Below are 559,419 nucleotides of genomic sequence, written 5' to 3'. Positions count from 1 at the left end.
ATTCTTAACTGTGTTTAAAACGATTCATGTTCAAAATATATAAACTTAAATATTAAAGCCATGCATGTGTCTTAAGTGTGATGGCGCAAATATTAGCGGATTTTATATATTTTTTCAAAAAATGAAAGAATACTTAACGTTATATGAATAAAAAATGATCTTATTTTCGTAAGTCTTATATATATTAAATATAATTGAGAAAACATACAGTACAACAGAGCTTACTTCGCGTTCTGATTGTATCAGAATTGCTCTATACCTCACCGATCTTTCGCATACATGTTTCTAAATCGAACGATAATAATGACGATAAAGTGTATAAAACCAGTGATACTTGACTTTGTGATACTAAGTAAAGTCTTAGACTTTCGGCGTAGGTTCGTATGCGCCGCTCGTGCATGTCTTTTTTATTAGTGAGTTTAATTTTAATATCCCCGATCCGGCTCTGAATCATTCAAAGTAACGTTTAATCCCTAAGATGTATTATTATGAATAAAGAAAATTAGAAGCGTTATTATGTATATCGCATTTAATAAAAACTGTTTTAAAATATACACTTTTTAGAGTTGTGCGACTCACATGATTTTCTTTTGTGATATTTTCTCGTAAAGACTATTTTCTTTTAATTGTTCAACGAACGCGCATTTCCCGCCGCCTCGAATGTGATCGGCGCGAGCGAATTTTTATTAGCATTTTTCCATTTTTGCCAAATTGTTTATAGTTTTAATATTGAATATACATATATTTAATGAAAATGATATTGATAATAATGAATGAAATGTTTTTAATGACAAGAACGTAGAAATTGTTAACACTTTATAGTTAGCTTCAAAGTATTTGTAAGTTACGTTATTTTTATTCAAATATAAGTTCACAAAAATATTAATGATTTTATTATTATTGAAAACCTTTAAACATGAACCAAACCAATTCATCAACTTGGACCAACCTGCAATCCATCAGCATACAACGGTGAAAATTGCAAAACAATGCAATTAAAGTAGGTTTAAAATTTTTGATAAATGATAAATAAACAGGTCTCAAAAAAAAAATATAGCTGCCGTACCTAACATAGGATGTGGGCATTAAAAACTTTCCAAAAAAAAAAATGGTAGAGAAGCTAGCGCAGGGATGTTGTCCGTGGAAGATTCTTAGAGTTCTGGTTGGTGTGGCAGCGATAGTATTGCGGAGGTTGGTCTATCTCTGTTGCCGTGCTCGTGTGGTGGAGTTGATCCCTCTCTGGTGCGAGCTTCTTCCATGATAGTATGTTGTACGGGGGTGGACTGGCGTCTGCTAAATGACTGCTGGTGTCTTCGAGTCTCTGCCGGAGTCAGTCTGGTGACTGCCCTCTCCTCATTGGAGTCCAGGACTAAGTATTCAGGGCTGCAAAGCTTGCTGACCAATCACAATCATGCAGCGATCATCCAGCCAATCGTTGTACTCGCTTCTTACAACAACGAAATAAGTATAGGCCTTTAGAAAGTGACATTTGCTTGATGAATATCTCCAAGGTTGAATTGTGTAACGAGAATATTGTGGTCTTACGGTGCTATTTGTCATCCGGTTATATATTGTTTCCTGTGACTGTTTCGGAACAAAGAAATATTTATTCAATGCACCAGAGAATCCTTGCGTGATATTTATGGAGGGAACCCTTTAGTTCTAGTCGTAACGAGAGCCTTTGTGTGATCGCACTATTGCCTAGTTTATCCTTATTGATAAATAATCACTTTCAACGCGAGTTTCAAGAATAGGATCACCCACAAACGAGTGTTCTGTGTAGTCCCCACAATAGAATAAAAAATACGCAATTACTGCATAACTTCATGTCCCAGACTTGGCTTTAAAGCATCCACTCTACTAGATCATCTCGTGTCACTAAGTGTTTTTAGGTTTAAATATGAAATATGCTTTTTAATAACATACAGGTGATGCTGAAAAAAATACAAATAATAAAAGTCGACTGTATCAAATGAAGCACTTGCCAAATTATTAACAACGATATTTAAACTGTGAGTTGTACAAGGCACATAAAATGCATGAAAATTTGTGTTTATTATTTTTGTAACCCATTATGTTTTTCTTTCTTGTTAACTTCGTTATCGTAACCATGTCCGCATAAATTAAAGATACTCAAATTCAACTTATTAAACTAGCTGTCGGTACCTCACTATCGTAAGGTACCGATAGCTAGCGAGTGTGCGAATACCGGACCCTCAACTTTTTGGGTTTTAAATATAATTTTTGCTTCGTTCTGATTTTTTTAAATATTTTTTAAAATTTAATGGTTCAAATTGGACATTACTATTTAGGATTTTTAATGATAGACAAAATAGTTCAATCTATAAAAAACTACTTAACATTTTCAATTCATTTGAAAATAGGTTTACAACTTGACTAAATATTTCCAGAAGAAAACATTTTATATTATTTATTAGATTTACAACGTTAGATTTTACCGTTATATTGAAACTTAGATATTTAATGATAAATCTAAATATTGTATATCATTCATGAATAGGATTAAAACTTGGCTAGATAATAATAAATTAAAAATTGTACTATTAAATTTCAATACAGCGAAGCTCACGAAACCAATGAATAAATTTTGGTGTACTGAAAATTCGTTATTCGTTATATTGAATGTAAGGAAGATGATATATTTTTATTTTATTTTTAATTACTATATTACTACAGCATCAAAATAACCTCTTATAAGGTTGACAGATCGTTTTTTGTCCTTGTTTAAGGAAAATGTATGAAACACAATAAAATTTGTGAAAAAAATGTTTTATAAAAAAAGTTTGAGGGTCAACGAAACACCTGTAATGTCGCTTTTGAACACATCTGGCACACGCCAAGTCAATGATGAACTGAATTCTTAGAAATATTTTGTAAAGTTATAACTTCATTCTTAAATTCGGAGCAAAATATTTTGTTATATTGACATTAGTCTTCATTACAATGAAAACATTTTGTATGAAAGTTTTTCGGGGACAAATTAAAGATTCGTTATACTGGGAATTTCGTTATTTCGGTATTCGTTACAAAAAAATATCATTGTATTATTTTTTTAAATAGGTTTATAACTTTACTAAATATTAATAAAACAAAAAATATCAAAATGTTTTCAACATAAAAAATAATATTAAAACGTAACATTTTGTATTATTTAAAAGTAGGTTTACAGTTTAATAAATTATAATAATAAATAGCATCGGTTACACATCCGCTCAAAAATATTACTGATATGAAAAAATACTACACCTTTACACCTTACACGTTACACCTTACTAACGCAACAACACAATCGATCATATATAGTTAGTGCAATGTGAGTGATTATAAGTCATTGATTGTGTTTTAGCGTATTTTAGGTGTTTGAGTGTCAGTTTTAACGCTGCATAACACAATTTTATCATAAATTTAAATTTTCGTAACAAAAAAGTTTTTTGGTGACACCATAAGTTACTTTATAATTAAAAAAAATATTTCTACGTTTTATGTGTAAATATAAGTCAGTTTTTAATTACATTTACTAATTAGAAAGAAACAATAAACTAAAAATATCAAGCATCTAATTTGTTACTTTAGACTAAAAGTGCGCGTTAAAAATATTAATAATTTTGAAACCTTTGTCTTTTTTGATGAAAAAAATATTTTGATTTACATATTTTTTAAAGTAAATGTTTTTCTGCGCAGCATTATATATTTTAATAATTAATGAGTGTAAAAAGTTTTCACTATATTTAAAATTAATAATAAACTAAAGATATTGAAAATCTATAATAAATTATTAATATTTAAAATCCATAATAAAATAAAAAATATTTTGAATAAATCTTTAAATTTTATTCTGAAACTTTTAATTTAAAAAATATTTAAATTAGTGTTATACATTTTTGTGTAGTTTACTTTCAAAGGCGTCAGTAAGAGGGATTTTTGTAATATTAGTTGGTTGGTAATGAATAGTACTTATTTTGAAACTTGTCCCTTTTTGTTGAAAATATTTTTTAAAGCAAAGTTTTAAAAATTCTCTAAAAACTATTACTTTAAATTGCCAACGTTTGTCAAAATTTAGGTACATATTATATATACCACATATTACATATTATATATACCACATTATTTATATTATATTTTAAATCTATAAACTAAAAAAATATTTTAAAAAACATTTTTTTTAGTATTTGATGATTTTTATACATATTTTAATAAATGTTTTACAATTTAAATCGTTAAAATCAATTTCGTTCGTTAAAATCATTTTAGTTCGTTCTCAAGCGCGGGACTTCCCAAATTTGGTTACGTCTGACGGTTCTTCTGTCAGTTCATTCTCTGCCCGCTGCGAAATATGTTTAACCCATCCGTCACGATGTCGAAGAAAAAAACGCGTCTGACGACGGGGGTCCTCTGTGGTCCCAAAGTATTTTATCCATTTATACACCAAATTCCTACTAAATTTTCTGTGCAATAGATAAATATAGCTATAAATACAACCATTTGTTATAATTTTCCTCATTTTGTTCATATTTATTAACAATTATTATAAAAAAAAATTACGAAAATCGGCGCATGCTATCGCTCGAAGAGCGCGACACGCACTGCCTCCCCTCTCCGACGCGTAGGCGGCCGACACGTGCCTATGTACAGTGTAGCCCAAAAATTATACACTTATAATAAATATACTTAAATTTTCAAGTGTAATACATAATTTATTATAATACAAAATACCATTTTATAAACTTTAATAATATAAAGCTCAATGGAATCGAAAGTATTTTAAAAAAAATTACGTTTCTATTTGAATTTAAGTTTTGTTTTGTCGTAATCACCGATTCTTGGGATTCGTAGATTTGCATGGTCTCGCGAGATACTTTTATAGTATTTTTCAGTTTGATAATAACAATGTTCTTTACTGGCAAGAATTAAATATCTACGTAATAACAATAACTATTTAAATCAAGCAAAATATATATAAAAACAAATCTTTACTAGAACTCTCATAATTTACATAAAACATAAACATAATTAAAAAATATTGTATTATATGTATGGCATAAAATATGACTATTCAGAATCAAAAAATATAAATAAATGAATCTTCACTAGAACTCTAATAATTTACATAAAAATTAAACATAATTAAAAAAATATTATATATGGCATAAGATATGACTATTCAGAATCAAAAATATATATGAATGAATTTTCACTAGAACTCACATAATTTACATACAATATAACTAAAAAACATTATAAAGCATAAGATATGACTAATCAGAATCAAAAGATATAGTAACACTTCGGATAAAAATAAAATACAAAAAAATAATAAGACAAAACTAAACATAATTGCAAAGTACAATAAACATAATTTAATAGTAAAGTAAGAGTGACGACACTTAAAAATAAATATAAAATAATTATTTATTGCACTCCTTACAATATATTGTCTTTTTTTCTGTTCTGTGATTCGAGCATATTGGTTTTTGACAAGAAAAACACTGAATGCGAGTTTTCTTGTCTTCATTTCGCGGACAAAAATAACACCTGGGACGTTTTCGTGAAATCGGCGTTCTTGGTGTTTCTTCAGTAGAAGTTGACATTTTGACATTGCTGTATTTCTCGAATATGTCGAATCCAGCTCGTTCCATTTTATTTAAATTATTTCGTTCCTTTCTGATATCAACGTTGTCTGATACTAATTGGAGCGCAAGTTCCTGAATAAAAATCTTTCTACGGCTTCGATCAGACTTTTTCCAATCTGGAAACTTTGTAATCCATAATATATAAGCGTTTAGAGCTGCTACATCTATCAGCTCCATAAACACTCTAAACGGCCATCTTCTGGTTGCTCTGACGCAAGAATATTGCCGAGTCATTTTATCACTAGTATCCACAGCACCCTTTGTGTGATTATAGTGCAATATGATCTCGGGCTTCATTTTTAAATCTTCAGGGGCCAATTTGCTATCAAAAAATTCCGTAGACAAGAGAGCAACGGCTCTTCTTATTTTCGGAACATATGACACTAAAGTCATATCTTCCGCAAAACCGAAGAGGCTTGAATATTCTTTTCTGTCTTTAGATGGAAGGAATTCTCGAGGAATTTCCCGCTTGTTTGCTCGAAGTGTCCCGGTTATTGTGATGTTTTTTTTTAATAATTTTTGAGCTAATGGAACAGAAGTAAAAAAGTTATCGGTTGTCACTCCCCGTCCTGAACCAAAGTAGGGTTGTATCAAATACATCACAACTCGTTCTCCCTGGTTGACTTCCCTTCTGTTATCAACCTGACCAGTGTATATTTGTAAATTCAAGGTATACGCAGTTTGAGAATCTGCTGCTGCCCATATCTTAATACCATAATGCCCCGGTTTACTTTTCATATACACTCGAAATGTACAATTTCCACGATAAACAGCCAGCCTTTCGTCAATTGTTACGTGTGTGCCGGGAACATAATTTTTTTTGCATGCGCTCACAAATTTATTAAAAAAAAACTTGAATGCTTCCATCTTATCTCCACTTGCATTAGTTCTCTCTCTCCTTGTTAAACGATCGTCGAACCTAACAACACTAAACATTTCCGAAAATCTATCCCTTGCCATCGCAGCTGAATAAAAGTATTGTTTATATAATTCGTTCGTCGTCCACAGTTCCTTAAACTGAATTTTTCGGCCATTAAGCCTACCGGAAGAAAGCAAAATTCCAATAAAAGCGTCAATTTCGACCATAGTAATTAAAGAAATTTTTTTTTTTCTAATATTTTCACTGTTGTCCCGGTCTATTTGCTTATTTGTCTCGTTACAAATGTGTAACATCATTTCTTCTGTGAAAAATAATTTGAATGTATCTTTTATAGAAATAAAATCTACACCAGAGGCTATTCCAGAAGCAGCGTTAACAATATTTACTATACGGGTTCTTGACTGTCTAGGAGGGTTTGATTTCCAAGACAATCCCGATTTTGATACATACGTCAATCCATCATTGATTTCTATTAATCCTTCATAGTTTTCTTCTTCTCCATCTGCCGTGTCTGCATTGTTTTCATGCTCGACAAAATCTTCTTCGTCAGTTATATTACAGCTATCTTCAATGTCAATATCACTATCAGAATCGTTATCACTTTCATCCGAGCCTTGTAAAATTCGAAGCAATTCTGCATCGGGAATGAATTCTTCTGCCATTTCAAATGATTTGAATAAAAACCTACACCGGGTGAAAAATAGCATGAAAAATTATTTGTATACTAAATTTAGTAGCACAAAAAAGAGTTCATTCACTAATGCGAATTTAATTCAGTGGAAATACTTACAAAGAAATAAATAATATTCAAAGAAGAAAAATCGCACGAAAGCCAAAAATGCACATACGCGCGCTGCAACAGTTCAAAGCGTACTGTGATTTTTCTGTGTAGCACTGTTGTCTGCGCCACGGAGTGGGGGAATTCACGGGATCGCAGCGTCCGCTTACGCATACATACAAAAGCACACATACGTAATACTAACGAGTAACGAAGTTTTTTATTATTTTTATATGTTTGTAATCGAAAAAAAGTAATAATTATTGTTAAACTTTATTATGTGACTTATTTCAAACAAATACAAAAAGTTTCAAATGTGTAATAATAATATCAAACGAGTTATTTAAGAAAAATTCATAAGTTGGGGCATCCATGTCACCCCGCCGGCACGGCTGGGTTAATCGCGGCATTTTTGTTACAAAGTTACAATTGAAGATGATTCAAGTGATGCAGCATTTAAAATTATAGACAAAACTATAAATTGTGGGTGTGACAGTAAGTGTTTAGTTATAAATGAATATTATACCACGGTTATTCTAACAAAATTACTATTGACTTTCCAGGATCTAATATTAAAAGACAAACAGCGGTGATTTGGCAATTAAAGGTATACATACCGAAGTTAATTAAACATATTACCATGCTAGTAATAATAAAAAATATATGACATATTGTGACAATTTTGTAGAAGATGAAAAGATGCCAATCTACGTGTTTAATCCTCTACAGTACATCCATCAATTTTGTTCTTCGGTTGTCGTTTAAATTTAATTTATGGATTATATTAGTAGTAATAATGTGTTCAATGTTTACTCTTGATAAGAGTCTTATTGTTTCTTAATTATTTTTCAGAAGCAAGGATGGAACAATTTGATGACCTATATGGCTACAACGTAGAATTGGTATATATATAAACAAAGAGTTAATCTTCTCATGTTGAAGTCACTGTCAGCAAGTATTATCTTTTTATAAAGAACATACTACATAAGTTTGATGTAACTGAATATCTTAAATTTGGCTATTCAGAAAGAGGAATGATGGCACAGAACAAAAATTGTACATATTTTGCCACATCGGAATTAAAAATAAGCCACTCTTAGATATTTTGTCTATCGATTATTCCAGGTATGCAATCACATATTTATAATCATTGTAAAATGTCGTTTATTAGATAACATCCAAGAAACTACACATTTATAAGCTGTCCGACAGCGCCGATTTGATCGACATTAACTTTCAATCCTCACATACTAAAGATATATTACACGTTCATGTTTAAAACATAACTGGTTAATTTAAAATTCTTAAAATCTAACGTATATGTGTATAAAATCGGAAAGCAATGATAATGTTTATGTAATATTATTATAAAAACTCACTTTTCGGCCTCGGAGTCCAGCGACGGGATTTCAAAATTTGAAGATTTCATTACAAAGATTGTTTTATGATTGTTTATCTGATTTAATCAATGTATTTTTCTTATCCTAAACACATTATGTATATATTTAATTTTCATAGTTATAACACACCTAGTAAATTTGCAATCCGATTATTTATAAAAGCAAAAACTCACTTTTAGGCCTCGCAGCCCGTCGCCGGGAATTCAAAATTTGAAAATTTCATTAAGAAGATTATTTTATGATTGTTTATCTAGTTTAATCAATGTATTCTTCTAATCCTCAACACATTATGTATATATTTAATTTTTATTCAGTCAAATGACGAATTAATGAAAATTATTGTCGCGTAGCAAAATTTTATTATTAAATAATAATTATTTAAAAGTGTTGTCACGGTACTGTCTATTTGAATTTGAATGCTTATTTTTCATTGGTCGAAGCTATTTGAATATTTGAATGCTTATTTTTGATTGGTCGAAACAACAGAACGCATTACATTCAATTTTTATTATTATTTATTATTATAATTAAATATATTTCCTTTGTTTACGTGTATTGTTACACACCGTTAATACAAAGCGATACGATTTACAGAGTAGATAATTGAACGGAGAATGTTTTGTTTAAAGTTATAAAGTTATGCGCGTCCGGAAGCGGAAGCGGCTTAGAACAATTATATATAAGATTTTTCTAATATCAATTTAGATAAAACTTCGCTAGTTGAATCAGTCAGAAACTGAGAAAATACTCTCGCGCTTGGTAATTTTGAATTTGGTAATTTTTATATGCCATGAAGTCAAGATAATCATGAAAATAGGTAAAATATTAATTTCTGTATTTTTACTCAAATGCTTATAACTTTTATATTTTCCAACCGATTTTTATAAAGTCTTATTAAAAATATTTTCTTTGTGTAATTCATAGTAGTATCAAAATTTGTTAAAAATCGTCGATAAATTCATAAATAGTGCCTAGACCGATAATCTGATTGGATAGTGTTGTATAGACCAGTGGTCTTCAACCTGGTGGTCCGCAAGAAATTATATTAAATTTGCTTGCAAAAAAGCAGCAACAGATGTCGCACTAACAAAAAATTGTAATTTTATAGCATTAGATTAAATAAATAATATTTTATCCAACATTGGTTTTTATTTTGGGTTGACGCCGGTCCGCGAAATATTTTTTTCATTTTCGCCGGGCCGCGGATGTAAAAATGTTGAAGAACACTGGTATAGACGGTTGATAGGTACTGTGCAATCGGAGATATTTGCAATTAATTGCTTGCATGAGTCAGTTTTTTTTTAAATTTGTAAACTAGTGTGTTATCATTAATTATCGAAATTTATAATGTATAATATTTATACTATAACCATGGAACAAATTTATAATAAAAGCACTTCATCACTACTATATATTTCATAGCTGTAATCTTCATTCTCACAATTGATCATGTTTGAGAAACTATTAAATTTACAGAATAAAATATACTTTCTCGAAATCACAATATATGAAACTCAACAAAAGAATGGTCACCCAGATTAAATGTTTAAATTTTTTTATTGCAATATATTGGTCAAGATTCCCATCAATAATGTACTAAATAAAATTTCAATATTTCTAATTTCAAATTAGCAACTAAGAATTAAAAAAACACATTTTTATATAAAATAATTATATTATTAAAGTACTAATAGAGTAATAATTTACATATTATACATACACATAAAAATAATTAACTCATATCTTCATAATGTTGCAACGTCAATAAAACAATTTAAAATTAACATCTAATCATATATATATGTACATAATATAAATCTTAACGAGTAAAATTCAAGATTTCAATGATACATAGTAAATCTACGTAATTATTTCTTTATTGGCATAGTACAGCAAAAAGCACTTCCGAATGCAACAAACTAAACCAGTAAGATCTCCCGTCTCTTTAAGTCGCGTTACTAACGAGTCAAACATGGGCAACGTAGGATTAGTAGATTTGACTGAAACAAAAGAATATTATTTATTTTGTTGATAATATAAACAGTAGTAATATAAAACACTCACGCGAGTATGTATCGTCTTGGCTTTTTATTAACACGATAGTATTACATGCGTTGGTCGATCGTTTCGACGTGAAGAGCTGCAGAGTGATTTGTTGGTCGCCGTCCGGTAACGAATCTATCGCAAAATGAGTATTTAACTTTTCTTTATACCAGTTCTTCGCCGTGACGAAAGCCTTGTACTTATTTCTGACCTCGTTCCTGAACAATTCGACGTCTTTCTCCAGTGAGACTTTTTCAGCTTGAAATTCTCTCAATTCGATTTGGGCGTCTGAATTGGAATCTGTCAGATATTGATTATCGGCGCTAAGGGTGTTCAAGCGTTGAGACATATCGGCAATCTGTCGGTGTAAGTGCTCTCGCTGCGTTCGTTGATCTTCGAGTGTCTTCTTGGCTTCTTCCAGTCGATCGCTCGGACGCTCGTTATAATCGATCGATGGTAAGTCTCTCGATTTTATCTCTACACTCTTACAGAACTCGGCCAAGCGGCGCTCGTGTCTCTCTCTGAATTTTTGCTCGCATTGTTGCTGATGCGGCAAATCGGTGACATTCTCGAAACGAACGATCGAAGACATCTTTGGACGTCAACGGACGCAACTCGCCGGATTTAAACGCGACAAGTGTTGCCATATAGGAAAATGCGTCATATCTGTGACAAACGTAAATGATTCATTATTATTATCATATTTTTAATCCCGTTAATACCGTCTGTGATACGCATAGTTTGTGTTCAACAGCCAAGTATTGATTACACATGTTTGCAAAGATATTAAAAAATTGAGGGCGCTTTTGATTTGTAAAAAATAAAAACATAGAAAAAAGTCGCATTATACTAGGTGACGGATTATAGGTGTATGGTTATGACATCGAAACAAAGGTCTGACCATCTTAATCTTCAATATTTATTGAAGATCAAACCACAACTAGTATATCTATTTTTATTAAAAACTACTCTCATTGCCCTATTTTGTTATTTTTGCAACTAAGCTTATTTTATTTATAAAGCATATATAATATTACTGCACAAAAATTGAAGTGGAACAATATAATACTATTGTAGATTTTTATTTAATATATTTATCATCCTAGATGATATATTTATTTTTTATTATGTAATTACAATGTTCCTCAATTTTTTTTATCTAAATAATTTATATTATCAACTATTTATACAATAGAACTATTTACAGGCGGCCCTCGACTTTCGCACAATTCGCTATTTCGCACATTTATAAAAATTCAATTTTTAAAAGATTTTTGCCGATAATGCAAAAATCAGCGATATTATTATATATGAAGAAAATAATGAATCATGTTATCAAGCCAACAAATGGTAAAGAAGGGCCTACATTAAGAGATTTTTGGAAGAATATATGGAACGTAATGAACAGTATTGGAGACTCGTGGGTTGAAATAAAAAAGTCAACAATGAAAGGTTCGTGGAAACAATTATGCCCACAAATAATGAGCGATTTTATAAATTTTGAAGAAACTCTGGAAACTATCACAGATGAAATATTTAGCATAATGAATGATCTAAACTTGAACGTCAACATCGAATATGTTTATGAGCTTATTGAATCTCACTTACTATCTCTGTCAAATAAATACTTAAATGAGCAGCAAGAGGTAAAAGAAATGCATAATGAAAGTCAGGAAAAAGAAACTAATGAAATCGAAAAGACTTTGACAATCAAAAATTTGAATGAAAAATAATGACTCTTTATCAAAAAAATAAGCTCTATTGTTTACGACAGAATTTAAAAAATGAATTGTTTATATAACCAACCAAATATACTTTAAAAATAACGTTGACAATTTTGACAACTCATTATTTACACTGGCAATTTCTGTCATATTTTCAATACAATATCGTGCGGCGATGTCGACCGATCCTTACGAATTAGCCCGCAGAGGCGATTTCGATAGCATAAAAGTTCGAGTCGAACAGAACAACTCATTAATAACTTCAACCGACTCGGTTAGTATCTTTTGAAAATGTTTTAAAACTAACCCAATCACAAAAAACAGTGATTCATCGCCATTAACATAACGCCATGTAATCCTTATTGTATAGATGAAAATTTTTTTAAATATTATTTTTTATTTTTTTAAGAATGGTAGATTACTACTACATTGGGCTGCGTCCGGTGGACATGATAGTGTCGTTTCTTATCTCCTAGAATCGGGCAGTCCCATAGATCCGGTAGACGATAGCGGTAATACTCCGTTACTTTTGGCCGCTACTACCGGAAAAAGTATAGTTGTGAGAATTTTGATATCTCGCGGTGCCAACGTTAACCAAAAGAATAATCAAGGACACAGTGCTTTACAATACGCATGTTCAAAAGGATGGAAAGAGGTATATTTTTATATATAAATGAGGTGACCAGATGTCAATCTTCGAGAAAGATTGTCCTCCTTTTGTCCTTCTTTTTTAACAAACAAAAAATTACAAAGTGACCTTTTTATTTTTAGTGTCCTCCTTTGATATTTTTAAAATCTGGTCACTTTAATATAAAGAACAGTCGCTTTTTATATTATGTATTTAATACGAACTTCTCTATTGTAGATTACTCAATTGTTAATCACTAATGAAGCTAATTTGAACGTTGCCGATCATCTCAATGAAACGCCTTTACATAGAGCGTGTGTTTTGGGTCGTATTCCGATTCTATTATTATTGTTAGAGCAAAAATCTAAATTGAATTTAGATTACCAAAACAATCAAGGAAACACTGCATTGTAAGTCTAATTGAATAAATATGACAAACAAGTATTAATACTGATGAAATTAAATATTTTCAGACACTTAGCGTGCGAAGAAGATCATGAAGAATTAGCTAAAATGTTGATAGAAGCCGGCGCATCGGCGACGATTCAGAACAAAAAGGAAAAAACACCTTTAGACTTTTGCGGGCCACGTCTTAAGAAAGTGCTTACCGATTTGATATAATCTCATTTATGTTTATTCATAATTTAATATACAAATAATTCTTAATACAAATATTTTGTAAACAGTTTATTATCACAATTCATAAATAATGCTTAAAATATAATTGTACGTTATTACTTAAAACTAACCGATCGAATAAGATCTTATGTTTGAGTCTATCACAAAATTTGGCAAATAATACTTTTAAATCACTTATCATTCCTATATGTTCCATTCAAGGAATACAGTATATGCTTCCATTTGGGATTTCCGAACGATTCGACGTTCTTCTTCGCTTCCTCCTTGAATAGCTTCCAATTCTCTTTCGTCTTCGGGTCTCTGGGTCCCCATTTTTCGGACACGGTGAACGCTTCTCTTATTTTCTATCGAATGATAAATTATTTAAATAATTATTCAGAGTTTTTAATTATTTTATTTATTCTTACCTCTCTCCACGTTATTTTTTCGCTTTTTAAACAATATATGAGTGCCCAAATCGGCAGTTGTAATAAACCGAATGCTAATAATGTCCATCCGCTAGCTAAAATAATAAATATATTCATTATACATAACTATGTTTAATCATAACTGATTAAATAAAAATAATAACTTACCATGTGCGGATAGAGGCATTTCTTTATCACCATACTTTAAACGATCGTTACTAACGAAAGCGTAAACAAATACGATAATCATTATCAACGGTGTGACTACTCCCCAACACCATCTCCAATACTTTGAAACTTTTCTTCCAGTCATGAATTCTATATCCTCACAGAAGTTCTCCAAACCTAATGTTATTATATGATATCAATCATATTCTAAAATATATGTATAAATAATGTATATTTCATACCGTAAAGCCAAAACACTCCTGCAATTTCGCAAATAGCCATGCCGAGAATCAAAAAAGTACCACCAAACTTATCAACGAGCGTCAATACATATTGCCCCCCCTAAAATTAATAAATATGTTTAATTATAATATTATTTTAAAGAATTGTGATGAAAACATTTTAATAATTTTTAGAAATTATTACATAGGGGATTCTGAATATGTAACACTCTACCCTACATGTTATATTAAACAGACATTTTTAACCCCTTTCCAGTCATGTCCGAGTTAACTCAGAAATTTGTATTCTGTCAATTCTCATCTCAAAAATCAGCAAGTTTTCTTCTCGAGAAAATTATCAGCCATTTTTATTGAAAATTAAATTTGTACAAATTTTACAATGTGTGCATATTTTTAAAACACTGCATAGGAAAGGGTGGGTCCGTGCAAAAATTTTTGAATCATTTTTAAAATAGTACTGCCCGAGAAGTGGTAAAAAATACAAAACTAAACAAATAAAATCAAAATATACATAGAAAATATAACATAAACAGAATATAAAAAAGTCTGATGTTTCTTATTGCATAAAGGTGTTCTATATTCAATTGAGGAAATCCGCTACATTTTTATGTTTGCGGATTGTCCTAGGCATATTATACAAAACACCTCCGTATAAGATTCCTCTGGCCGTACTCGTTTTCTTACACCTATCTATATAATGTAATTTAAGATGCTTTTAATTTTTTTAATAAGAATAGAACACGTTTTAGCTGTACATTAACTATTTTTTAATTTTGATTTTATGCAACCCATAGATTGAAAACAATCGATGGAATAATTTTATCAGATGTACCAAAACAAGTCTAAACTTTTGCCCATTTTTGATATTCGTCTGTCGATTAAATGTTAAAAAAGATACTGATTGTCCAAATTGGCCAAAAATAAATTAAAAAATGGTAAGTCGAGAGCCTTGCAGAGTACGGTTTATGTACGATTCCAAGACATTACGATACACACTTTTGGAAACATATCTACAGAAACTTTAAATAATGCCATCATGTCTTATGCTTAGCACTAATTTATTTTGTAGAAAAAAATGAATATGAACATATACTTACAGGTGTAACGTACACTAATCCGATCAAAAATCCAATGATACTCGCCACCATTGCGTTTTGCCAAAACTTAAATTGATTGAATCGATCGGCTAGCACAGTTACAATACCACTGTGTATCGACACAGCACTACCGAGTCCCAAAACGAGCAACATCAAAAAGAAGAGTACAGCAAACAGCTAAAATAATATAATAAAGTTAAGCGCTATTTAAAAATATTCATCTAATTCAAAATAGCTTACCTGAGGTACGACATCAAATTTCGCTATCGCATTAGGATACGAAATGAAAGCTAATCCAGTTCCTCCGGCGCCGACGACTGCGCTTATGTCTTTCTCTCCCATCTCGTGCGCCAAGTTACCCAATATACCGAATATTGTAAAACCAGCCAACAAGCTAGTGAACGTGTCCAGCGTTGTCACGATTAAAGTGTCTCTGAAAACGGTCGACATTGAATAATACGCTCAATACCAAACAAGCTTTTAATGTAACTCACCTGTAGATGTTATGAGAGAATTTGTTATAAGATGAAAACATAACGATAGCACCAATGCAAACAGAAAGTGAGAAAAAAGCTTGTGTCACAGCCGCATACCATACCTACAAAACAGTGAAATATTTGTAACTAACAAAGAGTGCGAAACCCGAAAATTGTACATTTTTAAAACATATTTACTATCTACTATTTATTTTTCACTCATTGATATGCCAATTTGCAATTCGTTGATATTTTCTTGTTCTACCGAATAACCTAGATTAAATATAATAAACTGACAACTCACAAATGATTCCATAACTCAATTTTAAACATATACTTAAAACTATGAAATAACATTCAGATGTGAACAATTGTAGATATAATAATAGTTACATCTTAATTAATAATGATTTTTACAAGTTAAAAATGTTGGATGAAAATTAACAATGTAAATTGATTCTGTTAGTTTGAAAAAGATCATCACAACTCAATATCAGTAAATTTAAAAATATTTATTTAGATTATATATTCCGTTATAACATGACTGGCATTAACCCAATGCATTACAACAGGGTAAATACAATCAACAACTACCAAGTAGTGAGACACAAAACTGAAATCAAAATCTGTAGCTCGTCATCTAGTTTATTAATTATCGACTATTATTTCAATCATTAATGTCACTTACACAACCTAACTCGATTATATTTTAATTATTCATCCATGAATTTAGAAAAATATAGAAAAATCTAATCCATAATGATCGATCAGAATTATAATTATATAATAATTGCTATTTCTGATCTTCCAGACATGACAGAAATTAAAAAAGCACTGAAGTCCATATGAAATTTAAACCCAAGACTTTCAGATATTATACCATGCAAATAATATATGAAAAAATTAGAAAAGGGCAAACTTTTTATGTTAAAGGGGATGTCATTTTATAACTCAGATAGAAATCACTAGATAATGTTGTAAGCCAATATTACAAATAAAAGCAGCTCATGCTAATTGCGCCTTGAAACATCGCTCATTTTATGTTATAGTTTTACTAAATATTGCATTTTTTAGCTACAAAAATAATCAAAGCAAATAAAAAGTTCAGCTGCAGCAAAAAAATATGAATCTTAAAGAAAAATAATTTTCCTTCATCAACAAAAATAAAAATTACATTTGTATGATTTTTTGACAACCTTTTACTATTATGTATCAAAATTTAATGTTTTCAATCCAACTACATACAAAAATTGATTCTTGCATGTGACATTATTTGATGAATTTAAACAATATTATCTTTTACAGTAACTGTATAGGAAAAGTCAGAACAAGTGTATTTTTGCTTTACATAAAGGTTAGAGTAGAACATAAAAGTCAGAGTAGAAAACTTATTAATTCTTCACCTAAGGAAATAAAAACATGACAAATGCTATTCTAAAAATAAAGTCAGGAGCATGGGAGTATTGATGGTTCAGAAGAACCAGATTAAAATATTTTTCTTTAAAATATAGAGAGAATACTCACTGCAACTAAATCGCACCTTTAAAAAGCAAAGTAACAGGGACGTCATTTCAAATTTTTACATGTGGGGCAAAAGTTAGCCAATCAGTGGTCGTTTTTTAATAATTCGATTTCATTAAATGGCATACATTTTTTGGCCAAATTCAAAGGGCGTCCCTGTTTAGAATCCACGTCAAAAGAAATAAAATCGTGCCGTCGCAATGGAAACGCTATGTTATCTAGCTGTTGATATTTAGACATTTTATAAAAAAATATTACGATTTACAATAATTCAGAATCGAATAAAGCACATCTAAACCGAATTTTGACCAATTTTAGAGCACACAAAACAATTATCTCTTCTCAGAAGTCAAAAATCCACGTCAAAAGCAATAAAATCTTGAGTTTGACGGCACGTTTTTATTGCTTTTTACGTTTTGATTAAATAATATTTAATACTAATAGAAATATGTATCTGCTGGTAAAAATGTATTTGTACTTCACTAGTGAAAAATCAACTTCAATGTAACATCTCTACATCGCACGTCAATAAACAATGATAAGTATGTAAATGTATATATTACTATCTATAGGAAAGTTGAAATCATATAATATTACTAGCACCTCCCAGATAAATTGATTTTTCCCTACTAATTTATTCCGATATGATTTCACTGAAATTACATATTTAAAAAATATTTTCTGGATAGATTTGTGACTGTTTTTTTCAGAATTTCTTAGAGTGATAGCCCGAGAATTTCTAGTTTAGATTCATGGACGTCATTTCAACTTTTTCCAAAGGAGGGGGGGGGGGGCAAAATTCGGCCATTCAGATGTCGTTTTTGAACATTTTGATTTCATTAATATACAGTATTTAATTAAATGACATGCCTTTTTCTAGCAAAATTAAAGGTGGGGGCTAATGACCCTACCTGCCACCCTCAAATGACGTACAATGTAGATATTACACTATGCAATAATTTAGGAATATTCTCAATACATAACAAAAAAATATAAGTTTTTTTTTAAATATTTTTTGTATATTATTTTTATTCTTATGTTCAGTGTAAATACTCTATCTTCCAAAAGTCTTACATAAAAAAATTGAGCAAGATTTATAAATGTATTTTATAGAATTCAAAACTACAACGTGGGCCAAAATTATATAATATTGAGTATCTAAAAGATCAAGAGCTTAAGTTTCGTCGCACCACTATGAGGCGCTTACTAAGTAATTGTTTTAATTTATTTATAACATGCCTAGCAAAAATTGTGTTATGGCCAAAGTGACTGGACCAAACCAAACGGGAGTTTTCTGTTCTTTCTTGTATCGCTGACGTCCGTGATGTACGGAAGTGAGGGTAAGTCTATTTGTTGTAAAATATTTAGAAAAACCGAATAAACGATTAAATTAGCAATTAACGTGTTTTGCTAGTTATTTAAAACAGTGTCAAGATCACTTTTCTTCTAGAAAACAAGAGGAGAAGTTAAAATAGTAACCTTAAAATGTTACTATATTAAAAATAAATTGTATGATAATTTCAATATGTAAATTTTGTTTTTAAAGAAATATTTCAGTTTTTTTCAGTATTTATCAATAAGCATCCAATATTGTGCTAAAATACACTATTTATGAAAAAATCTAAGCGATAGAGCCAGGCATTTTGCGTGCAATTATGAAAGGTCTTGCATTGGTAAAGGTGAAAATGATATTATTATTAATATATGAAAAAAAACTCCATGCTATAATATAATATAAAAAAATAATAATTAAAAGAGCTATCTATTATTTAAATAAAAATGTGACTTTTGCCCTACTTATTTATAACTTAAATTACCCCCATCGAATCCATTGTTTATATTATTTATCATGTTAAGATGTGAAAATTGTATTAATATACTAATTTTGAATAGTTTCTTGTAAGTTAAAAATCTAATAATTGTGTTGTGACAATCTTTTTATAAGCTGTCATAACGTCATTGTTTATTTTATGATATGATTTTTTCATACAAATATACAAAAATCAAAATGGACAAAACAAAATGTGTATCCAAACAACAAAAACGCATCACCTCTAAATTATTATTATTACAATATATAATTGCAACCTTAGATTCTTACGTTTTCTTATATTGTATGAAATTATTCAAATAAATTAGTTATTAACTCAGAATACAAGAAGAACAAGTGCTTTTTCTTTGAAAGCTTGTTTTATATGATATATAAAAAATATGCAATTGAAAACTTTATACCTTATAATAAATCATTAACTAAATCTAAATTCAATAGATACCCATTAAAATAATAATATATGTTTAAAAAAACATACAGCAAAACAACACAAAACTAACCCAAGCATATAATTCATATATGTTAGTGAAGTTCCCAAAACACAATAATGAAAAAAACAACATCTATTTAATATATTCATTAGTGAAAATCCACACATTTCTAAAATAAAATAAAACAACGTTTGTTCAAATCAAGAACGCTTCTTTAAAGACTTTTCACCAACTGACCTGTATATGTTTGAATCGAATTTGTTGTATGATGAAAGCATTAAAATTGCTCCCATACAAACACCGAGTGAGAAGAAACATTGAGTTGTAGCAGCATACCATACCTATTAGGATTATTATACATTGGCAGTGAGTATAATACACATAATTGTTAATTACATACTATAAAATAATTTTCCATATTCTTCAATAATTGCGATTGTACAACTTCCATTTCAATCTGTGAAACATAATATTATACAGATAATGACATATTAGTTTTCAAATCCTTCACGTTTAACTTCCTCAAAACTGACCATCTTATATGTTGTACGATGAATAAATTACATTTGCTCTACTTATACTCAACGAGTATATCTACCTATTGGTACGTATGTACATACAAATATGTAAAACTCAGTATAGTACGAGGAAATTGGTCATAATTTCAATGTTCACCTCACCTTTGGGTTATATAACTGATTCCAATCAGGCTTGATGAAATAAATGATACCATCAACGGCTCCTTCCAAGGTGACCGCTCTGTAACAAAGACAGACATATTAAAATATTGTATTTATTTCAATAAATAATATAGTTATTTATACTCAATTATAAAAAGTAACTCAATTAATGGGAAAAATTCCATTTTGATATAAGCTATGTATCCTTATAAGGTCATGTTTTTTATATAGAAATTATTTTTCCCTACTTGCAATAAAAAAACATTTCATTTACACGAATATATAGTATATATATAATTTTATTTGAAGATAAGTTTTGGCTACAAATTAAATTCTCCGTAAAAAACGCATGTGAAATTTGCCTAGTCAATTTATGGCCCTGATAAATTATCATTAACCCTTTGATTGCCGAATATTTGATGATTATTATTTAAATATCGAGGTATTATATACTAAAAATAATATATGTTACAGTTGAATCAATTACACTATATCCCCTTAAGAATGTATTCGATGTTTAACGATGACATCTAGACCAGTAGTTCTCGCCAAAGTAGCAAAAACAAGTATATTGGATCTCGGCAAGCAAAGGGTTAAGCGTCTATTTATTTTCATGTCACGTAAAGCATGAAATCCATTTGTCCCGTGTCTAATTATTTAGGATAAACAATCGCAAAACTAAAGTTAATGACAACACATTAGCGGTGTTTTCTGACGTGTGTAAACGCTAGATTAGATTGTTTCACTTATTTATATATATTTACCTTATGAGTAAAGCGAACATGACGACATATGGGAATAGGGCGAGGAAATATGAAGCCTTTCCGGAACTCTTCACTCCTTTAATCATGATCAGGAAAACCAAGACCCAAGAGATGAACAAACAAAGGGTGAGCCTCCAGTCGGGAAGACCTAAAAATAAGCAATATTAAAAAAATAACACAACGTGAATCGAGGATAAAATTTACTGAAAATATGATACATGATGAGTAAATTATTTATCAATTATCTTGAACATCGTAAAACATGCATTCTTCTATGTAAGTTTAATTATTATGATCGTTAAATAATTACTACAAAAGTCTTTTATCAGAATAAGATATGTTATAAAGATATTATTATCTATTCTTTATATCAATTTAATGGATAAGATAATTATTTTATTCTAAGTGAACGCCGAATAATTGATTGAAATGTAAATATTATTAAATCTAAAAAATGTATTGCATTCTACGAATAACGATTATGTATAGCAGTGCGTAGATTAGATTAATAATGGCAATAATGGTTACATTTTTAATTTAAAATATACTTAACTAAGTATATTAAATATAAATAAATATAACCATATATATTTAGAAGAATACAATATAATAATTTATTAAGGGATATAATTTATTAAGTACTATATTTCGTATCTAACAGTTGCTCTTACATTATAAACAATTTATATCGTAATCTTACTTAAATATAATTATATTATTTTGCCCTTTTACATCTGATATGATAATATACTGCATTTTTCCAGTATTCAATCAGTGTATCTCAATCGTGATTATATCGTTTGTGTAACGCCGGCTAATTACATTCTTATTTTATTAAAATCATTAATGAATTTCAAATATATATTGAGTTTTAGTTTTACTTAGTGATTATAGATAATTATTTTCTCATTGAAAACTGTAAACGATAATAAATTATCACAAATGATTTGCACAATAGATCGACCATGATGAGGCGTCAAATCGTTTCGCGAAAGTTATAAAAAAAAACAAGGTTATGGCTACTGCACAGATTGTAGTAGTAACTTTCGATATTCTTCACTAAATATCATAAAATTATTGTTATATTAAAATAAAGAAGAAATATGAAAAATGAGTTTTATATTTTATAATGATTATCACTTCTATTTCTAGACATAGCAATGCAAAACCTAACCTATATTGCATTATTTATTGCTGATCATTATCGCTGCATTTTAAGTAAATATAATGATCAACCATCATTTTCCAAACAACCAAATAAGAACTTAATTGAGTCATAATTGCATATATGTATATAATAATACATTTACATGAATCGGAAGGAAGCTATAAATAGAACGTGCATAAAATTATACGATACTTTAATTACTTAAATACGTCTATTATTTTTACCTGAAACGCTTGTGATTTTTAAACGATTTCCTTACATACTAAATATTAATCCACATACGAACCTATTCCATTGTCGATGTTGTCGAATTCCCGCAAAACATACTTTCTGAAAGTAAATAAGAAACATAAGTATTATTAACTAAATGTTGAATTCAATATTTTAACAATTATATGTTTTAGTTTAATAGCTTAAGACCCCAAGGCAAGAAAATATTATTTTATTTGATTTTAGTAAGTTGTTTTAAGTATGAAATATAAAGACATCTACCTTGATTCTTTAATTTGTCATTAAGGTAAATATAAAAAGCTTTATAGCTATCGATTTACTTCTAACGAGAAATACAATAACAATAATATTACATAAATAAATATATATTTTTTCCCTATAATTTTGAGAATTACTGATATTTATGATGATGTATTCACATCATAAATGTCAGTAAATTTTTGTTACATACATATGTGAAAGAAACAATATTCCCTACTTTTATATAATTTTCAGTTACAGTGGCACTCCTTGTATACGGTTTTATGCTTTACAAGATGATAGTTATCCAAATTTTTTTCAACCAACGTGTTTTATGTTGGAAGAGTTTAAATTTTTTTTATAGAGACGACTATTAAAATTACAAAAAATCGTAAAAAACACACTAATCAATTTTTGCCTTATTAGGAAGTTCATTCTCTGGAATTGATTTTTATTTATGTATTAAAATAAGATCACCATGGACTAAGGTTATTCAAAATTAAATCAAAAATAATATAAAATACTAAATATAAAATATAAGAATCGGACCAGCTCCTCATAGCTGACATTGAACAGATCTGTGTGGAGTGGTAGCTGATACGGCTGGCAACCCTGGAGCTACGGATCGGCCCCGTACTTTCACAACCATGTAAAATATTAAACCTGATAACCTCATTGCTAGTCCGCGACACGCATTCACCAAAGTCCAATGCCAGTGTATTAAGAAGCTGGATGTCTATGGCCATGGGAGACGTCCTCGCCATAAGTGCGTATGTCCATGCCAGAAATGACATAAAAAGTTCCCTTGAGCGCGTTTCTCGATAATGTTCCGGAATCTAAGTTCTAAATTCTTGACAATAGAAGATTGTCTACGCACTATCTAATAAGTTGAATAAAGGTTTGTATACTTTTATAAGGCAACACAGCGAAAAATTACACAAGCCTGCGAAAAACTTTTTGAAAATTGTTTTAGTTTTGAAACTGATTTTCCTGCAACTTTAGTGAACTGATTTTCATGCAACTTTACCACTCTACTCAACCTTTACTGAATCGAAATTTTCAAGTAGTCCAGATGTGAACGGAGGAAATGTACTTTTAAACTCAGATTATAGCCCATGATTCTTCAACAATCATCTTCAACTATATACTCGTAATTTGCTTCTTTTTTATTTTAAAGAAAGCTGGTTACAGTATGTTTAAATGCTTTACACGACTTTTTCATTTTTGTTTCAAAATTTTCGTCCTTCATAAGTTTTTTGATGTCGGGTCTAACAACTTTGTCTCTGACAAACTAGGGAATTGGTCACAGAGATACTTTTGACAAATTATTTCATCAGGCCCAGATTAATGTAAAGTGGTGGAAGTAGATTTTTTCAGGTCAATAAGGCATTCTATCTCAATGTTTTAGATTCCAGGCTATAATGTATTTTTGATTGCCCATACTTTCATGATATAATACTGCTCTATTCACACAAAAGAACATGATAATTTAGTGCAACCACTCTGCTGACTAAGCATCATCGATATTACCTTTAAGTCTCTACAGCTTGTTCATTTATGATTTTGATATGAACGTTTATTAAGAATCGTATCAAGATTTTCTTAGCATTCTTTCAAATGGACTGAAGAAACTTATTTTTGATGAATCAATAAAAAGCCTCTAATCATCAAGTTTACATTCAATGTTAAAAGCTACCACAAGTCCGGGAACATCCTTGCAAACAACAAGATCTTCTTGAGAAAGAAAGGTACAAACTCTTTTTCTCTACTTCAAAATCAATACAAGAACATAGCAGGTGCCAATATTTTTCATTTTCAACCTGAAAGTTTTGAGAATTCCTTAAGAAGTCTCTGACTAAATCATTTAACTCGAAATAAATGAAAAGTTTTGTATCATTGTTGCCAGAATTATATGTATATGTTTGAGGCAGTGTTTTGATATCATCTATAATATTTTTTTAATATAAGGGACAGGTTATATTTCTGACGGAATGTTAGAATAAGAAATCTCTTTTCTGTTCTTCAGATTGCATTGAAACAAAAATCATCATTATAATTTTTGGCCCCCTCAAAACCATTGTTATACTAAAGCGAAAAAATTGACTTTTACTAAGAAATCACTGCCTCAGTTCTTTCAAACAAATATGTAAGCATTGTACATAAAAACAGTTTCACTGGATCACACTTAAAAGTATGATTTGTGAAAAAAATGTACGCGATCGATTTTTCCATTAATGCACATCTGACTACATAAATCATTATTTACGTTCAAGATCACCTTTACATTGCAGGTCTGTGTTACAAAGGTTCACAATAAAAATTATAATAGCCAAACTTCCTTTTATTGAGGCATCTTAAAAATTTATTCAGGATCTTTTAATCATGAGAGAATATTTAGATTCGCAGGGGCTTCAATATTTTTTAATACATACAATATATTCTGTATGAGCTGGAGTAGCTCACAATTAAAGAATTTTCAATACATATGTAATATAAACGACCTAGCTCTATTTTAATTCATCCGTGAGATTAGGAAAATCTAGGTCAACCTTATCTGTGATCGGTCGGAATTATACTTATATAGTAATCACTAATTCCGATTTCCCAGATACGATAGAAATTAAGGACCCTGTTTCAAGATTTCTATGGACTAAAGTAATATAAGCGAATCACTGATGTATTAGTAAAGTAAAACGCGTTCCTTACAACAAAGCCGAGCATCTTTAAAGAGCATCATTAAATTTCTTTCCATTTCCTCTCAAACGTAATTCCGAATTTTTTAATGAAAATCTCTAGTACGTGAATTTTTATCTAGATAATAAAATAACTCCACTGGCAATCAAGATTTGGGGAACGAAACATGACATAGCACTTTACGATGCTGTAAGGTGAGCGCTTATCAGCAGCTTATCTTTGCAAGGAATCCAGATCGATTTGCAAAGACAATAAGCTCATCATTTCATATAGTATATACATATTATATTTATATATATATAAATACTTAATCCTGTACTCAAACATGCACTCATATATGTACGTACATATACTCATTCACGTTAGCACACCTATTCATAATACAAATGCGCACAAAATGTTCTAGTAGAGTAGTAGTTATCACCGAAAACACCAATAGTGCGGTATATAAAAATATATGCAACGGTTTGTAGACCTCCCCCCCTTCATACGTGGTTCTTTGTCGAATACATTGTTTTTACCTTGAGGTATTTATATAAAAAAAGTGATTAAAACCTAAGCAACTTTAAAATTGTGAGTGTGTTTCGAAAGTAATTTTTAGTCTTAGCCTATATTATACTTACAGAAAATAGTACTCCGAACTGCTGGTCAAATTGGTACTGTTTGGCGGCGGTGGTTGAGAAGCTGAAAAACAATTTTCCCACTCCTCCAGACATTTGGTCCAAGGAAGTACTGAGCTGAACGAGTTTATCAAGTAGAACATGGACAACGCCAACAGGGAGACGTAGTAAGTCACTACGCATAAAGCTGCCATTAGCTGGCCAACTCCGACTCCCTTGAAGCCCGGCATGACGACCCACATCCTGATGTTGTTTCTGCTGGTGAACTGTCCGATGGCCATCTCCATGTAGTACATGGGTTTACCGACTAATATGAGGACTATAATGTAGGGAATGAGGAAAGCTCCACCTCCGTTTTCGTAAGCGGTGAAAGGAAACCGCCAGATGTTGCCCAGGCCAACAGACATGGCAATGCATGACATGAGGAACTCCAGACTGTTGCCCCAAGTGGCTCTTCCATCGCCGGCTGGATTCTGTGAAAAAATATAAATTAGCTTTCAATCACTGAATAATATATATTTTCATAGTCTGTCAATTATAAATTAAGTATTTCGTCTTCAGTTTTTATATTATTAAATACATGCGCATTTATTAAGTTCTAAAGGTGGAAAGATTCAGCTATCGAATACAGAACGCGAGATAATTTGGAATGAACGCAGACAATTTCGAAATCAATAAAATATGGCAATCGAGAAAAAGTGGCGTAATCCCAAAGTTATAGTAAAATAAATACATATTATTAAATATATTTGCAATTCAGTGTGCGTCCGGTGAAGGCTTGTGAAGGTTCTTTTTATATTTCGAGGCTACAATCATAGGATGTTTGCCTACAAACATTGAAAGATTCAATACTCAAGCTTAGTATAGATATGTTTATTAAATTTATACAAGATCAGATGGAGTACAGATTCGTTTTTCAATAATATTTTAAAAGTGAGTACACGAGGAAAAGTATTAAAAATAACAAATATTTAAAAATATTGTAAATGTATTTTAAAAGTTACCAGAAGTTTATAATGAAACTGATACTACATTTTAGGTAGATTTTTAAAGCAATTCGTGGGATATTTATTTTAAATCTTTTGTTGCGGCCTAACGGGCGTTATCCTAATGCGTTGCAACGGTACACGATCAACAACTATTTAGTGAGTAGTGGGATGTCAGACTGAAATCCAAGTTTGTATATCAGTAACGTATATTTTATTAATTTAAAAATATTATAATAATTTAAAATATGTCACTATACATGACTAGGTGGCGCCAGGGACCCCCTTGAGGTTAAAACCCAAACCCTTGAGGGGAAGTGAACTCTCGGGCAGGACGTCCAAGGTAGCGCGCGAGCCACTACTAATGACGAACAAAGCATAGCAGAGTAACGCAAGCAGGGCCAAAGGGCTCTGCCCCTAGGGGAACCGAGGGCCATGGCTGCGACTGAGGGAACATATACATCCCGCGAAGATCAGGGTGGTGGTGTTGTAACAAGAATGATACGCAATGCATGTAGTGCAAAGCAATGCAGGCCAGCCAACAAGGGCACGTCTCTTTGTGCGCTCGAAAGAAATACTAATGAAACTTTGGTAAATATTTAGTACTATGGAAGCTGGGTGCCCGCCCGTAAGGGTTGGACCCGTAGGACCCTAGTATATATATATATATATATATATATATATATATATATATATATATATATATATATATATATATATATATATATATATATATATACATATATATATATACATATATATATATATATATATATATATATATATATATATACATATATATATATATATATATACATACATATATATATATATATACATATATACATATATATATATATATATATATATATATATATATATATATATATATATATATATATATATATATATATATATACATATATATATACATATATATATATATATATATATATATATATATATATATATATATATATATATATATATATATATTTATATTTATATTTATATTTTATATATTATATATATATATATATATATATATATATATATATATATATATATATATATATTTACACATTTAAAATGTCAATAGATTAAAGATCGCTTAACAAAAACTGTATTGTCTTCCTCTTATCTAAAACCATGTTCGATTTAAGGGCATTGCTAACGTTACATTATATTTAGAACATTAATTAATTATATCTTACGAATTATTGACAATACTATTTCAATCGATTAAAATAAAACAATATTCTTATGTAAATGTAAACCATTTACTATGGCAATGTAACTTTCTAAAATTGCAATTATTTTTCCTTGACAATTTGACGATTATTTTCCTTATTGTAGATACAAGTTTCAAGAATTTAATCTGCAAGCCTATATGAACGGTTTGAAGCTGGGATTTCCCGATATTTGCAATGCTGAACGTTACACAACATTGCATAAAACCGCATGGCTCTGAATTTATATATAAAGAATAATTAAAAGATTTACCTCTACGTCTTTCACAATCGCATCGCCGCCGTTTTTTGGGTTTTCCTTTCCGTCTTCATTTTCCACGTAGGCCTTGTTAACGTATCCCTTATTCTATAATGAAGGAAAAACAATTTATGATGTCACTGTCACTACAATAAAACATAGTAATTTAACTAAATGACAATAGTTTAATAATTTCACACACTAATTTACACATGAGTTTTCCTGATAAATCGTTAACGTCATTTACTTGTCACGTTGATTTTTTCTTCCGATTTCAGCTAAGAATTCACTACGCGTCGTATTCTTTTGTTTTATTAATGTTTGCCCATGGGTAAATAAAATCCCAAACCGCAAAGGTCGAAAGCATGAATATGTTAAATTATTATTATCGTGCCTTTATTTAAAAAAAATTTAGACGATTCCCAGAACACAATTACGATTCATCAAATCTGAAATTACACACTTGTGACAAAACAAATTATATTTTCATAATAACTATCTGACCTTAAGTAAAATTGTCTTTGTGCGTTTTGTCGTGACTTAATACGTATTTAATTCAACTTGAAAGAGAAAAAAAACAGCAACGAAAACATAACAATTCACAATAATTAGTTGTGATATAAAATATATATTATTTAATGTAAGAAAATGTATTTTTGAAGCCAATTTTATGGCAGATTATTATTTTTCGCTTATGCTTTAGTGTAAACAGCTTAATTTATTGACACATTGATAAGCTTATCAATATCCGCGAGAAATGCTAATTCCTGCATTAAAGAATGTCTATTGACATTTTTAACGACGAAAATGACCGTGTTTTTGAATTATATCTAATCTGAATAACCCTGGTCGAGCTGTAAGGATATGTTTCACTAAGGATTTTTGAGTCATAGTGTAACAATGAATAATAATTTCAATATGTGATCGTGAAACGAGTTCAACGATTTAGCAAGGTTGTGTAAAAAAAATCTAAGCGCTTTCTGTGTTCAACCGAAACGAAATTAACAAAAAAGTAATTGGTGATAGAAACGTAATATAAAATGTTGTATGTCATTAAAAGTGTTTCAAATTCATTGCCGACTGCTTAGAGATTACCCAAGTACTAAGAAACAACATTATATTATCTACCCTATAAAATTTATTACTATGAGTTACATCTTAATATTTTTTGCTGATATGCTTCTATTGTTTATTTACGGCCTGTAATAAATGATAAATCTAATTAGGCTAATATATAAATTTTTAATCTTGTAAATTTATCCAATATAATAAATGTTATTGTTGATAATATAGAAAATTACGTCTTGTATTAAAAACTAATGCATTTAAATCAATTAATTTCATTATTTTCACTGCGTGACTATGATACGTCCTTCGATTCTATTATGAAATATTCTTTCATATAAAAATAAACAATTATTATAGTACTGACCGTATTATGGTCAATAATTCGCGTGTTAAGGTTACTTTGCGTTTTATTAAATAATTTTGACACTTGCTATATTTTTTTTAAATCATAAGCTGTTAAATTTTGACCATTTGTTCCATTAAAAAATATTCATACATTTTAATTATATAATTGTCACTTTATGATTGCCCTTTGTTTTTCAATAAGCTTTTTTTATTATTTGGACAGCTGTTGAAAGACATTAATTAAAAAATATATTTGAGCTAAAGAGGTTTTAATATGTCTTTAGACCGTTTTATTTTTAATATTTTACTACATTTACATTTTTTTATTATAATATTTTGTCGCACTTTTGTTAATGGGTTAACAATGGGCTAGTAATTCACATTTACAATAATGATTATAAAGTTATTTGTTAGGGTTTAGTTTCCCAAAATATTTTTAAATTAAATGTTTAATATATAATATAAACTGCGTGAAATTTATCTTAATATATATTATTTAATATCATATTTAGTTAATAAATTAATAATACATATCAGAAAAATTATTAAATAAAATAAAATAGTATATTCACCTCTAACTCCATTTTAACTTTTTTTTATATAAATAGCACTAAAATATTTTAAATAAATATTTTTATTTCAGTCCGTTCACTCATTCACTCGTTCTTTTATTAAGACACGAGCACATTTGAGCATTTCCGTACTGAAGCAAAAATTATATACCTGTCGAGCGAAATCCGTATTTACGCGGAGGAAATGCAGGGTTTGCAAATCGCAAAACGCATCGTTTAACAAACAAGTACATACATACGATGAATATAACAGCATATTATCAATTCGAAGCATGTGTATCTTCATTGAATTATACTTAGAAATGATTGACCTTAATGGATTAAAAACAGCATATTCATTCTAATCTGAATAAATAGATGAAAAATGAAGAATAAATAGACGACACTCGCAAGGCGCATAAACTATTCATATTCAAAATTATGCGCATGATAAACACTTGACAAATATTTTAACAAGAGTACATTATCCAAAAAATATTTTTTTATAACTGTCAACGATTTTCTAATAATTTATAAGAGTGGATATGAATTCATTTCATTTAGTTTGTCGATTTTTGTATTATTCGCGAAAAATCTAAATTCATATGAAAAATTGGTAATTTGTAAGGACTAGGCTGACGGAGGTGGGCTTAGGGCCAACGGGGGCGGCATGACAACGTAGGGCCGAGGATCAACAACTCGCGGAACGCGGATTAACATTGAACTAACTCAACACCACATAATTTTTAAAGAAAACTGCTTTCAGGTCGTCTTGAATGTAGAGTTTAACTTTTGGAAGTCTCGTCGAGATGACTGTTTCACTGGATCAGAATTGACAATCTAAGTAGGGATGACTATTTGTTTTTTCACGATTCTTATAATAAACTCCGCTTATAATATAGTCCGGGCTGAAGTCTCATGTATGAGTAGTCCAAGTGGAAGTACCGAAAGTAAGTAAAGTTATATGGCAACATTCTGCCATAAATACGATCTGGGAAATGGGAGGAGATTAACGCCACATTTTCTTCCTTGGTTCATTGATAAATCACGATGATTTGGAACGGAATTGAATTTTTTATTTTAGAAATTGTATTATTAACTTTTTTTTCAATTTAAATTTTTCAATTAAATTTTTCAATTTTATGTACAATTAGTGAAATTATTCGTATTCGTAGTCTTTAAGTCGTCTAGAAAGTCTGTTTGAACTATTGGATTCCTGTGACTTATTAATTTGGCCAATTCTGACGTAAAGGGGAAAACGTCTGTTTTCTCGGTCTTCTAACGACCATTTCAGCTAAATACTATATCCGCTTGGTACAAGTTTGACTGAACTCTCGTTTATTCCAAGTCAGAAGCAAAGTAGTAGAAGTGTCATATTGAATTTTAAATTCCTGATGAATGTAAATTCAAGCTTATATATATACCCTTTTAAATATTTCAACCTAACCGCTTTCAACAATTTGACCAATGTGATGATTCAGGGCGGAAACAGACTATTTGTTACTGTCTAATAACTATCTAGTTAGATCACTTACGTAACGACGATTATTTAAAAATCAGAAGACTTGGCAATGGCATAATTTATATGAAATGCATAATCTCAGTTACATGTACCTGTCAGTGCATTCCATATTAAAATATGGAATGCACTGGAAGATATACGCCGATAATTTGTATTTACAATGTATTCTACCAGTGCTTATAATCGCTCAAATGTTCAATTCGCACGCGCATTTGTATCATGCTGAATTGCTGACGAAAAAAAAATTCGTCTTAAATATTCACAAATAAAAAAGCAATTAGTTTAATAGAGTTTTAGTAAGTCCATGCGACAAAATTCGGGGTAGTTTTGTAAAACTGAAAATTAGAGATAAATTTTAAGAATTCAAAGCAAAAATATGTCAACATATTCGTAGTTTCTAGATATTATACATTTCGAATTGACTTGTTTTTTACCGTTATTATATATTTTGTTTATTTTAAAAGAAAAATTCTACTTATTCTTAAAACACTAGTAATGTATTTTTTAATCTTCTGTTGTAAACTGCCAGGCGTAAGATCCAAACGGGGAAAATCAGTAGCAACTAGATAAGTCAATCAGACATAATGAATACTTATAATTATTAATTAGCAGACTTAAAGTCTGGGAATCGGTGACATCTACATAATTAATTATAAATGATGATGTATATTGTAATATACTATAATAGCTGTCACGTTACAGCTGGGTTTTAGCAATAGCGCATTTTTATACATAGAAATTGCTGCTGCAGGGACCCGAACCCGCAGCCTCCGGATTATCAGTCTATGCCCCACAGACTACACTAGTTCGACCTTTTTTCTTTTTTTAATTTGAAATACCAACTATGTTTTTTTATGTAGGGTATGCATGACATAACCTTATTTTTATGATATGTTTCAGTTAAATAAGATTCATTATAAATAAATCAATCTTATATCTAATTAGTGAACAAAAAATGAAAAAAACAGCAATTATAAAAAAATATTCAAGAGATTGTAATATGAATCATTGTTTTTTTATTTCATAAAATTATTTTTAAATGATGTATAATAAATATAATTGTGAGCTTATGCACCCAAAAAATTCCATAGCGGTATTTTCCTACTTAATTTTCGAGGTATTTGCTGATGTATTATTACCTCGTCCCCTTACGGAAATGTCGTAATCCTTTTCTGCCACTTCATAATTACATGTATATACGTGTAATTTATTAAAGGGAAGAGTTTTTAAAAATTCAATTCGTAAGCATATATTTTAGGCATAAACTTAATCTTGTGTTTACTACTCTTGTAAGGTAACAATATTAATATGACTATATAAAAAAAAATAAAAAAATGCTTTCTGATTTTTAACCCCTGTTATTACGTATTCATAGTCACTAGCTTTACTTGTAATCATTGTATTGATCATCAAAATAGATTTTCAATTGTTATTTTTATTGCTATTCATGGTTATGTTGCGGTTTTTATTTTACTAATGCCCTTATGATGCGATAATATTTAATGCATAATGACTTCATAAATTTGCCATATTACTAGCTGAGTAAAAATAACCCAGGAAGATCGATTGATCCGAAAACATAATAATAACAAATAATATTTAAAAACACCTGACTTTATCGATACTGGTTTTAATGTAGATACCATATACCTTTCTGTGTATTTCCAAACTGTAATCAGAGGTGTTCATCATGAGATGCTCTCAATACGTCTTGAGGTAAAAATTAGCATATTCACTCCAGGCGGGGAACTTCCATTTTTTAATATTATATATACTATAAATATACATACATAATCTGTTCGATTATCGTTTTTTATAATCCTTTCGCATTAGTCATTCACGCGGGGACTATCCGAGCGTATTCTTCCTCAAGCGAACAACTTTCCGAATGACGTCAACAACTGCCTTTTAGTATTTATTATAAAGGTTTCAAAAGGGATAAAACATTGTCTTCTTAAAAAAATATTATAAAATAACTTACATTAAGTAGGTCATTAGTGTTGTTAATCAGCTAGGAATACAATATATGTCATTGTCTTAATTCTCATGTACATCCAACTTTATTAAGCAGTTTTGCATATTGAAAAAATATAAACAACAAATATCGTCTTATCAGGCTGTAATCTTTATTCGGAGAATACTTTAATCTGGGCTCTAAAGGAAGAATTTATGAGACCTTCTATCTTAAATAATATACCTTTGTCCCAAGACAATCACATTGACACATTTAAAAGTGTTCTGAATTAATGCTCTTTATTGTTTGATTGTTGAGTTCACTAGAACTCATAATCAGTTAAACTAAAACTTTGTTCGCTATATGTCTAATTGTACATAAATAATATCTACATAACAAAATATCTGGAGATACTTCGATCATACTTAGATCATTATAGAATATTTTCATTAAATATAAAAAATAATATCAATTGAATGGTTACCTCTCCTTTCGATGACTTTTTCGTACATTCCGGGAGAAATCTCAGCTATAACGGATGTTGGTTCGTATGTGCTCCAACGTTATGGGTTTGTCGGCGTAGGCACGATTCTTAGCGTAACCCACACAACAAATTAAACAGCGTTAAATCGCACGATCTTGGTGGTCAGTTGACGTCACCAAAACGTGAAATAATACGACCAAAACATCCAACCTTGCACCCGACGTATGGGTAGTTGCGCCATCTTGTTAAAACCACATGTTTTTCACATCAATACCTTCAATTTCGTGCCAAAAATAATCGGTTATCGTGCGCCTTTAGCGCTCACCTTTAACTGTTACAGACCGACCTTCATCGTTTTCAAAAAATTAAGATCCAATGCCGCCGTCTGACCACAATGTGCACAAAAGTCATTCTTTGGGCATATAAGGTCTTTCGTGAATCACGTGAAGATTTTTTTCGCCCCCATATGCGGAAATTTTGCTTATCAACATACCCAGAGAGGTGAAAATGTGGCTGATCATAGAAAAATATTTTCTTTGAAAAATCAGCATCAACTTTCTGTTGCGTTAATACCCAATCTGTGTAAATTATTCGCTGTCCATGCTTTTGTGTTATCGGAGTTTTATACGGGTGTAGGTGCAAGTCCAGATGAAAAATGCGCCAAATGGGGTCGGTCACACTTTGAGACGCTTCGGGGGGGTCTTCGGCCACACTTTCACTTACAGAAGCAATATTCTCGGCTAAAGGGGCGCCACGATTATGCACATGCCTTACCCTATCTCTTAAATTGTTTTTCCTACATTGCGAAATATTCACTCAGTAGGACGATGAAATTTACCATAAACTTTCCTTAAATTTTAATATACAGATCGTACATTATTGTTATTTATCTAGAACAATTTTAACACTTTGAGCTGTAGTTAAGCGATCCAGTTCTTAATGTATTGTTGCAAACTAACATTTGACACTTTGAACACGCGTGATTATTGACATGTCTGATTTGCAGTGCTGCCAACATAAAAAACTTGTACAATTATAATTTCGATCAATCATCATAGATTATGTTTTCATGGTAAAATATTTCAAGGAATAATTATAATAAAATTGAGCTAAGTCGTGCGTATTGTAATCTATCGATTTTAAACTGTAATATAATAGTGTATAATTATATAAATATGTGTTAATAACTTGCAGACTGATTTCAGTATGGTGTCTCACAAGTTACTTGTAGGTGCTGATTGTGGTTACCCCGTTAATACTAGTACTGTCATATCACGAGAGTTCATCCAAACTCGTAGCTGGCGAGGCTACGCCAAGCTCCAACCGAGAAAGCAGCTGCTTGCCTCTTTATGTCTTATCTGGTTGACCTACGTCCGAAATTACGTATATTTTCAATTCATTTTTTAGTCAATAGTGCATTAAAATCTGTTTTTGTCTCTTTGGGTTAATTTATTAACAAAAGCATTAAAATCCTATGAATATTATATGATAAGATTAATAATAAAAATATTAAGGTTTACATTTTTAAACTCTGCAATTCAGCAAAATAAACATATATTTTGTGATTATTATTATAGATATTTTTCAACAATTTATCATGTTAACAAATGCAGATTAACCACTCCGTGATATGTCAGTTTAGTGAATTGAATGAGGAAATCGTGCATTTTTTAAGATGAAATTCTTTAAAAACTTATCAGATAATCTTAAGCTCGTGTTTTCGAATATTTTGAACATGTGATAAGCGTTATCTTTATTATAATCAATCTATTGAATCAGTCTGAAAACTCAATTCAAACGAATTCCAAATAAATACTATTTAAGTAAAATAGGCCAATAGATTAATATCTTTATGAATATTGGTTAAGAAAGTACTATAATCGAAAATACACACGATTACATATAATTAAATAGATTAAAGGACAGATAAATAAATTAAACATGAGAGATATATTATAATATTTATTAGCATGAAAGAAATAAAATTATATAAATACGATTTAAGTTTTTTTTTTTATATAAAAATATTTTTTTTATTAATTTTATTTACACTTTTAAACATAACAACTGTACAAAAAAGATAGATGGTCGGGTAATTTGTTGTTATTGCTTAAAGAAGATACATAAAAAAGGCCATCTTAAGATGAATGTTATGTGATGTGACACATTATTTTATTATTCATTATAGTAAACAAAATTTATCTCCGAAAGACAAATATAAGATTATTTATAATATGTAACCAAAAGACTATTCATAATGCAAAGAATGAGTGTGAAATTATTCACATCGCTTACATTTATTGGAATGTAAACAAAATACGGTATTTTTTTTATATATATAGTCTAAAAACTTATTCAATAACTATTATATAGTATTATGTACATATAAAGGAAACTCATTCAGGAACAATAAAAGTAATAACACGACAAAACCCAGTTAGTCCCAACTCATCCGTTATTAATTAATAAAAAATAGGCAATAACATTTTACGAATAAATATGATCAAGTTTATGTACATACATATATTTCATAAATATATAATTTATTTTAAGACAAAACATTTTTTGATATGTTACGCCGTTATACATCAACATGATATAGTACATAAAAGGTTTAGTGACAAGTTTTTACAGTACATATATAATAGTATATTTTTTATTGTAAATATTTATAACTAAGTTAGTAACAGTTATTTAATTTGAGACAGTAATTTAAATATTGCACTTTGTATAATTTTAAGCAAGTTTATAAAATAAAATAATTCCAATTTAAAGTTATTAGACTAATAAAATTAACATTTTAACCCTTTGGATACCAAGCAATGACATATTTTTCATCATCATTGCCAATTTTAGCCTACTTTTTATCCCACGGCAGCCAAAGATATCAGAATATTCTCATTATCTCTAATATTATTATTAAGTTTAGAATCAATCGATCTGAAATTAGAAGAGTTCAACTAAAACTAAGGTGACTGGTTAATATTTTTTTATAACTCCACTCAATAAAATATTTTTTTATAATATTGACGTAGATTGTGAGGAATGTGAACACAACTGGAATTAGGTTTCTAAAAAATCCATAGTTAAAGAGGCATATTGTTGATGATTTGCTCTAATTTGCAAATCAATAGTTTTTGACTTCATTGTATTAAAATAAGTAGTACCAGTTGAAAAGAATATATTATATTCTTATCTTTTGTAATGTAGTAAAAATATTATCGAGTTAAATGTTGAGTCTTTTGAAAATATTTACATGAGAAACCATTTCCATAATTCCAATCTATCCTACAACTTATCACCTTAGAACAGTTGTCACGATTTATAATTATTCTTTTCTTTATTAAAAGCTTAATTTTCAATAACCATTGATATGAACACTGTCATTTTATAGATTTTTAATCTATCGACAATTACATATTTTTTTATATATAATTATCATAAGAATAAATTATTATCATATTTTTATTCCATATATATGTATATATATATATATATATATATATATATATATTAAAATAATAGCAACATTCACTATTGAAAGACGTTACAATTACTACAAAACTTGACTTTTTAAACATAGTGACTATCATATTTTATTTGCTTGAGCAAAAAAGCCTAATCCTGTCAATCGTTACGACCGTAATGAGATTTGGCGGCGTACGTCGCGACCGTCGTTCAACTATCTACTACTTTGGCATAGTAAAAATATATTTATTTCATCACAGCCCACGTTGTTCGAACAAACAAAAAAAATATATTTCAACGTACCGTAAACGCCACAAGTGCGCGATTCGAAATATCATTTGGCATGTTTGAACTTATATCATAAGTTGTTGTAGTTGAACGATGGCGGAATCAGAGCCACCCGCCATATCTTCATCAGCGCCAGGATGCTATCATTGAACGACTTGTACACCGGGTCGGCCAAGGGCACTTTCGTCGTGTTTAAGGCACCTAAGTTTATTGCTACCGTCCTCAAGCATTGCAAACGCCTCAACAGCAAATTTTTCACAATAAAATTTTGACTCTGCCGCCAGTGCCGTAACATTTTACCGATTAAACCGACAACAGACCTTCGGATACTTGAAAGGCACTTCTTCATACTCAAATCATCCTGAAAATAAAAAAATATATATTTATTTAAATTAACGCGTCATAATGATCAAAAAATAATAAATTGTAATTTATGTACATAAAAAAAAATGGAAACAAATACATTGTATTATAAAATGCTAGTGGCAAGTGTTAGACATGTTAGATGTGTTTTAAGTATTTAGCCTTTTAAACGCCGTATATTTTTTACCTAGGTACATATGTTCTCCATTCCATAGATTTTAAATGTGTTTAAACAAAAATATATTTAAAATGTAAAACATGCTATAGACCAGTCATGGCGAACCTTTTTGGGTTCGCGTGCCAAAAATCCTCGAATATTATTCCTCGATTGTGTGGCGTGCCCAAGGAGTATAAAAATTACCAAGATAAATAAATAATTAATTCTTTTTTTAAAACGATTGTCGTTTATATTAGAAAACATTTGATAATTAATAAAATTAAATAAATGAATAATTCAAGGATTATTTAATCAAGATTTTAATTTTTTAAATTTAAAAATTTAAAAATATTTTTGAACTTGGAAATTGTTCGCGTGCAATCCAAATTCTCAAACGTGCCACCTCGGGCACGCGTGCCCTAGGTTCGCCATGCTTGCTATAGACCGCTATCCAGACATTTCTCACAGAAATACAGTGGGAATCAGGAGTCAAAAACAGAGCATATGGGTTGCCAGTACACGAAAAACTAATTCCCCACACAATTAATTTTTAAATAAAAAATTTATTTTTAAACTTATTTTATAAATATTTGATTTTTGCGAACTATTATGAACTGAGAATCTTAATGACGGAACACTAAGTAAAAGTAGGTAGGTATATATTAAATCAGTAAATTTACAAAAATATCTATAAGATATATCTACATCTGTCTCAGAAGTTTGGGATTTTTTTCTCATTTTTTTCGCATGCTGGCACAATGAAAACATCAATACAAAGAATACAAAGTTTCGAGCTCAAATAACTGGACCAAATTGTCCCGCACAAGTGCGATTTTTTTCATGCTGTTATCCCCATGGGGTGCAATTTTGTATGACACACAAGTAGCTTACCTTTATTTTCGAACTGGTGGTTTGTTTTTTAATTTTAAAAATTAATCGGAAGAACAAGAGATGTCTCAAACATCCTAAAATAAAAGCTTGAAATATTTCCATAGTTAAGTAATTATTTGAAAGGGAATTCGGCGCCATATGGCGCACTGCGGCGTGTGGGACACAGCTACTTTCGGCGCTATATGGTGCTTGCGGCGTAGACCAGGTTAAATAATGTGATCTCAAAGAGGCTACGTTGCTGCAGTAGCGAGGCTACATATAATAGTTTTTTGTTTATAAATGTGACTTGTGACAGACTGCAAGTGAAACGTTGTGAAAAAACTAAATTTAAATATTTATAATTAAACCTAATAAGTTATTCTGACACCAGTTTTGTACAAAAACTGACAAATTTAACGAATTTATACACATTAAATTTTAAAGTTGAGCTCTTAAATTCTCATATTCCGAAAAATTATTTATTAGATATTATATTTTATCATCAGGATCGCTACAGATGAAGAAAAGTTGTCTTTAAAGCTGTTATGAAGACACGCTTTCGGATATAACGAAAGGAACTAAAAAAATTAAATTACTAATTCTATACATGTATGTCCATACATATATACAAATGTAAATTAATTTGAGTTATTGTGCCAATTTTATTGTTATTTTAAAGTTTAAAATAAAAATATTTTTTTCTATTGGCGAATAATCAAAATATAATAATAATTTAAATGAAAATTTGCCAATAGTTTCGAGCTACTGGTGGGTTAAAAATACATATATTTATTTATTAATTTGAAACAAAATAATTTAATAAGCAACTATAATCTAAAATAGAAACATAAAAAGTTGAAGAAAACCCATCAAGTAATATTAAATATAATCAGACACAAAAAAATCCAAAAATATAAATAATCATCGTAAATTAAAGTATGTTACTATTGTATAATTTTTAAAACAATATCAGCAAGTTCTGCATATTCTATGAATTTAATATTGTATTTATCATCTACTGTCAAAGGTTGAAACTAAACTCAATGTTGTATATTTTTTGCGTAATAAAATTTTGTACAACAAATGATGCTGAATATGCGTTGACCAGGCGAATCTTGGAAGATGCTCTTCGTTATGTAGCATCTAGAGAGAACCTCACTTGCTCTCAAAAGTAATTCTGAGATGTTTAGTGGAAGATTCTTATCAAAACATTCTCACCGAGATTGTATAAATATTTTGATGGTGAATGATATATTTGATGCTATTAAAAAGCGGATAGTTAACAGAAGCCCATTTTCATAGAGAATCTAAATCACTCTGTAGAGAGAAAAACACGCAACAGATTTTAATTCATCGGCATATAAAATAAAACTAGAATTTTTAACTGCCGAATTTATAGTAATGAAATATTCTTTCGACAGACGGCCACTATAGGTTATGTATCGTCTATCGCTAAAAAATCAATCAAATTAAAACGACTTTTGGGTACAGAATACTGCCTGAGATTTTGAGTGTCTTGAACATTCACTGTATTCTCTGGAACTCTTAAAGAGACCGTAGTAGAAAAAAGACACAGTAGACGGTGTCCAATCAGCCAAAATATTTTTTTGTAGAGGTATCCATGTACTTTAAAATGGCTATAATACTTGTGTACATCATTCAGTAAATTACAAGATTATTTTTTTTATTTGTCATAATCTTACCAATGTATTATTGCACAATAAAACTTGTGCATGCAGTCTCGTCGGCGTGTCTAAACCAGTCAATATAAACGCCAAGATTCCTTCAACAGTAACAGCCTTGTCATCAGGATACGAACGGCTGTCCTCTTTCCTATAATCAGCAATTATTGCAATCAGCATATGTTAAACATTCTCATTTAAATCACTTGAACTCACTTTTCCGATGGGAAAAACATCAAAGTTGGATATTTTGATACTGTATATTCCCACGGTAAATCGTTCACAGAAGCGTCGATTTGAGCAATCTCAAAATAACCCTTGATCTCCCATAGTGATCGAACCACTCTCAGTAATGAAAGAGTGAGCAATCCTCCGCAACTTCCAGATCCTTTACTGCAAAACACTACGAGTAAAGCCTGAAAGATAAATTGCACACGTAAACATCACAATCACATTAAAATTTAATAATATAAATTTGTCGAACCTTATTTTTTTGCGTAACAAAATCATTAAAAGTACTAGTGTTCAACTCCTTTATGCATATATATTTCCTATTTTTTCCCAAGAATTTGCACCAGCGCGAAATATGACCAATCTCTCCGCTGGCGTTGTTTTTAGTCGATTGATTATTTTTAAACGTTTTATCTGAACCGTAAAAGTGCATATAATCAGAATTTTCTACGGGTGTCCGCAGATTACGAGGCAAGTAATCCATCGTAAAGTTATATATGAACTCTCTGATCGAATGCTCTCCCAGCGGTTTATCAAGCAGATACTGCGACTCGTGCTGTAATTTCAATATAAGTAATAATTTAATCTTTTACCGTTTAATTAATGTAGACTTACTTTGTTGTCTAATATAACGACGGCCGTTTTATCAGTCTTTTTCGTTATGTCGATACCCAAAGATTCAGCAAATTGGGGATTCAAGATACTATCGATCGCTATAAACGAAAGTGAATGATTTGTTTGGCATTTTAATCCTTCTATATTATAGTCACTATCGCTTATGATCGGTATAGCTTGGGGTTCAACGTTGCGAGCCAATTCCACATTGGCACAAATATCTTTGATGTAATTCTTCATGAGATTCACGGCCGATTTTGGATCGGCGAATACGTCTAGCATTGAAGTCTCGATTCTAAATAAACAATTAATATATAAAAAAAATCATTATAAGATAAAACATAAAAATATTAATATTTACATATAGTTAGGTTCAATCAGTTCTTCTTTATCTGAGACACTATCTAAGATATTAAAATTATTTAACAAGCTAGTCGATTTATGAAAGTCTTGAAGGCACGCCTCCTTGTTGTTCTTGACGCAGTAACCGTCGACTTTCAAAGAGTTTTCTCCGCTAGCGTATGTTCCGAATTGAAGGTAGCTATCGTCGCTAATCGAAAAGTAGTCCAGTCTTCTATTTAAGATGTCTTTTTTACATGACGTCTTGTTGAACCACATGTTTTTGGTGTTGTCAGGTTTTTGGAATTTACGCGGAGTCAGTTTCATTACTATATTATCCGACGTCTGACTGAAATCTTTACACACGGCACTCTTGTTGCGTTCGTAATCGGCGTACTTGCGCCTCTGAAGCTTTCTCATTTTCGTGATCATTCTTATTATTGGATCCTGTTTGCAATTGTTGTATTCTAAAGCTGTTTCTTTCAACTGTAAGATTTAATACAAAATGCATTAAAAGTATATAAATATATATTTATGCCTAACAATTAAATACCAAATCATAGCTTGGCGTGCGATCATGGAACAAATTCCTCGGTGTAAACATTACGAGCACAGGTCCATAATTGAATAATCCCTGCATTTTTGTAGACTTATGCCATGATGGCAAAACCCAACCCGGATGTATGTAAGTAGACATAAGCCAATTTGAAATGTTCTCCTCGTTGAATATCATCTTAATGGGATACTCCTGTAAGTGTATAAATAAATTTAAATACTATTATATTATTAAATAAATAAAACATTAAATTACCAATGTGTCATTCCAAAGCATCAATCTGATATGAGGCAATCTAGTGACTCCCATATCCAATGCCAATTTCTCCGAAGTCACAATACCGAAACATATATCTCTGAACGGATCGATCTCCAACTTCTTTAGTGCCACGTTATAGAATATGTTATATGCTACTGTGTCATTCTCCATTGGTATAAAACCAACAACGACAGCCTATAATATGTGTAAATATATAATAAATATAAAGAAGTGATTATAATAAATATTAATATAAACTAACGTCGCAAACGGATAGAAGTTCATATAAACTATCATTGCTGTTCAGACGAGTCATTGGTTTTATGACTTGATGTAAGAATTTCACCATGCTCGTGTAATCCTTCGGGCCTGTTTAATAATACAATTAAGTATAAATAATTTAATATAAAATTAAAATCTAAAATGAATATTACCATTGTAGATCAAAGTTTTCCATAAGTTTGTGTGAACTATGATTATAGGCCATACGGAAATGTGGATATGATGCATTCTACATTCGCTGCCAGGTTGCCAGCAATTTATTGCTGCAAAATGTACCTAAAATAACAGAAATATATTATTATTATTGATTTCAAAGCTCGTAAACAATATTGATGGCTCTAAGTGTAAATTGGATAGCTTCAGTATTGGGTTAAAATTATTTAATCCTTCTGATACACATTCTGTGATAATCTCAGATTTTCAAAATATCGAATAAAACTATGTATGAAGTTGGACTGATGTAAAAAATCCAGATAAATATAAAAGACACGAACCAGTTTTATGCCCTTTCTATAAAGTTACGTTCCATGAATTATAATTTTTGTACATCAACATTTTTTAATAAATTTTCTAACAAAAAATGAAGCGATTCTTATAATAAAATCATGAAATCGTTCATCAGATCAGTTTTACGATACAAACTTGAAAATAATACATATCAGTTATGTTTACAGTTTTTTTACATGATAAGCATAATGTTACATTACTTATCTTAATTTGGTGTAATAATAGGTCAAGTTGATAAAACATTAATTTTTATGTTATTAACACTTTCGATGCTACCGAAGTCAGCAGACTACAACATAAGATGTTCCACTTGTGCTATGGACGTCTGCTGACGTCAATTGTTTTATGGGGTTTAGGGAGTTGATATTGAACAAATAATTGAAGAAAATATAGTGACATATCTGAAGAAGTTATAACAATATTTAAATATAAGAATTGGATTTTATATACAGTGGTGCCCTAAATTACGAGTTTAATAACTCAAATTACTCGTATGTCAGATCAATTTTACCTATTGAAATAAATTGAAATGACATAAATCCATTTTAATGGGTTTTTTTAAGTTTCGCAATGTTTTTTTGTTCGTATGTCAAGACGTTGCACATATGTTGAGTCAATTTAAAAAACAAAACTTGCTCATATCTCGAATCATTCTCAAGTTACACCTAAATCATGACTCTTTCAATCAAACTTCGCGATCACGGGGAATTGCGGATTTTTTTGTCACTTTACTTCATAGAATCAATTTAGTTTTAATCACACGTGTTGCTTAGTGGCCATTTAAAACATATTGAAAGCTGATATCGAAAATTTGATTAAAAAATAAATATGCATTTACGTATATGGGATTAATTTGTTAAGTGTACCAGAGATAAAACAATCTATGAATCAGCAATATATGACGGGTAATAATCTAATTGTAGCCCGAGTGAAACCTTAAAAGTACGCTTACGTGTTTCAACATAATTTGCGCTGCTTTATCGAAGTCACGTTTTACATGCTGAGATTCGGCGTCCCACGGCGCGTAGTACATCACGAAAGACACGTCATACGAGAAGATGACGGGCAGCGCCTTCGACAAGTCTCCCTTGTACCAGTCCGATACCAAAGATCCCTTATCGAAGAACGGCACCGGCCTCGGCACGTCAGATATCTTCGGCGGGCTGAAATGCATCATAGCGCGATTATAACTGTGCGAATTCGAGTCGAGGGCGCTAGTAAAGTACTCACGAGTTCTGAAGGGCATCGTAGGTGGTCAGAGCCAGGGCGAAAAAGAAAAGGAACTCCCTGAAGACCATGGCGGCGGCGGGCGGTTCGGCGGGTTATGTGCTCGCGAGCGAAGGTGCGCCTCCGTCCACTTGACCGATCATGACGTGCGTCGCTGCAGAAGAGCGCCGATCGCGCTCCGACACACTTTGACACATGTCAAACTCGTACGGTTATGGCCGACCGCCAACTCGATATACCTACTCGGAAATTAGCATGACAAAATTATAATTTAAAAAGTATATTTTTACTTACATATTATGTTTTTAGATTTTAGCAAAACAACTTTCGTAAATTTCAAAACTACATTAATATGCTGATATTTTCTCAAAATAATATTTTAGGGAAATTAAAACAGATTTAATATAAGACTCCATATTTCCAGTTGCGAATTTACTTCTCTATGTATATACAAATATTCAGAAACCGGTTCCAAACCTATATTTATTTATAATTTATATTATCACCTAAATTATTAGCTCTTCTTTTATACTTGCAAAAACATTTCGAATGTCTGCAATAAATTTGCTTGAATCGCCTGTAATGCCTGCACTACACTCTCTGGAAGTTCGCCAAGGTTGGCCAAGGACAGAGAATATAGTGGGTTACTTCGGTCGAGCTCGGTTCTGCCCGCTCTAAAATCTCTCGGAAGTTGTCCGAGGCTAAGGGAGGTAAAGTAGGAGTAATTCAGTCGACTTGGCCAGCTTCGAGCGCTTCCAGACATTCTCGGCAAAAGGACCGAAGTCGGAGCTGCTCTTTCGAGCGCGAGCGGTGAGATACTTCCCCTTTCACTCTCTCGCGTGTTAAGTGACGAGAGTGAGAGAGATAATTATATGGTTTTCGCAAACTAAAATAGAACGAGTAACTCCGTTCAATTTCAATATGCGCGTAGGCGTCATGACCAGTGGCGTAGCTAGGGTATATGCCGCCCGGGGCAATCCTTAAAATTGCTGCCCCCCCCCCCCCCATACATTTGCAGGGTCATAAAATCAGCATTTCTTAGAATAATAAATTGATTATTGTTAAGCTCTTGCTATTCGTAGATTTACATAAATTTTAGTTTATTGAGGGTTAAGAACCAAACTAGACGATTCCATCGCGAACATGCCGCCCCCAAACAAGTGCCGCCCGGGGCGGTCCGCCCCCTCCGCCCCACCATAGCTACGCCACTGGTCATGACGAGCGCTGCATCGTGGTCACGTAGTCAAGTTATAACACCACATGCTTATCGGAGACTTCAACAGACTCTTACTGACATCTTAGAATATTTTAGGGCACCAAAAGAGATTAATTATATTTTTGATAGTATATTCTTCTAACAAATATCGTTATTATATTTTTTTCATATAAATTAAATATTTAAAAAAGAATTAGTGGTACTTGATTTTGTTTAAAAAAATCGTTTCGAATATCCTTATGTATTTTCCTAGATCGGTTTATATAAATGTCACACCATAACGAATTCTTATTTAGAATCGATGGCGACAAATTCTAGGATAGTCACAGATGTGGTGTTCGTATTCTGAAGTATCATTATGTCTTATGGCATTTTGCAAAAGCCGACAAAGATTTTGCGTAAATTGAATATTGCAGGCATAATGAATGACTCATTTTATTAATTCATTACAATATTTTATCCAACAAAATGGTACTTTCAGAGGTCAAATTTAATTTAAAAAATAAAAATTTATCACTTCATTCATACATTTTATTTATTTATATACAATTATAAATTACATTTTCTAGCTGAATTTGTTACAGAAAGTTATTCATTGGGTGCTTAATTTTCTGATCAACGCTCACTCGCTGCTGTTCGTTCGCGCAATATAATTATATTTCTCGGCCATATTAACATATTAATATTATTAATTAATAATTATTTTAAAATAAATATTCAGCACTAACTGCCAACATTTATAATCCCAAAAACTGTTTTTTTTTTATATCCCCTTGAATGCTAACATATCTTAAAATAAACGGTAATTGGTCTTTGTGGCTTACATTTGGCGAAAAATCAATAACTAATGAATAATATAAAGTTTCCTAAAGCTCTGAAATTATTTTTTCTTCATTGCCTAATAAATTCGTCATAAGTTGAGAGAGATAAATAATTCACAGATCCGATATAGGTCATTACATATTTTTTAATTATTTTACAGGAATTCATTAAATTGATCTAAGCATTCTATACATTCTATACAATTTTCAATAAATGAAATTGAATAAGTTATGTATTCTATTGTTTTTAAAAAATATATAAATCGAAACGCATTTTGCGTAAGCTTCTTGGCGGCTAACGTTAGCTCTCACTGTAGCGTCTTTAGTCGTCGCCATAGTGCTTTCGTCGCTGTTAACCCAGTGTCGTGGCGAGCGGCGGCTGGTCACGGGCGAAGTCTAGAAATCGCTCCGACGCCGTTTGCCGTCGATTTGGAGACGCGGAAGCGACTGACGCAACCTCGAGCTCAAAATGTCGGCACAGGAGCAGATGAGGGCCATGCTCGATCAGCTAATGGGCACCGCCAGAAACGGTAAGCGAGGGCTTATCGATCGAACGATGCATTGCGAGTTTCTCTTATTTGGAAACCGCCGCAACGCACGCGTTGTTTGTTTCGCGTCGCATCGCATCGTTGTAGAATGTGACACATTTTAAAGACCTGCGCGGTTTTCGATCGTTTTTAGACCACGTCGAAAGATGAAAAGACGTTATGCAGAATATATTCGATTGTTGTTGATGTTGTTGATGTTGTTTTTGTTAATTTCAGGCGAGACTGATCAGTATCACGTCAAGTTTTCCGATAGCTCCGTATGCAAGAGCTTCCTGCTCGGATGCTGCCCGCACGAGATACTGCTATCGACGGTATGTAGCTGTTCATTGTGAATGGATTTTGTTATATATCAAAGTATGCAAAATTTTAATACTTTGATACGTCTTGGTCGAGATTTTTCTTCTCCCTTTTTGTTTTTAATGTGCGGGCGGAGGTTTTTCAATGTTTCGTTTGTAAAATATCGATCATCTATATATTGTTATTTTTCGATCGATATTTTACAAACAACGGTGGAAATTAAAATGATTCAGTAATCTGAATCATGCGGAGAAAAGGTATTCATATTAGCACTAATGCTGGTACAATATACTTTTTCAGAAATTGATCATCACATTATCTAAAACTTAAACAAAGAGGATAGAAAATGTTTATATGAATGAGTTAGGCCGTTCTGTAAGTACTCTGACGTACGTATAAAAAACGCTATTATGTCTATAGGTTTATTCTGTTAATATAATTGTACGGTTTGCGACGGACCTTTTGTATGAAAGTCTCGTTGTTGAAATTCGATTGAACGGTTAGATAATCTCTGCCTCGGTAAGTAAATTTATTATATATTTAAAGAGAATGAGCGAGAGACGCTTTCTAAAACGGGCTATACGTCAAATGGGTACGTAATTAGTGAATTTTGGATTTTGTTTTCTCTAAAATACAATTAAAATCGATAAATCACAATCCATACCATCTACTAAAGTTAAAAATGACGTTGTAACAATATCTCGTCTTTTACCAGATTAGTGCTAAAATAATATTCATTTTTCAAATCGAGTCTGTATCGTATTCCAAATTTGGTATCTGGCTGGAATCGATATCGGACATTATTTATATTAATATTAATATTAATATTAAAATAATTCATTTTTAACATTGCTCGGAATCTAAGCAAACAAATAATGGCTACTAAGTGATAAAAGTATATTTTGTCAGCATATCGACTGTATTGTTGTGCATTTAATTTTCTTTAACACAAATATGTATTGTTATCATTTATATTTAAAATGTGTCATTTATTTTTATTTGTTGTCGATCGACTATCAACGTCTGGGTTCTTCCGATCTGTAAGCTCCAACAAATTTATTTTATTTATGTTTAAAACTATAATAAATATATACACATAATTATACTATAAATAAATCGATACATGTCAGGAAAGATGACAATCGATACTGTCTTTTTTAACATGTTACACATTTGAAAAAAGCATGAATGTATACTTGTATCGTTCGTATGAAACGCAATCACTAACGGACAATATGTTTTTATATCGTTTACAGCGTATGGATTTGGGTGAATGTCCAAAAATTCACGATTTAGCTCTGCGCGCCGATTATGAAAACGCGTCCAAATCCAAGGATTACTTTTACGACATCGACGTGAGTTGATACGCTGCGTGCGTTTCCAACGTTTCCTATTATTTCAGATACGCTAACGTGTTGCGAAATTCCTTTTCAGGCTACCGAACATCTTCAAGCGTTCATTAGCGATTGCGATAGAAGAACGCAAGCCGCTAAACTGCGTTTGGCCGAAACTCAGGAAGAACTGTCCGCCGAGGTGGCCGTAAAAGCCAACGCAGTTCACGAGCTAGCCGAAAATATTGGTAAAAAGTTGGCACGCGCTGAAGCACTCGGCGAGGAAGGTTTAGTCGAAGAAAGTATGCGTTTGATGGAGGAAGTCAGTATAATATACATGTCATTATTGGATAATTTATAGTAAAGCTCCTCGAGCAATTTCAATAATTAAAACTCGAGGAGTTTTACTTTATTACATTTAACGTCTTATCAAATGTGTCATGCTAAACGTCTATTTTAGATCGAGCAATTGAGAAAACAAAAATCTGAAGCCGAACAAGAATACCGTAACTCGATGCCGGCGAGTAGTTATCAACAGCAGAAATTGCGCGTGTGCGAAGTGTGCTCCGCGTACTTGGGTATACATGATAACGACAGACGTCTCGCTGATCACTTCGGCGGTAAACTTCATTTGGGATTCATTACCATCAGGGAGAAATTGTCCGAACTACTGGTAATGTTTTACATATTTTTTCATGCTTATCCATGTCGGTTGCTAATTGTTCATTTATTTGCGGTACGGTAGAAAACAATCGAGACTAGAAGGGAAGAACGTCGAAAGTACTACAAAGACGATAGACGCGTTTCGAGCAGCCGCAGTCATTATGTAGGCGGTCGGGAATTGGACAGAAGGGCGCGTAGACATCGCTCCAGATCCAGGGATAGACGAGAGCGCAGCGAGAGGTAACTTTCAGTTTAAATTAGTAAATCGGTAAAAATATTCATAATAACGCATTAACGTCCACAATATAGATCTGATAGGAGATCGAAGAGTAGAAGCCGCGAGAGGAGACGCAGTCGTCGCTCCAATTCTAGAGATCGACGAAGAGACTAAAATCAAAGACGTTATGTATAATTATTATTTATGGTGTTGTATCACTGATTGTTGTAATTTTTAGAACACTCGCGAACATTTTTGCCATGTTTATATAGATCCTTTCGAAACCATCTGTATGCACTTTAATAGACTTTGATTATTATAGAATAAACAAATTGTCATATATATTCGTTTCATTTTATCCAGATGTGCCAACTTTTACAATAGAATTGAATAACGATTAAACTATCATTATATAATTTTATTAACGACTACTCTGAACAATAATTTGCTTCGTGAGTCATGATAATAAGAGGTCAAGTTAGGATGGATCATAATAATCTCTTTCCCAAAAGTTTAAGACCAAACTATTTTTTGTTGATATACTGAATTGATAAATTTATAAAAAAAAAAACATTATATGAAAGATCAAATAAATATTTACCATTAAACTTAAAATTACAATTTTAAATCTAAGACATTTTCATCAAATATCTACCCTATTAGCAAGGCTGTGGAGTCGTTGGAAATATTTCCCGACTGACTGTTTCACAATCTTAAAATATTAAATTTATTTTTAATTATTTTATTCATTTATTTTCATGTAAATAACAACAAATAAGAAAGAACAAAAAAGAATTATAATAATATTTATTAAGATTAGTGCCATGCCGGTTTATGTGTATGTGTGACCACGCCAGCCGGCTGTTTTGATTAAGTGCATAACAATTTTTGTTTACTTCATATTATCAACTTAAACACTCACGACGAACAATTAAAAAATTATTGGTTGGGGTGGAAAGGGTTAAAAAGGAGTCCGAGTCAGTCGCTTTTTTACGATTCCGCTTTAAAGGCTCCGACTCCACAGCCCTGCTTATTAAATAGACAACACGGCTTTGCTATTATTCTAATAACTAAAGTTTTCAATTTAGTGCTTGATATTTTAGCCCACCCACTCTGGAAGCGTTGTCTTGTTGGAAAATAAAACCTGGCATGGTTAAATGTCTGCACATAAGTAGCACTAGCTATTCTAAAATTGCTATAATTTTTTTGAAATTCTGTCTATTTTCATGAGGTTTTCAACTACCGCTGCTGAGAAACAACTCCACACCATAACTCAACCTCCATTTTGCCTTATAGTTGGCACAATACAGTCAGGACTCATTTTTTTCGCTGAGTAATACTCTAAACAATTCAAATTTTGATTCATCAGACCATAAAAATTTGCACTAATCTTCAAATGTCCAATTTCAATGTTTTATAGCTTAGTCGTACCTCTTCCTTTCAATTTATGAAAGTAACAAAGGCTTTTTGGCAACAATGCGTCCTCTAAGTTTTGCTACCCTTAATCGACGCTGAATGGTTGACACTGATATGTTTTCAATACTACTCTTTTTCACTTGAAAGCAAATTTCTGTCGAGTAAGCCTTCTATTTATTTTACTTGGGATTCCTATATGCTGATCCCTTTGTTTCGATGTATTTATAGGACTTCCAGATCGAGGTTTATCACAATTAAGTCCTATATCTTTAAAAAAATTCACATCTTCCTGCACGGTGGTTAATTTTTAGGTAAAAAAATGTCAGAGTTCTGTTGTCCTGGTGAAGAGTGACGATTGCAGTTTATTTCTGCCATTAATTTATTTTTTCGCCCCATTGTAGCAAGAGATTTTTATTTTTAACGCCCCCAAAACCAACGCGAGTAAATAGTTCAATAAGACGAAACTAAATGAAAAAAGGAATTTTCCAGATTGTGATTTATATAGTTTAAAATACACATAAATTAATGTGCATAGATAAAAAATTAAAAGAGTATACTTGCCGTAGCATATTTAACAGCTGAACCAGATTAGTCACGCTTGTCCCTTTTACTAAAAAATTGCCATAATATAATTATGGATAATATAGAAAATAGTATATTCTTTAATTGGGTAACAATATTTTTAATAGTTATAATAAATAAAGGTGGATTCGTAACTATGAATGTCGTTGCAGGTTTTGGTCTTAAACTTTTGACAGATAGTGTATATACATAAACATACATACACATATAACTAAAAACATGATAAAAGAACAGACATAAATCACATCAATAGGTGTGCATTGTCCCATACGAACTGAACCAAATTTCTATATGTGCACGAGAAAATGTCAGTATCTCGATGCACAGTATTGAGCAGACAGATGGTCTTCGCCTGAGAAGAGTTGGCAAATGCTCCAGTCCTAGACTTCACAGGCAAGAACAGAGAACAGTGGACGCGACCGAGAATTATAACCGCCTTCCGGAGCCCACATTTGGAGCTGCTCGAACACCGAAGGGTTGTCTACTATGCCTTTGAGCAATTTCCAAAAGTGCTTAATTATATAAACACTTTTGCGAGTTGACAACGAAACGTATCCCAGCGCTCCCAAAATGAAAGCACTGAGAAACAGGAAAGGATAGTACCCGTATTCCTTCAAGTATAAATATGGAAGGAATTTTCACTACACTTTTTCTAGCCTCAATTCATTGCATTAACTCATTACGCCTGGAATCCATATAATAGAGCCAGCTTCTAGTATGGTGCGAACTAGAGCATCATAAAGAGTGTGCAATACAATTCCTGAAGTAGCGTGCATTTCTTATAATGAAACCGAGCATATTTAATGATCTGCTGTGGGTCTCTGCAATGTACAGACTGAATTTTCAGTGTTAGTAAAGGAAGAAAAGGAAGACCTGTTTAGAATATATCCGCCAAGATGGTAAGAATATTCCGCCGGCATCAACTACTTTGAGAATTAAATTGTGTGTCTTTTTTTTCACAAAAAATCAATCAGTTAAAGCAAGCTCACTTCCATAAAGAATTGAGATCCTCCTGCAGGTGGAGGGAATCCGAAATCGACTGCACTCTCTTGAAAATTTTCAAGTCATCCACATATAATATAAAATTTGAACGATTTGTTGCTGTTTCTATGTCATTAATGAACAATAGAAACAGCAATGGAACCAAATTGGATCCTTGAAGTACTCCAGTAGAGGTCTTATTTCGTTCTGAAAATGAGTTTTCATATGTGACGAATTGATATCTATTGGTCAAGTAATTTGAGAATAGGTTTATGAGTCCTTTAGAAAACCCGAAATTAAATAAAAGCTAATGAAGATCGCTGTTGACGCCATGATCCTCGAAAAAGTAAATTAATTTGTGAACTTATTACCCCGTTAGTATGACAAGGGCATGAAACAGTTTTTGAATGAATTTAATTATAATAGTGTATAGGAAGAACCGATGGATATGTGAAAAAGAATAATTTTTAAAAACACCGTGGCTTCCAAAGGATTAAATGGAAGTTTGACATAAGTATTTGATACGAAACAAACGTTTTACATAAAATTTTGTGGTTTAAAAAACGTATTATTTAAAATAAGTTTAGCTTAATCGTTATCAAATTATTACTTGCGGTTTGGTTTTAGATTGAAAAAATATTTTTAATTGAGGTCAAAACCTAATAAATTTATATATAAAATAGAAATACATAGGTGATATTTAGTTGTTAATTGGAGTATGTTTCTATTGTTACAAATATGGCAGACAATACCAAAAACAGAAAAATTTTTGCACTTCTAAATTTCTTATGTATGTACTGGTTTACTTAAATATTAAAGAAGCTCAATGGTTATAAAGTTTTAGAAATTCTTTCACAGTTAAGTACAAAGCATTGCTTTCCACCAGTTCTCTGTTCATGATCTAAATAATTACTTGTGCTGGCATAGAAAATTAATAGAATCTTTTTTAATTATTCGAAAAGCAAAATGTCACCATTGATGCAAAAATTACAATCTAAACATATGCTTTTAAACCATGATAACTTTTTAACAAGTTATATAACGTTAAATTTAAAATAGAGTTTCGTAATGATTGCTTTTTTATATTCACAATGCTAAAATCAGTAAACATCAAACTGCAGATCACGTACCAATAAATAAAAAATAAATTTGTTTAGAAACACTAAATATGTAGGTCTAAGTATTGGCGGCGTACCTCAAATTAAAGATTAACGAATACGTTCGAAGACTGTAAGTAATAAATAATTATTATTTATTTATTTTATTTTATTAATTTATTTAGCTTAATAGCTAATCTTTACATCTAACAAATTTAGTAAACATATATAAAAATATATAAAAAATACATAACAGAAAGAAAAAATATACAATAATAAAGACTTAATATTATAATATTTTATTTCTATATGTACGAAGGTGTTTTTTTATTCCATTTATAAAACCCGTTATATTTTTGCTGTTTCGGATTTCTCTTGGAAGACTATTATATAAATTAAAACCTCCGTACATAATTCCCCTAGCCGTACTCGTTTTCTTATACTTAATTATTTTTAAATTTTCTCTATTTCTAGTATTATATTTATGTACATCTTTATTTCTTATTAAATACTTATTAAAATAGTGTGGTAACATATTATTTTCTAACTTATATATAAATACTAAAACATTCATACTCAATATTTCTTGAACATTCAACCATTCTAATCTATCAATCATACTTTTACAATTAGTTAATCTATTTTTATTTAAGATTACTCTCATTGCCCTATTTTGTAATTTTTGCAACATTTGTTTATCTAATTTATTCAACATATTTAATAGTGTTGCACAATAATTAAAATGGGGCAATATTATACTATTGTAAATTAATTTTTTTGTATTTATACTTAATATATTTCTTAATCTAGATAATAAACCTATTTTTCTACTAATTTTTTTAATATGTAATTACAATGTTCTTTAAAGTTTAATTTTGTATCAACAATTACTCCTAAATATTTTATATTATCCACTATTTCTATATTAGAGTTATTTATTACTATTTTGGTACTATCATCTAACACATTTTTATAATTAATAAACATACATTTAGTTTTATTCTCATTTAATTTAAGTACATTATTCTTTAACCATATCTCTAACACACCTAATTCATCATTCAAATTACTCACAACTTCTTCAATGTTATCACCCATGCAATAGATCAATGTGTCATCCGCAAATAGATGAACTTTACATTTTCTTACGTTATTAACTATATCATTTATATATAAAACAAACAACAATGGTCCCAATTTAGACCCTTGTGGTACTCCATAATACACTAACCTCTCTTCAGAACATACATTATTTATCTTAACTTTTTGTTTTCTTTTATATAAGTAATTATTAAACCATCTCAAAACTATATCACTTATACCTATACTCTCCAATTTCTTCAACATTATTTCTCTGTCTATTGTTTCGAAGGCTCTCTTGAAATCCAAGAAAACTGCTCCAATGATTTTGTTTGTATCCTTAGCCAACAGCCAATCATTTATCACTACTTGTAATGCAGTTTCAGTGGAATGCTTTTCTCTGAATCCCGATTGTTGTTCACATATTATGTTTTGAGAAGTAATAAATTCCTTTAATTGTTTGATTACTACTTCTTCTATTATTTTTTCTATACACGGTAGCATGTTGATTGGTCTCATTTCTTCAACTTTTTTACTATTTTTTATTTTAGGTATAGGTACAATAGTAGCAATCTTTAAATTTTCAGGCATTTCTCCTAATGAGAGTGCTTTATTTATTAAATAATTTAATTTAGTTCCTATTATTTCCCATGTTTCTTTAATTATATTTATATCTAGTTCATCAGTACTAGTTCCTTTTTTAAATTTACATATTATGTTATGAATTTCATCTAATGATACTGATTTAAATTTACTAAATTTTACAATTAATGTTTTATTATTATATTGTACTAAATTACTAATCCTTGGTATTGAATTTACAATTTCTTCTATGCTCTCAATATAAATACAATTTTATGAAAGGAATAAAACAAATTATAAACAATGGCTACATTTTCTTCGGAATTTGCTTTTCTATTATGTCGTAGCTGACCAATAAGAGCAATGTACTTGCTTAAAACCAATAATCAAGTATTTGCTGTTTAACAAAAAAAAGAATAATGGAGTGTTTGCTTACTTACGGCATTCTTGGTAGATGATCGTTTGCAAAAAGCGGCATTTTGTCTATTGTTTTAATTTACCACCAAGGATTTATGATCGTTAATCTTGATCGCTTGTTATCCATCGGTTGATTGATAACTCTCTAGCAAGAGATGTGAACAGATATTTTTAAATACTCCAACGCAATTTTGATATCAATTACACAGAGTAAATTATTTCATTCGGTAATTAGTACATATTATAGATTTAGAAGTAACAAAAAATATTTATTCTTTACTTTTGGAAACATGAAAAGAGCAAATTCTGCTTTTACAATTATGTGATTCATAAATAGAAGATTATAAAACTTTCATTTAAAATGTTATGATGCTTTCAAGTTTTAATCCGCGAGAGTTGAAAATGATCGGCACTTCGTTAAGTTTCTGTTAATCCTGACATATTTTTGATGTCAACAATATAATGGGACGGGTGAGCCCTTTCACGTGTTTTTACGATAAGCAAATTCATATATTAAAATTATCCCACGCTCACAGACAAAAGTAAAATAAGAGTGGTTCTAAAATATTTCTTTGAAATTTCTTTCCATTTAACTTTGGTTTCATCACAACTTTGTGCAAATTTGGGTGTTCTGCTGATCTCGTTATTATTATTTGAATGAGTTCTATGGCTATTGTTAAAACGCCACAGAAGCATAGAAAGTAACTAAAGCTAAACAATAATTGCTCATCATTATCTTTAATACCAAACACATAATATAAAGGGTCGTCATACAGAAAGCTCAGTTAATAATTAATAAAATTTATCATAAATGAGATAACGTAATTTTGTACATTGAAAATGTGCAAATAAAAATCATTTTAAACGTCAAAGTAATAGGTATCTGATTTATTAATATGAAGGAACTACAGGTTTATATATTTTCCATCACAAATAATCAATAGTTGCATACGGCTACTTCTCAGTTTAATAAATACTTACTCATGCATTTTTACGCATGTCTCGCTATTTTGTACAGCTTGTATCAACCGGGGTGCTGCAATGTACAGTCTCGACTTTAATTAAGACACTTGCACAAAACACCTTGTTATCTGTCGCCTATTGTTGCTTCAGCATTCGTATACTAAAGCAGAAGCGGCTCTATTGCTTTCCGATTTCTTCTTTATAGTAATTTTCTAGTCCAGAGAATAAAACAATGTTCTGAAACGTATTTTTCTCACTGTATACCATATATAGTACATGTATTATATATTGAAAATACGTGTCTTTCGAATACAATTCGCCAAGGCAGATATTTACCATTTATTTCACAATTTTTCGGCATTTTTGAGCTCAAAATCCTGAATTAAGTCTGTTTTGAAGAAAAATCTAAAAAACAAAAATTACATGTCACAATTTTTCAGCCTATTTTAGCTCAAAATCCTAAATTTACTGCTTGTTTTGAAAAAAAATCGATAGTCCACAATTTTTCAGACTTTACGGTAGATTTTTGTGTTCTAAATCCTGAATTTAGAGCATTTAAATAAAAATCGAAAAAAACTCTCACAAATTTTCAGCCATTCAAATAGATTTTCGAACTCACTCTCAATTTCTTTTAGATTTTTGAGCTCAAAAACCGTGACGCAAAATATATAAAGGGTATATATACCCTATATTTATTATTATTGAACGATGTTTGCTTGCACCGAAAGCCAAGAGACATTACAATTTGTTTACAATATTATTTACAAAAATGCATTTTATTTTATGTCTGATTGTGGAATATTTTGATTTTAACAGGGGGTGTAAGCCATTTCAACAAATATAGCAGAGGATATACAGCGTATACCCTTTGCTATCCACTACAGCCCTGGAGTATTTTAGGAATAATTAGCTGCTAGTTTTGAGTCGTTCAACCCTTTCAGCTTTATAATACTAATAATGATACTTATCAAAAATTATCAGATCCGATTTTGACAGATCACTGAAGAAAGAATCGAATACATTTTTTCCCACAATATACTTTTTTATCATGTAATATGTCGATATTTAGGTGGTAGTCCCATAGGGCTTATTGCTAGTTTCACCTCTGATTTAATCCTTTGTGAAAGTTTCAAAGTGACTACAATAATTGAAATACTTATTGAATGTGTTTTTTTCTAATTAGTTTTAGTGGTAATCGACGACTCTCGAAAGTCTGTATGGCTCTTGTGCAACTCTAGCGATCCCTAATATTTATTGTTGTAAGCGAAACCATTGTCGTTGGCAGATTTTCAATAGTTATTGTTGAAAATGTTCACTAAGCATATTTTCAAAGTGGAATTATGAATGAAAATACTTTTATATATTATTATGGCAAATATAGAAATAAAAGAGAAAGTTAGAAAATAATAAATTTTATTACAAGTAATACGGGTAATTGGAAACGCATCAATCCCTAGAAAAATCGAAAACGTATTCAAAATACGATTGATCGAACGTGTGCACTCTGGTGAAGCCGTCCTCTCCGCCGGAAGCGTAACTCTTTCCGTCCGGATGGAAAGCGACGCTGTTAATAGGGCCGAAATGTCCTTTGACTCTACCAAACTCTTCCTCGAACACCATGTGGAAAAATCTGGAATCGAACTTGCCGTGCCTCGTCGAAGTGGTCGTCACTTCCATGGCATCTTGTCCTCCGCCTAATACGACATGATCCAAGATGGGACTGATGGCGGCCGAGTTGACGGGTCTCTCGGTCTGATACTCCTTGAGCAGCTCCAAATCCGAAGAGTCGAATAGCTTAGCCGTGTGATCTTTGGAGGCAGTAATGAACATTGTGTTGTCGCGAGACATCTGCATGTCGTTGATGGAAGACGTGTGCTCTTTGACGCTGCGCACCATCTTGCCCGTGCGTAAGTCCCACTGAGCGATCTCACCGTCCTCGTGTCCGGTGATGAGGACTTCGTCGAGCGAACCCCACAGCAACGATGTGACCTTAGAGTTTGCTATCTCCCACCGGATGACGGACGACTGCGGCTGGAACGTCTCGTCGACGTTCCTGGTGTCGATGACGAACACTTCGCACTGCTGCCTCATGGCTTTGTCCGTGGAATAGGCCGCCTGGTTGGCGCTGTAGCTGAAAGCCGCCGTCCTGACGGCCGAGCTGGTCTTGATGTGGCCCACTTCGCCCCCCGTGCTCAAGTCCCATAGTCGGCACGAGCTGTCTCCGCCGCCGGATATGGCCAGGGTCGAATGCCAGTTGACGTCGATGCACCATACCACGCCGTTGTGGCCGTTGAGCGTTCCCAGCCGCTCGCCGTTCAGCGACCACCATACGTTCGGTCGAGGATCTTTACCGGCAGTGATCAGCAAGTCGCCTTCTCGGTTGTATTTAATCTGGGTGATGGACCGTTCGTGTCCCTGCAGCAGCAGAGGCTTCATCTTGCAGGACACGAGGGCGACGGGCGGTGTTGACAGCCGAGAGGACGGCGGGCCCTGATCGCGCGCTTTGCGGCCATAAGCCCGAATTAAATTACCAGATTTTCAAATCATTATTTTTACTAACTCTCGTAACATAACCGAGTAAAACTTTTCTATTTGCTTAAAAAAAATTACGGCGATGGTGTACTATTGATCTCAACCTGGGTCGTCCCGGTGGACGACCTCAGTTGGTTTCCCGGCTCGGAGCTACTGATGGTCTCCCGGCAGCACTATCTTACTCGTCGGTATGATTCAAGGCAATCATATCCCGGTATTACATACACTGTGAAAATTTTATGGGAAGCAAAAAATATAATATTTATACTCCCTTATTTACAGTTATCTGAGAAATCTGATTTAAACCACTTTATATTAAAGGTGGTAACTAGATGATTATCAAGGATAATGTGCCCTAGAGGTCCCTAATTTATGTGCGTATTGTTGGGAAAATCATGGCACATAGGCTTTATTGCAAATGCTTTATATATGCTGATGGAATCTGTAGTCCTGAAATATAATATTTAAATTGGTTTCCACTTCTGTACGATGAAACGCGTTGTTACCATTTTATAATATAAATTGATTGGCGTTCTCGCTGATATGATATTCTCTAAGAGCTATGTGGCTGTATATTATTGAATATTTGTTTCTATATCAGTCTGTTCCATTAGTCTTACATACTTCAATAAAATACTACCCAAATAAGATAATGATATGCATTTGGATAGGATATTAATGATGGCATAATTCATTGTGAGTAATTTGATTATAGGCAGACAATAACGACAGACACATAATGTGGTCATCTAATTTATTGAAAAGCAAGTTATTAATTAAAGAAGGGTAATTTTACACCAAAACAGCACTTGCCCTCATGTATCCAAGAATATGATAAAAATATCAGTGGATTTTTTGTTCACCCACCGTATTCTTCAAACATTGCTCCAAAATACTCTCTATTTAGATTCCTGCAATAGTTTTCAGGTTAAAAAAATATTTTACAAAAACAGATAAAAAAACATTAAAGAATTAATTACCTAAAAAAATACGATATTTTTGGAATCAGATATAAAATATGTGTTGTGGGAGCCTAATTTGTTATGGACAAAACTTGGCAGCATTTGAGTAGTACTGGCGTGACGCTTATTCTCTCGACTGGCAATCTTCAGGCGAGTCGTGCGTGCGCCCCGTACTTTGTAAACCATCTAAACAACCTTAATACTTCAATAAAATACTACGTCAGTGGCTCAATCTGTGTTTAATTGCCACCCGTCATCATCCCGTCGCCAAAGTATAATTTTGTAAAAGTTCTAATTTTTATTCAATATTCATTTATATCATTTATTAAGCCCATGGCCGAATCTGCTAGGGTTCTACGGGATAATGAAAAGAACCTTCCCCCCTTCCCAAAAAAAGTTATGTTACGAATACAAATTTTTTTCAATAATTTATAAAATACACTTATATAGTATCGTAATTCCAAATAAAATTTAATATTATTTTAATATAAGCAGTTTGACATTTTAGTTTTTAAAAATCACAAGTCAATTAATTGCATATACATCATGCAAAGTTATTAGATTACACAAACTGCAAAATATTGTTTGTTTTTCCCAATATCTAAATAATACATTTTAAGACTCTATATTAAATAGTGACTAAGGAATCTTTATATTATTGAATCTTAATAAATTTATTCGTATATTATTCGAACGTATGTTGAAATTCGAAACGCCTATTATTTCCGAAATATGGACTGGAAAAAGAAAACGCAGGATCAAACATGTGTGTTTTAATATGTAATTTTTTTATTTATTGAAACAAATACAAATGTTAAGGAATTATTAATAGAAATTTAGGGACGGTGATGATGGCGGGTGGCAATTAGACACAGATTGAGCCGCTGCAGTAGTATATTTATTGACGGTTACAGTGTTTACATTACAAAATGGGACGGACGCGCGATGGCACGCGTCCGAACCCTTACAAGCTTGCCAGTAGAGAAAGCGAAAACCGTCACGGCCGATGCTACCCCAGCGCCGACCAGTTTTGACCATAACAAATCTAAATTCGGCTCCCATAGAAGCAATACATTAAAATTATTCTGGTCCTTGTTTTTTTACGCGAAGGGTTTCAAGGGCCTCGCAAAATTAACAATATATTCTTAGTGGAGTGCGAGGTCGGTTCTGTCTAGGTATATGAACAAATATACACAAAGTCTAAGACAGCAAAACCGACCCCAGATTTCGCGTGATTTTGATTTCATAGTATTTTTTTTAGGAAAATGAAATATCGCTGTATGAATTGTAATTTCCTATTTTATGATAAAAATAATATAAACTCTTGTTTTTATTAAATTTTCACTTTGATTGCAGGGTTCTACGCCAGTGTAAACTCTATAACTACCTATTTTATCCGCCAAATAACTACATGTTTTAATAACCTAGAAGACACTTATCATGGAATAAAAAGAGAACTTACTAAAGAAACAATAGAGTTTTATAAAAATAGTTATTGTATTTGGAAATTTGGATTTTTATAACTATATATTTATGTTTGACTGAGCATTATTGAGTGGAATAAAGTACTAAAAACAGATTAATTCACGAAGCAAAAATTTAAAATTTTCATCAACGACAATTTGTTATTTGACGAAATCAACAATATATTTAAAGAAAGAGAGTGAACTGAAGACGTAACTATTTTTGATTCGTTAAAAAGGAAAAATATTTCTTATGACAATATCATTTTTCTTATTGAAATGGCATTGTGTTTACCTGGTACAAATGCCAATGTAGATCAAACATTTTCCATTTGCAACGATATCTGAACAAATGAAAAATCCAAACTAGCAGTTGAAACATTGGCAGCAATGATTATGGTTATATGTAGTATAAATCTAGATTGTATATCGATACTGAATGTGTTAAAGGAAAACACAGATTTATTCTAAAAAATACGAAGAAACAATTAATCATATTTAATAGTTTTCTAAAAGTTTTTGCACTATGATTTAATGCGTTCTTGTAATAAATCGACGATATTCTCAATAGACTTTGTAACTAAATGATTTTTTTTCTCCATTTTGCCCTTTGATATTAAAATAATACGGTAATCTTATGTATTTGCCCGGCATAACTCGATTTCTAATTAATCATCTCGATATTCTTCCATGAGAATAAAAAAATCTAAGATTATAGAAGTTATAGAATTTTTTATTAAAAGTAATTTGGAACTGTGAATGTAGAACAAATTATATTGCGTACAGTTCTGCGAGATGTGGTTAACGAATTTTCGTTACAAATGTTGTTCTTACTTTTATTGTTGCATCGCGCTTAGTACAGTTCAAATAAATTCCATCTATTTGGAAAAGTTATGACCTAATCTGAGTCGAGGGAGTCGAGAAATGCTCGTAGAATGTCGATAATGTTGAAAATAAATGGCGTGCGGCTTCAAAGGTTACATTTTGTTAAATAATGTTTGAATACGATACGCTAAATATACGCATGCGATAGAGCGTCTCGAAGAAATTGCACGTATTACGCACAAAATGGCGGCTCTCCGCGTACGGCGTCGCGCCGGTGTTGCCAGATCGTGTTTGAGATCGGGCCAGTTGGCGAGCTAGCGTCGACGCGAGAGGCGTCTCGCTCGCCGTCCGCCGTCGCTCGCGCCTTCGCCCCCCCGCGTCCTAGAATCGAAGAGGCGTCGCGCGGCGCAGGTGAGCCTTTCGCTATTTACCGCAGCGTCGCGTTCGGGACGGCGCCCGCGACCTACAGTCGCGGCGCGCCTCTCGAGCGAGACGACGCGCGCGCCATATTGTATTCGACCTCTTCTTCTTCTTTTAGTCGCTTATTTGTTGTGTAATTGGAGGTAAATAAAAATATTGCGCTATCGATCCGAGTCGGCAACTGCGCACGTCGCATGTCTTCGTTTGCGACTTTCGTTTCGGCGTTTGCGCAAGCTATGTTTCGTTATCGCGGTTATTGCGTATCTTCGGCAGATAACGGGAAGACGGGAGCCGCGGCTTTCGATCGAACGCGGCGCGACGATTCCGAGGGGCGCACGCGCGCGGCTCGCGTGCGATAGAACGCGTCGCCCGTTCTAAATATAGCAGCGAGCGGAGCGTCGCGCGTCGGATCGAGTTTCGCGGCGTGCGCCTCTCCGTATTCGCCGATCCGTCGATTCGCCGACCCGCCGTCCCGCCGTCGTTTCGCCTCGTCGGGCGGGGCGAGCAGGTGAGATACGCCGCGAAAGGGCGGCGGAAGGTCGCGGGGGCCGGGGACGGGGGGCCGCCACGTCCCCGATCGATCGGCCTGCGGACCGCCGCGCAGCCCCGCCGCGCAGCTCTCCCACTCCCCGCGCTCGCCCGCCGCCCGTCGCCCGGTCTTCTCAAACTGTGCGTTGTGCGCCCGTCTATCCCGTCGATTAATTATCCTCGCTTTACGTTTACCTTGTTGTTTCTTGTATATTCATAAAAAACGTGCGAGTCGCTCTTCTTTACGGTGCGCTTTTTATTACTACTACCTATTACTATTTTTGTAATTTTCATTTGTGCGAATGTTTATAGTCATATTTTTGCGTCGTCAGTACTTTTTTTTAGGTACTTGTTAATTAACACGACGCAACGCTTAAAAAAAACACTGCGCTGGTGTATATGAAAATATTTATAAATATCAAATTTGCCCGTTGACAAAGTTAAAGCGGTAGTGATTAATTTCCATTCCAAATATTTTATCTTTCTGTATATATCAATGGGTGACTGCTTAATATATTTTATTTATTTATTTTTAAGTAAAAATTTGTGTAATTATAGGAAATATAAGTGCATTTTAAAATTAAAATCATATAAACATATTTTGTCATATATACAGTCGTTATTTTTTTATATGTATTTATGTATTTTTATATATACATATATGTGTATATTGGTTATCTATGACCAGAATTTTTGTTTGAAATTTTCACTGTGCGCAATTTTCGTTTTGCGCAATAATCATCGAACCATAAAAATGGGCGTATGTGGGCCAGGAAGTAAGTCATTATTTTGTGGTGTAACATTAAAAAATATTAAAATAAAATTATTACTCAAGATCACAAAATATAATTCCCATCTATTTTGTAAATTTTCAATGCCCCTTTTAATAAAGACTTTTATAAAGGTTTTAACTCAACATCGCTCATATTCCGATTTTTTTGTTTTCATGGAGTCTCCATAGATTAAAAAAAGTGATAAGTCAGACGAATCAAGGTAGAGTGAATATGGCGGGTGTGGTATAACTTTTGGATTTTTACGCGGGTCATTCTCGCTGTAGCTTTATTTGTCCTGTTGCAGTACTATTTCGTGCGGCATCCAAATATCCATCCTATTCACTTTCCCGATGCCTGTAGAACATGAAGATCCGACTTTATGGCTTAATTCGTCGATGATTTGAAGTGGATCGGAACCAACCAGAGATTTTAATTCGTCATCACTTCTAGAAAGGTCATTCAGGATTATTCGATCACCCGATTTTCACTTTCGTAACTGGAACTTCTCCATAAATTATGTTAATGGATTCCGTAGCCTTGGTTGCATTTAGTCCTTCGTTGAAAAAGCAGCATACAGTGACGCAAGTGTTCATCGTCGATTTCGAGCTTATACGTTTTACTCTTAAGAAAATAATGCGATTTTTTATGTACGAAAAATATTGTCAACAAACTCCAACTAGACAATCTGAAAATGATGGCGAAATTCCTGATGCCCCCAATATACACGTACCGCCATAAATATGGAACGCCTGGAGCAATTTCAATCAATCTTTGTTTGGGTTAGGAAGAGGGTGACATGTAAAAACCGATATTGGTGACGTCCTTAGTATTTAAATGAATCCATATGTAAAAAATCCTGAAACTGGATTATTGCACAAATGAAAATTGCGCACACGAAAATTCCACACGGTGTTGTGTACAAGTATGATTAAAAAATTGTGTACAATTATGAAATGTAAGTGCATCAGACTAATATAATTGTAAAATATTTTTAAATCGTGATATTTTTCAATTAAAATATTGCCATCTGTGATATACACGGACATTATTTTTTTATATATATACACCCATACCTCGCTATACGGCCGCTCTTTATACGGCCTTTCGCTATAACGGCACTCTTCAATTAAGGCACGTTTTCGATTTACGGCCTAAAATGTTTCGCTATAACGGCAAAAAAACTTTTTTTCGATGTCGATTTTTAAAAAAATTCAAAAATAGATTTAATTTGCATAATTTTAAAATGAAAGGTGAAGCAGCTAGCGCCGATGAGGCCGCATCTAAGGAATATCCCAACATTTTAAAGGGAATTATTGAAAGAGGTGGTCATAAACCTGAACAAGTGTTTAACGTAGACGAAACAGTGCTTTATTGGAAGCGGATGCCTGATTGCACGTACATTTCAAAAACCGAAAAATCTGCGCCTGGTTATAAGGTGTCTTAAGAACGATTAACTTTGCTACTTGGTGCAAATGCCGCGGGTGATTTTAAGCTAAAACCACTTTTAATATATTTGTCCGAAAATCCAAGGCCTCTTAAAGGACTAAATAAAAATCAATTACCCGTCATATGGAGATCCAACAAGAAAGCTTGGATGATTAAAGCTACTTTAGAGGATTGGTTCAAAAATCACTTTTGCACAGAAGTGAAAAAATATTTGCGAGACAATAACTTAAGCAACAAGGCTTTGCTAATTTTGGATAATGCACCAGGGCATCCTACTGATTTATCCGAACTATCTGAAGATGTCATGATTGAGTACCTTCCGAAAAATACAACAGCTCTGATCCAACCAATGGATCAGGGTGCAATAGCCACTTTTAAGGCATATTACCTACGCCGAACTTTCCGACAACTTATAAGGGTAACCGATGGTAAATCTTCAATTACAACATTTTGGCAAAACTATAACATCAAGGATTCTGTTGACAGCATCAGTGAATCATGGAAGGAATTAAAATTAACAACAATGAACCATGTTTGGAAAAAAATATGGCCAGAATGTGTAAAAAGTACTGATACAGAAGTTTACTTTGGGAATCACGGGTAGAAAGAAGTTTACTTTGGGAATCACGGGTAGAAAGAAAAAAATTAAAATTAGAGTTCACTTACTATGTAAACGTAAATATAATACTTTTGTATAGATATTTCGAAGAAATCTGTTGTGCCAAGAAAAGGCGCAGACTTTCATCGATACGTATTTTTCGACGAGAATAAAATAATTTCGTAATCTCTATTGATCCACAATGATTTCTTGTTTTGTTTGTTTACCAAGGTTTTATCTTCGGAATTTTTTATTAATCGAACATAGGTGTATTTCATTAATTATAGAAAATAATTTCAATTAAATAGCTACATCTGGAACTTTGCAGCAGCCGATCGATGTAATTTTCGATGATTTTTTCATACATATCGGGCGGTATCTCGGCTATGGTTCGGTGATTACTGCGCAAACGAAAATTTCAAACAGTCATAATTCTGATGATTGATTCTCAATATAAACACGTATGTCTATTTAAGAATACACCAATATTAATAAAAATATAATTTATAAATCAAAGATGTCAATATGATTTTTATTTAAAAGCATCATGCTTTAAACATATTTAACCATTATATTAGTAATTTAAATTGGTATGATACACTACATATAGATTTCCTATAATTACACAAATATTTTTTAAAATATAGATAAAAATATAAAGCAGTTGAAATCAAAAGTAAAATATATTTGACAATTAAAAATTATCTATTTTTAGAATTATCGCTGTGTGGAATTTTCGTGTGAGCAATTTTTGTTTGCGCAATAGTCCGGTCACCCTCGGCTATAACTTGGCGTATGTTGGTTTTTAGGTACTCAAACGTTTCGGATTTGTCGGCGTAAACATGACCCTTAGCATAACCCCACAAAAAATCCAATGGCGTTAAATCGCGTGTTTGTTAATTGTTCGTTCAGTAGGACAATGAAATTGACCATAATCTTCCCTTAAATTTCGATACATCATTCGTACAAAATTGTTATTTCTGTAAAACAATTAAACAAAATGCGCCAAAGGGAGCCATAAGGCCGGTTTCACACGTGCCGAATGGATTCACCCGGCACCGGGCCGGCGCCGTTTACAAAGCTTTCACACGTGGCCGGTTTCTTCCCAACCCGACCTATACCCCGTCAACTGGTGCCAGTAATTTAGGATTAACGGCTTCACATAAGTCCTTCCACACATTTCGCGTTATTTTTTTATTTTTGTATGTATTCTACTAAGATAATTAAAAGAGATTACATTAATATAATTAAAATTTTGCTGCCAACATAGAATTGGATCATTATGTATATTCATTTTCTTTTTAAACTTGTTAATGAATTTCATAAATATTAACAATTCGTTGGTAAATTTGCGAGATTGACATTTTATATTAAGAAAATAAGAATATTATGTTTTAGTAATTAATTAACACCCTAAAAATTAGCGTTGCGCTAAACTTGGATACGCAATTTTTCGAAAATCAAAAAAGGAATTTCATAACAAAACATGTTTTTGCTGAAAATACTCAGGGCTTCGAACCGGAAACCGGAAAAAACCGTTATTTTTGTCAGAACGAAAACCGGGGCTGAACGGAAAAATATCAGTTTATTTCGGTTCGGTACAGTTCAAACGCGCACTCATAAAAAGTGTAAGCTTTGCAACATTAGAAAAATGATTGGAACAAATTACAATCTTTCGAGAATCAGTTTTGATCACAAATGAACAAGCACTTTATATCATCTAGTGAAGTGAAGCATTTGATGAAAAGTTGGAATATTTAGTGGATTTTTAAGAAGCAAAGAGTTTACAATAAGACATATAAATTCCCTATTTCTACAGATGTGGACATTGAATTCTATTGAATAACTAACCATGATTAGACAGAAAAAACACTAGATATTTTAGGAGGAAAATAAAAATACGTATCCTCACTTAAAATAAATTACAATGGTGGTTTTAAGAGCTCCAGCAACATAAGTTAGTGTTAAAAAGGTTCTCTTAGAATAAAGTTGAAATAAAATGCATTGGGAGATATTTTAATAATTAAGAGGTAACTACGAATTTGTTTCGTTTATTAAATTATATTGTTATCGTATAGAATATAGTTCTAGTTATTATACCTTTAATTAATTAATATATCAATTCATGTAGTAAGCTTACAAAACAAAGAATAAAAAATAATTTTTTAGTACAAATGAAAACATTTAAAATATTTTCCGAAACGAAAACCGAACAGATATATTTATTGTAATTTAACCGGAACGAAAACCTAAATGAATAAAATAGCGGTCCGAAGCCGTTTCTAATAACTTGTAGATGTAATTAATTTTTGTTAATACGGTCGAAAGAGACCCTCCGCGTCGCTTGCGAGGCGTCGCCAAACGTCGGCCGCGCGTATTTTTTCGGTTTTCGTGCAAACGACGAAACTTGATAATATTATCGCGCAAAAGGGGGGGGAGCGTTGCACAGTTTGAGAGACCGCACGCGCTATCTCCGTCTCTCCGTCGCTCCCGCTCCTTCTCCCTTTCGCCTCGCGCTACGGCGAGTCCGCGACGACCGCCGTCGAGCGCCGAGCGCCGCGCGCAGGTTATGTTCGGCCGCGAGCGTTTGTAAATACGCGTTACGTAACGCCGCTCCGTCTGACGACCCGCGTTTCTCTTTGCAGATTCCTAGCGCTCCGACCTCCGCGAACCGAGATGGAACGCCGCGATCTCTGATCGCCCGGAGATGATACTCAATCGCGGACGCTCTTTCTCGCCTTCCATGCTCCGCTGAGATTTCGCAGGCGCCCACAGACGTCCCGCGTCGCCCCCTCGCCGAATCGGAAGATTCGCCGCTCAAGATGCGAACCGACGCGGGTGAGCGCCCTCCCCTGACCCCCCCCCCATCCGCTCCGCCCCGCCGACGATTCTAATCCTTTCTCTCTTGCAGGCGAGGAACTTAATTTAGGTAGGATCGGAGGAGGCGCGTCGGCGACGGGACGAGCTGGCCCGCTCGTTGCGCTCCTCTCGCACTCCGATCCGCGGACCCAGTCGTCCGACGCATCTGTGATAAACAGCTCAAATAGTCGCGAGCGAGGCCGCTCTCCGTCCTCGCGGGTGAGTATCGTTCCCGTCCGTTCGCCTCTTCCTCCTTCGTCTGCCGTCGTCTGACTCGATCTCTTCTTTTACAGGTACGGGACTCGCGGCCGCGCCCCGTCGCGAGCGCTTCCGGCGACGCTCGTCTTCCCGCGGTTCCCGCTCTCCGTCGCCTCGATTCGCGCGTCGGGAGTGCGCGTCGCAGCCCCGGCGCAGCCGACGACTACTCGATTAACTCTAAGATAACTAATAATAATAATAAAAACAATACGCAATCTGTGAAAGTTAGATTAGTCCTAGATAAAGTAAATAACGTCGAACTTGAGGGTATAGAGTATTCGATACGTAATATCTCCTCGCCGGGCGACTTTGGTGCTTTTCCGCGCGTTCCGGAAGACGTACGTCGCCAAGAACGCAACCCGATAAACCAAATTTTCGGCGAGAAGCCGGAAGACGACCGCTCGCGCTCGCATAGCTTTAATCCACTCTCGACGCGCGGCGGAGCGGTACCGCGCCCGCCCGAGACGGACAAGTCCTATGAGACGTTCCAAAACGGCGAATTAACGTTCAAGTCTCTGCTGAAGATCGTCGAGGAGGCTCCCTCGAGGATCGCCCAGATGATCGAGTGCCGTCGCTCCGACGGCGTTCTGCGTCTAATCGGAGGAGGCGAGAGTTCTCTGAACGCTTCCACCGGTTGGGGCAGTCCCCCCAACGCAGCCAACAGCAACAATGGTGATTTTTTGTATTGCTGTCGCATGTTTTACGCTTATTTTTTGGACGAATTTCCTAAACGATCTATTTTCGCAGGCGTCGGAGGCAACTGGGGTAGCAACTCCGGTGGCGGAAACCAAAATAATCCCAGCGGAAACATCCAGCAACAGTGGGGTAACGCTAGTCAACGTCCTCCCGGCGCCCAAGCGGAAGGTGACTATTCGTCGACGCAGTCTAGGTCCGAGCGCAAGATCGATGTTGATAATTTTACTCATATTTTAGCAAACGCTAACAAAGCGAGTGGCGTCGCCCCTGCCGGAGCTTCTGGAAGCGGGGCCGCCGCATCCGCTGGTCCGACTGGAAATTGGGGAAACCCGACTTCTAATCCGGCCGCGCCGGCCCCGGCTCAACCGAACAACAGTGCCGCCGCTCTTCCTGCGGCCGGCGCAGGTCCCAGTGCCGGAGGAAACAATTCTCCCGGTGCTCCGGCTGTCGGAGCGCCCCCGATTTCCGCCGGCACCCCGGGTAACCCGCCCGCGGGCGCAGCAGCTCCTCCGCCCACGGCTACTGCTAAGGCTCAACTCGAACAATTAAACACCATGAGAGAAGCGCTTTTCAGCCAAGAAGGTTGGGGAGGGGTGAGTCTCTTTTAAGAATTATTATCTTTTACTTCTTTTGGCGTCCGTTAATCCGAATGTTTTATTTTTTTAGCAACACGTAAACCAAGACACGCATTGGGACGTTCCCACTTCCCCGGAACCAGGAGCGAAGCTAGACCAGCAAGCTAACGCGCCGCCGGTTTGGAAACCTAACATCAACAACGGTATTTATTTATATCTTTTCTTGAGTTTTATCAACAATCATATATATATAGAGATATATAGCTATCTAATTTTGCTAATTTGAGATCGTTCGTTAGGTACCGATCTTTGGGAAGCTAATCTGCGCAACGGTGGTCAACCTCCGCCGCAGCCCGTTTCGAAGACTCCCTGGGGCCACACGCCGACGACGAACATCGGCGGAACATGGGGCGAAGATGACGATGCTCCGGAATCGAGCAACGTCTGGACTGGACCGCCTCCGCCTCAGCAATGGGGCGCTCCCCCTCAACAGCCTCCGCATTGGAACGCAGCCGGTAAGAAAGACGACTGGGGTGGATGGGGAGAACCTCATCGCCCGGACATGCACCGACCGGAGATGCACGCTAGAGATTTGCGGGCTCCGGCGCCCGATCATCGAGACATGAGAAGCATGATGGGAATGGACGGTCGCGGAGATATGCGAGGCGACATGCGCGGGGATCCTCGCGGAATATCCGGTCGCCTCAACGGAACTGCCGACATGTGGGGGCAGCATCACATGCCGCATGGCATGCAAGCTCCAAACAAGATGATACCCGGCAACGTTGGAAACGGAGTTAACCAGTGGGGAGCACAGGGTCCTAAAGACATGGGAATGACCAAGTCCGTATCCGGATGGGAAGAACCTTCCCCTCCCCCCGCCAGACGCACCATGCCCAATTTTGACGACGGCACTTCGCTGTGGGGTCAACAACGTGGAGGCGGTGGAGGAGGAGGTGGCGGCGGCGGAGGAGGAGGAGGTGGTGGTGGTGGTGGAGGAGGAGGAGGAGGTGGAGGTGGCGGCGTAGGAGGACCCTGGAAAGATATGTCCGGCGGAATGGGTAGAGGAGGAATGCAGTGTCCACCGGTGATGCCGCCCAATCGCATGCCCGGAGGAGTTGCCCCCAATCCCATGAAACCCGACGCCATGTGGGGTCACCCTCACAGAAATGGCTCTTGGGAAGATGGAGCGGGTCGATCCGGAAATTGGGAGAAAGACGGCGTAAACTCTTGGAGCGACGGACCGATGAATCAATCGGGCGGTTGGGTCGGACCGAAGACCAAGCCCATGGGCGGACCGGGAGGCTCTTGGGACTCTGACATGGGCGATTGGGGAGGCCCCAAGCCCCCGGTCGGCGGACCGCCTGTCAAACTTTTACCCAAAGATATCATTTGGAACAGTAAACAGTTCAGAACTCTAGTAGATATGGGCTATAAGAAAGATGATGTGGAATGCGCTCTGCGCAGTAGAGACATGAACGCCGACGAAGCCATGGACCTTTTGAGTCAAATGCGAGGAGGCGGAGGCATGGACACGTGGAGGCGTCACGAAGAACATCCGGGAGGACCGCCGTTCGATCATCAGCAGCAGTATTCTGCACCTCCGCATCATCAACCTCCTCTCATACCACCGCACCCCTCTGGCGGATCGGCTTTCCCTCAGCCGGGACTGTCGACCATCAGCAACATATCTCCTGCCGTGGTGCAAAAGATTTTGAGTCAACCGACTTCTCAACCTCCGCCGCCGTTCAATCAGCAGAACAAGTGAGACTTTTTAGAAAATTTGATACATTTTAATAATATATTGTCGAATTGTATTAATTTTCGTTTGCATTACAGTCAATCGGGCAACTCTCAACCCAGTACGGCTCAATTAAGAATGTTGGTGCAACAGATTCAGATGGCGGTCTCTGCTGGATATTTGAATCATCAAATTCTCAATCAACCGCTAGCCCCTCAGACGCTCGTTTTGTTGAATCAGCTTTTGCAGCAGGTATTTTTTTTATTATTTCCTTGTTTTATCTCTTGTAAAATTTGCTTTTATGCATTATCTAATTATCGTATTTATTGCAGATTAAATGCTTGCAACAACTCGCCTCTCAGCAAAATACCATTCAGAACTCTCTAGGCGGAAAAAATATTTCAATGAATCATCACCTCGGGGGTCAAATCACCAAGACCAAACACCAAATTGCTAATTTGCAGGTATGTCGTTTTCTCGCTTCGAACGTATCTCTCGATTCAAAATTGAAATGATTATAACTTGGATCCAACTCCTGAGATGTCTTGATGTTAATCGCATTTTTTATGATGGTTTACTATAAAATTATATTTTTTTGACTTATGTTGGTGAATTGCACTCACATGATATTCTCCGTTTTCAGAATCAAATAGCCAACCAACAGGCTATGTATGTGAAACAACAGTCGGGGGCCGGGGGCAATTCGACGTCTGGCTCCTCTGGTGGCGACTTCTTCAACAAACCCCAAGACCCGCTTGCTCAACTGCCGCAGCTCCAAAACAATTTCGCAGACTTATCTCTCAATAAAGACGGTCCACCCGTAAGTGCTCTAAAATTCTAGATATTATTAAATTAAACTGTACGTTGATTGACTTTGTCACTTAGACTTACGGAAGTGGCGGTGGACAACAATCGCGACTGACGCAATGGAAATTGCCTTCTCTCGACAAAGAAGAAGGGTCGGAGTTCAGCAGGGCTCCGGGAACTACCACTAAGCCCAATGCGAGTCCGCAACTCAATCCTCTCGCATTACAACCCGACAGGTATTTGCCATTATATTCAACGTCGTCTTCCAGTAATAATAATGTATTTTATTAATGCGATTTTTTTTGTTCACAGTACGTGGTCTTCTGGTCGTTCGGTAGGCGACGGTTGGCCTTCGACTGACACGTCGGATCTGCCCGATGGCAAGGAACCGTGGCCGTCATCTCAACCACCGCAAGCATCCACATATACTGATCTCGTTCCAGAATTTGAGCCTGGAAAACCATGGATGGTAATTTAAAGATGACTATAGAGATACTAATATAAGTTGGCAGTGTTGCTATATATTTTATTTATGTTTAATATATAAATTGTTTTTAATTAAAATAAATGAACTTTTTTTGAATTTATTTTTAATTTAGTTGTATTATTAATTTTATCGCTATTCATATAAATTAATACGCCAAAAATGGCAGTCTAATTCAAATTCAAATTTTGCTTTCGAGGTGTATCTGGCAACACTCGATCGACAAACATGTCAACTGCGTATTCGTATCCTTAAATTAATTCATACTGTTTTTATCTAACATATTCTTAATCAATTGTAGGGTCAAATGAAGAACATTGAAGACGATCCAGCCATAACTCCCGGATCGGTGGTTCGGTCTCCTCTTTCGTTGGTAGCTATCAAAGATACTGATATATTCGGCTCTGGCAATCAGGGTAAATCGTCGCCGACCACTCCATCCGAAAGATCTCTCTCTTCAAGTACGTGGAGTTATCCTCCCCCGGCTTCTACGCCCAGCGCGTTCAACATTAAAGGCTCTGCATCCAAATCTTCCTGGGGCGACACGCCGACTTCGGCTTCGTCCGAACTGTGGGGATCCGGCTCCTCCATGTCGAAGCCGAGACAGTTGCCCGCTTCTACGGCTTCGAAGCCGACGAGCTCGTGGACGTCGTCTCATCCTCAGCGTCAACAGTCGTACGCGCCTTATTCGACGTGGTTGCTGTTGAAGAACCTGACCGCACAGGTAATCGTTTCGTTTATTCCGTTGGTAATTAACCTTATGTAATATAATATCTTAAATAATTCCGTATTTTATAGATTGACGGTTCAACACTGAAGACGCTATGCATGCAACATGGACCTTTGTTAAGTTTCCATCTTTACCTGAATCAAGGTATTGCCCTCTCGAAGTACTCCACTCGCGAGGAAGCCAATAAGGTACGCAATCTTCGAGTCGCGATCGCCGTTAGTTTGCGTGTTCGACTTAATATAATGCATTTTTTTATATAGGCACAAACAGCTTTAAACAATTGCGTATTGGGAAATACGACAATATTTGCCGAATCACCGGCAGATTCCGACGTAAACATGATCTTGCAACATCTCGGTCAAGGCGCCGGCAGCGGCCAGTGGCGCACGAGCGGAAGCAAGAATTCCAGCGGTCCGCCCGCCACCGACACTTGGTCGTTCATTTGGGACACTCCTGAACAGCGCGCTACTCCTTCGTCTCTCACCAACTATTTACCTACTGATCTTCTCGGTGGCGAATCTATCTAAATTTACACCACCGCGCGCGCGTATATTAAAACTAAACAATTTTATTATGTGATAGTATTGTTGTGCTTTTTAGAATATAGGTTATTATCGATTATATTATATTGATCTTGTTTATAAGGAAAATTACATTCTATTTAAATGAAAAGATAGAAATGAGTTATAATTAATGATGATCGAATCGTGACCAAATTTTATAGTGGCCAATTTAATAGTACCTTTACTAAAATAAAAACGATTGTTTCCTGTTTATAAGATAAGTTAAGCCTTTTGAATATTGATAGTACATATATATAAACATATTTTATTTTTAAATTGGAAAGAGTGTATTATTTAGCTTTCTTCATTTTTATATATATATATTAAAAGAATTTCCAAATTGTTTTGCTATATAATATAAAAGACATTTATTTTTTTGTTTTCCAGTGATATTATAGTTATAAAATGTAACAGTGAAATGTTACGAAAAAAAATCATAATAGATATTTGTATTATTTAAGCATTTGTTGGAAGTAAAACAAAGTTATAAGTGTTATTTGTGATTACTCTATATTACTTTGTTTTACCTAGTCAAGTGTGGCATTAGTTCCATCAGAGCTTTAATCTGCCACATAACTATATCCTTTATTAATTATATTTATAGGACTACACACGAACACGCACACATACACACGTACACACCACACGTTTACACTTTACGCATAGTTAAATATGCCGGCACACACTCACACTCACACGTACACCTACACCTCTTACACGCGCCTATAATTTAGGGGTGTGCCTCTCAAGGTATCAAATGACTTCAAGAATATATTTTATTGATAATGTTTTTAATTAAGTTAGTCATTATTATTGCTCATGTAAAATGTGATGTAAATAATTTATTGTTAAAAGTCATATTATATTTTTGTTCTTTCCAGCTACTGTTTATGGTATTTTAAAATATTTCAAGTTATTTATACCGTTCTTGCAGTCGTTTGGTGTTTTCGGATGGCGTAAATAATCAAAGGACGGCTCACTTTGATTTTTTGAGCTTTGTCAAATTAAATTAAAAAAGAAATATTTTCCTGTATTTTCAAGTGGTATTTTCTAATTCCATTGCAATGATGCATAGACATATATGATATATATTTTTGTAGATGATGATAATGATGATATTAAGAGAAAAAGTGATACATTAACGGTTTGGAAAATGATAAAATAAAATAAGTGCCATCAATACTGACTGAATTTGTGTGTCTATTATTGATCTATAAAAAATTCAAAAACGAAAAGCAATGCTCTATGAAAAAAAAGTTGTTTTTATGTAATCGCCCTGATATACCTGTGATTCTTTTTATGTAATATCCGATTGTTTTAAATTTATCAACCAGGGAATCGAGCGTATACGTTGCTTATATCAGATCGACGCGATGTATATGAACGTACGGTTTCGATCGGAACATCTGAATTGTACAAAATTGCCTTTGAGTCAAATGAATCTTCCAGAGGTAGAATACGCTCGCGAGCGTACCGTCGAAACGGCCAGGGCCGCGAGCCGGTTCTTTAACACCACAATCATATTTAGACTGCACGCAGAGTATTTATTATGCAATGTTATACTTAAATTAAGGTAGCTAAAGTGTCATGCGAATGATTTATTGTTTAACTTTTCATCGATAATGAGAGATTTGCTCATGTTGAAGAGCAACGATACGAGTAGATCAATATTATACGCATACATATTGTATTGTAACAATCAATCTCGCATAAGCGTATGTGAGGATAATCTAGTTTTACATATATAGTCTATATAACTTTTAAGTAATTTTGTCGTAACGTAAGATCTGGGTGTACATCACAAATCTAAAATATTATCAGACTTAGGCTCTAAGCCAATTATTTATGTAATAATGTAATAATTTTATTCCCAACTTATCATAACCTTTGGGCCAATTCCTTAAGGCAAACGACGTCACCTTTTGTTTAGCGTAAGATGTCCAAATTGATACATTTACTGTGTTGTAAGGTGTGTTCATATGGAAATGCATAGATATATATTACATATTATATTATACTTAAAGATGAAAATGAATAGTTTTAAGATTATTAACGGTTAAGGTAGATGTTTATATATATATATAATATATATGTATAACTGTAAGACCGTAGTATGTAAGTTAAGTTACGCTACCTACAGGGTAGCATAGCGCGCGACTGAGGGAGAACTGGTCGGGCCGCGCTTGCCGGATGTCAGGGCCTTATTCATGATAATAATTAACATTTACAAAGTAATCGCTACTGCGCGTGCGCGGTGCCCCTTCACTTGCCTTCCACTAGGGTGCGTTCGCTCCGCTCTCGTATCGTGTAATTCCTTCTGTTAACTGTTGCATTTAACGTTGTTCCCGCTTCACGTTTCGTTTCATTTTTTTATTATATGATATAATATATATAAACATATACATATATATATATATACATACTCTGTCCCTCATTATTTACAAGACTGACTTATCATTAAATGTGTTTGACATTATTAATAAAAGTATATTATACATTATCATTATTATTATACTATTTTTAATATCGTATTATTATTATATATTATTATCGTCATTATTGTGTATTTACATTCTTATTGTTCTGTTGTTAATTAAAAAAAAAGTGCAATCGCGAATATTTTGTATTACTCTATTAAGATATATAAAGAAAAAAATGCGTTGTGATGATTTTCCTAGAGGCTGTACGGTGTGATGTAGCACTATGATTTGTTAACTTATCTATCTCGACAATGTGTATATTAGTCACCATACGATAATTTGTTTTTAACGCTTAACGTAGTGAGTGGTAAAACGGAAAAAATAACTATATATATTTACGAATAATAAAAAAATCCGGGCAAGTCAGTCGGCAGTGATCCCTCGACCGCTAAGTGTGTTTAAATATAAATCTATATATATATAAATATATATATATATACATATATATTTAACGGTATAACAAATTAATGTTTTTGTATTAATGTACAACTGTGCTGTGAAATATGAGTGGCTTTTTATTTGTATAATACCACAAAAATATAAAAAAAATGTGTAATTTTATTTAAGTCTCAAGATGATTCTCGTTTCTTATATATTATATATATATATATAACGATAGTATGTATATGTCTTATCATTAATGAAGGCCGTTAGCGGCTTTAATATGGTGCAAAACAGTCACTCTGCTTGTTGTTTGTTACGCTCGTGAACAAATTAGTGATTATTTTTTTAAAAATTAAACTTAAAGTAAAAAATCCACATTCGTCAATATCGGTGCAATATTATTTTTTCAGTATTTTATATTTATATTGTATAAAAAATATATCGATTAAATTATTATTATTATTACGCAGGCCTATTGACATATCACTCTTAATATATAAAGTCGTATTATAATTTCTCGGGTCAAATTATTTTTAACTTACACATAATAATGAACATGAACAGAGTGACCTCATACATGGTTCCATTTCTAAAATAACTAGTTTTGTATGTTCGAACAGAGATCGAAATGCCAATTTTAGCTTGTAGGGTGTATTTAATGATATATAAAATATTTTTGTTAGTTGTATAGTTATTTCATAGAGAATTTTTTGAACAATACACATTTTTGACGACGACTGCCTTTAAACGGGCGGCTCGCTTCGTCGATAAGGAACCTTGGAGGATCTCGTTGCACAATATGATTACTCGTGTTTTGTGCTTAATTCTTTTAATCGACTAGGTTTTTCTTTTTATGTTTTTAAATGCTTTTAAATTACCAAAATATTTTTTTCTTTGCTAAGATACACAAAGTACCTTTTAGCAAAGTAAGTAGGGAATTTTGATTCGGTGGGTGTCGGTTGTCAATATCGCCTGATGCCTTTCCAGTATTTGTTGTGTCTTGTTGGCCGATGCCATAAATAAACTAGGTCTCATTATTCTTCGTTGTGTTGGTAAAATGACACTCGGTTTAAAGGATAGTCTTATGTAATAATAACTATATATATATATATATATATTACGTGTATTTGTATATTTTGCATTTTTGAAGTTATTGTTTGTTTTGTTTTTATAAATGTATAAATTTTAAGGGTTCTAGTGTTTTTATTCTCGAGTAGAGTGATATTTTTATTCAGCAATAACATTTATAAGTCCATTTTGCCAACAGACAAATATTGTATTTAGTCAATAGCGTTTATGATTAGTCGATAGGAAAACGAATGAAAGTATGAGATTTCAAGTGCATTCTTGTAGGCGTAAATTCCTGTAATTTATTAACAGTCTGAGAAAAAAAAACTTATAAATATATATATATATATATTTATTGACTTTTTTATTAATTTGTTTATATTAGAATTGTTTATGTAATTACTCGTTTAAGGGAAAAAAATTATCTAACCTCTGAGTGCAAAAGAGTAACTTTAGCATTTGTACTATATACGAAAGACACAATACACACGGTTTTCACGCGAGTCGTCCAGACTTTACAATAGTCGATCCGTCGGGTCTGCAATAATTTAAATATGTCCACTGCGCTTGTGCTATAACGATGAAGGTGTGAAGCCCGATTCAACATATACCTCTGTGACCCAGTGGTCTTGTGATTATTTTTTCTCGCTAAATTTAACTAAGTGAATAAACTAAATCCCCTACGGTTTACCTGATTACGTACACCCCTCGGTATCGTGCATTTTTAAGTCAAAACTCTTTACAAACGCCGTCGTCGGTCCTGGGTGACAGGGCCGCGCGAGGCGAGCACAAATAAATTGTGATTTGTATTTTAATATTTCCATCGGTTAGATTCGGCGGCGTGCTCGACTGCCAAAAATGTCGAAAAATAATTATTAAAAAAAAAAAAATGTAAAAAAATACGAGAAGCTTCGCTGAGCAAAATCTACCAATAGTATTTCCTTAAGTTTTTCCAGTATTTGTGATTCAAGTGCCACTTTATGTTAACAATATTTAAATATAAAAGAGAAACAATTATCTAGTAATAATTAATAATGTAAGGGTATTTAGATGAAAATAATGTTTTATCATTTTAAGACATAATTCACAAAGATTGTATTAATATAAATTTATTATGAATATACCTTATTTAAATATTGAGTGTTAAAAAAAGTAATACTTAATTTTAGCCATATCACTCGTTTTAATATATATGTGTATATTGTGTGGATATACATGCGTACATAGTGTATATATATAAATATATCGATCTAATGTACAGTATGACCCTCTATCGAAACTCGCGAATGACACAAGTATTATTATATAAGTTTGTAAACTCGGCGAATTGCTATATTATCGCATTTTTTAAAATGACAATATTTTGTTACTGCGTATTAGTTGATAGATCGTCGAGAGTTATCAGTGTCCGGGGGTTTTACTGTATGTATATATATATATATATATATTTATGAAATAACGTGTATCTAAAAGATAAAATTTTTAGCGATTGGCTTAAACTCGGCCGCCCGTGATCGGCGGCGATTACTTAACGGTGACGATAATCCAGTCAAATAAACATTGTACAACTTTTAATTTTAAACATATATTTATATGTATACATATGTGTTTAATTAAATGATATCATATACATTTTTGGTCATTTAACCGATGACTTCGTTTTAAAAACATCTGTGACTTTTAAGTGATTTATTATTAATTTTAAGTGTTATTTTGTATGTTGAGTTTTTTACCTGAATAAATTCTGATTAATGAACTGAATGCGAGATGTGTTCAAAAACAAAGTACACGACGTAAATAATGTTATTGTTTTTTGCTATTAAATAATGATAAATTTAATATAAATGTCCTTTCAAAATTCAACCAAATTCAATAGTTAAAGTTTTATGTTTATTTTTATTGTATAATATAAATATTATGTAACGGTATTGTGTAATTTTATTGATTTTTTAAGTAAATTAGTGTGCCACAATTCTGCCAAATTTCATTACCAATATTCTAATACGTGTTTTTTGACTCAATATTTATTTTTTACTCTTTAAATTAGATTAGGCCGGTCTTTGGAACGTTACGGAGAACGAAGTCACATTTTCGCTTAGCACACAAATCATCTGTGATTTATTTTCGTTGTATTCCCACATTTTTTTATTATCGATATCAGTTTTAAGCAGCAATCGTCAACATCACACACAAAAGACTCTCTATAGGAATCTCTATGAATAAATGTAATAGGCATAAATAATACAATGATAAGTCATCGTTTGGTCCATTTAGCTATTAAATAAATAAATCTTTAATGACCACGTTTAACAATATATATATATATTAAATATATGTGTTATTTAAAACAAAATAAACAAAAATTAGAGCACCACTCGTGTCGACCTATAAGGTTCCGAGGCGGCGGTGCACAGTTTGTCCGATCTTCGACAAATAGGTGTAAGATAATCGGGGACGCTTAATTTGGATACCAAAAGTGAAATAAATGTATGTATTAATCGCCTATATAATTTATTTTGAAATCATTTAGTAAAGTAGCCTTGTCAAAAGTTATAAAAAAAAGGAACTGAAATTATTTTCCGGTGATCTTACAGAATGTTCGACTTATATGTATCAGATATTTTATCTGTACTTTTTGAGTATAACGGGTTTATCCGACAGCTAGCATTTTACATTGATATATGATATATATTATAATAAATATATTGATATAAATTATATTTAAAATAAATATAAAAATAAATTGTGTACCTATACATATATTGAATTTTAGTCAAAAAACCAGTGTTTTTAAGATCGTTTCCCCAATTATATAAACGTAGTGTATAATCGAAACAGATATTTTAGATAATTGAGTGTTTAGATAATAATGTTATGCCTTCCGATTACGAGATAAGTGTATTTATTTGCATGTGTTATGCGACGGTCGACGATCGGAGCGTTTTCCAATAAGGTGGGGTTTCGGTATATGTGATTTAAAAAAAATGTTTGTAGCTCCCTGAATTTATATTATGATAACCTGTATGTGTATTAAATGGTATTTTCCAACAAAAAAATATAAAAATCAAAAAAAAAACTTAAGGTTCTGTACTGTACAGTAGATACACTTAGGTACGTTTGTTATACACTAATTCACGTTTTGTGTTTAGTAATAAGCTGACGCTAAGATAAGTCGGTCCGGGTGAACGTTTACAAACTCACGCTGCGTTACCTCCGAGCTACTCGTTTCACATTTGAACGTTGTGTGCTGTACCTTGTATTTTTACGATATACTTACAAACGTTTACGCTTTACGCTTTTTTGATTAAATTTGATTACTGTGAAATCTTGTCATAATGTTTAATCTACGAAAATCAATAATTAAATAAATAAAAAAACCAATGATTGTGCCTCTCATAAACTGTGGTACGGTTACCTAAAAAAATAAATAATGGCAATTTTTTCATTTTTAAAGATATTTTTAAGATTAAGTTTTGTCTTGAATTAATTTTTCATAAGCGAAAGAACGAAGCCTATTGATTTTTACGAACAAAAACGTAGTTAGTCAAAATTTGAAAGATATAATTAAAAAAATAATAAAAAGGACGTTTCCGAGATATTTTTGTAGCTTAATTTACGACCAGGACTGTGAATTCAACGTTGAATCGAATAATTAGTTATCAGTCAAACCGAGGCCTTGTAGGCGGCAGTCCGCGACTGACGTTAGACTATGAGCTTAACGATTGTGCGCATCTCCCGTCACGCAGCGCCGGTTTCCGTGACGTCTAACAAATTTGTGTTCTAAATTTTTTAAATATTGAAAAAAATAATAAAATAAAAATGAAAACGCTATGCACAGAAAAGATACTCATCTATTGCCAAAAATAATTTTGTGAAAATCTTATTTAGTATGTCAGTTGTATTTGGGCATCTTTTTACTTTTAGTGTATTTAAGGACGATGTGGATGGAGAATAAAAACGATTTTTTAAATATATATATTTATATATGTATATACAAATTATTATGTATATATGTATATATTATATATGTTAATGTGCGCATGTAACATTTGCGCGCCACCCAATACATGTGTATAACTAGAATATGTGTAGATTGTAATTGATTTAGGTGAGTTTAATGTGTATCTACATTTGTAAGATACTTAACTTTACATAATATATGGGATTAATTGGAATCTGGATGGTTTGATATATAATATGCATCACATAAATGTAATAAAAAAAAACAATAAAAAATAATATAACCTGCATGGTTTTTTCAATGACCCTTTGTCATTTCTAGTCCTATCCTTTCGGTCCTATATAGTCTGAATAGAATTTGTTACTTTGAAAAACGTTTTAATTTGCAGCTAAATGCAAAAAAATCTTAATATTGGAGTAATAATAGAGTTAAAAACAACAAAAATCATTTCTGTAGTACTTAAAATTAATAATAATTCTTAAAAAATAGTTTTGCCTTGTATCGATTTCTATATAAAACACTAATAGCAAAATTGTAGTTAATTTTTCCACATGCTGGAACACAATTGAAGTGTTTAAATGACTCATTTTACTAATTGTGAAATTATTTGCAAAGCAACCTAAATGTTATTTTAATACTGAAAATTATTTGATATGATCAGAGCTGAATTTTTTCATCTATTGAAAGTAGTTAAATTATCAAGACAACAAATAAAATTATCAGCTTATTAATTTTTTCAGGAACTATTTTATAGTATATAATGCATTAATATACTATTATTGCTACAAAACAGTAAATTGAATTAGGTATATTAGATCAATAACAGTCCGGTTGACCTGAATTCGGAGCTAAAAAGGGTCTCGAAGAAAATATTGTTACCTAATTTGAGCTGAAATCGTGTTCCTCTGATTGTTTATTCAAAATTAATCAATCCCGTTGTTAAATGGATATTTATACTTGAATCTGTTAGTAGCAAAATCGTACAAAAAAGATAAGCTTTCATTGTTCTCAACAAATGTGTAAGAAATAACTGATCTGTGTGCTACAATATCGGGCATGATTTATAGATTGATAACAAGCCACGTTTGGTGACGAAACATTCAGCTGAAATTGTTAGAAAGCTAGTAGAGTATGGCTTAAAGCAAGGCATATGTAATTAAGTCAGTCTAAAAAGTAAATGCATTGACATGGTGGAAAGGTTATAACCGACGACAATCATTCTATATTCATGCTAATACGAACGTCAAGTGAAAGGAGAATAACATTTTTTCAGAGTATATAATGTGAGTATAATATTACTTGTCCGAATATTCACATCTAAATTTGTTCATTTTCCCATTAAAAGTTTAATTAAAAATAAATGTAATAAAATACATTTTGATATTCCAAAAACTAATATTTTACTGATTCTAATGTCACATAATGGATATATATTTAAAAAAAAGTGGGGTGCTATTTAGTAGGGAATTATTTTGAGATATGTGCATTAAAATAAATAAATTGTTTGTGCATTTATGTAAGGCAAATCTCGTTTTATGGAACAATTAATTTTATATTGCTCATTTAAATTGTCCTCAAATTTAATTATATTTAAAATGGGAAAGAGCATAACAAAAATATTAAATATCACTAAAAAAGTTCATGAAACATCATAAATAAAATATCATTTATATTACTTTTTGAAAATAATAAAATCCCATTTCATCTCAATTTTTATTCAAGTACTAATAATTAATATAAAGGAAACGATAAGAAACAATTATATTTACATTCTATTATAAAATTTATTCAATATTGACAGCAGAATAGAGCGAGAGCGTTCTAGTAATCATTATTCGACTTGATTCAGTTCTTTACATTTAGTATCAGTTATGTTTCTAGCTTTCAGCAAATAATCGTCCACCAAGGCGTTTATTTGTTTTCTAACGCTAAACGCCACATCTTCTGGCAGCTTTTCTATTTTTTTGATTTCTTTCATTAAATTTAACTCTAGCGCTTTCATATTGTTGCGACATTTGTAGAACAGCACTTTGGCGTTCTTCGTTAAATGCTCCCTGTGCTCCTTGGTTACTTTCGGTATGGGTACGTAGACGTTGTTGCCTTCTTGTTGAGGGTTCAAGTTTAGTCCTGATTCTTGCAAGGTTTTCACGACGCTGGGTATGGCCGCCGGGAACGCGCCCATTTGCAACTGTACAGTTTTTGCATTTTTACGCATAACTTGGGCCAGTTCCTGCAGTTCGTGCTCTTTGCCTCCGAATTTCACTTTGAGAGACTCTATGGAGCCGATGGAAGTTCTGAGGCTCAGATGCTTGGCGTTATCTTCGTGTAACGTCTGAAGGATGCCTTCTAGATTCACTTTCAAGCTGTCATAGTCGATCACCTCGTTCAATTGGGTACTGTTTATCTCCACTTTGCCACCTTTCTTGTTGTTCTTGCCTTTATCTTTGCTCTTTGCGTAATTTCTTACTTGGAACTGTTCGACGCTGGATACTAGAAAGATTCTGGGTGAATTCAAGCTCCATCTCGTCAGATTGAAATTGGAGGCGTTCGCGCTTCTCGAATAGAAACGAACGCCAGTTAAGCTTTTCGTAAATAAGTTGCAGAAAAGCCGAGCACTCATCGTGGATCGAGAGCCAAAATTTACATAACCTTAAACGTCGAATGACAGATATGAAATATTGCACAATCACATTGCTCAATATTTTATATATGGTAGTTTTTTAAATTATATACCTAGGTACCTATGTCTGCTTTTTATTTATAAAAAAATGATTAGTTATTCGATTTGTTAATATGAATTCCAAAAATGTATGTCTGGTGCTGGGGTATGTAAGCATAAATTTCATGGATAGCGTTATTAATTTTTACATATTGTATAAAAAAATAATTTTATTCCAGTCTCAATTAGCAAATAATTGTTTCGTTAAGTTTAACGCATGTACAGTTAATCAGCATAAGCAGTCTTCATTTCCAATTAATTTTGCATTTAAAGTGTTGGATGAACTTAAAAACAATTTTGAATCTAAATTTTCTGATCTTGATATTACATTTTTTTTAAATCCTTTTAGCGGCAAAACATTAGATGTAAATATTTCATTTACAGTGTCATGACATTTTAATAGATAACTTTATAAATTGTCACCGTTGAATTTTTTTACAAAGTTTCCACAGTTCGAATTTCAAAAATTGCATATTTTGCCCATTTCTGCATTTGGCGCTACTTGTGCGAAAACCGTATGTTAGAGAACCTTGATCTTGAGCCATGCTGCGTATATTAAATTTATTAATAATAAAAATATAAATTTTAGTCAAAAAGATATTTTAAAAAGTTAATGGTCATCTTTTTTATTGCTTTAACATATGTCAGTTTAAGATCGTGTGTATTCATACGAGCGCCGGTATGTTGCCATGGGGTCCCATTTTGAGGTTCCCGCGTCGTCTCGGCGTCAGATCCTTGACTGGTGAGTTGACCTAATTTACGTAATTTCACTGCATACTTGTTAAAAATTTATAGGTTATGTTAAAAATGTACAATTTTCATAATCTAATTAATCGTATGTATTTTATTAACAGTGTATTATTGATTATACACTTATTCATTTATTTATGTATTTCAAGTATGACATAACTGACATTTCAGACATAAGATCGGCGTTCGTTCCATTCGAAGATTTCGTGAGCTATAGACGTTATCAAGCCAAGAAAAGCGTCCTAATTCAGGTCAATTCGGAATTATCGTTTCCTGAATTGCACTCGTATTGCTCGAAATTTGGAGACATCGTTGGCGCTCATCATTATTCCCTACAAAATCAACAGGTAAATAGCTCGATTATAATATGTTTAAATTAATTGTAAATTAAATATATAGGACATTTTATTAAGAGGACCAGATTTTGAAAATATCAAAGTAGGGGACTAAAAATAAAAAGGTCACGTTGAAAATTTTTGTTTGAGGACAAATTACTGCTGAGAGCTAAAAAATACTTGTTAATTATATCGGCGCCACGCTCAGAAACTGGATTGTTCCATCTTTGGCTTTGGCTCTAACGTCTGAGAAAGTATCCAACGTTTTGCTACATAAATACATTTAAAAATTTAAAACATAGTTTTTTTCGTCGTAGAATCGCAATTAAAAAAAATTATTCAATGACCATCTCCGAAAATATTTTGAGATTTAAATCTTGTAATTATGCATTTAATTACACTTCAGTGTCATCTAGTATATCACATTCTATCGAGACATTTTGAATACCCTTAAATTTATTACCACTTTCATTAATAACAGGATAATTTTCTTTCTGTCCGCATTTCTTCTCGAATTTTATAATATGGTGCTTGACATTTTTCTAATTGTTTTTTTAATTCAGCAGATTGCTCTGTAGAACAATTGTATTGAATAAATTATATTATATTTACATGGGTTTTACATTTAAATTTTGAAATTAAAAATTTGCCAAGTTTAGAAACATTACGTATTATTTTAAATGCACTAAAATTTTAATGTTTACATAATTTAATTTTATTATAAAAAAATTGAATGGTTGAAACCCCCTGAAAAGTGTATACATAATGTATTAAAAAATGTGTACATTGATTTGCTTGATCATAATTTTTTCCATAGCTATACAAAAATAAATTTTCTTACTGTATTGTGATAAATATCCCTGGAATGTTATAGCGCGGTGGCGTTTCGCCTGCCACAGAATACGTCTAGCGAAGTCAAGGTAAAGACAAACGCTATTGGAGGGATTGCCGCATACGCTATAGTTGGATTTTCTGTATATATCTACCAGTGAAAACGTATTCCAATATGATTTCACTGAAATGATTTATTTTAAAAAATATTTTCGATTTTTTTAGATTTTCTTTGAGAGATAACCCGAGAATTTCCAGTTAAGAATTAAGCACTTCCTCTACGCTTTTTTTAATATTTATATAAAAAATAGTTCTGAATGATGAGGATTAAAATCACTTATTTTAAAAGTATATTTTCAATGACTTACTAAATATGTATTTTCATAGTATTCTAAAATTTGTCTTATTTTTACTTTTATGAGGAATACATTAACTTAGAATAGTAATTCTGATTTACGTTTTAGCATTTCATGCTGTTGGAGTATAAGACTGAACATGAAATTTCACAATTGCTTTCATCGGCGTGCTTCTCCGAAGAACCTGAAGTCATACCCGTCCAATCATCTTGTCTCTGGTTTAGACCACCGCTCAGTAAAAACTACAAAAACCAGATAATCGATAAAATAATTAGACCGAACAGTGAAAATGTCAAATTGGACGCCGTGAACGGCTGCCAAATAATCAATGACAATATATTATTGGACGAATTGATTATAGCTGACAGCGTTTCCATGCAAATGGAGCGATTATGGTATTTGACTCATTTGAACGATTTAGGTGTGAGATTGCGATTTTTAGCCGCTAAACAGGTTAGTATTACAACACAATATAAAAAAGCTTAAAAAATGTAATATATATATATATATTTTTAATGTTACAGGTTGAATCAGCTTTCGCTGATTTGTATCCTAACATAGCTGTTTATCCGTTCGGTTCGAGCGTAAACGGTTTCGGAAAAATGGGATGCGATTTAGATTTAGTTATGAAATTCACTCCTCAAAATCCTCAGGTATATACATATACTTAATTGATATTATAATTAATTAATAATAAGTTTAATGTTATAATATTATTTACAGGCAAATAAAGAAAGCCGGCTTGTTTTTCATACTAAGAAATCTATCGCTACCGGAAGATTGCAGCAGCAGAGATACGTAGAAATCATCGGTGATATGATACAACTTTTCTTGCCTGGTTGTGCTCATGTGAGACGAATCTCTCAAGCGAGGATTCCGATTATAAAATATAACCAGGATCACACTGGCGTCGAGTGCGATTTATCAATGTCTAGTTTGTAAGTTTATGTTTTTTAGACACCAGTCGTTGATTATGTTTAAAATCACAATGTACTTTTTAGATCCGGTCTGTACATGTCCGAAATGCTCTATTTATTCGGAAGTTTAGACAGTAGAGTAAAACCGTTAGTATTTACCATTCGACGTTGGGCTAAAGAAATCGGTTTGACCAATAATAATCCAGGAAAGTGGATCACCAACTTCCCGCTCACTTTGATGGTAATATTTTTCATGCAAAATGCTCCCGATGGTCCAATATTACCGAGTTTGAATTATTTAAAGAACTGTGCTAGTGAGTATTGATTATATTTATTTTATATTTATAATCGGATGTTTATAATAATTTTATTTTTAAAGGTAAAGAAGACGAGAGGATAACGGAAGATTTAATCAACTGCACGTTTATGAGAGACATTAAAAAATTGTCGTTCAAAACCAAGAACGAGTCTTCGTTGGAGTTGTTATTGCGTCAATTTTATGAGTTCTACGGTTCGTTTGATTTTTCTTCAAACGCCATATCGATAAACGAAGGACAGATAGTAAATAAGCGAGACTATTCGTCGCTGCATATTATAAATCCATTAGAGATCAATCTCAATGTTAGTAAGAACGTTTCTTTGGAAGAATGCGAACGGTTGATCATAGAGTGCCAAAATGCAGCGTGGAGTTTGGAGAATAAGAAAGACGAGTCAAATGACAAGGAGTGGGGAATCGTGACGCTTTTTAAGAGACAAAAATTAAAATATAATCTATCGAAACGATTATTAAGCGTGAAGGATTTGTTCAATGAAGAGACGGATGCGTACGAAGATCTAGAGAGCGACGGAGACAAGTTGGATACGTCAAAAAAGGTCGAGAAGTTTAGAACAGAAAATGAAATCATAATCAAACAGACCGATAAAGTTTTTAATGATATTAATTCAAATTATGAATATTCTTCCAGACGGAGGGTGTGGAAAAGGTGACGTAAATAATGAAACAGACATTTTTATTATTATTTGTATACTTGTATATATAGAGTACAAAAACATGTTTTTAAATCATATAAGTATTTTTATTGAGCTTATCAAGAAGCTCTATAATCAATTCCATTTTGTATTGAGTTATTTGGTCAAACTGCTCGAGATTGTTTGTTTTAAGCAACGATTTTAACAAATGATCTACGTTCCAATTATCTTTGAATTTACAGATCGATACAATTGTAGCACCAATTTTAGATTTGATAGTAGATCCATCACCCATCAAATTTGATACGTTATCTTTGGTTAAAATCGTTTCTAATTGTTTTACGCATAAGTTAGTCAAAGCACATTCTTCTTCAATGTCAAACATATCTTCCTTTTCAAACACTTGAATCTATAGAAATAAAAAAATATACATAAATGACATAAATGGTTTATTTAAAAACAAAATACCTCTTCTTTCGTGTTGTTGGAATTATCTCCCATGGCCAACATCATCAGCATCACTAGGGCGTGTTTAAAGCTTTTTTCACTTAACCAATCCGTCAATGTCTTTAAAATTATTGCTTTGGATTTATTTTCGTTCTGTTGGAACTTGCTCATAGAGCTTTGATAATCGTGCATTATCAAATATGATAGTTTGGACATTTCATATGAAACAGCTTTGCTTTCATCTATTAAAAGCTTGAATACGATTGACCATTGCATTACATTTACTGAAACTGTTAAGAAATATTAGTAACATATAAACGTGTGTCAAGAAAGAATAAAGTATATCTATAAAACCCTATGAATGTTATTTTTACAGCTAGTTTAAAAGCCAAATATCCCCTTAACCTTTAGAAGTCCAAAGGCACGTATGTCATGCCTAATATATTTTCTATTTTTTGAAGCCATTTAAATGACTTGATTCATTAGTTAGAGTACGCTCGGGATAAGGATTCCGGTTTGTTATTATGTGCGTGAACTGTGTGGCTCAAAACAATTTGGCTCAGAATATTTAATTTTTTTATTTTAAAAGAAAATATATGTTTATTTAACATACATGCATCTGAGCTAAGTTGGAAATTTCAACGGACAATTAAAAATCTTTTACTAGTCAAAAAAATAATGAAGTCTTTAGCTATTCTTTAAAAGCAAAATGGGGAAAGAAATTATTCGCAGATTGTTTAATGGCTCGACGACTCTATTAAATCATTAGAATCCATTGAATAAATTAAAAAATTATCATTGGCGCAACGATAAGAATAATAACTTTTTTAAGCCTTACAGAGAATAGTGTAAAAAAACCAACAACGTACGTAATAATGGAAAAATAATTAAAATATTTTAATCCACGGATAAGAGAACGAATAACTTACAGTGTATATTTGAAGCTTTGATATCAATTAACCCAGATGTGCCCAAGAAATTTTGTTCTCTTAAAATTTCATTTATAAATAAAAAACAGTGGCACGAGTTTAGTGACTACCCATGGGACAGTGGACATATCTGGGTTAAACCAATATCAACACAAAATTATTTAAAACAAATCACTAGAGAAGATCGAACTTCTGTGCCACACTGCACTTTAATGACGAATACCAGCGCTGACGAATCAGCGACTGTCCTTAAATAGAAAGCGAGACAACGAAGTACACGCTACATCGCTTCTCCCTCTCATATACATGTACACGCACACAATAACAAACCGGCATCCTTATCCCGAGGGTACTCTACTCAGATATTTCTATCAATATATTACCGTAAAAAGATTTAGTAATTTCTAACCATTTTATCTTGAATTATTAAATTACTAAAATTCGTCATAAAATCTGTTAATCCATTGGATGGATTTTGGAAACAATATTTTGACCAGTCTGTATCAGCCGCTCAAACCCATGTAAATTGTTATTCATGGTTCTCAATCTAAAAAAAATTGTTGTAATATATACGTACATATTTTCTTTAAATAAATTTAATTACTGTTTAAATTCAACACAATATTTAGACAATATATTTTGAGAGCATTAAATTCTGAATCGTGAAGTTGATGTTGAATCAATTGTCATATATTTATTATTTTGTGCCCTATTATAGGTCTATAACATCACGAGGATTAAATATGCTGAATATTTTATTTTAACAAGAGTAATCCTTCGGTTGTACGATAGATTTTTGCGATACATTGTTCATACTGATATCATATAGAGATGATCCAACTAAGTTTGTGAACTTTTTATAATACCTTTAAAGAAATTTTCGGAACTTTTTTTATTATTTAAACATTTGATGTATTTCATTAATATGAAAAATAATTTCTATAATTTTATAATAATTTTGCAACAGTCGATTCTTTCAATGACTTTTTCGTACATTTTGGGTATATCTTAAGAAGATGTTGGGTTTTAGGTGCTTCAACGGCGTTAAATCGCATGATATTATGGCCAGAAAAATGCATGCAGTTTAATGAAATACTATGAATCTCAATGAAATAAAAGTATTAAAAAAAAACGACCACTGACTAGCCAACTTTTGTCCCCCTCCCTCATTGAAAAAGCTGAATGAAATGACTTCCCTGATTCTAAACCAAAAATATTCAGATTATCCTTCAAAAAAAATCTCCTGAAAATATTTTTTAAAATATGTCATTTCAGTTAAATTATATCGGAATACATTTACACTGGTAGATATATATCTTTACCAGTGAAAATATAATTGGTCTGGTAGGTGCTAGTACATCTATACATTTACGTACTTATCATTATTTATTCACATGCAATGCAAATGTTACAGTGATTGTGTATTTTTCAGTGAAGTTCAAATACATTTTCACTAATAGATATATATCTTTATTAGCGAAAATATAATTTAACTAATAGGCGCTAGTGAAATTATATGCAACTCAATTTGACAGCTGCGAAACGTCCATTTGCTGTTCTAACCCAAACCTAACCTAATGAAAGTTTTAAAACTAATTACAGTCTTAGAACTTTCATTAGGTCAAGTCCAAAATATTTCTCTTACGGGAAAATAAGCGGTAGAAGAAGTAAAGACCGACGTCGCATCTCGCATATTGCTCCATGGTTTGTCTGCACTTCGATATAACACTGCTTTAAAAATGTGATAGCTATTCTTACCAATTTTACTACGTACTTCTGATGTAAGAGTGCTGGTCAAAGTATATTCAAACCGAATTTTGGTCAATAGGAGGGCGCAAAAACAATTATCACTTCTCAGAAGTCAAATATTCACGTCAAAAGCAATAAAATCGTGTCGGCGCCGTCGCAGTGGGAACGCTCGGTAACGAGTGTTCCCACTGCGACGGCGACGATACGATTTTATTGTTTTTGACGTGAATTTTTGACTTCTGAGAAGTGATAATTGTTTTTTGCGCTCTCCTATTGGTCAAAATTTGGTTTAGATGCGCTTCATTCGATTCTCACTTATTATAAGTCGTAATATTATTATCAAAAGTACTAATATGAACATCAGATAATTGAGCGTTTTCACTGCGACGGAACGATTTTATTGCTTTTGATGTGAATTTTTTACTTTTTGACCCCCCCTTCCCCCTAGAAAAAGTTGAAATGACATCCCTGAATTTGACACTGAGCATGCGTGATTATTGACAGCTGTCTGATTTACAGTGCTGCCAACATAGAAAACTTAACATAACACAAGCAAAAAAAAGCACAACACAAGCAAAAAAAATGCACAAGTGAGAAATTGTAACATAAAGGAATGAATAATAATATTATAGTATTTGTATATGACAAAAAAATTATTACTATGTGGATTAGGCGTAGCTTATCAAATAGGTACTATTCCCATATGGTAAATAATGTAAAAAAAATATGGTGAAAGAAAAACAAAGGAGATGTTTAAAAACGTAATTCAAAATCATATCTTCTATGGAAGATTGCTTCATAAAATATTATACGATGGACAAACGTAACCAAACGTCAAGCGTATAAATATGTAAGTAATTGTAATGTACATATATAAATATATTTAGTGTTTCATACATCAAAGTAATAAAAAAAACAATAAATATGTTGAGAGCCATTGCTGTTGTGTGAATTACAATTGTGAACAGTTAATTAAACACTATTTACAAGGATATAGCGAAGCATTCTTGGGTGTTTTTTTTCAGGTAGTGGTCCCAACATCTGTAACTGGTACAGAGTATACCCTAAATAAATCATATATGAATAAAATAGGTAAGAAGCTTAATTTTTGTGATTTAATAAATTAGACTGCAGTGAATTCAATAAAAAAAAGATTTTGTCCGGTAAAATTTGGCCAAGATTTTCGAGGTACGGATGAAACTACTTTTCATGGAAATTTTTTTGGAAACAGCTAAGATACTTGATTCATAATCCATTCAAGAGATGTCTGTAGCACATTAATTTTACTTCAATTAAAAAGCTACCAATTATTATATTTATATGGATACTTAAATATCATGAATCTATGTGAGTGGATTGGTAGTTCTACTATGCTGCTGGAGAATTTAGATCTACCAAAACAATCTTAAAAATTCTGACTTTAATTAACTCAATGTGAAATGTGTTTAATATTAATCACAAGAGACTGTTTAATATTACTTGAAAGACTTACTATGTAATTTCATAAGTTTGAGTGCTGAAGGATACATTAGAAATGGGAACAAAATATCATACATACTAAGTCGAATACGAAAGTTAATATATAATAAAAAATTATTGATATACATACATTTTTCATCATTTATGCATTCACTTCTCCATCCGAGCGATTTCCAGTGTTTAGTGAATATTTGCGCCACAACCAATCGATTACTCTCATCAGTGTCAATCATACAATTTTGCATTAGGATTTCACTCAACTTTCTATCACTCGTGATCGATAAGTCGTGCTTTTCTTCAAGATATCCATCAATACACCTCAGAAGTAAATAACACTCATATTGACCATTATAGTCGTATTTTTCTAAAGCATCGAAGAACTCGTCTCCGTTCATCGACTTTGATACGCCCACATAATCATACGCGGCATTTGGATTGATAAAAAACAACAAACGTTGAGCTTTATCCTTGTATTCGTAATCATTACACTGTTTGCTGAGGGTTAAGATTCTCTCTATGTACCATTCAGTTTCGTTCAGCCGATCCAGTAGCTCTATAACATCTTTGATTTCCAATCGCTCAACAAAGGTCATTTCGAATTGACCGATATCGAAACTCTTACTAACATCTTCCGAATTCGTTTGATTGTAGAAACAGATGAGATAGTTCAGCATCAATGAGATTACTTCATGTGACGGGTGTTCCAAATAAAATTGAATCAATGATATAAGCGAATTCTTGGACAGGATAGAAGTCAATTGAAAGTTCAAGTGTAGCGATGTGGCGTAATATTGATTGAGGCCGTACAATATTGAATTGTTATGGATTGGAATAGAATCGTGCAATTTATTTCTTATGCACAAATAGAATTCTTTATCGATATGTAGCGATTCTGGAAACTTGATGGCGAATAGCAAAAGAGTGTGTAAGTAGGCTTCGGCATTGATAAAACACGGCGCGGAGTCAACGAATATTCTGTTTAAGAAATGAACACAATGCTTGAGGAAAGGCGAAATGTTAGCTATAAAGTGTGTATCTTCCATCGTTCTTTTGGAGAGGTTTGGCAATAATTTTATTATCTACAAATAAATAAATGACTTGTACTATATAAATTAAATAGATCAATATATTGATAACATACCTGTAAAAATATTCCATGCATAAAATTTGTATTTTTATTGTTTCCATAGCAGAGAAGTTGAATATTGTTCAATAAATAAACTCCATAACTATAACAAATATATTTTAATTATTACATAATCAATACAATATCTTAATAATAAAGTAATACCTCTCGGAGTTGACTATTTGTAAAACTGCTTTGGCTGCGAGTTGTCTTATTTTCAATACTGAGTTTCCGGAACACATAATTAAATACGGTACGAAAGCTTCAAGCTATAATTTTTTTAAGATTATTATCATTTATAAAACACTTCAGCATAATAATATAATAATAAATAAAATAATACTTGAAGATTTGAATCAGTGCCATCAAGAGGAGATGGATATAATCTCGAGAGCAAAAGTAGTATTGGATATAAAGAAGGACACAAGTAGTTTTTATTCCTTTTCACTTCCGATTGGCCAACCACTTCATCCAAGTATGTCTGAAAAAAATATTATTTATATAATATTGAAGATATTGGGTATATATCTTTACTCTCTACACAATCTTACGCCCTTTGATTTTGCATAGTTATTTTTTAAGACGCAGAAAAATTATCAGTAACAACTATATCATTCCTGGATTGAATTTTACATACGTTGCTACCAGGGCTGTGGAGTCGTTTAAAAAAAACACGACTCCGACTCCGACTCCGATTCCGATATTTACCAATAACACGACTCCACTCCGACTCCGACTCCAACTCCGACTCCGACTCAGAAAAGTTTAATTTTATCAGGTATTTTTGATGTTTTTCTACGCGTTTTATATTTATACGCTATACACATTCATCATTACGCAATTAAAATTTCATCATTTAAAAAAATGCATTTTATATAAAAAATGTTCGGGGTCGCTCATTTTTCACGACTCCGACTCCGACTCCAACTCCGGCCAAAACACCACGACTCCGCGACTCCAACTCCGACTCCACAGCCCTGGTTGCTACTATTAAAATTAAATACAAACCAATAAAAAGTCGTATAGTTTCGGATACTGCAAGAAGAAATTTTTTCCGGTCATTTTGTTCTTCATGGACAATTGCTCGGTATCTTTGGTTCTTGTTACACCAAAGATGCGTGTCATGAGACTGCTGAATAGCAAAGTAGACGAATTTCTCTCCTGTAAAAAAAATAAATAATTAGTATCAGTAACAAAATAAAAAATATAATATATTAAACATTTAATACCGCCCAAGTCGTTCCTTCAAAACCCTTGATGGATATGACGAGACCCTCGGAAACATATGGATTGACATGCTCTCCCAAAGCGGTGTGTCTGTAGAGCGCTCTCAAAATATTCAACGAATGCGTTCTGGTTACGACTGTATAATCTTGGTTTCTAGCCATGTCTAATAGCGAAAGCATGCAATCTTCAAAGTTTTGTATGTTGTTGTTGACTTGTAGTTCAGTGATGACCAGAGCCTGAATGTTAAAATTTAATTTATAATAAATATTGATCAGATTTGCTTGTACGCTATTCCACTAAGATTCGGCAGTTCTTAGTGTTAATTGTCTTTTTGAGTTTTGTGATAAAATATAAAGCGCAAAAATATATTTTTAATGAATACGCAATTTGAACTGAAGGAATTTTAATGATTTTTCCTGGTTAGCTAAGATTAAGATAACTCCAAGGTGCAGCTACAAATATATTTAAAGTTGAAGATAAAATAAAAGCGATTATAAAAAAATTGACTTGTGGTCGAAACTCATTAACAACTGTATCTTTTCCAACACTTCCAATAATGAAACACGGCAGATTTTTGTTGAACATCTAATAGTTCTAAAAAGCAGCTTTAGGAATTGTTTTCCCAGTCCTAATTCTGGCAACAACTGGATTAAAGATTCATTTAACATGGTTATTAATGCTAACAGTTTTTTGTATTCAAACAAGATATTCTCGTTGAATTGTCATGCGATACATCTTTGAAACTACATTTTAACAAAACTGAACTCATTGGTTACTTCTCAGATCTGATTATTCTGCACTTCAACATTTGGTACCGTTCTGCACAACATATTTATGTGAACAAGCTTTTTCAAAGTAACACATGTGTATAATTGGTATTCAAAAAACTATATAATAAGCGAAAACATATAAATTAAAGCAGATCATATAAAATTACTGCTAGTTTAAATCGATTATTTTACTAAAAAGTTTTGGGGAGTTCCAATTTTTAAACACAAATCCAAATTGTACTGCCATTTTATGATCGTTTTTTAATCCATAATTCTGAGCACTTCTCTCCTAGCATCTTATAGTTCAATGAGGGTAATTTCTTCATTAAATATTTATGACTAAAATATATTTTATGTAAATTATCCATTTATTATAAGGATTATGATAGTACATTTCAAACTTGTATTTATAGATATTTTTAAATAGTAAAATATAATATCGAATGCGAATTCAAGTAAAAAGTATTGACAAAGAATATTATTATTAGCTATTAAGATTAAAATTGTAAAGATTATAAAAAAATAATGTTACTCTTCTAGTATCTTTAGAAAGTTCATGGTAACTTGAAAAACATTTACAATAATAAAAATTTAATTATTAATATTGAATATCTTCCCAAATCTTAAAAATGTAGGATTAAATTAATTCAGAAACTGTCGTTAAACATCAGAAGTCAAAAAAAGGTAGATTCTACCCATCCTGTGGATTACCATCGACTAATATGAAGGATGAGTACTATCTGACCCGTCTGTTAAGTGTTGACTAAAAAATAAATTTTATAGACAGAAATCTACCTGATTTTTGCAGATTTTTTTGGAAAGAAATTTTAAGTGAAAAACATATTTTTAAGAAAATAATTACGTGCAACAACAATACTTGATTACAAATATTGTCAATTAATTTTATTCAATTAGAGAAAATTCTATAATTCACTAAAATTACTAAAAAAGAACTCGAAATAAATCGTAACTACTTAACAATTTATTTATACCTTAGAGATGTGCATTGAAAAGTATGCACTGTCTCACTTAAAATTGTTATCCATATCATTTACCGATATCGGAAAGTGACCACAGTGGTTTTGCTTATAATGAGTCACCCGGGAGTTCATAAGCTAGTTTTTATCTTATAAACGGGGCTAAAAAGTACAGCCATTGGTCTGATTGAGATTGTTCTCCTATTCGTTCTACTAAGAAGAAATGTATAAAAAGTGATTGATTCAAACCAGCAGAGATCAGAAACCAGAGACTCGATACTTTTACATTGATTCCAATCATTTGTTACAACTAGGGTTTGCAATACCGGTAATACTGGTATTAGGACTAAAATCAATATATATCAATATAGCACTATATTATTTTTATATAGCACCATCATAGATGACAGCACAATAAGCTTTAGTTTACAGGTTTATACTACAGAAACTGTCGTTAAACATCAGAAGTCAAAAAAAGGTAGATTTTACCTGTCCTGTGGATTACCATCGATTAATATTACGGATAGGTACTACCTGACCCGTCTGTTAAGTGTTGACTAAAAAATAAATTTTATAGACAGAAATCTACCTGATTTTTGCAGATTTTTCTGGAAAGAAATTTTAAGTGAAGAATATTTTTATAAGAAAATAATTGCGAGCAATAGCAATACTTTATTGCAAATATTGTAAATTCATAATATTCAATTAGAGAAAAATTCTACAATTCCCTGCGATAACTAAAAAAAAAACACAAAGTGCGTTGAAAAGTATGCATATGTTATCAATATCGGGAAGTGACCACAATGGTTTTGCTTATAATGAGTCACCCGAGAGTTCATCAGATAGGTTTTATCTTATAATCAGGGCTAAAGAGTACGCCTATTGATCTAATTAAGACTTTTCTCTTATTCATTCTAAGAAGAAATGTATAAAACATGTATAAAAAAGCGATTGATTCAAATCAGCAGAGATTCGAGAGACCAGAGACTCACTACTTTTATATTGATTCCAACCGTTTGATACAACTAGGGTTTGTAATACCGGTAATACTGGTATTGGGGCAAAAATCGATTCTACGGGTATTAAATCTTAAAAATGTAGGATTAAATATAATAATAATCTCAAATGCACATTTAAGTAAAAAATATTGACAAATAATATTATAAAAAAAATAATTTACTTTTCTAGTTTCTCTAGAAGGTTCATAGTTCTTGGAAAACATGTTTTTTTACTTTTATAATAATTTAGCTATAAATATTGATATCTTACTATCATAAAGCGTTTTTTTCACAATTAAGTAAAATCCGAGCGACGAAAACACATATGTTTATTGATACTATTATAGTGATTTATACCTGAACAATGTAAGGAACACCGGCACTCCTCCTAGTCGAGCATAGTTTTGAAGTAGCAGTGCTGTTTGAAGAGATCACAGTCATCAAATCTTTCAGCCAGATTTTTGGTAAACTGTGCAGTTCATTCGACTGACATTTCCACAACCTTAATTATGTCAAAATTAAAATTAATTTATTTTACTCAACTAAAATACTGAAAATGTTTTATACAACCTTGAACATAATTTAGTGAAGCCGACGTATGCCTTCTCAAATGCACCCCGATGCTTCGTCTCCGATAAGAGTGTCATAAAATGATCTCCTATATCCAACATTTGTTGTTTAGTGATCATTCCGAGTTTAGAAGTGTCATCGGCGATCTTCACATCATCGATTATTTTAGATTTTGATACAATATCGCCGAGCAATAACGATACTTCTTTAACAGACCGCCAGCCACACAAAAGTACCATTTGAGCGCTCACTATCATTCCGTTCTCTAGCTCTAGATTGTTTCCGTGTACTTGTATCGTATCGGAACTGAAATCCATAGGCAAGTGACCTTCCGGGGACGAATTGTTGACTATGGGTAATACGACCGTATTGATGCTGAAGCATATCTTAATAACGTCCTGTATTAGATTTATCCATTTTAGATTTTGATCTTCTGGTATTTGACTGAAAAATATTTACTTTTTATATTTAGATGTTTTTAGAGTGGAAATATATTTTTAATGTTACCTCAAATTGATTAGATTGTAAATATGGGTGATGCAAAATATCAATCCGTACATCGGACCATTTGCTGACGCTTCTAATATGTTATTTGAAGCAATGCATAATTCTACACGGAGTTTTTCCAATAATTTGGACATCATGTTATAATGGGATTGATATGGAATTTCACTAGGTCTAATAAAAATATTTTAAATTAATTAAATAGCAATATTTGATATATTGTATTATTTACATATGAACAGAATCTTACTTGATTGTAAGTAATTCTAATTTATACGCTGACGATATACAATCAGTGGGTTTAATACTAGATGCTTTTAGTATTGCTTCTTCATAATCAGAAGTCCATTTTATGTCATCCTAAACAAATATTATTAAAACATTATTAAATAAACTAGATGCAGTATAAAATATGTTCCGATATGAACAATAGTTCAAATAAAAAAAATATCATATACAGCAACCGATTAAGATGTTTTAAAGACTGTATTAACCATCATAATAATTTATTGCGCATGTAAAAAGTTTTGTAAGTAAACTTTGAAGATTTGCATATTGCATGAAATTCGCTCGTCGATTTTTGGACAATGGAAAAATGTTTTTTTATTATATGTATAAAATAGTCATATTACCGTATTGATTTAGACGCATCCATATAATGTTTTTGAACTTTATTTCATAAAGATAAAATATCAAACATATTAATTAATACTCACAGGGTATAAATTTGCATATATTGAAGGATGAGATAAAATCTTCATAGCTAGTAGTTTGTTACACTCGTATGAGTCGTCCAAATAATTATACAGTTGCTTTATATGTCGGGATTTTTCCAAGATTTCACTGCATAAATAAATATGTTATGATTTATAGAACTATCTAATATATAAAAATGATTATACATACAAGTTCATCGAAAATTTAGAAGATAAATCGAGGCAACTTTGCAAAACTTGCATCGATACGTTCCTGCGGCAGAAATTCGCATTTGGAAATATGTTATCAAAGCATATCACATAAACGTTATCCATAAATGTCTCGTAAGATGTCATTATCTTTTTGTGAACGCTCCACATTTCATCCTTATTTAGCTTACGGTTGAACATATTTTGCAAATCAGTGGGATTCTTATTAAGTTTTTGATAGCTCATCTCCCATCGATCGAACAACTATATTAAACACAAATTTCAATTATATTGACGTAGTGTTTAACAGCAAATTATTAAACCTTACCTTTTTAGTGACTCTCAAAATTTCTTGTTTAATGCTAGCGATGTTTATACTGATGTTATATTTAAAGAAATTTGTAGCGAGATCGAAATCTTTGTAGTTGAATGGCTCTGTTGTTTTGTGCGAATCGATAATCAAATTTGAAGCCAGCATGCATATCTGAAAATTATAAAAATCTAATCGTATAAAAAAATATTGGGCTAATCCATAAATTTGTGTCATTGCATAATTTTTTTTAACATATGCATAAATTTATCTAATGAAACATAAGCATTACTTCAGTATTTTGATGAGTTATGCCATCATTCAACAAATCGTACGATAGAACGCCTTTCCATAATTCCAGAGGTTCGTCAAATGAATCTTTGTGTTTGTCAAAGTAACCGCTCTTTTTAGCGACGTTTAAACATATCAACATGCATTTAAACTGACCGTCACTTAATATCTTTCCTTCCTTAGGTTTCAATAAAGTAGACGTCCTAAAATATGAATTAAATGATATATTACACCATTGAATTTTTCAGAGTCTAATCTATATTTACATTAGCTTTGCGATACTGGGTTCGATTTTGACGGCGTTGTGGAGTATCTCTCTCATCATCGTCACCACTGGAGATTGCTCATTTTCTGTCATTGATTCATATGATATTATTTTGTTCAATATTGGTATAACCCACGCATCGAACACGACTTCGCAAGAATCTTCCTTTAGATGCTTTGTCATTAGCACTTCATATGTAGATGATACCTTAATACAAATTAAAATGAATAAGTTTCTTAAAATTAAGATTCAAATAAAAAAAACATACTATAGACATATCGCTTGAAGTGTTAATGTCTGAAAGCATATCTTCGATGAGTCTCGGATTCTGATTGAGCAAATACGAATAGTTGAATTCTAAACCGAGAGCTCGCAACAAAACGTAATACTTGTACTGATCGTTTTTGACAGTAGCGAAAGTTGTCATTGTAATTTTATGCGATAATAAGTGGCACAGTCCTGAAATAAAGTGAATAGTTAAGAACCATTTTTAAATCTTCCGTAGACCATAAATAAATAAAGTAAATAAACCTCGTTTATTTAGAATATTTGCAAGTTTCACAACGTTATTCAATATTTGAATACATAGATGTCTAACAGTGTCATTATAATGATTTAAGAAAGACCATAAAAATGTCAAAATTATATCAGCAATTTTTATGGATTCTCTTACATCTGTATTCTCTACATCCCAATTAATTTGCAGTAGTGGTAATTTGCTGATCACTAACACTGCTCTAGAGACGCCCAACACTATTTCAGTATTGACTGATAATCTACAAGAATAATATTATATTTATGGTTTATTAATATTAAAAAAAATCTGTTCAACTTACGATTCGCTAATATGTACCAAGTTATTTGTAATAAATTGTAAGGCACACATACTGCCAATCGTGTAATCGTACTGGAGTGATGGTTCAATAATGTTGATAATGGCATTGCAAATTCCCAATTGAATATAGACTGTTCGGAACAATATTAGATCGTCTCCTTCTATAAGAAAGCCTTCGTCATGAGAATCAACGCAAAATATGTTCTTCAGAAGCTGAAAGAGAAAAATTGGTAATGTTTTAAAAATGTGATTAATTAAAAATATCGTATATTTGGATGGAAACTGTCATAATTTACAAATTGTAATTTTTGAGATTTTTATATGAAACAGTAATATTATATGTTGAAACGCTTTTCTGAAAAATTGATATCTTAGCTAAGTGTAATCTCTATTCAAGGGGAGATTTTTTTTTTGTATAGCACCATCATAGATGGCAGCACAATAAGCTTTAGTTTATAGGTTGATACTACAGAAACTGTCATTAAACATCAGAAGTCAAAAAAAGGTAGATTTTACTTGTCCTGTGGATTACCGTCGACTAATATTACGGGTAGGTACTACCTGATCCGTCTGTTAAGTGTTGACTAAAAAATAAATTTTATAAACAGAAATCTACCTGATTTTTGCAGATTTGTCTGGAAAGAAATTTTAAGTGAAAAATATATTTATAAGAAAATAATTACGTGCAACAACAATACTTTATTACAAATATTGTAAGTTCATTTTATTTAATTAGAGAAAATTCTATAATTCACTAAAATCACTAAAAAATAACACGAAATAAATCGTAACTACTTAACAATTTATTTAAATCTTAGAGATGTGCATTGAAAAGTATGCACTGTCTCACTTAAAATTGTTATCCATATCATTTATCGATATTGGAAAGTGACCACGGTGGTTTTGCTTATAATGAGCCACTCGGGAGTTCATTAGATAGTTTTTATCTTATAAACAAGGCTAAAAAGTACGGCCATTGGTCTAATTGAGACTTTTTTACTATTCGTTCTACTAAATGTATAAAAAATGTTTATTTTATACGTTCTCGAAATGTATAAAACATGTATAAAAAAGTGATTGATTCAATCCAGCAGAGATCAGAGACTCGATACTTTTATATTGATTCCAATCATTTGTTACAACTAGGGTAATTGGGATAATACTGGTATTGGGGCTAAAATCGATACCACAGGTATTACAAAATTATATACCGGTAGTATCGATTTTAGCCCCTAGTATAAAAACTTAGTATGTATCCAGAAACAGTCGATGAAAGACGATATTTTATCAAAGATAATGTTGTTTTAAACTTATTGTTCCAAAAGAATACACAATAAAGGATCAGCGTATAAAGTATTTTTAAAAGTACCTGAATGTAAGGAAGATTGTTTAAACACTTCTTATTGTTTGAAATACAAAATATTCATAAATAGTAGACAGATAATTGGTCATAAACGTCGGCAACTTGAGCTGCTTGTTTATTAAATTAAAAAAAAAGAATGAAGACGACAATAGTTACTACGTCCTCATTCAACATCTTCAAAGAAAATATTCCAACTCTTGAATCCTTGGATTTTTTCGAAAAATTCGCAAGCATATATTAACATTCAACAATAAATTACAGCATAATCTTAGCAATAAAGCAGTTTGACGTTTAATGAATAGACATCTATCAAATAACCGTACTAAGCAACATTTAAAGATACTCAACACGACAATAAAGTATAGTTGTAATTTAATTATAATATAATAAAAAAATAATTCAAAATCAAACAAAAAAATCACAAATTTCTACAAAACATTTTTTAATTTCTCGTGTTGGATGTACAAAACATTTTAGGCATTAAAAGGGATAATGATATAATTAAAATATCGATATTCATCGAAACAGTAATTGCCGAAGTATTCGAATGTTTTTTTTTCTAATTAATAAACATAGGGAAATATGCTAGCGGTACTTAATCACCAATTAATTATATTTTACTCTAGCAGGTGACTAGAAATTCACTCTTCTGGTAATCAAAGCCAGTATAAAGAAAAATCGCATTATTGTCAGGAAAACAAAATTTGCACATAATCATATGCTGACGAACGAGTGTGATTTTTACATCTTTAGCCCAAAAATGCTTTTAAGCTTTTTATTCGACTTATTATCAAATATATAAATTTTGAATTCTTACCAAAACCCACGAATTGCGACCCTGCGTTTCTATTAATATATATACAAAAATTGTGCAACAGTTGATCTTTGTATCCATTGGTAGGTCTTCGTATCTCAGCAATAAAAGGCAGAGCGACTTTAAGCTATCCCAATAATCCGACTTAATAAAGTCAAGTTTCGAATCATACTGTTTCAAAATCGACATTTGCAATCTGAACGTGTTGTGGATGTAAGAGTGAATATCTGATTTTTTAGTTGGCGACAATTCTTTTCTGAAATAATATTTATATATAAATCTACTACAAATTATATAATAATAAATTACATACATACTTTAATGTATTGACGTTCAATTCCAAAACTGACTTCAAAAAGTTTAATATACTTGTTGTGTATATTTCGTTTGTATATTGTGGAAAAATGTCAATGCAACTTCTGAACGCATCATACACATTGTTGACGGATTTCGCGTCTTCGAATTGCACCGATTTAAAAAAATTCACAAGTTGTATGTAAGTCAACTCTTCAATTTCATTTTCATGTGATTTATTCAATGCAAGTAAAAGTCTAAAAACAGTATTTTCAATTAGTAAAAACGCTATAATAAAATATGCATTTTTAAAATATACTTAGAGCTTGCTTTTTTCAGAGGATGCTTCATAGGACTTTCTAGGAACGCATATATCACGAACTTTATAGTTGAAACTGGAAGAACCGACTTGGATCTTTGATAATTTTCAGTCAACTTGTATAAAAAGCGTATTTGAGAATCGGTGGTGGTCGCATCGATGAATTGATCAATGTTTGGTATGTCTAAAAATTAATTCAATTTATTATTATTTAGTCTTTTATTTTCATGAAACAAAATAATTGTAGGTTATTTAAGGGTTAAAATATATATCTAACCAAGAACGCTGATGGTTTCTTTTTTCAATTGCACCGGAGGGTTACCAGAGTAGCCAGGAAGACTCACGAATAGCGGATTCATTTTATTATCCTTTATCCTAACTTTAAATTTAAACAGCTGTCAAACGCGATGTCAACACGTTGACGCGCAATGTTGCCACAGTGAAAAATTATTGATAAAAACAAAATTATTAATTAAAATTAATAAAGTAAAGTTATTGCTAAAACTAGGCGGCACTCTGGTAGCACTGACGTGACGGCGGCGAGGACGAACATTCATTAGTTGACCTCGACGGGAGTTGGACGATCGGCGGCGCCTCGTCCGTCGATGACTTGCATCGTCATATTTATACATATAATTTTTAAAATGTAAATCAATTATCATTCATTCAATAAAATAATACTGCAGCGGCCCAATCTGTGTGTAATTACTAAACTTAAACCTCGAGATGGTTTTTACGCAAAAGTTTCGGTGACGATCTTTTTTTTAGCTCTTAGGAAAAAATACCGAATTACTTTTTTTTTAAGAACCAGAGACGCTGAACATTCTCGGGCCGGCTCAGTTCAGAAAGAGAATATATAATATATACATTGACCGGTGGCGTAATTAGAAATTTTGGGCCCTCATGCAAAAATTACGCAGCATGTTTTTTTGGTACTTGTTAAGAATGTCGGTGCCACAATCAAAAACCAATGGCTATAAACTCTCCGCTGCGTTTAGCCACGATCTCTACGAAAGCGGCCAACAACGTTTTGCTACATAAATATGTATTAAAATCTAAGCAGATTAGGTGTGAGCGAGCGTTGGTCAAAATTGTTAACACCACATGAATAACTCTCTGCAACGAATCTACTTAGAAGGATTGTATAAATTGGCAACAAGATTAGATACCTCACATAATTAAATATCCTGACCAATGCTTAAATTTACGTACTTATCATTATTTATTTACATGAGATGTACAAATTTTACAGTGAGTATGTATTTTTCGATGAAGTTATATTTTTACTAATAAAGTCTAAATACATTTTCATCGGTAGATATACTATATTTATACTAGCGAAATAATAATTTAATTGATCGGCGCTAGTAAAATTATATACTGCTCTAAAATGTACATGAAACTCAATTTGACAGCTGCAAAACGTCCATTTGCTGTCAAACCCAAACCTAACCCAATGAAAGCTGTAAAACTAATTATATTTTTTCAATTTTTGTAATGTTAAGTCCAAAATACTAACTAAACCAACTAATTTCTCATGGGAAAGTAAGCAGAAGAAGAAATACAGACAGACGTTGCTTCTCGCATATTGCTCCATAGTTAGTCTGCACTTTGATATAACACTATTTTAAGAATATGGTAGATATCCATACCGATATGATCTTCTAATATAAGAGGGCATATCAAAGTATATTCAAACCGAATTATGGTCAATAGAAGAGCGCAAAAACAATTATTTCTTCTCAGAAGGCAAAAATCCACGTCAAAAACAATAACATCGTGTTAGCGCCATCGCACTGGGAACGTTCGTTGCCGAGTGTTCCCACTGCGATGGCAGCAATACAATTTTATTGTTTTTGTCATGGATTTTTGACTTCTGAGAAGTGATAATTGTATTTTTGCGTTCTCCTATTGGTCAAAATTTGGTTTAGATAGGCTTCATTCGATTATCACTTATTATAAGTAATAATATTGTTAAAAAAGTCTTAATATGAACACTAGATAATCAAGCGTTTTCACTGCGATGGCGACGGCACGATTTTATTGATTTTGACGTAAACTAGATACAGGAAACTCTTGAGTTTGGCCAGAAAAATGCATGTCACTTAATGAAATACTATGAATCTTAATGAAATAGAAATATTTAAAACATTATCGCAGACTGGTCAACTTTTGCGCCCCCCCCCTGAAAAAAGCTGAAATGACGTCTCTGCATATATATATGTATATATAAACACATACAGTTAAATAAATATAGATGGAATTGATATAATAATACACAAAAAATAACGAAATAAATCAATAAATTAAAAATTGATTATTAAGTATGAACAATATGTATCTTTGCAGATACTTTATTTAATAATCAAATTTATCTCACTAAGGCGAATAAATAAGTGTGATAGATTTCGCGCAGAAATAATGTACCCAGATCGCACCGCACAGACGTGTTCTGAGGTTTAAAACTGAATTTCTGCAAGTATGAGACAGGGAAAACCACCCATCCGTAGCTTTATATGGCGCAGGAACTTCCGTCTATGAACATGTATTATATGTACGTGTATATATATACCTGGTTAGGCGCTGTGTGCGAACCGATGCTCCGCTTGATTTACTGAGTTGTTAGAAATTAGAGACGACCACAAACGCCAGCACGTTATAATTAATGGTCTCCTGGCATCATTATATTTGTTGGAGATGTATTAAAAAATTAATTGGGATAGGGAAGAGAAATGGTTGCTATGTAACTTGAAACAAGTGATCAATTATTTATCTGTCGGTAAAAGGTGTTTCAAAAAGCACTGGAGTTATAAAAAGGGCAAGCGTCATCATGGGTTCGCTTAGAACTCACAGAGGGCATGGAAGCGCCTTTAGTTGGTTTTTAGGGTAGCTCGCTATACATCCAATAGAAAGTCTGTGAAGAATTTGGGTCGTTTGGAATCATATTTGTATAAAAAAATAAAACACCCCTTATTTTTTTATATATATGTATGTATTTATTAATGTTTATTATTGAAAATGCATTTATAAATAACTTAAAAAATAAGTAAAAATATATACAAAAATACAAAAGCCAGTAATATTATTATATAAAATCTAATATTTATCAAATTCCATTAAAAATGCGTATTCAGGATTATTTAATTGAGTGTAAAATGTAAGTGAACATATTTTTTAAATACGGCTAATGACTATGATAATGGTAATTTTATATCCTGTTCAATAAAAAAACTAGCTAATAATTAAAATATGAAAAATAAAGCAATGCAAATTTAAAATATTTCAATAAAATATCTGATTATTATAATTTATATTATTAATACCCTAAACGGCATTAAAATCATACACACATTCTATAACATTTTTAATAATTCATTTCATATAGTTTATTTGGATAAAGTACATGATTACATCGACTTTGTTTATATATAGTATATATATATATATATATTATTTTATAAAAGGCTATTATAAATATTTTTGTAATATTAATGCATACATTAAATGTCAATAATGGAAAGTTTTTTTGTTGCTAAATTTTATAAGCGAGGCTATTATTATTGTTATTTATTACTATTACAGAGCCACATTTAAACATGCTAAATTTGAAAGATACTTTTTTAAAGATATGTTATCAAAAATTTAATTAATTTGTACAATACATCATACGTTTAGTTTATTTTTTAAATGTGGCTATTTATATCAAAATTCATTTAATAAATTCATCAAAAAATGCTTAAAAAACATTAACTGTAATGTGTTTTATTTTATAAAAAAAGTTCTATTAAAATTCAGTCAGTATACATGTGAATCAATATTTCATTGTTATTTTTACAACAATACATTAAACAATTAATACCATGTCTTTTATATAGGCAGAAATGAGAAAATATATCGTCGTGGTAACTGCAATAGGTAGCAATATTGTAGTACAATCAATCGTGATATTTAATTTATAAAAGCAGCCGAGAATATGCAAAATGGGAATGTTTTTAGTCTCTCCTGTAAAAATTGGTATATTTGACATGATACAACCTATTGCAGTTACCACGACGATATGCATATATAAATATATTATAATGTACCTCGTTCTTTATATAGCCAGAAATTGGACAACTTTTCAGGAATGATTTAATTCTGTAATACGTACAAAGTATCGAAGTATAAAGAAAAAAAAAATTTAAACATACATACGTAATAGAACTATAACGTATAGTTAAAATATAGTAATTCATATATGGCAAAAGCAATTATTTATGTACAAATTACAATTAAAATATAAATTTTAAAACAAAACATTCTATAATACAATGGGTTTGATTTATATCTATAATTATAATAAAAAAATCAACATAATAATAATAAATAAAATATTTACATTAAATCACTCTTATAAAAAATAAAACAAACATTATTTCCGCATCATCCTATGTTTATAGGAACGTTATGTTTTGCTTTAAATCTTTCAATTCCACACAACCAATTCACCGTTGAATATGTGCCATTATTTGAGAAGACCACAATATAATGAACACATGTGACTAAGTCACTTATTAAAACTACTCATTACATACATATTTATATTATTATACTCGAGATTCAGGACGACTTTAGAGTATTTTGACTAAACACACACAAGTTAATATATTTGTATAATATTTATCTAAATATCAATATAAAAAATGTTTACTCTTACTGCATCGTCTACAACATCTAATTATATTATATATCAAACATGTAAAAGTATAACAAAGTGGTAATAAGAATTCATATTTAATTTCTTCCTCCGACTTGTGCCCTTTCTCTGGAATCTTCGCGACATACGCCCCTCGGTGGTGAATCTCTACCGGCTTTTTGACTCGCTTTGGATCCTTTGCGAGCCCTCTTGAATTTCGCCATATCTTCACCGAACACATCACCGGTTCTCAACGCTGATATCAGATCATCGAATTCTCCTTTTGCCTGACCGTTTGTTTGTAAAGCATCGCGGCCAGAATCTCCGTTCACATGAATCACTGTACCATTTGAGTGATTGTTAGATTTCGACAATCCAAGCGATTTGGAGACCGAAGAAAGTAGACTAGACGCTTGTTTTCTCTCCATTGTGCGCTTCTTCAACTGAAAAATTAATAATAATAATATCATCAATTAATGATTAAAGAAACTTCTTAAGTAGCAATTATTAAAAGCTAACCTCTTGCTCTTGCTTTAACCGCTTTTCGTCTTCTTCTTGACGCCTTCTTGCGGCTTGATTTTCGGCACGAGCTTCAGTTATAGACGTTAAGAATGCTTCTATGGCACCGAAGAACTCTTCCGGTTGGGCTGTGGCAGCATCTTCACCAAACAATCGCACTGCACCTTCAAATCTCGACTTCATATCCTGTAATTCATATTGAAGAAATTAATTCAGAAAATACTCTATCATAATATTTATTTAACATACCTGAAATTGGTCTTCAAGTTCCGTAAATTTACAATTCGCTTGTGCGAAGAATTCTTCCATCACTGGTAAGAACCGATCGTTGGCCGACCCTTGCTGCCTATGATAATCCATCTCGCGACGAATATCTCCCAATCCCGTTCTTAAAGTGGCCATGTCCTTCTCCAACTGTCCCAATGATACTTTAGAAGCTTCTCTACAATGTGGCATGTCTTCCTCCAGTAACAATACATCCTTGAACTAAATAATACATTCATTAAAAACCACAATTTGATAGATGACATTCATTTTTTTATTTAAATTTACTTTTGTTTCCAAGATTTGGACTAGATAATGAAGGAGAGTAGTGTTTCGAGCTTGACTTGATTTGGTATCAGCCAATCTGTTAAGTGAAGCTAGTCGGAATCCTGAAGCATTTCCTCTGGCTCCTCTGCAATTAAATAAGTGTTATTAATGATCCATTAACTTTATAATGTACTTCATAGTTCTTCGATCTTTCATTTCAAAACAAGTCTCACATCTTATCCGACATTCAATTACTATATCTATTTATCATGATTGTAAACATTCTATAACATATTAATCTTCAGACAATAAAGCAATCTCTAACCATCATCAAAATTTATTAAAAAATTAGTAATAATACCTATTCATATAGTTTCCGAGTGCTAGAACAATTTCAAGGAGACGCTTCAGACGCCTAGATCTTTGAATTTGTCTAGAAGCTCGTAGTACAGCTGATATTCTAGATGCTGCTTCTGCTGAACTTCCACCCCATCTTTTTCTGAATAATAATGATCTGACTCTTTCACGGTAATGCGGTATTCTGTAAAACAATTATTTTAATACATTATCATATATTACAATACATACAAAGTATATACTACAAACATACTTTGAGATTTCGTAGAGGAATCTATCGGCTCTGGCCAAGTTGTCTAATTCATCTTGATGCTCTTCCAATAGAGCGGCTTCTTCGGGACTAGGTGTGAATTTCAACAATTGTTCAACCATATCGATTGGAAGCTGTTCGCCACTATCCATTGATAAAATTGCTCTGAAAAAAATATATAATGTATTACTCTCAAACATTTTGGTTCATAAAAATCAATGCATTATTAATATATATAAATTAAATGCGCAATATTTAAAATACTGTTTGTGCATTACTATTTGAAAGATTAGATGCGAGCGAGCGAGCATTGGTCAGAACAGTGAGCACCTTATGAATAATTTATTTCTTATTTTAATAATTTATTTAGCTAATATAGCTAATTGTTAATAGACATTTAATAGAAACAGACTCTCATGCTATTTTTTATTTATGGGTCTTAGTATATTTGAATGCCAGCTTTCAATTATGTTGGTCTTATTAAACTTTTGCAATCAATTTTAGTTTTTTCTACATTTTGTATATTTTCAGGTATAATAATCCTTAAATTTTTTTAACACATCAGAAAAATATCTCTATTATCATTTTTAAATAATGTTTTTGTCTAAATTAAAATTATCTTTTATTAATTAAACATATTTTACTACATTTAACATCCCAATTATTGAACTCTCTGCAACAAATCTTTTTTCAAAAAAAATCCTCACATAAATGCACAAACAATTTATTTTATGGAGCAAAGTATTTATTTTAATGCACATATCTCTCAAAATAATTCCCTGTTAAATTAGCAACCTATATTAACGGTTGACTTTTTAGTTTCAAAGCGACTATAATTCGCCCTTTTTCATAGTAATTAAAAATAAAGAAGGAAAAGTGCTATTTGTGACAGGATTCAACTTATGATTAATGCTTTTCCATTAGATGAGAAAAATTCAATAAAAAACATTTGTAAAACTGCAAGCTTTGTAAAGTGGGATTGAGCAGCCAATCATACAAAAATTAACAAACCTGCATATTTCTTCATCAGTCATCTTCAATTTTGATAATAGAATGGTACAATTTTGTGCTCGTCTACCGTCAATGACAGACAGTATTTTAGTCCTCGGTTTTGTACCGAGTTGTCTTAGGTCTTCAACAGAGCCATCATTCTGTATATAAAACAATGCATTTTTTAATTAGTAATTTATTATTTAGTATTTTACTTACAGAAATAGGAGTGATTGAATCAAAAGTGTACGTACCGCTACGCCATTCTTCTGATAAGCGCAGAACAATCGGTCGATGGTCTCCAACTCCATTGTGTCATAGAGTTTTGTATCGTCCAATTCACACCAAATAGTCCCGTGCAATTTTGTATCCGGTAATTTGCTCCAATTGAAACTCTTCAAAGGATTGCCCGGCTGTGGAATATTCTTCTTGATTTGCTCTTTAGGTGGTGGAGGAGGCATTGCAGGTGGTGGACAGAATGGAGCTGCTGGCGGAGGAGGTGGAGCACACGGTGGAGTAGGTGGCGGTGGCGGAGGAGGCATAAACGTAACTTCAGAAGTTGTGTTCTTCAGATTTATAACCTAAAATATATATGCGATTCTTAACAGATCTGCAGAACTTCATCACAACTAGATAATTTCATACAAATATACCTTAGCATCATCAGGAATGCTTCCTTCACTCACGAGCTTTTCAAATCTTAATCTTTCTGCTCTTTCTTGGGCAACCTAAATTAAATATTAATAAACATTAAGTACATATCATATTAAAGTTTATTTTTCCACATATAATTTGTTAATGAAAAATTAATAAAAATAATATAATACTTGATGTTCAAGTTGAGCAATCCTATGCTCAGCCTGCCTAGCTTTCGCTGCAGCGTCAGCATGAGCAGTTGATTCACGCTCTAATCTTTCCTTTAATCGCACCGCTGAAGCTTCTAAATCTTCTTTTTCTTGGCCTCTCAAATCAAGCTCATGCTCCTGTTATTTGAATAGTATAAATAAGTTTTTTTTTATAAAAATAAATATCATAATATATTACAAATCATCATTACTTTTCTAGAGAGTTTTTCAGTCATATCGGCGTTTTCTTTCTCCATAGTATCGGCTTTAGTTCTAGCGGCGACCAATTCCTCTTCTTTGGCCAATAAGTGCACTATTTCTGATACATTTATGTTAATGGGAGTTACATCAGGATCGTTTATCTTATAGCCGCTGTGTATCGATCCGTTTCCTTTAACCGATTGATCGATCGAAAGCGTTGATGCTTTTTCGTTAATGTTCTCTTGAGAGCTGGTCGAATTGGCAGAGTTCATCGTCGTTTGGAGTACAATTTGCTGAACGATTCTATCCAGTAAGAGCCAATGTTGGGGATGAGAGTTATACTCCACTGTAAAGAGAATTAAACATTGATTAAAAATAAATATAAAATAAGTTTATTATAATAATACGCACATGGTAATAGAATACAGTGCTCCAATAATGATAGGAGATGCGGATAAGCTGCAGTGTGGCTCAATTTTCTGCGAACCAGATCAAACATGGCCGATGCACTCTTTGTGTCCACGTGTTGTTTATCGAAACGTCTAGCTAACTCCTTCTCATCTTCGTTTCTCACCATTTCAAAGAAGTCAATGTGTCTGTCGAGTGTCTCGTTCTCGTGCGATCGTAACTTATCAATAACTAAAAATTATATATTAAAAGTTAAATGAATATATTGTACACGTAATAGACCAATAAACGCGCATACTTGGTTGTATTCCTAACATCAAAAATTCATATCTTAAATGCAATCTAAATTCTAAACTCTCAACGCCGGGACCGTAGTTTAAAACGGCGTTGATAAAGGACATTATAGCAGTCTTCAAGTTAACTTCGTCTCTATATATTCCAGTCGATTTGTCTAAGTCGTTAATGATCCCTTGAAACCGTGTCCGTTCATAAGCATACTTTTGGTAGTGCACCATAGATTCTAAGACTTTCTTATGTCCGCCGGACACTAAGCAAACGGCTCCCAAAATTTCAAGAGCTGCTATTTTAGTTTTGATGTTTTCGGTGTTGAGCGACTGCGCTATTGTGTTAATACTAGTCGGATGTGCTAAAACATGAGCTCTTCCATTCTAAAAGGAAAATAGTATGAAATATAAATTTAAAACAATAAAATACTTTAATAATAAAATATATTTACTGAATTGTTCATGAGAGCTTTGAGACAGCCGATCAGACTTGTGTGCAGATTCGATTGCGTTGTGCTGTAATCCATTTTTTCTAAGACATACAATATTGCACTCAATCCGTCCAGTTCTATGAATTGTAATACAAAGCTATGCGTCGACGTTCTTAAAGCTGTTTTAAGTCCGTCCGTTTGTGATATTCTCTGTTGTAGTTCTTCATCCGGCATTGTCTTGAAAGTTTCGAGCATCTGTAACGTGATTCATGCTTTGAAATCAATTGAACAGCGTTTATATTAATGCAAGGATTTTATATTTACGTTGAGTATTTGTCGAAGGATGAGAACGTAGTCGTCGGGAGCACGCGGAGCTTCTTGTCCAGGAGCAACGGGTCCTGCGGGTCTCCGGCTGCAGTATATTTGCCATTTCTTGGCAGCCGGGAGACCCAGCATCGCCTCTTTGTTTGGTGCTGTGAGATCCAATTCCTCCTGCAAATTAAGATTTTTTTATTTCATGGTTGTTATTCGTCAAATGAAATTCAACACTTATTGCAGCGATACTTAAAAATAATGTGTCGCAATTGTTTCCATTTTCAACAGCAGATGTCTCTATATATTATTATTAATAATAAACATTTTGTTTGTCAAATGAATTATATCTATAATAAGCTTATTTAAAATAATTATTTAAGTTTTTTATGGTAACAAAATGTTTGATAAAACAGAGAATATTTCTAAATTATTTTTCATTAGCAATTTTTTAAATAATAAATAAATACTATTTTAAAGATAAAAACAATAAATTATTCTTAATGTAGTGTCTTATTAAACATTTTTTTATAAAGTAACAAATTATATGGAAACGTTGAAGCATAATTCTAAGAAAATTAATTTTGTAACTTATTTCGCTTTGTTATTTTCGCCATTGAAATATTTTTAATCTCTCGTTGTATCCTAACTGGCGTAAGCCCAATGCGTTACAAAGAGGTAAATCATCACCAACGAAGTCAACGAGACACAAACAATAAGTATTAACTATTAGATTGTAAGTCTGGGAATCGGTGCCATCTATAAAATTAATTATAAACTATTATGTATTATAATTTACAAGCAATAGATGTCACTTTGCCGCTAGGCCGGCTTTTTATTATTATAGAACATTTTATTAAATAAAAATTCAAGTCTGCTGGGAGGACACGAATCCATGATCTCTATGTTATTAGCAGGGTTCTCAATTGAATATTCGAATTATTCGCTCGATTTTTAACTATATGAATATTCGAATAATTGATCGAATATTCGTAAAATATTCGTTTATACTATCTCGAATAAAATTTGAAAAATATCTTAGAATAAAACAATTTATATACTTAAGGAACACAGTCGTTTTTTGATTAGTTGCGCTCTAAAATCCATGGTCCTTTATTTTGTTTCTAAATGCGAAACAATGAGAAGCTTCTTCTAAATAAAACTTGTGAATATTTATCGGCGGTGTCTACTATGACCAAAATTCGCAGAATTCGTTCATTGAACGAAACTGATCAGTAATTTGCATAGAATTGTGTTATGCATATTCTATAAAATTCAAAAAGCTAAGCATTTTTTAATTATATAATATTTTACAAGCAATTATTTGATTTTTTTCATTAAATCGTTAAAATAATTGATACCGGTAACAATATATTCGAATTTTCAAATACTTTCCTCATGTATTTTCTTTAAAAATCACAATAAAAAGATAACCTATATAATATAGTGCAGCGGAAAAGTTATACTTGTTTCGGTATTTTTCTTAAAATGCACTAGTTTTTTTTAATTATATTTTTAATTAGTAAATAAATTTTCAATCGACTGCCCAGTGCCTAAAAATATTATTATTAATTAATTTATACATTTAAGAAATAATTATATAAGTAGTTGTGGCGACCATGTGCCACGCAAAAACTGCTAACAGGAACAAGTTAAGAGGTGACTGGTCGATGGAAATTTAAATGAGTCATCTAAATACATGTAGTTTTGTTCCCGAGAAACACCTTCCCTTCGCCAAGGATAACGGATACGAGTCATGGTCGGGCAATCACATTTTTAGTTGTCGAAATACAGAGTAGGTTTAAACAGAATAACTCCCTTCCACCATTAGCTCTTCCAAAGCCATTAGAAATGCATTCACGGAGACTTTCAAAGATTGACCAGAAACAGCATTTCAGTTTTTTTTTTTAGGGAGAATGGGTAAAAGTTGGCAAATCACTGGTCATTTTATTAATATTTTGACTTCATTAAGATTCCTTACATGCATTTTTGGAAAAATTCTAGAAGGGAGGGGGGGGGGGCAAATACACATATCTGCCCCATAACCGAATTTTGGTCGATAGAAGGGCGCAAAAAAATGATCATTTCTCAGAAGTCAAAAATTCACAGCAAAAACGATTGGTTAAGATTTTTTATAATAATATAACGACTTACAAAGTGAGTCGAATGAAGCATATCGTTACCGAGCGTTCCCACTGCAACGGCACGGACACGATTTTATTGCTTTTGACGTGGATTTTTGACTTCTGAGAAGTTATAATTGTTTTTGTGCCCTCCTATTGACCAAAATTTGGTTTGAATATACTTTGACCAATACTGTCATATTAGAATTCCGTAGTAATATCGGTAAGGATAGCTATCAAATTTTTAAAACATAAGTGTAATATCGAAGTGCAGACAAACTATGGAGAAAGTTCTAAAATAAATTTAGTTCTAAAACTATTACATTAGGTCAAGTTGGGTTTGGTTAATTCGTATAGGTTAGGTTTGGGTTTGAACAGCAAATGTACGTTTCGCAACTGTCAAATTGAGATTAATAGACTTTTTAAAGCAGAAGCGCCTATAAATATGTATCTACTGGTGAAAATGTATTCGGACTTCACAGAAAAATACACATTCACTGTACATTTATACGTCGCATGTAAATAAATAATTATAAGTACATAAATGTATATATAACTACGTATGGAAAAGTTGAAATCAAATAATTTTACTAGTACATGACAGATAAATTATATTTTCACTCCACAAAATTGGGATAGATTCGAGACTGTTTTTTTCAGATTTTCTTTGACGGATAATCTGAGAATATCTGGTTAAGAACCAGGAACGTCATTTAAGCTATTTCAAAGGGGAGGGGAGGGGGCAAAAGTTGGCAAGTCAGTGGTCGTTTTTTTTTATTTTTCATTAAATGACATGCATTTTATCTGGCTAAATTCAAGGGAGCAAATGCCTCCATCTGTCCCTTCCCCAAATGACGTTCCTGGGATTGACCTCAGATATCGCGTCCCTATAGTAGCTACACTTACAATTGTTTTCTCTATTTTATATGTACCATGTCTAATGTAACTTAGAACTTAATTAAATACATATGTATATGCAAACCACAAATACACGATCTCGAAAAAGTTACTTCTAAGTAACTAAATTATTAAAATAATAATGCTTAAAGAAAGTAATCGTAAGCCTAAATTTGTAGAATTTTATTTTAAAACAATAAATATTCAATGGTACGTAATTCCTATTTTATGTATCTTTAATGATCCTATTGATTCTTCGAAAAGTATCATTTAAAGGGAAGTAATTTTTGATCGCTTCGGTTCGTTGCATTGATTATTTTGCATAATGAATGAAATTAATCTCTATTTTGTAGTGATTCGATTACACATTATACAATATTAATATTGTGTTATTAGCATTTATAGTAAATATATAGATACATAGTATATAATATCGCATCGAAGACTTGTATATTAAAAAATCGAATAGATAAAACGAGACCGTAAAAAATGATATCATTCGAGAAAGTAAAATCTACATTCAGTGGAAAGGGCTTGATTGATCGTCGTGGATTTCGAAAGACCGGTCTTGACCTTACAACAGCGCTTTGAAGAGGAGATAGCGACTAATTAAAACGAGACCTCTAAAAATATTTTCTTTCTCAAACTCTAGCAATTCTAAAACAAGCGAACTTTTCACAATTTAATCGTGTATTAGGTGAAGAACGCTACTTTGATCATTAAATAGCAGTGATGTGATTTATCCCAATTTTTCTAACTGGGTGCAATTGCATGACGAAACTAATGCTAGCTAGAGAAAAGCTATTCGAAAAAAATTGGACAAGTCTCTGCTGACCAAATTCCGATACCGTATGAATTTACTGAGTAAAATAAATAAATAAATACATTCCTTTCCTCTATGAATTTAGACAATTTATTTTTTTGGCGCAGCAGCTCTTCTACGCAGATATCAAGAATTCACACCTGTGCCCATTACGTCACTTTGGTCGTGGACATTTGCTTGTTTAATCTCGGATGAATGCGTGTAGTAATGAAACTCTCGCCGAGAGGCAGTCGAAAGTTTCTTCGCGAAAATAATGTATCGAGTATAGATAGATGTATCGAGCCGTTCACTTATTCCATACCGTTGTAAACAACGCGTGTAAACAAGGAAAGTCGTGTTTACCACAAGTTCGGCGAACTTGGCGTCGAGTTCGTCCTGTGGAGGCATCGGCAGGGTTGGGGTGACTGGTTGTAGGGTCCCTGCATGATCAACCATGCAGTAGGTGATTTCAGGCGGTTCGTCATTCTGAAAATATAATAAAAAACACGTGTTAGTGAAAAGTTAACTTTCTACATTCGTTTATGCGTTCAGATCTTATCTACTCCTTAAATTGCATGTTCGGACTTGGGAAATCGCAGTAAGAGGGAACGGCGATTCTGCAAATCAACTCCTAATCAGGAAAATGGAAAACGGACTTACATGGTAACTTTTATGTTTCGTAAACGTGATCGAAATATAAATGCTACAGTGATTTGATTGGATTTGATTTTATGGTAGATATCAGTAGAATAATGTAGTTAGGCACAGTGAGTGGTCGTATTTTAAACTTTAATGTATTACTGAGAAATAACACATATGTAAAATATTTATATATATATACAATAAATTGTTATTTATTTATTTTATATGTTTACGAAGGTTAAGATGAATAAAATATATTCACGGAATTTTCTTCGATGTTAAAAATGCAGCATCTAGTGATATTATTTTTATTGAGTAGCACATTTTTGTCAGCGCACAATATTAACATTTTAGTATACATATGTATGTAGATCTGCGAAACGATAAATTTTAATTCGAAGTGTAATAATACTGTCTTTTTTGTATGCGACGACAAAGTGTTACTCAAGAGAAAGTTATCCTCTATAATATATTTTCAATTTGTCTTTGTAAACTTAATCGTTTTCTGATACTCGGAGAAGTACAAAAGTAACTCAGATTTGCAGACAGTGTGATGAATATTATATTAAAAACTTTGCCGTCCCTTCGGCACTTCATAAGTTATTTGATATACGAGGGCAGTCTGAAAAGTTTCCAGCCTAACACAGAAACAACTTAAAATTCAGTTTTATTATTCAACATAGTCTCCTTGTAAGTCTATACACTTTTCTTTAATCAGTTTAAATAGTAATTGGCATCATCTTCTATAAAATAGGCGTTTACGAATGTGATGGCCTCCTAATTTGATGAAAGTCTCTGTCCCCTGAGCGAAATTTTGAGCCCAGGAAACAGAAAAAAATTGATCAAGTCTTAACTAAACATAACTTACTAATAAAAAGTTAAACATATTTATCACTAGCTTAAACTTTCCTTAAAAAATCTTTGTTATTTTAAATGGCGTCAAAAAATTCACTATTAAATTTGCAGCTCAATAAAACTTTTACTGTTGATTCACTCATTCTACTTCTTTCTTCAGACCATATGCTATTCATTATTTAGAATACCTTTTCAACAGGTGAAGGTGTGTTTAGCAAGCTAAAAATATATTATATAATTTGGATAAGATTCGGCAATGAAATGACCAAAAAACTTTTACAACCACCACTTCATTAATATTTATTGTATTATTTGCAACAGTTTTATTATTTTTATTTTACCTGAAACAGCAATTTCAGACCAAGCTAATTCAATTAAAGATTCTGCTCTACCAAAATTGTTTTCCATAGCCTAATGTAAGAAATACATCGTTCATTATATTTTGTAAATTCTTGTAGGGTCTAATTAATATTAATACGGTTTTCTAATATTTTTTATTGCATTTTGAGGTATAATTTTAATATCATGCCTTTCCTCAAGATTAGTTTTTAATTTTATAATTTCACTGACAATATCATTTCCAGTCGCTTTTCTACTTTCCATATTTAAAATAGATTTGTTAAACATTTTGAGTTGCCCTTGCACAAACTACAACTTAATTTCATCGCAATCATTTTATTATCAGTGGGCAGTGTTTTGTGTAATAAAATATGATCTCAGTCCCTTAAAAATTTCAAGTATTCTGTCAATAGCAGGAAGTAGCAAAAAACGGGCGTTGTCGTGTTGAAGAACCTTTTATACTATTACAGAACGTTTTTAGTTGTGTGATAAAAATTGTAAAAGCGTTGAAATATGTATAAATTTTAAATAACATCAACTGATTAGACGTTTACTTTTAGATTAAAACAATTTATATACTTGAGCAGCACAGGTAATCTTTCAATATACTCAAGTGATTAGTGCCGCTCTTGATGCGTCTTTATTTTGTTTCGAAACGCGAGACAATGAGACGCTTGTTCTAAACAAAAAAATCGCATTCGAAAAACATTTGTGAATTGAATGCTTGTTGGCTGTATCTACTATGACAGAAATTCACAGAATTCGTTCGTTAAACGAAACAAAATATTTGAAAGGCACACCATTTATTTACGCTTATCTCAAAAAGAGGCGTGCGTCGCAAATTTTTGTGAAGTTCATTTCACGTTTTTGATATATAATATTACAATCAGTTAAATAATTCGATCGTGGGTAATTTATTTTAGTTACTTTATTTATATGCAAATCCGCACAAAACAAACGCCAATACGGATCTGAATTTATGTATATCAAATTCATTCCAAGCACTATAAGCTATTATAGAGATAAAATTATGTATTTAAAATGTTTTTCTTAATTGTGATGATTTGAAAAAGCTGAAATGACGTCCCTAATCAAAAAGTATGCATAATTTTTTTTAATTACAATAATTATTTTTTTATTAATTAATATATGCAAGCAAATAATTGATTTTCTGCATAAATTGGTTAAAAAACCGAGTATTTTTTTACAAATATATTCGAATACTTCAGCCATTTTTATTCAATATTCGAATAGTTGAAAACTACGTGTAATTGAGTATAGTATTAAATTTTCCTGACCAAATTCAAGGGCGCAAATGTCTCAAACTGCCCTCCCCCCTCCCTAATAACGTTCCTGATTAAGAGCAGAGGATACATATTGGATCCTTGTGGTACTCCAAAACAAGCGAAATACTTATCAAAGCGACACATATTGTCGGTGGCAATTTAAATAATTAAAAAAAAACAACTAGACCGTTCGAAAAACATAAGTTCATGACAAACTTCTGTATCAAACGGTCCGTCAGAACACATAATATTGATATTCACTCAAGTTGCAGCTAGCGATAACATTTTTTTTATGGCAAATTCATCAGTAAATATTGAAGTTAGAGTTACCGATAGTTAAATTAGGAGGCATTGAGATGGTTCGCCATAAACTTGAAGTTGGAAACTGAGAAGAGTCGCTGAGTTTCAACGAAGATATCAGACCTCAAAATCTTCATAACATGATACATCAACGACACGTAAAATAATAACATCATTTTCTAGATGATCATTATATTTTTAGCTTATTTACACTAATTTTTAATTGAATACTATTATGTAAAATAATAATAAAATAAAATAGAAAATCATTAAAAAACACCATCATATAATAGCCGATTAATAATGAAAGTTATGTAGGCAATAAAAAAGTAAATACAAAAAGATATGGAATTTGCGATGGATATCCACAAAAAATAATAAAATATTACCTCGAGATAATTTCGTCGAACTTTCATCGCTCACGTATTTATTTTATCGGCAAATCCAAAATCTATTACGCGTGTAATATTTTTTCCAACTTTAATGATCGTTAGCTCGAGCGATATTTTTTCTCCCAAAACACCATCGATTGGAAAAGAAAGCGGGCGAAATGACCGACCGTAATTGCTCTATTACGAAATTGTCTTTGGTTATGCAGAAAAATTCCTCCAATCTGGATTGAATCGAAAGTGAAACACTATGGGGATGACATCACCATCAGCATCATCATCATCGTTGAAATTGGAAATTGTTGTTGGACAACAAACTGTTCGAGCGTGGGTGAGTGTTTAATTTCAGCAAGCTGAGAAGAACTGTAAGCAATAAACATTGGAATTTGTTGACAGTCTATAAATCGTTGGGGTCAAGTTTCAGATATTGCGGTGACAATTTATTTATTTGAGGTCATGCGCGAATTTATGGTGCTGAATTGTTAGTCTGACGCGACAATGTTCCCTTTATTGTAAATTAATTTATAATTATTTATTAAACTGTGCTTAAAAGATTTGTTAAAGAAAATACATTATTATTTATATGTCGATTGTTTAAAATTGTTTAGATGCATTTGATTCTCTGTGGATTCTGTGGGCTTCCATCAACCGTTTGCCTTTTAGTGTTTTTAGTGTCGGAAAATGCCCAATTATTTTATATAAGGCAATTTCTCGATCTTATTCACAATCAGAATATTCAAACGATTTCAAGGAAAATTTAAAATTACAACTTTCCCGTTTTTTTATGTTGATAGAAATAGTACAATCCTTTTCTAAAAAGTACAAAAATAATACTCAAAGATTTTCGAACGAGGTTTTCTTCAATTTATAATTAAGAAGATTGAAGATATATCTAATGCTTTAGAAAGAATATACCTTATTCTTGCCGGAGAACGGGAGAATATAAGGAAAAAAATAAAATCATAGCCTTGATGAATATATAAGAAAGAAAGATTGTTATTATAATTTAACCCTACCTATAGGTGAAGAAAAATTAAAATATGACTATATAATGTGCATGTCCATTTATTTTTAAGTATTTATTAGGCGTTGAAATAATATTAAAATTAATTCATCTGCATCTGGAAGCGAAAATTATGGAAATTGGTACAAACCGGGTGACCATCGATAGCTAAAAAAGCGTCGATCGTACAATAAATAAAAAAAATATCCTTGTGCTTATAACAAGCTTTTCGTTTAAATGTTGAACAGGTTAGGTGCTAGCGAGCGGCAGCGAGTGAGCGTTGGTCAGAACAGTTAACACCCCATGAATAACTTTGTAACGAATATATTCAAAAGACGGGTTATATAAATTAGCATTATATATTTTTTTCGCCTCTTTTGATTTTTAGCATTTATTTAATTGCTAAAAATACGTGTCTCTAACAATTTACCATCTACCCATAAACTCTTTTACTGAAAATTTTATTTATAGTAATCAACTTTTGATATTAATATCATTATTATGTTCCAAATAAATATGGATATTTATCCGAGCATATTAAGCAAATAGCATTGTTTTTTCATTCTATTCTTCATTTAACTGATTTTTATCATATAACATGTACTACAAACATACGATTCATATACTGTGTTATTAAAAAAACACTTTTCTGCTATGAGCTCTATCAAATGATAAAGCTAAACTAGTGCTACTAATTTATGGAGGTATTAAAGTAAAGTAAAATATAGATCAGATAAATATACACATATCCTATAAATTAACAGATAAAATTCACATTTACTAGATTTACAGAAACAATTGTCTCGAAGGCTACAGGATGCAATGCACGATTCTCGCAAAGATAACCATGTGTGCATATTTCACGATTAACAAGACGAGAATGGGTAGTAAGAGTAGGTATCGTACAAAGGGTCCGAGTCCACCAGAAGGCCTTTAGGATTAAAAATATGAACGCATTATGGCTTATCGCTGCAAATTAACGCTTGCGAACAGGACTGTCATCGCCAGGAATTCTGCTGAGGTCAAAGGCAGGAGGACCTCGAGTGGCCCGGCGCTTAAATATGTCAATCTGGTCGAAAGGATCGTACGTTACAATTAAAACAGCACGCCTGCCAAATTGATTGGCGCCGCTTTTATTGACCTTGTAGAACTTCTTTGGACAATGCCTTTAACGAAGCAATGATTCAGAGATGCATCGGTGCAAGGCGAAAGGAATTGAATGCAATGATGCTGCATTGTCAATATAATGTAAGCACGTCAAGGGAAATTTTGACATCTTCCCATGAGAACAGCTAATTTTTTGTAGGTGTTCTTTTTTGAAATCCGCCATTTTAATTATAAATGATAGAATTGTGCATTAAGAAATTTTATGGTTTTTCTATAAAAATTATGTTCATCGATGCCACAAATCTATGTTGTTATTGTGCGTGTCGTTGTATTCTGTTGTTGTTAAGGTTTCGTGCAGTCCGAAGTGTTCGATGGAGCTCGGTTTCAAAATTTAAAATAAGTTATACTCGGTCCCCTGGTTTATTGATAAACTTGTGGGGTCTTAATCTTAAAGCTCGCGTTAATTTACTGTGACCAAAATGATCATTCAACTACAAGGAAACAAGACAATAGCGTAAAGGATGGTACCACACAAAAACCCTCGTAACGACCAGAAAAAAATACATACATAACACGCAAGTGTTTTTACTGAATTGAATCAATATTTCTTTGTTATGAAACGGTCACAGAAAACAATATATCACCGGATGATAAATATTACACATACAAAACTATTCGACTTCAATTTAATTAAAAAAAAAAAAATTAAAAAAATCAATATTTTGAAATATTTTCATTGCTCCAGTTAGTGAAATTATATTTTTACTAGTGCAAATATATCTCTGTAACATTGATATAATAAAAACAAATCTCGTCAAAAATCAGTATACGGACAGTATTCATTTCATTAAATTTGTAATAATTTTTAAATTACATCCAATATGAGGAGTCAGTAGTATATGTATAAACGCGCTTAATTCCGAAGCCTTGCGTTTCGTTGTTCCCGAGTCGTCTATAAGATCTGGTTGAACTCTTGGATTACGGTGACTTCGTAGTCTAACCTGACGTGAAAATCGAGTGCTTCAAAAGATAGTCTCGGTCGAAACTCGGCGTATTTCCGTTAAAATCACGTTTGTTTCAAGTCGGAAGCAAATGGATGGAAGTAGAGTCTCCAATTCGAGTAATCGAGTACTCGATACTCGAGTATTTTTGTCTATTTTTCAAGTACTTAATAATCGAGTATTTTGAAAATTACTCGATTAATACTCGAAATTAAAATTTTTTGAAATATTTCAGAAACAAAAATAACTTTAACTCGGTCCGGTAAAGGTTAACGTCTTGCTTTTATTTGGCGTTTATGCCCGAAGTCTCGAGTTAGAGCGGTTACTATCAGGTATAATTTTTTCATAGTTCCATAGTTGCATAGTTCCGGTCGTCGGCTATGTTAGTGGGTACGACGGAGAAATTTCTTTTGTGTTTTCTGTTTGACAGTCCCGACTTATCTAATTTATGGCAATGAACAATATGAAATATCAACAAAAAATTTTTTTTATGTTTTATGACTATGCAGTTGTAGCGTAAAGTGTTGTAAATTGTTTATACTGATCCCTCAGCTTAAAATAGAAATCAAAACAATTGTGTGTTTTAAAGGCATTTAAAGTAAAGTCAGTTCTTTGCGAACCGTTTAGCTCTAGAGTGAAAGAGATTCACCCAAATACATCTTCGAAGGATATAGATTTAAATTCTTCGCATTAATCAGAAGGAGTAGAATATTGTATATTGTTAAGAAAAAAAGTCTATTCAAGAAGAATTACAAAATGCTATTTTGTCAATAGTCGAAGGAAATAAGAGAAAAGCAGAGAAGGGAATGAAAGAAGAGAACATAAAAAGAGAGTTCAAAAAATTGTATATCTATAAAAAGCGAACAGATATAAATTAGAATCTTTATCCAACGCGTTAATGACAATAAGACCAACATCAACAGCAACGGAAAGGGTTTTTTCCATAACGGGAATAATAAAACCAAAGGTTAGCAGTAATATTAAATTCGAGACACTTTTTGCATTATTGTTTTTAAAAAGTATGTTCGTGAAGTTAAAATAATTGTAAAAATTAACATACTAAGTATTTTATTTATTTATTTATATGTGCACGAATTTGAATAATAGCTATTTTGGTACATTTGGTAAATACTCGAAAGTACTCGAGTACTCGAGTATTTTAAAATTTTAATATTCGATACTCGAGTAGTTGATGGTTCGAGTAATTGGAGACTCTAGATGGAAGTGAATTAAGTGTGCCGTGTTTTAGCTTATATAATATTTTTAGGTAAGGAGAAGTCCTTTGCCGTTTAAAATCATCTAGCCAATTATATTATTGGGGCGAAAACAGATTACTTGTAATCTACTAAATATCTAATTAGAACATTTGTGTTACGGCGATGATTAAAAAATTAGATATGGCAATGATGTTATTTTTATGAACCGCACCTACCGGCGCCTTACACTGACTGTATCAATTGTTCGTGTTGTTTTGCAAAGTTCTCTTTTTGAATAGTTTTAAACTGATCAACATGCTTGTAAAAAAATCTTTCGACAATACATGAATTTATTTGTATCAACGTAAATTCAGTTTTACAATATTGACATTTACAAGATATTCTAAAAATATTAGCTTGGGCTTACATATACTATCTAATCTGGTTAACGACCTAAAGAGGCTAAGAAACAACACTTTAAAGTGTCATTTTGATGTGATACTCTTGCAGATTAAAAATTGAACTATTTCAAGAAGTTAAGTCACGCAGCATACAAATAAATTATGTTTGAATATTATCTCGAATTCTAAATTTATATTTATTGTTTTAGACGTTACTGAATTTTCATAGTTTTTAAGAAGATCAACGTCTGTTCTTATTTAGCTGTATATCATAAACATCAGATAAGCTAAGAGTTATTTAAACCAGATTTTATTCAGAGTAATTGAAACCAGAAGTAAACGATCTATAAATCAGACCAGATTTAGGATTGCCGCTGTCGTACAATCTGTCCACTGATATAAATTATGTTTAAAAATACGACGCTATCACTATGTGATCGTCCCGGAGTAGTCGTAAAAGAAAATGAAAGTCAACCTGCTATTTTATGGAGGCTTTAAAATGCCGGTCTTCCCGCGTAGGGTTTACGCTTTACACTCATATCCCCAGGGAAAGTGGACACCAAGGTCTAAATAATTTATTTACGATCGTATGAAATTAATGAAACGATGCTCGCCAATAGTATTTTAATAGCTTTCGTCGCTTTATGTACTAATCATTTCAAATTAATATCAACATCTTTATTGCTTGCTTTTTATGTATCTGGTGAAGAGGTTAATTGAAAATTGGTAACTATAGGCACAAAAGAAAGTCGGGGCGTAATAAAAAAGTAGTAAAAACTTTTAGAAATATGTTATGTTGCGTCACACGTGGGATGAAATAAAAATTTTGTTTAAAGAGAGTCGATCATTAAAGTCCGTGAAGGTCATTTTGATAAGACAATCACTACATTAATAGCGTTGAAATTTCAAAATATTACTTAGCGTAATAGTTAATCAAAATCTTAATTAAATCGATGAAGAAAACTACTTCAAAGAATATTCACATTTAATACTAATAATAACTGTTCGTGAGTATTGTGTGATACTCGATGAAAGACATTTCTATGAGATATTTGCATGAGATACAATAATTCAGGTAGTCCACAGTCGTATATTATAAATCGTGACATGGTAGCGGAACGGGAAGAATTTATCACTACATTCATCATGATTTGAGACTTGAAAGGGTTCAAATTTATAACAAGAGTAAAGCTATTATATTAATCAGTAAAGAAAGGGCTCGTTGATATCATACGTAAATATTATATGCAGGTATTGAATTTTTAACATTAATAAAAAAAAAATTAACCATATTTTACAAAACCTTTCTTTAAACCATCTTTGACATTTACGGATATCTTCACTTAGCACTTCACAAACTTTTTTATTTTTTTAATAAATTCATATAATATTTTTATTTGATAAAAATTCTGCTATCGTGATTTAAGGGCCTATTTTTTTAAATATCAGAATGTTATGGAGCTAAGATGTGCACCAATGCAAATTTAACAAAAAATGTACTCAGTTATCAATGGATAAAACACGACAGATTGTTAAAACTTTAATTAAAAAAACATTTAGACATTCGTTTATAGGTTACCTAATATTTAGTCATATTAAATTTCGTTATTTTAACATCAATAAAGTATTTTAGTTAAGATAGTCTGATAGATTATCTGATAATAAGTCATGTTTTATTTGCTGCTCAGTGTTGCCATATAGTGAATTTCCAGTCTAGGTCAAAAGCAATAAAAACGTGCCATCGCGGTGAAAACGCTCAATTATCAAGAGTTTATATTAAGACTTAAAAAAATATTTTTAAAATCGAATAAAGCACATCTAAACCGAATTTTGCCCAATAAGAGAGCGCAAAAAGCAATTATCCCTTCTCAGAAGTCAAAAATTCACGTCAAAAGCAATAAAATCGTGCCGTCGCCGTCGCAGTGGGAACGCTCGTTACCGAGCGTTCCCACTGCGACGGCGCCGACACGATTTTATTGCTTTTGCCGTGAATTTTTGACTTCTGAGAAGTGATAATTGTTTTTGCGCCCTCCTATTGACCAAAATTCGGTTTGAATATACTTTGATCAGCCTTCTTATATTAGAAATCCATAGTAATATCGATAAAGATAGCTATCTTATTTTTAAAACAGTAACATCCAAGTGCAGATAAACTATAGAGCAATATGCGAGATGCGATGTATTTATTCATGCGCTTATTTTCCTTTGAGATAAGTGTTGGCTTAGTTTGTATTTTGGATTTGATTTATTAAAAGTTCTAAGACTATAATTATTTTTGGAACTTTAGTTAGGTTAGGTTTGGGTTTGAACAACAAATGAATGTTTCGCAATGGTCAAATTGAGTTTCGTAGACATTTTAGAGCAGCATAAAAATACATATCTACTAGTGAAAATGTATTTCGACTTCAATATAAAAAATATAACTTCACTAAAAAATACACATTCACTGTAAATGTAAATATTACACACATAAAAAAGTTGAAATCATATAATTTTTTTAGCACCTGTCAGATTTTATATACTATTTATATTTATATGAACAGAGGTTAGATTTTCTATGGTATAAGAGAATATATTTTACTCAGGGTCTTACAGCGCAACTAAGCAGAGAATAAGCGGTGCGATTATTTTTTTGAACAGTTTAAATATATTTTTATTTTAAAAACAAAATATATCATCTGAAATAGCCAATATGTATATACCTTTGGAATTCGTAAATACCCAAAAATTCCATCTTAATAAAAAAAACATATATAAAAGGTTTTTGAGATACTTTATATGAGAATATTTTCAAATGAATTACGACTGCTGAAATTTTGTTCGAGTCAAAAACATTTACAGCTGCATTCAGAGCAGGTAGTAAGAAAAGGGACAGGGATTACCGAATATGTTAATACTGTATACATCATACAATAAGATGTTATTATTTTCAAAATACGAGAGAAAATATTATGTGATGGAAATTTAGTTAAACATGCATTAAATATTTTAGGCAGAATTAATGATATCTCGTATAAAATTTTTTAATAAAATAATAATGTAATATTTATGTACCTTTATCAATTTTTTAATTTTTATATTGTTGAAAAAAATATTTATTATAGTATATGGACCACTCAAAATCGTCGCTTTCCATATGATTTTTACAATTCATAAAAAGTTATTTACACTGCATCGAATAAAAAATAATATTTTTTGTTCAATGCAGAATATATAATGAGTTTTAGCGGCCTGCTTAAAAGGAATGTTAACACTGGAACACTCCAGCGATGTGTTTCCTACAAACAGGATCTGCATAGTGTGAATGGTGCAGAATGTGCAACTTAGGTTCTTGAGATACTGGGGTTGTATGTCGCTAAGCATTACTTCAAACTACTAAGGGAAGCTGTTGACAGTCTATGGTTTTTGTCACCCATTTCCTTAATGCACTGATATTATTGCACATTTGTACATTTAATGTCAGCTACGAAGTGTCAACTAGACATAGCACGTATATTATCTTAATATCCACTTATTACACGAATTGTAGAGCTGGAAATTGTGTACCGTAATGATATCGTACAGTATACAGGGACTACTATAATGAATCTTTATTATCTTTCAAGCTAAAAAATCCGCTAATTCTTTATTTTGTCAGAATCCGTCGCTTCGCTGTTCGAAATCCGAAGGTCATGGTCCACGGTTGATGAGTCACGGTCCACACTGGGAGGAGATTGGCCAACGGCGGTGAAAGTGGTCGAACTCGGACGGAATCCAAGTCGGAGAAGAACCGAGTGGCAAGTGCTGGGCTGGCGCCCCGGGCAGAAGAACCGGCCCGCTGAGGGAATCGCGGAACGCGTGCCATACCATAGGGTCATTATTTATGTTCTGCACTAAGACAGGGCCATTAGATCCGCAGAAGAAAGTCAAACACCGTGTTACGGTCCGGCGGAATATTGGCCGGCCCGGGGGCCGTCGAAAGTGTATAGGAAACGGCGACTTCCTAGTTTCGAGCGCAATTTTGGAACGCCAGAACTAAATTTCAGTGAGAAAAAATACATTCGATTGACGGTGAGCATGATTAATTTTACTTTAAAATTAATTTAAAATAGTTCTGACTCTCAAGTATGACTTTAACAGCGTTTAGTTTAGGTAATACAACGCAAATTGATACTAGCAGCGTCAGAATAGACGCGCTTATATTTTAAAATATAATTAGAAACAGTTCTGCATCTTGGTTTTTATAATATTAAGAAAAGCATCAAGAGGAAGAAATTCTCTAATATAATTTATCAGCATTAGAACTAAATTTTAGCATGCTAAACTACACTTAATTTGCAGAAGAGATATTCACATTAGAATTACCGTTTATTTAAAATAGTTCTGCAATTCAATTTAATGTAATAATTGTTAATGTTCTGATAAATCAATATCGCTAGAAAGAACTTTTCATATATTTGACTATGTATATACTTATTTTATGTATATATTTATGGCGTTATCGATCAAACGCTTTTGAAATAACATGCGTTTTAGTGCCTGGTGAAGCATTTTTATGATCTTAATAAATCGTTCTTACCTTTCGTTGCGACTGTCGTATATCATTTTCGATATGCGTGAAATTCGAAAATGGAATGCTCCCACCGATTGTAGTGGCCCTGACCTTTGCACCGCCCAAATAACCGAAAGCCTTAACCTTTAGTGGTAGAGATTAGGATTTTAAATAACAATAGTCGGTTAGCTTAACAATGGAAAAATGATTTTTTCCCCTACAGTATCAGGTTGAAATTAAATATCCTAAAATTGTGCATTCAAAATAAGCATATCAAGGGTCACTAATTTATTTATAGTCCGATAAATTGGCAGGTGTTGATGAAGCTCATTGATTAAACTCTACTAATCGGTAAATCCAACACCCAAGTTCATTGATACATGTACATACAATATGAAGACTGATATTATCAGTATCCTGACGGACCCTATGGTACGAAATGCTATATGATAATGCCCCGCAAGACTGCTCTATTTATAACCTTATTTTAGTTATAAATATAAAGAAACAAGGAACGTTTTGACATAACGACAAAATTACTGAGTGATCTATGTATAATTTGCATTATATGATACTATGTGTTACGACTATTGTATTATTTTTTAAAGAGTGTGAATTAATTGCACTATTAAATTTATATTTTTCACTTGAATACTTTGCACTATAAATGTAAAACTTTGCGCAAATAAACTTTAATGTATCTGTCCCTAAGGGGTGTGACTTTGAAGCCAGAAAGACGCCGGAAATATAACCATGCAGCGACTTTCGAAGGTCGAATTGTGCAACGGGTTAAATGTAACTAAACGGTGCTTTTTTATAGTCGATGGTGTGATGTTTCCGCACCCAATATTTTTTTTGTGCATTGGAAGCTAATTATAAAGTGTTAACTTGTTCCCTTTTTTTCTCCCTTGGACATAACGAGAGCTATTATGGTGGTCCGTTCAGTTACAGTATTATTACCGTGGTTGCGATGATTTAGTGCGCGAGTTTTAAGAAGAACCCCCCGGAAAACCATATAAACTGTTTATTAAAATTTTGGCGCGTAATAAATTATTTTATTTAACATACCTAAGACACTGACAATAAACACGATGATTTTTAAATGCTATAATCTACTTCCATGATTGTAATGATGGTAAACAATCAAGAGTTAACGGGTCACCTGTATAAAGAATAGATTTTACAGAATAACATAGCACAGTAATAACTCTAGATTGACTCTAGAAAAAAATGGATTAGCCCTTACTATCTGATAGGCTGAGGTCATCGCTAGCATTACTTATTCACTAGTTATCAATCTTGAAATGTTACGAGGCAAAATTAGCACTTAAATAGTTTTGTGCTAGTAATGGATGAAGTTGTGGAAGTAAATGATTAAGTAAAACAATGTTCTGGCTTATATATTCTTGAGATTTAGGAAAACTTCAACGTACTTTCAACTCCTCAAATCTTTGATCAATTCGAGGTGGAACCAGATGCGATTTTATAGAATGCATAGCCTGGGGATTCGGTACCTGTTCGGTGGAGATATGCACCAACCATGACTTTCCTCAGAAGTTTACGGTTTTTTGCAAGTGGTTTAAAATGGTAAACGGATGCCACTCGGATACGCAACATTGTTTGTTTACGCCGACGTAACAAAAACGTTGTTTATTAGAAAATAATAATAATAAATGCACTAGGATTTAATCATATAACTATACTGAACCTAAATGAATATTTAAACCAAAAGGTTTATTGCACCATGTATTAACAGCATCCTTTGTAAGCGATAGTTTAATACGTTTTAGAAGATCGCTTTCACTATAATACGCATATTTGAGCGTGTTTGATAAATTATTGATGTATACAACAACAGCAACAACAAAAAACGCTACTATATCATCCGTCCATTAAGTCGACGATGATGAATGCCTGATGACGCAATTTCAATTGAATTCACTTTCGTCGGCTTTCTTCGCTTTAGTAAAAGATAATCGATCAAGCGTGAAGTCGATTAAGAGCAAAAAAAAAACACTACCCAATAATGAAAACGTACGTAGAGTATCATCACGTCCGTCGACACGCCTATCGGAAGTTTTGCCGGCGACATTCAAACGCAGTATGAAAAGCGCCAATGGCGCCTAACCTAACCTAACTTAACCCTTACATTGGAAAGTTCGCAGACGGACATTAATTATATACGTATGCGCGGCTGCAATTAAACACGTTTACTTGTTTATACGCTAATGTGTTGCATGAATCATTAATCATTTGTTTATATAATGATTTGATGTAATATCTGGATTTGCATAGATTAACTAGAAAATTGTTTTCAATATTTTTAGCTCTACCATTAAAATAATTCATTACTATAGATCTATAATAATTATATATTCGAGCAACGAAATATATTGAATAAGTAAATTTGTAAGGAGAACCCATTCCGAAGGTCGTTAATGCAAGGGGTAGATTACAGTAGCGGTTTTTATGTTGGTAGATGCATGGTCTATTGCATTATTAATTCACAAAGGGTAGTTTTTCTGGTCATTAGAAGTGGTTAACGAGAGTGCTAATGGGGTATCTGTTAAGTTACGCATTTGTGGTATCTGGTAATTTCCTATTGATAATTAGTCCTTTTGTCAAAACGAGTTGTTATTTCCTTTCTCTAAGTTCCGAATTCTCGTTTGAATGACTTTAGCGTTAACTGAGCAGCTGGGTGGACCTCCAACACTAACCATATTATATCGAAAATTTTGTTCGATAAATAAATTTAATGTTAGAAGCATTTCAGTTGATGCACAAAAACAGATTCATACATTCCAATGTGTTGCAATTTGGAATAATTACATTAAACAAATCTTATTATCGAAAGCCGCATAGAAACACTCGATGTAGACAGAAATAACATTGAGAGCCTAATTAAAGAGGTAAAACAAACTAAGAATTTTTTGTCGAGTGTAAAAAATGCAACTAAAAATATTTATTGCAAAGTTCATCGCTAATCTGCTAAATAATATTTTGATAGATAGACTACGCGTTTCAAGCCATTTACTTTATATGCTTGAATCACAAAATTATAGTTTTAAAGTCAGTTTATTATATAAGAAGTATGGAAATAAATTAATGCTGCTGAAGCGTGTTTACAAAAGCAATCTTAATCTAAGCACGAAACCGAGAGAACAATTTAAAGAAATTATCGATAATGGATTTCTAAACGTATTACCTAATATAACGATCGTGCTTCGCTCTTTTAACCATGCATGTAATGGTAGCTAAAGAAGAAATATCGTTCAGTGTTTTTAAAAGTAATAAAAGTCGCCATTAAATATTTTTTTAATAAATAGTTTGAGATACTCTGATCTATATATCTACTAAGAAAAATTATATAATCTTAAATTATTGAATACTTTTTTATTTATAATTAATCATAGCCAAATGCTAAGTAAACAGTATTCACTACGATCGCGAACTCAAATAGTAAATATTGAACTAACCCAATCTCAGAGCAAAACAACCTGCTTCAAAAGAATTGCCGGACACATCCATGGATTATTCACGGTCGAAACTCGAGTCGTTTACTTTATATAGTAGAAATGGAAAGTGATACTCTAACCACATTTTTCTTTCCGGGCGATTTGAAGCGGTTGATTCGGATTTATTATTTATTACGGTCGTTTTTTTAAAATATCAAATACAATTTGGTGGCTCTAGGTGAATGTGTGTTATTAAAAATTATCATAATCTTTCCATCGGAGATTCTTAGGGAATATCGACCGTGAAATTAGTGAGATTTTGAGGTTATGTTGTAATTATCTTCATGCAGCGTGAGTATATCTTTTATGCATGGCTGTAGTTTTGTAATTTTTAAGAAATTCATTGATTTATGCAATACACGATTTTACCCATGTACATATTATAAGTTAATTTTACTAGCAATTAATTAATAATTTTGTCATTGTAATAATAATATTACAGGGGCGGCTCGTCTATATATGTATATTGCAGAACTGTATTACTCCCCTCTCTAAAAAAAGTATTTATTTATATATAGACATAATTTAAAATGTAAATATGTATATAGCAATACGATGAGAATAATTTAAAAAAATGATTTTTTTTATTCTACTTAATACAATCTATACAAATCTGAAAGTATTTGATAAATACTAACATTGATAAAAACAATGTTTGTCATAAAATAAAAACAGGAGCGACTTTTCAACTAGATTGTAGTGGTATCAGATCATAAAGGTGAAGGTTAACGCTATAAGTACAGTGGATTAAATTATATATTGTAGTAATTAATATGGATAAAAAAAATTTTTTTTAGACCAAATATGTCAAATGACATCCATTAAAAAACGAGGAGACGATATAAAAGAAGAAGAGGCAAACGCCAAACGAAATTTGTTTTTGTTTTAAATTTTAGGTCATAACATCGATTTACGCAGCCATGTCCGCGGCACATTTAGTGCGTCGACCTCTTGCGTGTAGATAAACTGCCATGTTTGCGAATATTTGGCATTAAACGAACTAAAAAAAAAACACTTCGACCGCAAACTATCAATTACATAGCGACTAGTTTTTTAAAGAAACTTTCTGAAGTCTGCAAAAAAATATTGAAGGACCGAAGAGGTATTGTTTTAGGTGTCATTACACATTATTCGCCAACTCTTTATGCCGTCGATATAATAGCGGCACAGTAAAGAGAATAACCTCGGGGTCTAATTTCACCAAACTCCCCCCTTCTTTCGTGAAAACGCTAATTACAATTCTTAGCGTAATATGAACACAAACATATATGTAAAAATTAATTTGGGTAGCAACGGCTTAAAAATAATAATAAATAATATACTACAGTATGTTTATAAGATCATACAATTGTTTGCATTTAGCATTCCGTTCTATATTTGAGTATGTATATTATTTATTATTATGTTAAGGGTTTTTATGCATTTATTGTATAATGAAAACCCATAACAAAATGCATATTTATAAAAATAATAAAAATAGTAATTTACCTGAAGACAACCGCAAAAGCCTGAAGAACGAGCCCTCAGCTTGGGTCTTGTGCAGCCGAAAGGTATAGCGGGACAGCGCAGCCGCGCTAACCCTGCGCGCGCCGCCTCCAGCCCGCCAGACAACGAGGGGACACCCTGAAATAACAAAAAAACAAAACAATTAGATAAAAAATATTTAAAAATATATTGTGGCTATATTTAGATTTTTGCATTCACGATTTAAGAAATAGCGCGTTGACAGCCTCAGAGTCACCTCTACCTTAAGATTTCTGGTTTGTTACTGCTGGCCCGTGAGAAGTCAACGTTAGTTACATGGATTAGAGTGAAAATGAAAGCAGTTCCAGATAGATAGGCGAGCGAAGGCCGACAAGAGCCTAAAATGACACTAATTAGCGCTGGAAGCTTTCAATCGGTGCGCATGTAGGTGGTTTGAGTCCCGGCCGGACGTTTGAAATGTAGCTGGGTTGAGTTTTCACTTCTATTGAGTTTCTAAATCGGATGTTGAGAGCTTTAAAACAAAGGGTAAATAATTTTGTAATCTGCGTCCAATTAAATCTCACATACACACTGTTAGAAAGTGCGTGTAAATTATTGTCAATGAAAAATATGCTTTGAATCGATTTAAATACATTTTTGGAAAAACTTTTTTATTGGTCGTAAAACGAACTGTTCAGTCCGCCATGTTTACGACCGACATTAGCATATTATTAAAGTCGACATTATAATTTGTAATTATTAAACGAGCATTATTTGTCCAATATTATTTAGAAATACAAATTATTTCCGGCAAGATTTCGCTTAAAGCTTAACATTTCATTGGTCATAAAACAACTATTTATTTCATAATTAATGTGAAGGGGTTTAATCGTTTAATTAAGTGTAAATTGTTGAGTAAATTATATATAATCGATTGAGAGTTTTATGCAACTAACAAATTATATAATATTTTTATTTTGAAATAAAAATCAACTTTAAAAATAATAGTTATTATTAATAAAAAAAACCACAACAAGTGCATTACAATTTTAATTAAAAATAATAATAATTAAGAATTAGCAATTTATTCAACTTCATGGTCGAAAATTTATCTTTTACGACCTCCGCGTCCTTTGACGCTCCATCTGACATATCGTTTCCTCGTCACGATCGTCCATCGATACATGCGTTTCGTAACGACTTTCGTTAGCAATTACAGCCGCTTTAATTAATTACAACTATAATGTAATTAAAAAATGACATATTTAAGGCCGGTAAAACACGCCGTTTATATGGAAAAAGTAGTAGCGCTAGCAATAAATTCAATAGTAGGTAATATAATATAAACACGCGATATTGTACTACAGTTACAAGCAATAGAACAATTAATTAATTAATGTATTCACAAATTAGAGTAATCGTGAAAGCAATTAATGCCTAATACATGTTATCAAATGTGAACTTGCCAGAAGTAAAAAATATGCAGAGTCGACCGATGCTTAAGTTGTGAGCTAATTAAATACAGAGAAGATAACACGTTCTTTTTAAAAGAAATACTCAATCAGCAGTTAAAATAGACATGATATTGTCATTTCGACAGATCTAATTTTATGCGAATAGTGAAAATAGCAATGTTTAAACTACACTTATGCTATCTGTTCCATACAAATATTTACAAAGTGAAAAAAATGAGATTGTTTATCGGACTTTCACGATTCAACACGAATGCACTCTTGATTTCCATCGACAGGGAAGAAAGCGAAATCTGACGGAACTAGAAGAGTCAGTTCGCGCCGGTCGACCTATATTTTAGCGCACATATGGAAACGTGCGATTAGAAGCTATCTTGTAGCGCAACGGAGGCGGGTAATATCGAACACATATTACATATGAAGAAAATGTAACAAAATAAACATTACAGCGTTGATGAGATATGATTAGAGGAAAGCTATAATAATGAAGTGATTAATGTGTATTTTTTGTCGCGGAACACCATTTGGGAAGCGTCGTAAATATTATAGAATGTACGACCAGAATATGCATCCTTAAAAAAAGAGGGGGACCCCTCACAGGAAGACTATTTATTAAAGGATCATTGCGCTGTTAAAAAAGGAAATGAATATTCAAACGGAAAATATGAAGTGAATATGAAAACATTTGGGGCATTTAAAATAAGTGATTTTGAATAATTATAAATACAAATGTATAAACAACTATGTAGTTAATGATTTCGACTGAGTTACAATAAAAGAACTGTGTGTACTTGTTATACTGAGTCGGTAAAATCACTTATTGCGTGAAATGGACAAATAATGCTCAATTTATTAAAAGTGCAAGCCCGTGGGTTTTTTCACGAATTATGAAAATTATCTGCCGATGCCGACACGATTTTATTGCTTTTGACGTAGATTTTTTACTTCTGAGAAGTGATAATTGTTTTTGCGTTCTCTTATTGACCAAATTTTTTAAAAATTAATATTAAAGTAATCATTCAGGGAAATCATATCTTAAAAATAACATAATCCAGGTATTCATCAAACCGTTTACAAGCATGATGATTTTAAAACTGCTCATCTTTCTGGCCCATATTATAGTATTACCTAATTTGGGCGCAATCAAACATTCGCAATAGTCTGTATTATCTTACTCTGTTGTTATCGTAATGTTTTTTGACTAACGATGTTGTAATTAATAGATTTTCATCGCCAGTGATGAGTTGCTTTAAAATTCGGAACACTGTTTCACATTAACGGTACGGTAAAGTCATGTTTCACGAAGCGAAAAAATACGAATATACGTTACAATCCATCATATATATTTCTTCAAGTTAGAATACGAAATCTTTTCATTTAATGTATGCAAAATATATGCATTTCCCTTATGGCGCCTACATAATCCAATAAACATATCATTTACATAGCAATATCCTGCTATCCAAAACACAAATTACTGCAACTTAAATATTATAATATTCAATTTTGCATATTTTCACTCGTAAGTAAGGTTATGTAAGAGTTGTCAAAGGTTACTTTATATGTAATGTAAATCAGTGCAACGGACTATAATAGACATTACGGTACATTACAGATATCTAAAGACTGTCGGCATAATGGCATAACCACGTTCGCATTAATTACACGCCCACTATCTACTAACTCACTAGTAGTCACAGTCGGTACTATTGAAGGGATTATTGAGACATAAATTTTGAATGACAAAGAAGAAAGAAATCACCAAACAAACAAGCGTGTCGCATCTCAAATGACCCTTTCGTGTTGTGCGCGACCATAAAAGGAAAATATATATTTGAAGCATCCGGTAGGTGGCATTGAAGAGGAAATCGATTCTCAAGCTGTGATTAGAAAGTGTAATGCGATCGTATATCATCAAGCAGTTATCGCTGAATTTCGACGGTGAAAAGGTAAACGAATCAAGTTGAGGGATATTAATGAGATTAAATAGATCAGCATTTAAATAATGCAACCTTTAAGGTGATCTCATGACTTCTGCATTCCGTTATATGCAAAAGTGCAACGTGTAAATCACCTTAGCGTGTTAGGAATTGTACATTATTTACTAGATCTGAGCCAAGGTCGGCTTAATAGGATGCAATCGATTCACGAGAGGATTCCATTGACTTTGCCATATATTCCCACAGATCTTGTCCGCTAATGAAATAGCACACATTCAGATGGATCAGACGCTTCATTAAACGCAATCAACGTAATAAATAAAAACAACTCACCCTGTAAACGCGGTTCAACCTTTCCCAAACTGATGTCATCCACTCTTTCATGATCACAAAAAAAAACGACTGTGTGTTCCTGTCAAATATAACCCAACGTTCGATCTATCACGCTCTAAGATTGTACAAACACCCATTGACCAAAAAAATCAACATAATTGTGCAGAGGTCAATTTGGAGGTGTAAAGGTCGCATAAGTGACGCCAAAAAGACGATTCTATTCACGCCCACTTCATGAGAGATTGAATGGAAATTAAAAACGGCACAGACGTTCCCTTTTGACACGTACACTTTCACTAATTAGTTACGATGCGATGATGTACGAGGTTATTGAATGAGACACGCTCAAAATGCGTATTTTTTATTGTACGGTTTCAGAAGTCGGAACACTTATGAACGCTCGGATGAACTGATACGATCTGTGTTGACTTGCGAGCACTTTTCTGAATCTGATATCTCGAGAACAAACATAAGCATCTTGATAAGGAGCAGTTATTGCTCTTTCGTAAATATTACAGTGTGTGCTAACGAGCGTTAAAAATGCACTATATCGATAATCCCTTGGGAAATATAAAAAATGTGCAATAAACCTAGCGGCGCAATCGTATTCCATTAGCGCTTTCTAGCTAGTTGTTCATAAGATTCTCTCGTCCTAGTTATCAGGATCGTTAAAGAGAAATCACGCGTTGTTTTTGATACTGTTTACGATTATAATACCTCTATAAAACTAGAAACAATGATGAGGTAAACAGGCGTTGAAAGTGTTGCTGTCTATTCTGCATACATGATCTTGAGCCCGTGACGACTAGCTCATCATTGTCCGGATCAATTCGACCAGAGTGGTTTGGACACAATGAGTCGACGACAGGATGAGGAATAGGCCATTGTATCATACTTTAAAGCCGAAACGGCTGTTTCTTGGTTGCTGTTGCATCATACGCTATATTGCCATTGTTCGGCAATGCAGATAGATACCCATCCGCGACCTCGACTTTTGAAAGCTATTTCGGTTTTCGCCATACATAATAGGAGATCGATGTTTTTTTAAACTCTCGAAGATCCTAAATTACAAGGCTATTAAAAAGTGTGCTGATGAAGAGCTTAACCAAATTTCAAGAATAATAAATTAACGGGAAACTATTAAGTTGTAATTCATTCCCTAAGGCCTAAGCCATATAATATTAGTAGTATCTTTGTGAACATTATTAAATGCATCTATTTACAGCTGCAATACGTATATTTGTTGAAACAAAAATATAAATATTTGAGGGTTTCTTTCATCCCCAAATAAACTTAAAAAGGCCAATCCATTTTATATTAAATTAGCGCTTTTATATTAAAATATAAAAGCACTCGGTGCGGACCGTATGTGACAATAAACGGATACATCACAATAGCTATTCACAATAGATGCTTTGGAGATGTCTTTAAAAATAAGTACCACTATTGTTTTTATATATTAGTCATACATTTCAATGAATTTGCATCTCGAAAAGAAGAACAATAAAGTAAAATAAAACAAATTTTTATTTTGATCTTATGCGACCCACAGATTAAAAACCACTGATAAAATAATTTTAACATATGTACCAATACGAGGCAAACTATTACATTTTTGTTTTTTAATTTCTTTTAATGCAAAAGTTTTCATATTTTTTCGTTATAGCTCTGTATTGCGCAAAGTTGAGTGCAAGCCGATGGCCGGAATTAAATCGACCTGTTGTTTAAAAGCATTGCTAACTTATTTATTTTTATGAAAATGATATTATAAAGAAAATATGGTGACTTAATTTAAAGCAGGAAGAAGTTACATCCATGATGAAAAAGGGAACGAATTGCCGTCCGTTGTCGCTGATCTATTCGTACAAAAATCATTTGTATGGGCTTTAAGCGATCGATAAAATTTATAAACAATGGCAAGAAGCGTCTTTGTAAGACTGTTCTTTATAATTAAAAGCGCCTAAAACTGCGCGCGTTGGGTGCTAAAAAACAGGAATGAACTTCTTTAACGTTGGAATTATTCAAAATAATTTTAGGGACCATAATACACGGATATTTAATGTGTTTTCACTACATTTTTAATATCATAATTACAATAAATAATATAAATATAATAAATGCAGTAATATCGGCCCTGCAAATTACTAGACTCGCAGCAGAATCGAATTTTTTGTAATGTAAAAATACGTTAATATTAAAAACCTGGAAAAGAAGTATTGAGACATATTAATTGTAAACTAATATAATTTTTCCAGAATTTCAGTCTAGTGTGTCGCAATAATAAAAATCGGTACTACCGGTATTTTTTTGTAATACTGGTATTATTGGTATCGGTATTGTAATCCCTAGACAGAATCATAAATATTTTTTTCTACTACTAGGAAGTCTGTATAACATATTTTTTGTATATGGAAAAATGTAGCAGAAATTAGAATAAGCATAGTGACTGTAATAAAAACAAAATAAAATATCTTTAAACATATTATTCTAGGCTTTGTAGCATTCTCGTGCATTAATGTGATCTTAAAGGTTACATCCTTTTAGATAGAATCAAGTTAAGAGTTGCGTTCGTCAACGTTGTTCTCCTTGCGGTAGAATCGAAGGAAAAAAAAGCAACACAAAGCACCTCCATTCACAATATACGCTATAAGAATATTAAACCAAAGCCGGACGGTCAGATATCGTAGTTTTAAGGCCACCGGGTCAGCTTTTGTATTGTTCTTCGGTATGGAAGTCACACGTTGGGTTCTTTGAAGCTTTCAAGTGTGGGTTCGATTGGTGTGGGCCGATCCAACAGTTAACAGAGAGATTGAGTCGTATAGGAAAACGTTCGATTTTATGATTCCATAAAAAACGTAGCCACTCTTGTAAAGATCTTAATCTCGGTCCTTATAAGTATATGGAGGATTGGAAAGTACCCGTCGAGTTGAGATGCGTTTCGGCGACAAATGCACACGATCTCAAAGCGGGTCAACTAAAAAACCCAAATTAGGTGTTTCAAATTACAAATAATCAATCATCGCAAGCGGCACGCGATCGAAAACAGCGTTATTAAATTACAATTATAATAATCGTTCCGAATTGGTATGAATTGTTAACGTTTGACGCGAGCGAGCAAATAGACGCCATTTTCTTGACATCTCAACGCTGATATCTAGACCGTGATCTCGTTCTAGCGGCTCCATCTTTAAACTTAATAATATATAAACAGCATAGAAAGAGGTGTCGATGATATTTTTTATTAAGTGTTTTTTTAAAGACAGCGAATCTGTATTTGTTCATAGATCTCAATAGCTGTAGAGCAAGCCCTGGGAAACCAATGATTCCGGGCATCATGACAAGTTGGGCTCTTCAAGGAAAATGGGTCCCGGGAATTTGTCCCCTCTACCTCCCCTCTAGGCAGGCTTGGTTGTATGTAAAGGCGGCCCTCGACTTTCGAACGTTCGACTTTGGCACAATTCGCTATTTCGCACATTTAAAGAAATTATTAGACGTTCTGATAGCGGTGAATCTTTTGCTTCAATCGGACGTTCGTATGATACAAACAGGTCTATGATATGTTCAATTTTGCAAAATAAAAATATAATTAAGGAATATGTTCAAAATTTTGAAAATTAAAGATATATTTTCATAATCTTTAAAGATATGTTTCCAAAAAAACACGGCAAAAAAAAACATAAATGAAATGGAAAAATCTTTGTCATCATGGATCGATGACCAACATCAAAAAGATGTCCCTCCGAGTATTTCAATTATTCAAGCAAAAGCTCTTGGTTTACACAAAGATTGGAAGGACAGATTAAAAAAAAAAAGATTTTAACACGGGTTTTTAAGCAAGTAACGGTTGGTTTTACAATTTTAAAATGAGGTATTCTTTTCATAATATTAAATTTACTGGAGAATCGGCTGATGCTGATAAAGATGCTGCAAAAGAATTTATTTCCTAATTATCCAAAATTATTGAAGATGGAGAATATTCCTCTAGCCAAATATCTATTGTAGATGAGACAGGTTTATTTTGGAAAACTCTTTAACAATGAAAAATATGAATGAAGCCTTCACACACCTTGACAAATTTTTAAATATTATGGTAGATCGTGATCCCAATGGAGAACGCATATCTCAAGTGCGTAAGGCGATCAATAAGGACATAGCATGTTATAAAATACTATACGAAGAAAAGAAAAAGAATAGTGGAAAACAGTTAACTCTTGATAACTTTTCAAAGAAAATACCCGCAAACCCCACTTATACATGTCTCTTAAACGCCTCTTAAACATCTTATATCATATTTACTTGATAAATAAATACTTTAAAATACACACAATTTAATTATTTTTTACTTCCCTCTACTTTCACACACATTTTCAGGAACCAATTATGTGCAAATATGTCCTAAATAAAGAGGAGAACAGCGGATCTAAGTTGGGTCACTGAAATACTCGCTGGAGCGACTATTACGTAATTTACTAATAGTTGACAATTGATAAAAAATAACGAGACCGTTTGAAAAACCGAAATTACCTAACTTACAAAAAAATAAGTATCGGAGGACTTTGTCACCGCCTTCGAGAAGCATTACAAGCAACCATAGAACGATGAGTACGAAAACCGCGTTGCTAGTCCACTCAAGTATTTTACTAATCAAAACATGAACACACCGCGCGTTGAACTCTACATACAAATTAATTTTTATTTTCCCCTTTTCATGAGCATTAATCCGCCATTAACCAAAATTATTGACGCGTTGAAACAGTTATCATATGCAAATTGCTCCATCGAAAAAAATGTTTCAATTCGACGGAAGCCGAAAGATAATGATGCGTTAACGTTACAGTTCGGCATTACAATAATTTTCACCGCAATTTCCACGAGTCGTAGAACAAAACAGTGTTATTAGAAGTGGAAGATTATCTGAACGATCAAGAGTGCAGTAATGCGTTCAATTATAATGTTACACCGTCCGATATGGTAATAGAACGCAATCGATTGTAATAGGTTGTTCACGTTTTGCTGTTGTTATTGTTATTACTTTCTCTATTTCTTGCTGCTTACTAAAATTATTTTTTGACATTTTTTAATATGTAATGTAATGGACGAGCGAAAGGGGCGATCTTCGACCCGCGATTGCGACTTAATGTTAATATGTAACGTTAATAAACATCGCGAAATGCAATTTATTAAGCGTGATAATATTATGCGGCGCCTGACACATACGCACGCCTTCCTGAATATCAAGGAAACGATATCGCGTAATAGATGAACACGTTTGTAGAAAATGTCATGTCTAAGCGAGCCTTTATAAGCAGATAAGGCGGAGATCATAATAAATGCGATCAGTATCGAAACCATTAGCGAGATAAATGTTTTAAATTATGAATCTTTGCATAATTGAGAATTGCGCAGGTGCATTGGTCGGCAAACTGTTAGTGGAACGAATAAAATTTAATTTAGATACACCCAAATAAAAACGAGAAAAAATGCAAGATTACAACATAATAATTGTGCATTTTTATTTGTTTCTCAATTGAGTAAAATAAATTTAAAAAAATAAGATTGCATTTTCTTGAATCTCTCAGTATCTTATTGAGCAAAAGCTTTTTGCTACATTTATAAAAAAATATTAAAGAAAATACTCTACTAGCAAAGCTTAAAATCAATCGCTACAAAACAATTCTTAAATTGTTTCGAATATGTCCGAAATTACACGTGGGCCATAAGTGCACAAATTCAATAATAAAAAAAACTACAAATCGTATGATAATGAATGTTAATTTCACTGAATTTGGGACTTAGGTTTTGAAACACTATTACACATCTATCGACGAATATTCGCCATTAGTTAAGTTATTATGTAAACATGACTATTGAGATAACTCCATAAAAAAAACTTTAATAAACCGCGTTTATAAAATCTCGGGTGCTCAGGATTTCTCAGAAAGTCTCTGAGATGCGAAATACTTGGCATTGATAATAATACTTTATTAAAAAAATATTATCTAATATGACCACACAGGCCATAGCACTGAAATCACTCGGATTACGAGTTGAATTAGTGTAGCAATTTAATACACTTTTATACTAAATAAGCATCTTGAATACTTTTAGTTAAAATCTTATTATAAGAATAGACTATATAGGTATGCCCAACTCCATAGTAAAATTTAGTACATGTCAGTATAATTTTTGTATTATATTATATAAAATATTGTTGATCGCTGCAATTGTGCGTCCGCAATTGTGGCGATTGCGTTTCTATCTATATTTATTAATCAAATGTCATCGAGTATGGAAAAGGTACAATCACACAATCAGTATTAGATCTACGTTTATAATAATGTTTTTTTTTACGCTGGCTATTCCACTCGAGAGTTGACAAGGGACAATTGCGCAATTAAACTCGCAATAATTACTTTTTAGAACGGTCGTATTGTTGATAATATAATAATAACTGCGATCGCTTGCACGCTGAAGAAAAAAATCTATGTCGAAACGCGAAAAATCGTGATTTGGCGAATGAAGAAATTTTTAAAAGAATTCCGATCGCATTTCGCTCTTTTGTTGTCTGCGATGGCAACAGACGACGGTAGGTGGCAGTAACACAATTGCACCGAGGTAAATTTTGCGCAATGTTGAAGATGCTTATGCAGAGGCGTAGATGGCAAATTGTTGATTTGGAATATTTGTTAGCATATAATAATTAATAATGGGTAGTAGTATTTTTATTATTATATTTAGTAGTAGTATGTATGTTTGTGTAAGACAATATTATTTTAACAATAAAAAAAAATACAATTTTTTTTTAGATAGTAATTTTTTCTAAATAAATTATATTTAAGATTGAATAAGTATTTTTCCTAGATTTAATGACTAATTAGCACGTTAATAATAAAATATTAAGTGTAAATTGTTTATAGAAAGCATACCGTTCTAAGAAATAAATATACATACACGATTTAATACGAAATTAAACAGAAGTGGCAATGCAAACCAAGCTAATTGAAATTGCATTCTAAAAAAAATATAATATATTAAAAATGAGATAATGGTTATATGCACTTAGCACTGAGCAATAATTAAAATTTAAAAACGCATCTTAACGAAGCCGCATCACAAAAGACATTACTTAGACTTAACAAGTGCACATTCCTCAGTGAATACGATAGAAATGTTTTGCAGATCCGAGTGAAGAAGCGTTTCACTGGACTATTTAACCAAAAAATTATATGTCATCCGACTTTAAGAGCTCTTTGTGTTACATTTCAATAAAGATTTTATAAATATTTTGACACTTCAGTGTAGTAGATATAACAGCTGTCCTAACTTAGCATACCAAGTATTCTTGAAAATGTTTAGTTTTAGTGAGTGCATACAATTCGCACCATTGACTAAATTATATTATGGTTATCAAAATATTTAACTCAGATTTAAAGTATAAACTACAATTAATGTTTTTTTAAATAAAAATAAAGCAAAATTTAAAATTAAACACACAAGGGTTAAGCGGAGCAAAAATAGGATTTTAAGCCCAAAACCCGCACGCTATTTAGCTGCGGTACCTCACAACAGTGAAATTGCGACAACTGAATATAATAGTTAAAATAATTAATATAATATATAAAAAAGTTTTTTGTTAAAAAACACAGTATATCTTTAAAATATAATATTTTCATATTTCCTAGCTTTTGTTTTCGATGACGTCATTAAGCCGCGCAGTACTAATATATTTTTTACGTTAAAATTGCAATTTTATCTCTCCTGCAATCAATATTTTAGACCGTTTCACAAATAGAAATATATCGGCTATAAAAAAATCTGTTTCGATTTGCGCGTTACGCGAATTATGTATGCAGTTACAAAATTACTAATTTGCAGGTTAGAGCGCAATCAATCGCCGGCCGGCTGTCAAACGACATTCCATCACTTTTTTGGCCATAACGCTCCATTAATCGACCGTTACGACACTGTTTTAATTTAAATATCGATGTTAATGGAGCAGTGTGGATAAATTCATATTATCGACATAAAAAATATTAATAAAAATCTTTATTTTTAATGAGAGTAAATTAAAAAAATATCTCCTTTCTCCCCTTTTAAAACATATTTATTAATAATATTATATAAATAACCACATTAACTGTGATATGAGAATCACTTTCACGCTTGTGTTCGACCTTGTATTTAGTTTTTTCTATTACCCGTATATTCGTAGTATGTAAATTGGTTACAACAATGGTTTTCTATCATATGATTACCGCCGCTAAACAGGACATTTGCGAAACTCCACAGAGCGGCCTACTCCCATCTCATGCACCTGATCAATTATCGGCTCTATCACGATAATCGCATTTTTTAGCTTACACGTGTTTCTCTTGCTCAACTTTCTTGTCGGTACTATAATTTAACGCGCCAATAGAGCCAAGGATGAAATGTTTAACTAGGGATATACGTGAAAAAAATTAAAATTAAAACTGTCTTCGTTCAACTTGCATCGTTATAATAAACAAGCATTGTGATTGACAGTATACAACTTGTTTTAAGCATTGATTTAAGGCCAATTACAATACGCAATCGCTAATCATATAATTGATCGAGGTGAATAAAAAATTAACAACTATTTTTTGATCGAGCACCGATTTAACCTTGCAGTTTTATGACGATTTAATTAAAATTTATAATTGTGTAAATTGTTATAAACGGTTTGTAATTTTGTTTTATACGATCGTTAGAGCAATAAATCCAATCCTTTAATATATTTTATTTTTAAGATACACCTGTAATGATGACAGTGTATTTTTAATGTTGCATAATTTGCATTGTATGAAAATTGTAACTGTTGTGTTTATGGGAGAGTGACAAAAAATGAAACCGGGTTAAACCACCATGCTTCTGTGATAATATGCCGAGAATGCTAATTTGAGTGCGGTGATTACGAGTAAGCTTTTGCTATGAATTGAGTATGCGCACAAGATACCTAAGTAGATTTAGATAAAAACCTGCCAAAGTATTTATTTAGTAATACATACTACGTCATTTAGATAGATTACGATAGAAATAGTACCTGTTGTAGTATTTATATGTAAATAATAACTATCGTAGGTTTATTTATATTTTTTTAAACTTTCTGAAATAATTATATTGTAAATATGATATATCTGCTAAGTTCGTAGGCCAGTCTGGTCCGTTTTGAAATATGACAAATATGACAAAATTATTTTGTCATATTTGAGTTACGTGCATTCTATCAATCAAAAAACCATAACTGCGTTTAAAAAAACATAAAAAAAGAAAAGAGTCCAAAAATATTTTAAAATAGAAATAAAAATAATAATAACTTTTTTGTCATTTGTCATATATGATATATTTCAGTTGTTATGACCACGATAACAGCCGTAGTTTTAATCAGATTTTTATAAAATAGTCCTCATAAATATCTCGAGCAAGTTCGTAGAAATATGGCAATTAAAAAAAAAACAATTGATAGCTCTTTTAAAAAGCATATACTAAAGCTAAATATACTGGTTGAGTTCATTATTTTTTTTTTATTATATTTTTTATTTTTTTTAATAGTAGATAATTAAAAATACAGTGAAATATATGTAAGCGAAGCTCACGGGACTGAAGAAAAAATTTCATTATACTGAAAATTAGTTATATTGAATATAAGGAAAATAATATATTTTTATTTATTTTTTAATTACCATATTACTACAGCATCAAAATAACCTTTAAAAAGATTGACAGATCGTTTTTTGTTCATTTTTAAGGATACTGTAATAAACACAATAAAATTTGTTAAAAAATATGTTTTTTAAAAAAAGTTTGAGGGTCGGCGAAGCACTTTGAATGTCGTTTGTGAACACATCCGGCAGCATCATAAGATTCCCTATCGAGCTCGACGGTTTACCGTTACATTCTAATTAGAATCCACTACTATTTGCCTCTCAGCCATACACCGTGGGGGTGTTACCCTGCGCTTCTAAAGAAATATTTACCATTTGATTTTTATTATATAATAATGCTCTTTTCTTATAATAAATAAAAAATAATTTATTGCTTTTGGAAACAAAAATAGTAGGAATACATTTAATAATGACTATAATAATTATATTTATTTAAAATATCGGTAAAATTCTGCACAAAATTAAAAAAAATCAGATACATAAGTAGTAAAATTATAAAATGAAGTTAGTGGTATTGTAGGTTAATCAAATTTATTCATTTAACAATCCAGAACTGACGCCGATCCCCTAGAAATAAAAGTGGGAGTGGTGTCGCATGCAACGAAGAAAGAGATAAAGCATGCTCTTTCGTGTAACGGTACTTCGTCCAGATGACATGAGAATCTTATGAAGCCATCCGGCATACGCCAAGTCAAGGACGAACTGAATTCGGAGAAATATTGTGTCAAGTTGTAACGTCATTTTTGAATTCAGAGCAAAATGTTTCGTTATACTGAGATCAGTCTTCGTTACAATGAAAACATTTTGTATGAAAGTTTTTTTGGGACAAATTAAAGATTCGTTATACTGGGAATTTCATTATTTCGGTATTCCTTACAAAGAGATTCACTGTATTAATTACAAAGTACAATAAAATTTAACAAAAATGATTGTCACGTGTTACAATTTTTGCTAATGAATTTTCGTTTCATGATTTTTGGGGATCAGATCTCCATGAAATAGCCCTTGTAAATATTTTGATTTAGTTTGCTCACTATCTTGTTCCAAAATAGCGGCTTTTAAAATAATCTAAGAATTTTAACTCTAAGCGACAACAGATATTAAGATTAAACAACAGGTATTAAGATTTTCTACAACAGAAGATTAAACAAGAATTAGGTAGATTTTTGTACCTAAAGGTGCTTATTATAATTGTAATATACAGTATAAAACATTTTTGACTTCTGTACATCTTTTTTACAATTTTTCGATACGAAATACTACATTTTTAAATTTTTTATAGAATGGTGGATCAAGCTGGATAATAAAATCAAAATATTTATAAACAAAATTTTACAGATAAGTTTGAATGAGATTCCACTAAAATTACGAACTACCCAAATACGTATGTACATACATAATACATTCATTTTTATATACAATCATGTTCCAAAAATCATTTTTTTATTTAATTTTAACATCTATTTATTTTTTCTTAGGATTATTTTTACAATGTTAGGGTTTTTATTCTTTTAAACAGCCGCCATTTTGAAACTTGATGTTCAGGTATGCTAAAAAACTTAAGCAATATATTTAAGAGATCTATTTTTAAAACAAGTTCAATATTGATAATATTAAAATTATCAATAAACGAAAAAATAGTTTTTTAATTTATTTTGGTAAAGATTTTAAAAGATTTTTTTTTAATTTTTGAATAAACGCAATTTTGAAATACGATGGCGTATTAAGCTTTAATATTTAAGTTTAGCTTAGTCTTTCTATGATTTTTTAACGTACAAGTAAAAAAAGCCATTATGTTATTTTAGAGATTTACTCTTTAAATACTTCTAATTACTTTAAATAGCTATTATTAAAAAAATAAAAATTGTAACATCGTGTAAATAATCCTTAGTGATATTTTAAGTATCATATTTAGAAATCTACCGTTTTTTTGAATATGCTATAAATCGAAAAGACTAAAATAAATGGGGCAGATATGTTTTATAACATATTTTTTAACTAATACAAATTTATTATAATAAATCACTAAATATAATACTTGAAATATTAATACATTAAACATTTTTCTATATAGAGAAATCTACCTATATTCTGCAGCTTTTGCAAAATGGTATAATAAAAATTATAAATAAGATTTTCAGTATAAAAATCGAAAATATGCTTTGCATATTTTCACATAATTATGGTTTTTGTTTTGGCGAAGTATATAATCTATTGCTGTCATTAGCTTTTTGTACGTTTGTATAGGTTTTTTGGTATAGTCTACTCTACTTTTTGCTAAGACTACCTGTGATAAGTTATGCGCTGATTGCAAATCCGTTCATCAATAAGCATGAGAGAGAAAAAACTAATGCCAATTATTAAATTAAATATGCCAGTTTATAAACATAAAGAATATTAAATCATTACAGCAAAAAATTCAATCAAGTTTAATTGCAGCAAAATACTTAAAAACACATAAAAAACAAGTTACAGCAGTAGACATAAAAATCATAGTTATTATTATATAGGAACAAATTTAAAATTAAAATAAGTATAAAATATACTTATGATGATTATTTTGCAAAGGCATAAGTGTTTAAAAACGCTTAATTCAAAATAAAATCGCAATAATAAAAAAAAACTCACTTTGTATTTATATATTTAAGACTATTTTTGTGGCAAATTAAGTTCCCACTAATTATTATTTTTTTATCTAATATTTATTAAAAGGAAAAAAGTAAGAAAATTTGATTTTAAAGCTAAACGCTGTTTTTTAACAAAAAAAATAAACACCTTTTTATGTAATAATTATTTTTATTAGCTGTCGGTCTCTCACTACTGTGAGGTACCGTAGCTAAAAAGCGTGCGGGTAATAGGATATACATTTTATTATCGCTTCGCTCAATTTTTTAGGTTTTAACTAAATTTGAAATATAAGTATTTTTATAACCATAATATATTTTAGCCAATGAGTCAAACTGTATGTATTATTATATTTACATACATTCACACATTTATATTTTTCACTTAAACGGTCCAGCGAAACGCTGTTCCACCTGGTTTTAAAACGGTTGTTGAAACCATTGCAAACTTAAAATGCGATAGACTTGGAAGTTCGCAGGGCTAATTCGATATGCGGATAAGTTGCACTTTTGTTCTCAGGCCGCATCGTGTGTTTCGCAAGTGGAAATGCAAAGATGGATTTGAACTTTAAAACGATGCAACCTGCCTCAAGTGTGTTGGCCTTCTTACCCATTGACATTCTCCCTGCAGAGGCTTCTTTGTGGGTCAGAAGCACAGAAAGAGCAAAAACCGAAGCATCGGCTCGCTCCAATTTCGCGGTACACAAAAGGGATTGGACAAAGATCTGTCGCTCAATGCATCTGACCGTTAACCGCCTACGGAACGAGAGGTGTGCTACGAATTAGCCAATGCCTAGAACCTAGTACGCTGTCGTCATCGAATTGAGCGATGATAAGATCGCATTGTAATCAAACAGAGCGAGACTTTCATCTTTCAAACTCCTAATAGTCACAATATGAATCTTATTTGAAAATCCATCAGAGTCGTAGGTTTAACGAGATTGCAATCGTTGACGAAGAGAGAGTTTTAATCTAATAAGTTCGCGAAAAACCAACATGAACTTTCACGCCTTCTCACATTTCCCATCGATGTTTTCATCGTTTTTAATTCGACGTTACTACATTACGTGTATTATTCATCTGCCGGAGAGAAAATTGCAAAACGAATCGCAAATTCACTCGAGATGTCGAGATAAGCGTTTTCATACTTGAAAATTGCATACAAAACTCAATTCGCAACACCGCAATTTATGGTGTACATAACACCGACAGTTTGTTTGTACTTTTAAACAGGGATATAATATAACTTTTTATATGACGTTCGAAAACCTTAATTGGGAATGATTCAAAGTATAAAAAAATGCAATATAAATTAATGTTTAGCCTTGAATCCGTTTTATTGTCTGGAATCAGAGTGAAATAAAGTACTTCTTGTTGTTAGAGATTTAAGGAATATTTCTGAGATATCTCTGCAAGAAGAAGTACAGGTTGTATCTGAATTTGTATCCAGAGCTGCCGAGAGTAATCTCGGGCCCTGGGAAAACAATGATTCCGGGCCTCATGACAAAAATGCTATGCTACAAATATATTTAAATAAAAATGAGTTACCATTGCAACACATTTTCTGAAATCATATTTTATGATAAATATTTTAATTAGGCATTAAAAATAATCAAAAATAGCTACTCATAATATTTATCTAATAATAAGTCATGTTTTCCTTGCTGCTCAATGTTGCCATATAGTCTAGGTCAAAAGCAATAAAAACGTGCTATCGCGGTGAAAACGCTCAATTGTCAAGAGTTTATATTTAGACTTAAAAAATATTTTGAGAATCGAATAAGGCACATCTAAACCGAATTTTGCCCAATAGGAGAGCGCAAAAAACAATTATCCCTTCTCAGAAGTCAAAAATTCACGTCAAAAGCAATAAAATCGTGCCGTCGCCGTCGCAGTGGGAACGCTCGTTACCGAGCGTTCCCACTGCGACGGCACCGACACGATTTTATTGCTTTTGCCGTGAATTTTTGACTTCTGAGAAGTGATAATTGTTTTTGCACACTCCTATTGACCAAACTTCGATTTGAATACACTTTGATCAATACTCTCATATCAATCAATTTTGAAATTAATAAATCTTTCATACAAATTAAAAAAAAATGCGCTTCGTGGTAATATCGGTAAGGATAGATATCATATTTTTAAAACCTAGTGTAATATCGAAATGCATACTTATCTAATTTTATTTTTTTTGCGAAAAAAAAGTTTATTCATCAAACTTATATTATACTAAACTACGCGTAAACAGATTTTAATGTCAAATGTATGGTTTATATGGATTTACAGTCATTCGATCTAACATAATTGATTGAAATATTCATGAAGGTTAGCTGAGATTTATGATTCTAATAATTGCAGCATAAAACATATCCACTTATTACACTTCCCACGCGCACTTTCGCGTGTTGCATCCGACGTGATTGAAAAGTCCCTCAAAAAGCCATAAACGAAGAGAGGTATTTAGAGGAAAAAATATTTTTTGCCAAAGTTCAATGGGACACGGCCGTAAACATACGAATTTCGCAGTAATTATATTACAGTCACTGCGATGAATATTATTTAAATTATTATCATCACCGCTATGTAATTATTAACAATAAAACAAACGTACTGTTTCGCAATAGTAATTTACATTAATAGCTTTTCAATGATTTTTTAGAAATTTAATTGTAATTTTTACGCAATCGAGTGCTCTATGCGCGAAAAATAATCTTTCTTTATTATTTTTAATACGCAAAATTCTATACAAGTGCTTCGGTTCATCGCATGTGAGTTATGTTTTATTTCCATTATATTGTACCAATTATATTTTAAATTATATTATAAATACAAAAAAATATAGTGATTTATTTATCATGAATGTAAATTAAAAACTTAATATTAAAAAATCGGAGGTGTTTGCCATTGCAACAGAAATGCATTTACATCCATTGACTACAATGGCGTTCCTAATTTAAAACACTGCCGCATTCCGCTAAATGCAAAATAGACGTATACAGGGTGTACATAAACTACAAATTATAATATGATGTCCAATAATTTAAAAAAAAAACATTGAACTATAAAAATACTATAAGTAACACAATTATATTTTAGGCTCATATAGAGGCAACCATAATAAACATAATTGGATTTTATATCAATATATTTTGTGAAGAAAAATTTTGATTTTATTAACTATAAATATAGCTCGTTTTTTATTTTAATTCTTCAGCACAATATTCATCCGTGAGATTAGGCAAATCTAGAAAAACCTGATCCGTAATTAATAATTATCCGTAAATAATAATTATTTCAATTTCATGGATATGATAGAAATGAAAAAACATTAGAGTTCATATGGGATTCGAATCCAGGTCTTGCAGATATGAGTCAGGCTTATATAACTGTTTTTTCGTGCTGGTAATAATACGTATTATATTTTCTAAAACAATTTATTTGTAGAGATTTCATAATTTAAGATAATCATCAAGCATTTGAGATAACAACTGAGCAACAATCATAATTTATTAATCAAAGTTAAGCAAAAAAAATATGTCGTATAATAAATTACACGACTGACATGTTTGCTTTGGTATTTTATTTATGTTAATATTATGAAAGAATTCTTGAATAGTAACATGTCGCATTATGAGGTTTTGTTTCAATTATAGTAATAGGCGAGATTAGTGTTGTCGCATTTGAATTATAAATTATATACAATCGCATTGTTTAACATATTTTATAATGGTCGATCGATTTGCGAAAAACAATCAAGGTTTATGCTAAACACTGAAACGGTTTAATACCACTGAACAAAAAGCGGTCGTTAGAATTTAATATAATTATCGATAGAAAATCGAAATCATGAATGGATACTAAAATTATATAAATACCTTACAGCGCATATTATAGTTATATGACGTGTGTTAGAAATCGATCACTAGCGGTTAGCATTGAACTTAACTGCTTCTGTCGGACAAAGGGTGAACCACAAAAGAAGTTGACCTCTGAATTGCGAGAATATAAAATGACCTCCGTTTTTGACACTACGAAGGAATTTAGAAGTCAAATCTACTGAACAATGGCGAGGCACGCGGAAGCTTATTGCCACGCCTTTTCCGGTACGGGCTTCTCGGGAAATTGTGAAGGTAGTCAGCGCGAGAATGTTGGTGAAAACTTCGATAAATCAATGTAAGTGATGACCTTCAAATTTAAAATTCATACAAAAATATGAAGGCAGAGGAATTCAGTTTACAAAAGACGCATTTAAAAGTAGTTAGTGATTAATGGAGTTTTAAATATAGACTTTCGACTTGTAGTTATATATGTATATAGATACAATTATATATTATATAATATACCGATATTATATTTATAAATTATGCAAAAATATGAGTATTTAAAAAAAATTAGAATAACATATAATTATGTTATTATAATTTGAGTTAATATATGTATATATGTAAAAGAAAATAATTGCAAATCGTAACATATTATGCTATATTGACTATTATAAAAAAGTGTTGAAAAAGTATATTAAATATTTAATCACGATATTCATTAAATATAAATTTAATGGAATGTTGTCAAACATATTTAGGTTAAAATTAGAAAACTCTAGGATGAATATAACAATGATTCAATATAGAGTTTATTAATTTACTCAAATTCACTATCATGTAAAATGTAAAATCAAACCGTAATTCTGCGCTTATGAAGGTACTCTTTGATTACGTAAAATCCACTCACCTGTAAATAAAAATAAGGAAAACATTAAACACATTTCATTTTAATATCATATTTATAATAAAAACATAAAATTATATACATATACTTAATGCTAATTTATGACTTAAGTATAAAGATAAATTATTTACTGTCAGTCTAGTAGTGACATATCACAATGTCACACAATAGCAATTAATCACAGAAAAAATACATCAAACGCAAATGCCTACAAGAAAATGGCAAAACGCCAACACATCCATTACACTGGATTTAGTATGTCATTAAATGCAACAAGAGCAAAATCTGCAAGTATAAAACGCACCTTTCTATAAGTATGATGCAAAAAATTCATGTCTTTTTACGGCATATAAATACTCATTATTTATCAAACATACAAGATTCGATCGTTCTATTGCAAATATTAATACGGCTACGAATCACGATTAAATATGTGCTCTTAACCTTTTTAGTGCACGGCGTACGTGATGGGAAATATTGGCTGAACGTGTGTAAATGACGAAAAAAAATATTCATAGATGTTATCGCTTGAATGAAACTATTGAACTGGCATTTGAAGTTTAAAATTCAGTGTGCGTATTTATTATTTATTATAAATAAAATTCAGCGTGTGAGACGTTTAATTATGAATCAGCTCGTCGAATAAGGAGCACCTGCGCATTTCGCCGTAAAAGCATCCAAGGGTTAAAAGCTGTGTCGTGACGCGGAGATAGCGGTTTATGATGTTTACACACCTGCGGGCGCATCGATAGAGTGCGACGCGAGCTAATTACATTGTAATCCGTCTCGACGGTGAACATGACAATGACATGGGATAAGAGGCCCACTGAGTGACAAGGAACCAATTTAAAAAGCGTGTAACAGTGACCCAGACGTTGATTGGGACGAAATTCGATCGTGACCAAAGAGAGAAGAAATATATTCCAAGCACTTCAAATGATATAATCGAATATGGACGTGCTCATTGTCCTTAATATTTGGACATGTAATATTAAACTTAGATAAATCCAGAATATTATTTTATGATTCTTACACAATATAGATAAACATTCGTTGTATATCCAAGGAAGAAAATAGTTATATGTTACTTTTATTTATAATTTTAAGATATAAAATTGTATAAAATAATATAATATACTATTGTTCGAAGTTTATATATATCATGTACCATATATAAGTTTCTCCAAATTTCGATTAAATCGAGTTTAATATGTTTAAGTTTAGACTCAAATCAAAGGCTGCAGAAGCAAGTTGTACGATATACGTAGAACTCAACTAAGGTACACTAAAATAAATGACCTCAGTTATTGATGATTTAGAATTACAAAATACTATTGAAAAAATCAAACGCAATGCGTCCAAGTAGTCAATGAAATTATTTACATTAAACTTGATTGATAATGTTTTTAAATGGTTGTTTTTAAACCGCTGCAGTTTAAAAAACAAAAACAAGTAATAGTTTTAATTCGCTAATTTTCCATCTGTGTTCAGAGCAGGTAGTAATAAAAAGGATAGGGATTACCGATTAACACTCCGAAAACATTGTTTATTATTGATTATAGGAATTAAGTAAAAATTTCGTTCTGACTTCCTTAACCGTTTGAATGCCGTAAAGACGCCGGTGTCCACTTACGAGCAACGACATGAGTGCCGCTAAGGCACGGGTGTCTATTCCTAGTTTTGTACTTTTTTTTGTAAAATTATGAAATATTTTTCTTGCTACTTTTTGGGTACTTTCATAAGCTAGATTTTATTTTGTACCTATATTAAATAGAATTTCACAAAAAAAAATCAGAAATATATTTTTTAAATATATTTATAAAAACATTAATATATCCCAAAAAAATGCTTGGCATTTTTAGTTTACACCTCCTAATTTTGCTTGGCACTAAAAAAGTTAAGCATGAATATGCTTTAAGAATGATTCAATTATGAAATCATATTATAATAATAATAATTAAGTGAAAAAATACATATTTGACTGATATGTTCTGAAATTTTGTAGCTGAAACAATAATGCAATTTGTATTATTTCTCGAGAATTTAAAAAAAAATCTGATTTTTAATTTTTCATAAAATGTTTTATATTAAAAATTAAATTTATACGAATATTTTTAAATGGCTTATAATCGCAGAAATTTTGAATGAAAGTTGTGGTTAAAAACCTGCTAAATTCACAGCTGCATTTATTAAGTTCTGATTAACACTCAAGAAACGTTATTTGCTAATATAAGTTTTATGACCGAGTATAGGTAAACATTTCGTTCTGATTTCCTCAAAGTCATCAAAACATTAAGAATGCAAAGATAAATAATTATTATGATAAAAAGTACAAATCTGACACATTATTTTATATTTGTTCTTATTTAATACGTATTATTATTACATTTTTGACTTTTTAATTTGCCTTTGTGACTAAAACAACAATGAAATGACTATTTTTTTCAATAATTTTTCGAAATAAATTATGAATTTTAAATTTTTATAAAATGTTTTTTGCTAACAATTAAGCTAAAGCGAATATTTTTAAATGGTTTTTAATCGTTGGTTAAGTTAAAACCTGCAAAATTCACAGCTGCATTCAAAGCAGGTAGTGAGAATAGAGACATGGAGTTCTGATTAACACTCAGTAAACATTATTTTCTAATATACGTTTTATGATCGACTATATGAATTACGATAATCAAACATTTCGTTCCGAATTTTTCGAATATTTGCTAGTCAGCAAAATATTAGGAATGAAGTAATCAATGACTAATTATTAACTATTGGGTAAAAAATACAAATCTGACACATTATATTATATTTGTTAAAATTAGTAAAAATATTTTAAATATTCAAAAATATATACCTTATATTGCATATGTTTTAACAACTAATTTTTCATTTCTTGGAAATAGAAAACATACTGTTATAGTTCGAATGGATTTGCAACGACGGCGGTCGCAGCTTATTACCAAACTTTGATCTATGAAATGGTTTGTTTAAAATGCAGTGGAATGTTTCTTAACATGTTGTTTAATTAAAATAGCTGCTTTTCAGCACAAATACATAAAATTTCGTGCTGTAGAAACAAATTCATGTTTACACTCTTAAGAAAATAGTATTAAATCGGCAATTCATGAGTGATATTTTTGTACTCAAAATAATCTTAATTTGTTCAATAAGGTTACTGACTTTGATCGATTTTTGCGACAACCCCCTAACAATCCGCCTGCGTTTTATTATCGTTATTTAATTTTTAGCTTAAGATATAATAATATGAAAAAAATATTTTGCACTCAAATTTTTAGTGGGAACTGTGGATAATTTTTATATTTATTTGTAGCATAGAAAGAGTTAACTTGTACCTATTATTATTTATTTATCAAATTAAATTACGATGTTAAAAAATATATAAAATGCCATTTTTGTCATGAGGCCAGGAATCATTGTTTTCCAAGGGCCCGGGTTTACTCCCGGCGCGGCGGCCATGGTTGCAGCACGTTCATTTTACTCAATTGACATAACAACGGACGTAGATAAAGATGTAAATTATCTAGATGAGTTAATGCACATTAATTCTCTAAATTTATGTGCATTAACACAACACAAATTAAGTTTAAGGTTGCTAACTCTATAATCTATATGTTGCTGAAGAATTAAGTCTAATGAAAACTGTGCATTAAATTCACCTTGCCTTTACCATGATAATTTATAAGTCACAAAAATAATTGCTCAACGTGACAGTAATTGACTTATTAAAAAAAACAATCGCCTATGGTAAAGTGTTGATGGATAATATATAACTGGAAACCAGGAGTGGAATAAGAAAGCATTTGATGGACGTGCCCCATTTGCTCTCTTTCCAGACTTTTGCCTCAAATCGTGCATAGGCGAGAACGATCGACGAAATATGAACGGCGATCTTGGCACGATCACGTGTCCGCACGAGGAGCGAGTTAATAAATCGCGGCGACATTCCTCAGACAACTTTCATTGGAGCCTTTTTGTGGCGCTGCCTCGAAGGCTGTCACGCTCTGGCTCTGTCGACGAGAGAGGGACGCGAACAGCGAAAACGGTTGGGCGCCGCTGCGGGCGCCACTTTCAATCAAATTCATCAAAGGAAAAGGGCTATGGACAATACCACAATAACGAAGCACTTTCGCGCATTTGTCAACTTTCGTACGCTCGTTTTCCAACTTTTTCCACCACAGTTGTTATTGCTTCATCCACATTCGGCCACGCCTCGAACAGAGCTGCATTCGGAAGTTGCCTTTAAAAGTGGATATAAACTTTTCTTACAATACTCGAAATCTAAAAAAAATATATCATTCTCAGAATACTTGTATGTACTAAAATATTAATAAATACTAACTATTTATTATATCGATATAATTTAAATCAATAACTTAGTCTGAAGTGTGGATATGGTCTGCAATCTTGCCGGTCCCATGCCCAGATAAAGGAGGAGGATCCCCATCGTGGGGATAACCTCTCAACATGGCGAAATCCAACTGGTTACGAAAAAGTCACAAATATATAATAAGCCCGGCCTGATTCATAATAAAGACCAAAAGATTGACAATAATAAATAGTTTGTTCCCGCTCCGAATCATCGCATTAGCTAGGCGTTTAAGAGTAAGAAAAGCTATTTTTTTCCAATCGCTTTGTTTTCGACTTGGAACAAACAATAATTTAACTGAATACGCAACAAGACGACCACTGAGAAAATATCCGTTTTCTACTTCACATCAGACCAATCAGGGCCAGCTAAGAGCAGTCCTGAATTCAAGAGTTCAATCCGATCTTTGGAGACGACTGAGAGACTACGTAACAGAAGATCACGGTAGTAAATACGTATATATGTATGTACATATGTACGTCGATCTAAAATATCGATTTAAAAAAATAAAAAATATTTTTGGTACTACTGGTATTTTATTTTGTAATACCGGTAGTATTGAAGGGCAATTTTTGGTCAAATAACGGTATTAACATATTTATATTGCAATCCCTAATTGAAACATCTGTCATGTTACAAAGGAAGACTTAAAATAAATAAATAAATAGAATTTGTATAACATTTACGTCAGATTGCAATACTTAAATTAGATACATATGTAACAAGTAAAAATATTGTTCAAAACTTTTAACATAATACCTTAATTTACGATACGTGTGTGTGTGTCTATAATCATTGACGACTTCCGTTTTAGTCAACGTGTGACACTAGCATAATAACCGTTAAAAAAGTCAATAACAAGCTAACCTAACCGACAAAGAACATTAACGAAAAAGTAACTTTCACTTATATTTTATTTACAAATATATTTAAAACTTATAATAAGCTGTTCAAAATATTTTTAGTGTACTTTGTTACCAATATGTTGCTTTAAATTATTTTAATTGAGTGACATTATACAATTTTTTTAGTATAAAAAGTACCATGTTCATATCTTGTTTTACAAATGCAACGATAAAAATATATTTTGCTTATCACATGTAGCAATATTAGAAATATAATGTGTTATAATTTAAATCCATAAATAAATGCACGATATATTATGGAGCGGCTTTGGAATTTGGTTTAGCATGTAAGATATGTAATATATCTACATACAAAGCATGCAACGACATACCTCACAAAACCAAAGCAACATTAACGATGCTTTAATATGATTTATGATTTTACCAATGATATATGTATCTATTACATATTGCATAATCATATTATTATCAATAAAACAATATAATAAAATATAACAAAAAACAACATATAGGTCAATAGAAGCAACTGTATTCTAGAGCGCAATCAATTAACTATAATAAAACAATAGCCGGAAGCTCTTAATGTGTTAAAAGATCACTTCCTAGACAATGACCCACGAAATGTCTACTCAGCCTCGTTTTATGACTATCTGATCTACTTACTAATGTATTTGCAAGGTGCAACTCGATAATTAAAAGACTCATCAGAGCGAATATTATAATGCTTCATCTGACCCTTTTTAGCACTATTGTATCACCTCGAATTGCGGAATAGCAGTGAAATCGCAAGGAAGTGTTATAACATCCCACTTTTATTACACACGCACATAATATCCGAATATTATAATCAGTTTATGGTAAATTCAGTCGATTAAGTGGCACATGGCTATGTAAAATAAGAATAAAAATTATACTAATGGTCTTAAAAAGTAACTCAATATTTTGGGTTAAAATAATAGAATTGCTAATGTTTGATTCGAGCGTTGCATACGAATGTCTAATGGAAATCAAGTGCATGTCATTGGGTCACATCCTGCTTTGACATCCAACGCTAGGAACTCGGTTGTTAAATGTTAAATCGTGTGTAGAGCAAATTGATATGGTGATACAACTAGCAGTGACTTAACTTTAATGCAGTAATTTATTTTAATGGTCTCGTTTAATAGAATCAAGCAAGGGGGAGAAGTTTATTTATGTAAGATTTTTAATACTGTGATATAAATATTTGTACGCGTTCTTATATTGTATCATCAAATTACGTGTCATTTATTATAACCAGTTTTGAATCAACATTCAAACGTGCAACAGTTATAAATTAATGCGAGCTAAAAACGTCGATAGTGAATTAATTAATAATGTTTTTTCTTGTTTATTGTTAAATCATAATGATTTTTTGGGTTAAATAAACGTTCGGTATTACCCAGCAGTGTTTGAGTTGGCTGGAAAGTCAATTAAGAAGCGAATCGCTTGGCCATTATGCAAATTCCGTGCGACCATACCTACTCCGAAATAAAAATTAAATAAATAACATCATCGAGTCGTAAATCGAAATCGCCTCCGTCTTACGAGATAAATGGAAATATCAAAAGTTTTGATGTTTTAATTATGATTTATGACGTTTTTACGGCTGTTAAACGATGTCCAAAAATATGATACCTATAAATTTATTATTTTTATTTTTCAATGTAAAAAATATGACAGGTTAATATTTTCTTTTTTTATGTTCCTTCTTAATATTCAAAACAGTAAACTATACTAAATTATGTACGCATTCTTTATGTTTTCTTTCTCTACAACGCTAATAATTCGACCGCACCTCCATTTTATACGATTCGACATGGGCGTGTGTTTTTTTTATTCTTAAAATAGGCCTATTAATGCAAAGGGCCTTTTAAAGGTCAAGTTAAGCGGATAAGATCTCAAAAACATCCAGAAATATCGTCATCATCGTTACGCGCAAGATAAAGATCGGCGCATGAGAAACGTCATTTAATTCAAAATGGCGCGGCGGGTGACAGTCATCGATATAATCACAACATAACAACGTTTTTTCAGCCATATTTTAAAAAAAAATTCTCTTCTTTTAAAAAAATAAAATAAAATACATAAATTAAGACGTAGCGATTATCATATGTAATTATTATTAGTATTTACCGAACGATTATCCAATAAGTCACGGTAGACGATATCGTAATTATTTAACGCCATTTCCTGATGCGAATAACCGTACAAATTGACCCTTTTGGACGTTGGATACGAACGTCAAGGTCCTGTCGACTTTCTCCGCGTTGCGAAATAACTGTTGATGCCAGAAGGGTGAACGATCACGGACCTTGACCATTGGCTTAAAAGTATCGAATGCGAACGATGACCGTAAATGGATAGAATTTCAAAACGAATACAAGGCAAACTATGTATTTTTTAAACATATTAAGATGCACCTTTTTTTTGCAATTTTTTGCAGTTTTTTTCCTCTATAACCTAGCTGACAAAAAAGTGTCAGTGTGTCAAGAGTCTGCCGTTGACGCAGAAATAACAACGTCTCGGTGGTGTCTTGTGAGCAAAAGTTCAAAATCAACCAACCGGTTAGGATGACAGATGAAAGCACGCAATGGTATCCGCTCGAGTGGAAATGTTTATAAATATCACATAAACGTAAACGAGCGATATGTTAATCACTATGAATATTTAAGGCTAAATAAAGATCATAGTAAACCGATCTATCAAACTAACTAGAACTGCAGGAAGACACTAATCTTAAAAATTATACATCATCAACCTCAATTAGTAATCATTCAATTTGTATTCAACTTAAATAGATAATGAACATTATAATAAACTATAAAATTTAATTACTATTAGACGCTTTCACAATACATAAAAAAACATCACGTAATAAGGGCACAAACGGAGGCTCAATGATCCAAAAGCGGTCCTGTGTGTGCCTATTGTTACTTAAAGATTGAGGCCAACGTTGTGTAGGTGTTTAATTTTGCGTAAAAAGTGAGTGGTTTTTATTGTGAATCGATTTGTTTAGAACAAAGTGCATTCGTTTAAGTGGGTGCGTTAAGTGGGCTTGTTTGGGTCATTGGTTTGTGTGTGTGAAAGGATACCATTGGTTCCGGTCTTTTAGTGTTATGTATATTTGAAAGCATAGGAAATGTTAGTATAGTGCGTAAGAGTCGTGGGAAAGTAGGACTTCAATGGCAAGAAAAAGTTATTCCATAAGATACTAATCAATAGACGATTACTTTAAAAACTAGACATAAGTAGAAAAAGTTATAAAATAGTATTTTTGAAACTAAAAGAACGCGTGGTAAAAGCTTAATTAATGGGCACTTTTCATCATATGACATTTACCAAAACATATGATACACATCTTATCGTATCATTTATATAGCATTTATATAAAAACATTACTGGCTAACGAATTCTTGTCAAAGACAAATATAATCGTTTTTAAGTCATTGATCCTTATATTCTTAATATGTGTTGACCGTCAAATGATCAAAGAAATCAGAACACTATGTTAATTAACAAATAATGTTGCTGAAAATTTTCACTCCCTTTTCTCACTACCTGCTCTGACTGAAACTGTGAACTTAGCATACTTAAACCATTAAAAACGGCAGCGGATATAAACTATTCCAAAATATTTGTATTTTATATACATAAAATACGAGCATAAAAAAAAATACAAAGGTAAAACATTATTTTATATTTGTATTTTATTCAATTTTTGATAAGAAAACTATGTATTTGTTAAATATTACGGCGCAACGAAATTGTGCGCATGCGCACCTACTGCGTTTTTCGAGCTGTTTAAACCTAAGCAAATTAACCATTAAACCATTATATTCCCTAAACAAATGGACCATTATATTCGATTAAGTTAGGTTTGGGTTTGAAAAGTAAATGAACGTTTCGCAACTGTCAAATTAAATAACTATAAACAACAGGAGGGTTTTGAGCGTTGCGCCGTACTAATTAACAATTACTTAATTTTCTTGTTAAAAATTGTAGAAAAACACAAATATAAAATAATGTGTTAACTTTGTGTTTTTCTTAGACTCGCATTTTTCGGGTCAGACTTTGAATACGGCTGTGGTCAGAATTTACATTACATAGGTCAGAATTTATATTGAAAGGTCAGAATACATTGATTAGAAAATAAGCGGCCAGAATAAATATTAAATGGTCATAATTTATATTTATTGCTCTAAATTTATATTAAATGGCTAGAATTTAAACTGGACTGGCCAGAATTTATATTATATGGTAAGAATTATTTTGACAGATGTTCAGAATCATTTTTCAGTCAGTATTTATTACAGTTCATTAGTAAGAATTTATATAGAATAGCCAGTATTCATAGTGTATGCTCTATATTTTAACCTTAAGGTCAGTTTTATGTTGACAGACGGTCAAAATAATAATACATGATCATTATCTAGGTGTTTTAGGCAAACTTGTTCACAACATTGTCAGTTAGCAACACAACAATCCAAGCGTGATTTTCGTCGCCGCTCTGTCGTTATTCCCACTTCGTTCGTCTCTCTAATACTTTCGCGTCATATATACAATTAAATACATACAATTAAATAGATTCGTTGAGAGTTATTCATGGGGTGCTCAATATTCTGATCAACGCTCGCTCACTACCCGCTCGCTCGCACCTTACCCGTCCAACAATTTAGATGCGAGCGAGATATTTTTAAAATAAATAATTTATTGCCCATATAATGATATTATAATATTTTTTAAATTCACATAATCGTCCTTTATTTTTATTCTAACCATTTAATATTTATTTTGACCCAGAAAAATATAATTATGACCATTCATTATTGTAATTCTGATCGTCCCATATTTTTATTCTGACTGTATGCTTTTTTTATTCAAATGATTTGATATTTATTTTGCCCCTGAATAATATAATTATAACGAGGCGGTTAATAAAATTCATATTTATTCTGACCGTTTTGTGTATTTTTTACTTTAAATTGCCATTTTCCGTAAAGAAAATATCGATGTACTACTCATACAGCTTGAAAATATGATATATTTTATTTATAAATTGTTTCCTTGAAAGAAAATGCCACTGTGTTTTCTTTAAATGACAAAGTTATTATTTGTTTGCTGAGATTTTAAATATTCTACTAATAAATTTATATTTATTTAGAGATACTTGAAAAAGAAAACTCACACATAACTTTTACAAAAACCAAACAAATGTTAAAAATAAATTTTGGATCAAACTAAAACGTTTCTGATTCTCTCGAGGATGCAATAGAACAAATTGCATCTCACGTAGAAAAGGATATTTCTTTTGTAGATCAACTAAGCTGATAAGAATTAAAATCCGGTGATAATGGTGATGATATATGTGATTGAAACGACAAGTAAAATGACAGCAAAGATACAACAACCAGTAGGCTTCCGTTATTGTAAATCAACTTCCGTCAATACAACCTTGTATTTTAACCGCTGCTTTGATTGTTGATATATGAAACTATTAAACAACCGATATTACATATTGAGCTCTGTAAAGGAATGCGTGACGTCACGTTCACACGATCCGACCGCAAAGTCAGCCACATTGGCGCTACTTCAAAGGTCTTCTTCGTAACGTAATAACAAAATTAGAAAGAGTCACGTGCTAGACGCATAAAAAATAACCAAAACTAAAAAACGCATTCCTAGAAAGATTTGTTTGCGCGCAGCGAAGCAGTCACGGTGACATTATTCGGATGCTTTTTGAGAAACGTTCATCATCGTTCCGTTCTACGTGTACGTACTACATTCTTTTTTCACGGTGTAAATCGTGTCGTTCGTGACAGCCGAAGGACGAAACACGGGATGTATAATTATTAATTAAAAACGCTGTCAAGGCGGCACAAAAAGAAGACCTTAGGGTCAAATCCGACGTATGGGTTTCGTTATTATAGCCAGGAGCCAAAAACATTGCTTTTGACAATAGAATGACTGACGGATTTCGAAATAGCGTGTTTGAGATGAGCGACTTTGATTACGCAACTCTTGGATGAATCTATTTGTTCATATTTTCCACTATTAAGTATGATATTTTTCCTAAACTTTTTATATACGCCCATCGGTAACTATGAATAATATCTAGACATATATAATATTATTACTTATTTTTAAATAAATTTTACGTATCTCATATTTAATTATCCTCAAATGCATATATAATATAACCAAAGTTTAGCATTAGAATTTATCCCTTCTATTTACACTTCCTTCAGAAACTTCCAGCATATACTATCGACTTGGAACACATCCAAACTCGCACCAAGCGGGGTTACGTGTAAGTGTCCACCGAGACTGTAAGGAGACCAAGGAAACAGCCGCTTTCCTCGTCAAATTTATTTAATACAATTACACAAATTGTGTCTGATTCAAAAATTTAATTTGTAATAACAAAAAAAAAGTGTAAACACTAAGTCAGCATACTTTTTTTGGGGGCAGAGGAATTCTGTATTCTTTATTTTGTTTATCTTTACCGATACTGAATATTTTTTAGGTTAGTTTATTATTGTAGTTGTCATTTTAATATATTACCACTATGAATATAACATATATGTAAAATTTGTATACTTGACCCTGATTTAATATTATGTTTTTGGCGTGACTCACATAATATTAGATTAGGGGGAAACTAATGGTGAAAAAATATCGCTAATGTATGTAAATATGATAGTAATCGATGTCACGGCCTGGAATAGCAATCGTCCAAATATTGACCTGGCGAAAAAGAGAGTTTTCGTTTTCATCTCGACATTATAATACAAACGACGCGTTGGAATTCAAGTTTGTCGCGGAAATGCGTCGAAACAGGTCTCTATTGTGGCCGGCGGCCGCTAGGAAGACGCTGAGGCTAGGAATGCGGCCCGATGGCCAAATTAAACAAGCCATCCATATTTGGCGGAAAAATTTAAAATTACCTATTTTAAAAACTTTTTTTTATCCAATATTCGACTAATATATTTATAATTTTATTATTATTTTTAAATGGAATACTGCATATTTTGTAACGTTAGATAATGTAATTACTATTTTCGTTTCAAGCACATCACTAGGTAATTCAAACGTCAAAGTCAATGGCGCTGTTTGTTTGCGATTCGCCATTGCGAAAGTCGATGGAATTCCATTAGGCAAAAAGCTTTTCCTGATTTTATAAATACGATTGTGTTGTACAACGACAAAGCAATATGATAATGCATACTTTGCGTTGGAAATAATCAATTTTGAAGTAAATTTATATTGATACGATAATGCGAAAAATATGTTCGCTGTATCAATAAATCTATATAATACGTTCATTATTGATAAAATAAGATTAAAATTAAATCCAGATAACATAAATTTATGTTACACCGAATAGATTAAATAGCTTATTGCGTGAAATGGTAAAAAATATGCTTCATTCATGAATTAGGCAAAATTATCTGCCGAATGCGTGAATTGGGCAGGAATTGTTTTGCTTATTTCGTGCATTGAACAAAGTATATAGTTGCGCTACGGTGGTGTTCTTCCTAACTGAACACAATGTCATATGAGTATTTAGAAATAAATACATTATAGACTACAGTGATGTTCATTTTCATATAGAATGCAATAAAAGTTTAGATTTATATATATGACGACGTACAAATTTTATAAACAAGTATTATCATGATTTATATAGTGGGTGTATGGTCGATCTTTAAGCTCTTATGGTGTGACAGATTTGGTGCGATAATAGCGCTCCGGTGGTGTTTTTCGTAATTAGACCAAATGTCATTTGATTATATAAAAATGAATGCCATCAAAGTTTAGAACTATAAATATGACGATGTACAAATTTTATTAATGCTATAGGAGCACTATTATCTTATTGGCTTAATGCAGATAATTTGCCTTATTCACGAATAATGCAACGGGCTTACATTATGAATTATACAATTTTTTACCCATTTCACGCAATAATCAATTTCACAGAAGAAAATGAATTAAAAGAGGAATATTAAAAATGCAATATACTATAAAATGATAAACGACAATATATTTCTGATAAAATATTTATGGCAATAATAAAAAAATACAATTTTTTTAGTTCCTAAAAGATAGCTTATGGCCAATATTTAAGTCAATCATGTATTTAGAATATTACAATAAAAAAGTATTATACATGTTACGTAAAAATTTGGTTATGGCCAAAAAATACGTTTTTATGCATGATAAATATTTTATTAATAGAATGAACATATTTTTTTGAAATCTTAGATACATTTATAAAACAGTTATTTAATTATTTAAAAAATATAATATGTTGTATTTTAGTAGTAGATGTTTTTCATTTTATAAAATACAACATTATTATCATAATCGATTTTATAAAATGTAACAATATTTTAGCAGTATTTTTAAATTAAATTATATAATAATAATAAATAAGTTTTAAATTATAGAAAACTTTCAGTTAATTTAAGCTACTCTTATGATTTTGATTGGCATGGAAAACTGTATGTTGCTTTTAAAAGCTAATTATTAGCTTCGTACATGAGAACATATGTTAATTTTATTGTTATGTACAATGTAAAATTAATAGCCTAAGCAAAACATAAATTAGCTTTGACATTTTTCAATACACTTAACTTCTAAAAGGTATAATGGCTGGAAACAGTAAAAACGACAAACGACTATTGCACACGCTCTTTGTGTCTCTTCTAACAAAATTTATTACATTCCTAAAGCGTACAGTTCCATTACATTGGTAGTAATAGTAATTGAAATGGGATTTTCACGCCCTTTCTTTAATCTCAAATATGAAATTTCTCCTTTTTTAACTGTTTCTAATTCATTTTTTAATACACGTCGTATACCGAGGCATCTAACCCATTAGCGACTTTCACGTCCATTAAGAAGCGCTTCGTATAAATAGATATATCCCTTTCGTTGTCGTTATTTTTATTTATTTTATTCAATGCTCTCCAAAACTACGATGCATAGCCATTATCTAGACAATTAGAACATTAAGTTTATAACAAACAGCCGGAGGCGTTACTGTTCGTATACAATACACGGCCGTGTTCGCCATTTTCAATTTGCGGCCGATCATGTCCGCCATAGGAAAATTGTGCTTTGTTGCAGACGACTCGTGACTGCCAAATGTCAAACAAAATGTCGAAAAAAGTCCTTCGTGCACTTTGGCGGTGGTATGCAAACCGATAATCCTGGTGTGAGGCGAATTAGTACCCGAGAATGTCTGAAGAGAGCTTACAAATTTGCAAACGCTGTTCGTAGAAGAAGACAGTGAGTTAATTGATAAATACATCACAACGTAATAAATCTATTTTATTCGAATTTTTGGCAACAGTTGGAGTAAAATACGAAATGATTAGTATTTAGTAGAATACAGTTCATTCGTGTAAAATAATATATTTTTTTAAATAATACGTGACACATTATTGATCACAAATTACACTATAAATTGTGGAGACTGAACGAACACGACTGAAACATAACTGTTAAGTATGCGTATAATAAAAAACGCTTATCCTTATCATTATGAAAATGTAGAGATAAATAAAATATATTAGGTATTATCAAAGCTATACATGAAATATAAACCATATTATAAAAGCAAAACTACTTTATATGTTAAAAACAATTATCTGAAGTATAATTACTGAATATACAATTCTTAAATATTTATAAATTTTAATAGTTAATAAATCATTAAATAATACACACTATAATATAAGTTTGATAAATTACGTTTATCGCATTTCAATTTTATTTTGAAAACAGCACAAATCAATAAAAATAAACTTAAAAGAGTTCATTAATTGGTAATAACATTGAGATTCTTATGAATGTACATTTTTAGAAAGTCATATATGCTTTAAGTATTGGAAAAACAAAGAAATAGTGGTAAAATGTATCATTTTTAAACTGTTTAAATTTCTAAGAAGCTTGGACCAAACAAAGCGCGTTTGGCTCTAGTGCAGATTGGGTACGGGCACAAGTATATTTATTGTAAAATATATATAAAATAATAAATACAGAATTTAAATGGTCGCCTAAGTGAGTCGCTGGTCCTTCGAAGCCCATTAAGACAGTTTTCCCACAAAAGTCAAGGCCGCACGTAAATATTTTATTTTAAAACTTACTTTCCGGCATTGGCGCGTGCTAATTTCTCCTTGAGGAGATAATATTAAACGGTCTTAAATGTTATGCTATCTTAAATACTGGGCAGGGTGTAGGGAATTACTATAATTATTTAGAGCACACTAGTAATGTGCGCATGCTGACTTCACTGCTATTGTTCGTGTGGCACGCACGACTAAAAAACTAAATAAATAATTTCAAATGCAATAAGTAAGCATTTAGATATTCATACTAGTGACAAAATATGTATCAATGCATTACTGAGCCATTCAATAAAAAAAATACACTAACTACTCGTATAAATAGTTGTAAAAACTGCTATTGCATGAAATTTTGTTATTTGTAATACAAAAACTGGTTTTTAATGCTGAGGTGTATCTTACAGATTCATTTTATTTATATAAATTATTTTTTCGATCATTTCTAGTGAAAAAAATCATCTTGGTTTGAAAATTTAAGAACATTTTTTTAAATAAAAATCAGTAACTAGCTGTTTGTATTTTACAATGTTATTCTTTCAAAAATCTCTAAAAATATACTATTTTGTTCGCAAAAATTAAAAAATGACAGAAATATGCTAATCGTAGTTTGAGAAGCATTGAAGAATAATTTATTTAAATACATTAAATTATGAATGCAATAAATATTCATTTTATATTATTTTATATAGTTAAAACTAAACTATTAGCCATATTTTTCTTAGCAGTAAAAGTTTGAATAACTAATGACGCATATTTGTGTTTCCCGGTGTTAAAAAGATATAAATTCATTAAAAATAGTCTCGTGACTATTAATTTATAACTTTTATAGTAAATATTTACATGAATAGTTTTTAGGGTATAATACAAATAAAGCCAAAATCGAACGGTAATTTAAATAAATGTTCACCTTTACAACATCTTACTCTTAATAATATCCATAATGATTACTTAAGCGTTTACAATGATATATTTGTACTACCACAATTAACTGATAATTTATTGCCTATTGTTAGTATTGTTAATAATTTATTAAACGACGTTTAATGTAATTAATCTATACAAATAATAATAATATTCTATGAGCAATAATCTGAAGATTTTGCACGTAGTAATAAACTATTATAAATCGATTATATATAAATTTCTAAAATAATATATAATCATGGATTAATAATCATAATAGAGTTCCCGTTTTTCCAAATATTAGTTAATAAAATAATAATATTTACCACATTTATTTTATCCATCAGGTTCGCGATCTGCTCCTTGCTGCATATCATGGCCGCCATTTCGTTTTGTAATAAAAAAAGGAAATAATCGGCAACACCTGCGCGCAGCTTATGGCCGGCAATCGCTCTGTTATTGTCGTTCGTTCACACTTTTTGTTCGTCAAACATATTTTTTTGACGGTTGCACAGTTATAATCACATTTTGTTCTGGATGATAAATATATGGGCAGAAATAAAAAAAAAACGCGTTACGACGATAGTTCGATAACAATTACAAAACCAAATCGACGATGACCGCATTACGGTTAAGTTGGCCGCAAATGAGCGCCGAGGCCTTAACAATTGTTTTTACGGTCATGCCCGATTTCGCGTTTTTTCACGATTGACCACACCGGAACGACGCGACGCGACGCGGAAAATGGCGCGCGATTCCTAATCGAAGACAATGGTTGATGAATTTCACGGCGGGTTGATTGTTAATGTCGCACAAGATCAAGGTTGAATTCTATAATACTTTTCCAGACACCTAATCTAACTATACTGGAAGTATTTATATAAAAACAAAATATATAATAATCAAGAAAAATATTTAAATATATAATATGTGAATATATTATATATATATATATATATATATATTAGAAAACGTCTGTATTTGAAGTAACATATTTTTTTCACATATAAAATGTAAAATATGTATTATTTTAAAATACAAGTCAAATAGATAATCATTTACTGTACATTTCTGCATATTTATTAAAGAAGCCATAATGATATAAATGTCTGATATTGATTCTAGGCGTCAGAAATGTACTTTATAATCCGGAATTCTTACATGCCTAATTAATCCAAATAGCTCATGATGCCGTTATATGCAGATCCAAACCTTTTCCTCAAATGCCAATGTGTTATCTATGTAGTAAAACGAGATAGAGTAGCACTCGGAAAGAGAAATATCAAAGGGCCGATTGTGATGGATGACACAAAAGTGTGCCAAGAGCCGATCACAAAACAGAGATGGCTCAGACACAAAGATATAACGTTAGATTTATTGCCTGCATTATCAATCATCTTAAGTAAACGCGCTTTCCAAGGGAGAAATTTCGCCAGGATGGCCAACTTAACGAAACGTAATCAGCGAGAAAGTTGATTAAGTCAATTGTTGTTATATTATAATTACGTTTGTTATTAACTTTGTCGCGACCTGAATATTAAAATTTGGCGATCGAACGTGAATAATTAATACGCGTTATGTTGATTACGAAATAAATTATTTAGATAATTAAATAAGAAATGTAAATGACACAATTGATTAAAGCACACTTTTTAAAATCGTCCTACTTTATAAATTATTTAATATAGTTACTAGTTACATATGTAAATAATAATATATAAAAGATATGATGATTACAATTGTACAACTAATAATTATATTTAATTTATTTTTAAACTATTAATCGGTAAATATAAAATTAAGATTAACTATATATGTATTTGGATTTCATATTTTATGTATATCAAAGTTACATAGTAAATGTATACATTTGGATGCCTAATTTTTTGGACGGGGAAACAGTTATTATTTAGTCATTTTTTTTCGTACATATAAGTATACAAAAAACTACTTCATATTATGGTAACGAAATAATACAATTAATGTTTAATAGTATAAATAAACTTTTTGACATATTGATCGATAGCGAATAAGCAGTTTAATTCCCAATCGAGTTTCTAAATTCTTTGAAACCACCTAAAATGCCGCAGTATAATTTGAGTAATATATTAAGTTGGAGCTTATTATATTACTTCTAGATTATGTATTATGTGTCAAAAATAAGTTTTACTGTTCTGTGCTGAACATGTAAATACCGATCAGCGTGACTTTTAACTTTAAAATATTTTAATTACCGGTGATACTGGTCATTCGCAATGATCATAAATATATCTCAGAAGCAATATTTTAAAGTTGCTGGGGTAGATGGGAGTGCCTACTCAATAAATATTTATTTTTATCTTGTTACAAACATAATTAATAAAGTGTACTGATATAGATAAATATAATATTTATCGTAACTAAAATTAGTGTTCTCTTTTAGCATTGCAGTTCCAATGATTTATTTATAGACAGGCGTTAGCCCAATGTGTTACAGCGACTTAAACACAATCAAGACCTATATGTTAGTAGTAAGACACCAGATTGAAATTAGTCTGTAAATTGGTGACATCTATTTTATTATTTATTTATTTATTTTTATTTATTTATTTATTAAAATTATAACCATCGTGACCTGACAGGTAAACCTAATGCGTCACGATAGTCAAAAGTATAAATATATCATAATATATATAAATATATAGTATGCATACATACAATTTCATATACGTATAATTACACACACACTCAAAGCATATAAGTAAAAACATAAAAAACAAGATAAAATAACAGACACAAATCACCTCAACAGGTGTGCATTGTCCCATACGAACTGAACCAAAACTCCATATGTGCAAGAGAAAATGTCAATATTTCTATGGACAGAATTGAGCAGATGAATAGCCTTAGCCAGAGAAGAGTTGGCAAGTGTTCCAGTTCTAGACTTTACAGGCAAGAATAGTGGACGCGACCGAGAACTATAACCACCTTCAGGAGCCCACGTTTGAAGCTGCTCGAGCACTGAAGGATTGTCTACGATGCCCTTGAGCAATTTCCAGAAGTGTTTAATTACATAAACACTTCTGCGAGTCGACAAAGAAACGTATCCCAGGGCTCCTAAAATAAAAGCACTGGGAAACAAGAACGAATAATACCCGTATTCCTTCAAGTATAAATATCGAAGAAATTTACGTTGTACTTTTTCCAGCTTCAATTCATTACATTGATTCATTACGCCTGGCATCCAAATGATGGAGCTAGTTTCTAGTATGCTGCGGACTAGAGTATCATAGAGAGTGCGCAATACTAAAGTATTCCTGAAGTAGCGCGCATTTCTCAAGATAAAACCGAGCATTTTTAAGGATTTGCTATGAGTCTCTGCAATGTGCTGGCTAAATTTCCAACGTTCTTCGAAAGTCACTCCTAAATCTTTAGTTGAAGAAAACCTTTCCAGAAAATATCCGCCTAGATGGTATGAATATTTTTCCGGCGTTAGCGACCTTGAAAATGAAATTGTGTGACATTTCTTTACACTGAAAGGCAATTTGTTATAGCAAGCCCATTTCCATATAGAGTTGAGATCCTCCTGTAGGTCGAGGGAATCAGAAATCGAATGCATTTTCTTGTAAATTTTCAAGTCATCTGCATATAATAAAAAATCTGAATGCTCTATTGCTGTTTTTATGTCATTAATGAACAATAAAAACAACAATGGACCCAAATTGGATCCTTGAGGTACTCCAGTAGGGGTCTTATATCGTTCTGAAAAAGAGTTATTATACTTGACGAATTGATATCTATTGGTCAAGTAATTTGAGAATAGATTTATGAGATCTTCAGAAAACCCGCAATTAGATAACTTTTTTACAAGTAAAGCATGGTTAACTTTATCAAATGCTTTTTCAAAATCTGTGTATATGGCGTCCACTTGTACACTGTCCAATGATTTTGAAACATAGTTAGACAAAACCATTAGATTAGGGACAGTGGATCGAGATTTACGGATACCATGTTGTTGGTCGAGAAGCATACACCTGCAATGATTAAAAATGTATTTATGCAAAACAATTTCAAATAATTTTGCAGGTGATTAAGTAAGCATTATTACAGTTATTATTTTTCATTATTATAGGTAATGCAAATATTCGAATACCGAAACTATTTGCTTGTTTTTTTTTAATTTGTTTAAAAATAATGACTGTTAAAAGTTATATTAAAATAAATGACATTTATTTTAGGATACATACGATTTATTGACGTTTGTCATATTAATTAATAAATTTATTATCAACTAATGAATTAAATTATTTTATTTTAATTAAGATAAAAAATAAATTAATTGTATAAAACGTAAAATATTTTGCAAAAAACCAAGCTTTCAGGACCGAATTCGAACTCGAAACTTTCAATATTCGACTCGTTTTTCTTATTATTTCTCCTCGACACTCGTTTTAAACAACGTTGGGCATGTGACAGTTTGTAAAACGTGTTGCAAAAAAAGCATACAATATATACTATATGACAATGCAAAAGCGACAGTGGTTTTATAAGTGAAAATGATGCGATGCATGAAACCGTTTTGCACCATCGATCACGTACGTGCCGGACACGTACATCGTGAAAATATTTTTAAAATTAAAATGCAACGTAGGAATTAACAGTGACGACCTTGGGCTCTAACCTCCTTTTGGAATATGTTCGTGAGGGTTTAAATCCCATCATTAATTAATTTATACAACTGACAACCTTCATAATAGAACAGAGTGAAGATATGTGCTTAGTATTTTTTGTATGTAAAATATGGCTTCTTGAACTTGAAGAGCTTCTCGATAATATCGCTTTTCATCTGACGTTATAATCCTTAAAATTTGAGAAAGCTCAAAGGGTGTGTGGAAATTTTAGGAAAATTCAGTCAATTCAGTGAAACGTTAATAAGTGGCATTTGATAGGAAAACCTACGGTAAAAAGTATGAAACATTTATTTACAGCACAAGTATGGAATAAATTAATTTTAACCTCACGTATCTCATTACCTTTCTTTCTTTGAAATTCGGATTTTTTGTTACATAATACATTATTAAAGAACGATTTCGCTTAAGCTAAATTTAATAAAAAAAAATATAGTTGTATGTTTTAGAATTACTGTAAATGATTTCATATAAAATAATAACTGTCTAATACCATTAAAATCAATCTTGTTTTAAAAGTTTTTATTTATGATCTAATAAAAAACCGTCGTGTCACTGTCATTGATACTTTCACAATATATAATACAATAGTGACATATTTTTTTAATTATAAAAACGATTAAATTATAAACTATGGATGTTATTGCAAAATTCAACTTAGTTTTATGGTAAAAAATAAATTTTAGTTAAGTTTTTTTTAAATACATTAATTTATAATGTAAAATATTGATTTTTATGTATATACATAAAACTCATTAAATCAATTTCCAGCTTCCTGGTGATTAATAATACTTTATTTAAATATAAATAAATAAATTAGTGAATGCAAAAGGAAGTACTCGATGAATATTCCATAAAAGCATATACTAGTTAAAAGAGTATCGTAAACTAATAAATATTTCACGATCTCTGTCACAATCAAAAGTATTATTATACCATTAACTATAAAATTTGGCATTGTAATTTAGATAGAACGTTAAATCACGTTCAACAGCGAACCAATAAAGTCATACAGTATAAAACTTAATAGGCCTAAGTAGGACAATGTTCCATGTAGGGATTACCTATGGAATGCCAGTGATACGAACGCAATCGAAAAGCCATAGCAAATTTGTCCAAACAGTTACTATACTATAAAAAATATTTGTCCTTTCGAAAGTTTTCTCATTTACTATTGGCAAAATCAACACACAGAAATTCACAACGAATGTTGACACGAGAGAGAACCGTCGCACCAAATTGTCTTCGATGTATTTAATACATTTTTTCCTTTCATCGATGGTTCGATTTTAGAGAATGCGCTGAAAAAGTTTCTACAAAAATTCCGATCGATTAAGAATCTAGATCGAATGCGGAAAAATCCCATCACGAGCACGCCACTTTTGCAATTCTACAATATAACATAGCATAACACACATTAAAAGACAGTGAAAGTGCTCAAAATGAGTTCCAAAACTATGGTGTGGCTAACGACTTCACGACTTCTTTGTTTTTGCTCTCGTCGTGCGAATTGCTCTTCAATTGCTTCCCTGAAATGTTTATCGTTGGGTAAGACTAGTTATGCATTGTAAATAGATAGATAAATGTTTTCAAAAACATCAACGATGTACAGGTAATTTAAAAGCCAATTAGAACTGTCTAATTGGTGTCTATAAAAGTGTCGATCGTAAAAATTCCAAGACGCGAGTCATAAGTCATAATATTGAAGAATTTTATTGTAAAATTAAAGAGTAGGAAATCGATTATCAAGGTTGACAATTCAACAAGGATATTAACTCATATTGATACTGGCCAATGATGATAAGACAATTTTATATTCCTTATTGTAATACTATTCAAGTATTTTTTTATAATGCATAATCAGACATACTAGGTAGATACATATATTATAATATGTTCATATGTACAATACAACATTTCCGTGTAAGCAAAATTCTACATATTAAAATAGAGCAATATTAACAAGAACATATTGTTATATTTTATAGAATGAATAATAAACTTAAATTATAGAAAAAGGCAGATCTTCTTCTAAGCTTTTGAATCGCAATACATATAATAACTTAAGGGATTTTTTACAGTATTTTAATATTTAGACTTGAAAAAATATTTTGAGAATCGAATAAGGCACATCTAAACCGAATTTTGCCCAATAGGAGAGCGCAAAAAAACAATTATCACTTCTCAGAAGTCAAAAATCCACGTCAAAAGCAATAAAATCGTGCCGTCGCCGTCGCAGTGGGAACGCTCGTTACCGAGCGTTCCCACTGCGACGGCGCCGCCACGATTTTATTGCTTTTGACGTGAATTTTTGACTTCTGAGAAGTGATAATTGTTTTTGCGCCCTTTTATTGACTAAAATTCGATTTTAATACACGTACTCTCATATCAATCAATATTGAAATTATTAAATCATTCATACAAATTAAAAAAAAATTATAACCTATGTCAGCAATTGATTGTGAGTTGTAATAATATGTCATACTAATAAAATATATGTTATTAATTTATTATCTGGTGTTACACTACTTACTTGTGTTTACCCTACTGTAACGCATTGGGCTAACGCCTGTCATAATTGCAATAAATAAATATAAATTAATGTACGTAATTTAATAGCACGTTAAAGCAAATATTAGATTTACAATAAACTGTGGCAATTAAGTTTTGACAGTATTTTTAATAAAGCTTTTAAAAAAAAAACACTGATGCATTTCAGTTGTAAGCTTTTCTATTTTAACAAAATAATATTATAAACTTCAAATGACATGTTCTGCATTTCTACAATTGTTTCAATTTATGTCACTATAAGCAGTGTTTAAAGACCCCTAAAATATTTGTTTTTTAGAGCTGCTAATAAATTAAATCATGAAGCAGTTTCTGTAAATTCTGTAAAAAAAAAATGCTATTTTAAACCATTAATAATTATAGTATGATCATATCTATTTATTTAACTCCTTAAAATATAAAAAAAACAGGTTACTAAGACGTAACATAATTCAAATTATATATAGACCAATGCATTCTTAGAACCATTTTTTATTCAAGCTTAAAGAATTCAAGGTGGCCTTGTTCATGAAATAAAAAAACATGATACATATGCACACGAAGAAAAAACTAATGATTCATGAGTCCTGTATTCGATATTTAAGAATTCTAGATCGATTATCTCAATGTCAAGTGTGATCTATGTGTATCGTGACTATGGATTTTATTTTTTTAACCAAATTAACCAACGAATTTCCTAACGATCTCGTGACCCGAAAGATCGAGGATGCAAGAAGAATTTGGTTCATAAATAAAATTGCAATTCGGCGAAGGTCTATTGATCAATTCTGCCGAAACAATCAGAGCACTTGAGGTTAATGAAGAATCACTAAAACTATTCACAAACCGTCTTCATATTTAGTCTAAACACTTTTCATGACTTAAACTGTATGTTTTTTTAGGTTATAGTTCACTTTGAAGTTTATATATATATATATGTATATAGTATATAAAAAAAACGATGGTCCACTTTAAACGAGGCAGGTGCGACCGGCGCGAGTCGTTGGCCACTACTGAGCCGAAGAGATAGTAAAAGAAGTAATTCACCTGTGCTTCAACTAAAGAGAGGGGCACAGGTGGGTTCAGGTTGTTTTATAGTAGTACCAGTACTGGTATGGTTACGGTAGCAGGTGTGAAAAGCTTCAATGCGTGATGAAAATTGGTACTTTGGTAAAAATATATATTTGAAACACTCGGTATTTTATATGCAAGGTTAATTTTTTTGTTAAGACTGAAGTAATTGGATTATTTACGAATTTGCATGAGAACACTTTTTATGCCTGAAAACCTGATAGACTAGATTGAGTTATAATTGGGCTTAAATCAATATTTTTATTGCATTGTATTTTAGTTGAATATTAAATCAAATCCATCCAGCTTCTCAACGAGCTTATCAAATTATGTGCACCATAACATTTTTTTATTATTGTTGTAATAAAAAAAATATATTATTTTTTCTTCCCGCATAAGATTTTAATTAATTAAAAGTTTTACTAAACTATTGCATATTTATATAATTAAATAAATATTTTGAGAAAAACCACTGGTATTAGTTAATATGTGAATATAATAATATGCTCGATTTTTTATTAACAGTATAAAAGATTTTTTGCAAAACCACATATTTCAGCAAAATCAGTTGGTTAGCTGTATAAGGAAAATCGATTGATGTACCCACACAAAAATTCTAAAAAGGCCAATAAAAACAATTTTGTATAACAATATACGTAGGCACAATTAATTAAGCAAAAAGGAGATTAAAAAGGCAATCATCCGATATTCAATTAATTACCGATCGTAACAAATCGATGTTTGTTCACAGATTCGCTGCTAATCTATCACAGTGACTACTTTACCAAATCAGTGGGAGGTAATTGATATGCGATACGATTTTTGTGCAATTGATTTAGATTATAAATTGGCAAATAAGGAAGCTAGTATAAAATATGTAATTTTTATATTAAAAAAATAGGATCGTAAATAACGAATGCGAATGGGCGTATTTTAATTTATAATGAACATACTGTAACGCATGTATGCGTTATTTAATTTTGACGGTTAAAATTATTGTTCATAAGATGTACAATGTAAAATTATTGTTTATGAGATTCTAGAAATTAATATAAATAGTAATTAAAATATAATTTGTGCTCACGTGAAGGTGAATTTCTATCAATTTCTAATACAACTAGTTATAAAATTAGATTTGTAAAATTATTACTAATCACACGCATCTAATTACTTTATCTAATTTATTTACATAATATTTCCTCATATTTTAGTTGATTCTGTGAACTGTTACATTTCCAACAATTTTCGCATGATCGATATTATTTTTTTATTATAAATTTTGTGTAATAATAAAAAAATGGCAATCATCTTCTATGTGAGTGTTTTGACTGAAAATTCTAAAACCGTTCGCGGTCAAAAATCATTTGATGTGGTCAACTTTATGCGATTTATTTTTTCAAATTATACAGAAATTTAATTTTGGATATGCTATAAAAAATTAGGGTATAAATCTGATCGTATCATTTTTTTTCAATTTTATTTTTTACAGTGAAAAAATGTTACAAAATGTAGATTTTTTATAGCGTCGTTAATAACGCCTATTGATTTTTTTATTATTATTTCATCGATAAATTTGTAGCAGAAAAATATATACGAATCGATTTAAATAATTACGCATACTTTCAACGGCAGGGGTAACAAATTGCAGTACGTGACTGATGCAAAAAACTTTTGAAACTTTCGCTTCATTTGAGTGACTTTTTTGTTGATGGAAATTATGTTGAGTAATTTTGTTTTAGATATTGCATTAAAATGTAAATTAATAAAACAAGTTCTTAGCAATTATAACGCTTTAAAGATTTATGTATTATTAAATATAAAACGCGCTTAAAAAAATATAGATAAAAGAAATCTTTCAACACAAAACTTCTTTTGTATATCAAAATATCAAATCGCACATGTATTTATTTTACAAGTATTTTCATGAATTAAATTAATCAAAGATGTGTTCAATTTCAATTGTATACATTGAAAGCTTAACTGAAAAGTACCTAACTAAAATTAATCGGTATTGAATTAAAAAAAAATTGCTATTGCATTATAAAATCCTATTCATCGAATGCTTTCAATGATAATGAATAAATTTAATGTTTTTTTATATGGCAGGGTTTCAATAATAGAAATCTGCAAAAGACGGTGGTTTAGCATACAAAAAAAAAGCATTAGAGATCGGCAGAGATTTCGAAAGTCATAAAAATCCATTAATAGCCAATAATTACCATTATATATATATATAATACTTAAACCCTTTTATTTATAAGCTTTAATATTGTATAGAAAAAAAAACAATAATAAATATTGTTTAAGCTATTCTTTATAACTATCGGACAGTCGTATAACGCGAGGCTTTAAAAATATATACTTCCACAAAGAAATGATTTAGAAGCGAAGCTAGACACTAATGCTATTAGTTCTCAATTCGCCTCATATCCTATTCGATCAAGCTTCCTCGTAGGAGCATAATAAAGGACGTGACACTCAATCACTCGTCCTTAATCGACGCAAACCACTCGAGGGACACTCAAGTCTAATCAATAAAAAAAATCGTAATTTATATAATTATCTGCATTTTATAAAAATTAACTTAAAAATATGCTTATTAAATTAATAAATTATTTCCATACAAAATAGACACCGGAAAAACTGGCAACAGTTTATTGCTGTGTGATTGTCTGGCGATGTGATAAAGCGTAAAATATTTTATACTCTTGATTTGAGACAGCTCTGGTGAATCACAGATGCCGAATTTAGTGGGTCAATTGCATCGCTTGATTATTCACTAAATAAGCAAACCTGCAAGGTGAAACTTTTAAAAGTCGTTAAATTCAAGGGGTAAAATGGCAATAGCGGTTTTTACGCTTGATAGACGCATTGTATATTGCGTATACTATACGCATAAAAGAGTACTTTTTCTGGAGCTTACGAGCGAAGTGGTCTATGATATTATGCATTTGTGGTATTAAGTTTTCTTATATTCTTATCATAATATTTAAAATAATCGTTTAAATGATCTCAGAATAAAATTGGACCTCACATGGTGATAATAATGTTGTGTTCTATATAATCAACCCGATGCTATATATAATTTAATTTCATAATATATGTGTAGTATTTTATTTTAAATTACGGATTGTATATCATTGTTCATGTTTTACTTTAGTAGATGGGAGGGCTTGCGTATCGTTCTTTTTTATAAATGATGCAGCTATATAATCAATACCAAGCAAATACCAATATAAGCAGATTTATTCAACAGCGGTTTATAAATGCGTCCGATAAGAAATACTTGATTGTTTAAATAAATATATTTTGCATAAATTATCATTAAATTTTGTGGGGGACCACAGAGATTGGCCCTCGTTTGTGAGGGATACTCGCGTAATTGCTCTGACCAAAAGTGATTATTTATCAATAAGGATAAACTAGACAATAATGCGATCGCACACAAAGGCGATATATTTATATATATTTCCATATAAATAACACGCAAGGATTCTCCGGTGCATTGAATGAATTTTTATTTGCTACGATACGGCCACGAGAAACAATATATCATCGGAAGACAAAAAGCATTGTAAGGCCACAAAATTCCCGTTACACAATTCAACCTGGGAGATGTTCATCAAGCGAATATCACTTTCTAAAGGCGCATACTTATTTCGTTGCTCTAGGAAGCGAGGGCAATGATTGGCTGCATGATCAGCAAGCTTTGCAGGCTTAAATACATAAGGCTGGTCACTAGGCAGTCATCTGGCAGACTCCGGCAGACACTCGAAGAGACCAAATACAGTCATGGATGCTGGCACCAGAGAGGGATCAACATACGAGCACCGCAACATAAAGGGATCAACCTCCGCAATACCCTCGCTGCCACACAAACCAGAACTCTATGGACCTTTCACGGACAACATCCCTGCGCCAGCTTCTCCATCACTGTACTTACTATTCAGACGACTAATACCTCTTTGTATATAACAATTTATAAAAATAATTTGGCTTATTGAATCTCTGAATAAAGTGGCGCTAATCTAACTTATCCAAACGTTATACTCAATTAAGGAAATCGTTTTTCGACTACTTGTACGTGATGTTTTCAAAGCCGTAAGTCAAATTAGTCGTCATTCGGTTCAGTTGCGCCGTTAGCGGCGGCGCGTCTAGTGATAAGAAAACGACAATGAAATTGGTACATTACAATAGACAATGTGGATGTTTTGCTTCTAATGTTGAACGATTATTCTTCTGTATGCTCATAAATATATTTTCAAGTCGTTGCTCAAGCAGTTTGTGCCGATAAAATGTCATAACATTCAATTCATAGCGCGGCTTATCGTTACGCCACATTTTATAATGTGCCCATTATATTGTATTGGACAAGATCTATATTGCATCTATGTACCTACAAAAATCGCATGCCTGTGCAATGAGTCTATTTCTATTGGATTGTTGAACTAATTTATGTGTAGTATTTATGTAAATTAAAATATTATTCATTGGGATGTGACACGAGACGAACATTGAAAGAGGTGACTCAAATTCTTAGGCATGTGAGAATTGTGGGGAGATGAATAGGGTATAGTTCTTTCCCGTTACCTTATATTATACATAACAATTAAGAATGTTTTTTAAACTATTTTAAAATTCGATTTCGTTACCGAACCAAAGAATAGTAAAACAAATCATGTGAGACTTATTACATATATTTAAATAGATGCTCAGATGATGTGACGAAAAAAATACACCTAAATTTCAGTCACTGTCCAAACTCTTGTTTTTGAAATGATTGTTAAAGTGGATGTTTTTTGTACTCATAAATATTACCTACTTAATACACTCATACCTCGCTATACGGCCGCTCTTTATACGGCCTTTCGCTATAACGACCCTCTTCAATTAAGGCACGTTTTCGATTTATGGCCTAAAATGTTTCGCTATAACGGCAAAAAAAGAAGTGAAAAATATTTGCGAGACAATAGCCTAAGCAACAAGGCTTTGCTAATCTTGGATAATGCACCAGGGCATTCTACTAATTTATCCGAACTATCTGAAAATGTCATGATTGAGTACCTTCCGAAAAATACAACAGCTTTGATCCAACCAATGGATCAGGGCGCAATAGCCACTTTTAAGGCAAATTACCTACGCCGAACTTTCCGACAACTTATAAGGGAAACCGATGGTAATTCTTCAATTAAAACATTTTGGAAAAACTATAACATCAAGGATGCTGTTGACAGCATCAGTGAATCACGGAAGGAATTAAAATTAACAACAATGAACCATGTTTGGAAAAAAATATGGCCAGAATGTGTAAAAAGTACTGATGCAGAAGTTAATTGCCTACCTGAAATTAGGCAAAACATTTTGGATCTAGCACATGATCTCGGCTTTGAAGGTTTGAACGAACGTGATGTGCTTGATCTACTTGAAGCTGATAGGGAACCCCTTTCATATGAGGAACTCATTCAGTTGCAAGCAGAAACGGCATTTGATGAAGAGACAGAGCCTGTTGTATCCAAACAGCTAACATCAAAAAAATTGTCGAAAGCTTTTTTCCTATTTCGAACAAGGAATAAACATCCTCCTTGAAAACGATCCTGACGTCGAACGTAGCGCTAAAGTTTCTCGAGGAATTAACTCAGCCATTAGCTGTTATAAATCACTGAAGAACGAAATAGACAAGAAGGCAAGACAAACAACGTTGGACAATTTTTTAAGCCAGGCCCATCCTTACCCGCGAAAAATGATGACGACAGTAATCTGCAGGTTACCATTTCTTCATCGTCTTCAGATTAAAGCCATTTTAAAAAAAATTATGTGTGTATACATACATATATTTTATGTAACATGAAGTTGTTTCATTTTTGTTTATGGATTATTGTTGGTTTTTGGAGTCTGTTATTATTTTATGTACAAATGTATGTACTTATTATGTATGTATTTTTGATTTAAATGAAATAAAAAGATAAAATGCATTTTAAATGATAAACCATGTTACATATTTAACAAATTTGGAACCGTTACCATTGAATTTGTATGAATTTGTATTATAATAAATGATTCGTTATACGGCTTTTCGCTTTGCGGCCAAGTTTCGTGGAACGTATCTAGGCCGTAAAGCGAGGTATTGATGTACTAAATTTTTCAATGTAATCCATATTAAGGACTTTTCACATATTCACTTCGCAGAACCTTTCTAAAGTTCTAATAATAATAAAAAATAGCTAATATTTATACATTGATTATATACTAATTGCCACTGCGCTCATACATAAAAGTTTCAATCGGCTTAACCAACAATAAACAGTAGTTTTCGATTCAGTATACTATTTACAAAAGCAGCCGGCAAATGTAATGATTTGTGACTATTCATTGAAAATTGTTGCATTATATGGATTTATTGCATCTTCCATTACTTTAAAATGATCGCATCTCCACAAAAGTATGTACAGCAAAAGAGTGAATCAAACTAAACTACAGATCTCTTAATCAATCGTAAATTTTATATTATATTATTATACTATCTGATCCTTAAATATCGAAAACGCTCGATTATCAAGTGTTTATTATTAGCTTAATAAAAAACTAATGCTATTCTCTTTAGAGTAAGTTCGTTGTCATTAATTTCTATACGAATATTATAATAGATCATTAAAAAATATTGCGATTATAAAACTTATTCAGACACATTAAAATCAGGGACGTAAATATCTTTAAAATCATTGATTAAGGCATAACTATAAACAGAATCATTAAAAACACAATTTATAGCTCTTTACCTACTAGTAAAATATTTTATTACGTTATTTGTTATATAGGTAGCGATAATGCGCAAAAAGCGTTGAGCAACGCATGAAAATACGAAATATGAGCAACGACAAGATAAGAAAAGTACGAGGAAAGTCGTGTACAGCACATAAGGTGTCGAAATGAAACACAGTACTACAAGCGATGGTATCTTAGAATCACGCAAGTGGTCTCCATCCGTGACCAATGGTCTGGCGCCTAAACTAAATATAACCATAATCCAGTCATCCCGATCCATTTCCCCATTGTCGTTTTTGGAGTGCGAAAGGGTGACGGAAATAACTGCACGTGTCACCTTTTTAGTGAGAGAGCAACGACTGCGAATAAGGATATCATATTGACACGTGTATAGCCACCGTCCGATTACCATGATCATTTTTAAAGGCAACGAAGAGATCTTAACACGTGCGAGTAACAATTCAACCGAGAAGAATACTTTGTTACACGTTTAGTATGCATGCCAGAGGTCATCTCACCTACATTCGCGTAAGAAGACATCTATCATAGTTGGACCGCTCAGCGCTCTCGTAACGGTTGTTGCCCACGCCTGAACAACAATGAGCCTAGGACAAGGCGCTGAGGTACCTCCGACGAGAAGTTATGTCCGTTGTCTAGATTTGGCATGTTCCGGTCATATATCAGTGCGTGTGAAATGTAGAGAAGAGATTGTCAAAATTACATGAGTTATTGTAGTGTTACATAGTATGATGATGTATGGAGATTGATATTTATGCTTGGAAATCGATAGGAAATGAGATGAAAAGATCGTTGATCATCCGTATGTATTCATACAATAAAACACGTGTAAAGACACGTACGAAACTTTTTTTATTATAAATTACATCGTGGAGATATTAAAATATAATCACAAAATAATGCATCACAATACACGCAGTTTAGTCTTTTTCCACAACTTTTTTTTGTTGACTGGAATATGTTTCAGTAGTATTAAGTAAATATATATTCGTCGTAGAGTTTATTTTTGACAATGTTTATGAATACTTTTTAACATTTTAATTTAATTTTTATGATTGATTATAAAACGCATTATATATATTGATCCATATTTTAGCACAATAGATTATATTTATGACTTTATTATTTTGCTTGATTGCAATGTTTTATGCAAGTTTTGGGAAGTCTCTAAAGTCTTCTATTGAAAATATTGGCGACCTTTTTTAGCTTTCTAGATCGAGTATTTTTAATTTTTAATAATACCGATTTTTTATAAATACACATTCAAGTCTGATGTGGGGATCCTAACCCGTGGTCTCTGGGTTATCAATCCAGGCCTTACACTATTTCAACATTATATAAAACTTTGCGTCTTATATCTCACAATTGTGTGCATGTGCGACACACGATATGTAATTTTTAGTCCTCTATGTTTGACCTTAAATTTAACTATATTCGAATGTAAGTTTCAGATAAAGGTAAAGAACAAATACATATCTACTTTTAATCCTATTATAAAATGTGGATTTCGTATTAATATGTCAATAAAAGGCTTAATTTAGCGAAACTGTGCTAAAAATAATTTAGAATTTACCCATAAATTACTTTTTATTGAAAGAAAACATCGAGAGATGTATACCGCACGTTCCACAGAACACCATTTGGGAAACGCTGCCACAAGATTATCTCAAGTTAAATAAACCTTAGATTTTTTTATGTCTTCATAAGTAGGCTAGCTATTAAATTTACAGCTTCTCTACAATATAAGCATCTGGTAAAGCGCGGTTTCGTACATCAATTAGCCCCGAATCGCATTTCTATCTGAGACTTTCAAACGCAGATCTTCAACGATAATTGTTAATATGCGGAGAAAGATGTAAAAAGCAGGAGCTATGATGTCTCCTTCATATGTAGCTTCTCTCCTTAACGTTTCGCATACATTAGGCTGTAATAAGTGTGCCATACCGACAAGAAGCTAACTGGTTTCGGCTAAGATCGTTTCATTAACGGTAAGGTCACAAGGTCTCCGAGTCACTTTCCTGATCGTCTCCGTTTCACTTTCGAACAGATCGAATTAAAGTAAAACTTAAGGTATGTCACAAGAGTCGAGAGATCACCGTTGCTAATAATCCAAATTGGATAAAAAATACGTGAAGTATTTACGGTACACCTAAGGTCGTGGTTACTCAACTAGGCAGTTTTATTACGCCGCCAATCGATCTTTAACGACATCGTTAACTAATTTAACAATTGGTCTCATGAGCGTTTATTGCAGGTAATCTGCTAATAAGGAGTATCAATAAAATGTGTTTAGGTTTATTAGGACATGTTAATCATTAGATAGCTATATTTTTCTACATTAAAAATGGTCAGGATGTAACATATTTAAGGAATTGGTTTATAGTAGCTATATTGGTATTATTATATTGTACATATAAAGCCAGACAAGACATATGTACACAATAACTGTATGACCACATTATTAAATTCTTTAAAATATAACATAAAGAACAAAAAATATTTCTCACACTGCAATTTAACATATGTGCATATTACAATGATGCAAAACATTGCATTATGTCATTTTGCGCAAATTTCTCTTGTGTAACAATCAACCTCCGACCACAAAACGCGTCACGTTTTTGGCACAAAGCATTTTGGCACACGCGCAATTTTCTTTTGCCTTTTTTATGGAAAACTATTATTTTGCCCTTTAAATGTACTTTCACTTTTTACAACTTTGCCTATTTGTGCCAAGTGTCGTTGTTGTCCGCTAAACCGTCGTTAAGTATTATTTGTTATTATGACTGGAACGGGTTCTTTGATTTCATGAACCGAATGAAAGGTGAAATCTATCGATAAGCATTTGAAAAGCGCTATTTTATAAAGATGTCGCACACGAGTGGTTTCCTTTGAGCTTTGAGAATATCATGTGCATGTCATTTTATTTATTACAGCTTTACCGATGGTGTATAAATAAATTGTATGAAGAAACCAACTGTTCAACAAGTATGTGACATAAATACAACAAAATAAATATTTGCGATCCATTTCAAAATCACTAATACAGGTGGGCCAAAACTCCCTATATCATTTAAAAACTAAATAGCTATTTTGGGGAGCAATGTTATTTCATTTTTATTACAGATTTAACTTTTATTAGGTTAGGTTTGGGTTTAAACAGCGAACGAATGTTTCGCAACTGTTACAGTAAATTTATATTTTTAATAGCGTGAATATAATTTTAATAACTAGGACAGTTAAAATGTACCAATCATGGATCAATGTCAGTGAAACTGTATTTATTCACTACGCGGATGGTAAAAATATCACCTATGGAAAAATCTTATTTTCAATTTAAAATAACCAATAAATTGATTTAAATTGTACATATTACCTGGTGATAAAATTGCTAGCGATCATTTGTAGACTATAAACTGTTGATGCGAGTAATTGACGCAGCGGTAAGCTGCTAACGATTAATTGCTGGCGGTGAATTATGGGCGAAAAATTTTTTGGACCCCTTATACTAGCATATTACAAAGGGAAAATTTTAATTTGCAATTCGCATTACCTTCGTTATGACAATTAATTAGTCGCTCAATGTAAATAAAGTAGAGTTCAGCAGATAACACCTCTGTATTTGAAAATGGATTTTTTTTATGACTTCTGTAAACTGTAAAAAATATCAGCTACCTCTTTCTAAAAATGTTGAATACCCCAACTAGTTTTACTTTAAGTACATAATGTGACTAAATATATATGTGGAATAATATATTTTTATAACTACTTTTGCACATAAGCTGTAAATGTAGTTATTAATTTTTTCAGGTAATATACCTTAAACTGAATTTTTCCATAAAGAAAATGTCAAAGTAAAAATTGTCTGAGATTTAAGCAATACTTATGGTTAATTTTTTAAGCAAAAAAATAAGTCAAAATCACAACAGTACAGAAGAGTAGAAAAATGAATATGATGCATATTTTTATCAGTTACATTAGTTTAATACCTGCACTAACTCTCTGGAAGTTGTCTGAACCAAAGTTACAACTGAAGTCGGCTGAGACCTACGACTTAGAGTAAGCGACCACACTGCCGCAAATTTCATATGCCGTCCGGACGGCGGTCGTGAATGACGTCCGGACGGCGGCTTCTGGCATATTTGCGCGCGATCGAAAAATGTGCCAAATAATCACAATTTTGAAATTGTCATATTATTAAAATTACGCTACTGATAATTAAAAAAGTTTGTGTGGGCACTCACCAATACATTATCAGTGAAAACTTTTCGGTCGTAAATATTCAATTTACGCAAAATTTTTGTCGGCTTTTGCAAAATGCCATAAGGCATAAAAATGATACTTCAGAATACGAACACCACATCTGTGACTATCCTAGAATTTGTCGCCATTGATTCTAAATAAGAATTGGTTATGGTGTGACATTTATATAAACCGATCTAGGAAAATACATTCGAAACGATTTTTTAACAAAATCAAGTACTACTAATTATTTTTTAATTATTTAATTTTGTATGAAAAAAAAATATAAAAACGATTTCTGTTAGAAGAATATTCTATCAAAAATATAATTAATCCCTTTTAGTGCCCTAAAATATTCAAAGATGTCAGTAAGAGTCTGTTGAAGTCCCCGATAAGCATGTGATATTATAACTTGATCACGTGACCACGATGCAGCGCTCGACATGCGTTTTAACCATAGGACGCCTACGCGCATACTGAAATTGAACCGAGTTACTCGTTCTATCTCAGTTTGTGAAACACCATATCATTATCTCTCGCACTCTCGTCACTTAACACGTGAGAGAGCGAAAGGGGAAGTATCTCACTGCTCGTGCTCGAAAGAGCAGCTCCGACTTCGGTCCCTTTGACTCGGAAAATAATGCCGTCAATGTTCGGAAGCGCTCAAAGCTAACCAAGTCGACTGAATTACCCCCACTTTACCTCCCGTTCTCGGTAAACTCGGACAACTTCCGAGAGATCTTAGAGCGGGCAGAACCGAGCTCGACCGAAGTAACCCACTATATTCTCCGTCATTGGCCTACCTTGGCCAACTTCGAGAGAGTGTAGTGCAGGCATAACTTGAATAGGTTATGTATACAAATTCTTATTGCTTTATGATTATATTTTATGAGTAGCCCAAAAATACCCCTTTCCTTTACAAGTTATGAATGTATTTTTTCATGGGTACATTTGGACACGTAAATTATAATACATATTTAGATATTTTAATCATAAACTGCTATTTTTAAGGAATAATCTGATGAATCATACTTTCAATTATTTTAAATGAATAATGAATAGCCGGCACCTTTCACAAGCTTTGATTTACGGGTCAATCTGACCCCTAATATGGGCCACGAAGGGAGTGACCCGTCAACCCAATTAACGTGACTTCCATGCATCGGATGACATTTGATAAAAAAAATAAGCTGACATTAAAAACTCAACCTTGACACTAACTAGATTCGTGACGTGGATGTAAAACGTTTAATTATAATAATAAACATAAAACGCAGAACAGTTTTTTGCGCCATAAAATAATTTTCGCACTGACTAATATTCGTGTAATGAAGGCGTAAATATAATAATGGGCGCTGCTTTTCAGGTGTCAAAGTTTATGCTAAAAATATATTTGTGTGGAGTCACTGCGCTTTAAATTAATATCGAATCGTAGGAATAAAAAGGTTGGATATTGCATCATTTAAAAAATCATAGCGGTATCCTTTCAACGGTTTATAGTGCGTGATGTAAATTGTTAAATAGAAAATTGACCGCCAGACTGTTTGTCTTTTGATTGATGACGTCAAGGATTCTATATAAGTTGACTATTGTTTAGAAACTGACCCAAAATAAATATTTTATGTAATTTTTAAGGCGAGGCTCTGGAAAGTTATTCAAATTTAATAGATTCAGTATGATATTTATATAGATAGTTAGTGATATTTATATAGGCAGTGATAACACGATTTTTTATGAGCTATCATCATTTAAAAATACGCTTCAATATTGCGATATAAGCAATATTTAAGCCCCGAATATATTATTATTGTGAAATAAAATGAGTAAGTATGACTCATTTACCTTCAATCAAAAGTACCCCTTTCCAAAAAAAGTTTTCTCGCTAGATCTCATTTTTGGACAAAGCCCAATTTTTTAATGCATATTGTTGCATAAACGCTTCTTGATACTTTTTTTTCTACCATTTAATTCGTTCGGACATTTTTCAAATTTGACAGTATCCTTGTCAATTCTGACAGGATCCGCTTCTCGGCGCATAATGGTGAAAGTTTACGGTTTTTTCCGATCGAATCCGTTTGTGTCGCGGCGCATACTAAATACGCTCGATCTATTTAGTCGTTCTTGGTAGACTTGGTAGAGTGTGTCAGATCGACTCGACAATACATTAGCATGATATTAAAGCTTATGGATGGTTTTACCCAGATAGAGCCCAACCCGACAGACATTAACCTTATAACTAACGATATAGAAAAAATCGAATCGTCTTGCACTTTTGGAATTTGACCTATTTTTTCAACGCTAAACCCTGACCTGACACTTTATTGTCTTTTTCAAATGTTTCGATGCAAAAACTACCTGAAATTTATGCATTTTTATGCTACTTTCTATTAAATTTACAGTTAATAAATTCCTAACCTTATTCACTTTATATTTATTTATTTTTTAAACATATACGCAGACTTAAAAGCTTGAAGTCAATGCGCTCTTATTAGTTAGGCTTTCTAAAAGCATATAAAACTAATTATCATATTTATTTGTGACTTAAAAATAATAAGTTTTTTTTCGTGGTGTGACGACCACACATATAGGCACATTTAAAAGGGCGATTGTCTCATTGTTAATGACCGTGACCAAAAACGTTCATTCATTAACAATGAGACAAACATCATGGCACAAGAGGGATTTCTTTTGACCATACACAACGCGGGTCGTTAAGAGAATCCCTTTTGTGACAAAACAGTACGGACGCAATCAATCACCACAATGCACACCCTTTCCGAAGAATTCGAAAGTCTGGAGCCAAGCAAAAAACTTGCTTTCGGAAACACAACATCCGATTTCTCGAATTTTAAGAAGCCACTGCAGCGATTGGCTAGGAGATCGATGCACAATCGCGATTTCCAACTAACGTGCATCCCCCTAAAGGATATAAGCCCGGACTCCGACGAGGAGAGGGCAGATGATCCACGGCACCACAAGAGACGGAGGCACAGAGACAGCAGAGCCAGCTTTGCAGTCGATCTACCAGACCTGAAGATCACACTTGACACTCATCGCGAGAAACGTCACGCCATAATCGTCCATAGTCAAAATTGTAATTATAACTTAATAAACAATCTAATAGGATTCACCGAAGAGTCTCATTGGCCGCGAAGTCAATCACCCCTAGGGCTACGCCCCCTAAAGTGGCATATTTAAGCACTCACAAAAAATACAGGTAATATAATCCATATATGTACCTAAGCCATTTCATATTAAAAATACACCTTATCGAATTTTGAATCTCTAACCCAAAATATATACTAGATATTTATTAGAACAACAAACAGTTTACCTCTGCCCTTAATTTCTTAATTAAGTTTTGGCCGAACGATCGAGAGTAAAAAAAATCAAGGGACTTTTACCAGTGTAATAACATGCATACGCAATATTTAGTTCACTTTCATCAGACACTTCTAAAACAGAGCAATTGACGCCTATACCACTTCGCTTCCTACTTGGAACAAACGAGAATTCAACCGAACTCGTACCAAGTTGAGCTATGCTGAATATAGACCGAAACGATCATTAAAATACTTCAAATAATCGGAATCCATAAGTTCTACTAGATCTTCTAGATGACTATGCTTTTATACATATATGCTATTCTCTGTGAACTAAAGTAGTTTATTATTTGATATTTTTATACTTATGCATAATATATCTCGATTTGAATTAATCATCACCATATTTATCCATAATATTAGGAAAATCTAAAAAAAACTATTCTGTGATGTTCAACCGGAATTATAATTATGTAATAATCACTAACTCTGATCTCCTAGACACGAAATAAGATTGAAAAACACCTTTCGGATATTATTTACTGGCTATACTACCACTGGTTAATCGTTACAGTAAAAAAATAATTAATCAAAGATACGCACAATAAATTACAAACATATAGTATTGTTAAATAAAGATAAAAATATAAAATAGTGAAAAAAAGTTGCGAGTCCGTCAAATCCGTCACGCCAGTGTTACCAAAGTGCCGCCAAGTTTTGGTCATAACAAAATCTATATATATATATATATATATATATATATATATATATATATATATATATATATATATATATATATATATATATATAAATAAATTTAAATATAAATAGGCCCCGTACATATTAATCTCTGCCGATACTCAATTTTACGTTCTATCGCAAAAGACAAATTAAAGTTTACTTGTGAAAATATTAATCGAAACAAAATGAGACATTGAACGCACGAAAGTATCTCTGGGCAAAAAGCTGGAGCTCAGCAGTATCTAAAGTTGTTTAATTCCATTCAAAATATAAACACCTCTAATAGTAAAGATTATGTTATGTACCAAGATAATATATTACCGATCATTGTTCTTATATGTAATTTTATACGGAGAAGAAGCGTAAACAGCGTTTACTAAACGCTCACAAAGAAGTTAATCGAGCGTTTAAAAGTTAGAATCTCAAAGACATTAATTTTTAATCGTCGTGTTTCCATTGGATTCTTTTTCTGGCCACGCATGATTAGTAGGTGCGCGCGTAGATGAATGGACTATTTGTTTTTGGAAATGTATTCATCTTCTCACTTTAATATTATCACTAATATATTATTTCAGCGACTTAAGCGACACTGGATTTTAGTCATTAATTCCGAAAAAGCAATAAAAATGAAAAAATCTCTTATGTACGTCACTAGATTATTTTTCAATAGTACTTATTGGTTGAGGAACTTCAGCAGTTTGGAGAGAGCATTGCCTTCTTATTTAGAAAAGTAGCAAACAAGATAAAAATATTCAGAATAAAGAAATTTAAAGAAAAATGCCAAGATTGCTTTTAGATTTTTCCCTTTTGATTAGAATGATCATAGGGAAATCTAGCGGTAAGCAGATTTAAATAAATGTTACTTAGTAATATTTATCTTAAAAACACAAGGAGAAGTATATTTTTGTGTACTTTTTTAAGAATAAATAATTGGAGTGACGATGAAAATTTGGTATGCAAATCGCAAAAAATTGTGATAAGGTGCTCGACTTCATTATGCGGAGCGCGTATCACTCTTACAATTTATTGCTGATTCGCATTATATGTGATTGGATAGTTAATAGCATCATAAAATATGGATTTATTGTCTAGAGTTCCAGCGTCATTATTGAAAAAATAGATAAAAATTCTCATATCTTTACAAGGGGAAGAACGGATCATATTAGTATTTGATGAAATATTTACGTAGATTGTATTCGATGAAATACTATTTTAAGATGCTGAGAGTGGTGTCTCGTCAACTTAAATGCACGTCAATTTTTATGGTGTCCTAAAGGTCATGATTGCGTCCTTATTCATTGCAACATCGCGAGAAAACGCTCCCCTTATACGAGTCACCCAGCTACTCAATGAGCTATCCATACACAAAATATTTTCGGAGCTAACTACGAGGGGCTGAAACATATTTATTAGATGTTGTACATTTCAAACTAGAAAATATTCTAGGCACTTTTAATATATATATATACATGTTTTTAAACATGCATTGTTATTTGCTATTTCACACAAAAATCATATCTACAATTCGGCACAACAGTACCGTATTTAGTTCCCATCGTTCTGTTAAAAAAATTAAAAATCATCGAATATAAATGAGTTAAACGCGAGCGTAATAACGAAATCGTTATACAACCGTTACGCGTTTTACGAGTCGATCGCTCTCTCATTAATCACACTTTCCATCTCCGATGTTGGTGATGATGTTGACGGTCGAGTGACGTAACTGTTTACAAGTGTCTACGATGACAATGGTCGATTTGTAGAATCGAAAAAAACAACAATCGACACCTCTTTATTACACCGACACGTCTCAGATGACACGAATACGAATCGTGTTATACTTAAAATCGACATTGAGAACCGTTAGTCGGTGTACGCTGGCAAAATTCAAATTATGAGGAAGGATGTATGTAAATGGAGGTTCGAGAGCTGAGATCCTGAAGAAAACAATCGACTCTTTGGACAATGGCCATTTGTACAATTGAAAGTTGAGATTGATGTGTTGAAAATCGTATTTGCATTTTGTGGATGTTGCGAGAATAAAACAATGTATTTAACCCAATTAATAAAATGGCATAGAATCTATTGAATACGTGTAACACAAGGACTTATATGCTGGCGTTTTTAGTTTATTATGAATAATTAATAAAAATACTCACCCCTCGAACTTTTCTGCTAGAAATTCAACACTAAATGATGATTGTTTTCGTTGAAGTTTCGTTACGATTCGTTCTATTCCTGCAAACAAAAAAATAAAAATTCAATAAATATTTATTATTCATCATCCCCTAAAAAACAACATATTGTAATTTATTAACTTATGTAACAATGGACTATAAAATTATAGACGCTTTCAGGACCAACCCTCGCGAGTAATCGCAAACAACTGACGCCCTAAATTTGAGTAACAGCTGTGCAAATCTGCCCTATATGAGCCAGGTGACAAGTAGTATCATATAGCCAAATCCCTGACATATAGTCACTACATGGTTTGGTACATTACACGCATTTTTGTGGTCAAACAAAGGTCGTGTGTGGTATGAAATAAGTTCGTGCCGTAGGGCGCGTCTTTCGGAATTTGACCGTGACCGAGAAGTTTTCGTGTTTTACCGACAAAAGGTTGATAATTATGAACGACAGCCATTATGAGCATATAAATATGATGTGCAAACATTTTTTTAATTTTTCGTGTTAACTTATATAAAAAAAATATTGTTCAAAAACATGCCATTAAAATATTATCTACTTTTCAATGAACATTTTTATATTTATTTACTTTTTTAATATTTTATTTCACAATCTATCTATTGACAATAAGTGATTTGTGTGGTAACCTTTTCTTCTTCCATTGGATAATAAGAACAAGAAAAAAATAATAACACGTTGAAAGATTGTTCTATTCTTTTTAATATGGTAGTTTGAGTTTTATTTGTTCTTCTTCAAATAGTACTTCAAATCTTTTCCGTTTAAGGGCTGGTGCGTTTTATTTTTCTTGAAGTTGATTCCCATTATATTTGAATGTTAGAGATACTTTCCATTGCGGATGGATGCCATCGATTTATTTTGAGATGTCAATGGCATAGAACCAATATTTTTGGATGGTTCTTCTCCTACATAATCGCTCGTGGTTATTGACATTTTTAAGTAATTTTATTGATTCAGATTTTTTTTCTTCACTCACTCTTGTTTACTCGTGAGACTTTTACATAAAAAATAAAATTATTGACTGTAGAACCACTAGTAATAGAAATTTGTACATATACGTTGGATTTGTGTACATTAATCGCTCGAATAAGCAAACATGCTTTTAATATATAAAGACTTCAAGGCTGAATATTGTTTACGTTAGGTTAGTTTTTTTAATAATTCGTGCTTAATTATTAAGTTCATAAACATTTTCCAGATGTTTTTAACAAGAATACTTCCTTATATTACTTGGGAGTGACGAGCAGGGATGGAGATTTTATATGCACATCGACAAAGTTTGCAATAAGGCGTTGAAGATGCTCTACTTATAATGTAAAATGTACATAGATATTTAGTTAAAATATATTATACTACCATATAATCAATTTATTGCTAAAAAAGTTAGCTGTATAAATAATAAACCTCATTTACTAAATGTATTTCAGTTAAGGGGGCGCGATTAAACAAAGCCTTAATGGCTGTTGGTTCTTATTGTGTTCTAAGGTCGTAAATCAAGCGCTGAATTAATGTGTAGTTCCAATCAATATATTATTTAGTCATTTTGTGTAGTTTGAGAAGATTGTCGACCTCAATAAGATAAACCAAGTACCTAACGGGCTAACTGATCAGTTTATATAATACATTTGAAATAATGAATATAATAACATTTTTATATATTTTTATAAATACTATACATTTTTTTAATGATAAAATTACTGTAGAGGTAATATATTTTTATGTACCGTATTACGTATTAGAGATTGACTAAAACTGTTTATTTTATGGGGGTAATTGTTAGCATAAGTTTTTTTAGAGATTTATATAATATTTTTTTAAGAGAAGATTGATAAATTCCTTCATTGAAACTTTAAATTTTTCTTAAATACCTTCTGTATTACTGCTGACCATAATAAATATGAAAATACAATAATCAATGGTAAAACCATTTAAAAAGTACGTATTTTAATCTCACGGTTAAAGGTAAAAATAAATTTCAGCTAATTGTTTTTAAACTGTAATTCATCTCACTAGATTAAGTCGAATAGTAGTCTATGTTGAAGCAGACGCATCTTATGTTTCATTTTATAATCCAGATAAAGCCTGTATGTCTTATAGTCAGTGGCGTAGCTATGGGGGCGGAGGGGGTGGAGGGGGCGGGCCGCCCCGGGCGGCACTTGCTTGGGGGTGGCATATTCGCGATGGAATCGTCTAGTGTGGTTCTTAACCCTGAATAAACAAAAAATTATGTAAATCTACGAATACCAAGAGCTTAACAATAAGCAATTTATTATTTAAAAATTCTGATTTTATGACTCTGCAAAAAATGTATAGGGGGGGGGGGTGGCAATTTTAAGGATTGCCCCGGGCGGCACATACTCTAGCTACGCCAATGCTTATAGTATTGTCGGGACTAAAATTAGTCGCAAAGGTATGTTGAAAGTTTATAAAAATAACTTTATTTTTCCACCGTCGGCGATTTACAAACGATTGCGTATTTGAGCGGATACCAATTAAAGCACTTGCAAAAAGGACCAGAACTACAGTAGAAATGGATATGGTCGGTGCCCAAATATCTTTACCAAACAGGTATTATATTCTCAGACCCATATTTTATATATTTACATCATTGATGATTTTACATATTTTTAAAACGCCGTTACGTGAAACAAGATTTTTTATCAGACGGTAACAAAGAATCTACTCTGAATCACCGCATTGACCAGACAATCGAAAGCTAGAAGTAACATTGGGCTCTACCTGAGAGTGAGTTATACTAATTAATTAGCAAATATGAATAAATTAACTCACTACATAATTTTATGGCTATTATTTTCTATAAAAATTATTTACATTAAATCAACATCTGGGGTACCTCAGAACAGCGAAAGATCGACCACCGTACATGTACGGCGATTATTATGTGCTTATAAATATTTAATTAAATTAATAATAAACATATTTTAATTCAGATAAATAAGAGTTCGTCTTATTAGGAAAATCAAAATTCTGCGTTTTATTATTGATTCCCGTTCGGAAAAATTTCAATTATGATGATTTATAGGTTATAATATTATGATTGATTAGTAATCAATCATAATACAATACATTATAAGCAATACAATATAAATCATTGCAAAAAATATATAGAAATAGCAATTATTTTCATTAGTACGAATTGAGAGTTGCCATAGATAAAAATAACATTTACAATATATATATATATATTTTAAATGTATTTATTTGAGCTTTCTCTGTAAATCAATATATTAATAATTTATTTTTACTGTAGTATTATAGTAAAAAATATGCAATTTAATACTTTAACGATGGTTCAAAACTTAACTAAATAAAATAAATAAATATTATTATATCAGCGTAGAACATTAAAAAGTATTAAATTTAAACATCAATATACCATCTCAATATTTAATTCAATATAACAAACGTTAATAAAGTATACTTTTTTAAATAAACATTGATATTTTTATTTGATGTATACTGCCATCTATTAATAGTATTTTTAAATTATTTTTATAAACTATCTTTTATCTAAAATATAACATTAAAACACGTGTCTACCCCATCAAATATGTTAATTTAATTAAATAAGATCAAAAAGGATTTTGTCACATTGTAGATTAGCATTAGAATGAGATAAAATCTAAATAGGCATTCAGGTTGTCGACCGTTTGACTATTAAGTATTTGTTTTAGTGGTAGATATTCTCGGAATTTACATCAAACTAATGGACGGAAACGTTCTTCTTCGCACGTTCCACGACAAATTAAAGCAAACTTCTGAAAAACGAAGATGCAATAGAACCGACCAATCTCTGCAGTACAGAATTAGATCTCTGCTTGATTCATCAGAGCCAATGAAATCATCATCTAAAATCGGAAGTCTTGTCGAAACTGAGGATTGTGAGAAAATTTATCTTGTTCTCGGATTTGTTCCGAAAATAAGGTCTGATGTATGTATATTGTTTCACGTATGAACCAATCGATATGTAAATATAGAGCGCCGTTTCTAAATCCGTTATCGGAAATAGCAATTTGTAACGCAATGCGTCATTTATAGAACAAATTAGAGACTAAGGCGTGGAAATGCTTCTCATTTCTTGACTGGGATTTTTCTTTAACGAAGCCGTATAACTAAAAATACCACTATCGGGGGATTATCTATTTCTCCTAATGTACAAAGACGTTAGAATGTCTAGGGAGAGTCGTTTCTGTAATCCCTTTCCAACAAAATTGAAAGGGGACGTTTTAATTTAGTAGGAGCAGAAAATCAATTGCCTTTTTGCGTTCAAGTTTACGATTTAACAATTTATTTACTTAAAACGTGGAATACATGTTTTAAAATTGTAGATAATATTTGCAAAATATAATAAAAATATTTTTGCAAAAAAAAAAAAAAAATGAAATGCCGAAACCAGGGATCGAACCAGGGACCTTTAGATCTTCAGTCTAACGCTCTCCCAACTGAGCTATTTCGGCGGTGGAGGTTGAGGCGGAATATTAGCACTTAAAGAAAAATGTTAAACTTTATGTTCATTATATGATATTAATTTGAGGTCATCTGATAATCTATAATTAAATTAATTAATATTATAAAAAATAGTATTATTGTTTGAAATTATGATTAATTCACATGCTTCATTAATTAAAATAATCTTATAAATATTATAGCTATTTACCTTTTTTAAGCATATTAAAATGTATTATATTAGTCGAAAATATGACACCATCAACTTACGGTGTAAAGCAAGTACCGATGTACTGATGATCTACATTTTTTTACATAATATCACATAATTTTGTGTACACGATATCCAGGGACGGCATTTCAGCCAGGGGAGGGAGCAAAAGTTTGCCAGTCAGTGCTAGTTTTTTAATATTTTTAAATTCAAAATATTTCAGGGAGGGGTCAAACATGACCCCTCCCTGAAATAAGAATTCACGTAAAGACTATTAAAATCGTGCCGTCGCACTGGAAGCGCTCGGTTATCTAGAGTTTTTGCATTAAGTGAGAATCGATTGAAGCATATCTAAACCAAATTTTGATCAACAGGAGAGCGCAAAAAAATTATCCCTTTTCAGAAGTCAAAAATCCACGTCAAAAGCAATAAAATCGTGCCGTCGCCATTGCAGTGAGAACGCTCGTTACCGAGAGTTCCCACTGCAATAAGTTGATGACTACTACATAAAAGACCCGGGCTCAAATCTCATATTAAACTTAGTGTTTTCCATCTTTTCTGTGTCTAGGAGATCGGAATTAGTGATTATTATATAATCATAATTCCGATCGATCATTACAGAATAGGTTTTCCTAGATTTTCCTAATCTCAGGGATAAATATCGTGATGCTTAATTAAAATAAAATCAAGCTAGGCCATGCATAATGACATATATTTACTGTAAGCAGTGATAATAGTTTATAATAAATATATGTCACTGATTTACAGACTTTAATTTCAGTCTGGTGTTTCACTACGTACTTAGTAGTTGTTGATTGTGTATACCCCGTTGTAACACATTAGGCTAACGCATATCATATTGCAATGGTATACTCACAAAAAAGAAATAAGCTAATTTAAGTGTAGATACAAAAAAACATTTACAAACTTAATCAAATTTAATTTAAAACACCATAGCTTGGTTAACTTATAAGAGTAGGATTAGGGTATCGAATTTTGCGCGTATTGGGTACCGAAGAAAAGAGCACGCGTGAGACTTATATGACGTCGGACTAATAAATACGTTTCTAGGTTTATGTTAAATAATAAGTATATTCTAAAGTAGAAGTAATTCCTAAAATGGATTTATTTTTAGTGTATTTGTTTGAGTACTTTTGTGTATTTTTATCAGCGCATATTAACCCTTGATTATTTGTCGATAACTTTGGGTTTGGGGTCATCGTTTCGAGTGTTTGAGAGACGTTTCAAAGGAAGATAAACCAATATTAGCGCGCTTCTTAATTGAAGATCAATAACAATGAGTAATTTCGAGTGACACGTGTTCGACAATTACCAAGATTTATGACTACTGTCTGAACTGTCCCGACTCTAATTGACCCAATTAAATTAATTCGTCTCATTCGGGACAAATTAGAGGTCTCCAGTCTGCATCTAAACTTCTATATTTAGACTAACGTGGAACTTGTGCTGCGGAACGGTGAGACGCAGGGCTGCCAACGCAACCGAAATAAAAAAATCCCCTTTTGATTTATTTTTACATACGATAAATTGAGCTGTGTCATCTATCGCAAACAATAAATTTATTTAGTAGATTCCGAGATGCAATCTGTTGCTCGACTGAGTGGCAAACGAGTCTCGGGACAGGTACTAACCACTAACCCCGTAGATGAGGCCATATTTGGAATAAGCGGGACGCGCAGGTTGTCCAGTCGGACAATGAGCTATTCCGATTTCGTAATAAGCGGGCGCCGATAAGGCTATATAAGGGCGTAATGATATTCCAGACCGGCGAGTTGCAAGGTTAACAACCTTGCTAGGAGAACAAATCCTTGCCCACGAAAATGGGTACCCTTGCTAAAATCGAATAAAACAAAAGTGACCCGCCGGGGCAGTGACTCACTGAGCGTTTCGACGCTTTCGCAGCTGTTTCGTTGCGGTTTATATGGTATGGGTTTTAGATTTTAGAGATGAAATTGTGACAAGGCTCTTATGTATTGTATTAAAACTAAGCAATTTGAATCAATGTATTTTAGAGGGCGTGAAATTATAGGTATAAGTTTTTAATACATATGTATTTTATGCTTTAATGCCTTAACTCTCGGGAGAATACCTCTTATATTATTCATAAATTATTTAGGATCCACAATTTAAGATCAAATGAACATAGAAAAGTTTCGGTTTTAATCGGTCTTTAAAAATAGTTACCCAACTTTGGCTCTTGATTACCTTTAAATAACTTATTGTGCGGTGATGGAATCTTAATTGCATTCATCACGGCAATGATAAGAACTACAGTAAGTTAGCGATCACGATCGTTGATTTTCAACTACATGAATATTCGAATAATTGATTGAAAATTCGTAAAATATTCGTTTATACTATCTTAAATAAAGTTTGAAAATATTTCAGAATGAAACAATTTGTATACTTGAGCAACACAAGTAGTCATTTTTCAATATACGTGAGTGACTAGTGCAGCTCCAAAATCCATGCTCCTTTATTTTGTTTCAAAGTACGAGACAATGAGACGCTTCTTCTCAACAAAAAATTTCTTAAACGCCTTCGAAAAACAGCTGTGAATAGAATATTTATTGGCGGTATCTACTATGACTGAAATTCCATTTTTTATTCAATATTCACACAGTTGAAAACTACGAATAACTAAGAACCTAATGTGGGAGTGGGATTGGAATAAAATTCGGTAACCTAAAATGCTGTTTGATGTTGGGAAATGTTTTATCATAAATCAAATATACATACGGAAGATATAAAGCAAAGGTTATAAAACCGAATCCAGACGCGTGTAACGTGTAATGTAATGTATCATGTAATGCAGCGTATGCCACGACTTCCAATTTTTAACACATATATTCGCACGTGCTAGGGGCGAGTCACATGAAAGTCGTATACGTCGCACGAAAATACGATTGTGTGTTGTTTTTTGTTTCTACCTGTGCTGCAATAACGGTTATTATCGGTAAACTGCAGCGTGGCGACTTTATGCAGAGATCGATAATAATGTTACACGTATGATATATTATTTGAAAAAATAATTAAAAACATTCGAAGAGGTGTCTCTAATTGAATACGATTTCTATTTTTGGTTTTTATTGACACCACTTTCGAGAATGTTTGTTCACAAAAATTTGGAATAGCAGCAATATTTTAATAGCTCTTTCACTAAATTCCGTATACTCCATATTATCACTCATTTTAATCCAAAAAAATCTTATGATTCATTCTCAAATATTTTTTTAAAAGCTACTTGCACGATAATTCAATCAATGCATTTTCCTGAGATAACGTCCTGAGATATTTCGTTATCTTGCTTATTGGTGTAAATATTTCGGCCAATGTATTAGTTTAGTGTGCGTATTTTTTGGATAAAAAGTGGAAGCTGTGGCGTACGCTGATGTAATAACATAACGCGAATTGTATGGACGGCATTTGAGCTCAACGCGAATCCAGTGATGTTTTAATTGCAAATGCCATTGTGTTCGCGTCAAAAACCGACACCCGACGGATCAGAACGAGCGCCGGCACGAGCATTACGTGTAATGCTCGTGGTGCCATCCACACGAAGAATTTACATTACATTACATTATACATTACACGTTACACGCATCTAGACTCGGCTTAAGTCTGCTCTCAAGTGAAATCACTTTTTCTGCATCCAATCATCTTTAAACGCTATGTATTTAGACTCGTTTAATAAATAAAATCATAACAACCGAATAATTATATATTATCAGGTAAAGCGTTAACGTGCAGGTAAGTTAATAATTAACTCGATCATACTGCATTTAGATGTATATAATTTACTGTAATATCACTCATACCATTTTTTTTATTTATCAATAACCTATTATTATATTAAAAGCAAGATATAAATAATAACAATGAGAAAATTTCGATTGTTTATTGATAATTTTGCAATAATTTTTTCAAGATAAAATCTGAACAAAATATGATTCATTTATGTTTAATAGCACTATTGATTTTTTATGAAACAATGCAGGTTTTCTTTGAAAATGTCATTATGTTTATGTTGTGTAATACATAAATGATAAGCAGTACTCAAATCATATTGTAAAATATAATTAGAACGATTATCTATCAGTTCATATATTAAGCCGGATATTAACATATGTTAGATAAGATTACCATAATTTGCGATAAAAACTTGAACATTTACTAATTACAAGGAAGTGCATTGATATTGCAGTATATAAAAACAAATTTAAACCACAATTTGACATTCATATGCTATAAGATAAGGTAACCATAATTTGTGATAACTTTGAACCAATATTAATTTAGAACAAGGAAATGTATTTGTAGCGTATGGTATTCGCGTCGCGTACCGGAAGGCGTTTGGCATTTCCTTTCAGTTTCAGGCTCATTTTGTTCAATGTTTGAGAATTTTTTCATTTAGACTTATTTGGTCAAAATTGGTATAATAGCTAAGTGTCTGGAGACTTTGGAACGTGTCCAAATGTTAAAAAGCACGCTCGAGCAACACAAGTCAATATAATTTACGACTGTGCATATTATTTCCAAGTTTATGGCGACAGTTATTCTGTGCAGTTGTAGGGCTACCAGTAAAAGAGGAAAATACGTGAAAATAAAAAAATTGTGTAATTTTCACGCCTTAACAAAATTTTGATTCTCTTTAAACTAAAACATATGGTATGCTATTAAACTTAAATGACCGTAATTTCAAAACATCTATCGTACTACTTTAAAATGAATTTTGAAACTGTCTGATATGCTAATGAAAATAATAGTTCGTCCCAAATAATGCACAAAATATTGTAGCACTAAACATCTGTAACAAACCTTAACGCCAAATATTTACATAAACATACACGCGTTTGCTATGATATCAAAACATTATAAAAGTGAGGGGAGAAAATATTTTGCAAATAATCAAAATCCTAATTACCTCTTTGATATCGATAATAATTCCAAATATTTATCAATCACACTGCACCACTAAAATTCTTGCGCACAAATTATAATTTTCTATAATTATATTCACATGTATAATTTGCACAGGTGTTTTATGGTCGCAATTTGACACGTTAAGACGCGCACACACGCGAACACGCGTTTTTGGAGCGCGGGACGAGCGTTTGACGCGGGTTCGCGAACGCGACTAACCGACGGGAACAGCTGCGCTCGCGTCGGGAGTCGTTCGTGATTTTTCTATTTATTTACCCTCGCATCTCTAAGAGGAGACTCCCTTTTTATTTCTGCGCCCCCTGAAAAACGAGCCACGATAATAAACGCAACCCCTATTTTGGGAAACGGTGTATGAAGTCAGATAAGAGTCACAAGAGAAGGGCCGCAATAATGTGTAATTCACGCAAAAATAATAATAAACGCAAAAAATATTACTATCAATACTTTTAAATATAGATTATCGCATATTTCATTTTTACTTGTTTTATACGATTGTGCCATTTTGATCAATGATTTTCCATCTTTTTGATAGCTGAAGATCCCTGTCATAAATAAATGGATGAAAAATATGATCCGGGTTGTTTTGATAGGAGTTCAAATCAAATAAAAAATAGTGTCGAGTTGTATTTCGTAGACAGAGGGTAATGGTGGAGAAACGATTTCCTTGTTGTCTTTCGTGTGGATGCGAGTCGTTCTCGATTTACCTCGGATGCCGTCTGCTGTTTGAGCTCCTTTGGTTATCTGCCTCTGATCCTCTCGTCTTGAATCGGTTGATCCGTGTCGTCTCGAATCGTATGATCGTCTGCCGATATGACAAAGCATTACTCTTTTATCTCTTGATATGAGATATCTCTAGCGATTACAGATGCAGATGTTGATTAGCCAATTGCATCTCTTGATTATTCAACCAAATACGTATTTTCACGTCTTGAAGTGAAATTTTCGAATTATTAATGCAAGGGGTTGATAGATGACAACAGCGCTTTTCACGCTAGATAGACGCATATTTATTCAGAAAATATTGTTTTTCTGGTGCTTTTCGAGCGGTTAATGGACGGATGTGCTAACAAGTCTGTGAAATTACTCAAATTACAATTGAGTATTAATTTATTGTTATTATCCTTTTGTTAAAACGAGTTGCTATTTCCTTTACATAATAATATACTGTGCACTAATAGCCTCACATCGTCTTGTTTGAACTATTATTTGTAATTATCGGATAGTTGCCCAACATAAGAGCGCTTGATTGGAGGTGGGGCTAAACACTAACGCGATTGGCTCTCAATTTGCTTTTCTCCATACAACTTATAATAGAGAGTTTGCCGCACCATCTCGCATTGTATATATAATGTTCTTCCTAATTTTGAATTTACCAGTCGTTTCTATTGTATAATACAAGCGACTTTAACAAAGAAGCTTTATAATGATCGGCGAAAATCTTTTTATATGACAAGGCTTCGCATGGATGGTCTTTTTTATACATACATATATTTATAGACATTTGTAGTTCATTTTAATTTTTTAATACCTAATATTATAATATATATGACCTAGCTGAATTTTTATTTATTTATCATCAAGATATTCATCCATGAGATTAGGAAAATCAAGAAAACCTAATATGTGATACAATTTGACAGACAGTACTTGTATATGTTACAGGCGAAGTGTGAATTTTGAAAATGCATACATTAACTAGTCAATGTATGCACTGTCAAATCACTTCAGTTACAGTATACACAAAATAATTTATGACCATTGTACAGTGGCGTAACTATGGGGGGGGCGGAGGGGGCGGCACTTGCTTGGGGGCGGCATATTCGCGGTGGGATCGTCTAGTGTGGTTCTTAACTCTGAATGCACTAAAACATATATAAATCCACGAATAACAAGAGCTTAATAATAACCAATTTATTATTTTAAGAAATGCTGATTTTATGACCCTGAAAAAAAAGAATGGGGTGGGGGCGGCAATTTTAAGGATCGCCCTGGGCGGCACATACCCTAGCTACGCCACTGCCATTGTATCTACTATTGTAATAATTGTATGCTCTCATTGATTGGTGTTTATCAAAGTATTTAAAATTAAATATTTTTTTTTATATTTAATAACTATTTTAAATCATTAATGTAAGGTAAAACTTGTTGCCAATTTATATAATCATCCTTTTAAGTAGATTTGTTGCAGAGCATTATTCATGGGATATTCACTGTTCTGACCCATGCATCGCTAATATGACTAATTGCTCGCGATTAGATTGGTTGTCAAACACGCTTCGTTAACAATGTAACTAGCTAATGACCGATAATTCACACACTCACTAGTTAAAGCATACATTATCAAGTGAGAGTATACACGAAATGTATCTGCAGTACTTTTGCAGCACTTTAACAGTATCTGTCAAAAAAGTCAAAGTTCTTTAAAATATATTACACGCTCACAATGGTAAATTTGATTCCATTATTGTCAAGTGTTCCCAGAAGTTTTAAACAGCCATTTTGACGTTTCTGAAAATGAGTGATAATATAACAAACAAAAACAAGAAACGTTCATTGTACATTTGTTTTGTAATGTCATGACTCCAGAATGCATTGTTTATCGTACTTGTTTATTTATGAACGATTATTAAGTACTCAAGAGTAAATCTTGAATGAGCGTATTCGAATGAATCATTAGTATAATTAAAGACTAATTCAAGATTAACTATCGAACATCGACTCTTCAACGTGACGTTGAATAATATAAGAAAAATAATTCATTGATTTTCTAGAATAAATTGTATGTGAGCAACGTGATGTTATGCTTTAAATCGAATCATAATATGGTACACTAGATGTTGAGATAAATAAATTTATTGGACCTTATTCAAGCACACCTTTGTTCGAGAAATGCGTTTTAGTATTTCAGTCGTCTAGCTTCAAAATATATTATAATATCATAAAATATTATATTTTTATATTATATTATAACAGTTAGTATTAGAAATGGGGGTTTATGTAAAAAATATTTAAAAAGTTTTATAGTAGATTTTGAAGTTGGACGACTGACTTGAACAATGCTTTATGAATATAGAACGACTGTCATGCTTTGTGCGAATTCAAATTATTATCTTTGTCCTGCATCAAAGTTATCAGTGTTTTCACTTCTAGATCTATATATACATATATACTATATTTACTTGGAAATATTCTAAAGGATGAACGAATGATAACATGTATGTGAAAAAATGAAAATAAATGTTTTAAAGCAGTTGTATATAGAAATTCCCCTCGGGTATGATAAATTAGTCACGGGGGTTTGTTTTTAGGGGTTTTCCAGGAACGATAGACGTTCCCCCTACCATATTATTTTTAGACAAATGTCAAATGATGACCTTCATTAGCTCCCTCCGTACTTCCATCGTCGCATGTTTATCATCATCGGAAGTATCCATAGATTGGAATGACGATGGATGTAGCGAACGAAATGGGAATTTAGATATTACATTAAATTAAAGCCAATGTTGTGTATGATTGAGTTCAAGTTTTTATGCAAGATATCTAGAATTAAGTGACAGATACTTTCTTTAGTGTCGTTCAGTGCAAGACGTGCATGTCCAATTGAATGCTCATCAATCATAATATATCCAATTACAGTTTAGTATTTCCTTCTTGGTGTTTCCTTCCATGGCGTCTTTGCCTCATTATTTAAATAAATCTTTGATTCTGCTTATGTATGATTCGTATGTACATACATATATAGGAGGCTATTAATGCAATGCAATAAAAATAAATTACAAAACGCCAAAGGATGTCTTTCATAGTCAGATAAATCCATAAACTAAGATATCCAGACGTCTTCTTTTAAGGAGAATTATCCTCCTTAAAAAAATTGTCCTCCCATATCCTTATTTTGACCTGCTTGAATTCCAAAATGACATTTTTAACTCCCGCAGCAATTTATCCTCCACAAAAAAATTCGATGGTCAGAACAGTGAACACCCCATGAATAACACTCTGCAACGAATCTACTCAAAAAGATGATTATATAAATTGGCAACAAGTTTTACCTTACATTAATGGCTTAAAATAGCTATTAAATATAATATTATTTAATTTTTTAAAACTAATAAAAATATAAATAAACACCAAACAGTGAGAGCATACAATAACTATGATAGATACATTGTTCATAAATTATTTTGTGTACTGTAACTGAAGTGATTTGACAGTGCATACATTGACTGGTTAATGTATGCATTTAGTTTTATTAGTTGTTGAAATGTTGCCCTCAAATCATTGTATTAATTTATGTTATTATTTATCTCTCGCTTCATTCGAAACAATTCAACAAATTATTTGCTTTATAGTTGAATGAAAAAAAAATCGTGTGTGGTTGTTTAGATGTAAATGACTTCAATCAAAGAACAGAATTAAAATATGTACATGCATCTTTCTGGTAAGGGTCAGAACATTATGGAACGACCCTCGAACGTGTATCTAAATTTAAAGTAATAGTCAAATCTTGATTCTTCTCGTATTTCCCTAAGCACCCATTCAAAGGATCCGATCCGATGAAATTTAGTGTTCGATCAATTATACCCCATTGTCAAGTTTAGGTCCTAGACCTCCATCGAGATAATGGTCGCAACGATTCCAAAAAAGTCCTCCTACGACTTTACAGATTATACGAACACACCCAAGAGGTCCATAAATCCAAATTGTCAGACGTCTTTGCGGCGTCTGTCGGCACGCCCTTTAAGTTTTCCTTGCGCTCTTTTTGGCGCCTCTGGTTATTATTGCATGATGACGATGGGCTCCAAAACCTGTTGCGTAACGCAATTTTTCTCCAATACACTCCCTTTTCGGGGAATACCTTAACATTGTCTGAAAATAAATGTAAAAAGAGGACCAGTTCTGGCGTAGCACGCTTCAAAAACGTGAACGACCCTCGACACCCACACACTCATACGATATTCGTAAAGTTCACAATGTGAGCATGGCAGACACGAGAGTTCACGGTAGCAATGTAATGTAGTTATTTCAATTTAATTACTTCCTCGCTTTCAAATCCCGGTTGAGCGCAATTAGTTCTAATTTAATTTGTCATAATTAGGGATTCCAATCCCGGGCCAAAATTTTGATCCCGGGATTTCGGTATTGCAATTAGTCGATCCCGGGATCCCGGGACCAGTCCCGGGATAATTTTCATGTTATTTTATCGATAAAAATAATTTAAAATGAATAATACAATATATTTTTACATCTGATTTTTATAACGTACAATTTATAAAGTACGTATAATTTTAGTCTTGGACTTAAAATAGAAAATAATATAATAAAAATAGAAAGGGAAGGTCTTATATATTTATTTGAGAAGAAAAAAATGAACTTTTGACAATGTATGCACATAGGTATGTACATTCATAGACACAATTAATTGAAAACATTATTTTGAATAAAACTCACGAAGTAACATCAAAGCATCAAGTGTTTTATCATTTAGCCTTGATCTGATTTTGGTTCCTAAGCAGCCTGCTGCTGAAAAAGCACGTTCAGACTCACAGCCTCAAAGATTCACAGATGACACGTGCAACTCGCGCAAGTTTGTACACGAAATATAACGATGTTGTCAATAATAATTCGATTGTGCTTGATAAATCAACCAATCCGAAAAATTCGGGATTATGTTTTATAATCCCGGGACTCATCGGGTATTTAAAATCGTTCGGGATCCCGGGATCCCGGGATTGGAATCCCTAGTCATAATACTGTAATGGATCACAAGGTTATCTGTATAGCAAATATTTATATTTTCTACAATTATAATACAATCATCTGAGAAAACTGAGACTATGCACAATAGTTTATCTGTCATTTCATAAAACTTACTTTTTATCATTAAGTATGAGCAATAATAATCACTGCTTCATGCCCTACCCTATCACCAATCATACATCCTATATCAGCAGTCGCCAACTTTTCGGACCTCATGGACCAGTATACTTAAAATTTTGCGTCTTACTGACCACTTATGTTGTCATTTTTAGTTTTTCAGAGTTAAAAGTACACATATTATATGGAAAAAATCATCCAATGGAATTGATCAGATTTTATCTTGGTGGTCATATTCTTAAAGCTCAGATCAAAATGATTATCCAGCAAAAAGGAAACAAGACAACAGTGTAAAGCAAGGGTGGCCAGCCCAAATGATCTTGCGGGCCACTTTAGAAATGCATCATAGCTCCGCAGGCCACATATAAAATTATATATCTCCATATTAGTTTTAGATACACTATAGACATTTTTTGAGTGAAAAATTGGCCATTATAAAATAAATATATTTTGTACAAATGTAATAAATCTCGCGCGCCGGACAAATGTTCAAGGCGTGCCGCGGGTTGGCCACACCTGGTGTAAAGGATTGGTAATTGGTAAAGAAAATATCATAAATAACACGCAAGGATTCTCCAGTGCATTGAAAAAATATTTACTTGTTGCGAAATATAATAATTCACCGGATTCACAAGATTCCCGTCGCATTATACGACCTTGGACAATGTCAATCAAGCAAATGTCGCTTTTTAAAGGCGTATACATATTTCGCTGTTCTAAGAAACGAGTAGATCTATTGGCTGGATGATCGCTGCATGACACTTGAAGAGACCAACAGACGATCATCATGAATGTCTTCTAACTGGGGTCACCAGTGCGAACCCGGGCCCTGGGAAAACAATGATTCCGGGCCTCATGACGAAAATAGAACTTTATATATTTTTAATATCATAATATAATTTCTTGAATAAATAATAATAGGTACAAGTTAACCTTTCTATGCTACAAATAAATATAAAAATTAACCACCGTTGCGACATATTTTCTGAAATCATATTTTATGCGAAATTAGGTATTAAAAACTATTAAAAATATCTACAGTACTGCCGTTGACCTAAATTAGCATTCTCTCTCATTCGCCTAAGCTTCATCAAAGAAAAAGTATAAAAACTTGACATCAAAACTCACACACTTGACTCAGGAGAACTAGAGACCAGAGATACTCGGTTTGGAGGACTACTATTTTACGTCGAGCCCGACCGCTTGCTACAACCTTTTTATATCAACCTGGACTTTTCCTTATTCAACACCGCCGCTCGATATTTCCACCTAAATTATATACGATTAATATATTTTTGCAATAAAATTATACATCAACTCTTATGACGTCAACTGACTAAATAAATCGCCCAAAAAAATAAAAAAATTTTTGGAATCAGCTTACGCATTTTTCTTTCATATATCCCAAATTTTGTTTATACAACCATGTTGATAAATTAAATCTAACGACTTTCAACTCGATCATAAAAATCCCATCGCTAAACTCAATGTTTACGTTCGGCATGCGACATGCCCCATAAACAGTTATAAAAAGGGTTTAAACTTTCAACGCTCCGCCTCGTATTAAATCAAAACATAAACAATCCGAGACAAACAAACAGCGGGATATTTTTTCATCCATCCGCAGACCAAATTTTATACTATGCAGGAGTGTTAAAACGTTTTCCTCTTGCTCCCTACGAAACTCAATATGTCGATCCGAGTGTCGGATGGCAGTTCTGAACACCTGGCGACAAACGAAAGGGTCTCGTCCTATATATAGTTATTGGATCTTGTTTGTTCCGCGACATGGCGCGTGCTCCCGCACAATTTGGTCCTTTTATGGACGAGACCAAATGGTCGATTCGATAAATAGCCGTTTCTTATTTATCGAGCGGACGGATATGTGCACAGGAAGCTGCGTAAGATCGTCGTAAAAGAAACGGGACTTTAAATACTTTGGACAATGAAGTACCACCATCAAGTCTTGGACAATGAAGTACAACTTTAAAATAGGAAACTCTTTAATTGTGTATTCAAATTGGACATCAGAAACAAAGTAGGGGTTTGACGAACGCTACAAAGTGACATGAATGAATAAGATGACGAGACTAGAGACTAGACTAGTTATCTCACCAGATTCATCAAAAAGTAATTAAGTTAATGAAACACACATGTGTTTAAATTTAATTAATCTCTCTAGGTCACTTGGATATACATATATAAATTAGAATATGAATAAACCTTTATGTAACGTACACATTTGGGTAAGTGTAATAATTACTAATACTAATTAAATAAAGGATGGTAATGGTATGATTTATAAAGCTTTTAAAATCTAATGTCGAATAATGATGCTGCAGTTCCACAGTTTTCTGAACTATCAATTACATTAGTAAATAATACAATAAATTAAAGACCAAAGAAAAAAAACATGTTAACTTGCAATTTTTATCACCCATAATTGTCGCGCTACATTTAACTTGTTAAAAGGCATGAAAACTAATAGATTTTTGTTTTATGCACGTGCAGTTAAAATAGCGTTTTAGTGTCTGTTTAAAAGAAATATTGAACTACTTAGTAAAAGCTATTGTGAATGGCACAGATAACAAAAAATTATGCATACTTTTGAATAATATATAACCAATACCCAAATAGAAAAAATAGACAGTAGCCATTCTTCGTACAGATAACGGGTCGTAAAACTATATTTTCAATGTTGCCGGATTAATGCAACCCAAGAAAAATGTACCTGTCAACTGCATTTTATGGAAAAAAAGTATGGCATTTAAAACAGTAATGAGTTGAACCACATAGTTAATATGTTCTTAACTCTGTAAATTCATGCTTTTTTAATAATCTAAGATGAATTAAAAATTATTAAATAAATCATTAACTAACATTAAATCATATTTTTATCGAAATAATATTTGAGGTTATGTCATACATGCAATCATTAAAATATCACCTGCTATTTCTTATGAAATAAGTTTTTTTTAATTATTTGTTCAAATACTTTTAAAAGACGTTACTATAATTATTCAACTGTTGTTTTAAAATAAACCAGTGTTCTCCGCAAAAATCAGAAAAATAAATGAATTTAAAATAATAAAAACAGCATTTTTCAAATTTATTTAATTAGGGGTGTTTCAGTAATGTGAAATTCGGTCCAGGGAGGGTAATTAAAATGTGGGGTAGAATCATTGAATTTTATTTAGGGTCCTAAAGTACAAGTGAGAAACATTTCATTCAATAAAATACACATTTATAACAGAGATGTATGTGAGTGGCTAGGGAAAAGTATCTGTATTTTAAGTAGGGTCTTCAAGATTAACTATGCATAGTTTGCGGGAGAAAAATTTTCGGACCCCATTCATTACAATGAAAGTTGAAAATAGCACAGTTGTGGTAGAAATGATAGTCAAAATGACACGTGGAAATATTACGTCGCTTCTGTTCACCGTTTGGGAGGAGTTCTTGTGACAGACAGATTGACAAAATGTTTTACAGTAAAGATAAATATTTAGAAAATAATGATAGAAATTAAGAAAAATTGTAAGAGATTTTTTACCTGTTTGGTGATACTGCAGCGTGTGTTTAAAATAGCCGTGACATTCCAAATCCTGCCAAGTGCTAGATTCGATCAATAGTCCGTTTCTTTTGTTCAAAATGAGAAGCTGTCGTTGAAATGTATAGCCAACTCGTCTATGATGGTGTCGCGATTTTAAATCATTTTAAATCATATGATGCACTTTACAAAGTTAAGAAGTATCCAGGTCTATTCACTACGAAACAATCACCGAAAAATTTGGTGCCTAAAAAGAGAGTAGGCGCTGACTTGTATGACTGTTAAAATCAAGAAACTCGTTTCTATGGTGACTATGTTTAAAAATTAATATTTGTGTATTGTTTTGTTATAAATTAATCCCAAAATAAAATATTGTATAAATATTTTCAGAACTTTGTGTATTTACTTTATGAATAGCAATCGTACGTAAGTGTACATATATACATATTAATCAAACGTTTTACAATAATCCTCACAAGGTTAACGGTCTTGTTTACCTCAGTGAAAATCGAGCTTAAACCTCCATATTTACATTTCATATGCAGACATGAGTGGTTCTGATTCATCAGGTTATTAACCATCCGAAAAATATTCTACATGATACGTAAGCTTTGAGCTTTCCATTTATAGGCAATCATTCAAAAGGATATCTTTTACAGTTTCATCTAATAATTCATATATTTTTTCTATAAAAATACTGTTACATAAAAATTTGAGAATTTACATAATGAAAGCGACATAATTAGCATTCATTATTCGTCCCAAGACCTTCCTGTTTAAGAGATCTCCAATCATCTAGCCCAGTGGTTCTTAACCGGTGCACCGCGGTGCACCAGTGCACCGTGAGCTTATTGCAAGTGCACCGCGAGAAAATTGGTAAAAACAAAAATTCCGCAAAATAGTAAAATCTTAATGTTTCAATCAATTTATATTTTATTATAGTCGTGATACCCCACAATGGATAAATTTATTACCAAACGAAATTGTGAATCAGACTAAAATGTTAATGACACTGGGAGTATACGTGGAAGAAGTAGTGAAGATGTTACTAGACATCATACGTCTCATACAAAAGAAAATATATCCAATAAAATCAAAAAAAATAATGGACAGTATTCTGAAGAATATTTACGTTTCAGTTTTACTAGCATCAATGAGGAAGGATATCACATTCCACTATGTGTCGTATGTAGAGAAAAACTGTCCAATAGCGCGATGTATACTGACAAGTTAAATCGCCACTTCACTACGAAGCACGCCGATTGTTAAGCATCAAAAAGTAAAGATTATTAGGCATGCAAAATAAACAAGCGAAATATTTTGAAAAAACTGTTAAAATTTCCGATAAGGCACAACTGGCGTCATACAAGATTGCTGAATTTATTGCTGTACAGTTAAAACCACATACTATAGCAGAGTCTCTAATTTTACCTGCATATTGTGAAATAGGAAAAAATATGTTTGGTGATGAAGCAAAAAGGAAATTATGAAAATTCCTCTTTCAAACGATACAATAAAAAAAATAATTAAATATGTCGGATGATACTGAGAAAACAGTTAATGATAAACTTTCCAAGCGATATTTTGTTATACAAGTCGACGAATTTACTGACATTAGCGGTAAGGCACAAATACTAGGATTCATTCGTTTCATAAATGAAAACAAAATAGTGAATCAATATCTATGCTGCAAAGAACTTACCGAGCATACGACAGGACAAGATGTTTTTGATCTTATTTATTCATATTTAGAACAATTTAAAATATCATGGGAGTTATGTGTAGGAATTTGTATAAATGGTGCTCCTTCAATGGTAGGATTTGTAACCCTTGAAAAGACAAGAAAACCTAATATTATATCTATGCACTGTTTTTTACATAGAGAATCTTTAGTTTCGAAAATATTACCAGCAACACTAAAACCTGTACTAAATCAAGTTGTAAATATAGTGAATTTCATAAAATCAAGACCTTTAAAAACACTCATGTTTAAAAAACTTTGCATTTCTATGGAAGCTATGTACGAGTGTTTGCTTTTTCACACTGAAGTCAGGTGGTTATCTAAGGGTAAAGTTTTATGCCGATTCATAGAACTTAAGAATGAATTGTTAATCTTTTTTCGAAATGAAGGTATGGATGATTTTGTAAAATGTCTTCAGAATAATGATTGGTATGCTAAAGTGGCATATTTAGCAGATATTTTTAATTACTTAAATAACGTTAACACAAGCATTCAAGGAAAAAACGAAAAATTCATGACATCCATTGACAAATTGACAGGATTTCGGAAAAAATAACTCTTTCGAAAAATCGAATAATAGAAAAAAAAGTAGATATGTTTCCTTCACTTAACGAAAACATTCTCAAGGGAGTTATTTCCGCAATAATAGAACATTTAACTTTATTGGAAGAAAAAATTGCACATTATTTTCCATTCTTAAATATAGAAAATTATGACCGGATACAAAATCATCAAATTAGTCTCATTGTCGACTGATCGTACTCTAAAAATTAAATTTTCCGAAATAATTATGAATACTTTTTGGATTACTGTCCAAGAGGAATATTCACTTCTTTACATAAAGGCACTGAAAATTTTGTTACAGTTTTCAACATCATATTTGTGTGAGCTTGGTTTCTCAATAACAACTAATATGAAAACTAAAAAACGAGAAAGACAGAAAAAAATTTAAACGAAGAATTCAGGGTAACTACATAAAATATTCGACGTAATATTTCTGATATCTGCAAAAGCCAACAAGCTCAGATATCACATTAATTAATTTTTGATTGATCGTATAAATTCCATTATGTTAAGCAGGAACGTCATTTTGGGTAAACAAAGGGGGGAAAATGCACCACTTAGATTTGCCACCCAAAGAGCACCTTTAAATAATAATACAAATATTTTTAATAAAACACGTAATTAAAAATTGGTTCTAGGGCAAAATTAACTACCTAAATTTATTTTTAATACTAAACTTATTTATATAATTTAATTTAAAAAAATATGTAAAAAATTTTTATGTAATTTTGTATGTAACTATTATTTTTTTTAAATATGTAATAAAAATTATGTCCACATATTTTTTTCGACCTCTTAATTCTGGTGCACCGCCACTTTTTCCCATGATCAAAAGTGCACCGTGACTTTGAAAAGGTTAAGAACCACTGATCTAGCCCTTTGTCTCAATCATATTCCATCCGTGGTTTTTATTGGTTTTTAACCTTGAACAAAAATCATCTGGCTTCCAAGAAATGCACTTTATCGTGAATCTCGAGACTTGCACTCATCTTAATTTACGTCACGTCCATGGAAAAGAATGCAGACGTCTGCGAGCACCGAGTTATGAATGCTCTATCAGATCAGCGCACTTTTTGTGAACCAGATGACGATCGATGTCCTTCGACCGGTAAGATTCGATCGTAAATCACAACCCTATTGATGTTCTTTTGTATAATCACCGTTCCCGCGGGGAGATTTAATGGACGCTGGAAGGAACGCACGTGGGTGTTGAGGCCCCTCATCTTCGCCATGGGTGGCAAACCGAAAATAAAAAAGTCAACTGATCTAAACATATCGATACAACGAAATATTCATCTATGTATCCGGTCGTTAAAATACAGACCATTTTTGGATGGTGATTATAATGATAAATATTTGGGTTTAATTATGTATTCATTAAATAGTAAATACATATATATCTTAAAAAAAAATATTCAATTAGCTAATAAAGAACCAGACTTTCCACTATTTTCTATCTACTTTGAATTTAATTGGATATTTGTATGCAATCATTCTGAAGTAAATAGTATCAGTTGAAATTAGAACTTTTGACTGCTATAAATTTGTTCGGAGAGATTTATAATAACTAGTCAAAAAACAGCATCATTAAAATTAGTTCATTGATAGCAAATTATCACTTTCTAAGATTTCACACTGAATCATCATAATTATTTTGGTCATAGGCGAGTCGGGTGTTGCGGACGTCCTGGCTCTAACGGACATCGAAAGAGGACGCGATCGTGACTCTCAAAGACGTTTTGTAAGATTATTTTTATTGTGTTATCAACTTTGTCGAGTTATTTTATCATACCTACAACGGCTTTTATAGGAATAAACATGTACAATATTAACACGATTTTTGCAAATTTTCCCCTAGCGCCAAGTTTGCGCTATAGATCAGACAGGCATTGTTCCCTAGGTCCTCTTCAGTCACACAATAGACCTTCCGCCTGTTGAAAGGTTAGTCACAACAATTTTACGGTTGAACTGGCGACAAAGTCACTGGGCCGTGACCATCAGCTGGTTCTTGGTTTATCAGATCATCTTCGATGACCCAGACGATCGTTTCGATGTTAAGCGCGGTATAAAATTAGAGCTCGGTTAGTGGCATCGCCACACAACAAAGGACGGTGTTGTTTCTTTAAATCTTCACACATTAACATCTCACGAAAGAGTTGTTGATAAAATATTCCTCTTGGAATTTTTAAGATCAAGCGAAAGGCTTTGAACTTTTACACCCAGCGGTGTCGGCTGTGGGTGATTGAGTTCAAAGGAGGTGTTACATATGATTCCGGTACTCTAACAAGCTAGCCATATTAGGAAGGCGTTCTTTGATACAACTATTATACGTCTGGTTGACTGATGACGGAACATCTGGCGTAGTAATTTGTGTGAACGAGCGCAAAAATGGCTAACAAGAAAGTGAATAACGAGTAAATTTTATAGGTAGAGTTGCATTAAAGATTCCTTCCACTGCAATATAAATAATTAAATCATAAAATCTAACTCACACACTTTGGAAAAATGCTGTAAAAACTCAGACATATTTTGTATATATAAAAACTGATAAAAAAGTATTTTTACAGCAGTATTATACAAGTGTCGGATAGCTTTATTGAAAAAAATACTTATTAGGGTATTTGAGTATTTCTTTAAATGTTAAGATTAAAGCTGTTTTTATTAGACTTTATATATAAAAGTTTCAGATACGATATTTTTTATTTAAATAAAACTAACCACACCAATTTTAGACATACTGCAGTATTTCATCAAGGATTCGATATAATACTATCATAGTACATAAGAGAATAATAAAACTTAACATAAATTATGTTAAAAAAGTATATTACAATAACTCTAACGCATTTATTACTAGTAGATACAGTAGAAAATAAAAAAACACTAAGTTTATATAGGGTTCGAATCCATATCTATCGGATCACTGACTTATATCATATTGTATACAAATATAGGTATAACTAAATGAAATTTAACTTCAAATTGAATAAAATGTAACTCGAAATATTATTCATATAAGTTTTAATTAAATTGTGTTTTACTGAGTATCTAAAAACATATATTAATAACCATCTAGGATTTTATACATATTATTGAACATGTTTGAGTTTTCATGCAAAATATTATAGTTACATACACATGTATGCGAGTTATTTATGTTAATTATTATTTTTTAACATAAATAACATAAAATAATAGTTATTTTTAATCTGTATACATATAATTATATTAAACTAGTTTTATTTTTATATTTATATCTATACATTATCAATATATAATTATGTATACTTTAAACTTATTAATATAATAAGTATGCTCTCTATTAATGACTAATGAGATAAAGCAATATTTCTCTATGACTTATTTATATTAGTAATCAGAACGTGCTCAGATGCAAATTGCGTCAAAAGTATAATGATTCACTAATTGACTATAGTGTAAAAAGACCCTTGACTTATTTGAAGTCTCTCGTATGTTTTTTCTCAAGTGCCTCTGCATGCTCAAGCGCTGAAGTTAGCGTCTGAAGTGTCGCACGCCGCAGATTAGCAACACTCTTCGCGATGCTGCCGTCGTATATTAGCTAGTCGATAAACCCGGATAAGCCTGGGCGGTTCCAGACGGACTTATCGATCATAAAACACACCACGTGCATTCGGATGCACACGTAGTTTATGTGTGTACGTACCTTTACGTGGGTAGTGCGAGCGTGTGGCGTGGGATGTGGTCCTGTCGAAATTCAGAGTCAGAATCGAGTCGCTCCAGTCCAACCCCAATAAGAAATGCGCCGATCAATAACGCATGTAACTCCCTTCGAATGCACTGATCACTAGACACTACAACATTCGATTTAAACACTCAGTATTTAGTTTTAATAAGATGCACTTTATGGATTGTTCCGAAGTTTTAATCGATTGCACCGTTTTTTATGATTTTTAATGGGGGGATTGAAGGGGGAGTTTTTAGCTGGGGCTGGGGTGTGTTTACTAATATCGACGCGCCGGTGTCGTGTCACTGTTGGGTTTTATATTCGATTTGGAATTTGAGAATGATGTTTTTGTGCGTCGGTGTAAAGATGATGGGAGTACACCGGCACCGTAGTTGTCCCTTCACCGGCTGAGGTACATTTGATAATGTTGTCGCCGAGAACAATCTTCTTTCGAGGCATGCGCGCCACGGGCATCCGCCCTCGACGCATACACAAACACGTAACTAATACAAATCCTTTGTGTTATGTCTGAAAATTTATTGCTTTGATAAGAAATTCATGAAACATTCTGAAAAATTATACCAAATGTCACAGTATACTACCGACATGTCATTTTTAATGAAAATGTAACATTATTTCTAATAAATATTTAATGAACAATGAATTACCTCAATAAATATGGCAATACACATATCTTACTCGATTAAAGTTTATTTTTATTAATAATGAATATTTTTTCTGGCATAAAATAAGTATTCATATTTTAAAAATATAATAAATAATGATTTTAAATTTTAAATATTTTTATACATTTTTAATGTTTTTATTTGAATTTTAAAGTAAAATTGAATTTTTATTGTCTATATTTAAAAAAAACAATTATAAAACATGGTCGTTATGTGTTGTTTTTAGATCAACTCATAGTATTTGACGTTTGACAGATCATAAGGTTATGTTCAACAATAATGTCGAATCCAAATAAAAATAGCGAAAAAAGCAATAAAAACAAGTATTTATATTATTTATTGTCTTATGAGTTAATATCTTAACACGAAATACGTTTTATTAATATAAATTGTTACAGAAATCAGCAACAAAATAAGAAAAAGCAACCTCCTAACAAAAACGCTAATCAAGGCAATAAAAAAAATGATAAACCCAACAAAGGAAACGTTCAAGACATCAAAAATCAGAAGAGCAATAAAGAAAACGTCGATAAGCCCAAAGAACTGCCTATAAGAGGTATATTAAATTTGTACAATTATTGCTTTTGATAGATATTTATTTTAATATATATTTTAGAAGCACCTAAAAAAGTAGATTTGCAACAAAAAATCGATAATGCACCGGCTCTTGCTGAAGAAAATGTTGAAAATAGCACATATGGTAAATATCGGAAGAGAAAAATCGAAACGAATTGGACTAAAGATGAGTTGCCTGAAAATATCTACGAAAAAGTCGAAGAAACTTCGCGCGGTGCTAATATGCAAGAGCTTTTCAACAAGCCGATGTTGATCGGAGATCATTTTCAATTCAAATCGGAGAAACATTGGAACTATGGTAGTTTGCATCCAAACGACGACGAATTGTTTATGTTGGATTTTAAAAAGATTGGCGAACACGTGACTTGCGTGCCTTTTTATGAACAGATCGAACTAGATCCTTCTTTGTTTGCCGAATCACAAGTAGATGAAATGAAGAAAACTGCGGCTAAGAATAAATTGTTGTATGGTGCGAGCTCTGAGAAGTTAAATATGGATATCTCAATTTTGAATTCGAAAATATGTAATATTCTTATAGAACCGATAAATGAAAAAGGCGCTGAAAGACCAGTCCAAGAAATGATTCAAGAAAAAAGTATTATAAAACCATTTAAAGAAATTAAGATACACTCTAATATAACTATTCAAAATTTCTTACCGACGACTGCTCATCATACAACAGATAATAAAGGTAATTTTATTATTTGATTATTGTCTACATTAATATTTGGAAAAAATCTGTAATACATTGTTTAGCTAGTTGTACTAAGATTGTATTACTAGTTGTTCTAAGAGTGTATTACTAGCCTTAATATAATGTCTTTACTATGAAGTCATAACTAGACATAAGCGACTAGACATTTTGTCACTTGATTCAAAAGGACAATTTTGCGCTCCTATATATAATAGTTTTTTTTACTTTCAATAAGTATATTATTAGGCAAAATCAAATTAGGAATAAAATAGATTTATTGCTAATTATATTAAATAAAAAAGTCATAGAACAATAGTTGTGAAAATATTAAAAATAAATTAACACCAACCTTAAGAAGAAGAAAAAATTAAATAAATATCATATTATTTCTTTACTTATTTTGTAGTTGAAATTATATTTTATATAGTTAATAAAGTAATTTTTCTTTTTATATTTTTCAACTTATTTTGTTAAATAGTAACAAATAGATAAATGTCTTTTTTTCATCAATTTTTTAATTCACTGACTTTACCAATTTGGCGCCCTTTACATCGTTCACCTGAGGCAAGTGCTCGCCTCACCCTTCGTACTGGCGCTGCTAGCAAGCGAGACATTCTTAGATTAACCAGAGTATCTTATCTCATATGTAACCGTCTTAACATATCTGAATTGTTTTTTCAGATACCTCAAGTCAAAACGTAAAAGAAAAAGAGTCTCAAGTAGCTACTGAAGAAGAATCCCAAGAAGATCTCGAAGAATGGCTGAATGATTATTTAGGTTAATAATTTGACAATAATATTAAATAAATATTTACATATTTTAAACGTTATTTTATTAATATAAACCGACAATACAATATCACTTTTGATTTTATTAATTTTATATAACATATAAAATTGACTATATTTTGTTTATATCACATAAAAATAAAAATAATTACGAGCTTTACTTTAAAATGTTATATTTTTGGATGTACTAATTATTTTTAAGAGAATAATTTAAGATAATACATCATTAATTAAATTACTATTGAAATAATTTTAGATTTAATTAATCACTAATTTTATAAGGTCTACGGCCTAGATGAGGTCTATCAGGATATTTGTCATGTTTATTTTTAATTATCCAAAAACTGTCGATTACGGCACCGGATTTATCATCAGAAACCTATAATTAATTAAAATATTAGTTTTATAATAAATTATTTTATTTTATTAAATAAAAAAATATACCTGTTCAATGTAAAGATGTGATGAATTAAAAGCTTTCATTCTGGTATAACCATAATCTTGACTATGGAATGCTGACCACGAAGGAGGAGTAGCTGTAAATGGATCATAATAAAATGCATAAATAATATTTACATGTTTATAATATAAACAAAGCTAAGTAAAAATATTGTTATAAGTAAATTCTTTTAAACATACCAACGAAAGGTTCACGTCCTTCTTTACATCCGGCTGATCCTGTTACTATGTGAACTGGAGCTCTAAAAAATAATAATCATATTAATGAACATCTTTGCGTCAATAGAAAAGCAAATTTTGGAAAGAAATATTCACCCTGGATTAGTGTAAGGAGCATCATGAGATCCGTTGTAAACATTATAGTCATAAATCGGCCACAATCGCTCGTACGAATGTTCGTGAGCCCAAATTTCTAGGTCAACTCCGAATTTATAGAACAGTTCTTCCAATCCTAAATTACAAATACAAATAAAAATAATCAATACAGCCAATTTATTTTAATGAAAAAAATCAATTGTCCACATATTTTGGGACTTTTTAAAATCTTAAAATATAAGCAATAGTTCAAGTTTATAAGAAAAAAATAGCAAATCAAAAGTTTTTATGCATATTGTTTGGTGACTTACCTTTTATAGTAGATAATCGGACTTAGTTATGAAATATTAGTCGGTTCGGAAAAAATCAACAGATTATTTGTCTCACTAAATACTATTGCGATATGAAAATATTATAGAAAGGAATGGAACAATCACATGAAAAGTGACACAACTTAAACCTCAAGTTATTTCATTATGCATTTTTAAAACAATACATATGTATATCTATCTGATATCTATTAACAGTTTGTGAGATATAAGCATTACAAAATATGTTTAGTATAATTATCGAATAACTAAAAGCAAATCTGTCATCATTTTCCGAACCATTAAATGTTAGTATTTAAAAAAAACGTTAACTTGATTAGTTTGTTCCCAAAATATATGAATTCAACACTCGACAAGCATTAGTCAAGCTTACCAAAGAAATGTATCAAGGGCAAGCCCACACGTGTTAGCGTTTCGTGATGAGTGCAATCGTTAATGTTTAAATTACTGCAATACATAGGACGATGGCCGAACACGATTATCCATGGCCGCCGTCGTCTGAAAAAACCAACCCTTTAATCCTACGCATGCGAACCTGCTCACTCACCGAACGCGCGAGTAAATGGCAAACCAGCCCTAGATATTGTGTCGTGTTGTTTGCAGTCGTCGGGGAATACGTTACTGCAATACATGGGCCGGTGGCCGTAGACGACTACCCATGGCCGCTTTTGTCTGAAAAGTAGCATAAATAGTAGCAAGCTCACCGAACATGTGAGAAAACGGCAGGCCGACTCTAGTTACAGTCTCGTGGAATGTGCAGTCGTCTCCGTTTGAGTTGCTACAGTACATCGGACGGTGACCGAACACTACAATCCACGGATGTTTTACTCTGTAATTTTTAATTGTGTATTTCCTCTCTCTGTAGCTTACCATTGTCGATTTAAAGTTTCATTACATGTTTTAATTAATTGTCAAAAAGATATGTGACGTCTAGAATCAATTTCAGATGTTTCTACTGTATAACTTTTTGAAACATGTTAGTAAAGCTCCATTTGCTTAAATGGTTAAAGCTACAATAACAGAATTAATTCATTTTTTCACTGCATTTATATTCTTCAAAGAATTATATATGATTTTACTATACAAATTTATAGTCAATTTTTATGGAGAAATTTCATAATGCAAAAATGCATATTATCGTTCTCTACTTACTATTGACTATTTAATTAAATTCCTGACCCAATAAATACAAGCTTAATTAAATAATTTAATGTCCGATAATTAATAAAGTATTTTGCTATTTATCTAAAATAAGTAAACGTGACATTTCTAACATTGATTCTAAACATTGCATATGTATGTGATAAAAATAGGTGTAATAACACATTGATGATTTTATAATTTCACAATTTACGCCATTAGATAAATATTATCAATTTATATACATTATTTTATTTATAAATTAAATATTGTATTTATTAAAAAAAATAAACTAAATTGTAATTGAAGACCTTATATGAAAAGGTGTCAATGTGCACTATTTTCGAAATTTATTTTATTGTCAAAATGGATAGTACTGGTCATTTTCTACAAAATCGTAAAACCTCCTTTCTCACAAAAAATGAATGCAAAAATAGCACCTATTTTGGAAAAACAACCGATGTTCAAACATCTTGTATGAAGAACTACCAATGTCCCAAACATTGGTGTTTCTTTACAATGACTAAACAATGCATGTATAAATTTAAAACTGAATGATAATTTATGTATGTCTTCTTTCTTAAAATTGAAAATAGTTAAAATAATAAGTAAAATATTTTTTCTCATATTTCGTGTATATATAAATAATTTCGTATAAAAAGTTTTATATTCGTTTTTATTAAATGCGAGTTTGTCACAGACACAAGATTGGAATTAAGAAGAAAATAAAATGTGATGATATATTTATGTATAATTGTAGAAAGTGTCGACCATTTTTTTACACAGAAGGATTGAGCAGCTTAGCAAACACATCGCGTGTATACACAGAACAGATATTATCTAGTCCGTGCATGTGCATCATGTTTCTTTTACATAAACAAAATTCCGTTTTTTTAAATGTCGAAGGGATACTAATTTATAACACTAGTTAAAAAAAAGAAGAAAAAATGTGCAAAGTGTATTAATAATAATCTCTGACCAGTTGCATTTTAAATTTGAAAAATAAATCAGTAGCAATCATTCGGTTGAGATTTTTAACATCTTATATTTCATAATGGAAAGTTCTTCGATTATTATAATTAATAAACAACAAAAAAGCATATTTTATATAAAAGTAAACGAGAGTTAATTAGAATAGCAAGGGTGAAAGGAAGTTCTCATATTAATCATGTGGGTGAGAATATTTTAACAAAAAATATTGGAAGTGATTGCAGGTATTTAAGTAATATTTATATTCAGACGGTGAAAATCTATTAATATGAAATATGAAACTATAAAATTGAAAACGTTTTTTAGGTTAAACTGTTGTTAATGTTACAGTATTATCTAGAAAGATAAGATAGAAAGTTTAAACAATTTTAGCATTACTTTTGTAATAGGGTATTTTACATAATAATTGATTATTCCTTTCAACGCCAAGCGCATGATATGATGCGCAACTAAATCTACTGTCTAACGCCAAGCGCATGATATGATGCGCTCGTTAAAACCTTCGTTTTTTAAAGAAACGGAAAGGTAAAAGTTGGCAATATATGTTTTAAAAATCAGTTTGAGTTCCTAGTAAACGATTTCAGTGATTTTATTTATAGAATTTGCGATGAAACAGTGGTATATATAATTATAAAGTCACGCCTTAATTTTAGTCGTTTGTATTTCGCGCGTGGTTTCGATCGTGCTTATTTAGACCACTTTTAGGGTTAGCACAAACGCATCGCGGAAATTCGTTTTTTTATACTTTAATTTATGAATCGAAATTAAATTATGTCATCAATATTTCAATGATAATTGTGATTTGTAAATACTTGTGAATATATTTATACGTTATTTCGACTGTTTTAATATTGTCAACTGTTTTTGTGATTGGTTTTTATTGTTTGTAATAATTAAATAATAATAATAATAATTACTATTAAATACTTATTAATAAATATAAATAAGATATAATTAATAAAATATCAATATTAACTCTTAGTAAATATTAAATAATAATAATAATAATAACAAAAACGATTCCTTGTCGTAGAATCATTTTATTTTACTTGTTCTATTTATTTACATTAAATTAATACCATCGTGACCTAACAGGTTACCCCAATGCGTCACGATGGTCGAAAAGTTTATTATTTATTGTATATATATGTGTGTGTGTGTAATATATATTACATATTCCGCCTGGAGTGTAGATATGTTGCACTCTTGCCGGTCCCAAGCCCGGATAAAGGAGGAGGGTTTCTATCATGGAGCAAACCAACCAACGTGGATAAATCCAAATAGTTATGAAAAAATTACAAAGAAATAATAAATCCGCCCCGATTCATAATGACCTAGACCAGGGGTCGGCAAAGTGCGGCTCCGGAGCCGCATGCGGCTCTTTGGCTCCTTGAGTGCGGCTCTGGCACAAATATCCACGGGCTCGGGCGCTAATTCTGGTCAAGTGTCCTTTCCATGCAACGTTGAATGTGTGCGTGAGCGTTGACGTAGTACCTGTTTCGTCCAGTAGGGGCGCAGCGCAGCGTAGTAGTATGTCAGCTGTCAATCTGCGTGTTTGGCGGCTACAGAATTTCCGGCCAAAAGTATGACTGGCGTCAGAAAAGGGTTTGTTGCTATTTTGAAAGAAAAAAATAATCTCGAGATATTGGTATATCATTGCATTATTCACCAAGAAGCACTTTGTGCGCAGACATTTCCGAAAGAAATTAGTGAAGTTATGGGATTAGTGATCACAATCATCAACTCAATTGTAGCTAAAGCTCTTAATCATCGTCAATTCAAAGAATTTTTAGTTAAAATGGAGAGTGAGTACACTGATCTTCTGCTTCATAACAAGGTTCGATGGTTATCAAGAGGGAACGTTTTAAAACGTTTCGCTTCCCTATTGCCAGAAATTGAAGCATTTCTCCTTGAGAAGGGTGTTCATTATCCAGAACTAACAGATAATCAGTGGATCCAAAACTTTCATTTTATGGTAGACGTTACGTCTCATCTAAATCAGCTTAACCGTAAACTACAAGGGAAAGGAAACAATTTTTTCGATGTTAGAAGAAGCCATTTCATTCGATAACAAATTATTCCTTTTTGCTTAAGATTTTGAAAGGGAAACATTGTTTCACTTTCCGAGCCTGTTAAAGCATCGCCAAGAAAATAATTCCCTTTTGACAAACACCATTTCAAAACAGCAATTTTAAATATGAGGGAAGCATTTCTCAGCAGATTTCAGGAGTTTAAAAACAGCAAAGCGACCTTAGTATTGGTCAAAAATCTTCTTAATGCTATAATGCCTGAGTTGAAATTTTCTCCTTTTGGCATTGACATTGTAACTTTGAAATACAATTGCAGGATTTAAAAAACAAGGAAATATGGAGCTCCAAATTTTATCGTCTTTGTATTGATTTGGAAATATTGGAGAAGAACGAATGTGATCTTAGTTCACAACACAAGTGGTCTGCTTTGAAAGACCTAGAGAATGAAGACATGATCATTTTCAACGTCTGGAATAGTATTCCTGACTCTTACGATCAGCTCAAAAAACTTGCGTTTGCAGTTCTTTCCCTTTTTGGTTCTACATATTCATGCGAACACTCCTTTTCAAGCAAACAACATATAAACCTGACTTACTGAAACTTTCCAAAGAGATGCAACGACATTGCTCGCATTAAGTGTTTGTCAGTCATTGTCATGATTTAAATTTATGGATACCTTACTTTCATATTATTGTTTATCAACGAATAAATCTTTATTAAGTGTGAAATCAAGTTTTATTCAGTGTATCCGTAATTTAATAAAGGTCTAAAATTATAATAAAGGTTTACTAAATTAAAAAACAGATTTGGCTCTCAGACCTATTTTGAATCATTGTAATGTACATATTTGGCTCTTCGGCCAATAAGTTTGCCGACCACTGACCTAGACGATCGAAATATAGATAAACGATTGGACTTCAATTTTGGAAGCTGGAATGTGCAATATTACTACCAGGAAAAATACAAACAATATCGGAAGAAATACTAAAACTCAAGATATATCTAGAAGCCCTACAAGAAATTAGGTGGAAATGCCAAAACCGATCACCGGTTGTAGTGCCGTGGAAGAAGAAGAAGAAGAATATGTATATATTATAAATTATACATATAATTATATATAGTTAAATGTAACATCGTATCTTGCTATCAAGTTTTATTATTTATTATTTTTATATATAAAGAAATATGACAACCTTCAACAACAACCAATTGCAAACACCATTGATCAAAAACAAACAGTTTGGTTATTAGGGTTATTTTTGTGTACGATATATGTGATTTTGTATGCATCAAAGAAATCTTGTCGATTTGTAAATTTTTATAACAGGATGTAGGTCAGACGAAGAAAAAATGCGTTGCAGATTTATATATTAAAATTGTCTCAGTGTGAGCATGACCCTGCTTGTCGTTCGCTTGTATAGTGCCGCGCGCGTTCATGTGTGTGTAGGTGTGTGTACGCGAGCCAGCTCGCGGACCGACGAATAGATTTTTTTTGTTCACTCCATATTTCCAACAATACGACTAAAAATGTTTGTTTATTGATATAATTAGAATGTTTAAACCATGTTAATCATACATATATAATTTTAAAATATAAAAATTGAGTATTTTGCCTGTAATGATGTGTTAAACAGAGTAAGTAGCCAAAAAATTATATCGCTAAAAACGCATGGCGTACAGCGAGTAATTAACAATTTACCGGTTGGCGGTCTAAGGGTTATCACTTATTTTAAATCATTAACTGCATGAAGGAACAAAAACATACCAATAATTGGGATAAAATTATTTTAAAGGCGAGAAAAGCACCTTTTATTCTACAAAAATAAGATATTGAAGATTTTTATTCAATGACAAAATACTCTACAAACATATTTTAAAGGTTCTATGGGAATATATATATACTTTGGCAAATTTAATGTACTGTGGCGACCACACAAATAGGTCCAGATTGTAGGTCCAGTAATTGTCTCATTGTTGATGACCGTGACCAATAGGTCCAGTAATTGTCTCATTGTTGATGACCGTGACCAAAAACGATCATTCATTAACAATGAGACAAATATCATGGCACAAGATGAATTTCTTTTGACCACACAACACATGTGACAAAATGGTACGGATGGAATCAAGCACCTCATCGCAAACCCTTTCCGAAGAATTCGAAAGTCTGGACAAGCAAAAAACTCGCTTTCGAAAATACAACATCCGATTTCTCGAGTTCTACGAAGCGTCTGCAACGATTGGCTAGGAGATCGATGCACAATCGTGATTGGCCAGCAGGCGTGCAACCGCTAAAGAATATAAGCCCGGACTCTGATGAGGAGAGGGCAGACGGTCCACGGCACTTGAGACAGACGACTGAGGCACCAGACAAGAGACGGCCCAGACAACAGAGTCAGCGACGCAGATGACCAGAGAGCCAAGATCTACCAGCAGCCATCTGGAGGAACCAGCTACGCGCCTTCACCGACAGGTTTGAATATCACACCTGACACTCGCCACACGCAGCCACAATAGCCCAGAGCATCATCTACGGCCATCACCACCTGCGCCACGTTCACCTTCATCGCGAGAAATGTCACGCTATAATCGTCCATTTGTCACATGTAAATATCACTTAATAAATCAATCCATCTAGATTCACACAAGTCTCATTGGCCGCGAGGTCAACCACAAAATTTATCATTCATTAAAAAGGGAGGTACTATATCGATAAAAATTTTCTGGACGTTGTGATCAATTTAAAATTACTAAAAATATTGACCACCCCACTATAATAATTTTTTTGCGAGCATATGATAAATTTATTTCTTTGAAAGCGCAAATAATCTGATTTATTAAGTTTAATAAAATACTTTTTTTATGAAAATTTACCATCAGACAATAATACAGTGGAATAGATTGAAATGGATAGTGAAAGTGTCTCGAGTAATAAAGATGAATGCTACACATATATAAAATTGTTATTGTATTATTTTCTAATACTTTTTTGCTACTTTTAATTTTTTTCCTATTTTACATGTTTTTTTATTAGTATTTTTAATGTATGCATGCATGTATATATTTAATAATATTTTAACCTAAAAAACTACCAATGTACAAGTTGGTTTTTATTTTTTATCCTTTTTTGGGTGTATTATTTTATTTCTAAGACAAATTTATTTTGTTTATATTTAAAACGCATTAAATTAAGTATTTCATTGTAATTAAAGAAGAAAATTAGTTTTTACTCTTTCCTGTAAAAAAATATTATTGTGATTATGGTTGTTTTTCAAATAAGGTCTTCAATTAAAAAAATAATGTCAAAAGCCTACTCAATTTATAATAGAGCCATACCCGCATCTTTGTGGATTCAGAGAGAAATTGTATATTATAATAATACCCTATTATTTTTATTCCAAATCTCACAAAAATAATATGATAATTTATATGTTAATCACAGAACATTTGATTAGTCATTTTCATTGAGGATAATTTAAATTAATATTATATAAAATAATTGTTCCATAAAACAAATTGTTTGTGCATTACTGTTGGACAGATAAGATGTGAGCAGTAACGAGCGTGAATTGGTCAGAACAGTGAACACCTTATGAATAAGTCTCTGTAACGAATCATTTTTCGAAGAAAAAATCCGAAGGTTCACCTTACATAAGTGCACAAACAATTCGTTTTTATGGAAAAAAGTATTTATTTTAATGCACATACCTCTTAAAATAATTCACTGCTAAATAACACATATTTTCATTAAGTGGTACGAAAGACGATACACAATAGTCTAACTTAAAATACTAAATAATTGGGGTCCTATTGACTTTTTAACTAATAGATAATTTACTGTCTAGTTCCTGTTATATTTAAAGTATGATATTTTAATATAAATAGATCAAATAATAACAATTTGTACTAAATATAATGACAGTGAATTATCTCATTCTAGTGTTTTATAAATAGGCCATTTGATTGTTTAATGCAGGGGACAGTGTTTTACCTTGGAACTATCCCCTGATATTTATATGATAATTAAATGTATGTTTTTTCAAAAACAAGTTCATAATGTTTTAGGAAAAATGTGAGTTTGTTATGAATAAAGAATTTTTTCAACGTTTTCCAATTTCTTAAAAACATAATTAATATAATCAGTTTTAACAAAATTTATCTATATCAATTAATATGTTCTCTTTCATGTTGCTTAATATTATATTAAACCTAACGATATTTTTGCCATAAAGATAAAATAACTCGATTTACAAAATTACAAGTTCATAATGCATATATTTACGCAACTCAGATGTTTTTAAAACATTATAAAAGCAAATCTTTATTACCACAAAACCAAATATAGCAATGATGAAAATTTTATTTGTATTTTTTGTAAAAAAAATGTTGCAGATTCTAATGTGAAAAATCATAAGCTAAAGCCTAAATTTATTTTTAAATGATTCAACATGTACTATTTATTAAATACAATTGTAGTAAATTAAAAATTATATAGTGCTAAAAAACATTGACTTTTAACAAGTAATTCATTTTATAAATCGAGTCATCTTATTTTTGTAGCGCTAAACCACTGCTTTTTTATCAATAAATATACCTATTCTCTGGTTTCGTGGCCTCTGTCAAATCTTTCTCCAACCAATCGTACTGCTTCACGAGCTGTTTGATACCGTAATTGAGAAAGTAGTAAAACTCTGTCGAAATCGAGATGAAGTGAACTGGACCAAGATCGAAACTGTACATCATGCTCTCGGCGTCTCCGGGCATCGAAAATCTATTTCTATAATTACTGAAATTGCTGCAAAGGGATACAGTTTTATCATATAATTGTTGTGTTCTGATATATTATAAACAGATTAAATCGCATACTAAGCCTCTTCATGATTTCCCGGACACACCATATACGGAAGATATGCGGCTAATGGCTGTATTTGATTCATGAAAGCGTCACCGATTTGAGCTTCTTGCGAATCCATGTCGTATGCAAAATCACCAACGTGGATAACGGCGTCATACATTTCTCTTTGCGCTTCGTCTTGTAGGCGCACCAAAGACTGAAATTATTGATATATGTGATATAATATTATAATACATCCATCTCACAAGCGTTAAACACAGTTCCATAAATAGATTTTCATACACAAGGTTTTGATTTAACCAAATAAATTGATTACATAGTCATGAATTGCTAAAATACTATAGCTTTCAAGCAGTGACGTTAAATGGTTATTTTATGGATATAACAATAATAATTGATTAATAAAAATGAGTCATAGTTCTTGTATGATAATAAGTCTTATATAAATCTAAATTAATTTTAACTTGCTAAAACTTCTCACAAAGAGTGATAAATACTGTGAGAGCAGCATTTATATTTAAATATGACTCGATTAATCCAAAGTCATGAAACTTACATTTATAAATCTCCATTATATTTAATAGCAGGATTTGTAGTTATTAGATTATAACAACGAGTATAGTAATATTTTAAAATATGATTTAAGTCAATATATTTCTACAAAAGTATATTATACCTGAGCATTTTCATTTCCCATATCGCCGAATATAGCTAAAGTCGGGCTCCAATTTTCATCTTGAGACACCGTTCTGAACCAAAATTGAGAAGACCATCCGAAGATGCTTCCGCAGTGATATACTAAAAATCATATTTTGTTATACATATGTGATGCTCATATTTAAAATCATTTTCAACTAACCATATTTCTGATTTGGTTGAAGATCAGTGAGCCACACTCGATGTATGTATTGTGAGTGTTTTGTTTTACCGCCGTCGACGAATAAAGTTGAATTACCAGTAGCGGTTAATATCATTCCATTGATGCCATATTCGACAATAGAGTTGGGAGTTTTATCGAAAGTGGTCCATGTTACGACGATTTCGCTTACATTTCCTGTGGATAAACAATAACATTGTTATCAATATTTATGATTAAAAGTGAGTAATTATAAAGTGTGTCAATAGCATTTGCTAATCTAAATTAATTTCGCAATCATTGTTGCGAAGAAAAATATTATAAATTTAATATAAACATTAATTTAATATATCATATTTGTTTAAAATAATAATCTCAAAAATAAGTTATTTTTGAGATTATTATTTGAAACAAGTGTCAATTTTTTTATGTTGAAGAGTTGCCAATTGTACTTCGACTGTTGTTCTATTTATAGCGTCACTCAATATTGCATTTTTTAGCATGAAAAAGAAATGATGCGTAAATGAAAATGAGATAAAACGATTAAGCTGCAGGCAAAATATGATTTAATGTATTGAATATGTAAAAAATATAGAAAGGAATGAAATTGGCTCTTTAGTGTGGCTTTTTATGTAATAAGTTTAATTGACGAAATGTATTCTTGCTTTATACTTGTAAGAGAAAAAGTAAAATATATAAAAAACTTATAAAAATTATTAAGGACGATAGTACTTATTTAGTTTAGCAGATAAAATAATGTAACAATGAAATATCTTAATCTTAATTAAGAGCATCTATTTTCAATAAATAGATATATTTTTTTTATGCAGATGACATTGATCAAGTACGAAAGTCGAAATAAATACTAACATAAACCTGCATTTTTTGTTTTACATACATATATAGCAGAAGAAATAGTAAATAAAAACATATATATTCATAAGTACACTAAATATAAATTTTTAATGTTTTAAAAACATGATAGCTATCCGTACTGATATTGCTATGGACTTTTAATATAAAACGGCTGATTAAAGTATATTTAATAGGAGGGCACAAAAACAATTATCGCTTCTGAGAAGTAAAAAATTTACGTCAAAAGCAATAAAATCGTGTCGGCGCTGTCGCAGTGGGAACGCTCGATAACGAGCGTTCCCACGGCGATGGCGACGGCATGATTTTATTACTTTTGACGTGAATTTTTGACTTCTGAGAAGTGATAATTGTTTTTTGCTCTCTCCTATTGGGCAAAATTTGGTTTAGACGTGCTTCATTCAATTCTCACTTATTGTAAATCGTAATATTGTTATAAAAAGTCTTAATATGAACGTTAGATAACCGAGCGTTTCCACTGCGACGGCAACGGCACGATTTTATTGCTTTTGACGTGAATTTTTTACTTCTGAGAAGTGATAATTGTTTTTTGCGCTCTTTTATTTAGGTTAAGTTTATGGATAAGTTGTTCTCAGTACATAGTCAATTTAAAAATTAAGTATGTAGTTAGAGCGGTGTATCAAAAAAGGATAGGAAATCCCTATTTAACAGTCCGAAAGTATTATTTTACAATGTGAGTTTTTTGACACATTTCGTTTCGTCATCCTCTGGCCGTTTAGCAAAAAAAATTAAAATACAAGTATTTGCAAAAAATTCAGACAGCGGTTGTACAAAAAAAATGATTTTCAAGTCTATTGTTATTATTTATCATCAGTGATTAATAGGGATTCCAATCCCGGGCCAAAATTTTGATCCCGGGATTTCGGTATTGCAATTAGTCGATCCCGGGATCCCGGGACCTAATTTTCATGCTATTTTATCGATAAAAATAATTTAAAATGAATAATACAATATATTTTTACATCTATTTTTTATAACGTACAATGTATAAAGTACGTATAATTTTAGTCTTGGACTTAAAATAGAAAATAATATAATAAAAATAAAAAAGGGAAGGTCTTATATATTTATTTGAGAAGAAAAAAATGAACTTTTGACAATGTTTGCACATAGGTATGTACATTCATACAGAATTAATTGAAAACATTATTTTGAATAAAACTCACGAAGTAACATCAAAGCATCAAGTGTTTTATCATTTAGCCTTGATCTGATTTTGGTTCTTAAGCAGCCTGCTGCTGAAAAAGCACGTTCAGACTCACAGCCTCAAAGATTCACAGATGATACGTGCAACTCGCGCAAGTTTGTACACGAAATATAACGATGTTGTCAATAATAATTCGATTGTGCTTGATAAATCAGTCAATCCGAAAAATTCGGGATTATGTTTTATAATCCCGGGACTCATCGGGTATTGAAAATCGTTCGGGATCCCGGGATCCCGGGATTGGAATCCCTAGTGATTAATGATCGCTTGATGGTTAGCACTACTAGTACGAGATATGAGCAGATTTTTTCAAAACTATTCCAATGCAATTTTGGTACCAATTACATAGAATAAATTATTCGATTAGGTAATTAATATATATTATTGATTTGGAAGTAACAAAAAATATTTATTCTTCACTTTTGCAAATATGAAAAGAGTAAATTCTGTATGTACAATTAGGTGATTCATAAATAGAAGACTATAAAATTTTCATTCAAAATTTTATAAAGACTATGAGAATAACACATATTTATACTATTGGACAAATCGTATGTGATTAATTAAATTAGTGTTGTGACGGAAATATTTATTAAATTAGTCTTGTGACGTTCTTCTTCCGAGCCGATGATATATATAATTGCAATGTGTTTGTGTTTCATGTTAGATTAAATAATGTATGAATAAATGATAGCATCAATTGAACGAAAACAATACTCACTCCCAAAAGCCAGATGTATCTGTTCTGGTTGAAGGCTCAATAATCCAAATGCATTGTTGATGCAAACGAAGAGAAAAATAACTATCGGGACGTTCATTGTGATTTATGAACGCTTTATTGTTGTGTTAACGAGCACCACATGCAAGCGGCGCAAACGTCAAACCGACAATGACAGTAATCTTCTGTAAGTGTTGCCACATCTAAAAAATTATCACTATCAAAGGATTACAAAAGAAAATTTATGAAATGATAAATAATTGATAAGATTGTATACATAAATAAATGTGCAATAATAAGGCATTACAGTAACAAAGAGCAGTAATTTGTTTGATTGGTGTTTACAGTAAAAGTTAAGTTGTAAACCAAATACTCGATTAGTGAGGTTATAAACCATAATAAATAGTATTTTTAGAGTGCTAGTAAATAATATAAAAATACACTATTTTCATATTATTTACTAGTAATATTTATAAAATAATTTCAATATTTAATTTGTGTAATCATAATTAAAATAAGAATTATTAAAATAACAACGACAGATGTCACTAGTAAGATCTCTTTTAGAGCCATTTTGAAAACTTCACCTATTTAGTATTTTGTTTTTTTCCCATAAATTGTAACCACTAATGTTTTCTTTATCTTTTCATTATATTGTATTAAAATAACACAATTGTTAACATGCAAGCAGTTAGAAACAGGTAACTTATTATATTTTTTGTTTGTATGTTCATGAATTTATTCATCACATTAAAATAAACATTTGGTAATATACATTTAAAAATTATTAAGCTTATGAATATAAATTAAAATTTTTTAAGTGTGCTCCAAACTATTGCACAATACTAAAAATAAATACATCTCACCATTCATCATGCTCAAAAGTAAAAGTTCTAGCCGAATTTAGTTTTAGTTGTGTAAAGTATAATTAACAAGCTGGTCAAATTTCGATTTAAGTTGCTGACATTTATGATCAATAATCCGTCTGTCTATTTATACATATTTCATGTTTCTTCAACCAAGGTATATGATTGTATTTCTATGTGGGATAGTGCTGCCATTTATAGAAATTGCCAATTGCTTAATTATATTTTTAATAAAAAAGATTTTATACATTAAAAAGTTTTTCAGTAGTTTTCAAAATTAAATATAGAAAGTTGAATTGCTTTACGGAAAGAAGCTTTAAACTGTCAATATTCAACAAAATCAAGATATATTATACAAGCATATCCTAAGATCAGTTAGGGTTCATGACATACAGTGCAACGTTAGAATGATTGAAATATTTTAAAATAAAGCGCCACGAAATATTGTAAATTTTCACGAAAAAATACTGTAAGCACGTCAACATCGAGGCAGCAATCTCCGCAATGTGTGCAATTTGCTTAGTCTAGTGATCGTTATTGGAATTCATTTAGTGTTAGTGTTTGTGTAATGAAGTATTAAAAATCTTTTTGATGGAAATGGGTGAATATAATTTATTAAATTAAATATGAAGTTAAATAAATTGTTAGTTACATAAACAAGTTTTAATATATAAAATATAAAAAAATGTATTTATCTCTTTTATTAAATCTGGTTCAATTGAATAAATTCACCGAGTAACAAACGATATTAATAAAAATCTACAAGGGAGGAAATATTGCTCAGCTGCTTTCCTGGATATAAGTCAAGCTTTCGACAAAGTCTGGTTTATGGAATTAAAATATAAAATTAAAAAAGCATTCTAGTCATATGTGAGCAATAGATATTTTACAGTAAAATATTAATACGAAAAAGCTTCCGCCTATCTAATAAAATTTAACAAGAAGTACCTTAGGGCAGTGTTCTAGGGCCATTATTGTACTTAATTTATGTAGCAGACTTGTTACAAGCGTGACTACCTGCGCAATCTTTGCTGACGACACAGTCATTATGAATTCTCATGAGAATTCGGACACAGCATCTACTTATTAACAAGAAAACATAAGCACAATATAAAAATGGTGCGTATTTGGAGATAAAAAAATGAGTTATAGTCTATCAAGGTTACGTTTTCCATGAGAAAGACATGTACTATCGTCCGATTATATAAGACAATAATTTCTCAATGTAAAAAAGTAGTCCTCGGTTGGTGAAAAGTATTTAGAGATGTATTTTGACAAAAGGCATGTATGGAAAATTAATAGTTGGAGTGAAATAAAGCAACAAGGACTCGGTCTGAGAAAATATTACAATTTCCCAATATGTCTTAAACTTTCTTATTCACGAAGACTATAAAATGAAAATTGTCGAAAAAGAAATGGAAATTGCAAGACGAAAATACAAGCAAAGACTGGAGAAACATTCTAATTGGGCAACATTGATTACGGAGGGATCGACTGGAAGATTAAAGAGAAAAATATTGATGAATTATTGATAGGCGATTCACCTACGATAGATGTGATAATATAAGTTTTGCTGAAATTCAGGATAAAAAGAAATTGCAAAAAATAAAATATATTCACATATTCTCTTATGATATATCTGACAATAGAAAATATCTGTGTTGATTCTTACACTGATTACAGGAAACCCAAAAATAAAATACTATAGAAATATTTTTATAATATATCTTGTAATATGTGAGATTTTTACTGTTTACTATTTAAGTTTATTTTTATTCTTAGCTAAAAACATTTGCAAACAATGACTCTGATCCATCAAAATATATTTTTCTCGTCGAACGCATTTTCACCGACAAAAGCGAAACATCAATCTAAACGGCACATTTATCGTTCGATTTCCACAAGCTATGAAACATACACACAGTTTTCCGAACAACCGTCTTCTTCATGAATGCAGACTGAAATTACCATTTAATAGTGAAAACACGGTCTGGCTCCTGAATACATGAATACAGATGATAGCTTAATCGAATGTAAATGCAATGATTTATATGTGGATGGAAAAATACGAGAGCGCGTGTAGGTACACACGTTCACGTTGTATAAGTAAATTGAAGGATAGAAGGGACGCTTCAGAGATTTCCAAAGATGATAAATGGCGAACCGAGATGGGGATTGAACGTGAAATATTCAAATGCGGAAATCTGCGCGTCGGCCATTTTTAACCTAACGTTTATTAAAATAAGTTATTGAAACAGCTTTTGGTTTATTGCTGTTAATGTGTTTTTTTTCTAAATAATAATTTAAACGAATATGATATAAGTTTGACAAACAGATAATATTTTATTAAGAAGAGGACAAATTAACATTTAAATAATTCAGTAATTGTGCATAATTTATAAGTAAAGTGAACGTCTTTATCGCATTTGATAGAATTTAAGACTCAAATGGAAATCTAGTTTGGAACAGGTATCTTCTACCAGATCGAAACTACACTGGAAGGATAGAACCGTATCAGATGAAGCTCAGAATCCGGGAAGAACCTATCAAATACAATCTTCAAAAGTAGGGCGTTCCGGCTTATATAATATGTATATGATTCGGGAAATGGGAGGCGATCAACAGTCCTCATACTTAACTAATAATGAATGATTTGGGGTAAAACTAAAATCCCTGTTATTATCCCATAATATATCATAAGACTTTCTAGCTGTAATCAAAAATGGAATTTTTAGGTATCTGCTACATGGCTAGAGTAGTGGTTTTCACGCTGCCTTTTTGTCTGCTTGCGATCTTAAAACTGGCACATTCTTTCGCTATTTCTGTCATATTATATTCTTTTAAATGTAATTGCGTCGATAAAAACACATCGGTAGTCCATTGACTATTCAATTATTTTTAGGAAGGCCGCTAAAACGCGTTTTTTTCTGCGCGTAAGTCTCGTCTCGTCTCGTGGTCCTTACAAAAATTAACGCTGATGAATGTTATTTTATGCATTTTTATCTTTTGTATATTATTTTATCTATTTTTGGCAATTACACAGCAGTTGAATTAAATAAAAACTCTTTAAACAAAAAAATTATAGTTCTGTTCAATGAAAGCATTTTCTTAAATTTTCAAGGTCATGTTTCAATATAAATAAATAACAATATTTTTGTGAAGAATATTAATAATAATTTTAATGTATTTTTCAGTGAAATGATAATTGATATAGTTTAATTATTATTGTAGCTGATTTTTTTACATATTCACAAAAAAAATATATTTTGAACAAAAATGTCAGGTAACACGTTATTGCTTTATTGTTTTTAATAGTCTTGAAATTCAATATTTACTTATTATTATATTATAATATGAAATCTCTAGTGGGTGAATTTTTAATCAACGATTCATAAAGACAAACTATAAATTTTCTCTTGAATCTTTCAGCTGATCTCTCCATAATCTATGAATTGCCCAATTAGAATGTTTGTCTACTCTTTTTTGTATTTCTTTCTTTGAATTTCTACTTCTACTTTGCCAATTTTAAATTTCAAGTCTTTGTGAATAAGAAAGTTTGGGAGCATTCATCAAATATCACTCTTCAAATTTTATTTTGGAACCTCTAAATTAATTTTCAATGTTTATTCAATATTTTGAAATATATTTATATTAAAAAGTCTAATGATAAAATATTTTTTTTTAGCAACATTATGTTTTTATCTTCTCATTTATTTTAAAAACAGTATGATTGATTTTTACGCTGCTTTCTTAACTATATATATACAATAAATATTTGCCCTAGAAAGACGTGATCGCGTCCCATACTCTTACCCATCGCGGCCATGATGTCAGCGCTTGAAAGTGCTTCTCATGCACAAGTCATCAAACTTCTTAACGAACTTGACAATCACAATAATGTTTTCGGAATAGCTATGATAATTTATATGGGATCTTTTCTAAGTGTGCAAACATTGGTTGTAATAAAAAATATTATTATTATTATTATTTATACTCTGAAATAGGTAATGTAATTAAATTTAATGAAGCATAATAAAATAATCTAAATGAAAAAATATAAAATTAAATGCTGTAAATATTGATATTTTATTTTTTGCAATATTTTCCTTATTTATTTATAGTATTTAGAATTTTAAGGGCCACGCTTCAATATAAATATGTAACGATATTTTATTTTATTGAATTTTAGGTAAAAAGTGATTCGATATATAGACTCCCCAATAACACGGTTATTGGGCGTTATTGCCTAATTGTCTTTAATTATCTTGTAATTCGATATGTTCTTATTATTTGAAATGCTTATTAAATTTGTTAAATTTATATTTAATAAAATAGTTTTTTTCATCGACACTTTTTTATGTAAAAACAATTAATATTTTTGTCCTCTACGTATATTTTCAATTATTTAGGCAACAGTTAAATCGATTTTACTCTGCTTTCTCTATTTTATATAATAATTTTTTTATAAAGACCATATATGTGTATATACATATTTATACAATATATATCACATATGTTTAAATATCGATCGCGTCCCTCGTTCTTACCCATCGTGACTAGGACGTCAGCGCTAGAAAGCGCTCCTCTTGCACGATCCTTCCAGCTCCTCAACGAGCTTGCAAATCACAATTTTTTCGGCGATAGTTATGTGCGACATATATACTTACTCTATCTTATTTATACTTTGAAATAGGTAACGTGATTCAATTGCGTAAAGCATAATAAAATAATCTAAGGGTGAAAATATAAAACAAAAATATTAATTTGCTGTAAATATTGATGTTGTATTTTTTGCAATATTTTCTTTATTTCATTACAATATCATTTTATTTTATAAACTAAACATACGTACATCATCGCCATCACAATATAACATACAATACTTTCAAATATATATAAGTGAAACCGTTCAAAGCATTTATGTATACCAATTACGCGAATATCACGGAAGTTTTCAGCTTTTTTGGTTTTTTTGTGTGTATATTCGATTGAAAATTTATTTATTGTACTTACATTACACATAGGCATTACACTAAATAAACGCGTTTCTTTTTTAATATAAATTGCATGCGAAATGAAATGTACAGTATTATTATTATTTATTTTCAATTCAGCAGTAATCGATCGTTTTATTTATTTTTCTATTAATGTAATATTAAAATATTTTGCCCATTTTAACGCAGAAAAATTCGATGAATATTGTCTATCATTAATATTATTATATACACATTATTATAATTTAAAATAAAATATACACATAGGCCAAAAGTTATGTAAATATAATACAAATAGTTTCTGTGTAGTGTTTCGATTTACACACACGTATACAAAATTCAATTAAAATAATAATTTTACACATTTTGTCGATATTGCACTTAATCAATGTTTCTTCAATCGTATTATTTGCTCGCTAAATGACTCGATAGTATAATATGTACAGGTTACACAATAAAACCTACGATAAAAATATTAATTTAATTTTTTTCAATTTAATTTATATAAACTATTTACAAATTACGATTGAATACACATCAGTCCCATATAATAATATCTACATATACACGATCTTCGATCCAAAATAATCAAAGTTATATAATTCATTGCGTAGGACTTGATTTTCATCCTATGTATAAATATAAATTTGTTACGTAATATAATAGAAGTGAGCATAATTTTTCAATTCTTGTTACTTTTGCGATTATCATTAATGACACTATCAATATTCGTTCATCAAATATCGATGTATTCGAGTTTATAATTTATAATTATACAAAATATTTATTTAACCAAAAAATGTATCTTGCATCATGCACACTCATATTTACGAATTGGCAAAATCAGGAACTATTATTTTATTATATTATCATTATATATGGAATGTCAGTTTAGGAGTTTGTCGAACGTCTTATATATTGTTCCAAAACTAATTACCAACTTTCTAAAACTCGATGTGAAGTTATGACGAACAAATAAAAACCGAAGCATGCCGTAATTGTTAATTAAAAGTTTACGCGTTTAAAGTCAGAGTTTCAGATAAAATTTTCGTAGTACTGTATTACATAATGTATCATACATATACAGAGTAATTCAAGTGAGGGGTATATAAGCAAAGACATCATTACCAAAAAATTTAATTTATTAAAATAATTGCATCGTTTTTTAATATATGTAGAGAAACACAAACCAAGTACTCATTATTCTCAAATATGAAAATTACAACGCTAATTAGTTAGTCGAGTTCTTGTTCGTCAGTAAAATCTAAAAATAGCTATATAATAAAACAAATATTTAGTTATAAAATTAAATTACTACAGAAAATTCTATTCCTTAATAGAACTCTAAAGCTTGTTTTTTAATTTGCGCATTTGAAGATAATATGTATCATATGTATCCTTACAAGTTTAATATTTGGTCGACAATAGCTTATTGCTTTATTTTTCTCTCATATCAAAAGAGATATCTTTATAATATCTATATTTCATATTTTTTAAGCTTTTCCTTTTAAAGAATAGTGTAAGAGATAATTTATTAATATTAAAAATAATAATGAAATTTGGTTTTCAGTTTAACTCAGTACATCGTATAAAAAGTTATAGCATCACAGTTTTAGTTAAATTAGTAAAAATACTAAAATCATAACTTTAAGATATTTTTGTCTTTGATTATATACCCTTCGATCTCAATACACATTTTAAAATTTATTTTGCTTTAGAAATATATTTGGGGTCACCAATTTACGTGACTACATCAGGCGACTCCGCCTTCGGTGGATGTCAGAAAATTTCGGCCGATGGTGGCATTGCACTGTCTACTCCGCCAACTTCTATGTGACTATCTTCGTTCATCCCTAAGCTCTCGTGACTCCTAGATTCCGATCTGTTACCCATGCTCAAGACTTCCCTATGTCCGTTGCCCATACCGACCAGTGACTCTCTGTGAGAAGAAGATAAACTGGCTAGAGCTTCTCGATGACTGGAGCTCAGGTTTGCCATGGCTTCGCGATGGCTGTTCAGCATGGCTTCATGGTGACTGACCATGTGATGATGGAGACTGTTGGCGTTAGCGTCGCACATGGACCCGGGTGGACTTATTCCAGACGATTGCAGATTGGCCAATGTTCGCACCTGCTATCAAAAAAATATGATACACTCCATAATCTCTATGACAGTACAATTATTGATAATATTATAATACCTGTAACAGTAGTCCAGATCCTAATATCCTAGCTTGATGTTCTTGCGCTTTGGCTCGCAAACAAGCTATGGAATTGTTCCTAAATGCTTCTGGATCATCCGGATAATGGCCATGATCCTTTCCGGTCGTCTCCGGACTGGATGATCTTCCCTGTTGAACAGTTTGATGCTGAGGCGGCTGCTGCTGTCCAGTAGACTGCTGTTGATGCTGAGTAGGTTGTGGAGTTCCGGATGGAGTCTGATGAATTAATAAAAATGGTTATAAATATAAATATAAATAATAAGTAGAGATTGTTTTATAGGGTATTACTTGAGGATGTTGCGGAGGTTGCTGATGGGGCGTAGGAGTAGGCGCACCCCTTTCGCTGGTGTCTGTGCGAGAGCCAGCATCTTCACGATCTGATAATGCAGCGTCTTCCTTTAGATGTTCCGCTGCTTCTAAAGACTTACGGTGCATTCCTGGATAATAACAATAAAATAAATAAAATATTAACATGATTCAAAATTAGTGTGTGTATAATATATATTTTACAAATTTTGTGTATAATATATAATTTTGTGAAGAAGTATAAACAAAAAAAATATGAAAATTTTTCATTTTATGTATGACAATCCATAAATGATTGGTTATTAATACTAGGCGCGTATGGTGTGATACATTCCCTTTCACTCGCTCGCGTGTTAAGTGACGAGAGTGAGTGAGAAGAAGTGGGCGTGCGGAGCGCATGTAATGCACGCTTTCTCACTCACTCTCGTATGTATCTCACAAAATACGAAAATTATAGATGTAGATATATAGGAAGTATTTAATGCAAATAAATATACAAAATCATAATTGTTAATATTATATATATTTATGTAGTGTATAATAAATAATGATTTAAATACACATAAAAAATTTAATCTTTAGAATCGGTGACTTAAATTTAAATATAAACATAAAATGCCCATACACATCTTACTTTATGGCATGAATTTATTTTTTAGTAACTCCAGGTCTTAAGTTACCTTAATAGTATTTAACTTATTAATATTTGTATTATGTTTTTGTATTTTTTCTGAATTTATCTTGTGCTATTATTATTTTATCTTTTTAATTTCCTCTGGTAAACTATAAAATGATCATAAACCAGTAAATTGTACTTAATTTTTATATGCTTTTGATCTGAAATATAAAAATAATTATCTACATACTTATTTAATTATTTGAAAAATATAAGAAATATTTTTTAAAATGTTATTAAATATTTAGTAATATATTGTGTATTAAAATGTATTAATTTAAAACTGTATATACGTCTGATTTGATATGATAACAATAAGAATTGACGAAAAAACAGCGATTATTCCGTAGTAATATAATTTTAATTTTGAGAATTTTTGTACTACAACTTATAAAATAGTTTTTTTTTAAATATTTTTACTTTGAGAAGATTATGAATATTTTATTAATAAGAATAACGTATAATTTTCCATATTTTTTTCATTTCCATATATTCATATTATATATATTTCAAAGACATGAGGCACTAGATCTCATTGTAAAATTCCTAAAGAATAGGTGTATATAATAATAATCAATAGTAATTATAGAATATGAACTTAAAATATTATTTTTAATATATAAATATGTTTTATATAATAAATATAGATTAGACAAATAAGCGTATGTAGAGTACGCTCGGGATGAGGATGTCGGTTTGTTATTGTGTGCGTGTACATGTATATGAGAGGGAGAAGCAATGTAACGTGTACTTCGTTTTCTCGCTTTCTCTTTTAAGGACAGTCGCTGATTCGTCAACGCTGGTATTCGTCATTAAAGTGCAGTGTGGCACAGAAGTTCGATCTTCTCTAGTGATTTATTTAAAATAATTTTGTGTTGATATTGGTTTAACCCATATATGCCCACTGTCCCATGGGTAGGTCACTAAACTCGTGCCACTGTTTTTAATTTATAAATGAAATTTTAAGAGAACAAAATTTCTTGGGCATATCTGGGTTAATTGATATCAAGGCTTCAAATATACACTGTAAGTTATTCGTTCTCTTACCCGTGGATTAAAATATTTTAATTATTTTTCCATTAATCCGTACGTTGTTGGTTTTTTTACACTATTAAGTTATTATTCTTATCGTTGCGCCAATGATAATTTTTTAATTTATTCAATGGATTCTAATGATTTAATAGAGTCGTCGAGCCATTAAACAATCTGCGAATAATTTCTTTCCCCATTTTATATCTTTTTGCTTTTGAAGAATAGCTAAAGACTTAATTATTTTTTTGACTAGTGAAAGATTTTGAATTTTTCAAATATTTAATTAATGACATCAATGTCTGGTTTCTTCGATTATATAATATATTTTTAATTGTCCGTTGAAATTTTCAACTTAGCTCAGATGTATGTATGTTAAATAAACATATATTTTCTTTTAAAATAGAAAAATTTAAATATTTTGAGCGAAATTTTTTTAAGCCACACAGTTCACGCACACAATAACAAACCGGAATCCTTATCCCGAGCGTACTCTAACTACTATACTATTATATGTGCTAAATTTTAATTATAAGCAAGAAAAGCATTATTTTCTTAATTTATTATAATTGACTATTTATTGTTTAATTTAATTATTTGTAAAATATATTACCATTTATAATTAAAAACTTTGTTGAGTAATAAAACCAAAAAGGATTTATACCTGCCTAATATTATTTTACTTTGAATAAAATTTACATATTATATATTTTATTATTCTACAGATACGCAAACGCTTCCATATTCAGTATAAGTAAATATGTTTACAATTTTAAGCTTTTACTATTTTAATTTTACTATAAAAATTGAGCGCAACGACTTACTTATAATTTTTTTTAATATAAAGTATGCTTGTTAAAATTACTTAGCTAATGAAATCTATCATTCGCTTTATCACATACTTATATATCAGTCATCAGGCATTAGAATTTAATTAGAACAATTATATATAAGATGTTCAACTCTCAAAGTATATGTGTATATTAATAATAATAATTTAAAAAGTTAATTATTGTATTTATACATAAACAAATGAGTAATTATATGTATACATAAACAAATGAGTTTTTTATATCAGTGCATCAATATTTGCTTTAATAATGGAAATAGCAAAGCAAAGGTCATTTTAAAGACGCTTGTCTAAAAATTTTTGTATACTTTGTACGGGAAAAATTAACTTATTTTCCAAAAGAGTAATTAACATGGCATATTTTAAGATTTTTTTATTATGCATTTATAAAATTTTGTAAATAAATAAATCTTAAATATACAAATCTATATATTATATCTGCAAGTTTGCATGTGTCAATGTCAAATGAGAATAGAGTAGCAAATATACTGAAATTATTTGTTGCTGTTTTTATTTTCAGATAAGCACAATTTATATTTAATTTAAAATGCCATCGCTATTTGAAGCATTCAATTCATTAACTGATTTTCATCTTAGAGCTATGTATGTTCGTTCGTTTAAAGAAACTGCAAGTTTTTCTTTTGCGTTTATGATTTAACCACTTTACTGCAGTGTCTCCGTAGCTACTTTCCAAAGGATTCAGAAACTTAAAATTAATGGTGATTTAATCTTTTCGATTTTTATTGTATTTCATTTTAACGTCGCTTTATTGCTATTTCATGAAATGGAAATTATCGATCTTTTTTGTATCGCGGTACACTAGATTCGATATTGTTTCATTTATCCAACCATCAGTGACTATATCAAATATTTTATGGTTAAGTGAAATCTTTCTTATGTTGCTTTTTTTGAGTCAATTCCTCGAAAGAAGTAATGCTTTATCTGTAACATTAGTGCTTTTTTTAACAGGAATATTTTTTTTAAATATCCAGTAACAGACCAATAAAATATTTAATACTATTACGTGAAAATAATTTATACATCATAGTTATAGTGAAATATTTTTACCCCAAATTTATTTTATGATGGTTAGCTTATATATTTTTAAAGCGCATATGTAGTAACAATTATAGAATAATTACACGTTAAAAAACTATACGAAGCACACAGCGCATATTTCACAAAGAAGTCGATCCTGTGCTCTGTCGCACATTCGCAAATTACACTTTAAGCGCGTTGCAAAATGTATGCCCTAAGTTTGGGCCATTATCATTCCCCGGCCCGAAATGCATTGCGATAGTTCGGCGTGTCTTTGCCCCACACCGGCCCGTCGCATAAATCCCTTTGATTTACTATCAGAAACCACCCCACCCACTACTGCGATAAGTGCATCATCCGATTTCCACCTCCTAGTCAGCCAGAAATTATCTCCGCAAAATGGATAATGATCCTCCGCGGCAAAAGAGATTTTTTTTATTTCTTTCAGGCACTCACTTTGACAGCGGACCGCGTTTGAACCGGAAATGGAAATGATATTAAGTGAAGAAGAAATGAAATTAAAAAAAAATTACACAGATGGAACAAAGAGTTAATAGCCGACGCCATTGTTACGTTCGAGAGACTCTTTTCACATGTGAAAAATTTAATGGATTCTCTAAACGCGCTCGCGAACGCAATTAACAATAATTCTCAACGCAGACAACGGTTGTTTGTATGTATTTGAGACGTGTAACGTAATTGTTTTAATATTTCCCTCTCAGTTCGAATGGAAAATGTGGCATACAAGAAATGATATTAGAATATAAAAATGCTATACTGACCAGCAAAGTTAATTTCCTCTCCTGGCCAGAGTTAAACATTTCCATTTGATAAGAGATTACAATTAATAACAGGGCGATATGAAAAGAAAGAAGAATAAATTATTTATTAAAAATGTATACACACGAAATAAGACAAGTTAACACAATTAAAGATTAAATCACACATTGCAAAATATGTGCATATTTTAAAGTTGTAATAATTATGCAGATCTCTTCTAAGCTTACTTGAATTCAATAATGTTTAAATAAATTAAAATTAAGTAGTAATAAACACTTTAGCTCTATGAATTCTGCATAATTTTTACAGTAACGAGCTTTTCTTCCTGTAAAACTGGGGGAAAGAATGTGTATGTACATTATGTATGTATGAAGTACAAAAGCATATCGATAGTTTATAAATTCTTTACATATTTTTCAATTGACTAGTATAATTCAAGCTCTGTTTTGAAAATGTGTATCATCGTTATTTTCCTGGACAAATTGTTCATCGTCTGTTATAAAACTACTTTACTGTGGTTAAATATATTACACGATTTAATCAAAGTATATTTTCAATTACACTGACTCCATCAGTCGCCACAATGTCGATTTATTTTGATATTAACATATTATCCATTGACTGACTTTAGATTGATAAGATGTTAATATTTAATGTGTTAGTCAAATAATATAATTTTTTTCTGATATAAAGACAATAATTTATTTATTATGGGTGTTAGCTTAATGCGCTACAACGGTGTAAACACAATCAACAACTACTAAGTAGTAAGACAGACTGAAAACAGTATGTAAATCTGGGATATACTTTTATTATCTATTATTTTAGTTAATATTATGTACGATCGAGCTCGATTTTATTTTAAATATTCATTACGATATTCATCCATAAGATTGGGAAAATCTAGGAAAATATAATAAGTCGGTTTTGGTTTTCATCAATTTTTCTCGAGAAAAAATTGTCTCGATTTTCATCGGTTGCCTCGGATTTCGTGCTAGTGCTACTGTTTTTGTAGTTTTTTTATTGATTGCGAGTAGTAATACATACTATAAGCAATTGCCTCGGTTTTCGTCGGTTTCGGATTTCAACGATTGTTTTCGGACGGATTATCGACTGTATTAGACAATGACACCTATGGTTTATCGTGCTACAATAATACTATAAAATTTTGGTTTAACACAAAATATCTAAAATATGCATTCAAGTAAAAATATATTATAATTTATTAAAACGCCTCAAGGAAATGAAAGTTCATTAAACATGGCGTCGCTAAAAAAAAGCATTGTTTTACTTTTGCGCATGCGCAACGTCTGCCGGGTTATGCATCAGCCATGTTATTGCATCCCTCTCTTTCCTTCTCCCTAAGCAATCCGACATCCGTCCCTCTCTCTCTCTCTCACTTTTCACGTCGATGACGAATGGCTGAGTGCTTCAGGTGGCATTTTCACCCCATTTAAAACCAAGAAGAGGTAAAAAAGCACACTATATATAATCTCATCAATTCATTAGCGAGCGAGAATATTTAAATTTTATTAATACAATATTTTAACCGGTTAAGCCACGGGGTCGATAAAGAGCCAGCAGTATGATTATCCACAAGTACCAGTCCATAATTATGACCGCTGTTTGTTTTGTTTTTCGCTCGTCAGCGGTAGGGGAAGGGGTGGGTATGTACCTACGTGTTCTTGTTTGAGGGAAGCCATTTTTTCTGACTCTCTCTGTGTGTGTTTTTTTTGTTCTTTTCGCAACCAGCGCTCTGCATGGAAAGGGTTGATTAAGGATTAATTTGAAATACGTCTCTAACAAAGCTTAATTTCGAATATACAATTTTAATAGAACACAGCATGTTATATTTATATTTTTATATGAAAAGACTGATGCAATTATATGTGTATTTCAAACTTTTTACCATGAAATTATGATTGGAAAATAATTGTAAGACCACCATTAATAACTAAGCACTATTACAATCGGCACATATTTGCCAATTATTAATTCCATCAATTTTTCTAAGGCTATTGTGCGATGTGTGCAACAGAATCGACTTGTGTGATAATCTATTGATAATAACTCTTAGCTGTATACATTTACGTTATTTTGCTATTGCAAAATGCTTTGTATCATTATTCGTTTTAGCGCTCTGTTATCCTAAATGATCTAACGTAGCAAATACCATTGAGATATGAAACGTTTATGTTGCTTAAAAGAAGGGTCGATTTATTTTTAATTAAATTCGTGCGGCACCCATTTTGATTTTAATCTGCAATTTTTATGCAATATTTCAAATTGTTCTGCTAAATCAACAATGCCTTCAGTTTCTCGTTATCAACTGAAAAAGGACGTACAGCACCTACTTAATTTTCGCATACTCGTATATGATTATTTTTTATCTTTAATTAAATAGCTTAATGTAAAGTTACCTGATGTCACTGATGTCAATTAAAATTATAAATATGAATTCATTGATATTTTAGATTAAAAAATAGAAACGTTTAAAGCAACTAATAGTAAAAAATCAATATTTTAAAAGCGCTTCTGTATATATTTACATGATGTTTTATGATGATTCTTATGCTTCAATTATGTAGTTAAAAATTTACAAAGTATTTTAATCGAAATTGCGGTTATTAAAATAATTATATTACATCCTAATCATAATAATCAGAAAATAGACAAAGTAAAGCCTTTTTTTTAAATAAAATAAAAATAAGGTATAATATTTAGTAAACGTTTCAATAAGATTAAAATATGTCATTTACAACAAGAATGATTGATACATATCTTTGTTGTGAAAAAACATATATAATGAGCAATTGAAGTGGTTTATTATTAAATTATATAAACAATTTGAGATGTTTACAGTTAATCAAATCTACGTGTGTGTCAACTAGCATTAAAATATTTTCCTTTCTAGTTTTTTGAAGCAACTTATTCCTAACTATAGATCTAGATTTTTTACGCAAATTCTGTACGTGGCAGTCTCTGTCATAGAATTACCTATATCTATAAAATTCTGTGAATATATTTATTTTGGTATAAAAAATCCTGATGATAATTAATAGCATTCAATAAAAATCAAATGAATGAAATTTTTATCAAAAAAAAAAAATCATAAAACAAAAAATAAATATATTTAAAAATATATAATCCATTATATTTTAAATTCATTCCAGTAGTAATTAATATTTATATTAATCACTTTTAATTTATAGTATATTCACAAAATTATTTATTATTTACAAGTACCAAATCAGAGCTACATGTATGTCACATCCCTGATTGAATCTTGGTAATATGTGCGAGTGATTGTCCCAGAGGAGAATTACTCACGCGTCATTGCTTAGGGTTGAAAATTATTGCAGAGTGCACACACATCGCCTATATAATCACACCTATGGATAATATATATGATATCGTAATTACCGAGTAGCCATGGAGCGACACCTTCGTTCTCCTTGGCACTTTTCAAGATGGTCTCCGGTAGGGGTAGCGAATGTCTGACCATGGCACCGTAAAGGCCATACTCCGCCATTATAGTAGATCTTCCCCAGCACTTTTCTGTTTTACGCCATTTTGCCCTTCGATTCTGGAACCACACCTGTAAATAGAGAGGATAAGATATAGTAATAGCAAATATTGAAGCAATCAATATTTTTTGCGAATTTTTAAACTAGGCAAATTAAACACAATATATGTATGAATTTAAAGTTTGATTATGTAATAACAATATAAAATTTATTAGTTAGAAAAAGAAGTTATATCTTAATGTATATTTATAAAATAATTGTGTTTTATTTCTGGACATCTTATTTTTTTAAATATTAAAACACATTTATAAATATTTTTTAGGTTCACAATAATATTTTACTGGACTTGTTTATATCATTAAATAAATGTATTAGTGGTTTTTTTATTAGTTAATTTAGATAATCTTTAATTGCTATTTTTTATTTCTGAGTAGTAATATATATGTAGAGAGAAGAAAATTAAATTCTTAATTTATAATTATGAGGGTAACTGCGATGTTAATGCTTTGTTTTAGTGTCAATGCCTTAACTTTAAGATTTGATTTTAGTTATATAAGAATATTTACAGCCAATATTATAAGTTAAAATAAAAAATCGTTACAGAAAGTTTTTATTTTATTTAAGACAATAAAATGTTAAAAGCGCTATCATTTTCTTTACTTTACTTCTCCATTTATTGGAATTATTGTTTTACAGATTTATTATTTATAGTTTATAGTTTGCCACTCAATTTGTTGTAAATATTGTATGATTTTATTTCACACAAAATTTTTAATAGCAAACATTTTGCATTTGATAAAGTTTTTGGGTTTTATAAATCGTTAGAAATAGTTTTAATCATTATTTATAATCAGAAATGTCAGTTAGTTTCTCCCGTTACCAAATAAAATAATACAGAAAAATATGACGAGTAACTAAATTATTTTTGGCAGGTAAAAATATATATTATACATAAAATATTCGGTAAATACGCAATAACCATTAATATATCGCAAATATTTGATTATATAGTTCTTTTAATGATGAATTCTTTGTAGTAAATAATAAAAGAAGACACTCAGATAAGAAACCGTTCCGAAGATGTTCGTGCCAGATGTTTGAATATATGCATACTTTCTCGGAAGATCGAAAATACTTGAATTACCAACAATTTTTTATTATTCTAACCGGCCGGCGGTTTTATCTTTGCTTTGGTGATCTTAGAACCTGCTCCGATAAGAATAAATTACGCGTGGTAATTTTTCGATAATACATGAAAGTATTTTTGTATTGTTTTTGTAAAATAGCAATATCTGTTATTGACAATCGTCTCTAAATTAATATTGGCAGCTGAAGAGCCCTTAAAATTTTTGTTAAAACAATTAGAAAATATCAATTTTCAGCTAAGCTTCAAATTTCAACGGGCAGTTCAAGATAAATTATATAATCGAATAAATCAGGCATTGACGTTATTAATTAAACATTTAAAAAATCCAGAATCTTTCAACATTCATAAAAATAAAGACTTTTTTAGTTACTCTTCAAAAGCAGAAATATGTAAAAATGGGCAAAGAAATTATTCGCAGATTATTTAATGGCTTAACGAGGATTATTTTTAGGGTTATTTTAAGAATATTATGTAATAATGGATTTGCAATACTTTATTATATTACATACATTTTTTAATTCATCGAAATTTATTCAGAATTCTCGAGAAATTAAAGAAGTTGAGTCGAGAATTCTCATTTCTCGAGAAATGAAAATAATCGAGAAATCATAATGTTTACTCTATACATATTATAAAAAAATATGTACATATATTAAAAAATATTTTTTGTCAGTTCATTGTGAATCTGTTGCACCCGTCTATTCACCATATTATAAACTCGAATTCAATAAAGAACAAGCATTGTAAGTTTTTAAGCGTTTTGTTACAGATTCAACTCAAAAGCACCTAAGCAAGTAAGCGTCTCGACACGCGGCAATCTGGCGAAGGAAATAGCCCCAAAACCGCCCCCGGGGGTGCTGACCGAGGATTTATAGCCAAAGTTGGCGTCTTAGCCGAGCGACTCTTGACAAATGAAACTTCCACCTTCTGTTGGCATCTGAAGCCCTCTTCTGTAGAGGAAACTCGGCCAACAATGGACCGCTGCGGTGGACGGTGGCCGCGGGCTAGGGTCGGACCCCCGCTAATGCCCCTTCGCCCAACAAGAAAAACTGCCTGAAGGGGATTGTGCGTGTTTATGGACACAACGTAAATAATCGCAGAATGAATATATCAACGGGCGTGTAACAAATGCAACAATGACAATGTGAATATTGTATGCAATGTTCATTTGAAGAATTTATATTAAAAACTATAGGGGATAAACCTGTTTAGATCCAGCTTACGTATTCTAATTAAAATTATTAAAATAGTAAATATATAGTACAAATGTTCTATGATTAAATTTTAGATCAGTATCCAATATTACAACAATGAAACAAATTTTATCTTATTGGATTGCGTATATATATAGTTTGCACACATATTGTATAAACACACAATGGGAACATTCAGTAAATTATATTTGTGTCCAGGGCCGCGTGAAGGGAATTAGGCGAGTTGCAGGTTGATTGTGTGTACCATTGTGGGAAGGGTTAATTTCCTAATTACGTGGCTTGATGGATTGGACCGGCGGAGCGTGTGACACGATTATTGGGTTTATCAGATCAAACCCCTCGGCGGACAAGAAGCCGACCATTTTTGCCATTAATCCATTAGCGGAGGCGAACGAGGTCGATTTGGCAGTATCGAAGCCGATGATTGATTACAGCGGGGGTGATTTTGAAATAATAGAAGCGAATTGGTTAAAAATTGGCATTAGCTAAAATCAAGATAAAATTCAAGGCCTTTGAGATGTGCTAAAATGATTTAAAATCATTTATATTTACAATTAAATATTAACTTTATTTAATAAACATAATTATTAGTGACGATGATTGCCATTTTATGTGTAAAAATATTTTTACCTAAATAGTGACAATATACATAATTATTATATAAATGCGTTGAATTTTTATTTCAGGACCATATTTAGAATTAAATGTATGAAATGTTATTGAATTATTTATGTACTGTTACATTGTGTTCTTCTAAAAGAAAAATAGGCAATTAAATGTAGCTCAATATTTTAAAACAAATTTTTACACATTTTATACAATAGTTAAAAAAATTACAATAGTTGTATAACTTCAGTTATTGTCATGTTTTTTAATGATTACTTAAAAAATGTAAAACAATGTTATTCTAAAATATAGTAATTAATATGAATCACAAATAAATCTATTTAATAAAATAATTTCCATAAAAAAAATATTTTTTATCTGTATTTTTTTAAAGGACAGTATTTTTTGAGTCTATCTTTTTATTCAATTTTGCTTTGTAATTTAATTTAAAAGGCAGTAGTTTAAAAGTAGTGGTTGTTAAACGTCTATAAATTTAATTAAATATCTGTTTTTTATAGTAAATGATGTTTTTAAATTAATTTATTATAGGTTAGTAATGTATATTTGGACGAAATGCGTTTCAAGAGAAAACTATAGTATTCTTTGCTAAAAATGATGTATATATATATATATATGTATTACGAAATTACTTCGTAATAATCAAATATTAGATATCATTATACAAAAATTATACATCAATAAGGGAGAGACAAAAAACTAAATAAAAAAAATAAAACAATATAAGTTTGTAGTGTTTTTAATTGGAGATTTTGGAGATAGAATTTTCTTGAGTATATGTATTTCGATTAAAGATATAAAATGATATAGTCATTATCACCCAAAAGTGAAGTTTTTTATTTACACTTTAAGCCAACGAGATATCTTTGAAATTGTAATATGAAACTAGGTATTTCTGGGGTGAAAAAAATAATTATTGTAGCAACTTAATGCACATTCTTAATAAAAATACTTTTAAGAAGTTAATTTACTATATTTTTATTTTATTAAAATATAAATAATCTGTTGTTTTAAGGATAGTAATTTGATATACATTTACTTTAAATAATATTAATATATATTAGAAAATTTAAATATGTTATTCTAAAACATAATATTAATATTTTTTATCCATATTTTTTGAAAGGAAAATTTTGAAAGGAAATTTTTGTTGTTATTTATTGGTTTTATAGTAAATTATAACAGTGATTTTCATCGTTTTGTTGCTTTGATTTATTTTAATGCTTTTTTTATTATTTTATTTTGTTAATTTATTTTACATTTTTTTAATATATTATTCGGCTTTTGTGGATTTTTATATCAATTCAGAAGCTCTTACTATTTTTTATAAAATTAATTTAAAATATTTTTTATTGTGTTTATTTTTTTCGTACTATTTAATTTATTGGTATTATTTTCTACAAAATATAATTCACATAAAATTAACCCTTTGCGCTCGTAAGTCGACTATGTGTCGACATCGTATTTTAAGCGTTGTACTCGAACGTCGACAATATGTCGACAAAACTTTGAATGCATTTATTGGCTTTGTGTTCAAGCAAATTTTGAAAATTTAAATTTATTAATAGTAAAAAGACTTCTGTTAAACACATTTCAGTAATATTGAATTTTTAACTTATGCAAATAGCTCAATAATCTTAAATTTACAAGTGTAAGTTTATTGTAAAATTTTTCATCGGAACATGGTCAAAGCGCGCGCTGTTAGGACGGCATCGCGCTAGACTTGACAGATTTAGGTTGTCAATTAATGCTTTAAAACTGATTTTTTCCTTCTAAGGGCATCTATATTTTTATGATATGGGATGAAACGGGATCATATGCTCTAATTGTGCATAATTATTACTTTATATTGTGTGTCTGTTATGAAATAAAAATAAAATTTTTAAGACGGAAAAAAGAGCGAGATGCCGTTATGCTAGCAGAGCTCGCTTACTCGCTCGCACTAGTAAAATGAGCGATTGACAACTATCGACCTGGGTACTCAACTCAAACGATAATATTAGTCTCGACACATTTAATATATTTTCGAGCTAGTAAATAGCTAAATTATGTAAAACAGAATTAGTAATCTGTGTTTTAATTATTTATAAATACATATATTGATTTTCTTTTAAAAATTATCCATATAATTACGAATGATGATATAATAATATATTATTACTGTGACAGTAATAGTATGCGTTTATGCTAAGACTATTTCTACCAATTTTAAATCTTGTACAAGTATTTAAAGTTTTAAGTTTTAGGATATTCTTTTAATGTAATCATTTTTTACGATCAATTATAATTATATTTTTAAAAACTGTTTTAATAAATTCAATACTTAAAAATTCAAAAATAAAGCCACGAGGCCAAGCTACGCTGGTTCGTTCTAGGTGTAAGAACGCCTGCCAATCCAAAACAGATCCCCACAAAAAAACAATGTAATATTTATCATTTCTGCCTCAAATGGGCAAATACATACGAAAAACTTGTAGAATATTTGTCTAAATATAAAATTTGATCATTTTCACAAAATATAATAAAACTTTACCGGCCCTATCTAATTTTTTTTATGTACAAAAAAATTAGGTGAGGCCTGGCCCCGATTGCATTTAGATTATCACCACAGCTGATATTTTTGGGCGCCATTTCGAAATTTGTTAATATGTGGGGACACCTATTCATGCCATATTTTTAAAAATATTATGGATCAAATAATTGATTTATAGCCTTAAATTATACTTAAATGCCATTTTATTAGGCTCAAATGCTTACGGCACCTTTAAATGTCCAATGAGTACTGGCGATTTTCTTGATGACACCTATAGAAGTCATCCGCGGTGAAAGGGTTAAAAGTCTTGTAAAACATGTTTTTTTCAGTAAGTTTTAGGATTGTATTGTACTTATATAAATTTATTACTTATTATTTACACTCTAAAGGTGGATGACTCAAATATGCGTCATTGAAAAACTATTGTTAAAAGTCGTTTATGCACAACATAATCAACACTTACACGTTTAATTGAATAAGATTTAAAACACGGTTTGTAAATTAGTGATATCTATTATATATTGTTAACTATAATTACAGCTTACAATCAATAGATGTCGCTTAGCAGTTAGGGCTTAATTTTAATAATAGCGCATTCTTAATATTAAAATGTTTAGTTTGCTGCGGGGACCTGAACCGATAGTCTCTAGGATATCAGTTCAACGGCTTAAGGACTACCGGTTATACAAGACAATCTAAATATAAAGTTGTAAAATCGCCATGACGCGCTTTGAATGTCTCTCTGTAAAACATATGACTGAAGAATATAGACAAGGTTATTTTGCTCGTGTAACACCATAGACCAGGGGTCGGCAAACCTTTTTTGTGAAGGACCAGATTGTAAATATTTTAAGTTCAGCGGGCCAGGAAGCAAAATTAAAATGAGCTTTATCATTTCTCTCAAATATTCAAATGTTGTGTAAATATTAAATATAAGCACTGTTTTTGTTTTTAGCTTTAAGTTTAATCTGTTAAGAAATCTCATGATATCTGCAGCAAAGGCTAATTCTCAAATCTATTTAATTTCAGATAATAATAGCTGAGGGCGTGGTTTTTCGTTGAAAAAAATTTTAATCGCTCCTATGATTTAAAAAATCTTAGTCAACCTATACCATGACTGGGCCATTGGACTACTGTATGGTAGAGAAAGTCGAAATATACGGCTTATATTATGATAAAAAAATAGTCACAGAACTGATGACGGTTAAGTTCATGATAGTTAATAAAGTTTACGGTTATTACAATTGTTTTAATAATACACAATAAATTTAAATGTTTTCTATAGTACCTGTTGGTGAATAGTGCATTTTTACAAAAATCATATTTTTTCTAAAAAAGCTTATACTTGTTCTGCTTTTAATTTTACCACCATCAGATGTTACACATTTTATTCGAAATTCACTTTAAAATGTTCTTTGTTAACGTTTTTCAACTTTATTATTAATATTTTCATTTGTAGTAGTTCCATGCAAACTATTCATCAAAACTATTTTTTTTGTCACTTTAACATAGCATTGACTGCTTGAATAAATAATTTAGTGCAAACCAGTAACTTATTTAGTAACTTACTGTTTGCAGAAGCCTTTAAAAATGGATAAATACTGCTACTATTTATACATAACCCTTTACTTATACAAAATATTAACTATTTGGCAAAGGCTACATGTAATATTTTGACTTAGAGAGCCATGCAAAAGCAATGGTGTTAATCGAAAATAATTTAAAACCACTGAATTGAGTTAAAAAAACTGCTATTTAGTTGTCTATTGATGTTACACACAATGTGCTTATCTTTTAGCAACTGTTCTCGCCGAAAAACTGGTAAACGAACAAATCTATTGCAAAAGGCGTTACGTGGGCACTGAAGATGCTGTCAAATTTAAAGTTCATAACGTCACGGTGAAATACAAAGCAATAGGAGCACCTTATAAGGTGATACATAGCTAGCTCCTTAACTCGATTGTTAGATTGTTAGATTTTTTTATATGTCAAATCTATCAATTACTTGCAGGCCGGATTAAAATAAGCAGAGGGCTGGATTTGGCCGTAATTTTCTGACCTCTGGCATAGACAGTGAATATATTAAAAAATATCTAATTTAATTTGGCCTTCTTTTTCGTATCTTAAATATTCCTATCCTAAGTGCACGTAAACGCAGGACAAATACCCCCTGGACATATATCTCCATCAAAACTCCCCTGGACATTAACCCCTCGTACAAATAATCCCCTGTGCAAATAACCCCCTGACAAATAGCCCCCTGAAAATTAACCCCCCGTGTAAATAACCCCCCTGACGATTAATAGAGATAAGTATTTTATATAAGTTGTTATTATCTATAATAAATGGTCATTATTTTAATAAAATAATGTTTAATACGAATAATCAATATCAATACTAATTTATTTCATTCAGCAAAATACAGAATTTTTAAAATATCAATAAAACCAACACACTTACGAAGAAAGTATACGTATTGTATATTTTGTACCGGTGACCGGTGCGAGCAAAATTGTTATAAAGAGTATTAAAAAAAATAAAAAATATTATTAGGCTAGATACATATGTATGTATAATACAGCTAAACTTTGGTAATGGCATCAGTATATGTTTTATTAAGTATAATAGAGCGTCACGAGACGTGTTAAGTAATATCTGTATTATATTTATACGTGGCGGGGATTAATTGTCAGGGGGGCTATTTGCATGATGGGTTAATTGTCAGGGGGTTATTTGCACGGTGGAAAATGTCCAGGAGGGTTATTGTCCAAGGGGTATATTTCCAGGTGGTTAGTGTCCTAGAACCATATTTCTTAATCTACATTTTCCTTTATATATGGACCTTCGCTTTACTTTATTCGGAATCTCATTATCGGCAACTTAGCGTCAAAAGTGTTAAATTTTCTTTTAAAAATCATTGGTTAAATCGTCAAAATGTATCCTTTTGCTTAAAACATATGTGCTGATGTGCATATTGTTTGTGTTTTATTTATTGTAAGGTGCATAACAATTTTTCGTATTAAATATGTTTTAAAACGTTATTATGTTATTATATGTTTTATTTAACTAACAGTATATTTATTTATATTTTATAATACGTTTATTGTAATTTGATTTTCTAAAAAGTGTAAAACTTGTTAATGGAAATGTATTAACTATTTACCAAGAAAAAACAACAATTAAAAAAAACTAAAAACTAAGGTTTTACTAAGAAAAAAAAACAACAAGTAAAAAACTTGTACTCTTTGTAATTTTAATCTTGATTAAATTATATTGTAACCATTATTTTTTTGTATGAACGCAAATTTTTGATCGATGTTATGAGCGCTAAACGCTATAGAACGAGCGCGATGCGCAAGATAATAAGCGCATTGCGCAAGATAATAAACGATAGGTGCAAAAAAATACAATCAGTCCAATATTTTAATTATTTAGAATTCATATGACATCTAGCTATTTACAAATTTCTTAATGGTTATAAACCCCTGCCGGTACAACACTCAGCTGTTTTTTAAATAATTAATTTATTTGTTTTGCCGCGCATTTGATTGCGATGGACGAAAAATCATCTAAAAACATCATTACATTTACCTTCCTATACTATGTATACCTAATACTATGTCATTTTTTTTTTTTGTGAATAGTAAGTACAATTCTTCGTGAACACATTTTAATAAATTATTCTTTTCTAAGTTTCATGGTTATCGTTTTACAAGTTATTTAAAAAAGTACAATATAAAAAGTTATTTTCCGATTAAAGTATTAAAATTATAATGTATTTTAAATATTTAATTAATTTTTTTTTAACTAAAATACTGACAAACTATCCACCTTTCGCTGTATTAATTTTAATTTGTAAAAAGATTAGTCAAAACATGTTTTATTTCATTTTTACTTCCAAAAATTGAACTTATAAAAAATCTTGAAATTAAATACGAGCTGGCACTACCCCAACCAAAAAAAAAATACGAGTTCAAAGGGTTAAATTATTTCTTATTAATTAAATTAATAATGGAAAATAACTGCGAATTTCAATGTTTAATTTATGAGCGACTTCCAAAGTAAATGATATCACTATATATGATTTTTACACTCACATAAAATATTTATTAAACAGTAGATTAAGCAGTACTTAAAAATAAAAAATAATTAGTAATTAAAAATTACAGGTATACTATATAAAAAAATACAAAATCGTTACAATAATGTTTTCTCATAGAAATAAAAAAATCATTTGTATTGACATAATCTTACATTAATAATAAAATTTATTAAATAAAAAAATACAAGAACAAAATGTAAATTGTTCTTTATCGGAAAAAACAAACTAGATATTAAGAAATATTTTGGGTAAAAAAAGATTTAAAGATATAAAATAAATATATGCATCTATAAAATCCATAATAAATCCTATATAATAAAAAGTAAATTATTAAAAAAATGCTATTAAATACCAATTATAGTTAACATATTTTTTATTTATACATTCATTTAAATTAAGCGTTGCGATATTTTTTTCCATAAAAAAAAACATTTGCTGTCGACAAATATTTTCAAATTAAAACTATAGTATAACTTATGAAATACTCAGTGTTTACTTTAGATTCTAGAGTTTTTAATAAACTTTAGATATATAAAATAATTCAAATCAATATAAACACTAGAACTAAAATATAAACCGTTCTTCAGCGGCAAATCAAACTAGATTTTAATTTACAAAACTATCATAAGATTAGAAAGTACCAAAGAAAATTGACTAATAATTGTGTCGAATGGTTTGTATGCTACTCGATCTTATATCAAGTTAAAAAAATACAGAGCAATTTAATAAATTACATATATATGTATATGTAATATAGAAAAAGAGTTGAACTTTTCAAAAATGTATTAATATCAAACTTGTTTGATGAACTAAACCTAAGATCTGACCACAGAAAGCCAAAAACAGTACTACAATCTACTTACTACTTACTTAATTTTCATATGATATTGTAACACATAACATGAAATAAAAATTACTTTTTTAAATTCAATATCGCAGTAATCGTAACAAATAACAACCCCTCGCAATTCAGTCAACGACGACGCAAATTTCGCGTTACGTTTAATAAATCCACACAACAAGGGTTAGAGAGTGTTCCAATTGAAAGCTCCAACGCGATAATTGACGGCTGACAATTGAAGCCGAAGAAGACAATAAGACACAGGGCATGCACCTTTGCGACGTGTAAATAAAACTCGTTACATGTACATAATTCCGTTGCCTTATGCCGCTGACAGGCGCTAATAGGCAATAAAGAAGCCTACGCCCCGACACGCTGACTGAGCAAACAGCGCCCCATACACGTTGCAAATTTTCGAATAATAATTTCAATTGTATAATAAATAATGAATATACAAATGTCTCTCAAAACCTACGTTTAATTCGTTTCCACAGAAAACTCAGTCATCATTCTCTGGCACGAGGAAAGTTTTACGTATAATAAATTTTAGTTTTTCAATTTTATGTCTAGAATTTTATCGATATGGGTCAATGAATATTCGATTCGGTCGTCTATAAAGCGACGTCCGTTGTAAAAGTGTCATAAAGTAAGATTGTGACCGCTTGGTGAAGGTTTATATCGGCCATTGCGATCAAACGTCCTCGGTTTATATCTGCTGTGTGTAGATAAATATAAAAAAAGATCATTTTGCGGTACGTGCATCGAAAGTGTATGGTATGAAGAATAAATGAGAGGTTTTATTTGAAACAAGTACAAAAAAAAACTTGCAAAGAGAACAGTAATTAAACTGGAATGGTTTAGGTTTACTATTAACATATAATTATATAACGTATGTTATTCGTTCAAATAAATTTAAAATCAAAATAAAAATATGATCAGCATAATAGACCAGAGGTCTTTGACAAATACCTGGATGTATCGTTTTGGGAGATCATAATCGGTGATAATTATATAAATATATTTCCGTTAAATCGTCTCAGATTGAATTTTCCTAGATTTTCCTGATCTCACATATAAATTTCGTCATGAATAATTAAAAATAGATCGTGCATAAATTACATTTATTGATATATAATAATAATAAATAAATTATAATTGAAGTAGTCACGCCAAAAATAAACGCACAATACAAAAATAATTATATAAAATTACATACTGATATAAGCCGTATCATTTAAAGCTTCATTTTTAATAGTCTCAAATGTGTCAAATTTATCGTTTTTGTGCAAAAAACTGCATTTTTATAATTATTTATGATATGCAATAGTACTAAGTACATTAGTGAATGGTTTATTACAATTTCTTTTAATTTAAAAATTAAAAAAAAATGTTTTACGGAATTATTTTTTCACTACTAACTTTTTTATATTATTTTGTCGATATTTTGCTTCTTCTATAATTAGTATTTTATTGATAAAAGCATTTTACTATTATTTTGTGGCTTTCTGAGATATGCAGTATTATTTCGCTAAGATAAAACTTGTTTACAATTATTTGTACAAAGAGATTCAATTAACTGATTTATATGTATACATTTTTACTGCTTTATTTATAGAATATATATATATTTTTCGTTATTGTCGTTTTTATAATTTATTTGGTAGTGTAATGGATTAAACATTTAGTCATTAGTTCATATGTATCATGTATCATGTACATCAACAAGTAAAAGGTGTATGTATAAAATTTCTTATGCTTTATATATAAAATAAATCTTAATATAATTGAATTATTAGAAATATAAACTATATATAATACTAATACTTAAAATATAGTTGAAGCAACATTTCACAAAAAAATTAAAGCAACCAAAAAAAAGCAACGTTATTCTTATAAACAAATATAAGTTGAAGTTATAGGTTAAAATCAATTAAATTTATTACAAATTATGTAAGATTTTTAATGAATTGTTTTATAGTATTTTCACAAAAATAATTATTTTTCAGTACTAATTTGCTTAATTTGGATTAAGGTTATTATTAATTTTGTATTGAACAAATATTAAATTTAATCATTATTTAAAATATTTTTTGCTAAAAGATAGGTTATCCTATGCTGATTTCTGATCTATTTTTCAATCATATATTGTTTTTTAAATGACCGTTTTTTAAGATTTTGCTTAAAAATATTTTTAAAATTGATTTTAATACATTTTAAACTCATTTCAAAAATTGCCTTAACTTTACATTACTAATATGAATTTTAAAAGATAAAAAAATCTAAATTTTGGTATGGAAATAACTGCAAAAAATATTTTTTTAACAAAATGTTTTTTTTATTAATTTTTATTAATTTACCGTTGTAATTGTTTTTGGTTGTATTGATTAATTTGTTAAAGTAGCCCAATATAAATATAAAGATATTTAATTTAAATACAACTATTGGCTTAAAAAATCCATTATTTATTATATTCAATTTTGCACCGATTATTCTAAAAAAAGTGTTACGTGCTATTAAAAAACTAATAGCATATCTGAAGTCAGCGCAATATTAAAATTAATCATATAGCGTTTATTCTTAGGAATTTATCGGGAAAAACGCAAAATTTTCAGAAAATATTTTTTACGGAATATTTTCATTATATTTAAAAATAAAAAATATTTTATACGAATATTGCAATAGTTGCAATTATAAATTGAAGAAGTGGTAAATATATTATTTAAGCTCATAGATGCATACAAAGCAGGTAGTGAGAAAAGGGACATATTTTCGAACATAACAAAAAATAAATTTTAATGATCAACTGAAAATTATGATTAGCAAATATTTTGCTCTAATTTTGTTTTAACATTTAACGATCATTGCGTTCTTAATTGTTTGTTGCCGGTCAACAAACAATTAAGAACGCAATGATCGATGACTATTTTATTAAGTATTTAAGAAGGATTTATTCGTCGGATAATGAAACAAATTGTCAATATTTTCATGTAAACGCCATATAAATCATACTATAAAATGTTATATTTAAAAAAATATAATGTAGAAAGTGGTTGTTAATTAAATATGCAATAAATATTTTAGTGCATATTTTAATTATTAAATATTATGTAATTAACATGCATTTAAAGTGTTTTAAATAAAATCAGTAAAAATAATTTTTATGCCAAAGACAATATGCATTTATTATATATTGTATTAATACATAATAAATGCATATTGTAAATATTTTTTTGTATGTCCAAATTTTTTGAGAATTCTCGAAAAATTTAGAGCAAATTCTCATTTTTCCTAAAATGGAAAACATCAAGAAATAAGAAATACTGCGCGTCACAAATTAAATTATAATAAAACAATTCTCATATTGTTTACATAGCAGCAATAAATATGATTTTATACATTAAATTTCACTATTTTATAATAAAAGGATATAGTACCTAAAACTCGAAATTAAAATGAAATAATTTAAATTTATTAAAATATGTTTTAAATACTTTCTCAAAGTAAAAATGTTGGTAAGCAATAATATAAAAGGTATCTTGAATATTAAGGGCGAACTAAAACACGTATCATTTTTAATTATGATTTCATTACAATTCCTTAACCAGAATAATAAGTAGTAAAGGACAGAATAGTATAGTCAAGTCTTATATTATTTATAAAAATACGATATTGTTAAAAATCGGCTCCAGTTGATAAACTGATTGTCAATTATAATATGTGTCTGTAAAAGTCTTAATATGTATTTGAGTGATTGTATAATGATTGATTTACGCCGCTGTAACGCCTTGGACATACGTCTGTCATATTACAACAGACTACTTCATATTAAAAAGTATATTATAAAATAATTATTGAAATCTCGATAGATTTATACAATAAGAAACAATCATTCACTGTGGTTACACTATGCCGCATAGATTTATTTTATTTTATTTAATAAAAATATTGTTTGTATAAATGTAAAAATATTCAAAAAAAACATTCCAAAATCAAAAAGGCAAATAAATTGCAATTTTAAATGCATAGTTATTAATACTAATTTTTGAGTTCGCCTTTTATATTCTCAACGCTTTATTTTACAAAAAAAGGGTAAAATTGTTGCACAAAGAAAAGGTATCACTTGTTAGATTCACAATATATGATGAGTGATAATGGCGTTCTAATAATAAGAAAAGGTAATCTATGATATAATCGGTGTTTCCCCATCGTCACCCCTTGACCCTAGAGATTGAAAATTGCTAGTCGTTTTAACACACATCGGTGCGATCTCTCTCGCGAGTGGCATCGTGCATGGGTCGCATTAGCGGCGGTTACACGTTCAATTCAATTAAGGGCACAATGGCAGGGGGCGGCACCGCCCTGCGCGATAATTATGGGCCGGCGGGGGAGCGGGGGCCGGGGGCGTTAACACGCTCACTTGTCATGTGCTCCCACCAGACGCAGACAACACAGCCAAACATTCACCTACACACACATGCATAAAAGCTTATGTATGCGCACACGTGAAAATAAACGTGTGAACGTGGCCTAAGGATAATCGAAATCGAAGCGTGATTGGTTAGGTGCATGCGAAACTGTGACAGCCTCCACATGTTAGTGGAGTGTTATTAAAACTGACGCTGGCAGTTTTGTTTAAAATGTTTGATAGTGCATATGCATATGTACCTAACATGTTTGTTTAAAACATTCATGCATATAATTTGTTTTAATATTTTGATTATTGATATTCGCATAAACATTTTTTTCTGACACATTATGTCAGTAGTATTTTACTATATAATAAGCTCTGTTTTAAGTCACGTACGATCCCTTTTTAAATACGATTTCTACCTAAATTTATGGTTTTGTTTCAAGGCGCAGTTATTATTAAGTTAGCAAAGCGTGACTACTATCCCTCCCTATTCTATCAGTAATATCCTTTATCTGTCCCCTAAAATTGATTAGAGCTGCTAAAGACCATCAATAGTTTTGCGCTGGTTTACCCAACTGCGGCTGTCACACGCAACAGTCCAGGTAGGAGGTACGCAGCCCATACAGTATACTGAAGCGAAATGAGAAAAACATATTTTAAACAAAAAAGGTGCCGGAACTTACTTCTTGCCAAGCTATTATATTTTCTATGCCACGAAGCACATAAAGAATTAAATAAAAAAAAAAAAATTTCTTTACTTTAGACATGTCAAATCAAATCAAAAATTAAACTAACAAACACAAATATACAACTAAAGTCTAAATGTAAAATAGAATTGTAAATCATTACATATTTAAATAAAAGTTTATAGTGATGTCTAAAGTGGAATGAAACCACAGATCAATGTTTTTTGAAGGATCGAAAAGTGGCAATGGTGATCCAACGAGTTTGGTGAATAAAAGTACCAAAACAATATTGGTCTTAAATGAAACTCTTATTGAGGTAACAATAAGATTCATTTGCAAAATCCGCGTTCACATTCACTTAAAGAAATTTATATCAAATATCAAACTCAATATTTTTTTCAGGATGTATTTGCAAAATTCACGAATTGTTTATTTTGTTTAGAGACTGACTGACATCTTTTTAATATTCATCTTTCAAATGTCAACTGAACAGGAATATTTTCAGGCCAATATTTATGGTCAAATAACATCCTTTTTTCAACATGGAATAAAATGTTTTCAAGTCAATACGAGGATCATTTTTTCAAAACGTTTTTAGTAATCTGAAATTATTAAAAAAAAACTATTGAAAAACTCATGCAATAAAAACTAGAATCTAATTTACCATAACGATAAACCATTGATTAATATACGACATGGATTCAAATTGATGTTTTTTTTTTAAATTTCTATCGTAACTGGGAGATTGAAAATAGTGATTAATATGTAACTATAATTTTGATAGATTATCACAGATTCAATTTCAATTTCAATCACACAACTTACGTAGTTGTTGATTGTGTTTATCATGTTGTAACGTATTGGGGCTTTTATTCCGAAAGCAATACACAAAAAATATAATTCAAATAATACACAAAAAATATTTCATAGCAAAAAGCAAACAGAAAAAAATATAATTTTGCCATTCTAATGAGTTTTAAGGTAATTGAGAGACATGCTTTTATTAAAATTATATCTCCGTAACATTATAAACCCTGTACTATATTTGTATCGTTGACATTTCAACGACATATCTTTTATTTAAAAGTTGTACGATACAAATAAAATTAGTATTTATTATTAATTTTTAATTTAAATTTATTAATAGATCATTATTTTAAAATACAATAACTACATCACATATTTACAGTTGTAATAATTAGTATATTAAATCAAAATGGATCCATTTGACACAGCATCACTAGGTCGCTTTAAACCGATTCCAACTAAACACCATCATCATCTCGTGCACTACAACCCGACCGAAACTACGGCTACAGAACAAACTTCATTAGGCGGCCGCTGGAAGAGATGGGGTGCAATGTGCTGTGGGGTCTCCTGGGACCCTGACACGGCCGATTGCGAGCGCTCTATTCAAACAGTTAATTTCTAATTTAATTTGTTAATTAAATCGCTGCTGCCCCCTTCGGCACAAGTTTCGGCACTGAGTAGGCTTTGACGCGCCGTAGACAATCGATCCTGGTGGCTTTTCTTTTTTGACTGAAGGCTCTCTTCTCTTCCCTCACTCCTACGCCATACTGGCATTGGTTCTATCAATTTAACTAACGCTTAATGATAATTGACTCTCCACGTCTCAATCTGTCGAAGGATCTGGGGACAATAGGGTTGGAAAGCTCGGAATATATCGATTCTGGCGTAAAGTAGCGAATGAGTAGGGTTAATTGATGTTAAATATTTTTATTAAACATTAAGATGAATAATGTCATTGAATTTATTTTATATAAACATTGCATTGAAATGCTTTAAATAAATACTATATAATTAATCAACATTTAAAAACTTATAATTCGTAATTTATTAATTTATAGCTTTTAATTTTCTCGCAAATTAGTCCACTGATTATTTTTCAATCTAAAATCTAACGTTCAAGGATTATTTGTGCGTTAAAATGTTCACAATATAAGTCCATTTTTCAATAAAAAATTCAAGCAACGCTAAAAAAACTATACGAACCCTTTAACAACTACCCATTCGTAAAACATTTACGCGTGGTCAAACTATCTTTATTTTAACACCTGTCTTAAATTTGACGACATATTCAAAAAGGCACATCGACTTTTATGCCGTTCCACCGCTTTCATGCCGAGAATCGTTTGGTAATTTTGCACAAAAATAAAGGTGAGGTTTTACAGTGGCGAGGTGTGAACGTGTTACGTTTTTTGTTGCAATTTTATACCGAGAAAACGGTGTATAATACTAGAATCCAATGGCGTGATAAAAAAGAGTTGTAAAATTTTACACCGAATGCGAATTTCTGCGTTTTATAGAGCTGAAAAAGTGATGGTATGCTAGTTTGATAGTTTGTCTACGTTCAGCTACAAAGCTTATGGGTACAATATATTTTATACGTGAGAGAAATGTGTAATTTAAAATAAGTATATTTTATAAGACACGATTTGTACATACGCACATAAGCAAGTTCTACTTAAAAACAGGGATTTCGTTTTTTTAATGTGTAGAATAAAGTATATTTATAATAATACTTATAAAGCTACATTTTTTCTTATAAAATTTAGTATTATTTATTATTTTATATTTTAAACATAAGCAAAAAATGCTCAATATTATAGATTTTAAATATTAAATCTTAGACAACACTATGATTAAACAGAACTATATTTATATAAAAATCTCTAAGACATGATAGAAGTTGAAAAACATACGAGCCTAGGTCTTTCGGGTATTAGACACCAACTATATACTGGTCTATAAAGCTGATATAGTATGTAATAGAAAAAACGTTTTATTTTATATAATTTTTTTAAACGTTACAAATAACTTGAAGTATGTTAATTCAAACTGGGCTTATTTAAGTACACTAAATATAAGTTAACTTTATGTATATATATATAATCACACAGTAATTTTTGACGTATAAATATTGTTTTTATAAGTTTCATTTTTAAAATATTTAATAGTTTTATTATAGTAAATTTGCTTTAAAAATATTTAAAAAATGTTTTTAAAACATTAATATGATTTATTAAAACGTAACATGACTAGTTGTACATTTTAAATTTAAAAGTATTAGGCTCTAAATTATAATTATGAATTTTGAGAAGTAAATGTAAAAATAAATAAAACAGATAATAAAATCGGGACGATAATATGCTACGTGTTTCTTTTTTGTACACAAAAATAAAATAACTTATTCTGAAGAAATTATAATTAAAGAATACCATAGTTATAGTAATAACTAGAAAACATATTATTATTACTATTATTGTGAAGCTAAATAATTTTTTAGCATATGTAAATATTTGTTGTGCATAAATACATAAATTTCTATCATATCTATTTTTTTTCTAAAAAACTTTCAATTTTTAGATATAGTCTATTTAAGAATTTAGCTTTAGCATAATATTCATAAAACATTTTTAATTGCATTTTTATTAATAATTAAAATATAATATGACTAGTAGTATATTTAAATTTTTTTTTAAGATAATTATAAGGCTTTATAAATATGAATTTTTAAATTAAAAAAATATATTAAAACTGCTACGAAAAACTGCTTGGTTTTTAATATTTTTTGTGCATAAAGTATTTTTTTCCTGTAATATACAATATATTATTTATTTATTTTATTAATTTATTTAGCTTAATAGCTAATTTTTACAATGCTGATTATTATATGCCACAAATATAATCAACATTAAAATATTTTTTTGCCATTTTAATAACTTATTATATAATGTATATAAAATTTACTAGTTTTTTAGTTTCATTTAAAATGTTATTTTTTGAGTTTCTTTAAGGTGTTAATTGTTTTGAAGTATAATTAGCATTAAATTTAGTGTAAAGTAATAATTATATAAATTAACTAATAATATTAAAAAAAATATTTGTCAAAAAATGCTCATAAATAGCTTTAAATAAAATAAAATATAGCAAAATATATTCATAACACTTATAACGACAATTGTAGGTTCATTACTATAATACACCTAAATATAACAATATGTATTATAAATTAATACAGAGTACATTTTTCCTAATTTTTAACGGTGTCTACTTTAAGAATCAATGACAATATTTTAGAGGCGAAATCTAATAATAAATTTAAGCAACTAGATACTTTGTTTATTGAAGTTACTAATAATTATTTATAAAAATACATTTGACAAAATATATAAAAACTGTATCTAAACTTAAATAATATAATATCAATTATAATATTAAATAGTTTAATATATATTATATAACATTTTTTAAAACGAAGTAACGATTTTTTAAATAAATAAATAGCTGCCATTTTAAAACAAGATGGTGGATTAGTGATATAGTTGAGATTTTTAAATGCTCAATTTTTATGAGAAGTTTGTGAATGTTATTTTAAAAACTGTTTTAATGTTTATTATTGTTTGTATAATGGGGATCATGACGCATTGGGAAAACCTGTCAAGTCATGGTCAGATTTGTAATAAAAAATATGTACATAAATTGTTTTTATTTTAAATAAATTTTTATTATAAAATCATTTGGTTCCTTTACTTTTTTCTATATGTGTTTTTGAGCTATGGTTTTTTCTAGACTCCACCATTTTGAGATGGCAGATAAAGATAGTTAAAGAACTTAGTTGTAAAATACACTAAATATGCTATTTAATAAAAAAATTTAAATTAGATATTTTTATGATAAAATTTTTAATTGCGTAGATTTTTTAAGATATATAAGCTAGTGTTTTTTTAATTGCTTTAAAGGACATTTTGATTATCTCAAACATAAACATAAATAAAATATTATTATTATATAAAACTTACTTCAAAAACACACTGTACCGGTCATACAACACACACCCCATCTACCTTCACATTTTCCACTTATTCACTTCACAATCGCCACGGGAATACATTTTTGTCTCGCATAAATAGCAATTGATTGAACATTTGGCCCAGGAGCTCCGAGTAATTGAAACATTCTGTTATTTTGTTTCCACCCCCGTGTTTCGGAATCGCAGGCGGAAAAATTCGATGGATTGGTTACACTAAATAAAAAAACACCTCCTTTCATCCTTCGAAGGACTCAGCTTTTCCATCCCTCTCGAGTGGGGGACGTTGCTAGAGATGACGACGTTTTTATTTATTCCCAAGCGATTATGGGCAATTCATTAGGAGTGCCTTAACATGGACATGTGTTAAGTATATTAAACCTCTTATTGTATATCCACAAAGGAGTTACTGTACCGCATCACCCCTGATACACCATGAAAAACGCATCAAATTAATACTTATATATTCCGCTATCGAGAATTATTTGTACCATATAATAAAGACATTGCCTTAATCATAAATTTGGGCATAATAAAAAAAAATATCAGCATCAGATTTAAATGATGAGATTAAAAGTTCATCGTCAGAATTAAATGCTTGACCTTCGAGTAATTCAATTATGTTCGAGGCGAAAGGAAGATAATTCGAGTTTATTATTTGTAATGACTGTTTAACCCTTTGACTGTGTTGGAAAAATCGATGTTGTATGGCGTGTAATAAGATAGTTTGCAAATTATTCAATTACAGAGTGTAGTGTTTGCCATCGTCAAGTGTCTGTTGGATTTTATTGACCGATATAATTTGTTTGCGTGTGTCTCACCCCCTTGTATGGGCATTAGGGGTGTTCTTCCAATGGGGTGCAATATATTGCGATCCAGGGCCGCATTGGCACACTACACAAAGGACCGATCCCAAATCCGATCCTGACGAGTGTCGTTGCTCGCAACGCTCTCGTTTTAATTTTGCTACATTGATTCAATTTTTGAGTAGCTATATGTATGTATATATATATTAATCATAAATTGAATTAATACAATGTATTGTTTTTTGGCCATAGAGACGCATTAGGGTAGCCTGTTTGATCACGAAGATCTTAATTTAATTTAAATAAAATATAAATAAATATAGGCCAATTAAGAATGATCTATTATGTTTTACAATGCGACTCTGTGAATGTAAATATCATTCGCTTCGCTACAAAACATCGACGGCAATCAATTTCGTTGCTCGACAAAGTGTTTCTAAAAATTCTTATGTAAAAATAAACTGATATTATTTTATGTATTTTTCTGGAAAAATCAATTTTATCTATTAATCTAGTATATTCATTATGTATTTTTAAAACACGTTGAATTATTTTAAAGTAAGTTAAATTAATTTTAAGTAATACAAAAATAAAATACATAATAACTAAAACAATAAATTAGGCACATACTTTTATTATAGATTGAAGTATGCGATTTAAAATAAAGGTAATTTTAATGTATTTAATCTTATTCTCAGCAGCTCAATCAAATTTAATTAGACCAATCTGAGTGGCAAGATTTATTTTTTAAATAAATATTTTAATTCAATTAGTTTACTATTAAGGAATAGGGGATGTTTCTGATTGTCAATATACGCTTGTCAATATGCAACTTTTTATTTACCATATATGATAATTATAACTATATTTTGTATTGTAAGTTCATTCACATTGCACCGAAACTGTTGGGCGTCACTGGTCGCGTTGTTTTGTATCGGACCCACCGGACATTTAGCGGAACGAAACGCGTGTTGCGGATCGCTAAGTACTCACTTATCACCCCCGAAAAGCGACCGACCCCCAAAAAGGGTGAATTTGCCAGTGTTGTGGCGGACTCTGGCAAATTGAAAACACCCCAGAGATCCCCTGGAACCAGCACATTACAAAGTCAAAAATTGATTTTGGGTCCGATATTATAAAGAAACACAGTACCTGACTGCAGTGAATAATTTTTAATATCATGATATATTATATTTAGAATTTAATTGAAAATAAGCATAAATCTATATTTACAGAAGAGCATCTTAATATTAATTTTGAACTAAGATAATTTGGATATCCTAATATATTTTAAGGTTAAATAAAACATACATAGATATGTATGTAGCTATATTAAAAAAATATATAAATAAAAATATTTATATCAATAGTGCTGTTTATACTAATTGATTTTTTATGAATAAACAGTGGTTTATATGTATATTCATATATATATATATATATATATATATATATATATATATATATATACGGTAACTTAATATGAATGGCATAAAAAAGTTTATATAAATACGATGAAAAGATTGTGTGTGATTATGTGTTTCCTTTTTTGTGTTGGCTATGCATTTTTATGTCTTTCCATTCATTTGATTTATTACTGTTTACTGAGTTCTATTGTGGTGTTTCCTGAATTGTATATATGCTTATACTCTTATACACATATAGATGAATGAAGCTTGTTTTACATATTACAAAAAAATTACCGAATATAACGACTTTAAATAAGTTTAAAAGCTGTTTGTATAAAAAATTGGAAAATATTGTATTTCTTTTTAAGTAAACTATATTTTTATTTAATAAAATATTAAATTTAATAAAATATATTTTGATAGCGAAGAAAAACATTTTATTCGTGCTTAACCCTTTAAACACCAACGACTTTTTAGCGAGTCACCTTATATTTTTTTCACACATCAGTATCTCTTTCTAAAAATTGATATAAAATACTTGGTTTACTGATTAATGAATCTAGTGCAATAGTTTTTATTAAATAAAAAAAATTGTAAATAATTTAGCATGATTTAAAAAAAAATTGTTTAAAAAAATAATAAACATGTGACTCGCTGGTGAGTCGCTGGCGTTTTAATGGTTAAAAAGTTTACAACCGCTTTCATTTTAAAAACAAGTAGTGGTTTTATTTCGTTAATTTTATAGCTTTAATCATCATAGAAGGTACTGAGATTTACAATTTACATTACAAAAGTTTTATGACCGACTCTAGGAACTACGATTATCAAACATTTTGTTTTGATTTCTTTGAACATTTGCTGATCAACAATAAAAATAAGAATGCAGGGATGTATGACTAGAAAATAAACAAAGATAAAGTATTTAGCATGGATTTGTTTGCCGGATAAATTAAATTAGGGTCAATGTTTTTTTTATAAATTATCATTATACGACGTTTTCATTTTGTAAAATACAAAGAAAAATTATATGCCATTAAAAATAACCGGTTATTACACATGCAAGAAATATTTTAATAATATCTTTTATGAATTTAAAATAAATTACTAATTTAATATTTATGTTTTAATAAAATTTTCACTATATTTTGCGTTCATTTATATTTTAAAAAATAACTAATATTATTAACATATATATATATATATTGACATAAATTACCATGAATTAAATCGGTAAAATATTTTAGATATAAAAAAAATAAATACTGTAATAATATAGATTTTTTTTCCAAAAATTGTATCACATATTTGGTGAAAGATAGAAGGTTATGATAAAATCAGTTACTTTTTTAATTAAATAAATATAGGAATTATTTGATTGTTGTAAACTAAAAAGCACATTAAAACTTGTGAATAAATAAATTTAGTTAGTTATATATTAACTATATTTCCATCGCATAAATCTTAAATTAGCACCTGCTTTGTGTAATAATGATTATGTTATGTATCTATATATTATTTTGTATATATATTTTTAGGTTTGCGATTGTTATTTTAAGGTTTTTTAAATACAATTATTTACAAATAATAAGCGATATTATAGAAGCTGATATTTTTAAAGGGATATTAACTGTGTACACAAATATATTTTGTGGAAATAACTAAAACTGTTTCTTGACTCTTGGTATCGATTAATAACCCCAATCATATGTATGTAAAATATTTTTTTGACATGCAATGCAACTTTTGAACTAAATATATATATATATATTATATTTTCTGATACGCCTATATCATGGCAATAACACCATAAAAAGACACACGATTAACGATCATCACTTTAACGCCCTCGTTGCATAAATCCTAACTAAAAATGCAACGTAGGATTTTCTTTTTGGTAGGGGTAAGGGTGGGGCAAGAAACCCGTCTTTTTATCGCCCCACCCCCACCCCCACTCAACGGCAGTTAATCGCGGTCGATTTAATTTAAGTGGCCGATAAATCTGATATGATCGAGCCGCCGCTCGGTGCGCCACCGTCGCGTCGAGAGCGGCGATTTATCGAGACATTTGTTTTCGCGAATCGCCGTTGAATTATTCATGATGGCGCTCGCATCGCGGGCGATGGGGTGAGATCGTGTGGGGGTGGGTTAGGGTTGGAGGGTCGCCGTAAGATATGAAAAGTCACGAACTTGGCGACGCGCAACAACGGGGCGCGCGTACTACTATATAATAACGTTCCAATTTATTAATTTGTTGTGCGATGAGGGGGTGGGTGGCTTGTGGATGTAGGGGTTAATTGCTCGGATTAAGATAAAGAGATATGCGACTTTATCTACAGATTAATAAAAATTTGCATATGACTAGAGAATATGTGTTTTGTCATTCAAGTATATTTGTTGCTGCTGTTTTTATGTATTATAACAGAAAAAATAATATATTTTTCAGTATTAATAATAATTTTATTCTAGCAAAAATAACTAGTAAATAAAATATGTAATTACCATTTATAATACGATATTTTACGCTCAAAAATAACTCCTATTTTATATTTGCTTATTATTTTGCGTACTGGCTGTAATGATATAAAGAATCTTTTTTGATAATTTCTGATGTATTTTAAATATTTTTAAATGCAACATCCTCTATATTTCTCTAATATATATATGTATATATATATATTTAGCGTAACAGTACCAAAAAATAAATGCAGATCTTATAATAACAGAGATTCTTGTACTACTTCCCAAATTATTAATATTAATCAAGGGAACAAGAGAGATTAAGAAATTTGATCTTATTACCTTTCCTCAATCGTAGTTCAGTTTAACGTTTACATACAGCATACTTCTACTTGGACTATCACTTTTTGACTGAATCAAAACAGACGATCAGCAGTTCCCTTGAATATTTTTGAGAAAACCAAAAGACTAACAGAGAGAAAAATTATATTACGCGTTTGCGCATCGAGAAATAAATTCTTTACATACTAATAATTCTTGCAAATGTGTACAAATATTTACAAAAATATTTGACCATGCTTAAAACATAAACTGATATCGTAAAAAGTATGTCTAACGATTAAACCATAAAGTTGTTTATAAATACATTAACTAGACATTCTGGTTTCTCAATGTTTTGTCATTTCTCGAGAAATTAAAATTCTTATTTTCACTTTTCGATTTTCTATTTTTAAATTGAAAAATATTTATAATATAAAAATATTAATATTACATATGTGGAACACAACTCCATGGATAGAAATTGTTCAATTTATAAAAGATACGAGCAAAATTACTATAATAAAATACAATATAATATAGTATAATAATTAAAAAAATCAAGTTCATATGGGAAACAAGAATTAGTAACTGGGATATTAATCAATGCACAAGGTTATTTAAAAAATAAAGAGGAAATAGAATTAATTACTGAAAAGGAATATCCAATATTTTTAGGGTTAACTGAAACCCATATCACAAATGACATTGAAGAATTTGAACTAAATATTGGCAATTATAATATAATTAGATGTGATTCTAATTCCAGACATACAGGAGGTGTTATACTGTATATTAGAAATGATATAAAATTCAATACTATATTTAAAAATAATCAAGATAAGACATACTGGTCTATCACAGTTAAGATTTTTATTGATAAAATTCCCATAATATTATGTATAGCATACAGATCTCCAAATAGTAATCCGAATATATTCATAGAATTTATAAATAATATTGCAGAATGGAGTTTTGATCAAATTTTGGATACTGTTTTAATTGGAGATTGGAATTTTAATTGGAACAAATGTGAAGATTTTTACACATCAAAATTAGAAAAAATATCAAATATATTTGGTTTAAGACAATGTGTCAAAGAAAATACAAGGACAAATAATAGATCGAGCACATTAATAGATTTAGTATTTACCAACAACAAAAGAATTTATTGTAAAGTAAAATCAACTCCAAGAATAACTGACCATTCTATTGTATATATTTATATAGAAAAACATAATGAACTTAAAGTTAAAAAAACAAAAAAAATTGATATAATTAAAAAAATTAATTTTAATAAATTAAGATTAGAATTACAAACATGTGACTGGAATGTAGATAATATGGATGTTAACATGATATGGAACAAAATTGATAAGAATATAGTAGATTGTAAAACAAAAAGTCAATATAATTTTAAAAAGGAATATCGTTACAACCCAAAACCGTGGTTTAATGATGATGTTAAAAATGCTATAAAGAAAAGAGATAAGTCATACAAAAATTTTCAAATATTAAAAACAGAACAAATAGAATATAAAGTCTTTAATGAAAAATGGAAAACATACACACAATGTAGAAATATGGCAGTCAAAGTATTAAGAATGGCTAAAAAGAAATGGTATGAAAAATTGATAGATGAAATACAAAATGATCCAAATAAGGTGTGGAAATCAATAAAACAATTAATTAATCCAACTCAGCAAAACGACATAATAAAAATGGAAATTAATGGAAATATATATCAAGATCCTTATATAATAGCAGAAAAAATGAATACATATTACATTGAGAGCATAGAAGAAATTGTGAATTCAATACCAAGGATTAGTAATTTAGTACAATATAATAATAAAGCAATAATTGTAAAATTTAGTAAATTTAAATCAGTATCATTAGATGAAATTCATAACATAATATGTAAATTTAAAAAAGGAACTAGTACTGATGGACTAGATATAAATATAATTAAAGAAACATGGGAAATAATAGGAACTAAATTAAATTATTTAATAAATAAAGCACTCTCCTTAGGAGAAATGCCTGAAAATTTAAAGATTGCTACTATTGTACCTATACCTAAAATAAAAAATAGTAAAAAAGTTGAAGAAATGAGACCAATCAACATGCTACCGTGTATAGAAAAAATAATAGAAGAAGTAGTAATCAAACAATTAAAGGAATTTATTACTTCTCAAAAAATAATATGTGAACAACAATCGGGATTCAGAGAAAAGCATTCGACTGAAACTGCATTACAAGTAGTGATAAATGATTGGCTGTTGGCTAAGGATACAAACAAAATCATTGGAGCAGTTTTCTTGGATTTCAAGAGAGCCTTCGAAACAATAGACAGAAAAATAATGTTAAAGAAATTGGAGAGTATAGGTATAAGTGATATAGTTTTAAGATGATTTAATAATTACTTATATAGAAGAAAAAGTTAAAATAAATAATGTATATTCTGAAGAGAAATTAGTGTCTTATGGAGTACCACAAGGGTCTAAATTGGGACCATTGTTATTTGTTTTGTATATTAATGATATAGTTAATAACGTGAAAAAATGTAAAATTCATCTATTTGCGGATGACACATTAATGTATTGCATAGGTGATAACATTAAAGAAATTGTAAATAATTTAAATAATGAATTAAGTATATTAGAAATATGGTTAAAGAATAATGTACTTAAATTAAATGAGAATAAAACTAAATGTATGTTTATTAATTATAAAAATGTGTTAGATAATAGTACCAAAATAGTAATAAATAACTCTAGTATAGAAATAGTGGATAATATCAAATATTTAGGAGTAATTGTTGATACAAAATTAAATTTTAAAGAACATTGTTTTTACATAATAAAAAAAATTAGTAGAAAAATAGGTTTATTATCTAGATTAAGAAATATATTAAGTATAAATACAAAAAAAATAATTTACAATAGTATAATATTGCCCCATTTTAATTATTGTGCAACACTATTAAATATGTTAAATAAATTAGATAAAAAAATGTTGCAAAAATTACAAAATAGGGCAATGAGAGTAATCTTAAATAAAAATAGATTAACTAATTGTAAAAGTATGAATGATAGATTAGAATGGTTGAATGTTCAAGAAATATTGAGTATGAATGTTTTAGTATTTATATATAAGTTAGAAAATAATATGTTACCAAAATATTTTAATAAGTATTTAATAAGAAATAAAGATGTACATAAATATAATACTAGAAATAAAGAAAATTTAAAGATAATTAAGTATAAGAAAACGAGTACGGCTAGGGGAATTATGTACGGAGGTTTTGATTTATATAATAGTCTTCCAAGAGAAATCCGAAACAGCAAAAATATAACGGGTTTCATAAATGGAATAAAAAAACACCTTCATACATATAGAAATAAATTATAATATTAAGACTTTATTATTGTATATTTTTATTTTTTCTTTCTGTTATGTATTTTTTATATATTTTTATGTATGTTTACTAAATTTGTTAGATGTAAAGATTAGCTATTAAGCTAAATAAATTAATAAAATAAATAAAATAAATAAATATAACTATGTACAATTATTAATATTATAGATGTGTATATATTATATAATATATTAACTTTATTGGAATAAAAATAACAGCTCACTGTATAATATAGCTATTGCTATTTTCTGTGCGCTTTTAACTGACAGTTTATCGTCTATAAATAATTGCTTATTTATTAAAAGGGCTGCGTTGGCAGCGAATGGGTTAAGTGAGCAGTTCTGTAGCAGAGAGATCTGCCATATTTTCAACGACGTTTATTCAACTCGTCTCCGAATAGTGTCGTATAATGTACACCCAACCGAATAGAAACAGCAAATAATATATTTTATAATCGCAATTCACAATCCATTAAATTCAAATAATCTATTTTTTATAAATCATTTATTACGTTTATATAATATGCAACACATATTTTTTACTCATATTACTACCGATCGCTTTCTTTTTCAGCTTGCGTGCGCGTTTATTCGATGTTAGCACAATCTGTAGACATTGTAGACAAATTATGTTCTTAAAGAAAAGAGATATAAAATTAATTGCACGGAAAAAATCTTAAAAGCTAAACATCGCCTTCTTGGAGGGGGCTATTCGCCCTCAAGAAAAGTATCCTATTCACGGTGACTGGTGATAATTCGCCCCCGAAATAGGGGTGGCCATAAGGACCCGTTCAGGGTGGCAAGATGCTACCTTCCAAATTATGATTCTATGATTGATTTTTCATTTATTTTATAACAATACTTTTTTGACTCCATACATAGGTGTGATATTATATGTTTTTACTTATCGAGTGGCTCTCGTGATTGAAATAAGTTAATTATTTACGTTGCCTAATTTAATCGGACATGTGCGCGTTTTGATACGAAATTACGTGTGAAAAGCGCGATCGCAACAGGGTGTTTATGAATGCACTGTCATGTGAGTGTAGTGGGGGAAAACAGGCTGAACAATGATTAAGTAGGTTCATTGGATACGAACGGAGAAATTACTTTAATTTCATATCATTACGCTGTCTTCGAACAGATGGTTCAAGTTGGATACGTATGTGTTTGTGTGTTTGACATACAGGGTTGGTAATAAATATATATGTAACTATATTTCGAAATATAAACTGTCATTTTGAATATTTTTCAGTATTTTATAATTTAATTAGGCAAGTTAACACCACTTAGTTTAAAATTTAGCATTATGTATAATATATAAGGAAAAGTTGGTATTTATTATAATTAGAGAAATTTAGTGTAAACTTATGTGGTTAGCTTTATTACACCAATGAATTTATTAATTATATTAACTATTTTGGTGATGAAATTCTGACTAGCTTATCATATATGACATTTGGTTTTCAGCAAAATAACTAGAATAACACTTATGCACTTGCGCCATATAATATTAATATTTTAAAAATTAACACTATATGCAAAATTATCTCCAGCCATGACTGAATTTTTATCAGGGTCCTTGAGTACAACTAAGCTAATAAATATGGGTGAGTATATATTTTTCAGTGTCTTAGTGTGCAACTGATTTTTTTTATAGTATCGAGATAAAATTTGTCACAATTACTTGTTTATTTATTGTAAATATTTTGTTGTAAAATAACAGGCGTTAGCCCAATACGTTCCATATGGGTTAACACATTTAATAGCAATTGAGTTAATAGTGAGACACTGAGATATATTTTTTATTAATTATAATCTATTAATACAGATTATAAGCAATATATGATAATATGCACAGCCTAGTTGGATTTTATTTTAATTTATTATCTGTAAAATAATAAAAATCTACTCATATAATCGGACTATTATGGAACTGAGCTAAGGACAATCAATATATGTATAGATAAAAAGAGATAGATACAAGTGCTGACTTACAAATGACCCGTGAGTGTTGCCAAATCTCCAGCTGTTTGCAAAATAGTTGTAATGAAAGCGTTTATATAATATTTATATATTTTTTTACAAATCTGACAGGTTTTCTTAATGCGCCATGATGGACATTACACAAACAATAATTAAAAATTGAAAAAAAAAACTTATGGTATACACCTAATTTTTTTTTCAGCTCTTCATAGTTATTCAGACTATATCATTGTGAGAGATGAACTAGCGTATTGTACAGAACGTGAATCGCCAATAAATTATTGAAGTGATACGCGCTCCGCATAATGAAGCTGAGCATCCTCGACGCCTTATCGCAAACTTTGGCGATATATGTAAGTACATAAAAAAATTCTACCCCTGCTCGAACGTCACTTCCAAGTATTTCTGCTTAAAACATTTCTACCTAAACTGTAAAAGAATACTGTCGGGCTAGGAGATCTATAAAATGTGACAATGTGACACAAATGTCTTTTGAATCTGAATTTATGCGAATATTCTGATATTAGTGGTACTCCATAATGTGCGAATTACTTATCGAAACGACGATTGCAATAATTAAATAAATGACAGATAACAACATAGTCTGTTTCCACCCCAAAGCGTCGTATTCACGACACTTTATTTCGGAATTCACTTTTATCAAAATCTAGAACATTTACAAAATATAGTTGGGCAAAGTATGTATGGTTAAGTATAATGCAAATATATTTTTTATATTTAAATTTTAGAGTAGAACAATTAAAGCAGAAATAACTCTAGCGTCAGTAAATTATATAGCTTATTATGTCTGGAATTTAAAGGTCAATGTAGCTATTGTAAAATTACAGCTGAATTCCCATAATGAATATAGATTAAAAATATCCAGATGTCATGTTTGATAACATAGCAAGTGGTATAAGTTATTAGCTAATACCTGAAACACCTGAGTTCAAATTCAATAAAGAAAATAATTGTATTTTAAAGATTCTTTCTCTTAATGTAAAATTTTAAATAAGCGATTCATAAGTGAAATTTATTATTTAAATATTTAGGTAAAAGCGATTTTAAAGAATATTGAAAAAAATAAAATGCTAATCGAAAGTTTCTACTTTACTTTAAGAATTTTTTTTTTTTGAAACAACTTTAAATTATATTTTGAAACACAGTTCATTTTTAATATAAATATAAAAGAAATGATTTTATTAGCATTTTTTAGAATAACTAATGATTTTTTTGTAAAGCCTATGATGTGATAACAGTTTATGATTTTTAATATTAAAAAAAACACACACACACATTGTCCTTCATAATGATTTATAATAACACATGCGACACCCATATAATTTATTTTAGCGTATACTAGAATTGCTAGTGACACAGCTAGTCTTTTTAAAACCTACTATATTTATTTCATTATACTCATTATTTCCATCACACAATACCAAAACGACAAAACTTTCGCGTCAACCTATAGGTACACGACACCGTCGATAAATATTTGAGTAACTCGCTTTGGCCACTTAATCCGCCCAACGATATAATTGAGCGTCGATAAATAACACATTGTCATGTCAGTCGCGCTGATCATCGCGATATAACAAACGTATTTACTGGTCACAAAAAAGACAACACTACACCACAACCACACCGTATAATCATCAGCGTTGAAAAGTCCACACGTGTAACGTTATGTTTCGACTAATTGGACAGTCCTAAACGATATTATCACAATTTACCTTCGACAACTATAATCATTAGATTATCTAATAATTCTCGTTAGGTAACCGGCATTCCGATCTGCTGCTGGTTTAATTGGCTTCGAGTGAAGCATTATGGAAGATGTGTTTAAGGTTTGAGGTGTGTTATTACCGTGAGATCGTGGATCCTTGGACAAAGGCTATTGTCGAAAAACACTTGTGCAAGTGCCAAAGCGATTTTTTCCCATGCCTTGGAGTTGGAATCTCTGTGGTGACAACTGTCGAGGTACATAGTAGACGTTCGTGTTCCCAGAAGTGTTTGGAGATGAAATTATTATGAATAAAAGAAGGAAATGTTTTCGGCCCGTGGTTTGTGACACAATGTAAATTGCTATGTCCGGCAGTAACACTTGTGGAAATACAATTATATGACTAGGCCACTGGAATTGCGTTTGTAATGTATAAGGGCTTAAATTGTATTTTTTAATAATTAAATAATTTATTACAATAATAAATACTTTATAGAACATATTAATTTTCAATTTTTTACATGAATTTATATGCGCATAATCCGCACTGAAAATGATGGCTTTATATATATCGTTGATGCTTTCGCAAATATGACGAATCATATTCAACTCCCGATCGTAATGAAAGCAATATAACCACACAATCTAGCTAGTCGTCCATTTTAACCATAAAAGAAATTGACACTTTAAGCATATAGTACGGTTTTGAAAATATCAAATCGCGTAGTTTCACAGGAAGGGACTTCATTCCTAACTTTATATTGAAAGACTGTCAGATTAATCTCTTTGCTCCTCTTCGATTTAATTTAATATAATAATCTGTTGCTTAAAATTTTATCGTTTCCTGATTCATGAAGATGTATGAAAGTCACCCAAATCAACATCGTGTATTGAAAACTTCAGATCAGTCGCGGTTCTTTATGTATAATTCTCTATAAGTCGCCATTCGCTAGTAGAGCAACAACACGAATTTCGTCTGCGTCGTTCCATGGTCTCTAACCTTTTGTTCCTCTCAAAGGCGGTGACAAAATCCCTCGATTCTAAAATCCAGGTTGATAAAGTCTATACTGACTTTCAAGAGACATGAGTTACTTCTTTAAAAGTTAAGCAACTTCGGTTTTTCGAACGGTTTTGTTTGCTTTTTTCGTGCTACTTAAGTTACTGCTGTCAATATGTGGCTATGATAATTGTCGCTCCAATGAATATTTTACTCATTCTGGAGTACCGCAGCGATTCAATCTGGGTCCTCTCTCTGCTTTTTGCTCTTTATTACCAACATACATGCGGCAATTAATAACTTTATATATATACTGATGAATTAAAGGTGCTTTAAAGTGTTCGGATTCATTTTATTTTCAGAAATGTTTGGAGTCTGGAGGCGATCAATCAACATGCAGAAATATTTCTGTTGATGACTTGGGAGTAACGATTTTCTATGCATATTAGCATTTTTTTGGTTTTGTTACGCAAAGCGCATATCCCTCCAATAATTTATTAGCGATTCGCGTTCTGTACGATACGCTATTTCGCAGCGTTCTCGAAAATTCCTTTATTATCTGAAATACGAGTGAAGCGAAGTACTATTTGTTGTTGGAGATTTAAAGAATATTTCTGAGATATCTCTGCATGAGGGAGTACGTATCGTATTTGTTTTTGTATCCTAGTGCCTTTTTGCTTGGAGCGTTATGATACATTGTTTGAAATTTCAGTGTGGCGTCTATTCAATAAAGCACATTTTAAAGTTGCTAAGGGGTGGTGTCGACAATCCATCAATTCTCGGTGACTTTCCGCTGCGAGCTTTAGAGTGCCCTAGATATCAACTGTATGTATTTAACAATTATGCGAATATGGATAATTGCGTATTTCATGTTAAGATTTTAATATTTTTTGCTTTTTAAATATTGGTAAATACCATATGAATGCTTCATATGGAATCAAAAGCAATACATATCGGTCATTAAACCGGATACCACTTCTAATATATTTTTTGAGTTCCCCAATCAACAATAAATAAGGCGTTGTCGTTCAAATTAAAAGCGTACGATCGCAACAATCACACGAACGAAACGTTTACCATTCCCCAATTAAGCTCACAAAGCCAGCGCCGAAAAGCAACGTCCGCCCCATCATCCGCTCGTGTCACTTTAATCGTCGATCACAAAATATACAATTTGAGCCCTTCGGTCGATCAAACACCGAATCCTACGATCCGAGAATGACTTTCAATTCTGTGAAATAAAGGAGTATTCCCCGGGCTCTGTTTTCTTTTCTTTTTTTATCCCCACCCCCATCTTTTCTCAGACTCGGTGTTGCCAGCAATGCGTTTAGAGAGCGCAAGATTGTTATTAAGCTGTCCGGTTAATATAGCAATTACGTTGCGATGTGTGTAGTATGTGTGTGCTTGCTTTAATTTGGCAGCCTTGTTGTTTTATTGTGCGGTTGGCAGCCCTGGGCATTGTTAGCGGCCGGATGTGGCTGACACCTGTCGCCGGCCGGAACGAGCGTCATTGTCATTGCGCGTTTCATAATTTCAGCTTTTCCCGGGACGCTCCCTCGATTTTCGCCGCTGGCAACACTGGAGAAAACGCGCTTTGATTCGACGTGCGCGAGAACAATGTAAGTAGTTTCTTGTGCTGCGATGAAATTTTGATGTAGCAATGGCATATTGTCGTCGATTTAATAAAAGCATTGATGTAACAAATTTAAATTATACAGAGAATTCACGAAATCTCCATTACTATTAAAATATATTACACTTATCAATTGTTTTCTTTTATATGGAAAATTTATATTAAAAATGAGACAATTGAAAAATAAATTATTTGCCTTAAAACAAAAAAATAAAACATAAGAACTCAAATTTCGTCATTAATATTTTAATATTTAGTATTGAATTAAAAATATTAAGAGATAATTCAATAAAACTGGCTATTATTTTTTATTGTTAAATACATACAATATATTCTCTATGAGCTGAAGTAGCTCATTATTAAATAATTTTCAATATTAAATATGTACGACCTAGCTTGATTTTAATTAATCATCACAATATTGGATTATCTATTGGAATTTTAATTATATATTAATAAATTATTCAGATCTCCCAGACGCGATATAAGATAACAAACACTAAGGTTCATATGGGATTCGAACCCAGTTCTTTAAGGTCACTATTCTATTGTGCTGATATATAGAAAAGTGTAGAGCACGCTCGGGATAAGGATTCTGGTTTGTTATTGTGTGCGTGAACTGTGTGGCTCAAAAAGATTTCGCTCAGAATATTTAATTTTTTTATTTTAAAAGAAAATATGTTTATTTAACACACATACATCTGCGCTAAGTTGGAAATTTCAACGGACAATTAAAAATATATTATGTTAACGAAGAAACAAGACATTGATGACATTTATTAAATATTTGCAAAATTTTAAATCTTTCACTAGGCAAAAAATAATGAAGTCTTTAGCTATTCTTCAAAAGCAAAAAGATATAAAATGGGGAAAGAAATTATTCGCAGATTGTTTAATGGCTCGACGACTCTATTAAATCATTAGAATTCATTGAATAAATTAAAAAATTATAATTGGCGCAACGATAAGAATAATAACTTTTTTAAGCCTTACAGAGAATAGTGTAAAAAAACCAACAACGTACGGATTAATGGAAAAATAATTAAAATATTTTAATCCACGGGTAAGATTACGAATAACTTACAGTGTATATTTAAAGCCTGGATATCAATTAACCCAGATATGCGCAAGAAATTTTGTTCTCTTAAAATTTCATTTATAAATAAAAAACAGTGGCACGAGTTTAGTGACCTACTCATGGAACAGTGGGCATATCTGGGTTAAACCAATATCAACACAAAATTATTTAAAATAAATCCCTAGAGAAGATCAAACTTCTGTGCCACACTGCACTTTAATGACGAATACCAGCGTTGATGAATCAGCGACTGTCCTTAAAAGAGAAAGCGAGAGAACGAAGTACACGCTACATCGCTTCTCCCTCTCATATACATGTACACGCACACAATAACAAACCGGCATCCTTATTCCGAACGTACTCTAGCATCTTCTATAATTTAATTTATATTTTAATTTTTCGTGGAACAATTTTTCCAATGTAGTGCAATAAATATGATATAAAGACATATCAAGAATATAATCTATTGATAAAATCCTAAAAAATTGCACTTTTTTTCACAAAGATAAAATAACTCGATTTAAATGTGAATTATAATTATGTAGATTTTCTAACTATATTTTATTATTATTATGATGTTAAGAATTTTGTAAGGTTATTTCTCTCATTTGTAATATTTTTTAAAATTATATACCTACTTATAAACTATATGTAATTTATTTAAATATAAATTTATATGTAATAATAAAAAAAATAATGGAAATAAGTCGCTACAAAATTATTGTTATTAAAGCTATCTAGCTTAAAATTAATATTGACTAGAATATAGAAATATCTCGTCACTTAACACGCGAGCGAACGAGAGAGAAAGTATCTTGTTGTGTTATAGTTTAATTTAGCATATTTTTAGCAAAACGTATGTGCGACAATGTCCATTATTTCCTGCACTTAACAATGTTTTACACTTTTATTAAATATTTGTGTTAAAAAATAATACTGCGCAATTTCTATATTGATTTTTTTTATTTTATCCTTAAAAATATTATTCTTGTATTCAAAGCTGTGTGTACTTCCTTTAACAAAATGTTTAAGAAGCATTATATTATGCATTTTCATTACTAAACAGAATTTCGGATACAATATTTATACTTATTAATTATAAAAGAGGAAAAAATGAAAAAATTTAACGTCATGACTAAATTAAATTTTAATTGCATTTATAGACTCATTGTTATAGTCGTTTACTAAAAATAGCTTATTGTTAATAGCACAGTTAGCTATTACACAATAGTTAAAAATGATAAAAATAACCACCGCAATAAAAATCGCTGTAAAATATACCACTGTAATATTTTTTTAATAACAAAAATTGTACTTTTTCTGCTTTCAAAAAATCATTATCTTAACATAGATAAAAAAGCTATAGCTATAAATAAAATATACTAATAACATCAGTGACTATTTTCTAAAAGATTTGGTTTCGAACCCCATATGAGCCTTAGTGATTTTAAATTTCAATCTTGTCTGGTTATTGGAAGTAATGATTATTATATATTTTTGCTTTCGATCATAACTTTTCCTAATATCAAGGATAAATATTGTAATGAATAAATAGTGGAGTATAGTGATAATTATTAATTGCAAGCTAGTTTAAAATGAATAAAATTCAATTTCAGTCTAGTGTATCATTATATACTAAGTAAACTAAACCTCACAATTTTGCAACGGAACAATAAATAAAATGAGTTACATATCATAGTTTTTATATTAAAATAATTATAGTGCTGATACATTTTTTTAGTATTTTGTCAAAGCCTAAGTATTGAAAAACTATGAATTTAAACTTTCAAAAATAAAATTTAAGATATTTAAAAAACGGTTTAAATAGAGTTTAAGCAATTTATCCAAATATTTGTGGTCAGCTATATCGATTACTGCCCTTTCGGTTGCTGGTCTCTCTCACTTGAAGAAAAATCCGGTATCGAAGTGCAATAGGGGTGAGAACGATAACCGTCATCGGTTGAAGAGGGGTCACCACTCACGGTGGAGTGACGCCAAAAGGCTTGCAGACGCCCTCGAGAACCTCCGCAGACCAAACAACCTTACCTGGCCATTCCCGTCTTGTAAAGAACCCACCTCACGCTTGAAAACGGGTGAAATGTTTCATGAACATATCGAAAATGAAAATAAATTATCCCATAACCATCTCCATAAAATGCAAACTAAACTACTATGTCTAGTATGCTTAAAATAAATTACTACTTTATTTTTAAATGAAATAATCGGTATTTAATTTTTAAATATTGTGTCGTGTGTGAGCGTCTCAAGTCACGGGTCGCCTATTGTGTGAATTTCTTCTCGTTGAAAACACAAAATTATGCTCTCACAGCGACCCTATTTACACTGGCCAAGGGCGGGGAGGCAATTTTGGACAGGCACACCAACCCTTCAGGGCGTCGAGCGCCTTTTACGAGATTTTTCCAGCACTTTTTTCGGCGAGTGGTTAATTGGTGATCAGCCCTCGACGGCGATTTTTTCTCCTTCGAGATTTTCGCAAGGCACTGACCCTTAGTATTGTTCTAAACAATGCTTACATCAACAATGGCAAATATGTGATATACTAGTACTAGTGGAAAATGTGCTAAGCAACAGTGTGAGGTCAGTTGAGACTTAATTGTGAACATGATTTATTTACTGTTAATAATATTAAAAAAAATAATAATTTTTTTACTGACAATAAGAATATAGAACTGATAATAAATGAAAAATATTATAATAATTTTTCAAGCACATCTTATAATAAAATAAAATTGTAATCTTAAGTATAGATTGCCTTATCCCAAATTACTTAATTACGCCACTGTACTTTTATTATATTAATACATATATTAAAACAGCAAGTGATTATAAAAAGGTGTAGAACTCATTAGCAAAGACTTTTTAATAGACAATTTGAACAATTGGAAACAATATCGTTTCCCCTAATAAAATTAATAAATATAAACAAGCTTGTTTTTTTTCACTGACAATGAGAATTTCTTAACTAATAATACAATGGATAATTATTGAAAATATATTTTTTAGTACATCTTATTTAATGAAAAGGTTGATATTATTTTCATTAATATATTGACGATAGGATTGGTATATCCTAAAATTGCTTATTCACGCCACTGTACTTTCATTCTTTTAATACATATTTTTAAAATATCAAGTAATTATAAATAGGTTTAGAGCCCTTAAGCCAAGGCTTAATAATTTTTAATGGACAATTTGAACAACTGGAAACAATATTGTCTCCTAACAAAATTTATAAGTACACACGAGTAAGAAAAATGATTGGTTAAATTTTACTGATAATGAAAATATTTCAGCAATATAATGGAAAATTATTTAATTATTTTTTTAAGCACATCTTATTTAATGAAAAATTTGATATTATTTTTATCTATATATTGACGATCTTAAGTATAGATTGGTTTATCCTAAATTACTTATTTACGTCACTGTACTTTTATTCTTTTAATGCATATTTTAAGAACAGCAAATAATTATAAAAATGTGTAGAAATTCATAGCAAAATTTTACCAATCCTTAATAGACAATTTGAACAATTGGAAAAATATTGTTTCCTAATAAAATGTATACATATAAACGAGCAAGAAAATGAGCTTGTTAAATTGTAACTGACAAAAAGAGAACTGCATATAATGGAAAATTATTGAAAGTATTTCTTAACCACATATTCTTTAATCAAAAATTTGATATGGTTCCTAAATTACTTATTTATGATATTTTATTATTTATTTTAAAACAGCAAGTAATTATAAAAGGGTTAAGCAAAAAAATATCAACTATATTGTGAAATCATTATTGAAAATATCTAAAAATTAATTACTACAGTATAATTTACTATACACTTTAATAAATCAATATAAATTCACATTTATGTATTTTTAGTATATCGTATAATAATAGTTTCCCGTAATGAATTTTAATAAATCTAAAAACTATTAATAAATTAAAATTGAAAAAATGGCAATTAAATAACAGATTTATAATATTTTTTGTCACAGAAAATTCTGTGACACATAATTAAAAACTGTTGTTTTTTTATATGATACATAGACTAAAAAATATAAAATATTTGTTATACAGTACTTTCAGAACTAAAGCTGTAAATTATTGTAGTTAAAAATAAATCAGTTTTGTAAACATTAATATAAATTAATTTTCATAAACGAATTGTAATTTTTAAGCAAATACATTTTTTTTAAATTACTAGCTTTAAAAGTGAAAGATTTTTGTAACACATTTTAGGAGCAAAGTGATTGGCACGCTAATATTAAAAATGGATATATTTTAATATGAATATGTATTTACCAGTAATGGCACTTCTCACTCTTGTTATTGTGTTATTTTATGTACAAAGTAACTCTATTTCCTTACCTAAAAATAAAAATAAAAAAATATGTTAATAGACAGTTTAATATGATAGCTTATGCTTAATGTTAACATACAGTAAGACAAACTTTTAACAACAATCATTAGATGACGTCTTCTACTAAATATATAATATATCTTTAAACGAGAAGCTCCAGATTCCTGTCGATTAACAGCCAACAGGACGTGATGTAAGTTATTCTTCTTGATCAAATAAAACACAATCGCGCCCATACACGCTCATTATAACGAGTGTGTGTTTAATTTTTTTTCACGTCGTCAACCTTCTGGCGTGACGTGCCGAGGGTCTTGGCCACAATGAGGCTTTATTTAGATAACTGATTGGCATTTAAGTTGTTATAGCATAACGCCTGTCTTCAACCCGCGACTGCCAGGCCTATTCAACCGTTTGACTTTGAGTTTCCTTTCGGTTCAACAAAAAAAATATCAACTGCCATTTTGGGCATCAATTAAAAGCGATGAATTCACTATAGCCATTTTTTCAATTCGCCAGAGAGTCAATACTGAGAAAATAATTGGCCAATCAATAAATAATAATATACGCGTATTCATAATATTCGTGTATTTAATTTAAACACTGACATTGATTACTCCTGCTAAAAAATGGAATATAAAATAATGATTAATATGTTCGCGAGTATCGTAATTTAATTTTTTTGTATCAATACGCCTTATTCACTATCTCACAACGGTCATGAGTGTCAATTGTGACTGGCTCGAGTGTTATTTTAGGGTTCGCTTCTGAGCCGTGACCGAACAAAAAGATGGACATAATTATTTTATAAGAACTATTCTATTGTGTTATGACCGTTTTTTTTATTAGAATAAATAAAAAAACATATAAAATCATCGCATCATATATGACGCATCAATTTGTGAGAACGCGCTATTTTGTTAACTGGTTAATTAATTCAATAACCTTTCATAGTATACATACATATACATAGATTAATCTTGCATTAAAAACATTAAAAACAAACCATTGACTATCATTGTTATTAAAAATCTATTTTATTGTAATATATATAAAGTTAAAGAAAATGGAAAATGACTTGAGCTATCAACGTATTATATATTTTAGGTAACACCATTTCAGATCTAAAAAAAATGTGTAAATTAGTATGACATTTCAAAACGGACACCGTTTCGAATGACGACACGTTTTTTGCCGTTTGATATCACACAATGGCAATAGTGTGTAAATTATTATGTACACACATTTGTTGTAACACAAATAGGGGTGCGTGATGCATGACGATCCCATCCCTTGAAACTTGCGCACCTAACTCGATTAGGGCCGTTTGGAAATAAAAAGGACACCAGTACACAGGGCCGGGTTTGACGACGCGAAACGTCATTTAATAAACGCATTATCGAATAAACAAACCCGTCGACCGATATTAGTATTCTGGCATAATTTAATAATGTCGTGATTTATGGTGCGACAGGTCGCGAGCGGAGAACGGCGGCCAAGTCGCAGCGGGGATGTTTTGGCAAATTTTTTTTATTATAAATAATATCTCTGCATGTGAATTATGTATTAGGAGTATAAAAGCACATATCAATCTTTCATTTTCTCTCATTAATTGATTTACATTAAAATATGCATAGCTCAATTTTAAGCATATCGAAGAAAAAAAATTAAATTTAGAATGTCAGATTAAAGTACTTGTACGAGTAAGTCTTTATTTATTATTGCCATGGAAAAAATCATCAGAGATGACAAATTATATATTATTGGCAATACATATAATAAATTAATTTAAATCTTCGCTGTGCCGATGACATTGACATAGTTGTAAGAGCAAAATAGCATTCATATAAGCCTTCAACGGTATTGAGTCATCAGATTGTGGCTTAAGATTACCGAGAATAAGAGAAAATACACGCCAGTTATACAAAAAAACAGTTACTAAAGACATCCATATAAACTTTTAATTAATATTAATGTTAATCAGGGTCAGTTAATGATTATAAACGGTCAGTATTTTTAAAACAGAACGTCGGTAATGTTCCAAATTTTTATTACATAATAATATTTAATATTTGTATAATAATAGTTTATAATTTGGTTTAAAATAACCATACTTTTAAGCATAATATTCAGTAGAGGTCCATAGAACATTTGGTCATATATTCAGGGCTGCCGAAAGCGGACCCGTGCCCTAGAAAAATAATGATTTTGAGCCCCATGACAAAAAAGCATTTTATGTGTTTTTTATCGTCGTATTATATATTTTTAATGAATATTAATAAATAGGATTTACGAGACTTATTTAAAAGGACGTGTGGTAATTTTTTTAATATTTACATTTCATCATGCATTTTTCTGGTCAAATTCAAGTGGGTTTAAAATCCACGTCAAAAGCAATAAAATAGTGCAGTGGAAACCTTCGGTTATCTAGCATTAATAGTAAGACTTTTTATAAAAAAAATTACGAATATCTAAGCCGAATTTGATCAATAGGAGGGCGCAAAAAACAATTATTTTTTCTCAGAAGTCAAAAATCGACGTCAAAAGCAATAAAATCGTGCCGTCGCCATTGCAGTGAGAACTATTAATTATTTAAAATATAATTATTTTATTATATTTCAAATAATTTTTGAATGAAAATCACATTTTTTCATTTGAACCCCATTGAATATACCCCACAACATTTATTTACAATATCAGATTATAGTTTTTGTCTGCGACGATGCGAACACTCGAGATTAATGTACCGCATAAACACATTACATACTAGTATCGTGTGTTGCCAGACTCGCACGAGATTCGCGTGGGACGGGAGGGCGCGTGTCAAGATGTCAAAATAAATCATAATTTGCGGACCTGTTCTCGTTCTTTATTCGCATCATCATGCGGGGGACGAAATCTGATTAATTACTTATACATAAAAACAAAATCTCACGTACCTAGTCAGATTTTAGTGAACGAAAGCGTTCATCCTCCCCTTTACATTGTTCCACTAATGTTTACCCTTCTGTTCCGATGGCGAAAATGAGCCGTTAATGTTGACGATGATTAGTCGCATGTCAACGGTAATGGTGTTCACATGCAAATGTGGAGTTTTGCTATTAGCGTGTGCTAAATGCTATGTCAAAGCTCATGAATATAATATTTAATTAAGATTTTCAAACATGCATTTATTTTAGGGTAGAGATAATGCTTTCTATTTTTTTTCGTAATAAATACTCATCATAGTTTATCTAATAAAAATATTATTAAATTACCCCAATACGTTACGATAGTCAATAAAAAAATATCTTCTAATAAAGGTATAATTAAATCAAGACCATTTTCAAAACATTTTCGATTAAATTATTAATATCATAAAGAAATGCATTCCTTATAACAAAAACGAGCATCTTTGAAGATTTATCACAGACGTTATTTATATGTAGAAAGAACCTCCTCAGTGGAAGTTTCTCTAGCCAAAATGTTTCCATTGAGATTGTAGGAATAGTTTGATGGTGAACGGGATCAAGAAAATGATACACTATGCCACTTTCCGACGGTTGACAGAAACCCAATTCTATAGAAAATCTAAATCACTTTGTATAGAGAATGAGTCTGCAGCAGATCTGATGCATTTAAACAATTCTAAATCTTGAATTGTAGCTGCTGTTATTATTAATAAAAAACAAAAAGAGCAGAGGGTCCAAGATGCACCTTTGAGGAACCCCCGAAGAGGTGAAGTATTTTTTCTACAATCGGTCACCATAGGTTATAAACTGTTTACAATCGCTAATTAACCGAGGTAAATCATCCGAAAATTTATCGCTCACAATACACCGCCAGCAATTAATCGCTAGCAGTTTACCGCTGTGTCAGTTGATTTTATTATTCATTTTAAATCTAAAATGAGGTTTTATCATTCGCGAAGTGAATAAAAACAATTTCACTGGTATTTTCCAGTGGAATTTTAAATCAATTGTTTGTCCTAATTAGTAAAATTATTTTTATATATAACTTTACTGTAACAGTTGCAAGCTGTCCATTTTTGTTCAAATCTAAACCTAACCTAATGAAAGTTTTCAACTTATTAGTATTTTTTAAACTTATATTATATTAAATCGTTAAGGTTAGGTTTGGGTTTCAATAGCATATGGACGTTTCGCAACTGTCAAATTAAGATTCATAGGCATTTCAGAACGGCATATAATTTAAAACTCTTATTTAGACTTGCCACAGCATCAATAAACAATTTTATAAACACATCTCATTGTTTCAAGACCAGAATACGCCACAACTTACACTTTTTATCCAAAAAAAAAACGCACACTAAACTAATACAATTGTATTTTAAGAGTTGATTACCAACTTGTGTGATATTATTTATTTATTTATTTTGTGCGAAATGGGCTTAAATATTTATATGTATAGTCGGATGTGATCCAGGCAAGAAACTTTGAAACGAGCTTTGCAGCTTCACAAACAAGCGAGCGTTGTCTCGCTTGTTTGTGAAGTATCTCAAGAAAATGCACTGATTTAATTATCATGAAGTTTAACTTTTTTTTAAAAATATTTAAGATTGAATCATTGGATGTTTTTTTGGATCAAAATGAGTTATAATGAGGAATATATAAAAATTAGTGAAAGAGCTATTAAAAGATTACTACCATTCCAAAAAATATTATCGAAAATGGTTTCAATAAAAACCAAAAATCGCATTTAATTAGAGAGACCTCTTCAAATTGCATTATCTACAATAGTGTTAAAATTAAGGAACTAAATAATGATGTGTGAAGAGGTGAGAAGATTTTAATTAATCATCACGATATTCATCCACGAGATTAGAAAAATCTAGGTAAACCTAATCTGTGATGATCGATCGGAATTATAATTATATATAAATCACTAAAGACACGATAGAAATTTAAAAACATTAAGGTCCGTATATAGTCAGAGACTTATACCACTCGTTAGGTCAATATTCGGAAACTTATACCACTTTCAGGTTAATTGTCGATTACTTACACCACTCATCTTTTAAGCAACAGCAACATTAAATGCACCTTTGACAGGAATTTAATTAATATTTTAAGCTCATACTACGAGATCTGATACTATTCAACAGAAACGGTATTGTAGCACATCAGTAAAAAACGTTTTATTATTATTATTATTTAATTAAAATTAATTGATGTTAAACAAGCGTTTACTTAAGTGTAAACATTGAATGCTTACCTCTGATTGCTTGTATTTGTATAAACTTTATTCAACTTTTTGGGTCGCGTTTGCTTTTGAAGTATAGCACAACTTTAAAATTATTTTTTTAATAATATATTAAAAAATAACTAAAAAAAATTCTCATTTCTACTCCTCGATTTTCTCGATCTTGAGAAATTTAAATAAATAAAAAAAATATATGTGAATATAATAATACAATATATTATTGTAGATATATTTATATTATGATATTAATGAACAAAGAGTTAGATGATCATTGAAGAAAAACAACTTCAATAGGATGATGATTTGTTATAATGGACGCGAATTATCGACGGACCAAAATGGATTGATTTTAGAGCATTTTTTGGTTCCCGTATTTATACCCAAATCGTAGAGAAACTTGTCAAGTACATCTGTTGCTACTGAACATTTTTAATATAAACCTACTGGGGAGTAACTATTAGGGAAGCCCTCATACATTTTTACAATCTGCCGATTCACACACGAACTGTTTTTTTCTAACCAGATTATTAATGTGTTATACAGATTATTAAAGCCATTAGAGAAGTAAAGAAAATCATAAACAATTTTTTTCCATTCAAATCCGACCTCTATTAAAAGCTTTCAGGAAAGTATGCATATTTTTAAGCACCTGGCATGGACCGATACTTTTTATGCAGCTGTTTAAAATATTTACACAATTTTAATTTTCATCAAAAATGGCTCTATGATTTTTTAAAAAAACGAGAATTTATGATTTCGATTTTTTCTTGATAAATTCTCGAAAAGAAACACTAGTCACGAATAAACAAAGTCAATTGAATGGCAATTACTGTTCACTTTAATTTATCGGTTAGCTCATCAGTTAATGAACGAAATGTTTTTTTATGAATATGATATTGATCTATTTGAACATCGTTAATCAAATTTAGTGATCAACGTCACATCATGATAAATGTGCGTCTCGTCTCGATTAAAACGTACGATATTATTAACCAAAGCCGCGTGTCGCATGGCGAATCGGTTACAAAGGATTCGTGGCGTGTGCCAAAGTTGTAATTTGATTTATTTTACAATATATCGCATGTTTAATTTAATAATTGTTATGAAAACATAATTGCGTTATGGGGCAAAACACGCGCCCCCTACCACCACGCCCCAGCACAGGGTCGTTGCGTGATTAAAAAAATATAATTAATTTTGCAGAAAATAAATATTGCTAAAAAAAATCACAATATATCAGATCATAGTATAATATAATTTGTTTTATTTTTTTCAGATCATTTGAACATATGTATATTTAAGTAAAAATTTTAAATGTGTACTATATATATATATATATATTGTGTTGCAGTTATATTAGAGAACTAGACATAATACATTGCCGGAGGAATCCAATTAGAAAATCTATTAGGTTACTCGTGTGTTTCTACATATTCTACGTATCAACGGTACTTCTAGTTAACATAATTGATGCAGTTAATTTAACTGAAACTACTAACTTACTATATGCTCAGTACGTATTTTTGCACCCCACTGTATATTCGTACAATTATTCCACAATTGTCAGATTCCCTGTATTTTTATTAATTATTTTCCGCTCGTTAATTAAATATTAAACGCGAACAACGTAAAATTTCATGATTCAATCCACGGCACGGCCGAAATCCTGTCGACAGTTAATTAACCGCAACGAAAAATAATTAAAACACAAATGGATTAAAGCCGCGAATTCCGCCAGGATAATCGAATCGCACAGCGGTGACGGAATAATTAAACGAAACATTCATGGCGGACGCCACTGTGCTGTTTGTTTTTTTTCCGGTTAGTTTCGTCAATTTTCGTCCGCGGCATAATTCGCGGCCGTTTAACGAGCAATCATCACTGCCGTTTGAATTTTGACCACTAGTTTCCATTAGTCTGTGTCAAAAATAAAATAATCCAGTAATTAGTTTTGGAAGCTGAAATTTTATGTGATTCTTTAATTAAGTTAGGTATTTAAATTACATTCATGTATACTATTACCTGCGCCATAATAGATTGAAATAATATTTACTTTAATTTTTTCTTTAATATATGTAAATCTGATTTTTTTTATAAAATACTTTATTTTAACATTTAGATATTATTATTTCAACATTAGTTAATTTTTATCTTATATAAGCCATGAACTAAATAAAAATAATTAAAAAATACGATACTTAAAAAAATCTTATTAAATATCATTGATAAAAATTGATACATAATTAGTTTTTTTTAAATCAACAGATGTATTAAAATATTCTTTATTTTACTCATGAAGTTTTCCTCAATTTTATCTTTAAAAAAATTCGTCTGAATAAACACTTAATTAAACAAATTCTAATTTGACTTTTTATATTTATTATATACATTTAAATAATTATAATATATATTTTGAAGCTTAGTTTTCAGTTACTGATTATTTTTATGGAATTTTAAAATAGAAAACCATAACTATATATATGTGAAAAAAAAATTGATCATACCATATAGTTTTATTATTGATATTAAAAAAACTTTTTTATTATATATTATTTTTATCAATGATATTAAAAAAACATATTTTTTATAAATCAGGTTATGTGATTTTTATAGTCAAAAATAAAATTATAGATAATGTATATAGCTATCAATATCCAACGTAAAATGTTTATTAAACAAGGAATGTACAATATTATACATGCTAGCAAAAAGCAAGGAAAATACTCTTTTGCTAAAGTTATTTTTCTTTATCTTATGCAATATACATCACTATAATAATAAAATAAGTTTGTGAAAATCAACTTAGATATTTTCCTTGTAGTGATTTTAATTTGTTAATCGAAGTGAATTTTGCAGATATTATTTAAATAAAATAATACAATAAATTATACTAATTATAAAAATACAATTTAGAATTTTTTTTTAATTTTTAGAGCATCGATATTTGTTTATCTCGCAAATACAGTTGCGCTACTTTTATTTGACCTTTATCAATAGTTATTGCGGCAAAATTTTAATGCTTGAACTCGAATTTGGCACCCATTAAGCATATGGTTATTTTTAACAGTAAAATCTTAGTTTTATGAAACCTATGCTTTAAATAATATTAATAAAACTATCAAGACAATTATTTTTAGTGCCTTAATTTCGAAAAAAACAGACGTAGGTAATAACAAACTTCATTTAAACCGTATAAAGAACAGATTTTAAGTCTTATATTCTAACCAGACAAATTTTGATAGAAAATAGATATAATATTTTACTGACTTATCGAGAGTGCTTAAGTTAAGCGCAAGAAAAAATATTTATTAAAGTATATTTTTTTAGAGAACATCCATTTAAAATTCTCCTATAAGTTAAAAGCTAAATCTATAAAATAGACAAATCATGATATCATAGCTTTAATGCACAGTAGAGATATTATTTTAATGACTTATGTACATCAAAAGATATGTAAAAAAATATAAGATAAGTCTGTTAATAAAATTTTTTTAGTGTCATTTTTTTAAGAACTAACAGTAGTAAACAGTCTTTATGATGAAAGTATAGCTTTAATAGACAACTGAGATAATATTTCACTGACTTATTTTACATAAAAAAGTGCAAAGAAAACCATAAAAATATTAGCACATTTTATCAGAACTTCCTTGTACTATTTTGGGAAATTTACTGTTTAAAGCTGTTTTGGGAGAAATTATGTTGCATAGCAATAGTAAATAGATAATAAGAGAATAGCTTCAATTGAAAACGAAGATAATATTACACTGATATAGAAATTAAATTTGTCGAAGTTTAACGCAAGAAAAGCCCATAAAAAAAGTCCATTTTTCAGTTACATTTTTTTACAGCACTACCATTTAAAATTTACTTATAAGTAAAAAAAACTATTTTAAAGATAAATTATGAATCAAAGTAATGGTTGATAGATGATGAAAAAATAGCTCCAATAGATAACGGAGATAATATTTCACTGTATATATCATCACAATAAAATTCCATTAACAAGATTTTATTGGCGACACTTTTTAAAGAACTTTCGTTTACTACTTTTAGGAAATATTCAGTTTAAATCTATTTTCATGGGAAATTATGTATATGCCAAATCAATAGTATATAAAAGAATAACTCTAATTTGCAACGAATGTAATATTTCACTGATTTATCAAGAGAAGTTGCAAAATGAAATTTGTCGAAACTCATAAATATGATTTTATCAGTGACAATTTTTTTACAGAACCATTTAAAATTTACCTATAGGTTGCAAGCTTCCTTAAATATAAATTATTAATGTCAAAGCAATGTTAAATAGCTCCAATATACAAAGGAGATAATATTTCACTGTAAATATCATCCATTAACATGATTTTATTAGTGACACTCTTTTAAGAACTTCCAATTAAACAGTTTAAAGCTTTAAAAAGTTTTTAAATAGCTTTCAATAAATTTAGCCATCAATTAAGAATTATGTACCGAAGCAATGATAAATAGATGATGAAAGCATAGAAAATATGATAAAATCTATAAGAATATCAGCAAAATATAGTCCATAAACATGATTGTATCAGAGACACTTTTTGAAGAATTTTCATTTAATACTTTCGGGAAATTTACTTATCAGGTTAAAGCTGTCTTTAGGTGAATTATGTGGCAAAGCAATTATAGATATATGATGAAAGAATAGGTCCAATAGACAGTGGAGATAATAGTTCACTAAATCTTTTTACATAAAAAGATATGTAAAACAAAATTCATAAGATCAGCGCAAGAATAACCCATAAAGATAATTTTATCAGTGACTTTTTTTTTAAATTTTTTGATAAATTTACAGCTATCCTTACAATCAATTTTGTGCCAAATCAATGGTGAAACGATGAAAGCCAAACTATAATAATATCAAAGTCACTGACATGTTTTCTAACAAAATAACTTCACATGAAACCTTCACATTTAGGTTAAAAATAGCAGAAAAAGCCACTTCATACCGATTATTTCAGTTATTTTTTCAAAAATGTTTCTTAAACGCCTTTTATCAATACTTAAAGACATGCTAATAATTCAGTATTTTGATGAAATTTCAAAGAAAAAGATAAAAGCTCACCAATGCTTCTTTGATAAAATATGTCATATATGGCACGAAATTAAAATTAGGAAACTTCTACCTAAACCATATAGTCAGTTGTTAGTTTTAATAACATATAGTAGAGTCAATCAAGAAGACACATTTACATATGTAAGAAAGATATCGGGAAACTTGCAAGCCATCTGAAAAACACCTTCCAAATAATACACCAAACTATGATAAACCAGAAGAAGAACTACAAGAAAATTGAACGGCTATTATTTTATCACTGGATAATTTTTAAAAGAATTTTTATTTAGAACTATTGTGAAAAACAAGCATTTTTCTGTTTGGAAAAAGTGTATAAATATACAATATATGAGTTCTTTAATAGTATATAAAGGACGACATTTTAAATGCTGAAAGTGTTGTTTTATAGCATTTTTTCGTTTGAATCCGATACGTAACTATTTCTTCGGGTAAAAGATAATTGCTAAATTGATTGCACATAAACATCTTCCGGTTTGTTTATGTTATTTAGCATTCCCTGATCATGGGACGTTCCCACACAACAAATCACAGGCGGTCCCGCTAGGTCACAAATCACTGGTGGGACCTCGCCCAAAACAATACAAAGTCTACGACCCCCGTGCAAAGCAGACGGCACTAAATATCAGTTTGTGGACGCGGACCCCGGGGATAATTTGATAAAAATCTCAGCCCGAGAGGGTACAGTCTCTAGAGACTAGCGAGGGATAAAGAGACACATTCGATAAACGTTTTTCCGAATTGTTAATTTATTATATCAGTATAAACCGTCTCAATAGTACAGTACTATATTATAGATTCATCATCATCTATATAATATATAATGTACCAACATGAAAGTGTATTTGACAGACTATATCAGCGGAGATGATCTATGTTTTTTACTTGAAGTAATATTGCATATGTAAAAGAACTAGTGTACTTACTGATTAGCTATCTATGTTGTTTAATGAAAATATATAATCAATATATTCTCTGTTATTTACAATTTGCATCTGAATAATCTGAAAATTTACTGCATATGTAGCTAAACATATGACTGACTTTCAATGGTGATTAATTTGATTTCGCAAATAAAAACAGTCGTTGTCTACTTTGTGATTTGTGTGAACTTTTATACATCTATGTATATGTGTTAATTTAAACGATTAAATGTCTTCAATACAAATGTTATTAAGCGGTTTTTTCACACTTTATAGTAATAAATTTTATATTTATCAATTATAATATTTAGATTAATAAATTTAGTTGTTGAGAATGTATATATTCTCTGGATTAAGATTTCCAATTAACATTGCTTCTATAATGGCAATATGTGAGTTGCTAAGTATTGATTGATAGGATTTAACTGTGTTTTTATGGTAAATGTTAAATAATAGTTCAATCGATATTTACAAGCATCGATCGATAAATTTGATTAAGTCTTGTCAAGAAAGAGTGGACACTAAATCTCAATTAAATTAATAGATTCGTATTGTGAGCGGGTTTCACGAGCGTTTAACATGCCATAAAGTCCGCACAGCGCGGACATTATGTCGAATACAAAAGGCATTAGCGGGGGCTTCGCCCCCGAATCGGGCCCCTTAATGTATTTATGTTCGACTAAGCCCGGATTAGATTACCGGCGGCACAAGCACCCTTTTACCGGGCGTCGAAAAACCCCCGAAGTCCGGCCGCAAAATTAAAAGCTTTGACCCGCGGCCTCGATCTAGTTTGATTATTCCTAAAAATGGAAGAACTATATTATTGATAAAACTATAACTTAACAAAATTGACAATAACGCTATATATCTTACTTCATAGTATTTATATATAATAATATTCAGATTGAATTTTAGGGGCAGCGAAATTAAAGTCAAGAGGTTGGAATAAATAGTACCGATCACGACCGCGCGCTTATTGGACTCCAACTGCCTTGACAACTAACTTGGTAATTAATCTTTCAATAATACATACTGAATACTATATAATTAATTGTAGATGGATATATTTTAAATTAAATAAACTAAACTCTAATTATAAATCATAAGCATTATTCCAAATAAGTTTATTTTTAATTCTTAATATTTTTAACTTTGTTATAAATAAATAATATATTAATTTTGTGACGTTCATGCCAAACAAATGAGTTTTTTTTAATTTCTCGAGAAATAAAAATACTCAATTTTTTGGGAATTTTTGAGAAATTTTGTAAAAAAAATATATGTAATATAAAGTATATGATTATAATAATAAAGTATTGCTTTAAAAGTGATTTATTGATCTCGAAAATTTAAAAAAGTCAAGAATTCACTAGGGGGTATGGATTTTTACAGACCTTAAACTTTTATAAAAATATAGATCTAAAATAGAGCTAATAACTGTCTTCCTAATATTGGCAAATTTAATCTATATGACATAAATATACGTTAAGAGAAGAATTATTGTATAAAAGTTTAATGATCTGCACCCAGGTGATTACTGTTGTGATATCTGTTCAGTTTTTAATCGGCATTCGTATTTAAATAATTTTATATATTTAAACAAATCGAGTAAGTATATATTTTTTCAATTTGCTGTAGCTTCTTTTAGCGAGTCGTTAGAGTTTGCTAAAAAAATCAATAAATTCTCAATTTAAACATATAATAAAAATTAGCAAAATGATTCTCACTAACTTTTTCCTATAAAAATATGTAACAGCTAAGAGTACGTGTATTAAATATTATTTGTCTTGTTTTAAACTCTTTCTTAGGCTCATTAAAGTTGCGAAATAAATAGAGAGGTATTCAATCGCAAATTAATTCTTTAAAATTTGTTTGGACATAGTATTTTTAATTTCCAAATATATATTGTAAAATAATTTTATTATAAAATATAATTATGATTAAAACACAAATCTAAGATAAACCTAACCTAATAATAACCGTCAAATTTAACCACATACTTATATGACATAATCGCATAACACTTTCGGTTTTCGCACGAGTGACTAATGAGGTGCATCATATTTTTGTGGCGGGTTGTTGAACAAAAAGAGCGCAAATAAAGTACAAAAGGATACATTGTATTAAGGCGGTGTTAAAAACGTGGGTCGCGGTAATTGGGACAAGCGCCACGTGTCCAACAGCGGGGCACGTGCCACGCGTTTATTTCAAAATTTTCTCAAATAATAATCTTATATTTAATATATTTAAAAAAATATAATGTTATAAGTTATAAATTAAAGGTTAACTCTAAACTAACAAAATGTGTTATGATATTCTAAGCAAACAGATATTTAAATATGTCACCTTTGTTGAGAAACACTGGCGAGAATTTCATCCGTATTCTGCGAGACGGAAAAACAAATTGGCATACACACACAGTATTGAAACGCTGTTGCGCTAAACCTGCGGTTTCCGTTCCGCTGAACAAAGAGATATAATTTGCTTGTTTGTGGATTAGCGGGTACTTGGCCGCCCGGCGCTCTTGCCCAAATTAAATCCTTAAAATCCATTATATGCCATGTTGGCAAATCGACAATTGGTTTGTAGGGTAGTTGAAGTTGAAGATTTTATTATTAATAGTAATATTATTGTATAACTAGCGCTGAAAAATGACAGATGTTTCTCTAAAGCGATCCAATGTGGTAACAATAATCAAGTCTGGAAATTAATTAATAGCTGACGACACTATTATAGTAATAAAAATACTTAGATCCATATAAAACTCATGAAGTTAATCGCGAGAGATAGCTATGATCTATATTTTATAAGCGGTCGGAAAAAAATGTGCTGATCCCGACCGCCCGCTTGGTGGACTCTAACCTCTTTTCTTGCCTTTAACCATTTTAGCAACTAACTTAACAACTAATTATTTATAATTCATACAATATGTTTATACATCAATAGCTTTACTTGGTTATATACAATATTTTTAGTATCTTATCGTTACACATTGCACATTCGTTAGCACCTCGCTGTTCAGCTCAATTTTTAAGTTGTAAATAGCATAGCACCATGAAATGGCAACCATAATGACATGTGCAAACGTCACGTCTGTGTCACTGCTCACCGAAAGACACGAGTATTTTCTGTTTTAAAGTGTAGATATATAATTTAATTTACATTTTACATATTTTAAATTTGTAAAATTATTATTTCAAGTCTTGATCGTATCTGTGAAATCGGAATTAATGATTATTATATCATTATAATTTTGATCGATCATCAGAGCTCACAGATAAATATTATAATTAATTAATTAAAATAGAGTTAGTATTAAAAATTCTTTAAAAATGAATTACATCAGCTCATAGAGAATATATAAATTAATAAAAAATATTAAATCTGTACAAACTTGTTTTTAACACTAAAATAGTTTTCAATACAATATTAAAGACTAACAACAGCGAAAAAAAAGACCAGTTTTAAAACTATATCTCAAAGATAAAATTATTTTGCGTTCCAATAGAATTTTTAATATTATTTTAACAAAAATATTTTTTTAACTATTTTATATAAATTCTTAGAAAATTACAAGATGTATATCTAATATTTTGCACTCAAAAATACATTATTATGCTTGAAAAATTATTAAGACACAGCATAATATATTTTATTTATATTATAGCAATAAATAAAGATATTTTTATAATACTTTTTTATCTATTTGCAAAGCAATGAACAGGTGTTAACGAATTCGTGGAAAATGTAAGACACACTTATGATTATAGTAATGAATTTAATAAATATATATTAAACTTATAATACAAAATTATTCATACATTAAATAGCATTTACATTAAAGTTTATTAAAACAAAGCCTATGTTTTAAATCTGAAACAGTACATTAAAGACCTGGGTATGAATCCCATATGAACCCTATTGTTTTCAGTAAAAATTATTGATTATTATATAATTATATTTCAGATCAATCATCTAGGATTGGATTTGATTTCTTCTATGTTTTTATAATCTCAATAAATAATTAAAATACAATAGAACTATTGTGATATAAATATCAATAAAATATCAGATTTAATAAATCAGATTTTGTATAAAAGATATATGATTAATTTTGTGATGTCACTAATTTAAGGACTATTGTATTGACAAACATTAATTATATTACTACCAAAGATTAAAAATTATTTATCTGCTTATTTAATGCTGAATTAAGATATCGACAATTAAATCACATTAATTGCTCTAGAGCTGAAACTAAAATAAAATACAGCAAGTTTCAATATAATGTATAGCTTATGATTCATACTATAAAATAATAAATTATTATTTAAACCATATTTTAATTAGTGAAAATTATTTTAAGATCAAAATTATGAAATATATAAAAATATATTTACACCCAAATTAAATATCATTATATAATACGTGTAAAATTCCGCAATTATTTTTAACAATCGCCACATTTATTTCGCACAACCCCCCGGATAGCTACAAATATCTAATTGTTAACACAAATATGATACACGCATAAAGGGTCAAAATCATCCCTCTTTCTCCAAAAAACAGGGGGTGGATTAACGAACGCACCGGCCACCCGCCTCGCAGCTGGATACGACGCGTGACTTTTTTAACCACCCTGTATATATTGTTCCGAACGGTCGCACCAAAGAATAAATAAAAAATGTATCAAGTTTATGATTATCTTTGAGTAGAAGTAAATGTGTATGTACCGGTCTCCTAAATTTATTTTCAGATCAAGAAAGATCAATATAAAACGTACAGATTATACGTATGCTATGTTTACGGTTCTGGCGAACCCCACTGACGATTAACGTGACGTTACCGTAGTTCACAATGGACTGTTCAAACAGCACCGGTTTAATTACCGTGTAATGTTATAACGGGCAAACACGGCCGGCAAACAATTCGCGATAATTTCCACAGTTATTTCGCATGTTAGCACAGGTGACGAGGTGTGTGGTGAAACGAGCTCGGTACAACTATAGAAATTATATTGAAATCATGTAATTACTAATACATCTCTCAAGCTACTGTTGAGTGAAACTGTAGTTGGGTTATGGCGTTAAATAGAATATTATTCAGGCCTATCAATATAATTATTTTCGATGCAATGCTGTATAATGTAATCAGCGTAGGAATATTTTCATGCGGAAAAACATATTTATTTCATATCTCAGATAACAGAGAAATATATATCTAAGGAATTATAAAATAATCAATAAACAAGGATATAGTACGTCTAATATATGTAGGTACATATAGCAAAACATATATTTAATTTTAATATAATATAAGCTTCATTTAATTATTTGAATCAGGGTCGCCGAGAGCGAACATAGGCCCTGGAAAAATAATGAATCCGGACCTCATGACAAAAATGGCATTTTATATATTTTTTAACATCGTAATATAATTTTTTGAATAAATAATAATAGGTGAGAGTGAACCCTTTCTATGCTACAAATAAATATAAAAAATAGCCACCGTAGCGACATATTTTCTGAAATCATATTTTATGCAAAATATTTTAATTCAGCATTAAAAATATCTACTCATAATATTTATTTTCTGCTCAGTGTTGCCATAAAATCGGCCATCGCGGTGAAAATACAAACTTTTTATAATAATATTACGAGTGGAAATCGAATAAGGCACATTTAAACCAAATTTTGACCAATAGGAGAGCGCAAAAAACAATTATCCCTTCTCAGAAGTCAAAAATCCACGTCAAAAGCAATAAAATCGTGCTGTTGCCGTCGCAGTGGAAACGCTCGTTACCGAGCGTTCCCACTGCGATGGCACCAACACGATTTTATTGCTTTTGACGTGAATTTTTGCCTTCTGAGAAGTGATAATTGTTTTTGCGCTCTCCTATTGCCCAAAATTTGATTTGAAAATACTTTGATCAGCTCTCCTATATTAGAAGTACATATTAATATCGGTAAAAATAGATATCATATTTTTAAAACATAATGTAATATCGAAGTACAGACTAACTGTGGAGCAATATGTGAGATACGATGTTTGTCTGTACCCCTTTTTCCGCTTATTTTCTCCTGAGAGATGAGTTGGTTTAATTTATATTTTGGACTTGACCTAATAAAAGTTTTAAAACTATAGTTTTAGAACTTTATCTGGGCTTTTCTTGGATTTCATAAGCTCTCGTTTTTAAACGTATTATTAAAATTCTGCTAGAATAATATATATTTTTCTTTGCCTAAAAGTAAAATGAGCAAGCACTATGTTATAATTAATGCCTTAGTAAATTTACAGTGTAATTGCTACTATTACAAATTAACTAATCTACCACCTAATCACTTTTTCATTTCTCGAGAAATATTATTTATATTTCACAATTTTCTTAATAATCCATGGGAAATTTTGATTAATATAAATATCTATGTAATATGTGATATGGATCATAATAATACAGAATATTATTGTAGATATTTTTATAATATTGCTGAACAGAGAACTAGATATTCGTTAAAGAGAACAAATTTCAATATGATTTATTATAATGGACGCGAATTATTGAAGAACCAAAATGGATCGATCTAATCGATTGCTTACATAACGTCAAGATACGAAGAAATTTCATTATTTATAAAAAAATAATGAAATTAAAAAAAAAAATTTTTTTTAAAGAAAATTATTAATAACATTTACTATTTAAATTTTTCATATTTTGAGCAAGATAAAGATAAAAGATAAGCAAATTTTATGGTGTAACTTTGTGGAAAACCCCCATACATTTTTGCAATCTGCCAATTCCCACGCGGGGTGGTTTCTTTTTATCGTTTTATATTAAAGCAAAGATAATACCGATTAGCTGAGAAAATCCTAAACATTTTTTTTCTATTTAAATACTTTTAGCATATATAAAAAGATTTAAGAAAGCATATATATTTTCAAACATCTGTCATATATATATATATATATATTTTTTTTATATCGCGGTATAAAAAATGCAAGAGTTGTAAAACATTTAAAAGTATTTGTACAAATTTAACTATATATGTTTTTTAACTATATATAAATATCTATACATTTTTTTTTTTACAAAAAAGACTCAAATAAAATTTGATAATTTTCGATTTGCTATTTTTCTCAATAAATTCTATTAACACATAACAAGTTTCGATTAGTAATTCTTTTATAATTGCTATAATCTGTATAACCTAATAATATATAACCTAAAATAATCATTCTCAATTAAATATAAAATATTAATTATTAACAAAAATTTGAGTAGCACTGTTTATAAAAACACAGATAATGACATCTTCATCAAAGCATTCGGTGACTATTTAAACAGATACATATAATTGGCAATTTTGCGTTTCATTTTGTGTGTATATGTAAATTTTTATATAATATAAGAAAGATTATGTTATTTAGACAAATGTCAAATGATTCACACTTTGATAAGCATTTTTTTTAAAAGACTTTCTCACGATTTTTATGTATAATTATTGCGAATATGAGAAAATTGCGCGGCGTTCATTAAATCATCCCTCGGGGTCATTCCGAAATATATTATGGCGCCCTTGTGGTTCATCCCCTGTGAAATTTATACGCCGGGAATCGATTGGGGGAGCTTATGAATCGTCCGCATAATAAGTAGTTAATAAACTCTTAATAGGATATTACATGTCATGAATATAATGAGAAGAAAGACGCACGAGTGCTAACGTTATAAATAAATAATGGGCGGTGGGAATTTATTCAATTACTTTTTTAGAGAAATACTAAACGATGGGAATGAAAATTTTTAATATATAATTAATTCTATATGTGTGTTTTATTAGTTTAGTCCATTAAATATATAAATATATTGTCATTTATTAGCATAGTTTGCTTGTATGTAAATTTACGTGTATATTAATATTAAAAGTTAATTTACAATGATTTACAAATCTGTCTTTTTGAACATTATATTACTTAATAATATGGTTTTAGGTTATGACGTACATTCCCTTCATAAAATTAACGTTTTATATTTTTATATTAAAAATAAAACGTGGGGATTGATTTAAGTTGGCTACACTGCAGCTAATGCGCTCTATTGGCAACACTAGGCAATGCTAAAGAACGACTGCCGGTTGCCGCCTCGTCCAACCGGCCTCGTAACATATATTTTACACTATGTAACGTAAATTAATCTTCTGCAACTATAAATTTGAGTCTCATTCATTCGCCAAAAAAATATATAAAACAACAAATACGTTTTCAATCATAATTCCAAACATAGAACTTTATATATATGTTACAAAATATAACATTAAAATAAATCTTAGTAAAATATAAATGCTGCTGAAACATTATATGAGAGAATAAATATACTTTGTATATAGACAAGACACAAGAGTTAAGAAAGTTGATGTAGAAGTTAAAGATTACTTAGTTGAGACTAGAAGCATCATTCTATTTTTCATTAAATATGATAATAATGAAACTCATCCGATTTCAGTTATTAAAATAAATTAAATATACGTGGGTATATATGTACATAGTATAGTGTATCTACGACCGCGCAACGGGTTTGCGGGAATGCCGGGACCCGCAAAGGGAGACCCGTGGCCCTCTCGTCGGATGGTCACCCTAGCCCTCTACATATCACCAGTCCATAATAATGATAATAGGAAGCGAACATTCCAGAGCTGTCGCTCATTAACGACTGGCCTCTGTTTGGGGGGTGAGCCATAGGGCACATGCACGCGCATACATGGGGGACGAAAGTCAAAAATTAATTAAATCATGTCCGAAAACAATCGCGAAACGCAATTATCTGTAAATAAGTTAAAAGCTAAACACAGAAGAGTACATTTACAGTTTTGAAATGTGAAAAGATTTGGTGTAGTTTAGCTCTTTAAGATTTGAATAACATGATTTAATCGAATTGAATACCGGTATTATGGTTATTACAGCAAGCTTATCAATAACATAATACCAATATAGATTTAATGAAAGTACCGATATGCTAGTATTATTAATGTATAATATAATATTGCTACATCGTTTTTCGCCATTTGTGAATCTTGTGCAGTTGTGATATTTTCGACTATTTTGCTTTTCTGAAATGCCTTTATATGATAGTATAAGAACGGAGGATGTAAATTACATTTTAAATTTTGATACGAATTGACATCATTTTCACTTCTAAGAATGCTAAAAAAAATGTTATTTTGCAAAAATTGTGATACTAACATTCTATTTTTTCTAAGGTTTGGGGGCACTAAAATAAATTCAAGCAGAATTCATTTAGCACAAAAAACATAACTTAATATAAATACGTTAAGCAAATTTTAATTTAAAAATAAAGAGCAAGCAAAAGTTTTAACTATAACAATACGGAAAGGAGTGATATGATATTATTCCAGATATCCGTACCTCAAAAACAAGAAACTAATAATACCCTGTGTACTTGCAGGTACCGCTACTACCCCTCAAGACAAGTAACCAATTACAGGGCAGAAATTTAAGAGTACAATTCCACAAAGTAGATGCTAAATATATTGAAATAAAAATATGTAGAAATAAAAAATTGACCGTTAAAAATAAAATTTAAGGAGAGAGCCAAATTGTATTTTTATAACTGTTTTTAATTTTTTTCTAAATGTTCAACTGTACAATTACTGCTTGTATAATAGCCATTATGGCGCATTGGGGAAACCTGTCAAGTAATGATGGTCAGATTTGAAATAAAAAATAAATAAATAATTATAATAATCTACATTTTTTTTTCTTTACAATCATATTTATTATTAAATACAGTTTTGAATACTTTTTTATGGTCTTTAAAAGGTATCTTTCGTGAAAAATAAGAACAGAATGCATATTTGATTAATCAAAAACTAAACTAAGAATAATAATGTTTTATATATTAACATTATATCTATAATGTTAATTACTTTAATTTTACTAAACGGTGCTTTTTTTAAATAAATAAATTTTATTTCAATATAAATTTACCCTAAGAGTCATTCTTTTTTTTTTGTGTCAAAAAAATCATAATTATTGTTGTGTCAAAAAACATTGTTTTACATATACATTTATGATATTCTCAATGAACTGAAATAGCTCCTTATTAGAGATTTTTTAATATATGTACATACATATATAAAACCAAGCTTGATTTTAATGAATCGTCACGATATTCTTCCGTGAGAATAAGAAAATCTAGGAAAACCTAATCGGTGATGATCGATCGAAAAATAATTACATAAGAATCACTAATTCAGATTTAGGCGATGGGATTCATATTTTTCAATTAAGAATCGCCGACTTATACCACTCGTCTATCGTGCTGGTCAAATCGGTAGGTGTCAATTAGATTCAGGCGCGTAAGATGACATACATTCCCTTTCGCTCGCTCGCGTGTTAAGTGACGAGAGTGAGTGAGAGCTAAGAGCGTGCGTTACATGCGTTCCGCACGCCAACATCATCTCACCGTACGCGCCTGATAAGATTATGGAAATAAACAAATTATGGTCTTTAAATTAGTGCCATCTAGGAATGCAATCATGTGTTGAATGCCTTTTACCATAGTGGAATTAAATTATTCAGCATTATAATAAAGCTATCAAACTTATCTATTAAATTTTTAATTGAGTAAAATAAACTAATACATTATATCAAATTAAAAAATTGACTTTATTTTTTTTACAATAATACAATACAATAATTAATTTAATTATAATACGAAAAAAAATGTTGAATACAAAACATTAAAGTATGCAAATAAAATAATGTGTATGGAAAGCTCGATAATAAATTTATACTATATATTTTTAAGTAAATAAAAATTGCGTTTATGTGAAAATTCTTATTAAATAATAAGTTTTAAAATATGTGAATAAGCACAGTTTCTAAAATTGTCCTATTTTAAATAATATTTATAATCATTAATTGTCCCCTTTATTTGACTTTGGCTGGGAATTCAGACACGAAAACAAATGTTGCACTCGTCTGTACAAACTAATCATATTGCAATATGCTTTTTTATATTTTAATGTTCAATACATTCTTTAGCAATTTGGTGATATTTAATAAAATTACAAGATAGCTCACAGTCTTTCAATATAGTGAGATTCACGTAAAATTATTATTCTCCATCTTGAAGGTGCAGGATAATTATCTCAATTAGTACTTTTGTATGACTGTATAGAGTCGGTTCAGTTCAATATGTCTGTAGACCTAATACCCTCTCTGCTGGAGGAGAGGGCATTATTGGATATTTAGCTCCGGTGACTACCCTAGCCACCTACCCAGCGACACCACTCAAAACCTCCCACAAATGTATATATAGTAACACACATGTACGTGCATACTATTATATATGTAAATAAAATGCAACGAAGAACAGTAGATGACACTAGATAATAAAAATTGATTAATTTTCTCAAAGAGTCAATATCTTACAATTTCTATTTGTTGAATGTTTGCATTCATTGTTTGATTGCAAACATCTGTTTTAAAAAAAAGTGCACTTTAATTTAGATTTAATTTTATATATGCATTAATATACAAAGATTTAGAAATCGGTAAATACATTATTATATATGTATATACCACTGATAATTTTACTATGATATAAAATACGATCTCGGAAAGGATCTACTCTCTTATTCACCCGACCACTTTTCGCATGAGGTATATTTTAAAATTTAAATATACTACGTCCGACTACGTCGCAAATTGCCATGTTGGCAGCACTTGCCTTAACAGGACATAGACCCCAATCTATCGTCGTGAAAAATTCAGAGAGCTCACTGAAGGGTAGTGAGACCTTTTTACGACTCAGAGTTATTACCGGTCGTGTGAGGTTTACAAGACTTCGGCTGAGACGTGTGTGTATGTCGTACGAATAATGTAGGAATAGACAATATTTTACTATAATTGGACAAACATACCTTATTTTAATAACAATAATGATACATACAATTTAGTATATGCAACAGATAACAGCACTTTAATAAGATAGACGATACATTTAATTCAGATATATCATACAGTCGTTAACAATTAATAAGCTCTCGGTCGCACTGCTATTGATTTTGTCAAAATGAGGCGCGAGTTAATTGGATTATTTGGAATTGTGACGAACATTATCCGCCGTAATGAAACGTGTAGGCAAAACGGGGTCGTATCAGCTGATCAGGGACGTTTTAGGGATGGAAATGTACGAGCGAAGCAAAAACATTAGTCAATTATATTGCGGGACACAGCGCTAAGTTATTAACTCGAACGTACTGTCTCATATAATATGGTGTATGCTTTGAAATGCAGGGTTGAACGAGAAGCGAAAAATAAATAATTAATACCATGCTTTGTATATAAGAAAATAATACTAATATTTAAAGTTGATTCAAATTAATTTTAAATTGTAATATTGAGTTGTAATCAATTATCTACTTAATTTATCTAATCGCTGCTTTGTGATGTGATAAATAATTGTTCGTATTTCATTCCCCAATGCGGCCCTGTCTGCACCGGGGCGCTGGCATGCAAGGCACGCGAGCTTTGCCAATATAATTGACTAATTCCGAGCAGCTCGATCCTACTGCTGCATATCGTCATCACCAGTTCATACCCTAATAAATAAATAAAATACTATTTTGAAAAACTAGTTTTAGATAGTAGCTTAAAAAAATTTTTTAAGAATTTTATTTTAAATTGCAATAAAATTTAAAAAATGCGTGAAATAACAAATTTTTTCAACTTTTTTCACGGATCACATTGATGTTAAAGAAAGTTAGTTATATATTGGTACGTCTTTGTAAAATGCTGCAAACGTTAAGAATTGAAGATACCATTTTTTCTGAATTTTACAAATGCAAAGTATTTATAATAAACCGATTTAGGGTGCAAGAAACTAATTTTTAAAATGGTTCGTCCTTGAGATTTTATCTCAGATATCATGTTTTTTGATAGTTCATTAGAGTACGCTCGGGATAAGGATTCCGGTTTGTTATTGTGTGCGTGAACTGTGTGGCTCAAGACAATTTCGCTCAGAATATTTAATTTTTTATTTTAAAAGAAAATATATGTTTATTTAACATACATACATCAGAGCTAAGTTGGAAGTTTCAACGGACCATTAAAAATATATTATATAATCGAAGAAACCAGACATTGATGTCATTAATTAAATATTTGCAAAATTCAAAATCTTTCACTAGTTAAAAAAATAATGAAGTCTTTAGCTATTCTTCAAAAGCAAAAAGATATAAAATGGGGAAAGAAATTATTCGCAGATTGTTTAATGGCTCGACGACTCTATTAAATCATTAGAATCCATTGAATAAATTAAAAAATTATCATTGGCGCAACGATAAGAATGATAACTTTTTTAAGACTTACAGAGAATAGTGTATGAAAACCAACAACGTGCGGATTAATGGAAAAAGAATTAAAATATTTTAATCCACGGGTAAGAGAACGAATAACTTAGAGTGTATATTTGAAGCTTTGATATCAATTAAAGCAATATCAACACAAAATTATTTAAAATAAATCACTAGAGAAGATCGAACTTCTGTGCCACATTGCATTTTAATGACGAATACAGCGTTGACGAATCAGTGACTGTCCTTAAAAGAGAAAGCGAGACAACGAAGTACACGCTACATCGCTTCTCCCTCTCATATACATGTACACGCACACAATAACCAACCGGCATCGTTATCCCGAGCGTACTCTACAAGCTTTTGTATTTATTCTGTTTTGAAGTGGTGTAAGTATAAATACATACAATCGATAGTTCTTAAGTTGTTTATTAAAGCTGATTTTTTTCTTCTTTGATTCTAAACTATAACATAATTATTATTAATAAAATCAACTATATGTAATAAGATCAATCAATGAGGTAAATTATCGCAAACCAATTTAAATGTGTGATACATATTAATAAATATGCAGGAAAATTAAGGTTGTAATGTAGTTTTTTTATTTAATTAATATTGACTGTACCAAAAAAATATATTAACACGAATGGAGAAAAATGCGGGGTACATATAAATAAATATTGTATGAATAAGCATATAAATTACGATATACTGTTTAACTTTATTAATATTAAAAAAAGTAATCGATAACATTATTTGGGAATAAAGTTTGAATGTAGGGTACACATAAATTAATGGGCATGAAAATATAAATTTCGATATAGATTTTCACATACCATAGAATCTGCTTCACCAAAAAAATGTATTAACATGAATCGGAAATTTGATCAATAAGGTAAATTATCACAAACAGGTTTTAATATGCAGTACATATAAGTGAATATGCATTGAATTAAAAATTATGATGTATATTGTTTGTTGTGTAATATACCAAAAAAATAATAAAGAAACATTGAATGTAAAATTTAGTGAATATAAATCAGTATCTTTAGAAGAATTTCATAACATAACATATAAATTAAAAAAATGAACCAGTACTGATGAATTAGATGTAAATGTAATTATAGAAACTTGCGAAATACTAGGAACTAAATTACATTATTTAGTAAATAATGCACTCTCCGTAGGTGAAATACCTGATAATTTGAAGATTGCTATTATTATAGCAATACCTAAAATAAAAAATAGTAAAAAGGTTGAGGAAATGAGACCAATTAACATGTTACCTTGTATAGAAAAACCTATGAGTGTACCACATGGATCTAAATTGGACCATTGATATTAACATTATATATTAATAATATAGTTAATAATGTAAAAAAATTAAAAATATACCTGTTTGTGGAAGACACATGATAAAATTAAAGAAGTTGTAAATAATTTAAATAATGAATTAAGTATAATAGAAATATGATTAAAAAATAATAAACTTAAACTAAATGAGAATAAAACTAAAAGTATATTTATTAATTATAAAAATTATTAGAGATAACTATATTATAGAATAGTTGATAATATAAATTATTTAGGAGTAATTGTAAATACAAAATTAAATTTTAAGGAACATTCTAATTACATATTAAAAAATAGAAAAATAGGTATATTATCCAGAATTTTTTTTTTTAATATAAACACAAAAAAATAGCAATAGTGTCATATTGCCCTATTTTACTTATTGTGCAATAATATTAGATATGCCAAATAAAAAAATATACTATAAAAATAAATTGCCTTTACAAAAAAATGTAAAATTATCATAAACTGGATTTAAAATGGGGTACATATCAGGGGCGTATATTCAGGGTGTGCTAGGTGTGCGGCGCACACCCGCAAAACCATCTAAAATATAAATTTAGAAATTTAGAAAATTTAGGGCGTAAAGCGACATCATTTTGCATACAGTAGTATGCAAAATTATAAAATTTTAATATGCAGTGTATAGTATGCATTGGTATTTGTCATTCGCTCTGAACGTTTTCGCGCGAGCGATCGTTTTGGAACAACACATATAACGCGCCGACCTTGCGCGCGGCCGCCGACTAAAGTAAATTGTTCCGAGATTTAACGGCTGAAGTCGATCTGTCGGCTGGCAGCGCTCAGTAGTAAAATTGGTCTCGAATTTGGTGCGCGTACTTCAAAAACTCTTGCGTCCGTCGCTGCTGTTTTATTACATTATATCACAATAACAGGTCACTCATTTTTTTATATTTTGGCGTAAAATAGTTTATTATCTTATTTACATATGATCAATATTTAATTTTCTATTCTAGATTATATTTTTTTATTTACCCCAATAATGATGAAGAATACTGTTGAAGATATTTTGAATAATCCATTTTCAAAAAGAAGTTATGAAATTAAATTGAAGATAATCAAAATTGGCAAACCACGTCCACCTCTTCCCAATTTATTTATGAAGCATAAAGACAATAAATGTGAATATACAAGACATTTTTCATTTTCATCATATGAACGAACTGAATGGTTAACAGGTTGCGAACTTCGATCTAGATTGTTCTGTTGGCCATGTTTATTGTTTTCCAAAGAAAGAAGCGTGTGGAATAAAAGTGGATTTGCTGACCTTAGTCATCTGATAAGGGCACTGAAAAAACACAAAAGATCGGAGTCACACGTTCAATCATTTTTTTCTCTCAAAATGTTTGGAAAACAACGAATTGAAGTCATGATTGACGCTCAACGTAAAGCTAATATAAGTCAACATAATGAACAACAAATAAAAATAGAGAAATATTAAAACGAATTATTGACGCAGTAGTATATCTAGGAAAACAAGAACAACCTTTTCGAGGCCACGATGAGTCCTGTAATTCACTAAACAAAGGAAATCACCTTGAATTTTTAAATGCACTTCGAGAATACGATTCAGTTTTGGATACTCATTTAAATACTGCAACGGTGTTTCGTGGTACTTCCCCATCCATACAGAATGACGTAATTGAAGCAATTGGTGATGTTATTAAAGATCATATTAAGGAAGAAGTAAATTCAGCAAATTTTGTCGCTATTATTCTTGACGAAACTTCAGGTATAATGACGAACTCACAGCTCTCAACAGTTTTGCGTTTTGTTTATGAAGGTGAAGTTTACGAGCGGTTTATTGGCTTTACAGACGTTAGCTCTGATAAAACAGCCGATGGCTTATTTTGCCACCTTGTAAATATAATTGAAGAATTTCAAATTCAAGAAAAATTAGTTGGACAGACTTATGATGGGGCGAGTGTAATGAGTGGACATATAAATGGTTTGCAAGCCAAAGTACTCGTAGTTTATCCACTGGCCATTTTTACACACTGCTATGCTCATATGTTGAATTTAACATTACAACAAGGTCTTTCCAATATAAAAGTGTGCAAATCATTCTTTCCAACTTTAAATGGATTGTCTGCATTCTTTTCGAAATCTTCCAAACGAATAAATGCTTTACAAGAGTTTGTAGGTAGAAGACTTCCTTCTGTTACACAAAAATACAGAAATGAATTTACGAACGTTTTTCGAGACGTCGTGAAAAATTGTGAACTATGGGACCCCGACACTGTAATAAAAGCACGAGGTTTTCTTAGCTTTTTGGAAGATTTTGAAACAAGAAAACTTCTCCACATATTTTCAAACCTTTTTGGAAAAACTGATGTGTTACACAACATTTTACAATCCAAAACTTTTGACATATTATATTGCTGTAAGAAAGTTACCGAAATTTTGCAAAAACTCAGACATGAACAGGAAAATAATTATGAAACATTATGGGATTCTTATGTAACGGAAGAAAATTATCCAAGACTGAGTAATGATTTGCTTGTTGAAGAAAAGCACGCGTTTAGCCAACTATTTAATACAATAGTTGATAATATATGTAAGCAAATTGAATACCGTTTTTCTTCAATGTCCAAATTGGAATATTTTCACCTTCTGGAGAAAGAAAAATATGAGCAATATAAAGGAAAATTTCCAAATGAATTACTTACCAAACTGCAACAATTCTATAGAACATTATTTGATTAAATAAGTTTAAAAAATGAGCTTGCTGTTCTTTATCATTTACCTGAATTTGCAGAGAAATCTGTTCAAGAGCTTGTACAATTTATGAACCCAAATAATCTTAAGTCAGGTTTTCAGGAAATAGATAAATTAGGCAAACTAATATTAACTCTTCCAAGCAGTACTGCTTCATCAGAACGTTCATTTTCTGCTCTGAAACGAATTAATAATTGTTATCAAAGTACCCAAGGCCAAGAAAGGCTATGTGGCCTTAGCTTGATTTCAATAGAAAAAGGGATCCTTATGGATATTAAAAAGAAGAGCACTTTTTATGACAGCGTGATAGAAAAATTTATGATTAAAGAAAGAAGATTAGATTTTATATATAAATAATTATAATTTTATGTTTATTGGAAATTTGATATTTTTATATAATAATATTTTAGAATAGGTTTGCTGTTTATTTATTTATTTATATATGGGAAAAAGCTGTAAGGCAGTTTAGGCATGCCAAAACCTCGGCTAATAAAAATGAAAAAATGTACTTTTTTTAAATTTTTTATAGCACACCCAATATTAACACCCACCGTACGCCACTGGTACATATTAGTAAATATGCATTAAATTAAAAATTGTGATATAGATTTAAAGATTATCAATATTTTAACATACCATAACAAGTAAAAATAAAAATCGATTACACCAAAAAAATTGTATTAAAATGAATCGATAATAAATAAATAACAAGAGCTAAAAAAACTCGACTCTATAAATTTTATTTTAATACATATAAATGGGAGTAAAGTTGTAGCAATAAGGTAAATTATTATAACAGGTTTTAGTTGTGATACATATAAGCATAAAAATATTAGTTGTGATTTGATTTTAACTTGAGCAATATTAAAACATACCATAACAATAAAAAATAAAATCGACTACACAAAAAAAATGCGTGAATCATCTAAATAAAAAATATCAAGAAATGTCTTTTATAAAATCTACTACGTGCCCCGTACACTTTTCATATTATATGAATATATATTTTTATGAAAAAAGCTGTTCGGGCTGTTAGTCCGGTCGGAAAATTGACCTCTAACGCGGAAAATCTCGTCTGCGCTATTTATTGCTTACCGCCGCACGAGTTTCGCCCTTATCAGATCATCTCGTCGGATTCTGAGCTCGCTCATCCCTTTGACCCCGTATAATACACCATCCCTTCCTTCCGCCCCCGAACGCGCCACCCCTGTGCCGCCCGCTCTAAATTAGCGCCATTAGAGCAGAGCCGCTCCGGCCGGATGTTTTAACAACCAACTTGCTCCGGAGATGCGCCTCCTCTCGTGGCCTTACGGCCAAATATCAAATTTCGAACGATATACGGCCGTATTACGCCAATATCCGACTCGATGATTATAGAGAGAGTATATTTTTGTGTATAGTTATCTGGAGCAATGCTACTCTGACGCATTGACGTGGCGGATTATTACATAGGGACCGGTTTAGTGGAATTTGATTACCAGCGCAAAATTTAATTAGATTTAGTTATTATTAGTAATAAATAAATCGAACGAAAGTTCATCTTTTTAAGTAAAACTTTTTTTAAGAATGTACTATGATACATATCTTTTTATTCCATAAACTTTCTCGTCTCTTTTCCAAGTAACTATTAAAGTATATATTACGATAAAACTCATTAAAAGTTGGAAATGTTTTGTAGTGAAATATATATGTATTCCAATTGTGTCAAACATAATTTATTTATTTATTTCCGTCATTCGCATAAATTCATATCCGCCAATGTAACGAAACCGCAATTTATCATCATCCAATTAATTACACGGTAATTTGCCCGTATGACGTGATTCGCCATTATCCGGCGGCTCTTGCTAATTGTCGAATGTTGCGTAATGAAGCGTGTATGGGTCGTTTGTTTTCCCTTTGGAAAATATCGTTGGTTCTTTTGGATTTTTAGCGGCAGACGACGCGCGTCGGAACCGAAACGCATTCAATATTGACAGGACTTCCTGCCGGGTGCTAGATGGAAGTGTCTCCGGCAGATCCTTTAAAAGGACCCTATGGAATTCAATTCCATATTTCGCTACCTCAGTGTATGAATATTACATTGTTAGCATTTATATAAATATAACTACTATATTCACTATATAAATTCAACATTAAATTTATATAAAATATTTAAGACAGTTATTTTTAGAAAAGATACAGCTCAATTTAACATGTGTGTTATAATTAAAAGTATATTTATTTTATATTATTATATGCTAAAGTATCAGAGGCAAATATAATATAATAAATAACATCGTTATACAAATTCATGTACATATTTTATCGGTCTATTCAATTTAATTTTAGTTTCATTTTAAACTCACATTAGTGACTGTGAATGCGCAGTATGTGAAAATAAAGAGCATAAAGAGCAAAAAAGTAAAAAAAAAGTATCATAAAACCAAGCTATTCGTGAGCTTAGCAAAACAGAAGATCAATAAATAATTCGAAATTTGAAACATTTAATGCTTTATTATTATTAAAATAAAAATAAATATTATTGATTCTTTTAATGATTTATGTATGTACAATATGTAGAATACCAGACGCTTACCATGATATACTTTCTCTTTCGCTCGCTCGCGTATTAAGTGACGATAGTGAGTGAGAAATAAGGGCGTGCGTTACATGCGTTCCGCACGCCCTTATCTCTTACTCACTCTCGTCACTTAACATGTGAACGAACGAAAGGGTAAGAATCTCACCATACGCGCCTGATATGTACTTGTATTCATTATTCAAACTGTGTTATGTATTTTTCATAAATTCATTAATAAAATAAGTTATTCTTTATTTTTCGATATTGACAGAGTTACAAAATAAGGATTATTTTGATAAATAGGGTATTAAATTAATTTGTTTAAATATGTTTGTTTTTAAAATTCCTATTATTTTGTAATATATTTTTAAGGAAAATAATCTCATCTTTTTGTACATTTATTATTTAAAATGATACTGATTAATAACATAAAGTTAATCAGTGAAATTGTAATGTTATATAAAATTACATATAGTGAAAAAAATATTTAAATTCATAATTAAAGTTGTATCAATAGGTTAAATGGTCACTGGTTTAAGCATAGTTCAATCAATAAAATAATATTTTTATAATAAAAATGTTTTAAAAATATATACACAATTTGGATATAATATTATATACTTGAAATCATAATAAAAGTTGTATCAGTAAAGTGAATTATCTTTATCTGGTTTTAACATTAAGTTAAACAGTGAAATACATATTTTAGATTGAAATAAATTTATTCAAAAATATATAACGCATTCAAATCCATACGGTTGTATCGATGCAAAAAATGGTCATAAAACTGGTTTTAACTTGGGTTTAATCAGTAAAATAAAAGTAAAGAATGAGAAAAATCTTCTAAATATATATAGCAAAATCGTGCATTAAATAATGTATTTAAACCCACAATCAGTAAAGTAACTGGTTACTATCTGGTTTTAACTTTAGGTTAAACAATGAAAATCTGATATAGAAATATCCAAAATTTAGTTTGAGAAATATATATTCAAAAAAATATTTCACATTGTGTAAAATATATGTAAATCTATAGGGTTGTATCGATGCAATAAATGGTCACAAAACTGATTTTAACATGAGTTTAGTCAGTAAAATAATACTTTTATATTAAAAAATACATACTGAAGAATGAGAAGGATCTTTAAAAAAAATATTGTTTTTATCATAGTCTCTAAACATAAGATTATTGGGCTAGTGTGGTCACGCGAAATAATTTTATAGTATTATATGGCATGAAAATTACAATGTTCTTTAATATCATGATTTTTTCAAGCTTTGTATAAATATATGTTTTATACATTATTTTTACAGCTCCATTTTAAATGATTTATTTAAAATAGTATTATTGACGTTACTCCACACCGAGCAAGCACATGATTAATTGCTTATAATATAATAAGATTTTTTGATTGTGAGCGCTCTCTTCCTTTTAAATATCAGTCCTAGGGTCACAATGGTAGCAAGTCATTTAGAGTGAAGTTGTAAAATGTATTTAATAAATGAAATAGCTTAAAGTCCATGTATAGGGCCGGATATTTGACGCTTCATTTATATTTTGCATTACTATCATTTCATAAATATAATTTTTTATCTCTATTACTATTACCAAAAAAATATTTTTATTCCTATTAAAGCTTTATCCATCCCTCCATTGAAAATTTTGTTTAGGAAACGTATACATATTTTCAGGGTTGTCCTGTACTTGTGGTATATGTTATTTTTTACGGCGATGTAAGGTCGCGAATTAATTAATTGCGTAGCGTGTGTGCGGCCCGTTTCGTATTATACCGAATGCGTTACTCGTGCATATGGCCGAAAGGAGGTGGGGGTCGATAGGGGGGCGCGCGCTAGAGTGGGACGGCGATAGGTGACGGCCAATCAGCGGCCGGGGGGCGGTTGCAACCGAAAGCCCAGTGGAGTTGTGGGCTCATAATTCTAATTAGAAATTTCGCCAATACGAATCCAGTTGGATTACACCTAGAATCAAATGTGACTATACTACAGGTACAAGAATAATATTTAAAATAAATATACTATCGACATAGTTCGATGGTAAGTTTTCCTTTGCCTTTTAGATATGTACCTATATATTAATTTGCATATTTTATAAATTAAAAAAATAAAATTAAAACAGATTAAAATGTATTTATTTTAACTGAAATGCAATTTTTTTATAGAACGTTCTTCTATAAATTTCTAATAAATAAATAAGGTTACTATCTATTTACTTATATAAATAATTAAATTACAGAAATATAGTTGTAGTTGCGTTCATCTATTTTTATCTCATTGTGTTTGAATGCGCGTGTTATTAGCCTTATTGGACGCGTAGTTTGTCTTTGATATACAAGAATTAAAAACGTATTTTATCATGCTCGGTAATTTATTTATTTTGAAAATTACGAAACAAAAAAAATGAATTAAATTTTGTGTTACGAAAGGTTTATACATGGTACAAGAGAGAGATGGGTGATTTAGCATATTAACCATCGGTAAAAATCTGAAAAAATATGGATATTAGGGAGTTCGCTTACTTAGTTAGTATCTTGTACAGAATTGCTTCAATGCGCCATAACATATAACAAATCACCAGTGTTATGGCATTAAAACAAAGAATCAATCGTATTAATGGAGGCACCCTAAAGATGCAAAAGCAAAAAAGTACGTCAAGTTCGATCGAATCTCAAAATTCTTTTTAATGTTTAGCTATTCAAACGGAATGATTTTAGATGATAAATCAAGAATATTATACACTGCAGTTTTACCTGAGATAATTCTAAAAAAATAGCTAAATTAGTGGTTGACATCAACTCTTGATTTTACACCACGACTAGTTCACACTTTTTTATATTTTTAGCAAGTGATGCAGTCTCAGTATAGACCAGATATGCCATTTTTTCATGTTGTTTTAAATAAAAATTACATTGAAAGGACAACGTCTTACGACCATAGATGAAATAAAGGCAAAATCACCGTATGAACTGCCATAGGTGCTTTATATTATACACGATCAATACTTTTAAACTTGAATAATATTAAAATTATAAAAATTCAAGATGTATCTATTAATAAAATACGAATTCAAACTTAATTAAAAAAATAAATGCTGCTTTAATGACTAATTTTATGTTGTTATTTCACAAGCGTAGAATCACATATGCTTAATCAATATGACATTTTTTTTTAAATTATATATTAGGAAAAAATATGCGGTAGTATTAAATAAATTTACTTGGTTTAAACTAAATTTATATTAGCTTGATAGTTTTTATCTATCAGGGATATGCTTAGTTTTTGGGACCAATTAGTTTTTAAAATGCTATAATTCAACTAAAATTATTAATCCCCTTACATTTTAGGCGGATGAAAATTTTTTATACACTTCGCCAAAATTTGCGATAAGACGTCGAGGATTCTCGGCTTCGTTATGTGGAGCGCGCTCTGTACGATACGTTAGTTCGTAGCGTCCTTAAATATAGATCCACTGTGTTAAATCTAAATGAAGCAAAGTACTTTATTTGAATTTTTTATGAGAGGCAGTAGGGGTCGTATCCATATTTGTATCATAGTGACTATTTATTAGAAGCATTGGGATACAATTCATTGCATTATTGTTGTAGCGTCTTAAAGTTGCCAAAGAACAGTGTCGATAACCCATCAATGCTCAGTGACTTTCAGCTGCGAGCTTTAGAATACCATAGAGCAGGCCACGGCAACCTTTTTTGACTGCGGGGCAAAATAATTAAAATGTGACTATTAAAAAGACTTTTCGGGTCAGTGAAAATTTTTAGTCTTGCACATGCTATCCAACTTCTCAACGAGCTTTCTCAAAGTTGTTTTCAATGTGGGATGGTGCCATATATTAGGGGTACCGGAAAGAAAACCATTATTTTAAACATCATAGGTCTTATTGAAATTTTATTTTCATATTATTTTACATATTATAAAATATAATCCCCATAGTTATCTAGAACTCTTTGCTAACTTTTAGGCAATTTTTGGATTCCCGCTTTATAACAATTTGGTGGTTTCGAATTAAAATACGAATTTAAATGATTTTCGACTTCCTTCAGATTTTCAAATTTTTTGTCCCTAAATGAATGTTCCATAAATCTAAAGAGATAAAAATCAGAAGGAGCGAGGTCTGGCGAATATGTAGGATGCTTCAAGACTTCAAAATTTAAATTGCATATTTTTTCACGGGTCATCTTTGCACTGAGAGGGTGCGCGTGGTCGTGTAACAGAATCACTCCTTTTCGGTTTATCAAATTCGGACGTTTCACTTTTAATTTCTCATTCAATCTTTCGAGTTGTTGACAATAAACTTCTGCAGTTATCGTATCACCCAGTTTTAACAGTTCATAATGGATAATTCCACGAATATCCCACCATACACACAATAGGACTTGCGAAGGGTGAGGTCGGGCTTAGGGGTCGGAACAGGTACTTTCTTCTTGGAAAGCCAGTGTTTTTTTCGCACCACGTTGTCGTATACTATCCACTTTTTGTCACTAGTCACAATTTAATCCAAATATGGGTGAATTCTGTTTCTTGACAACAGTGAATGGCACGTGTTCATTCGCTCCTCTTTGTTCGCTACGGACAGCGCACGGGGAACCCAAACACCCATTCGATTAGTTTTGCCGAATTTTTTTGTGTTCTTGCACTGTAGACCACGGAGCAGCAAGTTTTTGGGATAAATCCTCGATACTTTGACCAGGATTTGATTACAAAATGACCTTCAGCAGTTCATCGTCGAATTTCGAAAGTCGTCCTGATTTCGGAACGTCTGTTAAGGTCCTATCGCCAGATTTAAATCGCCGGAACCAAAACTGGCATCTGTTTGCTGTTATTACTGCTCCATAAATTTCAATAATGGTTTTAGCTGCCTTAGTTGCTTTCCAGCTTTGATCGAAAAAAAAAGTAGCATGCAATGCCGTATGTATTGTTCGATTGCTTCTGGTTTGCTAATTTTACCCTTAAGATTAAAAAAATATTTATGGCGCAAAAAGAAAGCCGAGGAACAATACTATAGAAAAAAAAACATACAAAGATGCTCACTCCACCGTGTCCAGGGTCAAACTGATCTCAAACAAGGAATGTAAAAAAAAATGGAATCTTTTCCGGTACCCCTAATATTTTAGGTGTGCAATATAACTGTTTTTTATTAATGATTATTAATGTTTGTAAAATGGTCATTATGACACATTGGAAAAACCTATTAAGTAATGATGAACAGAGTTTTATTAAAATATAAAAATAAAATATGATGTAGCTATGTATTTATATTTACTGAACGAGGTTCAAGGGTATAAAAATTAATGTTTCGAGTGTAACAAAATAATAACTTTAATGTTGTTTCCTGTTTTAACGGCACAGCATTTTAATACGAATCTGTTTTATACATACAATATTATATTGTGTAAGTACCCCGCGAGCTGATTTAGTATTTAATGGGGGGTAAGCTGCAGCGCTGTGTAAACCACTACCAAAGTGGCACTAAATGTCAGAACACTTAGCTATAAATTGAAATAAATTGTCCTTTACGATATTAACGAAATATAAGAGCGGGCTATAAAGAGAGAACAGCGGAGCTTAATAAAGTTTTATTTTAGAGTTTTAGACCATAGCGAGAATTTGATTCGATTTTAATTTAAATGGCTTTCTCTGATTGCTTAACGCTAAGTAAATATAGTTAAATAATTAAATTTTAATTATTATCAAATACCGGTAATCTAAGACTTTTGCTTGCTGTATCAAAACTAGATGTAATACAATTGTATTTTAGCTATGAACTTAATCTAAGGGCTTACGAATATTAAGGGATCAAAAAATAAATATTAATATTTATCTTAATATTCAATTCAATTACAGTATTCATCGGTGAGATTAGAAAAATCTATGATGATGATCAATTGGAATTATAATTATATAATAATCATTAATTCCGATCTCTCTGATACGATATAAATTGAAAAACCACAAGTTCTACATTGGATTAAAATAGTTTTAAATAGCCATTTTTGTCATATTTACATCTACTTATGAAAGAGTAGGCAATAAAGCAATTTATTTTTTTAAGCTTTGCAACTATAATAATGCTCAAAAGAGTGGTTGAAATTTTATTTAAAAATTACACACATTATTGATTTAATAGCATCAGAAAGAATCTTAGAAATTAAATCGAAATAAATTGATAAAAAAATGGGTTGCATCCCTCGCTCTGCCTTTTGCTCTACCAGTACGCCCGGAAAGTTGGCAACTGTTTCGCGCTGCTGAAAGCTATTTGCTGACATAATTTGCCTCGGTGGAAAATTTAGACATAATTAGTTTGTAACAAATTGCGTAACGCTCAGTCAATTAACCCCCGTGCGCTTTGTGCGTATAAAGTCCAAAATTGAATATCATGCCGGAGGGCCGTTAGGGCGTTTAATAAGCAATCACGGCGTTGTTTACGGCCAAGTCAACGTAGAAATCATTAGCATGAAACGCGTTTTAGCTTTATTATACACACCTACTGTATACATATACCTATGTACAGATGGGCTGATTTTGTGTGCCCCGTTACGCAACCCTGAAGGCAGCGGCTCAAAACCGGCGGTCGGCGATCGATCGATTCGTGAGTAACGACCGGCAAGATTACTATGATTTAGACAAGGCGATTCGTTTTATAATTAGCTAAAATTCAAAAGCAAATAAAAAACAATACAAGAACCCATTCATGATTCTGCACCTATTGAAGAAAGTATGCTTACATTAAAAAATTATAAAGAATATTTTAAACAAGCCTAATTTATCCTGCAGTCTTTACAATTACAAGTTCATTTTTATTTTAAGAGATTAATAAAGCAAGCCAACATATTCATGAATTAATTAAAAATATTAAGGAAAAAGAGACTATTTTACATTTAAGAGTAGTTTAATATATAGTAAATTTTAACTAGGCGTTATTACTCATGATTAGAAAATTCAATGTACCGAACGATATTAATCGCATTGAATATACAAATTAATCTACACGTCAGTATTATTTTTTTTTGTTTCTACGTAAATGTTATTTTCTATGAGTTCAAGTAAAAAAAATAAACGTGATAATATTACAAATTTTACATGGAAAAAATTACACTCGCAATAAATTTCACACCGTATTATTTTTTTATTTTTCTGTGACATGTTTAACCTGTTCTCTGTGCATCAAAAGTAGAACCAAGCATGTATGTATATATTTTTTTATAAATATATTCTACTGGTGGTCGAAAGTAATTTTAAATAGAAAAATAATAATTGAAAATATTATAAAATAAAATTGGTATATGCCACTTTTTTATTTAATGTTCTATAATTAAATTTATTGTTAAATAATAACTTGCATCAATATTTTTTACGTTATTAAGAATGAATTTTACTTTTAGTGAATTTTTCCGTAATTATTATTAATTTGTAAACAATTAATTTAATTGTAAAATATTTATAAAAATTGAATACACATTTTTATTTCCGCTTTTTAATTTTTATATGCACATCGAAAATATGTAACTAAAGATTACTGCAGTGATAAATTAATTATGTGTGTAATTTTTTATTTGTATAATTTTTTCACGTGAATATTTTTTCATTATAATTTCTCCTAGCGCCAGAATTTTTGTATCATATAAGTGCGACAGAGCTTTTTTAAACCATATCAATCATAACAATACTCAACCGTGAGATTAGGAAAATCTCACCTACGAAATTATAATTATATAAAATACTTAATACGCTGGCATTACACATTGACATGTTTAATTTTAGCTACGATATATATATGGTATATATATATTTGTGTATATTAAAATAATAGAATTAATGTTTTCGATCATCGTGACACATTGGGGTAACCTATTAGGTTACGATGGTATTAATTTAATTTAAATAAATAAATAATAATCACTAATTTCGATCACCCAGAAACGATATAAATTAAAAATCACTAGGATTCATATGAGATTCGAACCCAAATCTTTCAGATTTTAGTCACGAACTCACACTAATGGTCTATCGTGCTAATGAAAATAGATTTTTATCGTTATTATATTATTTTTATATTATTATAAAAATTACTATAGTATGAACAGTCAATAATTTTTTGACAAACAATCATTAAAAAATTAATAAAATCATACTGACAATAGCAAAACTAATTTATATTTTCAAAGCATACACATTTTTCATTATTTAGCATTAGATAATACTTTGCTTTATGCAATATATTAGAGTCCCGTCTTAACGTTTTACAGTAGCGCATAATCGATCGTCAACACGTTACTGTTCAACTTAACGCACAGTTGACATAGAAATGGCAGCTAGAATGAAATGTGCAAATGTCACGTCACAAATGTATTTTTTGTTTCATAGTACAGATTATATCTCAAAGATCCAACTTCACATTCAAAAAATCACTTTAATTGAACTATTTTCAGTAACACTATTTTTAATTTTAGATGATAGTGTTATTTCATTATTGAATTAAAAATAAATAGTGCTTATAGTATAGGAGTAAGTTTTATCAGTAATGAATATTATTGCATTTATAATAAAATTTAATCCCATGTTACATGTAATAACATATAAAATTACCTCACTAATAAGTCCATAAGCTTTTATGTACATAATAATAATATAATGTATTTTTTATGTAAGATCAATTTATATTTTATATAAAAAAATCGTCACATCTTAAGCGATAGACTTTCTTCTGACTTTTTCTTTTATTTTTAATACATGCATAAAAAATGCGTATACGTTGCGTATCGCACCCCCGGCCACCCCGAAGCGACCACCCCCCGGGTCGAGCGCACGCCGAGGGTGGATGAGTAGTTATGAAATTTTAATTTGGTTCAGACTTTTGTGCGCGAGTGTGTGTTTGCGGACGGAAAAATGGCGGTGTGGAAACATGAAAAGGGGAAAAGCGGGGGTGGCGCGATGAAGTCACGAGGGTAGTCGGAGAGAAGAGAGAAGGCGGGCGGGGAAAGAAAAGCGAAGGGAAAGAATAGAATGTTTTAGAATAACCACTCCCGGTGCGGAGGAGAAGAAAAAAAAGCGAGCACGATTGGCTGCGCGCCAGTCTTCCCTTAACGCGAAACGAGCAATTTTAATTAACAAGTTTTCCTTTAATTGAGGATATTTTTTAAATATTTTATTTTAAAACAGATTAACAATTAGCACTTGTCGGTTAAAAGGGAGCACACTGAGTGAGAACGAGTTTTTAGCCAGCGTACATTTTTTAATTAAACAGTATTATTTTATAAACTTTTATGCTTAAACATAAAATTTAATTTTTAATAAAATTAGCAATAGACTACACTAGTATTTAAAAATATTAATATAATATTATGCAGTTAAGAAAATATTAAAACACGTTTATAAAAAACTTTAACACTACACGGTTTAATTAACAGAGATTAAATAAAATATATACCATTATTTACTATTTACTTCTTTCTAATGTTGTTTTCTTTTCATTTATCTAAGTGAAAAATTGAAAAAAAATATTCTTTGAAATTATCCTTACACTCAATAATACCTCTTATAATTGAGAATATCAAAAGAGAACTTAACAAATGTTTTGAGATAATTGAATACAAAGTTAAAAGGTATAAGAATAATAACAACCAACTAAGCTCATAAGGTAGCCACAATCAGGGCCACCGAGAGCGAATCCGGACCCTGGAAAAACAGGGCCTAATCACAATCAAAGTCGGGTTAATAAATTTTTGGAATTTTGGAAATCACATGTACTGAGCTTACATTTATTTTGCAGTATATTTTCATAAATATTTAAAAAAAATATTTTACAATTATATTTTTAATAAATTTTCTCTATGAGTTTTGAGGTATATTATAATGAAATAAAATAATAAGACTTTGTTGAGTTCGCTCTTAATATTATAGACGCTCCATATAAAATACTATCCGGCTAAACTCAGTGTTTAACCCGCTAGTATTTATAGTATAAGTAAGTTTCCTATGACGCAAATAAAATATAGTATCTAAAATTATGAATTGCGTATCATATTTAACCATAACTAATAATTTTAAACCAAATTCTGCAGCGTAAACAAATAAATAAACAATAAAACATGATTTTGTATGCCGTAAAAGAGAGTGAGAAATGTATATCAAAAACACGATCGCGAGACGTAGCTCTAAACAAGGAGTCGAGAACGTATCGTGTTACAACACATTGAGCTTTCATAAAACCTTTTTTTTACAATTTTCTAACAATAGACAACATCCTGAATCTATTGAGGTTTCATTTAATATATTTTAATACCCATAAACACTTTTTTATCGACGTTAAACGGTCGAAAGAAAAAATTTGCACAATCACAAAAAGATAAATATGAGACTCACCTGGATCCTATCCTCGGGAAGGTCAGTCTTCAAACTAAGCATCTCCCTCGCGTACACGTCAGGATAATGAGCGTCCTTGAAAGCCTTTTCCAGCTCGTCCAGCTGGTACGAGGTGAAGATCGTCCTGCCGCAAAGTTCAAAGCGCAAGGGTAGACTAATGTAACCGCGTGTTATACCGCAATATATTTTTGCGTTATAATACATATAGTTAATTATTTAATTTATTTAATCTGTTGATTCGGACGTACTCACCTATGACGCCTTTTCTTCTTTTTCTTTTTGTTAAACCCTGTTATACCGTCCACCGTGAAGTCTTTGCTGGATTCTAGCGGTGAAATGCCTGCGAACAATAAATACATATGATTGAAATCATTGATTAAATACGGCATCTACTATATTATAAGTATTTTTTTTAAATAAAATTATTTATAGTGCTACTATATTCCCATTACATAATTCATAATTGAAATAAGACAGTTTTATACTTGTTTAGTATTTTTAATGACCGTCATATGTATGAACCTCTGAATGGTTACACTTATTGGATACAAATGCGGTCAAATATACGAGGGATATTCTGAAAGTAAATATTAACAAAGACTAATAGAAGTGAAAGCGAAATATTTATTAAATTACTAACATTGATATGTAAAAAAGAAACTAAAGAAAGTGAAGAATAAAACCGTTTATATATATACTATGTTTAACGATCAATGAACAATATCAAGAAGTGTATAATACCGTTATTTGTGATTCAGTTAAAAAAGGAAAGCAGGTGCATGACTTTTATGCCACTGATATAAAAAAATAACTGTTTTCAGGTTCATAAAATATATTGAGATCCTCTATGTTTAAAAATTAATAAAGAGGTGCTCCAAATGTATAATAATATAATTTAATAAATTAAATGCTTTATAAATATTTTCTAGAATACGTATGTTTTTTGAGATACATTTTTAATGAGAACTGAAAAAATAAATAATGCTTTGCTTTACTGACCATTTAAATAATTGTCCTAAATTATTTAAAATCTGTGTACAACTAAATTATAAATTTAAAAATATTTTTAGTTTTTTACTGCAATTTGTAAAAATAAAACTTATTAATTAGTTTTTTATACCATATTTTTAAGGTGTAAAAATGATTTATAAATTATAATTAAAATATAAATTAAATATAAATATATTTATATATTTGCAAATATGCAATTGCGTTGTTTTAAAAAATGTTCAAAATATATATACATATAATCTAATCGTTCTAATAATATTTTAATATATCAAATAAACTGTTTTACGTAGCTAATTGAATATTAAAATGTTTTTTAAAGTCGTTTATGAAAATCAGTCGGAGTATCGTGGCATCGTTTACCAGTCTGCCGGTAGGAAACGAGCGCTAATGTCGAAATGGGCAATTGGCAATAATTCCGAGAGGAAATCTCGTAAAATTGGCTGTCAGTGTCGTCATCGAATGGCGTCGACGCCGTTCTACCACGCAGACTCCGCGTTCCGGAACGAGAATGCCAATTTTGCACATCCGCCGTGCAAATCATTTTTTGAGCAAAGAGGGTGACCGAGTAAATCGAATCCTGCACGTTTATTGATTAGACGAATTTCAACCGTATTTACTTAGGAATGAACCTACCTTGTGAGAAAAATATATAACGTTTCAAGTCTAAGCTGAATTAACAGTTTATATTCACATGAAAAAATCGAGTAAAAATTAAATTAAATATATCATAGCTTAAAAAACATCATTATTTAATATTTATATACTTGATTTTAATATATTAATTTACTTTCTTTTAAATAGTCATTAATATTTATTTAATTAGAAATATACAATTTTAATAAAATAGTATTCTTGCAAAGATTTTCTCATAAAATTTATTATTCTTAGAAAAAATATGTGTTCTATATATTATTTTATTGCGAAACAATGACGAAAGCTATGTTATTCTAAGAAATATTACATTTTCTAATAAAGCACTTATTTGAAGGTTTAAATTAATTGAAAATTTAAATTAATTCTAAAATACAGAATTTTTTTAGTTGTTCTTAAAATAAATTAATAATTAAAAAATGTATCTACATATCTAATAAATTATATAAATACAAAATATATTTTGACTAAAATATGTATATAAATAGAGGATTGTGTTACAATAAATTTAAAAAAAAAATCAAAATTTAAAGAGCTTTACTATTTACTTTTAGCATATAGAATTTAATTTTGAATATTTATAAAATACGCTAAGGGCAAATATATTGACTATTTATTAGTTTTACAATAAATATTTATAAAAAATACCAATTTATAAATATCTTGTATTTAAATATTCTAATATAAGATTTATATATTAAAATCTCGACTCACGTGATTCTAAAATGTTTTAATAGATATTTCAACATAATAAATTAAATAAATTAACCTAAATATCTACATTTTATTATTTTTTTTATATTTAAAAATACACTATAAGTAAAATAGCGAAAACCATTTCTTAACCCTTTAAATGCCAGCAATTTTTTAGTGTGTCACTTATTATTTCTCTTCATGGGTCATTATCTCTTTTAAAAATAAATATAAAAAACTTGGTTAGCTTGTGTAATAATCTTTATTAATTAAAAAATATAATTTTTAAATAATACGTAAACTTGTTTTAAAAAAATCAACATATGACGCACCTGTGAGTTGCTGGCTTTAAGTGGTTAAAGAACTGTGTACTAAAATATTTATTATATAAAAACCTCGATTCATATTATTACAGAAATGAGATTCTTTAGTATGTACTATATTTATTATTAGTTCAATAAATCTACCATATTTTTTTTCTATTTTATAAGAGTTAACCTATTGACAATTTAATATAAAAGGCGCTACAGACATTTTTTTAACAAATATTTATATTTATATGTATAATATAATATATATAAAAATATACTCTGTACTAAAATGTTTAATATAAAAAATTCTCAACCCATGTGACTATAAATAGTAAGTACTAAACTATGTTAAATAAACCTACAAAACTAATTTAACAAAAAAAAATAACAAGAAATATTTTTTACAAAACCTTTCAGTCTTTAAAATATAAAAATCTCCACTACATTGATTGCAAATATATTAAGTTAGATAATAAAAAAATTTTCCATCTAAGAAATAACAAAAAAAATCACTTACTCTTTTTACAAAGCCTAATACTGCATTAACATATTTTAATATGATATTTTTATTTCAAAATATCGATTTCAAAATTTTTTAAGATTAGTATCTTAAAATCTTATTATTTTCATTAAGTAAATACACATAATTTTTTTTAATAAAAATAAAAAACATTTCTTCCCTGAATCTATCATAAATATGCATATGAACTTATTAATAAAAGATAGTTCCAAATTTTTTAATACTGAAATGTTTAACACACAAAAGTCTCAACTGATGTTATTTCAAAATACGTCAGATTTTTAAGTAAAATAAATCTAACCTTACCATATTCAATTTTTAATTATAAAAATAGCACTTAGCACATAAATAAACATATTTATATATAAGTAAAATTTTACTAAAATATTTAGTATATAAAAATTTTGATTCGTGTGATTCCAAAGTGTGTTAAAAAGATTATGTATAATAAATCTATCACCTACAATATTTAAGAAATCCAAAATGGAGCATTAACTTTTTTACATATTCATTTATACATACAAATAAAAATGGTTGCTAAATATATTTTGCACTAATTCATTTTAATATAAGATTCATTAATAAAAATCTCGACTCAGGTAATTTAAATTATATTAAAAATCAAAATAGCTAATAGGTTTAATATAAAGTAAAAATATAATAAAACCTTAACATCAACAATTCAGCAAATATATTAAGAATAAATCTATCGATTATTTTACTATAAATACTACGTAATATAATATGCAAGAGCTATTATAAATATATTCCTAAAAATAAACGCGATTTTTTTGTACCAAAATAATTTAATATGATATTTTTATATACAAATATCTACTCCAGAAATGTTGAAACCACTAGTAGCTATTATATTATTAAATAAAACCATATATTTCAGTATAATTGTATCATTCAAAATATTAAATGAAACATTAAGAGCAAATCAATAGAAAATATCACAAAAATAAAAGTATCAGTAACTATTATCTGTATAAAAACGAAACAGAAACATTGATTTTGTTCCAAAAAAAATTACCATATTTTCAGAATCAATAGTTTATTAGCATTTCTATCTGAATTAAGTGCATCTTAAATTGTTTTTAAATCCCTTAGATTATTTATAATAATAAAAATATGTCTTACACATATAGAGTAATTGACCAAAGAAAAATATAATTATTAAATAAATTACGATACTTAATAATACTTGATTTAAAGTGTTTAATAAATTTATTTAATAATTTAAATTTTATATAAATCATACTATTTATTTCATCGAAAGTTGTGATACTATGGTATGATATATATTTAAATATATATTATATATATGCAGATAGCAAATATTATAGATAAATATTTAATTAATGATTTATTATATTCTGCTAATATTGTTTAATATATGCTTAAAATAAATCGAATTCAATTTATATACAACTGTTAAATTCAGCACGTGCAAAATCAACGTATCTGGGTTTCGTATTGATTTTAAATTTGTGCTCGTTCTCCATCTGCCCGTTTCTTCCAATGGGAAATCCAATATCGAATCCGTTCATTCGAAAGGAAACTCACTCTATTAGGAGCTACTTCTCCATGTAAAAGAATCTGAGCAAACCGCGACCAATTTTCTTCGAATTTATCTCCGCTGTGATAAAAATATACATTATGCACATGCACGAATACATAAATAAAATTTATTTTATATAGGTGTTTATGTACAATTAAATATTATTAATAATAATAAATTAAATAATAAACTAAACGAAATTAATAACATACCTGATTCTTCAAAAAATCGTGTGTGTTGTTTGAGTATCGGTAGCAGAGAAGGGCCGAGATATCTGCCGTCCCCTGAATAGGAATACTTTAGTTTTATTTTGTGTTTACGTTTTTTTTTGTTTTTTTTCGTATTGTAATACATATGTTTGCAATTAAATAAACAGTGGTACAAACAGCTAAGGGTGGGATAAGAAAAATATTCGTACAATTACACACATGCGCTCATAAATCGACGGTTAGAACCCTTTCGGTCCGAAACAACCAATTTATACCGGACCGAACTTCACACTTTAATTTATTAACCGATGTAATGTTACCAAATTAAATGTTCAAATAACGGTATGTAGTGCAAGCAACCCTAGTCTTTATTGCCAGCGCTTCTCAACTTTATGTGCCTAAAAGTAAATCAGAAACACATAGGGGAAGGAAACCCCTCAATATATATTTATTAAAAAGAAGCAAAATATTTTTTTAAAAGCATGATGATTAAGAAATATATATTATTTTAATTTAAGTTGTTAAATTAAATTGTTAATGTGCAAAGCTTTGAGAATCGACGCACTTGGGCCGCGTTGTTAGCCTTCATCCCTTGGAGCATTTGCCCTCAAAATTACACATCACCCTCGAAGCTTAGGGGTTAATCGAAATTTCACTTTTTCACATGTTATGAGGATTAGTGGGCTCTTACCCTGCAGTTCAACTTTACAACACTCATCCCGGGGGCCAGCGTAATTAATATGCGAATGACTTTTATACCTAAATGTATCTAAATATATAATTAATATTACTAATAAAATTTAAAATAATATGTTATGATACATATATTCCAATAAAAAAAAATTATCGATGAATTAATTAACTAAGTTCGACGATAAAAGTTGAAAGGTAATAAAAACCTAATATTTTAAAAAAGGCACATAATATATGATTGATAACAATTAAAATATATGATTCGTAATAATTAATAATACATGATGAGCAATCAAACTATTTTTAATTATTTAATTTTTCCCTTATATCAAAAATAATTTAATTCAAAGAGTATAGCGATTTTTTTTATTAAAATGCAATCTGTCTATTTGGACAATAAGCATATGTGTTTTATTCTTTTCCTTTTCTCACAGCAACTAGCCACTTGAGAAATAAAAAATAAAAATAGGAAGTTTCTCACTGGATGCTTCCTTAAAATAACATTGTATTTTATCAGAACACCTGCAGTATGTTGAGGTCAGTTTTTAATTTGTTAAAATATTGTTAAACCTATATTTTTTACATTGACACAGTTTCGATAACTTAATATATAATTGTAAGACATAATCCAAGGAGAACCAGTCATCAACTAGACATGGGGTCACATCTCAAATCTGAGATCAATAGAACTCCGATTTTATGAATTTGGTCTTGTCCAAAGTCTCAGATGTTTCCTATTGTTCCAAATATGAATTTCCTATGTCAGTCTTCTGTCGAGATAAATTCCAATATTTTTGGTGGAGTTTCCTTGTAGTATCCACTTATTTTTAAGGGATACCAGAGGCAGGGTTGCCAAGAAGGGGGGAAAGGGGACACATTTTCGGGGCTCGTTCTCTTTGAGAGGCCTAACTCTGGAAAAAATCACAGCAAGAATATATTTATAAAAAAAGTGTACCGACCTCAAATAATGAATCTGAACTAAACTACAGCTGTTTAAGTTGTACATATATACTGATGTATTTTAGGTATAAGTTCGTTTAGCCCTTTTTAATAATAAAAGGAGCAAAACATTGCCTTCAAAAGCACCCACTTTCACAAAAAACATTATTATTTAAAGACACAGATTGTAGTTTTTTGATGCGGCTACGTTTGCAAATTATTGCTGACTTTATTGCTTTGTGAATATTTAAAAAATATTAGACATGAGAGGGAATATTCAACGATTGTAAATTAGTAGCAGTAAATTTTGGTATTCTCTCTGAAAATTCAGATCGAATACCTAAGGAAAAATCAGATCAACAACAACACCAGCTGAATTATATAAATTAATAATTTTATAGATTGTATTATCGGTAATTTGACAACCAGATTTAATGAAGCAAAATAAATAAATAATAAATTATGTTTCATGTTCTTTATTCCTAAAAGATAATCTAAAAAAAAACGGTTTCGAATCTATCCCGTAAATATTTTTTCAAATATGTAATATAAGTAAAATCATATCGGAATATATTTTCACCAGTATATATATATATTTTTACCAGTGAAAATATGAATTATCTGGCAAATTATATGATTTAAACTTTTCTATATATAGTAATACATATATTTATATACATCCCATGTATAAATTTTACAGTGAATGTATATTTTTTGGTAAAATTATATTTTTCTGTTGTCAGCAAATGTATCAATTTTAATCTTAGGAAGATCTATAGTGTATAACAAATACAGAATCGGTCCAAGAACGCTGCCCTGAGGCACACCCGATGATATTTGGTACAGTTTTGTGTTTACTATAGACAGATTTAAATTTGGAAGTGTATATCCTTTAGGTAATAATGGATTATTAAAAATATAGAAGCAGTTTTTTAATTTTGTACAGTAATCAAGGGTGCCACACTTTGTCAAAATGCTGGGTTATATCTAAAAATAAGACTAGGTAATATTTTTCAATATTAAAGTCTTCATTGATATATTTTGCCAAACTATGCACAAAACGTATGATTTGGTAAGAAATTTAGTTCCTCTATTAGTCGGTACCGGTTTTATTATTTTTATGAGTATTTTTTGTAATATTCTTGACATAACTATTAAAATACTGTAAAAGACAATATCGTCCGGTTCTTTTCCTGGTTTTAGTATAATTATAATTTGGGTAACTTTCCATCGTGCTAAAAAGTAGCTTAATCTAATTACCGAGTTTAATAGATATATGATTCATAAATACTCATTTTCATTTAAAAAAAAAATTAATTGAGCAATAATATTTAACTATCTTAAACTATTTAAATAATTCCCTTTTATCTAAATCAATGATTACCTTAAATAGTATTGAGATAAAAATTATATACATGAATTTCATAGCTACTTCTATTATCTAGAAATTTATATAAATATATTTTAATTTAATACCATATGTTTGACTAGAAGAAGTGCTTGAAATAAACGTGAATAAAAATCTTTTATTTAGTTGCAATATGTATATATAATAACTAAATTAATATACATTTTTATTTAGTCGATTTTCAGTATAAAACTGTGTTTTTTTGATAATAATAGGGTTAAATTTTATAACTTAAGAACGACTTATTTTTATGAAATATATATAAATATATAAAATATTATGCAATGTACATAGTACGTGTATATATAGATGTAATATACAAACACTTAAGCGATTAGATTAAACGAATTCATCGGCAGATAACTGCAATTGTCCAGGGACTTTACAAGTATCCCTCTGGGCCATTACACAGCATGTTATGGCTGTAGTTGCCATTGAACGTACGCCAAATGGGAGTGAATCGATTACCCTAGCAATTTTCAAGGTACTTAATTATATTTAATACATTATAAAAAATATATCCACATATAAGGTTTACATTTAATTTGGAGAGAAAATGGCCGATATCCTCTCGCTTTAAAAAAAGCTAACGTCGTTGAGGGGTGAGACATATTTCTTAGATACGCCTTATACGAACTCTCCCCTCGGCTGGCGAGGGTAAGAAAAAAACAAGGGAGACCCCAAGTCTATATTTTTAATACACTAAATAGGAGAAGACGAGTCACGTCAATAGTATCAGCTTTTCCGGAAGAAAAGCTGAAACATACACAAGTATAGGTTGCACGGCGATCCCTTGCGGTGAGTTTTGAGCGAAGAAGTAGAAGAAAAGAAGCGAAAAAAGACGGTGGATGAATGAAAGTATGTATAAAAAGTACCATCCCTTTTGTGGTCGCTCAACGTTCTTCAATTTCTTAAAGGATAATTGATATTAGGGGGTAAATTTTTGGATTTCTTTCACGGTAAGCGATCCTTCGGGCGGATTTCATCGGTGAAATGAGAGTTGTTTATTCTGATTATATCGTATACGATGAAATGGCAGAGAAAGATTTTTTTGCTGTGGAAAATGCGACATTGTCGATTAAAATACTCTGCGGAGAAACGGAGGATGTAAAAATCCATAACGCTAATTAATGCGAGAATGTACCGACAGATGTCAGTGGCTCAATAAAATGGCATTTAATAATAAATTAGCATATACAACACTAATGTGATATATTTAATAATTTATTTTTTTCTAAAATAAATAGTAAAAATCATATAAAATATATTAAAAATATTAAATAAATACGCAATATCATATGGAATCTAATATAACTAAATTCACATTTGTATTATACACATACACTAAATAAACACATATATAAAACCATTTCTCAGATAATATTTTATAATAATTCAGCAAAAATATTTTTTTACTAAATTTATTTAATTTAAAAAAATAATTTCATACAAAAGCTATTCTAGATGTATAGTTAGAATTTAAATTGTATTTTTATTGTGCGGAAAAATACCATTCTATAATAAAATTAGTTTTGTACCTATTTAAATTTATATTTACAATATTTCAGGATTGACATTACAGTATGAAGGATTTTTGGAATTAACATTATGAATATATACTAATCTATTTTAATAGTCCTAATACGATTTTAATTAATCACACTATTGATTCAATAATGCACATGCAACAAAATGCTGCACTTCGACTATTTGTTAAAATTTTTCAAGAATTTATTGCTAGCTGATATTAGGATAATAATATTCATATATGAATAATGTAAAATCAAAAACGGCAAACTCCAGTTTAATATCATAAATAAATAAATTATCATTAATATTGGAGTTATTTTATTAAAAATTCTTCACCATTTCGCTACTTTGCTCAAGAAATATTATTTTTTAAATATTTTTATATAAGAAAATAATTTAACAAATAATTTTAATATTATCTTAAACTTCATCAAAAATAAATAAAATATTTTAAAGCTCAGAAATAAATTACATTTTTAATTCAATTTCATATGTGCCACATTGAAATAAATATTTATTAAAGAAAACAATGTTTTTTAGCCAATTTTTTTCCCCATAAAGATCCATATGTTTGCGGGATATACTACACGTACACACACAATATACACGTGTGTTGTGAAGGGCATACAAAGCGTCTACTGGAACAGTGCTTGCGTTGGGAAATCGTATGTAAACCAGGGTTGTATTCCGATACTACGAGTGTGTTTGTGAATATGTGTTAGGATGGGGGGTGGACGAGAGGACGTTGATGGAGAAAGAGGGGAGGGGGTGTATGCAAAAGTCGTTCTAGCACCACAAATACAACGAAGGGATTCGTTCTGCGACTGGTACGAGTCAGCCTATTAAATTGCCAAGGGGGTGCCATTGTACGCTCGAGTAACGTGTGTTACTAAACGGGCAATCGTGTTTTAACGAATTTATTTTTTAATTAACGGCGAATCTTCTCTTTTCTCTTGTACGCCGTTCGAGATATAAAAAAGTGGCAGTTGGTTCAATCAGACGTGATTTCACAAAGAAGTAAAAAATAATCAAGATTAAGAGATGTTGTTGTGAATATTTTAGAAGTTTAGGCACATTAAATAAAAATATAATACATCTATCTAAGCACATGTATTATTGTTTGAGAATAAGTGTAAATTAAACTAAGCTGCATCAAATATTCATGAACATTGATACTATAATTATATTTCCAATCTATCATTACTTATGAGGTTTTTTAAGATTTTTCCTATATTAAAATCGAACCAGTTCATTATACAATAAGCTATATATAATAATTATAAGCTGTAATAATAGTTAATAAATAATAAACTATATATCACCGATTTAAATACTTTGATTTCAGTCTGTTATTTTTACTAAGCATTTATTAGTTGTATTTATCCCGTTGTAACGCATTGGGCAAAATAATATCGACCATAAATAAATAAAATCGATGAAAGGATTTTTTTTCATTTTTGCTATATATTAAAAGCACTTATCTTATAACGAACTAAGTGAATAAAAAATATTTGTTAACTATGAGCTTTATCCTAATATTTGTAAATTCGAGTTTTAGAAAATAGTTAAATAACCTTAGATTTTTTACATAAGCATAAAGTGACGTCATTTGGGAGAGGGATAATTATTGCCTCAAGTATACCAATAAATCAACCTACCACTTGTGATATTTTCTATGATCTGAATTGACTTTTTGTACAAAATATACATGACTGAGCTCGATTTATTTAATCCTTTTACTGGAGATCTATAAATGCTATCGAGAAAAGCACCTAAGAGTGCTATGAACCCTTGAGCTTTGTAATGTGGTTATTATAAAAACACTAATTTGAAAAAAATATGGCACGAATACCCACCACATATTAGCAAAGTATGAAATGGTGTACAAAAATACCAGCTTCGATGAAAGGGTTAAAAATTGCTCACGATATTTTTCTATGCAATTATGAAAATCTGGGTAAACCAAATCTGCGATGATTGATCAGAATTATAATTATTAAATTTTTTACATTTAGGAATATTATGATTTATTATTTTTTTTATTGAAATTGATTAGTATATTATGAATAAAAATTAATTATTTAAAGAATAGTGGACTGCTATTATATATATATATATATATATATATATATATATATATATATATATATATAGCATATAACTTTAACTTAAATATAGAAAAAAAGCAACAAACTTTATCAAAATAAAGTTTTAAATCAAATATTTTGTATTAAGGAGTGCATTAATATATAACCACATGACATCTTTACTTGCCCTTTTGTGTGTGACGTCACAACAAAACAGCTTGATTATTAGACCTTCATATAGATGTTTATTCATCTATTGTACTCAATTCGAGAAATTATAGTTCTTTTAAAATTGGAAAAATGTTAAATAAAACAACTAGAAATTACAAAATAGGATTTAAAAATACAGTAAATAGTAAACTATATATCAATACACAATAATGATGATGAATAATTTATTACATATAGTTCAAAATATTTATTCAAAATAACTATTCAAGATAAAATCTTGTAAAAATTTACCATTTCTAAAATCATGTCTATTATTAACGTAATATGTCAATACTATCATATTATTAATAAAAATTATAATCTGAACATGAAAATTCTGATGGTAGAAATTTATAGAGATATCATTTGATATAAAAATCTAGGCAGAAAAGCACCATAAAAAATAATAATAAAATGCAAAAATTCCGTTAAAAATATGAGAGTAGCTTAAAATTATGACGATCAATAACGTAAATTATTGTTATGCAAATACTTTTAATAATCTATAAAAATAATTTATCTATAATTATTTTTAAAGACCAAAACCACTACAAATAAAAAAAATTGATACAAAAATCCTTATAAAATGAGCGTTGCTTAAATTATTGCTGTCAATAACGTAATTAATTATTGCTATTTAATATTATTGACAACTAAAACGGATAAACTAACAATACAAATCTAGCGGTAAGAATTTTAGATATTACATCTAGTTTCCAATTAAAATTAAGAAAACAACCACAAATTAAAAAAAATATGTGAAAAATCCTGTTAAAAATAAATGACTGTCATTAACATAATTTACTATTGATATGCTAATACTATTGATAATTAATAAAAATTATCTGACATTAAGAATTACATCTTGTTTGAAATTAAATTTATAAGTAGACATCCAAAAATAAAAAAATTGGATGCAAAAATCATTAAAAAAGAATGAGCGTTATTGAAATTATGACTGAGATTAACGTAATTTAATATTAACCCTTTCCTGGTCATGCCCGAATTAACTCGTATGAATTCCCATCTCAAAAATCAGCAAATTTCTAGAGAAAAATATTATAGACTTTTTTTGATAAAAATTAAATTTGTACAAATATTTTTAAATATTTCACAACGGTAGCATTTTTTTAAACTGCTGCATAAGAAAAGATAGGTCCGTGCCAGACGATTTTCAATGATTAAAAAAGTACTGTGACACGGAAGTGGTTAATAATCAAGAAAAATAATCTGACATTAAAAATCTAATAGTAAGAATTTTTAGAGATTACATTTTATTTGAAATCAAAATTTCAAAAATAAAACCACTAGATAATAAATTATGTCATAAATGAATGTTGCTAAACACAAAAAACACAAATAACTATTCATGTTATTATTAAAAATTATTGTTATTAAAAAAGGGTTATCGGTCGATAAAAATCTGACGGTACGAATATTTAGAAATTACATCTAGTTTAAAAGCAAAAATTTATAAGAAAACAAGCACATATTAAAAAAAAATACCTGAAAATTCGGTTAAAAAAAAGATTTGTTGAAATTATGACTGTCCTTAAAATAATTTACTATTGATATGCCAATACTATTAATAAAAAAATATTCGGACATTTAAAATGCGATCGTAAGAATTTTCAAAGATTACATCTTATTTACAAATTAAAATTTGGGTGCAAAAAAATCGGTCAAAAACGAGCATTTACATCTAGTTTAAAATCAAAGTATAAGCTTAGAAAAAGATTTAAAAAAATCAATTCATCAACTTAAAGTACTGCATAAGCAATACATTGGAATAAATAAACGTAATCGAGTATTGATAATCTAAGAAATTTTTACAAAGATCTTACTTAAAGTAAAATCGCTGAATTTCACTTTAATATAAAAGTAAGACAGTGAAAATTGAATAACTTATCCAAAAATATAATAAATTATCACGAGATTCGCTAAATTTAACAAAGCATATAAATACAAATACATAATCATAAGTGTTTATATTTATTAACAATATTATAGCTAGTGTTTTAACCATTTTTTGTCCATTAACCGAACTAAAAGAATAATCATTTTGGATCGCTCATATTGCGGTCTGTGTATAACCACTCACCCAAAGATCTAAGCGATTGTACATTTATAAATAATTACAATTTAATTTGCACACGTAAATCTACGTTCTAATGAAGTAAATAAATCGATTACAAAAGAAAAATTTACATAAACTACTACATTTATGACACATTCATACAAATATATTAAAACGAGTAATCCCAAAATGTTTCAATATAAGAGTCGATACTCTGTATATAAAAAGTAGCAGGAATCATAATCCCTGGTGTAACATACTGTATAGCCCTCGAGATGCCTCCGCGAAAGTTTCATCGAATGTGAGCCTTAGAGTGTATTATGCGAAAGCTCATGTTTCAATGCGCAGATGGGGCGTTTGATGTCAACGAGTGCAGGCTCTCGCTCTCATAATTAGCCCCATACTTTTAATTCTTCAAAACGTATGAAAATGTGAAAAAATGAAACATTTCGCGCTATGGTGACTAATTACGCTGAAACGTCAGCACGAGGGTGATGGAATGCGAAGAAGTTATTTTCATGAGCTACTCGAACATTATTTTAATGAATAAGATTTAAACTAAAACGTTCATTATTAATTCCACGCTAAATTAGGATCGTCCGTCCAAATCCAAGGTTTCTCGCATTCAACGAGCATTTAGAGAAGATATTGTCCGATGGCAAAAGCGTACTCAAAATCAGATATCGACCGTGGGGACATTCATCCGGCCAAGACAAAAGTGTCCCCCTTTGTGCTCTGTGCCTGTGAATCGCGTTAATAAACAAATAAATAAATGAATGGTGTAAATAAATAATGAGTCGTCGTCGGATGGCACCATTGTGGCTGTTGAAGTGAGATTTGCTCGCACAATGAGGGTCGAAGGTGGCGAGCAAAAAAGAGGTGTGAAAAATTCACACATCCCCCGTATGAATTTGTACAACACAACTCTCGTCGCCAAACAACACACGGGACACCTTTCACGTGGTCGTTTTTTTTTCTTCTTCTTTTCTCCTGTTTCAGGTCCACCTCTGAGGAGGCTTCTGAATTCTCGATGCGTGGACCCTTTTGATGGCGTCTTTCGGGACCTTGCTTAGAGTGCTTAATTTAAAGCTAAATCTAAAACTATGATTCAGGAATTAATTTTCAATTATCATTGATAAAAATATAAAGTTATGTAGAGGTATTAAATTTCAAGATTAAAATAATTATATTACAATAATAAATACCACAAGTTTCTCAATTTTATTTAAGCAGAGATTATGCTCAATATAATAACCTAATTCTTTATTATAAAATAATTTGATATCTAGACATGCAATTATATTATTCTGTGTGAATTGAACAAATAATTTTGCATATAAAATGCATTGGATCCGTCGGATAAAAACATCAGATTTATGCAATTAAATTAATAGGTAATTGCTATTGTATTAATACATTTTATTTAATATACATTTTGAGACTTAAACTTAAATTTGACACTTGACATTAATAAATTAATAAAATAGTAGTTGATATTTACATATAAGTTATTTGTAAAGAAAATGCTTTTAAAATTTATTTTTTTATGTTTCACTGAGATATTATATTTCTTTAAAAGCAACGTTCATTAAATACTGTTTTAGAGTTATGGTTATGGTAGATTCGATAAGTTTTTTGCTATTTAAATAAAATATATATATAATATATTGAATTCAACGTTACAAAAACTGTTAGATTACTAATAACTTTAATGTAACTTATGTATAAGTTAGGTTGGAATAAAAATTTTTTTTTAGATTTTAGAAATATGTGGATGTTAAATACTTTTTTTGACATCCACATGTTCATGTTTTTATGAAATATAAATGTACTGAATAAATGTATATACTGATAAACAACAAGTTGATTTAAATTTCCATGTTTTAATTAATTTGACAATTTCTAATAATTCTTAAATTTTTGCATTATATTATTTAAGTATAATATAGTGAAAATATACATGCTACGTTATTGTATCTGTATATAATAAATACACTATTATTGTTATTAAGTATTTAGTAAAATATAGATATTAAATTAATGTCAAAAGGCAATAAAAAAAATAATGGTAAGAAAATTAAAATTATACTTTATATAAATAAACCCATTAGATATTTTTTTCGAAGTGGTGTCATAATTACAATATTATAATAATGTTGAATCGTAATATTAGTTTTTAATGCTTTAAAATGTAATTTAAAGTTAATTTCTATTGCTAAGATAAGAAACACACATAATAAAATGGACTGATTGAAAGTGAAATAATAAATATCTTATCAACTATAGATTTTTTCTATATATGTAAAAGTAATAGAAACATTTAATTAAAAAATTGTAATTTTAATACATTTTTTAATACTGAAATATTATTTTTTAAATTTAATTTATTATATTAAATATAAAATACTTTCGATTAAGTTACATTTATATATACTCTCCATTGATATTTAATCAGGTATGCTATAAAATCAAAAATATAGTTTTATCGTTGTTTTTACGCAAAGAATATTTTTTTTATGCATTTATTAAAAGCATAAGTATATTGAGTTATTAATTTTTTTATATAAATATTAAATTTATGGTGTATAATTTTTTTCCTGTCCATTTTAAATTTATATAAAATACATAATCAATGTTTTTTACATATTTTCTATTAAGCACAACGTATTCAACGACCGTTCTCTCTACTTACGGGGGTGGTTTTCACCCCCTTGCGAACCCATTTAATTAATCCATAATCCCCTACAACCGCATTGAATTCCTATCCTCTGACTGTCACCGAATATATTGCGCCAATTTTTATTTTTTCATTTTGCGTAAGCTGCAAACGAACATTCTCTTACTGTCCGATAATAGTATACTTTTTTTAGCATTTTCAATTAATCAATAACTCAATAACGGGTAGGGGGTTGGTCCTCAATTAAATTTATACGAAAGAGGCTTTTAAGGAATTGACAAAAAAAATAAAAGCAACAAAGCCGCTTCGCCAAGAGTCTATAATCCAAAATTGCCATTAAAGTCCGAAATGGCTTATCAAACGCAAAAATAAGGGTAAGTTCATTTTAATTCTGAATTGTGGGGCGGGTGGGCGGCATGGGGTTATTTATTCACCATCTTCTCCATCTCATCAAAGAATTTCGATTATAATGGGACTCCAGAGACAAACAACTTACACATTGAATATTTAAAGCTATTTAAAAGCGCTTGCCGCTCGAGGGTCGGAGAAAATTAGTCATGGGCGTAATATTTATTGTCGCCTGTGATTGTTTTATATATTAATATAATATAAATATAATAATAAAAAAATAAGCGTGAAAGTGTACTCAAAGACGCCACCCTGTTAATTATATTAAAGTGTTAATTGTTAAGGGTCGTTACAAAGCCCTTCCGAGCTTAAGCGAAAGAAAAAATGTGTCGCTAAACAATATTAATTAAAACTTGCCTCGGGTTGATTTTTTTCGCCATGGAAAAATGTCGGATGTTCAAATTAATTGAAACGTTTCGAACAAGGCCAATTTTTTGCAATATACGATCTAGGCTTTGAAGATTAAATTTTTATTAATTAATTACAGGTATGTATGCATATGATTTTAAATTAATTGAAATATTAAAAGCTTTGAGTTTAAAATAACTTTCAAATCGAAAATTTAAAGTTAATTTTGAATGATTATGTATTAGGTAATGCAATGCGTATAATATATTCGAAACAATAGACAGAAAAATAATGTTAAAGAAATTGGAGAGTATAGGTATAAGTGATATAGTTTTAAGATGGTTTAATAATTACTTATATAAAAGAAAACAAAAAGTTAAAATAAATAATGTATATTCTGAAGAGAAATTAGTGTCTTATGGAGTACCACAAGGGTCTAAATTAGGACCATTGTTATTTGTTTTGTATATTAATGATATAGTTAATAACGTGAAAAAATGTAAAATTCATCTATTTGCGGATGACACATTAATGTATTGCATAGGTGATAACATTAAAGAAATTGTAAATAATTTAAATAATGAATTAAGTATATTACAAATATGGTTAAAGAATAATGTACTTAAATTAAATGAGAATAAAACTAAATGTATGTTTATTAATTATAAAAATGTGTTAGATAATAGTACCAAAATAGTTATAAATAACTCTAGTATAGAAATGGTGGATAATATAAAATATTTAGGAGTAATTGTTGATACAAAATTAAATTTTAAAGAACATTGTAATTACATATTAAAAAAAATTAGTAGAAAAATAGGTTTATTATCTAGATTAAGAAATATATTAAGTATAAATACAAAAAAAAATAATTTACAATAGTATAATATTGCCCCATTTTAATAATTGTGCAACACTATTAAATATGTTAAATAAATTAGATAAACAAATGTTGCAAAAATTACAAAATAGGGCAATGAGAGTAATTTTAAATAAAAATAGATTAACTAATTGTAAAAGTATGATTGATAGATTAGAATGGTTGAATGTTCAAGAAATATTGAGTATGAATGTTTTAGTATTTATATATAAGTTAGAAAATAATATGTTACCAAAATATTTTAATAAGTATTTAATAAGAAATAAAGATGTACATAAATATAATACTAGAAATAGAGAAAATTAAGTATAAGAAAACGAGTACGGCTAAGGGAATTATGTACGGAGGTTTTGATTTATATAATAGTCTTCCAAGAGAAATCCGAAACAGCAAAAATATAACGGGTTTCATAAATGGAATAAAAAAACACCTTCGTACATATAGAAATAAATTATAATATTAAGACTTTATTATTGTATATTTTCATTTTTTCTTTCTGTTATGTATTTTTTATATATTTTTATATATGTTTACTAAATTTGTTAGATGTAAAGATTAGCTATTAAGCTAAATAAATTAATAAAATAAAATAAATAAATAAGTACGCCATAAATATTTTTTTCATAGTGTATACATTTTTAAATAATTTCTAGATAAAAAATAGCAATAATTATACTTTGTATATTTTTTAATAATTCACTTTAAACAAATTGATTTAACGCCACAAATATAATCAAAGCATTACACACAGTTTGGGGTGTGTATCCCCCTCAATATAAAAATTTCTTTGTAGTAGATAGACGAAGGGCAGCCTGCGCACGTCTCGGGTTGCATCCAGTATGAAATTACAACCCGCTTCAACCAAAATTGTCACAATATTTTCACATCTTCATAATGGATGTCGAAAAAAGCAACAGTCGGTCTCTGTGTTGTTGCCGATGCACTTCCTGTATATTTTTTTACTGAAACCCGCAGTATCAACATTGAAATGTTGCGTTAATTCTGTAAATCATAACTGATAAATTTTCTTGTGTATTATATCTTGTATAATACATAACGATCGAATCGTTTCGAACGACTGCCCCCGCAGAAGGATCCCTTTGATGGGCCTCAAGGAAGCTTATGTAGGCGGGTGGTATTTATTTACGTGTTGCCGGTAACCAACTTGTTAGCGCAAAAAGAATAAATTCAAAGGGAAAAGAAAGGGAGGAAGAAAAAGTGCTCGGCCGGGTGTAAAAATATAATAGCCAAGCAAACCGGCCGGGAAGAATGGGTAATTGGAAATTTAACTTTGCGCATTATTTCTTCTCCTATTTTCCTTTGCGTAGAACGTTTATATCGCCTGTCTTTTTTTAAAAAGTCTGCGGTTCTCCTTGTACTTTTTCGGAAGATAATTTGCCTTTTATGCGCCTCTGCGGCATAAATTCGTTTTATTATAAGCCCTTAACACAGATTCTCCAAATATTTAATAAATTTAATCATTAATTGTTCGGCGCTTCAAACGAGCTCTTAGTGCAAAAGGTTAGAGCAACTTCCAGGAAGGAGGAAAGCGGCCGAAAATAAAGATCCACACAGACAAGATCGAAACTATTTGAGTGTCGTTAATTTGTTTCAACACTCGGGTGTCGCGTTACCGGCGTTTATTTTAATTCCGCCAAAGGCGATGTGAAAGGAAGTGTTGACATTCGTGCGTCGTCTGATGATGAGCAGCATACTGCCTTCGAAGCTTTGTTCTTGGCCGCCAAGTGACACCACACCGGTTTGTACAAGTGGGAAGACACGGAAAGAAATGCCGAATGTAAACAACGTAAAAATATGATGTTGCTACAAGGAAAAGTAACGATAATACATTGTTTTGGGAATGTAAATAGAGATTAATATTATTTTTAGTACTTATAATAGTAATAATCATAAATATCACTCACTTCTAGATAATCCTACATAATCAATTTTTATGCATAAACGCATTGATAAAATACTTAATATTAATTAGCTGCTAATGTTGCTATATTTAATACTTTTATATTTTGTGTAAAACCACTCAATCGATTAATATTAAACTATATATACAATTGGACTAAATTACATTTTATATATACATATTCATATATAAAAAAATCTGTTAATAAATATTTATAATTATTGCAATACATTAATATCATACTTTATGGTTTCATTTGAGATACTGATTGAAGCAAACACAAATATAACAATAGCAAAAAAATATTATATATAATAATATTTAATATCTATTATAAAAGTAGAACTATGCATTTTAATGACAATTTCATAAATATATTTAAATCATTTTTCAGAATCAGAATGAATAAAAATATTTAAAAAATAATAATTTCCATTCTCTTTCTGCTTTTAATTAATAAATAAACACATTAAAGTTTTTTATAAAATAGTAAAATCAGCTAATAAATTAGTATATTTGTCCAAAATAAAGTAGTAGTAAAAAATATTGAACTTCATATTCCAAATATTTTTATCGCTTATTTATCCACAAATGTATTTTTATATCTTTTCAGAATAATAATCAAAGACTTTTTGTTTTAATTAAACTTAAACTGCTTTTAAATAATAAATTGACAAATTAAAGTTGTGGGACAGAAAAATAAAATAAAATTTTTTAAAACAATTTAAATTAGTAATATATTTGTCAAAAATAAATTACTAGAAATAAATATTGAACATAATTTTTCATATATTTTTATCGCTTATTTATCCAGATATATTTTAGTACCTTTTTAGAATAATAAATAAATATGAGTATTGAAATCATGATTGTTTTTGTTTAAGTTAAACTTTTAATTATTAAACTGATACACGCATTTTTAGGATAAAATAGTAAAATTAGCGTATTTAAAGGAACAATAAATTATATTTTTTATAAACATTCAGCAGGATTATAATAATATAAATATTGAAAAAAAATTATTAATATATTTATCATAAAATATTTGCTAGATATTAAAAATATTTTAGTCGCCCATATATCCACACATGCAATAATCATTTTATTTATATATACAGTTATTATTTTAATTAATAAACACATAAAAAAGTTTTGGAAACATTTAATCGAATTGTTTATTCAAAACAATTAATCGAAAAAAATGTACGGGAGGGTTTAATTTTTTTTCATTGTTCTTCAATTTTAATCTATTAATTAATAAACATACACTAAAATACTTTAAACTAATAGGAAAACAACCATTTTTAAAACAATTAAAATCAGTATTTTTCACAAATATTCAATCGAATTTTCCAAAATAAAATGATGAAAAAATACAATTGTTAAATACAATTTAAAATTAAAACTATATATTTAATATCCACAATATATATAAATACATTTTCAGAATCAGATGATATATAAGTACTTTATTTATAATTTTCTTTCGATTGATATGATTAATGTCAGCTACGAGGAGCTGGTCCAGTTCATATCATTTAATTTTAATATTTTATACCATAATCACCCTTGTATTATATTTTGAGTGTATTGAAATACTATTATATATTGTTTTTTGACTATCGTAACGGATTAGGGTAACCTCTTAGGTCACAATGCTTTTAATTGTATTTAAATAAATAGATAAATATCCACAAATGTATACAAATACTGTTTAAGAATCAGAAGAAATAAGAGCACTTTATTTATTATCATGATGATTTCAATTTGTAAACAGATACATAAGTTTTGGGGGCAATATTAAAAAATCTAATTTTTATAAAGATTATAATTAGTATATTTTAAAAACATTATATCGGATTGATCAGAATTTAAAATATATTTTTAAAATACATATTTTACAAATCTATCCACAGATATATTTTCAGAATCAAAAGATTTTTCAAATTTCTGTTTCTGGCATTTTTCAAGTCATACAAATAAATAATAAGATTATTAAAAATAAAATTACATACTTTAAATAAATATTGTATATATAACAATTTTCTACTAACATATCCACAAATATGTATATTTAAATACATTTTCAGAAAAAATAGAAGCATTTAATTTATGACTATTTTCTTCCCACTATTTAATAGGTTTTAACTTATATATTTATGTATAAATATAGTCATGTTGAGATTTTAAAGTCATTAAATTTATTAATGATTTGAACATACACCCTATGAGATTATCCATAAATAAAATTATATAATAATTTTATATATCTATATAGCATAGAAGTATAACTTTACATTTTAATATATTTTATACTAACATATCCACACATATATTTTAAAATACCTTTTCAGAAATAGAATAAATAGGATCACTTCATTTATGAACATCGTCTTACCACTTTTCAATAGTTTTTAACTCACATATTTATGGTATAAAAATAATCATTTTGGCATTTAAATTAGAAATATTTTGAAAAAGCAAATTGAAAATTTTAATAAATTGTTTAAAATATAGAAATGCGAACATTAAAGTAGAACTATGTATTTTCCCCTATATTACAAACATATTTTAATACATTTTAAGACTTAAAATCTCATATGTATTTCAATTCTCATTATTTTTCTCCACCTTTTTGTTTTAATTAATCTGATAAGGTTCTTAAATTAATAGTATTATTGGCATTATATACAAAAACCAATAAAATAGTCAAATAGATATTAAAAACTATAATATATATAATAAAAATGTTACAAGAAATAAAATAAACAAACTATTGTGAAAACTTTTAAGTTTTGTCGTGTCAACGTGTATATCAATAGTATATGATTTGATAAAAAAATTAGGCATTTAAAAGAAACCTGCCCAAATATAACATAATTATTTTTATGATTAAGCTTTTAAAATACGATATATGATATTTGATATACGCAGTATCAGTTAAAGTTTAACATTTAGACATAAATAGTTAGTTTTCCAAATATACCTTGAGCTATTTATTTCGTAAACATAATATTATTTATATTATCTACTATTGTATAGTTTTGTCAGATATTCTTACCATAATATGCGAGAGGTAATAATAGCAAAATGAATTTAGTTAAATAGCTATTAAATGTACATTGTACATACCTACATATCTAAATAAATAAATTAAGAAAATTACATCATTATTTAGATTTTATTTTTATTTTGTAATATAAATAATGATGTTGATTTACAAATTGAAGCACGTAATTTAGGTGCTACAGAACACGTGGTTATATATTATATAATTTATGTGTTACAATATTTATGTTTGTAGAAAGAATCAAGGGTATCGCAGACGCAGTAGTGGATGAAATTATAGCTCAATTTTATTTTTGGCATATTAATACATTACATCGAGTGTGTGGTCATCGCAAAAAATACATTCGGCCGACGATCGCCACTAACCACGTTATGTCATGTCAATTTGGCGTGAAGTGAGGCAAATAAAGCAAGTGTATCCAGCTCGGTAATAGGCAACTAATTGACGTTGGCTAAGTGGATACAGATTGCTTGTCCCAGGCCGATGGTTACATGCGACGTCGAGGGTGAAACCCAACACCCTAGGCCACAATTCAATTAACCGCCTATGGGAAGACATGCCAGGCTTGCCACTATCACATACTATCTTTCACGGGGCACGTGCTTAAAAAAAACACTGAAGATAAGAGTGATTTGAGTCAATTAACTTTTATTATGGTAGAGCTAAGATTTTGATCAGTATAGAAAATGATAACATTTACATGTAATAATGTCGAATTAAGATGTACTTAAGATATGAAAATATATTTTTAATTATTTCGCAATGAGATAATATTAATTTTTTTTAAATGATTAATATATTCTATTTATGAATATTTCAGAATCTGAATAAAAAAATCCCTTCCAAAAAATCACCATATACACTGGTAGTTTTTCGTCAGTTGGTTTTTCCTTCTTTCATTTTCTTATTCTTGTTCTGTTTGTAATTACAGAGCTTTTGCATGAAAATAATGGTGGTTTTCAGCGATGGCCGCCTGGTCGCGGCAGGTGCTCCCAAGCCGCGGCCCATTGTTTTGAGAAACAAAGAGTGCGCGGGGGGCGCGACCCGCACTTGACTGCCGGCCCTCCTATTTATTCGCCTGGATTACAAATGGCCGACACACATCCTTACACGTGTGGTTCTCAAACTTCATATATTATGACAAATGACCTTGACGAATCATAAACATAATTAGCTTATGAAAAAATATTGATTGGTTAATTAAATGTTATGACACTATTTTTAAATACATATATGACATATATACGATTTTAATTTGAATACATCTTCACGATATTCAACAGTGAGATTAGGAAAATCTGTGATGATCAATCGGAATTATAATTATTATCACTGATTCTGATCTTGAAAAACACAAAGGTTCAAATGAGATTTGAACCCAGATCTTTTAAGTATTAGTCACTGACTATTCTACTGGTAAATTATTTAAATATTTTATTTTAAGAACTGTATGTGAGAAAGCAATAAAAAAATATGTTTCTGTTTGTAACAATAAATATTTTAAAATATGATTTTTTTAGTTAAAGGATATGAATTCAATTTTAGTTCAAGGAGCATATAGCACATATTAACACAAATATATAAATTCATAAATTCTAGCTTCTAAAAAATATATAAATTCTAGCTTCCTAAATTGTTAAATTTATTTATTATATTTTACTTATTATTATAGAAAAAAAATGAAAATTCAAAATAAAAGTCAGAAAAAATATAAAAAAATTGGTATGAGTAGATTTATTGCTTTTCTGAAAATATTTCTATTCCAAAAAAAACATAAATTGAATAAACAACAAAAAATTTCTACTCAAATTAATTGACTAATTTGAGCAAAGAATAATAAAATATATTATTTAGAGTTTGACTTTGACACAGTACAAATAATTATCTTATCAAATATTTACACGAACTAATGAGCTCAAAAATTAGATTTATAAGCATTCTGTTCGGTAACAAAATTTACATTAAAGTTGTAATTTTTTTTTGTAAGAGTTTTCACCTCTTGAAACCACTTTGACAATAATAAAATAAATTCTATAAAACTTTAAGTAATACTGAACGCTTATATTTAGATTTAAATATTATATATCCTTTTTCAAAATTAACTACATAATTTATTATGCAAATATATCTACCGAATTTAACCCTAACATTTGTCTCAATCATATAGTTTTGTCTATTATCTATACAAAGTTTTTAATTAACAACACTATATATGGAATAAATAATATTTTTTTTTTACTCAAATCATTTGACTAATTTGAGTAAAAAACAATAAAATCAAAATATTAAAAAAAATTCTTTGACACAATTGCATAATTTATATTTACATGAATTAATGAACTCAATCAATCTTTAATTTGATAATACAGCAATTTTCATTTAAAAACTTTTTTTACCTATTGATACCACTTTGGCAATAATAAAAAATTATTAAATGAAACGTTAAGTAGCACTGAACACAATTCAGAAACGTTCATATTTAGATTTTGAGTCTAGAAAAATGTATAGCCCACAATTTACCGCCAGCAACTAATCGCTAACATTTTACCACTGCGTCAATTGATCGAATAAACAATTTATAGCCTACAAATGATCGCGAAACGAAATGTATTTATATAAACTTGCTTATTTATTATTTGATTAACGGTGTAGCAAGTCTAAAAGAATATTTTTTAAAAGGCTTAAATCATATGTTATTCTAAATTTGACAGTTGCGAAACTGTCCATAAGCTGTTTAAACCCAAACCTAACCTAAACGAATTAATCTAATGGAAGCTCAAAAACTATAATTAGATTTAAAACTTTCAATAGGTTAGGTTTGAATTTGATCAGCAGTTGGACGTTTTTCAAATGTTACAGTGAAGTTATATTTTCAATAGTATACATACAATATAACTAGGCTAGTTAAAATGTGTCAGGCAATTGCTTTATAATTACACTGTTCAATATCAGCGAAACTGTATTTATTCACTGCGCGTATGATAAAATAGCACCAATAAAAATACTTTTTTTAATTTAAAATTACCAATAAAGTATATGTATTTCCTGGAAATAAAATATACTAGCGATCATTTGTGAGCTATATTTTTTTTATACGAGCAATTAACGCGGCGGTAAACTCATAGCAATTAATTGCTGGCGGTGAATTGCAAGCGATTTTTCTCTTAGAAAAATTAACTGCATATTTTATTATGCATATATACAAGGCTGTATTTACCTTTACTTGTATCATGTTGCCATCTGTCATCAAACCAAATTTAACCTACTTAACCCATCATATAGTTTCATCTATTGTCTATACAAAGTATTGAATAACAAACACTATATAAATATGTATATGGAATCAATACCGAAATTGACTAATTTGCGCAAAGAACAATGAGATCAAAAGTTTGATTTTAACAATTGCTTGTAACATATTCCCATGAATTAATGAACTAAAAGCTGTTATTCTATTTTTTCTTTACCTGTTGAAACCATTTTTATAATGATAAAATGTATTCAATACAACTTTAAGAAACGCTGAACACAAGGCAGTAACGCTCATATTTATATTTATATATATCTTTCGTTCAAACGTGTGCAAAATATTACGTATATTGTATACTTTAACCCACACTCCTATTCTCTTATTCTCTTTGAAATTTTTATGGTATCACACTATTATTCGTATTATATGCATAAAATTATATAACTATCAAATATATTACATTATTTTTCACTATATGATATATTTTTAAACCATATTTATTATTCATAAAATATTAGTTGAGCGTATTTCTGTTGTATACATATATTTATATACAAACTAAATTGACCCTTATTAATACTGCGTAATGTCAATTAACTAGATGCTTTAACAATAATTTAATATTGTTTGTCACATAGAAATGGTATTAAAACCGATATTTTAACTCAAATCAGTTATCCGATTATAATTTTTAAGAACAATCGTTTCAAAAAATATTTATCTGAATTTACTACATAATGTTAACAATGCAAATTAAAATATTATTTTATTTCCTATGAGGACATACATAATTCGTGTGTTTGGAGGTGTCCTGAATTTTTAATTGATATATAATACATTGTGACGAATATTAGGCGTTTTATAAATAACTATATATGGAGGCAATTATCATACGAATAAACAACAACAACGCAGTTTCACTTTCACGCCCGCCGGCGCTCAAGAGGTTATATCGAAAAAACGACTAAGCTCCGCGAGAAAATCGATAACAGGAAAACGAGACTCAAACGCATTTGCGTAAAAAGCGTCCTTATCGAAAATAAACACAAAGGCTCATTTCGCCCATCAACGCGCGCCCCTGATGTTATCTTTTGACATTAGCCGGCGAGCCTACTAGGGAACAGCGATTATGAACGCAACGCCCGCATTTTCTTGAGTGCCAATTTGCTGCGAATCGATTCGGGCACTTGTGACGTTTCGGCTATTGGCGCGACGAGGTGGTAAACTGGTGCATATTCATTATGTTGAGACAAAAGGCTGGGTGTAAAGCGTTAAACACGGCTCTTGTGTTCTCGCCTTGTACGGGGAAGGGGGCGGGAGCGGGGAGGGGAGAATCGGTGGGGTGCGTGGCTCGCGGACGCATAAAAGATCATGCGGAATCAATCATATTATTGTATAACAGCTAGTAAAAATACAAAATTATGAAGAGTCCAAATGCAGGGACGCAGGAGAGGGCATTTTCCCCCATTACATTTGGCCAGAAAAATACTATGAATCTTGATTAATAGAAATATTTAAAAAACTGAAATGACGACCCTGATTCCAGAAATTATCAGGTTATCCGTAAAAGAAAATCTAAAAAAACAGTCTCGAATCTATCACTAAAATATTTTTAACAGTGCAAAAATAATTTATCTGGCAGGTGTTAGTAAAATTATATGATTTCAACTATTCCATATATAGTAATATATATACATAATAATTTAAAAAAAAAAATGGTGATGCATGGAAGAAATTCAACCATATATCCACCAATAGTTAATCTAAGCAGGCAAGAGACAGAAAAGTCTAGGAACTGTTAAATATTATTAGATACTAATTACTATATATATACATTTACATACTTATCATTATTTATTTACATGCGATGTATAAATGTTACAGTGAATGTGTATTTTTAGTGAAGTTATATTTTCACTCGTGAAAACCAAATACATTTTCCTCAATAGATATATATTTCTACTAAAGAAAATATAATTTTACTGTGAAATTATATGACGCTCAAAAATTGCTATTCAACTAAATTTGACAGTTGCGAAACGTCTATTTACTGTTCTAACCCAAACATAACCTAACGAAAGTTCTAAATCCAAATATAGTTTTAGTACTTTCATTATGTCAAGTCCAAAAAAAAAACTAAGCCAACTCATCTTTCAAGGGATATAAGCAGAAAAAGAAGTACAGACAGACTTCGCCTCTCGCATATAGCTCCATAGTTTGTCTGCATGTTTTAAAACATGATAAACTTAATGATATAAGAGTGTTAATCAAAATATATTAAAAACTGAATTTTGGTCAATAGGAGGGCGTAAAAACAATTATGTTTTTTATAAGTTTCTCGTTTACTTTGTAAAACTAATATAAAAGTCATAATGTGAACGCCAGATTACCGAGCGTTTCCACTGCAACAGAGCCGACACGATTTTATTGCTTTTGACGTGGATCTAAGCTCCCTTGAATTTGGCCAGAAAAATGTATGTCATTTAATGAAATACTGTGAATCTGAATGAATTGAAAATATTTAAAAAACACTCACTAGCTAACTTTTGCCCCCTGTGAAAATCTGAAATAACGTCCATGTCAAAATATTCATTATGAACAAATAATGGAAGACAATCCGTTGTCACTGATGAGCTCATTCAAAAATAAATGAACTGTATTAATAATTTTAAGTGTTTTACACAAATTTATTCATACTTTTACAGATATTTATTCATAAAGAAACAAAGACCTTGAAATATTTTGGATTTGGATTTATTTTGGATTGATTTATATTATTTTTTTCTCAAGAGTCAGTGGACAGAAACAAATTCACGTGATCACTGAAAACAGGGCTGAATGAGAATATTTAAAAAAAAATTTAAATAGTAATCTTAGTAATATATCAAATTTAAAAAAATTGGTTATTATAAATAAAATAACTGCATTACCATTTAACTTCACTAAAACATTAGTAACTAGTCTTAAAATAAATTCTGTCAAAATCTTTGTTATAATCGTCAGACTTTTTGGATATAAAATAAAACATGAAAAATCAAAACTATTGACTTCTACGAAAAGAACTTTTCTGACTCATATACTGCAAATGTAGTTAAATTTTAACTATGTTATATTTTACTTTTTAGAGAGTTAGTTAAGTTTTTAAAATATATCTGCAATATAAATTAAACATAGATTAAATTCATGATACCAGAAATAAACACATCTACTCTATGGATTAGTAATTCAATAAATACATTTTACAAAATAAATTTTTGTTAAGAATGTTATTTACTATTGTATTTCATAGTGTCTAAGAAAAAACGATACTTAATGCTGACAGTATTTTACATTAATCTATCTAAAAAAAAACTAAAAAGATGCTGTAATTATAATGTTGTTTAGTATATCCCAAGTTTTTTTGTATATACAAAAATATTTTAAACTCAAAACCTTCTTGTAAAATTAAAAAATGGGTCTCTATAGTATTAAACAAATAAAGTGATACAGTCAAAAATTATTTTTATACTGCTCAAAAATATTAATAGTAAGACAGATTTACTAAATAAATATGTTGTATATACTAATATTATAAAATAAACTTATTTATTAGCATACGTTCAACAATTTCATTTACTATCCACCACAAACTTTTTACAACTAGGATCGATTTTATTCATTAAATAATTGTTAACATAGCTATGTAATGATTAACAACCATAGAAAATGAATTATTCTAGATATATACTATATTCAAAGCAAATTTCATAGATAGTCTGAGCTTTTCATTAATCTCTCAAAAACTTGAATATCAATATACACATAAATATACGTGTTTATGTATTTATATACTTTATAACCGCTTAGAATTTTATAGTTGAATATAAAATAATAATTAAAAATGTCACCGTGAGCAGTTTTTAAAACCTCTGTGCGACACGCACGCGAACATTTTAGAGAGGTTGCCGCGCAAGTACCTGTCCACAGATCCTCACTACTTATCAATCTCAAATCTCACCTTGAAAAGTTGCTCGGTATGAAAACCTCATCACATCTTCAAGTGCCCTACTCTGAGCCATTCTTTGTCGGGAATGAGCTCCATTCGGGCACTGTTTTGCCAAACGATTATGACACGATTATGATACCGGTTTTCTACGGTCTCTAAGCTCTTTCATAACACAATAGATGATAAAAAAGCACTAAGTAGTATTCAACTCGATGCACACAACCAATATAATTTGAAATAATATTAATAATAATAAGTGAATAAGTAATAATAATATTAATCAATAAAGATGCCGAGTGTGTTTGACGCGAGCCGATCGTGTTTGATTGTTTCGATTGATAAATGTACAGTGTGATTGTGCAATGTGTTATTTTTTAACTTCAAATAAAAGCTTAAATATTAAATAAATAAATTAAAAATAATTTATTTAGTAAAACTCACCGGATAGACATGATGGTTGACCGGAAGAACTGAACGAAGATTTCAGTTGTGGAAAGCCTGAAAAAAAATACAATTTATATTATTATTAATATTTATAGATCATGCTTACATAAATCTATCTGAGTTGTCATCTGATCATTGACATGTAAATATATTTTTAAGCATTAAATAATTAATGTTTCAAGTTATAAATAGTTGTTTTGTTCCATAAATTCCCGACATAATAAGAGCGCACTTGTGGCAATGAATATTTAAGGGAAATTCCCTTTTATTATAATGATGTTTTGTATGCGTGTATTATTTATATTTAGATTAAAGAAAAAAAATGAAAAACTTGCTATTGACAATATTTTTCACTTACTAACTAACTAGAACTATTATGTGTAAGTTGTATTTATAATTGAAGACGTTGCACGAATAACGATAATAGGCACATAATCATAAGTATTAATAGATGTAAATCTCAATTTAAAAAGATGAAATGTTGTCAATTAAAATTGAACACAAACTAATCGATTTAATAGTCAATTTAATAATCATAGACGAAATTTGATACTTTTACGCATAAGGAAACGCGCGTTTAGCGCGTGAAATTCGATCCTATTGTGTCGCACACAGAAATTATCCCAAAATAGGGATTTACCACAAAGCAGGGTAATAAATATTTTTTGCTGCGAGAAAAAAATAGCAGCGCGAAAAAAAAGCCAATGGACCTCAATGGAATTAATATAATTGTGTCACGCGCTTCTCTTCTCCGTGTCTTTTCATGTAGAATTCCACTCAAGTTGTAAGGAATAGGCGATTAGGTTACAAAAATGCTTCTCAAACTGTTCAATAAATTTATTTATTTATTAACTAGATTTTTATTATATAATGCCATTTAAATAAATATGAAAATATTGCAATAAATCTTTTATAAATTTATTACAACTTACCAAACAAATAATTTATAAAATTTAGTATATAAGATTTTCTTCACACTTTGAGAATGCACCAGCCCGCTTTGGGTCAATTCATAGAATCGAATCTATTTAGTTGGGGCATGTCAAAATATTACAAGAGGTACCATCCACTTCTGGGCTCATTCGAGATGACAGCTTCATTGTTGGTGCCTGATTTGAATGGCGTTCGGTCCGAATGCGGTTTTGACTCTATTGCCATTTTTTTATAGAATAAGGAATTGCCGAACTTTATACCTATGTATGTATATTTAAATACTGACTACGTAAAATTCACACGCATTTTTTTTGTCGTTTAAATGTTTACATTATTTTTTTAAAGCGACGTACATTTTTTAACGATGCGTCTGAATTGCTCTCGACTTTTTGTCCTGTCCACGAGGGCGAGTGCCAAAACTCTTGAGATAACCCTCTCGAACGTGAGAGATGATATCGAAAGAGGTAAAAGAGCAAACAACACGGAACTTACAAATAGTTATATTTCAACGTAGATAAAATGTTGTATACACATACTTACTAAATATATACGCACACATAAAAATACACCTATTTATCATTTGATGTCAATGTAAAAATATAAGTAGTATATACATACATACATAAGTACAAAATCATGTACATATCAATACTCAAATAAAATTTAAATTGAAGTACAATATAACAATATTATTACCTAAAAATTATTACAAAAAGAAGTGATTTTATAGTCATTGTATTACTACTATTAAGCTTTTTTCATACACGATAATATATAATTATTTTCCAATATATATACCGTAAAAATTGGACTTTTAAATAAGGTTATTTAATAAAAGTGCAAAAATTCCATTTTATTTCAAATTAAAAATTAATATTTACATCTCTGCTCTCTAACTTTGTTTACATTGTATAACTACTATTTCAAACTAATTAAGTTTGATAGATAGTTCAGTAGATGGAAAATAATGTTTATAGTTAATCAATAAATATCTAATTTTTTGTACAAAACAAGATTTTTCACTACATCTTGAATTATTGAAAGCTAAAAAGTAAAGCTTTTGACAGAAGCTCAACAATATTTTTATATACATAAGATATTTTACTACGTAAAGAATATGTTTTTTCTGTAAATATTATAAAATGGTTTATTTAATTCATAAGATAACTGTATCATATTAAGTGACACATTTAAAAGTACATTTTTTTAACAAAATTTGTAAAAAATAAAAAAAAGTATTATCTTTCAAACAAACAACTTAATCTCAAACTATAAAATCGCTCATTTAAAAGTAGCCTAGCAGTATCTATTAATTTTTTCAATATTTTTTTATCTTTACGTTTGATATTTAACTGTATTAAATATATCTAAATTTATTATTTAAAATTAACATTTTATCATACATTAGATATTTTATTATATCATATATAACTTGAGCAAAAAAAATCATTTTTTTATAACTATTTATACCTATGGTAGTTGTATGATATAGAGCGGCAATCTATTTGCATTGCTTCATTGAAAAATTGATACTGGCGCATTAAAGAGTAGCCCATTTAAAAATTGTCATATTTAAGATAATAGTTGTGAAAAAGAAGAAAGTATGCTAAAAACTTTTCTTTTTTTTACATTTTATTGTATAAAATAGAAAATTGCAATATTTCACAACATAGTAAATATATGTTGACTGAAAACTATATTGTGGTGCATTTTAAAGTAATCTAATATTTTATTTATATATCCTTAATAGTTTGTCGTATAAAAGATATTTCACAACATAACTAACATACTACTGCGCATTTAAAAGTAGCCCAACAATGCTTATTTCTTTTTTAATATTTTCTTAAATAAAGATTAGATATTTCACTGCATAATAAATATCTAAATTTATCTAAAAAATATTAAAAGATTAATTTTTAAGTAAAAATTCGATACTGTTAACTTGAAAAACTATAATGTAGCACATTTAAAAGTAGGTCAATATTTTTCATATATATTTTAATTATTTTGTCATACAAAAAATATTTTTAATTCAACAAATATTACAAAATTGCAAATTTAAAACAGTCTAAAAACATTTTTATACGAGATAAATAATTAATGAATAACTAAGATTGTACACAACATCTTACGGAAAAATATATTGTGGCGCGTTTAAAAGTAGCCCATTTTTAATAAATATCATACCTAAAATGGTATCTGTATGATATAAACAAAAAAATGTAAAAGTGTCTCAAAACATTTTTAAGTTTTATATATACTTTTAGCATTTTATTATATGAAATAAATAAATAAGCTATTTTGCTACATCTAAAATACATAACTTGCATAATTAAGTAGCTCATTAAAAAAAATCATTTAGTAGTCGTATGATATAAATTTAACATTTTGTTGTAAAAAGATAATAAAAAAGATATTCAAACAACTCAATCCAAAGTTTATAATAATATAAAAGTATGTTGTTATAGATTTTACTGCATATAAAATATTTAAATCTAAAAAATATTAAGAGCTACATTTTAAAGTAAAACAACATTCTGTCATACCTAAAATATTTAACTACATCTTAAACAATATATAATTTGATCGAAAAATATAATTTGACGCATTTATATGTAGCCTGACATTAAAATATTTTGTCATGTATAAAAAAATTAAAAAAAAAATTGTACAAGATAAATAACTAAGACATTTTTCACACCGTAAATATATAAATTCATCGAAAACTAGTTTAAAATAGACTAATTATATTTTATTTTATTTTTTCAATATAATTTGACTAGATTACATAAATATTTCAGTAAATCTTAAATATCTAATTTTATTGAAATATCTAATAGGGCACTTAAAAGTAGTCTAACGAAACTTTTCATCATTTTTTTATAATTAAATTCAATAATCATGATATATTTATTTATTGTAAGTTTTCATTTGCAACATGACACGCGTTAGCCCAGTGCGTTACAACGGTGTAAACACAATCAACAATTACAAATAGAGTAGTGAGATACCAGACTGAAAACTTTCAATCAATAGTAAATAATATATCGACTTGACTCATTTTTATTTTAAATAAAAATCGGGATATTAATTTGTGAAATTGAGAAAATCTAGGAAATCTTAAGCTTCAATTGTCGATGGAAATTATAATTATATAATAATCGCTAATTCCAATCTTCTAGATATGATGGAAATTGAAAAACACTAAGGTACATATTGAATTATAAAGAAAAATCTAGGAACACCTTATTGTTGATCGATCAGGATTTTAATAATATTATTACAATAATATATTTCGTATACTCGCAATGTTTATATCGTGTAATAAAAGTCTTACTTTTTTGTAAAACTTATTACTTATAATTCAGAAGGACTTTTTTAACAAAGAAACACTAAAGATATTTTTCTAGCTATAATTTTAAAAATTAAAAATACTAATTTATACTGTATATGTTGCCATCATTTAAATAACTAATTTAAACACCATAACTCGTTTTAATGAAACTATTCTTTACTCAAAAACTATACAAACATATTGTACCACTGAATCGCATATATCATTGAATTATTTTTTATATTGTATATATTTCAGTAGTACAATAGAATTCATATTAGTCTTCGTCTTAAAAGAAGTAATAAAACCCAGAAGCGCCCATACACGTTCTCAGAATCCCAGCTCGTAAGAAAATATGTTTGGACTTTGAATAAAACACGTCGAAAGTGGCTCAACGATGTGTGTCGTGTCAACACGGACGCGCCGAAATACAAGACGCTCTTCCTTCGTCGTGTAGAAAGCGAAGGAAAAAAAATCCCTACGGTTCCCGAATTGTGCCGCGGTGGCGAGGATAAGCCTTGGTAATACCATTATGTCGTTAATAGTGGCCCTTAGCGTGCCCATTGTTGGCCCTTTGTTGGCCGTTTTTCGTCCGTTTTGTAGGGCCTCGTTTATTCACGAACGTGAATGAGGATTACAGATATATTATTGCTATACACGCGAGGCATTTCTGGTATAAATATAATGAAATGTATAAAATGACCAATGCCTCTGGTATTGGTTCTTTGTATAGTAAACCACGATTATAATGACGAGGGTTTAATCGCAATATTTTTTATAAGTCAAAAATATGTTACACTCACATCGTTATAATATTTTTAAAAAAGCAATTATAAGGTATTTTCAAAATAATTTAGTCTTTGCTAAATGGATGATTACATGACATTGGGATTATTGGTGGAAAATGATTAAATTCGAGTATTCTAATATTTTTCTATGAGATATAAATCGTCCAGTTTATTTTAAAGTCACTTAAACTTTGCCAATATTTGACTTATAAAATTTAGTCAAGTACTAAAGTTAATATTCTAGTACCCAATTAATTTGTCAGCGTATTGTATTAAAATACAATATGTTTATAGTATTCAAACTCTATTTACTATAATATTCGTTTTAACATCGGTATACGTACAGCATATGGTTTTAATAATAAATATTCATTAACCCAGTGTGAGCTTTCGATATTGGGGCCGTGCCTATTCAAAAGCGGAATTGCATTCACTACTCCTACGGCTGCCAGCCAGAAGAAGGGTTGTAACATTTCCTTTTTTCATCTGGCACCATGAATGGCTTATGTGTCAGAAAATTAACAGTCTGCAAGGAGGTGTCCATTGTTGGTCTCCTTCCGCAGCCGCACATGTCCAAATATTTTGGGTGCTCGAATAAAGGCGAAAAAAATCACCCATTATTCCCTTCAATTGTCACAAAGTGCTAGATTGTCGACATAGGTGAAGTTTAACAACCCTTTGTGTGCTCGGGGGATGAATATCGGATTACTTTTTGGATGCGACAATAGTATACAATGGATGGCCCTCGACACTAAGACGTCGTATTTTTTTTTTATAATAGAAGAAAATGTGCAAAAATTGATATGCGTGGGTATGAAATGAATCTAAATTTAATTTTAGAGAGAGTGGGAACGCGAGCTTTTTTTGGGGTGGTAGATGAGTTAATTTTCTTTCTTCTTTCCCAATTTCTTACGTCCCGAGGGTGCTCGGGGACCCTCGTGCTCTTTTCGGAGTCTTCGCATTCCATCACGCCCTGAACAACCCTAGAGAGAATATAGTGACTCTCTTGAAATTGCGAGTTGCCCTAATTACCGGCAAAATAAAAGAGCTTTTGCACATATACGTATGTATAATACAGACACTCATATGCTTGTTACTGCTATATTTAATATTATTAACATATAATTTAAGAATTATTCTTATTTATATTTTATTGAATTATAACCAAATGTCGTAATTATATTTTTTTAATGATAAAATGTTCAAAAAAAATATAAGAAAGGTTAGATGTTATATGGTAATTCATTAAGCAATATAATAAATAAACGTCTGGTATAAGTTACTATAAGAAATGATTTTATTTATATTATAAAGCAATAAATAATTATTTGTTACTATTTACATTATTTTAAATTTAATAATATTCTAATTTAATGTATGAAAAATTGATTTTCATGTAAAATAACTTTTTATAAAGGATTTTTTCTTAAATATATTTAATCAACATTTTAGTTTGAAAGACAACGTTAATTTAATTAGGGATGATTTATTGACAAAGTTTAAATTGCTTTAAAGGCAACATGCCTTAATATACTGAAAGACTTTTTTACTTCATATTAACAAATCTTATGTCATATAACAAATAATATATTATTATAGTTTTTAATATTATAACATAAGGTGACGATATGAGTGTATCATATTTTTGATTAAGGTATATAAAAGTAATTTTAATTAAACCCTCGTCATTATAACTCCAGTTTATAATTAAATATAACATATTTTATACATATTTTATATTGAAATATATATTTAATTAACATGTAAACATTTAAAGCTAATGTAGATAAAGTAAAATTTTCTGTATAAAAATCGTAACAAATAAATATTTTGCACTGAATTATAAAATTGATTGATGAAAATATTTTTTAAAATCACTATTAATTTTGTTATGGTAATATAATAAACTATCATTATTTTGATACAATTAAACTTGATTACAACGCTTTACCACAAATTGATTTTTGTATGTGTAAAATTATGTGCTGGTATTAAAAATGTTGTGAGATAAATCTGTTGGCGAAACTAACCAATTTAAAATTTAAATTACCGCTGTATAGCATTTACTACCAAAATACACACATTCTAGGTAAATAAAAATTATTTATATATGTATAATTAAAAAAATCCAATTAATATAATATATTATAAAAGTTTTGTGGCGACCGTTTACTACGCCAAATACAATAACGACGTTTCTCAGAACAAAATTAAAATAAAGATAAAAAGCATGACTTATCAAAAGACATTTCGACGAGTTATGTTTTTATAAGGGGTTTTTGGTTCTGAAAATCCCTACCCCACCTCCTTTACCTGGCGTCCAGAGATAGCAAGAGATATAAGGAAGGTCCTGGCTAGGGATCCGATTATTTTAATTAAACGCCCGATTTTCAACTATATGAATATTTGAATAATTAATCGAATATTCGTTTATACAATCTCGAATGAAACTTAAAAAAATCTTAGAATAAAATAATTTGTATACTCTCAATATACACGAGTGGCTAGTGCCACTCCAAAATCCATGGTCATTTATACGCCTATATTTTATTTCGAAATTCAAAAACATTGCCCTTGAAAAATATTTGTGAATATTTGGCATATCGGCTGTATCTACTATGACCGAAATTTGCAGAATTCGTTCGTTGAACGAAACAAAATATTGGAAAGGCTCACCCTTTATTAACGCTAAAATCAGGTGTGCGTAGCAAATTTTTGTGACGTTTTAGTATTTTCAAGACGCAAAGATTTTATTTTAATATATTCAATAATTTGAGCACGGTTAATTTATAATATTATTTAATTAATATGTAAATCCTCACACAACAAACGCCTATAAGAATCCTATCTTTATTTATAATATATGAAATTCGTTTAATCGCAGGTGATCTAAGATTCTTTTGATTTAAAAAATCAGAAATAACGTCCTTAATCAAAAAGTATGCAATAATAAATTAGGCATTATCCTTTTGACGTCCTCACTGATGAAAAGCTTAACGATTATGAAAACAATTAATGATTATTTAAAATAGATTAACTAATAATAATTTTTCAGTTATATAATATTTTTGTAATAATTGGTTAAATACATTATTATCAGAAAGGACTGAGGAAAAAAATTACGAATATATTCGAATAATTGCGAAAACCGGTCCCGACCCAGTAAATCTGGGTTGCGCCATTAAGAGATTCTACGTTTTCAGGCCTCTACGCCAGGGTCTTAACCTTAGCGTAAAAGGCCTTTATCGAAGGCCTCATAGTACTCACAGTTTTCTTCCTTAGATGGTCGGCATCAGTCTCAGAAGACTTCACTGATAGATGGCCCAACGCTGAAGTTTTGCCTTTGGCTAGTCGGACCCATATTTAATGCATCTTACAGAGAGAGGCCCTCAACGATTCTTCCAGAGACTGCAGCTTTTAAAAAAGCATGAGACCAGACCACATTTTCTCTATCACATCCCTAGGTGGCGCGTCACCGATGGTCTTGAATTGCGTCTACCGATTGGTCCCAAACATTTAGATACCAAAAATTAAAAAAAAAAATTATGCATTACTAAAAAAGTAAATATTATAGTTATTAAAAAAAACAGTGAAATTATGTTTATTTAAAAATCGAAATGTAGCAAAAAATCTTTTATGCCAAGACAATTTAATACCAAGGAACAAATATATAAAAAATAATTGCTAGATTTAAAAATATAATTTAATGACTTATTTGTAAATAAGATTTAATTAAAATAAATGTCTAAGTACCAATCTGTTTGAGTTTAAACGTAAACAATAATGGGTTAAGTCGTTGAAAATAATTTTAAGAGTCTTTAGCCCCAATCCTTTTAGCGACATTTATGATATTCTACAATATATTTTTTAAGTTTTTAATATTAAAAATAATCACTTATGACATGGTGAATCATATTAAATGATAAAAAAATTAAACTTTACAAGGACAACCACCGAATCCTATGTGAGTTTTCCTCGAATTTTCCCCGCCGGCTTCCCAGAGCTACCACTGCCGCCTCGCACAACGCCACCCCAATTCCCCCGCCCATTGAGCTCGATTTTCTCATTTTCCGACCGAAAATCTCGCTCGGCGCGTAATTATATTTCGTGAATACCGCCATCGTTGAATGGGCCCTTTTGTTGCGCCGAAATTAGGGTTTAGCTTTAAAGCCGAGATTTATAACTTCATTGCGCCAGCCAGCCCACCGCCAGGATGTTTTTCTCTAGGCCGATCCGTTTCTTCTTCCTTCTTCCTCTTCTTCTCCTTCTTCGGCGCCTTCTTTTTAGCTCTCCCTCCGCCCGCTGACTACCCTTAAAGCGGAGGGCTAGGTGATAAATGCGTTAGTGATAGAGTCCCTTCCCATCCCCTAGTTTCCATCGCTCTTGCGTCAATTGACACCGAAACGGACAAGCTTTACTGCTTTAGAAGACGGCTGATTGCTCAATCGATATAATCGTTTATGGGTGCGATGATATGGATATAAAGAAAAAGAGTATAAGTAATTAGTTCTTAATATAAAATATAGATGTATTTAACCAATTTAGTACAGTAATTGTATAATAATACTACTTTATCCAACAAAGCACAATTGCTATCCTGGATCTCTCATAAATTCATATTTTTGAGAATTAGCTGTGTTGAATCAGCACAAACAATCAATTCCTAAAACGGTATTGTATATATTACTCAGTTCATATATTCTTAACTTCTGCAATTTTCTCTTTTTTTTATATTAATTTTATTTGATTATTTTAGTTCATGTCCATAATATAATCTCTGTGAATAGACGAAGAGACGAAGCTAGAGACTCGTGATTTGTGAGTGGTCATTTGCTATGATGACGTAATCGCAAATTATGCGATATTCAAATATTTTCATTCCAAGGGGTATACATTACATTAAGTTTGTCTGTCTTATTAAAAACTCATTGATATGATTTATATGATATGTGTTACAAATTTATAGACCATTGTAATATTTAAAAAAAATACTATATTATAGATAAGTATTACAGTGCCTACAAAAAAATAATGAAATAAGTTTTTGATTCGAAAGATAAAATGTTAGTTGTAGTTTATTATACTCAATGGACAAAAAATAAGCTATTTATTTAGTTGATATAGCTAGGCCGAGAAGGGCGGAGGGAGGGGACAAAATCTTGGGGCCCGTTCTCTTTGAGGAGCCCAACTCTGGAAAAAATTATAGAAAGAATATATTTATAAAAAAGTTCGTTCTCCTTGAAGGGCTCAACTCTGGAAAAAAATATAGCAAGAATATATTTTAAAAAAATTCTTAAATCACTGCATATATCTAGAACCATGCGAATTTTTAATATAAGCTTTTGAGGAATCTTCGCTACCTTTTTGCTACACATCCGATATTTTTGAATCAAGAGACGACACGCCCTCAAACGGTGCAGCTAACCCCCTGACACCCTCGGTCCGCTTATCGAGCCAGCGAAGCGACACAAAGACCCTGTCTCAGGAGAGTCATTGTTGCTTCAACTTTGAAGTCTGCTGCTTTCAGTCATACTACTTTCGCCGTAGGCAATTTGAAAGTCTGCCCAAATTTGCCTGAGAATATTTTTTGTTCTAGAATATGCACTATTCATTAGCCGCGCTTCATTAGCCAAAGCATAAAAAAATTAATATTATTTTAATTGATATATTTACGTTTTATATGTTGAGAGCCACTGGTCCATTGTTCCCTAATCTAGTCCGGCCGAGCGAGCGTCACGTCGTGCGCTAATTAATTAGTTTACGTTCAGGCCGCCAGGGGCGTTTTTCCGTTTCATAACGACGGAAACTCGATTTGTCGACATTCCACCTTTTGACTCGATAAATAAGCCGAAAATGGAGGAATAATTCGCCATGTTGAAGTTAGTAGTGAAAATTGCGCCAGTTGGCTTAATTTAGTATTTGATATTAATTTTTTTGTAAGCTATGCGTCAACGATATACAATTTATTATAATGAAAAATTATTACTGTTAGAAACAACTGAATGTTTTAATGATTTATTTATTTTCTGTCACGGTTTTTTTGAATTTAAATATTTTTTTTTAAATATAATTTTTGTACTAGATTAACCTTTTTAATCTGAAATTATTTGATACAATAATTACTATTAATAATTTATATACAAATTAAAAACAATTATCTTGAGTAGAATTTACAAAATAAAATTGATATAAAATTTAATAAAAATTACTTGAACAGTGTTATAATTAAAAAATATCCTTTTGCGAAAATAGTATATTTTTAGTTGCAAATTAAATATAAAAATTAGTTGTTAAGGCCAATTTTTTCATCAAAAGTTTTTTTTATTAATAATATAAACATCTGGTTAAATTTGCCACAATTATCATTAAATCAAATTACGTTTTGAATTATAGAAAAGTATTAATTTAGCATTACAGAAGAACAACTCAATAAAAAAATATGGTTCTTAAAAAACTTTTTATATAAAAACATTTATAAGTAAGGCGCAAGTACAATAAAACATGATTTTGGGTAAATTTATTTATCAAATATTTTTTCAATATGTGTTCTATATATCTAAGTAAAAATTGTAAAATATTTTTTTCTCAAAAAAAATTAAAATCAAAAGTAATTTCTCAAAAATTGTATGTAAAATTATCCTGCCACATCATTTTTTTACTACTATTTATACACATAGCTAAAGTCTGATTACAATTACAAGAAGCAAAACATAGTTGAAAAACAATGAGTCCTACAAAAAAATCACCTGTTCTCCTATTTAAATCTTATCAACATTTCAAAAATAAAATCGATTACTCTACATCGTATATTAAAAAATATTTTAAACAAACTAATAAACATATCCTTCTATAACAGCCATGTCAAACTCGCGGCCCGCGGGCCGCATGCGGCCCGTAAGCAATTTTTTTGCGGCCCTCGGTTACCCGCGGTATTTTCATTAATTGTCCACGCAAAAGGTTTTTTGGATCAGATTTATTTAAGTATATTGATTTTTAGTAATTTGTAATTAAAACTGAGTAAAAGTCGCGTTACAATAATTAGCGAGCGAGCGAGCGCGCGCGCGCGCTCTTGAACATCCCTATGTTTTTAACCTCAAATTACTATAGTTCGCGACGATTTCGACAACTAAGGGCTATTCGCTGGAAAAAAGTCTCATTAGAAGCGACCCGTCTGCCCGCCAATATCTCAGCCGAAATTGTGCTCGATCGGAGCCGAAAAGCCGCCTCGGAAGTTGAAACAACGCGAGGAGCTTCCAAAAGTACGTACCCGCGGCTCGAATAGCTAACCCCAAAAAATTATTTATTTAATATAATGCCCCTTATTTATTTATTCCAGCCTTTTGTATTCAATATGTCAAAACGAAAAATCGGCGATGAGCACCGAAATTTTCAAGGAAAGTGGGAATTAGAATATTTTTGCTGTGAAGGAAAAGATAAAATAATTTGCTTAATATGTAATAATACTATTAATGTGCCAAAGATATATAACATTAAACGGCACTATGAACAACATAAATCAATATATGATAAATACGAAGGATTAATGAGAGAAGAAAAATTGAAAGAGCTCAAATTGGGACTGAAAAAACAGCAATCTATGTTTGTCAAGGTAGTTCAAGAAAATGAAGCAGTGATGCATGCAAGCTATGAACTCAGTCGAATGATCGCCATGAGCGGGAAATCTTACAGTGAAGGAAATTTCATAAAGCAATGCCTTGTAAAAACGGCTGACATTGTGTTCCCACAGAAAGCGCAGTTATTTAAGGACATATCATTAACTAGAAACACTGTAGCTGAACGTATTGATGAAATGGCGGATGATCTGAAACAACAATTGAAGGCTGCATCATGCAAATTTGAGCATTATTCTATTGCGTTGGACGAGACTGTTGACATCACAGGAATCGCACAGCTCGCAGTGTTTATCAGGGCCTGTGACACTGAATTCAATGTTTACGAAGAACTCATCGAATTGATTCCAATGCACGATACAACGAAAAGTGAAGACATTTTTGAAAAAGTCGAGGGGATTTTGGATGACTATGATTTTGATTTGAGTAAACTTGTGTGCTTATCTACTGATGGTGCAGCGAATATGTCTGGCAGGCATAATGGTGTTGCTGCCAAATTGCGAACAAAAATTAACAACTTGTATCCAGATTCATCATTTGTCCATTTTCACTGTATTATTCATCAACAAAATTTGTGTACAAAGACATTACCATTGGACCGCGTGCTTAGTTTGGTTACAAAAACAGTAAACTTTATCAAAGGAAATGCTCTCAACCATCGTCAATTCAGTCAGCTGTTAGAAGATATGGATAATGAGTTTACAGATGTTCCGTTCTACACAGCAGTTCGATGGTTATCGTGTCATAAAGTGTTGAAAAGATTTTATTTGCTAAGACAAGAAATCATTTTATTTTTGGAGATTAAAGGTAAAAACACGGATGAAATAAAGGATGACAGTTGGGTCCATGATCTAGCATTTGCTGTAGATATTACTGCACATTTAAGTGATCTTAATTTGAAATTACAAGGCAAAAACAAACTCATCACTCAGTTGTACGATGATATCAAATGCTTCATTACAAAACTAAAATTATGGAAGACACAGTTGTCACGTGAAAATTTGGTTCATTTTCCTAACTGCAAAGAACTCAAAAACAATGTTAATACTGAATCCATATTTACCTTTTCTAAATACGAAAGTCACCTGGATTTGTTGTTGGAAGAATTTCAGAATAGATTTAGTGATTTCTCATCTTTGGATGAACAATTTTCATTATTCTCGGCACCGTTCAACTTTGACGTTGTAAAAGCAGAAGAAAATTTGCAGATGGAATTATTAGAAATGCAGTCAGATTCTACGCTCAGAGCTAAGTATTTAGAAGTGGGGATACCTGGTTTTTATTCATACCTCCCCAAAAGCTATACGAACTTAAAAAAACTGTCAATAAAAATTATGGCAATGTTCGGTTCCACTTATTTGTGCGAACAGTTATTTTCATTTATGAAATTAACAAAAACATCCCAAAGAACAAGGCTTAATGATAAACATTTGTCATCCCTAATGAAGGTGGGAACAACAAATACATTTAAGCCTAATATAAAAACAATTGTGATGAAAAAGAGGCATCAAACCTCAGGGCAAAAATAATATTGTATCTGTAATAAATAAATTGTATTTTTTTTGATAATGTAATGTTATATTTTTTTCATCCCATCCTTCAAAATTTTGATCAAAATTATTATACTTAGCGTTAAGAGACAATAGCTTAATGTAGCCGTTGTAGTAAGTATGTAAAATAATTAAATATAATACGAAATGTTACAGTGATTCTTAAGTTTTTTGATGCGGCCCGCCGGCGTGCTCAAAACACCTTATGCGGCCCTTGGTGCCTTTTGAGTTTGACACCCCTGTTCTATAACGTGTGAAGTAAGACGCAGGTGAAATAAAACATATATAAATTATTACTGATTTTAAAAACTTAGCAAAATTTAATTATCAAATATTTTAGATATTTTTATTTATGATGTGTTGTAAATCACAAAATGATTTTTTTAAATCTATAGTAACTCAACAAGCGTAAGCCCAATGCGTTACAACGGGCAATAATCACAATGTTTATTTTTTATAGCTCATTAATATTTTTACTGATGTATTCATTATCATATTTAATTTTATTTTTCAGTTTATCAAAGATGCAAGTGAAATAAAACATAGATAAATGATTAATAATTTTAAAAACTTGGCCAAATTTATTTATCAAATATTTTAGAAATTATTTTAATCTATGATGTGTTGTAAATCCAAGATAAAATATAAATGCTTTTTAATCTATAGTAGACATATTTTTCGCAAAAATCGATTTTGATAAAAAAAATAGTTTTCGTATTCCCGTACATCCAAAAACCAGTTAAAACCGGTTTATTGTTTTTTAGTAATAATAAAGTGTAATTTGTTTTAAAATATTCACTCAAACTGATTTAAAATTTAAATCTTGTGAATCAACTGATACACAAGTGTTTCTCATAAAAAGAAATACCCACTAAATTACATTAATCTTGCTATTATTCTAGATATAGATTAAGATAAAATAGTTCTATCGTTTTCTGAACATCATTAAATAAAAATTGATTGATCTATACATTGAATGGTTGCCAGTGCCACAAATAAACATAATTTAGATTTGCCATTATATTTTCAATTTCTTCAAGAATCACAATATTTCTTTTTCATAGTTTTTTTAAAGCTCATTAATATTTTTATTGATATATTCATCATCAAAATTTATTTTATTTTTCAAGTTATCAGCACACTATTTTTTTAAATGTTCTTTAAATTTTTAAAATATAACAAAAGGATTGACGTATTTTTCATAACAATTTAAAAAAATTGTATGTTTTATAGTTTTAGTCTAAGACATATTTTCATGAAAGTTTAATCGAATGTATTTAGATAAATTGTTTTTTAAGTAAAGTTACTATATTTATTTGATTAATTAAAAATTTAAAATATTAAAATTTTAAATTTCGTATTTTTTCAAATAATCCGAAATTACAATATTAGGTGAAAATGGCGAATATTTTAAAACTTATAATAATTATTAAATTGAACTATTTTTGTGTAATAATTCTAGTATTTAAACCCAGTTCATTTTAAATTGAATAACTAGTTTTCGAATTTTACAAATAAATCTGAAAACCCAGGTTTTCAAAACCGACAAACAATACTCCCAATAAAAAATAAAACACCGCCTGTGACATATTTTCAGCATATATAATTATGTCGAATTAGATTATTTTTTTTTTAATTTAACAATGTATTATAAATAAGTTATATTTTCCGTAAATAATATATTTATTTATTGTAAAATTTCCATTGTAACATGACATGCATCGCAACACAATCAACAGCCACTGAAATAAATAACATCTATTTAATTTATTTTAATCTATATTTACAGCTTAAAATTGATAGATTTTCATCTTTTAGGCTATGTAAATCTAGAAAAATCAAATCTGTAATAATAGATCAGAATTATAATTATATAATAATCACTAATACAGATTTTGCAGACACGACAGAAATTAAAAAAACACTAGGTTTCATATGGAATTTGATCCCGAGTCTTTCAGGTATTAGTCACCAACTTATACCACTGAACTATCGTGCTGATTTATGTACATTTTTTAATTCAAATAGTGCATTAAAAAAAAAAAAAATTATTTACACAATTTTTTTTTTTTTTTAATTAATGATGAACGTTATTTTTATATTGTATTATATATGTACACCAGTTTTGGAACTCTTATAAATGCACTAAAAATAGATCCGAGTCTTAGATTCTACGGGAATTCTTCCGCCAACGCACGACCTCGATCGGTTTAACTTAGGAATTCACTAACCGAATTTAATTAGTCATTCGCAACTCCACCATCTAATTTACAAACAGAATCCTTTCTGAGGGAACGTTTAAAGCGCACACAAATACACGCGCTCACACATTTGTGTAATAAGTACGCGTCTATGTAAATCTCGTTGATGTATGAGCGCTGGGAGCAGAACGCATTGTCTACCCGGTTCGGTCTAAAACAGCATTACAGCTAGTCAGGCCAGGCCAGGGGTGGGCAGACGACAATCAGGGGTGGCGCACTAGTCCACCGACCGGGCTCATAGGTGCCGTGAAACGGAATGATAGCGCACCTACTTTACTTATATTTTAATTAAGAGTCGAGAGAATTAATAAACTTAGTTGGGGTTTGCCGAGCATTCGGATGTTCCCGGTACAAATGCGAGGACAGAGGCGGCGCGTGACAATTATATATTTAATTTAATTCATATTAGCTTATTTTATAGCAGAGTGATTCTATAATAGATAGTATACTCGTCAATAGAAGCAAAAAATAAAGAACAACAAATCATATTTTATATTTCATTGCTCTACTATTTTTATTAAATGCACAATATTTACAGAATAAAATATGACCATGTAAAAAAACAAAGTTTTACTCGTTGATGTCATCAAACGATATTGCATATCCAAACAAATGTTCCATTAACAGTTTTAAAGCTCTTGAATAAAAACCGTGGCAATGGCAAAAGTCGATGCATATCTCTGCTGAACAGGTATCAGACACAGCATCCCCGGATAATATAATCTATATAATGACGACGGTACCAATTTTCAACGATTTTAAACTAGTCTATGAGTCTAACAAAATATGTACTAAACAGTAACAAAGAGTGTGTTTCGTCCCGAATCATCGACATCGAGGACTGGAAGTGACGATGTACCTCCCTATTTCCTCTAGGCTCTAGGGTATATAAGACAAAACATTGCGGTGCTAAATTGCTTCCTTTAGACACTTTATTTACGCACTTACTTTCGCCACTTCACTTCTGACTTAAAATAAATATGATCGGTGGATCTGGTCCAGTTAAAGCGGCCACCAAAATACTACGAGTTCAACCCGATCTTCGATACAACTTGGAGACTACGTAATTCAGTACAACCGCGAGACTATATACATACTAATATATAATATTAGCATTTTTGCACAAATTTGAAAAGTGATTTTAAAGTATTAATAATAATTTATAAATTATGTTTCGAACAATTTTATAAATTATTATATTAAATAATCCCAAAATAAATGTGTTTTTTTTTTATAAATAATTAAAAAACACTTTTAAAAGTTTATTTTTGTTTTAATGCTTCAAAATATAATATTCAAAATATTTTTTAAGATTCAAATTTCTTCCACCTCTAGGTTATTTCTTAAAATTTGGCCAGATTTGAGAATTTCATAATGCACAATCACCCTGCAGTCCCACCATACACACAAAATCCGGGCTTCGAGGTAGGTTTTGCTACTTAATCTTTAGGTAATCACTGTCATATGAAGATTTTTGTCATAGAACACCCATTTATCATCTCCAGTTATCAAATGATCGAGAAAAAGTGACCACCTTTAAGATCTAGAATCTCTTGAGACATGCGGATACGCGTTGATTTTTTTCATTGCTCAATTCATGTGGAATCCATATACCTTGTCTCAAAGCCTTCCCAATCTTTTTAATGTATCTATGCACAATTGAATCATACTGGCTTAATTTCTCAGCTAGCTAATAGATAGTTTGAGTTGAATTTGTTTCCATTTATGCAGCCAAGAGATCATAGTCCATCATTGCTTGTCTCCCATGTTGAGGATTATTCTTGATATCATTATTTCCCATTCGATTTTTTTAAACCATATATGACATTTACGAATATCTAATAAATCATATACCACTTCAAAATGTTCTTAGTGGCCGTGATTAGTATTTTTTTTAATAAATGCATAGCCATTCTGCCATTGTAATTTTAAGACTTAATTGTTTTTTTTTAAATATCAGTAGTATCTCGATTTACGAACTTAATTTGTTTCCGATTGTTTCGTATCTTGAAACGTAATTTCCCATTTAAAATCGAAATAGATACACAAAAGATTAAATATGTATGTGCAGCAAGCATTTCTTTGCGTCGTATTTCAGATAATAACAAACACCGCTCGGATAAATAGTTTCGGCGCGCGCGCAAGCGCAGTGCATCGCGATTTGTATCTCGAATCTAGGTTCGTATGTAGAGGTCAAAATCAGACTCGTAAGTCCACTGTATAACAAAATACGTACTTAGGTTTCAACGGGCAAAACACTATTGACTATGACTTAAATTTAAAAAAACAATATTCATTTTGGGATTACCTAATATAAAACAATAAAATAATCACAAGATAAAATCAAACATGATTTAATAATTGAATAAGTATATTTTTTAAATTCCGGGACGCCCCTGTCGCCCTTTCCAAAGTCGTCTCGGGGCCATTTGTTCGCGCGGTGAAATTATTTCTTAATTATTTCATTAATTCTTAGTTCAGCGGAAAACGCAATAAAGTCTAATTTTACAGCCAGGATTCGCGACTCCGCGAGACTACTCCGGGTGCTCCGGATGTGGCGGTGCATCATCAGCAGCCGCGGTGTTGCCAGCGCAATAAAATAGAATTATCTTCACAATGGCAATAATAAAACAGGAGGAGCCGTTCCGCAATTACGCGACGCCGTATAAATATACAACGACGAGGCGAAAAATTTATTTTATACCAATATACACACATACACCTCTAACGAGATAAGGGAAACAATAGAATAATATTTTAATACAAATTTAAATCGTTGAGTAGTTAAGTATGCTAATATTTAATCTATCAATTGTTATTATGATATATTAAATAATAATAATATATTATTTATTTAAATCGATTTATTATAATAAAATAATTTATAATTTTATCTGCAGTTTTCGTTCAAATTTCTTTGACCATTGAGGCACACATCGCTTCATTATGCAGGGGAATTACAAAGGGCGTTGAAAGGTAAGCGATTCTTTTTTTATATGCACTATATACTCAGACCAAAACGTCTTTTCTCATCAGACCTTGTGTGAATGAAGTTTACGTATTTGAATGTGTGTGCGGACAGACTAACGGAAATTCGTATTTATTTATATAATTTTTAAGCATATGTTCTTAGTATTATATTATATAAAAATACATAGACCTCTTAAAACCCAACTTATAAATTGAATTTTATTATGTGCTTAAAAAAACTTTGATTTTTTTGTAACGACGTTTCATAAAATATAAATACATAGTTGAACAATAACAATATCAAAACAAATAGAAAGAAAAATATAAGCATACGTTTAAAGGGTGTTTTTAGAGAATAAATATATACTTTATTTTTATTTTTATTTCTCTAGTTAATAATATATAAATATATTTAATATTTTTTTTTATTTAATATACGTAACAACTAACTTTATAATATTGTTATAAATTATAAAAAAAATATTATCACGCCCAGTGATATGCATATTCAAATTCTTCAATGATTTTTGATTACCAAATTTTTTTTTTATTTTATATATATTTCACAGAAGACCAAGAATATAGCGTGATGATCCCCGCACATCGGCCAAACGGCCAAAACAAAAGCCGGCATCCATTGTGGGCCTTTAACGCGCTTCATTTGTGCCCCGCAGTTCGGAGGTGTCGGCCGAGAGTGCTCCTCCAGGACCCTCTCCTGGCACCCTATCTCGCCATCTCTCCTCACTCTCGCTGTCCCCCTACTGTTATTCCACGCAGCGTCCCACGGCGAAGGTGCCACTTGAACGAGAATACACCTCTGCAGGCCGATATATTCTTCTATCTGGAACTACTATTAAATTCGCACAACTCGTGGATGAAATCGACGGCGGTTGGACTACAAAAGTGCTGTGATATAAACCTTTATGTGATGCATTTTTGTATTGAAAACCCTTTCAACACATCTGTTAACTTAAATTCGATTTATGGAATTTAGTATATATGTATATGTAGATTCAAGGGGTAAATATATGTAAATTACTTTTAAGTAAATACGGTATTATTCGTATTATTAAACTACAATTAATATCCAGTACAGAATTAAAAGATTAAATTCGATTATAAGCATTTGAGATACAGACATTCTTACTTAAATATTGTAGGATTTTATGATTTTATAATTTCAAATACCATAACATACTACAGGTATTAAAAAATCTGGTTTAAATACTCCTGTATAAGTTATTATTAAAAAAAAAGTTTTAACATAAATTTAAATAAATGCAAAATAAAAAACATCTCAATATAATTAACGTTTTTTTAAATGGAAAATTGACTATATATTATATTTAGGTACATAACTTATAATAAATATTATTTAAAACATAATATAAAAATAAAATCTTATCACCAATGTACAATTATCACATCTCAGAAGTCAAAAATTCACGTCAAAAGCAATAAAATCGTGTCGACGTCGTCGTAGTGGGAACGCTCGGTAACGAGCGATCCCACTGCGACGACGCCGACACGATTTTATTGCTTTTGACGTGGATTTTTGACTTCTGAGAAGTGATAATTGTTTTTTGCGCTCTTTTATTGGTCAAAATTCGGTTTAGATATGCTTCATTTGATTCTTATTGTAAATCGTAATATCGTTAATAAAATTCTTAATATGATTGCTAAGTAAACAATCGTTTCCACTGCGTAAGTGACGGAATTTTATTGCTTTTGGCGTAGTTTCTAAGCAGGGACTCCCCTTGAGTTTGGCCAGAATAATATAATAAATTTAAAAAAAAATTAAAAATACGATCACTGGCTGGCAACCTTTTTGCCCCCTGGAAAAAAGTTGAAATCCCTGTCCATCAGTTGCTCGAGAAACACAACAGTGCTAAGACGCACAGAATATTGGGAAGGTTTGGAGTGTATGTGTTTTACAGGAATTGAGCGAAGAACATAAATCGTATCCGCATATCAAAAGAGCTTCTGGATTTTGAAGCTTAGTCGCGTTTTCTTAATTGTTTGATAACCGGAGATGATAAATGGGTGTTGTACCACAGCAATCGATGTAAAAGATAGTGGTTATTCAAAGGTTTAGTAGAAAACTCTACCTCAAACCCCGAGCTTACTGTAAAAAAAGCTAGTTTGTGTATTTATTGGGATTGCAAAGGAACTGTGCATTAAAAAACTCTTAAGCTTGGGCAAACATTAAAAGAATGCTTCTATTTTAATTAGGTGGTTCATTTGTAGAAAGAAGTCATATAAAATAGCACTGCAATTGTCCATAGAAGTCGAATAGTTTTACAATCGACAATGCACGTCCCAATGTGGCAAAATTAATTCTCGATAAAATCAAGGAATTTTACTGTAATTTTTTATCTCATCCACCTTATTCTCCAGACCTTACTCATTCCGACTACCATTTATTTTGATCAATCCAACACAAAAAATCAGAATATTTTAAAGCAAAACACTTAACATTTATTGCTAATGGAATTAAAAAATGTTGACCTGATTTTTGCGCATAAGAAAATTGCGCACACAGCGTAAATTTTGAACATATGTGATGAACATAGGTTAAATATATTTTACTTTTAATTCCAACTGTTTAATATTTTTCTCTATTTTAAAGTAAAAAATTGTGTGATTATAGGAAATGCAATTGTATCATGCCAATGAAAATAACTAATTTAATTATACATATACATGTGTACATTGATCAGCTGTGCGTTATTTTCGTTTGCGCAATAATCAACGAATCTTAAAAAATTCACCGATTATAAGAAAATGACATCTTGAATCAATAAAATTAAAATAAACATTATGATAATATGTATTATATTATTTATCAGAATGCAACAATTTTAAGCCTGAGGATTAAAACTATCACGAAGTATATTTTTGTACATATTACAAATAAAAAATTGTGTCAAATCCCCTAATATGCATTAAATACATTACATTATAGCTCCAACATAAATATAATATTAAATTAACACATGTTAGTTATATGTTTTTTAAATAGTTAAAGTTCCAATCAAGCAATGACGCATATATGCGTTTCCCGATACTAAAAAAATAATTCATGATAACAGAAACAATTTAGAATAAGTTTAATTTGTAAGTAGCATATAAATTTCTTCGGTTTAATTTAAGTATTATAAAATTAAATAGTACGTTTTGAAATTTACATTAGATTTCTTAGATTTTTATATCTTACGGATAAATAATTAAAATAAAATCAAGCTCGGTCTATTGGTGTAACTATGTTATAATAGCTTATAATTACTAAAATTTATATCACTAATATACAGATTAAGTTTTTTTTTAATTTTTCTAATCCCAAGAATGAACATCGTGATGAATTAATAAAATAAAATCGTGCTTGATTGAGCATATTGATATTTATTATTAATAATCTGTAATCATAATACTTAATATTATTATTACAGCTTACAATTATAATTATTAAAATATTTTACATTGATTTACAAACTGATTTCAATCTACTATCTCACTACTAGGTTGAATTGTGTAACGGGAGTATTGTCGCCTTACGGTGCTTCTCGTCTTCCGGTGATATATTATTTAACGTGACCGTTTCGTAACAAAGAAATACTCATTCAATGCACCGGAGAATCTTTGCGTGTTATTTATGAGAAACCCTTATTTTTCCTATTTTTGTGATCCAACTATTGTCTAGCTTATCCTTTTTGATGAATAATCACTTTTGGTCTAAAATAAGATCTTAACAAAGGAGGTGAGCCTTTGTATGGTCCGTCTCAATTTATATATTATTATATTAATTAATTAAAAACTCATTCGTCAGCCAATTACCAAAGCGTCGGGCACACGTCACTCTCGCACAGCCTCGCATTTTCGCACGAACCGGTCTCATTGTCCTTAAACCTCATTGGCATATCCTCGACGTTGAGGGCTTATTAAAGCGAATCCTTTCAGGTGTCATTTAATCGGTGGTACAAAGGAACAGCACAAAAATATGATATTTTTACCCATTGAAGTGAACGCTCGCCATACGGGCTTATTATGAAGCTAATTATTCGAACGCAAATCCCTTCAAAGACAACACACAGAGAGAGTGAGCTAACTACAAAGCTTACATCATAAAAGGATACGGCGGTGGTGAGTGGAGATATCAACATTGTTTGCGAGGATAATTAGAAACTAATAAATCCTTTGAGCAGGCTCCGCAATTCGCCCGCATTGTTTCGACAGGCGAGAGAGAGAGAGAGACCAAATTAGTCATTATGAATTTGTTGTAATAAATTCTCTAAGACAAAGAGACGAACGGTACTCTTATTGGTTAAATTTAATAAATAATAATATAATATAAACATATATTATAAGTTTTTCGTCGTGAGCTTAAAGTGAATGTATTGTGTGTGCACACAGAAGGCGGTATAAAAACAGTAAATGGCAATTTCAGAGATGTTTGCGCGAAATTTGATTCGATGTAACATTGTATATCCTTTTGAAGATGTTATCTCTCGTGCGCTAATGGCTAATACGAATCGGAACAAAGGGGCAATTATAAAACGGTATGTGTTACTATGATATAGAGTAGCTTTGTAAATAAATACAATGATAAAATGATGTGTATACCTATTATATTAATACAAGTTATATAAAGTGCTATAAATAATTTATTTCTAAAATAAATTTAAATATTTTAGATACATTTTACATCAAAAATATAAATATATATAATTTTTTTACATAATTAAAGGTTTTACATCTACGTATAAGTTGAATACCTATCTGGGTTATATAAACCCTCATATGTTTTTATTTTTCTATCGTTTTTAAGAGATCGGAATTGCTGATTATTATTTAATTATAACTCTAATCGATTATCACAGATTCGCTTTTCTTAGTATTTCCAAATCTCACGGAAGTATATAAAAAGTTTTATGATACAAATATATTGATCTAGCACTACAAAAAAATACAATTAAATAATAGGAAGCTTTTTAAGTATTTGATTACCAAGCTAAATTTTTTTATTGTAATATAATATTGTAGAAAATATTCATTTTTACGTTTTTCGTAACTTATATAGCAATATAAAATTAATTATATTATATTTCAGCTACCATAAATTTACTGCAAACTATAAAAATAGAACAGATTATTGATTTTAATGTTTAAAAAAAAACAATAACCAAATATTTATATATGAAATATTCGCAAAATTTATCACATTATAAGATAAATTAAGCAATGTTTATCACATTATAAGATAAATTAAGCAATAGCTTAAGATAAATTTGAAAAAACAATCTGTTCCAATTTACATGAAACTTATTGTTGTTCTTATAAAGTATTTTTTATAAAAACTGTTTTTTTTTTATAATATTTAAATATATTTTTTTACTAGTTTATTATTATTATAAACGATTAAATTATCATTATTTTTTTATATATATTTTTATTTATTTCTTCAAATAATTTTGTGGATATATCCTTAATAAAAATTTATGTTTAGTAAATATTTAATATGCAAATTAATTATTTGTATATCATTATATACATATATTATATTTTTTAAATATTTCTAATGCTTTAAAATATTTTTAAAAATCATCATCTCATTTCATTTCTAATAGATTTATTATACTTATTTTGAGTAAAAAATAATGAAATTATAAACTAAAGATGTTATATTATAAACAATTACCACAACCGCGTGTAACATTTTTTTCATCTAATATGCTCAGTGTTAACCAGAATTAATAGCTAACTTTAAAATAAAACGGTCAATGATATCAATAATATATGTTCAGTTAGTAGTTAATTTAAAGTACCATTTTTATTATAACAGTCAATACAATTTTTTTTCAATATATATATATATATATAAACGATACAATGATTAAATGTGATTTTTGTGTGAATATATTTTAAGTTATTTAATATCTATTTTCCAATATTTAGTAAAATATAAATAACATTTTAATTACAAAAACTAACCCTTTAATATGTCCTGAAAAAAATAAAAATTCAACCAGTTACGTTTTTGACCAAATAATTAAATTACTGACCAAATTAATACTAGCTCCATTAACATGTATAAATATTTTTTATATATTTATACGTTTATTAAATATTAATCTCAATATTAAATTACATTTTATAATGTAAATCTCATTCCTAAAACATTATATTTGATTTTTACGGAACCCATTTATTTCAAGCAACAATTACTAGCAAAACCATTTAATTTAAAAATTAGTCTTTTAAAATTTACTGAATTAATAAATAAATACAGACCTTTCTTATATACATTAGTATTTTTATTTATATACATATTTATTGCTAAATAGTAATTTCATTATTATATTGTTTATATTGTAAGTTCTATTTTTTAAATTATATTAGATTTTTACAGATCAATTTTATTTAAAATTTAGAAACGTATAGCTCTTTGGTAAAATATAATACTAACATTTGGTAAAAATATAAAAAACTATTTAATTTAAAAAACGTAAGATTTTAGCTGAATGTGTAATTAAATTACTGACCAAATAAATACAGAGCTACAATTGTTTTTATTAAATTATATATATATAAAATACTTACATTTGTATCATATATAACAAATCTTTAATAATAATACTATATATATACTTATTAAAACTACTAAACTTTTTGTTTTTATTGCCATAATTATTTAATTAAATAAACAAATATTCTGCGACAACATAAAAAGTGTTACTTAGAGAGAACAGTAACACCAAATTATGCTAAAAAATATATGGACATTAAAACTGATGCCAACCTGCTGCATGTAGCCGGCGAAGCATATCAAATTTTCACTTAAAATATTTTATATGGTAAAAAAATGTTTTACCTTATATTTTTGACTATTTACTTTTGTATAAATAAACTCACTTTTCAGGTTACAAAATCTAATTTAAATAACCTACATTTTAATATGTTAGCAAATGAAATAAAGGCATCTTCAGTTAAAATAATAAACGATCAGTATATTTTCTAAATATTAAATTTTCATTTTCTCTTTAATAATATTATCATTTAACTTAAATATGACTAACCATATATTTAAAAACATAAATAAACATACTTATTATTGACCTAATAAATACGGGTTTTTATTTTAAAGGAATAAAAATTATGTTACACTAGTAAAATAGAAATGTAAAAGTTTAGGATTTATAATCAAAAAATATTAATATTGTCTTGTGAGTGATTACAAACAATTTTACAAATTAATATTTATGTTCACATATGTATATATATATATTTTACTATTTATATTACAATATATTTATTGCTTTATTAATAAGTTAAATAATGAGCATTTAAAAAATGCGTCACAATAAATTAAGCGGCAAATATTAGTACAGAATAATTTCTGCAAACTTTTTCCGTCGGATAAAATAAACCTCATGCTTTATATTTTTATAACGATAGTACATTATAAAAAAAAATTATAAATGGAGTTAATTCGTTTTTTTTAATTATGAAAAATTATTCAAGGCGGAAAATTAAATTAATAAGAGGATAAATCTGCTGTGATTTTTTTATGTAATAAAAACATACCTGGCGGTGGACCACCGTGGAGCAAAGCTGGGCCGTGTTGAGGCAGGAAAGCGGCTGCGACGGCGGCCTGTGCGTTAAAATAAGCCATGCGGCTTGCGGCCACCGACATCGGATGAGGGGCCGCATGAGCCGGATGGCCCGGATGAGACAGATGAGGTGGAGGAGCAGAAGGGTACAACGGCCTCGAAGGCTCTGCCAACCCCAACAATTCTTGGATCGCGAAAGGCGAGCGTTGCAACGAGGCCGGACTTCTTCTTGCGGCCAACGCGCTCGGAGCCGCCACGTGGACCGTACCGCCGCTCGGAGAATTCATTTTATTTAATTTAGTTAATAACACTTTAGGCCTATTGTTCAGCACATTAATAATGATAGTAATACTAAAAATTTATTTATATGTATATTTATTTATACATATATAAAATGCACAATATTATTATTATAGTCCGCGAATTTATTGTGTCATTCGTGGTGTTAATATTATAGCGAACGAGTCGCTATCGATGACAGTGTATGACATCACAGCTGTCAAATCGTTCCCGGCGAGTGTACCGCGACGGCCGAGGTTAGTCGACGTCTGACAGTTTTGTCTTGGCAGTGCTCAGTAGCAGCGTCGCACTCTGACTCCGCCCAGAAGGACGTCCGTTCTCTAGACTCCAAGATAAAAACTGATCCGAATCAAAAACGTCATTGCTGCATACAAACATCTCGCGACTTGTCACTTTTCGCTTCTCGACTTGTGCATTTTTATCCCCACTGCTTTTTTCTCCCCGCCATTAAATTAGCCCGCCGCCCTTGCCTCGCCGTCATTGGCGGAGCTCACTAATGGCCAATCCGAGAATTTAGTTCTCGGCTTCTATTGGCCGGATTTCTGCTCGCCGTTAACGCCTCTCAAAATTCAACAAGCAATTATAGACCGTATTCATACAAACATAAGACATATTATTCAATTCTAAAACTAGATGAGTATTTCCGATGCAACGTTTGATTTGTAGCATAGTACCGAAAAACAAAACACGTCGAGCGTAGTGCGTTTCTAATAGTGCAGTTTTGCAAAGACAGCTGATTAAATTTTGTGTTTATTTTGCAGTGCTCCTAGATTATTTATTTTATAATAAAAATAATAATTTGTCATGATAATTCATACACATTACATAGGATATATTTTATATAATAATTAATTATTAATTTACAATTCAGAGAATAAATTTAAAATACATGTTTTTAATATTTTTTTATTAAATGTATGTAGCATGTCAAATTTCTTAATTAAATAGTTACACTAAATAATGTACAATAATTATCTATTGTATATAAAATATGTATTAATCTATTAGCGTGAAACATATTGATGATAATAATTAAATTAATATTCTTTTATTTTTTTTTACATATATATAATTAAATTTAATAATTAATTTATATTTTTCATTTATACTCAAAAAATAGGTAAGCTCTGTATAATTTGCTAATTGGTTTATATATTCATACATATAAGTAAACTTCATTACAGAAGAGAAACTTAAAGATTAAAATAATACAGGAAACTGCATTTACATGAATGTACAAGTTGCTGATTTATAACAAAATTAAATAATAAAACGCAAATTAAACTTTATAAATGATTAAGCTTTAGATAATTTTTAACTATCATAGATACCTAGAGCTACTTATATTTATATTTATAGCTCTAAAGTAAGATATGCTTAGGCATTTTATGTTTATATTCAAATTTAAATTTGCTTTTGTTATTATTGTTTAATTTTATCATTATTATATTAAACGTAAACGTTATAAAAAAATATGTTTATTTTTTGTTGAAAATTTATTATTAACCTAAAAAAGAGAGAAAGAAAAAATATCGGTTAATTGAACAACTTTTAAATAATATTTCAGGCATGAAGTGGTTTAAAAACATTGCATATTTCTATACAAAATTTACATAGTATTGTGGTTTGCCGCAATCAGCTTTACTAGCAGTTTATATAAAAGTTTCTGACGATTTATAATTGAACTAAATGAACTAACCAAAAATTTATAACATAATCAACCGTTTTATTTATAAAATCCTGACCAAATATTAGGAAATACTGTAAAAAACTGTTAAATTTTATTGATAGTCGTAATTTTAGGATGGTTTAAAATATTAATTATATAAATAGCGTTAAACACATCGATAAAGATTTTTTTTAAATATTACAAGAGTTTGATAATTAGCAGATATACCTATTAACGATATAAACTTGATTTCAAAGCATATAGTTGTTTTTTATATATATATATAATACATACAGATGTTCTATGTATATAAAACAGTGCATTAATTTATTGAATGAATATAGTAAATTTATTTTATTATAATAATTAGCAAGAGTAAGAGGTCTATATTTTTATTTAGATGGATAATGTAAACGAAACAAAAATGTATCAAATATACTAGTTTATCTAAATATAATATATATTCTTTAAAGAAATATAAATATTTAATCGTACAAAAACATATTTTTGTTAAAAATTTTAAGATGCAAACATAAATATATAGAGATTTTTATCTAAAATATAATATTTATAAAAAAAAATCAGTTTTATAAAACAATTTCTTAAAAAAAAATTATTATTGAGAAGTACATGAAAACGCTATCTAATAATTCTATAGATTAATAATAATATTTACACACAGTGAAAAACATATTTATAAATAAAAAATTTTAACTATGTGTAAATATGAAAAAATAAAAAAAATATTTTTAAATAAATACAAAAAAAATATTTATAAACAAATATTTTTTTGCTTAATTTAGTACAAATATTTTTCTTGTGCCATTTCTCTGGATTTAATATACGAACCCGAAATTCTAGAAACTCGTTTTTCTATTTTAGCTTTTCCACCGCGTCTCCAAAATATATATGGAAGACACCTGGACTCCAAGCTTAAATTCAATAAACACATATTGGAACTTAGCTTAAGAACCTGAGAGAGCGTGTCACCATTGTGGCCTTCAGACCAATATTTAGTAAACAAAAAAAAGCGCGCTTACCACAAAAAAATTAATTTAATTTTAGATATAAAAAAAAATATTTAGACCTATCACATGCCTGTCCGGAGTGGAGTAATACTATTAATATTATTTTTTATAAATTGAAAGTCATTGAAAATGCTAATATAAAAATATATAATACACCTTTTTATACTACCCTTAATAAAACGAATATAAGTCTTCAAATTCTAACAAATAAAAAACACTGTCATTTTCATACAAGAAAATATTATAAAAGTATTTTGTGAAACCACACTAACAATAATAAAATCAACCTTAAATTGAAATAAAAGCACAAAACTCCAAGATACATTGTTTTAAATCCTGAAAACGTCATATAAATTGTTCCAGATCCTTAACTGTATGTACTCAAATTACAATTTAATTTATTGTTTACTGAAATTGTAAAAAGTTTTATAGTTTTTCCCTTAAATTTTAACCAGCAATGTTTTATTTTATATTTATAGTTTTATTAAATTGTAGCTAATACCAAATTCTAAACATGAAAATATGTATTAACTAATAACATGTATTTTAAAGAATGATATGTTTATAAAAGTATCAAAAAAGTACAAATTTTGCAAATAAAACCCACATAAATATGCCAGAATAATTTTGTCTTAATATTTATATTTTAATCTTGAGCCTAAGCATTTAATGAAGGCTTAAATATTCAACGGTGAAGTATTTAATAAACTTATTAGTTGATTGCAAAAACATTTTTAATTATTTGTTTTATAGCTTTTTATTAAAACGGTAAATAATATTTCAAAAAGAAATTATAATTAGTTAATAATAATTTAAGAAATTTTATAAGATATTTTTATTGAACTAACTAGACAGTATTTAAATATATAATAATATAACAGTCAATTGTGCTATAAATATTTGGCTGGTTATTAATTATAAACTAACAGTAACTTTTTGAAAAATGGTAAAAATATGCTACTACTAGTCAGAGCTACATTGTTAAAATATTTTTTTAAATTACATTTGTACTTGAATTCCTAATAGTATTTAAAAGATTATATATAATTTTAATATATAAATATTTTATGAGCAATTTTATGATTCAATATATCCCACAAAACATATCGTAAACATTTAGGTAAAACATAACCATTATAATATTAATATACAAAGCAGACTGTTTAATAATTTCTGTCATTTTTTTAAACTTGACAGGCCAATGACAAAGACCTAATGCATTACAACAGGGTAAAACATAATTGTAAGTAATCACCAGACTGAAAATCTGGGAATTTATGACTTTTTTTTAATAAACTTTAAAGTCAATATATGACCCTTTGTAGCTGATTTTTAATAGTAACGCATTTTTATAAATATTAAAATAGTTAGTTGCACGGACCTGAACCTGTTGCCTCTATGTTATGGTTCTTTTAATGTAATTAAGTTTAAAAACTGGCCATTTATTTTAGTTTTTAACTATCTAAAAAACTACTGACTATTATTTTTTTTATAATATATAACAGAATATATTATATGAGGCGATGAAGTAATCAAAGCTTAGAAAGTTAAGAAATTAAACAAAATTTCATTATTTTCACAACAGGTCATACAGGGCCGGTGCAGAAATGTGTCCTTTAATTAATGGCGCGCATCGCTCCACCAATTAGGTCGCCCGGGGCCAACTTTGGTCGCTATTGATTGGCCGGTAATCGCAATTAGCCGCCGACTGCTCCGGCTCATTTGCCGCAGCGGATTTGGGACATAGCCAAACTACATAATGGTACCTATTTCACTACATAACCCATATGCCGATTCCCGTCAAATTGAATAATCGAAAGGGAAGAGAAAAAACTATTCAACGACACGATGCCTACATAGATGTAATTCGATATGTTTGTATAATTTTTTTTGGTATCCAAGACGTTTCCTTTGCCATTGTCCCGTGACCGAATCGCGAAAAGAGTAGTTGTTTTTGCGCGCACAAAAGTGCATATCAATTTTCACGCAGCAATTATTCGTTCGTTATTGACAGGTGAACAAAAAGGAAAACCATTCAACCAATATTAGTCCATTATTCGCAGTGCGTATATTTTTTTGCACGCATTCACTTTGATATTCATTCATGTTGTAATATACCTTTGTTTGATAAACATGTTTTGAAAAAGTAATTAATTTTTTGATAATGGATCAATTGAAATCTGATTACATATAGAATCCAAAAGTCAACAAATATAAGCTAATAAAATAGAATTTTCATCGTCTTATATTTATAGTCAAAACTGTAACCATTTTAATTTTTCATAATATTAACTATAGTTAAATTTCTTAAACAATAATGTGAAATATCATCATAACTTAATTTTGCTTCAAGAGCAATTAATATTAGCAAAAAAATAGTTTTCCAAATATTTAATATTAAAACATTAAAAATACGTTTGTATTATATAATTTAGAAAATTTTAATTGATTGTATGTAATAATAAAACAATAATAAATTTTACTTAGTTATATTAAATATACGATATATAAACATTAAAGCATTTATTTTTTTAAATAAAAATAATTCATAGTTGTCGTAAATGACATAAAAAAATACATTTTTATTAAAATCTATAAATGTAATTAAGAGCCGTTTAAAACTCAAAGTTAAATTTATATAGATAGTAAAAATACATATTTTTCCAAAAATTAAATTGGTTGTAACAAAAAATTTGCTCCAAAGTGTAATTGTAATTAAGGAATAAACATTAACATAAATAAATATTTGAATATTACATCAAAGAGAAGACGTTAAAATAAATATTATGCTTCTAACGTACAATTGTCTGAACTTCCGTGAGAATTTCCCAAGTACAATAAAATGCATCCTGATTGCATTGTTACACTTCACAAAGTCAAAACTCCGACATGTGTTCTAAAAAAATTACGTATTAAATATAAGTACGTATTTTAATGTACGTATTCATACAAGATACGAAGAGACGTTTCAGAAATTCCCAGCCACAACAGTTCAAGTTGTTAATTGTTTTCTTTGTCATTTTCTTAGAAATTTCTCGAATACCATGTGTGCATACAATGCGCGAATTATTTCAATAATAACTACGCGTCATTCAGAAACATTTTCTTCTGAATTTATTCTACAAACAATTTGGGAATATTCACAGAATTCAATGTTTATTTTATACGCTAAATATAACTAGTTTTATTCAATTGAGCATATAAATTGATTTACGTCAAGAAAAGTTGCACACATCGCGTAATTGCGTACAGAATGACACACGTTAGTTCTTTTTTTACGGTAATTCTTAAAATAACGTATTATTTTGCTTCAAATCATACACAGTTATAACGGGTCTATTGTGAAAAGTAAATTTTATATTTCATTGTTGTGTGTTCACAAGTGTAGAAAGTACTTCGAGTGTGAAATTATAATTTAAGAGCATGTGAAATTTTGCACAAAAGTAAATTTATAACGATAGAATTTATTTTAAATTTTATAATAAATATATTATAAATAAATTAATAATTTCCGAGGATGATAAAAAAAATCACTTAAAAACGTCTCAAATTAACTCACAATGTCACCGAGGACAATTGCAAATCCGTAAATCAACGCTAAGCAAACATTTGCAAGGCCTTCATGTTCAGATAAGACGACAGAAAAAAATAATATAAATTATACACAGAAGACATGACGACAAGATGGCGGCCTTGCGTATCTCCCCCTGCAGTCGTATTTCAGTCAGGTTTCGATGTTTTTCTTTTTCTCCCGGTCATTTTTATCGCCGGACGCCGGTCATAAATTCGAAATTCGAATAAATGTTTATCGTGGCGGATTACGTAACCCGCATTAACCCCTTTGTGAGATATTGGATTACTTTCAGGATTAAGGACTTGGACGCCGGATTGGTTTTATGTCCGCTACGAGCCGATTGACCATATACGGTGATTTAGATGTTCCAGTTTCCAATTCGAAAAACCAATTTGATATATCAAACGTTTATATATGTTCACGATTTCTTAAAAAAACTGATTTGTGTTAATGATATATGCTTTTGAAACAATACATATATACTTATATCTAAACCTATAATGCTATTAAATACATTAGTTTAATTAAAATATATTTTATGAATTTAGTACAAAAATTTATAAAATATATGTTTTAAACTACATTTTTATATTGAATAAACATGTTTATAATTAACAAAATACTAGGCATTAAGACGATCTCTGGAGTTGTAAGAAACAAATAGTAGTAAGATAAGTACGGGACTTTTCCGGAAGTTATGGAAACAAATAGTAGTAAGATAAGTAATGGGGCTTTTCCAACATACGTTGGAAAATTCCCATTTCAATAATTTATATGATTTTAATATAAAAATAATAGAATAATGCAGATATTCCCAAAAAAATATAAATTAGCTTAATGTATTAAAAATAGTAATAAATATAATAATCTAAAATATTAACCAATTTTAAGAAAATATTTTTATGGCAGATAAAACACATCTATTAATTTATATAACTACTACAATAGTTTTGGTGTAAAATCCCTAAAATTATTATTGTATTAAAGCAGATATTATTAAAAATTGAAATTAGTTCAATTTATTAAAAATAGCAATAAATAAATAGCGAATAATAATTTGAAAGACAATACTTTATGGTTTAAAAAATATTTATAATACTTTTATGGTTTTAAGTTAAATTTACTAATATTAGTATTTTGCTTAGGAAGAAAAGTTATATATAATTAATATTAAATTAAATGAACCAATTTTAAGAAAAAATAGTTTTTAGTGGAAAAAACATTCATTTATGTACTCAATTCACTGTGAGATAATATTACAAGAATTATTATTGTTTTAAATCAGATATTTATAAAAAAAAAATATAAAATTGCGCAATTTAATAAAAATAGTAATATATAATTAACCAATATTACTTTTAAATTTTATTGTAGAAAAAACATTTAAACATTTTATTTACTTTATTTAATTAGTATTTATAAGCAGATAATAAAAAAAAATTTTAGCTAGCTTAATTTATTAAAAATTGTAATAAAAAATTCAAATCAATAAAATTACATTTTGCAAAATTTTTAAAGTAGATATTTTATATGCTTTCATAATTTTGCGATACAATTTTTAAATTTGCTATTTTAATAAAGCACATATTTATATAAAAATCATTAGGTAACGAAATCTATTAAAATATTTACATAAAAATTACAAATAATAAAATTGCATTTTGCCGAATTTTTAGCCAAGATATTTATGGTAAGGAAAACGAATCTATGAAAATGTATCGCCTGCAACTCACCACCAGCAATAAATCGCTAGCAGTTTACCGCCGCGTTAATTAATCGAATAAGCAATTTATAATCTACAAATAATGAGATAATAATAAAAATATATTAGCCAGCTTAATTTAATTAAAATTCTAATAAAGAATTAAAATCAATATAATTGCATTTTGCTGAATTTTTAGACATGTTATGTATGGTAAAGAAAACAACTCTATGAAAAATTATCGCCAGCAATAAATCGCTAACAGTTTACCGCCGCGTTAATTAGCTGAATAAACAATTTCGCTAGAATAGTATTTATAAGGAATAATAAGTAAATACATTTATCAAATATAATAATAAAAAAATAACTATCAATAAAATTGAGTTTTGACAAATTATTAGGAAAAATATTTTATTTATAAAAAAATATTTCAAACATTTAGGTGTAATTATCGATATTTATTACAGTTACTTATACCATTATTATTATAATATTAAATATTATAAAAATGGCGTATTCAGTAGACAGAAAAATAAATATGGTAAGTGTTGATTCATAAAATAATACACACATTTTTTATTATGCAACCATTCAATTTTAGCTAATATTTGAATAAAGAAATGTAACGTTTTTGCGCATTTACAGAGCATAAGTACTTAAAGAACAATTCTAAATAAAAATAATATACAGTTTTAAGAAGCATAAAAAACAATTTAAGAAAATATGGAATAAGCGTGTTACTTTCTATTATGAACAATGTGCTATTTTTTATTACATAATAATATTATTTTAAAAAACTTAAATAACAACTTAGTAACAAATATCATAGAAATTTTATCCAAATATATAAAAAAAAATGCTTATACAAAATGACCTGAATTTAATTGTCTCTTAATATTTTAAAACGTATAAATAACTAGTCAAAATTAAAAAAAATATATTTGTTATGTTCGCCTTATATAAATATATTTAAAAAATTATATGTGAAAAATATAGAATTGATTTTATTTTATTAGTATTATAGGTATTACGTTTATTAATAAAAAATACACAAGGAATCATTATTTTTATATTTTATGACAATAATTTTATAAAATATAATTTGATTATCATATCTAAAATACAATTAAAACCATAGAAATACAAGAAAAAAGTTTTTTTTAATATATTGCCAAATCTAGTGTGGATACGATAATTACGATGTAATAAAATCTTGTATCAATGAAAAATCCCTACACTTGTGGGACACTTTGGATTAAAATTATTTTGATTCACACACATAGAATTCCTATTTTTATTATAAGTACATTATATCACTTGATTGTATATATAATATTTCATAGTCAATAGGCTATTTCCACCCTGCTGTAGATACATTTTTGCGTTGCGGAAAATCCGAAAGATTTTCTCGTTAATGAAACACTCGGCCGGCATTGATGGGATTGAATGGTATTACGCTCTCCCCCTCGTCTCTGCCATTACTTAAGGAAATACTTTCACATTTGTATCGCTTATAAGGAGCCCGTGGATTAAATAATATTTCCCCTTTATAAGCACAATTTCCACCCGGCAGTACACCAACCGGACGACGTTTTATTTGTCTGACATAAATTTGCGTTAAGGTTTAATCCCCGGGACGGGACCACTTTTAAATACGTAAGCGTTTCTTCCGATATCCTAAAACGGGAAATACGGCTTAATGTGTATGGGAAATGTTCATCGAGGTAATCAAATTAATATGCTGAAAGCCACGATCGTTTTCGCTAATGCGAATCGAAATTATTTATATAAACACAGCGTGTTTACAAGGCATGCCAGAATTTTATGATATCAACTAGCAATATATATTAGATAAATATCAATGACCTTAATAAAAGATTTTCTTACATCACTTCTAGGTCAAAATGACTTTGCCTCTCACTACTTTAAATTAATAAGTCATCATAAAAAAGGCTTAAGAAAATTTGTTTCTCCATTGACACTGAAAACAAAACGTTAAGACCTCTCTATTTTACAATTTTAATAAATAAAATAAACTATACAGTTTTTATTCCTTCATGTAATGATATTTTGAGTTTGCCAATTTATATCTAAAATCATAATTTTATTAAAAAATCTATTGTTTAAGAAATTAAAACAGTAGTAAATTCTTAATTTCAATGTTTTTTAATGTAAAAGAATTTTAATTATTCTATTTATTTATACATATATTCTTGCAATTTTTATATTAAACAACATGTCAAATATATAACTAGTATTTAAGAAATGTAGAAGATTTAATATTATAATATTATTCTATGACACCATGCCCAAAGATTTTGTTGGCAAACTCTTAACAAAAATAACGGCATATTATCATGTACATATTTTAAAAATTATATTTAGTTGTTCTAAAATATATACATATAAATTTAGATATGATAGGAAACTCACCCTGTACGCACATCGTGGGAACCGTCGATAGAACCATTGAAAGATTTCATTGTTGGATACCACTCACTTAAATCGAACATAATGAACGCACTACAAATCTTCATATGTGGTCTTTGTCGAAAGGACAAGTCCTTAAGAAGCCGTCCTTTTATTAACGCGACTCGTTTAACGTCAATATCTGATCTCGTGAGTGCCATCTCAAAAGGAAAACGTTGGTGATTAAGAGCGGCCTTACACTGAATGCTTATAAATATAATTGTATTTACTTAAGCTGAAGTATCTTAAATGATCGATGAATAATTTTGATAGCAATTATAGCGATATCATGGCATTGAAATAATGAAAGAAATGATTTTTGTAACATTTTATTAACGACATCTAAAATTTTATATGTCAACTTGTGAGAATTTGGTTTGAAACTATGCTAATTTTATTTTGTATGTATTCAATTTTTGTACGATTTAACTCTGAATTTATTGATTGTTGATATTTTACATTACCTGAATATATTTATATATTCAAAAATCAAAATATAATTAACTGTAATTAATCTATTTTAATTTGATAGCTCATTAATGAGAAATTTCATATCTCGTATCTCTAATATATGATACAATAAATCAAGTATTGAATCAATTTTTTAATAAAATATGTATAAATCATTGAAGAATAAATTATAACACAATAATAAAATCAGATAGATAATCGAAATCTTAAATTATTACTTTTGATATAAAGCTAGAAATCAGAAAATGCTTATTTTATGTGATAATTTAAGCAAAAATAATAAGTGAATATTATTATTTTTAATATATTATATTTGATAACTTAAGCAAAAATAATAAGTGAATATTATTATTAAATAATATATTATTTTTAAAGACGCTTTAATGTAATATTTAATGAGCATATATTTTAAGTGATCTTTGATACTAATATGAATATGAAAATATATAAACAATAAATCGAAACAAAATGTCGTACTCTTAATTTATTATATTAAAATATGAATACAAATACACTAACTTTATTTTTCTGACCGAAATTTTAATGTATAGTTGCCATTAAATGATTACAAATTTCATACTTTTTTGTATTTTAATTATTAAAATAAGAAATTTATTATTTTTATATGAATAAATAAAGTATTTATATACATATCGATGGCTTACAAGTGTAAATTTGTTAGCTCTATTTTTGGGTGAAAATAATTTAACAATGCTAACTTGTACCTTTAATCGAAATACACATGCACAAAAAAATGCTAACTCTAACATCTCCAATTAACACCACAAACTTGAGTTGTCAATATAGATTTTTTAGTGTCTCCTGATAAGTTGTCAAATAACAAATTTACACTTTAAGCCATTGATATTTAAAACGATTAAAAAATTCACTCACAAAAAATAATATTTTTAAAAAATCAAAAACCCAAATTTTTACTATTTGTTTAATTTAAAAAAGTCCAAATGTGTTTTAAAACTTTTTTTAAAATTTATATCTACTTAAATATTTACATAAAATTCATAATCATAAAATTAAGAATCTTTATCGATAATAAAATAAGAATACAAATATTAATAATCGTTTTATCGCAGATATTTATGAGAGGTATTAATATTTTTTTAAATGTAATCTATAATATATAATTAATAATAATTTATATATTTCGATTATAATTCGATAAGTTAAAATTCACTTTATTTTATAAATTTCTATATTATTATTATAAAATCAAAATATAATACATAAAAAATATTAATAAATAAATAACAATCAATGAAAAACATTAGTTACACCTATGGCTTAAGCATAATATTACTAAAATTAGTATTTTAATAAATTAGATATATATAATAGAGTAACTAAATTAAATAAAAATAGTATAGAAAAATAAAAATCTAAAACTTATCTATTGATGATTTTATGATTTTAGCAGAATCCTATATTTTATATATTATATTCAGAATTTCCATTTTTAAAATTTATATATGTTTTATAAAAAACTATTAGCAAATATAAAAATTGGTTTAATTTTAAAACTTACTTTATATTTAGAAATATACATATGAGCAATTTTTTTTAAAGTGGTAAAAGTCCATTTTTGAAAAAAATGCGCTATGGTAGTTTTAGTCAGATAATAATATATTCTCATATTTATAATCTCACAGGCAATGTTGCACAATATTATTTTAAATAAATCAAAAGAAATTAAATTATTTATTCATAAATTCATTAAAATATATCTGCAATTAATTCTTAATAAACTCGATAATTCGTTTTATCTTATGTCTTAATCTTTTTACATTAAAAATTACTTTAATTAAAATATAAATTTTAAATTGCTATTAACAATATTTTTCATTTTATTGAAAGTGGTATAAGTCCATTTAAAGCTAAAAAATCATTCATTTTCTTTAATATTATTTTTGCGTAATAAAATTTAACATAAATAAAATCTTCAATTAATATTAATATTTAACTATTTAGCTTAATAAAAATGTTTAATTCAATTTGAAATTATCTTTGTGTTAATTTTAATTAAACTTGTCAGATGAATTGTTCTAATATGTAGTTCGAAGTCGAACGTTAATCCATCCAATAAAGTAAACGACACGTGCGCAATTTATAAATGCCCTTAAGGTCTCAAAAATTATTTTACTCGCACATTAATAAATAACGACGCCTTTTAAAATATATAATATCATACAATCAAATAGGCAAAAATAATTAAAAAGCCCAAAGGGCGACTCGTGGCGGCTTCGTGACGATGTGGCGCGATCTACAATTATACCAGAAACGGTATAACGAATTCGCCGTCACGTCACAACTAAATTTGGTTTATTAATGCAAAAGACGAACCAAAATTGAGATGTTGTGACGTTGCTCTCGCCAATCGGAGCGTGACGTTTGCGAATTTGCGAAATTAAATTGCGACCCCTCTCGACGTGACGGCGGGCGGTGAGACATCATCCTCGATAATTGCGTCAATTGTTAAAGAATACAACTGTGAATGTTGGTGTGCTGTGCTATGTATGTTATGTATCTATAGTGATTGCCGGATAGTTTGTACGATTAGGGCCTTGAGCCCCAAATATGGCCCGAGGATAGTGAACGCAACACGCGTCGGGGTCACTCGTGTCCAATTATTTATTATAGAAAAATGACATTATTAACAGGATTCATGCTTTGGATATATAGAACACATGTATATCTATCATATATTAAATAATTAAATGTGTAATAACTTTATTCCTTAAAATATGATTTTTTTAATCAGAATAGACTAATTTCCGCATATTTCATATTTTTTTTCTAAATAAAGCTTTACAATACATTACATTAAAATAATCACAATAGTGTAATGTGTTTTAAAAAACATTAATAAATTCTTTATCTAAAGCTTTTTAAAGTTATACATTAGTTTATCAGTTAATAAAATAGTTTATCAGTTAATAAAAATCATGCATATTTTATGTATACATGTCTGAGTTTAAGGTACAGAAAAAATAGATGACATGTGATATTACAGCGAAACGATATCGTTATCTGTGCGTATATTTTCTCTGATATTATGCTGTCATTATAAACGCACATTATTATAATATCTAGGTACATACTTATGTAAGTATCGTCGTCGTCGTTTCGTCCTCAAATGAAGGTTATTTCCTTTGAGATGGAATGGAAAAACTTGGAATGACTCAATGGAAAAGTTGCGATGCGGAGATAACGAGGGCGAAATGGGTAAATCGCGATTTTGTGATCGACAAATCACAATCGGATGCTGCGTGCTCATTTGCATGTGCGAGCCGACGGTAAAAGAAGCGGGCAGTGATACCAAACTGTTTGCAAACCAAAAAATGGCAACAATTTAAATTATCAGTTTCATAGTCAATTTTAGGTACTGTCACTAATTATTTATCTATTTAGAGTGATCTAAAAAAGATTTTATTAAAAAAATATTTACAACTAACAATAATTATTGATAAATGTAAACATTATATATAAGCATGTATAAAATCTTAAGTGTAATTTTTTAACTCAACTCGCTTAACAGGAAAAAAAACTATGCGACCCTTTAATATATCTATTCAATAGTTCATCTACGCAATTTTTTGAGAGACTAGCGAAAAAATGGTGGCTTATTTTTTGACACTTGATTGTGTTGTTTTCAGTGATATTAATAATAAAATTGTGATATGCAATACTTAACTATTTCCATTGCATATGAAACAGAACGGCATAGTTAAGTAATTAATTAGCTAATTTAAATGTACTATGTAGAGGAACATAAAAAAATGGCATATACAATCTGTGAGTGTTCAGATATTCTGAATTAATACGGTTGTTAATTAAAAAGTCAGATAAATGTACTTATCAAAGAGTTATCTAATATTTACATTCTACAAGTAATATTTTAAGCAATGTTTGAAAAGGCATGTGTTGATTATGTGGCACCCAAAATCAGAGTTCTCCTAGAAGAAATTTTAGAAGTGCTTTTTCATACGCAACTCTAATTATTCCTATTTCAGTAGACGTTGCAGGAATTTTTTGACAAATAAAAATGTGTAATGTATATCAACTCAATAAAGATATTTGCATTATTTGACAACCAGATAAGAAATTCATATTATATTTCAAAAAAATTCTTATATAATTAATATATTCAATATAAGACAAATTTAAGTTTAAATAAAGTTGCCTATTTTTTGTCAGTTTTACAATAAGTAATAAAAAAAATAGATTTGATACATAAGATATTTTATATTAAAATACGTTTATTTTTAACAAAATTTAGGGTCGAAAAATATTTTTAGAGTAACTTTGCTCTTAGTTTTTTGATACACATGCTCCAAAATAGCAATTAGTTATAAATATTCATTGTCACTAAAAGCAACACTCTAATAAATAACACCACTATATTTTTGTAATGACTTTTTAAGTAAATATAAATTTATAAAAAATTGTTCTTTAAATTAAAATTTTTACTTTAAAAAGAAAATTTAAACAAGCAGATTATTGTCATTCCTGTAGTTGACATATATAGAATTTGCCATAAAGCTAGAGACGGAACTAATTAAATTTATGTATATTGTATAACATATTTGTTTTGGAAGTGAAATAAAACTATTACAACACCATTTTTATTAAACATATAATTTATTATGCTTTGTGAAATTACAAAAATAAAATCAAACTACACTTTATTAATGCTTATAATAACAATTAAATACAATATTTTTAATATTTATAAATCAAATGTTGAATATTACTCACAAGCCCTAAAACAGTAGTTAACCATATCTGAGTTGATTCATTTGAGGGAAATTTTCCCAGATGGGGATTTTTAGCCCCCTATAAACTCACAACAAGCTCGGATGGGCTCCGAGCACGTTTCAGCATTGTAAACTTTTTCACGAATCGTTCATATTTATAACAATCGTGTGTCAGAAAATTAATTTATCCTCTGCGGCGTGATATTTCGCCGCCATTTGTCACTGACACCATACAATATCTTTTAACGAAGACTCTTACAATATATACATTGTGTATCTGTTCTTTTAACATTTTCCACTTCCAAACGATCATTATATTAATGGTGTCTTTGAACGATTGCAAAGTGATATTCATATAAGATATGAGCTTTGATAGGGATACGTTTAAGACAACTAATCCAAAGCTTGTCAAACTAAGCTTATTTTACTAAATTTTCAATAGATATCTCATTACTTTTAATATAAAAATATAAATATTTTTTATAAAATGATTCGATAATGATTGAAAAAACTCCCTTTTCTTATCGTTTCTTTAGTTAAGCACTTTTATAATCCTCAATGGTATCGCCTTTCCCCCATTAACCATTCTTGTGAAGTTTTAATGTCTCCATACACCCCTACTGTTATACATTTCTTCTAATTTTTCTTCTTTGCGATCGAATTACCGATAACCATCGTTATATCTTAACGAGATGACTTTCGCCATTTACCACCCATAACCAAATTATGATTGATAAGATGAAAAACCCTTAAATGTTTACGAGCCACTGTATTCAAAGTACCACTTTTTCAATAATTATCTTAAAAAAATTTTCTTTAATTTAATTATTTGATACCTAATTTATAACAACTTAACAATAAACATATACAGACAATTATTATTGATATGCACAAAAAAAATGTAAGATATGTATAATGAAATGTTTTATTATTATTGTAATAACATATGTATTTACAAACATTTATTAAATTAAAAGATTTTAAAATAATAAACCATAACTATCAATCAATGTATTTTCACTATCAAATTTCATATAAATAAGTGTTTTTTCAAGGTTGCATTTAATATAAAACATAAAATTTAAGGCACTTTTATGTAAATTTGAGGCAATATATAGCAATATTTTTTATTAAATATTTATAAGCCAAATATAGTTATGGTATATTATTTTAAAATTCTTTATTTTATAAACGTTTGTAAATACGTATGTCATTACCATAATAATAATACATTTCATTATAAATATTTTACAATTTTTTTGTGCATATCAATAATAATTGTTTGTAACTGTTTATTGTTAAGTTGCTATAAATTAAATATCAAATAATTAAATTAAAGAAAAAAATCCTAAGATAATTATTGAAAAAGTGGTATTAATAATATAGGTATAGAATGTTTTGCTTGTGATTTACTATAAAAATAATAAATATAAAATTTACCTAAAAAAATTAAATAAAGTTATATGAATAGAATAAATATTAATTACATAACTCTTGCATTTTATATAAAAAAAGCTGTTTCCAGAGCTAATATTTCTGACTAAGGAAATTAATATAAAATCAAATGCTAATTCAATTTATTTTAATTTTTTTAGGCAGATAGGAATTTCCCCGTATTTTACCTTTCTGGCGTAAAAAATAATATAGGATTCATACTTTAAGCCTTTAAACTTTTATAGTGTGCTTTTAACCTTTTAATCACCATTTTTAAGCGTATAAGAAAAAATAATTATTATAAGAACAATTCATACTATACCATCTCATAGTACACCTCTATTTTATATTTTTAGTATGTCTTTATAAAATAGTAAATAAACACAATAGTCAGTTTATAAATAAAACAAGCATACAAGTAAAAAAAACGTAAAATGTAATCTTTATATATTACATATATCACAAATACTAATAATCGCAAGAAGAATTATAAAGTAGATATTCCCACTACAATGAACGGCAATATATCTAAACCATCCCTTAGCTTTAAGTCCATTTAATTTGTTGTTTAATACTAGAAAAATACAATACAAAAAACACTAATCAAAAGCCTATAGTATGTCCTTTACTTTGATATGTCACAAATTATAAATAATATGTTTACATTCCATTAAATCAATTTTTATTTTATTTTTGATAAGCTGTACTTTAAAATATTCTATGGCAATATTTAATTTTAATAGTGCAATTAAAACTTTATATTATAATTAATACCACAGCAGTTATATTACTTTAATTTATTACAGATTATAAATAAAATAGTTTTATTCCAATATATCCAAAACATCCCTTAACTTCGAGTCGCGGTAATTTATTGTTTAAGGCAGAGTGAATTTGTAATAAGCTTTTGCTTAAAATATTACACAGCTATATTTTAATTTGTTGTTAAATTAAAAACTTGCTCCTTAATACTATATAAATACAAAAAAAAACATAATTTAAAAACCATTTTCATAACCTTTACTTTATTATATTACAGTGAGTCGTTGTAACTAATTGTTTAACCACTTAAACGCCACCGACTCACAGGTGAATTACATATAGACTATTTTTTAAAGATTTTTATTTTAAACAAATTGATTAATTATTTCCAATTTTTTTAACTAGCATAATTTATCAATAAGCCAAGTATTTTATATTTATTATCAGAAAAAGATACTGTTGTATAAAGAGAAATAACAGATTACTCACTAATCAGTCACTAGCGTTTATAGGGTTAAATCGAAGCTACTTTTAATATCTTTGTGATATACTTTTTTCTAAAACTATATTATAAAACGAGTTATTTTACTAGCAATAATAATTTTAGATATATTGGCATTATTTTTAAAAATATGTTTTAATGTATGTCTTTAAAAAAAAAAATTATTTATGTTTTAGCATAAGTTTTGTCCAATAAATTTATGCAATGAATTGAAAATTTTACCATAAACGTAAAATGTTATAACTATTTATTATTCATTTATCAAAACTTTTGCGTTGACAAAATAAACAATCATGCTTTATTTTAATAGACTAAGTTTTAAATTATAATTATAAAAAAATGCGTTTCTTACAATAACAAAAATTATGATTACTAAAAATTTATTAGTAGAAATTTTTACATAAAAAATCACTTTATCTATCATAAAAATATATAATTAATCAATAAATAACATAACTCAACTGCAAAATAGTTTAAAATAGTAAAAATGCTAATCATAAAAATCAAATTAAATTTAATTTATGTTAAAAACAATATTTTTTCTGAAAATTTTCAGATTTATAAAAAATAAAACTTTTTATGGTAAACTTATGATTATCTTATCTTTGTGGCAAAAATATATTTGTACAGTTTAATTGATATGCTTATTATATGTACATATATTTTGCAAGACACTAAATATCTTTTCTACCTAAATCTAAGAGAGTAGGTATGCTTAACCCTTTAACTGCCGACTCTTTTGAGATTACTATCTATACATCAAAATATAACACAATAAAAACATATTTGTACGGAAAAATATGTTCTTTTCTGCTGAAGCACCGCACTAATAATGTATCATATTTTTTATTAAATGATGAAAGCAGATCTAGCAATTTGTGTATATCGAATTAAGGCAAACAAAATGTTAAAATAAAACTATTTTGTTATGCGCATTACTGCGCTATCTGTAATACTATTACAATAATACAGACATTACTATTTTCATCTGGTAATACATTCTTAGAACAATCTATTGTGTATCATACTTATTGATATATGAATCAAAGCACATATTGCTAAACAAACAATAACGATTCATTATAATATGAATCTATATACTTTCTCTCCTAACAATATCAAGAATATATATATTTACATATATGTGTGTGTCGATTTGTATTTACATATGCTCGCATTAATATAAAAGGGTGGTTCGTCCACAAAAGAAGTCCCCATAGATTCCACCACCGGCGGCCATGCGACTACACATTATATGAACACCGCGCGAAAAAAAACTATATAATAACAAATGGCGCAAAGAAGCGAGTTTCACAGACCAATCGTCGCTCCTCCTCCGCGCATTTCCGTCCGGACACTCCGACCAATGAACGTCGAGCAAAAAATGTGCATATTTGCATATTTTATGCATCCACCGTCATGACTGAAAGAGGGGAACCTCCTCCGCAGCAGGTATTATGATGATTGCGGAGGGCCCCGCCCGGTGGGGGCCGTTAATTTATTCCCGATTCGACGAAGACGACCATGATGAATGAAGGGCCTAATGAGCGAATGCGGCCCTTGGACCGGTGTGGCGGAGGGTCGTTTATTCCGTGCGAGGCGGTGGTGGATGACTGTGGAAAATGACGGGTGCTGATAGGCGTTATGTGGAAGAGGGATGGTTTGACTTAGTAATGTGAACAATGGTTTTATAACAATATGTTTTTATATATATTATGTAATTAAAGGATTGCTTTGCAGATTATTTTAAGTCAATGAATATACCTTACTGGCTGTATATATGATTTTTTTTATAATAAAAAATATCTTATCAATGGCTAATTTTCATTTAATAATTTAATCAAGTTTTGGTCATGATTTTAATATAGATAATCATTATTTATATTATACAGGGACAATTAAGATGCATAAATGCTGATATGTAAATCCACAGCATGTCCTTAAAATTTGGTATTTTTCGTTACAAATATATGGGCCGTTGATTTTGAAAATGGGGCAAGTCCATATTATGTTATTGTTGGATAATTAATGGTTTACGTTTGAACTGAAAATATTAGTAAGCAATATTAGACTAATTTTATAATATTTACAGTATTTTTTCATAAAAATTTCATATGCAATAATTATAGTCGCGTTATTTAACCTCAAAACAATTTTTTAATAAAGCCTAGTGGACTTACTTCACTTTCAATAGCAATGATTTAATGAAAATATTGATTTCCTGTTTTCAAGTTTTTAATTGTATAATTTATTTCTCATTTTATTTCATACTTTTTTAGAATAGGTGCATTAAACAAAAAGCCTGATATTTTTTACAGAAAAAAGAAAACCAGAAAAAAGAAAAATATAATAATTATATACATAACACACAACAACATAAATACAACATAACAAAATACCTAAAGGAATATTATTATTATTTTTTTAAATTAAGATGGTGCAAATCTATGCAGCATCCATATATAATGGGTGCCATATAAGACATCATATCTTTATATTTCTCTTCAGTAATAGGCCTAGTTTTTCCATTTAAAGATGGCAATGTTATTTTGTCTAAAATCAGCCCACCTTGTTTTGGCGATAAGTCATTAGTTTTAAATCGTGAATCACTTTCGATTGATTTATACGGTGCATTTCTTAAAACTCGTATCCAGAAAATTTTCAGCCAATTGACAGTTTTGCCATCAATATTTTTGCTACTTATCAAAATTGCCTCCTCCAGAGGTTTGGTGGAATAAAAGTCTTCACTTTTCATTTCGCGTAGCAAAAATTAATTTTGTTTGCGACATATTGGTATTAATTTGTAATAATCCTCGGGAATTTACAGAAAATTGTTTTTTCAAATATAACACCAAAATTTCGATTCTTTGGCAAGAATGAATGTCCAGATAATAAGAATTTATGGTCAATAATATCTATATTGTTATCGCTAGACCGAACAATTTTCATCCAGTACCATATCGCGATAACATGTTTTTAAGTTGTTACATTTTGTAGATGTTTTAAACCACAAGATGATCCTCTGAATGCATTGGGTTCATCCCAGAATATGAATTTCATCATCATGTAAATTGTGGAAACCTTGATTTAAAACATACATGTTTATAGTATGAAACAGAAACTGCGAGTTTAGTGTATGGTAGTGCTTTTTGCAAATCAAACGTATGTATCAAATATCAAACCCCTAAAAATCATATTTAATTTATAAATATTTTTTTAATAAAAAAAATATATACATATGACACTATATTACAATAAATATTATAAACATACACATGTTCAATTTTATTATAATAACAATCACATTTAGACGTTCATTCATCCATCGCTGTACAGACATCCGTCACTCTCAATTTCACTTTAATCCGATTTTATAGACTCACGTCCATTGTTCGGCGACTTTCACATGCATATTTTTTTATGAAAATACCATAAACCTAAATAATGCGGACGTTTAATAGTACATATGTACCTGTACAGAGAGAGCTTTATTATGACATCAATCACTTTTCCACAGAAGGACAATGCCAGGACGAGACCTTTTCCCATTTTTCGCACACCCCAAAGAACGAGGGTTGTGTTAGTCAAAGGCTGTCATTGACGATGGCTATGTCCGTGGATCGTTTTGACACCGACAACAACCGATAATAATATAAACATATATGCTTTCAAAACAGGCCATCTGCATGTGTTCTCACACCGAACCGACGCCATTTTTACGCAATGCGGACAGTGCGGAGTGTGGGTAAAAGGATATATAATATTTTTTTTAACTAAATAAGCTATTTTTAAGTAAATTAAATTTTAAGAGAATGTAAAACATGCAATTTAATTTTTATCTACAAACCCCTTTAAATTATCTTGTATGTGTTAGCAATTTAAGAAAAATACAATTTGTTTATTTTCCATGTATTATAATAATAATAATCATTAACAATTAAATGAATATTATTTAATTGTATAAATTAAATAATTTAGATTCCTGGCTCTTTTCGAATCCCAGGAATGCAAATCTTATGCTTTTTACGCGATTCTAGTATTTTTAATCCAAAAATCTTTTAATTTCATTATTACGTTCATGTGTAACTAATAGTACACTATCTGAACAACTTTATTCATTTAATGGAAAAAAATAATGGACTCAATTTTTTCTAGTGTCAAAATCAGGACTATGTAAAAAAAATGTTTCCAAAATAATAAAAATAATTCAAAAAGCTACAATTTTTATTTTAAGCATTCTATAAGCTCTACTAACAAGTCATTAAATATTTTCTGAGTTTCTACAAAAAACCTATTTTTTTTAATGTCAAACTATAACTAGATATAATTCAATATCAGGATTTTCATAAATTTATTATCGTAAAATAAATTTATTAATATAAAAATAGCTTATTCTATTGAGAATTTTAGCTAAAATTCATGTTCAAAAATTGAGTTCTTATTTATCCAAAGATTTTTTAATTACTAAAACATTTTATCAAAATTAATTGAGAAATGAAAGCAGTCAAGTAAGTTTCTTTAGTGATTTCCCGATCGAAATATCTCGAAAAAAATTCATACTATACTATGTGTAGGACTTAAAAATGAACACTATCAAACCAAAACGCCATCTACAGGGCAGGGGTAGCCAATTTCCTTGTTGTCGGCATCGACTTCTAACATAAAAAAAATGACGAACTACCTATAAAAATCCTAAAATGGGCTATGGGCGAATAGAAATGAATTCATAATAAAATCTAAAAACCTTTATTATAAAAAAATGCTTTTCTCAGTTGTGAACTGTTCATCTATTCTGTGGTTTATTTTATGGCAGATTTTTACTTACATATCTTATAGCAAATAAACAAAATTAGGATTATAATTTGATAATGCTAACCTTAAGAAATTTTCGGTGTGATTATTTATCAAATTCAACCGATTGTCATTTATTATAATTTTAAGATATTAAAATGCTGACTAACAAATATCTGGACACTTTTAAGTATACAAAGCATCTCCTTAATTTTAAATATTAGTAATTAAAAACGTCCAAAAATCTGGTTTTCGAAAAAATATCACAAAGCAAAGAAATATATTAATTTTCAAGAACTAAATGGGCGAAACTATCTCTGAAAATTTGCTTGCTACTGATTTAATATCTACGTCATCCCAGTGAATTTATAATAAATTGTACAACGACTTTAATTATTCTAAAATCATTTAATCTCTCATAATAAAATCATAAATCTCAGTCGACAATAATACAGCTCGACACGTCAAAGAACACTTTTCAAGTTCCAATACCTGCCATTTCAACTCATTGCCTGATAGCAACATTTACATTTCTTTATATGTCAATAACTGTTACCAGCTTTTTCGGCGTTATTTTGCTTACAAAGTAACACTTATTTGGCCGCAAAACTGATTATTAATATGTCGATAAATTGTGTTGCGATCGACCGGTTTAAAACCAGTGATCAACTTGTTGGTTAGGCCTGCTATAGGGTACTTCAAATGATACTGAATGTTTCGACAAATTCATATCATGCTGGTCATTTAATATTTTTTAGACATTTATATGAAACATTTTGCTAAATCTTTTAAACTGCCTATTAATGGAAAAAGCGTATTCTTTAAAGGACTTTCGTCACTTGCTATACTATCTTTTAATTTAGTGTTGTCACGAAAATCTATGTTTTAAACAGAGTTCATTTAAATGATTTCTTAAATACGTAAACATTTTATCAAAATAAAATCAAGAAATTAAAGCAGCCAGATAGTTCAACAGTACAATGAAATGAAATAATACTAAAATTCCCCATTATTAGTGTTTTTTATATCGATAAATATGAAAAAGAATCCTAAGAAAATTAGTATTAGGATTCAGTAATAATTTACATGCACTAAAGGGTGGCTCAAACTAGAATGAAAGTTTTGAATCTATATACTTTTTTTTTTGTTATTATTTGCATATTCCTAATGTTTTTTTTTTGTACGGTCAATTACTTTTGCTAAACTAAAATATAGTCAAAATTGTATTACCAGTGACATGTATAAAAACAGATCTTCCAGAAAAAATTTCATCGTTCTTTACGCACTGAAGCAACATTTCTTGTGACATCGTGTTGAAAAATGCTAAGCATTACAAAATAGAAATAAACGAAACAAACAGCAAAACGTTTTAACATTTTTTACCAACAATAAATAGTCAAAATAAAGGTAGTGAAAACTCAGAAAATAGTCGAAAAGCGAATGTATTCAGTTTGAAAGAAGCAATGAAAACGAAATGTGTCAGATATACCACTGGATTTTTTCGAAAGATTACATAACCAGTTGAAATTTCAAAAAAGTCAAATGAACAAAATGACAACTCTCTCAACGAATATCTAAATGATAAAAACCGTTCACTATTTGTGATAAATTAATAAAGCCTTGAATCCTAGATGTCGCTCTAAAAGTTTTTAGTTCTCAAGCCACTTAAAAATTAAAGGCTGTAACGTTTTTGAACAATACTATTCAGAAAAGAGTTATTGATACGTCCATCGATATTGAAGAAAAAGTTGTATAAGAGATAAAAAAATGCCTGACACATATTTTTCCTGAGATATACTCAAGCTGACTTTAAAATGTAATAAATATTTTTCTTGAAAACTAAGATGAAGGACGTCGTTAAAATCATAAACGAAATTTACAGTCGAGCCATCTACTCCAGGCTGTTAACCAGAGTATGGACTGGCAACCACGACATCTCATTCTACACACAGAAGTGCACTGGATATTTAAAGGAAGGGTTTTTTCACGTTTTGATGAATTGAGAGGAGAAATGAAATGTTTCTGAAAGAGCAAAACTCTGCACTGTTGGAATGATTAATTTTTGGTCAAACTTATATATATATGCGAGAATATTTGATCTAGTACCTAATATTTCTCTCTATGGACTTTCCACAAATATTTTAACATTAAGAAACAATATAATTGCATTTAATAAAGCTGACTTTTTAAGATAGTCGGGCACAAGAATAACACATACCAATGTTTCCACTTTTGTAGAAATTTTTAATTGATAACTTAATAATTAACAAAACTACTCAGCACTTATATTCAAATTATCCCGAAAATGAGGTTCCTCGTAAAGGTAATAAATATATGGAGTAATATCTTTATAATATTTTATTCACCTGAACAACCCCGTAAAATTCAGATCGTACTATATAATTAATAATCTTATAATGGTAGGTTAGATTAGGTCTCATATTTTAAGTGATTTACATGTGTGAAAAGATTGCAAAACACTAGTGTAAATTATACGGCAAAATTAAATTTATAATTTATCTGCATCTACTAATTTGGGCATTTGCTCTTAAAATGTTTAAAATTCAAATGACGCAAAAACCTTTCCTAAAGATCCAATAAAAAATATTTTCAAGGAATTCAAATTTCTCTTGACCTCTACGATTTTATTTTTAGAACTACTTTAAGAAATAAGTGTATGTTATAATACCATTAAAGTCCTTTACATCCATAGGATTCGGTTTCAAATTTCTCGATCGAAAAAATCAATGTTCATGGGGAATTTTAGTATTATTCCATTACATTGTACTATTGAACTATCTGGCTGCTTTAATTTACTGATTTTATTTTGATTAAATATTTACGTATCTAAAAAATCACTTAAATGTATTTTAACTCTGTTTTAAAGATACATTTTACTTGACAATAATAATTATTGACAATAATAGTGGAATGGAAAAATTTGAGGACAAACGTCCTTTAAAGAATACATTTTTTTCAATTAAAATTACAATGGTATTTTAATTAAGTTAAGATAATAGACTAATCATAAATTTAACCAAATTCATTAGGTATATGCCACGTTTTTCACATATTAAGCAGTTGGCATAAATGCCTGAAGATTAACAAATAACTAAAGTAAAACATTCAGGGTGAATTTATAAACATGCTCTTAAAATGTCAATATTCGTATTTGAGCTTTTTAATATATAGAAAAATCTATAAATTATATTAACTAACATAATTTATAAAATTTTAAGAAGTATCATAATAAAAATTCTATGAATTATTGTATATTTAATAACTATGTATTTAGTAATAATCTTTGAATGTAACAAGCTAAGTCTATATGTATTTGCATATTCTATAAACTAGAGCTTATGCAGTATATTAAAATATACTTATATAAATAAATTATAATCAAAAACTTAATGTTCAATTTGCAATTATACAAAAACTGCAAATATTAAATGAAGACATAATTTTTATAACTAAATTGCGAATCAATATTTTTTTTAAGCACTGACAATTTTATTAAAAAATAACCTAAGTGTCTTTCATCACATTAGTTTTTAGAATATCACTAGTTTTTTAATGTTCATAAATAAGTTGTGAACTGATAATAGCATTATAAAACAAGATTTTGCTATGTTATGTAATATGAAATTAACTAGACTTAAAACAGGAAATTAAATGTATGCTATTTTTTATTATTTTTAAGGTAGACAATTCATCCTAATTTATATCCTCAATTTTAATTAAATTAGACTTTACATTCTGATTTTTATTCTTCGCAAAAAATAAATAAATATTATTCTTTATGTTTTATGTAATAATAAAATCAGTAAAATAAAATATGATATATATATACCAAATCTTTTGAACGCCACTGGCGTTGGTAAATTCATTTAAATGCGAGATCATTATATAAATGCTCTTAAAAAATAAGCAAAAATACTCCTCCTGTTAATGGTTTTCGAATCCTCGAGCGGATATCATTATACGATCCACCATTGTTTCTACCATCGAATGTTTTATTCAGTTATCGTTACTCCTTCGCGCTGTCAAAATAGTTAAACAACCAACCACCCCCGACAATGGCTACCCCATTCGTTCAAGTCAGCACTCAGATCGTCAGATATGAAACACAATGAGCGTAAACATCCGGCAGTTTTTTTTTCAACATTCATTTCACCTCTTACATACGTACGTGTGTTGCACATTCATAATGGCGTCTTTCATCCCCTTTGCACCGTTTAAAATTGTGTAATGAACATCCAACCCTACGACGAGATACTAGGGATGTACCACCAAAATAAGAATATAAGTTTTTAGGCATTAAATTATCATTAATGCCAAATAGTCAAAAGCTTTCTTTAGTTTCCCAATGAGCTTTTTCATTATTATTATTATTTTTTATAATAATAAGTATATTTTTATACGTTCCTTTTGAAATTCTAATGCGACCATCGTCGTCTTTTAATATCCGTTATTATGCCTCGGCTTTTCCGAGGGATTTTTCATCTGCCTATGATCAAAGGAAACGCCTAATGACCCTCCATCGCTGACGGGAGAAACTCAAAGATACGAACCGCCAAAGTGTGGTCGTTACCCGTCAAAATTGAAAAAATCGTCTTATTATTATTCAAAGAAGAAAAGTCGCGTCGTAGTCCTAATGAAAATTCTCCATTGTTATTGTGTTTTACGCGGATTTGTGCAATTCTTTCCGTAGCACTCGAACACTAACGAGAGAACACTCGTTTAATAATAATAAATTATAATATACAAATATATATATAATCAATATACTAATACTAGCAAGATAAACCTCTTCTTTAATTTACGTGGCAAGATAATTTTACGTATGTATGTATATAATAAACATATTAAATAAAAGCGATCTATATATTTATTAATTTATATTAAACTTATTTATTATATATTTTTAGATTTTAAAACTATGTAATCTAATGATTTAAAGACAAAACAAATATATACAAACTCTTTCTGTCATGGAAAGCATATTTTTTCAATAAAAAAATCAATAAACTATTACCTACTTAACTACAAGTTAACACAATGAATTATGTTTCAACAAAATATATGACTACATTGCTCCTAACAAAGATTAATAACCTTTTAATTTCGCTTAAATATATTTATGAAAAAAATTAAACTGTAAAAATATATAATATGTGCTAATAATCTGAATAAATTTTTAACATTATAACAATAATTTAAGCTCATCATCAATATGAATGATTATGCAGAATCTTAAATAATACCAATACCTATATAGATCATACAAATTAATTGAACTCAAATATTATCATTTATGTTAGATGCAAATATACCAATAAAAATAAAAGCTTAAAACTGAAAATATATATTTTAATAAAATGTTTAATGGCCTATGCACAGTTGTTCAATAAACCTTTTAGTTCGTTCACGTTCACATTTTACGAATATTCATATTTATTTCGTCCTCTAATATCGTAAAAGGTTCGCCCATTCACAATGGCATGTCTATCAAGTTTTCCATAAGTGGCATGGGCCCACATAAACCTCGTGCACCGCCTCCTGAGGATGCTACGTCTTCTTCGAGAGGCCTTCGTTCCTTTTAAAGGAGCGAAAAAAAACGATATTTTCGCATTGAAACGTGTGTCATTTTGCAATTTGCCAAGGGGTAAGGGCGTGTGATACTCGACACAGAAAATGTGTGTAAATAAATTGAAAGATGAGGTGGAAATCGTCGAGCGTCGCGAAATGATGGAAATGTGCAGAGTGCGAAGGGTTGAAACGCGAGGCACTCGATGGGGCGTAAGAATGTGGGCTCTTATGGATTCTCTCTATTATATAATATAAATAAAAATGCAAAATTGTAGTTCATGTGACGTTTAATAGTTAAGCGTTCTTATTTTTTATTTATTTATTAGATTGGTATATTTGAACAATTGCTTGAAAATCACCTTCATGATTAAAAATGTCTTATTAACTTTAATTTATCACTTTAAATGTGTTATGCCAAATTTTTTTACAATAACGTATTTTTATTAACAATGAATATGCAAAAATTTTATCCCCTAAATCTTAATTACAAGTAACGTATTCAGTAGATATTATAAGTATGAGTAATAGAGTTTTTTTCATGAGCGAAAATAAAATCGTCGAAACATTAAGAAACATAAACGATCTATTATTTTATATAAAATTCTTAAGCTAAATAGACAATTATGTCTAATAAAAGTAGTTTAAGAGATATTTTTAAAATTATAACATTTTTATGTTATATGATTTTTGATGGCTGCTATATTTATTGAATTGTTTTGTGCTTAAAAAAAGTGCTTAATAGGATTCTCGGTAATAATTACAATATCAGTATTTAAAACCCTGTTGTTATTATTTTACAACAATTTTACAAACAAGGGATTGCATTACCAATTTAAAAAGCTAGCAACAACAATTAGTTGTAAGTTTTTTTTTTGTTCTTTATTTTTAATGAATAGCATTATTTTTTTCTAATCATAAATTTGCTCAAAATATTGATATTAAAAAAAATATGTTTTATAGCAAAAATTTAACAAAAGTATATTTTTGCTATCAAATGTCTAATTTATATAAGCAACAAATTAAATAATCAATAAATGCTTAATAAATAGATGACAGCTTATTATAAATATTATTTACAATAACAAGCAGTATATTTCTAAACTTGTTTTAATATTTTTTAACAAAAAAATATTTATCAACTATTTTTTAATTTTTAAAACCATTTGAAAATACAGTATTTTTACATTTTTATTAATATGCTACAAAATTATACTTTTTTTATAGTACTTATAAAAAAAATCTATATAATGTATATTAACTGAAATGAAAACCACAACAATTTTATTTGCAGCTAAAAAAGCAAGATAAATCTTTGAAATTTTAATATGACATAATTTTAATAAAATAAAGTAAAACACACATTTTTTGTAAGGTTCAAATTAAAGTTTGCAAAATAATATGATTTCCAAATATATTTGTATAAAATAGAAAAATACAGATTTAATAATGAATATATAAAAAAGAACCAATAAAATCATGAAGATTATTTATTTTTATTTTAAAAATTAAACAGCATTTTATTTTTAATAATAATGCTACCAACACAACGAGTTAATTCTAATTCAATACCAGTCTACAGCGGCATAATATTAATATGTGGAATTTATGGAATTTCGGCAATTGCAAAGAGTTTTTTTTTCATTATTTTATATGCGACTGCTTCTTTGACGGCTATTAGCTGTTATGGGCATGGCTATTATAAATACCATAAGTATAATAAAATATACTGCAGCGGAACACAAGATAAAAGTTACTACCTGCGTTGTATATAATATTTATCAAGAAATTAAAAAAAATCTACATATCTAAATATGAACGAATACTACAGAGGTGCGCTAACCTTTTGATTTCTGGGCCATAATTCCCAAAAAATTTGTGCAAAGGTGGAACCAGAATTTAATATTTACTTTTTATAATGTAACCTTTAAAACAAATAGGGTCAATTACAACTTTTCACACAAAATACTAATACATTCTTAATGTGAACACTAAGCATCAGTGGATCAATATTTGCTTTAAAAATATTTACAATTTTAGCATCGCTTTATTGATATAAAATGTAGTGATCTTTTTTGCATATTCATCAACCAGTTTAGCAAATCTTTCCTTTATCCAACCATCAGTGACTATATCAAACATGTAATGGCTAAGTGAAAACTTGCTAATGTTGCTTTTTAGCTTCATACAAATCTGGGAAAAACTTGCCCTTTATTGAAATTAGGGAAGTCAGTTCTTCGATGATAATAATAAATTCGTTGTTAATTCCACGAATATCTGTAACATCAGTGCTTTCATCCAAAGCTTTAAAATATTTGTATGCTTTAAAGACAGATGATTTCTGCTTAGCTTTCAAAACATACTTTAATAAATACTTATTTCTTGTATTAAATATTTATTTCTTGTTAATTCAAAACAAAACATATATAAAATTGTCGGAAATTGAGTACATTTTCGCTGCGATCGAATTCATATCATTAATCGATCTAAGCCATTACGCAATAAATGGCAAGAACATGGTGGCTTGCGTACGACGGGGGGTGTGAAAATAGTTATTTGAGAAATTACACATCCATCAACCCCAATTTATTCTCCCCACGTGCGATTTTCTTTAGCCGGGGGTCCGCGGAGATTTTTGCGATTGGTTCTCCATTATTGGATAAGGGGGCTAAGCGCGACCCTAATCGCATGCGGGTAAACACTTTTCACCATCAACCCTCCGACACATAGATTATATTATTACTATTTTTATTATACATGTATGGGTTAGTTAATAAAGAAAGGAAAACGGTTACAATGCGAATAAGCCAACATCTGCCGCAGAATCCGGGTGAGTTCAACCAAAAAAATCATTATATTTTTTTGCTTTTTCATCCAGATACGAATAGATTTCTTCCCATTATTTTAAGCTAATTTTCTTTACTATTAACTATTTTATATTTATAAATATTTTATATAGATATATTTGCACGTTTCTTCCCCTAGTTGAGTGTAATACACGCTCAAAATGATTCGTATGGAAGTCATGGGAGGAGCTTTCTCCCATGGAGATGTCGAATAAAAAGCGAGATAACAGCCTCCCAACGGATACGTGTGCGCAGAAAAAAATTAATTATTCGAGAGTGCAGCAAGGTGTTTTAATGAACGATCCCCGGTACGGGTACTTCTGTTTTTAATGGGTATTGCATATTTAGAGTCAACTAAACAACGTTCGGTATTAACGATGGAAAAACGAAGTGTTCAATCGTTATGACTACCATATCTGTATATGACGTGTCCACTTGTAAAAAAATACAAGCCTCTATTGTGCACATGTTCTTTAATTTAATATTTTTAAATGATAAGTAAATTTATTAGACAATACCAAAATAGCAACAGAAGCTTCATGCTTCACAAATTTCTTTAAAAAAATAGCAACTTTTCATTAGATATCATTAGATATTTTTTAAATTCGAACGGGAAATTACGATATCAATAATAATCCTGATTGTGAAAGACCAGAAAATATAAACGATGATGTCTTGGCTACAGAAATTAAAGCAAATACAACTCAAATTATTCATAAACTGGACGAGAAATTAAACAGTGCATATTAAAAAGATGGAGACAGTATGTATGGATTCCACACGAATCGACCAAAAAAAACAAGTTAGAAGGTATCCGGATAACCCAAGAGATTCTTTATCTTGAAGCTGGTTGCCTTTTCTCAATTATTTTATAACCAGAGATGAGTAAAAAGTGTTGTACGACAACAATTGTCATAGAAGACAGTGGTTATCTAAAATTTAAGTAATAAAATATACCCCGAAACTCAAGCTAAATACAAAAAGAAATATTTTGTGTGTATGGTATAATTGGAAATTAATTGTACACTATGAAACTCTTAAATCTGGCCAAACAATAACAGAAAGCTTATATTTTATTAATCAAATGGATCGTTTGCACAAATAAGTAAAAAAATAGGCTCGCACTTATTAACAAAAATTTAATATTTCTACAAAATGAAAATGCGTGTCCTTATGTGACGAAATTGAATCTCGATAAAATCAAGGAATTTGGCTACAAAATTATCTCATCCACCTTATTCTCCAGACCTTGCTCTTTTTGACTATCATTTATTTTTAACGATGCAATACTTCTTAGACGTCAACAAATTAAAAATGCAGACAATGTAAAATATGGACTATCGGAATATTTTGCATCAAAATCTCCAACATTTTATGCTACTGGAATTAAAAAAATAATTGGGAGATAGAAGAAATTTAAATATTTAGAAATCAATTATATTATAAATCATTTAAAAGTGATTTTTCATTCATTAAAAAAACACATTTATTTTGGGATTACTTACTACATACTACATACGTTTATATAAAATACTTAATACTTATTTCTAAGCATTTTTATGCTCATAAAAAAATGTAATCGTTCTGATTCATGAAATTTTATTGTTCCCTAAAAAACTCAATTAAGCATATATATGCCTTAAATAGATATAAGCAAAAATATATCTACAATTTAGGTACACCAAATATTATATGAAGTATTCGGATATACAAATGCATGTTGCTCGCAACAGTTTCAATAATAAATCAGAATAATATTCGTACAATTTTTCTAGTATTAAAATTGTTAATCCTAAAGTTAAATCTATAAAATAAATCTATGCAAGAAAAAAATGCATTAAAACAAATAATAATTTAACAACGTTGATTCTGTCAATTCTCAATAACTAAAATGCAGTTTCGCGTTATGTTTTCGATTTATTATAATTTAAAAAGTATTACTTAAACCACAAAAATATTTTTTTTAGATGCATATACATATCTTTACACATTGAATGGTAAACTACACATAGTATAATTACAGTTGTGCATACAACATCTGAACACACTTCCTGTGCCTGTCGGTGATTACTGTAATGCACGCCCGAGCCGCACCTAACGAGACCAAACACACAAATAAGGGAGATAATACACCCCTTCCGAAGCATAAAACATCCCTTTGCACGTTCTGTATATTATAAAATATATTTAAAATATTTAAATATATAAAAATAATTTAACAAGATTTAATATTGTATTATTCTTATTTTTTTGATAGCAACGTATATATGGTTCTGTATAGAATCCATTATTATTTATGTATGCGTACATAACAGTATACATATTTTCTGACGCATCTATGAAAAAAGACTCCCTTATGTAATTTTGCATAATGCATTTCAGAAATGATGACGGCGATGCATTAAAATTTTGCAGAGAGTGTTTAATATATTTTACTGTATATATAAAATTGAGAAAATAACTTCATGGAAATACCAATTTAAAATATGATTCATCAATTCAATATTACGCATATTAATTTAATAATATAATTATTATTTTAATAAAATAAATAAATAAAGTTTTTTATATTTAATCCTTAGTTATAAATATATTGACTAAACATCTGTTTTTACTAAAAAAGACAATATATCTTGCAATAAATTAATTGAAACATCTCTGTAAAAATCCAATATATTGCATAATATTTGTGTGTAAAAATTACATACAATCCTTTTAATATAATTGTAGTTAGTGTTCCTTTTCAAGAATTATTTCTATAGTTTTTTAAAGAATAATGCAAATTTCTAGTCTCTTAATTATCATAAAATGTTTTTCGTTAAAAAGATAATTTACACGGTTATTTTTTAATATTTCATAACCGCTACAATTTTGAAAACAAGCAGTGATTGAAATCTGCTAAATACACAGCTACATTCAAAGCAGGTAGTGAGAAAGACATGGATTTCTAAACACTTCAAAAACTTGTTATGATAATAAAAGTTTTATGACCGACTCTAGGAATGACGATTATAAAACAATTCGTTCTGATTTCTTTGAACAATTGCTGGTCAACAACATATTAAAAAGGCAAGAATTAATGATTTCAGAATGATTATATAATTATATTCAGCGAATTAAATTAAACTATCATGATGTCAAGTTTAGAAACTATAGTTATAAGTCTATAAATTCTATAATTATACAGATTTAATTCTAGTTAACTCAAGACAAAGCATACATATCACAATATAGTCTTGCGCTCAAAATCCTAATAAAATGGGTGCAAATTCCTCGACATAAATATTATTTTTTTCGATTTTTCAAAAATTTAGAGACTGTTTAACAAAAAGCGCTTTTTTAAAATATAAACCATAAATATTAGTGTTTTTATTGGATTTTTAGATTAAAGCACTGAATTTAGGGCCAGTTTTAAAGAAAAATCTAAAAAATCACAAGTGTACAATATTTCATTTTTTTTGCTTGATTTTTAAGCTAAGATCCCCAAATTTTAGGCTGGTTTTGAATAAAAAAATTAAATTTAGGGTAACTTTTAAGAAAAGTCGAAGTAATGCACAATTTTTTAGCCTTTTTTATAGACTTTTGTGCTCAACATCCTAAAAAAAGGGAGTGCGAATTCGTAGACTTTCATTTTTTTCGGTTTTTCACAAATTTCACAAAATTTTCACAAAAAATAACGAAAAATATCACAAGTAGAATATTATAATTTTTTAGCCTTTGTAATAGATTTTTGAGTTCAAAACCCTGAATTTATTTAAGACCAGTCTTAAAGAATAGTCGAAAAAAACAACCATTAAATCACAAATGTACAATATTTCAACATTTTTGTTTGCTTTTCTAGTAAAATATTAGCCCCCTAAATTTTAGGCCAATTTTAAAAAAAATCTAAGAAATCTTTGCAAAAGTCCACAAAGTTTTAGCTTTTTATTGAGTTTTTTAGCCCAAGCCCCTAAATTTGGGACCTGCTTTGAAGAAAAATCTATTTTAATTAAGGGATATTGAAAGATAAGCTAAAATGTAACATGGACTGATTTATTTTCATTAACATCATCGGTAAATGTAGCAGTTCTTGTCGAATTCGTTTAAGGAATATCTATCGTATATAATGAAAACACCGCTTTGAAACACACCCAATAATATTTGGTACTTTTCAGACTTTAATTTGGAAGTGCCTATCTTTCAGGTAGAAATAAATTATTAAGAAAATGTTGTGTGGAAACAGTCTCTTAATTTTGTAGAGTAGTCTGAGGTGCAACATTTTAAAACATAGCTGAGCAATATTTTTTTTATTTTCACAAAGTCTTCATTGCTATATTTTGCCAACCTATGCACTTGCTCTTTATATAGTGTTTATTTTTAAAGACAAATTGATGATTAGGTAAGAGATTAAGTTCCTTTACTACTGGTTTCATTATTTTAACTGGCAAGATACTAATCGGTTTGTGGAAGGAAAAATCGTATTATTCTATCCCTAGTTTCGGTAAAATTTAATTAAAGCATCCTTCCATTGGGTTAGAAAGTAGTTAAATTAAATTACTTAATTGAATAAAGTGATCATTAATCTGATGACTTTAAAAATATACCTAACTGATTTTACATATTATTAAGTTTGATACTCAGAACAACTAAAATATAAATCACCGCATAACATAATCTCATTTGACAATACGTATAATTTATTTTTTAATCACCTACCACACGACGTTTATGCCAAAACGAAATTGTCGTCTTTGAATCGTCCGTAAAATATAACTTCCTCCTCGGGGCTTAATCAAATCTTTTTAACGCGGGAAATTCAATTGGCGACATAAATGGATAATCCGGTGTAGAATTTGCATTTTCCGCCCACTCGGTCGAAGCGCCCCCAGAGCACCCGCCGCCTGCGACTTTTGCGGAATTTCTATGCATGAATAGTTAGAAAATAAAATTACCAGTGGGTGGGTGGCTGGTCGGGCACGCCTCACAGGGCGCAAAAATTGCTGAATTTTCAATTTCGACAAATTGTCTCATCAAGGATAATACCCACCATTTTCTGTGATCAATGCAAAAGAACCAACCCCAATCTTATTTATCATAAATTGCTGCTTAATTAATTTTGCGACTTTTTGACTTAAATTAGTGTAAATGAAACGATAAAGATATATAGCCGGTTTGAGCGTATTTTATTATTTAAATACATTGCCCAAAATTCATGAAAAATATAATCTGACGGTATTAGAAAACCCGTACATAACTATGTACATAAGTATCAAAATCTTTATTTTTTATGATTAAAACTATTAAATATGATAATGTATGTTACTATTTAAATAAATATATATTAACTAAAGATTATTACGGTTAAGATTTTTTTTAACTTTTTACCATAGAATAAAATTAACTTCATGCTGTCATACAGCGTTTTAATAATACAAAACATATAGTTAAAGTATTATCAAAAATTAAACATATGTGCAATAATTTAAACTAACAAAAAATATACTTCAAACCCACATTTCTAAAAACCTATTTTTTCAAATTGATCTACAATTAAAAAATAATAAGTTGAAAAATCTGAAAATTTTACTGACCCTTATTTAAAAACTAATTAAAATTATTAACAATAATCTAAATTGTTTTCATTATTCTTGTACAGCATTTATATAAATTGAATGTATTATCAGTGGAACGACATAAGTGATTGGGATATGTGTTGGTATAAGGAGAGAGGCGAGCGGTTATTGTTGTTATCCGATGAGTCCATCTCGCCCACTCGAACTCCGCATCTCGCAGTGAATTGCTTTATAGCAAGTAAGTACTACATATATATCTTTGTGGGATGTTCCTGAAGGAGGAGATCTTCAGGAGAGAGAAGAGGCAAAGCTATGCGGTAAGTGAGTGGTCGGGGATCTGAGAAAATCGTGGCCCGCCCGTCGATTTCTTTATAAGAAAATAGATTGAATTAAGTTGGGTATAGCCGCATTTACCGAACTCTCTTTCTCATAGAGTATGAACGAAAAATACCTTTAAATAAAATAATTTATATTTTTCATTACATTTTTATCATCATTATAAATATTAATTGTATATCATATCCCTATTTAAAATATTAAATCGATGACATTATCTTTAAATTACCTAACTTCACATTCGTATGCAAATTTCTAAATAAAGTGAAATATCGGTATAGCGAAGCTCACCGAACCAAAGAAAAAAATCGTTATATTGAATGTCAGGAAGATGATAAATTTTTATTTTATTTTTAATTACCATATTACTACAGAGTTAAAATATTCTCTAATAAGATTGACAGATCGTTTTTCTGTCCATTTTTAAGGATACTATAATAAAATTTGTTAGGAAAATGTTTTATAAAACAAGTTTGAGGTTCGGCGAAACATCATAAATGCCGCTTATGAACACATCTGGTACACGTCAAGTCATTGAAAATATTGGGTCAAGTTGTCATTCTTAAATTTGGATCAAAATATTTCGTTATTCTGAGATCAGTCTTCGTTACAACGAAAATTTTTTCGGTGACAAATTAAAGATTCGTTATACTGGAAATTTCGTAATTTCGGTATTCGTTACAAAGAGATTATACTGTACTACCACTTTGCTCCAATAATTATAATAAATATGCTAATAAAATTATATGTCTTAAAATATCTTTTAATTTTAATGTATTATATATATATTAAAAGCAAACTGTTTGTCATTCCTACTAAGTTAAAAATGATAGAGTTAGCTAATCTATATTTTATATCATATATATAACTGTAAGATATTTCCATATTATTACATTTAAAATAGTTCATAAAAAATCGGGTAAATCTAAATAGTTTTTCATCAAGATTTGCATGCAAAATTTATCTAAAATCAGTATCAATATTTATTCTGATGGAAAAAGGTAAAAACTATATATTTAGCTATGCTCCTGTAAGTTCTTAATATATATATATACTACTTTTAAAATAAAAATGTAATTACTACATGTTTGTATTTAATTTTGTACAACATAATATGATAAATAAAAATTTGTACTTTCGTCCAATACCTTGTAACTATTTTACGGGTTACTCAGTGGGCACAAGAAACGGAACAAGTAGATATAATTTCGTCTAGAAAATCTATCGATTGTGGTGTGTGTACGTGTGCACAAAATGTATGCATGTATATGTGTAGAAATAGTCTTGTTAAGATGTCCGTAAAAGTTTTCCAACTGTGTGAAAATATATTTTAATTTATTTTACTAATATAAAGAAAGATGCGTATTATCATGAACAGTTATACTTTAAAAACAAAGAAGACGTATTGTTTTTATACTAGTCTCTAAAAAATGTATGCCATTGTATATGTACATTTTCTACCAATTCTGCATCGTACTAGTTGCAGTATATAGTACATTTGTTCATTGTGATATTAGAAAGGTATTCAAGCCTCTTTTATTTTTTTTGACATAGTTTTTTTTAAAAGAAGCTCTGATTCAATATGAAAATACATATATAGTGTATAAATACTACTTAGAGGGTTAGAAAATTTAAAGGGTTGTAATTTGAGAAGATGCACCATATGCATTTATAAAGATGAAGGGCCTAAAAAAAATATATAAGCTCATTTGTACTAGATGTAAAATGGTGATAATGACACACAAGTGATAAATAAATATTATTCGTGATTATTAGATTTTTTGAGTTAAATTTCCCATAATATATGTATATTCATGTTTTTATGTATTAAAAAAACATTGTTTATTAGCCGTGAACTCAGGCATGAGTCCTGCGTTTTTAAAAAATACTAACATACAATCAAGTTTGCCTCTATATGATAATAAGGGATGATTGCCTCTATATGATAATATTTCTACGTACCATGAAATAAAAAATAAATTATATTTGACTTCAAATTTTTGTAAAAAGAGTCGTCTTATCCCATTGCGATGCAATTTTTACATTAAATGGGCACGTGATTTTTTTTATGAAATGTATAAGCCATAATTATTAATTTCATATAAAAAATATTTTTTTATGTTACACTTCTTGAACAGAAATAAATTTTAAACTGTCTGGATAGGTAAACATAAAACCAGTCCAATCAAAAGAAATCGAAACATACCGATTGATAGTACATCAATTCTGTATGTTATTGAAAAATTAAAAAGTAAAATCGTTATATGTTAATAAATTATATAACACAGTAATCAAAGAACTATAAAAAATATCATTCATTATCTTATGAACATTTTTACCGTGTGTTTTTTATTTTGAAATTTCTTCACCATTTAGAAAACCTCAATGATTTTACAGAATAAGAAACCACAAAAATCTACAATTCAGAATAATTATCGCCGTATTTGCTTATTGTAAAATTAATATTGCACTTAAAAAAATCTCTGAGGAATAAAATCATGAACGAATAAATATATATTTTTCATTCCTAATTTTTTTTGTAAATTGAAAATGGTTGCAATAGTTGCAAACCAGTTGTTCATAATTTTATAATATATATGTTTAAATGCTTCTATAAATTTTTGTATAAACAATTCATAAAAACTATCCGTTTATAATATAATATAATTTGCACTCACCAAATTTTTCGGCGTCCTTTTTCTGTTTACAACTGTCACGGACACATTTATTTTAATCATTACACTATATCACTATTTATATTTATATATCACTATTTATTTATTTATATTTATAAACCACACTAAATCCATATTTATATTTATTTTTATTATTTACACTTTTTTTTTATATTCACTATTCACATTTTTGATACGTATAAAAACATTCTTCAATATGAAGAGGAATTTCACAAATTCTGCACATGTGTGCTGTATCTTTCTTTATTCCATGTACACAACAAACACGACATTTTCTTCTCACATATTTCTCCGCACTTTTTATTTTTATTGGCTGATGCTTTTTCAGCTTATCCGAAAGCCTTTCTAGTGGATCGACAGCACAGGCACGACAAGATGTGGTATAAACTGATGAAATGTCTTTAGAATCGATAGATTCCACTGAATTATGCACCAACCCTTTAGCTTTACTCAAAAGAAAATCTTTGAGTTTAATTTTGCTGTTACGATTCAAATTTTGATAGACACTAGACGAATAAAATAAATAACAAATGACTATTTTATTTATTCTTTTGTTTTTTGAAATATTAGGTAACTATGTACATATTGATCGGCGCGATCAATACCTCGTATATTTAATACAGTCCATTATATATTAAGGCATTATATATTGTAAGGCTGGTCGTGCTGATTTTTTTCCCGTGTCTATCATCTGGCAAGTAGATCTTATTCTGAAATCTCTTTTCTTATTTGCTTCCCAAATTTTCTGCCATGTTTCGTATGGAATGGTCCTAATTTTATATTTTTGAGATTCTGGCAGACTCCTATTTTTCCAGATTGTTCCATAAACTTGTTTTCCATAAAAATAAATATTTTACGTGTAAAACACTATTTTAAAAATTGTCAGCATAAACACTTGTCCAGATATGGGTTTAGTACTTTCATCGCCGTGTTTACTAATCTTCCTGCATTTCCGGTGTATAATTTGAAATTACGAATATAACGGTATCTGATTCGTAAACCATTTATATTTGGTTGAGGATTGAATAACCCAAAAAATAAGTCTAACCATGGAATCATTACCTAATCCAGGGAAAGGTTTTGCTTTGATTTGTAAACATTATTGATTTTGCCTAAAAAGTAATCAACAATTGGTTTCACTTTCACCAGCATATCTATTTGAAATTGTTACATTTTTAACAAAATGCAAAAAAGTTAAAATTTCTCTAAATCTAATTCTTGGCATAGTTTTTCGAAATATCGGCGTCTCAATTATAATATCACTATCACTGAATGATAGAAAATTCATCACACGCGGTTTATGTTCACGTACACTTGAATTAGAATCACTTTCGCACATATCACTATATTCACAATCACTGGAGACGTTGGACTACGCCTCTTAATTTTTTGCAAAAAGGTTTCATCTCTTTCGTCTATTTTAATGTGATTGAAAATATTTTTTTTAATTAAATCACAATCACATAAGATCACTGAGATAAGAGCAATTTTTAAAATTCATTTTTATCTGTGTTTATATCCAATAGTTATCTCGGCGGTTGGATGGAGTATATTCGAGCAATGCCCACCGAAGCCTTCCATCACTAATAGGGATGGATACATATATCTTGCGGAGCACCTTTCACTCGAATGAATCAAATAGTGTTCAAGCTATAGTGCTGAAGCTATTCGTCTCTTGATCTTTCTACTCCCATCATGTGTAGCTGTTATCAAGGTTCCGAGGTGTGTAAATCTCTTGATTCATTATAATGTGTACTCCGCAGTATACTGGCACTCTCGGATCATAACCCACATTAATTTTGTTGTTCCCTCGTTAATCTTTAGCCCCATTTTCTATCTGATGATTCAATTGTGTTTAAGGCTTATATTAATGTATGTTTAGATCTTGCAACTATGTCAATGTCATCAGCATTGGCAAAAATTTGAATTGATTTATTATATACATTACCGGTTATATCTAATTTGACTTTTTTTATGGCAATATTAAATAGTGAACTGTTTTGAGGCTTGGATAAATCATTTTGTACTTTTACCTAACTTTTGCCATTTCTCATTTTAAGTTTGACCATAGAAAATAGCTTATTTGGTACATCCTGGTTGCATACAGTCTTATGCAGTCTTAAAATCTATAAAGAGGTGATGCGTATTTGTCTTTTAAAAAAATACTAATATAAATATGTTTTAATATTTTAATGATAATTATTTTGTAATTTAATTTCAATAAACGATTCTGTATTTCTTATAAGGGCAACATAATTTTTAACACAGAATTATTTTTTGTAATATTTTCTTGCAAAATTTTGAGAATCTCCCCTAACCGCATTTGTATGAAGCCGGCAGTCCTGCCAACGACATGAATAGAATGTCTTGGCCACAATGGCGATGTCGATTTGTGTCGATTGTACGTGTTCCATTATATCGATACAAGCATCGCCAGAATGTGTCTATTGTGATCATCTCAGACCGATAGTCGCGGCTCCTTCCCCGCTAAACTGTCGAGGAAAAATCTCTGCACAAGAGAGAGATGTCGCTGACCGATTGTGTTTGCATTATATAAGGGAAAGAGATGGGCAAATACATTCAATATGGGGGTGCCTTTTATGCGATTAAAACGATTAAAAATATTTTGACAAACTACTTATAAAGTTCTTTAGGGAAAAACTTATTTTATTCATATTTTTATTGTATGTTTGCTATTTATTAACAATTTATGGTACATTCGTTTTACGTTAACGTTAAATTGTGTAGATCGTCTGCTATAGGCTGCTTGTTATGCATATTCACTTCGGCCGCCATGTGAGAAAATGGCTTCTGAATTTCCGCGCGAACAAAAATCAACCTCCCCACTTTGGCACAGATTCGTTCATCTCTTTCTCTCCCCATGCTTTAAGTGCATTGCCATCCCGCTCTAAATCGCGTAAGCAAGTAGATGGTTCCATTATAATTATGATAATTCCCTTCCCGCGCACCCACCGCGCCCCTTCGCTAACCAGTTGAATAAAAAAAATGGGCGGTGACTTTGTACACACGTACCCCTCTCCCCATCTTCGTTTGTATTCAACTTTGAATTCCATATTTCCTAGCACTGTGATATTATCGCGCTCGTTCGACAGCCATAAGGGGAAAACGCATTTCGATATTTTTAAATACCATATAATTTTTAATCTAATTGCCTTGTACAAATTCTCATAACCGATCGTTCACACTATCACGTTCACAATAAACATTTTTTAAAAACTAATTTATCTAATAAATACCTGCATCAACTTCCAATGTTTTTTGCGAGAATATTCTTACTTATATGATTTATTTGAGAGCTTGTTTTTACTCTTGCTCTTCTAATAAATTCACGTTTAGTTTAATTAAAAATACATTTTTTTGGTTTATTAGTTATAATAATATAAAATTTAAAGTTAATTCACAACCGAATCACTCCAATGACGAACTGCAACTGATGTATTTTTAAATTTAAAATGTATCTGATCAGAAATTATTTGTACATGCTGCACATTTTTTCTTGCTTTTTTGGGTATTGTAATGTATTAATTTCCCCTCGATATTTAAGAAAATTAATTTTGTATATGTAACAAAAGTATTATATGCGCGCATATCATGTTTTTCATATCTGTTCTGTATATGCACGTGATGCGTTTGCTCTTGTGTTTTTGCGGCGTTTTTGTAATATGAGCTGCTCAAAACCCATGTGTAAAAAATTGGCAAATAGCTAAGGGTAAATAGTTTTTAAAATTATACATACATATATCATCACATATTATTTTCTTCTTCATTCCAATTCGCATTTAACATAAACCAGGAATATAAAACTTTTATACGAAATATGAGAAAATATATTTTATTGCTCATTTCAACCTTTTCAAATTTTAAAGAAAAAGACAAACATATTATCATTAAAAGTTTTAAATTTAAACGACTTCTTCGACACGTATCTATTTAGATTTATAAGAACATATCTTTTTATGGTCAGAGCCAAAATAGCCAAACTGAAATTATTTTATATCCGTTGATTCAAGATGGAAAATATCGAAATAAAAATATCCCGGTACTAAAGAGCATTAAAGATATGAATAAAGTTGTAAAACCGAGAGAATACTAAAATTACTTTTAATTGAATAAAAGTTACACGTTTTTTCATATGTAAAAAAATGCAAAAAATGCAATTGTATATATGATATTTAAAGTATCTTCTATTTTAAAATTCATTGTGTAATATATAAATTTTATATATTTTTTCAATTTTTGAAGCTCAATAGTAAATATTAATAGAAACCCTTGAAATTATTTTTTAATATTTTATAAAATACATAAAATTAATTAATCTAAGCTTTTTGAAAGTAATCTAATTTAAAAGTATACCTTTATAACTATCAATACTAAAAAATCATTTATAAAGTTGAAATTTAACGTAACCACCATAATTACTGTAGTTTTAGTCAGATTTGCATTAAAATTTTCTCAAGAGTTTCCCTTTTATATATCTCGCCTAAAATTATTAGTTAGTTTGATTTGCTTTTTTGTTTTAAAATTATGGTTATTTAAAATATCAAAATATAATCTCAAGAACTAGAAAAAAACTTTAAATATCCACTTATTAAATAAATAAAGATGATTTATTTATTTACCAAAAACCTTAAAAAGACAAAATTTATTTTTCATATTTAACGTATCATTATTAATAAATTATTAAAATAAACTATTTTATATGAATATATTTTAATTACTAGCACGATAGACCAGTGGTATAAATCGCTGACTATGGACCTGAAAGATCTGGTTTCAAATCGTGATTTTTATATTATCTTGGAGTTCAGAATTAGTGATTATTATTTAATTATAATTCCTATCATTACAGATTCGATTTATCTAGATTTTCTTAATCTCACTGATGACATCGTGATGATTAATTAAAATAAAGCTAGATATTGAAAATTGCTAATAATGAGTTACTTCAGCTCATAGTGAACATCTTGTATGTATTCAATAAAAAAATCATTATTGAAAAACATCTAAATGTTCAGCTGAATAATTAACAAGTCTAGTATATAAAGGTCATGTACGATGATAACATATTTATCAGTATATATTTGCACACACTACTATTTAAAATGTTTTATGGCTAAAATAAAACATTAAAGCTTGTCTTTGATATTTTAATAAAAATAACCCCATGATCATTAAAGCCTTTAACTAAATATCAAATATGTTTAATAATGTAATGTTTAATTATATATATATATATATTTTTAATCAATGCCTTATCTAGAATTAATATTTAAAAATAAATAGATAACTTTTGAGCCGTTATGAATTTGTTACGCCCATGATGATGCAGTGTAGGTTGTATAAAGCCCTGGGGGTTTGAAATGAGGAAAGGTGGAAAACAGGCAGAGGAAGAGGAGGTTCTTGATTATCATTCAAGCGACTCCATTACTCTCCCTCTTTTTGTACATTGAATAAATTTGAATAAAAATGGCAAAAATGCACACAAGCTTTCTCGCTTTACGAGATTCCTTCAAATCTCCACAACGACGCCTCCCTTGAAACGACGCACACACAATAATAATTTTAGCCTAACACTGAATATTTTATATTACTTTAATGAATACATAAACTCAACAAAGCGCCTAACATATTCATTGGAATAAATTTCAGAAATGTATTTTAATGACGTTCTGAAATAATAAAATATAAATTGATAGTTAGGCTTATCGTTTAATTAATAATTAAAATAATAGTACATAAATCAGTTATACGCGTGTTTAATTAATAATAGCATTTTATAACAAAATATTCGTACTAAAAAAATATATTTTTTCCCATATATTATTAGAGCAATATGTATTTTTTTCTATTTCACTATTTTTAATTTTTTAAATTACGTTTTAGAATAATATTTTTATATAAAAAAATCACATATAATATATACATATTACAAAGATACGTATAGTCCGAAGAATGTTTAATATAAAATGTTTGTGATTTATTTTAGATACTTCTAGTATTTATTAAATATTTGCTTTTATATAATAGTATATTAATTAGTGATACTAAAAATAATTGATACTGACTGATAAATTGTAATTGATATGTGTATTTTTAGTTAATGAATTTGATTAAAAGTTTCTCTAACATTAAAACATTAATTTAAATTAAACTTATACAATCACATAATATGTAATATTTTACAATTTATTAAGATATTTTTTTATTTATAAATAAAATAAAACTAATTACTTTATTCATATTTATTAAGTCAAACTAATATGATATAATCAATACTTTCTTATTTAATTGTGGTTTATATTGTATACATAAATACATTATTTTAGCGATTAATTTTCGCATATTAATATTTAATGTTTCAAGCACTACGCTACTTTTACCTTCTTTTCTAAATTTAAAATACACTATATTTACAATATGATATTTTAAGATGAAATAATTATGGAAAATTTTTACTACGTTTATCTGCTTTTATAACTAATTTTTCAATTGAACCAAAACGTGTTTCGAATAAAACTTATTATATGATAAAATAAATATTTATATCGATTTATGTCGGCTTTAAAAATTCCACAATATTTAGAGCAGACAAAAATTATGAGAAAATTTTACTTAATCGTTGAGCATAGGCTTCATGTTATATTCTAAAATAATATAATAAAAATAAAATTCCACTTTAGTATGTGTATTTTACTGATCTATTTAAGCTCTTTGCCCATATATTTTATTAAATTATTGTATAGATCTTTAGAACTATAATAAATACTATTTTTAAAAGAGGCAACTTTTACAAAAATTATTGTTAATTACCTTATGGAATATTTAAACAGTTTTACAGCGATAAAAAATATTGATCAAATTTTTTGCTTTTTTGCAAATTTATAGTATATATAAATGCTATGTGCATTTATATATACTATAAATATCAATTATTTAATTATATGGTATACTTATATGCTTTAATATTTAAAATATATATTTTTATAGCATATTAAACTAAAATAAAATTTTATTTTATATAATTTTTATATATGTATTTTTAATTTAATATTTATGGTATGAATTTCATTTTGTATATGTATGTGTTATTTAAATTTACACAATACCTAAAAAAATATACAATAAATAGTATATTATATAAGAGGATATTATGAAACTAAAATAAAAATTATTTAGCCTTTAGAAATATTTTGACAACTTGCAGTGAAAATTATGAATAAATTTAGTTTGATATAATCATCAACATTTATATAATACATTATAGTTATATTCTAAAATATTTTATATTAAAAATATAATCTTTCTTTTAATTAATAAATAAATAAAAATTATGTTATTAAATATAAAATAAAAAAATCCATTGTTGTCACATATTGACTAAATGTGTATTGTACGTTTCTAAATAAATACACTTTTATAATATTTTATTTTGCAAATACTTTGAACTAAATTATGAAATGAAATTAATATCATATTTAGGAAAGATTTTTTTTTTAATTTAATAGGCTTTAGAAATATTTTTAAATTTCACCGCTAAGATATATGTAGTTACTATAAGTGATTTTTTGAATATGTATCAGACGGATCATATTATAAATATTGTAATTACATTTTACTTTAGTATTGGTAATGTACTTTGTAGATATTTCAAAAAACTAGAAAATTAAAACTTAATATTTATAAAATATTCAATAAATTTTATTTTAATAATCGTAAAAATAATTTCACTACGAAAGCGATGACAAATTATTTTATCATATAATATCAACTATTACTATCAATAGTTTATAATATGTTTTACCTATATTGTACAATCTATAATTTTTGCAGAAATATTTTAAAAATAGATCTTTCTTGAATTAAATTAAAATATAATTTTACTTATTTACTGTACGTAAATGTGTATTTATATTTTAATATATATTTTATGGATTCAATATAATTTCATTAGTTTGTATTTTATTATTAAAATGTGTGTTACGCGAATCTCTCCAAAAAATAAAAAATAATACTATGTTTAGCAAAATTAAAATTAATCGGCTTATAAATATTAAGCTAATATTATGAATTTAAATATGCATTTTTTTAAATATAAATATAGCTTTAATGTGTGTGAATTTTTAATATTTGTTACTGTTTGAAGGCTTAAAATCTATATTTAATAAGTATATTAGTTGGTAATTGAATTCACACTTTAAAATAGAACATACATATGTGTAATAAATACTAAGTAGAAAGAAAACTGCATATTTTACAAAAGATGGAAATATATATCTAAAAACCAGGGCTATCGTGTCATTTTTGACAAAGTCGGAATCTGACTTGTTTTTATTATTTTTGTAAATCCTATTAAATGTGTATATATATATATATTTTTTAATGTGAATATTTTTACTATGAAGATATCGCTTAATGCGTATTATTGTATTAAATTGATTTGTTTGTGTTCGAATGTACTTCCTTTTTAAATTGAACCTGCTAGTATAAATATGTTTAATTGTCTTTAATTCTTTAATTTATTTATGATTTAAAATTGTTATTATTTTATAAAACTGCTCTATAAGAATCGCCTTTTAAATTCAATTATAAATGTAATAGAAAAATAATTTTACTTTTATTTCATTGCTATCACAGATTAACAGCTGCAATCTTTTCCTGTCCGGGTATCAAAAAACATCTGACGATTTATGACAATGTGACTGACTATTCGATTGCTTGCATTTTAAACCACTAACTCTAAGATTTATTATATGAAATCATCACAACCATCTATTTTACTAGTCTATAATATTAAGTGACGAATTGTTTAACTGGCTTCGATTTAATCAGTTTTTTTCTCTTAACAATTAATTTAAATAATAAATCATAAAATATATTAACATTAGTGTGTGTTAATATTAGTATCTGTATTTACATGTCTTTCTTGGACAAGCACCAAAATCATTTAAAATGATTTGATGTGCAAATTATAAAAGCCTCGATCGTGCCAAAATTATTCGCCCGCTTGTTTGGAAAATCCGGTTAATTTTCAATAGCCACTCGACGCAAGCTTTTCCGCCAACAAAGGAGCGCGAAAATTTTCCTCAAGTCTGCAAAGACTACCACCACACCGGTAATGCAAGTCGCACTTGAGAGTCATCAAGTGGTCGGCCATTATTATTATTCAGAGTATAACATAAAAAAAAATCCTTTGGCGCGGTTCATCCGCAGTCGAGGCTGAAATTGCGAAAATGAAAATGGCGCTTGAAAACAAGCCACCATATTAAGTGCTGCCGCACCACAAGAAGTAATGAGCGGACTCCGTAATTTGCATATTACAAATGGTCTCCGTCGAGGAGCCATATTTTCTGTGAGTATGTGTATTGACACTCACACATATGCGAGAGTTTATTATTATTATTAAAAAAATTCTTTCAGCCGCCGCGAACCCACCTTGTGACCCGCGCCATTTACGCTAACGAATGTGAAAGTTTGGTAGGTGTGGTGTCGTATTGCACGGTCGTGTAATATCTGTCTGTGTGTCCACATTATTTTAAAAACAGATTTTTCTTTATTATAAAGATTGATATATAATTTTGCAGCTAACGATTTTATTTAATTAATGATAAAACCTTTTTGAAAAAATACAAATCATTGTATTATTACGCGTTTTTTAGTGCTTTCAAAAAACCCTTGCCTTTTGCCAGAGATATCAAGAGTTTAGAACCGGCAGCGAACAACGTTGCTTTTAGCTTGTCAGGCACACATTCAAGCCCTCAAAGTGTACCGCCATACGCCAAACTTTCATCCTTGGCCAGCCACACCATTGAAAGACTTTAACATTGGCCGGTTAAAGCATATTTATGATATATTTTAAAGAGAACCTATAACGGCCACGTTTACCGAGACGGCAGCTTTTCTAGTTACTTCCATGGAGTGAGGACCCTTTAAAAAACCAGCCAGAATTTTGATTGTCTGCGCTTTTGGATAATGTGGCGTTTATAGTTAATGCTTTTTTTGTGTTCGATATATATGTACATATAATATAACAATATTTAAATCTTTCTTGGTCAATTTTAAATAGCTTGAATTGTTTTTTCACCGGTAACCCAAGATTTTAAAAGCATGCTTTACAAAACCTTATCTATTGACTATCTATAAAAGTCTTCTAAATATTATTTTATTTTAAATTTTTAATCTATTGTACATTGAGGAATATATTTGGCGGATGAATAGTGACAGGTAGCAATAGCATAGATTGGGTCGCTGTAGTATTATTTATTTATATTATTTATTATATTTTTAATAAATATAAATGATATATGTATATGCGAGATCAGCAGACGAGGCACTGCCGGTCGTCGTTTTCCCGTTGGGGTTCTCAAAGAATATACTGCCCTACACTGCCGTCACGGCAGTGTTACCTTATTTGGGCTATAATGAATAAATAAATAAAAAGCCCCCCTACAATAAAAATTATACAGTTTTAATTTAGTGTTTAATAAATTTCCATAATTTATTTCATTAAACAAGCATAATAGATTACTAATTTTATTTCACTATTAATCCATTTTTAAAATTGAATATATATGTTCAATAAAATGTATTTAGGTTAAAAAAATTTTAATAAATATTTTTGAAAAAAATATCTTACAACATTACTACACCTTACCATCCTTATCTGGGCGTCAATCTTTATAACTCCACAATTAAAGTCACTCTAAACGACGTGTGCGACAAATGGTTGTTATTTATATAATAAATAATAATACAAAAATAATTTTATCTATACTTCTAATCGATAAAATAACCATAACACGTGAAACTGACATAAAACATCACATTATTGTTAACTACGTGTCACATTTACCAACGTTTAACTTCTACAACACATGTTGCTTATCGCACATTTATTTTTTTTCTAAATAAGAGTACCTTTTTCTTCATTGAATCGTACTCTATTTTTTTCCTTCACTTTCCATCAATCCATTAGTAAAATTGTACGATGGAAATCATGAAAAGCAAAGCAAGATATACATACACATCATATACGTACAACTCACGATATATTGTACTTGTATAAGATTATATGGAAGAATAGCGCGACCATTATTCAAAATTTATAAAGAAAACGTTTTTTGTTATATGAGGAAAAATGTAGAAGTGCTCACTTTCATCATTTTCAGCTTTCAACAAGACCTTTGTGGAGGCTTGTTCAAAGGTTGAAAGAGGGAAATGAAAATATTCTCATCGAAAACTTTTTCGCTTGCTTGAACATCAAGACTGAATTATGGAAATTTATGAAGAAACGTGTATGAAATAAATATGAAATTTCTCTCTCTCTAAGGCTCTCGTAATTCCACCTACGCGGCATTCATTAATATATCTAATGGACATTTTCATTCGCGTCTATACATCTTACTTACATAATTACAGATTTAATTGATAAAGTAGAAATATAGTTGATCAATTAAGTATATTAATAATATGTAAATATTTTTTTAAATATTGTGAATTTTTATGTTAATGTATAATTTGTGTTATTATTCACACTTTTTATATACATGTGGTATTTTACTACAAGTTTATATAATTTACTTGTACGTTATTATCTGAACAACAAGCTATGTACCATCGCTAGTTCAGAGGTAGTTATAAAAACAGGATACCTAATTATAAAAATATATTATCAGCATGCTAATAAATATATATATTATTTATTGAAATTTTCCATTGCAACATGATAGGCTTTACAATAAACTATTTATACAGATTATAATTAATAGCTGACACTATGCGCGACTTAGCTCGATTTTATTATTATTATTCACCATGATACTTTGACGTACGCTTAGACCAATTTATTTGATGAAGATCAATTAGAATTAAAATTATATAATAATCACTAATTTTGATCTGATTCTGATTCATTAATTCAATTCTCTAAGACACGATTGAAAAACAATATTGTCCATATGGGATTTGAACCAAGGTTTTTCAGTTATTAATCAACGACTTATACCACACGTCTATCATGCTAGTAAATTTAATAAAAATGAATGCATAAAATATTAATTTCTGGCTAATTTTTTGAAGCAAAATAAAAGTTTAAAATATATTTATTAATGCCTTCATAAATAACCGAAAAATATAAAATTGTGTAATATAATCACTGTCATTGTTTTAGCACAAATCAATAATTAATATAATAATATGAAGCTGTACAATAACCAATAACTAAATAAAACTTGTTATTGCCCTTTGCGTTGTTAGAGTATTTATTTAAAAGATCACCACTTCTTTGTGATTAATTAATCTTACATTAAATTTATCCACATTGATTACAGACTACAGATTAAATTTTTAAATATGTATAAATACACTAAAGAATCAAACAACCCGTTCAACCAAAAATAATGTATAAATAAAATAGAAATACAATAACAATGAATAAGTCAGTCATTTAATTAAAGGATCTATATTTCATTTTAAATGCTTAGTTATATTATTTTAATGTTTTTATTTTGCCATTTTAGGAGTTGCTAAATATTATGTAAAAAGGTAAAAAATAGTAACTAGGTTTATAATATACATGAATAATTTAATTAAATATTTTATCAGTTTTATAAATGATCCGTTGTTAAATAATCAGTTTATATAATTTTTATAGTATTAGTATTTTAGGAAGAGAACGATAATATGCGTTGCTAGAAATTAAATAAATTAAATTGTTAAAATTGAATATATGTATATTATTTATGTACAAAAATATTTTATGTTATATGTTTGTTTGTAATGAGAAAATTGTCAGTAAATATTAATGCGTTTATTATTTACTTTTATTTTGACCAAGTGTTGATATTTTAACTGTGAATGATAATATGCGTTTGCATAAATTAAATGCAATATAATGATAATAATTATGTACAAAATTGTTTAAAATAAAAATTTAATCAAAGCTTTATTGCTCATATATAACAAAAATTACTGATAATTTATTATGAAAAACTGACCATATATTCATAATATTACAGACTGTTTAATTTAAAAGTTACTGATTATTTATTCTTAAAAAAATTAACCGCTTAGCTTATTGTCAAAGTATTTTGTGATTAATTTAAATGTATTTTTATTATCGAATAGATAATATAATATTTAACTAATTTAATCAGTTTAATTAAGTAATTATAAAGTTGTATTAAATATAAGTCGCATAAAAGCCTTACTTAAATTACAGGTTATTTTTTAAATTTCTTTTAGTGTTTTATTTTGTATGCATATTTATTATAAAATTGAGAATTGAGAAAAATATATGCTTTTAAACTAAGTACAAGTTATCGGTTAATAATTATTTTTTTAATAAATAAGTAATAAAAAATACTAACAATAATATTTTTTTACCCTTTTAGTTTTTGTATTAAAGTTAATTTATAATAGATTCATATTTTTATTTAGGATTTTTTTTTCTATTATTAATATGTATTCTGAGAATAAAACTAAAAGATATTTTCACATAAAAGCTACTTTTAATTTGTACTAATTTGTATAATTTATTTTTAACATTTTAAATACTTTATAATATTGATAATGCACAGAATCTAAACATATAATAAAATAAAATATTTTTCTATATAATTATTATTAACTAATTTTATTTTTTTATAAATATATGTGTATGTACATATATATAAAAAAATATCGTTTTACAAAACTTTAATGTATCGATTTGTTTATGGTTATATTAAATGTCATTGAAAGCAATATTGAGACGTTTAATCAAAAACCTCTATTTAATCATATTTTTAACCCACATCACTATTGCGCCACACATGGTTTTAACACATTCTTAATGTCTTTTATCCAGTCGTCATTTAAAACTTCTAGCCACAGCAAATAAAGTTGGAGGTTAAATGCATTTTTTTATATATTTTCAAACTATCTTTTAAAGCAAATTTTACCTAATTTATTTACCTAATTTAATAAATCAACGAAAATAAATATAGCAGTTCACAAAACATTCTCAATTTAATTTTGGGATTAACTTTTTCAAAATATGTTTGACAATATATATAATAATTTAATAGATTTCTTCTTTCTTTAGCTTGTCTTAATAAAACGGTTGATTTATTTTTATTATTATATATAACCTAATATGGCTTAAAGTAATGCTTAAGTAATTCTTCTCATTAAAAAGGTATATTTTTACGGATTGTTCATAATGGTTTTTAATTTTACTGCATCATATTCAATTTAAAAAGAAAACGCTATATTTTAGTATAAATAAATATATCCCACATCTAAAATATATATTGCATCATTTAATATAATGCACATAAAATATCTCTAAGGATATTTGCTTTGCACTAATAAAAGTGTAGTGTGCACTTTTATTATTACAAATAAAAATATGTAATTTCCATTAAAGTTAGAATATTATTCAAGATATTGATATTAAAAATATATATTTTTTATAATTTATTGAATTACTAAAAACGACGAATTTAATGAATTAAATTATTAAAGTGTGCTTTAAATATAGAAATACATTATATGTGATAATAAACATATGTTAAAATAAGTCCAAAATATTTAAATTGATACATTGATAAAATAATACGTTTTAAAGTTCAAATAATGATTCTCAAAGTATTCAAAATTAATATGATATAATATAAATCGCAATTATATATTCCTCACTAAATTCCTTGATTTTATAAATAATGTGTTTTAGAATGCTTAATCCTATTTTTCTATGCAAAAATACTTAGCATGAAATATTTTAATTAATTTATATACCATACTATAAATAACATACCATGAATTTATATTATATCCAAAAAATGTAAAAAGTATATTTAAAACCATTTACTTACGTAATAGTTCTTATATTTTTAATTTAATTTATAAACATTTTAATACAAAATAAATATATATATTAAATAAAAGATTAAGGACATACTTTGAAATTTATAAATATATTTGATTATTATTTTAAATTGTATAATCAAAATACTTTTAAATGATTTTTAAAGTTCTGCTTAAATTTATACTAGTAACTCTTTTTTAAAAAATTAAATCCTTTAGCAAATATTTACAAAAATTGGTTACATAGACACAGATTTTTCCTATTTACTTCATCACAAAAAAAAACTGATTTTCCCTAAATTTATAATTTTTTGTCGATTTCAATCGTACCATAATTAAAATAAACACGCGTAAAGCTACCCAACATACACACCCCCTCACTTTTCACACTCACAATCCGATTTTTCCACAAAATGATGTGGGCCCGTGTACGAAACAGCGTCGGGTGATTAAAAACTACGCGAGGACCAAACCACAACAGAATCTGCAAGCAATAATCATCCTTATAGTTTATTTACTTAGGATCATTAAAGGCTTGCCTTGGACCCCACGAGTTACTCCCCAGGCTTGCCGAGGAAACGTCTGGGTCTCATTTCCACTAATTGCTCATAATTATTGCCGTCACTAATTGTACGCCAGAAATTATTTCATTCACGTACCACTTCTGGGGCAGACCCGACGAACGCTGCTGTGTGTGAACGTTTCAGCTGGAAAAAAACGAGTTTTAATTTACTTATGGTCCCCTGAGATCTTTACATCTGGCGACAGTTTCGAAGGAGTAATGCAAAAAATTATATGAACACGAATCCTGCGGGAGAGTACTGGGAAGTTATTAAAAGTGTCTGTGTGTTTTTGACTTAATGATATTTTATTTAGATTTGCAGTGCTTTTTTAAAAAAAATGTGAATTTTTATTGATTAACCTAATTTCACTAATAATAAGACGCAACCATTTAACTTTTAAAACTTGAATTAATTAACTTTTTTAAATAAGCTTAATACCACTGTTAAATTTTTACCCAAATTTATATAAATCAGTGAAAGCAGAAATATTTTATTTTCAATTAACGACGATGAAAATAGATTACAGGATATGTATCATGCCTTAAATTGGATTATCATAAGCCCAGCTGTAAAGTGTGTTTAAAGGGTTTAGATTTAAATAACACAAAATCTTGATTATATATTAGACAACTATGCAGCTGTATTTTAAAGCAGATAAATCGATAGTTAAATACCGTATCTTTTTTATAAAAATCCCTAAATTAGTATTTAAATTTAAATTTAAGCCAACATATTTAAAATATACTGTAAAAATTAATGTTGAAAAATTAACAAAAATCTATACTATAATTAACATTAATTCTCATGTATTAAAATAATATACCTAAAAAAATATTGGTTTTTACCGATGTATTTATAATTTGAATTTATTGATTGTGTTTACATTTATTGATTGTGTTGGCACTAGCCCATTGCATTACAACCAAGTAAACACAATCAACACCTCTACGTAAGTAATGAGACACCAGACTGAAATCAATCTGTAGATATATTTTTATTATTTTTAAACTATTATTACAGTTTACAATCTATAGATAGCACTTTGCACATATTCATCCGTGAGGTTATGAAAATCTAGGAAAACCAAATCTTTGATTCTCGATTGGAATTATAATTTTATAATTATTACTAATTGTGATTATACAGAAACAATAAATATCTAAAAACACTGGAATTCATATGGGAATTGAATCCAGATCTTTCAGTTATTAGTCATCGACTATATCACTGGTCTAGCATTTTGTTAAAATTAAACGCAATACAAAGAATATAATAAAAATAATATTTTTAAACTCATTAATGAAATTAAATAATTTAGATTGTAAATTGATTTATGTAAAGGATTTTAATATTTCAATTTTTGTTACTCCAAAAACTTGAAGGAATAGAATTTTTAATACCAGATTAAATTTAAAAAAAAACAGCACTACTTCGTAATGCAATATATTCCAGTATTAGAGTAAAGGAAAACTTTCAAAAAAGGCCTTAATTAAAATATTATTTTTTATTATTCTGTTTATATTAAATTTTGTATATATGTATGTGTTGGTAATATTTTATTGCTTGTATATTCTATGGCTTGTAATTAAATGCACTTTTTTTAATCGTTTTCATTAATAACAAATATACATTGTTCAACAAATATATTAAACTTAAAACATTTTCAATATATTTGAATAAATTGTTTATTTATTTAAATATATTAAATTTGTTTTAAATCATTAAGTCATTTTAAATAAATAATTTATTTTTTACTTTGCACAAAAAAATTAATACATTCCACTAAAAATTAATACTTTTCACTGAATGATCCCACTGATGTTTTACTACTGATATATATTTAGTTTTTAAAAAACTAAAATATTAAATAACAGATAAATCAAAAAGATCTGTTTCAAAGTGCAAAATAATTAATTTAAGTTTGAGTGTAAAAATTGCATTCTATCAATTTTTTAGTGCTAAGTATTTTTAAACTACTCTTTCAACTTATTTTACCGTTGTAATTATACTTAATTAGTTATTTTACTATAGTATATATTTTCCTTTTTCTAATTATTTTTATGTAACGTTAAGATTTTACTTAGAAACAACTTATAAAATGTTTGTCGCAATGACTGAATATATTAAGGGAAATTTAACTAATGGTTGTAATAACTATTGAGTAGTGGAAATATGGGAGATCATACGTCGCGTGTTAAATTTGCCATTTTTTGTCTTTCAATTTTTTTTATAACTATATAACATAGCAAGAATATTTAATATTTTAATATTAAAGACAAAATATATTTAGTGTTTTAATGAGTATTTATTATTATAAATTATATATGTCCTTATATTATATAAATACTGCAATATATTACAATAAAGTGATATGTTTATTTTAAATCTTAAATTTATAGTCCTTAGTAAGGAATCATAATAAAAAAATAGTAACAATCCTAATTTATTTTATACTTGACCTAATTTTACGTATCATTAATCATAATTTTGTCATCTTAAAATAAGTTATAATATTATTAAATAATACATAATGAACATACGTTTGTATATTTATAGTACATATATATATATCAAACTTTATGGCATATTCTTATGCGAACAGATCAAAAGGTTTTATGCTATACCTGCTATTCTTTGGTTTCCTAAATATTCACAAAAATATAAATTTCAATGCAAAATGATTTTAAATTATTATCTTCATTATAATATTTGTTTATTATAAAATAAAAACATTTTATAATATAAAAATATTTGTTTTTTTATATAAAATAGGACTATATTATAGAATATATTTTACTAATATTATCACAATTTTTTTAAGCAATCACTAGACTAATAGAATAGTTAAATTAACTTATACGGCCTGCCTCAAAAATAATCATACATTTAAAGACCGATTAAATTTTTTTTCGCACGTTATAATACTATTTTAAATTTCACGCGATATTTTAATTTCAATGATTGAAAAAATACTCACTTTTCAGATTTATTTTTATATCAAATTCCATCACCTATTGTGAGTTTAAATAAACATTCACTTTCACACCAAAAAAGTAACACGATATTCATTCAGTTACATTATTGTGATTGACCACATTTACACATCATCTCCTCGAATTTTATTTTGACCAAAAATACAAAAAGACACACATACACAGGCACATATTCAGAATAATTCGCTTAAAATTTACACACAAGCCCCCCATTCACCTGACATGTGTATGGTACAATGGCTGTCATAGCCGTGGCCATGATAGCCGCTCTCGTCGCAGTTTTGACACGGATTCGGATAAACAAAGAATCAGTTTTCATCGTGGCCGAGAAAAGGCACATAATGGGCCCCTGTCACATCTGAGCTAATTAGATTGTTTAGCCCAGGCCAAGAAAGGTGTTTGGATCAGGACACAAAAGCACCAAAAATCCATTATCTGCGATCAGGACGCTTTTAAATGAATAATAACATAATAACGCGTCCATGCGTGTCGCATCTGCTTATAGAATTGAATTTGAAGTTGTGTGTTTGATCAAATATCTCAAATTCGTGTAGAATTGTGTGTTATTCAATGTGAGCGTCGATGACATATTCAGTGTTATAGTTAAAATATGAGACTATCTTTTATACACTATGTTTAAAATAAATAAATATATCTGTAGAATCTTGACTTAAATATGTATATTTAAAATAATATAAAACTCAATTGTTTACTTAATAACAATTTTTTTTTAAATATTATATATAGAGCTATAATAATTAATAAAGTGAATATGATTAAAAAATAGATAAAAAAAAGAAGGGTCAGTTATTTTTCAATATGTATATGTGTGATTATTTAAAAACGGCTTATTTTTTTATACATCTCTTACCGTTTCTCTAAAACATTATTTATTTTAGAGAGAGTGAGCAAGTTATTAATATTGATAATTATGGTTGCATCTTTTCGAACGATTAACATGAGATTATGAACGCAAATGAGTAATTAAAAATAAAAATTAATTCACTCTATGTTTTATATATGCAATTAGTTATAATTAAATACAACTACGATATTAAAAATACTTTTTTCATATATACTAATCTCAACATCGACATAAAACTAAAATGGTTATTTTATTTTATGTTTTGAAACTGTGAAAAAAGGTTTTTTATATAAATATTGATTATACTAATAAATAATATTCATCTGAAACTATATAAATAGTTTGAATTTTATCTTAGAGCGAGTGAGCATTGATTATTATGGTTGCATCCTTTCGAGCAATCAACACGAGATTATGAGCGCAAATGAGTAAATAAAAATAAACATTAAATCACTGTGTTTTATATGTGCACTAAATAATAATTAAATACAACAATGATACTTGGCTATATCGCACGATATTGAAAAAATATTTTTTTATAAATATCATTTTCTTAAAATCGCAATAAAACTAAGAGATTAATTTTATTTAATCTTAAAACTATAAAATACAATTTTTACAATGTTAGGCTTTTGATATAACAAGTCACTACTGATAATGAACTGTAACAATAATAGTTAAGTAATAATTGAGTGATAAATCATATTTATTTGCAACTATATAAATAGAGAGTATAGAATAAGAGAAAACGAGCAAGTTTTAAATATTGTTTATTATGTTTGCATTCTTTGAGCGATCAACATGAGATTATGAGCGCAAAAAAGTACATAAAATATCAATGTGTGTACTAAATTTAAATTAAACTTGGTTATATTGTATATTATTAAAAAATATATGTATGCTATTAATTTAGCTTAATTTTTTAAACTGTAATAAATTATTATTATAATGTTAAGCTTTCGATGTAACGAGTCACTTTTTATTACGAATATATTAATATTTGCATTTTTAATAGGCAATAAATCACTAGGTTGTAAATAAATTTAAAAAATCATAAGTGGAGCAAAAAAATAAATAAAATGGTTGCACTTTGTACTAAAAAAAACTAAAGTTTTGAAAAAAAAATATTATAATTATTTAAAAAGCTTACTATATTTTTTTAAATATTATGAATAAACTATTTTTAATAATAAAATTAGGTTTTAAGAATCTAAATGTTTCATTCCTAAAATATTTTTTTCTAAAAGTTTTACTTACATAGTATTTATTAAAACATATATGTATAATTTTATATTTATATATGAATTCATATTATATTTTATAATTATACATTCAACTTTTTAGGCTGTTTCTTTCTAATTTTTAGTTATTCTGCTAATATAATATTAAATGTTCAACTAAATTAAAAGATTATATTATAATTTAATAACAATGATCTTTGTGAATTTTATAGATGTTATAAAAATCTGTCTTTCTTATTAGTATTACCATTATGATTTATGTCCTGATTTAAAATATGTATAATGTAAATGTTTCTATAATATATAATTAAAATATTTTCATGATAAATATTAATTATATTTTTATCCAATACATATTATTTAAATTTATTCAACAACATTTGAGAACGTCCACCATTTTTTGCTACACGTCTACTCTACGCAGGTATAATTCTTTTATAGCAATCAAGGAAGTTCATTGACGGCTCTAATTTTTCACGGTCTTGTCTATAGGTGATGGAGAGTGGACCCCAAAAGGTTTTGATCGGTGCTAGGGTAGTAATCTTTCCATTATCCAATATCGTCACTTGGCAATACACTTTGCGCCTTAGGCTTAAAATTGCGCGACCGGATAAGAGCGTTCGCCCTACGGAAGGAAATGAACAGAAAAATAATTATGGCCTAGGGAAAGAAATTCGACTAAATTGCCACTTCGCGACTGAAAATCCAAAAGTGTGCATCCAAGGAGAAAATTTTATTTTTCCATTTAAAAAGAGCATAGAATTCATCTTTAGGAGTTAAAAATATATTTATCAGAATGGCTATTGATAATTCAATGAAGAAAGTGCAAAGGTCAATTCAACATTAGGAATAATACAAAAATATGATAATTTATTCAAAGAATTCAATAATTCAGATCATTAATGGAACATTACCGTCGCATCAATTGATTTGTAAAAACTAATAGTAATATTATTCATAAGAAAAGTTTTTCTTTCTACAATTATAATTTATTATACTACTCACTAGTTTAATAAATAATGTATAACTTTCCGGTACATTATTATTTTATTTCACATTGTTTATTACTTGTATATTTATATAAATAGATAAATAATTAAAATATAGAATACCTTCAAGTGTACCATTTTTCAATAAAATTTATTTGAAGTGTAAATATCAAGTTATTTGCACTAAATTTATATACAATATTAACACTTAATATTAAAATATTATTAATTATTTAATATTTATTTGTCATTTTATATATTTTTTGTAGACCGTATCATAGCTTAACTTTCCGACGGAAAGTAAGTTTTCTTTACCTTATCAAATATGTAGATAGGTAGTATAAAGTAAAATTTACCCACTACTATATTAAAGATATAAATGATCTATTTACATAAATTATATTTTTAGCAATAATTTATTAAAAGAAAAAAATTGTAAGTAATGGAATAATGAAACACTACACATATAAAAATAACCTGAACAAACCTAAGCTTTTAAATAAATTGAAATATATGTTAGGTTAACTATTTTTTCTATAAAGGTATATTTTTATATTAAATTAACATAACATTTAAAAATTAACCTAGGCTAAAATAAACTTTTTAATAAATTTAAATAAATGTATGTTAGTTTAACTTTTTATTCTTATATTTAATTTAAAGGGATTGTACTTTTATTGAAGTCCAAATATTATTGCAATAATTTAAAAATATATTAAAAAAAGTTTTTTTTTTTAATATTCTTTAAATAAATTTTAATTGACTGATCTGGTCCTTTATAAAACTATCTTTATTAAAACTTTTTAATATGGATTTAAATGTATTTAATTGCATTTTGTACCAAAATTTATGGAAATACTCAATTTAAAACTGAAAAGTAAAAATTTATGTATCATTTATTTACATAAATCATATTTTATTGAAGTAATCTATTATTTTGATATTTATTTTGAATGCTACAATATATAATTTCTTTTGTTTTAATTTAAAAAATTATATCTATCAAATAATAAAACAAGTATTAAATTTTCTAGGCACAGTTGCTATTTTAATTATATATTTTTTAAATGTAATTTTTATATTCGCAATTAAAAACTAGTACCTTTTAAATACTTTGAGTATTTATATATAAATATAATAAAATTAAAAATAATTTTCAATATTAATCTAAAATGTCATTTCTTTTTTAATTAAAAAAAATAGTTGACTAAATTTTTATTAAAAAAAAATAGGTAATTATATATTTTTAAATATTATTTACAATTACAACTTATATTTTCTATTTACATAATTTGAATATTCACTTTAGTTTTTATACATATATATTTTGAGTAATAAGCTATTTTTTTATACAAATTTAATAAATAATATTAATATATTTTATTAGTGAAAAAATATAATTTTTAATAAATTTTGTGAATTAAAAATTAATTTTAAATGATTTTATACAAAATTATCTAATAAATTTATCATATAATTTCCTAATCTGGTATTATAACTAACATATACCTAGTAAATTACTTATATTTTTAATCATTTTTACTACTACTGCTATTTCAAAAGAAATCAGTAATAAACGAATGTTTATAAAACAATGTTTGCAATAAAAACAATAGCCGCTTTATACATATCATGTACTAATACTTTTTTGCTATAAAAATTCGTAATAAATTAATTAATTGTGATATGTCACATATTTTAGTTTGTATTATTCTTTAAAACTCTTAATGACCGAATTATATTATAATATATTAATTATTTATGAGTACAAATTAATACTCAAATTTATGAAAATACTTTTATTAAAAAAACATTATTCCTATTAAAATTGAAATATAATATATTTATTTATTACATATTCACATTTATTTTATTTTTAAGCAATAATTATTTTTAATGAAATTCATATTTATGATATAAAATATAGTTTATAAAAAAAAGTTTTGCTTTACATTTTTAAATTAATAATCGAAAGTGCCTGAAGCTAACACACCTATTAGATTATTTTTCATTTACGTTAATATTTATTTATTTTATTGTTTTTTTTAATAATGAGGTTAACTTATAATATTTTTTAATATTTATAAGTTTAAATATAATTATTTGAAATACTATTTGCTTTTAAAATCTAGTTACATCTATTTTTATAAATTTATTTTCTAATACATTATTATATGACATTTTAATTAATTAATAATATACACATTCTAAATATATCTATGTTGTATATGTCAAAAAATTGTATTATTGGTAAAAATTATTCGATACTGAATTCAATTAGATATTTAATAAATCAAATTAGTACTCGAATTTGTGGTTAGAAAAAACATTCACAATTCCCGGAAAGTAAAATGAAATAATTCTTACCACGACCCTTTTCCTGTCGAAATCGATCCATCCTTAATCGAGACTTTTTCATTATATAACGACCTAATGTGTTAATAATTCTCACAATCACCAACCAACAAACATCTGTCTTATGGTCGTAAATAATAAAGCGATCGTTTTGTTCATTTGTCGAATGTGTTGTGACACATGTCCCCGTTGGGGGCATTGATGTCGCTGAAGACAAAGGGGCGCAGCCCCCGGTTCGTCGCTGAGACGGTATTCTTTCGCCTACTATTTTTGTGAGTGTGTAAAACGATCCCCAGATCGGGCCAGAGCAGAATGGCTGCGAAGGTGTTGACGGGCCACAATGGAGGGGCCGTGAAAACATCCGGCCCTGGCCGGTTAATTAAGGACGATATCCCGGTTCTCACTAATTATTATTGTCGAGAGACTGGTTAAATCACAATATTGAGATGGTCGGAAAAGGATCAGATTTAAAGCTTAAAAATATTTATGAACTATACAACTGCATTAATTATATTATAAATATTTTTAAATGCATTATAATATTTTTTTAAACTTATAATGGAGCTACACAAATTAAATTTGCTTATATAATATTTTTTAATAATTACATAATTCATAATATTTACAAATCAATAGGAATCAAGCCCTCATCAATGCGATAATTTGCTCAAGTTGAAATCTTATTTTCAAATGCACTAATGAATTATGGAGGTGGGGGGATGAAAATCAGGGGGGTGAGGCACAAGGACCCTGCAGGACTTTAACGCAACAAAATAACCAATCAAATTGATGGAAACTAAGGGAGGTGCCTGAAAAGGGCGAGGGGTGGCGCCGCAAAAGCTGATTGTGATTTTGAAATATGCTTCCCGCAGGCAATTTCTATTTTTCATACGACGACGTACCAAGGGGCCGGATTGGGACATAAAAAATATTAGATAATATCACAATCCATTTCGTATGTATGAAGTTCACGAAAGAAAAAGTAGTTATAACCGAACACAAAGCTTTTAGGTATAGAGTGATTTAATCAAAATATATATTAGACTATTTTATAAATAAATTTAATACATCTTATAATTACACTAACTGCTTGAAAATATTTTTAAGATCACACATATTTATTTTAAGAGAAAGTTTAAAATTAAAACCTCACTGAATAGTACAATAAGTTAATAATATAATAAAATATGTCTAATATATTAAATATTTAGCAATGATTCAATAGTATTTAATAATAAATATATCTATACATATGAAAATAATTTAATAATAGTTAAATATATAACGCAAATATTATATATAAATATAATACAACATCAAAAGTATATATTAAAAATATTGCTATAATAATAATAATATCTATCCCTTAACTATATATTTTTAGTTTTAAACATATTTACCATTTTTATTTTAAAAATTATTGTTTATTATAACCTTCAGCTTGCTGTATTATATATACATGAAGTATTGAAAATTTTACTAATAAATTATGAAAAGACCAACATATTACATATAACACAAATAGAAAAATAAAAGGTAAATATTATATCATTAATTAATACCGCTATATTTAAAATTTCTACAGTATTCTTTTAGGCATACTCATTTTCTAATACTTATCTACACTTAAACTAAATATATTTCTAGTATTAAATATATGTAGAATACAGCTTTATTTGTATAAATACTCTTATAACATAATATTTTAAGTTATTCTTCTAACTCTGATAACATATTAAATACCTAACATACTTTTTTATTATATATTTACAAGTTTATTTTAAAAAATCCTTATTTTAAATAGACTATTTCCTTAACAAAGACTGCTTTTATTATTAGTTAACCTATTTTTTTTATTAAATACTACTCTCATTTTACATCAGCAAATATAGATATTGGTGTATGATTATTTATATGAAGATAACTAGCCTTTAAGCTCTAAAGTATAAATATTTTAATACTCTTAATAACAACCATTTTATTTGTTGTCTTAAAAAAAATACTAAATACTTTATTACTATTATCAACAATTTTATGGCATGATAATATGTATTATAATGTTAATGACTTAATAGCAAAAAATCATTATTTATATAAAATAACTCATCACATCTTTAAAACTCCAGAATTTATTTGTACTAATAGTATCACCTTGTGATAGAAACTATATTTTTGAGGATCATACTAATCAGATCTGCTTCTGTATTTTCCGAGTCGTATGTGTTATACATTGTTATATACTATACTATATATTGTATACATCACATTGCAATAGATTATATGTTTTACAACATTTTATATTGATTAATCAACACTGTGACTGATTTCAAAATAAATTGTAAGTATGCTTAGAAATATATTTTAAGCAGAGATTCTCTATATTTTATTTCTTATAATATATTAAATACTTATTATATTTGTTATGATAAATCTATGCTGCATGTTTGCATTCATTTCAGGGGTTTCCAAGCGTGTGGGCGCATATTTCACATCTTGGAAATAATAATTAATCTTGATGAATGCAAAGTGTGGTTCTGAAATGACAGTAATCATCAAGCTATTCGCCAAAGGAGTTATGAATGGACGAGGGACGGAAAATAGGGAGTATTGTGAAGCGAAAAGGAAGGAGACCTAGGGGTGGCGATAGAACAGTGCCTGAAATGGTGGCAGGGTGACCGGAATGTGAGAGAAGGGGGTGGCGTGGGGGAGAAGGTTAGACAGCTTTTTTTCGATCGCAACCGCCATAACCGTGGTCGTAGTATGGTGGATTCGAAACGAACGGGTATATGTGACGGGAGGTTCGAGGAAAAGGGCCAGATGAGGAGGGCCGCGTGGGCCGTAATTGGGAAGGAAGGTGGCATGTGGTGAGATTATTAAAGAAGGGCGGGATTTTTTACTTACACTCAGATGCCCCGAAGAGTGGGCCTGGCGTGGGATGTATGGGGCGCGGAGCCATAATATTAGAATTAACTAGATAAAAATATGATGAGAAAATTCAATTTAAAAAATCTGGTGGTGTCAAAATATATTAATCAATATATAATATACCAATGAAAATTTTATATTAGTCTGTATGTTTGCTATTATTTTGAGAATGGAATCTGGGCTTACACGCTAACTTAATTACTACGTCAGGAAGCACAATTTAAAAATGATTAACCTTTAATTAATAAATGTTTTGAGTGATAGCTTTCTTATGATATTATGAGCACATATGTTAAAATAAAATATAAACATTAAGCTATACTGTGTTTCAGACATTATATATAATGTGCGTAAGTTCTACACAATACATCAAACTTTTATTATTAATATTTCGTTGTAGCATTATAGGTGTTAACAAAATAAAAAAACAGCAAATATTGTAAGTAGTTATACACCAGACAGAAATCAAATTCTGTAAGTAAGAGACATATATCCTATAAATTATAAACTATCATATCATTACAGCTTATAGTCAATATTTGTACAAGCGTGCGACTAGGAAAATCTTTAAAAATCTAATCCGTGATAATGATAAAAATATATAAAAACCTAATTTAATAATCTCTAATTTCAATCTCTTCGACACGAAAAAATACTAGTGTTCTTATAAGATTTGAACCTAGGTTTTTATTTGTATTAATCACTAGTCTAATATTTATTTTTATTACCTATATTTAATATTCAATATAAAATATTTTTGCTCTTTTAAAAATCTTAATATTCGCTAGCGATTAAATATTATCTTTATATTATAAGATTTATTATTTTAAATCAGTAGTCATCAACATTTTTATACCTATCGCCCACTTTTGTATATATTTTATGGAAAAATTTACTTAACGCTAACAAACGTCGCAGTAACTAAATTTAGTACATGTGTTAAAATATTTTTAAAAATGAGAATGTATAAACTATTTACTTAAATGTATATTTTTATTATAAAATCATATATCGATTTATATAGAAAAACCGTTTTAAATCAATCGAATATTAAATAGTAAATGAAAAAATATACGGATATATTCGTAAAGTTATGAAAAATACAAAAGGTACATTTTTAATAATGAATAAAGGTTCATATACACATAATTCTAGGATATAAAAATGTAATCAAAATTTTCAAGAACCTTTTTTTTAAAAGTAAAAGAGCATTGTGTATTAAACTTTACATCAAAAAGTTTCTTTTAATTATTCCTGCCGTGGAAAAGACTATAATTAGCTCTTGCTTTTAAAAATATATTATAACAGATTAATTTAGATGGACTTAAAATTAAACATTATTAGTTTTAAGTGATAAAAAAACAATAATTGAAAAAGTCCACAGCGGCACAATAATAATACGGAAATATGAGTAATTTCTGAAATTTCGGCAATTACAAAATATTTTTAATTATTATTTTTATTTGTTATAGACAATATATAAATAAAATATTTTTATTTTTATTAAATCCTCCGTTGTAACCTGACAGGCATTAGCCCAATGCGTTACAACGGGCAAATCTGTACCATCTGAGTAACTCAATCAGACATAATGATTACCTACAAAGTATGAGAATCAGTGACATCTATATTATTAATTATAATATATTATGTGCTATACAATTTATAATCAATTAAGAATTTAATTTAATTTAGAAATTTAAAAAGCCAATTTTTTAAAAACACAAAAAGGTGAAAAATACACAACTGTGTTTCAAAATTAGGTCGGTTTTTGCAAACTTTTTAATTTTTTTATTTATTTTTTAATTAGAAATATGAACCAATTCTTTAAGAATAGTTCATTTTTTTATATTAGAACACATATAGGCAATATATTCGGATTTGGATTGATTATAAATATTTAGTAAATAAGATGATATAAATAAGAAATGTTTCACAAATATTTGTAGAATATTTATAATACATCCCGTCTTTGAATTATATAAATTAAAAGTAACTCATCCTAAAATGCTTTATAGATGTAATTTATATTGCTTTAATTATGATGCTATTTATTTTACATAATGTTTGTAAACCATTAATAATATTTTTATTTTATTTATGTTATTATCAAAATTTATAATTATAAGTAAATTGAAGTTGTGCATAAAAATGAAACAAATATCAACTAACTGCCGATATCTTTAGAAATTATTATATACATATTGTTTTATCATATTTTCAGTTAGAATTGTGTTTAATAAACTATTGTATTTTAATAGATATATAGCTACATAATATTAGTAAGTTATGTATTTTAAGAGAAATGACTAGCAAGTATGTATACCAATTATAAATTATAAAGTATTATATTTATTAGTACAATAAAATTAAATAAATGATTGTGAAATAATTTTCATAATAATTTATATACGCTTATTTATTTGCATATTTGCACAATAACTCGATAGAAATTTACGCTCGTTCGCATTTCGAATTTGGCCTATCGTTAAAACGTTCAAGCGTCGTATTTAAATGACCATTTTTACAATTTTCCCATGAAAATTTAATGAAAATTTTAATGACGTCATTTAAGCACGAATCAGCGATTTTTCTATATTTTTTCCTCCGAGTTAGTTTGATTAATTGTGCGATTTATATTTAAGTTAATGGTAGTATAAATTTCTAAGCACATTTGATTAAATATTGAAAACAATAATGTAATAAATAGTTTTACAAAAATGATCTTGTAAATATTATTAGGATAATAAATAAGTATATAAATTATAGTACATATTAACTCATAATTCATATCTGGGTTAAGATTTACAATTTAATCTATATCGCTCGATATTTAAGTTAAAGAAGAACAAGCTTAGAACATTATGTCTAATTTCAATAATTTACTATATTATATTATACATTTAGATATTATAACATATTGTTGTTTTATGTGGTATGTATTTAAAGCATTATAAAAAGTTAGGTTTTTTCCTGTAAGTCAAGTTATAGTATGATGAAATATATCTTAGATATCTTTTCATAAACACAAAAATATATTTAAGCTAAAAAACATGTAAAACCCCATTTTATCTATATTTTTATTCAAATAGGTCTTTGTAAAAAAACATTCTACGTACTTTGTTACGAAATTTTACGGCGAATAAATGCGAATCTCGAACCATAACATATTTTGCAGTAGTTTCGTATCTACCGAATGAAACGCCCGATTTCCCGCGGGAAAATCGGCGTGAAAATTGTAAAATTTTCCATGTAGTTATAAAGTGACACCGTCTCGACGGGGAACTGGAAATTTCAAGCTCAGAAATCAGAAAAATGAGTTCATAACTTTATATACCTCACAATCTAATGGTATAAAAAAAATGGTAGAAAACACAAATAATTATTTAAGGAATGAAAAAATATTTTACAGATAAAAAATACGTATATCATTACGAACGAAAATGAAAATAAAAATATATAAATTACCTGCCATTTTATATTTATTTTTATATATAAACCATACTTTTTAACATGATTTATACATAATTATTATATTTAAAAAAAATCTCTGATTAAAAAACAATAAGTAAACTATACTAAATTAAAGCCTATTACTGTTAAGATTTTTTTTTACTGAACAAGTTTTCTCTTTTCTATGAATTTATTGTTTATATGTTTTATTTAACAGTAATTTTAAAACCTAATTTAAAACAGTTTCATTTATAACGTTGAATGCAAAAAGCATAGAAAATATTTTAGGTGATGCTCTAAATAGCATTCTATATGAACCACTGTAAATGATTTTAATATTTTAACCGAGCTGCAAACCAGAGATAATTTTTTTAATAAACCAATAGATGTCTCAAACTGCGCGTCATATTTGAATGGTGATATTATTTAAATTTATTAAATCTAAATTAATAACTTGTTACATATATTTTTAAGCTAACATAATAAAATAATATATACGAAACTATATTTAATTTACAATCTATAATACTGATAGAAAATAAAGGTAGTTAAATGACGAAAGTTAAAAAAGTTATGTTTAAAATGTAGGGGATATTACATACATGTAATTGCCCAGTAGAAAGCAATCATCGAACAAATATGCTTTGTCAAACAAAACGCAAAACAAAACTTAATAGTCACGTCAAATTTTAAAAACCGTTTGTGCTAATAACCGTATCCTAAATCGCTCTAAATACTAATATAATTTATTTGTGAGCTTTTAGTCACACGGCGAATAACACTCATTATTTATTTAAAATATTTAAATCAACGTTAAGTGGTTTCACCTATAAAGGATCACACGGAAGACATAATTTTGCGCCATTAAAAGATCAATACATATATACGTATATACTCATCTAATCTGACTAACATGTCGTAATAAACTGTCCAATCTTATAGATTTTTTTATTGAAACACAATAATCATTAAATATATTAATGAAAATAAATATTTCTCAAACACATCACATAAAATGCGAAGTACCCGGTTGAAGTGTGAAAATATAATCCGGGTAATTGTATCTTAATTATTCATAGCCGCTCCTGTATTTAATTTGCCAGCGATTCCCAACTGTATACGTTATAATAAACGCTATATTTATTTTTATTATAATATTAAACACAATAGATCCAATATCGTCGACAAAACCTGTTCGAGAAAAGCTATTTCTATGGAAATTCCGGTCATGTTTGTATGACAAAAATTGTATATATTGTGTCGTATATTGGAGAATCGGTAATAATTTCCTTTCCACATTCAAGTTTTCACGTACCCTCATTCCGACGATCCGTCCTGACCGTGTGTCAAGGATTCCCCTCGTCAGACACACGCAGCATGGGGGAAAATGTTGATTTGCATATTTATAAGCGAATGAGATTACACATTTCAATTTTGACGCGCGGCACAGTGGTAATATTTTTCTATGCGTTTATAAAAATAAATATAAATTTATAAAAGTTTTCTGTTCACATATAAAATACTCAGAATATTGTTGAATAATTACATCAGATTGAAAAATATTAATGATTATTTTTCTTCCAATAACATATTATCAAAACATATTTGAGGAAAACAACAGCAAATGCTCTCGATAAATCTCAAATCTTTCCAGAAAATATTTTTTAAAATATGTAAATTCAGTGAAACCATATCATATTACATTTTCACCGGTAAGTATATATTTTTACGAGTGAAAATATAATCTGGCAGGTGCTGGGGAAATTACTTATAATTATTTATTAATACGCGATGTATAAATGTTATAGTGAATGTGTATTTTTCAGTAAAGTTATATTTTCACTAGTGAATTCCAAATACATTTTCACCAATAGATATATATTTCCACTAAACGCTACGATACGTACGATAAACGCTAGTGAACTAATATGCTGCTCAAAATGTCTATGAAACTCAATTTGACAGTTGTAAAACGTCAATTTTCTGTTCAAACCCAAACCTAACCTAATGAAAGTTCTAAAACTATTAATAGTTTTATAGATTTCAGTTAAGCTTGTGTTTGAATATAAAATGGACGTTTCGCAACTGTCAAATTAAGCTTCATAGACATTATAGAGCAGCAAATAATTTAACTAGCGAAAGTTCTAAAATTATTTATAGAATAAGAACTTTCATTAGGTCAAGTCCAAAATATTTCTAATAAGCGGAAAAAGAAGTACAAACAGACGTCGCATCTTACATATTGCTCCATAGTTTGTCTGACACTATATTTTCAAAGTATTATAGTTATTCTTACCGATCATACTATGACATCCAATATGAGAGTATTGGTCAAAGTATATTCAAATCGAATTTTGACCAATAGGAGGGCGCAAAAACAATTATCACTTCTCAGAAGTTAAAAATTCACGTCAAAAGCAATAAAACCGGGTCTGCGCCATCGCAGACGGCACGATTTTATTGCTTTTGACGTGGATTTTTTACTTCTGAGGGAGGATAATTGTTTTTTGCGCTCTTCTATTGGTCAAAATTCTGTTTAGATATGCTTCATTTTATCTCACTTATTGTAAGTCGTACTATTATCATAAATTTTTTTAATATGAACATTGAGTCTAAACAACGACCCCCTTGAGTTTGGCTAGAAAAATGCATATTATTTAATGAAATACTATGAATCCTAATGAAATGGAAATATTAAAAAAAATGACCACTGACTGGCCTACTTTGTCCCTCACTGGAAAAATCTGAAATGATGTCCCTGAACTAATGTCATCTATTTCAGACCGTTTTGCTTGATTTTATACAGACTAGCGGTATTTAACGTTCGTTCGTAAGCATAGAGCGTTTAGATAAAAACAATCAAGATAACAACTAATGGCTTTATGATCACAAACAAATTTCATAAAATAATTACCGATTATTTTACAATAATTGCTTGATAAAGAAATTCTTGGGATAGGTAAGACAACTTTCAAACCAAAAAGAAAATTTGGTAAAATTAATTTAATACGTACTTATTTGCTTTACATTTATGTACTCTATAGTAAATAAATAATTTAAAATTTACATACCTGATATAGATTAGACGTCACAAATAAATAAATATATTCATTTTAATGTGTAACTCCTGATGAAAGGATGTGGTTCTAGAAGACGCCCGTAATAATCTGCATACATCACATGCAAATTATCATCACGTTTACGGCACTGGAATAACGTTTTTGTTTTTTATCTCACGTTTTACATCACAAACGTTTGCTACAATTAAACCGTATCATATGCGTGTTTCAGTAATACGATCTCAAAGAATTCTCTTTGTGTTTTATTCTTTCATATTCAGAATTATTATGACGATTTTTACATATGTATATAATATATTCTTTGTAACTAAACTCCACAGATTATCGTGGCAAATTTCTTGTGAATCTTTGATTTAAAAAAAAAAAAAAAGCTCTCGAGTCACCATCGTTACGCGAGGTCACCCCGTTCATTAAATGAACAATTACGTTTAAAAAACACTTGGGCACTTCTTTTCGCGCAACCAGGCACCCTCGAGGGGGCCCAGTCGAGAGGGCCTCGCTGCTCTTGATTATGATTTCACACTTAACCCCTTAACACCTCGCGTGAATGTTGTGCTAACAGCCTAGTCTAGAACAATAGACCCTCGAAGTTGGCGGTGGACCTTCGTCCTTTTTCGAAAGTCACCTGGTCATTCGTTATATTTTTATTCTATAAACTTATTTTTTTTATTTTCTAGATCAGTGATTCCCAACAGAGCGACGCGTATTCCTCGTCATTTAGAGCTACACAAAAAAATAATTGTGACAAAAGATGCTTGGTATATGCGTTTACTTAAGTTCAAGTTACAAAAAAAAAAACATAACTTACTTTTACGTTACAACATTTCATTTTCCAGCTGTACAAATTAACTAGTATGTAAATACATATAGATATAGAATGGATTCTTCGTGTCGTAACTAGAGTTCCAGGCGACTCGAGATGATGTCCTGGCTGGACCAAATCTAACGATGGAAATGCTGTTTTTCTTTGGATTTTGATTATGTCGGCCTAAAGATCTAGATTTGTACTGGTCTGTCGGTTTGGCGTGGGCTCCGCTGGATAATTTTAAAAACCCTAATCTAGTGAGTAAATAAATTATTTTCCTGCAACCACATTACATCTTATATATTATCAGAGAAATGAGAGGAGATCAACAAGTTTCTTGTTTCACCTCTTATTAGCAAATCATGTGCGATTTATTTTATTAACTTATTTAGATAATATAGTGAATTGCTCATGAACTAAACAAATATATACAAAGCATACATATAAAATATACCATAAACATAAACAGAATATAATAATATGCTTTATTGCTATAATGTATTTATTAGTGCACGAATATGTTTCTTATAATATTCCGTATAATATTCCCCTAGTCGTACTCGTTTTCTTATACTTATCTATCCTTAAATTATATCTATTTATAGTATTAAATATATGTACATCTTTATGTCTTATTAAAATACTCTGTTGCAATATTATTTTCTAAATTATATATAAATACTAAAACATTAATCTTCAATATTTCTTTAATATCCTACCATTCCAATTTATCAATCATACTTTTATAACTAGTAGATATATTTTTATTTAAAACTAATTTCATTGCCCCACTTTGTAATTTTCGCAACATCGTCTTATCTAATTGATTAAGCTAATATAATATTGTTGCATAATAATTGAAGTGGGACAATATAATATTATTGTAGATTATTTTTTTGTGCTTCTACTTAACAAATTTCTCATCCTAGATAATATACCTAATTTTTTCCATGTTATTACAATGTTCCTTAATATTTATTTTTATCTACAATTACTCTTAAATATTTTATATTATTAATTATTTCTATGATAAAGTTATCTTTAACTATTTTTATAAACATACATTTAGTTCAAGTACGTTATTTTTCAAGCACATTTTTATTAAACTTAATTCATTATTTAAGCTATCTACACCTTTTTTAACATTATCACCTATGCAATGAATTAAAGTGTCAGTGCAAATAGATGTATCTTACATTTTTTTATATTATTAATTATAAACAACAATGACCCTAATTTGTACCCCTGTGGTACACCGTGAGATATTATTTTCTCCTTGCAATTAACATAATTTATTTTAACTTTTTTTAAATAATTATTTAACCACCCTAAAACTATTTCACCTATACCTATAATCTCTAATTTCTTTAACATTATACTTCTGTCTGTTCGTTGTTTTGAAAGCTCTCTTGAAATCTAAGAAAACTTCTCCAATTATGCGATGCTGTAATCCTGCTCTTATCTCATACTATGATTCCACCTCTTGTAGATGTATAATACTATACTAAAATACTTGCTACCTGATGGGAGAAAGAACGGTTTTTATTAACATATTTTGTTTATTTCTGTAAAACAGTCATGTTTATGTATTAGAAAAATATATGTTTTAATGATATTCTAGCGTCATAAAGCTAGTCCATTGTCCTTGAAATTTACTTTTGGTGCCACGTTTAAATGCCAATATTAAACGTACAGATCGTAGTCGCTTCGATAGTAGGCTATTACTTACGCCGGTATGTATCCTTCTTGAAATCTTTAGTATTTGTGGTCTTGTTCTGAAGGTAAAGCCAAAGTCCGAACGTCAAGGCGTATTAAAATCGAGTGTTTCCAGTCCAGATTTGGTACGGTCATGCGGGCACGCCATATCCCAACCACGTATACTGGTAAGGATCAGAAGAACACGAAGCACGTCTCGACGGCCACTAGATTCTTAAGAGACTTAAGACGCGCGTGTATCGTGAAGGTGCACTCTTGGCTTTGGCATGTGTATCTAATAATTTTCATGACCATCACATTTTACTGCCTTACACAACACCGTGTTTCTCCGAAAATAAGACACTGTCTTACTTTTATTTTTGGTCCAAAAGATGTGCTACAGCTTATTTTCGGTGGATGTCTTATTTTTCATGTACAAAAATATATAAATTATTGATTTATTAATTTCGATTTACATAATTATACATTAATATAAAATTTGTATATGTACATCTATTCGAAAACAGTCAAGTCATCTTTTCCTGGAACATCTTCATAGCTAACCAAACTCTTGAGTTCCAACCAGAACTTCTTGCAAATCCATTTACTGTTGAATCAATGGTCCGAATCACTCATGTTTTGTTACATAACTATCTTTAAATGAATATTTTTAAATAACCCGCTTGTAATGCTTTGAAGACGCAACTAGCTTATATTCCAAAAATCTTGAAATTCAGACTATAACATATTTTCGGAGTATGCCTTATTTTAAGAGAATCACGGTAGTGATTCTCTTAAAATAAGGCATACACAAATCAAAAATTATTAAATTAAGCCTATTTGTGTATTGATTATTATTTCAAAGAATATTAAAATAATTACTATAATTATTGTGTGAAAAAGGTGGTTAAGGGTGTTTATTCTACTCATTTTCTCTCGTACAAAAGTATAGTGACTTTTTCATGATTAAGTCATTGCCCCGCATGTTTGTCAGATATTTTTCTAGAAATAAACAATCTTTAGTCCAGAGTAGCACTTCAATGCTTTAGACAAAATGTAATCAGTTTGTTTGTTTTTAATATTCTTATTAAAATTATTTCGTACCCAGACGTGTCCGTGATGCCTTTTCCCGGTGCATATCCAGATATCTGATGCTATTTTTGTGGAAGATTTTAGCGGGCAAGTAGTTATTTGCCTCTAAGTAGTGAATGTTACCATCAACATTTTGAGCTACCTCTGCAGATATGTTGACGTGAAATTAGAGCTGTATCATTGCACTTTAGTGGAGATATCAGCAGTGTATATTAAATACAGACTTGGTCTCAAGACGCTGCATTGAAGAACTCCAGAATCTATCGGGTAGTGAGTTTGTTTCTCTTGATGAGCTTAGAATTATTATTTGTCACACCTTATTAAACTCTTGCGAGACATCATGAAATGTGACTGTGCAATATATTTTTTCAGCCATATTCTTTCATTAATTATTATCGAAGCAATTCTGTAAACCTGCAATTATTATCAAAGCAATTCTGAAAAAAAATGGTATTCTTTTACAATCTCTGTGTGTGTACAAAAAGGCACTTTGATCTCTATTCCATTAAATTATTTCTTCATACTATCCTCAAAAACTTCATCTTTTGTTTTTGCGGATAGATTTCACAAAGACCGTCGTTAAACATCAAAGTTCAAAAAAAGGTAGATTCTACCCTTCCCTTAGATTACCATCAGCTAACATGATGGGTAGGTACTACTTGACCTATCTGTTAAGTGTATGGTGTATTATAATAAAAATATATAAAATAAACATAATTTATTCTAGCACACTTATATGAACATTTCCAAATAACTACTTATCAAAATAGAACTTAAAAATCATGTGGAAGGTGAATCCAAAATTTTACAATCACAGGACAAAAGAATGCCTCTTCAATCCATTCCGGGAGGTAGTGGTTCGTTCAATAAATCATTACCCAAACTACTGTTTCCTTTGATTTCATTGCCGATCGTCATTATGGGCTCCTAAATAAATAAAAAAATATAATACATTCATTTAAAAATATAGTACTGATTTAACATACGCATACATCGGCAGAAGAAGAAAATTCAGCCATCACTGAAGCCACGTGTGTAGGAATATTAGTCATGTTCATTAAACCGGTGGCCAAGTTTGAGTAAATGTCTGGACAAGTCTTGAGTGCCATTCTTAACGGCTCAATAGGTAACATTGTCACTACATTTAAAGATTGCGGCATCAATCTCTGAACGCATTTTAAAAATCCTTCCCAAACAACCTTGTGCTCCCAGACATGTTTAATAATGAGCTGGTGCAAAATACTTATAATGGGCGACGGTAATCTGGTCGGATAGACACTAAGAGCTTGAAGGGCGCTTCTCATAAGCAAAACTGGTAATTGAGGTTGATCTACCAGCTCTTGTAAGACATCTTCTAGAACCTGGAAAAATATAGGGTTGTTAATGCTGAAAAATATATATTTATTTTTATCTGTAGTTTGACATTACCTCACTGGTGTAAGCCTGTTTTTCGGAAAAACACAACGATGTTGCTTTAATTATGAACTTCAGTTCAGCTTTGGCGAGATCGATTAAATGAAGAGCAACCAGCAATTCGGCGGGAGTCACTGTTGATACACATATAGTTAGAAACTTAATAATTGCACAATAGATACATAGTTAATTGGTTTTAATCATTGCGTTCTTTCTGCCCTGTGATTGGTCGATCGCCCTGAGGGGCGGTATCCATAAGTGGAAAAACACAATGGTATTGTTTTTTGTTCTCGTTGTTGTAATTATTTGAACGTCCATTTCATTGTTGGTATAGTTATAAATGTTTTATTTTATAACCCTTGCCTTGCTCTATGTGATATTTTATTTTATTTATTTTCAAAATTGATACCGTTTTATTTATTTTATTAGTTATAATTCTGGGAGATTACGAGAATTCTGTATGTGTGATTTGTTATTGCCACTGGATTAAAAAAAAATAGAATGTAAAAGGTCGACAGCATTTTACATAGATTCTTCGGTGTTCTCCTTTTTATATTTAGTAAAGACGATTGTACTAGTACAGTATTTGACTAACCAGGGTAAATTCCCCAAATGGGATAAAAAAAAATTTTGTGGTAATGAGCATTCTTTCATTTAAAAATATACATTTTCTAAAATATTATACTTTTAAGACTCCGAAAGCAATAAAAAGAACGCCGCCATTATTTTTTTGTAAAAATAAATTAATTGTTCCTTATTTCTGTCAAACCAATGAATATGTCGACGTTGCAAAAAGTTAAGAGTGTTTCTTTATTAGGAATATGTAATTTCCGGAGTAATTTAACTTTTTCTTTAGCGGCATTTTAAATCGCAAAGGGCCGTCCCTATTGTTGATATTTTTGGGTAATTTTTTTCACACTTGTTTCGATCCATTTATATAATGAAGGATATGTCCTTTCTGCTAATATCATAATGCAAATAACTCTTGTTTTGTTTGTTTTTTTCAACAGAATTTAATTCCAAATTGTATTGTCTCTAATCGTACGGAATCATCTTTAAACGGCACCGACTTTTTAAAATAGCTGTTCTAGACCAATCTCAAGGACTGTCAAAGATAATTCCATTTTATCTACGCCTCCCAGTAACGGGATAAAAATTAGCCGATCTCTGTAATAGTAGAACAATAAATGTACGCTAAAAATAATATACCTGGCGACAAATTTCCAACACTCCACAATCTACTAAAAGCCTCTTTTACAACAATCGGATTTAGTTTGATTAACTTTGGAAGAGCAGTAAATATCTGCAACATAAAAATATATATTATATTTAAGTTAATTTAATTAAATTATTGTTATATCTTAGATGTTCCATTACTTACTTCATTCTTGGTTAATCCTGTTAACACTGGAATGAGGAATCTCACGTCAGGCACTCGTTTTGCGTATAAGCTTCTTACTTTATTGACAAGTTCTTGAGTCGGTAAAGCTAAAAATATAAATAGAATAATGATTAATATATTAATAAGCTTAGTTTCGCAAAAAAATAGTAATACGTACTTCTTTCAGTGAGAATGTGAATAATTCTTGTGATTAAAGTTTCAGCTCCCTTCGGACACTCTTCAATCAAAGACAATAATGTATGATTATCGGCTCCCATTTGCTTGACCGGCGCTTCCATCATTCGTAAAACACACCGTTTTCCATCAGCTCCAATTCCAATGTATATTCTGCATAATTCTTGAAACAGTTCTATAGAAAAAATAAATATAATTAAAACCTTATTATTATATATATATTATATTTTGAATAACTTACCTTCGTTGTACGGTAAAATAGCTATACACAACTGCAAGCAAACTTTATATAAATCATCGTCCCAAACATCGGAGTGATTCGTTCTATTGAGATTCAGATCTAAGAGATCTTTGGGAGGATCGGGCAATGCGATAAAACCTAAATGTAAGTTTGTATGTTTATCTATCGCTTTCTTCATCGATTCGTTCTTCACTTTATACAAAGCTACGACTCGTTCTATGGCCGCTTCTCTTATAGCAAAGTTTTTATTAACTGAAATCAAATCGTATGTTATAAATTAATATATAATTCATAAATGATAAATTATACTCACCAGTCGCCGGAAGTAACGCCGATATATATTTAGTCGATTTAGTTGGTTGATAAGTGATCAGATCTTTCAATAAATCCAATCCTAAAATGTACTTTTCTTCATCTAAACAGATTTCTCTCAAATAATTGATCGCATCGCCGGTTAATAAAGGAGCTTCTAGATACACTCTTCTAAACATTTTTTCTCTGAGGAGCTCTAAAGACGGATCGCTAATCTCAGCTATATCAGTGATCAGAGTGCATAGTAAATTATTATAATTCTGATACGATTTCTCGTCCATCTTTGAAGTGTTCGCAGTTCCGGATATCTTTCGGCTGAAACCTTGTATATAGCAATACTCTTCGTACATCCAAGATAATGCCAGATCTAAACGATTAGCTATATCATCTAAAATGAACGATAAAATAATATCTCTGACTTGATCGCCGAAATTGACAGCGAACGTAGTTAACATCTTTATTCGGTAAGAAGAAGCTCCAGAATCTATAGCGGAACGTTCCGCTTTCAACATTCTATCGACGGCTCCGCAAATCAATCGTTCTTTAACATTCTGAGTCAACGGTTTAGTCACTTCTTGTAACTTAATCGATTTAATTCTCTGTTTTAATTTAGGTATCGTCGGCGTCGGAGGACACACTTGCTTTTCTTTATCTTTATTTTTCTCCAAATTGGCAAAGATCTCCTTATCTCTTGCCGATTCTTCGCTATTAATGTCTTCCATTATCTTACTCAACGCGCTCTCTATCTTACTCTCTATTTTGCTAGATTCTAATTTGGCTAGAGCATTTTTCAACTTTGTTCGTTCGTCTTCTTCCGATACGACTGCTACGGGAATTTCTATTTCCATTGGAGTTTTATCTTCTACTCTTTTAATCGAATGAATCAAAAGTTTAGCTAAAGAACTGTGCTGAACAATTACGCCTGAGTTTGAGATTGGTTCATATAGAGCCTTAAAATGAGGCGGAAACTCTTCCGGTAAATTAACCATTGAAGCGACAACTAAATTAACGACGACTTCGATATTTTTCAATCCTTCTAAAATGGTCTTTTCGGTGATCTCTGAATCTTCTACGTTAACATCCGGCGCAGAAGCATCACTCTTTTCGCTACTCTGACTATTACTTAGTGGAGAATCAACCCTAATCCTCTTATTAGGCTCTCCGTTCTTTAAATTAAAAACTCGTTTATGTTTCCGATCGCCTTTCGGCATAATTTTAGCTATTTCTTGAGAAGTCATGCCTAAATCTTGTAAGACTTGAAGCAACTGTGGTGTGAAATCGCACGATGATGGATGCCGTAAAAGATTTATAACTTGCATCTTCAGATGCTTCTTCACTGAGTTCACTTGCGATTGCGACAGTGATGGCGGCAATATCGAATACAAAGAACTAAAAGCCTGCACGACTTTCGGTAAAAACTTTGGGCGTAATTTGGATATCTCACACAAAGCGCTCATACAAGCCATCAAATTTACGCCAGAAATATGTTGCGAATTGTGGAATTTAAGTACTAAATTAAAAATATGATTCGACTCCTCTTCCAATTTACGCTTCTGTATAAAATCTAATGATGATAAAATATCGTCTAACGAATAATCTCCAGTCTTTCGCTCCAAGCTTTCATCGCGATACGTTTGTAAGATTATAATGCCTTCGAGGAATTTGATAGAATTCGTTCTTATTCCTTCATTTTCGCTGTCGACCATGTTCAAAATTATAAGCTGAAACCATTGAAAACTTAAAATAATATACTCAACTTTTAAAATATATGTTTAAAAATAAGCAATGCATACTTTAATGTGATTTAAAACGTCCCATGCAGTTTTTTTGTCACTATTGGCATCTACTGATGAACACATCCAAGCAAATGCATTTTTATATACAATACTAGCTGCTTGAATGACACGTTTCTGAACAATTATATTGACATCTGTGAGTAAAAGTTGTAAGTTTGAAACGACGCGAGGTAACAGATCGATTTTCTTTATGCTGTAATGTATAATAATTAATAAAATATACAAAGACAGAAAGAGTTACATAAAAAATTAACAACCTTATCTCTTCTATGAATCCGACCAGCACTCTTTTTACCTCTTGACTCCGATCGGCCACATAACACATAATATCATCTAAATACACAGATAATAGATGCGTATATTGGTGAAAGAGCAATTCTTGAATTTTTTTTAGTAGAATAATTTTCTGAGCACTGTTTGTAAAACCAAGGTGGTTGATCCACGATACAATCTATAAAACAGAACACATTACATTGTAACGATATTATATAATAGAAAACAACATTAATGAATGAAAATAAATAATTGACGTTTTGACATTAGAGGTTATACCGCCATTAAACAAACCTGTTCTTCAGGGTCTGCATTGCTCAAATCGTCCGTTACACTGTTTTTCGCCATTTTAAATATAAATATATACAATACTACGGTGTTAAAACTAGATCACAGTCAAATTATAGCGATAATAAATCTTAGCATCTTCAAGCCACGCACCGCCTCGCAAATGTCATTCGACTCATTTTTTAAATTTGGCCTTAATTAATAACAAAATATAGTGACCATAGCCTACAATTTAAAACAAAAATTACTGACTATTAATGAATTAATTAAAAATATGCAGAATAAATAAATAAATATAAATATTTATTTTTTGCGCAATAATATTTTAATTATTTATTTATTCAAATTATATTAAATAATTTTAATTATCGTTAATTTCCCCTTTTCACTTGTTTAATTAGTTTTTGTTATTTTAATATTTGCTTTAATATAATTTTTTACTATTTAAACGATTTTAAAATAAATAACCTTGAAAAAATATTAGAGGTATGTATCCAAACTAATATAACACAAGATGTATGCACAAGTTAAGACATTAACTCGCATACGTGCATAATTTTCCATTTGAACACACTCGTCGCGGGTGGATAAAATGATGAATAGAAGACTTCAACCAATTGTAATCCATTGTGTAGAAACTGTAACTCGTATTGTTTGAAAATTACGTTAGTACACAGTATGACGTAGGTCCTCGAGTAATTTGTACGCCATGTTGGTGTAATCGCTTCCGTCGCCCACCAAATTCGAATCCAATCAAAATCACACTCAACAATTTCTCAAAGTAATCGGAAAAGTAAAGAAAACTAAAATAAGGCACAAATAATCATTTACATTTTACATTTTTTATATATTGCTAAATTATACGTTTCGGACGAAACGTGTTTCTAATTGCACTTATGAAAAAGTTGTTTATTTCAACAGTCTGTAAATGACGTTTAATGACCGAAATTATGGGTCCGTTTTCGCGATGTAAAGATTAAAATGTTTTTCTTTCTTAAATTGCCCCTCGTAATAATAATAAGCAAAATGATATTTTTTTCTCTTGAAAGCAGGTTGTTTTAAATCAAATTTGTGTTTCAATTTATTTTCCAACTTATTAGTAAACTGTAATATTTTCATAAAACTATACAAAATTTTTGTATAATATTTCTTATTATTATAGTTATTTTAAAACGTATTTTACAAAGTAAAAATACGGCTAAATACATATTTTCTTATTAATTATAATTAAAAGTATTAGTCAAAATAAGATAATTTTAAGAAAAATACACATGTAATTACGCTATTTTTTACAGTTTTAGATAAATTTTTATTACTACTAACCTAACCAAAAGCCTCGGACTATATCTGCCTCTATAGCAGGGCTCACAAACCATTTTTCGCTGTTGAACCCTTTTTATGGCCCAAAAATAAGTTTATTTTATATTGTTTGCTATTTATATTTATTACATATGATAAACTATATATGTATCCTAATCAGATTAAATACAGTAAGACTTTTATTAAATATACATAAAAACGGAGTTTTTTGACCAAACTTATTTAAAAATTCCTAATTTTAAAATTATGTGTAAAATAGTAGATAAAAGTAATATTTATTACAAAACGTAGAAAAATATATTTTTACACAAATGTAACAAAATACATGTAAAAACACAAAAAATAATAATCCGTATAAAAAATACAAAATGTATAGTTGTGTATATTTGCAATAAAAATATTTTTTAAAAATATGAATAAATCATATTCATATAAAATAACAAAAAGTTTTTAAGGTTTTTTAAAAATCGAACATTTAATGTATCATTAATTATGAAATGTAATATCAAATAAATGGCCGCCTCTGGACCTTATGCAGCGGCCAATTCTTTCGATGTAATTTCCGATTACTTTTTCGTACATTTCGGGCGGTATCTTGGCTTTTACTAGGCGGATGTTGGTTTGTAGGTGCTCAAGATTTTCGGGCTTGTCAGCGTAGACACGACTCTTAGCGCAACCCCACAAAAATATATCAATGACGTTAAAATTCTTTTGTGGCCATTTGACATCACTAAAACGTGAAATAATGCGACCTGGAAACTTTTTACGCATAAAATCTAACATTGCACCCGATGTGTGGCAAATTGCGCCTTCTTGCTAAAACCATGTTTTATCTACATCAATATTTTCGATTTTGTGCCAAAAATAATGATGCGCCTATTGCTCTCACCAATGACTGTTACAGTCCGATCTTCATCGTTTTCAAAAAAGGAAGGCCCAATGTCGCCGCCTGACCATAATAACACCAAACAGTCACTATTTTGCTATGTAATGCTCTCTCGTGAATCACATGAAGATTTTCCTAGCCCCGTATGCGACAATTTTATTTATTATAATCCCAGAGAGGTGTAAACATGTCTCACCAGAGTAGAAGATTTTCTTGAATTAACCAGAATGCACTTTCTGCTGCTCTAACACTTAATCTGCTTAAATTCTTTGCTGTTTTAGTTATTGTGTCATCTGAATTGTATACGGGTGCAAGTGCAAGTCTAGTTGCAAAATGCGCCAAAGAGATCCATAAGAAAAAAGCTCAAATGCTGAAAATGCCTACAAATCGACAATTCTGGATCTTCGGCCACACTTTTACTTACAGCGTCACGCTACGGTACTTATTTTTCGAGCCGAAGCGCGCCATATTGTTAAAAACATCGTTAGTCGCCAGTGGTCATAGCTCGTCGATACCTTTTTATCTAACACTACACTGTTGCTTACAGCAGCAATATTTTCTGCTGAATGGGCGCCACTATGATGTACAGACTTTACTCTATCTCCAATGCTTCCAGTATTTTTAAATATTTTCCCTACGTTGCGAATTGTTCGCTCAGTAGGACGATGAAATTGACCACAATCTTCCGGGTAAATTACGATACACAGTTCGTACAGAATTGTTATTCCTGTAAAACAATTGAATAATGTTAACATTAAACTGTGTAAAAGTATTGTTGTAAACTAACATTTGACACTTTGAACTCGCGTGATTATTGACAGTTGTCTGATTTATAGTGCTGCTAACATAGGAAATTCGAATTTAATCATCCTGTATAACAAACAGTCAGTTATAAGAGTAATAAAATAAACAAATGACTTAATAAATGTCACTGGCAGCATTGATATTATTATCGACAGTGACTGCGTTTTTACAGACTAATTATATTTTTTATACATAAATTTAGTTTTCAAAAACATTGTTTACTTAGAAATAAAGGATGCACTCGGTCGTGTGTTGTTTGTTTTTGTCAGCTTGCTGCGTCATTTAGTTTGTGTTTAACAGTCATTGAAAGCGAACAACTTTTGCATTTTAAAAAAAATGAATAAAATCGAATATCGAGCAGTGATTAGGTACTTGTTTTTGGAAAAAAAACAAACGATGAGATCAACACCGAATTAATGAAAAATGTCAATGAAATCAACAATGAAATATTAAACGCGATTGTCCAGGCCGTCCAAATGGTGTCATCGTGCCAAAAATGGTCGATATAATCCATGAAATGATAATCAACGATCGACGAGTGACTAAGCGCATGATTAACAACTTGTTGTTTGAATATATGAAACCTGTGAAGTTGAACATGTTAAGGACCGGGAGGAAGAATTGGCTTAATGAACGATTTGTTTAAATGAGTATACTTTTGTATTGGCTCTGGCCGTCACTCTCTCTCTCTCTCCAAGTTCAAGATCAAGTGCTATCTCTTTACTTCCTTCCCATATTTATATACATTCAACCTGTGACGCATTTACTTATGACACATTCCATAAGGTAGCAAGTACAGCATCAATTCGTCGCATCGATCAAACCAGTGATATAACCTGTGACGCATTTCCCTGTGACAAAGGGAACAAGTACAGGACTGTTTTCAGTATCGAGTATACTATCGATTCATCGCTTCGTTTAAACGAATGATACAAAAATCAATCCCTTGTTTGCTCTAATTGCTTCACTATAAACAAACGTTCATATAACTCAATTTTGGGCGATTAACAAAGTACGTCGCAGCATAGAAATTGCATTTCAATCTTATTGAATTATTTAATATTAGGAATACATATATTATAAATCAGAGTATATAACAAACATATAGTCTAGCATTGTCAGGGATTATGTAGTAAAAGTCTTACCGTGTATTGCTCGCTGATAATTTAATCTTCTACAATATAGCTGAGTTGTTAAGCTAATGCTTGTAAATCCGGTGTTTAAACAATGATGTCGAAAAAAAATTCATTCTCACCATGCCGCTACAGGATGATAGATATTTGACTGCAAAAGGAGCCGAACCGTTACTCCAATTAAACCAAGAATTAACGATACCGTTACCATGGATACCGCCGTTTAACAATGTCTCACTAATTACACCGTCTGACACAGATTTCCGTTTTGCGAAATTTATTCGCGCGGCTGAGAAAACAATGTCTTGAAAGAGTACTAAAGCAAACATTTTTCAAGCTGAACATACGTATTTCAAAGACAAAGGTCATGTTACTTTTTTTTCTACAAATATTTAATTTAAGATACGAATTAGATCAACTTGCGTAACGCCGATGTCTGCTGTTGAAATAATTGAATTGTGTGACAAAACGATTGACCATTCCTGACCCGCCGCGAAATAACTCAAAGTTCGCAGCAGCGAAGTTCAACTGACTTTTTTTTAATGAAACATAAAAAAAACACAGCAATAAATATTTGAATATTTTTTCTTTAAACTAAACTCCTTCGTTCAACAAAAATAATTGTCAGGCGTTCTCAATGCTTATATCGATTTTTATTTTTTATAAATATAAAGTCTATTTCACGCTTTGCAATCATAATTTTAATTGTATGCCTATCATATTAAAGACATATTTTATCAGACAAATTTCACACTTTCTTCAGACATATTACTAGATAACTAGAGGCCAGCGTTTAGTCACGTGATCGACTGGTACTTAATATAGTTTGGTTGTTTCCATTGAAGTTGTCTTATGCTATGCATAAGACAACTTCAGTAGTGCTTATATGTAAAATCAAAATATTAAAAATAAGTCAATGTGATTATTTTATATATTCTGGCCAAATTCAAAGGAAAAAAATATCTCTACCCCCTCAAATGATGTACGTTTAGAATTCACGTCAAAAGTAATAAAATCGTGCCGTCGCTGTTCATATTAAGACCTATATACAATATGTGAGAATCAAATAAAGCATATATTAACCTAATTTTGACCAATAGGAGAGCGCAACAAACAATTATCCATTCTCAGAAGTCAAAAATCCACGTCGAAGGCAATAAAACCGTGCCGTCGCCATTGCAGTGGGAGCGCTCGTTACTGAAAGTTCACGCTGCACGTTAACAACTTTATCACGTTGAGTGAACTAAATAGTGTTTATTTTCCGCTCTTAAAATAATCAAGTCGAAAATTCACGTTAAAAGCAATAAAATCATGCTATCACCGTTCAAATTAAGTTTTTTATAGCAATATTACTACTTATATTTATAGCAATATTACGACTTATACTTAGTGATTTTTTAATATTTCCATTTTAATAAGATTCATATTATTTCATTTAATGCCAAGCATTTTTCTGGAAAAATTCAAAGAGGTCTCTGTTTAGAATCCAAGTCAAGTTGCTGTCGCAGACAAACTACAAAGCAGTATGCGAGATGCGACGTCTGTATTATTCTTCCACTTCCCATAAGATATGAGTTAGCTTAGTTTGTATTTTGGACTTGACCTAATGAGAGGTCTAAAACTATAATTAGTCTAAAACTATAATTAGTTTTAGAACTTTCATTAGGTTAGGTTTGGGCTTGAACAGCAAATGGACATTTTACAACCATCGAATTGAATTTCATATGTACATATATATAAAGAATAGCGAGAAATGACGCAAGCGATTTATGGAAGTATCGTAAAGCCATTAATAATATATTTTATCTTTTCTAAATGTTCGAATACGAATAGAACATAACAAACAACGTTTATGCTTCTTCTACGTCTTCATGTTAAATGTAGGGTATATTTTTACATTATTACATCATACTATCACAAATCTAACTTAATTAAATATAGCTCTAAAATGAAATATTTAATAAGATTAAGAAAGCCGCATTAAAATCGGTTTAGCCGTTTCATTTACTTTTCAGTTTAAATACGTGCAGATATATATAAATACATTTTCTAATCGTTTTTTGCACCCATTTTTAAATTATCGGCACGTGTAAATAGATAGTTAAAAATAAATAATATATTTAAGGGTTATCAATATCAATACATATAATGAAAACCATTGAATCGTTTAAATTATAAAATTTCAATACGATAACCTTTTCTAGAGCGAGAGACAAAACAAGCTGTTGTAATATAGTGCCAATATATCGATTGATAAATCATTGGATAACGATAGTTCATAACAAAATTTGTATAAAAGTTATAATTGATAATTCCAACAATTTATTTTTTAAACATGTCTCCGATAAAAAACGAAATTTTATCTAAAAATCATCAAATAATAATATCAATCGCTTTTCGTAATAAACTATATATATTTTAAGAGTAGAGATAAAAATGATATCAATTTTCATTAATGGTTTGGACGTCATAAAAACAATTAAGATTGATTATATTTTATTAGGCCAAACAAACGATTACCACTCAAGTTACTGCAGTATGAGATAGTTCTGGTTTTATTTGCCGAATTAATTGCCATTATTCAAAACGCGTGATATAGATCGATAAATCAACACATGGAGTATGCAACACACATGATCAAGATAACCTATTACCGGGAGATAACCGAGCGTGTTTTTTTTAATGTTGACTCATATAAGATTCGGTAAACTTGCCTAGTGGCTTAGCATTTTTTATAGCGACATAAAATACTATTGTTGAAATTCTAACTGTAAATATACCGGAGTCTTTGCAATTCCTGTCTGGTTTTAAATATATGACATCTAATAACAGAAAAAATATGTTCTATAAATTTTCATTTGAGTACAAGTAACTTCTATAAAATAACCACTTATAAGACAATATGCATTGTGCATTTGGTTGCAATAAGGTCGCACGTGCTATTCACGCTTTGCATGAGATAAAATATCGTATTAAACGTATTTCAAGAAAATATATAAAAGTACAATAAAACATTTGTATTTAAATACAATATTTAAAAAAAATCTGTAATTAAAAATATATAGGTAATAAGGTATTTTAACTAGCATATAAATTACATCACACATTTTTGTGCAAGCAACAACTTGGCTAATTACACTGTATAGTATGCAGTCACAAAGTAAGGCAAAAAGATCATGAATCTTTTAAGATTCTGGCTTTTTATATATTTAAAGAAAGAATTATATATTCATTCGCAATTGTGAAATAGTTTATAATCATATTGCGCTAATGTAATGTAATAAAAACGTTCAATCGTTAGGTCATCCAACTTCAGTTTCCTAATTATTTTAAAAATACAAATTTAAGTGTCTTCGGATTATTTTTTATTAATTTAAATTTGATATATTTCATTATTTATGAAAAATCATATCGATTAAACGACTTTTTCGTACATTTTGGGCGGTACTTCGGCTATATCTTGGCAGATGTTGGTTTTTATGTGCTTCAACGTTTCGGGTTTGTCTGCGTAGACACGATCTGAGCATAGCCTCACAAAAAATCCAACGGCGTTAAATCGCATCATCTTGACGGCCAATGGACGGTACCAAAACGTGAAATTTTTCATGCAAAACATATAACGTTGCACCCGACGTGTTGCAAGTTGCACCGTCATGTTAGAACCACGTCAAAAATACTCGGTTATCATGCGCCTATATAGTACACCATTGACTGTAACAGTCCGACCTTCGTCGTTAAAAAAAATAGGCCCAATGACGCCGCCTGACCATAATGCGCACCAAATAGTCACTTTTTGGGCATGTAATGCTCTCTCGCGAATCACATGATGATTTTCCTCGTCCTATTTGCGGCAATTTTTCTTATTAACATACCCAGAGAAGTGGAAATTTGCCTCATCAGAAAAGAAGAATTCCTTTGAAAAATCAGTATCAACTTCTAACACCCAAACTGCGTAATTTCTCCGTTGTCCATGGTTTCTAGGCTTTAGTACTTATGTTATCTTATTTTTTTACGGATGTAGGTGCAAGTCCAGATGCAAAATACGCCAAAGGGAACCATAACAAAACTCCAAAAGCTGCGAGCGTTGACAAATCGATAATTTCAGTTACAGCAGCAATATTTTGGCTGAACTGGCACTACGATGATCCACAGGCCTTACCGTATCTCCAACGCTTCCAGTCTCGTTGCGAATTGTTCGCTCAATAGGACGATGAAATTGACCATATTCTTCCTGTGAATTTCAATACACAGTTCATTCAGGATTGTTATTTCTGTAGAACAATTTAAATGCATTGAGCGGTGATTATTGACAGCTGTCTGACTTACAGTGCTGCCAACATAGGAAACTCAAATTGGATCAACCTGTACATCTTTATAACGTATATTTTTATACGATTATACGAATGTATGCGTAATACAGAAATGATTCGAACCAAATATAATTTTGGTAACTGTACACACGTGCTTTTTACTATATAAATTACTTTAAAAAGAAAAAATCTGTCATGTAATTATACTTTTACAGAAAATCGTGGTTTTATTATGTATTATTTTCATAAATTAACTATTTCTGATGAAATGATATTCAAATGCCACACCCATGATCAAACACAATACATTACAGAACGATTCAGCTTTAAGTTTAAAATTAACTACAGTTTTTTTGTTAAAAATAAAAATAAAACATTAAATAAATAATAATTATTCAAGTGTTTTAAGCTTGTGTTTCATAACATATTTATTGTGGTTGCATCATTATAACATAAGTAATAGAATATGATTACGCATGTGTCAACTACATACACGAGTATATATTAAACACATAAGCAAGTTCAACAAATATTTTGCTAAGAAAATATTTGTTTTTATGTAATTATATAAATCGTTTTAATTTGACCCCGAGAAAGCTGAGTAACACAATCAGATCCGTTTTTTATAAATGATACGTAAATCACAGTTATCAGATGGGTGATCACTTATAGTAATTACATATTGTTAAAGTCTGAGTAACGTAGTTTGATATTATCTATCTGAAAATAAATAAAAAGATATATTATTACACGAAAGTCTCAAATTTAATAAGTTAAATAAATTGATTATTCGTTTTCTTTCATATCCCACTGTCGTTTTTATTCTCAGCAGATATCATTACAAAAAATGGACATTTTTAACGTCTTGTAGTGGGGGAAATATCTGCGGTGTTATAAATAGATTGTATGGCATTTACGACTCCATAAATCATAGCATACTTTCCGAAGGCGCTCGCTCAGCATTATTCGCAAAACATTATAGTTAAACATTTTGCTATCGTGAGCCCAAAACCTTTGACCCTAATTTCAATACCCCTGCATGCGTTGTCAGATAATCTGAGTGGATCAATGGGCGCTTCTTGCAAGTTGCCTTGTGTACGCCGCCACACTAGGTAGTTTTTATACACAAAATATCATGAATCTTCTACTTGCGAGTGCATTCTTCTCAAGTATTCTACTAATCGCCGATGCAGCCTACAATGGTGAGGAATGATTAAAAAAATAATTTATCGAGTGATTGTTACAAAAAATTAGTGCAAAAAATACATACAAACACTAACTCGATACAATTTACATTACTTCATTTATTTACTTTTATTTTTTTATCAAAATAATTATTTTTAAATTTTTGAAGAAATAATTTGGTTTTCATCATTTCTATTTCAATTGAATTTACTCTTAAATATTTGTTATGCATTTTAAAAGACAGTAAAGTAATTTAAATCATCGAAACATAATAATTCATAATAATTATTTATTTGTGTTTCTGTTCTCAGTTCTCTAAAATTAAAACTATTTTTTTTCCTAATTATATTTAACAGAAATGTTATGTTATATATGCAAAAATATATATAAAATTATTTTTAAACTGCAATTTTAATTAAAAACATTTATTATATATATGTATGTATATTTAATAAACATATTATAAGTATATGTAATTAAAATTAATTGATTCAAATGCATAGTTATTTTTATAGTCAACAGCTACTTTTAAATAAATCTGACTAAAACTTACTAATTGTCAGTAACTTTTTAACAAACGGTCCATAGTAAAAATATTAAAAAAAAAAAATTTTCATACTAACTATTTATAATCATATGTTACTTTATACATGTGATTTTTGTATAAAATTATTTTATATTCGATTTTTATGGGGCTATTTTATTTCCTATTTAGCAACGCATATTATCGTTCACTGTTAAAATACCAACATACTATCAAAATATAACTAACCATTTAATCTAAAAACATAAAATTAAATATAAAAAACAGTATGTACTTTAAATAATATTAAACCACTTATTAAAATTACTGACCAAAACAAAATTACTCAAAGAAATCCTCAAACTATAATACTTAATAAACCACAAAAAAAAGATATGAAATTAAAATCACTATAGAATTTTTTTTACACATAAATTCACCATTTATCAAAATTATGTATAAGATAATTTTTCCTCTTGCTGACTGTATAAATAACTTTTGTGCTATTTTAAATTGTACATGTTTAATGTATTATAATAAAAACAATAATTTTAATCGCTTTTTTTATGGTTTCTATTAAAGCGATAAGTGAAAAGAATTTCTGATTATTTTTTTTCAATTATTACAATCTATGTACTTTCATTTCTATGCTAAATTTCATATTAATTGCTTGAACGCTTATCATTTATTCAATCTCAAACAATTGGAGTTCAATTTAACTAGTTTAGAGTGACTGTGCTTTATAAATAACATAAATGAGAACGAATAAGTGATAACTATGTATAATAAATCTTACAGCAACCTCCTACTGGAAAAACATGGTAAAGTCGGAGTTGGACGAAGCTTTAAACATAAAATTTAACACCAAGCGAGCCAAAAATGTGATCATATTCATCGGTGATGGAATGGGGCCTAATACAGTAACGGCCACGCGCATATACAAGAAAGGATTAGAAGGAAAACTAACATTTGAAAAGTTTCCATTTGTCGGACTCTTAAAAGTGAGTATCGCTATCCAGAGAAATATAGATTAATACAGTGTTTATGTTTGTATCGTGATGCATTTCAGGAATTCATAATCTTCTGATACATTACAGACTTATTGTAACGATAAGATGGTGCCCGACTCGGCCAGCACGGCTACTGCGCTATTTTCGGGAGTTAAGACAAACTACGAGATAGCCGGAGTGGACGGCAGAGTGCAATTGAACGATTGCAAAGCTTCTCTGAAGAAAGAAGCACGACTTAGGTCCTTGGTCACCGATGCTCAAGAAGCGGGCATGAAAACAGGTATAATAGCATTGTCAACATCAATAGACGTAGAAACACATACAGTTTTAAAATATGATAATACTCATTCAGATGAATGAAACAAAAGTCAATGTAATAAACCACTCGATTCAAGAGACGATGGCAGTTGCAGCATGTTCATTTTACTAAATTGACTATATAATAAAAGAAGAAAATAACAGTAATATAGTTCTTACATTACCTGAATCTAAGTGGATTACTAAAGCAAACTGTTAAGGAATTTAAATTCGTGCAATGTATGCAAATAACCGATTGGCGATAAACACATGTGTGTGAACAATGCAACATTTAAATATGTGGGATGAATGTTTCTTTCATTATCATTCAGAGCAACAGATTTAAAATCAGCTAAGTAGCTTGCCTTAGAGCTATATCAATCTTTATCGTTTTTCATAACTTTGCACCAATCGTTCTACTGTTAACGTACAATAGTCTATGGTATATGACAAAATATCATATTTCAGGATTTGTTACAACTATGCGAGTAACGCATGCCACTCCAAGTGCATTATACACTCATACAGCAAGCAGAAAATGGGAATGCGACTCTGTAATGCCAGCGGGAACAGAAATGTGCAAAGATATTGCTAGGCAATTGGTTGAAGATGACCCTGGAAGGAAAATTAACGTACGTGATACTCAATAAAAAATTGCAAATATAGATGATATAGTATTAAAAATTACTGCAAATCATTGCAGGTAATAATGGGAGGCGGACGACAATGTTTGATGGCCAACACCACCGTTACGCCAGGTGATCTGCTCGACACTTGGACTTGTTCAAGAAAAGATGGAAAAAATTTGGTTCAAACGTGGATGAAAGACAAGCAGAAATACGCAGTAGTGAACAACAATGGTGAATTAGACGCTGTTGAGATAAATAAAACAGAATATTTATTAGGTATGTAGTATGGTTATTCAATTAGTATAAGGTTTAATATGAAACTTACTTTTTTTTAATACAAACAGGTCTATTCGCTAACGGTCATATGGATCTTGAATGTGAGCGAAATAAAAGTAAAACTGGTATGCCTTCCATAGAAAAAATGACTGAAGTTGCTATAGGAATATTAGAGAATAATAATGATAAGGGATTCTTTTTAATGGTTAGTTTAGATTTATAGATATATGATCTGAATTTTGTAGTTATATAAGTATTTTATGCCGTTAATCATCAGGTAGAAGGAGGCAATATTGACATGTCTCATCATCGAGGTAAAGCAAAGAAGGCTATAACGGAAGCAGCCGCCATGGACGATGCTGTGATGAAAGCTGTATCGATGACGAACCCTGAAAATACATTAATCATTGTGACTAGCGATCATGGTCACACCTTATCAATCAATGGTTATGCTAAGAGAGGCGGAAGCATATTTGGTATGTTCAGAAATAATATATGCATTTTCTTCTTTATCTTGTTGGGGACTATTCGCAGACGTAATTGGGGGGGGGGGCAGGTGAGACTCATTTAATGAAGTACTATCTTAATGAAATCGAAATAATTAAAAAGAAACAACCACTATCTAGCCAACTTTTGCCCCCCTCCCTGAAAAAAGCTGAAATGATGTCTCTAATTCTTAACCAGAAATTCTCTAAGAAAGTCTAAAAAAAAAGCAATCTTGAATCTATCTCAAAAATATTTCTTAGGATATGTTATTTTAGTGAAATAACATCGGAATACATTTTCACCAGTAGATATATATTTTTACCAGTGGAAATTTAATTTATCTGCAAGTGCTAATAAATTTATATAATTTTAACTTTTACTTACATAGTAATATATACATTTACATACTTATCATTATTTATTTCCATGCGATGAAAAATGTTACAGTGAATGTGTATTTTTAATGAAGTTATATTTTCATTAGTGTAGTACAAATACATTTTCACCATTAGATATATATTTCTACTAGCCAAAATATAATTTACCTGATAACTGTACTGTGAAATTATATGCTGTTCTATAATGTCTATGAAACTCAATTTGCCAGCTGCATAACGTGTATTTTCTGTTCAAGCCCAAACCTAACCCAGTGAAAGTTCTAAGATTAATTTTAGAACATTCATCAGGTCATGTCCAAAACACAAACTAAGCTAACTCATCTCTTAAGGGAAAATAAGCGGAGAAGTACAGACAAGCGTTGTATCTCACATATTGCTCCATAGTTTGTCTGCACTTCGATATTACTGTTTCAAAAATATAATACCTATCCTTACTGATATTACTATGGACTTATGATATAAGAGAGCTGATCAAAGTATATTCAAACCGAATTTTGGTCAATAGGAGGGCGTAAAATCAATTATCACTTCTCAGAAGTCAAAAATTCACGTCTAAAGCAATAAAATCGTGTCGGCGCTATCGCAGTGGGAACCAAATGTTGCCCAAGGCTACCGAGCGTTCCCACTGCGATGGCGCCGACACGATTTATTACTTTTGATGTGGATATTTGACTTCTGAGAAAGGATAATTGTTTTTTGCGCTCTCCTATTGGTCAAAATTCGGTTTAGATATGCTTCATGTGATTCTAACTTATATTTAACTAGAAATTAATACAGTATGAATCCTAATGAAATTGAAATATTAAAAAAAACGACTACTGACTGGCCAACTTTTGCCCCCTTCCCCTCCTGGAAAAAGCTGAAATCTCATCCTTGCTTTTTTGTATCATTTATGTTCCTAAATCAGGATAAAATTTCTGTTACAATCGTGCCTTCAATTTTACTTCCATTGGTGTTGATCTAAAAAATGTTCACCATTTGTTTATAACAAAACATTTCAAAAGCCTATTCACGCCACTCGCGAGTACAGTCAAAATTTTGCATTTGTAGATACTACTATATTAGTAATAAATGGCAATATATAAAATAATTGTTCCATAAAACGAATTGTTTGAGCATTACATACTGTTGGACAGAATAGATTCGAGCAAACATTGGTCAAAACAGTGAACACCTTATGAATAACTCTCTGCAACATATCCCTTTTAAAAGTAAAAATCCGAAAATTTACCTTACATACATACGCAAACAATTTGTTTTATGGAACAAATTATTTATTTTAATGCACATATCTCTCAAAATAATTCACTATTAAATAGTACCCTTAGTAATATCGGAAGTGAAGTGACTCTTCTTTACTCACCAGGTCTTCAGTATATTTATAATATCAACTGAAGCATCCAATACAGATTCGAAACAATAAGCGTGTTATTTGTGATTATAGTATAACTTGAATAATAATTAATATTTTTTAATACAGGAATGGCATCACCTTCTAAAGCAGATAATAAAAACTACACAGTATTAACTTATGCCACGGGTGGTAATGAGTCATATCAGTATTCTGTGATTGACGATCATGGTACACTAAAGGTAGATAGACGGGATCCTAGTCAGGACAATACGAACGACTACAATTATGTATCACAAGCTGCTATTTTAGTAGATGAAGGTGCGCACAGTGGCAGTGACGTCATAATATACGCAAAAGGTAACTGAAATTCTGAAAAATATATTAGTTTTACAAAGATAGCATCATAATTTATACCATTAAATAGGACCACACGGTCATCTTTTCCACAACATACACGAGCAACACTACGTAGCGCATGCCGTAAGATATGCGGCCGGAATAGGTGACTTCATTGCACACCGGCCGAATTCTAGTCCGAAATTTTATAATGTGATTTATGTGAATATATTATTGATTTTAAGTATTATATTGCAGTGTATACTGAATCGTTAATAATTATTTTGTTGAATTGTATTGTTCATATTTATGGAATCAATAAAACAAATATTTTTATATAAGAATTTTATATATTACTATGTTATGCAATATATTGTGCGATTGTTCTGAGTTACAGTCAGTGAAGTACAAAAAAATCAGTCATAGAAAATAGCGTAACTATTAAATAAATCTCTACTAGTAATATATCATCAACATTGCTTAACACTTAACGAATCAATCGCTTAATGATGAATCCTACGGTGATTCCTGCTGCGACAGCCATCAGCATATGAGGTAGAAACCTAAAATAATTAATAACATTAGATAACAAGCTTAGTAATATAATAACTAATTTTATAATTAAAAAGACTGACTTCTTATAATGGCATTTGCATTTTTCTTCGATGATAAGATCTCCAATCTTGAATTTTTTCATCAATTCCCTAAAATAGATATAGATAATATCAAAGGTAAGTTTCAAATGATTAAAATTTTAATTAAATAAATAACTACTTGGCATCTTGGCTGTGACCAACATCTTCAAATGGAATGGTAGCGTCGACTCCGGCGTTTTCCGTTAACGCGTCTTCACCTCCAGGATGCTGAAACATTTACAATGATCATATTTTTAATTAAAGAACCTTATTTCATAAAAATATATAAAAATAATTTGATGCTTATTAAAATAGTTAGAAAGCAAAACTTTGATTTATCTTATTTGAGTTATGGTACTCATCACTTCCAAAAATATTTTGCCTTTGAGGGGTACCACGGGGATTTAGTTTGGGTCTGCTGATATTCGATGCAAGCATTGATATCTCCATACATAGTATATGCTAACAATCTAAAAGTGTTTCAGTGTATTTGCACAAATGCAGATTGTCAGTCATAAGAAAAAAATTTGAAATGTCTGCAGGTGTGCCCGACTGGCAACCGGTCAACTTTCTACATCGCCAAGTGTTATTTAGTTATATTTTTTAGATCTCCTTCTCCTAGAAGTTATATTCGAGAAGAAATGAAGATTTAGTAGGTACATTTAGTTTGCGATATGGTATCGAAAATACTCGGTTTCATTAAGTGAAGCGCTTGTCACATTAATAAATTATCGGCAATTCGTGTTCTGTACAATATGTTAGTTTGTAGCAACCTCGAATTTGATTTCATTCGCTAAAATGTTATTAGAAAAAGTTCAGAGGAAATGCTTGAGATATCTCTACACAATTTATCGGTATCTGTATATTTGTATCATTGTACCTTTTTATTAAGAGTTTTGGAATACAATTCGTTGTATTATCAATGAAATACTTGCTAAGATTGCTAAGAGGTAGCATAGACAATCCTTCGCGATTGTGTCCCACATTCTTAATCTTCACGCCCAGGATATCAAGAGTTCATGAACGCTTCTCTGACAAGAGCCACCCATTTTCCCAACGAGATGTTTTCTGCGATAGTTACGAGGAGCTGGTACAATTCACATGGGATGATAACATTCTGTTGTAATTAAACTTCAATTCATGCACAATTAGAGAAATTTAAACGTGAATATTAATGAAAGAAGTTAAATCACATTCTAACTGATGCAAATGAATGTACATATATAAATATAAAATCAGTATTGTTAAAATTATAACAACTTTATATGGATTATTTCAATTCCGTATTAACACTTTGATCGGTTAAGTCTTCTTTGTCTTTTTTTTCTATAAACTTTATTGAAACGTAAAACTCTTCTGGACCATTCTCCTTAGTACAAATTTTTAGATTGTTAGAAATATAGGTTCATTTCTTTCTTTATTTATTTTATTTACTATATTAATGGTTATGTTGGTTCTACAACTTATTTATACAGTTCTTTACTCTGCAAGCTTTGAAACAACTTGAGCTGAATGTTCACAAGCAAACATTCTGTTTTGTATTGGTATTGAATATATTTCAATTTGTATGTGAATTCTCCATAATTGAATGGGTTATTAGATAATTGTTTTGCAAAATCATTTAGGTCTTGGACACATTACGCTATCTCAGATTCAAAGATTATTCTTTTGGTGTTTTGTCCGATTCCTAACGTTGTCGACAACCTTGTTGATAAGATTCAAATGTTGTAATCGAATTAATAGAGGGATTATTTAATTGCTATAATTTCTAGTATGTAAGTAGTAAAATGCTATGAAATCATCTCAAGATGTTATGTAATTAAAAAATATCAATTTATAATGTGGTTATCGACCAATTTAGTAACTTTTACATATACCATAAAATTGAAATTAACACATACTTATGTTATGTACTCTGATTTATAATATATGTATTCCTAATATTGTATAATTTAATATGATTGAGACTGCGACGTAATCGCCCAAAATCGAGTTATATCGATGAATCGATGGTGAATTTGATATCGTGGTCACAAGTTATATCATTCGTTTGATCAAAACTACGAATCAATGGTGAACTTGTTACCTCATGAAATGTGTTACAAGGAAATGCGTCACAGGCTGACAGTACTTGATATTGAACTCGGAGAGAGTGAGAGAGTGACAGTCAGAGCCAATACAAAAGTCTACTCATTTAACAAATCGTTGGTCCTTAACACCTACAAAGATATGATCAGAAATCACCCAAATATTCCAATGACTAAACGATATTTCTTTAGTCATTGTAAAAAATCAAGTGTCCTGTATCAGAGAATGCTTTAAATCATCAATGGCATGGATTGAAAATAGACACAAATATTCATTATAAACTTCATCACAATTGAGTGGTAAGTTGAATTCACGTCTCAAATATAATAAATCCTTATCAAGTAATAGATAACCTCAAAATACTAGGTGTTAAGTGTTTTAGTAATCAGCCATTTCGTGGGTAGAAAATCGAATCCATTTTGAAGTTAAAAAACATTCAATAAATCATTTGATTCAAACAACCCGAAAGTCAGCCATCTATTTTTAAACTAACCTTGATGTAATGTCAATCGAACTTGAACTTGAAATAATATAGCAAAAGCTATTTCTATACTATACATCGATTGTTTCTTGTGATTCTATACAATTTAATTAGAAATTATATTTTATTAAGATTACAATGAAAATTAACGAAATTGCATAATAATAATTACCTCCTTTACGAAAGAGGTGACATCATAAACAGAATTAGATATCACCATCCATAAACTATCCTTGGTATTGTGCTTCTTAACTTCGCTCATCGATATCATACGTGGAGCTGCCATTTTAATGAATTATATTCTGCGAAATCAGATCAGATAAACGTCACGCAACGACGGAGCACCGCTCAGCTGTTAAGTTTTTTTACTCGCAGCGAAATCTTTACCGACTAGCAAATCAATAAATTCTAGGAATACCGACGAATATAATATTATAATTATGATATAAATCCTATTGAATATTCTATATTTAAATATGTTGCTTTATATTAAAGCAGTGGCGGATTTACGCACAGTGAGCGGAGGCACTCCCCACTAGTATTTTTTAAAAATATTGTTTTGATGAATTATTATAGTTATTCTATAATAATCCAATACATCATGAACGTTGAATCACTTAACGGAGAAAAAAGTGATCGTTTGAACAAAAAGCATTTGTTATTTTACTAAATGCATCACATTTCCGGGGAGCTCCATATTTTCACATCTTGATTTATCACATACTCTAAATCTTCACAAACGATAATAAAAGTCAAAGGAGCGTGCATACGTATTTCTGAAAATGCATGCGAATGCATGGCTTTCGTCTTTATTAGGTGACGAAATTTGTTTGTTCATATAACGACGATTGAAAATCGTTGATTTTAATCAGACATTCGTTGTGAAAGTAACGTGCGAATTTTTTGCAAAGTTGTATATTTTCTATCATAATAATATTTGTATAAATTTAAACGTTAATCAAAGGATACAATTTAACATCACTTTTTTGAAAAAAATATTTTTACCAAGACATTAAAAGTTTTAAAGTAGTTAGTGATCGCAATAAGTTTATAAAAATGCTGCAAAGTTGTCTAAAAGTGGATAAAAAATAATATTGTGAGAGCCTAGATTTGTCATGACCAAAACTTGGCGGCACTTGGGTAACACTGGCGTGACGGTTATTCTCTCGACTGGCAATTTTCAGGCGGTTTTCAAAACATTACTGCAGCGGCTCAATCTGTGTATAATTGCCACCCGTCACCACCTCGTCGCTAAAATATATTCGGTAAATGTCAAAAATGACTATGTATCACGGGCAAATTAATCTTTCAGATACGGGTGATCAATATATATTTTTTAATATTTTGCGCAATGAAGTGAACGTATGCTTTTGGAGCCGAAGAAAGAAAAAAGCGGAAGGAAATAGAGAAAATCTCGCCCTAAACATAGGCTCTGAATGCTTTTTTTAAATTAATAAGAGGAAGATATCGCAGAATGCGAATAAATAAATAGAAACAATTTCAAGCTATATTGGAGATATAACGTCACTGAAAGTAGAATATAAAGGCAGAAATAAGACGTACTTCAGAAATATTTAAATGAATAATTTTTATTGAATAACGATACTAAAGAATTTTTTGAATGGTTAATTTATGTATAAATATTTTGTGTGTAATGGGGGGGGGGGGGAGGCAGGTTTGGAACCGAACTCTGAATATTTGTATAAATTAAGAGGGCTCCCGGAAATTTGTAATGCCTTAGGCTTTTAGCGAAGTAAATCCACCACAGTATTAAAGTAACGAATTGTAAATATTTATTAAGAAATCACATTTTTAGTTGATTAAAAATTAAAAAGTAATTTAATCATTTAAGAATTTCCTAATATTCTAATGTACATTTTGTTATTGTAATTCGTCATAATCCTTGAAGAGTACAAATAAAATTATTTCAAAATAATATTTAACTATTTATAACATTTTTACTTTATTTATCACATATTCGTTTTCTTAATTTTTAAAATTGAATAGATGGTCAAATTAAAGTCACTTATAGCCAAATTAAATGTCAACGACACGTGCAGGATCGATACTCATTCAAATTATAGGCCCATTGTTGTTAATCGACGGTAAATGTGAAAAAAATAAAGAAAATCGATTTAATAATGGCTTCCTCCGTAAATTATGTAAAAATGGACCGCGTCAAGACGAAGCTTATCGATCTATTGAAGACTTGCAACGGCGGTTGTAACGAAAACGAAATGAAAGTCTTCGATCAATGGATATGCTCGAGAGAATACGTTAAAGGTATGGTTTTAGATTTAATATATCATTTGTGAATCATTAATTTATGTTCAAATTGTTTTTTGTCTAGATATTGAAAAATATGACGAAAAGAAAAAGATAGAAGATAAACTAGATTCTATAGTGAAAGAACTGAGGAGCGTTTTACCACTCAATGCCATTTTGCCATCAGAAAACATTTTTAATCCTATAGTAGGATCAAACTCTGACTGCACGCCAGAAACGACGTATCATGTTGACGAATTTCTCTATGACGAAGACGATTTAGAAAAGTATTTCCCTGGCCAAACAAAATTTTGTGAAGATTGCGGATCGAGTAACATCAAGGTTAGTTAATAATTCTGTAGCATTGATAATTATGTAGATATTTTTAATGTACATTATCTAATCTAGGAAACACAGTTAATATCACACTCCCTATCGAGATTGAAACTACAACATATATTCAATGTGATGCTTCCTCAAGATTTGAGCGATAAAAGAATATTGGACATTGGATCTAGAATTGGCGCCGTACTCTATGGAGTTAGTAATATTATTATACGTACAAAATAGATAACATTATTACTTATGTTAAATTACTTTGTGATTCACAGGCTTATTATTACTCCAACTCCAAAAACATCTATGGCATTGAAATAAACGAAGAGTTATACGAAATACAAAAGAAAATGATTTCAAATTACAATATGGAAAACAGAATCACGGTTATTCATGACGACATTTTAAATCAGAACGATCTTTTATCGACCTTCGATATTGTCATATTAAACAATGTGTTCGAATTCTTCATGGAAATCGACAAGCAAATACAAATTTGGAGATTTTTGAAGAGCAAGCTGAAAAAAGACTGTTTGCTGATTACGATACCTTCCACCGAGGAAACTTTCATGACTCTGGAAGTCTACGATGAGTTTTCAAAGTGGCTGCAGCGAATACCCGTGTGCCAAGAAGATAAAAATCTATTGTACGAAGAGGAGGATGAATTGGAATTTCACGATATGTATTTGTATTCTGTGAAATAAAGTATTCGTTATACTATGTATTTTTTTAAACCAGAATGTATTTTAATATAAAAATTTTAATACTCGACTATTAAATCCCGTGTTTGGTTATTTGACTTCTTCTTTTAGACCAATGGTATTAATACCTAAAAGTCCTCGGTCCAAATCCCATATGAATGCTAGTGTTTTTCAGTTTCTATCGTGTATGGAACTTTGGAATTGATAATTATTATATAATTTTAATTCTGATCGATCATTACAGATTGGATTTCCCTAGATTTTCCTAATTTCGAAGATGAATATCATAATTAATAAAATCAAACCAGGTCATGTATAGTGACATGTCACTGATTTAGACTTTTGTCTGATTTCTCACTACTTAGTAATTACTGATAATATATTGGGCTTACTTTTGTTGCATCACACTAATAGCAAATATATTATTAACGCATAGTTAATCATCAGATGAAAAACGTATTTGATAAACATAATTTCATTGTGATCAAGATATTTAAAAATAATAGGTTTATATGAAATTTGCTTCTATAAAATTTTGATCGATAAGCCATGACTTACAATAATGATTTATTGAACTAATATTATTTACAAAATTTATTAAACTCCTGATTTGTGAACTCCTGATATTTTTATTTTTTGAACACTGGCTTTACATTTTAGATATTATTGTTAAATTGATTGACATAAAAATATATTAACGAATATTTTTTTTTAAATAATCCTGGGTATTTTCCGTGAAGAGAGACCTTTTAATAAATTGCCTCCCCCCCTCCCCCAATATATTTTTAAATATATAAGAAAAAATATTAAAATACAGAACTACCGTTTATAATAGTAAAATTCTGTAACTTTCTTAAGAGTGCAAACATAATAGTCTAAAAAGCGAATAATAAGGTCCTGGCACACAAGACAGCTAAAGTTTATAAAAATACCGGAAAATATGACACTAGCGGCTGATGAGCAAAATTTCAGACCACATTTTGACGACCCTTGGTCTAGTGTCAAAGGCAGGAACGTCATTTCAGTTTTTTTCAAAAGGAGGGGGGTGGGCAAAAGTTGGCCAGTCAATGGTCGTTTTATAATATACCAATTTATAGTATTTCTTTAAAAGCCATGCATTTTTCTGGCCAAATTCAAAGGGGTCACTGTTTAGCATCTACGTCAAAAACAATAAAATTGTATCGTCGCCTTTAAATTGAAAACGCTCGGTTATCTAGCGTTCATATTAGGAATTTTTATAAAATATTACGACTTACAATACGTGAGAATCGAATGAAGTATATCTTAACCAAATTTTGACCAACGTTACCGAGCGTTCCCACTGCAACGGTGCCGTTACGTTTTTATTGCTTTTTACGTGAATTTTTGACATCTGAGAAGTGATAATTATTTTAAGGTCCAAAATTTTATTTTAATACACCTTTACCAATAATATTGTAGGGGGTCTATTTATATTTATATATTTTTATTTAGATTTCATTATGGCCAAAACTTGGTAGCACTCTGGTAACACTGGCGTTTCACGGATTTCTCTCACCACTTTCAACCTTCGACGAGCTTGCGCGCGTTGTAGCCCCGTTCCCCATAATTCTATAAATAACCATGTAAACTTCAACAATTCTCAATAAAATACTACTGCAGCGGCTAATCTGTGTCTAATTGCCACCCGTCACATCCCGTCGCCAAAATATTATATCACAAATCCGTAGTAATATCAGAAAGGATAGCTATCATATTTTTAAAACAATATACAAATGCAGACAGACTATGAAATAATATGTGAGATACGATGTCTGTCTATACTTCTTCTTCCGCTTATGTCCCCCTGAGAGTTGAATTAGCTTAGTTTGAATTTTGAACTTGCCCTAATGAAAGGTCTAAAACTGTAATTAGCTTTTAAAATTTTCTGTAGGTTAGCTTTGGGTTTGAACAGCAAATAACGTTTTACAACTGTCAAATATAGTTTCATTGACATTTATCAGTAAAGTAATGTTTTCGTTAGTATAAATATATATCTACTGGTGAATGTAATTGGGTTTTACTAATGATAATATAACTTCACAGAAAAAAATATTTATACACCGCAATGTATATATTACTACGTATGGTAAGTTAAAATCATATAATTGTACTAGCAAATGCCAGATAAATTATATTTTCACTGGTAAAAGTATATATCTACCGGTGAAAATGCATTCCGTTATGATATATACATAACTGCTTATTTTTATGTTTTCTTTTGGGAATAGACCGAGAATTTCTGGTTTAGAAAAATGGACGAAATTTGAGGTTTTTTATGGTGGTAGCCAAAGTTCTACAGTTAGTGGTCGTATTTTTTAATATTTTAATTTTATTAGGGTTCATGACTTTTCATTAAGCAGCATTTTTTTCTGTCCAAATTCAAGGGGGGGGAGGAGCAAATGTCCCCCTTCCCTAAATTACGTTCTTAACCAGATGGCATTTTTTTTTCTAAATATATTATTGTTATGATTTATTACGGAGTCAGACCCCTCAAGGAGAACAGGCCCCGGGAATTTGCCTACCCCCCTCTCGGCAGGTTTGTATGTAGAGGGTACAACGTTAAAGGTCGCCGGAATAGCACAAACCCTAGCTATGCCACTGCCACAGCCGTGCAACAAGTTATTTAACAATATTTATTTCAAGAACTTTTAATTTTTAAAAATGCGTTGTCTTTCTACTGTAATAAAAAGTTAATAATTTTGATATTTTTTGTATATACTATTTTTTAAATTTCTATTAGTTGATCTAAAAATATATGATTTCAATATTTATTTACATAAATAATTTAAATTTTTGTTATATACGTTTCTAATTGCAATATAATTTTCTACGGAAAAGTAAGTACTACGGCCAGTTTCAGTGGTTGAAAGTTTTGGTAAGCGTGCGGTTTTTGCCCTATGGCATACTTTAATTATTGCCATAAACGATAATTATACAAAGTTACTGACATATAATATTAATAATCACCATTTTACTGTTATCCAAAGATAAAATTTAATAAAACTAAAAAAATATTAAATAATATTAAAACTTATTTTATATGCATAAAAAGTATAATAATGAAAAGCTAGATGCATGCGTTGTATATTCATTATAATTTGTATTTATACCGGTTTAAAAATACTTTATAACAATGTGAAAGAAAATGATATAATTATGGAATAGGTATAGAATATTTTTGTTGAGTCACTAATCACATTATCAAATGTAGCAGCATAAATTATATACATTTATTTATTTTAATCTTCGTTGGGAAAGTGATATTTATATGCATAACCTTAAAATATCAAATTATTGAAATTCATGCCACTTATTTCCCTTAGTAAAAACTTCTTTGATCTCATGATTATATATATATTTATATATTTTAATCTTCTTAAAAGTATTTAAAAACACTAGAAAAACTTTAATTCATTAAAAAGAATTCGCACTGAGCTATATACTTTTAATGCTAACCCAGCTAATAGCTTAATATATTTTTCTAGCTTCACCGAATAGTGGACCGACTCGACTATGATCTCATTTATTTTCAGCATTTTTTAATTTAACGCTCCTCGTAGAGATTACGATCCTTGCTCCTTGTATTTGTAACAATTGTGTCTCGTTTTTATATTATAAATATTGTCAAAATCTATTTACTGAAATTAATTTTTATTTTCATTTAATTTAAAAAATATTTTTTAATACATTAGTTCCACCTTTAAATGTTGAACTGTACATTTATTGAAAAAAACTTGATTAAAAACAAATTTATTACTATCTATAGATTTTTCTTATGATATTCCCCACCGGTGTGTTTAATTTTTTATTCGATGAGGCAATACGCAATGCATTAAACTAAAAAAATAAAAACTTTAAATCGCATTATATTGAAGTATAAATAAATATAACCCTAACTCTTTATAATTTGATTTTGATTTCGAGGATTTCATTTATTATATAAATATTTTTTATCTAAATTATTGCAAATGTACATTTATTTATCATAGTGACAAAAAATTATGTATTTTTCTGATAGTATATTTGACTGAGACGAAAAATATAGGTAATTTGGCTATGTTTAGTATTATTTTAGTGAATTTAATACTTACATTTATTTTAAAAACACTACAATTTATTTTAACATATACTAATAAATATAATATTTTGAATGATTTTTTTAAATATATTTTAGCGACGAGGATTGTGACGGGTGGCAATTATACACAGATTGAGCCGCTGCAGTAGTATTTTAATTGTGATTTACAGTTCTTTATATGGTGAGTAAAATAAACAAGGCGAGCGCGGAATGGTGTTGGCGCGGGACGGCACGCGTCCGAGCACCCGAAGATTGCCAGTCGAGAATAACCGTCACGCCAGTGCTACCCAAGTGCCGCCAAGTTTTGGCCATAACAAAATCTAGGCTCCCAAAATGTGTATTTATATCCATTGTAGCCGATCTGTTCTAAAACACTTTGGAATAATATTTTTTAATATATGTAGAAAAATAATACAAATTTTGTATTTTGATTCCCTTCTTATTGTTGTCATTATCACCTGCTAATAATTAGATAAATATATATTGTGCCATGTATGTGTAAATCAGTGAATTAATGTTAGTGTGTCTGTGAAGTTCCGTTTCCTGGAATTTAGTGCAGTGCTGTGTGTGGCGACTTTGCGCTTATTTAGGTAGTGAAAAGTGTTAAAATTAAAAAAATACCTTTTTTAGAATAATAATAAAAACGTTTGGATTGAAAATATATATAAAAACCTTGTTTAGTTTTTCTTCTCTTCGTGCTGTTATTTTTTATTGCTCAGTTGTTTTCTGATTTTTATTACCATAAATTTTAAAATACTAATTGTGAGAAATAATTAATAGCAAAATAATATTTGATTCTTGAACGTTTTTCCTCTATATTCTACGCGTGATGGTTTATTTATAAATAGAAGGGGTAAGGGGATTTAGTTTCTGCCCAAGACGACGAATAACACAAGGCTTTTCCTGCATGGCTGCTATAATTACATGTGTACATATGCAGGCCAAGTCGGTGAGATACTTTCCCTGTCGCTTGATCGCGTATTAAGTGACGAGAGTAAATGAGAAATAAGAATGTGCAATTGCACGCTCTTATTTCTCACTCACTCTTCACAAATTATATATTTAAGTATCCGTTCCTCTTTTGAACAGAGAATACTTTATAGAAATAACTGTACAAAAAACATTGAACATATTGTGGGGCTTGTTTATATTTATATATATATATATATATATATTTCTTTATATTTCATTATGGCCAAAACTTGGAGGCACTCTAGTAACACTGGTGTGACGGTTATTCTCTCGAGTGGCAACCCTAGTAGGCCTTCATATCGCAATAAAACATTAATGCAGCGGCTCAATCTGTGTCTAATAGCCACCCGTCATTATCCTGTCGCTAAAATATAAAACGAAGTTCAATCCTAAGTAAAATTAAAATAAATACAAAAATAAATCATATTTTTTTATTTATACATGGAAATATATTCATAAGCTACACACAATAAAGTAATACATGGTTTTGGATTTAAATATCGATATGCGGTGTTATTATTCATGATTAATGTATCGCATTTTTAAAGTATAAATACTGTTTAAAAACCGTGTAAAAAAATCATCGAAAAATAAATAATTTGTTTCGGTATTCGACGACACAAAATACGTTCAAAAAATAATCGGATGTACAAGCTCAATTTTTTTCTTAAAACTACTTTTCAAATATGAAGCTTGTTCACTATTGTCGCCTTTTAAAAATATAAAATACCAGCGTAACTAATAATGCTATATTTTTCTTTTCATTATTTTGTAATAAAAATATCATAATTATGAATATATTTTTTTAGATAGCATTAATATGTATTTTATTACAAAATAATGAAAATTGAATGGTCAGAATTAAAATCAATTTTAAATCAGAATAAAAATCAAGTCTCGATCAAAATTTTAATAAAAGCTTGGTCTTAAATTTATTATTTAGGGTCAGAATAAATATCAAATTTTTATAATAAAAATAGCGTGCGGTCAGAATAAAAATATAAGACGGTCATGTGAATTAATAAAAAATAATGTATCATTTATAAATATAAATGGACAATATTATTTATTTTTAAAATATCTCACTTGCACCAAAACTGCTGGACAGGTTAGGTGCGAGAGAGTGGTAGCGAGCGAGTATCGGTTAGAACATTGAGCACCCCATGAATAACTCAACGAATCTACAATGAATTTATTTAATTGTATGTAGGACGCGAGGGTATTCAAAACGACGAACGAAACGGGAATAAAAACAAAACGGCGAAGGAGAGCACGCTTGGCTTGTTGTGTTATCTCGCAGTAGTCCGTACAATAGAGCTACGGGTACCGTTTTATACGTGTGCTTGAACACGCGTAGCTTGGAACACTCAGTACGTACAGGGCCCTGCTCTTTAATGGTCACTTATTTAAATTATTATAATTACGTACCAATCACTAGTCGCCTCTTCTGGTCGCGACTTCGTATCCGTTCAGAGTGTCAACTTAAACTGATAAATCCGACGAAAATATGTCATAAATGTCACATAAAGCACACGGGAAATTACTTCATTCCTTGTGGGCTAACCGTGAAACTGTTTTTGTTACATAGTAAGTCATTTACCGCCTGATAAAGATGACGACACTTAAATGTGTATTGTAAAATTATTTTTATGGCTTTATTTTGGATGACTTGTCAGGGACGTCATTTCAGCTTTTTCCAAGAAGGGGCAAAAGCTGGCCAGTCAGTGGTCGTTTTTCAATATTTCAATTTCATTAAAATGCATAGTTGTTCATTAAATGCCATGCAATTTTCTGGCCAAATTCAAGGAAGAGAGCATATTTCTTCCCTGCCCTTCCAAAATTACATCCCTGTTTAGAATCCACGTCAAAAGCAATAAAATCCCGCCGTCTCCGTCGCAGTGGAAACACAGTTATCTAGAATTCATTAAAAGACTTTTTATAATGATGTTATGACTCACAATTAGTGAGAATCAAATGAAGCATATCTAAACTAATTTTTGCCTAATAGGAAAGCACAAAAGACAATAACTCCTTCTTAGAAATCAAAAATCCACGTCAAAAGCAATAAACTCGTGTCGGCGCCATCGCAGTGGAAACACTCGAAACACATTAGTGGAACTCCACACCGAGCAATCATTTTTTAGTTATTGTTTTTATATGAATATTGTATTTTTTGTAAAGCTGCAATACTGTAATAAATATGTATACTCCTTCGACTCAATGACTAAATTATAAATAACAGCATATTTAAAAAGCAATTAATGATTAATTGCGTTAATAAGCTTTATAATATTTTTGTTATGTTTTCTTAATGCTTTTTATTGTAAAAAAAGTATAAAATATAACTACGCGGCTTGGAAAAAGTTTAAATTTATATATTTGGCTGTAATCTAAGCAAACTATATATGGATACGACTTACAAGTTGTAGCTATACAGCTGGGGAAAAATATATTGCAAAAATAATCTGCAAAAAAAAATAATTTTGTAAATTAGAAGTTAACATAATTCCAAGCATTAAATGAAGTGGTAATTTTGTGCATTATGTTAACTATAGAATACAATTAAATATTTTTTTTTGTTCTGATCAAATGAATCACAAATTATTGAAAAGAAATAATATTTTGCCTTTTTAGCATAAATGAAAAGTTACAGAGTATTGTCGTTCGTCATTTGTCAGACAATTGCTTTCGAATATCAGTTGAATACTTTTTCTTGTCCTTCTCATCTGTGCGTAATTAATAAAGGACAGAAAGGTTCGCGACCACTGGTCTAGTGAGTATGTTCAAGTGTTAGTGTGTCGGGGCGTAAGCTGCACATTCGTCACCGTATTCCAATAATTATAGAATCTTCTCAACGATAGTACGTCTTAAAATCTACATATTATATGCGCCGTAAACGCCTCATGTATCACACTCACACCCAATACCAACATGTCAGATGTATTGATTGAAATCACATGTACCAAATACCAATGCTATGTACAATGGAGGTAGCGCATGGCTCATTTTTATCGCCTCAAACGACCTTCGATGTTTCTTAAGCTTATCACGAGCAATCAACTATACTATCAAGCTAGAAAACAAATCTTTTGGTTATTCAGTCGTTTGTTGGAGTTCGACTCGAACAAGGCGTTCATTTTCATTTTCTATAATATGTAATATTTATAACATTCATTTTATTTTTGTTATCAGCATTTGCGTTATATAAAGTAATCAGTAACATTGATAGAATAACCTCAATTATTACCAACTTAGAATCTTAGTGATTTGCTGTAGATACTGAGATATTCTATATATTATATTACAATTATAATCAAAAAATCAACAATTGTAATTAATTATGAACATACAAATTTACTTCACAAGTCCTGCATCTTATCGGTCAATGTCTGTATCTGGTTATTATGATCCGGGACAATGTTTCAATAGCTGCTGTTGTGAATTTTTTTAATTCATTATTTTTGTATGGCTTATATTTGTTTATAATATCTCTAATTCTTGAATCAAAATAGTAGCTGCATATTCATCACTGACGTCTGACGTTCATTGCCATTGTTATTGTGGTCTGACTTATTGCTATATGCTATATATTATTGTTATTACCTGACATAGATTTGCATAAATCTTGTTTTTCCAAGACCAATGAGGTCTAGCTATCTTAAAAGTCAAAAAAGTAAAAAAATTGGTTGTTCGGAGAAATCATTTAAAATGTTTGCTAGCTTATTCTTAATCTTTGCACTCATCATCTTGTTAATAAATTATTGCAGAAACGACGTTGGCTTACCCAAATGTATCAAACTTTTCTTTAATCTGAACACAGTCTAACTTCAATGACGTTCTTCAACTACAAGAGTAGCTCCATATTCGCTTTTGCCATCTCTACATCTTTTATTGCATGACTACATCTCTTGTTTTTAATTTACCAAACTTTGCTACAATTAAATAGGTTTATAAGTTGAATTTTATTTATTTATATCAGGACTGAACTGTTATTTTTTTCAATCGGGTTTCAGTTCCGGTTCAATAAAACAAAATATATATCAGTTCAGTTCCGGTTTTCAATACAGCTCCGAGTGATTAATTTTTTAAATGTTTTTATTTGTATTAAAAAAATATGTTCTACCATCGTTTAGAATATTTTATTCCTTCTTTTGTAATGAGCATACTATATGAATTGATACAATAATATAATATAAGTAATAATAATTAATTAAAGGTATAATAATTAGAACTACAAGTATATAATACATGATAATAATTTAATTTATTAAACAAAACAAATTCTTCCTGTGTATGTTTATTTATAATTAAAAAATATTAAAGTTCCCTCTAATTATTGATATACCATCCAATGTATTTTCATTTAAACTATTTCTATTGTCTCGTAGAGTTACCTTTTTATTTTTCTCCCAAAATTCTAAAATCTGTTTTTTTTTGCCAAATATTTGTACATGATTAAAGTTATTCAATATGAATTCAATGTCCACATCTGTAGAAATTGGAAATCTATGTGTCTCTATTGCCAATTCTTTACTTCTTAAAAAAATCGTCTTAACTTTTCATCGGACATGTCACTAGATGCGGTTTTTAAACTTATGTAATCCGTTAACCCTCTCTTGAATAACATTTTTTTCGGACCCTAACCATTTTATGTCGTTTTAAGAATTAATTTCTGGCTTAATAATCTCATAGACCAGGAACATCATTTCAGCTTTTTCCAAGGGCTGGCAAAAGTTGGCCAGTCAGTGGTCGGTTTTTTTAATATTTCCATTTCATTAACATTATATTTACGGCACCCGTCAATTTGACGGGTTTCTGATTTGATATATATTAGGCAGTATTTTTTCTGTTTTTTTTTTACGACCTTGTGTATGAACCAGATTCTCAAATTCTACGACGTACAGTTTTTACACTTATTTCATTTTTACTAGCTTCAATGAACTCTATTCTTACATCCACTGAAATTTTAAACGTCTTGAAAACAAATCCATATTAATAGCCAATCTTCTGATAAATTGCTCTTTCTTTATTTTCCTGAGCCATTCTTCCTTTGTATGGATGTGGAATCCTTATATTTTTTAACATAGTTGCTTAATTGTACCCTAATTTGCTTTCAATATAACGAGAACTAAAGTTTTCTTTAGCCAAAATCAAAATTTCCGTATTCTTCGACGTTGTCAGTTGTAGTACTTTTGTCATGTTCAACATAAAATTAAGTGTTAGACACAAAACCTGGCCGTAAACTGCTGGAATAATGAAAAAAAGGAATCTTGCTCACGGAAAAAATTCATTCCGAGAAACATTAGCCGTTAGAAAAAAAATGTATCTACAATACTTTTGTCCCTTTTCTGGGGGTAGACATCTTTCATTGACCGCTACTGTACATCTACTTGTGAAAATGTATTTAGACTTCACTAGTGAAAATATAACTTCACTCTAATATTTATACATCGCATGTCAATAAATAATGATAAGTATGTAAATGTGTAGATTACTACATATACACATTTATTTATTTGGATTATATCTAATATAGATATAATTCATAGATACCAAAATAAAACGCTAAGAATGATATTGGATGCCCCATAGTTTGTTCCAAATTCATACAACAATGTTGAAAGAAGAGATCTACAAGACAAACATAAAATAAAAAGAAAGACTGACCAATTATCCTAATCAGCGTGTGAAGGATTTAACAAAAGTCCAATACAGGAAACGCCTGAAGAGGAAGAAAATCTTGCAAGGTAAAGGCCAAAATGATATCTTCAGTTGTGAAGTGAATCGCAGATGGGCGACTCGCCGACCTGCTATTAAACGGACAAACAAATTGTTTAATGTCCCATAAGGACAGATTGCAAATTTTTCATAGGTATACAAAAAAAGTCTCAGTAGAGAAAATTTTGATTTACTTCTCTCTTACCAATTGTTATATTCGCCACTGGCATGACAATCTGATTAACATTGCCTTTTGGTCTAGGTTTGCGTCAATAACAGCTGTAATGGATGTCTAGCTCATTATTTTTGCACAACTTAGATTTGTTTATAACATCCCCATGAATAAAAGTCTATAACATATTATTTTTTAGTAGAACTCGAGCTTAATTTAAATAGGTTTGTGAGTTGAATAATGTGTTCAACACAAATAGTATTGTTATTTGATAGCCTTTTCTTCATTAACAGCCATTGATTCATTCTTCTTGCATGATTTACATTTGTACATCTCTTATTTATAATATCCCTATAAATAAAAGTCAGGAGCAGTGAGATCTATAGAAAGACCTATATTCAAATCTAAAAAACAAATTGTAAGATATTTTTTCATCAGAGTTTAATCGGTAGTTTCCTGTTATCGGGAGTCAAATTTATTCATTTTATTTATTTATATACATCAATGTTCTCACCGCTGCTCACTCGCTGCAGCTCATTCTCACCTAACCTGTTTAAATTTTAAAACGTATTTATTCTACGTTTTATAATATAAATAGGCTAGGTGCGAACGAGGAGTAGCGAGTGAGCATTGGTCAGAAGAGTAAGCACCCCTTGAATAACTGCAACGAATCTACTTAAAAAATGTCTATTATAATTGTATATAAGTAAATGAATCAATATTTTTTTTAAATAAATTACCGTTAAATCTTATATAGAAGCAATTAAAATATTATATCTGCTAAAAATATACCTTTTACTAGACTGTGTACCCAACCATTTTGGATAATATGGTCAGAGCTAACAGAGAAGGATGGAATGGTCCTCCGATAATCAGAGGGTTGGGCATAAAAAACATTGTTACGAAACAGCATATAGTAAAGAAACCCGGACTGATTTCACGATAACGACCTGGAGCAACGAAAATGATAAAAAAGTTGGGAATAGGTATTTGGAATGTCCTAACCCTGAATAAGCTGAGAGCATTGAAAATACTGACCGATATACTGAACGCTAATAAAGCAGATATCACGGTCCTGCAAGAGATCCGATGGGTAGGCAATGGCATCTTGGAAAGGAAAGATGTCAATCTATATTATAGCTGTCATCCCCAAAATCATATATTCGGAACTGGATTCCTAGTGGTTAAGAGGGCTAAACATCTATAGTCTATTTATTTTCAAGAGTCAGTGCGCAAGAACATTGTTTAACGCGTAATCATAACATGCTTTTAAATTTCTGCCCTGTGATTGGTCGTTCGCCGTAAGATCAATCGTTTCATTGAGAACGACCAATCACAAGGCAGAAATTTAAGAGCACATTTTGATTACGCGTTAAACAATGTTCTTGCGCACTGACTCTTGAAAATAAATAGACTATAGTAATAGATTTTGTAGCTATAAGCCATAGGTTATGCCGTATTAGAATAAGGGTAAAATTCATAAATTACAGCCTTATATATGCACATGCACCTATGGAAGAATTTTATGATCTCTTGGAGAAAACTTCTTACGAATGCCCAAGACATGAAATCAAAATTATACTTGGGAATATTAATTTAAAGACGCCGGGAGTGAATGACTGGCACTGGCAGGCAAGGGACCGAGCCGGGTGGAAAATAATTATTGCTGCGGCCAAGGCTCACACAAGGCTGTAACGCCAATAAAGAAGACTGTGATTAGTACTTTTTTGATTATCTGTGATTTGAACCAGAATAGTAGCATAATTTTTGCTATTGACAGTTAACTGTAGATCTTGTAATTTGCTATACCAGATCTCACCGTTTTTAATTTTAGCTGCTCTTTTTAATAAAGGTGAAAAATATTTAAAACAAGTTATTTTTATGCTCAAAATGTATTACAATTATTGATTACAATTGATTAATATTTTTGATATTTTCGAACTAGCCTTAGATTAAAAAATGTACATTTCATCATACTTACATCGCTCTGCATTCTCTCATCAATTTTATTTGTCACATAATCATCACGATAAAACTTTTTCATGTTTTGCAGTGATTGTGATATTTACCTGAATCTTCCGACACGTCCGACAAACATGTCTAAAATAATAGTTTTCGGATCGTGTAGTGTCGACTATACAACGTAAGATTTCACACTTTTGAATAACATATTGATGTTCCTCGTCTCGCTTCGTAGAGTAATATTTTTTTTTAAATTTATCGATTAAAAATTCGATACGAATCCTCCGATGCTTACAAAATGCATGAATTCCTCTCGTTATTTTTTATATATTGCGCATCAGGGTAAACGGATACTTGCTCTCAGAACAATTGCACTCAGAGACTATTGCACTCCTGTTTTTTTAATTTGCTGCATGTTCATCAGAAGTATAAATTCAAAACTAAATTAGCCTCTCAGAATTCAAACAACGACAATCAGGATCTATGGTTTAAAAAAAATATTTTAAATCAATTATATTGTAAAAACCTACACATATTTTTAACTTCAAGGAATTACTAAGCTAGTCTAAAGTAAATGTTTGTTTGCCGTATAGACGACTGGAATTTCACAAACATCGTTTTAAAATATTATTTTAAATCCACAGATCCTGATTGTCGTTTGAATTCTGACATGCTAATTTAGTTTGAAATTTATACTCCTGATGAACATGCAGCAAATTAAAAAAACAAGAGAGCAATAGTCCCCAAGTGCAATTGTCGTAGGAACAATCGTCTTGAGAGCAAATGTCACCGAACTGCGCATCAGATGCGATGAGAAGCATCAATGACCAGTTTCATGTTCGTCCATCCGCTCGTGTCCGTCGAAAGCTTTTCGAATACAATCGGCATCGACTCGTTTTTAACATTGTAACTTTTGTATAGATATTCCGAGAGATTTCCGCGTCCGGGCGAGACTCTCCAAGGAAACAAGTTCACGACCAGCTATGGAGGCAAGGGCGCGAATCAGTGCGTTGCCGCCGCCAAGATCTTCAGGACGGCGCCGAGCGGAGGGAAGATTTCGGGAAACACGTACATGGTGGCGAGGGTAATGCATTCAAACGAGCCATACAATTTTTTACCATAATCTTTATTCAAAATAATTCTATAAAAATGAAATAATCTAAAATTTATTCATAAATCCGAATAAAATAATATATTACATGTGGTTTTGGTCTACTGCGACAGGTCGGCGACGACATGTGGGGTAAGGCGTACATCGAAAACTTGAAGGATTCGGGCGTGAACGTCGAGTTCGTGTCCAGAACCGAGGGACAACAGACCGGCGTGGCACAGATAATGGTGGACGGGAACGGAGAGAATCAGATAGTGATCGTGGAGGGTTCGAACAAATGCCTGTCGGCTAGGGACGCCGACGCCGCCCGTGACGTCATCAGCGAAGCGGCTGTACTCGTCTGCCAACTCGAAACGCCGGTCGAGGCGAGCATCAGGGCGTTTCAAATTTGCAAAGGGGTAAATACCGTTAAATAATATGAGATATGTTAATGAAAAACTATCGCTTTTCATCGAGAATCTTCATTTGTATATAATTTTTAAATACATATATATATATATATACATAAGTCAATGCGTATAATTCATTAGACGTATCAATCGCTACATAGTTTTGAATTACGACAATAGACGTACAAGTTATTCTTTTAAGTCGAATTAAAGCTTACGTAGAACATAATGTTACAATATTTAAAAAGATTACTGTCGATTAATATGTTTCCTTAGAATAGATTTTTTATATCTTACATATAAATTTTTACATCGAACGCCACATCAGATATATAATTTTAAAATACATTATATAAAGTAACTGCACATCCTCTAGTATATAACATTAGAATAAAACGAAAAGACAACATAGAGCACTAAAAAATCTTAATATATATACAAAAAGAAACTGAGAAAAAATAAGAGAAAAATTATATTCATCGTAATGTTTATATTTACAGATTAAAATATTGAACGCCGCTCCCGCCATCTTGGGTTTGAACAAAGAGTTGCTGGCTATGACGACGATACTGTGTGTCAACAAATCCGAAGCTTCTATGATCACGGGCAAAGCTGTCGAGACTCGAAAGTGAGCGCACATTTCTCGCCTTTTAAAACGGTCCGTAATAACCGAATAAACGAATCGGTGTTTTCGACAGTCAGATCGAATCGGCCGTGAAGGATCTGCTGCTGTTGGGCTGCGAAATCGTCGTCGTCACGCTCGGAGCCGACGGTGCGGCATTCGCGTCGAAGGAAAGCCCGTCGGTCGAGTTGGCTCCCGCCAGGAAGGCTAAAGCGGTCGACACCACTGTGAGTAGCACTCTGGATAGCGATCGTCGATCGGCGGTCTAACGAATCTGTATGTTTAGGGAGCCGGGGACGCTTTCGTCGGCGCTCTGGCTGCGTGCTTGGCGTACGGCCCGGACTTATCGCTGAGGGACAAGATCAAGATCTCGTCGTTCGCCGCTTCGGAGTCGGTCGTCAGAGAAGGAACGCAGACCAGCTTCCTCGTTCGTTCGTTCGCAGAGTTGGTTCGCGAAGTCTGTCACTAAAAGAAGCGGGAGCGAGGCGGGCTAAATTAAATGTTATTAATATTATTTTAAAAAATATCCATAGAAGTCGAGCTTCAACTCTTTAACGCGACGTTGAAACTGTTCAAAGTGACGTGGTCCACTATTTGCAACAATATTTTCAAGTCTTCGGAACCGTATATGCGCTCGGGCGCGCCTAAAAGTTGCACTTTAGCGTCGTTAATAGCGACGCTGTAGACCATTTCGGAGTCGAAAGCGACCAAGCGGTCGTACGTCTGCTTGTCGGCCGTCAGTCGTCTGAATATTACGCTCTTGGGGTGGTACTCTTCGACGGCAGGCTCTTTGGGGCGCGGCGGCGGCGTCTCTATCGGCTTGGGAATTGGGTCACAATCGATGAGTTCGGCGGCTTTGTCGGGTCGAGCATCCGTCTCGGTGCTGGTCGGGGTCTCGTTCAAGATGTCCATTATAGACGGGAAGCGTTCGCGGTCCTCGGCGGCCGATTCTTTGAGAGGCTCGACCGCGGCCCCGTCGACGATCGGCTCCGGTTCGGGCTCCGGCTCGGTCGATTCGCCCATGAGCGCTTCCAGCTCGGCGGCTATCGTGTCGTAGCTGCCGTCGGTCTCGCGCCGCGCGTTCAGCCTCGGCGGGATCCTCTCGATCTCCCACATGTCGGACGGAAGGCCGTCCGATTCGATCGAGTCGGAGAGATTGTCGAGCGTGAACGCGTCGGCGCCGTCGTCCGGAGCGGGCCGCTGCTCGACGGCGCATTCCACCGTCTCGAACACCAGCCGGTACGCGAACTCAGCGTCGTCGGACCGCTCGGGCTCCGGCTCGGAGAGTCGCCTCTTGCCGCCGCCACCACTACCGCTGCGCTTTTTGGTCGCCACCGCGGTCGCGATTCTGCCCGCGGGGTGCTCGTTGTAGAAACTCCTCGGCAGCATCACCATGCCGTTCTTCCGCGACAATCGACTGTCGACGTCGGCGCGGCTCTTGGGCGGAGTGCGCGGCTTCGGACGTTCTCTGAACCATCGGTCGAAGTCCATGCGATCGACCACCACGCGACAGGCGCGACAGTCCTTCGTCAGCGCCTCGATGTCCCCCTCGAGAGCGCCGCCTTTGATCGGCCGGCGGGAAACCGGCGCGCGACGCGTCACCGGGACGCGGACCGCGGCCGGCTTTCCCTTTTTGGTCGGACGCGATCTCGGGCCGACGCCGGCGTTCGAGCGCGTCGTCGAGCGCCTATAACCCTTCGCGGGCGCGGTCAAGCGCCGCTCGGGCATCTTGCAATAATGCCAACTTTTGACAGCTATTGGCGCCGCCAAGCCCGCCAAGCCCGCCGCTCCCGCGCCGAATCGAGCGATAACACCGCAAACGACGGCCATGTGCCGCGCCGCACCGACGCGACGCGACGCTTTCGACTACAATTTGCGCATAATTATGTTCGTTCAAATATAATATCCAAAAAATAAATATAAAATAATGCTCGTATATAGTTATTTCTTCTTTTACAACCCTTCAACCCTTCCTTCTAATTTATAAACTTATTTTCCAAAAAGGCGGCTTCCATATATTATCTCATAGGTTTTCAGGGGAATTTTTACATTGACATCTAGGATAATCGGTGATATTGATTATCTCAAAACTTTTATCTATAAGAAACAAATAAGTAATGTCGTTCGTTCCTTATGATATGAATCTGGAATTATATTTTCTCTGGACTTCCAATGCATGCATCAGATCCAAGAAATGGTAGTCCTCTTATTAATTATGTTTTATAAATATCCATTCAAACAGATTTGGACAATTGAGTTGTCTGTCAGGCAGGCTCACACGGCACCGACCGTGCGAACCCACCGAACTGCCAAGAAAATGCGTGTTTGTCACGTCAGTGTTACCAGAGTGCCGCAAAGTTTTTGCCATAATAAACCTAAATAAAAACAAAACGACCACTAACTAATGCTGAATATTTTTTTAAATACGTCATTTCAGTGAAATCCTATCAGAATAAATTTTACAGTAGTTATATTTTCACTAATGAAGTTCAAATACATTTTCACCAGTAGATATACATATATACTATCAAAAATATAATTTAACTGATAGGCGCTAATATGTTGCTCTAAAATGTCTATGAAACTCAATTTGACAGTTGCGAAACGTCTATTTGTAGTTCGAATCCGAACATAACCTAATGAAAATACTAAACTAATTATAGCATTGAAACTTTTGTGGGAGCCTAGATTTGTTATGGCCAAAACTTGGCGGCACTTGAGTAACATTGGGTGACTGTTTCTCTCTTCACGGGCAATCTTCCATGCATTCGGACGCGTCGTATCGCGTCCGCTTTGTAAACATGTAAGCAACTACATATTTCAATAAAATATTACTGCAGCGGCTCAATCTGTGTCTAATTGCCACCCGTCACCATCCTGTCGTTAAACATTCATTAGGTCAAGCCCAAAATACAAGCTAAGTCAACTAAACTCAAGGGGAACATAAGCAGGAGAAAAAATACAGACAGATGTCGCAACTCGCACATTGCTTCATAGATTGTATGCACTTGTATTTCACACTATGTTTTAAAAATATGATAGCTATTCTTACCCGTATTACATCGAACTTCTGATGTGAGAGTACTGGTAGTATATTCAAACCGAATTTTGGGCAATAGGGGGATCCAAAAACAATTATCACTTCTTCGAAGGCAAAAATTCACGTCAAAAGCAATAAAATCATGTCGGCACTGTTGCAGTGGGAATGCTACTTAACCAGTGTTCCCACTGCAACGGCACTGACACGATTTTATAACTTTTAACATAGATTTTTGACTTCTGAAAAGAAATAATTGGTTTTAGCGCTCTCTTATTGGTCAAAATTCAGTTTACATATGCTTCATTTGATTCTCACTTATTGTAAATTAATATTGTTGTACAAAGTCTTAATATGAACGCTAGGTAAGCGAGCGTTTCCACTGCAACCGCGACGACACGATTTTATTGCTTTTGAAGTGAATTCTAAACAGGGTACCATTAGGGCAAAGATGCATATTATTTAATGAAATACTATGAAACTGAATGAAATTGAAATATTGAAAATCGATCACTGACTGGCCAACTCCCCCCCTCCTCTGGAAAAAGCTAAAATGCCGTCCCTAATAGTAAACCAAAAATTATTAGATTATCCCTCAATAAAAATCTAAAAAATACAGTCTCGAATCTATCCAGAAAATATTTTTTTAAATATATAATTTCTGTGATATTTTATCGGAATTCATTTTTAACGTTATATATTTTTACCAGTGAAAATATGATTTATCTGATAGGTGCTATAGAAAAATTATATGATTTTAATAGTGATGGGCAAAATTTTGAATTTTAAATGGGACGGAATAAACCGGAGACTTTTGGAAAAACTGGGAATTTATATGGTAAATTATGTTTTTTTTTATAAAAAGACTAAGAAATAATAAAAAAATATTATAAATACACGAACAGGGTAGCAAGCCAGGTTCGTAACCGGCCGTTGCAAGCCCGTTAAAGTTTGCCAAGAATAGAAGTCCGTCACGTCAGTGTTACAAGAGAGCCGCCAGGTTTTGGCCATAATAATCCTAAATAATGCTATAAATGGGATTATATTTATAGACGAGAGTTGCGTTTAATATTGTTTATTATTGATTTAAGTTGTTGCTACAGTAGTCGCTCCTTATGGTTGACGAAGCGAAGATGAAAAGAGGTTCTTGGCTCTGGACTCCTCCTGGATTTGGCTGGCTTCTTGAAGAGAGAGTTCCTCCCATCGCTGGAGTTCTTGAAGAGATGAGTAGAGGGAGAGTTCCTCCCGTTTCGGCTGCCGTGGATAGAGTGAATTGGGATGGCTGGCGTCCCTCCTTTTATAGTTAACGCGGCCCGAGTTAGGCGGCTGTGATTGGTTGATGAGGTGCTGCTCTCCGATTGCTGCTCTACTTTGGTTAAGCGAAAGTCTGCTGCGTTTGTGAACCTGGGGTGGTATGAAACCGAACGGAGTGCGCCGAAGTTATATTCGTCGGGTATTTTTATAACAATAAATACATATATAAATAGGTATCTTACAGTACTGTAGGGGCCAGATTTATATGCATTTATTTAGGTTTATTATGGCTAAGACTTGGCTGCACTATAGTAACACTGGCGTAACGGGTTTTTCTCTCAACTGGCAATTTACGGTGCGTTCGTACGCGAGCCGTCGCGCGCTCTCACCCCGTATATTTACTAACATGTAACTTTATTAATTCACAATGAAACACTACTGCAGCGGCTCAATCTGTGTCTGATTGCTCCCGTCACGATCTCGTCGCCAAAGTACATTTTGTATAATGTTTAGATTTATACAAATATTATTATGATAGGAAAAACGGAACTTGTAAAAAATCTGTCTGATTTAGACTGATGTGGACTAAAAATATTTCGTCACCGAATGATGACGAAAGTTGTGTATTCGCATGCATTCTCAGAAATACGTGTGCATATTTGGCTTTTATTATCGTCTGCGATATTTAGAGGAAAAAATAAATCAGACCATGTGCAAGGCTACCGATAAGTGCTAATATGGAGCTTCTCGGAAATGTGATGCATTTAGTAAAACAACAAACACTTTTTTCTACGGAAAGTGTTTTAACTGATATTATGTCGTATCGGATCGCTGTATGTACAATAACTCTGTCCAATAACTGATTTTAACGTTTAGGAATTTACATAAAATGCACGAGTGTTCACATGTATTATTGGTAATATTGTCAACGCCTCATATCTTCGCGATAATGCACCGTTGTTAAATCGTTAAGGCCGAAGAGTCTAAATAAAAATATACGCGTGCGTTTTTTAATTTGACGCCGAAGTCGGCATTGCGGCTTTGGCCATAAAAGGCCGTTTCGCGTCCGTCCGGCGTCGGGTTCGTTCGGGCGCGTTTGCCGTCGGTGTCAGTGTGCAATGTCGTGGCCGGCGTGGTCCGCCGCGGCCGGCGCCCCCGCGCCCCCGGCGACGTCGGCGGCTGCGGCCGCCGCGGCAGCCTTTTCCGGATACACTCCCGAGCAGTGGGCCGCCGCTCAGACTCACAACTGGCAGCAGTGGGCTCAATGGCAAGAGCAATACAGACAGTGGCAGCTCCAGTACGGAGACAAGGTGACTTTCTTCTCTATATCCATCGAATATTATATACAACTATCGACATCGTTATTATAATACTTTTCAATTTGATGTGTCGTTGTTTATGTTGTGTCTTTCGTGAGTCATTGGATGGCAAATTTATGTAAGAGCAACTTTTTTGCAATAAGACTAGTTCATTTTACTTTAAATCGATATTCCCAATTGGAAATACATCTCAAGTTCTATTTCGAGAGCACAGATATTTGTTAGATTTAACAATAACGTTTTGGAAATATAGTAGCAAGATATGTAACTGTTTTGAACTAAGTAATACTATCATTTTTGCTTCGCTTTTATAACAATTAAAAAGTCCAAGTGGAAAACTAAATCATTTTACGTTTGTGGCTGTGAGCGCAGCCTAATTGTTTATCAAAGTAAGTTTGTATGTTTTCAAATGTTCATTTCTTTTATTAGTCTTGAGAATTTCCATGTTTGAAAAAGGCTTCGTATTTCTCTACTCCTCTGTTTCAAAACTAAAGATTTGTTATAACTCATTATATCTTCATTAATTTTGAGCTGAAATGCACTAATTTATTATCAACGAGCATAATATTTCTCTATGAATTTTAAGCATTTCGAACCCTAAGGGGTGTGATTTAACTAGTGAGAATTTTATTAGATCATATTACATATTGCGATAAACTATGTTTTCTCCGAGTAGTGGTGGATAAGCTACAGCTCGACGGATATCTCCGAGATGAATTGCGTATGTGTAACGGGACTTTTGTGGTCTTCATAACAAAGAAATATTCATTCAATGCACTGGAGAACCCTTTACTTCTAGACGTAACTAGAGCCTTTGTGTGATCGCACTATTGTCAAATAATCACTTTTGGTCAGTAATTACGCGAGTTTCAAGAAAGGTCCTTTTCTAACATAGATTATTGTATAAATTGGTGATTTACCTCTTTCTAGTAGTTCCTATAATGTCTCATCGACAGATTTTTTGTTTTCCAAATGCGTCTTATTGGTCTATATCAGGTCTGCCCAACCAGTTTTCTATTAAAAGCTGTTTATAATATTGTGTTAGCGTGTATAAAAGTGCAATACTCGAGTTAGCGTGTGCGTACTTACATTAGTTCACTTTATCCCAGAATTTGTACTCAAATGTGAGAAGTTTTGTCATGTTTTTATTATTCATCTTTTCAACGCGGATCTATGCATTCCATGGCAAGCAACGTCCAGGCGCAGGTGGCTTACGATTTACACAAATATTTCAATTTTCATTAATATAAAAAATACTTCATAGATAAATTGACATGTTTATTCCCTTTTATTGAGTAAAACGGTGTGTTTATATTAAAAAAAACTAAATTTAAATTCATTAAAAAATAGAGGTGCGCATGGACGTTGATTATATAATTACACGGCCGCGGTGAACGGGCTAAGAGCCTTCTCTAATTATTATTGAATTCAATTTTTATCAAGTAATTGTAAAAAATAATTTTCAAAAATATTTTTAGCCTTAGTCATGAGCTAAACAACAAAATGATTATTTTTTTAATATAAATTAGAATAAATACTGATGATTAATATGCAAGTTAACTGTAACGATTGCGAAAATAGGCGTTGAAAATCGTTGACCACATAGTTTATTCTTCACGTAAATGAACAAAAATAAATCATTGGGTGCCATATCAGGACTACAGCAGATGACCCATCAATTCCATTTTTTTACCGGTCAAATATTGAGTTGTTTGGGCCGATGTGTGACAGTTCGCATTGTCATGATGAAGAATGATCCTGCGGTTGTTTTTTTCTTATTTCTCCAAAGACTTCTGGCAGACAAATGGTTAAAGTGTCTAGTGGCACTTTAGCCATTTGTCCATTTATCCCAAAAAAATAGGCGACCATTTGTTTCCAAGTGCTTCTTACGCAAACAACCTTTGCTCATCATGGAAAACCCATACAGTCAACTGCTGTTTACTCTTGGGCTCATACGAAAAATAAAATAAATCCAACATTTGTTATCTGTGTATTGTATTTTTTGAGCATTTCTTTGCACCAATCTACACGAGATTTTTGGAGCGATTGTTTTTCTTATCATTTTACGGCTAAATGTTCATGTAAAATCTTGTGTATGCTTGTCACAGTAATGCCCAGGGATGCCTCAATCTAATGGTGTATCACATGACAATCTCCCATTATCAGTTTGTGCATAGCATCAATGTTTTCTGGCAGAACAACCGATTTTGGACGACCTTTAAATTCGTCCGTGAGCGAACGAGGGCCACGTTTGAATTCACTAAACCAGTGATGGTGCTTAATCGCCAAAAGTCGGAGTGAGTTGACCGATGCACTGTTGCTGAGATAATCTACGTTGAAAGTCGTAGTAAATCATCTCACGAACATTTTCACGAGTTAATTCCATTTTTTTGACATGAAATTTTCAAGTCATTCTAAACAACACAAATAGCGTCCATATGACAAAATGTTCTGACTACGTTTACCGTCAAAAATGTCAAACTACGATTGATATGTCTTGTGTTGCCAGTTCTGGATACAAAAATTATTGTCTAGTTTTGCCTCTACATATTTGGCTGAATCTACATTTTCTGACATTATAAAATCGGATATATGAAATTATTTGAGTGATGTTTACGATTATTTCTTTCATTTTACAATGCTGACTAAAAATATTGCCAACTCTGGGCAGATCAACGATCTCATTTATAATATTTTATCTAATGTAGTATTTACTATGTTTCTATGTATTTTTTATTTTACTATTAATTATTTTTTATTTTAAAATTAGTGTTATATTAATTTTTACTTCATTAATACTCAAATTTAAATGGGGTTACTTTGTATTCCAGTCCTTGATCCCATTTTTGAGGTTTTGAGGTTAAGCAAGAAATAGTAGAAAAACTTTGTTAAATGTATCAAAGTATCAGCAATATTATTTCCCACAAACCATTCATATAATAAATTCATTTATTATGAAATCTCCTCTCGCTTCCACGGATACGCTTCCTTGTTTTTATTCGACAGTTTACTAAATTCTATTCTGTGTATGAATTATTTTATTTTGCAGATCTCATAACTAATTTACTGTCAAAAAAATTGTATATCTATCAGTTTGTCTCTACCTGATGATAGTAATAAATTTTATTGCTCTCGCTCCTTGCCGTCTTTTATCCGATCTTTAAATTTGACATTTCATTTCTGTCGTTTCAGTATACAGAACAGATGATGAACTTCCAACAAGTTACGGCGCAACCGCCTTTGCCTCCCACGACCCCCGCGGAAAACCGTCCTCCTCCCCCGCCTCCGCCCGATGGTCCGCCACCTCAGACTTTGAAAGGATCCGACGACAAAAGTAACGCGTCCGGCACCAAAAGTCAAGCAAACCCGAATCACAATTTCTACGCCAGCATGATGAACGCTCAATATTATTATCCTCTGATGGCCGCCGCGGCCGCTAAGGCGGAGGCGGATAAGAAAGATAAAAAGGAAAACACTCTCGAAGATTATTACTCGACGTGGTACAGTCAAATGGCCAGCCTGAACAGCTACACCGCTCAAGCGCAGGCGGCGGCTGTCGTGCAAAACTCTTACGTGAGCGAGGAAGAAAAGCAGTTCGACGTTCAGTTCAAAAAGTGGGAGGAGGAGTTCGAGGCTTGGAAGCAGCAGAACTTGAATCATCCGGACAAAGCCGCTTATCAAGAGTACGAAAAAAAGTTCCAGGCGTGCAGAGCCCAACTGATGGAGCGAAAGGAGCAAATGAGGGCGAAAAGAATGACCGCCATGATGTCGCAAAAACCTCCGGCGACCCACGCGGACGTCAAAAGCAATAACGGCCAAAAGAGTTACGCAGGTGGGTCATCATACTTTACTGACGATTACTACCGAAAGATGGCAAGCGAAGATAAGAGTTACGAGAGCGTTGACGTATCGGCGAAGAACGGCGACTCGAATGCCTTTCTGTCCGACGGCTCCAACTTTTTAAAGTCCGTAGATTCGAAAGGCATTCCCGGATTGGACCTGATCGACGAACGAGCCAGAACCGTCGACGTCCTCGATATCGAGGACGGCGGACACGTTCGAAACCAGCCCGATCTGAAAGCGATCTCCAAGGGTATTAACAGCATACTGGGCGATCAGAAACTCTTGAACATGCTTTCGATGGTCACGAAAGACAGTAGTAAAAATGTTTATGCTAATCCGAAAAACGGAACGTCTAAATGGAACGACGAAACTAATTCTTCGGATGTTTCAGGTCAGAGTTACTCGAACAGTATGAATCAGTTATATAAATTACCGTATCAGAATTACGGCAACGACGCCGCCGCCGGTCAAAATTATAGTCAAACGTATGGCGCCGGTCAGTCGGGAAGCGCCTCTCTAATCGTCGGAAGCAGCCAAATGTACCCTGCGCGCGACGCTCTAGCGGACAAGAGCTCGGCCTTGACGATGAATAACACCGAATACTATCAGCAGAGTATGTATCAAATGGCGCACCAGGGATACGACCGAGACGGCCATCAGAGGGATTATTATAGTCAGTCGGATAGGACCGGGTCGTATGGTGCCGGCGGCGATTACGACAGCGCTGCCGCCTCCGCCAAGCATCAGTATATGGATTATCCAATTTTAGAACCGCATACCATAGTTGACTATCAACATAAATCGATTAGACCGAGTAAGTTACTGGTTATTTAAACAAAGAGATCCTTAGAATCAATCTTAGAAGACTGCAAAAATGTAAGATTGTTCAAGAAGAGCAATCTTATATTTGCACATTATTATTAAACATTGTCTCAAATCTTAAACAAGCCAGTATTAAACGGGAGCTTAGCTCTTGCATGTTATTTTTTCTTTTAATATAAATTGAAAGATTCGTATTGAGTGGTTAAAGTTCTCTGTTTCAGTTTTTTTATTTGTTTAATATTAATTACTTTGTGTTCTAACAATTAGTACTGTGGTGTTTCTTATACATTTAATTAACACAATACTAACCGTACATAACATTACAATTTTTTTGCTAATGCGTATTCCTTACAGAACAAAATCTATAGAAGTACCTAAAAAGGTAACACTCTGTTATCTCAGGTAAGCTCTTTCTCGATCGAAATTTTTTTAAATTACATGTACCATGCTACCGTGGCTTTGCACATTAGCTTCTGTTCCGAGTTTCGAGTGCTTTATCGAAAGCTACAAAATATAAAGTTTCAAGGAAAATAGTTCTTAAATGTTTTTAATCGTTGACATTCAACTTCCGTTTTAATCATAGCGTATACATTTTTTTTGTCTAAGATTGATGCTATGTGTCGCAGACTTTTTCATATTGACTTGTTATTTTATATCCAATTTCATTGTTTCGGTGTTTTTTTAGTAATTGAATTTTTGGAACCGGTGCAAACTTTCGATTACGGTCACATGTCGAGCAATAGTGCCAATTTAAAAGAAAGCACAAAAGACAACTGGACGGATTACGATTCGTATCGGAGCAAATCAAAGACGACGGAATTCCCCAGGACGGCGTATACCGACGATAAATCCAACGATAGCAGTTATAGAAATAAAGGCGCCGATTATTCGGCGATGAGATATGACGACCGTCACAAAGAGAGAGTTGACAGGACGAGAATGTACGATAGAAACTTTGGGCGCGAAAGAGACCTCGAGAAGAGGGACGAACGGAGTCGCGGTCGTTTCGAAGATCGGAGTAGATTCCAAGACAGAAATCGAGAGATGAGGGACAAATACGAGAGAAGCAGCTCTCTAGAGGAACACTGCGAACTTCTACCGAAATCCGATTCACGGGAGCAAAGTCCCGAGGATTGGAACGACGATATGGAAGTACCCCCCGAAGAAGAGGAAACAACTGATATTATTAAAAACGTTGTGATGATAGATGATATTTTAGAACTGCCCGGCCGAGACGTTAGACCTGAAAAAGTTGTTATAATATTACGTGGTGAGATATGCGTTACTCTTTATCTTTTTAAATTTTTATGATCATATTAATTGTGATCCTATTATTTTCAACAGGCTTACCTGGTAGTGGAAAATCATATTTAGCTAAATTAATTAAAGACAAGGAAGTGGAAAATGGGGGTTCTGCTCGGATTTTATCTATGGATGATTACTTTATGTTTGAAAATGAAATTTCAGTCGAAGATCCGGAAACTGGCCGTAAGGTGAGGTTTCATGGAATATATGATCATGATTTTGGTAACTTTGTGTGGTTACATTGTTGTTAATTCAATACCTGATATATTAATTATTATATATATATATATATTTTTTTTATAGTCACCATTGTAATATTTTTGCAGATTAATAAACGAGAAATGAAATACGAGTACGATCCCACTATGGAACACGTCTATATAACTTCATTAGCCAAATCATTCAGAAGAACCGTCACAGATGGATACTTTCCCTTCATCATTGTAGACAATGTGAACGATCAATTACAGCACTTTTCCGAAATCGAAAACATCGGCAAGCAGCATAATTTTAAGGTTTGTACAATGCTACAATTTCATCTCTCAGTGTGTCGTATTCATAATATTTCTCGCCAAAATATTTAGGTTTACATATGCGAAATGGATGTTGACGTTAACACGTGTCACAAACGCAACATACACGAGCGAAAAATAGACGACATTGAAAACATCAACGAGAATTGGTCGGCGACTCCGTCTCGATTCACGATGTTGGACGCCACCACTTTGTTGCAGAACGCGGCCATTGATCATGTGCAGATGGAGGATGTGTCCGACGGCGACATGGAGGAACCTCAGAAGGAAACTTCCCAAAATGAAGAAGAGGAGGTAAGTTGTTGACGAAGACGGTTATCTACATCCACGTCGGCTATCGAATTACAGTGATTTTGGAAGCAACTCTTGTTTTTTTGGCAATTGGTTCATCGATTATTTTTTTTTATGAAGTATCACAGTGTCCTTTTGCAGCTGGTTTTTTCCCCATATAATAGATATGCCTTTCGTTGTGTTTAATACTTGTGAGTTTAGCGTCTATTACGAAAGCTAAATATGCGAGATGTCACACAGGTGCTGGCTCCATTTTCTTCAAAGTGGGACAATATGGACGAAACTGACAAATTAGGTACGTTTTTTTAACAATGATAAAAGATTCATGTTTATTTTTATGTTGCATTTAAATTCTATCAAAAACACCTTTGTTATTCATAATATTTGTAACAATGAAAGTAAACGTGTTTTTGCTTTTCCCCTTTATTATAAGGGCCTTGGTTTTAATGTATTTCAGATGATATCCATGGGAGATGATTTTCTATTATAATAGAAAATACACTGAAAGTGTGCACTTTAATAAATATAAAATTATATATTTATTTTTAACGTTAGGGTCGATTAAAAGATACTTTTAATTGAGTAGCAAAAGTAGTAAATCTTTAAATTTTGTGTTTTTGTCTTGAATTTTATTTAAAACTCAAATTAGATATGTTAAATGTGTAAACGTTTTTATTAAATATATTTTCAGTTAGAGTCAGATTTTTCGTCCAAAGACGTGTTTTAATTTTAAAATATTTTTGTTGCAGCACGACTCGACGGAACCAGCAAACCACTTAGACACAACATCAGCACAATGGAAGACTTCCTCCAGTTAGACGAATGGGAAGCTGAGAAACCTTCTCAACCTGGCAAAAAATCTGTACGTATATATTTTTTTCTATATGTTACAGTGAATGTGTATTTTTCAGTGGAGTTATATTTTCACTAGTATAAATATAATCTCAATAACCATTTTAGTGAAATTTATCCGAATACATTTTCTCTGGTTGATATATATTTAAACTAACGAAAATATACTTTGCATTCAAAAGATATTATCAAAAGTTTTCAACAACTATAAAACATTTTCAGTGAATTTGTCAATAATTATATTTGAAGTATACAGGAGGGGAAAAAATCAGGTTTTAATTTAATAAAAAGGGTTTTAAATTATGATGACCCTTCTATGTGTGTATCAAACATTTATTTGAGAAATTAATTGTTAACACATTGTTGTCGGGACATGGATTTTTCCGTTTTTGCGGAACTGCTGCTGGATTGCGGGACCCGTAAAAATCCGTTTTTTGTAGTCTGTTGCTAGAAGTCGGCTCACGTGTTTATTCGTGTAATTTGAACTGCATTTTTTTTTGCTGTCAGCAGCTAGATGTCACTGCTTTGATATTTAATAAAGACATTATTTTATTCATCGTCGCATTTATTACAGTTCCACCAAATGTATTGTACTAATTTTGATATTGAATTTTTATACCGTACAAAAGTTAAATAACGAACTATAAAAAAAATCCTGTTATCCCAAATATCTTCCATTATGTTCAATTCTATTCAAGATGCTTCGAGGAATTACTTTCTACCTGATGTAAAAGAAGGGATGGTCGGGAGAGAGAAAACAAAACAAATTCCAATGAAATTTGACCTGGGGTAGATAACAAGCAACGGTCATTGCGACATCTGTGACTTGTTATAAAAATTAAATACATCATTACAGTTACGCGTAAATGTTCGGTCATTCGGTTATCTCTAAAAAATAGTTTTACACCCCGAAATGTAAATAAATCTGACGATGAATTTTGTGTGGATAATTTATCTGATTATTGATGATTGGACCAAAAGTGTGGCTATGTACCTTTTGACATACCTCTACACAGAGGTACGTGTTTTTAGAGATATCATATGTTGAAAAACTATTCATAAAAACAAATTGTGACATATTTTAGTTTTATTTAGTGTTTAATTCGATTTTTTATTACATACATTTTTATAGTACTTTTATGTGCAAAATAAACGCAAGTTTCCAGTGAATATAAAACTGTCAACCTCCATGTTTCTTCTTCATTTGATAGTACTGTTTATAGTAAGTCTGTGTTTAAAATTTCATGATTTTATATTGTATAGTATAAAAGTTATATGGCGAGTTTCCGAAAAAAAAACGCGGAAATTCTTCGTTTCCGAAAAATTCCGCCGCTGCTAAAAAATGGCCCGCGCCAGGCTTGAAACAATGCGCGAAATCACCCGACAACAATGTGTTAAAATCAAGTGTGATACTTTTTTAAAACAATCTCTTGAAAGAAAACTGGATATTTTTTCATAGGTGTCACAATAATACGTCGTTTCTTATCTTACTGGTTCTGGTCCTTAAATTTTAATTGTGCTCTGTTCAAATATATATATTTTATATTCTAAATAAAATACCCAGAATATTAAAAAAAAACCTTTATAGGAATAAAATATTTTACCAAAAAAATGCATTCTGGAATAAAAAGCCCATAATCAAATGGCTTCCATATTAGGAACAAAAATAATTCCCATATTTATGATTATCCTAGAAAATGTCATTTTTTAGGGCATTTCTAATTGTTCTGGAGCTTCATCTAAAATATTTATATAATATTCATTATCTTCACTGCATTCAAATTCATTTTTAATAATTTGAGACATCCTTCTGAACTATAAATTTAAAAAACCCACTGATTTTAATATATACTTAACTAATAAATGATAAAATGATTGAAACATAAGTATGGTACAAATAAGAATGAATTACTGCAGAAATAAGGAAGATGTTCACGGCGATACGTCGTAACACAGACTATTGTGTCAAGCACCCGCTGCATATGCCGAGCAATGAACGGGTATTTGATTGTAGAATGAGAAATTCGTCTCTTCTTAACCTTTTAAATGCCGTAAACTATTTTTCGTAAATATTCAATTTACGCAAAATATTTGTCAGTTTTTGCAAAATACCATAAGTCATAAAATGATACAGGCGGCCCTCGACTCTTCCTGAAAATGTGTGCGAATGTTGAATGTTCGAAAGTAGAGGGAAGTAAAAAAATTGAAATTGTGTGTGTTTTAAAATATTTATTTATCAAGTAAATATAAGATGTTTAAGAGGCATTTAAGAGACATGTTTAAGTGGGGTTTGCGGGTGTTTCCTTTGAAAAGTTATCAAGAGGAAACTGTTTTCCACTATTCTTTTTCTTTTCTTTATATAGTATCTTATAATATGCTATGTCTTTAATGATCGCCCTAAGCACTTGAGATATGCGTTCTCCATTGGGATCACAAACTTCCATAATATTTAAAAATTTGTCAAGATGCGTGAAGGCTTCATTCATATTCTTCATTGTTAAAGAGTTTTCCAAAATAAACCTGTCTCATCTACATTAAATATTTGGCTAGAGGAATATTCTCTATCTTCAATAATTTTGGATGATTAGGAAATAAATTCTTTTGCAGCATCTTTATCTGCATCAGCTGATTATCCAGTAAATTTAATATTATGAAAAGAATACCTCATTTTAAAATTGTAAGACTAACCGTTACTTGCTTGAAAACCCGTGTTAAAATTTTTTTTTGATCTATCTTTCCAATCTTTGTGTAAACTAAGAGCTTTTGCTTGGATAATTGAAATACTGAGAGGGACATCTTTTTGATGTTGGTCATCGATTCATGATAAAGATTTTTCCATTTCATCCATGTTTTTTGCTGTGTTTTTTTGGAAACATATCTTTAAAGATTCTGGAAATATATCTTTAATTTCCACAATTTTGAACGTATTCCTTAATTATATTTTTATTTTGCAAAATTGAACATATCGTAGACCTGTTTGTATCATACGAACGTCTGATTGAAGCAAAAGATTCACCACTATCAAAACGTCTAATAATTTCCATATTTGTCTTGAATCGTGTTAAGTTTATGAGTCCTTGATTTCTTTTTGTTCGTATCAACACTGTTTTTCCGTTTCTCACTCATGTTTATAATTTTTTTTTTAAAAAAAAAATTAATTTAAAAAATGCTTTTTTTTTAAAATGTGCGAAATAGCGAATTGTGCGAAAGTCGAGGGCCGCCTGTAGTTTAGAATACGAACACCACATGTTTGACTATCCTAGAATTTGTCGACATTGATTCTAAATGAGAATTCGTTATGGTGTGACATTTATGCAAACTAATCTAGGATAATATAGAAATGATATTCGAAAAAAAAAATTTTTCACAAAATCTCGAACCATTAATTATTTTTTAATTATTTAATTTTGTATGGAAATAAATATATTATCGACATCTGTTAGAAGAATATACTATCTAAACTATAATTAATTCCTTTTAATGCCCTAAAATAATCAAATATGTCAGTAAGAGTCTGTTAAAAGTCGAGTTTCAGAAAAGCATGTTAACAAGCGTCCAGATCAAATCCCCAAAAAGCATGTTAACGGATTCCGGCGCTTTTAGTGTTAAAAGAAAATAATATGTTCATATAATATAAAAACAAAATGCCAGGGTTGTCACAGCCATTAGAAAAAAATAATTATAAAATTTCGTAAAAAAATATTTACATATTTTCAAAACAGTTAACCCCCCTATAGCGTTCCCCCATATAGCGAAGTTTCCTATAGCGTATGCGGCAGTCCGTCATATAGCATTCCCCATATTGACGTATTCTGTGACGGGCGAAACACCGCCGCGCTAAAACATTCCAGGGATATTCACAATACAGTAAGAAAATATTTCTTAATGTATAGCTACGGAAAAAATTATAATCAAGCAAATCAATGTACACTTTTTTAATGCATTATGTATACACTTTTCAGGGTGTTTCAACCATTCTAATTTTTTATAATAAAACTATTTAATTATGTAATACAAATTCTATCTATTACAAATATAAAAAAGTATTAATGAATCATAAAATATATTTAGATATATGATATAAGACACTTTATATCCAACATTCAAATTTTAGTGCATTTAAAATAATACGTAATCTTTCTAAACTTAGTTAATTTTTTATTTCAAAATTTAAATGCAAAACCCTTGTAAATATAATAATTTATTCAGTACGATTGTTCCACAGAGGGATCTGCTGAATTTAAAAAAACAATTAGAAAAATGTCAAGCACCATATTATAATATTCGAGAAGAAATGCACACAGAAGACAATAAAAAAAATTATCCTATTATTAAATGAAAGTGGTGATGAAATTAAGGTATTAAAAAGGTCTCGATTGAATGAGATATTAGATGACACTGATAGTAATTAAATGCATAATTATATGATTTAAAATGTTTAACTTTTTTCATTTCTACCATTATTGATTTTTCTTAATGTAATTAATAGGTTTTTATTAATATCCTAAAATAAAACACACTGCAGAAAAAGTTTGATAATTTATATTTATTATTTATTCATTGTAGACTTATGCATTTAAAAAAAATAACTTTAAAGCTGTTGCGTTTGCCTCCCCTGGCACTTGCAAAATCAAGGACATTCTTTGCACGCGTGTCTCAATAAGAACATAGGACACTTTCTCTTGTTTAAAAACTAAATACAAGGTCATTTAATACATAAAAAAATGGGGGAAAATGTTTGATTTGCTGATTTCGTTAAATTCACAAAATATAGTTGAAAGAACTTAACCTCAAATTTTGTATGGCGAAAACCGGCGACTGAACGGCGACTCTCTTTGAACGTCAAACAAAGCTTTGATTTAGACCTCTTTGATATCGATTATAATTGCAATTTATTCAGTTAATTTTTTCTTAGTATAATAATATAGGATTTGTCGCCCTACAACTATTTTGTTTTAAATAAAATTCGGTGCTGCCATATAGGATTTAACAAATGGCGTTTACAATTGTTAGTTAAAGACCACCACTTAGTTTCACCCTTGTCAAATGACAGATTAGTACAGCATATAATTTCATTAGCACTAATCATATATTTACCGGTGAAAATGTGATGCGTTTTATTTTGCACGCTACTTACTGTATAACTGAAGAAATAATATATAAAATATTATATTTATATAATCAATTTTTTAATTTAATTTAGTGTGAATAATTTCTATAGAAAATAATACCAATAAATTAAAGAGTACGAAATAAATGAACGTAACAAATATTTTGTATTAATTTTATAAAAAATCTTTATAGTAGTCTGTGGGGTGAAGTATGTACTTTTTCCGAAAATAAGACATCCTCTGAAAATAAGCCCTAGCGTGATTTTCAGGAGTTTTTGGAATATAAGCCGTCCCCCGAAAATAAGCCCTAGTTAAAATAAAATGAACGCCAACATGTGGCGATTGAAATTCAGGATGGAATTCAGAATTTGATTAGTTATGACTATGTTCCAAAAGAAAATTAAATGACTTTATTTGAATAAATTTGATAAAAAGAAATATTAACCGAAAATATATAAATTTACTTATTGTACGTGAAAAGTAAGCCCTCCCCCGATAATAAGACCTAGCTCATATTTCGGACCAAAAAAGAAAGTAAGACAGTGTCTTATTTTCGGAAAAAGACGTAGTAGTACGGATATTATTGTTTCTATGAATGTAGGTTGATAACTGAATCAATCTAGTGCTATGGCAGAATGCCTTAGCACTTGATTCTTTAACATGGTCGTACATTGAATAAACAAAACAAATTGTATTTTTATAAAAATATATATTATTATTTTACAGGTCCGTTGGGCCGATATTGAAGAGCGGCGCAAGCAGGAGAAGATGCGCGCTATTGGCTTTGTCGTCGGACAAACCGACTGGGACAGGATGAACGATCCCACTCAAGGATCCAGCGCCCTGACACAAACAAAGTACATAGAGAGGATATAGGCAATAAATTGAAGAAAAAACTCTTAATTTTGTAAAATACTTTGTAAATTTTAATTCGATTTTTTGTATGTATCTGACAAAAGCTACCGAGATTTGTCGCTACGATGATACATTTATGTGTTATTTAAACTGTATTTCCTTAACGTATGATAGGTGTATCTTGGAACTCTAAGGCGATTGAATAAGCTAGTGATTTTTAGTGTTAACGTTTTCGATTGACGCTACGTTTGTCTTGTAACGATGTATGAGAATGTGCTGATACTTTAAAACGTTATGTGTGTCACTTTTGACTTTTACAATCATTAGGGTGTCCGGTCAGTTTTCCGATTGTAAAATATTGTTACAGTATTAAATATTAATATGTAGTATCGCTACATACTGAGATTTATTTTTTTATATGTTTAGTATATAAATTAACTTTTAAACGTATGTGTGTACATGTATGTTATTATATATTATTTCTTTTATCATATGAAATGTGACACCCTAGATTCTGAAAACAAATAAAATGAGTCGTAAAGATGATCGGAAATGTTTTTTTTTCGTTATGCCAAGAAATAGGTAAAATATTTTATATATTTTGATATACAGTCACTTCAATGTTAATATGAATTTTTAATAAATGTTCATTTAAAAGTCATTATATGTTTTTTTTTTTATTCAACCAGGTTTATTTGTTTGTTTTACATATTACACAGATTTATTTTTTAGTTTGATCAAAGAACGTTCAACTGTTGGTTCTGGAAGATCTTCATCCAGCTCCGCCGGATAAGCTCGTCCTATGCCCTTTCCCAATGTAGACATTTGTATCGGTTGAATACGAAGCATTGTTGATTGCGGCTCTTTATCAATTGCTACACTCCTATCAACTTCCACTTCCTGTTTACCAGCGGCCATCACAGCTACCGTCGGATTTACATTTGTCATCATTTGGTCCTTAAGGCATTGCTGCAATATGTTCAAGAAGAACAAAAACGATAGTAATGTCAACGCTGACATTGCGGCGCCGTTACCACCGTGGACAGTGGACTTACTGAAACTATAACTTAAAAAAAGTTATATAATAAAACAAACATCGGATGAAGTGTGAGGCAGATTATGCTTTTAAATGTAATGTACATACTGTTTAAATATTGGAGCAGACTGCTGTGGGTGATAATTTGGTGGCGGTTGCGGATTGTAATTGTATCCCATATGTCCACCATAATATCCTTGATTTGGTCCACCGTGTCTAAAAGCTCACAATTTTTCAATTAGTAATTATTTTACATAGATATAGATATTGACAAGTTTACTTACAAATCGTAATGTTTGTTTTGTACATTATCGAGGAACGTCTTAATCGTCATCTCTGCTGAATGTGCTTCTGAAAACGCTGCCAGATATCAAATGAGACATATTTGAAATATTTCTTATGCTCAGAGTCGGTGAAGTTCATTGTCATCTTGTTTTACTGGAACTAATTGTTAAATGTTAAACAGTGTATGACAGATCTGAGTTCAAATCTTTCCAGAGCGGTGTGTGTATGATTATTATTTTATTTTTTGTGCACTTGGGTTAATTTAACATCATGTATAGTTTTAAAATTAGTGTTTTTACTGATTATATCATATTTAACATCATTATCACGTTTGTTTGCATTTCATTTTAAAGTCGCTTTTTTGTAATAAGTTTAAATTTTAACATTTCCACTGGATTTTTTAGAAAACAAAATATGCAACTGATGAACTGATTTATTTAATGTAAAATTACAGTTTATAGATTTTTTTTTATAAATTTCATGTTTACGGGAGAAATATTGTTGAAATTCTCTTGTGGCAAAAAAAAATAGATTATTTTTTCAATATAAATGTCGAAGATAATATTAATTTTATTTATTGATAATTTCAAATTAAAAAGAGCAACTTACAAGTCAAATAACTTTTTACTTGATGGGAACTTTCCATATTTTTTGAATAAATTGTAGCTTACATATATTTCTCATACTCTTATCTTGAATGTTATTATGAAGCACTCTCTCGTCTATATTTGTTTGCAAGTAAAAGATGACAATTTTTTATAATCTGTTTATAGTCTGTTTTATATTAATGCTTACATTTATCAAGATAAATAAATTATTATAATTTTTATTTCAATAAGCCATTCTCAGAAAATATTTTATTAATGCAAAATTGCAATGTAAACACATCCTTTACAAGTTAGAAAGCGTATGACTAAGTAGTCTTTCAAATAGTAGCATTTTCAAAGTAAGATTGTAGTCATTAATATTTAGATTATGATATTAAATATGGTGACCAGATTTTCAAAATATTAAAGGAGGACATTGAAAATAAAAGGCCCATCTCAGAAATTTTTGTCTAGGTGTATTGCTGCGGGAGCTAAAAAATCAATGAAATTTTTATTCTAGGAGAAAGGACAAATTGCTTTAGGACCTAAAAAAGGTCATCACGGAAATTTTTGTTCAAAATCCATCTCGAAAATTTTTGTACGAGGGGGGGATAAAAAAGGAGAAATTTCTTTTCATTGGCTTTTTCGAAAATTTTTGTTCAAAGGCCATTTCCAATTTTTTTGAGGAGGAGAAATTGCTACTCATTTTGATTTTTTTTGCTCAAGGATATAATGAGAACGTCCGGTTACCTTATATTAAACATGTATTGGGATTCTCTTGCAATTTATATGGTTATAATATATTAAATCTTTCATAATCTGAAGGCCATATACATGAAAAAAGTATACAGTAGTCCTACAATTTTTCCGGAGGAGCTTTAATATACATCAGAAAATTTATTTTCTTATCTAAATTTTTTTTTAAAGAAGAGCGGATCAAGTTGGCTAACTTAAAGCTTAACCGTGATATTTTAATGGATTTGATTTTTGAAGACGGTTGTGGGGTGTTCTGGTGATAAAACTGCATTGAAGTTACTATATGTAATCATTTGCCTATAATATCATCAGTCAAGTTCAAGCTATTTTTTATAAAATTAATTACATACCTATAATGTCATTCGATTTCCGCAGTTTAATCGAATTATACCGTTAAATTTACGCTACTAATTAAAATACCTGTCTGAGCTACAGGAAACATTATTGTCGATTAAAATTATATTACAAAAAAAATACAGTAAAACAAATGTCTCCGTTACTAGACTTGATTTTTTTTGTCTGAATCAGGTATCGTCCACATATGACGTAACACCCTAAATGGGGGGGACGACGACTGATAAAATGTGATAATTAGTGGGGTTATAGAAAATGTGACATCACAATAATTTTTAACTGAGAATAAATGTTTTTGTTATTCGCTTCAGATAATTTATATTGCATTAATGATATTTTTTATGTGAATATTAAATATATCATTATAGTTTATAAAATTTATAATATAATTTTTTATTATAATCCTAAATAAATTGTAATGATTTTTTTTAAATGGGGGAAGCAAAAATGTGATGTATTATAATATAGTGTCAAAGATTTTATGATGAAGTGTTAGGGGACAAAAATACCCAAGATCATGTGACGCCCCCTTACTGTTTATTGTTATGTTACACTATGTAACGCATTGAATATGATAATCTTTAATTTTGCTATTTCAGAAACTGTAACGAGATACCATTGATTATTTGTTTATTGATATTGCTTAGGTTATAAATTATGGAAAATTGTTATTTTTACTTATGAAAAATGAACTGACGCAATAATTACTAGTTCTGCTAATTCTAATTTTAAATTAATTACACGCCTTCTTTAGTTAAATTTTAATCATTTTATACCGTTTTAAACTTTTTTTATTGTATGTGAAATTAGGGTACATAACGAGACGAATTGTATTGTTTGTACTTATTTTTGATTTTTTGCGACAAGATGTCCCACTTGCTCAGTGAGCAAGTAGAGCGTCTTGAAAACGACAATGAATTTGCTTTTTCGTCGTTTTAAATCGACCGGAATGTTTAATAATGCATTAATGGTCGATTTTTAATCGCTTATGACAAATGTCATTTTGGAGCATTCATTGATTTGAGACAGTTTCGTGGGTGGGTAATTAAAATTAAAGATCATGATTTTTTTATTGTTTTATTTTTGTTACAATTTACATCTTTCTTTTTCCTTCATTTTCGTCCTTCGCGCATTCGTCCTTCACCAAAATATATAAATCAATCAGTCATACACGAATCAAAATATTATAAGCGCACATAATATAATATTTTATCGTTCGTACTCGCACAATTTATTTAGTATAAAGAAAAAACACCTGAGCTACTAGAAACTAGATAGAATGGTCGCGTTCGCTGACCATAATAAATTATTAAATAAATAAATAATTTTATTATTATTATCATATCATTACATTTATATATCACTAAATCGTATTCGATGGAAAAACGTCAACTGAAGCGCCGCCGTCCGGAACAATTTCATGAAAGCCACACACGTTCGATAATACGCTTGAATTTAATTTATCTTTATGGTACTTGTCTATTATTGGACATGTACCATCATTTCTACTATGTTAGTTTCGCTTCAATCTTATTTGGTTTTTAAAATGTTTTTTTTTAAAGTTTTTTTAATTATGATTTTGTGATATTAGACTTCGTTGCATTGGAGGTACATTTGACGACAGTCTACGCCTGATCTGCCCCTCCTTCCCGCTTCGTAATATTGATCGAATCCAGTTGCTGATTGCCTTTCAAACATCAAACTTGTGGCGTATCTGTGAAGTATATATATTATTAGCATAGGGTTGATTTTATAATGTGATTATGACTTATGAAAAATACTTACGATCCGAATTTACAGAAGATGCTGCTGGGTCCCACGTCTGATCGACATTCTGTGCTGGCTTCGCAGGCGTATTTTTGCAGGCAAATATCATCAGTGGTTCCGAAAGATTTTGTGTAAGACTTGAGCATGGTGATGACGGCAATGCTGGCGTCGCTGATTGAGTCTTTTCTGCCTAACGAGCGAGCCGCCAATGAGCGATGAGAGAATGATGTCTTCAAAGCGTCCAAAAGATTCACCACGATGTTGATGAACTGTTTTAACGATAATGAAATAAATACATAAATTATAAAAGCAACTTTTATACTATTTTACAAATGTGTAAACCAATCCGTTTATTAGTATTATTCACAATATGTACAGCGAATCTAAATGTTCACATAGCAAAAATCAGACGTATGAGTGGGTGTGTTTTTCTTGATTGTTTTAGTAGTGATGTTGCATTTTTGTTATTTCGGTATGAGAATAAAAATCTGTAAATAAAAAAATGCATACCTCTCCCGCCTGTTTTGCCATCGTGGAAACCTGGTCAGGGTCCTTCGTTCCTAGGACAGCTGAGAGCACGGCCGCCAAGATACTCTGAAGCAAGCGAAACAAAGCATTCTGGTGCCGTAACCGTTTCATATTTACATCTTTCGTAAATTAAACTAATCAAATTAACTGGGGCATTATAGTACTACTGTGACACGTTCGAATTTCATGCTTTTTGCTCTATATTTATAATTTAATACCAATGAAATCATGATATTCGAACGTATGCAAAAATGAGTGATTTGTTTTTAGTATGAATTTAAATATAATATTCTATTTGAATCCGAAGTAAAAGTGTGTGATGCGAAACGTGTATTGGCTCAACGCTTATATATGGTGATGTATGAATGTGTGTGTATATAAATTTATATACATATACATACGTATGCATTATATACCTTTCACTTGATACACTCGATCGGTGAAAGCAACTTTTGTGGTTTTCCATTTTTTTCCGACCAATCTAATTGTGATTTTTAAGAACAAGTTTAAAGAAACGATACACGTGTGATGCTTATGCAAGGAAAAAATCCGATAATACACAAATGTATCGCATAAAAAAACAATAGCCGATAAAAATGTATCACCTCAAGAGTTCTTGTTTGAACTATCTGATAATAGCAGTTATTTGATGCTTCATAAAAATGGCTATTATTATCTAAACAACGTAACATTTCATATAACATAATTACTTCAGATCCAGCGCTACTTGATTAGATATGTGGGATTGTATTAGTTTGCATGTAATAAGAGAACAATGAGGTATATAAAAAGCAACTGTGAATGTTCTACTCAGATTATTGTTAATAATATGGATTTTATGTATATAATTACGGGAAAAAAGCCTTTCCACCTTTAATGTGTCTTTTTCATGTATCGTTACTCGTATTTACATCTGTGTTTCTTTCAGTTCAATCTCACCTGCATGGGCGATCCGTTGTCGACTTTGTCGATTCCGTCGTTGGAAGCGCCTCCTCCCAAGATAGCGGTTAAGATTTTGAGACCCATGGAGAAGAGGTTGGCCCACGGCGAAGGCGCCACTCCTGTGTCGGTGTCGATGTTATCGCTCTTGTTGGGACCGGTGGCTTTGACGTTGAAGATCATTTGCATGATAGTGGCTGGTGGAAACAGGGAACCTTTAGAGAAATTCTTATAGTAAAGTATGGTTAATTTATAGCTAAGGAGCATCTTGGTTATACAATACCTAGCATGTTCGACCATGAGAATCCCTCCTGGATTTCATTTGTGTCAATGTCGTCAATCGGGTCGAGAGCTACCTTCTTCATGGCGTTAGGCTTCTCGGCGAATTTTCTATTCGAGTCCGTGTTTGGATTTGCATAGTATTGTGGTTGTGGACGTGACTGTAAAGTAAGTATATATGATAATCTACAATATAAATAGGTTTAAGAAAACGAGTACGGCCAGGGTAAGATTGTACGGAGGCGTGAATTTGTGTTTATGTTATATTTTATATGCATATTTATTAAATTTATTTAGTGTATAAATAATTAGCTATATGTATACTAAATGAATTAATAAAATAATTAATTAATATATAATTATAATTTCGATCGGTAATCACTGTTTTCCTAGATTTTCCTAATCTCACGGATGAATAATTAATAATAAAGTAGAGCTAGTTAGTACACAGTGACATCTATTGATTGAAAGCTGTATTAGTAGTTTATAATTAATAAAATAAGTGTCATTTAAAGGGAAGGCGGGGAGAGGGGGGGGGGGGCAGGGGGCAAAAATGCATTTCAAATATTATGAATCTTAATGAAAATAAATATTAAAAATGCTGAAATGACTTCTCGGATTATCCCTCAAAACAATGTCGAATATATCCCGAAAATATTTTTTAAAATATGGCATTTCAGCGAAATAAAATCGAAATACATTTTCACCGGTATATTTATATTTTTACCAGTGCAAATATAATTTACATGGCAGATGCTAGTAAAATTATATGATATTAACTTTTACATATGTAGTAATATACACATTTAGATACTTATCATTATTAATTTACATGCGATGTATAAATGTATATTTTTCAGTAAACTTATATTTTTACTTGTGAAGACCAAATACATTTTCACCAGTAAATATATATTTCTATTAGCGAAACAATAATTTAACTGATTAATATGCAGCTCTAAAATGTTTATGAAACTCAATTTGAGTGTTGCGTAATTTGGTGTTCAACCCCAAACCTAACCTATTTGTTGTTCAAACCCAATTTCCTTCCACCTTTCATTTGCTGTTCAAACTCAAACTAATGAAAGTACTAAAACTAATATACAAACTAAGTTTACTCATTTCTCATGAGATGTTTGATATTACACTATGTTTCAAAAATATAATAGTAATCCTTACCGATATTATTACGATACAATAGGAGGGCGCAAAAACAATTATCACTTCTCAGAAGTCAAAAATTCACATCAAAAGTAATAAAATCGTTTATTACTTTTGACGATTTCAACGATTTTATTGCTTTTGACGTGAATTTATGACTTCTGGGAAGTGATAATTGTTTTTGCGCTTTCCTGTTGGTCAAAAATCGGTTTATATATGCTTCAATCGATTCTCATTTATTGTAAATCATAATATTGTTATAGAAAGTCTTAATATGAACACTAGATTAACGAGCGTTTCCACTGCGACGGCACGATTTTATTGGTTTTGACGTGAATTCTAAACAGGATCGTCATTTAGGGGGCGGGGGGTGGCGGAGGCAAAACAAAACAAAGAAGAATAACGAAGGCTAGATAACCGAGTGTTTCCAATGCGACGGAAACGGCACGATTTTATTGCTTTTGCCGTGGATTTTTGACTTCCGAGAAGGGATAATTACTTTTTGCGCTCTCCTACAGATATGTTTCATTAGATTCTCAGTTATTGTAAGTCGTAATATTGTTATACAAAGTCTTCATATGAACGCTAGATAACCGATTTTTTTGCTAAGCAGTAACCCTCTTAAATTTTCCTAGAAATAAAATAGTATGAATCATAATGAAATTAAAATATTAAAAAAATAACCACTGACTGGCCAACTCTTGCACCCCATTGGAAAAATATAAAATTACGTCCCTGCCCATTTAGATTTGGTTTCTCACTACTTATTTAGTAGTTGTTGATTGTGTTTACTTAGTTGTGTTTGTCATATTGAAACGGAAGATTAACAATAAATAAATAAATCTCTCTGGTTATGAAACAATGTTATTCAGAATGAAACAAACATATATATAATAGATTATTTATAACCCCGGAAGGATTGATTAACATGCTCAATAATCATTTCTGTCGAAAATTGAAGAGTTAAATGTTATTTTAGATAATATAATCATTATATAATATATATTCATAAGCCTGGTAAATTAATGAATTGATTACCAGAAAAAACGCATAATATATCAAATTATTTATCCATAAAGATTCTGATCTAATTGGTAACGGTAAAAAATACATTATAGTTTTAATTTGATCTAATTTACATGTCTGAAGTCATAGAGTTTTTATTTATTACTGTAATCGTGAGAATTGTGCTATAAATAATACATGTAATACTTTGAATTGAGAATGTTCTATTATTAAACTATATTTAATGCAGTTATAATTACATATTACTGTCGTTATTTATAAAGCAGTAATGTACTTTTAAATGCATTACTAATATTTATTGTATTGTATAGGTTTTGAAGCTATGAAATTAAAACATTGGTATTGTTGATTGTTTATTGGTTATTACCTGTGAGATTTGACTTTGCTGTAACGCTTGTTGTGGATAAGCGAATGTGGTCAATATGCAACTGCTTCCGATTATGGCGAATAACGCCCATCCCATGGCTTTTTGGTGATGCATTCTATAACAATAACGAAAAAAAAGAGTTATAAACATGTCACAATTTCCTTAAAGCATTCGCTTGTGAGGAACACATCTATATGACAAACAATGATGAATGCTTCACGCGTCGTTCAATTTTAACAATGGCGCTCTTCCTGTGTTAAAACTATAGGAAGCATTGAAAAATTTTCATCGTAAAGTTATTAGCGACACTTAAAAATATATTATTTCAACAATGACAACTGTTGCTCTTACATTTACTCTTATAATAGAAGCATAGATTAGCTGCATTCTTTAGTCTGCGTTTCTGGCGCCTGCTGTTATCTAATGGTTGTTAAAGGGATTGTAGATATATAAGTTTGTATTTGCAGTTGTTAAAAAAAAAAAATTAAATTGTATAGTTATAAAGTAAAACAAATTAAACATACATTTTTTAAATTGCTTTTGTGGAAAAATATTATGATTTTTTATTATTAACGTAAATATTTTAAGAACCCAAAAGTCTTTAAAACACTGAATATTATGGTATGGTTTATTAGATAAGTAATGGTACAATATTATTTACTCAAAATACAAATGCCACTAAGTGCTTTATTATTATGTATTAATATATCTAGATGTGTATGTATTATACATAATATATTTCAGTTGCTAAAATAAGTTACACATGTTTTAAAAAAAACACTATGTGCCTCTATGACAGATTGTCAATCTTACTCCTCTGAATTAATTAATAAAAATTCTGATAATATTTTAATTATGTGCAGAATTAAAGTATAATTCCCTAAGGAAAATATATATGTATATACAGCTGTAACTGAATTATAACTAGAGACCCTAATCCGAATATTTGAATACAAAATATTAGTCTAATTTGTAATAGAATATTTTGAAAAAAAATCTGAAAATACAGCTATGTTAATCTAAAAGTTGCATATAATATAATGAATAAAAAACACTGACAGGAATTGCAGAAATTCCAGAAATATTTCTCGAGTGGACTTTCTCAATGTCTGGTATCTCTTTTAAATTAATACAAATAAGGATCAAGGTTTTTTATCATATTTTTATTTTTTGAGTACACCAAGTTGTAGCAAACCATTACTCAAAATAAAGTCCACGCCAACAAAAACTAAATGAGTCATTTTGGCAGCAGATATAATTAAAATAAACTTTTGTTTATTTAAAAGTTTAAAATATTTTTTAGAATTAAAGTAAATAGTCTTGATATTTATTATTATTATTATTATTATTCAAATTGTATTTTTATATAGTTAAAAATAACGAATATTTGGAAACTTTAGTTACAACCGTGTAAACACAATCAACACCTACAATTAAAGAGTGAGATATCAGACTGAAATTAGTGACGTAATTTTAATTAGTCGATGTCACGATACTCGTACACGAACTATCTCATTTTTTTGTTAATTCATCAATATATTTATCCACAAGATTAGGAAAATCTAAGAAAACTTAATCTGTGACAATCGATTGGAAATATGATTAAATAATAATCATTAATTTCGTTCTCACAGATACGATAGAAATTTGAAAAAATGGAAATATTTCAGGTATACGTCATCAAAAAAACCATTGGTTCTATCATTACTTTTTAGAAGGAATCAGAGTGCTTAATTACAATAACGTATTTTCGTTTTGATTCTTTACTTATTTCCCGTAATGCTATATTAGTGTACTCTTTCTGAATGATCGCCTTCCAATCTATGTATGTACTTAGCGTTCCTCATTAATTTAAAAAATAAATATATGTAGTCATTCAAATTAAAAGGTGTTAAAACTAATTATCAGGTGTTCTTCATACCGAAACGACTATAAACAAGCAATTAATTAAATTCCCACGACGCAAAACGCGATAAGTCATGCGTCGCATCTTTTGCGCACGCGCAGTGGGTCGATAACGGACCGTTGTCATTATCATATCGGATGCTGCGAATTGCGCTAACGAATCCACCTGCGCCAGATTGCTCCTATTAGCACGTGTTACGGTAAATTCGTAACACTATGGTCACAGCTTGTAACTGTTAACCTGTTGAGTGTGCACCACAAGTACTATTATTATGAGAGGCGACGATAATTGTATTCGTGACTCGATAATTGTCGACGTGCGAAGCTTAAGAACGCTTAAACGCAACGTTTGTGTCAATATATCCAATATAGTGCATCATGTATATATTCTCTTTTTTGAGGTTTTATTAGTATGATGTTGAATGAAATATATTAAATAAAAAAACCGTTGCAAAGTCATTCGTCCTGAAAGTTTTCGTTCCGTTTCAAAGTGTCGCGGATGCGTAAACCTAATAGGCGCATCACTTTCTTCGAATCGATTTCCACAGAAAAGAAAAACGTTCGTCAGGTTCTATTTGCTGCATCGAAGAAATTCGAGAACGAACGAGTATGTAGGTCGATCAGTTTGTTCTGCGAAATGATTATACATTTCAAGGTGTCATATAATACCACCTATGAATATATAATGGATAAATAAGTATCAACTAACGTATTTTGTTATACATATATTATAGCATGTTTGTACCATAAATCTATATTTATATATAATATAACCCATAGAATATAATCATTCATTGAATTGAAAAGCATTATTCTGATGCTAAATATTTATGGACTAGTAGAATATGATTAGTATCTTTAAAACTCATCTAATCGATTTTAATAGAACTTATAGAATCAGACCATGAATAAAATATAATCAAAGCCATTTATTTTTTATAATGCCAAGAATGAAGATGGCTGTTGATTAACTAAAGTAGCGCTAAGATGCTATGTTTCACAATTAAAATTAATACGAATTGCTAGTAACAGCTTATTAAAATTTTTGTATAAAAAAATATATTTACTTATATAGCGTGAATCTTCCGTTGTAACATGGCAGTCATTAGCCCAATACGCTACAACAATATGAATGCAATTAACATATACTAAGTAATGAGACATCAGTCTATAAATCAGTGATATACATTTTCTCGATGTTTTCCAATTCTCGAGAAATTTGCACAAATCAAAAAATATATATGAAATATACAGCATGTATTTATATTATTAATGTATTTATTTTTGTAAATTATCAATTTTTAATATACATCATTTACAACAATTTGGGTCAATATATATGTATGTAAATTATATTTAAGTTGATAATTAAATTATAAACGAACGCAAGTAATGCTAAAACAATAATTTAAATATACAAGTACATAATTATTAGATTGCTATTATATAGCAAATTCTTATATAATATATTATTATAATTCCCACTAAAATATTTAATGTATATTCAATTAACGGCCACTTTTTATCATATTTAACAAAAACTGATAAAATCTTATCGTATGATTTATAAAGCATTTACATTATTATATTGACTTTTGTAATATTTATATATGCTTAAGATTTAATAATTTAATCATTATAAAGCCAGAATTTATTTTCTCATTTTTTGTTGATTAGTAAATGTTCAAGGAAGTCGAAATAAAACGTTTGTTTATCGTTATTCCTAGAGTCGGTCATAAAACATGTATTGGCAAACAATTTTTCGGAGTATTAATCGGAAATCTCTGTCCCTTTCAATTCATTCATTATTAAATATTATATGATATGTTGCTAAAATTCTGACTAAAATATTTAATGCATGTTTAATTATTAATTAAAATAATAATTTTAAAGTCATGATTAAGTTTTAATCCTGATATTTTAATTTTTTGTTGACCAGAAAATGTTAAAGAAAGTCGAAATAAAATGTTCGTTTGTCGTTATTCTTGAAGTAGGTCATAAAACTTATATTGTCAAACAATGTTTTCGAAATATTGATTGAAAATCTCTGTCCCGTTTCCTACTACCTGCTCTGATTTCAGCTATGGATTCATTGAAATAAAACCACTATTTAATGCATGTTTAATTAACCGCCGCTTTTCATCATATTTATCAAAAACTGACAAAATCTTAGCTTATGATTAATTTATCGTTATTTAATTAATAGTTAATCGAAAATCTCTGCCTTTTTTTGTACTACCTGCTCTGATCGAAGCTGTGAATTTGGTGGATTAAAATCGCTAAAAACTGCAACGGTTGTAAACCATTTAAAAATATTTGTAAAAATTAAATTTTTATCAAAAAAACATTTTATGAGATTTTTTGAGAAACTTTTTTGCGAAATGAGTTTTCACAATTATGTTTTTTTTATCGAAAACATGCGCTAACTATTTATCACGATATTATAGAAATCTAATCTGTGATGATCGATCGAATTATAATCATATAATAATCACTAATTCCAATCTCCTAGGCAAGGTAGAAATTAAAAAACACTGTTTTTCACATGTTTTTTAGGTCTTTGTCACTAGCTTATTATTTATATAAAATCGTTTATAATCAATATGCTTTTCTACAAATATTATGCTTTTATACAAATTTTCTTAAAAATAAAATTATCATATAGATCGATTATACAAAGCATGAAGTTGCAGATACATTTACTAATTTTACTTTTAGTGACCTTAACAAAAATAATTGTACTAATATTTTAAGTAAATCTAGTTATGGTTTAAAAAAATATAGCTTGATTTTAAAAATATAACAATATTATTCTTACGTTTATAGGTTAGTATTTTTTGAATTTAATTATTAAAAAAATATTAAAAATTAAATCTCTATTTTACTATTTTAGTATAATAATTAACAACATATACATGTATATAATATTACTTAAAAATCCTAATAACCTAATTTGACATATTTTTTTGTATTATATATTTTTTATGGAAACTGATTTTTTTAATAAAATAATCAACTCTATATAAAAAAGTATATTTTTGCATACTTTAAATAAAAATAAATCAGTGCTTAATTTGAAACATAAGTGCATTCTAACCCATCACATATTTGTAACATTTCTTCGATTTCTTGTGAAAAAAATATGTTTTTCTAAATTATGAGATGTTATAGGTAAAAGTGGCATACCGTGTTCACACGATTCTGGACACACACGCCACATTATTATTATTACCACACCGTGAGGTGAAAACGTAAATGACATTGTAAACATCGATCAACAGCCGATTGAATTGTTCAAGAGGGAAAGTGGTGGAAAGCTGCATTTTTCGATATTTGACAATCAGACGTATGGGAATCCGATTTTGTTTACATTAAAATCATATAGCACCGTTGGGAATCGTTCCATAACACGAGGTTAATCGACAATGGTGTGCAAATTCACTTTCGACATCATTGTCGGCGATCACAAAAAAAGTAAAACTAATCCATATAGACGTGTGTATGATGGTAAATGATATGTGTTTTTCTGTTGCTATTGTTTTAGGATTCGATTCAGACATAGACTCGTCGAAACGATTGTTCAACTTATTGCGGAAAGCTTGTTTTTGTTTGCTTATCTATTTTTTTGCTGTCGCCAAAGACCTTCGCGGAGATTTGAGCGTTTTATGTGCTCGTTTTAACCGTGAAGAATTGGAGTTTTACCTGGCGCAGATAGCAACAGGTTGTCTTTGAATGAATAAGTACTTGTTGTAAAACTTTTAGTGACAAATGAATAGCCATTCAATGAATTCAAAATGTTGTCCGTTATTGATAGACGTCATATCTCTAGTAAATTTGCTCCTTTTTAAATTCTTTTGTTTCAAGAGTATCAAAATATTATCATCATCCATCTATGAATACAGTATAATCCCATTTGAAACGCATAAAGCAGCAATATACGTTTGTAATTCAATTTCAATTAATTATTGTTAGCTTTAGCTAATATTTTTTTCTAATAATTACGAAATATAATAGTAACAAGACTGCCACAAAAATAAAAATAAATACAGCAGTAAAAAAATGAAGCTTTGTTGAAAAATTTTCTGCGACGATGTCTATGTATTTTATTTTGATAAAATAGTGTCATAATATTTTTTATGTTATATTTTAATCTAGATTTTAATTATCGTACTTTTAACTAAAATCCATATGTGTATTTTATACTATAAATACATAAAAATTAAGAATTAACTGAGATTGGAAATTTCAGCCCCCGATAATTAAAAATATATTTCATAATACCACTTTTTGCTCTACAGTTGAACCGGTCATCATTGTTTTTATCTGTTTTTTTGCTCTCGAGTCGGACTGACCAGCATCATTTTTTGTTCTCAAGTTAAACCGGCTTATATCTTCCTTAATTTATTGTAAAGCCATCAAGTTATTTCTCAGTAATCTCTTACTTTTAGACTCAATGAACTTCTACAATAACATCCACTTTTCCCGTATAATCCATTCAGTAGTAACGGAACTTTTTCTCTGACCATACTCGTCGAATCGGTGTCAGAGGCCCGAAGCGCATGTGACCCACAAAACGATCGTTCGCGTTTGCATTCTGTTGTCAACATTTTTTATAGCAAGGATCGCGAAATGACGACAGTTATGGCAGCAGAAACAGCAAAACGACCCACTGTCTCGATTCCATTCTAACCGTGAACTATTGACACTGAGGTGACACACATCTTGAATGAATATGGTAAACATAAAGTTGTGATTTACCAGCAGTTGTCAAACTGTCAACATCGCATATAAAAAAGATGATCGATGACAACCATTGATGAGCTTTCTGGTTGAGCTTTTAACCATGGAATCGATTAGGTTTACTATACTAATCTGGATGTATTATATTATAAATACGAAAGAAAATATTGTAATAAGTTGTATAAGAATATTTATATAAAATAATGTACATGTAAATTTTACGACGGCATATATAATATAATATTATATTTTAAAAGAAAGTATTAGATAAACTATAAAATTATTTAATAATTCGACGTGTTTTAAATTTGTGTTAATTAATTAACATTCTGTTTGACGGTGAAAATATATTTAATTAATTTATATTAATATTACTATTTTTTACATTCCATAATAATTTAAATTAGAATAACTCTCTAGTAAGTATTTTATACAAATTTAAATATAAACATATTTTTTTATATTTAAGTATATTTTTATTATAAAAGTTTATTGAAATTATTATTATACTAATAAAAATAAAATCTATTTTTTGTAAAACTTTCTTGAAAAAAATATAATGCATCTCATTAATAACAGATATAAATCATAAATATGACAAGCGTTAGAGTATAAATGAACTACAACGAAGTAAACACAATCAACAACTACTGAAGACTGAAAACACCTATTTTAATAATTAATAAGTACACGATCTAGCTCAATTTTATTTAAATTATTCAATCGTGAGATTAAGAAAATCCAGGAAAATCTAATATGTGATTATAATTATATATAAATCCTTAATTCTGATCTCATATAGTCATCGACTTAATACCACTGGTCAAGTTAGGTTAGTTTTAAAATTATATCAAAAATTATATCACAAATTCAATCAACTTATAAAGTGATAGGGTTTATAAAAAATATAGTAAAATATAATACATACTTTTGATGAATATAATTATTTATATAATATATATATGTAGTACATTTTGATTTATAGCACACAAGCCTTTGAAATCTTAATGGGTAATAAAAACTACGCAGAAATATCATATTTGTATTTCTTAACTCTTTCACCGCGGATGGCTTCTATAGAAGTCATTAAAAAAATCGCTAGTACTTATTAGGCACCTAAAAATGCCGTGAGCCTAATATTATGGTAATTTAGTATAATTAAGACTGTAAATCACTTGAATTTATTGAATCATAATATTAAAAAAAATATGGCATGAATATGTGCCCCTCACATATTAACAAATTTCGAAATGGCGCGCAAAAATAGCTGTCGCGGTGAAAGGGTTACAGATGGCGCACTTAAAAGTAGCTGTGAAACTATATTTTCAAAGAAAGGGCTACAGTTGCAACATTTAATTTTTCTTTGAACCTTATATTGATATGTAACATTTAAATCCACACCCTTATTAATTTAGTTATTGATATTTAATAATTTGTTTTTATAATATGCAACATTATTTTCGAACCATTATAATGCAAAAATTTGTTACAAATAAAAAGTATTTTCTGTTTGTGAAAAATATTGAATATTTTCAGATTATTTACTAATGTGCTATATTGATTTTTCAAAAGCAGGTTGTTTTTATAAAATACAATAATATTATCAGCGGTTCATATATATTATATGTAGAATGAGATTATTACTTTTAAAATTTAATTATAAATTATTAATAAATTATATTATATATGATTAATAAATATAGAAGATTTTCAGTTTGATTTTTCTAAAGCACATTTTAAATAGGCTGTTTTTATAATATGCAATAATATTATCAATCGGTTCATATGTATTAAATTTTTTGATAAGAATTAGTAATAAAATATATTTTCTATGAGTAATAAATAAAAAAAAATCAGTACATTACTTTTATTATATAATTATGAATTATAGAAGATTTTCAGGTAATTTATTTACTTTCCGATGATTTTTTAAAAACGTATTTTAAACACGCTGTTTTTATAACGTGCAATAATATTTTCGAGCGTATCTTATATATTGTTTTCAGGATCAGAATAATATTTTTTTACTATAATTATGAATTACTAATAAATTATATTTTCTAGAAGTAATACATATAAAAATGTTCAGTTAATATATGTATACATATACTATCCATTGATTTTTCAAAAGCACATTTTGAATAGACTGTTTTTATAATATGCAACAATATTCTTAAGCGGTTCATATTTTTTATATATAAAAGGAGATTAATACTTTAAATCAAATTATAAATTACTAATAAATTATTTTTTGTTGGGATAATAAATATAAAATACTTTCAGTTAATTTATTTATGTACTCCATATTTTCATGTAAAAGCAGATTTTAAACAGGCTGTTTTTATAATATGCAATAATATTATATAGTGGTTTATACATAATATATATACAATGAGATTAATACTTTTAAAATGTGATTATTAATTACTACTAATAAATTAAATTATCTATAAGTAGCAAATAAAAAATATTTTAAGTACTCTCCGTTGATCTATTAAAAGCACATTTTAAACAGGCTGTTTTTATAATATGCAATAATATTATATAGCAGCTTATTATAATATATATATAGTATGAGATTAAATTTTTTTAAATATAATTATGAAGTTCTAATAAATTATATTTTCTGTAGGTAATGAATATATGTAGAAAACTTTCAATTATTTTTTTTATATACTCCTTTGATTTTTCAAAAGTAGATTTTGAACAGGCTGTTTTTTATATTATGCAACAATATTACATATAGGATAAAATTAATGCGTTTAAAAGTAATAACTTTTATTTTCTATGGGAAATAAAAATGGAAAACTTCAGTTAATATTATATATCTATTTATGTATTCACCGTTGATTATAGTTTTATTATACTCAGCGCACGATAGTTGCATGTCTAATCACATAGAAATCTTTTGGAGATTTTGAAAGTGCATCAAATTTATAAATAAAGGAAAATGCAATTAATAAGAAACGGTTATATTTGTATTAAATATTCAGAAGTAATAATGTAAATTTCCGCAGAATATTTTCATAATCATTTCGATTTCTCAAGTATCTTAAAATATTTAAATGAAGAAAAACGTCGAAATGTTTACGTTTTTTCAAGTGATTGTCCGCATAGTTTCACAACGGGGCCTCCGCGTATAAACTTTTACTTTCGCCCTCAGCTCGGCCGAAAGGTCGTATAATAAACGTATAATGCGACCGAGACCCAAACCTCAAAACTCGAAGAATTCAGAGTCCTGTTATTCGACACAAATACCGACATTCATTCGGGTTTTACTCCACGCGGACCAGCGATTAACTATTTGAATGACACAAGTGCCCTCATGAAATATTGATGATTCAGTGATTGCAAATGGAGATTTTTTACCTATTCATAAAAATATGTATTCTAAGGAAACGCTTGAGACGAATCGACTAATTCTAAAACGTTCTGTGAAAATATTCAAGGTCGGAAGCATATTTTTTTTAAAAGCTGATACTTTTATTTAAAAATTTAAGCTTAATTAAAACTAGCTTTTCTACTTTTTCATATTAAAAATCAACGTTTTCAACTGAAAATATTTCAAGCTCCTACGCTTTTTTATGTAATAAGTCAAAGCATTAATTGCCATCTGTATGATTGCCGTTTAATTTAATTAAAAAAGCTGTCTAATCTTTGAGCTTTTAATATATGCATAATTATTTTTAAAATAGTATTATTAATATATTATAAATCTACCACCATAATTTCCAATACATTACATCTGAGTTGTATGTTTCAATTAATAATTGTTAGATGTATTCGATGGAAGAAAAAAATTTAGTAAGTGTATCTTTTGAGATAAAAATTAAACAGTTCATTCAAGCAACTCTTAGATGCTCAATTAGAATATTAAATAATAAATAGTTAAGAGACTAGAAATTATATTAATCAAAAACTTTAATCGGAAGCAATATTACGGTATATAAATTCAATGTATTGTATACTTTCTCAGAAACGATTTATAGACTATTATAGAATCCTTGTTCGATCACACGATCATTAAATTGTTGAACTTTCGACACGTACACACACAAACACACGCGTACATTGCATCGCGCTTTCACCGATTGATATAATAATGACTTTTGAAGAAATTTTACACAAAAATTGCAATCGCCATTTTTACTTTCATTACACATAATAATATAACACGAAAAAATCAAAGTTATCGACCTTGAACGTGCAAAAATCGCATAAAATTTCACTATAGAAAGTAGCGTCGCAAAATTTCATCCATTTTTTCATCACATAGGTGACAAGCGGTAACGGTTCTAGTTTCGTTCTAGGAATATTTAATCCACCTGTTTGCTGGTCGATGATGATGGACATGGATCATGATCGATTTACCGCTATTCAACCGTACCGGGAATAATACCGCTATTACCGGTTTCTTTTTACCGGTACCGGATAGAAGATAGATTTATCCCACAAGCGATCAGAGTGCATCCTGTTATTTATTATGTCTTAATTAATATAATAAATATTTTTTGCTAATAATAATTTCATACATATAATATATATAATGATTCGTCTCCATACATACAACACTAAAATGTATTATTTTAAGGGTTAAAAATAAAAAATGTACCTGTTTTTTTGATTTGTCGAGTTCACTAAGGTTTTAGAAAGAGTATTATTTTTTATGGCGAAAAAATCACTCGCGGTCACTTTTTGGTATATTATATAGAAAACGGTGAAAGCGCGCTTCGGGCAAGTACTATCCACTCAACAGTCTGTCTGTTAATGAAGAGAGAAGCGCCTTGAACTTGACTATATATACTGTGACCCACTTTCTTGCCTCGAAGACCAGACCTGCGCAGGTAGGTGATCGGACACCGGCCAGGTGCTTTGACAACGTCTCTTTTATCTATATCTAAAAAGAAAATTGAAAGAAAAAATCAATATAGCGACAATCACGAAAATCTCATTGAGAGACTTATCTCCCAAAAACTGTTCAATGGAAGCAAATAGAGTCACAAAAAATTAAGTGCTTATTAATATAGTCATTTCATTCTTGAAATTAGGAGCATATTTTTTACTATGATTAAGTTAAAATATGCGATCGTGTCGGAAAATTTTACACCTCCTTAACACGACACGAATATTGAAGTTGTATGGAAGATAACAAGATTACGGTTAAAAATTTAATATTGGATTTTTTCCGTGTAAATAAAAAATGAAGAATTTATAAGAGCGATAACGGAAATGTGAATTATATATTGTGAGATGCAAAACCACATATT

General features: G+C 30.1%; 23 protein-coding genes, 1 long non-coding RNA gene and 1 other non-coding gene across 66 annotated transcripts; 9 read left to right on the top strand and 16 right to left on the bottom strand.

Moving 5' to 3' along the window:
• Positions 1 to 10,432: 10,432 nt before the first annotated feature.
• LOC148235374 (uncharacterized) lies at positions 10,433 to 11,442 on the bottom strand. 2 transcript variants are annotated; one of them, XM_088185651.1, is made up of 3 exons: positions 10,964 to 11,442; positions 10,774 to 10,887; positions 10,684 to 10,709 (listed from the first exon to the last, which is right to left on the bottom strand). In XM_088185651.1, the coding sequence occupies exons 1-2, from the start codon at positions 11,342 to 11,344 to the stop codon at positions 10,801 to 10,803; spliced, it is 468 nt and encodes a 155-aa protein (XP_088041777.1). In that variant the 5' UTR covers positions 11,345 to 11,442; the 3' UTR covers positions 10,684 to 10,709; positions 10,774 to 10,800. The 2 variants fall into 2 exon arrangements, with proteins under 2 accessions (XP_088041776.1, XP_088041777.1); XM_088185650.1 differs by having other exon boundaries at positions 10,433 to 10,709; positions 10,774 to 11,426.
• A 1,128-nt stretch (positions 11,443 to 12,570) lies between these two features.
• On the top strand, positions 12,571 to 13,828 carry LOC148235373 (uncharacterized). The gene is made up of 4 exons (XM_088185652.1): positions 12,571 to 12,750; positions 12,886 to 13,131; positions 13,342 to 13,514; positions 13,578 to 13,828. Exons 1-4 carry the CDS (start codon positions 12,652 to 12,654, stop codon positions 13,723 to 13,725), a joined length of 666 nt encoding a protein of 221 aa, XP_088041778.1. The 5' UTR covers positions 12,571 to 12,651; the 3' UTR covers positions 13,726 to 13,828.
• On the bottom strand, positions 13,779 to 30,921 carry LOC148235372 (sodium-dependent nutrient amino acid transporter 1-like). 4 transcript variants are annotated; one of them, XR_015809518.1, is made up of 14 exons: positions 30,773 to 30,901; positions 28,803 to 28,895; positions 26,317 to 26,786; positions 22,815 to 22,858; positions 21,361 to 21,508; positions 20,597 to 20,675; positions 20,154 to 20,257; positions 16,152 to 16,255; positions 15,898 to 16,090; positions 15,658 to 15,834; positions 14,561 to 14,660; positions 14,319 to 14,495; positions 14,151 to 14,245; positions 13,779 to 14,087 (listed from the first exon to the last, which is right to left on the bottom strand). XR_015809518.1 is itself a non-coding variant. In XM_088185648.1 (13 exons), exons 1-13 carry the CDS (start codon positions 30,782 to 30,784, stop codon positions 13,914 to 13,916), a joined length of 1,866 nt encoding a protein of 621 aa, XP_088041774.1. In that variant the 5' UTR covers positions 30,785 to 30,921; the 3' UTR covers positions 13,779 to 13,913. The 4 variants fall into 4 exon arrangements, 3 of the variants coding, with proteins under 3 accessions (XP_088041774.1, XP_088041773.1, XP_088041775.1); XM_088185648.1 differs by lacking the exon at positions 16,152 to 16,255 and having other exon boundaries at positions 30,773 to 30,921; XM_088185647.1 differs by lacking the exon at positions 20,154 to 20,257 and having other exon boundaries at positions 30,773 to 30,921.
• Positions 30,922 to 38,305: 7,384 nt separating this feature from the next.
• Positions 38,306 to 45,791, bottom strand: LOC148235371 (thioredoxin domain-containing protein 11). The gene is made up of 12 exons (XM_088185814.1): positions 45,558 to 45,791; positions 45,280 to 45,490; positions 43,973 to 44,096; positions 43,801 to 43,907; positions 43,536 to 43,733; positions 43,278 to 43,472; positions 42,747 to 43,210; positions 42,386 to 42,680; positions 42,024 to 42,326; positions 41,756 to 41,955; positions 41,561 to 41,690; positions 38,306 to 38,828 (listed from the first exon to the last, which is right to left on the bottom strand). The coding sequence occupies exons 1-12, from the start codon at positions 45,623 to 45,625 to the stop codon at positions 38,538 to 38,540; spliced, it is 2,586 nt and encodes an 861-aa protein (XP_088041940.1). The 5' UTR covers positions 45,626 to 45,791; the 3' UTR covers positions 38,306 to 38,537.
• Positions 45,792 to 47,950: 2,159 nt separating this feature from the next.
• On the top strand, positions 47,951 to 50,987 carry LOC148235370 (putative RNA-binding protein Alsin2). 3 transcript variants are annotated; one of them, XM_088186963.1, is made up of 7 exons: positions 47,951 to 48,121; positions 48,356 to 48,450; positions 49,693 to 49,791; positions 49,871 to 50,089; positions 50,228 to 50,440; positions 50,513 to 50,670; positions 50,740 to 50,987. In XM_088186963.1, exons 1-7 carry the CDS (start codon positions 48,061 to 48,063, stop codon positions 50,819 to 50,821), a joined length of 927 nt encoding a protein of 308 aa, XP_088043089.1. In that variant the 5' UTR covers positions 47,951 to 48,060; the 3' UTR covers positions 50,822 to 50,987. The 3 variants fall into 3 exon arrangements, with proteins under 3 accessions (XP_088043089.1, XP_088043090.1, XP_088043091.1); XM_088186964.1 differs by lacking the exon at positions 47,951 to 48,121 and adding an exon at positions 48,737 to 48,811; XM_088186965.1 differs by lacking the exons at positions 47,951 to 48,121; positions 48,356 to 48,450 and adding an exon at positions 48,741 to 48,825.
• An 8,174-nt stretch (positions 50,988 to 59,161) lies between these two features.
• eIF3i (eukaryotic translation initiation factor 3 subunit i) lies at positions 59,162 to 60,257 on the bottom strand. The gene has a single exon (XM_088185487.1). It carries the CDS (start codon positions 60,199 to 60,201, stop codon positions 59,212 to 59,214), a length of 990 nt encoding a protein of 329 aa, XP_088041613.1. The 5' UTR covers positions 60,202 to 60,257; the 3' UTR covers positions 59,162 to 59,211.
• Positions 60,258 to 63,826: 3,569 nt separating this feature from the next.
• gw (trinucleotide repeat containing adaptor protein gawky) lies at positions 63,827 to 77,254 on the top strand. 4 transcript variants are annotated; one of them, XM_088186913.1, is made up of 16 exons: positions 63,827 to 63,958; positions 69,958 to 70,150; positions 70,224 to 70,390; positions 70,465 to 71,101; positions 71,177 to 71,293; positions 71,363 to 71,718; positions 71,792 to 71,903; positions 72,000 to 73,464; positions 73,540 to 73,693; positions 73,774 to 73,905; positions 74,085 to 74,261; positions 74,327 to 74,484; positions 74,561 to 74,717; positions 75,034 to 75,456; positions 75,531 to 75,650; positions 75,723 to 77,254. In XM_088186913.1, the coding sequence occupies exons 2-16, from the start codon at positions 70,135 to 70,137 to the stop codon at positions 75,987 to 75,989; spliced, it is 4,458 nt and encodes a 1,485-aa protein (XP_088043039.1). In that variant the 5' UTR covers positions 63,827 to 63,958; positions 69,958 to 70,134; the 3' UTR covers positions 75,990 to 77,254. The 4 variants fall into 4 exon arrangements, with proteins under 4 accessions (XP_088043039.1, XP_088043037.1, XP_088043040.1 ...); XM_088186911.1 differs by having other exon boundaries at positions 71,988 to 73,464; XM_088186914.1 differs by lacking the exon at positions 63,827 to 63,958 and adding an exon at positions 69,754 to 69,878.
• LOC148235368 (uncharacterized) lies at positions 63,913 to 69,487 on the bottom strand. The gene is made up of 2 exons (XR_015809735.1): positions 68,528 to 69,487; positions 63,913 to 64,732 (listed from the first exon to the last, which is right to left on the bottom strand). It is a non-coding gene; the product is annotated as an uncharacterized LOC148235368 (long non-coding RNA).
• An 8,363-nt stretch (positions 77,255 to 85,617) lies between the features above and the next one.
• Positions 85,618 to 86,606, bottom strand: mRRF1 (mitochondrial ribosome recycling factor 1). Its single transcript, XM_088186917.1, has one exon. It carries the CDS (start codon positions 86,536 to 86,538, stop codon positions 85,750 to 85,752), a length of 789 nt encoding a protein of 262 aa, XP_088043043.1. The 5' UTR covers positions 86,539 to 86,606; the 3' UTR covers positions 85,618 to 85,749.
• Positions 86,607 to 87,265: 659 nt separating this feature from the next.
• MTPAP (mitochondrial poly(A) polymerase) lies at positions 87,266 to 91,600 on the top strand. Of its 2 annotated transcripts, XM_088186916.1 has the most exons (8): positions 87,266 to 87,379; positions 87,559 to 87,734; positions 89,018 to 89,362; positions 89,434 to 89,562; positions 89,633 to 89,847; positions 89,911 to 90,140; positions 90,206 to 90,699; positions 90,792 to 90,891. In XM_088186916.1, the coding sequence occupies exons 1-8, from the start codon at positions 87,319 to 87,321 to the stop codon at positions 90,816 to 90,818; spliced, it is 1,677 nt and encodes a 558-aa protein (XP_088043042.1). In that variant the 5' UTR covers positions 87,266 to 87,318; the 3' UTR covers positions 90,819 to 90,891. The 2 variants fall into 2 exon arrangements, with proteins under 2 accessions (XP_088043042.1, XP_088043041.1); XM_088186915.1 differs by having other exon boundaries at positions 90,206 to 91,600.
• On the bottom strand, positions 90,834 to 107,408 carry THADA (Thyroid adenoma-associated protein homolog). 2 transcript variants are annotated; one of them, XM_088186909.1, is made up of 24 exons: positions 107,245 to 107,408; positions 106,968 to 107,151; positions 106,672 to 106,905; positions 106,358 to 106,610; positions 104,179 to 104,390; positions 103,874 to 104,118; positions 103,611 to 103,801; positions 103,344 to 103,549; positions 103,079 to 103,280; positions 102,805 to 102,960; positions 102,478 to 102,740; positions 102,288 to 102,414; positions 101,822 to 101,931; positions 101,575 to 101,745; positions 101,068 to 101,511; positions 100,855 to 100,999; positions 97,755 to 97,988; positions 97,534 to 97,686; positions 96,869 to 97,006; positions 96,691 to 96,794; positions 96,541 to 96,628; positions 95,530 to 96,478; positions 91,264 to 91,532; positions 90,834 to 91,204 (listed from the first exon to the last, which is right to left on the bottom strand). In XM_088186909.1, the coding sequence occupies exons 1-24, from the start codon at positions 107,324 to 107,326 to the stop codon at positions 90,884 to 90,886; spliced, it is 5,481 nt and encodes a 1,826-aa protein (XP_088043035.1). In that variant the 5' UTR covers positions 107,327 to 107,408; the 3' UTR covers positions 90,834 to 90,883. The 2 variants fall into 2 exon arrangements, with proteins under 2 accessions (XP_088043035.1, XP_088043036.1); XM_088186910.1 differs by having other exon boundaries at positions 106,979 to 107,151; positions 107,245 to 107,397.
• A 4,206-nt stretch (positions 107,409 to 111,614) lies between these two features.
• Positions 111,615 to 226,827, bottom strand: DAAM (disheveled-associated activator of morphogenesis-like protein). 6 transcript variants are annotated; one of them, XM_088186907.1, is made up of 19 exons: positions 226,339 to 226,827; positions 201,239 to 201,317; positions 138,646 to 138,780; positions 120,956 to 121,078; positions 116,783 to 116,950; positions 116,480 to 116,713; positions 116,042 to 116,411; positions 115,747 to 115,974; positions 115,347 to 115,681; positions 115,117 to 115,272; positions 114,943 to 115,017; positions 114,544 to 114,870; positions 114,311 to 114,450; positions 113,303 to 113,464; positions 113,054 to 113,233; positions 112,714 to 112,837; positions 112,411 to 112,647; positions 112,162 to 112,347; positions 111,615 to 112,085 (listed from the first exon to the last, which is right to left on the bottom strand). In XM_088186907.1, the coding sequence occupies exons 4-19, from the start codon at positions 121,046 to 121,048 to the stop codon at positions 111,741 to 111,743; spliced, it is 3,360 nt and encodes a 1,119-aa protein (XP_088043033.1). In that variant the 5' UTR covers positions 121,049 to 121,078; positions 138,646 to 138,780; positions 201,239 to 201,317; positions 226,339 to 226,827; the 3' UTR covers positions 111,615 to 111,740. The 6 variants fall into 6 exon arrangements, with proteins under 6 accessions (XP_088043033.1, XP_088043034.1, XP_088043032.1 ...); XM_088186908.1 differs by having other exon boundaries at positions 116,480 to 116,695; positions 226,339 to 226,785; XM_088186906.1 differs by lacking the exon at positions 226,339 to 226,827 and adding an exon at positions 210,908 to 211,122.
• Positions 205,690 to 205,762, bottom strand: TRNAF-GAA (transfer RNA phenylalanine (anticodon GAA)). Its single transcript has one exon. It is a non-coding gene; the product is annotated as a tRNA-Phe (tRNA).
• Positions 226,828 to 227,269: 442 nt separating the features above from the next.
• Aven (Apoptosis and caspase activation inhibitor) lies at positions 227,270 to 229,139 on the top strand. Of its 2 annotated transcripts, XM_088186902.1 has the most exons (5): positions 227,275 to 227,368; positions 227,444 to 227,601; positions 227,662 to 228,090; positions 228,160 to 228,312; positions 228,997 to 229,139. In XM_088186902.1, exons 1-5 carry the CDS (start codon positions 227,325 to 227,327, stop codon positions 229,095 to 229,097), a joined length of 885 nt encoding a protein of 294 aa, XP_088043028.1. In that variant the 5' UTR covers positions 227,275 to 227,324; the 3' UTR covers positions 229,098 to 229,139. The 2 variants fall into 2 exon arrangements, with proteins under 2 accessions (XP_088043027.1, XP_088043028.1); XM_088186901.1 differs by having other exon boundaries at positions 227,270 to 227,368; positions 227,662 to 228,312.
• LOC148235360 (acid phosphatase type 7) lies at positions 229,125 to 243,069 on the bottom strand. 3 transcript variants are annotated; one of them, XM_088186899.1, is made up of 10 exons: positions 242,900 to 243,069; positions 240,081 to 240,275; positions 239,898 to 240,019; positions 239,233 to 239,417; positions 238,961 to 239,161; positions 230,911 to 231,035; positions 229,878 to 230,013; positions 229,743 to 229,804; positions 229,548 to 229,639; positions 229,125 to 229,482 (listed from the first exon to the last, which is right to left on the bottom strand). In XM_088186899.1, exons 1-10 carry the CDS (start codon positions 242,994 to 242,996, stop codon positions 229,366 to 229,368), a joined length of 1,332 nt encoding a protein of 443 aa, XP_088043025.1. In that variant the 5' UTR covers positions 242,997 to 243,069; the 3' UTR covers positions 229,125 to 229,365. The 3 variants fall into 3 exon arrangements, with proteins under 3 accessions (XP_088043025.1, XP_088043024.1, XP_088043026.1); XM_088186898.1 differs by lacking the exon at positions 230,911 to 231,035 and adding an exon at positions 230,754 to 230,878; XM_088186900.1 differs by lacking the exon at positions 230,911 to 231,035 and adding an exon at positions 230,580 to 230,704.
• A 5,452-nt stretch (positions 243,070 to 248,521) lies between these two features.
• On the bottom strand, positions 248,522 to 399,994 carry LOC148235359 (uncharacterized). Of its 8 annotated transcripts, none has more exons than XM_088186891.1 (10): positions 399,370 to 399,948; positions 372,319 to 372,375; positions 346,398 to 346,469; positions 341,688 to 341,775; positions 341,436 to 341,559; positions 259,080 to 259,254; positions 255,659 to 255,679; positions 251,266 to 251,414; positions 250,957 to 251,193; positions 248,522 to 250,889 (listed from the first exon to the last, which is right to left on the bottom strand). In XM_088186891.1, exons 1-10 carry the CDS (start codon positions 399,680 to 399,682, stop codon positions 250,536 to 250,538), a joined length of 1,590 nt encoding a protein of 529 aa, XP_088043017.1. In that variant the 5' UTR covers positions 399,683 to 399,948; the 3' UTR covers positions 248,522 to 250,535. The 8 variants fall into 8 exon arrangements, with proteins under 8 accessions (XP_088043017.1, XP_088043016.1, XP_088043018.1 ...); XM_088186890.1 differs by having other exon boundaries at positions 341,436 to 341,563; positions 341,689 to 341,775; XM_088186892.1 differs by having other exon boundaries at positions 248,522 to 250,886; positions 341,436 to 341,563; positions 341,689 to 341,775.
• A 77,512-nt stretch (positions 399,995 to 477,506) lies between these two features.
• Sym (symplekin scaffold protein) lies at positions 477,507 to 482,879 on the bottom strand. Of its 2 annotated transcripts, none has more exons than XM_088187045.1 (11): positions 482,709 to 482,879; positions 482,399 to 482,592; positions 482,139 to 482,334; positions 480,347 to 482,066; positions 480,034 to 480,285; positions 479,776 to 479,967; positions 479,598 to 479,704; positions 479,426 to 479,519; positions 478,232 to 478,350; positions 477,790 to 478,164; positions 477,507 to 477,730 (listed from the first exon to the last, which is right to left on the bottom strand). In XM_088187045.1, exons 1-11 carry the CDS (start codon positions 482,760 to 482,762, stop codon positions 477,638 to 477,640), a joined length of 3,396 nt encoding a protein of 1,131 aa, XP_088043171.1. In that variant the 5' UTR covers positions 482,763 to 482,879; the 3' UTR covers positions 477,507 to 477,637. The 2 variants fall into 2 exon arrangements, with proteins under 2 accessions (XP_088043171.1, XP_088043172.1); XM_088187046.1 differs by having other exon boundaries at positions 477,796 to 478,164.
• A 9,125-nt stretch (positions 482,880 to 492,004) lies between these two features.
• LOC148235357 (alkaline phosphatase-like) lies at positions 492,005 to 497,985 on the top strand. Its single transcript, XM_088187042.1, has 9 exons — positions 492,005 to 492,357; positions 493,662 to 493,864; positions 493,961 to 494,153; positions 494,639 to 494,802; positions 494,874 to 495,075; positions 495,144 to 495,280; positions 495,353 to 495,551; positions 497,440 to 497,670; positions 497,738 to 497,985. Exons 1-9 carry the CDS (start codon positions 492,291 to 492,293, stop codon positions 497,923 to 497,925), a joined length of 1,584 nt encoding a protein of 527 aa, XP_088043168.1. The 5' UTR covers positions 492,005 to 492,290; the 3' UTR covers positions 497,926 to 497,985.
• Positions 497,980 to 501,352, bottom strand: LOC148235356 (cytochrome b5-like). The gene is made up of 4 exons (XM_088187044.1): positions 501,026 to 501,352; positions 498,424 to 498,512; positions 498,285 to 498,353; positions 497,980 to 498,212 (listed from the first exon to the last, which is right to left on the bottom strand). The coding sequence occupies exons 1-4, from the start codon at positions 501,137 to 501,139 to the stop codon at positions 498,137 to 498,139; spliced, it is 348 nt and encodes a 115-aa protein (XP_088043170.1). The 5' UTR covers positions 501,140 to 501,352; the 3' UTR covers positions 497,980 to 498,136.
• Positions 501,353 to 502,877: 1,525 nt separating this feature from the next.
• Positions 502,878 to 504,248, top strand: LOC148235355 (uncharacterized). The gene is made up of 4 exons (XM_088187043.1): positions 502,878 to 503,136; positions 503,204 to 503,460; positions 503,527 to 503,658; positions 503,730 to 504,248. Exons 1-4 carry the CDS (start codon positions 502,995 to 502,997, stop codon positions 504,156 to 504,158), a joined length of 960 nt encoding a protein of 319 aa, XP_088043169.1. The 5' UTR covers positions 502,878 to 502,994; the 3' UTR covers positions 504,159 to 504,248.
• A 7,609-nt stretch (positions 504,249 to 511,857) lies between these two features.
• Positions 511,858 to 521,136, top strand: LOC148235353 (ribokinase). 5 transcript variants are annotated; one of them, XM_088186806.1, is made up of 7 exons: positions 511,858 to 511,999; positions 517,170 to 517,259; positions 518,000 to 518,162; positions 518,303 to 518,587; positions 519,079 to 519,206; positions 519,277 to 519,427; positions 519,487 to 521,136. In XM_088186806.1, the coding sequence occupies exons 1-7, from the start codon at positions 511,866 to 511,868 to the stop codon at positions 519,667 to 519,669; spliced, it is 1,134 nt and encodes a 377-aa protein (XP_088042932.1). In that variant the 5' UTR covers positions 511,858 to 511,865; the 3' UTR covers positions 519,670 to 521,136. The 5 variants fall into 5 exon arrangements, with proteins under 5 accessions (XP_088042932.1, XP_088042934.1, XP_088042933.1 ...); XM_088186808.1 differs by having other exon boundaries at positions 511,991 to 512,086; XM_088186807.1 differs by having other exon boundaries at positions 511,991 to 512,216.
• LOC148235354 (uncharacterized) lies at positions 518,186 to 521,030 on the bottom strand. The gene has a single exon (XM_088186804.1). The coding sequence runs from the start codon at positions 521,028 to 521,030 to the stop codon at positions 519,744 to 519,746; it is 1,287 nt and encodes a 428-aa protein (XP_088042930.1). The 3' UTR covers positions 518,186 to 519,743.
• Positions 521,137 to 524,548: 3,412 nt separating the features above from the next.
• LOC148235352 (uncharacterized) lies at positions 524,549 to 539,083 on the top strand. Of its 8 annotated transcripts, none has more exons than XM_088186801.1 (10): positions 524,549 to 524,801; positions 528,003 to 528,642; positions 529,045 to 529,467; positions 530,161 to 530,745; positions 530,820 to 530,968; positions 531,107 to 531,295; positions 531,365 to 531,607; positions 531,845 to 531,899; positions 532,354 to 532,466; positions 538,294 to 539,083. In XM_088186801.1, the coding sequence occupies exons 1-10, from the start codon at positions 524,610 to 524,612 to the stop codon at positions 538,441 to 538,443; spliced, it is 2,739 nt and encodes a 912-aa protein (XP_088042927.1). In that variant the 5' UTR covers positions 524,549 to 524,609; the 3' UTR covers positions 538,444 to 539,083. The 8 variants fall into 8 exon arrangements, with proteins under 8 accessions (XP_088042927.1, XP_088042923.1, XP_088042922.1 ...); XM_088186797.1 differs by having other exon boundaries at positions 528,003 to 528,966; XM_088186796.1 differs by having other exon boundaries at positions 528,003 to 528,969.
• A 7-nt stretch (positions 539,084 to 539,090) lies between these two features.
• On the bottom strand, positions 539,091 to 539,873 carry LOC148235351 (uncharacterized). The gene is made up of 3 exons (XM_088186794.1): positions 539,743 to 539,873; positions 539,567 to 539,674; positions 539,091 to 539,488 (listed from the first exon to the last, which is right to left on the bottom strand). The coding sequence occupies exons 1-3, from the start codon at positions 539,790 to 539,792 to the stop codon at positions 539,134 to 539,136; spliced, it is 513 nt and encodes a 170-aa protein (XP_088042920.1). The 5' UTR covers positions 539,793 to 539,873; the 3' UTR covers positions 539,091 to 539,133.
• Positions 539,874 to 542,555: 2,682 nt separating this feature from the next.
• On the bottom strand, positions 542,556 to 559,049 carry LOC148235350 (uncharacterized). 4 transcript variants are annotated; one of them, XM_088186156.1, is made up of 7 exons: positions 558,765 to 559,049; positions 547,508 to 547,622; positions 544,958 to 545,114; positions 544,675 to 544,871; positions 543,718 to 543,801; positions 543,226 to 543,476; positions 542,556 to 543,154 (listed from the first exon to the last, which is right to left on the bottom strand). In XM_088186156.1, exons 2-7 carry the CDS (start codon positions 547,619 to 547,621, stop codon positions 543,028 to 543,030), a joined length of 930 nt encoding a protein of 309 aa, XP_088042282.1. In that variant the 5' UTR covers position 547,622; positions 558,765 to 559,049; the 3' UTR covers positions 542,556 to 543,027. The 4 variants fall into 4 exon arrangements, with proteins under 4 accessions (XP_088042282.1, XP_088042281.1, XP_088042284.1 ...); XM_088186155.1 differs by having other exon boundaries at positions 544,675 to 544,889; positions 558,765 to 559,013; XM_088186158.1 differs by lacking the exon at positions 543,718 to 543,801 and having other exon boundaries at positions 558,765 to 559,015.
• Between the last annotated feature and the right edge of the window lie 370 nt (positions 559,050 to 559,419).

Source organism: Plectrocnemia conspersa, unplaced genomic scaffold, assembly GCF_051122295.1.
Source record: "Plectrocnemia conspersa isolate PC_06_02 unplaced genomic scaffold, ASM5112229v1 ptg000005l, whole genome shotgun sequence".
Lineage (NCBI taxonomy): Eukaryota > Metazoa > Arthropoda > Insecta > Trichoptera > Polycentropodidae > Plectrocnemia > Plectrocnemia conspersa.
This window is presented reverse-complemented; position numbering and strand designations above follow the sequence as displayed.

Bases quoted from the DNA above. Each gene is read 5' to 3' on its own strand.
- LOC148235374 (XM_088185650.1), bottom strand. From the start codon at position 11,344: ATGTCTTCGATCGTTCGTTTCGAGAATGTCACCGATTTGCCGCATCAG. The intron at 10,710-10,773 runs GTGAGTGTTTTA...CTTTTGTTTCAG, and splicing joins CCAAGACGATACATACTCGC to TCAAATCTACTAATCCTACG.
- LOC148235373 (XM_088185652.1), top strand. From the start codon at position 12,652: ATGTCGACCGATCCTTACGAATTAGCCCGCAGAGGCGATTTCGATAGC. The intron at 13,132-13,341 runs GTATATTTTTAT...TCTCTATTGTAG, and splicing joins GTTCAAAAGGATGGAAAGAG to ATTACTCAATTGTTAATCAC. The intron at 13,515-13,577 runs GTAAGTCTAATT...AAATATTTTCAG, and splicing joins AATCAAGGAAACACTGCATT to ACACTTAGCGTGCGAAGAAG.
- LOC148235372 (XM_088185648.1), bottom strand. The intron at 22,859-26,316 runs GTAAGTATAATA...ATTTACTTTCAG, and splicing joins AGTTCGGAGTACTATTTTCT to AAAGTATGTTTTGCGGGAAT. The intron at 20,676-21,360 runs GTAAATATATAT...TCTTTGTTACAG, and splicing joins ATGTTCGCTTTACTCATAAG to AGCGGTCACCTTGGAAGGAG.
- LOC148235371 (XM_088185814.1), bottom strand. From the start codon at position 45,625: ATGGTCTTCAGGGAGTTCCTTTTCTTTTTCGCCCTGGCTCTGACCACC. The intron at 43,473-43,535 runs GTAATTTAATGT...ATACACTTACAG, and splicing joins TGCTTTGGAATGACACATTG to GAGTATCCCATTAAGATGAT. The intron at 41,956-42,023 runs GTTCGACAAATT...TTTATCTTTCAG, and splicing joins TTGTTACGCAAAAAAATAAG to GCTTTACTCGTAGTGTTTTG.
- LOC148235370 (XM_088186963.1), top strand. From the start codon at position 48,061: ATGTCGGCACAGGAGCAGATGAGGGCCATGCTCGATCAGCTAATGGGC. The intron at 48,451-49,692 runs GTATGTAGCTGT...TATCGTTTACAG, and splicing joins ACGAGATACTGCTATCGACG to CGTATGGATTTGGGTGAATG. The intron at 49,792-49,870 runs GTGAGTTGATAC...ATTCCTTTTCAG, and splicing joins ATTACTTTTACGACATCGAC to GCTACCGAACATCTTCAAGC.
- eIF3i (XM_088185487.1), bottom strand. From the start codon at position 60,201: ATGAAGCCTCTGCTGCTGCAGGGACACGAACGGTCCATCACCCAGATT.
- gw (XM_088186911.1), top strand. The intron at 70,391-70,464 runs GTGAGTATCGTT...CTTCTTTTACAG, and splicing joins GCCGCTCTCCGTCCTCGCGG to GTACGGGACTCGCGGCCGCG. The intron at 73,906-74,084 runs GTATGTCGTTTT...CTCCGTTTTCAG, and splicing joins ACCAAATTGCTAATTTGCAG to AATCAAATAGCCAACCAACA.
- mRRF1 (XM_088186917.1), bottom strand. From the start codon at position 86,538: ATGAGTGCTCGGCTTTTCTGCAACTTATTTACGAAAAGCTTAACTGGC.
- MTPAP (XM_088186915.1), top strand. From the start codon at position 87,319: ATGTTGCCATGGGGTCCCATTTTGAGGTTCCCGCGTCGTCTCGGCGTC. The intron at 89,363-89,433 runs GTTAGTATTACA...TTAATGTTACAG, and splicing joins GATTTTTAGCCGCTAAACAG to GTTGAATCAGCTTTCGCTGA. The intron at 90,141-90,205 runs GTGAGTATTGAT...TTATTTTTAAAG, and splicing joins TTATTTAAAGAACTGTGCTA to GTAAAGAAGACGAGAGGATA.
- THADA (XM_088186909.1), bottom strand. From the start codon at position 107,326: ATGAATCCGCTATTCGTGAGTCTTCCTGGCTACTCTGGTAACCCTCCG. The intron at 103,550-103,610 runs GTATGTTTTTTT...ATTTGTATTAAG, and splicing joins CTTCAAGCGATATGTCTATA to GTATCATCTACATATGAAGT. The intron at 101,512-101,574 runs GTAACATTAAAA...AATATTTTTCAG, and splicing joins TACAATCTAATCAATTTGAG to TCAAATACCAGAAGATCAAA.
- DAAM (XM_088186903.1), bottom strand. From the start codon at position 176,094: ATGGCGGCCATGATATGCAGCAAGGAGCAGATCGCGAACCTGATGGAT. The intron at 116,951-120,955 runs GTAAACACGACT...CTTAATTTGCAG, and splicing joins CCAAGTTCGCCGAACTTGTG to GAGGAATTGGATCTCACAGC. The intron at 115,682-115,746 runs GTGCGTATTATT...TTCTCTTTACAG, and splicing joins GCACTGTATTCTATTACCAT to TGGAGTATAACTCTCATCCC.
- Aven (XM_088186901.1), top strand. From the start codon at position 227,325: ATGTCGAATCCAAATAAAAATAGCGAAAAAAGCAATAAAAACAA. The intron at 227,602-227,661 runs GTATATTAAATT...TATATATTTTAG, and splicing joins CAAAGAACTGCCTATAAGAG to AAGCACCTAAAAAAGTAGAT. The intron at 228,313-228,996 runs GTAATTTTATTA...TTGTTTTTTCAG, and splicing joins TCATACAACAGATAATAAAG to ATACCTCAAGTCAAAACGTA.
- LOC148235360 (XM_088186899.1), bottom strand. From the start codon at position 242,996: ATGAACGTCCCGATAGTTATTTTTCTCTTCGTTTGCATCAACAATGCA. The intron at 240,276-242,899 runs GTGAGTATTGTT...GTTTATCCACAG, and splicing joins GATACATCTGGCTTTTGGGA to GAAATGTAAGCGAAATCGTC. The intron at 230,014-230,910 runs GTGAGCTTGCTA...TTTGTAATTTAG, and splicing joins GCCGTTTTCTCACATGTTCG to GATTGGAAGAACTGTTCTAT.
- LOC148235359 (XM_088186890.1), bottom strand. From the start codon at position 399,682: ATGAATTCTCCGAGCGGCGGTACGGTCCACGTGGCGGCTCCGAGCGCG. The intron at 255,680-259,079 runs GTAATTACGATA...AACTCTGGCCAG, and splicing joins TGTCGCTCCATGGCTACTCG to GAGAGGAAATTAACTTTGCT. The intron at 251,194-251,265 runs GTAATACCCTAT...TTAATTCATCAG, and splicing joins AACCTCCGCAACATCCTCAA to ACTCCATCCGGAACTCCACA.
- Sym (XM_088187045.1), bottom strand. From the start codon at position 482,762: ATGGCGAAAAACAGTGTAACGGACGATTTGAGCAATGCAGACCCTGAA. The intron at 479,705-479,775 runs GTACGTATTACT...TTATATTTTTAG, and splicing joins TCACATTCTCACTGAAAGAA to CTTTACCGACTCAAGAACTT. The intron at 478,351-479,425 runs GTATATTATTTT...GTGTATCAACAG, and splicing joins TGTTGGAAATTTGTCGCCAG to TGACTCCCGCCGAATTGCTG.
- LOC148235357 (XM_088187042.1), top strand. From the start codon at position 492,291: ATGAATCTTCTACTTGCGAGTGCATTCTTCTCAAGTATTCTACTAATC. The intron at 494,154-494,638 runs GTATAATAGCAT...ATCATATTTCAG, and splicing joins AGAAGCGGGCATGAAAACAG to GATTTGTTACAACTATGCGA. The intron at 495,552-497,439 runs GTATGTTCAGAA...TTTTTAATACAG, and splicing joins GAGAGGCGGAAGCATATTTG to GAATGGCATCACCTTCTAAA.
- LOC148235356 (XM_088187044.1), bottom strand. From the start codon at position 501,139: ATGGCAGCTCCACGTATGATATCGATGAGCGAAGTTAAGAAGCACAAT. The intron at 498,354-498,423 runs GTAGTTATTTAT...TATCTATTTTAG, and splicing joins GGTCACAGCCAAGATGCCAA to GGAATTGATGAAAAAATTCA. The intron at 498,213-498,284 runs GTCAGTCTTTTT...TAATTATTTTAG, and splicing joins TGCAAATGCCATTATAAGAA to GTTTCTACCTCATATGCTGA.
- LOC148235355 (XM_088187043.1), top strand. From the start codon at position 502,995: ATGGCTTCCTCCGTAAATTATGTAAAAATGGACCGCGTCAAGACGAAG. The intron at 503,461-503,526 runs GTTAGTTAATAA...TATCTAATCTAG, and splicing joins GCGGATCGAGTAACATCAAG to GAAACACAGTTAATATCACA. The intron at 503,659-503,729 runs GTTAGTAATATT...TGTGATTCACAG, and splicing joins TTGGCGCCGTACTCTATGGA to GCTTATTATTACTCCAACTC.
- LOC148235353 (XM_088186805.1), top strand. From the start codon at position 512,224: ATGGCTCATTTTTATCGCCTCAAACGACCTTCGATGTTTCTTAAGCTT. The intron at 517,260-517,999 runs GTAAGATTTCAC...ACTTTTGTATAG, and splicing joins TGTAGTGTCGACTATACAAC to ATATTCCGAGAGATTTCCGC. The intron at 519,207-519,276 runs GTGAGCGCACAT...TGTTTTCGACAG, and splicing joins AAAGCTGTCGAGACTCGAAA to TCAGATCGAATCGGCCGTGA.
- LOC148235354 (XM_088186804.1), bottom strand. From the start codon at position 521,030: ATGGCCGTCGTTTGCGGTGTTATCGCTCGATTCGGCGCGGGAGCGGCG.
- LOC148235352 (XM_088186795.1), top strand. From the start codon at position 524,610: ATGTCGTGGCCGGCGTGGTCCGCCGCGGCCGGCGCCCCCGCGCCCCCG. The intron at 530,746-530,819 runs GTGAGATATGCG...TATTTTCAACAG, and splicing joins AGTTGTTATAATATTACGTG to GCTTACCTGGTAGTGGAAAA. The intron at 532,467-538,293 runs GTACGTATATAT...ATTATTTTACAG, and splicing joins CTCAACCTGGCAAAAAATCT to GTCCGTTGGGCCGATATTGA.
- LOC148235351 (XM_088186794.1), bottom strand. From the start codon at position 539,792: ATGACGATTAAGACGTTCCTCGATAATGTACAAAACAAACATTACGAT. The intron at 539,675-539,742 runs GTAAGTAAACTT...GTGAGCTTTTAG, and splicing joins CAAAACAAACATTACGATTT to ACACGGTGGACCAAATCAAG. The intron at 539,489-539,566 runs GTATGTACATTA...ACTTTTTTTAAG, and splicing joins TCTGCTCCAATATTTAAACA to TTATAGTTTCAGTAAGTCCA.
- LOC148235350 (XM_088186155.1), bottom strand. From the start codon at position 547,621: ATGCATCACCAAAAAGCCATGGGATGGGCGTTATTCGCCATAATCGGA. The intron at 544,890-544,957 runs GTATTGTATAAC...ATTTCTCTAAAG, and splicing joins CTCATGGTCGAACATGCTAG to GTTCCCTGTTTCCACCAGCC. The intron at 543,155-543,225 runs GTAAGTATTTTT...TATACTTCACAG, and splicing joins ATCTTCTGTAAATTCGGATC to ATACGCCACAAGTTTGATGT.